At 50.3% G+C, this 561,529-nt stretch overlaps 17 protein-coding genes across 26 annotated transcripts; 14 read left to right on the forward strand and 3 right to left on the reverse strand.

Annotated features, from left to right (window-relative positions):
- Positions 1–18,929: 18,929 nt before the first annotated feature.
- FLNB (filamin B) lies at positions 18,930–89,946 on the forward strand. Of its 3 annotated transcripts, XM_084214578.1 has the most exons (46): positions 18,930–19,369; positions 42,639–42,887; positions 43,872–43,969; positions 44,841–44,988; positions 48,064–48,182; positions 48,926–49,003; positions 49,776–49,938; positions 51,235–51,432; positions 53,090–53,227; positions 54,351–54,477; positions 55,016–55,152; positions 55,526–55,719; positions 56,038–56,151; positions 56,658–56,801; positions 57,137–57,260; positions 57,519–57,679; positions 58,223–58,313; positions 58,555–58,724; positions 60,769–60,886; positions 61,613–61,875; positions 62,496–63,093; positions 63,301–63,474; positions 63,834–63,996; positions 64,373–64,533; positions 65,214–65,381; positions 66,909–67,032; positions 67,291–67,447; positions 69,011–69,200; positions 71,030–71,277; positions 73,004–73,078; positions 73,785–73,887; positions 74,771–74,911; positions 76,431–76,559; positions 77,041–77,214; positions 77,368–77,526; positions 77,886–78,089; positions 78,661–78,813; positions 79,126–79,248; positions 79,790–80,056; positions 80,287–80,424; positions 80,515–80,630; positions 82,434–82,566; positions 83,572–83,748; positions 86,105–86,323; positions 87,277–87,480; positions 88,188–89,946. In XM_084214578.1, the coding sequence occupies exons 1-46, from the start codon at positions 19,021–19,023 to the stop codon at positions 88,373–88,375; spliced, it is 7,869 nt and encodes a 2,622-aa protein (XP_084070704.1). In that variant the 5' UTR covers positions 18,930–19,020; the 3' UTR covers positions 88,376–89,946. The 3 variants fall into 3 exon arrangements, with proteins under 3 accessions (XP_084070704.1, XP_084070705.1, XP_084070706.1); XM_084214579.1 differs by lacking the exon at positions 73,004–73,078; XM_084214580.1 differs by lacking the exon at positions 86,105–86,323 and having other exon boundaries at positions 88,188–89,945.
- A 7,581-nt stretch (positions 89,947–97,527) lies between these two features.
- On the reverse strand, positions 97,528–102,819 carry DNASE1L3 (deoxyribonuclease 1L3; the record flags this gene model as incomplete). Its single annotated transcript, XM_084214617.1, has 8 exons — positions 97,528–97,762; positions 97,979–98,075; positions 98,917–99,074; positions 99,393–99,505; positions 100,002–100,114; positions 100,409–100,501; positions 101,125–101,213; positions 102,682–102,819. 8 exons carry the CDS (start codon positions 102,817–102,819, stop codon positions 97,634–97,636), a joined length of 930 nt encoding a protein of 309 aa, XP_084070743.1. The 3' UTR covers positions 97,528–97,633.
- Positions 102,820–109,748: 6,929 nt separating this feature from the next.
- On the forward strand, positions 109,749–124,704 carry ABHD6 (abhydrolase domain containing 6, acylglycerol lipase). Of its 3 annotated transcripts, none has more exons than XM_084214283.1 (10): positions 109,749–109,779; positions 113,159–113,228; positions 114,898–115,045; positions 118,294–118,450; positions 118,850–118,963; positions 119,192–119,324; positions 120,541–120,698; positions 121,472–121,526; positions 121,969–122,069; positions 122,932–124,704. In XM_084214283.1, the coding sequence occupies exons 3-10, from the start codon at positions 114,927–114,929 to the stop codon at positions 123,106–123,108; spliced, it is 1,014 nt and encodes a 337-aa protein (XP_084070409.1). In that variant the 5' UTR covers positions 109,749–109,779; positions 113,159–113,228; positions 114,898–114,926; the 3' UTR covers positions 123,109–124,704. The 3 variants fall into 3 exon arrangements, with proteins under 3 accessions (XP_084070409.1, XP_084070408.1, XP_084070410.1); XM_084214282.1 differs by lacking the exon at positions 109,749–109,779 and adding an exon at positions 112,752–113,026; XM_084214284.1 differs by lacking the exons at positions 109,749–109,779; positions 118,850–118,963 and adding an exon at positions 112,752–113,026.
- Positions 124,705–151,857: 27,153 nt separating this feature from the next.
- IP6K2 (inositol hexakisphosphate kinase 2) lies at positions 151,858–175,106 on the forward strand. Of its 3 annotated transcripts, none has more exons than XM_084214830.1 (6): positions 151,858–151,939; positions 167,791–168,089; positions 170,216–170,438; positions 171,288–171,463; positions 172,710–172,885; positions 174,322–175,106. In XM_084214830.1, exons 2-6 carry the CDS (start codon positions 167,888–167,890, stop codon positions 174,817–174,819), a joined length of 1,275 nt encoding a protein of 424 aa, XP_084070956.1. In that variant the 5' UTR covers positions 151,858–151,939; positions 167,791–167,887; the 3' UTR covers positions 174,820–175,106. The 3 variants fall into 3 exon arrangements, with proteins under 3 accessions (XP_084070956.1, XP_084070957.1, XP_084070958.1); XM_084214831.1 differs by having other exon boundaries at positions 151,910–152,050; XM_084214832.1 differs by lacking the exon at positions 151,858–151,939 and adding an exon at positions 157,069–157,175.
- An 8,231-nt stretch (positions 175,107–183,337) lies between these two features.
- Positions 183,338–235,933, forward strand: NCKIPSD (NCK interacting protein with SH3 domain). Of its 2 annotated transcripts, XM_084214224.1 has the most exons (13): positions 183,338–183,561; positions 207,055–207,167; positions 207,908–208,109; positions 212,462–212,549; positions 214,650–215,275; positions 221,355–221,525; positions 222,669–222,755; positions 223,696–223,834; positions 228,700–228,780; positions 229,992–230,120; positions 231,945–232,037; positions 233,548–233,720; positions 234,286–235,933. In XM_084214224.1, the coding sequence occupies exons 1-13, from the start codon at positions 183,391–183,393 to the stop codon at positions 234,487–234,489; spliced, it is 2,277 nt and encodes a 758-aa protein (XP_084070350.1). In that variant the 5' UTR covers positions 183,338–183,390; the 3' UTR covers positions 234,490–235,933. The 2 variants fall into 2 exon arrangements, with proteins under 2 accessions (XP_084070350.1, XP_084070351.1); XM_084214225.1 differs by lacking the exon at positions 229,992–230,120.
- A 3,561-nt stretch (positions 235,934–239,494) lies between these two features.
- Positions 239,495–270,907, forward strand: CELSR3 (cadherin EGF LAG seven-pass G-type receptor 3; the record flags this gene model as incomplete). The annotated part of the gene is made up of 36 exons (XM_084214567.1): positions 239,495–242,624; positions 248,163–248,795; positions 250,327–250,549; positions 250,930–251,045; positions 251,420–251,508; positions 251,921–252,078; positions 252,256–252,419; positions 252,876–253,001; positions 253,174–253,343; positions 253,581–253,766; positions 253,909–254,019; positions 254,289–254,457; positions 254,694–254,835; positions 255,011–255,131; positions 255,444–255,627; positions 255,714–255,815; positions 256,448–256,462; positions 258,083–258,177; positions 258,907–259,116; positions 259,540–259,723; positions 260,202–260,351; positions 260,704–260,884; positions 261,160–261,327; positions 261,729–261,855; positions 262,045–262,251; positions 262,353–262,527; positions 263,052–263,164; positions 263,463–263,542; positions 264,180–264,306; positions 264,925–265,038; positions 265,177–265,313; positions 265,408–265,514; positions 266,130–266,303; positions 266,450–266,650; positions 266,823–267,900; positions 268,602–270,907. The coding sequence occupies 36 exons, from the start codon at positions 239,495–239,497 to the stop codon at positions 268,627–268,629; spliced, it is 9,495 nt and encodes a 3,164-aa protein (XP_084070693.1). The 3' UTR covers positions 268,630–270,907.
- Positions 270,908–273,829: 2,922 nt separating this feature from the next.
- Positions 273,830–278,870, forward strand: SLC26A6 (solute carrier family 26 member 6; the record flags this gene model as incomplete). The annotated part of the gene is made up of 19 exons (XM_084214552.1): positions 273,830–273,957; positions 274,259–274,398; positions 274,496–274,606; positions 274,875–275,047; positions 275,126–275,290; positions 275,418–275,570; positions 275,751–275,833; positions 275,926–276,073; positions 276,180–276,293; positions 276,390–276,467; positions 276,599–276,694; positions 276,817–276,923; positions 277,008–277,077; positions 277,217–277,309; positions 277,412–277,516; positions 278,039–278,215; positions 278,339–278,393; positions 278,646–278,767; positions 278,847–278,870. 19 exons carry the CDS (start codon positions 273,830–273,832, stop codon positions 278,868–278,870), a joined length of 2,142 nt encoding a protein of 713 aa, XP_084070678.1.
- A 3,351-nt stretch (positions 278,871–282,221) lies between these two features.
- UQCRC1 (ubiquinol-cytochrome c reductase core protein 1) lies at positions 282,222–291,141 on the forward strand. The gene is made up of 13 exons (XM_084214487.1): positions 282,222–282,352; positions 282,743–282,883; positions 283,341–283,427; positions 284,432–284,561; positions 285,311–285,509; positions 286,088–286,167; positions 286,315–286,430; positions 286,836–286,979; positions 287,718–287,878; positions 288,849–288,934; positions 289,384–289,472; positions 290,016–290,091; positions 290,922–291,141. The coding sequence occupies exons 1-13, from the start codon at positions 282,281–282,283 to the stop codon at positions 290,984–290,986; spliced, it is 1,446 nt and encodes a 481-aa protein (XP_084070613.1). The 5' UTR covers positions 282,222–282,280; the 3' UTR covers positions 290,987–291,141.
- Positions 291,142–304,831: 13,690 nt separating this feature from the next.
- On the forward strand, positions 304,832–336,147 carry COL7A1 (collagen type VII alpha 1 chain; the record flags this gene model as incomplete). The annotated part of the gene is made up of 117 exons (XM_084214553.1): positions 304,832–304,838; positions 304,916–305,096; positions 305,171–305,330; positions 305,422–305,515; positions 305,596–305,754; positions 305,957–306,120; positions 306,219–306,348; positions 306,444–306,566; positions 306,718–306,816; positions 307,128–307,277; positions 307,976–308,095; positions 308,216–308,362; positions 308,446–308,637; positions 308,712–308,861; positions 309,055–309,183; positions 309,267–309,413; positions 309,577–309,702; positions 309,772–309,915; positions 309,997–310,122; positions 310,197–310,343; positions 310,424–310,552; positions 310,631–310,777; positions 310,938–311,057; positions 311,142–311,288; positions 311,402–311,502; positions 311,585–311,711; positions 311,790–311,933; positions 312,005–312,162; positions 312,257–312,298; positions 312,441–312,459; positions 312,583–312,728; positions 312,839–312,931; positions 313,255–313,326; positions 313,727–313,780; positions 313,989–314,051; positions 314,143–314,256; positions 314,548–314,574; positions 314,719–314,772; positions 314,886–314,948; positions 315,070–315,129; positions 315,267–315,302; positions 315,436–315,480; positions 315,694–315,729; positions 316,104–316,130; positions 316,231–316,260; positions 316,592–316,651; positions 316,760–316,795; positions 316,937–317,182; positions 317,264–317,308; positions 317,406–317,477; positions 317,633–317,677; positions 317,784–317,810; positions 317,893–317,934; positions 318,553–318,633; positions 318,801–318,836; positions 318,934–318,969; positions 319,055–319,135; positions 319,317–319,352; positions 319,562–319,633; positions 319,846–319,890; positions 320,062–320,097; positions 320,384–320,488; positions 320,643–320,678; positions 320,849–320,884; positions 321,218–321,253; positions 321,429–321,560; positions 321,721–321,930; positions 322,024–322,059; positions 322,239–322,283; positions 322,460–322,531; positions 322,665–322,709; positions 322,855–322,917; positions 323,004–323,048; positions 323,328–323,363; positions 323,640–323,675; positions 323,860–323,904; positions 324,138–324,170; positions 324,329–324,391; positions 324,476–324,511; positions 324,600–324,680; positions 324,780–324,848; positions 324,934–324,969; positions 325,066–325,107; positions 325,265–325,309; positions 325,454–325,498; positions 325,621–325,656; positions 325,781–325,840; positions 325,967–326,092; positions 326,226–326,297; positions 326,448–326,483; positions 326,735–326,794; positions 326,955–326,999; positions 327,075–327,110; positions 327,228–327,263; positions 327,355–327,411; positions 327,642–327,713; positions 327,973–328,044; positions 328,131–328,166; positions 328,247–328,327; positions 328,401–328,454; positions 328,673–328,726; positions 328,802–328,864; positions 328,967–329,029; positions 329,328–329,444; positions 329,800–329,877; positions 329,957–330,010; positions 330,212–330,260; positions 330,337–330,372; positions 330,807–330,919; positions 331,034–331,166; positions 331,246–331,329; positions 331,422–331,538; positions 332,177–332,344; positions 332,461–332,506; positions 333,583–333,742; positions 335,010–335,072; positions 335,698–336,147. The coding sequence occupies 117 exons, from the start codon at positions 304,832–304,834 to the stop codon at positions 336,145–336,147; spliced, it is 9,900 nt and encodes a 3,299-aa protein (XP_084070679.1).
- Positions 336,148–336,895: 748 nt separating this feature from the next.
- COPG1 (COPI coat complex subunit gamma 1) lies at positions 336,896–356,504 on the forward strand. 2 transcript variants are annotated; one of them, XM_084214750.1, is made up of 24 exons: positions 336,896–336,973; positions 340,532–340,584; positions 341,358–341,438; positions 341,533–341,604; positions 342,417–342,496; positions 342,872–342,947; positions 343,089–343,181; positions 343,514–343,600; positions 343,751–343,908; positions 344,507–344,640; positions 345,212–345,279; positions 346,008–346,196; positions 346,639–346,734; positions 348,109–348,352; positions 348,730–348,805; positions 349,097–349,200; positions 349,313–349,438; positions 349,832–349,900; positions 350,267–350,409; positions 351,868–352,039; positions 352,998–353,095; positions 354,409–354,547; positions 355,499–355,597; positions 356,157–356,504. In XM_084214750.1, exons 1-24 carry the CDS (start codon positions 336,946–336,948, stop codon positions 356,285–356,287), a joined length of 2,616 nt encoding a protein of 871 aa, XP_084070876.1. In that variant the 5' UTR covers positions 336,896–336,945; the 3' UTR covers positions 356,288–356,504. The 2 variants fall into 2 exon arrangements, with proteins under 2 accessions (XP_084070876.1, XP_084070875.1); XM_084214749.1 differs by lacking the exon at positions 336,896–336,973 and adding an exon at positions 337,931–338,100.
- Positions 356,505–356,611: 107 nt separating this feature from the next.
- Positions 356,612–362,050, forward strand: HMCES (5-hydroxymethylcytosine binding, ES cell specific). The gene is made up of 6 exons (XM_084214294.1): positions 356,612–356,833; positions 358,609–358,752; positions 359,091–359,210; positions 359,747–359,907; positions 360,371–360,563; positions 360,978–362,050. Exons 1-6 carry the CDS (start codon positions 356,651–356,653, stop codon positions 361,182–361,184), a joined length of 1,008 nt encoding a protein of 335 aa, XP_084070420.1. The 5' UTR covers positions 356,612–356,650; the 3' UTR covers positions 361,185–362,050.
- A 1,604-nt stretch (positions 362,051–363,654) lies between these two features.
- LOC311158625 (histone H2A type 2-B) lies at positions 363,655–366,056 on the forward strand. The gene is made up of 2 exons (XM_084214182.1): positions 363,655–363,723; positions 363,800–366,056. Exon 2 carries the CDS (start codon positions 363,866–363,868, stop codon positions 364,244–364,246), a length of 381 nt encoding a protein of 126 aa, XP_084070308.1. The 5' UTR covers positions 363,655–363,723; positions 363,800–363,865; the 3' UTR covers positions 364,247–366,056.
- A 3,153-nt stretch (positions 366,057–369,209) lies between these two features.
- Positions 369,210–370,667, reverse strand: H1-10 (H1.10 linker histone). The gene has a single exon (XM_084214538.1). It carries the CDS (start codon positions 370,435–370,437, stop codon positions 369,781–369,783), a length of 657 nt encoding a protein of 218 aa, XP_084070664.1. The 5' UTR covers positions 370,438–370,667; the 3' UTR covers positions 369,210–369,780.
- A 9,199-nt stretch (positions 370,668–379,866) lies between these two features.
- Positions 379,867–399,865, reverse strand: RAB7A (RAB7A, member RAS oncogene family). 2 transcript variants are annotated; one of them, XM_084214502.1, is made up of 6 exons: positions 399,770–399,865; positions 383,796–383,856; positions 382,586–382,712; positions 381,584–381,802; positions 380,948–381,076; positions 379,867–380,819 (listed from the first exon to the last, which is right to left on the reverse strand). In XM_084214502.1, exons 2-6 carry the CDS (start codon positions 383,846–383,848, stop codon positions 380,724–380,726), a joined length of 624 nt encoding a protein of 207 aa, XP_084070628.1. In that variant the 5' UTR covers positions 383,849–383,856; positions 399,770–399,865; the 3' UTR covers positions 379,867–380,723. The 2 variants fall into 2 exon arrangements, with proteins under 2 accessions (XP_084070628.1, XP_084070627.1); XM_084214501.1 differs by having other exon boundaries at positions 399,748–399,852.
- An 11,948-nt stretch (positions 399,866–411,813) lies between these two features.
- On the forward strand, positions 411,814–419,343 carry RPN1 (ribophorin I). Its single transcript, XM_084214432.1, has 10 exons — positions 411,814–412,101; positions 412,721–412,785; positions 413,983–414,289; positions 414,543–414,752; positions 415,705–415,897; positions 416,224–416,323; positions 416,595–416,733; positions 416,902–417,021; positions 417,490–417,735; positions 418,753–419,343. Exons 1-10 carry the CDS (start codon positions 411,874–411,876, stop codon positions 418,933–418,935), a joined length of 1,791 nt encoding a protein of 596 aa, XP_084070558.1. The 5' UTR covers positions 411,814–411,873; the 3' UTR covers positions 418,936–419,343.
- Positions 419,344–464,709: 45,366 nt separating this feature from the next.
- On the forward strand, positions 464,710–476,869 carry GATA2 (GATA binding protein 2). The gene is made up of 6 exons (XM_084214577.1): positions 464,710–464,966; positions 465,505–465,992; positions 466,692–467,294; positions 469,937–470,082; positions 473,045–473,170; positions 473,997–476,869. The coding sequence occupies exons 2-6, from the start codon at positions 465,764–465,766 to the stop codon at positions 474,294–474,296; spliced, it is 1,404 nt and encodes a 467-aa protein (XP_084070703.1). The 5' UTR covers positions 464,710–464,966; positions 465,505–465,763; the 3' UTR covers positions 474,297–476,869.
- Positions 476,870–529,789: 52,920 nt separating this feature from the next.
- DNAJB8 (DnaJ heat shock protein family (Hsp40) member B8) lies at positions 529,790–530,428 on the forward strand (the record flags this gene model as incomplete). Its single annotated transcript, XM_084214554.1, has 1 exon — positions 529,790–530,428. One exon carries the CDS (start codon positions 529,790–529,792, stop codon positions 530,426–530,428), a length of 639 nt encoding a protein of 212 aa, XP_084070680.1.
- Positions 530,429–561,529: the final 31,101 nt, after the last annotated feature.

The raw sequence follows: 561,529 nt of genomic DNA on the forward strand, positions 1-561,529 counted from the left end.
CTTCAGGACAGGGTTTAGGAGTGTATGCTGTTGTGAGAAATGTCTCATCGAGGACTTCTTGGCATCACACTCACCCCAAGTCTCAGAGCAAAACTGCCCATGCTGACCCCGCATATCCTGGTTTCTCCCAGGTGCATGTCCTTGTTTTCAGCAGCCTGAAACAGGGGTGTGCCCAAGGTCCCTGGCAAGGGATGAGCAGCGTGCTGCAGTATTTGCTGATATTGTGCCTTTAGGGCGTGAAGGAGTTAAACTTTTCAGATGGAAAGCGAACTGAAGATCAGACTAGCAGCCTGGTGACCTCCCGCCGCTGGGACAGCAGCAGCTCCCAGCCCAGCCCGGCAGTTGCATCCATCCGTCGGCGAGGTGGGGCGGCGGGCAGCAGTGCACGGTAGGTGCGAGGGGCGGCGTGGCCGGGCACCATGTGGGACCTGCCCTCGGCTCCGGCGGCACCCCGGGGCTGGGGCCGGGGGGCGATGGCAGGGAGGGAGGGTCCGTGCGATGGAAGGAGTGCGCGGATAGCGGATAGCTGTCCCTGCTCTGCTTTCAGAAAAGGAGTTGTTCAAAGGGAGCTTGTCCCGATATTGCCTGGGGAATTGTGATTTCTTGCCTTTTGGGACATCCAGTCAGCAGATACCGAGAGTTTGGGAAAAGAGAGTTTTGTAGTTAAACTACTTGCATGTAGAAAGGGAGGACACTGTGGGTTTATTTCTCCCTGATGAGGAAGAAATGACAGCTGCATTATTTAATCCTGTCCTCTGATGATGGTCAGAGATTTACCAATAAATGTAAAAAGCAGCCAGTCAGTTTACAGTTTCCAACAATGAAAAATTTTTATATTAGTGGAAATTGGTTTTTCCCCCTTGAACTGAAAATATTGAGGTCTGATTCTAAGTAGTATAGCCTGTTGTGCTAAGTTGTCTCCCTGGCTCTTCAGTTTATTGAGCATAGTAGACTCTCTGGTTCAAAGACAAAGTGTCAGTAGTCTGAAAGTTTATTTTGCAGTAATAAAGTGGTATTGTTTTACCTAAGGATTTGCATAAACATTTCTCATATAATTTACATTGTAATGTAATCATTTTACATGATAGAATTATCTTGTTCCGAAAGCATGGCTAAATCAAGTCATGATAGTTTCTGGTGAAGAAACAAGCCTTACTTAGCATAGTTAAAAGAAAAACAAGAACTACAATCCTATAAAACTAAAACCAAAGTAATACTCTGTTCTCTTCACTGCAAGAATATCCTCAACCCTTATGGAATTTTATGTTTTTCCTTAGAAAGAAATCAGAAGATGTATTTCCCTAAAATTTGATCCTTTTTTTTTTAACTGAAATGCCCTTGGGATGGTGTTTGAAGGAGGTTGCCAGGCTGCTCAGCGGTAGTTTCTGCCCAGGCAAATGGAAGTGCAATCACCACATTTCAGTCAGAAAAGCTCAAATTGCTCTTTACTGGCCTCCCCGTCGCTAGAACTTGATTCCCCCAAGGTACTTTCTGGCCAGAGATGACGCTCTTGATTACAGAAATGCAGGTCTCCTGGTAATTGCATTTGATTTATTCTTCTGTATCGCGGATAACCAGTCAGTGTGATTCTTTGGAAGTATGAACTCTTCCAAATGCTAACATGTGGGGGGAAGGAAAACAGCAATTTTTATTATCTTCTTAACAACAGCCCACAGGAATGTGCTTTGCAGTGAGTGCAACTTACAAGTTCCCCTGCCTCAGCTCTAGCCTTTCCTGAGGGCTGCTGGCACAGCCAGGAACCCCTCTGCTGACTGGCCAAAAATCCATCAGGGGAAACAATAATCAAAGAGGGGGAAAGGAGGCCGTGGGATACATTAAGAAAAGAGCTCTAAAGTCATTAGTAGAAATGTAGTGGGGAGCCCCACTCCTGAGGGCACCCCAGAGACAGCCTGTGGCTGCTCAGTAAGATCCATGAGGGATCTGGAGCATCTTTTGGGGCCAAACAGCATCTGATATAGGTGACATCTCATGGTTCCCTGGTGATTTTTCTCTTAGGAGTGCTGGGAAGTGATGCTGTATGCTATGTCTTTTGTCATTGACTTGACACCTTGCCACAATGGTGGAGTCTGCCCCTCTATCTATAATGAATGTCACAGAGAAAATGTCCTAGGGCAGGTGGTAATTTGTCTGAGGGGAGCAGAACTTGCCCAGGCTGGTGAGGTTTATTCAGCCGGGACTTGATACTACTCTCATTCAAGTGAATAATAAAACTCCCATTGATGTTTTTCAATCACTGATGACTTTCTCTGGGCTCTTGATTACCACTGCAGCCCTGTCCAGACTGAGTGTGTGGTGGGGGGTGCACAGTGTAGAGAAGTCTGCTGTATCCTGTTTTTGTAAAGGGCTTTTCCTCTTAGTAGTTGTAGTGAAAACAAACATGTGGGAGAACAATGGGACTTTTTTTCTGTTTTCCTCTAGATTTTTAAATATAACAAAAAGCCTATTAGAATTAAATAAAGTGCATTAACATAAAAGGGATTCCTATATGTTAATGAGGAAAATAAGCGTAACTACTTGAACATACAGTCACAAGCACAAAGGTCATTTGCCTTCTTGATCTCAGCCTGTGTTTTTGCAGTTGAAAGCCTATTCATTAAATACCTGTGAAAACAGGGTACTGGTAAAAAACAATGCCTGTGCCATAAAGTTGTTATCTGTAGGAGAGTTCACACCCCAGAGAAACACCCTTGCATGCTGCTGGGCACTCTGCAGGCTTTGGAGTTGGCAGCCCAGCAGGGACCAAAGGGGAGTCTGCAGAAAGGATTTCCTTTCTTCAGATAAATGCAGAGGTATTGTATTTGTTGTGTCTAAAATGTTTTTCAAAGGATAATTCTAGTTGCTGTAAAAATGGAAGTAATAATAAGATGCTAATGCTTTCTAGGAGTAAAACTTGGAATCACTGTTCATAGGATGAATTGCTCCCAAGAAAACAGGAACTAGGATGAAGTATAGTATGTGAGATGTGACAACTGCCTTCAACTGTTCCTATTTACATTACAGGTGTTTTAGAGAAAAATCTGACATTGATTCTTCCTTCCGTATGAGGTGGTGGTTCTGCTGTAAGAGATAGTTAAGGGTACTATTCACAAGGTGAAATTACTCCTGTTTGAGCATATATTTTCCTAGCGTGTGGCTGCTTAGCTGCAGCTTTCTGCCATGAGTCACTTTTCCCCTGGGAAGTGGAAACCCCTCGCCTCTGACATTCCTCTCTCCATGCAGGTGCTGCAGCTCATGACCACATCTGGCCTTCACCTTCTCAGCAGCAGATCAGGATTCTGAAACCCTTCACTACAAGGTGGGTTTCCTGTGCCATAGTCATCATCCTCCTTGCTGCTCTCCTTCTTCTTGTTGTCTTTTCTGACTGGCAAATATCATACTGGATGCAGTTTTTAAGTGTGTTTATATGGAATGAAATTATTCATGCTGCTGACAAAGTCCAGTACTCCTCTGACAGAGTAATTTGCGCTTGACTTTTTAAAGATACAATATCCTGGGCTTTCCAGGTGTCACAGACTTAGTTTCACTTTAGCTCTGGTTTAATAAACTGGTGTCTCTGCTTCATTAAAGAAGGGCTGCTTGCCATTATTGCTTGAAATGCAGCTGTATGTGCAGCCAAGGTGAGGACACCTTCCAGACCCCATCCATCAGTGGGCAGGTGAGAAAGGCTGAGGAATATTGGTAGGACCAGATTTCATCCCAGTGTGTTTTGTTTCTGTTGAGATCAAAGTGCTTTGTTAAATCAATATGAATTTGAAGGGATTATTTTAAGAGTGGGAGAAAGGGATAAGGTGCAATTATATCAAAGTACCAAATTGAACATTATTTGGAGTGTAAGATTTTGGATTTATTTTGAAACAACATATCCTTTCAAGAATTGGTTTGCTCTTACTCAGTTCTAACACATACTACAAAGTCAAAAAGAACAGTTTAGAAGTGCCTGAGACCAAGGGAAGCAGCTTTTTGCCATCATTCTCCTGAGAACTGTATGCATCAGGGTTTTGGCTCCAAGTCATAGTGATGCTAAATTTAAAAACCCTTTCAAAACAGGGCTCAACCTTTCTCACAACTCTCTTCATAAAATGCTCAATGTTGAAGTGATAATGTTCGGAACAAAGAACACTTAGTATAAACATTTAGTTTGTACTAAATAAATTACACTTGGTCTTACAGTCACGTTACTGGTGACAGCTTGTACAGCCTGCACCCTTCCCCTGTAATTCACCAGAATTAAGCAAATATACATTGTTGGGAAAAATTTCTTGACTTTTGTCAAAGAGCCCAACTGCTGTCAGCAAACATATTGTGGGAATATGAATCTGGAAACAAACAGATCATTAGAGGGTGAGTTAAGGTTTTGTGATTTAATTCTAAACATGTTGAGTGAGTGAACCAGAGATGTGCAATGCCAGAAAAACTGTGCACCAAAAGGGTTTTTTTCTTTAATGAAAGCTGGTATTTTTATTGAATACAAAGTACTTTGGGTGACAAAGATGGTTACGTATGGAAAATATGAAGTTTTGCTTGTTCTGGAGAATTATGGAAGATCACTTGATTAGAAGTAATGTTGTGCCAATGCAAGTTTAACATTCTTTCCTTGTGGAAATTATTCATCCATTTACAGAACTTTATTAAAGTACAATAATTTTCCAGTGTTAAAAAGGGAATATATACAGAGGATCTCTGCTTGGACAGGAAGTAGTGATCTGGGCTTGTGTCTCTGGTTGGGTATTATCCGTGCTTTGGCCGCTTACAACTGTACCAAGGGTTGAGAAAATGAAACAGCTTCCCCAATCAGAGCATCTCTTTTGGAAAAAACCTGAACTGAGGCTGTGGTACTGCCCAGCCTGCTCTGACTGCCAGAGCCACTTGGATCAAGGACCATCAGGAAGGCAGGGAGCTAGAGGAGCTCTTTGCAGGTCTCAAGAGAGGACTTGTAAATCATCTATTGAATCCTGAGAGGGCACAACTGTTCTCAGCCTTTTAGAGAAATGTAGTCATGTCGGGGCAGGAAGGAGGAGGGGAGCCAGGCCCCATTCCCCAGCATGAGACCCTGCATCCCTTGGGATGGGCCAAGTGCCTGCGACCAGGCTTGGGCCTCTTCTGGGCTTTCTATCTTGTGACACATCTCGAAGCCCTCCCCCGTGTCTGGACACATCACTGTAGAACGGATATCCTCATCTGCCCCTGCCCCTGTTCTGCAGGGACAGCCACAAGGCAGTCTGTGTCCTTGTGTACTTTGGCAGATGCTGGAGCTTTGCTCTCTCAGGGAAAAGCTGCTTTGGTCTCTTCCCTTCCTATAGCCAGACAGCTACTGTCTTGGCCTCACTGCTCTCTGAAAGGCAGCCTGAGCTGCTCTACTGTATTTGAGAGGAGAGGGCTACGGTGAGGGAGCAGCAGGACATCTCCACTTCAGAGTGTATCACGAAGCCCATGCAGACCTGGAAGATTTCAAAGCTGGCTCATCTGCCAGGCACCTATCCCTGGGGCACTTCCTTCAGCCAATAGCATTATTCTGCCATTAATAATTACCTGCAGTGTCAGTATAATGAAAAACGAATATCCTTTGAGATTGTCAACCTTGTCTACCCTCTAGCACATTCAACTACATCCTGGATTTCCCTAAAATTCAAGGATTTGCTTCCTGTGATCTTCTTTGTATCCCACCGGCAGCATTAACCTGAATACAAATAGGAAATTATAAGACATTTCCCAGAGTCTTTGACTAGATAGCAAAACACTTCTCTTTCTCAGGAACAGAAAGATATTTTTTATTGGAGTAAATGCCCCTGCAAAACTAGTTTCAGCCCCATGAGCTGCTTGTGGCCGGGGTTCTGGGGTCATCAGGGAGCTCAAACTTGGAAGTGGCTTCAGCTGCCCCTGCTGCAGAAGGATTCCTTCACAACCATGTACCAGAGTCTTTCTCAGTGCAATCAACACACCTTCTCTTGCCTGGCCCTTCTGCTAGCCTGTCTGCAGTGTGGTCAGGCTTCCAGTCATTTCTGTGTTTTATATGCTCTTAATTTTATAACAAGATAGAGATTGATCAATACTTTCTGCTATTTCCTGCATTCTCTCACAACACTGGTTCAAATAGTTATTAAATCAAAAACTCCAGCCAGCTCTGTGAATCCAGCCCAGCACTCAGGATATGGTTATGAGGGATGCACAGGATGTACCAATCCTCATCTCAGGATGAAGGAACAGCTTTCTTCTGCTCTTTATTTCTCTCTAGGAGAGAGCACTGATGGAGGAGCAGGCTGCAAGGACACAAGAGCACTGCCCAGAGATTTTGGGCTGTGGTGAGAAGATACCAGACAATAACTTAAGAAAATCTGCCCATTGGAATCTGAGGTTCAGAAGTGCTAATGGCCAGGATAATGTGCTATTTATTGCAAACAGACATCTGCAGTGGCCTCAAAGGCCTGGATGTCCAACTGCTACACGCATCAAAACCCACTTCAGAGTCTCAGTCCCAAATTCAGCCTCCAAAGCCAAACAGTGATGGTATCACATTCGCTTTTCATTTCTGTGTGGGCACTGTGCCCATACAGTTATAACACAGCTGAGTCTGATTTTCATATAGTTCATTGTTTACTTATGATTTACTATAAAGTTGAGCTTGTCTTATTTATGAGCAGCCATGAAGATATGGGATTTCATCCACTGGGTGATGACTCATTCATTGGGTTGGACTCTTTAGCTCCTAATACGTGACATATTTTGGACTATTGGATGAACAGCATTTCTGCATGAGCCCAAATTAAATGAGGTGAATGGAAATAATTAGTTGTTTGTTTTTAAAATCATGTTTGTAGCTGGGTTTGTGCTGGTTCAGCTCCGGGCTCGTTCTAGCAATGTGCACAAGGGCAGGATGGGTTGCTGTATGCTATGGTAGAGAGGTGATGAGCAGCATTTCTGAGTCAGACGTCTAAACATGCCAGGGGCAACTTTGCTTTGTTTCTGTTGCACAAGGAAGAGCTTTGCGGTGATGGAGCATTTGATACTTTCTATGAACTTTAATGACTGCAAGATTTCTTGTGCTGCTGCAAACAATTTGAGAAACTAATTTGTAAAATCACTCATAAAAATCTCATGTTCTTTCTGTAATAATAAAAGTCCTCGGCTGGAAAAAGAAATACAAATCCTCAGAAAGAGCAGCTCAGCAGGAGTGTATTTCGGCCGCTCTTGTCTTGGGCATGCTCTCCCCTCCTGTGGGTGCGTCATGCCCCATGAGTTCAGCAGGAAGAATTCATGCACAGGCAGAAATATCGCCCCCGGTAACGCTCAACTACATAAGGAAAATGAAAAGTTTTTAAAACCTCTTCCCCCTCTTCCTGCCCCCAGCTCTGAGGGATGGGACCAGGACCATGGGAAATGTCGGAGTAACTTTGTCGCAGTGAGAGGTTGTTACGGCTTGCAAGTTTTTACAGCCAGGAGCCCTGCCAGCAGAAATTTATGCCTCCATTTCAGCAGTAACGATGCTTCCCAGAGCTGTCAGCCGGCAGCGGGCTGGGAGGCAGCAGCAGGGCGTGTGGGGGACTCGCCATGACATAATCACATTCCTGCGGCATGAGAAGATACTCCCAGGCCGCAGCAGGGGCAGCACAGCCCCTTCTCTGCTCCCACCCCATCAATGTGGTTCTCAAGGCCTGGGGAGTGCAAAAGAACCCATCAGCTGTGCAGGCTTTGTGTGATTTTGGGGCAGAGTGGCTGGAAAGTTGCCCATTGGAAAAGGATCTGGGGATGTTTGTTGACAGCAGCTAAACATGAGGCCAGGTGAGCCCAGGTGGCCAAGAAGGCCGGTGGCAGCCTGGCTGTATCAGCAATAGTGCGGCCAGCAGGAGCAGGGCAGGGATTGTCCCCCTGCACTGGGCACTGCTGAGGCCACAGCTCCAATCCTGGGCTCAGTTTTGGCCCCTCACTGCACAAAGGCCTTGAGGGGCTGGAGTGTGTCCAGAGAAGGGCAAGGGAGCTGGGGAAGGGGCTGGAGCACAAACCTCCTTGGGACTGGCTGGGGGTGTTTAGCCTGGGGAAAAGGAGGCTCAGGGGGGAGCTTATGGATCTGCAGCACCTGAAAGGAGATTGTGGGGGTCGTCAGGTGGGGGTCGTCTCTTCTCCCAGGTGTAACAAGTGACAGGAGCAGAGGAAGTGGCCTAAGTTGCACCTGGGAAGGTTTAGATTGGGTATTAAGGAAAATTTCTTCACTAAAAGCACTGTCAAGCACTGGAATGGGCTGTCTAGGTCAGTGGTGGAATCACCATCCCGGGAGGTTTTTAAAGCCACGTAGTTGTGGCACTGAGGGACATGAGTTAGTGGTAGCTTGGCAGTGCTGAGTTAATGGTTGGACTTGGTGATCCTAGAGGGATTTTCCAGCCTAAGCGATTCTATGGCTCTATGGTTTCACCGCTGCAGGGGTTTTTGGTAGGGATTTTTATCAAATGAAACCGATAAGGCGTTTCGCTGGGGCTTGTCCGGCGCCGGGAGCGGCGGGGCCGCCGTGAGGGCCGGGCCACGCGGGGCTCCTTGGTCCGGCAGGGGGCAGCAGCGCCAAGGGCTGTGTGGGGGCGCCTCGGCCTGAGGGGGCACGGGCCTGGAGCCGGGCTGGGCTGGCAGGCACCCCCTGCCCACTTCACCAGTGCTCCTAGGAGCTGTCAGAGCGGCTGGATCTGCCGGGAAGGGAAGCCGGTCTGCCCCCCTCAGACAAGGAAGCCGTTCTCCAGTTGTAGTTGACCGGTTTGCAACTGCTTCATCGCCCTCTGCCCCTTTGCTACTGGAACTTTCCTGCTGTCAAGGAACCTGGGAGAGGGTTTCTGCTTTGCAGAAGGAAAATTTGCAGTTGCAGTGAGAACCACAAAAACTCAGCACATTGCTGCCAAGGATGGCGAGGAGCAGGACGAAGGTTTCTGTGGGGCCAAACCAGCCTGTCACAGAGCAAGGAATGGCTCATCCGTCTGCATGGAGCTCCCAGGCTCTGCGCTGTGGCTGTGTCACGGTACCTGTGCCAGCTGAGCACCAGCAGCACCAGTATGTTAACAGCCACACTGGTGCTTTTCCCACAGGATTGAAGTCTTCCACTGTGGAGTCTTCCCACCTACTGCTCCCAGAGAGGTAACACAGGTGTGCTGGCATGTGCCTCGCTCAGCCCCATGCTTTAGGACACAGTCATACCAGCTGCTTGCCAGCCAGCCATGGCCGTGCCAAAGGAATTAAAGTCCATTCAGAACAGAGGAAGAGCTTTCCATACAAAGTTCAACAAAGAGAATGCATATCCAAAAGACAACGGCTGTGTAGAGAACAGAAGAAGGAGACTTCTTGTGGGTGCACCTGGCCCTCCTGGTGCATCTTGCAATCTGAGGGCTGTTTCTGGTCCCTAAAGGAGCTGCTGCTGTCTCCCTCCCCAGACTTGAGCCTCAGAGGAGCCAAAAGCAAACAAGGGCCCCCAGAGGTACCTGGGCGGCCACCATACTGTGCCAGTGCAAACATCCAGTGCCTCTGAGAGGGCAGTGGTGATAACCCACAGCTTTGCAGAGCTCCTGCAGCCCTACACTGGTGACATCCTCGCTGCCACACCCCTGTGGGGCTTCCACATAGCACAACTGGCCCCAGCTGGATCAGATCACCCCCATCCTGCTGCAAACCATGTTATCACCAGGGCTGTAAAGATAAGACTACTTACCTGGGGCTGCTCTGTCTGTAACTGGCTCTTCCCTCCCCCTTCTCTACAACAACTATTGCAGCAATGAGGCAGCTGGAACTAGGCACAGTGACCACCCTCAAAAAAGGTGCTCAAACAATGCCCCAACACTGTTCTGCTTTTACATTTGGCTCTTGCTCACTGTGATTAGTAGGACTGGGCTTGCCAGGGCTCTGGTTTTCCCCTTCTGTGTCATACCAGGCTCTTGGTTAGTGTTCTAGCTGGTAGGGAAGTGGCAATACTTACAAAGTTCCTCGCTTGGAGTGCCACACCAGATGGCTGATGTGAAATGCAGCACCAGCTGCTGCAGTGGCTGAATTGCCCTTTGAAATACATAGTTCCTTGACTGAAAAGGGTCTATTTTTACTTTTTGGTCCTTTTCAATTAGATAGCTTATGACTGGGCTCATTCTCAATATTATCTCCCATTTCAGGACTGCCAGGAGCAAGAGGTGCCACCTGCCCAGCTAGCTCCACCAGTAACGCCTTTCTATGCCACCATGTCCCATTAGCATACCTTTTGGTCCTTTTTTTTTCTTTTTTTTTTTTTTTTTAAGCTGGTGGTTTTGGACCTGCTTCACAAAATCTAGGACTAATCATTTTGAGAAAAGCAGGAACCTGGGAATTGCAGGTTTTGCTCTATAAGCCAAAGGTTGAGCTAGAGCAGAGTGAGGATCCCCCCAGGGGAATCTCACATTTTTTAGGGAAAGTAAACAGCCAGAGAAGATCCTAGGAATTGGTATGGCAGTGACTGTGCCATGGGGTGGGTGATCTATTCAGCTTTCTTCCTGCCCTGTTTTGTCCCATCTGAGAACTCCAGTTTCTTTGGACAAACCCTTGCTGAGTTGTCCCCAGACACACAGCCCCCTAGTTCATGCAGGGTACACACAGCTCAGGGTTTTCCAAACCACCACCTTCCTCCTGGCCACCCTGGGGTGGTGTCTTCCATTTGTTCCGGGACAGTGGCAACACCCTGCCTTTTCCCCCCTGCTGGTGCTTCTTGCACCCGCACACCCGCCTTTCCTCTCCGAGGGTGTTGCTGGGCAGAGCTCAGCTGCAGGACATTGTTATGCTGCAATATACTCAGTAATAGCAGAACTGACTAACAACTATGCAGGGGGAAGGGTGGCTTGAGGCTGGTGAGTGCTGGCCGGGTCCTAGTGCTTTTCTTCTGCTTTTTATTATTCCTAATTCTCACCCAAATCAATGTGATGCTGTCCTCAGAGGCCTCTGCCATTCCTTCTGGTTCTGCAACATGTTCAAAACCCTAGATTCCTTTCAAGTAGAGGAATGCCCCCAAACACATGGCCTCACACGTACAAGTATTTATGGAGGAAGTTAAATTCTCTAATTGCTTGGCTGGATCAAGCCCAGGCTCCCAGCACTGCACTGAGCTGAGCAGCAGAACAATGTACAGCCCTTGTGTCCTTATGCACCAGGCAAGGCTTTTCAGCCCATGTAGGGGCTAATAAAGCAGCTTTCAAATGAGTCAGTAGACTTAAAGCTTCTTTTACGCAAGATTTCTGTCTGGGAATATTTTTGTAAGAATGTTTAAAAAAGAGAAAGGAGCATGACTTCAGCCTTTTGCAGAAAGGAAATCCACTTAAAAGTGCTTTTGGGGTTGATTATTTGCCATCATGAGAACACTGCAGTGAGGTTGGTAGAAGTGAGCACCACAGTGTCATGCCTTTCCCCTGAAATAGCTGAGATTTTGTGTTTTCACTCACTCTGTGCACTGGCATTCTCACCCCACTGCAGCATCTTGGGGTGTGTGCCAGGAGAGCCAAACAAACTCCCCCTTTGGCTGGACATAGGTCAACAATTTTGTTTATGTCACACAGAAGTGTTTTGGTTTGTTTAAAAAATATACACTGTTCCCCTGGAAAGCATTCCCTCCTATGTTACATCCAGCTGTCCCAAGGAGGAGCTTGGCTACTCCTCTGAAGTCAAACAAAAGTATTCATCTGTATCTCAGGTTACAACAGCTTCTGAAGAGTAACTGGGAAACACTTGGAATTCTGTGCAATCCATGAGCTCTGGCAGACGTGAGATGCTTAATTCCAGATTTACACTGTCACTCCTGCAAACTCCAATTCACAGAGCAAAAGCACAGAAATTCAAACCCTGAGAAAAATGGGTGTATCATCTAAGGAAGAGAACTCTGGTTACCCTGAGTGCAAACACAAGCAGTAAGTAAGGTTGGAAGTAAGCAGAGAAAATGTCTAATGAGGCCCGTGCCTGCGGTATCTGCTAGGGGCAGGAAGCCCTGATTAGCTGCACACTGGAGCATTGTGTGGGTTTGTATAGGATCTGACTTCCCAGGTCATGAAATCAGATCCTGAGTTATTTTAAAAATGAGCTGCTATTTCAAATTATTTTTCAACCTCATGTTTGATATGTCAAGTCACATTTATTTGGGTAAGCTATGTTTCACATGGACACCCACAGTGCAACCATTGCCGCATTCCTGATGCTGGGGGTGGGGATGGGTTCTGGCTGAGAGCAGGCACTGCCATGGGGGACAATTGCACTGCCAGGCATTGTCCTCAGGTACCAACACAACTTTGTTTGGATTTGGAAAGAGATGCTTATACATGGCTCTAAGTATGTGTTTTTAACTATAAAATCAACTTCACTAAACAGAAGTAAAATTAAACACCCTGCAGCAGTTTATCAGTCAGAAAAATAGATGAACCAAGAAAAAGAGATGAACTTCGTAACATTTCCATGGGAACAAGCAGCAAGGGTATTTTGGACAAATAAATTAGGTGAATTCCTGCATGAGACACTCCCAGGGAATGCCCTGTCCTTCCTCTTCCAGTATGTGCTAGATGGATTTCAGTTTAGTTTTCTCCTCTGATTTCAGGATAGGAAAAAGCACAAGCAGCCTTGCTCCTGGGCTGTTTACAGCCTGTGTCAAAAACAGACCTTTAAATTCCAGCTGTGGGTCTCCCTGGGACCCAAGGCAAAAGCAGCACTGCAAGTTCTGGCAAAACACTGTGTTTGCCAGATGGATGCTGCTTTTGGCACCAGTTTCAGCTTCTGGATACATATATAATGCAGCAAGACATATATATACACATATATAGTGCAGCAAGCACTCTGTGCAGAAGTAAAACCATGTTCTTCCAGACACAGAGAGATGAAAATTGCCCCAGACACAACTGCTACTAGAAGCAACTGTTGCCTGAATAGACTTTCTAAATATAAATTTCAATGCAAATTCTAGAACGAGTTATAATTTTCAGCATATTTCTAGAGATTTCTCTGCCTAAAGACATCCCTCTGTCCGATTTGGACTGAACTGCTGCTGCAGGGTCTCATACTACTGTCTTCCTTGGATAACAGAGGAGGAAACAGAAGATGGAAAAACTCAGAACAAGTTGTATCAAAGGTCCTAGCCAATACCTGTATAATGCAGAATTTCTTTGCCTTGCCTAGAGCTGCTGAATAAGGAAAATGCAGTCCATATGATGCAATCCATTTGATTCATGCTTTGACTTGAACGGCTTGGTTTGGCTTCACTTCTAGAGATCATGGTAACAAAAGGAGAGGTTTAATGACGACTTTATTAATTGAGAAGAAACACTTCTATTGTCTTTCAGAACCCAGTAAATAGGTAACGGGTGAAGAAAATGTGCAGTGTGTTTGGAAACCTTTGACACGGGAGGCTGGGAGGACCTGGCTGCGATGCTGAGCCAGGCTCAATGCTGCCAACTGCGCCATTTATGGTCACTTAGTCATGAAATCCCTTTGAGTTACAGTGCCTGTGGCTTCGAAAAGGCAAACCTTTAACTACTGTGAGCTGCAGCTGCTGGATCTTTTGCGTTACTGGCTGGGTGCTGGGTTAGCGGATGAGCTGCCCTGTGGGGATGTGAGGATTAGCATCTTCACACTAGCTTGAATGTGCTACAATTTATTTTATCGAATTTGTTATGCATGGCTTTTGTTTTAATGCACAATGCTGTCCTGTGTTTGGATAAGGCTATTATGTGCCAAAAAATTATAAATATTTAAAATCTCCTGATAAATTTCTAAAGCTACCCGGGTGCTATAGCCCAGTTATTCTTTTTCCAAGCCTTTGCCCTGACAGCTCACAAGTTTGACAGCCCCAGGGTACAAACCTTCAGTGTGCTGCTGCTTTGACAGAAACCTTTGGAAGAGATGGAGGCATTCTGCTGGCTTTTCACCACACATTTCTGCTGAGTTATGATGCATCTTCAAAGTCACTTGTGTGATGTTAATTGAAGTGTGGGAAAAAAATGTCATTGCTCCTTGTGTATTAGCAGCACTACTGAAATCTTAAAAAGGTGACATGTCTGTTGCACAGATCCTCAGGGAGGTGATAGCTAAAGCATGACCTGCTGGGGTAGAGAAAGTCCTTTTACTTGCAAAGACTCAGCCTGAATGCTCAGCCATAGCCGATTCCTGCGCTAAGCAAAGTTCCTGCGCTAAGCAAAGTGTGCAGATGTTGGATTCACAGTTGAGATTAATTCCGATTCTTGTCCTCTTAAAATCAAAGCAATCTGTTGCTGAGCAATGTGTCAAGCAGAGAGCATGTACAGTGTCCCAAATGGCTGGGATCTCTCATGTATGGCCCATGACTTAGAGGAATCCAAGAACATATCATCACATGAGACTGTGATAAGTTGATTACCCTGAAACAGACCTGACTTCATTAGTCACCCCATCATGCGCAGTTCACTGATGTCAGCGAGGGCCCATTGGCCGCACCCCACACCCTTCTGCTTCTGCAAAACCAGGTTTCAACAGACTTTTCCTCAATGAAACAGCCAGTGTTAGAACTGCCATTTCCCTCTGCTGTTAGTATGCTCCAAAAAAATAATGGCAAGTGTCCATCGTGGAGGACCATGGTACCATTCCAGGGCCCCGGAGGACATGATAAATGAGATTAAATTTCCATTAAGGATTGTTAATGATCCCAAAAAGAGCAGCAACAGACCTGCAAAGGCCAGCCAACTTTTATTTACCTTTACAGTTTAAACTGTGCTCCTAATTTCTTTTTAATCCTGCCAGCAAAGCAACTCCCTGTGAATTCAGAGAGCTTAATGCCATATTCTGGTTTGACAGACACTCTGCAGTGACTTCTTGCTAAAAAATAGAGCATGCCATAATGAGTTGCCACTACAGTTTATTCCATTTGTCAAGGCTGTATTTTCAAATACAAAATATTCTGAGCAGTTTCATGACAAAACAGTGTGTATGTGGCAGAGGAAGCCCTCTGCTGCGGAATTAAACAGGGTCTTTTTAAATTCAGCTTTGGAGTGAATTACCATAGAGGAAGAGTATTTTTAAAACAGTGAAAAAAACCCATTGCTGTGTACAACCAAGAAAGCAATGACAGTGTTCTTCCTTCCTTGTATCTGCATCTAGTGAATAAAAGAAGAATGGAATGGAAAGATCCTTGTCCTACAGGACAAATCAAAAGAAAAAAGTATCTACCCCAGCGTATAGTATTGAAGTCTCCCTCTCTTTCTGCCTATATACATACATCCACACAAATATCTATCCATATAAGTATGCACATAAGGTATTTCTGCATACATTAGTTCACTGGTAATAATATACAGTACCAAGATGGTATTCCAGCAAGTACAGATTCATGAGTTAGATTGTTTTTATTTCTCTGTCTCCTGATGAAACTTGAAACACAGGTTCACTTTGTTTAACTGTCTTCCAACTTCATTTCAAAGGAAATACAGTTTTTCAGGTCAAATGTGATCCTAAGAAGAATCTGATCACAGAGCAGTACAGAGGGACTCTCTCATCAGTAGATGAGACCAAGCATTGATGCCCAGCCCTGCAGTTGCTGCCACAGCTGGATATCACATTTGTGGCCAGGCAGGTCCCAGACAGGGCACCTCTCCTGATCTCAGTCACCTGTGCAGGCGATGAGGTGCCTTGCAGGCAGGGGCTGCCCCTCTTCACTTCCCATCAACCAGAAATCTTGATCAGACTGTAGATGTGAGGGTCATCTGTGACTGAGAAGAAAGGAATGAAACAAGATCTGTTCCTTAGAGCAGAAATTATTTTGCTTTTTTCATTCTCTTTCCATAAAGCAGGCATTGTTTCGCAATAATCATGACAGTAGTACGGATGCAAAAGGCTGAATTCTGATCCAAAGCCCTGTGATATGCAGGAAAGGGCAGCTGTGACACAGGCTGCTGCATCCAGCCCACCAGTACCTCACCAACCCTGCATGGTCCCAACAGCAACAGCCTTGACTGTGCCACTGCCCTTGTCCTGAGTCTGATCCGGCCAGCCGGGCTTGCATGTCTCTGCCAGAGCTTTGTTGAGCATTTCACATCTGGTTTTGTGCTTCAGTGGTTCTGGTGGGATGGATGGATGGATGGATGGATGGATGGATGGATGGATGGATGGATGGATGGATGGATGGATGGAAAACCACTCAAAGAAACCACTGTCCTTATGTGTGCAGAGCACGTCATTGCACAGTATATCATTGGGATGAAAAATTTCTTTGCTGGATCTATGGAAAAAATTACTTTTCTTGAAAATTTTAGCGAAATATGTAAGTTAAAAATAGAGGTTCTAGTACTAATTCTCTTTTTCCTGTGTAATTCCTATTCGTTGCCTTTGTTTCAGAAAAAACAATGGCTGAAGCTTCAACTTGCAGCATGGCACAGGCACAAAATGATATTGAAGAGTGTGCATTACTAGGTGTGGCAGTGAAAAGGAAAGGAAATTAAAATATTATAAGCAATCAGCTAATCCGGATGTGGAATGGTTGCTAAGGAGTCCCAGCCCAGGCCAAAGTCAATAAGCAATTAGCATCTATTAAAAGATGAAGTATAGGATGATGGGAGAAAAGTCCTTGACAAAAGGCTCAGCTCTGTTGTATTGTTATATGTTTTAGTTGCATTAAGTTGTGCTTTGGTTTATCCCAGTTTCCCCCTGTTAGAATGGTTCTGCCCCTCTGCCTCCTCCCATCCTTTCAATGTCAATCTCCCTACCCCCTGCCTCATTCCCCAAAAGTGGCTGAACCCTTCCCTTAAACCCTCCCTGGTGTCCTGTCCTTCACTTGACAGCCCATCCCCTCCCTCTAGAAACTTCTACCAAGGGCGTCGAGTGATAGGTTCAGGCACTGGGGCACTCCCTCGGCTGGTCCCTATTGGTCCCCTTACCTGCCCGTTTCCCTGATCCCCACGCCCTCCTGTATCCCCACTGGCAGACGGGCAAACCCCTCCCTGGTTTACCCCCCCTTTATAACGCCCTGCAGAGGACGTTCTGGGGGTTTGCAGTTGGCTGGTCTCACTGGCGTATGGGTTTCGTTAGCGCTCCGGAATAAACCTGGACTTAACCGCCAACTGGAGTCCGCTCTCCTTTTTCTACAGACGTCGTGCTAGTGTCTCGTCTGAAAGGTGAAAGCCTTTAGCCGCTCTCCCGACGAACGGGAGTGTCCCTCACTGCCTGCAGTGCCAGAGCAAGCCGGGGTGACTCCGAGCACACACTCGGAGAGGCACTGCGACACAGCTCCATGTTTCCAGGCTGCTCTCCCCTGGGCTGGACAAGCCTGCGCTGACGGCAGGGCTGTTCACAGAGGCACAACCTACCCTGGCTGCAGCATCTCTATGCCCTGCACTGGTTTTGCTCTATAAATAAAAGCTTTCACTTACTGTCAATTTTTCTTTGATTAAAAGCAACTTCCTGCTGCTTGGCTCAGTAATTTGAGGAAAGGGCAGTGGCTGCTGTACCATGAGATACACTTCAACATTTCAGTATACTAAATCTCATCTCTGATTTCTTTGATAGTTTTAAAACAGGAGGCAATGCTGATTAGGGAACAATGGAAGTTTAGACATAACTCTCACATTACCTCACCTTTATATTTGCTTCTTTCTTAATTTATTGTCCAAAATGCATCTAATATAAATTATTCTGAGGGAAGGATTGATTAAGTCACTGGAGAGAAACCATGGTGTGATGGTTTAGTGGAGCCATTAGAATAACACCTTTGAAAGAAAATAATTGGACATCTGTATTCTAATTTTCTAGCTGAGAATGACTATAGTAATTTAATTAAATAAGACTTTATTGACTGTATTTTAATGGATTTGTTTTCTCTGACAGACACCTGCGCCTTTCAGAGTGACAGCCTTGATGTAAATTGGTAGACAGGCACACACTGCTTGAATCAGTGGAGCAACTCCTGGTGGCAAAACCAAGACCGTAAGTGCGTGCTGGGTGAGCAGGTGGGCACAGGCTTCCCTCGGGATAGGGACACGCAGGGACGCCTCACTGCAGCTTTCAGGGACCCCGTAAGCGTATTGAGATATCTCGGGCGACCTGCAAAAATTCAGTTTGCAACGAGGCAGCTTGGAGTAGTTCTATTGACTCTGCTGTCATCAAATGAGTCAGCGGCAAGTCACAGTCTCCTATGTCAGCAGGGAGTGGCGCGCCAGGAAATCAGTCACAAAAGTCGGGGGGAAAGCAAAGAACCCCAAGAATTCGAGCCGTAATTGACTGCTTTTAGAGGTTTCTATTATTTTCATATGGCCGATAAAATCGTGCGTGTCGGCACGGAGTTTGCCGTCCCGTTGCCACATTGCACCCCTTGTGAGCACCCTCTCCCGGCGCGGGTTGTGCAGAATCGAATTCCCCCCAGCCCAGAGCCCCGGCTCTGCCGCCCACCCTGCACAGCTCTGCAGGCCCGGCGAGATGTCACCCATCCGTGGCTGCATCTACCCACGGCCGCCACACGGCTGGCGGCCTGATCTCCGTCGCCTGAGAGTGGCTGTGGTGGGGGTGTGCGGGTGGGTCGGGGGCTGCGCTCCTGTTCCTACAGCGGGTTTCATTTGTCTGTGTGGCGACGGGGCTGCACCCCGACCGGCCACTAGCGCCAGGTCAGCTGCGCTCCTGCCCGTGCCTGGGGGCCGCGCCCCAGCCCCGCCCGGCACCTCGCCAGGTGAGTGTCGGCTCAGGGTGGTCCCCGGTCCATCAAGGGCTCTGCCAAGCCAGGCCAGCCGAGCCGCGCCCAGCCCATCCCATTCCAGGCCGGCCCCCGCGGGCCGGTGCGGCGGGGCGCGGGGTTGATGGGGCGGAGGGCGTGCCGCTCCCCGTGGATAAAGGCCGGGTGGCGGCACGGGGCCGCGCAGACCGGGCGGTTTGGGTAGCGGAGGAGGCGGCAGTAGTGAGAGCAGGAAAAGGAGAGGGGCCTCCGCTGAGCGCGGCGCTCTTCACTCTCTCCTTCCCTCCCTCCCCGCAGGCGGCCGGGCGGGGCGCGGGCGGAGCACAGCGGATCGAGGAGGCGGAGCGGGGCTGGCCATGAGCACGCAGGCGCGGGGTCAGGGCGCGCGGAGAGCGGCCGATCCCGACGGCGAGATGCCCGCCACCGAGAAGGACCTGGCGGAGGACGCGCCTTGGAAGCGGATCCAGCAGAACACCTTCACCCGCTGGTGTAACGAGCACCTGCGCTGTGTCAACAAGCGCATCGGCAACCTGCAGCATGACCTGAGCGACGGGCTGCGGCTGATCGCGCTGCTGGAGGTGCTCAGCCAGAAGCGCATGTACCGCAAGTACCACCAGCGGCCCACCTTCCGCCAGATGCAGCTGGAGAACGTCTCGGTGGCCCTCGAGTTCCTTGAGCGGGAGAGCATCAAGCTGGTTTCCATCGGTGAGTGCGTCTCCGGCGGGCCGTTTTGGTGTTTTCTCGTTTAATTGTTTATTTTCCTGCGCTGCACCTTTGCCTGGCAGAACTATGACGGGGCTCAGGGCAGTGGGGGCTGCGGGCTCGAAAGCTGAGGGGCTTCTGCTGCTTCTCTTTTTAAAGAGCTGTGTGTACTGTGGGTTTGCCCCACAGCCCGGCTGTCGGGGCTCGCAGTGAGCTCCTGTCCTCCTCAGCGTCCCTCATGATCACTACTTCATAGGTGAAGCTTTGCTTTCAGGTCTTTCCTGAAGAAACCTAGTGCCGGAGCGTGCATCCAGTTCCTCCAGGCACTGACCCCTCCCGGAGCCCGGCAGGAGTATGCGGCAGGGCGATGCTGCTCTAGCTGAGCGTACCTGGGCTCCGGCACGGTGCTGGAGCCAGACTCTCACGGCTGTGCAGAATTAGCTGCAGCCGTAGGTATGGTGTAGTGTAGTGTAGTATAGTGTAGTATAGTATAGTATAGTATAGGAGAGTGGGGAGACTTTGCTCACCACAGCCCAGTAGATGATGCCAGTGTTCAGATTAGCATTGATACCTAAGCACAGTTGCAGCTTTTGAGTAGGATTGCACTTTCTCCTCCATCTTTCTGCTGCGATAAGTTACTGCAGGAAATGTTCAAGGAACCCTGCTAAGCCCAGGCAATGGGTGCTTTGAGCTACTGCCACCCGGGCTGGCATGAGGTTTGCCTGCCCGTGCCATACTGGGGCGTGCAAGTGGTTGATAGCTGGTGGTTTGGAGACGAAGGCTGCTGGCATGCATGTCGGACTGCGGATGATCCCTCAGGAATGCATTCGGTGACCGTTTGGGGAATAGCTCAGGTGTGGCCACAACGTATTGTGTAAGGCAGCAATTTGAATGCCTGAGAGATCTCTGGGAAGGAATGTGAATGCCTTTTCTAGCTCTTTGCCAGATAACTATTACTACTGCTTCCTGATGATTCTGGCCTCGATGAATTGCGCAGCTGAATTTGGGTGAGTGTAGCTCTCTCCAGTTGTCTAAAATGTTTGGCTAAGGTAAAAAGTGTTTCTCTTCAAAGGCTTTAACTACAATAGCAAGAAAATAGAAACTTCTCCAGTTTGGGGGAGACCTGGCCCTCCCTGGAAACCTGTAGCTGGCTACCCTCCTCTTCCCCTCTCCTAGTATGTAAAAGAAGCTTTGGACAAGAAGTGAGGACTGTTGGTCCCGAGTGGCTGATTGTCCTCCCTGGGCAGAACATCTAACTTGCAGCTGGGAATGAAGCTGGTGCTAATTATTTACTTAAAGATGGATTCCCTTTGCACTCAGTGGGGTTCGAATTGCAGCTGCTGATTCCTGGGCTGAGCTTTTGCTAACATCAGAGCTCACCTTTCTGTGGCAGGTGCTGGACTAGCTCCGACACCAGGCCAGCATTCCCCTCCTATTGTATTGTTTTCCCTAGAAAAATGTTGTTGCTCCAGCTGCCTTCCTCTTTGTCTGTGGAACTTCCCGAGGGTGATGGGCTTGGGAGATCAAGGCTGCTCCAGTGAGGTCTGGCTTTCAGTGACTTCCGTTCTAGAAATGCTGCTGCAGCAGCACAGCTCCTTTACATGGTTAGGCTGAACTGCAAGGTATCTGTAAGCATTTAAGACACGTCTATTTGTTTTACAGCTTACTTGCTTTGTGTTGGTTATTAAAAAACCAAATAAAATTAAAAAAAACAAACCATGAGGAAACGTGAAGCTTTGAGAGAATGGAATGACTATGACCGCTAATGCTTTTGCCATATCCCAGCCTCTGCATGAAGGAGTGTACAGCTCCATCAGTGCTCTGCCACCTGAGCTGGAGCCAAGGAGTAGCACAGGAGCCCTACTGTACAGTCCTGGATAAACTGAGCCTGTCCTGAAAAAACGTTCTGAATGCCTTTTCCAAAAAAGACATTCTGAGTGAGCCTTGAAGTGCTCTGCTGGGTTGAAAGGCCAAAGCCCTTGGCACCTGTCCTGCAGATGCAGTGTCCAGTGGGATCACTACCTGCTCCTGGTGTGGTTTTCCCTGCAGGTTCTGAAGAACTTGAGGCTTTCTTTTTTCCCCCTATTATTTAGTCTCTTTTGTGTTGTTGAACAAAACCAGGGCCATTGTAGACCCTGGAGCTGAAGTGAAAAAAAACCAACTAGCTAGGTGGAGAACTTTTATGACCAGGTTGGTCTTTAGGGCCTGGGGTGTTTAGGGCCAACTCTGAGCCAAATCAACTGGGGAAACCTGACAGCTGTGCCTGCTGGATTTCTGGCATTAATAATGCCATCAGACCTCTGCTAAGTGGATGCAGTGCCTGTTCCAGTTATTATTTAACTTCCAGGAACATTTTGGGAGCCATGTGTTATAGCTCAGCTACCGCTGCTGTACTTTAACCGCATTTTAAACCTTTTCAGTAGCAAGGTTTTGGCATTCAATTTTTGTCTATTTAAAATAAGTCTGCCTATACACAGTGTTGGACCACAACCCTTTCTGGATGCACATTAGAAGCCCAACCTCTCCTGCTTGTGTTACCCTTGGTTTAGTCTCTGCTCAAAGTCTTTTGCTAGTTTCAGGAAGCTTTTCTTCTAGCATGAACTGTCTCCACTTCAATGCAAAATTGACTGCATGTATGATCTACTGTAAAAAAGAGCATGAAGCACATAGGTGCTTTGTGCCATCCAGCAAAGATGGGAGTGAATCATCTGAAAAAGCTGCTGTGGGAGCAGGTGACTTCATGGAGCCTTCTGCTCAAAGTGAGGTGGCTGCTGTGCTGCTGAAGTGTTAACAAGTGTTAAGTCTAGCTTTTTTCAGTGTCTGCTAGACTGAGATAATTGCAGATTCCTGGGTGCTGAGTGGCATGCTGCATGACAGGCATTGGGAGTAGGATGCCAGGAATGTAGAACACAAGGGCTTTCTCTTGGTTCAAGGACCTGATCGACTCTACAGATTGCTTAGCAGAGAAGGGAGGGGAGTTGAAGCTAATTTGGCATTGAGCTTGTCCCTAGAAACCCTGGTAACTGGTAATAGGAGTCAATTCATGTAGTTCAAAAACAGAGGCGTTTGCTGACTGAAGCCTGGCAAATGGTTTTGGGGTGAGACCTGCAAAGTAGCACCCAAGATTGCAGCCAGCAGGTCCTAGGTGCAAACTCTGCTGCTCAGTACCTGTTGGCAGTCTTCTTGTGGCCCCTGCTCATCCAGCAGCCTTGTGTCAATGGTAGAGGGAGGATGGGTGCCAAGCTGCCTTGTTGAGTAAAACTGCTGTCTTGGGATGCTATAGTCAGATTGAGTAAACTGAAAAATGTGGTTTTGCTGCCAGGTTGCGCTTTCACCAGGTAAGTGAGCTGACCTGGCTTGCCTCACAACAGCAGGATGTGAAGTGGCAGTGAAAGTCAATGGATGGGCAGTGCCATGGCAGTAGGATCCATTGCTGGCTGTGGCTACTGTTGTGTGATTTGTTTACAGATTTGTCTCTGTGGTGATCCTGTGTCCTGCTGGGAGGTCAGGGAGTTCAGCTGTGCCAGGAAGGAGATGGGTGAGGAGAGGATGGGGTTATAATCATGGTCTGTTGGTACTTGCCTCATGGTGAGTTTGGTGGTGGCATATCCCAGCTGCCGAAGTAGTGACCAAGCCTAACCTGTGCATTGGGTGGGGTTTTGGTTAATGATCAAGTACTCGATGCACACCCTGTGGTCTGTAGTGTGCTTAAAGTAAAAGTATCATGACCTGCAAGTCTGAGTACCTTATAGAAATCTCATTTTTGGAAAATGGTTGAAAACCAACTTTCTTCCGTATTCTGCTGATACATTAAAGAGTGACAAAACAAACCGTACAAACCGTGCATTTCTAGAGGGAAAACTAGTTTCTTGTAAAAGTAGATGTGTTGTCCTGTAACACTTAGAGCGAGGTCCTTGAAAACTGAAAAAAGAAAATGTGTCTTCAGCCTGTGTACACTTAAGGGCTCTTTTGTCTCACTCAATGTTCTATTAACACATCATAAAGGGGTAGTCAAAAATACACTTGCATTTTGTCTGCTACTTATCTGTGACTTCCCTGGATGCTGCTTTCTGGAAAATATCCAGTGTATCTTGGAAGCAGATTTCTGCTTCTTGGAAATATGACACTCCTTCCCCTTGAAAATAATTTTTGATAGATGCACAGTGGACCTCTTTACGGGAGGTGGCTTCAGCTTTGGAAGGTACTTGGTCTCCTCAGGACCTTCTGTTTCAGTAGTTGGACTGCTGGTCTAATGAAAAAGTGCCTTTGCCTGAACTGTTGAGTTCCAAGTTACAGGAGACTTTAAGGTAGCTTACACAGGCTGTTCTTGCATTCTTTTACATATGAGCGGAAACTTGTAAAGTGATCAAACTTCAGTAAAATTACTTAGGGCCAGCTAGACTAATGTGCTAAACAGCTTTTTCATTTAAGGCACTGAAGGCTATGCCAGCTATTCAAGATGGACTGAACTCTTAACTGCTCCATATTCTAATGCCACGTCCTGTATTGACTTACATGGGGATGTTTAAATCTAAATGGGTTAGGATAACTCTTTTCTAGCCTACAACTGTAACCTAAGAATGTGGTTAGCCTTGTGTGTGGTCATGCTGTGATCTTGCCAGCATTGTTCTGTGTCTGCTCCAAGCAATGGGAAGTAAAACAATGGTCTCTGAATCCCCCAGGCTGCAGAAGAATTCTGTTTTCTTTCTGCTGCTCAGAAAAAGACTTTGAGCAGCTAGTTTGGGTCCTGAACAAGGGTCTGCTAAGTTTAGACCACTAATCCACATTTAGCAAGCACACAAGAGCAAAAGTGTTTTGCTGGTTATGCTGGAGTGAACAAACCTCTGCTGCACTGTGATGCTTACCAGGTCCCTGCCACCAGCATCAAGTGGACCTGTCTTCCTTGATTGCCTGGCATGATAGTGAGCTCATGAATATGCCACTTGAGCGTAAGTCTTTACAGTATAAATGACACAGCTCAGTGAACTGGTGTTTGGCTGTGTCTGGCGTGGTACCAGTGTGCCTGAAGAGCCTGTCACAGTGGCTCTTGCTTACAAAGCATTGAGCGTGACTCTGGCTGTTGGTGATGTAGCCAGGCTTTCTGTAGAAAAAATGTAGGTGCCTGTGGGGTTTTCTTGCTTTTTTGGTGTCCTCTGATAATACTGTAGGTCCTGTTCTAGAGCACCCACCCATGGGGAGAAGAAGTGCAACATGGTAGTGATGTTGAGTGGAAGTAGATGGGGTGGGTAGCTGCAATCAACTTGCATGTGGCAAGAAAAACGAAATTGGATATACCAAGTGTGTCTCTGCCAGAGGAAGGAAATGCTGTGTAGCTGAATGTTAACTGCTGTGGGAAGACTCGAACCCAAAATATATGTAGAAAAGACTAGGGGAAAGCACCACCTACCCTTGTTAGGAGATCTGAGCAGTGTGGTACAGCTTTCACTATATGGCACTGCTTAGCTTGCTGCAGGCTGAATTCCTGCTAATGGTCAAAAGTGGTTGGGGAACCGTATGTGTGTTTAGGTGGTGTTTGGAGGAATAAGAGTAGCAGTTTCATGAAGATACTGTGTCTGTGAAACTTGTGCTAGCTGCTTCTGTATCTTTTCTTGATTGGTGTGCTTGTCTGTGTGCATGGTAAAAGTGGATACTCCCCCAACCCTCTTGCAACCCCCCCACTGGGTGGGGTGAGTAGAGCTACCCTTGCTCTTCCTGGGAACTTGACCTCGGGTTCAGAGTTGAGTCAACTGAGATCTGAGGTTCTGTGCAGTGGGCTAAGCAAGCTCTGCCTGTTTATTTGGATTTGTGCAATGAAACTCTAGTGAGTTTTCCCCCCTAGGTTCTGCTTCTGGGGACTTGGTGAAGATTTTCTTATCCCACAAGGCAAAAGTTTGTGTAGTTGCACTCCTGATTGTTTGTGTTCCTCCTAAGGAAGAACTCGTGCTCTGTAATCTATTAGGGAGGACATTCTTCTAGGTCATCATAAGGAGATAAATCCCAGTTCTGTACTCAAAAGCCTTGCAGTAAGTGTATGCTGTACCTTAACTAGATGGCTCTCTGTGATGTGGTCTCTAACCTGTCTGTCAGCCTCCCTTGGCTCTCTGTCCCTCTTGCAGCTAATGCTGAATTTTGAAGATGCCTACGTAATATCACAGTGAGGATTGGATCTGCTGTGGTGGGCTTTGGATTCACCTAATGGATTGCAAATCCTTGTAAGCACTATTTTGCTGTAAGCAGTTGAAGTCTTAACATCCATAGTGAGACGTATGCTATGTCTAGTTTCTACTGTGCTTGTACATGGCAACTGGGATACAACCACTGCAAAAATAAGCTGGATTTTTTTGTGTCAGTGAATACAAGCTAGGCCACTTCAAACAGCAGCCAAATGAAGCTTTGCCCAAGTTCCTGGGGAAGCAAGGGTTGCCTGGCACATCCTCCCTTGTGGTGAGTAAGGGAGCAGACATTGCCCTGGGCTGCCTGGGAGTGGGCAGAGGGTGGAGTAGCTGAATCCTGTCTCCCCTGATGTGATGGGTGGAAGTTCTTTGAACCTCCTGCTGATACTGCCGTTGAAAGAAAACAGCCATGTCTCTCTAAAAGTGTCTGAGAAGAATGGCCACACAAGTAGCTGCACTGTTTAGTTACTAGAGGGATGCTTCCTCTGAGTCAGGTGATGGCTCTTTGCTGTTCCTTACAACCTGGAGAAGTAGACAACTAAACTAATGGGAAGGAACCAGTAAATACAGAAGGCCATCTCTTACTTTAACACATAAGTTCAGCAGATGCTTCAGAGTTAGTCTGGGTCACTGAAATGTAGCAAGTTTTAGTGATCGGGCTGATGAGTTGGTAGTGACAGAGCTTTGACCATACAGGCTGTGGCCTTTCTTGCAAAGGGACAAGCTGTTTTCATCTAACAGCAGGTTGCATGAACTCTCCTGCCAACGTTACCCGGTAACAGCACAAAAATGACTGTGGGCTGCAATGACATCATGGGCTGTGGCTCCTTCTCCCTTGCTTTAGGCCATGCTGTAAATCATGATGCATTTATTTGTCAGAGCATTGAATTACTCTGGCATGAGCTGGCCAGGCTGTGTGGCAGCACCATTCCCAAATGATGGCTCCTCTGAGGGCGAGGTGGGCACAGACTGCCACGCAGACACTCAGCCTGCCTACTGAGAGGGGCAAATTGGGCAATGCCTGTTGCAGCACATCCCACTGTCACATTGCTGCGGTTGGTTCTGGCATGGTGTGGGTGCTGTGCAGAGCAGAGGCTGTCAGCTGCCCTCTGCTCTCCCCATGCTGCTGGGGTGGCTCTTGCTGCATCCCGCTTGCCTGGGTGGGGAGCAGGCATTTGCAACACTGGCCACAGCCCTCTGCATGGTTGATCTGCTGCAGAGCAGCAGCTGAAAGCACTGGAGGCAACTGCTAGTCCACAGCTGATGTGCTTCCACATGCTTTTTATGCTGAAACTTGTGTGATGAGCTCTGGGCTGAGCTATTAAATGCTGGTCTGAAATGCCAACTCCTATCTTTTGCTTTGGTGCTGTGAGCATGTCTGGCCCTGGAGTTGCCCCAGCCTGACCTGGGAGTAGGAAGCTGGTGGCTGCTCTCCTCTGCACCTCACAGCCCATAGCAATTTTGGGCTACCCTGTGTGCTTGTGGCTGCCTACTGATTTTGATTAGTCTGTGGCCTCTCTTGTAAGGAGACAATGTATTCTCCATTTCTGACCCTATATAAAATGCACTGTGTAGTTGGTGGGCACAAAATGAGTAAGTGGTGAGCTATGTTATGTACACTGTGTTGTGTCTGCTCTGGGGCCCTGCAGCAGAAGGCACAGCATGCAGAGCTGTGCGGAGCAAACACCCATGATATGTGCATTTGAAGGTTATTCAAACACAGAAGAGGAAATGCCGTTCCCCTCGGCTAGATACTGACTTGCTCTATCTGTGTTTCCTTTAATTGGTGTAATTAACTGTTTTGCATTCCCTCTTCTCACAACAACCTTGTAGTAGTAGGTGCAGCAGTTTTAGTGGACTTTCCATAGGTAAATACTGGCAAGCCAGGTCTTGGAACTAGTTTAAGTATCAGAGCTAAAACACGGCTGGGTACATCTTGGAGGTGAGCTTTAGCTTTGCACAGATCCTCCCTTTGTTGTAAGGTGAGTGATAGGAGCAGGTTTCCCTAGTCTCAGACTACAGGAGTAAAGAGCCTGAGCTGGGGTATATGTGCAGGGTCCTGCATTTGTCTTGGTTGCATCTTCCACACTGAGAGCTGACAGTGTAAAAAATACACCTTTTATCTGTCATGGGAGAGACACAAATCTTGGATTTATCTCTCTGCTTTTCATCCTTGCTACACAACAGGAAATGCTGGCTTGCTAAACAAAATTGGTGTCTGTCATCTTGATGGTGCAAGGTATATGTTGCCTCACCATCACAGCTAGACAGTGAATTTCTGTAGGGTTTCTCTGGAAAACTAAAAGTAATTCTGCTTGTTGGTCTCCCAAATAATCTGAAGCCTGGACGTTCCTGCTGTTTGCAGATGTCACTCTAGTTTGTAGTGGCTTTCTGAGCAGTTGTTACTCCCTCAGACATGGCTTGTTATCAAATTCCCTTGTGGGGGACAAGCTAATGTCTGAGCAAAGTTAAAATACCATTCTGTGGGAAGACTTGGGATGTTAATTGTGTTGTTTCAGTTTTGTTCTGGCTGTTGATTACCAGTGTGGTTGCATGCAAATATCCTATAGCTCATGTAACCGCTAGAACAAGATCAATGATCTAATTAAAAGTCAAATAGAAACAGCTTAGTTGTCTCTGGGGATTATTTCTTTTGGTAACTCTTTTAGGCATGTAGTAAAAATGCAGCTATGAAGAAACAGAAAACCTAGGCTGGTGACTGCCAGGAAAATTTGTGGTGATGCTTAAAAGGGCAGTGACTGCTGGTGCCACAGCTGGAGCTCACCAGTGCTGGACACTGCTATTGTCAGAAGTCAGGACTAAGACATGGAGGCTTTTAAACGAGGACTGGAGGACCCTCTGTGGTGGTGCCACATTAATGCTCTCAGTATTTTGTGATCATGTGTTCCTGTGCTATTTAGTGCTGACTTACGTTCAATGCTCTTAACAGCGGATGCAGCGTATGTGCTGGACAACTGAACACTGACATTGAACTTGGGTGGCCAAAGCGGGGAGGGTAACTTGCCACAGCCCAATACAGCTGCTTTGGAGAAGACCCCAGCTTGAAGAGGTTGCTGCATGTTGATAAGCCAGCCCCTGTACTAATAGTACTTCTCTGGCCTAACCTGAGTGCTGAGCAGGAGCAGGGGTTGGTAGATCAGTCAAGGTGCCAGTGACCAAGTGAATTGTCTCCTTGGTGGGAGGCTACAAGTCAGGTGACCCAGAGTCCCTGCAGACCCCCAAGCTGCAGTGTACCTGCAGCTCCCAGGTGGCCAGTTATGTTTTTTGCATCTAAAAAACAGAAGAGCCTGAGATAGTTTCTAGTGGTCCAGGTTCTCTCCAAATGCATGAGTGAAGAAACACCGATTGCATTCAGCTCACAGCCCCTGTACAGCGGGGTGGCTCAGCACTACCCTTGATGCTGTCACACTGGATGATCTGTGGCTGCTCAGTGAGCATTGCTGAGCATGCTAATGACTTGCAGATATCTGCAGCTACAGGGATAGAAGCATGTACCACTCCTGGACAAGGGTATTACAAAGACCTTGTTCCACAGAATTAACTGCTTTGCCATTGGGACTCTCACTTCAGTGTATCTCAGTCTACTGCTTTGTTGAAAGAGGCAATTTGGAGCTACTCTGTGAGGGTTGTGTCATGGAGAAGGTTTGCTTTGCTGTGAAAGCACTACGAGCAGCAGACTTGAGTGAGGAGCTGCTAGTTCAGGCCCTGTAAACAGTGGAGATGTCTGGGATTTCCAGGGTGGAAAGTTCTGCTGATTGACTCTTGACTCAAACAGGGATGTCCTCTGAAGTTAGTGGCATAAAGCTCTACTTCAACACTTCAATTTTGCTATGGTTTTGTAGCCTAGCTCTGAGTTTGGTGTTTGAGTAAAGAAATATTTCTTCGGATATAGATAAATAACTGAATAAAACTATGTCCCTTTGAAAGGTTTTAATTGGAAAGAGAAAAAATGAGCTTCTTCACTCATAGTGCTGCAGCTATTGGTTGAAAGCACTGCCTAAGGCAGAGGAAGTGCAAATATTTAAATTAACCAGCTTTATTACTTAAACATAGGCTTTAACAAGCTGCAGAATACTTCTTATTCTACCTGTAAGAAAAGTAACTCAGACTTCTGAAGCAGTACCTGGTTAGCAGCAGTATTTAAACTCAAATGTAAAGCTGAAAGAAGAAGCTCAGACTTCCTCTGGGAGTAAGATAAGCACCTGTGGGGCTCTTGTTGTGGCTGGATGGAGGTAACAGTATGCCAGTAAACATTTTTCACGGTGAAATGGAGGAATTGCTAAAAAACAGTGTTGTCTAATGCTGCATCAAACCTGGTAGGTACCTGGAATAGGTATGGGAGATGAGACAGAGCAATGTAGCTTGTGAAGTTGCTGCAACTATTCCTTCCAGCTCTAGAAAAATTGCCTTTAGAGCCAGTGCTCTACATTTTTAGTGTTGTGTTAAAAATGTGAAATACAATAGGCTTGCAAATGTGAACAGTGTGAGACTACAGATTAAAAATGGGGTCATGCAGCTGGTGAGGATTTGGGTAATTGCCTGCACCCTTCTTTGTCAGCATGTATGTGTTGGAGTGCTGTCCCTGAGACTAGGGAGAGATCTGCAAGCTTGTGAAGTTTGGAAAGACTTGTGTGAAGCCTTTAGTTGGAGGATTTGAAGCCCAGCCTCCAGAGACGAAAGGTAGTATCCCTTTCAGCGCTGGCTAGTCTGGAAACTGTTAGAAGGCAGAGCCTGTTACAGCTGAGCAGCTCCTAAGTTGGGTTAGGCTGATAGTGTCAGATGGGCAGACCTGTCTCTGTGTTTTGCTAGGCGAGTGGCAGGATGGCCCCTGAGCAGAGCCCTGGCATGGCACAGGACCCACGGCACAGGAGGGGTAGTTCTGGAGCCTGGGGCTGGTGAGCCCATGGCACCTGGGGTGAGATGGGGACTTGGACTATTTGGGGCCATGCAAAACCCACACATTTGAAGCAAAGCTTTGCTGTGAGTGAGTTTGAGTGGGAGGTGCGGGTGTCGCACAGCTGGGGCTAATGTGTGCTCAAGCTGTGCCATTAATCCCAGCTGGTCCTCTTTAAGGTGCTTGGAGACCACCCGTGCACACTGTGCCTCCGCAGATTCAGCACCGTGTTCCGGTCATGAAAGCTCCTCTCAAAAGAGGTCTGTCTGATAGTGGCTGCCACAGTTGGATGAATTATCTGGGCCTCAAGCCAAGCGTCTATTCCTTGTGTTAGCGGCTTGTAGCTGAAACTGTATAAACACAGCACTGTGGTGTGTGGGGTGTTAAACACACAGGGCTCAAATGCACACCGTGCAGGGGAGAGCCTTGTGTGATGTGCAGATGGAGGTGTGTTTACTGTGTTGCACAAGCATACAGAAATATGTTTGAGCTTCATTGTGTCCCCAGAAAGAGGGGAAAGCATTTTTCCTTCAAGATACAGCACACAATATTATTTACTTAAGAATTGGAATTTCAGGAAGAAAGCAACCCCATTCCTTCTTGGAGAGTACTAGTCATGGTTTCCGGTGAAGGATAGGTCTGTATGTGAAAGCTCATGGGGAATTAAATTTAGCTGGCTTATGCACAGAAGCTTGAAGACACCTTCATAATGGTTATGGAAAACCAGCAATACTTTCCAGGCTATGCATGTGTTTGTAGTGACTGTGTCCTGCACATCCTTTGTCAGTGTGCAGCTGCAGAAAGCATCCTGGCTGTGTGTCACCCCCTCCTGCTGGACACTCACATGGCAATGCTGTGGTGATGGCTGGAGCTTGAAGACAGGATAAAGGCTCATTTTAGGTGTTTCACATCATCACAGCAGTGCTGAAGGGCGGTGGCCTGGTGAGACATTTCTGGTGTTGGGGCATGTGGGTGTTGGATGACTTTTGGTGCTGTGTGTTTGTGTTGAGTGAGTACTATGTCTGAATGTCAAAATGAACTGATGAAATTCAGATTTGGGGGGTAATTCCAAAGTGTCTGTTCCAGTCTGCACTGAAGGTACAATTGCACATGTCATGGTTTAAGCCCAGCCAGCAGCTCAGCCCCACACAGCTGCTCACTCACTTCGCTGCTGTGGGATGGGGAAGCGAATTGGAAGAGTAAAAGTGGGAAACCTTGTGTGTTGAGATGAAGACAGTTTAATAAGCAAAGCAAAACAAGGCATTTATTAACCACTTCCTATGGGCAGGAAGGTGTTTAGCCATTTGTCACGTGTAATGGTTACTGGGGAATACAGGTGACATCAGTCCAGATGTCCCCCCTGCTGCTTTCTTCTGGTTTTGTGCTGAGCATGACATCAAATAGTATGGGGTATCCCTTGAGTCACTGGGGATCTGCTGTCCCCTCCCAATTTCTTCTTCTTCCCAGTTGTCCCAGCCAACTCACTGGTGGAGTGAGAGGTGGAAAATGCCTTGATTCTATGTAAGCATTGCTCAGCAGTAACATAAACATCCGTGTGTTATCAGCATGGTTTTCAGCACAAATCCAAAATCCAGCCCCGTTCCAGCTACTGTGAAGAAAATTTGGTCTATCCCAGCCAAACTGAGCAGAGTGTGTTAAAATTAATTACCTTGCCTGTTGCTTCTCAGGGAAATGGTTGGACAGTGATAGCTGGATTAACTCTGTCATTAAGCTGCAGAGGGCTGCAGAGCATCTGTAGGATGGTACCTGGGCTTATATGCTCCAAAACAAGCCTGCATAGAGCAGTGCTGTTAGGTGCTTAGAATCAGAGATGATCAAAACTGAGAAAAACCACAAATCTTTTGTAAAGCTAAAGTAACTGGTAGGTTACTTTCTGATGTGTTACTTACCCCAAACCACAAAATGTGCTCCAGTCCTCAGTACTTTGGTGCTGCAGTGTGAGTGGAGATGGTTTGAGCTGTGCAGGGCTGCATGAATGGGGATTTCCTTTGAACGGCCCTGTGCAAAGTGAATCACAGTTAGTGTAGCAATTCTGGTTTCAAATGGAAAAACTGAATCTTGGTGTATGTTGTGGCCAAGGATTTCCCCAAACAGTAATCAGTTCTGATAATTTCAAATGTGTTGGTTTTGGCTTCACAAAGTCCATCCCTTGCAGCTTTTGTGCCTGGCGTCTGTTACGCAGGAGATGTTAGACAGCCCTATCTGAATAGGCTCATTTATCTCTGCAAGATTTTACATGCTGTTTCATATAACTATCTTGACCTACCCCCAGTGTGAATAAACACGTTGTTAGTAGCACAGAGGTCACTTTGGTGCCTGGAAAACTCTCCATTATTATATTGCTTCTTTGGTCTTGCTGAGGCAACTTTTTTTTTGTAGCCCTGTCTTCCAATTATTTTCTCTCCAGTGCCTGAGGGTGGACCTTCCCGTTGTCCCCTGCACTGAAGATGGGCAACATTCATTCATTAATGTGAGATACAGTACAGCGCTAACGACTCTGCCAGCCTTTGGGAGGTCTCTGCAGGAACTAGACAGGTTTTTGACCTTGATGAGACCTGAAGTAACCTGGGATTTAGGATTACCTTAATCCTACAGAGATAGTTGTTATAGCACTCTTAGCTTCAAGAGACAGTTTGTAGCTTTGTTGTGTCACTTGCACTGTTCTGGCACTACAGTTGGTTTTTTTCAGTTCAGCTTTTCTGATAGAGGCTTGGCTTTCTAGTTGTGTATGCACAGCTTGTGTTGTGAGGACATGCATTTTTTGTTTGCATATGTGAATGAAATAACCTTGAGTTGATTGAACTCGTTGAGAAGTGTTTTTTGTGAGGTGTAGACAATAATACGTTTGACTAAAATTTTAATGTCTTGCTTAATCTGAAACTCCTTTCCTGTGAATTGGTTAGCGGTGTTGCTGACTCAGGTGTAGCTGGTCTGCTCTGATGGGAAGGTGAAGCCTTCCTGTACCATGGCAGTAAATGTACTGACTCCTGGGGAGCGCAGACCGGGTCTAGGATCATTCCCTTTCTCTCATGTCTCATGACTAGAGGAGGGAGGTGTAGTTTGTGTCATGTCACTTGGTTTCAAAAGTTTCTCGGCTTCAGCCAAGTGTTTCTCAGCAGTGTGTAATGAAGGCAAGAGGATGCCTTCTTCCCTTTCCCTCCATCATTTAGCAGAAGTCCAATTCTGGCATGTTCACTCCCCACTGCAGGGACTTTCCTTCTCAAGTTATTCTGGATGATTAATTACCACTTGGACACCTTGTGTTGTGCTGTCCCCATGGCTTCCTGGAGCTTCCCTCCCCCCACCTCTGAACCTGGGGCTGCTGGGGCTGAGTGTCCGTGTGGTTGCTGTCCTGGAGCCCTTCTCTGCAGCTCTATCCCATGCTGCCAGGTGCTGTCCGCGGGCTTTCCCAATCCACCTGTTGTCTGCGAGGCTGACGCAGTCAGTCTTGCCATGCTGCTGGCTGTGCTGTCCTGGAGGATGGGGCACTGCTGACTCGAGCCCATGGGGCGCAGAATCGTCCCATGCAGCCTTGACCTCCCTTTGCATTGTGAAGCATGAAGGCTGGCTGTTCTGCCACTCAGCTTCCACTCATTCCTCCCTGGAAACGTGGATCTTTGCCATCGAAGGGGTTGAATGTCACCTGCTGGTTCGGTGCAGGGTGCCTGCACTGTCTGTCCCCAGCACAGGCATGTGGGAGCCGCGGTGTCCCAGCCACTCCTGGGGCCGGTAGCAGCACCGGAGGGGCGTTGGGATGAGCTCAGCAGCGGGGAATGTGCTTTGCTGGTGCAGGGGCCGGGCTCACAGGGCCCATTGTGGGGTGGTTTTGGCAGTGATGCCGTGGGCGGTGTCGTGCTGTGGCAGGCCCAGAGCCCGCTCTGCCGCTGCCCAAGTATGGGGCGGGAGCTGCAGGTGGGGCACGGGGGTTCCAGGGTTGGGGAAAGCCCTTGTGGTGTCTCCTGTCCCCCGGCTGCCGGTTCTCGGCTGTGCCAGTTCTCGAGGTGAGCCGGGGTTTTGGGGTTAGTGTGGCACTGGCACGCTGCCCCCGCCAGGCTGGCGAGGGGCTCGCTGGCTGTGGACAAAGCAGCGCTCATGGCAACTTGCTGCTCTACAAAGGCAGAACATTCAGATGCCTTCCTTTCTTCCCCCTCCCACTCCAAAAGGATCTCAGATAATGAGCACAGCATTCCTGTATGCTGTTCAGCCCGGTATCTGTGCTGCAGTCCTGCAGCTGTGACTGGGGACCTGCTTGGCTGGGAGCAGCTGGGTCTGAAATAGCCACAGTGAATGGCAACTCTTATTGTTCTGTATTGCATCCTTGCTCACTGCTAATCCCGTGCCAGCAGTGCAGAGCCCTCCTGGTGCTTACAGACAGTATTCACAGCAAGGGTTGGATGTGCGCTAAGACCTGTCTGCAGCTCTTCCTGAATGTAAGAGTAATGTGTTTACCTTCTCATATCCTAACTTGGGATATGGCACTTAAGGCAGCAGAAACCTAGGTGTGTTCAGAGGGCAAGTATTAAGGAATTTGATCATAAGCCACTCACAGTTTGACTATTTTCCCCAGCCGCTTAAAATTCCTAATTTTGAAATTCTTGACTTCTCCTTCAAGCCCCCTTGGGTGATTTCAGTTTCTCTTGGAGAAGCTGGGTTAGTTGCTGTTGTTGTTATACTGCTGGCTTAAACTTGCTTTGTGTTATGCCTTTCTCTTCTGGATTTGAGACATGACTGGTCTCTGGATACCTATTAAGAAGTTGGGCAGAGTTATTTTAATCTGTACTTTGCTTCTGAGAGTTCCATTGGTTTGATTATTTTTATTCTTTACTGTATTAAAAATCTGTGTGACTTTTTTTTTGCCAAACCTACACTAAAAGGACTGGATTTGAACTTATTTTTTCAGTTGCCAGCTCCACCTCACGAGATCCTTTCTAGAGGCCCAGCATGCACCAATCGGCAATACAGGGTGATGTATGCAACAGTGGCCTGAAGTTCTGACATAATTGGTTTCAAATCCAGTTGAAGTAAACACCATTTTAATAGATTAAAACCCTCTTAAGTGTAGTGTTTAATATCTCAAATATGAAGATTTGCCTCACAAAGGAATCTTACTACTTTTTTTTTTTTAAATAACCAGTCACCCTGGTAAGCCTAGAAGAAAATAGTTTCTGCCTCTTGCAAAAAAATAAAACCCTATCTTCTTTTCCATCCTCCTGCCCATGTCTAGATCACCACTCAGTTACTGTTCTTACAATCCTCCAGTGAAAAGTCAATCCTCCTCTGGAAAACCTACCTTGTAAAAAGCTTAGTGCATCTCTGCGTGTACATGGTGTATCACTTAGACTTCCTGAAGATACACGTCCTCAGGTGATGAAATTCCCTGAGGCTCATTAGTGAAGCTGAGGAGTGGCTGTGCCTTGGCAGGGTGTGGGTGCTCAGCTGGGAGCCAGTGAGCTGAAAGCCCAGGGAGACTCAGGTAAGCTGGTTGCTGAGGATCAGCTGTCGTGGGGGTCACAGCACAGTCTGCAAATGCTGCTGAGAAGCAGAGCTGCAGTGGGCCTGGAGCACGTGGCAGTTAGAGGCTGGCAGTCACAGCTAGGTATCCACAAACTGGCCCTGTGCGATAGGCACAGCCTGTGCTCCGCGGGGTGAGGGGTGCACGCGGCAGGGCACAAGCCATGTGCTGGCCCTGAGGAGCTGGGATGTGGACCTGGGCTTAAGGGACACTGGAGGAAATGGTTGCAGTATGTTCTCAAAGCACAGAGGAACCCCTGTAATTGATTTAAAGTCATATTATCCCTACAGAGGATGTCGCTAATGTCTTTAGCAGACACAGTAAGCCTGTGAACACATACTGTATGCTTCAGCAAAGAATTTCCTTGGGCAGCTTGCTCAGCTCCATCTCATCTGCATACTTCTGTTTGGCATGTGGCTCTGCTCAGTGTGGTGTTTTCTTTGTTCCAGAAGATTAAGCCCTAATCATTGCTTAATTTTTCTGTCCCATAGCTGCTATAGCTATTTAACAATAAGTGAGAATAACTAGAGGTGGGGAAATGCTCAGACACTTAAATATGTGAAGATCTAAAATTCCTACAGTCTCTTCATAACTGATCCATAGTTGCTAAGAACTTTGTGCATGCTATACAGAATTCCTTCCATGCCTGGAAATAAGGAATAAGGGCTGTTGGTGAGACTTCTCCTTTGTTTTGTATTGAGAGCCATGGATTTGGTTTCTCCCTACATATAATGCATAGAACAAAAGTTTAAACATGGAAGACACAAAAAATGAAGAGGAAGACCACTTTTTAGAGAAGGTCGATGCAGAAATCAGCGCTGGTTGTGGTTTAACGTCTCAGTGTGAAAATCAACAGCAAAGCATCTGAGATGGCTCTGTGAGATAGTGAACAAGATGTGTTGACTGCAGCCTCATCCATGAAACTATTTTAAAAAAATAAAATTCTCTACTCAAAAGCCCCTTTTTCAGTCCTTCATTTGTTTTGCAATACTTCCACAGTCTGGATGACTAGCTTGATTTAGTAAGGAAGCTGTCTGCCTCGGTAGCTTGTTTCCACTAATTGTCCAGCAGAGAATGACTTGCAGCTCTGCTGTAGGGCAGAGTTCAAGGAACATTGCCACAGTTTGGGTAGTACTTATGCTTAATCTGAATGCAGAGCAGACTTGCACATGAGCAGAAGATACTAGTCACAAACTTGTTTATAATGCTTTTTTGTTGTTTGTTTTTTTTTTCTAAATTGTAGAATTATAGACCTAATAAAGATCATGTTGTTCAAGCCATGTGTTCCAAGTAGAATTTAGGGAGTTCTAATGGAGTAGATAAATGTGCAAGCTTCTAACCAGTGCCAGGTTTCAGTTCTGGCACTGGCTCCTGGGGCAGCTATAAGCAGAAATGCAGAGGACCAAGAACTGGCAGTTTTCTACTTGGTAGGTTGAGTTGGGAAGTTTTTTGTGGCCCAAGCCATAAAAATGACACACATTTGTCTCAAAATGGTCACATTGCTGGCTCAGACTAGTCACACTGCTAGCTGAAGCCCTGGCACTTGGACATCTTTCTTTTTGCTTTGAGGAGTGTGATTTTAGCAGTCCAAGTGTAACATATCATATTAGTATTTTAGTATAGAGCAACAGTTATAAATCAGTTTGAGCAGTTGAAAATTGGTTCCTTTTCAAGACTGAGACTGGTGGTATGTACTGCTGGCCTATGGAATTGCCATAATCCATTTTTTGGGCTGGTTGCCACTTAGTTAATAGGATAATAAAAGTGGAAGAATTACAATCTAGACTCAGAGGTGTGATGGAAGCAAATGAACTCTGGTTCAGCCTGTTTTCCTTTTCACCCTACTAGACAGCCACTTAATAGCTGACTAGGAAGCCGGATACTTCTACATAAAACTTAATGTTGTAGGCTATATATAGGTGCTTTGTTTTTTTTTTTTTTTTTTAAGAAAGAGTATGCTTGCTTATTCAATACTGTTGTTGATTCTGCAGAAGAGCTTAAGTCTGCTGGCAGGTTTTCTCCAGCAGTCAGCATGTATGTCATGTTGAGATGCACCCTGACAGCAGGACCTCAGCCGTGGGCTGACAGCAGCTCCTGCCTGCCTGCAGCTGAGTGGGGGCTGCGTCTTGCTGCTATTTTGTTGATATTGGATTGTCATCAGGTACTTCTAGAGGAGGAAAGCGAGATGGAGAGTTGAAGTTAAAATGCACATTGAACAGTGTAGGTGAGAAAGGAGGTTTGTGTTAAATCCGAACTTAAAAGTTTCTGTGGTTTTTGCTTCTTGCTGGTTTAGGACAGTGTGTCTAGCCATAAGAACTGCACTAAGACTGTCTGAAAGTGGCCACCTTACAGCATTCAAAGTTTTGGAGTCCACAGCAAGAGTGGCAGGAGAACTTGCATACCACACCTACAAAATTCTTAGTTCTAATAATAATAAAAAATTCCCATACCCACCAAAGCCAGCACAAAACCCTCTTTCCAAACCCTTCATGCATTGGCTCTTCTAGATGGCATCTCTAAAGTTGCCTGTTTCCAGTTGAGCCTGAAGTCCTCCCAAGTACTAGTGTTGAAGCAAGAGGGAGGGCCTGTGGCATAGATTCCTGGGCTTCCTATAAAAATGTGCCCTTTGAAAGTATGAGTCAGCTGTGCAGGGACTTTGATCTCCAAAGCACATATCTCCTGCTGGAAACCAGGGAACATTGCTCTCTGACACACCTGTAAGGGCATCTTGCAGAGGTTAACATAAGCACTGTGACATGAATAAAGCAAGTTATGCAGATGACTAAGCTTTGATGTAAACTTTTTTGGCGAAAGCAGTCTGCAGTGATGCTGTAAAGAGTTGGTTCAGCCCTGCTAAATGATCTTGGCAGATGAGATCCAGCAGCTTGCTTCCTCCAAGCCACAGGAAGGCAGGGACCAGTGGCTGTCTCCTGCACAGAGAGGGCTCCTTTAATCTGCGGAAGCGTGGCTGGTGCTATGGAGTAAACACGCTCTCACAGCTGAAGGCAGGCAGTTTGTTTCTGTCCACCTTACTCATTGAAGCTGAAAGCCAAATGCACCTGGGGCTGGTGGAGATGAACTGTCAAGGGGCCAGGCTTTTTGGTTCAGAAGCACTGACACAAGTGTGCATCTCCATGTTGTAAATTTACTATGCGCTCCAGTAGAACAGTTGAGAATCATGACTTTAAAGGTTCTGTAAAGCACTGACTGTGTGAGTAATATGTATGCCTAAAAGTTATTTTTGTTGTAGGAAAGCAGTGGTGGAAGTCTGCTGTTTATGTAATCTGTTTTCCAGCCTGAGATGGCCAGAAAGTGTCTTGAAGCAGACCAGAGAGTAGAGGGAATTCAGTGGCAAGCCAGCTGAGCTGGGGTACAAGCACGGCCTGCAGTAATGATTGTTAGTGCTTAAGTGTCATTGGAGTATATTATTTTTTCCACTATCCCTACACCTTGGCAGTATTACACTTACAGTGCGCACTCAGAGCTGGTGGGGGATGCTTGTAAATTTGGTTGTACTAAGTGTTCATGGGGCCAGCTCTGTGCTCCCTGTAGAGGACCTGAATGGATGCATGCCTTCCTGGTTGCAACTTTCATCTTAAAGCCCAAGATGCACTGAGTGTTTTTAGTCAGTTAATGAAAAAGGCAGCACTAAAGCAGAGGCTTTTCTGGTGAGGCTGAGTGCACGCTTTACAGCAGTGCATGGAAGCTCAAAGCCTGCTTTGAGCTGGACTTTGGTCTTCTCTTGAACGTGGAGGGCTCTTTTATATAGTGATAGGGATTATGAGCCAGTGCTGGGAGTGGTGTGCTTGTGAGAAGCGCATGCGGGCAGCTCTGCTAGGTGCTGATAAGGTCTCTTGTCCTGCCTATGAGTTGTTCTCCCTGCCTACTTCCCACCCCAAATGAAAGCAGACAAGCCCTCCTCCTTAGCTTGGAAAAAATTACATCATGAGATCCCAATGCCTGTCAGGAAGCTGGGAGGCTGTGAGGGCTTGCTAACTTGCTAACAAAGTGCAGTCGTGGCAGTGGCACCAACCCCAGAGAGGAAGAGCTGTCCTGTTCCTGTGATGACCTTTTCCTGTCATCAGGGCAGCAGCCCTGTGCCCAGCCTTTCTGGATGAGGCTGGTGAGATGGGATATTCTTGCTCTTGCTTTGAAGCCTGTACAGGCTGTTTTTCCCCAGGTCAAGAGCCACAACCCAGCTGTGCCTTTGGAGAGGGCAGTGGGGTGCTGGGGGCAGCTCTGAAGATGCAGCTGGTTGCTGCAGTAACCACAGTGCAACCACATATAGACATTATTTATGTGCTATAAATACAAAATGAGCCATTCTTTATCTCAAGCAATGTGTGTGTAGCATTGTACTCAAGGTGGTTCTGTCCTGCTGGCATTCCTCCTTGGAAATGCTGGATAGTTTTCTGAAATGAGCTTGCTTGTAGCATACTAAATCATGGCTGTGTCCCTCTAGTAAAAATGCCGATGTCGATATAAATCTGAAACTGAAGCTTGGAGGCATTTCTGGAGCAGAGGTGGGCTGGCCATTGGTGTGCTCCAGCGCCACAGTGTGACTTGGTAGTTGTGCCATGGAGTGGGAGGAAGGAGCTGCTGGCCCAGGGGGAGGGAAGGCACTGACCTGTTTGTAGCTCAGCTGGAAAGAGGACAGAAAAGGGTAACAGTAAGGCCTGTTTAGTTGTTGCTAGGAGACCCACTGTTTATGTGATGTAGACTTTTACCTTGGAACCTGTAATTAAAACCCAGTAGGGCTTAATCACCCCATAGCTATCTATTGTGTATCTTGGACTGGATGTGTAATCAGCAGTGAGTAGTCAAGTGGCAGACGCATATCATAATCCTCTAAGATTAGTCAAAACTGATGTTAAAAAAATCCCATGCAAATAAATCTGAGTAGAAACCAGACACTAACTACCCAGAAAGTCCAAATGCCTTTCAAGGTCTTAAGTTACAGCATTATCTGTTTAGGACATACTGCTCTATTGTGAAACCATGTAAATATTAACTGCTTTGCCTGAGCATTGGGTTAAAGGGTGATTAGTATTCTCGGTCACTATTCTTTATAAACACTTGTTTTGAAAGTTAGTAGATCTTTTTGCATTTGATAAGATGGTGCTGGATTGCTGCTGTGGTCTCTACAGCTGAAGAGGAGCAGGTAAGGCATGCCCAGTGAGTGTTGGGCACAAGGGAGGGTCATCTTGGAGGACTTTTCCGTTAACATTCTGGATGTGAACTGGAGAATGCAATCCAGTTGCAGAACACTTTTACTTTGCTGGCTAGGACTCTAAGATTTCTGTACAATAATTCTGGTGGCATGAAAGGGAGTTGATACAGCTGTAATTGTCTTTACTCTAGCATATGCTGCAGGAGCTGGAGAATAGACAGAAGTTTCCAAGTCACTTGTAACTTCTGTTGACTGAAAAGGGATTTCTGTAACAGTTTGCACTTGAAATGGAAGAAAGAACAAAAAAATGCTGTGCTGTAACATTCTGCTGGGAATAAGAGGAATTGTCAGCCGAGAGCATCCTGAAACATTGCAGAAGAGCTCTGATTTGTGTGAGCTGGAAAAACTGGAGCTGTTAGCAGTGTAATACAGCCTGAGTAACAGCTACAAGCACAAAGGGAGGGAGGTGTGAGAAACGAAGCCCACGCCTCAAAATTTCAAGAGTTTAATAAGTGACAAATCAATAAAGCAAAAGTAACAGCACTGATTGTAACAAAGGGCATCCAGTCTGGGACTCATTAAAGCTAAAGTATCTGGCACATGAATTCACAGAACTGTAGTGGTCACTTCACAAGGCCAAAGTGATGCAGAAAGGCAACCTGCCCCTGCAGAGTTTGTTTATGAAAATCTGATCTTGATACCCAGCAGCCCTAAACTTAGCTCCATAGTGTGCCTTAAAGCAGAACAGCAGCATGGCCACTCCGGTGATAAATTTTTCTTAAGCTGGAGCACGATATGGAAAAGCCAAAACTGGCTCCTCTTTTCTGTAGCTCTGAATTTGCAGTGTGAAGAGATGATGCAAAGGATTGTCCAGGGACTTCCACTTCCCACTTAGCTGATCTTGACACAGATCTCTTACACAGATCTTGACATATCCAATACAGACCAATTTCAAACTCTGTATTTGCTTGTCTTCACTACATAGCAGTACTTTATTTTATTTATTAAGGCAAGTTATTGATGCATGTGGGAGACATGTTTCTGTATATAAATGGTGTTTCCTAAATGATGCTTTTATCTATGCCCTGGAGTGTATCATGCCTATTGGGATGCTGGTTTTGTGACCTCCATCACATGCTGTTTGGCCTTTTTCATAAGATACAAATGCCATTACAAAATATGAGATGGTATTTATCCAAATCAAAATCCTAAAGATCTTAAACTGCCACTTTTCCTAAGCTAAGATCATAAGCTGAAGGGCAGGTGACAACTGGAGAGCACTTAGTCCTTTGACTCCTCTCTTTTTGCCCTGTCTAATGCTTCCTGTGAGGAATGGTGTCTCTAGCTGAACAAATGCCTACAAGTGGCCAGGGTCAGTTTTCTTGTCCTTGATTACCTACATGAGTACAGGCACACTTTTAAAAACACACCTCTTTTCTTTAGAATGGCAGGTAATCAGTTGCATGTATTCTGTCTTCCAGATAGTAAAGCCATAGTTGATGGAAACCTGAAGCTGATCCTTGGCCTGATATGGACCCTTATCCTTCACTACTCCATTTCTATGCCAGTGTGGGAGGATGAAGGTGATGATGATGCAAAGAAGCAGACTCCTAAGCAGAGGCTGTTGGGCTGGATCCAGAACAAAATTCCTTACTTGCCAATCACAAACTTCAATCAGAACTGGCAGGATGGCAAAGCACTGGGTGCTCTTGTGGACAGCTGTGCTCCAGGTAAGTCCTTTGTTCTGATGGCCAGTGTTTTTCTTGCTTGTTGTCCTTCTGGCTGCTCTTCCTATGGGAGGAGGTTTTCACTGCTGAGTTTGAGACTGGAATGAGGCTTTCAAGAAAACCAAAAGAGTCCAAAGAGACCAGCTGCAGGAAGCAGCAAGTTGTAAACTTCTTGGCCAAGAGAAATTCTGGCCTGTAGCAGAATGTATGATTGCACAATGGGAGGCGCCACATCTAAGCTTTGTATTGGGTGCAAGGGACAAAGGCACAAATGCTGGCTCCTAAATAGAAGAAAGGATTGTTCCCACGGCAAGTGCCAACAACCTTTCATCTTCAGGGTGCAGTGGGAGACTTCATGTGTTCTCCTGAAGTAGGTTTGCAGAGGGAGCACAGAGCAGCCAGAAGCTGCTCACTAACTGAAACTTCAGTGTTTAGCAATCTGAGACTGAGCTGCTTAAGGCAAATAATTTGATGTAGTGTGAAAAAGGAAAAATTTCCTCACTATTTTGTGAAACACCCTTTCTAGTGGGATTGCAGGTGCTCATCTAATGCAATCTAGGCTGCTGTGGCAAATGGTTGAAATGTTCTTTACCAAATAAGCTGCAAGAGAACCAATGAAACATAAAGGATGGTGGATGTATTTGTGCTAAATTTAGAGTGGTATCTTGCACAAGTTACCCAGAGAGACGGTAGATGTCCCATCCTGGGAAATAGTCAAGGTCAGGTTGCACAGAACTCTGTTGAAGATCTCACTGCTCATTACAGGGGGGGTTCAGTCTAGATGACCTTCAAAGTTTCTTTCCAGCCTAAACCACTCTATGACTCTACACTGATTGTTGCCTTACAGTTGTTTAAATAAGCAGCCTGTGCTTGTCTTGTTTTGGCTGCTTCCGCAAAGCTCTGAATGTCTTTCTGCAAAGCAGCGTAATGCAAGGGGAGCTAGGGAAGCACCTTGGCAGATAACACACAACTGAAATGTGCTTGCAGGGTTGTGCCCTGACTGGGAGACCTGGGACCCAGAGAAGCCCGTGGACAATGCTCGGGAAGCCATGCAGCAGGCAGATGACTGGCTGGGTGTGCCACAGGTAAGGCCACCAACCTTGGGGCTACCCTTGGGGAGCACAGTGGCCAGCTTTGGTCTTGTGACTAGCTGAGGTTTAAATTGAAGAAAGCAGGTGAAGCTGCTTGGATGCTTTGAAAAGTTACTCTTAACTCATGTAGAGTTGCCTGAGAAAGGGTGCACTGTAATGAAACACACTATTACGTTTCAGAGCTCTGGTTGTATTTGTGTAGGTGTCTCTGCTGAAGACAGCTGCTGTTGCAGCATGTAAGGTAGGAGGAAAGGGCTTATATGGTGGTGCCTGACATGTTAGTCCATGGAGTGAATTTGTTTTCCTGCATTGAATTCCACAGAAGAAAAACTTACTAGCTTAGGAAATCACCTGCAATGATAACGTTCAAACAGAGAGCAATGTATTTACAAACTGGATTATTTTCATGCTGATAAAGTTGGACAGAATTCCGGAAGTCTCTGAAGCAGCTTGTATTGTGGAAGCAGGAGAAGAGACTGGTCACAAGTTTTACTTTGCAAGCCTTGTGGTTCAGAGCTGTTGCATACTAACTTTTTCAATATCGATTATCCCCATGTCACTTTCCAAGGGGAGCATAACTGCTGTTCTCTTGCCTTGGTACCATTAAGCTTGTCGCAATCTCCTGAGAACCCCTAGTAATCAAGGCACAAAAAGCCCCCAAACCACACTGGGATAATAATGAGCTTCTTAATTTTCTTGCCTAAGATAATAAGTGATGTTGTGTGTATCAAAGGGAAAATAAGTGTAAGAAATCCCATTAGCATGTGGGAGTTTTGAAATCTAAGTCTGTGTCATAGTTCTGTTTCTGTGTTGACCTGCGGTAACCAAGCACTGGTACAATATGCCTAATTGCACTGTCTTTCAGGTTATTACCCCTGAAGAAATTATCCACCCTGATGTGGATGAGCACTCTGTGATGACTTACCTGTCCCAGTTCCCCAAAGCCAAGCTGAAACCAGGAGCTCCTTTAAAACCCAAACTGAATCCAAAGAAAGCAAGGGCTTATGGCAAAGGTAAGGAGTAAGGAGTTCGTGAGCTGAAGCTGCATGGAGCAGTAACTCTTCAGAAAGCTGGGTGGGGTTTTCTGCTTATGTTGAACTTCAGACCTACTGTAACTAACTGACTTCAAAGTTTCACTTGTATACTCTTGGTGTGGTGCCTGGTTTCAGAAATACATGGATATAGTCCAGAAGGCACTCCTAGTTCTAACATGTAAATTTCCCAGTCTGAACCTGTTCTGCAAGCTGCCAGCCTCCCATCCACAGCTGGAAGAAGTAGCATGATACGGGGCTAAAACAACCTTGGCCTGGAATTCGGGCCAGCAGTATTGCTGCAGATGGGTGATAATCTAGCAGTGAATACTTCTTGTGATAAAGCACTCCTTAAAAGAAGAAAAACCTCATCACCTCACTGTCTCTCTGGCAGGCTCTCTGTAGAGACAGTTTTCCATTTCCCAGGCTTGATGTGTGTCAGAGTGGGGTAATTCTAAATTGCTTATTTGAATTGAGTGTTAGTGTTGAATACTTTGCACATGTACAAAGATGGGTTGGTAGCCCTTGAGGCATTAAATAATGGTGAGCCTTTGTTAGAAAGGCTGTATTTACTGATTGGAAGGACTGAAGGCTGAATTTGCTGATTATCCGTAGATGCTTAAGCAACTGTAGATCTATGTAGGCATTCCTATTTTTAACTGACCTTTTAAATTGATAATTTCATATAACTATTGATGAGGTTCTATTCCAGATTGGTGCACAGTCACAACTGAATAAGTAACAGATTTCTACCTTTAATATGGTTGGCATGTGGGAAAACATCTCTTCAGTATTACTCTTGGCTCTCCATTCCACCTTCATTTTTTTTTTTTTGACATCTCTGGGCTGCTGTTGGTCCTTCAAGATTTTTAGAATGAGTGTGTTTCAGAATTGGGTGTACAGTAATGAAATGTAAAGAAACAAAACTTTCCTTTTTTTTTCTGGTTTTCTTATTTGCCTGGGGCTTTTTAAACTTGATTTTCCATTGAAACATAGCTAGTGGAATGAAGGGACCTGGACTTTATTTATGCACTTAAGAGCAGTTGCTACAGTCAGAGTGGGTTTAGCACCTATCCAGCTTGGGGTTGACGTTCTTTGTTGGCGCCTTGCAAGCAAACCACAATACACAGACACATTTTTCAGGCCCCAAATGTGTAAATGACTGATCAGTCTGCCTCAGTCTGTCAAGTCTGGCTTTAGTCATGTTTTTATTCATTCAAAAACTGGAATTACTTTGTCTGCTTTCATGTGTCTCTGGAGCCTTTGTAATGAAAATTACTTTAGAGTGAGTGGCTCTTCTTGAAAGATTGATGTATTCATTAAGTTAATTGCCAAAACAGAGTCACTAAATATACTATTTGATAATTCTGACTGCTATATGTCAGAACTGGAAGGTGACTCCAGCAGCAAGGGGCTCAGTCCTTGACTGAGCAGGGTCTTTTGGACAGGTGAGAAACAGGTTTTCATGCTTCCAGAAAAAGATGACTGTCAAGTGCAAAGTGGATCAGCCTTAGCTCTTTTTATTATCCTTTTTCATGTAAGCGCTTCATAAGCTGCCAGCAAGATTCTTAGCTGTAGCACATCACCCTGAGCACTGTGAGGGTTTGTGCTGAGGACAACTGTGTGTAAAGCTGGTGTGAAATGAGCCTGCAGAGGAGATGTACAGAGTTGTGTAGGTCATCAGTGCTGGACTAGGAGTTCTCATTTAACCATCCAAAGCAGGCCACTGATAAGATAGTAAAATCTAGAAGATGAAGTCTAGGCTAAGAAAGTGTTGTCCTGGCTGAAATTGTCTTCAGAGGAGGATAATCAATCCTTGTGCTTGCAGAAGGCATGGTACTTAACTTGAATGCCATATCCTAATGCTTGTGGGATGGACTGGAGAGACACAGAGCAAATTTGTAGCAGTTTCAGCTAGATGATAATCTAGGGCTTAGTTTGAAAGAATGAATATGTCAATTGTTAACACCTTATCAGAATGCTCAGATTTCCTAGCAAAAACATGGTCTTCCTTGCATTACTCTCAAGTTACTGTTTTCTGAAGATAAACAAGTTCAGGAATTCTGTTGTTCACAGCCGCTTCCTTTATAATCTATCAGACGTTGCACTTTCCACTAATTGTGCTATGGAGCTATAGTGCCCACGTTTTATGAATCAGCCAAGGAGTAATTGCCTTGGAAGGAAGGGTATGGATGTGTTTGGGCTAGTCTGGAATCAGCAGTTTGGGAAGTTCTTCCACCCACTCAGTCTGACACCACCATGACAGATGTCATGACCTGGGACTGTGTACAGGGAGATGATGAAACCCTGCTGGTAAATGCATGCTGTAGCAGGTCCTGTGCTGGGGAATAAGGAAATTGATTAAAAGTTAAGTAGAAACCACACGTAGTAGCAAGATTTTTACTGTTTTAAGAGGTTCCTGCATGCCATTTGTACAGTGTACACTCTGGCCAGGTAGTCTGAACAGATTATCTGTACTGCTGGATTTTGAAAATGGAGAAAGATGGGGCAGTACAGGTAAAAATTGTCTTGCTTAAAGTAAGTCTTTTACTCTTGGCTCTAGAGTAATGGCTTCACCTAAAGGCTTCCCAAAATTTCTCTCCTGCCTCTGTAGTCACCTTCCTGTGGTGCAACACACTTAAACATTTAATTGTGTGAAGAGAGCAGCTCCTAAAGAGCAGCCAATGCACATATCCCACTTGCTGTCAGCATCAGCCCTGCACTTGCCAGCAGTGGGAGTGACCCTCAGTACCTGTCAGGGTAACTGGTTCTTACCTGAATCGAGATAGCAGCTGGGTTCCTGACTTGGTCAGAGATTGTAAGATGAGTTTAGTGCCGATGATTCAAGCAATTTTTAAAAACACTTGTATTGTAAGAGAGAGCCTTATTGTGAGCATCATACTCTGGGCAGAGGGTATAGACATGATATGCAGAAGTCTGGGGAAACTGATTTTGTTGGCTTGCAAGGGAGAATGGGTTGGACAGCATTTGGGTAGCCTCCAAACTGTTCCAGGTTTGTGGCAGCAGCTAATGTGCTGTTCTGTATCTGTCTCACAGGGATTGAGCCTCATGGGAACATGGTGAAGCAGCCTGCCATCTTCACAGTGGACACCATCAGTGCTGGGCAGGGTGACCTGATGGTCTTCATAGAAGATCCAGAAGGAAACAGAGAGGAGGTATGTACGTTAAGTGTCTTGTGTGGAAAAGTCAAATTAGTCTGAATGCTGTAGTTTTTGTGGTAACCTTCATCTTTTACAAGTGAGTTCTTAACAAATAAGTAATCTAAAAAGAAATTGCAAAATACCGTTTATCTAAAGTGCAAGAAGCCTCAAGCTTTTCTTCATAATTGCCTTGAGAAACAGTCACTACCTGCAACTAAGCAACGCAGCTCCAGTGTCCAGTAGTTGCAGAGCTTTTACTTGACTGGCCAAGTACACTCTGACCTGCTTTTAGATAACATAGATCAGTAAATCACTGTCTGCATTTACTCATTCTACAAGAATGGCTAAAGCAACTATTTAGATGCCATGAATCATTTTGAGTTAAAATGCTGGTTTTAATGTTTATAGAAACTTCTCATCCAAGTGTTCCACTTGATCATGTTACAGCATTCCAGAGAAATACAGCTGTACATTGGACTTACTGTCTCCTCACTTTTGGCCAGCCTCAATACAGCAATTAACGGCAAAAGGAAGTGCTGGGCTGGGGAGAAGGTAGCTTGCTTTCTCTCTTGTAAAGACAAAACCAATGGGATTTTTTCCATGTGAGAAGAGGGGGGATAGCCAGGATCCCTGCTCTCACAGCAGCAAGTCTAACAGTGTCTAACAGTGCTGACTCTGGAAATAGATTGCAGTATCAGTAAAGAGTTCAGCTGGCGTGTGTAGGCACAGCTTGACGAGGGATGTGTTTTCTCTCCTAGGCAAAGATAACACCGTCCAGTGACAAAAACAAGACCTACTCAGTACAGTATGTTCCAAGGGTTACTGGACCTCACAAGGTGGGTTTCGTGTCAATAACCAGTATTCTCTTGCTAGACACACTGCTCTGCTGGTTGTTAATGTGAACCCCTGAGGGCTCCCTATTCACTGATGGGTAAGAGCCACCTCAGGCATCCTGAAGAAAAGTTAAATTGATGTGGCCTTAGTTCTCCATCTGGCTTTTGAGCTGCTCCCTTGGCAAGGGAAAAGAAGTGTGTGTTGGGGGAAACCCAAACAGAAATGCACTATCAAGTGCTACAGCCGGGCCAGTTTGTGCAACTTACAAAGCCAGTTTTCTGGGTTGCCACAAGAGATGCACATGAAAACAGCAGGTTGTTTCTATGGGGTATCTCTTTGCTGGTGGTACTGTACACTGTAGGGATTTTGCAGAGAAGGATTCCCTCCCTGTGTCCCTGGGTGCCCATAGTCGTGGGTTTATGATGGGCGATCCTGTTGCTTTGACACTTCTTAGGAGGGCTGGTCCCCACAGCCAGCCTGAAAAGATAAAATGCAAATTCTGCTGCCACTTTATTGCTGGATGGAGGTCCACTTTGTATTGGCATATCCTGATTCAAGCTTTCATGCTGGTGTGCCTGATTCTGTAACCAACAGAACTTTAAGAAGGTGGCCAGCAGTTAGCATGGATGTGATGAGGGTTGTGGGATGGATGGTCCCTCGCCTCTGAGGGAAAGTGTTAGAAATGCAGGTGCTTGACCCTGCGCTTGACTTTAGGGTGGTGATCTGAACTCTGCCTCTGCCTGATGGGTCGAAGCTGATGCTCTCTGTCCTTAGGTTTCAGTTCTGTTTGCTGGGCAGCACATCTCAAAGAGCCCATTTGAAGTGAATGTTGACAAAGCCCAGGGAGATGCAAGCAAAGTGACTGCAAAGGGACCAGGACTGGAGGCAGCAGGGAACATTGCCAACAAACCTACCTACTTTGACCTCTACACAGCAGGTAAGCAGGATGAGTGATGATATAAATCCTGCAGTTTCCTCAAATGTGAGAACTTAAGGCCTTGGAAAAATAGCTGTAAAGTAGATGTGGATTTGTAGCCCCATCAACTCATGGGTGAAATAATAGCTGGGCTGCTCGGAAGGCCTCAGCTCTGTATGAAATATTTGAAGTGCAGAGCTGAGCTAGGGCAAGAGGGTGTTAAGCCTGATCCAGAAATTTGCCATGAATTTGCTGGATGGCAGCAGTCAAGTTCCTGGCTGGTTTCTTTCCCCAACTCATTTTGAACAAGAATGGGACATGTTGAACATAAATGTGAAGGATAAACTGGGAGCCAGCTGTAAGCGTGTAGTGTGTTCTATATTTAGCTCTACAGAAAGAACCTGCTGCACTGCTACTTTGAGTTCATACTTCAATGATGAACTGGTTTCAACCTCTATGGTAATTATTAGAGGGTTACTATCTTCATTAGGGCATCTCCATCACATTATCTGTTACCTGCTATTAGGCCAATGCTGTAGCCTAGAGGAATGAGTCAATAAGATGCTACAAATGTTAATTCATTTAGAACAATGTGAAACTACTTAGGGCAGTTACTTGTAGCATTTAAACACCAAAATATGCTGAGTAGCATATTTGAAATTGCCTTCTGCCTGAGGGAGCTTAGGAATAAAATTAAATGTGGTTATAGTGAGGCAAGTATTATGTTCAGCCTGTATTTGAGAGAGGGAGTGGTCTGAATCATGTAAAGACATGTCTGGCCTCTGAAAGTGTATAGAAAACTGTTTTTGTTGTATGATGAGTTGAATAAGATGTGAGAGGAGCAGGTGTCTGAACAAAAGTGCATACATATAGTCCAGCAGAGAGGATCCTTGTCAGACCAGCATTCATTTGTCCAATCTCTTAATCTAAACCACTTAAAAGCTTGAGAGATTGAACTGACTGGTAAAGCTGTGGGCTGATCTGCGATAGAGATGCTACAGGGTGGTGTCCGTAGGGTAACCAGGCTGTGTGTATATTCAGTATTATGTTGTGAAACCCTGTGGTCGCTCTCCTTTCCCTCCTCTGCTGGAGCAGCGGAGCCCTGTCACTTTGGCTTCATGGAATGCCACCATGCTGTCTTGCCCACTCCCTGCTCAAATGTTTGGTTGCTGTCAGCAAAAGCTGAGTGCAGAGGCTGTGCCTAGAATTGGCAGCAGAGGATGGCTGGCTGAGCCCAGACAGCTGGTAGTGGTCTGAATCAGGGTGCCTGCTGCTGGTGGGGAAGCCAAGGCTCAGCTGGGCTTGTTTCCTTTGCAGGTGCTGGTGTGGGTGACGTGATTGTGGAAGTGGAGGATCCTCAGGGAAGAAGCCTTGCTGAAGTTGTAGTGGAAGACAAAGGCAACCAGGTCTACCGTTGCACCTATAAACCTGTTCAAGCTGGCCCTCACATTGTCAAAGTGACTTTTGCTGGGGAGGCAATTCCCAAAACTCCTTGCACTGTTCTCATTGGAGAGGGTATGTTTTTTAAAAATGCATATAAATGTAGATGGGCACTGTTCTCCTTCGATGTGATCACAGAATATGCTTGGATCATGCCTTTTATATTCTCTGTACCTTTCAACATCTTGGTCCTGTTTCAGTGGGTCACCTGAGTACTCCCAGGATAAACTAGTGCTCTCTAACAGTAATATGGCTTTTGTTGCTAGTTTCCTTTCTGCCTAGACTTACAAATTTTAAGCTGCCCTTTGAATTTTTTTGAGTAATTTATCCAGCTATGCAGTGTCTTGCTGTTTTCCACCCTTGTTCCTCAAATGACTATATTTACTGTTTTCCTCCTTAACGGACACCTAATTTGCTTTCTGTTCCATCCTTACGTGCTCCTATGCTTTTAGATCTCTGCTCATCTCTCCTGAGCTACCCTCCATTTGTGGAATTTTGGACTTCACTGCTAATGGCTTCATAGTTGGTAAGAGGTGTGCAGGATGCTCCGTCATGTTTGCTCTTTGTAAGCTTCTAGCCTGCAGCTTGTCCCAGCCAAATGGATTTTTGGTTTTGATGGGGTTGGGGAGGAAAGTTGCAAACGAACTGAAGCTTTGTGTGACCCAGTCAGTGAAACTGGCTTAACCACAAGCTGCCTGACGCAGCTGTGTAAGTGCTCTGCAAGCTGTTCCCACTCCACGTCAGCCATGCTCCTGTGTGTTCCCACTGAGCTTTCAGAGCTGGCAGATGGCACACAATCCCCACTCACACCAGCCGGTGTAGGACACGGGGCAATGTTGGCTGCTGCAGGGGTGAGGGGAAAACCTGTAATGAGTGAAAATCTAACAAGCTGCTTGGCAGACTTGTGCTCCTGCTGTAAGCACGGCATGCTTGAGGAAAATGCGTGTTTGGTTTACAGTGCCGGGAAGCTGTGGTTGTTTGTAAGTCTCTTCAAACCTCTCAGGTCGTTGGCGTTGAAAACCTCATGACAGCTGGGATTGTGTAATGAAAACTATTCCTAAGTGCGCAAAATTTCTGTAGCCACTCTGCAAGCCCAGAAGAGTGCTCGGAGTAAAGAGGCCAAGATAAGCCTAAGCCATGTGTAACCCTCCTGCTCCATCCTGCTTCAGTCTCTAGAAGGCTTGGTGACTTTGCTTCTGTGAAAGTGTGAACTGTGACAAGCAGGGGGGGTTTGATGTGACATCTTTTAACGAAGCACAGGCAAAACTCAGCTTTGCTAATAGCAGTTATTCCAGTCATGTGCTTCTGAAAGACCAGCAGAATAATACTGTTCACTGGAGCTTATCTGCAAAAGGGACCCTTCACCCTACTCTGCAGTGGGCCTCAATGCAAAAGGCGTCAGGAAGGTTGTGTCTGTGGCAAATATCTCTATGTGATAGCTGTGTAGAAGTTTTGTATTGATAAGTGGCATTGAATTGGAAAGCAGAAGGGCTTCAGTGTTTGCAGTCATTCTAAAAAATGGTCTTGGACAGGGTCAGTGTTGCGTGGCGGCACTGACTGCCCGGGGGGCATAGACAGCAGCCGGGCAGACTCACATCTGTGTCTTAATGCTATAACCTCCTGCTGAAAGCTAAGCTGTGGTTGCCCTGAGTCAATGTTAAACTGAAGGTTGTCCCAGGCTGGCTAGGCTACCTGTATGAGATCAATAGTAATGCCTGAAGTTCCTTTGCAGCCTGCAACCCCAGCGCGTGTCGTGCCACTGGTCGAGGTCTGCAGCCCAAGGGCGTCCGTATCAGGGAGACGGCCGACTTCAAGGTTGATACAAGAGCAGCAGGGAGCGGAGATCTTGGAGTGACTATAAAGGGACCAAGTGAGTGCTGGGGTAAATCTGTGCTGTGCATGTGTTTTGGAGAAGGGGGAGGAGCAGAGCCTGGGAAAAAGAAGAGTAGGAAGGAGATGGTGTCCTGATGGAACTGATGGGATCTGTATAAAAAGCCAGACTTCAGAATGGTTTATCAGTGTCTATTGGGGAGGTTTTGATCTGCAGGGCTGGGTAAGGTTCTGGTTTTGGTTCTTTCCATTTTAATGCGTCAGTTGGCAAAACTGAGAAAATCCATGCATCTGCTTGCTGTGGCCTCCAAGCTTTATGGATACACATTGCATCTTCATCCAATCTGTGGAAGCAAGGCACACACCATGGTCTCTGGCATGATGGAAATCCTGCTCTCATAAAGCTCAGAATGGCTCAGAGCAGTATTCCTGGTGGCACTAGCTGCTTAGGCACACAAGCAGCGGAGGAAAGGAACTCATAGGCTGACAGAGACCACCTATGAGATCCATTCCCAGGTCCTTTGGTCCTGAGCCCTGGATGTGGCCCTCTGCCTGGGAGGATGGGAGCACAGGGGCTGCTGGCTCATGTGGCCGCCAGCAGCAGTCCCTGTGTGGTACTCTGAGCCCGCCACCTCCCCCCGCCTAGGGCGGCATTCAAAGGTGCATTGTATTGCCTTCACCTCCTCCACACACACAGAGCTCTGACTGTGTGGCTTCATGAGGCTGGGGGGAAAAAAAAGCAACAGACATATCAATGTAAATTTTAGCGTATTAAGCTTTTCTTCCTAAATTCTTCATCTTGAAGAAAATGAAAAGTAGGCATTCCCTGCATACTTGTGGTTACAAAGTCTGACAAATGTTAAGCTTTTTTGTTTTAACATATGACATGCATCATACTGCAGACTAAGAAAATAAAACACAAGGGAACTTATTAAGTCTAGTAACTTAAAATACTTTCTGCTGTATTTCTTCTCGAAGTGTTTGCTGTCTTTGTCCTAGAGGGCAGCTAGAACGAACTTCCCTTATAACCTGACCTTTTTTTTTCTGATGGGAGAAATTTATTCTTGCAAGCTAAAATAAATACTAGAAAACATGAACTTGTCTGAGTAATTGAAAACAGGATGGAAACTGTTAAGTTCAACGCTGAATTGATCTTTCAACAGAGGGCTTGGAGGAGTTGGTGAAACAAAAAGGCTTTATGGATGGTATATATGCATTTGAATATTATCCAGCCACACCAGGGAAGTACGTTGTCACAATTACATGGGGTGGGCAAAACATCCCAAAAAGGTGAGTCAAAAGTAGCTTTTTGGGCATTTTTATGTCCTTCAGTGGGTTGTGTAGTTGGTGGGCTTTTAAAGCAATGCTGACCTTTGAAGAAGCACTGGGGAGACAAGGTAGTGGCAAATTGTTGTTTTAACTTTTTATTTTTAACAGCCTGGTTTTGGGCTGCAGCAGCTTGACAAAGCTCTGAAGGGTGATTTGTTGTCAGTCTTTCTAATGCAAAATCATGAATAAAAAACCTAAGTAAACATGGTGGATTATGTAGCTTGGACTTAGCTGTAAGATTTTGAAGGACTCTATTATTTGAGTGTCCACAGCTATAGCAAGCAGAGCAAGTATTTGACACTCAGGATTTATGGTGGAAGATAGTGATGAGTTGAATGACATCTCTGCTAGAAAGACACTGCTGGGCCCTGTTCCACCACGTGATAGCATCTATTAATTTGGAAAATTCAATGTAGAGCCTCATTAAAATGCCTGGGGAAAAACACAGATGCTGTATTTGTCCCCATTTCTAATACCATGCTTTGTTTTTCTCTGGTAGTCCCTTTGAAGTTCAGGTGGGTCATGAAGCAGGTCCTCAGAAAGTGCGAGCCTGGGGGCCAGGACTGCACGAGGGAGTTGTGGGCAAGTCGGCCGACTTTGTGGTCGAGTCCATTGGCACAGAAGTTGGCTCTCTTGGTATGTTTCTTGACTTAGTTTCCCTGAAATATTTGTATCTTGCAATGCTAGCAGCAAACTCATGAGAAACAGTAGGCTTCCCAACAGTAAAAAACCACGTCTGTAAGACATTGTGGTCTAAACACTAACATCTATCAGAGTATCAAAGGCATGTCCTAGAGACAGGAGTGTGCATGATGGAGAGTGTTAATCTGTGGTTTTGTGGGATGAGATCCAGAAGGGAATGATGGATGTACTATCTCCTGTATTGCTGAGGAAGGGTGACTGAGAGACCCGGCACGTTTAAGGCTAACAAAAAGCTATTTGTGGAAGTGGTGTTAAATTAGCAGCCGCTACAAACCTAACGTGAGGAATCTACTTGTTCCTTTTTCAGGCTTTGCAATAGAAGGCCCTTCTCAGGCTAAAATTGAGTGTGATGACAAGAATGATGGCTCTTGTGATGTGAAGTATTGGCCTAAAGAGCCTGGGGAATATGCTGTGCACATCATGTGTGATGATGAGGACATAAAAGACAGCCCTTACATGGCCTTCATTCGACCGGCTTCAGGAGACTTTGACGCAGATAAGGTGAGGCACAGGAGTTCACCCATGGCACAGCGTATCTTGGATGTAACGACAGTAGACATGCTTCTAAAGGATTCTGGTAGCAGACTCTTAAACTGCCTCTGCCTAAAGTTCTGAATTTGCGAAGATATTACCCAGCCAGATACTCCCCAGCTTTTTCGAATAACACTGTTGCTGTTTTGATTTACTGTAATGAAAACTTGCTGAAGTAGTATCACATGCTTCATGGGGTTTGTGGAGGGGCAGGTCTTCATACATAAATCACTTCGTTTTGTTTCTCTTTCTGAACTGCAAACTAATATTCTTGAGGTGCTCTTTTAGGTGAAGGCTTATGGCCCAGGCTTGGAGAGGACTGGCTGTATAGTGAACAATCCTGCTGAGTTCACAGTCGAAACCAAGGATGCTGGGAAAGCACCTCTGAAGATGTATGCACAGGTAAAAACCCAAAGGCAGCTGCAGTGTGAAACTGCAGCAAAAGGACTTTAATACTGTTTAGAAAAATGCCTTAAGTATTCCTACTCACTTACACACCACTTAATTCTGGGTATGTGTAATTCAAGTCAAAACTCTGTGCTTTGATCTGTGTAATGTAGTCGGGCAACAACTGAAGACAAAGTGACTGCTCTGAAGTATATGAAGTACATGGCTTTGCTTCCTTACTTGGAAGCAATGCAAGGTGTAATTTCCTTGAGTTGTCATTTGGAAGCACTGAAGTGTCTCTGAGCCTGTGAATTTTCTATGTGTTGTAGGATGGTGTATGAATGAGCAAGTGTTAGATGAGGAAGACTTGCAGGAGTGTAAATTGCATGTTTCTTCAGTATTTCTGGACTGCAGTTTTGGGGGAAAAAAACCTGACACATTTTGGAACAGTCTTGAGCTGTTCAAACTATGCAAGCATTTTTGAAGTTCCTGAACCTTCTGCTTGTATTACTGCTTTTTAGGATGGAGAAGGAAACCCTATTGATATCCAGATCAAGAGCAAGCCTGATGGTGTGTTTGCCTGCTCCTATGTGCCAGTTAAACCAATCAAACATACAATTTCTGTTGTCTGGGGAGGAGCCAATGTGCCCAACAGCCCATTTAGGGTAAGTACAGAGATGAATAGTTCTTAGTTCTAGCCAAATAGGAATTGGTGCTCACAACTACTTGTTAGTACAACTAGGATGGTAAACCCCTTCTGTGGACTTCAAGGAGGTGTGCCCTTCTGCTTCATTTTTTTAGAAACCTATCTGCTTGTATAAATCTTTCTGGTTTTTTCAAGCTCACGTGGTCTCCTATCAGCACAGCTGCAGCCTGGGCGATTTGGGGTTGTTCATTTGTGTCTGTTATCCTGTAGCTTCTCTCCAAGCAATGCTCTGACTTGGCTGTGATCTCAAGTGCAACAGAGATGTGTGATTTTGACCCTTGTGAATTTGTGTAGGTCCTTATAGGTCAAGGGAGTCATCCTCAGAAAGTCAAAGTGTTTGGACCTGGTGTGGAGAGAACTGGCCTGAAGGCAAGTGAACCGACCCACTTCACTGTGGACTGCACAGATGCAGGAGAAGGTAAAAGCAGGCTGGGCTCTTCTGTGGCATTAAAATCACAGGTCATGCAAGGAGGGGATGACCTGTGTACTGTTCCAGGCTGGTTTTCCTTATTTAGCAGGAAAACCTTGGGAAGCAGAACATTGCAGTGAATTGTGATCTGATCTGATCTGTTATGTTAGTTAACAGGGTGACTCAGCTAGAAGTGGGAATGGTCTGGCTGTTTGGCTGGCAATGTCTGTGCTGTCCAGTAGCAAAACCTCCACTTGCTTTTCCTAGGTGATGTCAGTGTTGGAATTAAGTGTGATGCTCGTGTGGTCAGCAGTGAGGAAGAGGACATAGATTTCGACATCATCCACAATGCTAATGATACATTCACAGTGAAATACTCACCACCTGCTGCCGGGCGCTACACTATTAAAGTGCTTTTTGCAGGAGAGGTTTGTAATCTTCATTTTGCAGCATAACGTTTTGAGAATTCGTCTCTCTGCTCTTTGATCATCATGCATTTGCCAGTTCACAGCTGGCTCTTTCCACATCAGCTCACATGCACTTGGTTTGGTCGCTGTTTCTATAGCAATGTAAAAAAAGGAAACTTCTTTCGTAATACTTGCATGTATGCAAGTGAGAGAAGTTGCTGAAGTTTGTGTAATGTGTTGGACTGGCATAATGAATGTGGTCTCCATGGTAGGGTAAGGCTGCCTTCTAAAGGTAAGAAACCTAAGTGGCTTTTCAAGGAAAATAGGGGAAAAATTTCTTCCATAAAAATAAAAAACAGAGAGAGACAAACTTCAGCTGTTTGCCGTGTATTTTGAGTTATACTGATCAGTAAGGCAATGTTTAAGTGAGGTGAAATTTTACTCAAGATGCTGGAATTAAAGCAGAATTATCTTAAAACTATTATCTGTTTAATTTTGGCTATTATCTGTTTAATTTCGGCTAGTGAAGAGTAGCCAAATTTTGGAATTGTGTTTCTGTTGCAGGAAATTCCTGCCAGCCCATTCAGAGTTAAGGTGGACCCCTCGCACGATGCCAGCAAAGTGAAAGCTGAAGGACCTGGGCTGAACAAAACTGGTGAGACGTGGGTTCATGTAGTGTGACCAATACTGGATCCTGAGGAACTGTTGCAGGATGGTCACAGCCTGGCTGAGCATTGCTGGGATGCAGCAGCAGGGTGGGGTGTCAGGCAGTTGCAAACAATGCCTTTCCCTTGATATTTTGCTTGGCTGGGCTTTATTGGTGCTGAATGCTTCTTGAGGAGAGTTTGTTTCTCTGTGTGAGCTGTGTGTAAATTAGAATAAACATTTTTCTTCAGGTGTGGAAAGTGGCAAACCAACACACTTCACTGTGTTCACCAAGGGAGCTGGAAAAGCCCCACTGGATGTGCAGTTCAGCACCTCAGTGCCAGGAGAGGCAGTGATGGATCTGGATATCATTGACAACTACGACTATTCCCACACTATTAGGTACACGCCCATACAGCAGGTATGTCTAACTCCTGTAGTGGTACAGGAGTGAACAACTTCTGTTGCTGTAGTTCAGTGACCTCCCTCCCTAGTACCTGTGCACAGTGGATAAAGCAGAAAAAACTTGCCAGAGTATCTTGTTCCCCAGAATCCCTAATGCCTGGAGTGCAGTGGGAGTTGGAAAGCAGTAATGCAGTTTTTCTGGTGTAGTTATTGATAGCTTGCCATTGTTTTCTTTTCTGTGGCAAGGAGAGATACTGATGCAGTAGCACACAGTTCACATCATCATTCCATGCCTTATCAATTGAAGAAGACAGGTGGCAAACTTTCCCAGACTCCACAATGGAGCTGATTGCTGCCCCAGATGCTGCCATCCTGCACAGCTGAGGTTGTGGTGTGCTGCCTGTCAGCAGGCTGCTGGTGTCGAAGGAGCTGGAGTGCAAACCAGAGCAGGGACAAAAAGAAGAGTTTAGGTGATGCTGTACTAGTTCCCAGTAGACAAATGATGAAGTTGGTGCCTTCCTAGCAACACCATTAAAGAGCTGAAAGTGGAAGCTTCTAATAACTAGAAGTATTTTTCCTTACACTGTACTTGTATGTTTGTAAAAGGCCACTAAACATCAGAATGCACAAATCTCGTATTTCTGAGGATATAGGTGCTCCGGTGCTGAGATGAAAATGCTTTGCTACTCTTGTTCTCCTGAACAACCAAATGTACTACTGGGTCATCTGCCCCAGCTTCCTTGAGTGGAGCTATGTAAAAGTGAACTGATAAGGAAAACTGCAGTATTGTTTAACTGATAGTGCTGGTTCAGAGTTCTTGGAAGCACCATAGAGCCAACGTTTGTTTTTCGATAAGGTGGTTGCATGATCTCAGGATGTGGCTGGCGTGCCTGTTTGGAGAGGCTTTGGCTTGTTTAGTCAGGCTTGGTGTGCAGAAGGGAGCACTCCTCTGTACTCCATGTGTTCATGAGCAGTACCAGATTTCTGTGCTTCACCTGAAAATCACTGGTGAAACAAGCCAGGATGCCCAAACCAGGTTTTCCACTTGGGTCTTCCATCTGGAGAAGTACCATGGGTCATGTAAGCACTGTGGGCTTACAGGAGATGCTCATGGATAGCAGTGGCAGGAGGGCAGAGATGAAAACAGATTGCTCAGTATTTAGACTAGCCTTGTTGTCCCTCCATGCTGTGAGCACATAGGTCTTTCCTGGACACTGTCCTTCTCAGGTTCCTAAGCAGTAGCTTATGAATGAGACTGTGGACTCCTTAGAGCAGGGGGAGGATGGAATAGTAGTTAAATTCCTGAGGGGCAGCGTCAGTTGCAGAGCAGCCTTGGTTTAATGCTGTTTATTTGGTCTTATCTATCTCGTGGTGTTGCTACAGCTACCCGTGCGTGTGTTTTCTAAAAACAACCAAAATAATCATGGAAGCTATTCACTAGCTTGCATGAAACATCCATGATTATTTCACTTGGGAGCAGAACCGGCCAAGAGTGAAAAGTAAGCAAACTGTGAATATAGCTAAAATATGGACTGCGGTAGGAGAGAATAAAAGGAACACACATCATGGGCTGGAGCTTGCCGTGGCTGTGCAGCATTCCAGCCAAAATACACAAGAGCATTAATCTTTCTGACTTGTAGAGCTTAAACCCCTGGTATTTCAGATGCTGTAATAATATGGCCTCTTTGCAGTCTTAGCTTTGGCCTCTCCGTGTGGTGGAAGGGGATACCTGGTCTGGAGCACTGGGACATTCATTCAGCTGTCGGGTCTGAGCACCGGGGGGGCGGTGGGAGCCAGCCTGAGCAGGAGGCTTTGCCAGGCAGCTTGAATATAGTCTAATTAAATGTTGGAAACAACTGTCTTTTTTGGTCTTCCTGTATTAAATAAAAACCATTTAGTACTTAGAAGGGCTGCAGTGGCGTGAGCTTTAGTGTTCGTGAACCAGTAAGTTTGGCTGTGGCCAGTTAAAATAGATTAGTTGATGTGGTTATGTACTGCTTGGGTGTTGGTGTGTCTGTGTGAAGGGAGGAACTGAGCTAACATGTAAATTCTCCACCTAGGGTCCAATGAAGGTTTTGGTAACTTATGGTGGTGATCCTATCCCTAAAAGCCCTTTCACAGTGGGTGTTGCTGCTCCTCTAGACCTAAGCAAAGTTATAGTCAATGGACTCGAAAACAGTAAGTACCTGTGGGCTGGAAGCCTCTGAAGGGTCTTGGGAGTCTGGGTGATAGCCAACATAGCCTGCTGGAACAGGAGCAGGCAAAACAATCTCCTTTTTAACTTACTACTGCTGGGGATCAACTAGCTCCAACTTTAAAACTTGACCACACTTATTTAGGTGGTCCTCTTGAAGGCTGAATTTCAATTTAGATTTCTTTTTTTTTTTTTTTTTTTTTTCCCTTTTTGCTGAGATTACAAAGTAATGTGGAGAAAACGTGTTTGGGCTTTGGTCATTTGTGGTGAACAGAGCTGGATGCTTCACCAGGCTGAGCGCTCACTGATGAAATCTGTTTCCCTGAGGGCTAGATGGCTGTTCAAATGTATCAAACTCTTACAATGCACAGTGTCATTCATACAGTCTTTTTGTTTTCCAAAAGTGGAAGAACTTAAGGCTGTGAAATATTGTTGCTTTCCTGAAATGAGCCTCTCTCTCTGATACTGTCAGACCACACCTTACAGGCTTGTTTTCCACTGTAGCTTTGTAATGGCAATTAATCAAAGCATTTGGCTTTGGTTGGGTTTTTTGTTGTTGTTGTTTGGCTTGGGAGGGTTTTTTGCCTGCAGAGGAATGCAGACTGGGTAGGGCTCTGCCAGTACCTGCTCCCTCAATGATGTGTGCATGGGAGACTCCTTGGACTGCTGTCTGATGTTAAGTAATGTAATATGGAGTTTGTCTTTTTCAGGAGTGGAAGTAGGGAAGGATCAGGAATTTGTAATTGATACGAAAGGAGCTGGTGGGCAAGGTAAACTGGAGGTTAATATTTCCAGTCCTATGAGGAAAGCTGTGCCATGTCTGGTGGAACCAGTTCTGGGTAAGGAGTGCAGCACTGCGAAGTACATCCCACGGGAAGAAGGACTGTATGTGGTGGATGTGAGTTATGATGGCAACCCAATCCCAGGGAGCCCCTACACTGTGGAGGCCACATTACCTCCAGACCCTTCCAAGGTGAGTGAACAGTATAGGGCTGTAACATCAACTCATACCTGAAAACTGAATTGTGGGCTACTGCTTGAGACTTGGCTTGGTCTTGGCCAAAACATACCCAGGAACATCCTTACTCAGAGTGCTCAGTGATTCTTTTAGCAGCCTCTATGACTTGTAGAATTCATTCCTGTAACACTGTATTTGAAAAAAATGTTGAACTAATCAAAAACATGGCAAATATCACGCATAATGTAGCAAATTTAGGTATCACTCCTAATTTAAGAGAAGTCTGTCTGATAAGCATCTCTGATATATTAAGATGCTCTTTTTCTAAGGAAATATATTTCAAGACAAGCATGTGTACAGCCATCAAATATTTTAACATTTCCACCTTTTATTTCACATGGCTTTATAAAAACAGCTAGGGTGAGATTGTTAATATCCTTGCCTAGAAACCTCTTTGGAGGAGAAGTACCAGCTTCACAGCAGAAATGTAGGGCTGAGTGGCAAAGGAGACCGTGCTCTCTGTGTATTTTTAAGAGCCTGTTAATCGAGTCCCACATACAAGCAAGTCTAACTAGGAAGTCTTCTGGCAGTAACATGGAAAAAGCCATGTAGCTCAACTGCATATTCTCTTCTAGGTAAAAGCTCATGGTCCAGGTCTTCGAGGGGGCCTTGTTGGAAAACCAGCCCAATTTACAATAGATACCAAAGGGGCAGGAACTGGAGGTTTGGGTTTGACAGTGGAAGGCCCGTGTGAAGCTAAAATTGAATGTTCGGACAACGGCGATGGAACCTGCTCTGTGTCCTACCTGCCTACGAAGCCTGGAGAGTATTTTGTAAACATCCTCTTTGAAGAAGTTCACATTCCTGGTTCGCCCTTCAAGGCAGATATAGAAATGCCGTTTGATGTCTCTAAAGTCATTGCCACAGGCCCAGGTCTGGAGCGTGGTAAAGTAGGCGAGGCAGGGCTGCTGAATGTTGACTGCACAGAAGCAGGGCCTGGGGACCTGAGGGTGGACATGGTGTCAGATACTGGCTCCAAAGCTGAGGTCCAGATCGATGATAACAAAGATGGGACCTATGTCGTTACCTACGTGCCACTCTCAGCTGGCATGTACACAATCAAGATGAGATACGGAGGAGAGCAAGTGCCTAAATTCCCAGCCCGGGTCAAAGTGGAGCCAGCTGTGGACACAAGCAGAGTTAAAGTGTTTGGGCCAGGAGTCGAAGGAAAAGGTGAGACTAACTGTTGTTATGGGAATTTGTAGGACTTGCAGTCCTTTCCGTGTATTCTGCGTGTTGAAAGTTGTTTCCATGGTGATCCTTGGACAGACAGGAGTCTCATGTTCCCAAACAAGCTGTTTATCATGCTGCTTCACCAAATGTTTTGTTGTTGGAATATATTGCACTTCTTGAAGTGACTCTTCAAAACATTTCCTTTAGATGTCTTCCGAGAAGCTACAACTGAGTTCACTGTGGATGCTCGACCTCTAACAAAGGCTGGTGGTGAGCACATCAGGACACAGATCACGAGCCCCTCTGGCTCCCCCACAGACTGTCTCATCCAAGACAACGCGGATGGAACATACTCAGTGGAGTACACGCCATTTGAAAAGGGTAACCTCAGGGCTTGTTTACTTGAAAGGGGAAAAGAGCAAGCAGCTCTTCTGCCATTTTCATTTGGCAAACCCGTGAGGTCTGCCAGTAACGTGTTGGCATCTTTGCAAGAGGTCTGCCTGCAGAGGAGCTAATTCTGCAGGAAATCGTTCTATTTTAACTTGAAAAACTGGCTTTTATGGTAACTTGTCTTTAGAAGAACAGTTTGTAGATGGAATTTCACAAAACACTTGTGAAGTTTTGTGAAATGCAAGAATAAACTCTTATCCATATACTGACATTTAAGTCTGTAACATCTTGTAGAGTTAAGTCATGAGCATTTTTAGGGAATTCAGGAGATATTTGCCTCTTTTTAACAGGTCCCCACACAGTCAGCGTGACATATGATGGCGTGCCTGTGCCAAATAGTCCCTTCAGAGTGAATGTCGCAGAGGGCTGCCATCCATCGCGTGTGAAGGCACAAGGACCTGGACTTACAGAAGCTTTCACAAATCAGCCCAATGCCTTTTCAGTTGTCACCAGGTGATGGGGCCTGTTTGATCTTGAAGGAATATCTGAGGGGGGGTAGGAGTGTAGTGGTGTGTACAATGCAGGATGCTAAACTCAGTACAAATATTTATAAAAAGGCCAAGCTGTGTCCAGCTGATGACTGTGTGTGCTACCTCATCATCTACTCTGCTCTGCAAACATTCGACATTAGGGATTGATAGTTACTGAGAACAAGATTCTAGGAAAATTTGAGTGAACAGCTTTGCCTAGCAGCATGTGCTGAAGGCTGAACATTGGAAGTCAGGATGCCACATTTCCAAAAAGGATGAAAATGCAGCCAGAGCATGTGAAGGCTACAAAGCTGCTTTAGAAGCAGGTGATTCTAACAATGTGTGTTTCTGTCTTGCAGGGGGGCAGGAATTGGTGGCCTTGGAATAACTGTTGAAGGACCTTCAGAATCTAAAATTAGCTGTAAAGATAACAAAGATGGGAGCTGCAGTGCCGAGTATATCCCTTATGTTCCAGGAGATTACGATGTTAACATCACATATGGGGGAGAGCATATTCCTGGTAAGAGCTCTTGCTAAGGTCTTTCAGAAGAGGGATGAAGTCAAACTATAGACTCAGAGTTCTCAGTTGGCTGCATCTCCCTTGTGCTGTGGGATGTTACGTGATTTTGGCTTTCTGGTTTCCTCAGAATTCAGGCAGAAAAGGCAGTGGCATTTGCTCAGATGGGTACAGATGAGTGGAACAGGAAAATAGACACTATCCCTTGACAAATAACTGGTATTATATACAAGGGGCGTGTAATACTTTAGGTTATGGAAAATAGCCCTTTGGTATGTGGATGCATTAAAGATCCTGTTCTGCAGTAAGAGGGGATGTTTCCTGTTGTTCCCATTCTCTTTGTTGACATACTGAACACAGTAAGATTTAAGGAAATGTATTGCCTCCGTGATGCTTCATTTGCACTTCTGGTTTCTTTCATGTTCGTTTTTTTTCCTGAGGTGTGAGAAGTAGATAGGTCACAGATGGTTGACACCACTTCTGTGAAACTGTAGAAGCACCATCATTACATTTCCGGCTTTTGCAGAAGCAGCGGGATAGTGTTGGAGGCGGTGGGGTTTTAATTCCTGCCTGCAGCAGGAGGATAGTAATAAAAAACCTAAGGAAAAGTAGAGAAAAAAGACCTATTGTTCTCTGTAACTGTTAACCTTGTGGTGTTTAACACTTACTTTATCAACTTCCAGGCAGTCCTTTCAAGGTTCCTGTGAAGGATGTTGTGGATCCCAGCAAGGTGAAGATAGCAGGACCAGGTCTGGGTACAGCTGTTCGAGCCAAAATCCCCCAGTCCTTCACTGTAGACACCAGCAAGGCAGGAATAGCACCTCTTGAAGTGGTGGTGACAGGACCCAGAGGTAAGAACCAAAGTATTCCACCTGGCTGTGCCCATATCTGTGTTTGGGCAGGTAACATGGTTCTGGCCCAGCTTGCAAAGGTGGCGATGCCACTTGAATGAGCATTTCCCTCTGCTCCTGTTCATCTGTCGTGTGCCCCTTGGCAGCTGACCCACATCATTCTGTGACAGAGAGCTGTGTCCTAGGTAGTGCTGCTTTGGACAGAGTCTTTGATGGCTTTAGCTTAATCTTCACGGATGGGAGAAGTGATGTGAGTAACCATCACCGGTGAACAATTGTGTGTTAAGTTTTAGATATCAAAAAGTAAACCCAAAATCTAACATGTGAACAGTGACTCGGGAAGCCTGAGTCAGTGGAGGAGTCTCTGAATAATGGTGAAATTGCTCAGTGGTCCCCAGAGAACAGCAAGGCCCTTCAAGTGGTAGCATAAATGGTGTTTGCATTAACATAGAAAGCCGTGTCTCTGTGGTGGTGTTTGCATTAACATAGAAAGCCGTGTCTCTGTGGCAGAGTATCTTGTCAGTGAGCACCTGTTGGCTGCAAGTCTCACCTTGCTGGGAGGTGAGAGCTGCCCCTGCACTGGAGTGTCAGTCTGGCTGTGCAGGTGCCCTGCAGGTAACGCTTCTTTAATTCTAGCGGATGAGACGGATTCCCAGGGATGGCGCTCCCCATTGAAAGCAGTTTCGGATTTCTTTAGAGGTGCTCCAAAGGGTGACACTGAGACAGGTTTGAACTCTCACTAGCTACTGGCAGTTCTGGTTCTTGGAAATCCGGTTGGCAACAGCAAGAATCATCTGCAGGAGGGAGTGGGGACCAACGGTGTTGCTTTTAGGCTGTGCATGGCAGCTATATACATTTCTTTTGTGCTTGCTTTACCACTAATCCTTTCTGTGTTTTAAAGCCAACTTGTAATTGTAGACTGCTTTGTGTGTTGATCTGAACTGATATGTCACATAGTCTGTTGTAGATTTAGCTTAATGCAAATTGAAATAATTGATCCTGCTTTCTTAGGTCTTTGGCAGCTTGCAGGGTGTTCTTGCCTAGGCAGCAAGCCTGCCTTTCTAAACACCGGATTGTGAAAGACTCAGCTGGTGAATGCTATACATCAACTGGCTTTAGAGCTCAATTCTGTGCACTAAGATGAAGTAATCTTGTAAATGACAGTACAGACAATTATAAGCATTACTCATTTTCTGTCTTGAAAGATCTTCAATGCACCTTTAGCAATTGCTCTTGACCTAGACTTTACCAAAAGGCAGATCTTTCCCCAGTTTTTTCATGCTAGCTTTTGTTTACAGCAAGAAGATGGCAGCCCAGAGAGCAGTGGATAAAAAAAAATATCTATCTCAAGTCAATGGCTTTGAATATAAAATAAGGGAAACTGATCATTAATCCATGCCTGTTGCTTTCATTAAAAAAAAAATAAAATTGAAATTTGTTATAAATGAGCAGCCCATCTTGTAGCTTTGTGCAGCAAATTACTATTTTAATAGCATATCTGAGAAAAAAAATGTATTGCCTTTTTAGGAGTTGTGGGACCTGTTAATGTGGTAGACAATGGAGATGGCACCCACACGGTGGTGTACACCCCTATGCAGGAGGGACCCTACATGATCACTGTCAAATATGCTGATGAAGAGATTCCTCGAAGGTAAGGTGATAAGAGAAACTTTGCAGAACTGAAGATTTAACAATCCAGTGGAATCTCCCAGCACATAAGCACCATTTACAGACTGGCTGTGGTCTGTTTTACTTAATTGGTGCAGCTCCTTGCACGACTTCGGGGTTCAGTGGTGTTTTGAGCCCACTGCACCTGCAGCAGACAGTGTAAGAGGGCTGTATAGCGTGTACTGCAGCAGCTATCAGCCATTGACCTGGGAGGAGGGAAAATAATGGTTTTCTCTTTAAGTCCCTTCAAGGTGAAAGTGCTTCCTACATATGATGCCAGTAAGGTGACAGCGAGTGGTCCAGGGCTCAGTTCTTATGGCATTCTAGCCAGCCTGCCTGTGGAGTTCGCTGTGGATACCAAGGATGCTGGGCAGGGACTTCTGGCTGTACAGATCACGGTAAGTAACAAAACCAAGCAGGACAGGGAACATGTTTTCTAGGTGGGCATGAATCTCTCCTTTCATAAGTGTCTGCAGCTTTATCCTAACGTATCCAGTGTCCTGGAGACTGACTGGACGCTAAGGTCTGGTACAGGAAAGTCTTCACTCTGCATTTGTGAAGCTCTTGAGAGTCCTTTTGTGAAGCTTCTGTCCCAGAGTCATCAGATAATGCTCTGTTTGGCTCTTGCCTAACCTTACACTCTGCAAATGCTCAAAATGAGATAAGTAATTTCTTGTAAGATTATGAAAATACTGGCATTTGAAATGGTGGCAGTCTTCTAGCAGTGTTCAGCAAGGCCATGAGATAACAACTGCTGTGAGCATCGTGTTACGATAAATTAGATCACACATCTCCCTCAAGGCTGCCAGAAGTCATAAGCTGCTTAAGGAGATACTGCAGGAATGTTTTGATTTATCTTTGTTACTACTCTTTCCAAAGTTTCTGGTGCCTGGACTCTGTGGCCTCAGCAAAAAGATGTCTGGTTAGTGGACCATAAAGCACATAGCTGAGCGCTGGCATGCCTAGGTCATGGTATGCCTGGTTGTACTTGCCTTTCTGCATTCTTGCTCCTGTCCTGTCTCAATGCCTGCTCAGGTGCAGCAAAGCAGTTGCCATTAATTCTGGTGTGCAAGTGTCTCTTAAAGGATCCAAAATGCTTATCAGAGCTCCCAGCCTGGTTGGGGCTTTGAAGATCAAGTTCCACAAGTCCTGTATGGTAGAAGTGCATTAGGTGATCCTTCTGGCAGCTTTTGTTTGCTTCTTATTCTGAGCTGTTGAATGTCAAATGTTTCACAAGCCTTCCTGAAAGAAGTAAGCTCTTTTGTGCTATACCTAAAATCTCAAGTCCTTTGCAGCTTATGCTGTACCCCAGGCAGCATTAAGTCATAAATTACAAAATTGAATCAACATGTGATTCCCTAAAATGCTTTGTGCTTTGCAGCTGATGAGAAATGGTAGTTGAAGGGGCTGCAGAGACCTGCTTTTAACTGTAGACTTTGCAGTGTGCCAGCAGCTGGATGCCTCGTGCAGAAGGGTTGACAGCAGACTCCAGTAGCTGTCAGACAGCAGCTTCCCCTGCCCTCACACGTTTCAGGAAGCAGCTGCCCAAGGCTACCCAGTGCTTACTCAGGACAGAGCTGCACAGTGTGACTGCCCATTTGTGCCTCAGGGAACAGGGAAGTGTTCTTAATTTCCAACAGCAGTTTAACAGTGAAGCCTGAACTTCCTACAATTAATATAAAGTTCATTAAAATGGCTTGCTGGTCTTATAAACATTCTTATATCAACCAAAGAGTAGTTAATGATAGCACTGTTTATTTTGTAGTGGTCTGATATCTTTCTGCTCCTAATACTGTGTCCTTGTTACAAAGTCTTTGAGCAAAATATCTTGAAACTTCAAAAAGCTGCAGGTTTGTATCTGTTTGAGACCACCCAAGTGTGGTTTTGAACAGATTTGATGTCCAGCTAAGGAAATTCAAAAACCTTCATAGTGCTTAAATCTTCTGGTTTGCATTCCTCAGGACCAAGAGGGCAAACCCAAGAGAGTGGACATTCATGACAACAAGGATGGCACTTACACGGTCACCTATGTCCCTGACAAAACGGGCCGCTATACGATTGGCGTTAAGTATGGTGGAGATGATATCCCGGCCTCTCCCTACAGGATCCGGGCATCTCCAGCTGGGGATGCCAGCAAGTGTTTGGCCACAGGTGAGTGTTTGACTCCTCTCTTTGCTGTTGTTTGTTCTGGATGTAAAGCTGCCTTCTGAGCATGCTACAGTAGATGTGATGGGTGTAGAAGACGTGCTTGAGACTTGTGTAGTCTGGCTGCTCTTACAGAAGGGGTGTTCCTAAAGATAAAGAAGTGTCCATCCTGTGGGTGAGCAGGGATCTCTTGCAGCCTCTAGCAAAATCTGTCAGACTGCCTGGGCTGTTATAAACAGCCAGATGCAACTGTCTGTTGCTTATTTTGGCATCAGTAAATCTAGCTGAGAACTTAAGTGAGGTTGATTTAAAAATAATGCATATGTCTGTGACCACTGCATCTTGTTCCTTGCGCAGTGAGCATTCCAAGAAGCTTTTCATTGCAAGCTACAACAGAATTAATTCTGAGGGTGTAAATAGCTGGTCATGTGCAAAGCCTGTTCAGGCTAGGTTTTATCAGTGGAAGTTTCTGCTGCTTTTCTGTGTGGTCAAGATTGGGCTGGGTCTGAACAGGATTTTGGGAAGAAGAGAACCTAAAGATATTACTATGACTCAAAAAATCATTGCTTTGGTGTAGGGCTCTCCAGATTTTTTGCTGTAGGAGCACACAGGTTTTAAGGGCAGGTGTTTATCACATGGTTTTGGGTGGTCACTGTGGCGTGCTCCCACCTCCCAGGAGGCTGTGGCCGGGAGCAGAAGTGGCAGGAACTAGTTACAAGAATAGCACTGAACATTAAGTCCCTTGATTGTAGAATAAATAAATAAAGTAGGGAAGGCCAAACTGAACCTGGGAAACTTAATCTGTTGTTGTAGACCTGTGAGAGTGTGTGGGCATTGTGCTGGACCTGGGCATTGTGTAGTTAGAGTGCACCTGAAGCCTGTCCATGAGCTGGCTGCTATCAAATTGTTTTAAACAGAAATACATTCCTGACACAATGGGAGAAAAAAAAGATATAATCAAAAAAAATAAGAGATATCATCAAAATTTATTTAAAAGATGCCTTAATGGGTAAATCTGATACTCTTCAAAGTAACTCAAGTCACTAACTATTCAAAGTAACTGAGATGGAGATTACTGCCAGATGCCAGCTAAAATTTCCCATTTCCAAGAAGTGCTTCTGATTCAGTGCTGTAAAGCCGAAATGCAATCACTGTAGGAGTAGGTGCTGGAATACTGCCAATGTATTAAACCAGCAGGTTCGTTGCCAGTTGAAAATGAGCCATTTATCTGGTAACAAGTGAGGGTCAGAAGCAGGAGTACTCAATATGTACTACTGGAAATAAGACATAATAGTTCTTATTTAAACACAGTGTTCTTCAAGCTAGATCTGATTGCTTCAATTTTGGCATTGTTGCATGGTGTTCTTTTTTTGGGATGTGTGGCAGAACAGTGGACAATCTTGTGTGGATAATGGTGGAGAAAGTGTAGCCATGGCTGCTACTGTGCCCTTTTATAGCTGCTTACACAGAGAGGTTTATGTTAAAGCAGGGCAGCCGAGTTGCTGGCAGAAGAAAGTGCCTTTGGCTCTGCATAAAGGAGTAGGATGATAAGAGAATGGGTTAAGGCTTTGCTTTCTTCAAACTTAGCTTTTTTCCTCTCTCTTCCCATCCAGCCTCTCTGATTGCAGAGGAGAAGGAGAACTGGTAGCCAGCTCTAGCATACCACTGTGCTGACCAGTTTTACAAATGTCCCTTGTTGTACATCTGCTCCCAAAACCACATCTGTGGCTCCCTGGGACCAGTGCCTTGGTGCTATGCTCCCCAGGCACCTCACAGGCGGTCTGCCTGGGAAAACTGTCCTGTGAACACTTCCTGTAACTAAAATTGCTTTGTAGGTCCTGGAATTGCACCCACTGTGAAGACTGGTGAGGAGGTTGGTTTTGTGGTAGACGCCAAATCAGCAGGGAAGGGAAAAGTGACGTGTACCGTCCTCACGCCAGATGGGACAGAGGCTGAAGCAGATGTTGTTGAAAATGAGGACGGGACTTACGATATCTTCTACACCGCTGCCAAACCAGGAACCTACGTGATTTATGTCCGCTTTGGTGGGGTGGACATTCCCAACAGTCCTTTCACTGTCATGGTAAGCCAGTACTGCTCCAGAAGTACATCCCACTCAGATCCCTGCTGCCGTGTTTTATTTAGCAGTAGGTTAACTCTGTGTGTAAATGTTCAGATATTTATTAGGCTAGCAGGCGCTAATGGATCCTTGTTCCTTGCAGAGCTTATTTTGAGCAGGCAAAATGGTTAAATGAAGTGGGATAGAAACCATCAGAGGATGAAGACTTGGCTTTTTGGAAGAAATTTGTTTTTCATTTCCTGACCCTGTAGTTCTTTTCCTAAATGATGTAAGGGTGGTTGTAATCGGCTTCTACAACTAACTGTGTTGGCCGTTGTCAGATACAGTGCTCTGCCTTCTCTGTCTCTCACTTTTTAAGATGATCCCAAAATAAGGAACAGTCTGCTGACAGATCCCATGGAAGCAGACTGTTAGCTCACACTTAAAAATTATTTGTAAGTGCTAGTTAAACTGTTATAGCCGAATTCTCCCTCCTTCTAATGACTTTCCTTCCTATGTGCAGTATTCCACATTTAGCTAACAATACCCCAGTCCCCTGAGAAGCAGACCAAGTGCCTCTCAGGGCTTACAGAAGCCCTTCTTGTGAAGAACATCTCTCTGTGTTGGCAAAGCAATTCTCAGTCTTGTAATCTCATCCCAAGCAGCCTCTGGTGCATCTTGGTCCCTGAAATCACAGGACTGTGCTTGTACTGAGTCCAGGTGGGGCTTGTGGGCGGGTCCCTGGGGCCAGCAACTCTGGCTCTTCCTACCTGTCATCCTGGCAGAGTGCTATGGGTGTCTGAAGATTTCCTTGAGAGAAATGACTCCCTCGGTCACTGCTCAAGGTTCACCACAGGAAATGCCTCTAAAGGTCAGGGAGCCCAATCCTGGCCAGCCAAAATTCCCACTTCCTAGCTGACTGATACATTATGTGTTTGACTTGGGTCTCTCAGCTGGGGACAGAGAACACTGGAACAGCAGCATTTCTGTTTTGCATTGGTTTTCTCAGTGGAGTCCATCCATGCAGAAGTTTCCAGTGGGTTATTTCATTAGGGTGGTTTTCAGTGGGGCAGGAGGGGCTGGGATGGCTGAGCCTGTGTGGGTGTCAGTCCCAGCCACTTGTGTTGGGGTAATGGGAGAGATGGGAATTTGTAAGTCGTGCTCTTGGCACACTTGGTGAGAAGAGTGGCTGCGCCAGAGGAAAACACATTTGGTGCCTTGACAACGCAGTTCTAGCTGTGAATCAGAAGAAAGGCTTTGCTGCTATGGCTGGATGTGGGCTGGGTCATTCACCCAAGTGCATGAACCTGAGCAGCCTTCCCACAGCAGCTGGCCCCCCTGCCTCCCTGCTGGCATATCGTGCTGCACAGTACTCAGGGACTCTCATCTTGGGCTTAAACCTTCCCTCCCTGCATCAGTCCCATAAGAAAGCAACTCTGATGTTCAATTCCACCTGTGTTCCGGCACAGCTTTCCACTTCCCTCCCGAGCATGCAACAATGGCATGTACTGGCTTTGTCCCTTTGCTGTGCCACTGGTGGCTTCCTCGAGTGCCCGTGGATAAGGGCAGTTTCCCAGCTTCCCTGACTGGATCCAGGTCTTTGCCTATGGCAAGAGGGCTGGGAGGGCTACATAGTGGGAGGAAGGTGTTGAACTGGAAGGAGCAGTGTGTTCTGAGCTATGGAAGGTGGGAATGCCTCCATGCCAGAATAAAATCTATTAACAACTAACCTGCCTCTACCCCTGCCCAGGCTGTAGATGCAGATGATGTCGCCGCACAGTCGCAGGAGCCAGTGGGCACTTCCCCCCCCGGATTCCGCCCTTGGGTACACAATTTTTACATTTTTCAGCTCCCCATCTGTGTTCCATTTCAGATGACAGCCTGCTTCTTGGGACTGCTTGATCGCTCTGGTCATTGTGTTCATTCTTTCTGTTTCATCAATTGTTCTTGGGATCCAGACCTTGTTTTTTCTTTGCTGCTTGAAGGGAGTCTCCAAATAAACTCATGTAAACATGAAGAGGATCATTGCACCCACAGCTTCCACTTCTGAAATGTCTGCTGTTGGCAAAAGCACCCTGAGTGCACTGCTTTGTTTTCCCAGTAAAATCACAGTGTCTTGAGTTCAGAGTCGCATTGTGAAACTTGTTTCTTTTGTCCATTTTGTGTTGCAATCATTCTGCCCCATTTAAAAATCACTTTCTCTTCCAGGCCTTAAGCAACTAAATCCTTTCAGATGGAGCCACTTTGGGTCTTGTGTGCACTACATTGTCTTCCATCCCTTTGTGTTCCATTTTTATCTCTTCCTTTTTTCCAGCATGTCTTCCATCCGCGCCGTGTTTGATTTGCTCTGCTCTGCGGTGTGGTGTTGTAAAGGAGAGCTTGGCCGGACACTGCTCTGGTGGAGCCCAGTCCTTGGCTGGCTGCAATAATCACTGCACACTCTCTTCTGCTTGTGCTTGCAGTGGAGTTGCTCAGTGCTCATTTGGCTCTACCAGCCTTTTTGATGTGACCCATCTTTTTGCTTGCTTTAGGTTACAGAAGAAGCTTATGTTCCTGTTGGAGACATGAATGGCATGGGGTTCAGGCCCTTTGATATGGTTATCCCATTTGCTGTAAGGAAAGGAGAAATAACAGGTACCTGGAGTGCCACTCGGGGAGATTCATGCCTTTTGTTAGTGTGTTTATCCATTTGCAGCTAACAGACTGGGTGGTCTAGACCACAGTGTGTGTGGGAGGTTTGTATCCTGCCAGCAATGTAGCTGTTTAATTTCACATTGAGTGGCACCCACTGAGGATGAGTAGGGATATGCCCCTTCAATGGTTTGAGTTAAGTGAGGGGATTCTTGGTGTGTTGCTGTGGCCTTAGTGCTAGGCTGTGAGCTACTGCACTATAGGGCCCATTGATGCTTTTTCCCTTCTGGAGCAGCTACATGAATCCTTGATAAGCTCCATTATTTCTTTTCTGCAGATGCTATAAAGCAGTTAATTCTGCAATCCTGTTACACATACCTTCTCCAAAGCAGGTGACCCCTCTTCTACAGGTCTGGCAGCTGAGAGCATCGCTCCAGTAGCACCCTGGTTGCACTAAGCTCCTGCACACAAGGCCTGTGTCCCCTCTGCCCTCTAGCTCAGCAATCCCAACCCAAGCCCTGGCCTGTTCCAGCTTGAAGGAACAGTCAAACTTTCTTTTTCAAAAGTGCAGCAGAAGAGGGAGCATCTTGCTGCGAGGTAGATCAGTGCTTTTTATGCAGCTTGTTGTGAAAAGCTCCGTGGCTGCAGCAAACAGCCCTGCCTGTAGAGTTTGTAAGGTCACAGGACTGTTTGCCAGATGTCTACCACTGCCTTGTATTCATGTAGCTTAAGTAGAAAACATGTCTGGTTAGTGTTCCATTAGTCTCCTATTTGTGCCTGTGGGTAAGGAATTTAACAATTTAAAATGGCTAGACAATTCTCTGTGGGTGGGAGAGGGGAAGCAGGCAGCTTCTCCTTCTGTAACTCCCATGGTGGCCTTTTGTAGGTGAAGTACACATGCCCTCTGGAAAGATGGATACACCAGATATCGTGGATAATAAAGATGGCACAGTAACAGTGAAATATGCTCCTACTGAAGTTGGGCTGCATGAAATGCACATAAAATACATGGGAAATCACATCCCAGGTAAGTCTGACAAAGCAGGCAATGCAAATCTGAGTGCAGAGTCCTGCTGATGCATCTGGTTCCTGCTGAGGTTCTGTAGCTAAGTCATACATGCCATGGGAAGATCTGCCTGGGATGTTCTGTCATTCAGCTGCCCTTTCTCTGCAAGCAGTCCAGAAAGAACTAAAGCAAAGGAGTAAGTGCCAGCACATATGAGCTTCCATTGTGGTTTAATAGTACCAGCCAGGCTTAAAATGGATTTTGGTTTTGGGGAAACTAGGTTTTGTGGCATTTTATTATGAAGAAGAAACATACAATTTTCTAACTACTAATTTTTCAGGTTGAAATTTACTGCCATGGTGCTCAACAAAACTACTGGTTACAGTGTGTGTTTATCCTTAAAACTGCATTGGCAAAAAATCTTAAAATTGTGGGGAGAACTGATTGGTTGAAATACTATAGTTACTGTTTCCATCTGATTGCAATAAAATAAAACACACATGCATATTATGCTGTAATCTTTCTTTCTTTCTGGCTGCTTCTTAACAAACAGAAACCACTGCATTTCATTCCATTTCTCTTTTGTCCTTGCTTCACCAGCTCCTCAGTGGAAGCACTGCCCCGCCTGGAGGCTGTGGCTGCCCTGTGGTTCTCCAGGCATGCTGGCTTTGGGGGCTGGGCAGAAAGGGGCAAACCTGTAGAGGGATGTGTAGATATGAGACAAAATACCTTCAGCACTGCCTGAGAGGGACTGCTGGTTCTGTTTGTACAGAAACACAGCCTAACTGAGGCTGAAGGGGGGAGCTCAGTGATGTGATGTGTGGTGCTGCTTCAGTCTCCTCAGCACTTTATGGATATCACACCTCCATAGGTGCTGACCTGTCTGCTGTATTGGTTCACTAAGACCATTACCCTGTGCTGCCGTAGAAAGATAATGTGCCACAATGTTTCTTTCTTGAAGGTTGTCATGAATCAAATTTTTTACTGTTTCAGCTGCAAAATCTAACTTTGGACTGAAGAGCTATCTGTGCCTTTTTTTGAAACCATTATTGGTTGTTAGTTACTGTGCTTTTTGTTCTTGTGCACTAGCTTAGCTAATCTGAGGCTGGCAAATACATTCTTGGATACCCTTCAAATTTGCTAGTTCAGGTTCATTGAGTCAGACAATGTGCTGTGCTAGTTCCTAATTCTGTGCTACCAAAATTCAGAATCAGTGCCTGGACTGAAAGCCTGCTTCTGAGTCATGTTCTGATTTAATGTGCTAAAAATAAACTTGCAGTGAACAAGACCCTTTACAACATCATTTAAGCTTATCTCTGGTAACACTTACTCTTCCATGACTGAATGTGGCACAAATTGTGGAAAAGTGTCTTTTGAGGATGGAAACGGAGGCTTATTTGGTTTTAAGTGCATTACAGTCGCAGTAAGGTTTTTCAGATACCACGTAATGAGAAGGGCATGCAGGAACATGGGTATCAGTTCTTGTAGTCCAGACCACTCATCCTTAAAAGTGCTTCTTTTTGGTTTTTTTCCCCTTTAGAGAGCCCTCTGCAGTTCTATGTCAATTACCCCAACAGCGGCAGTGTGTCTGCTTATGGGCCTGGCCTCATCTATGGGATTGCAAATAAACCAGCAACTTTCACCATTGTCACAGAAGATGCAGGAGAGGGTAAGTCAGTTCTTTAAACCCATCCTACCCTAAACAAGAAACTTCTTGGTAGTGTAATGCACATTGGCCTTGATTTACATTCATTCTGTCCAACTGTGGATCTCTGTGATGTGACACAAATGACTTAAGCAAATATCAGACTGTAACTTGCAGTAAAAACTGCCTTATTATCCCTTCCTGCGAACAGTAGATGTACCCTGTGGTACTGGGTGCAAATTATTTGTTCAATTAAAAATAAACTGAAAGCAGCTTAAATCTCGGGGGTGATGACCGAGTGTGGAATCACTGTTCAGGAAATCTAAAGACTGAATAGAACTGTGGCCTTAGTGGGTTGGTCTGAGCTGCTTTTGCTGCTGTCCTTTGAAAACATATATTTAAACTCCATTTTCAGTACCAGGCACTGGATATTTCTCTTTGGACCAAATCTTTGAACCTGGTGTTCACAAAGATTTACACAAGTGCCACTCTACTTTTTTTCTAGGTGGGCTGGACTTGGCTATTGAAGGACCTTCAAAAGCAGAGATCAGTTGCATTGATAACAAAGATGGGACATGCACAGTCACGTACCTGCCTACTCTACCTGGGAACTACAGCATCCTGGTAAAATACAATGACAAACACATCCCAGGCAGTCCATTCACAGCCAAGATCACAGGTATAAAGTTTAAACTTATGGAGGCACTTCATATTAAAAATTAACCTCTGATACCATGGGGAACCTGGTTTGTGACAGGAATTTGAAGTCCTCTGACTTGTTCTGCACTTAACCTTGTAATGTTTTGTGACTCATTTCTCTTTGTGTATTCAGATGATAACAGAAGACGGTCTCAGGTTAAGCTTGGTTCTGCTGCTGACTTCATGTTGGATATCAATGAGACTGATCTCAGTCTCCTAACAGCCAGCATTAAAGCCCCATCTGGTCGTGATGAGCCTTGTCTTCTGAAGAGGCTGCCCAATAACCACATTGGTAAGATCTGAGAGATTACTGTGAGCCTTTACTCCAGTTTGCTTTGCTTTGCAAAATGACTGACTTGTGTGTTCCTTCCCAGAAGAGTGTTGTTGAACCAAGTAGTTGATAGTGTTTGCTACAGTTGTCCAAAGACAGAAAAGTCTGGCCTCTTGTCTTCGCTTGCATGTGACATGCCAGGTTGCAATTGAAGTGGATTTTGTCAGCATATATGAATGGCCTTGTGGTCCATTTGAGAGCAGCACCTCAACATGAGTAAAGAGACTGCTGTTCAGTATTTCATTTTTTGGTATGATTAAGGCATCAAGTCTAACACAAATAAAAACGGAATAAATTTCTCACATTTCTCTGCTTTGTAGGCATCTCATTCATTCCACGGGAAGTAGGAGAACATCTGGTTAGCATCAAGAAAAATGGGAGCCATGTACCAAACAGCCCTGTGACAATCATGGTGGTCCAGTCTGAGATCGGGGATGCCAGACGGGCAAGAGTTTTTGGACGTGGCTTGGTGGAAGGACGAACCTTTGAAATGTGTGACTTCATTGTAGACACAAGAGATGCTGGTTAGTTCCCTCCCAAAGGGACCCTGAGATGCTATGAGATGTATATGACTCTACACAAGAGCACTGCCTCCCTCAGCATGCGACCACCAGGTCACAAGCTGCACAGCAGCAGCTGCCATTAAGCACAGTCATTGCTGTCAGTTATTAACCACAGACAGTGCTATTTTAGAATATGCTTTGTAAGGTCCTGGCTCATGTCTTTGTTACAACCAACAGGGACTGTCACTGAGGTGGTGCTGGCTCTAGTATCATTTGGTATTGCAAGAAGGAAATGAGGAAGATAGTTCCCTGTTAGTTTAATGTGGAGCCTTGGATAACTTTTTAGCTTGGTAGATAACTTTTCAACATTATTAGAAGAAAAAGGGATATAGTCAGAGAATTTTGGGAGCTGAATGCATGCTGTGCCTGTGACTGATAACGAGTACAGAAGTGCCATTAAGGCATTGTGCAACTCCCATGGGCCCATTATGATTCAAACCTACCAACTAGCACCTGCTGTGGCTTTGGACTGTTTTATGTCAGCTTTAGAGTAAAGCTTTGGAAATCTGAGACTAACTTATCTATATTGTAGGTTATGGTGGGATCTCACTGGCAGTTGAAGGACCCAGCAAGGTAGAGATCCAAACTGAAGATCTAGAAGATGGAACTTGCAAAGTGTCCTATTTTCCAACTGTACCTGGTGTGTACATTGTGTCCACTAAATTTGCAGATGAACATATTCCAGGTAAGCAGAAGTGTTGGGCAAATTTTTGATTAGCACAACAAAAGTCTTATCTGGCTGCCCAGTGCTCTGGAACTGTGGGTGGGCTGTGTGATCTGGCTTGGACCATAAGGCCCAAAGATTCAAGGAGGTTCTCCCCAGGCAGCAAGCATCCAAAACTGTTCTGGTTACATGCATGTATTTGACTTGGGCCTGACTGTAGTTGGGCATAAAAGTTCCCCCATAATCTCCTACAAATCAGAGGAAGCTTTCATTTCTGCCCTCAGTGATGTGTGTAATAAGCAGAGGAGGAATGACTTGCTGTGATATTTACAGGCAGCCCATTTAGTGTGAAGATAAGTGGTGAAGGAAGGGTTAAGGAGAGCATCACACGAACAAGACGGGCTCCTTCTGTTGCAACAGTAGGAAGCATATGTGATCTGAACCTAAAAATCCCAGGTAAGCAACAACATCCTTATCCCCAAAACCACAGCTTGCGCTTGTGTATCATGGGGTACTTGAGAAAGGGAAAATACAAACTTAAGTTTTGTGAGTACATCCTCATATTAACATAGCTTAGGGAAGAAACACTGCTAATGTGTCTTTTCAAACAGTTAAAAATAAGCATAACCATGATCAACACATGGAAAAATAAATACTGGTGAGGCCTTAATTTATTCTGTGTACAGCAGGCTGGAGAATGGGCTGCACAGCTCACTTTAGCTCCAGGGTTTTGAGATCATGTTGGCTGTTAAATGTTTGTACTGCTGTTTGGAAACTGTGAATCATGTAGGCCAGGCTTAGCTGGCTGCACTTATCCAGCCACTTCATCTGCCTCTGTAGTACCTGGGAAACTGCAGCTGGCCAGGTTTTCTGCTCAGAAGCGTGCAAATAGCTGTGTGCCTTTCCTGTTACTTGTACTGGGTAATCACTTGAGCTCAGTCCTGCTTCCAAAACCTTTTGTCACTTTCTAATCTGCATTTTTTTATTCTCTTGCTAGAAATTGACTGTGCTGATATGACAGCTCAGGTAACCAGTCCCTCTGGTAGAAACTTTGATGCCGAAATTGTAGAGTGTGACAAAAACACCTACTGTGTCCGCTTTGTGCCACAAGAAATGGGGGTCCACACTGTGGATGTCAAATACAAAGGGCAGCCAGTGCCAGGCAGCCCCTTCCAGTTCACCGTGGGGCCACTGGGCGAGGGAGGAGCCCATAAAGTGAGAGCTGGAGGCCCGGGGCTGGAGCGTGGCGAGACAGGTGTTCCAGGTGAGTCCTCTACTCTCAGTGGGCTCCAGAATCTGCGGGGTGCAGGTCTGCAGTGCAGTGTTCTGGTAACAGGAGCCTCTGAAACTGCTAAGCAGTATCTCCTGGGATGATGGGATGAGCTACCATTCTTCAAATATGCTCAAGTGGGGAACTTTACAGTCTGTTAGGAGGAAGCTGTGACCCAGCAGCAGCAAACTTACCCTTGTGTGTGCTCTCGTGTGCTTCGACAGCTGAGTTCAGCATATGGACACGGGAAGCTGGAGCTGGAGGACTGTCTATTGCTGTAGAAGGCCCAAGTAAAGCAGAAATCACCTTTGATGACCATAAGGATGGATCTTGTGGTGCATCATATATAGTTCAAGAACCAGGTATGTACTGAGACCAAATCACATGGAAACAGCACTGATTGTGACTTTCAAAAAAACTAAGAACACTCACTGCTTCTCTTTTCTCTGCAGGCAACTATGAGGTGTCCATAAAGTTCAATGATGAGCACATTCCTGAAAGCCCCTACCTGGTTCCTGTCATCGCCCCCTCCGATGATGCTCGCAGGCTCACTGTCACTAGTCTTCAGGTGAGACATAAGGAAACATCTCTACAACTTACCACAGAGACTGATTTCGTCCTTGTTCTCCAAAACCAAAATGGTTGTCCTTTTTTCTAAGTTAATAGCCTTGTCTTGGTTGATGCTTGTTGTCAAGCTCAGCTTGCAGCCAGAGAGATTTTTGGCAGCTGGCCCCTGGGTGACTCTGGCTAGCCAGAGTTCAAAGGCAGAAGGCTCAATTGAGTGTGTTAAAAGTGATAACACTTGGGAATTAGGAATAAGAGGCTCCAGAAATAGCATTGGAGGAGCTAACACGTTTCCCATGCCATTAGCTAGGGGAAGTACAAGGAGAACTGAAATTTAGAGGTGAACCACCAGTGATCGTGCTGGTACCAAGTTCCTCATTTGGCACATGCATGAAGAGCTGCATTTCCATGGGTGAAGTAGCACAGGGCTGCATGGCTGGGACATCACTGCAGCCTGGCCAGGCAGACAGAGGTGGCCCCGCCATGAGGTCAGGATACAGATTTGCTCTGGCTGATGCCACAAAACCACAGTCACAGCTCAGATGATTCATGAAAGGTAGTGAACCTCAGAGTGAATCACAGCTTTGTAGCTGGTCTGGGCTCATCTGGTAACCTCACCATGTAATTTGTGTATGTGTGTGGTTGCAGGCATTAAAATACAAGTAACATTAAAGGCCTGACTGAAATCTCCAAAGCCAGAAGCTTGGATGTGAGACTGAGAATCTGTGTCTAAATATACTGTACCTCAGTTCTCCTTGAGTAGTGATTAGTACTTCAGTTAAAGCTTTTTTTGCTTATGTCCCAGCTGTGATCCCCAGGAGTTTGCCTGGGCTACAGGAATTCTCCACCTGGGCTGTGTAAATGAACCATGACAGCCTGATCTGGTAGTATCTTTTCTAACTAGGAGTTACAAGGGCGTTAATTAGTCACTGTGGTATTGATGTTTGCCTTGTGTTTCATTTAAAGACTCTTTGACAGGAATACTCACTTCAATTAAGTCCTGGAGAGGCAGATAAAGCTGAGTATTCTGTAACAGAGTCCATTATGCAGCATCAGCCTCCACTAAACCCACGTCAGGGACTTGTTTATACATTGTACCTCAGTTCTACTCAGTTGCATTTATTTCCCTCTTCAGGATTTAGTTGAAAACAAAATGAGGTAAAGTATGTTAAGTGTCAGATATTACTGCTGCATATCTGCATGTGCAGTGCTGGTTGAGGACCACTGTGGCTCAGATGTGGAGCTGTCTTGCCTTCCACCAATGGCCTGACAGCACAACAACATCTGGTTTCATGTTTTAAATTACTTTCTTATGTTTGAGACATCTTGTGGTGATGTTCTAAATGCAGCTTCTTGTGGCAAATATAAACATGCATATTACTCTTTCAGACATTTGGATTATCAGAGCCTTTTCCCTGAATGAATCTGGAATGAATGAATGGGCTGAAAATGGAGCTATAGCTTAAGCATCCTTTAAATCGAGTGCCTGGGTACCAAGGACTGACCTCAGTGATAATGGGTGACTAGTATTGTAAACTTGCCTCTCTTTGATGTGGCACAATTGTCTGGCTTCCAAAAACAGTCTGTTACCGTGGAAAGTCAGCCTAGCCAGCGTGGGTGATTCCTGAATCAGCCAACCCCCTAAGAGGGAGAGAGCATCTGATTTGAGAGTTAATGCAAGTCACAACTTTATGCCTTTTGTTAAAATCAAAAAACCCTCATGCTGAAGTGGTTGTTTCCCTGCCACAAATCTTGTGCTGTCTGAAGCGAAAGTTTGAATTTGATAATCTGACTGTTGCGTTCTCAGGAGTCTGGATTAAAAGTTAATCAGCCAGCATCCTTTGCTATAAGGCTGAACGGGGCAAAGGGCAAGATCGATGCTAAAGTCCACAGCCCCTCCGGAGCTGTCGAAGAGTGCCATGTGTCTGAGCTGGAGCCAGGTGAGCACAGCTTGGTGATGATCAGAACAATTGCATGACCTCCAAAGCACTTGCTGCCACACAGGGAATTTGGTTACTCTGGCTTACAAATAGGGTGTCCCAAGGATGAGCATGCTGCTTGGAAAAGGACTTTTTGGTGTCAAGAGCTGTTCAGTCAGGGTTATGTCCATGTTTTTCCATGGACTGACTGACCCCCAGCTTGTGTAAGATAGAGGTATTTAAGTCTTGGCTTGCCAGTGAAGGTACAGTGACATTAGTAATAAATTAAATATGATGTGGTTGTTGAATTTAACCAGGGAAGAAGTTTATTTCTCAAAGCTATGCTTCGATCGTTGACTAATAGTTTATGTTTAACTCACGCTCACTCCTTCACATGAAATGTCAAGGAAGCTGTCTATAAGCAAACACTACAGAAAGCTCAACACCTGTTTCAGCAATGAGCTTTTCTTTTTCACTTGAAGTCTGTATGAGTTATGGTCTGTACTATGAACAAACAGCAGCTGTCCAGCTGGGGGAGATCAGTCCCGCCTCTGAGTTAACATGCAATCAAAAATGTGAAATATCAGCAAATTGCTAAATTACTTCATTAGCTAAAGGTGTGGTGTCAGAGCAGCACACTCAGCTCGCTGGTAAGATTTGGCTTGCTCTGACCAGCTGCTTTTCTTCTCCCTCAGCTGCCGACAGATTGGGCTGTGATTCAGTTCTCATGTTTAGTGCGTGAGTGAGGCAAATAATCCTCAGACTAGATGACAGCTGAGATCAGGTCCTAGTGAACAAGGTGAAAACACAAGCTGTAAAACCTTCTGTGAGAAATACAGCATTTTCCTGCTTAAATACAAGTTTAGCAGCTCATGTAGCTGAGTTCACTTAAACTGGGACCAAAATATGTCAAAGGTATTCAGAAGCTCATATTGCTAATCAGTCCTGTGTTGGGTCTGATTGGTGGTTTATGGTTGGATGGTTGCCTCTGGTTTGTCAGAAGAGCCCCTTCTCTCTCTGTTGCAGATAAATACGCCGTTCGGTTCATCCCCCACGAGAACGGCGTCCACTCCATCGATGTGAAGTTCAACGGCAGCCACGTGGTGGGCAGCCCTTTCAAAGTGCGCGTGGGCGAGCCCGGCCAGGCGGGCAACCCCGCCCTTGTCAGTGCCTACGGATCCGGCCTGGAGAGCGGCACCACGGGTAACCCTTCTCTTGCAGACTGATTGCACTTGGGCTTTGAGGTGTACAGAACCTATTTCTAGGCATACTTTTACATGACTTCACCTGCTAAGGCAGCTGAACTAACCCACATTCTCTGCTGACCTGAGTGCAGGCTAATTTTGCTTTCTAGCATGCTCCTCATGTCTTATAACCATCACTCACAAGTCTGCAGCCTATACTGAGCCTTAACAAACTTAAAACTTATGTAAATCAGCAACTGCAACACGCATTCACTGAACTGCTGGTTAGCAGCTGGGCTACAGCTCTGCTGGTTAGCTTAGCTCCACGTCGGTGGTCCCTCGAGCTCCGGAGATGCTCTGGCTCCCTTCCACTCATGAACACGATGTCTGAGTTGGCTGTGTAGAGATGAAGGGATCTTGTTTAACTTGTGTTAATTAAATGGGTATGAGGGTGTTACATTCCCTGTTAGCTTCCCTTTGGTGCTTGCACCTCTAAAAAATCTCAAGTGAAATGCAGTAGGATATGTAAACTCTAGGGAGAAGGTGGGATGTTCTGTCGGTAGTGTGATATTCATGCTCCAGATGCAGCATGAACAGTCTCTTCTTGGAAATCTGGCACCTTGTTGTGTGCTGTGGCCGCCTCATCTGATAGTTCTCAACTCAAGAATGTAGGGTTTAGTGTTTGTTTTTTCATTTTTATGATTTGTGTCCTTAGCAAGTACGAAAACGTTCCAGGATATGTGCTTTGATTTATTTGTGTTCTTGCTCAGGCCACACACACAGGTAAATAGCAGAGTAAAATGATTATTTTTTCTCCTTTTGTAGTGTAAGGGAATAGCTAGTTCATTTTGTCCTATCCACTGCTGTCTCCTGTGGATTCCATCTCATACCTTTTTTCTCCCTGTGAAAAAAAAAATACTGCAGTTATTCAGTCAAAGCTTCTGCTGTTCTGGAGGAACCAAGCAGTTGGTTTTGGAAACATGTAGATACACTCTATAAAATAAAGATGTAGCTTGAGCCCCTTTAATAGATGGAAACAAAAGCACTCATTAATACCAGCCAGTGATGCATCAGGGACAGGGGAATATTTCTTCATCTATAAAGGTGCTCGGGGCTGTTTTTAATCTAAATAGACTGTTTCATTTCAGCAAAGCTGCTCTGTGCCCCGTTGTTGAATCCTGGCCACTGCCAAAAGCACAGTGCCCTGGGAGCTGCTGAGCAGCCTTTCAGAACAATGACCCAGTGTAGGGGTTTCAGTGGCTGAGCACCTGAACCATCCCCCTGGGAGGGCTGAGCGTCTGCAGCCTCCAACAATGCAAGCCTTCATCTGAGGCACAGCAGAGAGCAGTGCCTCTGAGCAAGAACTCTTAGTGAGAAGCTGTGAAGCTTGCTGGCTTTGAGAATTAACTTCTCTCCAGTTGAGCAGGGCATTGCAGGCTGATGCCTGGCCTCCTAGGCTGGTGGGATGAGCTGCTGGAGCTCTGGAAAAGTGGCATAATCCTCTGTGGGAGCTGGGCTCTTCCAGCATTGCGACACAACAACCTCTTTTGTGGGGAGGCTAGAAACTTCTCCTGAGTTTATTCCCACGTCTTCATGCTTCCATCGCAGCAGCAGTAAACTTTCCCATGGCCATCCTGGTTTTGAGTGTGCCTGAGCACTTTATTCCTCCTCAACAGTGTCTCATGCAACAGCCCAAAGATCATAAATATTTGAGGCCAGAGTCTGACAGTAAATTATTTGGGGGCTGAAAGCCTTACTTAATTTTTTCTTGTGTTGCTGGCATTGTGTCATTGGCTTAGTATTAGCAGCAATAATTCAGCTGTGTTAACCAGATGCTGTAATTAAACAAGCTTTTGTTTCCACAAACTGCTTGGAGTGCTGTTGCCGAGCAGTTCAAACACACATCTCCTCCAGGCCATCTCCTGCCCCTTGTCCTTCCTGCTTTCTTGTGGGCTCTTCACTGCTGATTTGTAGTCCAGGCAGCGAGACAGCTCTGAGCTCTCCCAAACTGAGCCATGCTGGAGCTGTGTGGTGTGGATTCTGATGCCCAGCAGAAAAGCTCTTGTTTCCTCTCTAAGCCAGTTTTTTGATACCAAATTACTTCCATTTGAGTCCTGAAGGGCTGTCGTGACCCCTTCTCCCGCACAGTCACATAACCTAACTGGAGGAGGGAGCCAGGATGAAGCTGGGGAGGCTGCAGAGCTCCATTTGGGGCTGGTCTGAGCAAGGCTGCTGGGGTGGATGTGGTGCCCCTCCCTGCCTGAAGCCCTGGGAGACTGATCTTGTGCCGAATTCCCCCGTATTGAATGCCTGAGGCTGCGTGTGTAACATCGGGTGTGAGGAAGAGTGTGTCTCACTGTGCTACGTCTTTCTAGGACTGCAGTCGGAGTTTTTCATTAACACGACCAAGGCTGGTCCAGGTACCCTCTCTGTTACAATTGAAGGGCCATCAAAGGTGAAAATGGACTGCCAGGAAACTCCAGAAGGTTACAAAGTCATGTACACACCCATGGCTCCAGGAAACTATTTAATTGGAGTTAAATATGGTGGACCTAACCACATAGTGGGCAGCCCTTTCAAGGCAAAGGTTACAGGTAAAAAGCTAACTAGTATTTACTCTGTGCCTGAAGTAGGTCATGTCATTCAGCAAAAAAATCCTCCTGAGACAATGTGATATTCTGGTCTAGATGCCTAAAACCATGAGAAGCAAATCCTTTCTCCCCATTACCTCCAAAGCCTAGATGAGGGGTCTCAGGAGCAGCTACAAAAGCAGTAGTCACAGAGCTTGGCAGCTTGACTCAGTGGTGGGCCATATAACAGCTTTATGGGGTAATACTAAGTCCTGATGTAGTGCTAGGGTCTTGCATGGGTCACAGGGAAATATGACTTATTTACCCATTTCCCCCCACCCTCAAAGCCTGAAACCTGCTTACCTGTAGCATGTGTTGCCTCTCTTGGTCTCATTTTGGTGCAGGTATCACCTAGCCAGGGGTCGGTAATGCCTGGGAGGCTCCTAGGTGAAGTCAGGGAGGCTGGTTTAGGAAGCTTGTTCTCTGTCCAGCGTTGTGTTTAAGCACAGGCTGAAGGTCATCTCTACTCCTCCCCCTGAGCTTGTGAAACCCTCTTGTGGTGCCCATAGTGTGGTGATGTTCTCAGGAGAGGGTGGCAAGGACTGCGCTCCCCCAGGCTGGGACACGCTCTGCTTTCAAAATGGGTTATTGCAAAATTGCACCTGCTTTTCTGCCAACTCAAGTAATTTTTGGCATTTGGTGATTGGAGCACAATTAACTCTTCTTAAGCAACCTGCTTTGCTTAATGAATCCTGAAGTTCCTGTGGTCCTTTAGCCACTTGAGGGCTCTGGGATGGGATCGTTGCCAGTGGTGCTGGAAGATGTCAGCTTAAAAACCCAAGTAGGAAATTGCTCCTCTCCAAAAATGCATTTTGGATGCAGAATGCATGCTAGTCATTAGGAGGGTTTTGAAACCTCCTTCTGAATGCCTTTCAGATGGGGAAAATCTGAATGTTAGAAACCTTTTCTGTTTCCAGGGCAGCGACTGGTTAGTCCCGGCAGTGCCAACGAAACCTCTTCCATCCTGGTAGAGTCAGTGACAAGGTCATCGACTGAAACTTGCTATAGCGCCATTCCCAAATCCACCTCGGATGCCAGCAAAGTGGTTTCCCGGGGAGCAGGACTCTCAAAGGCTTTTGTGGGTCAGAAAAGCTCCTTCTCTGTGGACTGCAGCAAAGCAGGTATGGATACCAGAACCAGATGGGTGTTCAGAATCAGTGGTTTAGCTGAGCATTTTTTTCCCTAAACCAACTTGCAGAGTTAAAATTCAGACCTTGAGGTAATGATCTGGTACTAAAGAAAAATGCTAAATACTAAACTGTGCTCACCAAGTCAGTCCTAATACAGAGACCGTAAAGTTCCTCTCCAATGGCTTAGCCTGAGCCAGGTGCACCTGAAAGAACAGGATTATGGCATGAGAACAAACAGGTTGCCGAACTTAAGCAACCCCTGTGGTGCATTGTAGCGTGTAATGCACGGTGTTCCTGTTACCTTTTGATGCTCATCATCATCACCGTCTGGGAGCTCTGTGGTGGGTGGATTACAGGCCAGCTGTGTCCACTGGCCCCTGCTATTAATTCTGATGAAGTAGTTGTAAAGCAATACCAGCTTGTTTTCACAAGCAGCATTGATGGCTCCTGTGCTCTACTTAGTGGTAACCTGTCAGGTCTGGCAAATAGCACAGATAAACCTTCACCTCTATAAGGCTGAAAGCTTTTTAATATAAAACTCCTTCTTATACCAAATTAATCTGAGGTATGGCTCAGCTACCACTCTGTGAATTAAACCAGCAAAATCCATGTGTTACAGAGCCAATATATATATTACGATAGAACCATGCTGCCTTGTTTAAGCTCAGGAACACTAACAGTTGTGTGTTTTGCTGTAGGTTCCAACATGCTGTTAGTTGGCGTCCACGGACCTACAATACCGTGCGAAGAGGTGTCCATCAAGCATTTGGGCAGCCATCAGTACAACGTCACTTATGTTGTCAAGGAAAGGGGGGACTATGTCCTGGCAGTGAAGTGGGGTGACGAGCACATTCCTGGGAGTCCCTTCCACGTCACCGTTCCTTAGGCGCGCTGTCGGGTGCTCTCTGCGTTCGCAGTTCAGATGCAGAGCTGTACTGGGTGCAGTCGTGTTGCAAAATGCAGTCTCTAGATACACACGGCTCACGTTTCAATAGTCAGACATAAATTCTAACTGTTTTTACAAGCATTTCACTTCTATCCTACTTACCAACCTAATGTCAATTTATTTAATATCGCCTCAAATTGTACCTTTGTAGTACTGTCCGGGTCACTGTTAATGTTTGGAGAATCTTGTGGATGACTAGACACTAATTTCCCTTGCGGGTGTTAAAGACTTTAGATGTTAATTGAAAACTGGAATTTGTCTTTGTAATTGGGTATCTTAACTACTGATTTTATTTGACTGGAGACTTTACATTCTAGTTATGGAATATGACTTGGGCTGTCCCCAGTTCAAATTCTTTTCTGTAAAGAAATGAGGTAAAACTGGTACTATAGTAGGTGCCTTTGTATACTTGATCAATTTTAACGCTTAACATTATAAAAAGCTATTATAAGTAGCTTTACCACTCAAATTTAAAATGTTTCTGAAAATGCTTTGCCAATGGTTTACACTTAGAAAAAGTTTATCTTTTATAGCAAACCAAAAGCAGATTGAAAATTACTTCCTGTAAGCTTTCAGCCTCTCTATGTTAACGCTTTGTAACTCTAGAGACAGATAGCTTTTTGGCCATAATGCTAGTAATGCGGTTTTTAATGAGCTTGGGATGCTGGTGATGTTTCTTCAAATTTACAGGTAACCCCCCCACTCTTTTTGATTTAAGAACAAGCTCTGCATTGGCTGGGTTAAGTAAAGCCCCTGAAGTTGCCAAGCCAGGCATGGCTGTCACCTGTGTGGCCCAGAGTCACTGCAGTCCAGAGCACCAAGGTGTGTTGAGAAGATGCCCCTTGGTTTCCCTGGAGGCTGCAGGCCAGGCCAGTGTCTGAGATGAGGCAAAGGAGCCATGAGACCCACATCTGCAGTGGGACACAGGGTAGGTCTGTGAAATTACCAGTGATAGCAATACCAATAATAACAATATCAATGAACAAACCCCTCTTTGGTGCAAGGTGTTTTATTGTATCTCAGTCCAAGGATATGCCTGAAGCAAACTTAATCTCTCCTGAAATCCCCCTTGTGCTGCAACAGGTGTTGCTGCTGAGGGTTCGGGAGTGGAAACTTCCTTGTAACTTGTCTGTTTGTCCCGGATTACTCCATACTACTTCCCAGGTGCATATCTGAATTGCTGCCAGCTGCTGGGGCTTTAGTAAACTCTCCTGATGAGCTCAAACTCTGCAGTTTGGAGAAGGTAGGATTTGTTGAAAATCTGTTGACATGTCACTGTCCCTCGGGAGAAGTTCGTGCTTACGGTTCTGTAATTATGTGTGGATGTACTGCTCTCCAGCACAGTTACTGGCAAAAAAAGGAAGGTTGGGGTTTTTTTTACTGTGCTTTTTTAGTGCCTTAATGTGAAATGCTCACTACATTGTAAACTAGAAAGTAAAAACAAAATAAACTGGAATAAAATGCAGGATTGTAAAATTGTATCTTATAACTTATTAAATAGAAATGTTTGCTTCATTAAAATGTGCATGTTAAAAACAACATCGGATTCTTTTCATATGTAGTCAGTGAAGTTCAGACTGAAAGCACACCACACAGCAGCTTCAGGCAGACCAAATAGCCTATGGGCTGTTCAGGTAGCCATGAAAATTTGGGCAGAACCTCAACGCCATTAACTTTTTTCCGTGAAATCTTTTTTTTTTCCTGAAAACAAAATGGCAGAAGTTTAAGCCATATGTAAATGTTCAGGGTGCAGTGGGCACAGTGTGGCTGAAGCATTCATTACACAGCTGTGCTGGTGTGCCCCTGTGCAGACCCCAGGCACAGGGCACTGCTGTGTTCCTGGAGCTGCTGTCTGGGCTGTAATTCCCTGGGATCCCTGGGGCTGTTTGTGGAAGGTGTCTCCCTGCACCTGGGGCCAGCACCTCCAGGCACAGCCATGGAAACCAGCAGATGTTTTCCCAAACACTCTCCTCCTGAAAGCCCCTGTGAAACCTGAGATGCAGTGGCTGCCAAGGACTTTCCTGCCCCAGGCTTATCAGATTGTTTCCTTTTTATAGTTAACCCATTAGCCTTATGGTAGGTATGGCAGCATGAGCCTCCTATTCAGTATTTTTAAACAAAACAAGCCTGGATGTAGCTGTCAGCGTGAGTAAACCCTGAGAGCCTCTCACCTGCTTAACTCCTGTGTCCCAGTCCACCCTGTGCTTGTCTGGCCTTCTCTTGCCTGTTGCCCTTTGTCTTGGTTTAATGACTGGCTGAAATTAGCAGGAGTTGTCTGTGAAGCTGATGAACCCTGGTTTCTACTGTGGCTGGGGTTTCCTCCAGTAAAAGCTGAGCTCTGCTTCAAGTGACCAACCTGGGCACTGACAGCTGTGGAGTGCCCACAAAAATGACCTTGCTAAGGGCAGCAAGCACCCAGTGGTGGTGATGAGAAGAGCTGCTTGGCAAGGTTGATTTTGGACAACAACATTCAGCTACCTCCAGCGGCTCTGCCAGCTGAGGACTGACTGTGTTGGGCACAGATCCCTGCTTTGTGGGACATTCTGCTCTGCTTTTGGCACCCTGACAAAGGTTTCTAAGTGCAGCTACCCTTAGCAGACTGGGTTGTTGTGTACGTGTTACTGGTGTCCCAGTGCCTCCTGCTGGGCAGACCTGCAATGGTACAAGATGCACTTTACTCAGGATAGGAAGAGGACTAGAGGACTAGCATCAGTATTTTGCCTTTAGGTGTGGAAGTGCTTTTTTTATCAATTAGGTTGACCGTAAGTTTTTTCTTTGTTTATAGTCTCTCTCCTTGCAGTAGGATTTGGCCACTTAGTACCTGCGAGTCCCACTTGAAACTTCATCCTTAACTGGCCTGAGCTGTCCTGTGAGCCCTGCACTAGGTCTGGGCAGTGCCCTGGTGGCCAGCTGGAGCCCTGCCTGCTGCTGGCAGTGACCCAGGGCAGGGCACTGCCACATGGGACCCATGCTGGCACCCATGGCACGCCTGGGAGGCTCACTGGGTATTTTGGTGGGTGGTGGAAGGTAAGTCCCTGCAGCACAGCAGTTGCCATGGGATGGTAACTCAAGAGCATTCCAGCCCCTGCCTGGTACTGGTGGGATGTGTTGGTACATCTCAATGACCAGAGAAGGGGTCTTTGGGGGTGATGTCCTGGAGCTCCTGACAAACCATACATTCAGCCCGTCCTTCTCATCCTGCAGCACAAGTCTGCCCTGCAGCCATCCCTGACCCGAGCTGTGCTTGTTCCTACCATACCCTGGGATCTCACTGGGTGCCCACTGGCCTTCTCCTTTGCTTTGGGGACCTGTTGGAGTTCCCTCTTCAAACCCATCTGGCTGTCCATGGCCTTGGCTCTGTGTCTCTGATGGCCATCTCTGCAGCCAGCATGGCAATACCTCATATACTGGGGTGTTGCATGCAAAACTGATAATTGCATTTTGCCTTGTACAGCTGTGAGTATCTCCAATAAATTAAATACATGCATTTAAATTATTTTAATAAATTTAACTTTTAAATATTTAATATTATTTAAAGTATTTAAAACATTCTATTTATTTAATAATTCAAATTATTTAATCCTTACATAATTAATCATTACTTAAAGTCTTTATATAATTAATTCTTGAATCATTATATATATGTGTAAAGGTGTTCCAGTATACTTAATTTCTTTCTGTCCATGTTGCAGCAGTGATCAGTCTCCAGGCCTGGGCCTGTATAGAGCACTTTGTGTTTCCAAGCTGGATCTCCCTCCCCCCTCCAAAAGCCCTGGCCTGCTCTGACATCACCTGGGTGCATGGACAATGTGCGTGCTAGGGCTGTTGCTTAGCAGGGCTCTGGGTTTGCTAAGATTATGCAAACCCTGTAATTACTTTTCCTTCTAATTATCTGTTGAAAGTGAGATTGTGACATTTCTAATTCAGAAACTTTTTTTTTCCTCTACTCACTTCTAGTTTCTGCATTTATTTGTTTTAAATTTATTTTATTATTTTTTTCTAACTAATTTTTTACTCCACATTGAGATGTACTTGCAGTGCAGACAATGCACTTTTTTTCACCTGAAAAAAAAGGGAACAAACTATGTATAAATCACATGGAAAAGCCTATCCAAAGTGGTTACAGATATTGCTTGACAGAAACTGGGAAAGAGTTGCATGAAACTTAATTCAGGGAATGGCACAATGCTTTTTTACACAGTGTTTTTTATTTGTTTGAGGAAAGACTTTCCAAACCATTTGTTATTATGACAGCTGGCTGTGCCATGCTCTCCCATGAGCCAAATGAAACTGGTTGCCTGGTTGTCCTTTGCCAGGTCAGGGACAGCGCTGGCACACAAGGAATGGGGCCTTGCAAAGCTGCTGGCAGCATCCCCAGGTGTTTATCTGTGCTTTGTGCCAGCTGGCTTGGAGGATCTTCTTTTTCTTACCTTTTATCCTTATTTATTGCATCTCTTGTCCACATCTAGAGCAGCAGAAAGGAATATTTGGAATTTTGCTGCTGATAGCAGAACATGCACTGGAGCACCCAGTTTTGCTGGGACTAAACCCACTGGGTACCTGAACATTTCAGCATCAAACTCCTCTAAGCAAATGTTTATTTTAAAAGTAATTTTTCCTTGTGTTAGTAACAGAGATATTCCCATCCCAGGTGCCATGTCTTCACAGCTCCATCTGAGCTGGAAAAGCAGCAGGGAGAGCTGCAGCATTTTTTTCCTCCACAGCCTTCAGTAATGGTTCAAATTCTCAGGTCCCTTTCACTGAAGGTTATCAAAACAGCCCTGCTGCTAGGCCCCCCCTCTTGTGTGGGGCTGTTTCCCCAGGGCCTCCTGAGAAAAGGCTTTTAAATGGCTTTTCAGAATTTCTCAGACTTTCTGAGTTAATTTTCATAGTTGTGAATTTATATTGCCTGCTTAGAAGAAATATTGTCACTAAATCAGGCTGGATTTATAGTGCCTGTCTCTGTTAATTTGACTGAGATTTAAAGCACAATTTTTAAATGACATGAATGAAAGGCTAGTATATATGATTTTTTTAAAAAAAATTAATAGGAAAATATGATCTAGCAGTACCTAGAGGTATGTTTGACAGCTCTTTCCTGTGCTGAGCTCCCTTTCTGCAAGACCTTGGTACTGCAAATATTTACATCCCTGCTGAGTTGGAAGGCTGAGTCCTTTGGGCCCCATGGAGGAGCTGGCCTTGCCAGGGTGGATATTTCCTTCTGACAGTGATGTCCAGCTAGGGTGTTTTGTTTGGGGGGTGGGATTTTGCCTCTGACTTCCCCAAGAATGGCTGGAGTCAGGTTCTCGTCCCAACAGAGAGGCACAGAAAGCCTTCATATCTCAATGCCAGCATTTGCAGAGCTTTTCAGGGAAGGCTTTTTGTTACTTTGCCAATATGGAAATTAATTCTTATAAATCTTCTCTCTACCAGAAAATTGCCCCTGCAAACTGTGACAGTTGAGACTCTATATTTAAAATTACACACAAAGTATTTAACCTTGTTTTTCACACTGGCTGGAAAACCAGCCTGCAGAGGAGGGGCACATGTGGTTTTATACCAGGTGAGAGTGCAGAGGTTGTGTCCTTGAACTGGCAGGATGATGGAGAGGAGTGTGAGCTAAATCCAGCTCAGGGAGGTCAAGGTTGGATATTAGGAAAAGTTTTTTCATGCAGAGGGTGGATGAACACAGGAAAAGGCGCCCCAGGCAAGTGGTCATGGCCCTAAGCCTGTTAGAGTTCACAAACCTTTGGACAATGTTTTCAGGCACATGATGTGAATTTTGGGGTTATTGTGTGCAGGGTCAGGAGTTGGATTCAATGATTTTTGTGGATCCCTTTCAACTCAGGATATTCTGTGATTCTGTGGTTGCAGAAAGAGCCTCTGATCCAAATTGATTGCAGTTCTCTGGCACTGGAAAACAGTTGGTGTCTCTGGTGCCAGAACAGCCTCATACCTTTCCCAAAACCAGGTACAAACCACCAAAGAGCAGAAGCACAGTCACTAGAAGCCATCCCACTCGTGCTCCTATTCTGTGGCAAATGCTTGGTCAGTGGCCAGCTCCAGCCTGGGGCACGAGTGCTCCTCACTGCAGAGGCTGAGGGAGCCTGGAGCAGCCGAGCTGGGACCAGCTGCTGCTATCACACTGGCAGGCTCTTTGATTTTCCTGCCTTTGATTTTGCTGTCAGTGCCACCAGCCCTGCTGTGTGACAGCACAACACAGCCCTTGTGAGGGCTGCAGCTCAGCTGTTTGCTGCACATCTGTACGTGGCCAAACATCTGTACATGTGTATGTCTGGTCCGGGACACAAGTTTTACGAGGAGTACCTGGGGCAGGTGGAGATGTTTAGCCTAGAGATAAGGAGGCTCAGGAGGGACCTTATCACTCTACAGCACCTGACAGGAGAGTGTAGCCAGGTGGGGGATGGATGAGGAAACAGCCTCGAGATGCACCAGGAGAAGTTTAGATTGGATATTAGGTACAGACCCTGAAAGAAGAGGCCAGGTGGGTCCCTGTGGGGTTCTGTACCAGCTCTCCTGTGACCTCATTGCTGCCAGGAGCTCAGAAGAGACAAAAGGAGCTCGGCAGAGCCTGGCTCTGGGCCAAAGGGTCTCTCACCCTGTGGGGTGAGGAGCAGGGGGACCTTCTGTAGGCTGGGGAGGGGTCTGTGCAGGGCAGTGGGAAGTGAGGGTGCCTCCAGTACCATGCATTGGAGAAGGGATTCCCAAGGACCCCAGCCTGAGGGATTGGGGGTCTTAGCACTTTTTGTTCAGCTGAACCCCCTCTGCTCTGTGCTCTCTGTGAACAGGGCTGCTGGGGAGGAAACAGTTTTCCACTTCTGAAGAGCTTCTTTGTTTCTCTCCCAGCCCCGATCTGAGGTCTGGCTTGCAGGAGACAAAGTCTCTCCAGGAATTTTGGATTCCCAGTGAAAAACTTCTGTTTGATCATAAATAAAGCTCAAGAAGCCTTATTCATCAAAAAGAGAAACTTTGTTCTGGCTGCAGAATATATTGAGGCTCCTGCAGGCTGGAACAACTTAAAACCCCTTTGCAGTTGGGACAGCTGGGTAATGATCCCCAGCGGTAAAAATCTAGAGACAACATGAACTGTTAAATATTTTAGGATGTAATTATAATATTGTCTAATGAATATCTAGAGAGACAGACTGTGCTGACAGTAGGAGTTTGGGACTCCTCCCAGCCTCTATCAAATGTACAATGTGAGTGCAGATGCTCTCTGCTGTGAATCCCACAAAACTGTGTCCCAGCTCTCCATGGAGGAGCATCATCTTGCATTAAGATGTCTCTCTCTTGGTCAGAAGCTCAGCATCTCTGCAAGATGAGCCTTTCTTCTCCCCCAAGGTCTGAGTGCTGAGCAGGACTCCATTTGGTGTGGGGTGTCCCTTGAGTCAGTGCTGCTGTGGCTGCATCTCCTCCCAATTTCTCGTGCATCCCCAGCCAACTCACTGGTGGGGTGAGAGACAGAAAATGCCTTGACTCTGTGTAAGTGCTGCACAGCACCAATAAAAACATCTTTGTGTTACCACGGTTTTCAGCACAAACCAAAGCCACAGCTCCATGCAACTACTGTGAAGAAAATTCCCTCTGTCCCAGCCAGACCCAGCACACTGCTCTGGACCAGCAGCCACTGCCTTCACTCTCAGGCTGCTCTCTGGGCACATCCCTTGTTCCCAAGTGCTGGATAAAGGGCTATACCAAATCTTGCAAGTAAGGACAAATGTTTCCAGTAAAACTTACGATTAATTGTATATTTTTCATGACTGAGTGTGTCCATTACTGCTTTTCTGGAGGGTGATTTCTTTCTCTGTGCACTACTCCTTTCTGAAAGCCAGGAGACAGATAAAAGCAAGATGTGAGGCCAGAGATTCAGACTGATTTCAGTCTTCATATGAACCATCCCTGATGTAAGCCAGACAGTGACATCTCTATAAAAATACCAATGTAAATATTTGTTCTAAATCAGGCTTTTTCCTTTGTGTTGTGTGAGGGAGCATATGAAATGCTGTATCATTTCAAGTTTAATTGCTACTAAAAGTTGGAGGATTTTTTGCCTTGCACACAACCTCCTAGGATAATTTTCTCTTAATTTAGTTTCTTTCTTCAAATTCTTCTCCCTGAACAATGGGTTTCACAAAGGCCAAACTGTTTTCTCCCCACAAAGCCTCTCTCATTCACCTGCCCTCCCTGCCCCTTCAGCAGGCAACCTGGGTGCATCGATGAAGGGAAATGAAAATTTGTCTCTACTAACAGTTGGATTATTCCCACTCCCCAGATGCCATCTGTGTGACAGGGTTTGGTTTGGACTAAATACTGCCTGTGGGCTGAGCTGGGAAAACAGATTGCTGCACCATTACATTAAATAATCATCATTAGAGTCTGGTTCATCAGAGGACTTTGGGCTGCCATGGAGATTTTTTTTTTTTGGAGGGGGGATGCAGTTAACTTCCATGTCAGGATGCTGAAATCAGATTTTAATGTGAATTTTATGACACTCTGTTGGCAGCAGTGTCACCTGGGATCCCTAGGGCATCTCACCTGAGGTCTGCAGGTGGGCAGGGGTGAGAACCATCAGCTTCCTGCTGCCTGAGCTGGGGCAGTGCAGAAAAGGGGTTCTTACTGCCTGTCCCTCTGTCCCTTCTGTCTTTCCCAAATCCCTGGATGCTGTGACCAATTTAAACCCCTCACTGCAAAATACTCTAAATTCAGCAATATTCTACATTGCAAACCACCAGGTACAACCTCATCTCCACTGGTTGCAGCTCTGAAGCATAAACACACGCACACACATGATGCAAAAAAGTCCTTTTTAATCCTTCTGCCCCTGCAGAGGAATGGCAGAGCTCCAGAGCCCATGGGAACATGTGGAGCTCCCTCCCTTCAGGTGTGGCAGGTAAAGCACACAGAAATATTTCAGCCCTGTAGTAGCTCCTTACATTTGTGACCAGTACAGTAAGTATAGTGTGCTGCTTCTAGCTGATTTATTTCTATATACAATGAAGAAAAAACAGCATGAAGCCTTAATTTGCCTTCTCACTCAAAGTACTTGAACTTTAACAAAATATTTGGGGTTTTTTACCTGCTAAATATTGCACTTGCTGTGAGCATTTCTATACCAGACTTCTACAAGATCTGTTGGGATCTGTGTATCTCTGTGCCAGGTAGGAGGGCTTGGCATGCTCATGACCTCGATGAGCGGCTCTTCTTTGGTCTCCTCTTCCTTGAAAACTTGGATCTCAGCCAGTTCAAGAAGCCTCCTTTTGCTTTTAACTCAAATTCTACTGGGAAATGGTCGCTCACTCCCAGTGCCTGCAAGACAGCAGCACAGAGGGTTGGGAGCTCTGTTCCAGCCCTGCCTGGATGTGGGGAGGTGGCACTGGGGGCATTGCACCAGTTTGGGAGTGATGGTCACAGTGACCTGGTCTGACAGCCAGGTCTGTGTTCAGCACTGCCTGGACACTGCTGGCTCTGTGCTCCCATGTTAGCCCTTCCCTGCTGCTGCTGCAGGGGCTGTGCTCTGCCTACCTGCTCCTCGCTCATCCGAAACTCCTCCTGGAAATCAAAGATGTTGGCAGAGTGTGGCACCACAGCCTGGATCAGCTTCTGTCCACTGACCACAATCCTGCAAGGGACAAGGGAATGGGGTGCTGTGATGGGTACCTGACCCGTGGCAGCCACACTGCACTGAGCTGGTGGCCAGAGAGGTGGCTCTGATGGAGTCACAGCTATGTGTGGTTTGTCCTTACCCATGGACTGCCCACCCAGAGATGTCAGCTCCTTTAGGTGCCTCCTTGGCAGGAGGGCACATAAATATCTTGATGTGCACTGGCCTTAGAAGGCAGCATGAAATGACTTCTGCCTAAACCCACCCAACAATGCTGCAAATTTCAAAGCCCTGCTTTGGATACAAAAATCACAGGACAATGACTGGAGTATCAGTGAAGACCTGCTCAGACCCAGAAACTCATCCTCCAAGAGGACTCTGGGCTCCAATAGCAGATGTATTCTTGTCCCTGCTGAGGGAACTGCAGCAGGATTTCCACATGTCCAGGGCAAGGTGAGGTGTCCCCTGTCCAAGAAGAACCTCGTTGTGCATTTGTCAGTCCAAATTACAAACGTAAGAGCAAAAGGCACGGTGCAAAGCTGGCGTGGAGAAGGCAGCAGCACCCCCTGCCAGGTGTCTGCAGGGCTCCCTGCAGATGAGAAGTGTTGCTGGCTGTCCTGTCATCTGTCCCCCCGCCCCGAGCCACAGCAGTGGCTGGTTCTGTGTAAATCCTGCCCAGCCCGGTCTGCACAGGGCTTTGTGCTCCTGACTAGAAGCATTTGGATCACATTTCCCCTGGACACTTTAGTCTTTGATGGTCTCGTGAACATTTGTTTCCTCTGTTGGTCACTGACACCTCTTGATACAATTTTTCTCTCAGAGTCATAGCCAGTGGGTGGTTTGGCAGTGAGCCCTTTACCTGTCATATGGGCATCTGGTGCTGTTCTTCACGGTTGTGTCATTTTTGTCACCAATTAGCCACAGGAATTCGGAGTAAGTCCTCAGACGGATGTTCTTCCACTGCTTTTGGGGAACATAGCTGCACCCAGCATTGAAGTCCCCCATGAAGATGAAGTTCTGGAAGGCAGGAGAGTTTCCAAATGTAATCATGAGGACAGCTTTTCAAAAGAAGACCAGTGAGGATTTTTATGATCAATGGATGCAGTGGGGTTTCTCCTTTCTGCTGGGCACATCAGGGCATGCTGATAATAGTTTTATTAGGTGACCAAGTTTACAGTATAAAATGTGGAGAACTCAATGAAAATACACCAAAGAGATATTTAAAACCTGGGGCACATTGTCAATGGGTTTAAGGTTTTCAGCTCTGAAAAGTGAATAACGTGGTCTGTGACTCAGTAGCAAAGCCCCGTTAGTGACACAGATGTGGCAACCAACCTCAGTTTTCCAGCGCTGTTTGACATCCAAATACACATCATAGAGCTCATCAATCTCCCTCACTGCCGTGTCTGGTGTGGTGTGCAGAGGGATAATGGCAAACTCACTGACAGCTTCAAAACAAGGCAGAGGAACAAGAAAAATGTAATGGTTAAACAGAGAATGAGTCACAAAGAAACTGAGACTGACTTGTAAGCAAGGGGATTTTTCTGAGGGAGAAACAGCTTCTGCTCTGACTGTAGGCCAGGGTGATCTCTGTGGCTGCACAGTGACCCCCTCCAGGCACTCAGCTGGGCCTGAGGAGCTGTGCCAGTGCAGGCAAATCCTGACCCAGCACGCACACAGGAACTGCTCCCAGGCTATGCCAGCAGCACGGAATGCATCCACCAACCCACTGCCCATGGCAGGGGCAGAGGCTTTCCCAGCAGGGCATGTGCAGAGCTGTGGCATTTCCCAGGGGCAGCAGCCCTGAAGGGAAAATGCTGCTCTTGGAAGGAAAAGCAGAGTGGGGTCTGGATGCAGCTCTGGAGCCTGCCCTCTGCCGTGGTCCAGCCAGGGCTGCTGTGCTGGCTCACAGTGGAACAGTGACATCTTCCTGAAACACCTCACCAGTTTTGGGAGACTGCAACCAGATGATGAAGGGCTCCCTGGAGAAGACATCCTCGTCCCCAGGCTGGGTGTCAGGGTACTGGTATGTTTGTTTCACTGATACCTGGTCTTGCCTGCAGCAGAATGAACAGGACAGGGGATGTGACACCCGTGGCTCGCTGAGATGTGTCCAACACTGACTCCACGCTCTGACATGCACCCAGGCCATAGTCTGGGGTGGATACAGACACCCAGGTGTCTGCACTGGGATGATCCCCACACCCAGGCACAGCCTGCACCCACCTGCACAGCCTGCCCCTCTCTGGCTCCCTCACAGCAAAGCCAGCACCGTGTCCAGCCCATCTCCAGGGGCTGTGCCCCAGAGAGCAGGGGAGGGGCTGGCTTGTTGGCAAAGGGGGCTCACCCACCTGTAGATGAAGGCATACTGCTCCTTGTAGCTGTTCCTTCCCAGCCTCTCGCTGGCCACACACCTGTACTCCTCCTTTGGCCCCTTCAGCTGACTGGAAGGAAAGGGATGTTCCTGAGTTTATTTCTGCACTCACAAGGGGCTGAGAGTGAGATAATTTTGCCTCTTCCCAAGTGTTTGGGCATTGCCTGCCTGACCTCAGAGGCAGGTGGGTACAGACACTAAACCCTTCTCAGGAGCTGGACCCCTGCTCTATCATTTGCTCCACACTGAACCCTCTCCCTGCTCATTGCAGCCTCTGTCTCTCCTTCAGCTGGCTATCATGTCCAACCAGCTGAACGCTGCTATTTCCTCTGGATGTCCAGGCAAGCAATCCCTAATCTAAAGCAGTTCCAAGTCCTGCAGGAAGGTGGCTGTCCTGCTGCAGCCTGATGCCAGCCCCGTGAGGGCATTTCCCCTTATTCTTTTTCTCCTTTAGGAATGTCTCTGTAGTAAATTGAATTTAACTTGGTTATACTGATTTAAAAATGTGCTCTACAGTGGTCTGGAACTGCCTTTGCTCCTGTCCCTCAGCAAGACTGCCAGAGTCTGGCTCCTCCTTGACGCTCCTAAGCCGCCATCCTTAGATTTTGCCCCAGCAAAGCGGCACCGAGCAGAGCACAGGCTCTTGCCAAGCAGCTTTCCCAATATTTGTCCATTTGCCCATGGCCACCCTACCTGGTGAGCTTCTCCACCAGGAGGGGACAAACACGGTTCTTGCTGTCCTTTATTTCCATCAGCAGCATGATGTCACAGCGGGAAACGATCTGCAGGGGGAAGGAGCAGGAGGAAGTTTGGTTTTAGAGGATTAGGAAGGGTTAGGAAGAAGTGGTTACAGTGGTTCCATGGGGGAAGTCCTTTGAGAAAGAAGTGCCACGCAGCCTGGGGTCGTGGGAGGGGAGCGGGGGCTGGAACGAAGCTTTTCTGCTTTCAGAGCTGCTGCACGGCCCCAGCAGGAACTGGGAGAGGGAACCCGACAGCAGAAGAGTTTCAGATTTAGAGAAAAACTTCGGCACCTGACCCTGAAGAGGAAGCAGGGAGGGGAAGGGGCGGCAAAAGCCACTCCCTGAGCCTGATTCCAGCATCACCACCAGGGCTGGGGGGCCGCCTCTGCCCTGCCCCACTCCTTCCCCACGGTAAGCACCCACCTGTCTCAGGCTGCTGCAGATTCCTCTGAAACAGCCCCTGGAGCCCAAAGAAACAACCTGGCTGAAAATGGGGTCCCGACACCAGGGGACTGCACACCTCAGGGGCGCTGGAGGCTCAGCTCCCACAGCCGCTGTTGGGGTTCCCCGTGGGAAAGTCCAGCTCACCCAAAGCCCAGCATTCTCAGGGGCTTCCCTCTGCCCCTGGTTTCGTTGTCCTTTAAACCTTGTGGGGGATTTTTGTCAGGAAAAAAGCCCCTCTTTGCCCCCTAAAACTTACCCACAATTATTTAAGTGACCCCAAAATTTAGTATATATATTTATATATATATATATAAATATATATTTAGTATATATTGCCCACAGTGATGACAGCACAGGAAGAATAGTCTAGGAATGCAAAGCCAAGCAAACCACTCTTCTCTGCCAGTTTGCAATGAAAGGAATACAGCCCAACAGCATGGTGCCATTCCTCCTTGGTGCCATTCTGCACACACAGCCCCTCACTAGTGCCAAGCCCCTTGTCCTCCCTCACTGTGGCATCTTGGAGGGCATTTGCAAAGCTACAAGTCTTAAAGGTGGTTCTTTTTAAAACCAGGGTTATCTTCAGCTTTTGCAGAGGCAGCCTGATGGTGAGGGTTTGCTTACAGAAACTGGTTTTTCAAATTTCTACCAGACTCTAATTTGACAGATACTATTTGCTGTTCTGAGAATAGGTTTAATTAGACAAGAATATTTGAGAATAATTAGCACATAAAGAAGGTAAATAATGTATCACAAAACAAAGCTCTGTGGATTCAAAGTGAAAATTATTTTTACTGTGCATTGAGGTTTTCCTCCTTTTGTAACTCAATTTCCAAAGGAAACAGCAAATATTTTTTCTGTTATATTCCCATGAAGGCTAAAATAACAACATACATTCTGTTCAAACACAGGCTGATTTTTACTTTAAGAGTGCAATATTTATAAAATAATTAGCTCCTTTTATTTGCTTGATGTCTAACTGTGAAAGACAAACAAAGTGCAAGACTGTGCATCTAAGAAATGCTAGAAAGCTCAGTGTCTGCCTCATCCAAGCAAACAAACGTACCTTTACCACAGCATCGATGACTTCAGGTCTGGCTATTTTAGTTTCTCCAAAAGACCTCACATTGAAGGAGCAGATTTTTAGGCTCAGAGATGGGTTGAAATGGAAGAGTGAAAGTAAGAAGAAGAGCAGCATCTTCATGGACCTGGGCAAAGTGAGCTGCTGCGAGCGTGACTATAAATGTGTGTGTGTTCATGCACCCGTCCCTCTGCGGCTGGCTGGGGTCAAACCCAGCAGCCAGCTGTGTCACTCAGGAACAGGAATCACCATTTCCTCCTTCCCCTCACTTGCATCTCCCACCACAAAGCAGCATGGAGACTTTGAACTTCTCCCAGAGGGGAAACCAGTCTCTTCTGAGCCAGCCTCTGAATCCTGGCAGAGCAACAGCTCCAGCAGAACCCACTGTCCCTCCCCACAGGGAGACTCCAGCTGTGAGATTCTTGCATGACTGGGACCACTCTGGGCTGTGCTGGACTAGGACCAGGCTCCCTGGGCCATTCCAGGACAGCGGTCAAGATCAGGAGATGGATGGGGTGGATAGTGAAAGGGTCTGGGAAGCAGCAGGGGGAAGACTGGGATTTCTGGAGGGCACCAGAAGCCCATTGGAAGGCACTGCCAGGCAGCCATGGTAAGATACAGGATGCCCCAGCACTACCCCTCGAACTGCTGGCCAAGTGTCCCCAGCACAGGAGTCTTGGTTTGTGCATGTGAGTCTGGCTGGTGCTGTGTGCTGGCAGGGGACACCTGGCTAAAACAACACCTGAGCGAGGATGCTGCAGGTGGGATGGCCTGGTACCCTGAGGTGGCTTTTGCAGGGAAACCATCCCCCTACCCTCTTAATCCTCCACCTCATGCCAGCCCTCAGCCAGAGACACATTTGCTGGCCCTCAATCAAGTTATAAAGGCAGGAGGTGTGACAAGAGCTCAAGCTAAATGACAGCTTTAAGTGTCTTGAAGTTTTCTCTCTGTTCTTACAGGGTGCTTTCATGCCCTCTTTCCCTTCTCTAGGAACACCGGGTCTGCCTGCAACTGCTGCCCAAGCGGGTCTAGCACCAGAGGCACCAGGACATGGCTGCCAACACTGAACCAACTGAATAGGCTCAGGTGCAGACAGCACAAAGCACAGCACGTGGAAGGGCTCCCAAAGACATGGCACAGCGGAAAGCAGTGGGATCTAGGCTTGCTGGGGAGGCAAGTTCTCCAGGAAATGTGCTGCAGGCCTTGGAATAGGCACCACCAATCCCTTTTGGCATTATTGGAATTTGGAGCACTGGCAGCCAGCAAGGGAAGTGTCACCACATTACTGCAGCGATTGCCAGCAGCAGAGCTACCTGGGGAGTTGGCAGGCCATCCTCCAAAATAACAGGGATTAGGTGGTGCTTCCTCTACTCTGGGTCTCGAGCCGTCCCCTGGCAGGACAGGCTCTGGAAGAAACTCATAAAGAGAGAGGGGAGGGAAAGTGACAGCCTTGGAAGGGTGTAAATCTCCAGCTTAACCTTGCTAAAAGCTCAGCCTGAGTCAAGCGCTTGCGACAGCAGCTGCAGCTTCAGGGTCAGAGTCATCAAAACCCAGAGCTCTCCCCAAAATCATGCTTGTTTTGGCTACCCTGGCATCAAAGAGCAAGTGGCTTTTGTGGTGCCCATGAAGGCTTTGACCCTGAACCATGGCTGTCAGTGCTGTGTTTGTCTTCAGGGCTCCTGGCATATCAGTTACCTCTCTCTCCTCCACCCCGGGCATTATCAGGGGGACAAACAGCAGCCAGTCAACCTGTGGGGGGGACACAGGCAGCTCATGTTCCTTTCTGCAGCACTTTTCTCCCTGTTTACTGCCCTTTCTGTGCATGTCCTCTTTGCTCCTTATCAGATCATAAAACATACTTGATGTGTGTGCATGAACACTGACAGTTCAGGGCTGCCCTGCTCTCGCACAAGAAGCCGCTGGTGGAGCCAGCACAGGCTGGGGTCCTTGTCCCCACTTGGAATGATGGCAGGTGAGAGACACCCTGTCCAGATGAGCAGCACCTGTGGAACATTCATCAATAAAGCCCCTCCTCAGCCTCTCCTGACCCCAGGGGGCTGGAGGCAGCTCAGGAGGCTGAGGGTAAGGCAGGAGCTCCCAGCAGTGAGGAGGTGCTGCCCAGGGCCCTTTGGTGGAGCCTGTCCTGGGGGCTGTGGCTGGTGTGTCACTCCCCCTGGAGCAGCAGCTCTGCCCTCCATCTTCTTCCCACTGCCCAGAGGGTGCTGTGGGATGGATGGGGTGAGATGAGTCCTTGTATCACGTGCTTGATCAGGGTCCCCACGGGACAGGGGGGTGTGAGGGTCCTGCAGCCAGGAGGGAGTTTCTCCTCTCCCCTCAGACACAGCTGCTTCCTTTTGGCTGCCTCTAGGGAACATACAGAATTGTTTTTGTTGGCAGAGATGGACTGAGAGGATCTCTGAGGTTTCCTGTGCCTCCCTTGGAGGGCTGGAGGGAGACACTGCGGGGCCAGCCCACATCCCCTTCTGCTCTGCAGAGGAAGCCTGCTCTGGGCTGGGAGGGCAGCAATGAGGGGGAGCACCCATGGGGTGCTGGGACTTGGCTGAATCTTCATTTCTCCTCTGTAGGAAAGATGTGGTGGCTGTGTGCTGCTCAGTGTTGCTGTGCCCTGTCAACCCAGGGTGCAAAGAGTGGCCTGGTCTGTCTGAGCCCCAGCCTGTCGGGGTGTCCCTGCTGCCCCATCTGACACCCCCATTAGCCTGTTCCCCCAAAGAGGAGATTGGCTCCAGGGACCCAGGACCAGCATGGGCAGAGGGTGTTGGCTGTGAGGGGCAGTGTGGGGACCAACACCCCCAGGCTGGTGCTCCCCAGGAGCCACCACAGCTCTGTTTTCTGGACAAGGGGCCTCCCCTTCTATGTAGCAGGCTTTAATGTGTTGCATGTCTTTTAATTTTTACCATTTTTACACAAAATCCTGCTCTGGCAACATCTGCTATGACAGGGGGAGGTCCAGAAAGGGCCAGCCCCAAAGATGCCATCACCATAAAAGTGGGTTCCCCTGGGCAAATGAAATGACCTTTGGGCTCTTGGTGACCTCATCACAACCATCAGGCAGAGTATTTTATCACAGTCTCCTGGACTTTCAAGTTAATAAGTAGCAAAGCACTTGAGCCATTTTGGATTGCTAAAGTTCACAGCTGTGCTGCAGGCCATATATGGTCATTTGGGAAGTGGCTTCAGTGCCAATACAATGGCAATATTGTCCTGCTGGGACCCTCAGGCATTTCAGTGCAATGCAGGGTAAAAGTATTTGGTGTGCAAGATATGTGGAATGTTTGGAATCAAATCTTTGATACTCAATTTTTATTTATAATTCTGGAAGGTAAGTGTTTTACTTAATTAATTACTGTCAAGGCACAGTTCCTTTGCTGGTCCATGACTCTGATAGGGTTTTCTTTTTCAACTGAATTGTTCAGTCAGTGGTTTGAAGCATGACAGCCTGCCCACTACAAGGCAGTCCAAGGAAAAATGCCTCATGATTTTTCCAGTTTCTTGAAGGAGACAGCTTAGCTGTAGGAGAGCAGGAGGTAATCTGAAATACAGGCTTTCATGCATGATGACAAGATGAGGCTTTGAAGTTAATCCTCTACAAAGATATTGCAGCCACCAAATAAGGTTTTGTGCCAATAAGTACACCCATATTGTTAGGAGTTAGAGATGTAATTAAAATGCACATAATGCATGCATTAACTTTGAGTAGAGTTAATAAAACATTTTTTAAAGCTGTTATTAGGCAAGCAGGACTTGCTTAATAATGTTTTAAACAGCAGGAGCATTGTTGCTGTGTTTGTCCCAGGTTGTGCAATGAAAGCCCTGAAGAGTGACAGGGTGGCTGCTCAAGGTGTGCACAGAGGAGTTCTTTACCCCTGTGCTCACCCAGAGCTGCTGTTTGCCATGAGCTGAGCTGAGATCTTGTCCCTGTCCTGGGGGATGGATTTCTGTAGCTCTGTGTTATTAACGTGGCACTGCCCAGGGCATGGCAAGGCCTTCCTCAGCAGCTCCCATAGTGGGCTCTGGGGCACCCACCTGCCCTGGCACTGTCCCATGCCCACAGTGCCCTGGGCATTGCTCGTGGATCATGCCAGTGGAAACAGATGGGGACAAGTCACCCTGGGAAGACAATTCAGCTCACCAAGGCAGCGTGCAGCTACTTGTTATGATTGCAAACAGCCTCATCACGTGCCCTGGGGATTCCTCACCCAGCAGTGGAAAATAACATGGAAACCTTTCACCTAGTGGAGCAATGCTGCTTCTCAGCTTGGTGAGGAAGAAGTCTGAGCTCTCCACAGCCATCCTGGACTGAGTCCAGCCACAGCTTCCACCTTCCTATGGAAAACAAGACTGTTTACATAAAAGTCTCGTGTCCTGGTTTCTGGGGCCATGCAACAGCTATTTCCCATTATTTTTAATGTTTTTTATAATGTGGTTGCTCTCTTTTAGATACATTTTGTTTCTCATAAGTCACCAATGGACCATAAGTTATTGTTGTGGTCGCTGTCTGTCCTGCTCACAGGATCAAAGCTGTGCTCCTGTGCTGGTGGGAAGGCAACTCCTGGCACTGGCATTGGGAATGAGTAATTTTCAGCTAAGGGCCAGCATAGCTGGCACTGGGCTCCAACATGTCAGCAGCCTCAGAGGGTGACCAAGGGGTGACTCAGTCCTTGCTAGCTGCCACAGCTGTGTGATGAGCTGTCTGTGGGCTAAGAAAAGAAACAAAACTCATGGGGCAGGTCAGTGCAGGCACTGGCTTTTAATTTGGGCTTGCCACGTTGCAACCATCCCCAACATGGCCTTGCAGGGCCCTGAGGAGGTGCCCACCGAGCTGCTGGGGTTTCCTCTGCAGCCTGAGGCTCATCTGCTCTCTGTGGGCACAGGGAGCCCAGCTGTGCCCTACACTCTCCCCATTGCTCCCCCTGTGCCATCTCGAGTGCCCAAGGTCTGCTCTGCCGGGCTGGGACCGAGGAGCAGCCTCAGCCCTGCCTGGCAAAGGGATCGGGGCACTGCACACAGCCTCCCCCAGCAGGGTTGTGACCTGCTGAAGCTGTGACCTTGTCCTGGCAGTGGCTGGATCAGGGGAGCCCATCACCTCCCAAGGAGACTCTCAATGACTCTTCCCTGTGGCTGCACACTGAGCCTGCAGGACTGGGTTCCCCACTTGGCTCGTGCCATGTTTCAACACAAAACCACCACAGGCTCTGCTTCAGCTTCTCTATTTTAAGCACCATCATTTGATATGACTGCATCCAGGGGCATTCCCACCAGGAACAACCAGCGGATGGGTAATCCATCGTTGTGAGTCAGCACTGCCCTGCAGGCGTCCCGCGGGAGCCCAGGGCATGAGAAAGCTGAACAAACAGCTCTGACTGCAAACAGTGTTTGAAGGCTTGTGAAACACCTCTCATGTCCACCTGGGTCACCTTAGCGGAAACTCAGCTTTGTTTAGCCCTGCTTGACTGAGAAAGAGAACCCAAAAGAGGCTGAGCCTCAACTTCACCAGGCCCCCTAAACCCCTTGATTTTTGGTTATAAATCTCTTCTGACAGTTCATGTTATCAAAAGCTTATGGTTATTGTAGTAAACTCTGACCTGGAAAGCCTTTTACACCAATTATCTCACCTTCCCCAGCCTGCCAGACCAAAGGGACATCCTTTATCAGAGCACAGGTGGGGTGAGGATTTGACCCAGATTGCATCTACTCAGGAGCTGATCTCATTTCCAATTTAATTAAGTTTTCTCATAACTTTTGGGCATAATTTAAAGGTACACACCAGCCTGATACGTGACCCAGGGGGAATGAAAGTAAATTTGCTTATAGCAAAAGGATTCAATTGGCAGTTTTAGGAAAAATCAGAGTGGATTTTAAAATGCAAGTTGAAATGCAGCTCCTGATTGCAGTGTCATCTGTTGGGAAGGTAAAAGATTTGTAACCTGACAGACTTACTTTAATACCTGAAATAGGATTTCTATAAGTGGGATGCTCTGATTTCAACTTTGTGTCCTTCCCATGGGAACATCCCTGACCACAGCCCTCCCCCAGACCTGGGAACAGCTGTCTCCCAGCCCAAGCTTGCTCCCAGGCCTCATGCAAGGGGGCTGCAAGGTTTCTCTGTGGGGTGTGGCACTGCACTCTCCTCCCTTGTAGTTCTGTGGCAATTGTATTGCCATTCCCTTGACATCCCCGTTGTAGCCCCCCGTTGTTTCCACCCTTGTGTCTCCTTGTTGTGACCCTGTTGCTGCCGTATCACATTCCCTTTTTTATCCCTGTTGCATCCCCATGGCAACCCCGTTGTAAGAGTTCTGTAGCCTCATTGCATCCTTCTTGGCTCCCTGCTGTGTGTCCCTCGCAATACCCCCCCCCCCCCCTTTAAACCTCACGTGGTGAAGCTGTTTGCAATCCTAACGAATGACTCTCATCTTCCCTAACCCGAGTGTAATTGCCCACCCCCTGCAGCCCACCTGCACCCCTCCCTTACACCCCCACTGAGGTCACATCACATCCCTCTGTTGCCACTCTCCGGCCCCTCTTGCACCCCCACATTGTCCCCCGGTACCCGTGCTACACCGTACAAACCGCTTCCACTTCAGCTGCAGCCCAGCTGCATCCCCTGCTTTAACCCCTCTGAATTCCCATCACAGCTCCACGGAATCCCCCATTGCATCCTCCTTTCCACCCCTGGCGCAATCCCCATGGAAGCCCAATTACTTCTCCCCTGCATTCCTTTTGCAGCTTCATTCGTGCCCCCTTGCATATCCTGACGTCCCTCTACATGCCCCACTGTAGCCATCTTGCAGTCCTTGTCGCCCCTTGTCTCCTTTGTCATCAGCAAAGCAGCCCTATCACGCCCCCCCTTTCACGGCGCTGTAACCCCGCTTTGGCCCCTATCTCACCCCCCTTTCACCCCAGCTGTGTCCCGCCTTTCCCCCCGTGGCATCCCGCCCCGCGGAGCCGCATCCCCGCCTCTCGGTGCGCCCCGCGGAGCCGCACCGGCGCGGGGGGAGGCGCCGCGGAGCCGCCGCGTTCCGCCCGGCGCTGCCATTGCGGCCAGGCACGGCTCGGATCGGCACGGTGAGAGGCGGGGGGGGCGGGATGCGGGGCTGACGGTGGCAGTGACAGGACCGGGGGGAAGTGAGCGGAGGGGGGGCCGTTCCGGCGTCCGGGTCTCCCCAGTCCCAACTGTGGTATCGCTGAGGGTGGGCAGAAGATCGCGAGCAAAGACGAAATCCAAGAAAAAACATTAAAATTTATATTCAAAGATTTAATTAATTTGCCTTTAATTTCCCCCCCTCCTCCAACAATTAATCATTGGGTGGCGAGGGGGCTGGAAGAAGATGATCTTTATGGTCCCTTCCAAAGCAAACCGTTTTATAACTCTAAAGGATTCCATGGTCCCAGCTGCGGCCGTTCGGAGGATGCTGTCATTTTGCCGGAGGAGGATGCTTTGGGGGGGACTTGTTGGGGGAGGAGGGGCTGTGTGCTGAGAATAGGGGCCAGGATATGGCCCCTGGATACCCCTACCTCATCCTTGCCCAGCTGTTTGCTACCCCCTCCCCAGGAGCCGGCCGAGTCCGAGCGCACTCGTGACATCCGATGTGCCGTGCATGCTCTGCTGCGTGCGTGTGCGGCAGGATGAGGATGGCGACGGGCTCCGGAAGGAGGATGGGCACGTTATGAATCTCTAAAGCAGCAGCTGACTGGCAGCACAGCCTGCTTGGGTCATGCTTTGCATCCACCTTGTGCCCAGGCTGGCTAGTAGTGATGCTGATAGCTTGTCCCTGCATATTCCCAGCCTGGAGTACAGCAGTAGGGTCAGGGACCAGCCCAGACTCTGGCTCATGTTGGAGCCGTGTTGCACAGATACAAATGGCTCAGAGATGTAGGCTGTGTGAAACACTGCTGCAGAAATAATGATTGCATTGCTGCCATCTATAAATAAATGAAGGTGAAAGGGCACATTTCCCACTCTGGCTCACCAGAGGCCGGATTAAGATTGAGAGCTGGCTGACTGACAGAGATCTTTCAAATATTAATAGATATTAAATCACAACTTCTCTGTGATTAGCACAGGATCTCATAGCAAACTATGCCACTGGGGAATCATAAGAGTTGTTATGTCATCGTTTATAGTCAATATTATTTTTCTGGCTGCAGATGATGCAAGGGTGAGGGGGTTTCCAAGGGAAAGGGTTCACTTGCATGTTTTGGGTTTTTCTTTTTACAGGACTTCTAGGGGGCCCACCTCAGTCATTGAGGTCCCCCAAAGCCCCCTGTTTCTGCAGTGGAACCTTAAAATTGGTAAATTGGTTGATGCTTTTTCCTTTTCAGATCTTAAAAAAAAAAAAAAATCCAAAAACATATGTTTTTGTGCTACTTAGCTTTCAGTGATCAGTGAGGCATGGACTGTGCTGGTGCAGGTGGGCTGAGCAAAACCCTGGGTGCAGCAGCAGTTGTGCAGCCCAGTCCCAATGAGCAAGCCCAGGACAGCCTTTGTGCCTGATTGTTGGCAGTGATGGCCTACATGTGATTCCTGCTTGTGAAATCCCTGTCTGGCCTTTCTCAGGGCTGCCCAGTGCATCAGCTGCCAGTTTCCTCTTCCAACCCAAGGGCCTTTTGCCTTGGGGTGGGTTTTGTGCTGCTGCTGCCTCTCTTGTGGGGCTCAGAAAAAAATTAAAGATACATCTGAGCTGCATTCTTGGGTCTTCCCCAGCCTCCCTGGAGTGACACACTGAGCTTGAAAGAGGAAAAATACCTTGTCCCATGGCTTTGGGAGTGTCTTCAACATGCTGATCTCTGTAGTGACCCACAGACCCCTTCCATCTGTTGGCCCCTCTCTTTGCGGGTGTTGGGATCCTTGATTGAATCTGACACAGGGGAGGAAGCAGCAAACAAATGGAGATGTGGAGCCTCCCCTTAGCATCTGTCCTGGACCATCCCATTACCTGGGGTGCCTTGTTTTGGGGATCATCCCAGGTGGGATGCAGGCTGTGGTGGTTAGTGCTTGTGGCCAGCATGGGAACCAGTGCTCCTGGTTTGGCATCCCATGCCCTGCAATGCGTTCAGCGTGCTCAGTGTTATCACCGCCATGATCACACATCATTTATCAGAGTCGCCTAATTGATGTTTCCAAGTTAATTTATGAAGTGTGTGGAGATCCGTGTGAGAAGCAGTAGCACCACTTGGGGCCACTTGCTGTGACTCTTGGTCACAGGGCACCTCAGAATGATGGATGTGCTGTGGTATGAAGACTTACAGCTGTTACCAGAGGGCTCGTTTTATTTTTAAACCCACAGCAGCTTAAAAAGCTACCCTCTAGCTGATAGCAAAGGACTGTGCTGGGGCCTGGGGTGATGGTGCCTGGTCTCAGTGCAGCAGGGAGGGTTATCATTGCCGGAGGGGCAAAGCACCAGGGCGTTGTCACTGTGGGTGCTCCCACGAGCCGGTGAGCCAGTGTCCCTGCAGCACTGACGGTGCAGGGGTGGCTTTATTGGGCAGCGGGTGCCGGGGACTGCAGTGATGGTGGCTGCCCCTGACTGCGTAGCTGACCCTGCTGGCACTCTCCTCCATCGAGTTAGCCATGGAAATCAGTGACGATGCTCTGACCAGGCAGAAGGGGTTTCGGAAGCGCCATGGAGCTGTCCGCGCTCCTGTTCCCCCAGGCACCCGCGGCCAGAGGAGCCCGAGCGGGGCTCGCCGGGTGCGCAGGGCCGGCACTGGGCACCGGGCTCACCTGGGGAGGGGCGACTGCCACGGCCCTGCCGATATGCTCGGGCGTGATGGGGACATCACTGCCCCGGGACCTGCGGCCGTGGCAGGGGGACCTCTCCGGGATTTTCTGGCTTGAAGCAGCCCCCAGAACTGATGCCGCGTGGCTCCAGTGCACCTGTTGATCATACCCCGTGAATTTCACAGCCAAAATCTGCCAGCGAGTTCAGGCCAGCGTTTTGCTGCCTCCCCGGTAAATTTCCTGCGGCTGCGCTCCGCTCCAGGCTGTCTCACACAGGGCAGGCTCGGGGGGGAGGGGAGGGGCACGGGGAGCGCTTGGAAAAGCACCTTTAAGACAAAGAGGAAGGGGATGAGCAGCAGCTTAGCTGGCTTTGTTCTAATAGCAGTAATCACCTGAAGGGCGAGCATGAGCCTGCGGCGCTGGATCCGCGCAGCCCTGCCCGGCCTGCTGGGCCCGGCTCTCCCCGCCGCGCCTCCCGCTCCCTCCCCGATGGCAGCTCGCACTTTGCTCCTGCTTGGAACAAGTGCACTCAGCGGGCTTTATTGTACAAAAGACCGTATTTGCATAAACAGGGGAAAGGCTGGTCAGAAGGTGAATATATATGAGACGTCTTGAAGGGAAGCTGGTGGCTTAAATACCCCAAACTCACCGCGCCGCCGGGCCTGAAGGGAGGAGTGAAAGCAGAGCTGCGATTTTGACCTTGTTCTTTTCCTCTTCTTACAGCGTTTTCAGACACTGCCGCTGCCCACAGCGAGCAGGGCTTGTGCCGAGAGGAGGAGGGGATCTCTGCAAGGTAAGCCGGGTGTTTTAAAGGCTTTCTCCTCGTTCAGCTTTCTCAAAGCGGTGTGGAGATGGAGGCGGAGGTGGTGATCACAGGGGCTTCCACCATCCCGCGCTCTGCTTCCTGCAGCCTTCTCCCGTTACGGGTCACCAGGGGGAACAATGGCGATTTCCCGTGCTTCATTTCTGCCCTGTTTTCGTGACACAGCAAAAGGCAGCCCTGCTGGCATGGATAAGGTTTATCGGTTGCATAAAATGTTTATCTGTGAACAAGCCATGCTGAGAGCAAGGATCTTTCTACAAAGTGTTAATTAAATGAATAACGACTTGTTGTTGCGGCTTGAAGACGGAAATGAGGTTTAGCTTTGTAAAGGAGGTGCCTGGTGGAAATATTTACAGTATTCCTCAAATTTCAGTTATTTTTCTATTTTCCCTGGGTGAAGAGGGCAAATCTGGCTGATGCTTCAGAGGTTCTGGACACCGTTTCTCTGGGTTGTGTGTACCGTGGGGGTCCAGAGTGATCCCGTGTGGCGGTGTCTGGGGGCGGGACGCTGTCACTGTGGCGATGGTGTTTCTGTTTCACGGCATCACATTCCGCACACACCACCGGGAGTCTTGCAGGAAGCTGGAAAAAAATCTGCCTGTCCTGACACGGAGAATTGTGGAGGTGGTGATGGGGGGTGAGTGGCTGGTGGGAGAGCAGGCATTGAGGATGTTTCGTTTCACAAATATGGGACAAAAGCGTAGTGCCGAGGAAAGGGGGAGCCGTGAGTTGGTTAGCAGGGGGAATTAGAGGAGATGTGTGTGTGGCAGCCTTTAATCTCTTAATGAGAAAAATATATCCCAAGCTGCCTGTGGTAGGGAGAGTTCAGGGACAAACATGACATTGTGCAAGAGCTTGCCCTCGCTCCCAGTGTCCTCCACCTGCTGTCCCTGAGACTTGTCTAGAGGATGCTGGGGAGCAGGGATGGGGACCTGTTATCCACAGGAAGTGCAACAGGTGGGGCAGAGGTGAGGGTGTGGGGGTGGAGATAAATTTGTTTCTGATAAGGGCTGGACGCTAAAGAGTGCCCTGCCAAGTTGTTTCCTTCTGTTCCCAAGTCCATTAATAGGCTCTGCTGCCTTGATTAGTTGGTGCCTGTGCAGAGCAGTAATGAGAGCTGGGCTCAACCCATCAGTTCTAGGTCAGTGGTTGTGTGCTGGGGATTTGGGATCAGGCAGGGGGAGAGAAGGGAGACAGAACTGGATGCGTGCTTCCAAAACGAAGCGTGGAGCCTGCCTGAAGCTGGCCCTGCCTGCACCCATCGAGGGAAAGGCTGCCTGCATTCATGGTGGGGGAAAAGGCTGCCTGCACCCCCTCGGGGGCTGTGCTTGCTGTGTCTGCAAAGTGTCCCAAGGGCCACGCTGTGCCCTGTCCCCCCAGACATGTTCCATGCATGGTAGGAGGCTCATTGCCCGTTTGATATGTGCTCTCCTGAGGGGATAACATTGCAGTGATTAAATCCATTAAGGAGCCAGAAGAAATAGGTGGGTTTTAAAACTGAAGGAGATGTTGCTGTGCTCCTGAAGGATATCTGTCTCTTGTAGAGCTGCTTTCCTCCTCACCTGGCAGCAGAGTTCTCATTTAGCAATGATTTGTCATAATTTCTGGTGGTTAACCTCAGTACTTCCCCTGAATGCAGGCAGCTGAGGCTGAGTAGTGAAGAGCAGCATGGACCTGGATATGCTGAACATGTTTGTCATCGCTGGTGGGACCCTGGCTATCCCCATCCTGGCCTTCGTGGCCTCGTTCCTCCTCTGGCCCTCGGCGCTGATCCGCATCTACTACTGGTGAGTGTGTGAGCCCTGCTCTCGGCATGCTGGGCTGGAACCTGCACCAGCAGGGCCTCCACACACGGGTCAGGCTGGTGTGGACAGGGCTGGGTGTTCCTGAGCTACTCCAGGGCCATGCCAGCTGGGTGCAGCTTTTAAAATGTCTGGGAGAAGAAAATGGCATTTTCCTATTGCATTTTTGCTGTGGAGGCCTGTGTCTGTCTGACCTCTTGCTGTCCCAGGGGTTTGACTGTGCCAAGGGGCAGCTGGCCAGGCTGACACTGCAGTGCCAGCTTGCAAGATCTCTCCAAACCTCTTTGGGTTGCTTTCCCCAAGGACAGGACTGAGACTGGGAAAAGCACTGCCGTTGCAGCATCTCCACCAGCCTGGCAGCTGTGGCAGTCTGGTGACCTCCCTCCTCATCTGTGTGGCTGTGCTGTGGGTGTCTCTAGGCTCACATGCTCCATCCCAGCTGACAGCCTGCTCAGCAGGCAGGGACTTGTCCCTCATTAGTAGTTATGGATGAGGCTTTTCTCATCCTCTCTTTTTCTTCTGGAATGGAGCATCAGAGAAGATGGAGGGATGCTTGTCCTTATCCCCTTGAATCTTGTCCTTTCTGATACCAGGAGGCAAGCACTAAATCCTTTAGTCCTCCTTTAACCCTGGAAATCAGTGATAAGCCCACTGGCAGCTTTCCTCTCTGGGTTTGTTGCATGGAAAAGCTGGAGTAACTCCCTTCAGAAGTCAGGGCAGAGTCTCATCCCCCAGCATGGAGCAGGCAGTGTGTCAGGCTGCCCTCACATGCTGCTGGTAGATGGTGGCTCCTACAGTGCAGCTCAGGGGTGTTTCCAAATCCAAGTGACCTCCTGTGAGAGGAAGCTGTTTGTTCATCACAGCACTCAGGTGCAGCAATGGGATGAAGCCTGTTTCTAAAGGAACTTTAATTAGAAGGCATTTATTCACAGCATCTGAGAGAGGAGGGAGCGTGGGATGAAAACCCCAGTGAGGGGATCACCACTCTGCAAAGGAGAGCAGGCAGTGTCACAGCCTTCTGCTGCCCCATGGGGCCCTGGGTGGTACTGGGTTTGGCAGTCAGAGTGGTTTATTTTTTTGGAGCAGCTGGTGGAAGCCAGGGAGGACCCTGATGGACTGAGTTTCTGAGGAGGATCCCTGCAAAGCACTGCAGGGTGAGTGTGGTCAGGATGAAGCCTTCAGCAGCCGCAGGCAGGGGTGGCAGGACAAGACAAAGGAGGTGCAGGGTCTGTGCCAGGAGCTTGGAGGAGCCAGGCTGAGTGGAAGGTAGAGAATGCCCTGCTACCTTTGTTCTTTTGGGGTTGCAGAAAAGGAGCTGAGTGAAAATGTGCTGTGGGCAGGTTGGTCTGTGTTTGAGTGAGGGAGGGAGCATGTAAGTAGGGGTCAGAAGGACTGTCTTCTTTTGAAGGGTGTGGTCCCCCCTCTCTCTCTTCCAGTATTTCTGGCAGCAGGGACTTCTTGCAGGAGTAATTGCAATGCACTGTGTGTCATGGGCACCTCTTTTGTTAGGGGCAGTGGATGAGAAGCGTGGGTTTGCCCTTATTCTTCCTTTTCTATTGGCTTCTTTCCAAGTTGGAGTTTTTTGAAGGGTGAAATTTGTTTTTTGAAGGATGTTTCCCCATCAGCAGAGGCAGGAGAGGTTCAGGGAGCATGCCAAGCTGCCCTCCTCTTTCAGCTCCATGCAGCTCCAGCTTTGCAGCACTGTTCCTGGGAGGTCCCAGGGGAAGCTTCTCCATTCTTCCCTAATTCTCTGCCCCCTCCTTCTCCTCACTGCCAGTCTGTGTCCTCAGCTGGTGCAGTCAAGGGTCACGCTGGGCCCCCCTCACCCGTGGCCTCACTGCTTTCCCTGCTGCTAATGCGCCTTCCTGCCTGGCAGGATATCCAGGGCTGCCCCGCTGACCCCAGCCCTGGAACCGCTCTGCCTCTGCTGCCACAGGGGTTAATCAGTTTAGCTGCTGCCACTAAGTGAGTTAACACCTTGCGAGGGATCAGTTCAGCTTTGCACAGATTATTTTGCCTTCTGCTGAATTGATCCATTAGGATCAGTTGCTAAAAATGTTATCATCTTGCCCATGGGTAGTTCACACCAGTGCCTTTGAGGCAAGGACTCTTAAGACACTTATTAGGGAGAAATTCACCTCTCCTTGTAGGACCAGCACAGAGCTGAGATGCTGCTTAAGTCCCACTAATTACCTTGAAAAAGGGATTATGCTAAAAGAGGATTTCACTATGCATAAGCTTTGAGTGGGCAGAGAGGTAGGACAGTCCAGAAGCGTTGGTGACCTTGCTCTTGTGTCTTAAATTAACTCTGATACGGCATGTACTTGCCAGTGTCTTGGCCACCAGGAGTAGCCCAGCAGTTGTCCTGGCAAGGGTTGTATCTGAGCACAGGGGAAATGCAGACAAAGGGGCCCCGTTCCCTGCCGTGGGCTGCACGTACACATCATGTGTCCCAAGTGTCACCGATAATCTCTGCCCAGGTCCTTCTGGCCAGCATTTCTGCTGCATCCTCTGAGCAGGCTGCAAGCATGTGCTGGCAGGACTGTCTGCCTTTACTTATAGAGGAACAGCCTTGGGGTTAGCCTTCTATCTTCTGGGGTGCTAAACCCAGTGTAAGGATGGTCCACTCCAGTCCTTTGTCTGTATAAATACATTTCCAGAGGCTGTCTAGGTGGTCCATGGGAATTGGGTTTCTGTGGTGCTCCAGGGTGACACGGTTGTTTTGGCTGGGAACTGATGTGCTTGTCCTTGGGGTGATGTACTCCCATTGATGCCGGACTGTGTCCAAATAACCCTGTGACAGATCCACCTTGTCCACGTGGGAGAACTGTCTCCCTTGGCCTGCCCATCCTGTACACTGCCTTGCCACGTGTGCTGCCCCCCTCTCTTGAGTCTCTGTCCTCATACCAGCCTTTGGGCATTTTCTCTTTTACCATTGTTGTTTTGGCCCATTTCCATTGCTAAATGAGTTATTTAGGGTATTTTTTAAAGTTCTTAACAGAGTGTCTCCACAAACCATCTGCAGTGCAGCCAGCAGCCAGTACTACACCTGTCCAGGGACCAGATGCACAGGGTTAATCCCAGTAGTCCCATTATGGCACCAGTGAGAGCCCAACCTAACTGGCCTTAATAAGCCAAAAAATCTGTGGCTGCCTTCAGACTTGTCAGCTGCCTTATGTCATGGCTAGGCCCTGGTCTTGTCTTTCTCAGTGGTGTTTTCCCCTTGTTTGCAGGTACTGGCGCCGAGCCTTGGGCATGCAGGTTAGATATGCAAACTACGATGACTATCAGTTCTGTTATTCCTATAGAGGAAGGCCTGGGTACCGACCATCCATCCTGATGTTACATGGCTTCTCAGCCCACAAAGACATGTGGCTCTCCATAGTCAAGGTGGGATTCCATTTCTATCATGTTGCTCCTTACTGGGAATTGATGGTCCTGGGCTTGGGGGCAGTGTGGGGGGCCCAATGATTGCATGCATGGGATGGGATGACTGCTGCCACATGCTAGGAACACGCTGCTTAGCTCCATGCCCATTGCTTGTTGCATCCCTTCACCCTATAACATGCAAAGCTGCAGAAGAGCAGTACACACCTGCTGCCTCCATGGGAAGCAAGTCTTGGCTATGCTCTCTCATCATGTCATCCTTGGTACACGAGGTGACTTATTCTGGTGCACGAGCAACCAGGGCTGCCAGGAGGAGAGTGACCCCCTCTGCTCCCCACTTGCCATCCCTGGGCTTTGCAGCAGTTTCCCTGCACTGTAACCACCCCTGGTTTGTTTCTTCAGTTCCTGCCAAAGAACCTGCACTTGGTATGTGTGGACATGCCTGGGCATGAGGGTACAACCCGCTCGGACTTGGATGATTACTCCATTAGTGGGCAAGCTAAGAGAATACACCAGGTAAAGCTCCAGCATCACATCACTTCTGCAGAGGGACGTGGGGACTTGAGGGACGTGGGGACATGAGGGATGCTAAGCTCCATGAGTCTGCCTTGTGTGGCCTCACTCTCTCCCTTCCCAGGCAGCCAGAGCCACCAGCCTCAAGCTTTTGAGTTGAATTTCTCTAATGACCTGACCCCATGCTGTTGTTTCCTCTCTGCTAACAACGCTCCTTCTGCTCCCTGCCAGTTCGTGGAGTGCATCAAGCTGAACAGAAAGCCCTTTCATCTGGTTGGCACTTCCATGGGGGGAAATGTTGCTGGTGTCTATGCTGCTCAGTACCCAGAAGATATTTGCAGCCTGACCCTCATCTGTCCTGCAGGTGGGCAAGGCAAGGGAGGGGAGACAGAGAGAGGGCAAACAGAAGCCAATGCAAAAGCCCAGGGCAGTGCTGGACGCAGCATAGATGTGTAGTGCAAAGCATTTAGAAATAATTTGTGTATAACTCTGGAAATCTCTGGCAAAGCACAAGAGAAAATCGGTTTTGTTCTGGCTACTCTTCTCCAGGGGTTTGGTGCTTGCCCCACTGTGCTTTGGTTAGAGTCAGGACTAGGGCAAATGGAACAAGTTCTGCTCCGGAGAAAAATGCCTTTTCCCTTGGGATGGCAGGCATTTTACACAGCATGTCTGTGCCTCTCAGTTCAGGAGCAGGCTTCAAGACTGCAACTAGAATGGCCTCCCCATTCTGGCCTCCTGAAAGCCCTGGTGTGCTGAAGGCCTGGGGCTTTGGGAGCTGGAGAGCTCTGACCTCCCACTTTTGGGTGCCCACAGTGGGAAGAGCACTTCAGGGCTGGGCACAGGTCAGCAGGGTGTTCCCTCTATCCCCTCCATCCCCAGCATCCCCTGGACAGGGGGCTCAGGGAAGCCTGGGCATGATGTGCTGCAGGAGGCATAGCAGGCAGAGGCTTTGCTGCATCCCAGTTGTCATAGCAGCTCCTTTCCCCTCCCACACAAGGAAAACAGCTTCCAAATAAGCACTAAGGAATGAAACAAAGCAAATGTTACCTAGCTACCAGGCTCTGGGGGCGTTGGGTTCCCACTCCCCTCTGGGAGAAGTGTTGACTGCCTCTCTGGCTGTTTCTGGATGTGAAACATCTGCGTGGGAGCTGCAGAAAGGTTTAGGATTAAATTGCTGAGGAATTTTTCTTCAGTGGTGCATGCAGATGGAGCTGCTGAAATTTTCTGTCCAACCCTGTGCAGTGGCAGCCTGGGCACTAGTGTATGCATGTGATGAGCACATAAAAATAAGCACTATAGCTTTTGCTGAAGTAGTCATGCATGTCTACACCTCCTGCCATGCCAGCCTGTGGGGGTGCCAAGCCCTGGAGCAGGAGGGAGGCTGAGTACCTCTGGGTGCATATTGAAGTGGCTGTATGTACAGATGTTTTCTTCCCCTCTTTTTATAATTTTTTTTTTAAAGAGTGAGCAGGCAGAAAGCCAGAGGCAGGGATGAAGGAGGTCAGTGCAAGGATGCTTTTTTGTTTGGGCTGTTTGGGGGGGGGTCTCATCTGGATTTCACCTGTTCTCATTTCACCCAGGCCTGCCAAGTACCACTGACAGCAAGTTCATTAAGCAGCTCCGGGAGCTGCAGGAGTCCAAACGCATTGACAGGATCCCTTTAATCCCCTCGACCCCTGAGGAGATGGCAGACATGCTGAAGCTTTGCTCCTACGTTCGCTTCAAGGTGCCACAGCAGGTGAGGAGCTGACACTGGTTGTGGAGGCTGGGAAAGGGGAGCCTGGAGGTGGTGAGAAGGTTTGCTTCTCCCTGAGCCTACATGGTGGCAACTGAGGAAATGCTGGGAGTAGAGCTAGAGCTGCCAACCCTGTCATCACCCAGGTGAGACACACCCAGCCCCGCTCCCTGCATTTTTCCAGCACTTTCCCTTCAAACCCTCTTTTCCAAGCTGCCTCTGGCAGTCCCTGCTGGAATTCCTCCTCCCATGAAGTTTTTGGCAGCAGGCTGGGATATAGAAGGGTTTTTTAGTAAATATGGCTGGCGGGAAGCATTAAATAACTTAGGCAGCTGTTGTCTGATGTGGAGGGAGATTGTTCGTTGCTTTTCAAGTAAAGGTAATGGAAATGTTAATTGCGTCATTGTCAAGCAAGAGGAACTTGTGAGGGGCTGGCTATTAAACTAGTTTTCCTTAGGAAGTCTGGAGTGAGTAGATTGGAGAGTAAGAAAAAAATGTAAGGTAGTGCCAAGACCTTTTGTGTTTTTGCCAAAAGAGTACAAGAAAGAAGAAAAGTGTGGTCATGGCTGAGGTGGCTGCTGGCCAGGGGCAGAAATTGGGTCTGCATCATAGAAGACAATATTGCTTGTTGCTGAAATGTATGTTGTTAAGCATGGTTTCAACAGCCCCGCATGCTTAGGAAGAAGCTCATGCTGGGGCCAGACTTGCAGGGGAGACAAGGGCTGCCCTTGAGTGCCCTTGGTCTGCTCCAGCAGCTCTCCTCTGTCTCCCTGCAGATCCTCCAGGGCCTTGTTGACGTTCGCATCCCACACAATGAATTTTACCGGAAACGTAAGTGCACAGTGGCAGCCTCCTCACCAGGCTTTCCAGCAGGATCCCCAGGGCCTGGGGACCAGCTGCTCCCAGCTCCCGTGTCCCCAGCACATGGGTGGGCCCCAGCATCCCCATGCTGTCTTGCTGAGAGCGGGAGGGGGCAATGTCATTAACAGATTTGGGGACACACCTTGGTCACTGGTAGCAATGCACTGCCACCCCCACTGGTGACAGGGCTGTTGCTTCACCCTCGCCCTTCCATCTGAGTTAACAAGTACCTGTGAGGAGATGTTTTGGCTCTGGGCCCCTCTGCAGCTGGGCTTGGTGGCAGGGCAAGGACAGCCCATCATCTCTGCATGGGTTTCCCAGTGAGGGGATACTAGCAGGACCACTTGGCCCCCTTTGAGACAGGAAGGTCAAACATCTCCCTGTAGGACTGACTCTTCTCTTGCCCCACTAGTGTTTTTAGAAATCGCGGATGAAAAGTCCAGGCACTCTCTCCATGAGAATATGAGCAAGATCAAAGCACCAACACAGGTCATCTGGGGAAAGCAGGACCAGGTAGGCAGCCCCCTGCACATCCCCCACAGACCTGTCTCCATCTCTGCCTGTGCCCACCCACGGGACACGGTGGGGGCTGTGCTGCTGCTGAGCTGTGCACTGCTCTGCGGGGAGCTGGCACATGTGTCAGTCCCCAGTGGGTTTAGACACAGAGGCTCGGCAGGGTGATGGGCAGAAAGCTGACAGCCAGCTTTCCAGAGGGAGGAGAGGGCAGTGCCAGGGCTGGGGAGTGCTAGGGGCAGGTGGGGGGGAGGTGCCAGCACTGAAGCAGGCAAGGGCTGGGAAGAAGAATAAAGTGTCAGTGAAGAGAGTTGTCCTGGCAACTGGGAAGAGATGTGCTGTTTGTGGGTAGGCTTCACGGTAAAATCTTAGGTTTTGTTTCAGAGGCAGGAGTGGGAGGGAAGATGTGGGAGGAAGCAGGCTGAAAGCATGCAGAGAGTTCTATAAATGCAAAGATGCAAGTGTTTGCTTGCAGTGATACTTTTGCACTGAGACAGCAGCTGAAAAGCATAGAAGAGAGTTGCCTGCTGCATGCTGAGACTGGTACCTTGCAGCCTCCCTGCCTTGTCCCCAGGCAGGGCGCTGGCATCACACAGACTGTGTCTGCATCCCTGCTCCACATCTGGAGCAGGTAGAATCACCATCTCTGGATGTGTTTAAAAAAAGATTGGACATGGCACTTGGTGCTATAGTCTAGTTGAGGTGCTAGGGCATAGGTTGGACTCAATGATCTTAGAGGTCTCTTCCAACCTCATTATTCTGTGATTCTGTGATCTCGGTTGGAGCCCAGCAGGCTTTCTGCTGCGTGCAGCAAACCCCCTCTCTGACTGTGGCAGTGACTGTTTTTCCCCCTGCTGTGCAGGTCCTGGATGTTTCTGGTGCCAGTGTTTTAGCAGGTGCTATCCCAGACTGCCACGTGTACATCCTGGAGAACTGTGGCCACTCGGTGGTGGTGGAGCGGCCCCGCAAGACAGCCAACCTCATCCTGGAGTTCCTGGCACTGCTGCACAGCATAGACAACAACAAGAAGCAAGCGTGAGCATGGCAGGGAGCCACGTGCCCACGCCAGGGTAAATTGTAAAGTACTGCAGCTTTGATACGTTCTCAGGGATCTTGTATGAATCGGGGTCAATGTGCCAAAGTCCCTGAGGAAGGCAGAATCACTGATACCTAAACCTATAGCACCACTGGCACAGCAACCTGGGGTCATTGAGCAACCTCCATAGATGCAGGAACAGAAGCAGAGTATTTCCCTTTTCTACTTAGAGGTAAGGTAGAAATGAGCTAAAATCACCCAGTGCTCATCACACAGCCACCCATCTTACCTGGGTTACCAGCACGTAGTTGTTCATGACATTTACCTAAGCTATATATGAAATGTAGGAAGATATCTGGAATCCTGGACTGAGACTGAGACTTACAATATTTTTACTAATTAGAGTCCATCGTGTTGCATGCTGCTGTGCTGTAAGAGAACCCCCAAGTGCTCCAGGCGTCTGCTTGAGTGCTGTTTGTGTAGCTCCTAATCTCATGATTTATCCAGAAAACAACAGCAAACTTCATGTGTGGAAGTCCAATGACTGTATGTGCAAAAATGTTTACACTCTGAGTGGATTTTTCTAAATCTCTGAATAGCTCCTGTGTATTTGTAATGCCTTAACGTTGCCCAGGGCGTGGTGTGTGTGCACAGCCCACCTTGCCCAGGGTTGGTTCTACCTGAGGGTGAACACAGCCAGTGACAACGGGGTGCAGGCAGCAGCTTTGCCACCGCTGTGCAGCTGGGGCAGTGGGAACTGCCCGGGGTGACCCGGCCCTGAGCCCGAGTCAGCAATAAGCCCATGGCCAGGGTGGGATTCCAGCCACCCAGGGTGAACTCTTGTCTCAGCTCCTCTATCACATTGTGCTGCTGAACACCTGGATGTAAATAATGATTTTCTTAATGAATTCTGTGAATTCTGCAAAAGCCAATGCCACTGGAACAGGCTGAGGGGTGGGAGGGGGCTGTGTGTGACCAGCACAGGGAATGGTGAGGAGGGGTCAGCTCGCCCACAAGGTGCTGGGCCGTGGTGGGGAAAGGTACAATGTACTTCTGCACCTCTCCATGAGTACAACTCCTGACCGAGTGAAGTAGGCAGGAACAGGCAATACAGGCAAGCTGCACTTTACAGGCTGCAAGGTGATGTTCAGGGATGGATCCTGCACCTCTCCAGGCGTGCTCCCTCACTGCCCGTCCCAGGGACAGAGCTCTGGTCCAGGTCTCAGGCAGGACCGGAGGGTGCTGGAGGGCAAGGCAGTGTGTGGTGCCCTCAAAGGCACAACAGGTGTCTGTCACCCTCAGTCACCCCCAGGCCTCCTCAGGGGGTGACAGTGGGTGCTGTTAGAGTGTCCCTCCCCAACTGACTGGGAACACAGCTGACAGCTTCCTGAGGTGCCCAGATCTGTACATACATCTGAAACTCCCTGTCAGCTTCTTGGCTCTTTTTAAAAGAAGAAATATTGTTCTTTTAGAAAAAATAGAAATTTGCTGTTAATTGCTTGGTATTCTTTCTACTACAGGAGTTGATTTAAAAAACAAAATTGCTGGTAGTTTTATGTGGTAAAAGCCAGAAAAACTTGTTCAGTATCTATATGGTTTCTCATGCCACAGATTGCTGTATGCAACGGATTTATATGGCTATTAAAATCTAGTGATTTAAGGAGTCCATGGTGCAATGACTATTTTTTTCCTTTGAAGAAGAAGGTGGATGTGGTGTGGGATGACAGAGGGATCTTGCTCTGCTGCTTCTTTCCTGCCACATTTCTGGGAGATGCAGGTTTTGGCTCAAGGAATATTTTGTAATGGAAAGAGAGATGTTGAAGACACAGAAGGCTCAAGTCTCATTTTTTCAATAACAGCACACATTTTCCTTTTTTTCATATTATTAGGACAAGGTGGCACCAAACACTCAAGAAGAAAGTAAAACCTCAAGAGGCAAGGGAATTAGGTTTTAAGCACCAAGATTCCTCTTAAAACCCTTGCAAGCATGTTAAATACCAATTTCATCTATTATTGCAAGTCTTATTGAATTTTTGCACTGCGCTAGGAATAGCATTATATCAATTTGCAGGCAAAAGTATTTGCATTTCTCCTTTCCCCAGGGGGCTCTTGAGGCTCAGCAGCTGCATTGTTTGCCAGAGGAGCTGCAGGGAGGGCTGAGGAGCATCCTCCTGCCTGTGCCCTGCCACTGCTCCATTGCTGCAGTGATGCATGCATCAAGGTGACCCTATTAATGATCACAGCACCGAGGTGGGAGGGGGCTTCTCCCCACAGGTAGGGGCTGAGGTTGAGGTGGCTCAGAGCATCTGCATCACGTGTTGCAGCCTCTTGTAGTTCAGCAATAAAAACCCTCAGGTCTATATTGGAGGGGGTCCAGACTGGCCCCACAGCAGCTGAGCCTACTGGAGAGGCAGGGATGCAAACTGCCTGCACCTGCAAGCACACCTGGCTGCTGCTCCCATTAACCCTCACTTCCTGCTGGGAGCCAGAAAAGCCCCACACCAAAAAAGGTTTATTCCCTGGTTCTGGCTGCTGTCCCCTTGGCACTGAGCTCCCAGGGAGCCCTCGTCACCATCAGGTACAGGTGTGGCTCTGGGCTGGCTATGGGGCTGGGAAGGGGCAGAGCCTTTGGCTGCTTCTGGTGGGTTTTATGTCTTGAGGGCAGAATTGATGGAACCATAAGGAAACTACTGGATCCCAGTTCTGGCAAGCCCAGCTACTGGGAACCTGCACATGGCCTGAGCATCCTGGCGTGGCAGAAGGGAGGAGGTGTCCTTTTGGTTTGTTGTCCCATGATGAGTACTGCTTTCCTTGTAGCCATGTGGCTGAACTGGGTCTGTACTGGGGCTGGGCTGGGTCATGAGGCTCATGGAGGTACAGGTTCACACAAAAGCTGTCTGAAGGGTAGGCCCTTGGTTGTTGCGGATCTTGATAAGGCTGTTACACTGTATCCTGAAAAAAGGCTCCAAAAGACAACAGGGCTGGCTTGAAATAAATCTAATACTGCCTCTGAGAAGGCTGAGCATCTGAGTCTGTGGTGGTACCTGCTCTTGGAGTGTCACTGGGAGCAGGAGGGACAAAGCTGGTGGCAGCCAGGTACCTGGGTGCTTGGTGTGTGTCCAGTTGATGCTGAAAGGGAAAATGCGATGGCCTTGAAACATGGACCTTCAGGGAGCCCTGGGCTGGGTCCTGTTCCGCACAGGTGCAGACAGATGTTTGTCTGCAGTGGAAAAGCATCTTTCTTCCCTTTTTTCCCCAGTAAAGGAGATTAATTAACATTTGCTGCCTTCTGGGAGGGTTTCACCAGCACGTTCTGCACAGAGCACCCTCTGAAGGGCAGAGTGATGCTCAGGCGCTCTGGCACTGTGGTTTGGCTGCTGTTGTGGGTGTTCCCCACTCTGGCAGGCCCCCATTCAGCTGAACCTTCCCCTGACCCAATGTGTGTCACAGTCCTCTTAGACACATTATTTTCCCATGGAAGCCTGGATGAGAGTGCCCGGGAGCACGGCTCCCCTCACCCACTGTAGAGGGGCACCGCAGCCCCAAACCCCAGTCCCTGTAGTGCTGGGGGAACGTGTTCCCTGTGCTGCCTGTGGCTGCCTTGTGACATGACGAGGGTCCCCTGCCAGGACCCTCCCGCTGAGACTTGCGGCCAATACAAGAAAAAACATACAGGATCTAGCAGGGGGTTCGGGTTCGGTTGTTTTTCCTTCTGGGAGGCCGTTTGCCGAGCAGGAGCCTCTTGGGGGCGGTTTAGGATTGTTCATTAAGCTCTCGCTGAGCCGCTGGCAGTCGGTGACTTCTCCGTGCCGTTCCCTGCCCGACAGCGCTGCCTGTCTGCTGCCTCTGCCCGCAGCTCCAGACACGGAGCTCCGGTTTCCTTTCATACAAAGACAGGCTCCTGGGTTGATATGAGTCTTGCTGAGGCTGTTCCACTGTATCCTGGAAAGGGGTTCCCAAACACAACAGGGCTGGCTCGAAAGAAACCCTGATACTGCCTCTAAGCGAGCTGTTCTGCTGCTGAGCATCCAGGTCTGTGGAGGGACAGAGGTGGTGCGAGCAAATAGCCGTGAGCAGGGTGCTCTGAGGAGGTGACATGGGCTCCGGCGGTCGCCAGGTGTCAGGCACACAGCAGCCAGAGCCATCTCACCCTCTCAGAACATCACTCTTTCCCAGAAACCTCTGGAGAGCGGAGCCCCACCCAGCCCTGGTGTGCGGCTCCAGTGATTTTGTTTGTTTGGTTGTGTTCCGGGAAAGCAGCACGGGATCGGCACGCAGGTTTCTGGTAACTGCGCTGGGATTTTGCTTCCCCGTGGGTTTGCAGAGCGTTCTCTGTCCCGGGCTCTGGCTCACCTCTGTGCAGGTGACCTGCGCTCCTGGATGGATAATGCAAAGTCCTCTCAAGGGACAGGCACACTCAGCTGCAGGGGAGGCTTCACTCGGCTCTGCCATGGCCTCTGCCTTTGCCACCCAAGCCCTGGGAATGCCCAGGAGAGCCTGAGTGCCAGGTCAGCATCTGTCTGTGCACTGAAGGAGCAGCCCATGCTGCTCCAAAGCCATTTCATGGGACAGTAGTAACGTAGAGCTGGGAGAAATCTTCACAAGACTGTCCAGGCCATCCCTAGATCATCTCCTGCATGAGCCCTGAAGGTTCCCACTGGTTTTGGACACTCCACCACAGTTGCCCAGGAGCTGATGGGTTCAGAGGGCATCCTTATGAACGACCTGAAACTGTGTTGAAATTTAAGCTTATTACTTCTCCTGTTCCCATCAGATGCTGGCAGTGTTCACAGCTCCCTGCAGCTCCCTCTTTCATGTTCACAGATCTCTTGTGTCCAGAATAAAATCCTGCAGCTTTGCCAGTTGCTGCAGTATCTGGAGGGATAATGCAGGCCGCTGGACGCAAGATCTGGGCTTACACTTCGCTGGCTTCAAAAACAACTGCTATCTTGTGACAGTGTTTCAAGGGCAAACATCCCAGTCAGTTTGGTTTAAAATAAATAAATAGTAACAATAACAACTCCTCCACCACCCCAAATGAGGTGGCTCAGCCTATGAGTCACCCTTTTGTGCAGCCTTGGTCCCCAGCCTGCTTTTGCACACGGGTAATTCATACCTGGAAGCAGAATACTGTGTCTTTTCAAAACTACATCCTCCTTTGCCCAGCCCTTTTTTTGTCTATTTGCCAAGGTCATCAGTATTCTACCACAGCCCTCCAGTACATCCCCTTGGAGCAGTCTCAGCTGAGCCAATGATGGAGCTGTGGAGAATCTCCCACTGTCTCCTCCCCTTTCCACAGGGAACAACGGGTAACTAAGGAAAAGAATTTTGCTGCATGTTTTGCAGCTATCTTGCAGGTTGAGTTAATCTCGAGCTTCTTTATTTTCTCAATGGGAATGACAGAGTCTTGCTGAGCAAAAACCCTGCTAAAGAAATACAGTCCTTGCTGCTCTCTCTGCTTCCGGGACCTGCTGTCCTATTGCAAAAGAAAATTGATTTGGAGTAACATGACTAATTCTTATTGACCACCCTGACCATTTCTGGGCGCTCTGTACTTCCGTTCCCAAGGTGCTCGGGGATGCCATGGGCACCAGATCCAATGCCTGCAACATATTTGCCTTAGCGTAAATAACCCTCGGTGGTGTCCACGAGGTTGGGAAACATTTGGAGTCCTGCCTTTGACCCTGTAGGCAGGAGAGGTCGTTGGCTTGTTTGCAGAGCCAGGTGAAGGCTGGAGGACATGGGGCTGCTCGGGGCCATGGCTGTTGAGAATGGGGACCTCACAGGTGCTTTTGTGCCCAGAGGGCTCCCATCCTCGATGCCCGTGGCGTCCCAAATTTCAACATCCCGGCTCCCCGGTAGTTGTGGCGAGGTGGCACCAGGTGGCAGCAAGGGACCAGCACGGGGAGCGGCTGCAGCGCTCTGAGGGGAGAAGAGAGCGCCGAAATGCTGCACCCCCTGCTCCAAGCTGCACCCAGGTGCGGTCCAGCTCCTCGCTTGGGGCTGATGTCCGGGCAGGGTCTGGCCTCTGTCGCTAGGAGCTGGGTCCTGTGTGCGTCCCCAAGCCGTGTGTTATCCGTCCAAGGGCAAAGCCCAGCATTCCTGTCTCATGCTTGGAACTGAGTGCTCTTGGGGCCAAATTCTCTCCTTCCATTAGAGGACCAGACTTTGGAGTTTAAGGGCAAGTCACCCCTGCAAGGAGTTAAATAATTAACCTGCTTTGCAAGAGCCTCAATATGGCCTGCAAGCAAACCCCTCTGTGCTCCTGGGGATGCTGTCACCAGCTTACAAATGTTGGTCTTGGCTCAGAGTGGGGTGATGTGAGGGATGTGAAAGAAGAAGGCTAGGTGGTGCTGGGCCAGGCTAGCACTGCTGGGAGTAGTGTCAGTTCATGCATCCCATTCCAGGGGGACTGGAGGAGGTGGGGATGATGTATCTACTCCCTTTGTCCCTGGAGAAATGAAGTCAGGCCCCCCATCCCAAAAAGCTCAGGAGGGTCCCTGCAGCATTCTCCTCTCCTCTCTGCATCTCTCATCAGAATCCATTCCCCTGCCAGCAGTTCCTATCTGAGAAACCAGAGAACTGTATTCAGAAGGGCTCCTGCAATTTTCCCTGCAGTGCTGAAAACCTACAGACCTGGATTCAGCTAGTGGGATCCACACCTGTGCCCAGGTTACCTGGCAGTGTTCTTTGTCAGTGCCTGACTTTGCTTTAGCTGTGTTTGAACCCGAGCAGGCAGCTCTGGGTGGAGGCCAGTGCGGCGCCAGCACACAGAAATGGGATCAACAGCTTCTTCCTGTTGTGCAACTGCTGCACAGCCCACGTAGAGAATTTTTGGGAGATTTGTCAGGGCTTTTGTTTTTTCAGTTAATATTTATTTGCTTGTTTTGGGTCTTGCTTTCACAAACAAGGAATTTAAATAGTACAGGCTGAGAGGGGGCATGAACCCTGCCTAGCCTGCCCTGAAGTGCTGTGTCCTGCTCTAGAGGCTCCCTGTGCCCACCCCAGCTGCCCTCACCTGCTCAGCCCTGGCTTCCCCTGAGCATGACTCCCTCGTCCCACTGGCTTTGGAGCTGGGATTCTGGCACAAACATCATTTACAGTTTTGCCTGGCAGCCCGCACGTGTTTCTGCTCTTATGTAATAGTTCAGCCCAGGGTAAGAGCCCACTGCATCCATCCCCTGCACACACAGGGGCTTTGGGTACCAACACCCCTGCTCCAGAACTTGTGCTGCAGGCAAGGGACAGCTGATCTCATCCCACTTGTGTAGAGCCCCACATGAGCCCTGCCCGTGTGCCTTCAGGCTCCTGGCCAGACAGGACTGAGATGTGAGCTCCACTCTGCTCTGAAACCTGCCAAGTGCCACTTCCCTGCTTTCCAATTCCAGTTAGGTTCTCTCCTTGCTGGTCTTGGGGTGAAGCTGCCTTACTCTGCAGCTGGAGTGAGGCACAGCATAGTGCTCTAACCATCATCTTTCTAGCAAGACCCATATTTACTGGATTTCAGGCATTTTCTTTGTGTGTGCCCCTGATTTCACCGTGTTTCTGCTTGTGGTTCCCAGAGCAGGCACAGGGATGTAGGGTGTGGCCATCGAGCTCCCAAGGTGAAGCTGTTTGTGATGTGTAGGGGGAAAGCAGGGAAAAGTTGCAAAACCCAGGGGCCAGAGCAAGAGATGTGTGGCTGATATGCTGTCCGTGGTTCAAAGGGCACCAGGGCATGGGTGGCATTTGGGAAAACAACTCCTGGAGAGGCTGCTAATGCTGGCAGGAGCCTGGCATCCCGGCCCTTGAGGGATGAAGCCCACATGCTCACAGTGCCATTGGCACATTTGCCATCCCTGGGCTGGGGGGCTCTGTCACCAGTGGGGGGTAGAGAAGAACCCTCTCCACATCTCCATATGCTGGGCACCAAGAGCTGGTGGCATCACTGCAGAGAGTGACCTGTGTGTGCCTGGCACTGAGGGGCTGTGAGAGGGGGCAGGGGCTCTCCTGGGCCTCTCGCTCTTGGTGGGTGCCCTGGGGAAGGAGGGCTCTCCCCTCACTGCCTCCAGCCCTTTCCACCATGCAAGGCAGCTGCTGGGAGGTGCCCGTGGCTGGGTTGGGAATGGTGGATCAGATGAGGCAGTGAGTAGCTGCCTGCAAAAAGCTTTTTCAGGCTGTTATTTAGGTCATCCCTAGGGTCCCCAGGAGCCAGGTGACTGTGCCCTCGTGCTCTGGGCATGCCACAAACCAAACACTTGTCACTTGACTTCACCCCAGCCCTGGGACACTGCTCTCTCTGGGTTTGCCTTTAATTGAGGGAGTGAGGTGCCTGCCAGCAGTCAGCTCAGGGTCAGTTCCAGATCTCCTGGGTGCAATCCCATGCCAGGCAGGCAAGCAGGGAGCCTGATATCTTGCCCTGATGACCGAGGGAGGCTGATGTACAAAAGGCCACCAAGGGTTGACAGGCAGTGTGCCCAGGCACCACCCTCCTGCCTGCTCAGGGCTGCACAGGCGAGACCATGTATTTAAAACTCTGTGTGTCAGCACTGGGGTGGTGAGTGGCTCCTACAGCCAGGAAGGTTGTTGGCTGTGCCAGTGGGTTCAGCTGGAGTTATTCACATTGCCTCAAGAAACTGAGGGACCCCCAGGAAAGGGAGCAAACAACTGCAGTGGCCTCAGCCAGCTCCTGGGATGGGAACATCACACTGCTCTGGAGAGCACAAACCCTTAGGTTTGTGTGAGTAGCCCTGGAAAGTGCCAGCCTCTCCAAGGTGGTGCTGGGAGGGACTGAAAGAGTGGCAGAAACCTTTGTACAGTCCTATCTGTGTCTTCCCCATCATAAAGAGCACAGCAAGCTTTCTTGATAAGAGCTGCCATAAATCAAAAGCTGAACCACAACCAGGATCTCTCCTGGGATAAGCCCTTGAGTCCCAGGCTGCAGGGATGGGATGTGACACTGGTGTTCCTCTGCAGCGTGTTTGCGGTCAAAGCTTGGTCCCACCACACACACACCTCTCCCTGTGCTGAGGACAGCTGGCATCCTGTCCCCTTCCCTTGGTGGAGGGACAAAGGTTGGTGGGTGCTGAGAGCAGGGCCTCCCTGTTTCCTGCCCAGATACCAGCAGCAGTGAGGTTCTCAGAGTTCTTTTGGGGAAATCAGAAGCAGTTTGTGTAAGATTTAGTCATTGGGGGTGGGCATCAGACTCCTGCAGCTGGAGTGACTCCTCCAGCTTTGTCACCAGTGGGAGCTGGCTCCCCATTTCCAGGCTCTGCTCCACCTCCCATCCTTGATGATCACCATGTCCTTTAGAAATCTGCCCCAAAGTAATTCCAGGTCCCATGCCAAAGCTGGAAACACCCAAGACCTGGTACCAGACACCCATCCCCCTGCAGCCCTGCCAGTGTGCTTTCAGCATGACCAAATTCTCACCATTAGACCTCTCCAAGCACTTGCAAAGCAATCCTGTTGCCACAGGCTGGGCTGACTGGCACCATGTGGCGTTACAATGGCCCAGAAATTGACTTTTTGAAACTTTATTTGCAGCTGCCTGTTGCTTTCCCCGTCTCAGCTGTAGGGCTGGCAGCGTATGAGACAGGTCACTGCCTGAGGCAGCTGTTGCTGAAATCATTTTAATGTGGCCAAACCCAGTCACATCATCACCTCTGCATAATCAGAAAGGAAATATAAAATCTAAAAGCAAATATCAGATATTATGGCATTACAGGCACTGGCACCCTGTGGGATGAGTCTGACCTGACCTGTGGCATCCTCTCACTTCTCCCAGACCCTCTCCTGCTGGAACCCTGCGCCCCCAGGGAGCTGAAGCAAAGGGAATATGCAGCCATAGGGAAGCCCTCTGCCCCCCTCCAAAGCTGTGGTTTCACCAGGGCATTTTAGAGGAGAACGTGGTAACTCCATGAGCTTTCCCAATGGAAAAGCCTCCCTTGCTGTTTCTTTGTTGGGTTTTTTTTTTGGTTTTTTTTTGGGTTTTTTTTGTTTTTTTCTGGTGGCTCTCTCTGCTAAATGCTGCCTTACAGGGTGAGTTAGTATTTTTTTATATTTTTAGATGCCTCTCAGCCTGGTGTCAGGACTCTGTAATTAAAGGAACTGTTTTGGCAGTTGGATGTTGCCAAGCTGGAGCTCTTGGCTTGGAACCTCCTTCCCAGAAGTATGTGCAGTGCCAGAATCCTGTTCCAGTGAGGGGATGGCCATGCTGGGAAGGACAGGATCCCCTTGGGCACCTGCCCACCCGGTCAGGAGGGATGGAGGGGCTTGAGGGGCGCAGACATGGTGGGCTCTGGTTCTTTTGAGACCTGAGATTCTGGAGCTGTGGGGTCCCTGTGCTGTTGCTCCCTCGATGAAGGTGGCAGCAGGGGTGGCACAATGGAGACCAGTGCATCAAGGCCTCCTCTACTGCATCCTCTGTGCCCTCTTGTACCTGAGTGTGTCCCTTCTCCAACCCTGACATTGGGGTCACTTGTCCCAGAACCTGACTGTGCCTCGACAGGTTGGGCAGCGCCTGTCTGAGCCAGCAAAGCCTATTTCCCTTCACAAGCTGAGAGATAAACCTAAAAATAACCTTGTTATCTTCCACTTGATCCAAACCAACACCAGCCCCAGCTATAAATAGCCATGCATATGTCGAGGTGGGTTGCAGGGTGTGGAGCACGGTGGGGGCACTGTCCCCTGTCAGGGCTGACCCCACTGCAAGGGGGGGTCTCTGCACCAGGCTGCAAAGCTGCTGCTTCGCCCCCCCCAAGCTGGCCATGCTGAGAAGGGCTGTGCCCCCAAGGTAGCTGCATGCCAATGCGTGCAGAGGCTCTGTCCCATTGCAAAACAGGTCCCAGAAATACCTGGATAAACACGACCCCCTGCACTCTCTCTGACATGGGGCCTGCCCAATGTGTTACCCAAAAATCCTCTGGCACCATTACAGCTGCAGGGCCTGGCCTGGAGGGGTTGCTGTGTGGGTCCTACCCAGCCTCCTCCTGCCCATGGTCTCAGCCACGCTGATGTGCTGTGCCATGCTGTGCCATCCAGGGCTTGCTGCAGCCCCTGCTGTGCTCCACAGGCACCAAGGGTGGGCTCCCAGCACCCCACAATTTAATGCTTTCACCCCAGACTTTGCTGCTCCCCTGTGCCAACCTTCCCCATCCCCAGGGAGTTGTGTGCTCTTCCAGCTGCAAATGCAGAGGATTTTGGGGATGAAGGCAGCAAAATGAACTGTCTGAGGGGAACATGGTAGGGCTGGGTGGGTCGGTGAAGAAAGTGAGCAACTAACTGGACATTTGGAATAGGAACTTGTGCTGTTCCCTCCAGGCTAGGAAGAAATTGTTAGACTGGGTAATCTCATGGCTTAGCCAATTGGAACAGCCAAACTTGGACAAATCCCTTCTTTTGCAACTGTATGTACCTGCTGGGAATGTTGCTGTCCCCTCACAGCATGGCCATCTGTCCTCATACATGTCACCAGGCAGGGATGTCAAGCTGGTACATTTTAAAGCAGCTCCAAGTGTGGTTTCCTCTGGCCCACCTGGGTGATGGCTGATGGCAGTGGCAGCCACATGTCTGCCCACCTGTGTCTCTCCCCAGCTGCCCCAGATTGTGCCTGTGGTGGCATGCTGGGTGAGGGACATGCTGCAGTGATCTGCAGTGTGCCAGTGGGGAACCAGCAGGCACGTGCAGCAGCAGTGCTGGAGGGACAGAGCAGGCTGGTACTGCACCAGCTGCTGTGCTTCTGGCCAGTAGGTTTGGAAACCAGAGGTGTAGGTGCTGCTGTTGGAGTGGCACTACAGCCTGGGGCTGTTTTGGGGCCCGGGGTCACGAGCAGCCCTTTGCAGAAGGGCTGGGCCTTTGCTGGCTTTGCAGAACTGGCAGGGCAGGGAGCCCACGGTGTCCCCAGTGCCTCACGCTGGGCCCTGGCCAGTGCCCTTGTGCTTCTCTCTGAGCATTGAAATTAACCACCAACATCAAAGAGGACAGGGGTTAAAAAAAGAGAGAAGAAGTTTTGTTTACTTGAATCAAAAATAATTTGTGGCAATGCATCTTCTTCCAAGGCAAACAGTGCAGGAGCCTGTCCGTGCTAATTTGGGAAGCTGAAAGGGAGTTAAATAAAAACATGAACGTCTGACAGGGAAACAACTGGTCTCGTGTGCTAAAATAGAGCCAGGGACGCCAGGGAGCTGGAGCTGGAGGAGCCAGGGTAGGCCTGGGAGGGAGGGGTGAAATCCAGGGCAGCAGGAGGGAGGAAACCCGCTGGGCTCCAGCATTGTGTAATAATTCACTCCGTGCTCAGGCCTGTGCCAGCAGCCAGGTCCAACCTGCATCCTGGGTGGGCAGGACTGGGATCTGCCTGTGTGCTGTACAGGGCTTTACATGGCTGTGTGCCTGCCCACTGTGCTCGAGACTGAAGGCTGGGACCCAAATGCGCCATGTGGGCAGACACACAGACCCCCCCAAAACTGATGTGTGGGGCCAGAGCTGCAGGAAGAGGCGTCACCTCCCACCTTTCTCATGATACCTTAAATGGCTGCTGTCCCCAGCATGGATGTTGGCAGTGGTAACATGCCAGCACCCTTGGTAGCGTCACTCAGGGGTCAGCAGACCCTGGGGACCCCCTTGCCAAGGCTGCAGAAGGATGTGGGGTGGTGATGCCCACGGCCAGGATGCTGCGCGGCTCACAGCAGGCTGAGCTGCAGCGGAGGTGGCTCCAGCTCCCCGTGCTGCCAGGTCAGCCGGCAGAAAGTGCCACCTCCGATGATGCTGAGTGTCACCACCACAAGGCTACTGAAAGGCCTCGGGCGTGTCACCGTGCCACTGGCACCCGCCCACGGAGGTGTGACCGCAGGGAGCCGGATAGGAAAAGCAGCCGCTTTAATGAGGGCGGCGATGTGTTTGGGCAGCGGGGAGGAGCGTGCCACATCCGTGCCTGCTGCGGGAACAGCACGGGCTGTCCCGGCCTGCAAACCTGTTCTGGCAGGTTTCTATATGCTCCGAGGGGCGCCGGGGAAATGCCCCCAGCGTCAACTCTACCAGGAGCTGAGGGACTCCCCAGCGCTGCAAAACACCGACGGACGCCCCTGCAGTGTGTTGGAGAGGATGGAACCCAATCGAGCCTGCTGGGGCAGGCAGGGATGGGGAACCAGCCAGCAGGTTTTCTGGGGCTGCTGGGATATGCTCCATCAGGTATGGTGCTCGATCTCGCTCAGCTCCAACCCCATTGCAACTTTCCCGTGGTCAAAAGCAGCTGAAATTTTGCCTCTGGGGTCAGCACTTAATAACACGATGGTCAGCAGGACAAGGTAACTTTGCATGGTAGGACACCAGGGTAGCAGCACCAAGGGCCACAGAAGCCCTGTGTCATCAAGCACTAGAAATTGTTTCTGAGTTAATGCTAGAGCTGAGCCTTGGCTGTACAGGCACAGGGGTCCATCCTGTGAAAGGGTTTTGAGCTACAGAGGACATGTCTTGGGAAGGGACGAACTTCAGCCCTGTGTTTACAGCAGAAATGTGCTGCCTTGCCAGTCAGAACCTGTCAGTCAGACCTTGCTTGCTCAGAATTTATGTTGGCAGGGTTTGGCTTCACATCCTCACCTGTTTTCTGCAGAGTGGGGAATGTCCCACCTCTCAGAAAGGGATTAATTGCTTGTTTATATGTTTAGCCAGTATAGTCTGAAATTATCTGAAACTGGAGTGAGGGGAAATGTGGCACCAGGGAGGTCAGAACCTCAGCGGTAGCTGGTTGAGCTGCACCCTGGTAAGCATCCAGCTGGAGCTGCAGGAGCAGATATCAAGGAATACAGGAGCAGGTACAACACCCAAAGCAAACAGAGCTACCCACAACCCCAAGATCTGCACCTCTGCTAATGACAGGGCTGGATGGCTCTGGGGGCGGCTGGCACAGGTCAGTACTTCAAAAAAAGCACGTGTACATCTGTCCATGCCAGCTACTTAAAATAACCAGTCTGTTTAATGTAAGGGGAGTAAAACCAAGGCAGTTTCTCGCTTTCTCTTTGGCACAGTCCTGAAGTAGAGGGCTCCAGGAGAGCTGTGCAGACATGCCCCCCCATGCTGCAGCAGAGCCCCTCACCAGTCTCATCAGAGACAGACATTTTTCAAGGCTGAACTAACACACTGCTCTGATGGCTGTCCATGCCTGTGTCACACCAGCCTACTCCTCTGGGGTGAATATAGGCTGACGTCATTGTTAGTAATACAACACATGGGCATTTCCCCAAGGGCATTTCTTTGAGAAATTGACTGAGGAATGACCTTCCACTAAGTACAGTTAATTGCTAACAGGAGCAGGGAGTTGAGGGGTGCCAGCCCTGATGCACAGAGGAGAGGCAGGGGGAAGGAGGGAGTCAGAGTAATTTGGCATTGCATTCCCTTCCCATTCAGGTAAATTTGCAACATTTTCCAAAAATAAGTGACTCAGCCCTACCTGGCTGCCCAGGACAGAGGACCCTGGAGCAGGTGAGTTCCTGTGAAAAACCATTGGCTGGCTCCAGCATCAGATGGCTGTGGAGAGGGAGCATTGCAGGGATTTTTCCTGGAAAATCATTACATGTTTGACTCAAATCTCCCTGAGAGAAGCAAGCACAGCCTGGTCCCCACTCAGCAGCACAGCAGGGAGGTGATATCACATCTGTTGGGATCACGAGCCTGTGTGGGACATCACTGCCTCCCTCTGCATCAGCACAGTGGGATGTCTCATAAACCACAATTAAATGGTCCCTGCTTAGCTCAGGCATGCAGGACCCCAGGCTGGGTGGAGCTGTGAGTGTCCTGGGACAGAGAGTTTGGGTTTTGCTCTCTGTGTCACCAGCCCAGGGGGGTGACTTCTCTGTGTTTTTTCCCCAGAGCATTGGCAGCTGACAGCCAATTTTTCGTGTTCCCCCTCCCTGCTGTGCCCTGGGTGCTGTGAGGGTGGTGGTATATGTCCTGGGGGCCCAGGCAGTGGGCCTTGCTCCTCTAAGGATTTCTTCCCCTGTGTTTTCTGCAGAGGGCTGAAGGCTTTGAATTACTGAAACCAGCACAGTTGAACGCAGAACTTGCTCCTGCCCAGTTGTGTATACATGAGAATACTGGTGTGGGGACATGGGCACTTGCCTCCTCTCCCCTGCAAGAGCCCTTGCCACTGGGCTGGGCAGGGTGTATTTCCTCGGGGATATTATAACCCATTAATTAGGTAATGGACACTGTGGGTTGAGGTTTTGGTTTCACCTACTGTGATATCAAATGGAGATCAGGCTCTTGGCTTATGCCCTGCCCTCATTTAAGGGCTGTGCTGCCTGTGGCTGTTATAAGGGCAGAAGGGCATCTCTGCTGCATGCCCTGTGCTTGGCATGGGCAGGTGCTGGGGCGTGGGACTGCCGTGCATGGTGTGGTTGTTTGTGGTGCAGCAGCTGCTCCTGGGGTCTCAAGGATGGTGAAAGAACACAGAGGGTCTCCAGGGCATCCCACAGCATTCCAGTTCAAGGCATGGGGGACTGTACAGAGGTTGGGGTGACCCCAGCAGCAGCCCATGCTCAGGGTGTTCCCAATTTTGCCAGCTGACGGAGGTGGCACATGCTGTTAGCTGGCACAACAGCAGGATGGCAGCACTGGCTGCAACCCCTCCCTGATCCCAGCAGGCCTACAGCTGTTTTTGCAGCCCAGAAATATTGCAAACATTGCACTCCCTATGCCATGGCTTAGCAAAAGTTCTGGCATTAACTAGAGCATCTTCCTCATGACCTGGAAAGATGCAAGGAGCCAAGGGCTGGTGCTCATTAGCTCTTAGGGACCCAGAGTGGGGGTGATGTGCAGCCAGACTTTACCCTGGGATGCAACCTGGTGAAATCCATGCATAGCCACCCCAGCCTGGGTGGAGGAGATCCATCCACCCTGCTCATTGCATTGCTGCCAGTGTATCCACTCACCCTGCAGCTCTCCTCTCTCATTTTAACATGCTTTCCTCATCTGCTGCACTGTTATTTTGTTCTGAAAGAACTTCAGGAGATTGCTTTGTGCCCATCCTGCTGGGAAGAAGCAGAGCCACCCCTCTGCTCTCCTCACTCCCTGGTGTAAGGACGCCTTTTTTTTTTTTTCTTATTTTATTTTAGCACTTTGATGTCATCATAATTTATTTTTGCAGCAGAGTTGTTTTCATGATAAAATGGAAATGTTTCTCATGGGTGGCTTTAGAATGAAGGGCTGAGTGAGGAGGCTAAAAATAGCATCACTCTAGCTGTGTGAGTGACTAGGCTGGGCAGGGGCTGCTTGCTGAGCTGGTGAGGGGACCTGGTGGTCCCCATGGCTGTGCCCAAGGAGACCCCTGCCAATGGTTAACCCTTGCTTCACTGGAGCCCATGGCTGGTTCCCCGCCCAAGCTCGGGATTGCTTTTCTCTGGAGATAACCTTGTTTATGCTGCATTAGGGACAGAGATCCCCTCTCCTGAAATGTGATCCTCCCTGAGATGTCCCCTCTCCTTGTGTGAGCTCTTGATGGCTGCATGAGGATACAGAATCCCCACAGGAATGTTGTAAATGCCATGGGTGCACAAGGCAGGGCTAGTCAGGGGATGCTGAAGCCCCCACCTTCTCCCCACCTCCAGAAAGGAAAAAGTCAGGAGCTGATGAGCAGGATGAAGCTAAAGAACCATAACTGAATAGCTGGGTCTTCCCAGCTCCTGCCTCTCTCCCCAGAGGTGCATCAAGGGCTGCCTCTATGGGAGCTGGATGTGTCCTGAGCAGGATGTGGCTGTCAGCCTTTATCCACTGGAAGTAATGCTGCTGGGGAGAGCTCTCCCAGTAATGTCTCTCATTAAATGATCTGACTGCCCCGCTAGGAGGAAAGTTCATTCCTGTTTACCCTGTTGACTCATCTTGCCTTTCATCTTCTCTCTCAGATGTAGCTTGTTATATGGTGCTATAAATAGGGTTTGCTCCTGATTACAAGTGCCCAGCTCTTACCATTTCTTGCCCAGGTGTGACGTCAGCAGAGAGCCTCCTGGCATGGTTGTGTAACATTTCGTTATGGTTCTGGGAATGGGAGTGGGTGGGTGAGCTTGTCTGGGGCTGTCTCCTCCTTTTATTTTTGATGGCAATAGCTCTGAGGGTGCCTCTGACCAAATCTCATCACAGCATCCCTTTCTGTTGCTCACTCACATCTCTTCTGACCTTCAAGTGCTCACCCCCAAAATCCCGCTGCTGTGTGCCAGGCCCCACTGCCTGGCTCCCACTGTCCTGGAACTGCAGAGCAGAACCATTCAGGCTGCTCCACAGTAGCTGAGAGCAGCTGGGCAGCATGGCAGATCCCTGTCCTGGTGGACAGAGACAATGCAGTCACTTGGTGCCCCATGCTTCAGTTGCATAGTGGCAGAATCCAGCATATTTCCCGAGCGTGGCTTCAGAGCCTTGTAAGCATGTCATGGATGGCAGCAAGACCGTCCCAGGAGCTTTTTTTGCTGTGTAGGTGCAGCGAGTCACCCTGCAGCCATCTCTGACGAGGAGGTGCCAGGCTGGCTGGCCTGGCACAGCAACACTCCCAGGAAGCGTCAGCACATTGCTCAAAGGCGTTTGATATAAATAGATGGGCGGCTCAAAGCGAAAGCTGCAATCAGGACGTGCCAGCACGAGACAGGAGTGGGTAAACACAGGTGGCTGCTGTGTCCGCCAAATGCAGCTCAATGACACCACCAGCATCTCACAAGTGTGGCCCAGTGACATAAATATCCTCAGCATGGCTGCGAGGTGGGGAGCAGGAAGAGCAAAGCCCACAGCTCTGATAGGATGGCAGAATCAGCAGATTATTTGGCTTCCTTTTACTCCATACAAATCCACACCTGGGAGTTAAGGACATTGAAAAGGATGGCAGGGACTGAGCTGACCTTGAGAGTGAGCACTGTGGTGCCAGGGATATCTGCTCAGTAGCAGTGTCTGCAGAGTTTGGGGGCTGGTGGTGCAGCTCCCAGCCTGAGGCACAGTGAAGTCAGCTTTTTACTGAGAAATTACTTTCAGCTGCATGCAGGCGGGGTTAAATTGCAGATGAAAGTCAAATATTTACAGCATTCAAATTAGCACAGTGATCTTCCGGGTTGAGAAACCTTGAGCACCAATTCCTATGATGAACAGAAATGTTTACAAGTAGGTGGCTTTGCCCTGCTCTGGTCTTACCACGGAGAGTTTGGACCAGCTAGCCTTGTTTCACAGAGCTGTCCTTGAGGAATACCAGTTCCCTGTGGCTTTTTGATGCCAGTCTCAGTGGGTGAAAGTTCTGGGGTGTGCTGCCAGGTTTCTAAGGCCAGGAAGAACAATGATCTCCATTAAATGGATGTGTTCCATAATCTGGGCTATTGTGACTCTCGAATTCCTTGGTCACCATTTGGGTGGTTAATTACCCTTGCTCTTAAGTAAAGAGATAATTGTGCCTTAGTGAAGGGAGGATGTTTAAGAGACAAAAGATGGGTTGTGGGCTCTGCTTACCTCAACTGCAGTAGCTCCTTATGGACCTGCCAGGCATGAGGGCAGATGGCTGATACACCAGAATGGTGCTGCATCTCCAGGTCATGGGCCACCCCTGAAGCTCTGCCTTGAACCTCCTACGACACTTTGAGGAACCTGTCTCTATGGATCTGGGGTGATTTTTGACACATTTGCATGACTCATTGAATAGGGAATTGATCACTTGCCAGCAGGGCTGACGTCACCAGCCAGTGTGAGAGAAATTTGATGGGAACAACCAGTATTTATTGAGGTGGTGGCACTGGAAGGGAAGCACCCTGGTGGGAGCCCTGGGGAAGAGACTGGGACTGGAGAGCCTGGGTTTCCCAGCAGATTTAGGCAGCAGGATCTGGGCAGCCTCAAGCTGGTATAAGCAGAAAACCTTATTGCCCTTATGACTGCTGTGCCATTGTTCCTAGTTTTGCTTTGCATTGATGGTCACAGACGTACTGGTTTAACTGAGATGCTGGAAACTGCTCTGGTGATAAGGAGTCTGTCAGGGCAGAAATGTGTAAGCTCATGCTGTGATGTCCCCACTTTGCCTTTTCCAAAGCCCTCAGTGATAAGAAAGGCAGGAAAATGAAGAACCACAAATTCACACTTTGAAGGACTTCTCTGTTCACCTAAAATAAGGGGCAAAAAATCCTGAGTGTGCTTTCCCATCCTCCCCAGGGCAGCCCGCAGGAGTGAGGCTGCCTTGAAGCTGCCCCAGTAGAGATGCAGGATTTGGGACTTTGCAGGGGGTTAAGGAAAATTTTCCTGGATGGGTACCTGCACAGGACACAGATGCTCTGCCTGTGATGTTGATTGGCTGTGGATTGCTTCTGTGGCACCAGCCATGGCAGGGTGGCACAAGCTGTGCTCCAAAAGCCCGGGGATAGGGCAAAAGGACTGCAGCTGCTCTGAGAGGGCTGCGGCCCTGACTGAGCCACACAAACTCTGTCTCTGTGGGGTGACAGTGATAACAGCTGACAACAATCCCTGCCAGTTGTCAGCAGAGGTGTGCCACAGGCTTCACAAGCAATCATGAAGTGAGCCTCTTGTCAACTTCCCAGGGATGGGAAAGCCAGTGCCAGCCCCTTCAGCTCCCCGTGGCTCCCGCACGTGTGCACGCCACCGGCCTTGTGCCTCCCCATGGCACAGAGCCAAGCTGCTTGCAATGAGGGAACCAAAACACAGCAGCCAGGAGGATTTTGCAGGCTCTTTCATTAACCTTGGCCCAGATAGAATTTGGTTTAATAATCCCTGCACAGATTGCCCAGATCACGGCAGCATTTGCCTCATCTCCGAGATGAGAGACAGAGAAAATCATCAGGAATGTTTTTTTCGGAAAACTTCATCATCTCCATGACCCATCTGACAGATTGGCCTAGGAAGGGGGGCAGCTGTCTTGCTCCATGCCAGACACAGCTCACGTTCCTCCCATCTCCAGCACGGCTGCTGCGCTCACTCAGCTTATGAAGCCTGGCCTACTTTGGATCAGCCCACAGCATCTTTGATTTTGAGGTCAGTGACAGCTGCTGGCTCGCCTGCACGCCCTTACGCCGTGTTTACTTTTTAAGCAGCTCAATGTAAATTCAGAACTAACAGCTTCCTTGGGCTGCTTTAACTGTTTCAGTATTCCTGCAGAGGAACTCAGTATGAATTAGGATGGGGTTCAAGCCTTCATGTAGCTGTGGTTTTGCACTGAATGAGGCTTCAGTTCTTCTGCTTAATTCTGGGTTTGATTATTGTTCCCTCACTAATAACTGAAGAGGACACTGGGGGACTTCATCATGATCTACAGTTCCCTCTCGAGGGGAAGCAGAGGGGCAGGCACTGATCTCTTCTCTGTGATGACCAGCGACAGAACCCAAGGGAATGGCATGGAACTGTGCCAGGTGAGGTTTAGGTTGGATATTAGGAAAAGGTTCTTCATCCAGAGGGTGGTTGGGCACTGTAACAGGCTCTCCAGGGAAGTGGTAATGGCACCACAGCTGCCAGAGATCACAAAATTCCCAATGCTCTCAGGCACATGGTGTGACTTTCTGGAGTTGTCTTGTGCAGGATCAGGAGTTGGACTCCATGATCTTTGTGGGTCCCTTCCTCAGGGATATTCTATTATTTTATGAATTTGTGATAATTGCTTTATGTTGGGCTCACACATAATCTCCTATTACTCCTTCTCCTTTGGGAGATGGAGAGAATCTTTGCAATTCTCTGATTACCTTCTACAGCCTCTTCCCTTTGGGGAATGCTGAGCTTTTCTGGCGAGGTGTTTGTCCCATGCTGCTGAGAATGCACCCCCTGCCAGCCCTTCCCTAGGCAGAGGCACCAGGATACACCCTCCAGTCCTTCTCCATTGGCCAAGCCCTCCTTAGCCCTGTGGTGACAGGCAGCTGGAGAGCAGCAGGAGGCCAGAAAGTTGTCATCTCTGTTCTGGGAGAACAGGCTGTTCCCTTCTGTGAATGACTCGTGAGGAAGGAATTTAACTCAGAATTTCCTCCTTAAGAGCTCCAGCCCTTGTTCTGGCCAGATGCTTCTCAGAAAGGGATTTTGGCCAGCTGGGATGAAGGAGGAGGGCAGAGAGTGACTTTAGGGACAGGATGTCCCTGGGTAAGGGTGCTGAGAGCTTGGATCCCCTTATTTCCCAATTTCTGCTGATGGCTCTGGCACAGATTTCTGTAGCTGGCCACCAGGGAAGTTCTGAGATGGGGAGGAGAGAGGTTAAAACCCACTGTGGCTCAGGCAGCCCCTGCAGGGCCCCAGAGGTGCTGGTACACACGACACAGCGTCAGCATGCCTGGGAAGGCACGCCAAGCATTCGCAGCCGCTCTGGCATGCCGAGGGCTCATGGAGATCCCCTGCCCCTCCTTGCTGCCCCAGGCCTGTATCACTTGCCCTGGGCAAGCTGCCCACAGCTGTCCACCCAGGGGCTGCAGGGAGCTCCATGTCCTCTTTGCAAAGAGGTGCCAGCTGAAGCTTGCTCTGTGCTATGTGGCCACTTGTGCCACCTTACAAGCTGAGGCACCCTTCCACGTGGCCGGTCAGCACGTGAACTGCTCTTGCCCAAAAGCACGAGCCAGCTGCCAGGCTGGAAATCATGACTTCCCTGCCACAGCAGCTCTCTCTTTTACTTGCTCCAGTGCCATGATGTTCTTGTTTTGGCTCAGCAGTAGTCTGGGTATTCTGTGAGCAGCTGGCATAATTAGTGCTTTTGGTGCCACTTGCTCATCATGGGCATTGAAACCCTTTGCAAATTTCTCTATAAGAAGTAGGTCAACATAAACGCTCTCTTTGGAAAGAGGAGAAGCACAGAGGATTAATTAACTTGCTTGGTGTTGCCGAGCTAGGCAATGGCAGTGCTGTCAGAAAGCATCCCCTGGTCCTGAGGGAAGCAGGGGCTCTTGTGGCAGGGTGCTCCTCCTCCCTGCTGGACACGATTGAGAGGCTCCATCCAGCAGCTGGCTGGTGCAGTCTGCAGTCACTCAGTCTGCTGCCTGAGTGATAAGCTCCTATCCTTACAACCTTACAGCTCACGGTTGCTGATGCCTGGATGTTTGCAGCCGCTGCCTGTTTCAAAGCAGCAGATGCTGGCAGTGATGTAACCAGGTACTAAAAATAGCCTGAGGAAGAGCTCCTGAAGCAGCATGAGAAACTGCAGGGAAGGGATAGATGGGAGGACTGAATTCACGAGAAATTACATTCCCAATCGGTGCTGATTCAGTCTATCCACTTGGCATTGCCTGGAGTGCTGCTGCAGCAGGGGCGATGGGCCAGGAGCACTTGCTGCTGCCAGCTCCCTGGGTCCTGCAGACCTGATGTTCATCTCAGTTGGGAAACAGCTCTGCTCATCCCCATCCTTCTCAACTCTCATGTGGGTCTTCTGGCTTAGGGTTTTTATCCATGGAGAGCTGACGGGGAAAGCTGGTGAAGAAAACCATAGCTGGGTGGTAGGGAAGGACTGAGAGTCTTCAGCAAGGGGCAGGAAGTTGTGAGTCACAGCCATGGGCACACACGCTACAGCATTTTTTTGGGACTGGTCTGCTAGTGAGTGAAGCAATCTGCTTGGGAAGCCCCCATGAACTAACTGTGGAACCTGCAGTAGTTCAGCCCATTCTTCCATGGTGCCCAGCACATGAGGCTGAGCTTCCCTCCATGGCCATGGCTCCAAGGGGACTCATAGTCCTGGAGCTCACAGCCACTGCCAGCCTGCCCTGCAGTACTGTGGGCTCTGCCTTCAGCACCATCAGCTCTTCAGGGGGAACAAATCTATTGAAGGGAAGGATTTTGCTCTTCCATGACTAAAGAGATTTAGCTGTATTTTTTTTTTTTTATATGGGCCAGACCTCCTTGTTTAGGACATCTTAGCAGAGTTTCCCTTTCAAGGTGGGATGATGCTTATCTGCAAAGCTGAAAGGAACATGGGGTTATGTTCTGACTTCAACAGCATCCTCTCCTCCTTGATGGCTGCAGTAACATGCATGACTGCTCAGGGGGAAACCAACAGGAGGAGCAGGCAAGGGGAAGGAACAGGAAGAAACCCACATCCAAGCTCCTCCACAGGAGATAAAAAGTGAGAGCAATGTGGGGAGAGTCTCTGGGGTACACTGAAGGGTGGAAGGGAAGAGGAGGGAAGCTTTGGCTCCTGTAGTGGGGCGTTAGTGCCAGAGTGTCTGCACCTGAGCCTGCAGTTATTTGGTTCTGTGGACTTGGTGGGCAGGGGACAGAGCTGCTGGTGAGTCTGTGCTGTCACAAGCTGGAGCCACATTTGATTTCTGTGAGGTGAGGAGGTGTTGCAGACAACACCTGGCCCATCTGCAGCAAGATAGATTGTGGTGAGTGAGGCGTCAGAAGCACCTTCCTTCCTGCACAAAAGGCGCCCTGTGACGTGTGAAATACAGACAGTCCCCTCTCAATTGCTATTTCTGCCAGCTTTTATTTCTCTTATTTGACTTACTGGTGTAAAATCTTGCAAGCATTAAGTCTGTTGAATGGGGATGAGGAGTTTTAACCAGTTCTCCACCTGAGGGACTCAATGAGGGATGTCTGCAGCTGCTGAGATAAAGCTTTTGACCTTCTCTTGCCTGCAGACACCTCCCAAGAGGTCTGCTGAGACCAGCCCTGATCCCACAAAAGTGGGAGCAGGATTTGTGGTGTATGTCTGGGCAAAACCAGGCTGTGCAAAGTAGCTGCAGAAGTGAAAATTGCATTCAAAGGCCAGGGGTAGCAGGTTTAAAGCAGCTAAAGGACAAGCTTATCTTGATTGATGTTTATATCTGAACTAACTTACTCCTGCCCTAAATAGTCTGCATTGCTGTGCTGCACTGAGCAGTGCTGGTGACATTTTGGCAGTACCAGGTGGGTAGGTGTGGTGGGGCGTGTGTCTGCAGGACACCAGCCAAAGCCCAGTGTCACCCAGCTTGGGAAGTTCCCAAAATGTTCACTGGAGGAGTTTCAGCTCTTAGTCATGCTGCTGTACATGCTGGGGAGGTGGGCCTGTTTTGCTGAAGGCAAAATCATGAAATTGTGACTGTATAGAGGGCAGGGAGCAGGGCTGCAGTGTGAGGTTTGGGTGCCCCAACCAAGATTGAGGTCTCTGGCCAAAGCCTGGAGTAGCAAATGCCATCCCAGACACAGGGATCTGGCCTTAAGCACCCCCATGATAAACATTAATTTTCCACAAATAATAATACAAATGGAGATAATTAGTCTGGCCTGCTGGAACAGCCCTTGTACCACTGCCTGTCCCTGTGGGATGGAGAAAGGAGCAGAGGGACTTATTCACCAAGGAGTGCTTAAGGGAGGCTCAGAAGAAGGAGAATCAGCCAGTGAAGCTGCAGGAGATCAGGCACTGGGGGAAAGGGCTGCCGCAGCCTACGAGCACAAGAGGAAACTGAAACTGCCAGTTCTTTCTGGCTTCAGCTGAGACAGTCGCCCACATAGCACCACAGCACTGACGTGGGTGGCAGGCGTAAGGAGCTGACCCAAACCTTTGTGTATATGGGTTTTCACTTTGGCTGCAGTCTGCTGCCCCAAACACAGCCCTCCAGCCTGACAGTTTCCCAGTACAGCCTCCCAATAGTGCTGGAAGACCATGTGTGGATGATGTGTCAGGGTGGCCATGGCTGTGTACCTCCAGTGTTACCAGTGTCCACCAGGAGCTGGGGTCCTGTCTGTGCATTTAAAGGCTTTGCCTTGCCCAGCAGGAAAACTTAGAAAAGATTGTACGGAAAAAACCCTCTGCCTTCTCTTCGGGAACTTGCTATCTCTGTATTGTTCTTTTCATGCATTTTTTGGCAAGTTGTTTTATCCTACAATAGCACATGAATTCTGCCGTGACAGCAGATCACTAGGTAGGAGTCCCACTGGAGAGTTACAGCCTGGGCAGACAGGACTGGTGAAGGGAGGGCAGTGAGGGGGCACAGGTGTAACTGGCATTTTGTTGTCAGATCTCTGTTGGCAGCCCATAGACACTGTTTCCAGAGTGCTGTATGGCAGATGGGCAAGACAAGCTTTCTGAGGCTGGGGATCTCCTCTGAAACACACATGAGTGGTTTGGGAGTGGGTCTGTCGAGAGTCCTCGTTCTCTGAAGAGGTTAAAGATCTCCTGTGTCAGGCCAGGCAGTGGTTTGCGTGTGTTGCTGGCTCAGAGACAGCTCTTTGTTGCTGCCCTCTTTTCTGATTGCACTCCTTCCTCTTCCCCAGGCAGCAGAGCAGGCTGCAGCAGGACGTGGGCACAAACAGCCAGTTCAGACTCCTGCAGAAACCCAACAAGCACAGACACCTGGGCTGTGACACTCAGTCCCTTCCCAGCAGTGCACTGCTGCTGGCCCCATTACCAACACAGGTGGCTCACAGGTGTTCCCTGCTTGCCTGAAGCACAGCCAACAAATTAAACCTTAAACCATAAATTACAGACGGTTTTGGCCTGTGGTTCCTGGGTCTGGTCAGATCAGCTGAAAGGAGCTTGGAGTGGAGAAAACCCTTTGCATTAATCATAGCCTTTCTCAGGAAAGCACTGATCCCTCACACCTTGCCTGGTGGAGCAGCGGCTGTCAGCTCTCCATCTCTGTAGCTCCTGAGAAATTGCAGAGCTGTGCTCTGTGACAGTAAACAAAGTCCAGTTGTGTTTTTCTTACGTGACCCTGGCAAAGGACAGGGGTGCCCAGAGGATGACTGAACTGCTGGGGCTTTGCTGGCTCTGCTGCTCTCCATGCCATAAAAACCCAACCCACTGCTACCCTTCTTCTCCTAGCTCCATTCTCATAATTACTATTTTTGACCTTGGGAGGACTGAGGACTGAGCATGGAATCTATTTCCGTGCAAGACACCTTTAAAGCACGATGTTTCCCTGCTACATCATTAAGCGCTGTCCTCCTTTAGCTGCCTGGCTTTTTCAGTCCTGAATCAGACACATCCTCTGATGAAATGTTTTGCAAGTTAATAACTAGAACCATGTGCATTAATTTGAGCTACCACAGGCACGTAAAAATGGCACAGACCCCACCATGCAGACAAAACGTGGGATTAAGATTGTTGGTGAGGAATGCGCAGTTAGAACATTGGATTGGGTTGAAACTGGGTTGGTAAGAAGTGGTTGAATTTTTGGAGGTTTATAATTATTTGATTCAGGGTCTCGGTTTTCATATAAATGAAATTTTGCAACACTCAAATGGTAAGAATAATACTGAATTAGGGAATTTTACACCAGTCCACTGGTGCCTGTAAAAGGTTCAATTCTTAAATCCTTAGCAAGGGAGATGAAAAACTAAAAATGCAGTAACTTTATGCTTGAAGGTGTGTCCTCTGGATTGTGAATTTGACAACCCAAGAGGGAGAAGCTTACTCTGCTGCTTCCTGTACTGTACCAGTTCAGTAAATAACAGGAAGTGCTTGTTCTTTTAAACTGTCTGTCTGGCACTTAATTGTACATATGTGTATATATACACAGTGTACACAAGGGAGAGGAAGGTGTTTGCAGAATGGGAACATTTGTTGCCTATTTGTTTTGTGGATGCTTTAGGCAGTGGGAGAAACTGCCTGCATGAGCAGATCCTCACAGGCTTAAGTGCATCTCCTTTGTCCCGGGGAAGAGGAGGAGGGCTGAGTTGCATTGTTATTACAGTGACTCCTGCAGCTAAAGCTCCTTATGCTGGCCTCACGCCATTGCTTAGGAAAAAATGCTTCAAGAAGTGCTGTGCAGTCACCTGGACTGCCATGCAGCCAAAGGATCAGCCCTCCTTGTGTGTCTAGGAGCACAGCTAGCTGGAGGTTCATCCTGGACCTGATGGGATGGGGGGCTGGAAGTTTAGGAAGTGACTCTAGGACATGTGCAGGCAAGAGCAGTGTGGGAATGAAAGGCTTGCCAAGCTAAACTCAATGCTGACATCTTATTACAGGCATGAACTGTATCAGGGAAGCTGATCGTGGAGGAGGTAGGAGATGCCAAGTAACTCGAATAGCCTGGAATTACTCCCCCACTAATTAAGAGGAACGCAAGGAAGTACAGTGAGGAGTGCAGCTTGAGGAAACCTATTGCTGCTGCTGATGTGAGCGTGGGGGAGTGTTCCCAGCCTCTGGAGGGCTCATGCAGCCACCCACTGGGGAAGGGTCCCACGGTCACCTCAGATCCCCTCTCCCTGTGGCAAGGGAATACAAATCAGATGTGAGCCTGGGCTAGCTCTGGACTTGCAAACACAGATTAAAGCTAGTAGCATGTGTCAATACCCTCCAGTCATAACTGCCAGTCAGATTTCTTCAGTAAATTACAGACCTACCCTCTCAAGACCAGCTTCAGCCCAAAGAAGCGTAGATTTGAAAAAAAAAATTAAGTATTCAAGGGAAGTAATCAGGTTTAAATGGAGAGAGACACACACAAAACCAGATTTTTATATTAAGGTAATCATGATGGCACCAGCCAGATAAATGAGAACACTCTCACCAAGCAGGCCTCTTTGGCTTTGACTGTCAGCCTGATGAACAAGAGGTATATCTTATGTAGTGAGAACCAAGGGGTAAAATTGTCTCTTACACAAGACTCTAGTCATGCTTTTACTTTAGAACAATTAAAAACCAGAGATCTCTTGCCCTCTAAACCTCTTTGGTGAGCCAGTGCTCGCCTCTCCAAACCAAGGAGCCATTCCTGAGCCAGAGAAGCCCGAGGCCCACACACAGGCAGGCAGTTGGGAAGCAGAAGTGGGAGGTTTGAGCAAGATGCCCTATGCAGCCCTGCCTTGGCAGCTCAGAGCCAGAAAGGCTGGGTCGCCTCCAGAAAAAAAGGATGCCTGTTGCTGGGTGTGTTGTGCAGCAGAAGTGTGGTGGCTTGTGCGGCTTTTAGCTCTCTGACCTTTATTTAAATGAAATGCAGAGTAATTTGTATCTAAGTGGAGTTGTTCTGTCTCATTAGTGTGATTAAATAGATGGCAGAGCGTTACTAAGTTCATTGTCAGAGAGACTGTTGCTTAGTAATTTAAACTGCAATTATCTCATTATTCTTTTTTCCTTACAATGATGGTGGCTGTTGTTACCCACAGTTCACTTTGCATTCAAATCTTGACGAATGTGATTGCATTTTGAGCATCAGCCACTGGCCCAAAAAAGTCACACAGGGTAAAGCTGCGCGGGGAGAGCCTCCAGGACCTTCAGCTGCGTTTGCCTGAGATGTTTGGTGTATAGAAACAGAAGCACAGGATGTGCAGTGAGCTCAAGCACACAGCCCTCTGAGACTCCTCTGCCTCCAGGGCTCGGCAGAGCTTCCGCCTCCTCAGCGGGCGAGCAGTGCTGGAGCCCCGCAGTCGTGCCCTGGGCCCGTCCCGACTGACGGCACGTGTGGCATACCAGGGGACAAATGGTTTCCAAGCAGGTACTGAGCGCAAGTTACGGAGAGCCCTGTCCATGGCTGCGGAGGTGGAATCGACAGGTCAGGGAGGCGAACGGGACAGGCCCCAGCCTGTGCCTGCCTGGCTGCTGCCTCACAGCTCGGGGCCACGGCCGGCTGCCCAGCGCTGCCCGCTTGGGCGGAGACCGTGCCCTGTGTGTGCCCCGCGGAGCGTTGGCAGGACCCGCTGGCAGACCCGGAGGGGTCGCTTGTCCCGCGGCCCCGCTCCCCCGTGTTCCCCCTGGAAGGGCAGGCGGCCGGGCCGGGATGCGGAGGAAAGCCGGAGTCGAGGCCGCCCCTGCCCTGACTCCCCTGCCCCGCTCCCCTGGCAACAGCGGCGCCGGCGGCGCCCAATCAGCGCGCGGCGGTGCGCGCCCAGCCAATGGAGAGGCGGGCGGGAGGGCGGGGCGCGCCGGAGCGGGGAGGGCCGGCCACGCGCCGCGCCGCCATCTTGACGTCTGAGGAACAAAAGCGCTGAGGCCGCCGCGGCGCCGGCCCAGCACCAGGTAATGGGCGCGCCTCGCTCCCCCCGCCGCCGCCCCTGTCCCGGGGGCGGTCGCCGCTGAGGGAACAGCTGCAGTTCCGCCCGCCCGCAGATCGGTGCCTGGCCCGGCGAGGTGGGGATGGGCGGCTGCCCGGAGGGGATGCTCGGTGGCGGCCTCGGGGCATTGCCGGGCTCAGCGGGCGGGGAGGGGGGCGCTGGCCTGGAGCCACGCCGGTGACGCGGGTACGGCCGGGGTGGGGGACAGAGGTGACAGCGTTTGCGGAGCATCCCCGGCCGCTCGGCGCTTCCCGCGGGGCTTGCGGAGTGGGGGCTGCCGGCCGCGCTGGCCCGGGCTCGGCGCGGGGGGGCCGCGGTGGTGCTGCCGGGGCTGCTGAGCCCGGGGCTGGTGCTCGCCTCACGCTGTTACTCAGCAGTTCTGTGAATCGGCAGACGTTGTCTGTCCGTTTTGCCCGGGTGATGGGTGTGCTGCTGCTCTGGCGGCTGCTTGGTACGCTCGGTAATAGTTCTAAATGAAAAACGGGTGCTGCGGGATGTGTTGCATAAGTGGATGTGATGCTCAAGAATACTCTTTTTCTCTGTAAACTGGAAGTTCTGGGTGATGCCTTGTTAAGAACTGTTAGGAGGATGACGATTTGGTAATACCTTTCTAACGTGGCTTGGGACCTGCATACGGTTTAAACAAAAACACTTACGGTTGAGGCTTTGGAAATAGTTATCCAGCTTAAAAAAATAAATGTTATCGTTGTTGATAGAATAACAACTTCTTGGTAGTTACACCCTGATATGCCCTTGGCCTTAATTCCACTGTGAAAACTACTCATGTTTAACACTGATATCTTTCCTGATATATGCTGGCATTTAATTGCCCTCTACTTCTAGGCTGCCTTCCCCCCTCCTTTTTTTTTTTTTGACACAGTGCCTTATGTGTCCCATATACTCAGATGTTCAGGAAATGCATCTAGTGCCCCTGTGCTTTTCCTGAACATCAAAGGGGACAATTTTGTTTCAAATACTCTAATTGGAATTTTGCTTTAATACTTGGTTCTGGAATACTAATGTTTGGTTTAACTTCTTAGGTGATGTATTATTGGTCATTACTTAACGTGCAGCACTGAAATGGTAGTAGAACAGATCTGACACTTGGGGATAACAAGGTTAGGGTTGTTTTAGCCAAGAATTGGCCTCTTTGCTCATAATTTTTCTCATATAAAGACAAAACCTACTTGTAAAGTTTTCTTTTAGTTGAATTAATTTGTGTGTTTTCAGGACTCATTGGTAACATTAAGGAATGGAAACTAGGTTTATGTACATACGAATCCACACATAAAGATATTGTTTTTAAAATGAATTGATTAATTTGTTTACTGTTGCTGATTTAACATTTTCCAGATTGCTGTTATATTTTTTTTCTTTAGTAAGTAAGGAAGAACCCAGTGATTTAACTGACAGAATTCGGGAAAATTTATTTTTAAGAAATAATTTTAATGTTCAGAAGTCAAGGATCATGGGAAGGATTACAGCCATTCACATGTACTTGTAAGAAATTCCAGACATTAAACTTGGCTTTGTAGTTTTTCATAAATTTACATTCATTTAACTGAAAAACTGTTTTTCTGCCTTTTCTGTCTTTAATGTTTATACCTTTCTCTTATCTTGTCTATGGTACTTTAGTTACACAAGCATCACAAGCTTTATATTCTTATTTCCTTTGGAGGAAAGGTAGATCAGAGCTGTCACAACCATGTGGTGGAAGTTTGGAAGCAGCTGGAAAACTGGACAGCGGTCAGTCATATGAATCATGGGCTTTGTACTTACAAAAATTCTTTCCCTACCAGTTGCTTTGAAGGAAGATTTAACATTTGTCAGTCATGAGGTTTTGAAAAACCTGGATGAGAAGAGATGTTAAAGAACCTCTTTGCTGCCTGTCAGTGCTTGTGCTTCTATCCAGATCAGTGGTATTGGTATTACTTTAGTTGTTCTCCAGTCAGCTGGGGAGTGTGAGGTTATTTTGGGGATATTTTTAAATTTGAAGGGTAGAGGAAGGATGCAAACCTCGAGGCACTTGGGGGTGTCTCAGTCTGTCAGCAGTGGTGACACACAAATGTCTGCCCTTTTGGGTTAGCTGGAGGCAGGGAAATGTGTGCTGTCAGGTTGGTGGTGGAAGATCTGCTTCACTGGTGACGTGGAATATCTTTGTGGAATTTACCTACAGGGATAAATTAAATAAAAACCATTCTTTAGAAAGCTCTAGTTCTTTACTGTCTGAGTATTTTGAGTGAATTGAACTAAATAAGATCTAGGGAAATTCTGGAGTAACTGGTGTTAAATGTCAGTTCTTTTCAGTGATTCTTAATTTGATAGTCTTTAGGAATTGGGAGATAGCTGGGGTGTTTCTGAGATCAGGAGTGCTGCTCCTGCAGCTAACACCTGCCTGAGCTTGACAGCAGGTCCAGGACCAGAATAGGCAAAACAAGTGTCTCCTCTCTAACATCCATAATGCTGGCCTTCCTGGGGAGCTGTGCTTCAGGTGGGAAAGGCTGGGGCCAAAGGCTGGTTTTTGAAGTGAACCAAGATTTGATGTGGGTTTTGGTGCTAAGCTGAGGTATAGGTTCTTCCTTTTTGATGAAATTCACTGGTTTCCTGAATGGTTCTGCACCCTTGCTTAAACACAGAACTTGTTTAATGGGTAGGAACGTGTTCCAAGAGTTCACATACCGCATCCAGAGATTGAAAGGGCAGAAACTGAGGTGCAGCTAAAATTTTTATCTTGTGTGTGGTATTTACTGCTCTAGTTATACCCAAAGTGTGGGGGTAAGAGCCAAATATAGAGCAGTTTAAAGTTTTCTTAAGCTGCCACTTTACATTCATAATAATTCTTATTTATCTGGTGAGCATGGGGTAGAACCATTAGCTGAAAGCTGTCAGGTTTTTACACTGATGTGTGGAAAAACCTTGCCGCCTCTCATTCAGTTCATCCACTTATCAGCTGTTGAATTTGCTGATGCTTAGCTCCTCCCTGTTGGCAAAAAGCTGCCGTTGGTCTCCAGGCAACGCAGGTCCGGCTGAGCATCTCTGCCTTGCTTGAAGAGATGAAAATTTTCCATTGCAGGGAGAGGATTTTTCCTCTTGCTAATTCTTTTATCTGGCTTGCTGTCTTCCCCAAGGTCGTTGCATCTTTGAAACAATACAGGGATAGTTCACAAATATCTAGAGGTTATATTTTAAGGATTTTAAGGTATAGCTGCAGATATGTGTTTCTGTAACTTTTGTTAGAAATATCTCATTAGAATGTTAATTTTGGGCCTTTCATAGTAATTTATTTTATTGCAAAGTAGTTCTTTCTTTTCCTGCTTCTGTTAAAAGCTGTATGACATTGTATCACTTGCTGCAAGCAACTAGAAATTTCTCCTGCAAAATCTGAAATACTGGAAGGCATTATGGAAACAAAATTGTTTGTTCAAATGAAGGTCTGTCATTGGTTGTGTTTAATCAGGTGTTCAGAGTTTGAAATCTGAAGTATTCTGCAAATTCTTGGCTTGTGTGGCACAAAGCCATTGCAGCCCTGCCTGTGTCTCTGAAAGATGCGCTGTGTCAGAATAAGGGAATGATAATCTTCATAATAGGTACAGAATGTACCACTCTGCTGTTATCAGCTATCAACATGCAGCCTTTGACCCTCTGCCTGCATTGCTCCTGCATGAGGAGGATTCTGTATTGGAGACAGCTGGAACCAGTTACTGCCCACTATTGCATTTTTACTGGAAAGAGAAAGGCTTGCTCATAAAATGATTTGGACCACTGAGAGTCTTGCTTTGTGTGAGTGCCATGATGGATGGTAGGGCAAGAGGTGGCACAGGCAGTGCCTGGTTTGGAGCTGAGCACGTGCTCACCAGCCAGTTAAGGGCCCTAACAGACCAAGGAACTACTGAATTCACACAGTTGCCATTCAGCTGTACTGCCTCTCTTGGTTCCTGTCTTCTGTGCTGCTGTGCTGGCATCCAGAAGGTTAGAAGGAAGGGGGAAAAAAATAATTTGGATGACTTACTTAAGCTGGTTAATAGCATCCCAGGTTGTTGAGACTTAAAATGAACAGACTCAAGGACAGAAGATACAATTATCGAGGTTATTTTTCATTAGAAAAAGCAAGGGTTTGGGGAGTTTATGCTGAAGTCTATATTAGAATGAGTACAGCAAAAATGGTTTTACTTTCTTGAAGCACAGAGGGCTTTAAGCATACCCAAATGGCTGTGCAGTGCTGTGATGCAGAAATTTTCTACACTGCCTGAAACCTTATCAGGAATTTTGGGTGCTGCTCAATTTCATGCTTATTGAAGATGACCTCTTTTCTTTTGACATTTGCTCTTTCCCTTTTTCATATATTTTTCCAGAAAAATGGCAATTTATTTGCCTTGTGCTTTGGATATATGGAGACTGTGTGATGGCAATGGACCTTTTTTTAATTACATAATTTAGTTTCATGAGGTTACAGAAATGAGAAGTGAAACTGCCTGACATGATAGGCATAATCTTTACCTTTCTAAGGTGTTACCACTTTCAGAAGGTTGATTCAATTTAATGGAAGATACAAGGTTCAATTGATGGGTAGGTGTGTTCCTACTAATATAGCTGTCATGGCAACTGGGAATCTGTTCAGCATACCTTAGGAAAATTGGTTCTGGCTTAATAGAACCATTCAGTTTTCTAAAGAGACATCTGTGAGTATTAAAGTTGAGGGTATAGTTCTGAATAAGCCTGACGAAAGTTACTTAAGAAAAATTTTAAAAAGTTGTGGCATTTCCAACAAGGAGGGAACAAAAAGGTTGGGGGTGTCATTTGGAATTTGTGGAGCTAGATAAGTAGTCCCTTGAGTGTGAAGGTAGATGAAGTAAATGCTGATAGAGCTGCAGTGAATTGCCTAGTGAGAGGGTGACTGACTTCAAGTTGTTCCATTAAACGAGGCCTCTGATGTATTTAAACCTAAGTGCTGAATCGTGATCGTGTCTTAAAGTTCAAATAATGTTTTAACATTACTGTGTGCAACATTTGCTTTCAAAAAATAAAGTGCTTTCTTCATAAGCTTGACTTCTTGAAATATTTTTTCCCCCCCTCATAGTGTGTTGGTTTTTGGACATGCAGAATTGGAACATCAGCACACTGTGGATGGTGGTGCTATGTTGTGGAATTTTGGAGAGAAAATAGTTTTTTGGCAGTCGTCCAGTCTGCTTCTTCCCTTTTCGGTGAGTGATGGTTTCTCTTTGAAGACAGTTGTGCAGTGCACACTTGGTGGGTGCTATAAAAATTGCCTCTAAAGCAACAGATATTTTTAAGGGAATAAGACATACTCCAGCCGTGTCCTATTGCCTGGGCTATTTAAACTAGCTAGCTCTTGTGTATCAATAAATGTATTTCAACCTGCTTCAAGGATAAGAGCAATACAGCCAAGCTCCTGATGAAGCTTCCTTTTCTAGATTACTGAAATTGATAAGATTTTTTTCAAGTGGTTTTGTATTGCTGTTTGAATATGTAAACTGTATGAGATTAAAATGGATTAATTCCTTGTCAGTGATTATTATGCTAAGCCTGTAATTGGCCTCAGATGGTGTAAGAGGAGATCACTGAACAATGAAACATGAAATACATAAATAATTTTTTAAGCATTTTTTAAGTACTGTGCAGGTGCAAAAAAGGTCCTTTTCATGGGAAGAAACTGTTCTTGAAGTGAGTTGCATTTACCAGGGGAAACAGTCTAGGTTTTTTCCTGTGGTTTTGTTGTGCCATGTGAGAGTCTGTCTTATAAGACTTCTCTCCTGTCCTTACTTGCTCTCATCCAGTCTGCTGCAGTTAAACAAGAAGCACATGAAAATTATTCTACTCTATCTTTTGCGTTTGAACTTTGGTAATTGCACTGGCAGCCCTGCAGGGAGCTATGTGTTCAAGGTCTTAGGTCCCAGTTACTTTCAGCTCTTTAGGGAAAGAGCCTGTGGAGGTCACTGAATCATAGCAATTCTTCCCTTTAAGATGCAAATCTGGGTTGTGTTACGTGAATTGAGGTGTGTTTGCAGTAGTTTGCAATGTTTTGAAATGTAAATACATTCTAAAATATATATTAAATACATTTCATGAATGTGAGCTGTTCTGGAGCACAAACTCAGTTTATTTTAGTCATCAGAAGTATTCTTGGAACCTACATTTGTAGATCTGGAGTTAAAAATGGGGATGGGCATTCCAAAATATGATGACTCTCTCCTTCTGGGCTACTTTTCAATCATTTTTCCACATAAAGGGACTAAACTTCTTTTTAGGGGTATTGATGGTATAGGTGAATATACACATAAATGAGAAGCATTAAATAGGTTACTGTGCATTTAGGGTACCACTCTTCCTATAATAATGTATTTGTTAATGATCTTTGCTGTGCATTCCTTTGGAAGTTTTTGCTCGAAGAGTGAGCTTGGATTGTAGGATTTAGGCATCAAAGCTTTAATCTAACAATCTTGTCCTTTGGGCCCCTAGTGCCTATGGTATAAAAAGCATTAGAGGTTGGTATTTCTAAAGCAATTACACGGAGAGAAAATCTTTGTGTAGTTAAATGAGGGTGGACTTTGAAAGGGACTTGACACTTGTCCTGTATGAACATTATTTTTCTTATCATATTTGGCAAACGGGTCACAGCTGAAGGGCTGGTCACAAAGATTCCGTGTTCTTCCATTGAGTGACTCGAAATACAGTTCCCAGACTGCTAAATTCATGGTAATGAGAAAGGCATAGCTTTGGATTTATTTAATCTTAATGCTGGAATTTCTTGAGGGTGTTGGTGTCTTGAATAATACTTTCACGTGTGATGTGTGTAATCCACACAATTTAGCTCTTGCTGTCATATTTTCAGGAGATTAAAGGGTGGGTGCTATTTTGGTTTCCCCACGACAAAGGGCGGTACTGTCTTTTTGTAGCAACTGGTGATTTTGGCCGCTGATGCCAGAACACCATTTTAAGATGGATCAGTTTCTAAATAGGAAGTTTAAGTAGCTTAGTTTTGGTGGTTCAGGTTTCTTAGTTTCCATGGTATTTTTACTTGGAAAAGAGACTGGTTCTTAAATTACACAATCCCTGAAAAAACTACATGGGTCAGAATTGCATGCTCTTTTCTGTCTGAATATGCTTAGTAACTTGTAACTTGGCTTTATTTTAGTTCTAGAGAGATAAAATAGCTTTACTTGAGAGGTAAAACTGGCATTTTTCCAGAACTTTGTAACTGTAGGAGTTAAGATTACAGATTACAAATGGTATAGGGAAAGCTGAAAGCTGCTGCTTTTTTTAGATGTTGAAATATCAATTGCACAGGGCACATAACCTCCTTGCTGAATTTTAAGAAATTGCAGCTCAGGGGCTGCTGTGCACATTTATGTGAAAAAGCTAGAAGTTCTTGGAGAAGGCCTTAGTGACTTGTCTTGCTTTCCTAGACAAAAAAGATTGGGGAACTGAGTTTCTCCTAATACTGTAGACCTGGTTTAAGGAGGATAGGAATAATAATTGTACATGAGGAATAATAGTCACAGAACATTATTCAACTTCAGATTGTTTGTGTGTAGTTTGCTCCCTCAATATGTTATGCCTAATGTTTCATAATTCTTAAGTTTTATCTGTTAAAGCTGTATTCAAAAGTCTTTTGGGTATAGGAGGTGGTTCTGCAGCTATGGTGCTAAATATACAGGTATAAATACATGTGGCAGTGTTTATGTCTGTTTGGGTTTTATTTAAAGGAAGACAAAACTAGAACTCTGTGTTTAGGACTAAAAGGAGATAGGATAAACATGTTGCTAGTTAAAAAAATGTTTTTCCTTGAAAGATTCCATCTATATACATTTTTCAACATCTCAGTGCATGGTCTTTCATTTCTGTATTACAGACAAAATTCATAGTGAATGGAAAAGGCTTGATGCTCTGGTCACAAGAAAGGATATCTCAGGGTGCTGTCTTACACTGCTGAGAAACAACAGAACAGGATATTAATGTAGCACTTGACAGTCCTTTGCCATTGGAGCTGCAGACTGTCCCTCTCCTTTCAGAGTGGATGAAATATCTAGGAGTAGTACCTTTTGATATGACATCCTTAGAAGAAGCTAGGGCATTTCAAGTGGTTTTTGGCAGTTTGAAAGCAGAAAAACGTGTTCTTCTTTGGTGGCAATCTTCTGTTTGCTAACGTTAAATGTTTGCTAGTATTTTTAACGCTAATTTTAAAAACAGGATTGGCTTTCTACCTTGATGGGCCAAGACTACAGTGGAGTTGTCATGTTCGCAAAGGGTTTTGCAGACATTTTTTGTAGGAATTTTGTACACGAGTTCATGTATAATTCTGGGATTCTAGATTCCATCTGTTATGCATGATTAAGTAAATTATGATCCTTGTGGGTCCCTCCCGACTCAGAATTTTCTGTGGACAGCCAGTATGCTCTGCAGTACATAGCCCTTAATTTGTGAAATTAATCCAAGGCACTTGTTTCCTTATTTATCTGGAGATGTTACTTAATTTTTCTGAACTGCAGCAATGTAGTTTGGCAGTTACCAGCCTTTAGTAAAGATCAGTTAAAAAAATAAAAGACATTGTATCAGTATTTTTAAGAAGCAGGTGGCTTCTTTTATTGGTCTAGCCCAAGCGCACGGTGTGCAATAAGAAAAATTTGCTTTCTTGGCTTTTTGTGACTGTAGGTGGTGATGATAGATGTGCCACTACAGTGTCTGACTCCCAGCACCCTCATGATGTACCACTAAAAGCTATAGTAAAAGAGTTTCTGCTTCCAAAGGGAATGCACACATAGACTGAATATGTAGGTCTGAAGGAGCTGGTTACTCTTGAGTTTCCAGTGTTCTGCTGAGTCTTTTTACAAAACATCATGCTTACTCATCCCTGAGTACAAGTCGTGTAACTTAATGATCATTATATTGATTGATTTGCTGCAAAAGAGCTTAAATAACCTTGGCTTGCATAGAAACTTACAGCTCAGCATCATTTCGTCATCACAGCCCCCTGTTTCAAGTTGTACTTGATGAGAAAGAAGTCCTCCCCCAGTCTGTCTTTTAAAGAAAGACTCTAGTATTTTCTCCCTCTTGATGCTATGACCCTATCCCTCTACTCCTCATGGTGTTAAAAACTATTGATTGCTTTATTAAATTTGAATTATTTGCTGCTTGTTATACTTTTGTTTTTGTTCATAAATAAAAAAATTCTGAGAACTGATAATGTCAGTGCACTTTTCTACCAGAGGTAAACTTTTCCCTCCAAATTAGTTACCAGAATAAATGTGTGCTTTTTGTAATCATGCAGAATTTAGGGCTGCTCTTAAGACTTTTCTCAGAACTGTAGGATTAATACGTGCACATTATTATGTGGGCTCTGCATTTCTGTCTCAATGACTTAAAAATTATAAACTATAGCTTTCACTACTTAGTTATATTAATTCTATTGCAGATACAGAAGGCTTCAAAAAGTATCCTAATGTGGGATTTGCATTCTATGTAGAGGTATAATGCATCCTCAGAATCAGGAATTGATTAAAACAGTTGGGATAAATTAATGCAGAGCTCATTTATCATAATTGTTTTGATTGTGACAAATTTGTGTCCAGCTGAGTGGACACTAGAGAATATGAGTATCTACATTATAATCTTAAGAACTTCTGAAAACAGAACACATCGGAGTAACTTCAGTTTCTGAGCCAAGCAGTAGCTAGAGTGAACGTTAGAAGCAAATCTTGACTCATGTTACTCTGGGCATATCTGCTAATAAAGTGTTTTGTGTGGAGGAATGGCATTGATTTTCATAAAAATTTAATCACAAGCTGTGCAAGACCTTTGAACCTGAGCATGTTTAACATATCTAATGCTTTTAATACTCTAAAGTTCCATCCTCTGCTTTCTTTTATTCCAAGAATGTACCTTGCTATTTGTAAAGTACCACATTATTAGTAATGGAACAAGTAGTTCAATCATATGAGGATTTGTAAAATTCCTGTAATCATTTCTTGGTTTATAGGTGTATTATTGTAGGCTCTTATAATGTGTTTATCCTGTTTCAGTTGTGAAAAGTCAAAGTCATTCTCTTTGAGTAACATATGACTTACCAACTCAGATCTCAAGTACCTTTTCAATGTTGTGCATGAAACAGGTGGAGGGTGGGCTCTCAAAAACATACCATGTGTTTTTCACCTTGTTATTTGCATCTTTCTGTGTCCAGTCTCAGCTTTGTTGTTTCTTCCTGAATTTCTTTGAGCAGAAGCAGCTTTCTCTTTGGCTGATCTAATATGTCACTGATACACTTCTGTCCTGTTGGCTGACTGTGCCGTTCCTCTCTTTCCTTGTACATTGATTTTGCATGGCCTGGTCTTTGGTAGCAGGGGGACCACAAAGATTGCTCCTATGAGGAGCTGCTGGAGGCTTCCACCATGTCCAGCAGAGCCAATCTCTGCTGGCTTTGAAGATGGACATGCTGCTGGCCAAGGCTGGGCCACAGAGAGAGGTTGATGGCATATTTAAGAAGGAAATCAAAACAAAGTTACAGAGTTTAGCTTCTTGTCAGAGGAGGAGGTGAGAACATGTGAGGGAAACAACATAGCAACACCAAGGTCAGTGGAGAAGAGGGGCAGGAGGTGCTCCAGGCGCTGGAGGTGAGATTCCTCTGCAGGCCATGGTGAAGCAGATTGTTCCCCTGCAGCCCATGGAGGTCCACAGGGGATCCAAAGATCCACCCTCAGCCCACGGGGGAGTTTCCCATGGCAAAGCAGGTGGATGCCTGGAGGAGGCTGTGATCCAATGAGAGACCCAGTGGAGAGGGCCCTGCTTCCAGGCTGGAGCAGCCTGTCCTTGGAGTATGACACCCCACGGGAAGAGAGACCCATGTCACAGCAACTTTGGGAGGGCTGTGTGCCCATGGGGGGAGTTGACCTTGCAGCAGGTGCTGCAGACCAACTGCTCTTGAGGGTGGACTCAGGCCAGAGAAGGTCATGGAGAGCTGTCTCCCCGGGAGGGACCCCAAGGCCTCACAGGGGAAGGACTCCTCTCCCAGAGCAGCAGAAGAAAATCTCAGTGATGCCCTGACCCAAAAACCCCCATGCCCTGTCTACCGGTGCTGTTGGTGGGAAGGAGGGGCGAGCTGGGAGAGAAGGTGTTTTAAGGGTTTATTTTACTTCTCACTATTCTCTTCTGATTCTCTTGGTAGTAAATTCACTTTGCAACCTTACGTTGAGCCTGTTTTGTCCTTGAAGTGTTTCTCCTGGTCCTTACCTCAACTTGTGAACCCTTTGTTAATTTTTGTTTTCTCTCCTCTGCCAGCTGTGGCAGGGCAGGGTGAGTGAGCAGCTCTTGTGGGTTCCTGGTGTTGTGTCAGTGTCAAACCATGACACCTTGGAACCTTGGGAAGGGGCTTTGCTTTGTCTGCATCGTCACCCTGCAGCAGCTCTGCTCTGCAGATCTCTATGCTGTCAGCTTCCTCTTCACTCCCCAGTGAACTGAGAAAAAAGGAAGGGCAGAAAGCTTTGCTGCCTTGCTATTTCTGTCCCTGTAAAGCTGATTTATGGCTGTGTGGAGCTGAAGATGCTAACCATCAAAAGTAAAAAGCCTGCACTATAGGGAACCCAGTTTTAACAGATTCAACAGAAGGGCAGTTCTGCATCAGTAGTTCTATCATTACAAAGTTTTGGCAGGAGTTGTATTACTTTTGAGATTGTTATGAAGGAAGAAGCTGCTGCCTAATTGAGACCTGTGCTCTCCAGAGGATGTGTTCATTAATGCAATTATGTGTGGGACTAAGTCGAGAATCTGTAATGACATGAAGTACCTTCCAAAGAATGCCGTCACCTGAGATTAATATTAAGAGCCTGAAAACATGAATTCAGTGTGGTATTCTTTTGATGGCCATTGTCACATGTGATGGGGATAAGGTGTCTATAAATGTCACTTCTGGTTTGCAGGCTTGGGTTTTAAACATCTTTTGCTGCTTACTGTAGGAATGACATTGCTCAAGTGAATGCTGCTGTGTCAAGCACATGTTTATTTGCTCCTTCATGTTATGTCAGATTTTTTTCTTAAAATGCTTGACATGTGAAGGGTTAGTAAATCTGCATTTTTGGCTGATGTGTTGTTTGAACAAAAACTAGTCAAAGGCACTTAAAAGCATGTAGGAGGAAAAGGGCAGGGTACAGTGAGCCTGCATTTGCTATCCGGGAAGATTGCCTAAAAACAGCTGTTCTGGGCTCTTTCTTTCCCAAAGAGCATTAAGAACAATCTGGGTGTAGAATCAGAGGAAAGGCGGTGAAAAACTGCATTGTGCTTGTGCTGGTCAACATCAATGCCGCTTGAAACTGTTGGTCTTAGGTCAAAGCTTTTATTTGTAAGGAACTGCAACCAGTTTGGCATATTGTGAGGCTGTTTATGGAATTAAAGTATTTATAAATGAAACCGTGCAAAGCATTTCTGATGGGCATTACAGTTGTGCTCCAGGCCCTGTTAATCTGAATGGCAAAATTCCAAATATTAAGGAGAGCCAAAATGATAAACAAATCCTGATTGTTAGTAATGGTAATATTAAGGCATGCAGCAGAAAAAAAGTCTAAGATCTTACTCAAAACTTTTCAAATGAGAAGAATTTCATAGGGTGAAAAGAGACTGAATTTATTAGGTAAACAGTGCTTCTTGAATGGCTAAAATATATTAATTGATCAAAGTGAAAACTAAGGCCTCATTGAAACCTAAATTGTTGACAAGATTTGTCTTCTTGAGCAGTGTGACAGTGTTCACATCAGGTCTGGTTTAGGTTCATAAAAAGGTAAAAGTTGCCTTGCACAATTAAGGAGCTCAGCTAAAGGCTTTATAGCATGGAGCTCCTTGCCTGGTGCTCTGTTCAGCAGTCCTTGCACACAGTTTCTGCTGCAGAGCTGTATTAATAGAGCTTTTTCAGCAGGGATATGTACTACAAAAATTCAGTCATAGAAACGGAACATGGGGGAGTTGTGCTGTAGTTTTTTGGAAGATAAAAACAGAAGGAGAACTTACTAATACAGGCACAGCAAACTCATCTTCATTTGTGTGAGCTTTCCCCTTTATTTCTCGCAGTTTCACATTTGTGTTGTGGTAATGCTGACTGGCTACACTGTGTTTGACTACTTACGAATGTTTCTAACGTTTCTCTCAAAAAAAAAACCCCACCCCTATCTAAATACTACCTAACTTTTAATAACTTATCAGATAATTTCTATAATATCGGAGCACTAAAAAACTTGCTTTCTTTTTCCTCCAATGGGAAGTTACACTGTGTGATGTGCTGCCAGATCTTACTTGTTCAGGAAAGGGTGAAGTAGAATGAGTAGTCCTGTCCAATTCTGTGCTTGGCAGTTCCATTGCTGAGTGCAGTCTGCATACAAGTACTGTCCAGACCACTTGGGCATCCGTGGAAGCAAACAAGTTGAGCTGCTACTAATGAGCTCCCTGAAGATGTTTTGGGTAAACAAGGTGTACATCATCTGTGTTGGAGATGATGTTTGCTATAGTCATTTCTATGGCATAAATATCTTCAAGACTTAACTCCTGATGCAACTGTAATGCAGGAGGACTGGGACAGATTGAAGTGTTTGAGGTTAAAGGATGTTGCAAGGTGCTTTCTCAGTCTGAATCACTGCACTTGGCAATCAGTGTCTCTGTATCAGGGGTAATTAGGAAGGCAGTCACAGAGTGGTGATGCTGACTTGGAAAAAGTGGCTCTTGTACTGCTGCTGTTCTGCAGGGCTGTTAAATGTGACTGTGCCAGTGTAAAGCTCTGGCACTGCAAGATCATGTACAAGTGAAATGTACCTCCAGTGAAATCTGGGACACTTCTGGCTTTCTTTCTGAAATTCCAAAAGACTGGAGACATTATTGGCTCTAGAAAATTCTAATGAAAGCTCAAAAGTTGTAAAATTACTGGTGCAGAATACAGACTGATGCTTATAATTCCTGTAAGAGAAAACGGAAACATTTCTCAGAGTTTACTCAGGAGGTAATCTGGTTTGTCAAGTGTGTGTTTGGAGACAGCTCCAAGTGTGTTACACACCTGCTGGTAAGCCAGCTTGCAGGTGAGCCTTAGTGAAGAGCAGCGTGGCTCTGCATGGAGTGGGTGCTACTTTGGGGAGCCGTGGAGAAATAAATCTGTGACCCTGGAGCTGTAAGAGTGCTCCCTTCTGACTGTGGGAGCTGAAGAGATACATTGGACTGCCCAGGACTTTGGGGACAGGCCATGGTTACCTGGCTTTTCTGCACTGTCAGGGCACTCCAGGGTTGCTCAGCTTGGTGCAGTTGGGTGGTTTTTTTGGAGTGGCTTGTGTTTGGGGTGTTACTGAGAGGTTTTATATGTGTATCTCTGAGTTGTCAAATTGTTGATGCTGAGGTAGGTTAGAAAATTCTGTGATGATGCAGTAGCTGCATTAGAAAAAGAATACTAGGAAATTAAAAGTAGTAGAAAGAAAAATGAAAGTTTATTGATAATGCTCTAATCTTAATAATATAGGTTATCAGAAGACAGTGTTGTTTCTGGGGAATACTGTTCCAGATTAAAGGGGAAAAAAAAGAAAAAACAAGAACCTGATAATGTTTTGTCAAATAAGCCACTTGGAAGAAAGGATGGGGAAAAAAAAAAAAAAAACTAAACTAAAAAAAACACATTCAGCTCTTATTGACCTGTTATCCTTAGGTGCAGGTAAACATTCCAGGACCTGGAGTTCATTCAGTTGATCGATCTGTTGTTTCTTTAAGCAGTTTAGTTGTTTAATTCAGTTAATGCTCTTATGTCCAGGACATGCTGTAGGCGTCTGTAGTTCTGGCAGTGCCGCTGTTTTAAGCCTGCAGGTCTCTGCTTTTCCAGTTAATGTAAAGCTGTTAAATATCTAAGGAGGACAAATAAAAATAGACCTGTGACCTAGAACACTTTGTAGTCTCTTTGAATTAAGTGCATTATTGTTCGTGTAACTATCTTCAGGCAAAATGAGTATGAGGTTGTTTTTAGCCGCAAAAAGTTAATCATTAAAGCTCTGGTCTAAAATTAGAGTAACTCAACTTAAAAATTTACTGGAAGGCAGAGAACAAGACAGTCATGTTTTAGTTTTCAGTGTCGCTTCTTTAATTGCTCTCTGAAGTGCAGGTTGCATGAAACTGGTGTTTGGCCAGAACCAAGCAGCCTGGGGTCACAGGGTACAGAAGCAGATCTTTTGGATGCAGATGGCACAGACCACTGCCTTCTGCTGAATATAGGGGAAAAAAGGCTTTCTTGGAAAATGGCACATGAGCATTATGGCTTGCCTGTCAAGAGCTTGCATCTGTGTAATATTTTTGGTATCTGACATGTTGTTGTGAATGAACCGGTGCAATACACGTCCCACCCTAGACATCGGTTGGTTGCTGTCCTTGCCTGGAAGGGAGGAATTGGACGCTCGGTGTTAATTCCCGATTTCTCGGGCTGGCCTGCGCACGGGGGCTGTCTCGGCGGTCGGGGGCTGTAGTGCGGCAGGCGTGGCTGGCAGCGGGGCTCGCCCGGGTGCCGCCGCGGGGCCGCCTTTGCGGGAGCGGCGGGCGGCGCTGGCCGCCCCGCTCCTTCTGGTGCTCCGCGCGTGCGCATCGCGTGCTGGTCGCCCCGCCCCGCGAAGGCCGCCATTGGCTGCGGCTCGGCGGGGGCGTGTCCGGCGGAGCCAGCTCGGCTGCGCCCCGCGCTCGGCCGCAGTCCGGAGCGGGAGGTGCGCGCGCTCGGCTGTGCTCGGCCCCGCTCCGCTCTCGCCGGGCTCCCGGGGCACAGCACCGACACTGACGGCCGCCGCTCTCCTGTGTTTGCCTTAACAGACTTTTGAATCAGAGTAAACACCTGCGGGGCTCGGAGGCTTCAGGCTCTGAACTGCCTTCACCACTGCCGCCGTCTTCTGTCTAATGTGCTACAAGGATGAGCCCAGCATTTGGAGCAATGGAAGTGGAGCACTATTCCAAGGGAGTCTTACTCGAGCCTTTTGTCCACCAGGTTGGAGGACACTCCTGTGTCCTCCGGTTTAATGACAAGACCATCTGTAAACCTCTTATTCAGAGAGAACACCAGTTCTATGAGACTCTCCCAACAGAAATGCGTAAATTCACTCCACAGTATGAGGGTAAGTTACCAAACCTTTGAATGGGGTTGGCCTTTTTGTTTCTGTTAATGCGAGTGTGCTGTGCTCTCTGTTCTCTCTGAAATCTCTTCTGTATGGAAGAGATTTTAGGGGGTTTTTTTCATGTATTTTGATGTTATCTGAGGCAGGCTGTGGAGATGCAGGGTGGAAATGCTTGCCAAGTTGGTGTTTGGGCTGACTAACAGCATTAGAGTAGAGCAACTCTGCTGGTGATAGCCCATATATCTCCCTTAGGCACAGGTAAGTAGCTAACAGCTTGAGAACATTTTCAGTAATTATCTGCCTTTTTTTTTTTTTTTTTTTTTTTTTTGTGGATTTTTTTTTGCCACTTGTTTAATGTTTGTTTACAAAGGATTTGGTAAGGATGGATAAGAGTGTTTTGTGTAAGCTTAGTTGTGGTCTCTTTTGTGCTTTGATTTCTCCTCTGACTTTCATTTTGATTGCAATAAGTACATGCCAGTAAGGTGTCTTGTTGAATACTTGCAGTGTTATTTCTGCCATTAAGGAAGTGAAAATTCCTGGCATTTAGGTAGGCAAGGATCAAGTAGCTGAGGCTGAGTCAGAAGTTATGTAGGAGTGGAAATTCCAGTTCTCCTAAAAATTGAATTAGTTAACAGGAATACTTACTTTTCTTTCTTCTATTCCATCAACTGCTGTCTAATGATTAATAAATAATATGTCTGAAGCACTTCTTTTAAAATGCAATTGCTTTTTAAAGCACATTGATTTTAACAACCATGATGGCAATGAAGTTTTGTGTTCTGTTTGTGAAAGTGATGGAAGACTTCACTGATGTTTCAGAGTTAATAATCTATGCTCATTTACAGAGACTTTCTGCCATGTCTAATTACAAGTTCTTTTGGACTGGAAGAAAATCTGATCTTTGAATGATACTTTTCAAAATGTAATAGAACCATTGTACTAGTATATGTGGCTTTCTGGGAAGTATGGGGAGGGATTTAGAGGGAAGGGGCCTCTCTTGGTCCACCTCTGTTTTTTTTTTTTCCAGAGTAAAGGCAAAGAAGCCATTTGCTAGCTGGCTCCCCCACCCTTTTCCCCATTGTCCTTTCCTTTGTGGCATCGGGACAGTCAGAGGTTCTGTGCTCCCTGCCCCAGCCCTGCAGGTCTGGGAGCTGCCTGCCCAGCTTGGGAATTCCAGTCTCTCACCAAGACCTCTCCCCCAGCTAGTGATGAGCTGTAAGAACTGTGCAGACTGATCTGAAATAGAGGACTGGAAAACAAAATAAAAACAATTCAGATAATTGTTATGGCTTCTCCATTAACTCATGTGGTACTGGGCACATCTGTCAGTGTTCCACTAAGACTCTTAAAATACAATGCAGTGCTCTAGAGACTCCTGAGGGGAGGATAAGGAGAAAAATGCTTTTGACATTCACCATGTTTCTGTACCACAAACAGATTTGCTTTGTATTGCATTTTTGTTACTTATTCCACAAGATTGCTGCATTACCAGTATTAATAAAATATATTTAAAAAAAATAGAAGAAAATGTATAATTAAACATGGTGATTTTAAGTGGAAGCTTTTGGACTAGTTTCTGTTGTAATGTGACATTTCCCTTGTTTTGCTCTCCTTGCACATCTTTCCTTTCCCTTGGGATCTATTAACCAGCCGTTGTTCAGAGAACTGCTTTTTGCTCTGCTGTCATGCAAAATTTAAAAAGTTTTTAGTGTGAATTTTTATTTTGTGCAGGTCACTTTTCACCGCAAGATGTTAACAAATGTTTTACATATCACTTAGAATCAGACCAGTCAGATTTTTTTAAATTAATAAAAACTTTTATTAATTGAAATTGTGTCCTGTTATTATTTGATTGTTACTTGACTGCCTCAGAGAGACAAAATGATCTTTTGTATCATTGTTGTGCCAATATGATAAATTGTCTTTTGTGAGGTGTCATTTTTGTCTAGCTCTTTTGATATTTGTTAGGTTGGCAGATGAGTTTTGGCCTGTGGCAAGATAGAAACTAAGGACTGGGGTAAGAGAAAAAATAAAGTTGCTGTATTCTTAGTGTAAAAGAACGTGTTCTAAAAGGCTTGCTTGTCGCTTGAGCAGTTCATAACTGTCTGGGTCGTTTTTCTCTTCAGGTGTGGTATCAGTGAGCTTTGAAGAAGATGAAGATGGAAACTTATGTCTAATAGCATATCCATTAAATGGGGACCACGATAACTTAGAAAACTTAGATAACTCTGACTGTGAACCCAAAAGTAAGCTATTGCGGTGGACTAACAAAAAGACAGTGTTGTTAGAAAATGAGAAGATATCGAAGGAATGGGTCCGGCAGCACAGGAAAGAGGAGAAAATGAAAAGGTAAGTTTGACTTTTAGCTGTCAGATTCTGTTCTCCGGAATTCCAGAGAATTCCTTAGGACTCTTTCTTCTTTCAGTTTCTTTTCTCTTGTTTCTTTTGTTTTTCCTGACCTCTTCAGTGCAGACAGGTTCACTAGTGAAACTAGTACATCCTTACCCCTCATTAAAAGGCTAAGTTGAGTATTTTCTTTTTTTTTTCTGCTGTGGTCAGTTGAAACAGGTTTCCCAGAGTTATTTTGGACACTTCAGAAAGAGAAAAAAAACCACAAACCAAAGAAACCTAACCACAAAAAAGCACCTCTACAAACAAACAAAAAGCATTTACTCACCTGCAAAAGAACAGTAGTTAAAAATAAACCAACTGCATACATATTTAAGTGCTAATATGTATATGGGATACTATGTTAGGAATCCTGCTTTGTCCCTGCAAGTGACATTTCCCCCCCTTGTTAATTCCTGTTAATTGTGCCCACCATGAACTGTGACCTGTGATGTGTTGTGCTAAAAACAGTGACCTTAGCAAAGGGTAAACCTTAAAGTGAATTGCCACATCTTGCATTACTTCATAGAAGCGATGCACACAGGTAAAGGATATATAAGTAGAATTACTACATGTTTTGTAACATTTGGCTATATGCTCATTTATATTAATATGGAAGTGGCTTTGTAATGGTTGAAACACTACTCATGGGCATCTTGTTCACGTATACAGAGAGGAAAATAAAGATTTTACTTGCTGTTAATGAACTTGAGCAAAATAGGTTGTAAAGTTAAATCCATTGACAACCCCTCTTCAAAAGCTGATTTTATCTCTTGACCTGTAATTTGTTACTTTGTTCTTTTTTTCTAGTCACAAACTGGAGGAAGAATTTGAGTGGCTGAAGAAATCTGAAGTCTTGTATTACACTGTAGAGAAAAAAGGAAATGTCAGTTCTCAGTTTAAACACCATAATCCTTGGAGCATGAAATGTCACCAGCAACAGTTACAACGGATGAAGGAAAATGCAAAGCACCGAAATCAATATAGTATCCTTTCCTGAAAGTACCTCATAACAATGGAATGAGTAGAGCTCTGCCTCTTATTTCTTGAACATTCCAGATAAGAGTGCAGAGCAGGCTTAACTGCAGTCCTGAGAGACTCTCTGAAGCTGTGATTTATTTGGCATCTTTGAAGGATTTGCCAGCACTTCCTAGAAATGCACTTTTCCAGCACGTAACAAACTACCTAAGCTGGGAAATTCAGAGAGCTGAATTAAAATATTCACATTTTGGCTTAGTGGTCATGTTGTACAGCATAGTGTTTGGTGTCTTCCACAAAACCAGTTTCTAGTGAGAGTTTTCAAAGGAGATGAGTTCTGTCACTTTTTATTACTGTTTTGATATTGGTGATCTTAAAAACCAGCGGCCTCTTCTTTTCATCAGTTTCTTAAACACAGAGGATGTTGCAGTGCCTGGAGTTTCTGCTTCTAGTAGCCTCTTTTTGATGAGCTTTAAGAAAAGTGGAATATAATCAGTCGTGTAGGATTGCAGCATGAGAAACAAAGAACTGGCTGAATCCAGGAAGGCTGAAGCACAGTGGTTTTGTGCTGTAGATTCATAGGCAAACATCTCCACCCTGAGCATTCCATCAAAAACTGATCTTGCTGTAGGCTTGGATGGAACTGATACATCCTGCAAAAGTAGTACTTATCTAAATACTGAGGTAAACAAATTTCTCAGTATGAGGAGTTTCAGTGATGGATTACTAAACATTTATGAGTAATAAATGATCAAATTGATAGGATTTTTGGCTGGTACCCTCACCATTTCACTGTAGATTATTATTCACTTGCCTAAAAAGTGTGTGATATGTTTGGAACAGTAATAATACCGATATTTTAAAGTTGTAAAGGTGGTATGAAAATGCTTTACTGGTTTTGAATGGTAATACAAACACACAAAATCTTCACTTCCCACAGAAAAAAAAGTCTCTTGCTAGACACAAAATACGTCATAATTCAAAGTCAGCTGCCAAGTTATATTTTTGTATAACCCTGATTGCTTTTGGTTTTCACTTAATGTGGAAATTCACTAGTCTCTTTAGACCAGTAAAACTGGAACTGTTGTAAAACAGAGAGGGCATCTTAAGTTTATGTAACTAATTTTTCTAGATTACTTTATACTAGGCATGTTTTGGATATCCGTAAAGTTTAGAGTGAGGCACTATAAAATCAGTGGTAATGTTTTTAAGACCCTTATTCCTCATTGTGAGGCTTGTTCCTTAACTGCTCAGAATTCATTTTGCTGGAGAACCTGACGTCCCGCTACGAGGTTCCGTGTGTGCTGGACCTGAAGATGGGCACGCGGCAGCACGGCGACGACGCGTCCGAGGAGAAGAAGGCGAATCAGATCCGCAAGTGCCAGCAGAGCACCTCGGCCGTGATCGGAGTGCGCGTCTGCGGCATGCAGGTGAGGGAGAGCTCATCACCTGTGGCCAACAGGCTCGTGCCTGTGTCTGTTAGTGGAGTTTTGGGTTTATGCAGGCATCTCACAAGTTGTTAGCCTTGAGCTGCTGCGCTTCATTTCCTTCACAGAGGGGAGTGAGCATTTTGAGTGTCACTGATCACTTGGAGCATCTGCAGGAGCAGCCTGCAGGCCACGCTCTGCATAAGTGAGTGCAGGCTCTGAACACACAAACAGCCTCCTGCACCTTATCAGCAGTTCAAAACTGTTAAACCTACTGATTCAATTACCATTTCAGGATAGGATAGGAACACTTACAGGAGGGGCCAGTTATGTGCATTTTGAATTATGGGTGTGGAAATCTGTAAAGATATTAAGAAGCAATTAGTACTGTTCTGTAACTTTGAAAGCCACAGATCTTTCACTGCTTGAAGTAAACTTGTTGCAAAGTGCAGGCAAGAAGTGCTTGGTAAATGTGATAAGACTTGTTGCCAGATGAGGAGACATTGTGTGGACTTTCACCTGAATTTTTTGTTTACTTGTTTCTGTATTCCTAGAGTGACAAATGGGAAACAACATGTTTGTGTTGGAGTTTTTTCCTGAAGCTTCTCTCCTCCTATCCAATAGATTCCAGGAATGCTACCAGTGTTTGCTAGGACTTGTTCCACAGCAGGACTGTTGGCATGTGTGGTGTTCAGCTCACTATGCAAATTCAGAGAAAAAACATGAGGCAGAAACGCAAGTGTGGGAACCACACTTTTTTAAGCACAGTGTGCTGGGACTTGAGCAGGGCATTGCCATTGTTCACTTTCCAGTGTTGACCTGTGCTGGAAAACAGAGAGGAACTTTGGAAGCATCTGCAATCCTTTCTTGACCCAGATGTTTAGGCATTATTGAACTATCAGTTGTATAGACCACTCTCCTGCCTTCCTGCAGGAAGGCATTTTTTTGCAGGAACACCTCTGACTTCTTCAAATACAGATGATTATGAGGTACACCTTAGTTTTGTATAGGAAAGTTTGCTGTCACTCACATCTCAGCATGCTGAGAATCAACTGGTACGTCCTAGAGCAGAGGCAGGTAATGAGCTGGATGAGTGGCTGTGGTACAAGTTGTAGCTTGACTTTTAAGGTCTTGGCTGCAGCTTTCCTAATCTCACTTAAAGTCCTTGTTCTTACATTCTGGGTGGAAAAGCTCAAATCTAAACTGAGGGAATTTTCCACTTCCTCTGGGTTGCACAGGCACTGCTGGATCAGTTGATAGCAATTTCTATAATTGTGCAAGAGCAGTTTTGGAGATTAGTATGTCATCTTGTAGAAGCTTTAAGAAGCATGCTTTTTTAGTTTTTAAAATTTTTTTTGTGTCTCTTCAAGGCTTTGGTGTCAGTGTACCAGCAATTTTAACTATTCCTTTTTTTCCTTGTCTTGCGTTTGTATATGCAGGTCTACCAGGCAGGCACTGGCCAGCTGATGTTCATGAATAAATACCATGGAAGAAAACTCTCAGTCCAAGGATTCAAAGAAGCACTTTACCAGTTCTTTCATAACGGCAAATACCTGCGCAGGGAACTCTTTGAGTCCGTTATTAAAAAACTTACTGAACTCAAGTCTGTGCTGGAGAAACAGGAGTCCTATCGCTTCTATTCGAGCTCCTTGCTGATCATCTATGATGGAAAGGAGAGGCAGGAAGTTGCCGTTGACTCGGATCCAGAGGACATAGAGGACCTTTCAGAGGAATCTTCAGATGAGTCGGCAGGAGCCTATGCCTACAAACCAACTGCCAGCACTGTCGATGTCCGCATGATAGACTTTGCCCACACAACCTGCAAGTACTATGGAGAAGATTCTGTGGTGCATGAGGGCCAAGACACGGGTTACGTTTTTGGACTCCAGAATTTAATAGATATTATTAAAGAAATAAGAGACGAAAGTAGTGAATAAACAGTGTGAATGCACATCAGTAGAAAGCACTATTGTGACTCTTTGTATTCCAAAATTATTGGCCACTTTCTGGTGGTAGGAATCTTTACAGGCTCTGCAGAGATAATCCTGTCAGAGTCAGACTTGTTCAGAGGGCATTTACTTACATTGGTGCTGGACCTAGCACTGGCAAAACTTGGTATCCTTATTTATTTTAACTTTCTTAAACATTCCATATTTGATTACTCAGATACCTCTGTTATCCCTGTGTGTATATGTTCCAATAAAATTCTTTTTGTTCGTTGTAAGTGATGCTTCCGTTGTTGCTGGTGACTGAGGAGGAGATGAAGCTCGGATCTCTGGTGTAATGCAGAAGCATCATGTGAACAGCAAGGCTTACCTGCCTCATGAGACCACCATGTGGGATAGCACATCTCTCCTGGACCTCCTGTCAAGAGTGTTGAGCAAGCCCAGCAGAGCCACTGAGCTGCCAGGGCCCAGCACCTGACCTTTGAGGAGAGGCTGGGACAACAGATCCTGTGCAGATGGGGTAAAGACAGCTTCTGAGAGGCCTCCAGAGGGCCCTTCCAGCCAGAATGAGGACTGATCAGTGAGAAGTCGCTCTTGAAATCAACAACCTATTTCTTGTTCCCGGGTCTTGTAACTAGGTCTTACGTGGAGAAGGAGGCTGTGTAACCTCTTTCTAGAGAGCTAGAGATGTTATTGAACCTAAGCCGAGGCATAACGTGTAAAACTTGTACAGGAATAGCTGCAACAGCAGCAACCAGGGCAGAGCTGCCAGGCCTGAAAAGAACCTTAAGCAGCTTAAAAATCTTACTTGGGACAAACTGACAGGAAGGAAGCATCAGAAAGTGAGAGGGTAGTGAGTAACTGAAATAACAGAGTAACTAAACCGACGGTTCTGTTACAAGAAGCATTTATCTAACCATTTTTAGATACAGGACCTACGTCATCATGATAGTGCAAGAGAAAAATGGGTGTGGAAGTGCTGAGGTAAGGCTGGGAAAGTTCTTGTTACAGATAATCAAAATGCAGTATGTCAGTTTGTGCAGAAGAGTCAGGTGAATCATCTCCCTGTCCCATACTTTGTGCCTGCAGGCTTGCATAGGAGAGGAGAGGTGGGATGTGACAGGAAGTCTGCAGATCTACTTGTAGAAAGTCACCTTCTTCAGCTGGCTGTAGCCCTGTAGCTTCAGTTTCATATTCTCCAGCAGTTGCTATCAAGTTCTCCTGATCAAAGTCTGTCTGATGGCTCTCCTGTGCTCCTTTGTACTTTTAAAAGAAGTTTTTAACCTTTGCCTGTATGTGAGTTTGTGGGTGGGCTTTTATTGTTTGGATTTTGTTCGGGTTTGTGTTGTTCCACAGTGTTCAGGCACTGACTGATGTTGGTTTTAAACAGGTATTTTTAGATATCGCAGTCACCTCAGTATTTAATGCCAGTACAGGGGCTGGAGATGGGCTTGTCCAGCGTGAACAGGCCGTATGTTGCCTCTGGGTGAGACACCAGTGGTGAGTGCAGCTGACAGGGTCCTGTGAACCACTCCTGACACTGGCTGCAAAAACCCTTGGGTAAGAGGGGAGGATGGGGCTACTTCTTGGCATCTCAACTGCAAAATGCCTTCAGCATTCCTGTCTGTTGTTCCCAAGATGCACCCAGCACAAGGAGAGTGGCAGTGGCTGCAAGGTGATGTGTCCTTTTCAGTTCTCCAGTTTAGGATGTGATGTCCTCTGCTAATGAGCTAATGACGAGTCTCTTGGCAGGCACTGTAGTCCCCTATCGTTGCTGCTACTTATGAATAAGCCTCCCTGTGCAGATTCATCTGAGGCATGGTTTGACTTTGTCGACTGAAATTAGCAGGGATAAAGTCCCCTAATGTACTTGTGTTACGTAGGAACTCTGGAGGGAATTCATAAAATCCGATGAGAACAATCGCATTTGCTCTGATGCAAGCAGCCTCCAGAACAAGCCTGCAGACATGGCCCTGGGTACAGGCAGGGAGCTGCAGGAACACTGCCAGCAGGGTAAGCTCAGCTAGACACGGTTTCAGCAGCAGTTTGGTGTCAGTATAGTGTCAGCAGCCAGACCTGGAGCGCTGGGGGGTCTATAGAGAATAATAGCAAACCCTCAGGTGCAATTGGTGCTGCTGCAGGAAGATGGAAGGACCTGTGGGCTCAGGCCAGCACTGCTAAAATCTTTTTGCCCCTATTGTCTGAGGATTAAGAGATGCTGTGCCAGGGCTCCAAAGCAGCAAGGTGGTTGGGAGCTTCCTGTGCTGCAACAGCTGGGAGGGAGGGAGCAGGGACAGAGAAGACCTTTTTCAGTAGTTACTTTGAGTTATGTAACAGCAAAACATCAGGAGGAAAAATCCCTTCCTTGAAGCCACATCCTTGCAGGTTAAAAAAGGGGCAACCCCTATGCAAGTACCTCTCAATTGGATACTTCAAGAGCAGGTTTCTTTTCCTTCCACGCTGTTCTGTACACATCCCTCCGAGCAATTCTTTATTTGTGGAAAGGCAATTGTGTAACAGCCAACATGCTGGGGTGGGAATGGGGTTCCCACAATCCCTGTAAATGGCCCTCCAGGCCTGTGCCTGGGCTTCTTGGAAGACAGAAATGGGATGAGCAGGGGTTGGGGCGGCTGTGGTCATCTGCCTGTTGGACCATGGCAAAGGACAGAGTGGTGGAATAATGGGAGAGCAGCAGTTATGCTCAGGAATAGACTCGAGGGCCTTTTTTGTTTGTGTATATGCTCTGCACATGTCTCCCCACAGCTCTGGTCCTCCCTGGACTGTAAGCTTCCCTCTTTGCTGGTTGTCCCAGAAGGAGCCATGGGAAGGGGCAGCTGGGCTGGTTTCCTCATGTGTCCTGAGGAGCCCTGCACCATAAGAGACATGAGAGAGGCACCTCCACAGAGCAGCCCTGCTGCTGGGATGGGGGACAGGAGCTGGAACAGCCTGTGCCCTGGCAGAGAGCCCCCATTCTGTAGTTTCTGCAGCCTCTGCTCCGTGGAGGACAATGGTAGTGCACGTCCCTGTTCCTCAAGGCTCCCCTGTGTCTGGTCTCCTCCCTGTCTGCTTCCTGATGCTTGGAGAAGACCCACCTTTTCCTGCCTGCCCTGCCCTAGCAGGGCCATTGACCAGGGTGGCTGCAGTGTGCTGGGTCTGACCCTGCACTGGTGGCTTTGCAGGGGCTGGGTGAGGCATGAGTCCAGCCTGGCTAGGTCCAGGCCCCTAGGTACCTGCTCCTGCTTTCCTATGGCTGCCCCTGGAGGATGCTGCACCAGGCCCAGGCTTGCAGAGAGCTTGCCTTACATAAATAGGTCACTTCTAGCCCAAAACTGGGGTGACTGATGGGAATTGCCATGTGTCAGCTGGCTAGAGATGAAACACATTCCTGCAGCTGGCACCGGTTTCTCCAGTGAATTGAGCTCTGCTTTGCTGGCAGGGCACTGGGGACTGAGGTGGGAGGTGAGTGGTGCTCTGTGGACCAGCCAGGATCTTTTGGGAAGTAGCCTCCCTGGCACTGGGGTTGGGCAGGGCAGAAGCAAGAAGAGGCAGGGGACAGCGCCTGGCCTTGCTGGAGGAGAGGGCACCTTTGTCCCTGCACTGTCCCCATCCTGAGTTGCTGCCTCTTGAGTAGCTGCTGGACTTCTTCCCCTGAGCTGGGCCTGTGCCAGTGGGGAGGGACACACAAATGCCTTTTATGGAGTGAGAACAAAGTATTTCCTTGTTGCCAAGCAGTGACATCTCACAGGGCAGCCACCCGAAGTTGCTGTGCTCTCTGCCCAGGGAAGAATGGTTCCCTCTGTGGCCCTGGGACTGCAAAGGGCTCAGACCCGAGCCACCGGGGACACGGTGGTTCTCAGCACACAGGGGCAGAGGGGCCCTGTGCCCTGATGCCTCTGGGGCACCCACAGCTGGAGACAGTGGGTGCTGTGTGTGGCCCATCAGCTGTGCCTTCCCTGTTTCTAGTGGTGGTGGGCTTAAATTTGTTTAACTGGAGGCTAAAATAACTGGTGATGCTGTAGTGGGGCTGGGGGCCACTATCTGTCCATCCTGTGCATAGATCCATCCTTGGCACAGGGCAAGGGTCCTGCACGGCCCTGTGGCCATCTCCAATGGTGCCCAAGCCTTGGAGTCATGTAGGGCAGGACAGAGGGGACAGGGAATGAATGGCCTGTGTCCCTGCCTAGGAGCAAAGCCACCTTCCTTCAATGGTATGCAAATGAGGGTTGGCTAAGGGGCCTCCCCCAGCCCTCTATTGCCTGGCCTTTGTTGGAAGCTTGTAACTCAGACACCTGAATGAAAGCAGAGCAAACCCTGGAGATGGCCCTCACCTGCCTGAGCACTGCGTTCCACTAGTGGGGATCCCCATCCCAGCACCCCTCACCTGCTCACCCGGGCCTGCTGCACCCACCCACCAGCCCAGGCCTCCTCCTCATGGGAAGGGTGCAAGCAGGGCCATGCTCCCTGTCCTCCTGCCCCACAAACCATATGGCCAGCAAAGGGTAACCCTTGGAAACAGCCTCACATGGTGGAAGCTACTGCCTGCCATGCTGGGCTGCCATCTCCAGATGAGGTGATGGGCTCTGTCTTCTCTTTGTTGGGTTTGCACCATAGCAGTGTCCCCACCAGCTCAGTGTGACAGGCTGCATTGGCACCGTATGGACCCCTTTCAATTTCTCTTGGATAGAGAAGCAGAGGAGTTCCTGCAGCCCACAGAGGCAGAATCCACTGCTGCACCCCAGGCAACCCCTTGTTTTGCAACTCTTCCCACATGCAATGAGAAAAGGACGTAAGCAGGGTGGTGTTGGGCAAGGCAGCATTGGTCTGCTTGGAGAGAGATGTGAAGCCAGGAATGCCCTTCACCTGGCAGCCCTGCAGCTGGAAGGACAACCTGGGGAGCCCAGGGAGTGGTGTTCTCACTACCAAGCACCTTAAACCTGTGCCCCACTCCCCTCACCCCCCCAAATTCCTTCTGTCTGGCTGTTGGGTTGGTGGCAGAGAAAGTGGCACTGTCCCCAGCCACTGTTTTCCGCAGCACGGCATTGGAGCCTGCAGAGCTGCCCCGGCAGGGAGAGCTGGGAAGGAGCAGTCCCGGCCCGCAGAGTGCGTGGGTTGGCAAGGGGCTCCTCAGGTCTGGACTCGAGCAGAGTTTAACAAAGAACAGGGAGCTGTTGTGTGAAGCCAAAGAGCTTGTTTCCCTGAAGAAAAGCTACAGGGCAGGCTAGGCTGTGTGCTGCTCGCCTCGTAACCTGCAGTGCCTCAATCCTTCCCGCAGCATCCCCCGAGCCCCCCTCCACCATCCCTCAACTCTCCCGACCTTCTGTCTTCTTCGTTTCTAGGAAGTGCAGCTGTTGGCAGGCACTGGCTGCTCCTTCCTCCGGCCACAGGAGGGGTCTGGGCCGCAGCCAGCCCCGGCTTTGTGCAGGGCGCGTTGCGCAAGGAGCCCTGCGGGCACCTCGGCCCGGCAGGCAGGCGGAACAGAGCGGTCCCAGAGCCACCCACTGCCCCGGCAGCTTCGGCTTCTCCATATGCGCTCTGCGGGGAAGCGGCCGTCAAAAGAGCAGCGCCTCGCGGGTGTTTTCGGGCTCAGCACGGATCACTGTGTTCCTTGCAAGAGGCAGGAGCAGGGCTTGCTCCTGCCCGGCGGAGCACCCTTCCCAGCTTCCTGCAGGCAGCACAGGTTTGGGGGCTTCTCCCGTAAGGGAGCAGATCTAGTTGGAGAGGTGAGATCTTCTGGAAGCGATACTAATGTGTGCAATTTGAGGGTCCTATGTACAACCTTTTAGTGAGGTTTTCAAGGAGGTAGGGCCATCAAGACACTGGGAAATAAGGACATGCCTAGCCATCCTGGCCTTGGACACCCCCAGCCCCTGCAGGACACACTGAAGATGCTGTCCCCAGAGCTGTGGGCCTGGGGTCCTCACAACACCTCACATCCCCATGACTTTTCCCCCAGAAAGGGCTGGTGGGAGTGCAATAATATTTGTATACCTAAAAGTAGAGCGATTGATCCCACTGCTGTTTTGCAACGTGTTGACGAGCAGACGGTGCAGAATTATATAAGTGTATGTGGAGCTGGCAAGTTTGTGTTCCAATCATATGAGTGCTGTTGTGCAACACTTCCCCTCCACAGCTCTGGAGGAAAACAGGAGTGTGGGGGCTGCCACGCATGCACTGAGCCCTTCATGGCTTACAGTAATCCTGGTCCCCCAAGGCTCTGAGGGCAAGGGATGCAAATATTATTTTCCCGAGGTCTCAAGTTCAGCTTTAAAAGTCACCTGCAAGTGACGCGGCAGGATCCTTGTTCATTGCCCCTCCCTGTCCAATATAAATCACCCGGCACTTGCAATTCAGAGCTGATTCCTCAGCAGCAGGAATTTGTCCTGGGCTCTGCATTCTACCCAGATGCAGAAGGGGGCCTTTACAGAGGCGTCTGGCAGAGCCGGGATGCAGTGCTGAGCAGGAAGAGACTGGGGTGCTGCTGCTGCTGTGCGTGTGGGAGGTGGTTGGTGGGTGCCTGCATCCCACTCAGCTGCCTCTGCTTGCCAGCACAGCCTGTGCTGCTGACTTCGTGGAAACAAAGCGCCGTTATTCCAGCACAAACAGCTGGGCTTCTGCCAGGGAATGGCCAGGGATCACCTGGAGGGGGGGACACAGAGGCAGGGTGAACACTGCAGCCAAACCGGCCAGGGGATGGGCAAGCAGAGAATGCTGTTCCCTTGGGATACAGATGACTCCACAAATGGGAACGTTTTCTCTCCTGCAGTGGTGATCCCTGGCTGCCCAGCCCTTGCCCACTGTAATGCTGTTCCCTGCTGGGCATCTGGAAGGGACCATGACCAGGCAGAAAGTCCAGACCTGAAGGGCTCCTGAAGGATTCAGCCCCGATTACATCTCACAGTTCTCAGTTAAAGCACCCCAGTGTTTTTTCAGCCTGTGTGCCCACCTCCAGCTCATACACCGCAGTGATTCCCGGTACCCGCCGCAGTGGGGGAGTCTAGGCAACCGCTCACTCCCACTCCATCCTCCGTCCCTGCGTAACCAGGATCAGAATGAATTATCTCACTGCCAGGGCTGGGAAAAGTGAGGGCCTGGGTGGGCTGTGCTGGGAGCAGGCAGGGGGTTGTGGCTGCTGTAAGCCTGGTTTTTATTGTATTACCACTGGTCAGATTGGGTTGTGCATGGTTTCTGGATGAGTTAAACCCCCCTGTAACTGTGAGCGGGGATCTGTGGACTGTTCCATCTCTGCAGTCTTGCATCCCAGCAGGATGGCAGGGGTGGGCAGCATGGGTGAGGGGTGTCTTTGTGGTGGGCTTGGCCGCAGGAGTATGTACTAGTCCCACTGGGCTGCTGTAACCAGGTCTCCACCCACCCTGCTCCTAGGCTGTCTGTGCTGGTTTTGTCAGGTGAAAAATGTGTCTTGCTCCTAGGGCAGCATGGAAAAAGCCCTGTCTGGGGAAGAGGGAGGGGAGACCATGCCCTGCAGAGTTGCCACCCCCTCCCCCAGGACAGCGAGAAGGGCTCAGATTCCTGGGCAGCAGGGATGAAGGGAAGTTGCTGATGTCTTGGGGAGGTGGGGTGGCCTGCAGAGGTCTTGGGCTACTGGGGGTAGTGTCCCAAAGGGTTGTTCTCCTGGAATGGGGCAAGGAGATGAATGGGACTGGGGGCTGCTGTGTCTTCACGGAGAGCTCCAGGCCTGACGGGCTGTGTCCCACGTTCCCATGGCCACCTGCCAGGTCACTGTGCCCGCTGCGGGTCAGAGCCAGCCCTGGTCGTGCCCCGATCCGTGCTGGGGAAGTGGTGGGGAACGGGACCGGCCCAGGGGAGCTCGCCGGGGGAAGCCCTCGTGGTGCCCAGGGTGGGACTGGTGGGCACACGAGGACTTCGGGGGCTCAGTGCTACCGGGTGCTCCAATACGGCATCCCGAGAGAAGGGCTGCTCGGGGACACTGGCCGGGACAGGCGGATCTAGGGGGGAAACAATGTGCCTGGGGCCAGCTGGGTCGCGGCGGGGGACAGAGGGGCCAGGCGCGGGTGGGCGGGGGGTGGTAGGCGGGAGCAGTGACCCCAGGAGCCGGCAGTGACCCAGGCAAATGTGTGATTGAGGAGGGACACGAACGGGCCGGTGCCGGGAAAGCGCCCGTGCTTATGGATACTGCCAACGGCCCCTCGGGGGTCGGTGCCGGGGTCAGTCCCGGGGGCAGTACCCGGGTTCCGGGGGTCTGTCCGGTGGCTTAGTCCTGTGGGTCAGTTCTGGGAGTCAGTCCCGAGTGCAAGTGCCGGGGTCGGTACCGGGATCGGTGCGGGGGTAGGTGCGGGCTCGGTGCCGTCGCCGCCGCCTCAGGGACGCTGCGCGAGCCGCTGGCGCCGCCTGCCGGCGCAACGGGGGGCACGGGGGGCACGGGGCGGGGCGGGCGGGGCGAGTGGCGCCGCCGCGCCGCCAGGGGGCGGTACCGCGCGGTGGGGCGGGGCGCGGCGGCGACGTGTGGGCGGGGCTGGCGGGGGCGGGCCCGGTCCGGTCCGGGCGGGCGGAGGTGCCGGTGTTGCCGGTGCCGGTGCCGCCGCCATGTACCGGGCTCTGTACAGCTTTCGCTCGGCCGAGCCCAACTCGCTGCCCTTCGCCGCCGGAGAGACCTTCCTGCTGCTGGAGCGCAGCAACCAGCACTGGTGGCTCGTCACCCGCGCCGGCTCTGGCGAGACGGGCTACGCGCCGGCCTCCTACCTCCAGCGGCTGCAGGTGGGCCGGGCCGGGCCGGGCCGGGTGGGGGCGGCTCCGCCGGAGGTCCCGGGGTCAGGCGGCGCTGCCCTGGTCCCTCGCAGGCAGCGGGGCTTTCCTGGCTGCCCCAGGCTGGGTTTGTGCCGGGGCGGTGGCAGAGCACGGCCCGGTGCTCGGAGCAGCCCAGCCCCAGCCTCTCATGACCCTCGCTTGTCTTCTCCGGGAGCCGCTGGCCCGGCTGGGGAAACGGGTGTGCGATTTCTGTGGCCGTGGCTGCCCCTGCCGTGTCTGCGGCAGGCGGGAGCGGTCTGGGACACCGTGGGATGGAATCCCGTGGTGGAAGGGAGACAGGAGACATCTCCCGTGGTGACAGGTTGGGAGCACCAGCCCTGCGGGTCAGGGACAAAGTGAGAGCTCAGCAGGCTCATCGTGAGGAAGGGGGCTGGATACGCATCTCCAGGGCCTGAAAGTCTGATGGGCTGTTCACTCCTGCAGAACTGGGAGACGAAGATAGGAAAATCCTTGGAAGATGCTGAGGGGGATTCTCCTCCCCGGAGTAAACATGATTACAGGTAAACTGGAGTCAGCCGTGGTTGGTGTAAGTTAGTGGCACTCCTGTTGTCATCTCCGAGGGCTGGCTCTGTGCGTGTGGTACCCCCACACTGCAAGGATAGTGAGGGATGATTATCCTCCTTCCACTAACACAGCATGACACCCACAGCACACCCTGGCTGTCCTGGGGGCCAGGAGAAGCCATGGCAGCACTGACAGCCAGGTTGGTGATACCAGGAATTGCCCGAGGTCTCAGCACCTGCTGTGGCCCTCACTGGGGTCAGAGGATGGAGTGCACCTTTTGCTGCTGGGGTGTGAGCACTGTGCCATGCAAGGCTCATGGGAAAGAGGTTACATGTGGCTTGTACAGTGCAGGGGCTGCTTAGTGGAGGCTTCTGAGGGAAAACATGGCTTCTAAAATTAAAATGGGCATTTCATATAGAATTAATTCACGGAGGGGGCCATGAATTTTGGTACTTTTGAGCCACAGGATAGCTGTGGGACCTGGATGCTGAAGACTCTTTGCATCAGTGAATGGGTAACTGCACAGAAATGCATGTGAATGTTACAAAGGGGCCTTTTGGCATCTGTCTGAAAATGGTGACAACCCTCTTTATTTTAGTGTGCTGCTGCTGCTCCTTCAGATGCCATTGAATTTCTGATTAGCAGTAACTCAGGCTGTAAGTAAGTGTGGGTGTGGGCTTTGCAGAACACTCCAGTGAAACAAGCATTAACAGGAGAGTGTGTATGTGTGTCAGGGCAACACCAGATCTCTTTGATGTACATTTGGTCAGTCCATCCTGTGAAGCCGGGGCTCTTCTGCAGCCTGGCAGGATGGCCTGATGGAAGGGGACATCTTGTGTATCAATAAGCCCTTAATAAGCTCTTTACAGGAGCTATTTAGTTACAGAGCAAAGACCTTATTAACTGCTAGATTTTAAAACCCCACAGTGGCATAGCTCCAGGTTGCTGCTCATGAGTTTCCTCTCTGCAGTCTCTTGCTTCATTTGCTTGTGTGGCATGACGTCTTCTCGCTGCTGTGGGTGCAGGAGCCTTCTCCTAGGCTGCTCACTCATTCCAGTTTTTCTTGCAGGTACCTTGCTAGTGTGCATCTCAAAATCTTACAGGAAAAGTATTTATTCTATGACTTTACATTCATTTCTAACGTAATTTGCTACAGCCTCAACACAGCTTGCAGCCTGGCAGGCTAACTCCTGACATGTTAGTAATGCACTGATAGTAAAGCAGCATTGCTGGTGACTTTGTGAGCATTCCCTCTAGTTCAGCTGTAACTTTCCCAAATGCCTTTAGACCTTGTTGCAGGAAACAGAGTTTTTCCTGGATCTGCTCATCTGTGTTTTGGCCATTAAATTTCCAGCACCTGAATTTGTTGATGATGTGTGAAGGAGCAGGATCTAATTTGCTGCTCTGCAGATGCAATCATCCTGCATGTCTGTGACTGACTTTCTGTTCTTGCATCTTGCCAGCTCTGAAGAGCTGATGTGAAGTCAAAACATGTGTTTATTCATGGCAGAAAGCATCTGCTCACCAAGAGTGTGCTTGAGACTGTTTGCTCAGTGTCCAGGAGGAGTGCAAACATTTGTCACCCAGTTTTGGTTTATTAAGGGCACAGGGACCAATTAGTGCCAGCGGTTTGGGAGGTAATTAATGCTGCCCCCATCACAGCAGGGAAAAGCACCGCTAATGATTGGTGTTAGCAGGGAGAGAGTGTGGCCAACAGGAGTCACCATTGTAAAGGTAAGCTTGGCCTTCCTCAGCAGTGCAGTTAGGCTCCAGGTGAGCAAGAGGCTGGGGAACAGTCACAGCCCCTCACAGCAACCTCACGAGGGAGGCTTGGGCTGCTCTCGCTGCTGTGCACTATTAGGAACATTTGTTTTCTTCTGAGCTTCTCTTGCGTTTCAGGGTCTTTTTCCTCAGCTTTCATAGGCATGGGATATTGATGCCTTGGCCTCTCTAAAAGAAAAAAAATAATTCCCAGTTATTTTTTAATGCTTTTTTTTGTCTGGTGTCTTTTTGCAGGATTTTGTATTGAAATCCTTGTGGCTCAGTATTGCTGTTAAAGGAGAGTTAGTTGCGGGGGGGAAGCTCCACCAACAAATCCTTCTTAGAATGCCCCTAAGAAACAAGTTGGGGCCCAGCCAGAGCAGCAGAAGGTACAGATGATGTGAAGTTAATTTGAGTCAATTAGAAACGCCCAACTTCAGCTGATATTCCTGCTGATTTTACTCTTCTATAGTTCCCTTTTAGCTCCTGTTTGGGTTATTAAGAGTCATTTCAAGCCGAGTGCTTTTCTGGGAATAGATGCTGAGGCTGTAAAGCAGCGAGAGGGGAGGATTGGGCTGTGCTGCTGAATGGGGCAGCTTGTGGACTGCATACAGAGAGAGTTGCTTGTTGAAACAGTGGCCTCACATGTGGCTTTGCCCTGGCTCTGCATGCCCTTGGTGGAGATCTTGGAGGCCTTGACACCAGCAGGCATGATTGTGCCCAGCAAGGTCATGTACTCAAGGGCTGTGGGTGCTGCTGCCAGACAAGTGAGAACGTGTACCTAGCACTGTGCCAGTGACAGCACAAGGGTAGTGGCCTCCAGCTACTGGTGGAGCAAGAAATGTGCTAATATCTAATGCCAGGTGAATACTGCTGCAGCAAAACTGTCTGCTCAAGTGCCAGGCTTTCCTATTGAACAGCAAGGTGCCCGTCAGCATGAGGTTGGTCTTTTGTCTCCAGCTGTGTGCTGATGCTTAAGTGATGTATGAGTGGCAGAAAAATGTGGAGATTAAAATGGCGCTTAGGGTGTCCTCTGGAGTCAGACAGTCACTCCAGAAGATAGGCTTTTCCAAGCTTTATGTGCAGCTGTAAAAGATTCAATTTGGAAAGCTTGCTTATGCACAGGAGGTTCACTCAGTGTCAGAAAGGGACAAATGCTAAGTCTAGCAAATAATAAAGTTCCATTCTGTGGGATAAATAGCTCTATGTTGCTATTGTTATAATAGAACTTGGAATTTTGTAACGGGAATGTGGAGTTATTCCAGCTCTGGGTGAAGATTTCAGGCTGTGGCACAGCAGCACCAGGAGCACAGAGGGAGTGGCTGTCCTGGAGGATCCTGAGTATGGGTGACACTTGGCCTGCCAGGAAAACTGCTGTGCTCTGCTCCTGGCAGGGCAAGGGCTAGCTGTGGTGGTTTGCTCCTGCTGTGGGACCCACATCCAGGAGCAGCAGGGCTGCTTCAGCTCTCAGCTTCACCTGGCACCACAACTGATCTTGTCTTGTCTTGTGTCTGCACTGACCCAGGCTTCATTGCCTGTCAATGAATGTGTTAACATTAAATGCCGGGGAGAGGAATGGCAGCTTTAAAATACTCTATTGGTAAATGTCAGGGGTGCAAAAATAAGTGCTAAGTCACAGGGAGATGTTTCCTGATAAAGTGGGAATGGTTTAGCCTGCTGGCTGTTACAAATTAGCTGTTCAGCTGTATTAAGCCATTAGGAAACAGCTTTGAAATTATTACTGATATTCTTTTCAAAATTACCTTAAATTTATTTGGAATAGCTGAAAAATTGTTTGTAATATGGATTTTGAGTCTCTGTTCTTGCTTTCACATTGTACCTCTGGAGGAGCAAGGAAAGGTCTGTTTGGGTGCAAAGGTGTGTATGCTGATGGCCAAGAAGCTTTGGACTGTCTGGTGAGAAAATGGAGCCAAGCAAAGAGTGTAACAAGCATTTTGAGGATGCCTTGGGTTGCTGTTTGCAGTATCTTTTTCTACAAGAATAAACAGACGTGTGATAAAAATAAGAGACTGCTTTGTGCAGCCTAGCAACAACTAAAATTCTCCTGCAGCACGAGCAAGTGTATAGTGGCAGAGTACAGGTAGTCCTGAGCAGGCAGGCACAGGAGTGGTGTGTCACCTCCCCAGCTGCAAAGAAGACAGGTTTCTGTGAGGGAGTGACATTTGAGCTCTCTCTGTTTACCCAAACCATTCTGCCTTATTTCTTGTTGTAGCATTGACCTGGGTTCAGGACTGGAATTGTGTGGTGCAAAGTGAGGTAGTGTAGGGGCTGCCTTTTCTTGCAGATCAGGGCATGCCAGGGCTCAGAGTGTGGGTCTCACAGCTCATGGCAACTCTTCCAGCCTGATCCCACATCCTACACCCAGCCCTGCTGTCCATCCTTCCCCTAAGCTGCCTCTGCTCTTGTGAGCCCCATTCTCAGTTAATTCAGTTCACTGGCTTGCTGGAAAACTCCTTGTTTCTAATAGTGTTGCTTCTCTGCCAGGATCTCATGTGCATTGGTTCGGGGATGGAACAGCATGTGCCAAGACTGGTGCTGTGTGGGATCACTGTGGCAGCTCAGGTAGTGTCAAACCTTCCACACTGCCATGGAGACAATGATGGTTGTGGAATGCAGTTAGAATCATAGAATAGCTTGAATCAGGAGGAACTTTAAAGATCATTGAGTTCCAGCTCCCCAATTGGTTGTACATTGTCAATCAAAAAATAGTTTGGGTTGGAAGGGACCTCTGGAGATCATCCAGTCCAACTCCCTGCAAAGGCAGGGCCACCTGGAGCAGGTGACACACAAACGTGTCCAGGTGGGTTTTGAATGTTTCCAGAGAGGGAGATACTACGACCTCTTGGGCTTGCTGGAAACTGAGTTTTGGCAATTGTTGTTTGCTTGAGTTTCTCCCTCTATCTGCTTAAAATCAGCTTTAAATGTGGTGCTCCTGACCCTTGGCAGAGTTGCTGTCGTTGTTCCTGAACAGGTGGTGATTGTACAGGCTGTTGTACGGACTGTCCCCTCCGCTGGAGCCTGCAGCGTTATTTGTCATCTGCTGCAGGTTTGACAGAGCTTTCAATGGGCGTGAGAGCTTAATTGCAATACTCACACAGATCCTGAGTAAGTGCTTAGGCTAAAAATAAAGTTTTATTTTGGAGAATGAGCAGCTGGTAGTGCTTTGTAGCTGAGGCTGCGTTTCTTGATACATGCAAGAAAGTGAAAGAAGGAAGCATTTTTCTCTGGGGTCTCACCATAGCAGAGATGTTGTTGTGTTAGAGCTGCTTGTGCTTTGAGATAAAGTTTTATTCTTGAGACTAAATTACACAGTCAAGGGAATTATAACCATTTCTAATTACTGTAGCTAAACACTTGAAATTTTAGCCAGAAGATCTACAATCTTTCACGGTCCAGAATGATTAAAGTAGAGCTATGGTAATGATCTTGGCTGTGAAGATATGTTCTTCTCACTTTTTCTCCAATTAAAAATACTTATGCTTTTTGATACCAGATAAAATTTGTCTTTGTGGCCTGGACACCCAGGTATGAGCAGCATTGGTGGTGTGGTCTTATCACTCCTGTGTCATGGGTGGAGTGACACTGGGGGATGCATGGATGGCTCCGTTGGGCTGGAAATATTAAGCCTGATTCAGGGTTGAACATTGTGAAGGCTGCTTTGGTCAGAAGTGATCAGGCAGTAGGGACATGTCTGAGAGTCCTTGTCCACTCTTGAGCAATGTGACTGCAGCTCTCTTTGCCTTGGAAGAAGGGCAAGGTGAGGGGGCAGACTGGAAAGAGGAAATGTGCCATTTTCTTCCCAGCCTTTGAAGAGGCACTTGCCCAGAGCAGACAGACACAGATTGGTTCCCAACTTCCCTGCAGGGTCATAGTGTCTGCCAGGTCATTTGCACATCTGCTTTCTAGTGCTGGGCTCTGAGCATTTCACAGTGTTGCACGGGTGATCACCTGCTGTTATCTTGCAATTTTTCTGATCAGACCTGTGGGTTTTGGTTTTTCTTTTGCCTACTGTATGGTTTTTGAGTGCTTTTCATCAGGAGAAGATGGCTAGGCTTTCTTTCCTTGTTTACATCTGGATAATGATGAGCTTTTTAATGCAAAGGGAAGAACTGCCAGCTTTGAACTAGGAACATCCTGCTCTGTTTATCCTTCTGCATCACTTCTCACAATCCCACTCTTGTGTTTCCTTTGAGGATTTCCAGCATGCCGTCAGGTGAGCTCTTATTAGAAAAAGCAAACACAAACTGAAAAAAAAAAAAACCCAAAACAAAGGAGGAAATATTTGTATTGAAAGAAATATGAAACCAATAAACCAGAAAGTTCATGGAAATTGATTTTCTTGTGATTGTTGCTGTGCGTGAAGTACAGAGGGAGCAAGACACTGAAGAGCAGGGAGAAATTAATGTTGCTTGTCCTTGGAGAAAAATGGACTCTGTTAGTGATGATGGGAAAACAATGTGAAGAGTCCTCCTCCTTGCAAGAGACGAGTAACCTCCATGCTTGGGGCAGCCTTTAAATGAGGAAAGGCTTTGACAAAAGCAGACTATATCATGGTCACTGGCTGACCTAAGATGATCCCTTGCAAGGTCTTGGGCATATTAATGCCCACGAGGGAGGCCAAATCCTATGGTGTAAAGTGGATATTTACATCTGTCAATGGTTGAAACATGAAAAGCAGCTGAACCTGTTGTTGAGGAGAGCTCTGGAGCAGAAGCAGCCTCCTTTTTATTCTGTTCTTTTTGTATTTCAGGTGTACATAAAAACAAACAAGAGTTTATAAGAGCATCCCAGATTTACTCCCTCATGAACAATTTAAATTTTGTTGTTCCTAGACAGTATTATGTATTCAGTGTGTGAGTTGTCAGCCTGGGTATTGGAAGAAGTATGAATTCCAGAAGGGTTTTATAAGGAGAGGAGTACAAGCAGCCTTAGTATGTAATTATAGCATTGGATGGTCTGCAAGAAAATTAGACTTCACAGATACTAACATCTTACGTGGCTACTGACATAACCAAAATTTTTCAAGACGCAGGTTCTAACAGAGCTCTGTGTTCAGAGATTTTTTAAATTAAAATTCATGTGCATTGGGTTTCTTCCTGAGACAAAACTTAAATTGAGGCTTTCATCTTGGCCATATCACCAAGAGTTGACTAAATTTATTTCACTAAAGAAGTGTATTTCTGTGCAGGCTTGCAGGGGCTGGGAGGGCTGGAAGTGTTTGGTGTTGGACTGGGGAATCAGCTGGTCCTGCAGGGCTGGTGATCTCTGCCTCCCAAAGTTGCTGTTGCTGTGTGTGCAGACTGCTGTGTGATGGGTGCCAGCTTCTACTGGGAAGGAGGTCTTGTTTCCTGGGCTGACACTCTCCAGAGGGAAGTGGGTGCTGGCACTCCTGGAGGACCCTGGTTTGTGCTTCTTCTGTGAGTTCACACCTGGATCTGAAAAATCCTTGTTGTATTTAGAGGAAAAAATTTCATTTGAAATGTCAGTTCACTGGAAATTCTTTCTGTGGACCCTGCTTGACCTCATTGCCTCAGGTCTGAGTTGCAGGAGGAATTGTGGGTCCTGGTCCTGCTTCTGGAGGAGCATCACTTTGCTTCCCCAGCCAGTGGCTCACAAATTAAATTTTGACCTTTAAAAGAGGGTCTTGTCAAACCTAATTTGTCTTGAATTTTTATCACATGGCAAAACCTTCGATTTTAAAACCAGGGTTTTGAAGCTTGTCATGTGAGAAGTGGAACAGAAGACACAATTCATGACTGCAGCTGTTTTTCTTTGCTCCCCTTTGCATTCTCACCACAGGCATGTTGAGCACTATTCTGTAGAAATCTCTGTCAGTGCCAACGGGCAAATAGAGTCTTGTCCAAAAGACAAGACCCACCACCTTGGGAGAGGAGGCTCAGCTTCATCTGAGATCATCTGTGTTCATGCCCTGCAGTGCAGAGCTGTTTGCTTCCCTTTCAAGGGAGCAAAGAAGTAAACTTGTCCTGTTTTAGCATGAGGCTTAGGCAGGAAGGGGAAGTAAGATTCTGTCAGCTTTTTAGAATGAGGTGGGAAGTCCATGGGTTTGTTTTTCCTGGTTATTTGCTTGCCTGTTGAAGTTGTTTAGAAGAAGTTGTCACTTCTATCCTCCTTGGAAGCTGCTTGCTTCTTGTGAAGCCCTTGTGTGTCCTCCTGTCCATCTGGACCAGCTAAAAAGGCAGTGTCACCCAGCTGCAAGTGCAGTGAACCCATTCCTCTGACTCAGGCTGCCTTTCATGCTAGTGGGATGGGCTTTTGAATAGGGATCTCCTGTCATGCCATCAGGGGCTGGGGGAAACATCTGTGCTGCTTTGTCTCCATTTGCTGCTCAGGCTAGAGTGATGTGTGTGAAAGTGGTCTGCAAGGTATTGATTTTTTCTGTGATCTTGAAATGCCACCATAGACTGGTATTTTAGGTTGTTCAGCTGCTCAAGAGTTATAATTAATTTTTGTTTTTAGAAAATCAAGCTGTTGGCATGCTAGATAATTCCAGGCTGTGGGTCATTTCTTGCTAAATCACAGGTTTAAAGTTCAGATTAGGTATTTTCTAAGTAATAACTATTAATTATTTCTTGGATTTTTTTTGTAGTACAAGTAGGAACAGTGCCGTGTAGTATGGAAACCTCAACTCCAGCGCTTCTGTTATAGTGAACAAAAAGTAAAGGGTTGAAGGAGAAGATGAGGCAAGAGCTGCAGAGATAGACACTCACCCACAAGGAGGCGGGAATTGCTGAGATGATGTCTTGTTGAAAATTGAATGCCTGTCCATGAGGTTTGTGCCTGAGGCCATACCTCCTCAGCTGCTGATGTAGCTGGGATGCCATCTCCCACTGTTCCTGCTGCCTACTCCCCCTCCACTGCCCTTGAGCTTACTGGTTGGGAGGCTGGGCTCAGCCTCTGAGCTTCATCCTCTTTCTCTGGAGGTGGGAAGAAAGCCTTGATGCACCACACGGGTGCCTTTCACCCACTTGCACCTGGAAGTGGTTGGACATGTTTTTGGGATGAAGGGCTCTTTGTTAGCAGAGTTCACTCAATGTCTGTGTGCTGCAGTAAGAACCAGGGCAACTCCTGTGGAAACCAGATGGCTGCCTAGAGACATCAAGTTGAAGCTCTCCACTGAGCAGACAAATGCAAACCTTCGTGGCCTCTGAATCTGATGTGATGACAATTCCTTTTTGTGTAAGCTCGGTGAGTTCTGTGCCTTTCCAGATTGTCACTGCTGTTGGAGACAGGCGTGCGACAGAACACATTGTCAGCCAAATTCTATTGTCGGGCACCCCCTTTTATAGGGCTCTGTGCAGGCAGCAAGGGAGCTGCTGCGGGACCTGTGTGGTGGCTTGGCATGACTGCGGGGTGCTCTGGTGGCAAAGCATCCTGGCGCGGGGCGGCTTCACGGCGTGGTACGGTTTGGCAGTTTAGCGCGGCTGTCTTGCCCGTGCCCCTCTTCCGCATGCCTGGTGCAGTGTCTGTGCTCTGTCCTCACTTTGTGCCTTGGCGGGAGGCACCCGTGGTGTCCCCACCGCCGTCCTCACGTCGCACTCACTCTTTAACTGCCTCAGTAAGTCCACAATGAGCCTCCAGGGCTTTATGACACTAATGGCGGTCTCATCGCCTATGGAGGCTACCTCAATTATAAATCTGCCAGTCCACCCCCATCTTCTTAAGTCTCGGGTGGCTCCTTCAGTTGCATCCAACCTGTGGTTCTCAGACCAGGTTGTCAAGGCTAACAAAGCCTGCTTGTAACATTCCATCCCCCATTCCTTCTAAAGAAGGGTCCATACCTTTACCACAGGGTCTTCTTCCACCGAAGCCCATGCTCCCATATTCCCTGGTGGCATCTTCTATTTACAAAGGATCTGGACCAGCACTGCTCTCCCCACTGTTCTTCACAGCTCTCCCCGCTGCTCTGCCAGGACTATGCAGCTCTCCCCACCGCTCCTCTAGGCAGCCCTACAGGCAGATCTCCCCGCTCTACCTGAGGCAGCTGGTTGCTCCACGTGGGGGTCACAGTTTGTTACTGATTTTGGAGATAGATGTGTGACAGGAAGTTCGTGCGACAAGGGCCAATTTTTATTGTTGGGTGCACCTTTTTATAGGGGCTTCAAATTTCCTGTGCCTACACATCTGATTGGTTGGAGCCTTAACTCCGCCCAGCTCACTGGCCAATGATGTGTCTGCATTCAGGATTGAATGGGTTCGGCTGGGGTCCCCTGTTTGAGTTTGAATCCAGCCTATCATTATCGTACCCAGGGACTTGTTTACTTCTATTCTCTAGCGAGTTTAGACTGGTCGAGTTGGTGTGTGTTAAGGCCAATTCATCTGTGCAGCTTACAGACCAGCTGTAGCTGTCACACCACATTTCCTTTTTCTGAGGAAAGGGTGCATATTTGCAGGGGGATGGATGAACGGACCATGGTTTGAACAACGATTTGCATCCAAGTGACCTGCCAGAAGGCAGGTCCATGGGCCCTTTCCCTCTATGTTCAGGCTTAGCTATCCCTGAGGACTATTTGGGGAGAAGCTCTAGTATCAGGAAAGTCCACATTTTTAGCATGTTAAAATAATAATTGCGTGAAATCCCAGCACCTCAAGTAAGAATGACGATCATAAAAAAATTCATTACCTACTTAGTGCAGAAGCTTAGGGACTTCCCTGAGCTTGGTCAAAACAAAGTGTTTATAGATTAAGACTTTTTCCATTTGACATCAAAAAAGCAATGTCCTTTGATGTACTGAGTTCTAAGTAATGAAGTTTTAGCCCTAGAATCACCTTTATTGACTTAAACTGTAAAGTGGATCCCCTTTAATTTGTTTTTTTTTATTTGATTTCATGTGTCTGTGTTTCATTTGCTTGATGACAAGAGATAGCAGCAGCATTGAAATAATTGTGCAGTTGTTATCAAGGGACCTGCGCAGTATGATTTTTTATATCAGGGATGGAAAGAAACCCTTCCAACATGCCATTTTGGGAAGCATCATCTTGCCTGTGATCTTGGGCACTGCCTTAGAAGCATTGCCCAATGATGTGGGACAGCATCTAAGCCTTGCATGTTCTACATGCATGAACTCATGTGAACTGGCTGTATTTTTGAGCTTGAGATCTCAAAATTATATTGAGCTCTGGTCACTTTAAAACCTTTTAAATACTATTAGTATTCTGTTAATGATTGAGCATAAACGTTCTCTCAACAAAATCTCATTGGCAATGTTTGGTCCCATGTGACTGTGGATGGATGTGGAGGACCAGACAAACCTCATAGCTGGGCTGCAGGGAGTTAGGAGTGTTGAAGGATGGTCAGCCCTGACCTGGAAGAGTTTAGAGGGATGGGAGAGAGAAAACATGCACATGAATTGTGCAAACCACTCAGCTTCAGAGTTACTGTCACCCTTTGCTTGCTGTTAGGCAGCTCCAGACCTGCATGGAGGAGGTGAGCTGAGTCCTGACCATCTACATTCCTGCAGGATTTGTCCCACACAATGTGGGCTGGGAAGATTTCTTGAAATGCATGGTTTGGTCTCGCTGATGCCTCTGAGTGAGATGGATGATGATACAGGTGAATGTGGCACAAGAAGAAGCAGATGCCAGAAATCAATCCTGTAATGAGCCATGGGAGCTGGGAGCAACTTTTGCACATGGGAAATGAACAGTCTAACAAAGGCAGGTTATTTTGTTCACTGCCTCGGGAAGTGAGGAAAACAGGATTATGGCTGTTTTGCTGCCTGAAGCACATTGTCCTATGAGGACATTCCCCTCCTGTCCCCATTTCTTTGTGTTTTCTGGGGAGCCTGTGCTACTCTAAGCTGCAAAAGGAGATGGGATTATAAATTGCAGCTAAAGCAGAGGCTGGTTTTCTCCTGAAGATAGTGTGGGACACTAATGAATTGCTTCTGTGACTCTTACTTCCTTATAGGTGAAATGTCAGCAAATCCAGTTGAACCCTTTAATTTTTTTAAGGTAAAAAAGCCCACTGAACAAATCCCAGAATTTGTTCTAGAACTGAATCTGGAGATAACAGCAAGTTAGCCTCATTCCTTTGATAAACAGAGCTAAACTTGAAATTCTCAAGCTACTTTTGTAGGTCAATGGAAACTGTCAGTCTGTTGAAGTTTTGCAGCACAGAAAAATAGTGTTCTCCTGTCTGCCAGTAAAAAAACAACTGCAGGATCTTTAGTTCAATATTTTCTGGGGTTTATTTTGGCTTGTGTTGTTTTTTTTATGATTGCACATGTAGCGGTGTTAGACACTGCTGCAGATCTTAGTGGTATCTTCATTGCTTTTGGGGTATGAATTAGCTTTAGTTTTATCACTGTCCCCATAAAGCATGATTGCATTGACTTGCTGGGTTTGGGGAGAGTCAGGAACAGAAACATCAGCAGAAACCCAACCTACTTTAAGGAATAAATGTGCGTGCAGAAGCAGCTCTCAGCTAACAAGGATGTGTGCACACTTGGGTATTTAGTCTGTGACCAATTAGCCTGATCTCCCTCTTGACAGTGCAACGTGTATGGAGTTTTCAACCCCTCTGATACCTCCTCCATTGCTGCCCTACCCCTGCACCCTCAACAGTCTTTAAATGGCATTGCTATAATTAGCTGGCGCACCTAACTTCATGGAATTCTTTTCTATAGCACTGATAAGCCAAAAGCATGAATAACATCCTCTGTTCCATAGTGCTACTCTGAACATCTTAAAATGTATAGCTACCAAAACCCATGGCACAGGATCCTCTTTTGGATGATATTCCTTCTTGCCATAGCTTTACTGTGGCCCACCTGAAAGCAAATGAGCATGTGAGAGTTATCTTTCACGGTGACTCTGGTTGCTACATTGTTTAAATCCCAGAATGAGTAATTTGTACCAGTCTAAAGTCATGAAGGATGCTAGCAGCTGAGGAAGCCTGCTGGGTCTGGACGAGCTGTTCTGCATAGGTGGAAGACTTGTTTGGGATTCCCATATTGGGAAATATGTCCCAACCAAAGAGGAGATGTGTTTCTTCCACGCTGGTGGAAGATGGTCAGTACAGCTTGAAATGTTGAGGAGAAGATGGTTGGGTATCCTGGAGTTTCTCAATACTGATGTTTCAAATCTTTGTTCCTGTGACCCAGAGGGGGCTGTGGAGAGAAGCAAGGTTGCTTGTGAGATCCATATTGTGGGAACATTATATGGGCACCTGCTTTGGAGAAACCTTGTAAATATGTTTGCTGTCTTGGGTCCCTGGCCTGAAACACCATTAGCAGAAGTGCTCAAGGACCTGGGTTTATCTTTTGTGCTGAGGGGTTGTGTGAAGGGATGATAGTAAAAGTACTGTTGGTAAGTGATCCCTCCGCCTTCAAATGAGTTTTGCTCCATGAGAATGTGGAGCTGCTGTCTTTGAACAGAAGGGCAGCATAAACCCAGCCATTCTGTATTTGCTTGGAGCAATTTTACTCCTGGTAAAAAATGCTTAGGTTTTTCCATATGGTGAACTGAGGGTCATTTTATTTCAGAGGAGGTTGTACATGTGATCTGATCACACAGCTTGGTAAGCAGAGTTTCAGGTAGGATGCACCAGTAATTTGAGGAAAGGAAATGCACATTACAGAGGAAAACACCGGGTTTTCTCTATAAGTTAGTGTGTTCTGCTCCTGCCCTGCTGGCTTTCCCTTTATTTTGGGTATGTGTTATGAATGGATGGAGTTTAGATAAGTCCTTGCCTTTTGCCCAGGCATCTGGCAGCAGGCAGTAGCTTTATTGAGGTGGCCAGAACCCCAAAACCTACTCTCATTTATAACTTCTTTAATAATAGGTGATTCGATCTATTATAGAATGAATGAATGATTTATTTAATAGGCACAAAACTAACAGACATAAGACTTAAACTAATACTACAGGGGAAAAGGACAAAAACAGATTGCTAGTAGATATGTACAGCATGGGGTTAAAGCTACCTATTAATGTTACAGCTAGTGAAGAAATAATATAACTTAGGATTCAATGTATCTTACCATCCAGTTGTTGGTGGAGCACACATTGAGATCCTTCCTCTCAATTCCCAGGAAACGAACCACTGAATCTGCGTCCAAACTCTGGGGAGAAGTCTTGAACGCTTGTAAGGGTGTGTCTAAGAGGCTTCTGCCTCTGTGATAACTCATGTCTTTTATAGTTTGTAAAACGGTGTCTCTCAGTCAAGAATATTTCTTTTATCTCTTCCCACATCTGCTGTCCAGACTAAGACGTTGATTCTTAGCTGAGGCCTGAGCTTTTTTGGAGCCAGAGATGACCCCTTGCTGGGCCTTTCAGCCAGGTTATCTCTTTATGCACCAAGTATCTGTGGTAGAGGAGGGGAAGGGTAGATGTCCTGCCACAGTGTGCAGGGGAGCTGTATCCCTTCATGACAGAGGAAGCAATGCTTTTTCGGCATGTAGAGTCCAAAACACAGAAAAATTCTTTTCTGTCCAGACTGTTAACTGATCCTGCAGCAGTGAGCTGCCTTTGATCCTCTTGACTAGAACGATCTTTGGGGAGAACTTTCCAGGGCCTCTCTCAGGTTTGCTCACAGTAATGCAAGACAGGTTTTCATCTCACAGTGACAGCTTAGCAGAAAAGAGCCTAGGCTGTGCCAGGTCTGGCAGCTCTGATCCTGGTACTTCTCAAAAGATTCTGGGGATTTATGTCTGGTTTACTATTTTGTGCAATTTACAACTGTCCAGGACTAAAACTAACTGATTACTTTTCTATGGTTACCTCTTAAGGATGCAATCTCTTTTCCCTCATCAATGGCTTTAATGGAGTACATGTAGCTGTTCATCCAGTGGATACCAGAAAGCAGCACTTATTCTCCATGTGGCAGACTCAAATTGTTCCTGCCAAGCCCACAGGCTCTGCACTTCCTCGGATGGTGACTTGTGCACCCTCCTTGCCCCTTCTGCTTCTTGCCTGGCCTATGTTCCTGGGCTGTAGACCCATGCCTGCTGCCTGTCTTCCCATGTTCACTGGCACTGAGACAGCAGGTTCCATTAATTTTTGCATTTCCCTATTTTCTGTCTGTATAAGAGACACTTTTTAATTTGCCCGTGGTTTTAGGTTTGGGCAACACAGTTATTATGCCCAAAGCACATCATAACTTCAGTTTGCTGCCTTTTGACTCTTGCCAGAGTGCTGGTCATGGGACAGGAAGGATTTGGGAAGAAAAGCTTATAAATCATAAATTCCTGTGCAAGATGAATCATGAGTTATTACCTCTTTCTCAAACATGTAACTGCAAGTTGTTACATCAGTGCCAGTCCGTGGCATGCAGGAGAAAAGTCTCTTTTAACATGTGCATATGGGCTCTTCTGCATGTGTCTTTGGGCATCAGTTGAATTAACAGTGTAACTGCATATTTTTCCTGCTTGACCCCTGGAGACTTTACTTACTTGATCCTCATGTACTGGAATGTGCTCCAAGGCAGGGGTGATTGGGAAAGGAAAGAGTTCTCTTGATCGTGGTAGAAATTTGAAATTTTTCATTCTATGTTTTATATAACTGTCACCTTTCTGGCATTTCACTACAATCTCTGCTATGGAAATAAATTGTGGGGGGGAACTGAACTTTCCTCTTTGAATGCCAGAAGGAGAGCCAGGATTTGCAGAGTTTTCCAGTCTTGCTCTTTTCCTCTGGGCTCTGACCTTGCTCCTTGTTCTGGCAGCTCTTGGCAAATCTGATTAACTGCAAAGAGAGTTTCTGTGGTTGGATCTTCATCCCACATCCATATTTTTGCCAACTCAATCAAAACAAAGATGGGCTGAGATTAGCACCTTGCATTCTTCCCAGCACTCTGGGAACTTAGAAATTAGTTGCATTTTTGATCATAATTAATATAGGGGTTGTCTTATAGACCTGTGCTAATTGTGTGCAATCTTGTGATCTTGGAGCTGTGCTGAATCTCATTGAGCAAATTACATCTGTAGCAGTTTTTTGGGCTACCTAACTGAAGACTACACAAAGTCTGGCAAAATCCTTTCTGTTGGACTTTTTTTTTTACTTCAAAGGCTAATATGTCAAAAGTCTTGGTACACTTCTTGTGCTGCCCTGCAGTGTTTCCTTTCACCTTGATAGATCCTGGTTCATAATCCTGCATTTTCATCAAAGCACAGGCTATCTACTGTTTTCTTTTTCAGTGTCGATGATAACTCATATGTGCATGTATATGTATGTGTCAGTAGTTTTCCTCCACAGATGCCATGTTGATCATGTCAGATACTGACTTGACTTGACAATTGTGTGCAAAATTATGCTGAACAGGTGATCCTAAGGAGAGGGGCAGCTCTGTTGGGGGGCAGCTGTTCACCTGGGACAGGCTGTTCCGGGAAGTCCCTGAAACATTGAAAGCAGTAACAATTAAGGCAGCAGGGAGCATCAAGATATATAAGTATGTGTTGATTGGTTTTTTTTACCAATTTCTGTCTCTGCTTAGACTGTTTTGGCATGAGATGTGTTCTGGTTACTGGAGAGTGAAAAGTTATGAGGGGAAGGAATCAGTGACCAATTCTGATCATCGTGGCCAGTAAACAGGGTTGAGCATGGCTGGAGAGACTTTCATTTCCACCTCAGGAAGTACAAGCATGCAGTGCTGGGTTGCATGCATGCTGTTGTCCCTCGGCCTGTCTCTTCCCCCTTCTCCCTGACTCTGAGGCTTCCTGCTCTTGGGAGGGAAATTGGTTGAGGTTTTAGCTGCTGTGCATCCCCCTGCTGCCTTCAGGGTTCTGTTTGTTCAGAATGCCTCTCATGCCTGCACTGTCCCTAGTTAGTGTATGTCTGTGCCAGGAGCTTTGGCGTTTGCTTTAGCGTGATTTGTGCAGCTTAAGCCCCCTTTCCCTGGCTATCCTTTCTTTTCATTTCCATTTGTGCCGGCTGTCTGCTCAAGCGGCTGCTGTCAGCACACAGTGGAAAAACACCGATCCGTGAGAAACTCGCTGTAGCATATCAGCAGGAATTCCTGGGCTGCTTCTGGGCTGCCTCTTTGTCAGGAGAGCTCAGCCATGTCTTTGTTTTCTCGCTAGTGACTCAGAGATGCTGCAGGTTTGTTTGGAGCTGTCCTCATCTTTATTTGCTCAGTAACCAGGGCAGTTGCCCATTGTTTCACTTGTGTTTTTGTTGTGTGCTTTTATGTGCCGTGAGGCACAATATCTTCATGCCAGCAAGAATAAGTTAATGCATCTCTCTTAGCCAGCAGCCTGAGGACTAAAAATTTCTGATTTGCGCTGCAAAAAGGGAAGGGGAAGGAGCTGAATTGTCCCTAGCAATGTCAAAAAACCAAAATTCAGCCCATTTGTTTGAGCTGTGTGGTCCCAAAGGGGGAACTCTGATCTGGCACATCACTCAGCCACGGACAAAGGATAGTTGATATTTGTAAATTGGTGCCCCGATCATTCCAATCTGGAAGGAATAAACATGCAGACAGTCTGGCGGTGACTGGGGGTGAAGGGCATGTGACCTAAGAGGTGGCGTTCCTCTGATTTGTGTAACAAAGAACCAGCCTGTGCCTGTGTATGCCAGCAGGATAAATATACTAATTTCACCAGTGGTCCGTGTCAGTGCAGCTGCGTGAAGACTGAGCTGTCACTGGAGACAAAACTTTGTCTGTCCTTTGTTGTCATGTTGTGAAAGCTGGGGCAATGAGATGAGGGTGAAGATGAGCAGCCCTGCCTGGGCACCCCTCTGGCTGCAGAGGCAGCTGCAGGCATGAGGGCACTGATTCCTGCACATGCAGAAGAGTAAATGCCCTTGATCACTAATGAATGGGGAGGTAGGAGGAAAAAAAAAGATATGTTTTCTTGGATCAGTCCCCTGTGGAGGCAAAGAAAAGCCTGCCATAAGTTAATGGGCCACTTTCATAAATGTGGGAGCCTTGTGCATGCAGAGTGGCTCAGCCTGTGTGAGCTGATGCAGCTGTCAGCCTGTTTGTCTAGAAAATGCTTTTCTGAAAGGTATGATTATTCTAGACTGTTGAGCAAGTTCTTCTGTGTGAGTGCATTTAAACAACACCAGTGGTACATGTGGAAAGATTACAAACAAAGAGAGAGGGGGCAACGTTTTTGATAGCTTGGGGCGGGCAGAAGAGGAGGTTGTGCTGCCTGTACAACAAGGACACCTGCAGTGCCTTCTGAATTGCTCAGGTCTCTCACCAGCCTGTGTGACACATCCTGTGCAGGTGTTCTCTTTTTGGGGAGACTGCTCCTTTTGGGGCAGTGAGGATGAGAGCAGTGTGAGGCATGGAGATAGATACATTCCTGTCTCTGCAGGGTCACGCTTAGGTACTCACAAGACATTCTGGAAGGGTACTTAGCTCTTAAAAGCTTGTCTTTGGCCCTGGGAAAGGCATCCTTCCCCAGCCACCCTGGGGTGTGCAAAGCACCCCAAGGCAGTGCTGAGGTCTGGCTCTGTCCTCATCAGGTGGGGAGGAAATTAGCAGCAGGCTCTGGGGATCCCCTTTGTTAGCTTTTGTTATTAGAAAGGAGTGAGGAAATAATGATTTATTAACGTTTCTGTGATTTTCCTACACCAGGCTATGAAGGAAGAAATTCAGTTTCCTGGCTGACAGTCATGGCTCTAATTGAGCAGTACCATGTTCCTTGCAGAGCGGCTGGGGGGTGCTGGTGGTAGCCCTGGCTCTCTGATACAGTGCCCGTAGCCAGTATGGCCTGTGATCACCAAGGGTCACTTCCCTGCTCTTCCCCTGCCACTGTGTCACCAGGCTGGTGGAGACAGGCTGTGTATAGAGCCCAGCATTTCTCTGCTGCAGCGTTGTTTGATTAAGCCAGAAATATCTGATAGAGGGGGTGGCAGCCACTCCTTTCTGGGGTGAAGCACCAGTGGGAATGTGTTATCAATACCTCAGCAAATACCCCTTGATATTTGTGGTATGTTGGGCAGAAGGCTGGTGCCTCTTGGCCACGGCCTGGGCACCTTCACTCATGCTGACCAAGGAGTCCCCTGCACTCACCCCATGAGGGCCAGTGCCTTCCATTGCCATTGCTACCTTGTCACAGCCATGTTCCTGCCCTGTCCCTGCCACCTTTTCCGCCTTCCCAGAGTGGTTGGCATGGCTGTGCCTGTGCCTGGTGGGCCAGTAAGCTGGTGAAGGACACAGTTAACAGCTTGCATGCTGCAGTGGTTGCTTAGGGCTCTGCCAACCCCCACCGTGCAGCATCAGTAAATCCAGCTGAATTCCTGGGCTTTGCTTGGTACATCTCCTCTGACAGCCCTCTGTACAGCAATGCCCTTTTCATGCATTCCCTTGCTTCTGTGTGAGCCTTAGCTTATGAACAGGGTTTCATCTCTTAGCCCAGAGCATAGGATGGGGCAGGACTGCAGCACAGGACTCTGCAGGACTTTGGAGCACCCAGCCCTGCCTACACTCCAGGGCTCTGCTCTGCTGCTGCTTTGTGGCCTCTCTCCTTTGCAGGCTGCAGAGCCGTGCGTGGCCAGGGCTGCCTGTGAATGTGTGAGACCCCTGCTTGCGTGTGTCACAGCTGCTAGCATCCTCAGGAATGGGTGCTGGATACAGGCAGGATTCCCCTGTCCTGCAGAGTGACTGATATCCCTAGATTGCAGGGGGAGAACAGCAAGGCACTGCCCAGAGTTGCTGTGAGCACATAATCCCTCGAGTGCTAGGGAGGAGGAGATCATAGGTGATACCTTGGCAAACCTGACTTTTTGCAACCTGTGCTCATTTCAACTGTAATGTGCTTTTTCATCTATCCCCATTTAAACAAAGCAGTGCCATTTTGGTTAACCCAAGGAGTGTGCAGATTCCTCTGACTCACATGATCTATCCAGGATACTGATACTTTTTAACTTTATGACTACAACGCAGGGAATCCCTGATGGTGGGTGTCCTACAAACCCAGAATGCAAGGCAGCCCCTGTGCTGAAGGCCCTGCCATTTCCCCCCTCACCCAACATGCACCCTCCCAACCCAGCTGAGCAAGGTAGATGGTTTATGAGCAGCATCAACAATGTCATAAATTGCAAGTAGCAAGTTAATGCTGCTGTTTTATTCCAGCCCTTTGACAGGGCCTTGTTAATAGAAGGTTGGGAACAGAAACAAAAGGAAAGGGCACAGCAGATAAAAGCCAGTTGTCACAGCACTGCTGCATTAGTGTGAAAATGCTGTGTTTTATCAGAAAGGAAGCACCCTCTCCATGATAAATGGCATTGTACAGCAAGGAGCAGCTCCATAGGAGCACCCCTCCTGTGGAGGCAGGCTGAGAGAGTGGTATTGTTCAGCCTGGAGAAGGCATTAGGGAAACCTCATTGCCTCTAGTATAAGGGAGCTTATAAAAAGATGGACAATGACTTTTTACATTGGCAGGTAGTGCTAAGATAAGGGGGTATGGTTTTAAACTGCAAAAGGCAAGGATTACAGTGGATGTTGGGGGAAATTCCTTTACTGGAGAGTGGTGAGGCACTGGAAGAGGTTGCCCAGAGAAACTGTGGAGGTTGCCCAGAGAAACTGTGGATGCCCCATCCCTGGAAGTGTTCAAGGCCAGGTTGGATGGGACCCTGGGCAATCTGGTATAGTGAGTGACATTCCTACTCAGGGTAGGGGGTTGGAACGAGAAGATTTAAAAGATCCCTTCCAGCCCAAACCATTCTATGATTCCAGCCTGTGGATAGATTCCTGTGGACTGTGCTGATGTGCCCTCTGGAAGAGAGCAGAGATGCTGAGCTGTTCAGTAGGATTCAGTGCTCTGTACTGCTGTCTTCCCTGGGATGATCAGGCTGAGAAAGGGTTTAAACCCATGTGGGTGGAAGTGTGGAGGACTGGGGGGGGACTCATGTGGGAGTGCAGGAGGGCAGGTGGGGTGTGCAGAGGGCAGGGGTCTGTGGCACTCAGAGCAACACTGGTATTCCCCTGGAGACAGCAGTACTGGAGACTTCTGCACTGCTCCCCTTTCCCAGAGAGCATTCAGCTTGCTATAATTTACTCTTTTCAGAAAATGAGGTGACTTCGCTGAAATAACTTGCTGTTCCTTCCAACCCTCCTTGGAATGTGTTCAAATACACTTTGCTCCTTTTCCTTAGTTCTGTGGTTAGAGGTGATAAAGTGCTCCCTAGGCCATATCCCTAGGTCACATGGGGCTGCTTGGAGGCTTCATCCCAAAGTTGCATGCTGAGTGTTGGTTTTGTTCTTGACCTGATACTTAAGCAAAATTGGTTTTATTTTTAAAGTTTTCCCCAGTTGCTTTCTTCCCTATCTATTTTTCTTGGGAAAACAGACCAACCAAAAAAAAACCCTCCTAAATTTTTCAAAGCTGAGTATTACAGAAGAGGTCTCTCATCCACACCTTGCTTTTTTCCCCACAGTCTGTGGTAGCTGTTAATTCACATTTGCTTAAGCAATTAACCAGAATATAAATAATACATAGGATGTTATCAGGAAACTGCATGCCAGTGTTATGGAGGCAGGCACTTTTGACCCTGGTGGGGAGGGCTTCCCTTCTGTGCTCTGCAGCCCCCTAAGGCCAATTAAGGTGCATCCTTGATGAGAATCCAGCTGCTGCTTGGCTGGATAAATAGTAGCTCTGATGCACGGGAGGGGGGGCAAAGCAAGTGAAAGAGGGGTTTAGTGTTCAAATAGCTGCAGTGAGCACTGGAGTCTGAGCATTCCCCTCCTCCCCTCGTGCATGGGCTGAGGCTGGAGCAGCGGGACTGAACGGGTGGTGCTGGCACCAGTGGCAGCTTATGGGAGACCTGTGGGTCAGAGACTCAGTAGTGTGTCCTTTGCCTTCTGCCTTGGTCCTGTAAAGGTCTTTTCTTCTGAAGGCATATCAACTGCTGATAAACAAAGCCTTTTGGACTGCCACTAGTGTAGGAACCTACTTTATCTTCCTGCTCCCCTTCCAGCCTCCTCTGGGAGCCTAGGGAGTGGTGTCTTCAGTGTTTCTTCTTTCAAGGCTGTTGTTTATTTTAACTGCAGTAACAAGTGCTAAACCAGCTGGCAGGAGAAATAAATGTTGCTGTGACAGCTTGGGTGGGGATTAATAAGTCCAAGTGCTGAGTCCTGCATTTTGGCCACAATAGCCCCTTGCAATGCTCTAGTCTGGGGGCGGTGTGGCTGGACAGTGCTGAGGCAGAAAAGAACCTGGGGGTACTGACTGACAGCTGACTGAATGTGAGCCAGCAGTGTGCCCTGGTGGCCAGGAAGGCCATCCTGGCCTGTGCCAGGGTCAGTGTGGCCAGCAGGAGCAGGGAGGTCATTCTGCCCCTGTGCTTGGCACTGGGCTGCACCTTGTTCTGGGTCCCTCCGTTTGGGAAGGACCTTGAGATACCTGAGCGTGTCCAGAGGAGGCAGTGAGGCTGGTGAAGGACTGAGGGAGCTGGAGGTGTTCAGCCTGGAGAAAAGGACACTCAGGGGTGCCCTTATCACTCTCTACAACTCCCTGAAAGGTGGCTGTAGTCAGGTGGGGTTGGTCTCTTTCTCCAGGCAGCAACTGACAGAACCAGAGGACACAGTCTTAAGCTGAGCCAAGGGAAATATAGGCTGGATATTAGGAAAGTTTTTTACAGAAAGGGTGGTAAAGTACTGGAATGGTCTGCCCAGGGAGGTGGTGGAGTCACTATCCCTGGATATGTTTAAAAAAAGACTGGATGTGGCGCTTGGTGCCATGGTTTAGTTGAGGTGTTAGGGCATGGGGTGGATTCTATGACTTTGAAGGTCTCTTCCAACCTAGTGATTCTGTGATTTGGAAAAGATGCTTCAAGTCACAGAACAAGAACAAAAACCATCAAGAAAAAAGTGAGGAAAAAAAATCATTCAGAGGCAATAGACTTTGGAGACCACCAGATCTCAACTGTCACATTGACAATTGTGAATTTGCTCCACAGGAAGGCAGCAAGAGCAGGAATAATTGGGCTTGGGATAAACTTGGCTTTGCAGTGGGATCTCAAAAGCTCCCTGCAGCAGGCTAAATACTCAAGGCTGCTGCATGGTCCTGAAGCTTTGCCTCTGATCTCCCTGTAGGGATCGTTGGACTTCGGTGCTTGTAACAGGGACTTTCTTTCCCAAACATAAACTCTAGGAGTTTACTGTACTGTGGTGTCTCCTGCCATAACCTCTGGTGCAAAAGAACCTCAGCTGAAGGGCACAGTAACATGTTGGATGTTGTTTTTCAGGTGCTGGAGCAGGATGTGGTTCTCCAATCCATTGACCGTGCCATTGAGGCTGTGCACAATGCCGCCATGAAGAATGGGGGGAAATACAACCTGGAGCAGAGAGATGTCCTCCAGTAAGTATGATGGGCATCTGGGAGAGCTGGCAGATGGAGGGTGGTCACAGTGTCATTCTGTCCATGGGGGATGTTGGATGTTGTTGGATTGATCCCCTGTGCTGGAAAGTGCTGCTGCACTCAGAGAACTTCCCAGTGTTTGAGCTGCTGCTGCTCCTCCTGACAACTGTGTCCAGCAAAGTAGAGCTTTGGCCTTGCTCCTCTCTCTCTGTGCATGCCAAGAGGAGATTCTCAGCCATACTGTAGGCTTGGAGGAGAAATCCAAAACCTTTCCAGCTGCATTTTCTCTGCTTTACCAGCCAGGAATTGTAGAGGTTTTTGGCATGTGACACAAGGTCTTTAATACGTTCTCAAATAATTGCTTGTGAGGAGAATTTTTGTTTTCTCTGTCACCTCAAACTCTGTGCTGAGGCATGCTGGTTTAATCTCGGTTGAACAGCAATTCTAAAGTGCAGGCAATTTCTGAAGCTTGCAATGCAATATGTGACTCTCCCCCGAGGAAGAGACATTTTTCTCCGGTGAACTGATGAATAAATTATGGGCTTTTGCAAAGCCTCTTCCTTCCTCCCCCAGAAGTGCTTCCTTAGTTGTTAATGAAACTGGAGCTGGTGTTGAGAGTAATGTAGCCCATTCTGGTATATATAACCCAAAAGCAATAAATCATTAAAAAATAATTTAAATGCTGCAGCATGGTCACTCCCTTGAGCCTTGCCCTTCCTGATGTCGTTATTCCGTTTCAGAAAGCTGATCCATCACCGGAAGGAGACTGTGTCCCGTAAGAGCCACTCTCCCACCCCTCAGGGGACAGTTATGACTCAGTCCTCCAGTGACCACCACCTGGATGTGTCCCGGCAGCCCAATGGGGTGTGCCGGACCGGCTACGAGCGGCACCACAGCCTTCCCAACACCGAGTTTGAGGCGGAGGATGAAGGTCTCTACCAGGTAACAGGGGCTGGACACGTGCTAGGTTCCTCCTTTGGTGCTGTGGTGTTTCTTGTCCTGGTGAATAAAATGCCTTGGCAGCTGAAGCTACAAATCAGGTGTTTGTGCTGCTGACCTGGGATTACTGCAGTGTAAAGTGTTGGTGTCTAAAAAATCTGGAACAGTCTCTCTGCAATTTACACTTGTCATGCTTTTTGGAATCCTTGAGAGTCCATGGCTTTATGGTAACGTGCGAAATCCACTCCATACTGTGTGACTATCTCTTGGCAACTTTCTTAAAAAGTTGCAGGCTCCCTGGAGAATGCTTTGAAAAGCAGTTTTGACATGAGCAGTAGAGCTGCCTCCAAGCACTCAGCACTGCTTCATTTCCCCCTTGTTATGTCTGCCCAAGATCATTGGTCCTTAAGCATTTTATCTGCTGTGGCTGCCTATTTATACTACTCAAAACAAAACAAAAAGCCAAAAAATCCCCAAAGATCCTGCTTTGTCTGAAGGTTGCTTATCATGATGAATTAAAGGCAAATTGCAGGAAATAAGATTTCAAGCAGATCTTTTTTTATCTCAGCAACACGCAGTTCCAAGGTTACAGTGTGGCGTCAGTGAGGCTTCAGAGTAGCAGCCCAGGATGGGGCTGTGGCTGCTGGGGATGAATGATGTGCCAGATTTCCCTGTGTAGGTGTAGCTGGATGTTAGGGCTAAAGGCACCAAGCAAGGATGAGCATTTTAGTCCTCCTACAGATGAACACATGCACTGTAATTTTTCTTCATCTCTCTGGACTGAGTGTTTGGAGGTATTGTGTTTATAAGGTACTGATCTGCTGTCACCCCTAGCAGATGAGGCTTGTTTTACACTTGAAGAACTGTGAGTCTGGGGAGATGAGAGGTAGCTCTGGCTCACTCTGGCTGAACACAGCAATTCTTACAAACCCCATTTTTCTCCTCAGCATTCACTTCTGTTCTTTGGCAGTCAAACTAGCTCCATTCTCAAGCCTGTACATTATGGGCTAAGCAAATGGGGCACCTTACAGCCCATTCTCCATGCTGATTCCCTGCCTTTATCTGTTCTGTGGTTTGGTTGCTTGCCAAAAAGGAGGAAGACGAATTTCCTTGGCTGACAAAGAACTGTTTCTGTCTGGGTGGCACTGAGGATGCAGTTGAAGAGCTTCCAGCTTAGCCCTGTGCTGAAAGGGCTCCTTGAGAGTTTAACAGCTTGGTGAATTTCCTGAGTGCTTTGAAAATACAAAGTGGAGGAAGCAGCATTGCTTTCTTCCACTGGTTATGCAGTAGCCTAAGAGGAGACCTACTGAAATCTAAACTTTCTCACTAGCTCCAGAGAAGCAGGGGTCTTGGCATGTGCTTTTTATTGCTTGGGATTTTCAAATGCATTTACTGTTTGCATCTGAAAACCTAAGCAAAATTTGAGGTTTCCTTTCATGGTTTTGCTCCCAGGACTGAACTGGCTGCAGTAGTTGGTGAGGGCATTTGTGCTTCAGCTCCTCCACAGTCAGCATAAGGTGGGAGGCTGGGGCTGCTGCCATGCCAGCTGCCAAGGGTGGAGGTTGGGCTCTTGGAGTATTTTAGTCAGTCTGCTGCATTTATGCATGCTCAGTGAGTTTGTGATGCTCATCTCCAGAAACCTTTGCTACAGACCAGTGTGCCTGGCTTGGCAGGGTTTGCCTGGAGGAGGTGGTGGGTGAAAGATTGTTAATTTGGTTTATTGTTTTATTATTTTGTTTGAAGGGTACTACTATAATAACACTGCTCCTAGGAGTCAGAGTGATGATGTTCTCTGCCTACTTGGCTGTGAAGGGAGTGGGAGTGTTGTGGTAAAGTCATCTCTTGTCTTTGAGCAGCACAGGGAGCACAGCCTGCTGTCAGTCCTTGCAAAAGGGTAAAGGACGGGCAGCAGATGTGTAAAATCTGTGCATTTGAGGAAGTTCACAGTGCCCTAATCGAGGCTTGGGGAAAGGGAGACTTTCAACACAAGTGCAGTTGCTTTTCTTTAAACCTTTGGTAAGATCCCTCATCTTTTCCCCTCTGGACAGGTGGGATCTGAACTTCAAGGACTCCTGCATGGTCACCTTGTGCATGGCAGCTGCACAGAGGAGGGGGGTTTCCCTTTGGGGGTTTTGGTGTTGTACATCCTCCTGTTGGCCCCAAGTAGTGGCTAGGATATGGGGTGGAGGGAGGGGTTGGCCATTGGCTATACCCCACAGCTCCTGATCATGTGGCTCGGGCAAGCACAGGGAAATTCCTGTGATGCTTCATGTTCTTCTTGCAGCCGCTTGTACTGTGGTGTGTGGCTGTCTAAACTGGCAGGGGCTGAGCTAGCATTGTCTGTACATCTATTAATTTAAGCACTAGCCTGTAATAACTGTTAAACTTGTGTGGTAAATTTGGAAGCCGTGGAAATACTCCAGAATGACCCAACCCTCGCTATCTCCAAACAATGTCACGCATCTGCACTAAGCTCTGAGCCTGCCTGTCTGCTAAATCCCACTGCCCCAGTAGTCGTGGCTGTGCCATGCCAAGCAGCTCCAACTCGTGCTGTCAGCTCCAGCACTCTGCAGACAGGGCTCTGCTTTCAGCACAGCTGAGCTTTCTGGATTTGGGGCCTGCCTGCCAACCACGGCAATGCAGAGACCCCTCCTGATCTGCTTGACCTCTCTCAGCTGTGCAGTCTCTTTTTGGACCAACACAGATGATTTTTGAAGCTGTATGCAAGTATTGGATAGCATTCCACCCAGAGAACAATGTGGAGTGGATTGACAAGAGCCGAGTGTGCAGGCAGGGAGTCTGCAGCAGTGCCTCATGCTAATTCACTGGCTGAAGGCACTCGTAAAGTGACTTCTTATATGGCATGGTATAAGGTTGGATGTATTTGGTGTTGGGTGGGAAAGGGACTAAGAGATCCTTTTTTAAAAGTCTTTGTGCAAACTGCTGTCTTCCCTTGTCTAGTGGATCTAGACATGGGCTGTGAGCACATTGTCAGCTTTTGGCATAGAGTTGTGAATATTTGAGGTGGCTTTTGAAGGTGTTCTATTTATAGGAATATCTTTGCTCCCATTTCAGATGAAGTTTTTGCCCTTCCTGGATCTGGCGAAAAAAAATACATTTCTCATTCTCTTTCTGCTGAGCTAATGTAAAAATCTGTCTCAGATTTTCACTTTGGGGTGGCAGAGCTCTGTGCCCTCAGTGGTGTTTATATAGGTCTATTCAGCAATGACAGGGCACAGAAAAACTTTTCTTCCAGGTCTAAACAAACCTGGAAAATTTTCACTTGTGGTGGACTGAATGTCATTGTAGATTCCAAATGGTTGAAAGCCACGTTACCCAAGGCATTCAGACCATCACCTCCTTTTCCTTCCTGCTCTCCCCTACGAAGTTTGGCCACAGACAGTGATTGCAATATCCCATAAAATCAGAGGCACATTTGAGGCAGCAGGCTCTGAATCCCAGCAGTCCTGAAAGGTCCCAAGCAGAGTCTCCTGGCCCTGAGCTGCTGGGCTATGGGGACTGGTGTATGATGTGTTGTGCTCCCACCCAGCTTGGCTGCTGTGTTCAGTGATGCTCTGCTGATCAGAGGTTAACCCTGAGGCTGCACCTCACTGGAGTAATTGTGGGTGAATGTGATATTTTTGATCATGGTGTTTAGATCTGACAGGAAAAGATGAGTGTAGGAGTCTGGGTCTGGGTCTGGGGCTTGTACACTGCTGGCTTGGCAATCCTAGAAGAGACTTGCACAAGAACCCCAGATGTGGAGGGTTAATGCAACTCCCTGGCAAAGCTTTTCCAGTGTGTCTTGCTATTGGTAGTATAGTATTGCACAGAGGGTCAAACCCTGTTTTCTCCCTGCATGAGCAGAAATAGCTTTGAAAGCGTGGAAAAGGCATTTACATGTTTTCAGTTCTTGGCTTTGTCTTTCTGCAAGGGTATTTGTAGCTGATGTAATGGATCTCTCCAGAAGAGTGTGTAAATACACACTCTGTTTGCAGCCTCTGTGGAGCTATTGAGAGTAATGTGGAGACATGGTAAGTGTGTGGGATTGCATTTGGAATAAAGGAGGAGTAAATGCTTGACAGGTCTACAAGACATATGTGCCATGTGCTTCTGAACACAGCAATTAAACAAGGGCTGCTTTGCCTGTCACAGGGAGGGGATGAAGTCAGTTTGAGTCCTGCTTTGTTCTTCTAGGAGGCTGCCCATTAGCATCTGTCCTCCTGGGAAAACTGCCCCAAATGACAAGAGAGATGTAAGGACAAATCTACACATGCACGTGAGAAAGAAGTCTTCATAAAGAGAGTATCTTTATTGTCAGCCTCCTTTGATTGCTCTGCGATCTTTCCTTACAGATCCCACCACAGTCTCGTCGTGCTGCTCCTGTCACCCCCCCACCTCCAGAGAAGCGCAAGAACACACAGATTGCTGCTCCCATTAAAAGTAAGGACAAGCTGCTCTCCAGGTCTTGGGCATGAAGCAGACACTGGGTGATGCAACAGCCATGAGACCTGAATGCTTCTGCTTTGTGCTTAGATGAGCATCCTCATCCATTCCTTGAATTCTGATTATGGTTTATATCCTTACGAATATATCTGTAAAATGTATACAGCCTGATTCCTATAGGTTTTAATGCTGGTGACCAGTGCTCCTTCAAGCCTGTTCTGATTTGGGAGGGTCTGAGCAGCTTGTGGATGGGTGCCAGGTACAGCATCCCCCTGCTCTTTCTGTGCCTGTGGCTTTCCAAGGAGCAACTCTCTGCCTGCTCATGTGGCTAGTCTGGCTAGTGCACTGAGTCAGTGGTTTAAGATCTTTTTTCTCCCACAGACACCATGGCTGTCTCCCAACAAGGCAGAGGGAGCATTCCCTTGCAGTGTGTGATACTTTACCAGGGGAACTCCACTGGCTTTTAATGCAGTCTCAACTCCCAATCTGTTGAGCACTTTCTTTGTACAGTGGTTGGATTTCCATTAACTCAGTGTCAGGTGCCTGTAAGGAGCAGTAATAATACCAGGGGCACATCTGCCTATGTGCTGCCCACAGGCAGAGGAGCAGCTAGTGAGAAACACTTGAGGACAAGACTATGGGGTCAGGGTTGAAGCTTCTCCATCTTCAGCGTGGTTGAGCTGACAGAGTAGTCAGTCACTCAGTCAGTCCTTCTGACTTGCTGCCAGCTTGCCCAAGTGCTCTGCTGTGCTGTGACAGTGATGCCATCGGTGATACTCAGCCCATTTCAAGCCCACTCATGTCCCCTTGTGTGGAGCAGGGCAGAGCTATTGACTTGCTGGTAATTGAGACCTGGGACTGGCACCAGCTTCCTTAATGGTGCTTAATGGTATTGAGCCATTTTTCACTGGAGTAGTGGGAGTTTGCAAAGGTCAGTTTCCTTCAAATCATTATTTAATGAAGCATGGGGGGAGCTATGAGTCATGAATGATCCTCTGTGAGGAGGGGGAAAAAGGGGGATGTTGAACCTGTGTGGCTGTGAAGGGCTGAGTTTTTCTGCCTAGGTGGTCTTTACTTTGGGAGGAGTGGTGGATGGACTGGTGGAGGGCTCCTATGGAGCAGGAAGGGTTGGAGTTGCCTGTGGAAAGGCAGCAAAGGCATTTCACATCAGTCCCACTGCTCCTTCCTTTGGGCATGTGTGTGTGTAACTGCCTTCCATGAGAGCTGAGCTCCCCATGGAGTACAGCTCCTTCTCTCCCAGCACTAACACCAGCTGCTCCTGGGAAGCTCCAGCCAGCCCACTGTTTGTCCAAGTAATTGTTTCATAGTCAGGGAAGAACTCGGGTACATTTCTGCCTTCTAGAAACTAATGGATAAGATTAACCGAAACTATATATAAGACCAGGTTAAAGGAAAGAAAAATCTTAATACCTCTTTGCTTGTTATGGATTTTTTCCTTTGGAAGGTGGGACTCCCACTGCTAGAGCTAGTCAGAACTAGAGGTGAGGGGAGAAATACAGTAGAGCAGATAGTGTGGAGGCTAGTGAAATCAGTGGGTGCCAGCAGGGCTGCAGGGCTCATGATCAAGTGCTGGGAGAGTGCTGAAAGGGAGGGACTAAATAGGTTGTCAGTCAAGTGTTTCCTCCACTGTCAGCACTAAGCGTGAGGTCTGTGCAAGAGGGAGGTGCAGGCTTGTGTGTGAAGCCTTCTGTGTCTTGTAATTCTGAGGCACCATCTTTCAAAAGTGAGGGCTTGTGTCCTTAACACAGAAAAAGCCTATGCCAGGGGGAAAAGACTTTTCTGTCCCTTAGTTCTGTCCTTCTCTCCCTCCCTTCTCCTGTATAAAACACTAAGCCCTTTGAAGGGTATTCATCTCAGCAGAGTAGCTTTCCCCTTTCTAAAGAGGTGATTGTGTGGGAATGCTCCAGAGAGAACGGGTACAATTTTTGCTTTGAGATAAGTGAGGCAGGAAGAGGAGTTAAACTGCTCTGGTCGAATACACAATGAGCCTTTTAATGGACTGTGCTGTAGCAATTTGGATTTTTTCTCTTTTCCTTTGATGCTGTTGCTAAGGCATGTTTAATTGTTCCCTTTCAGATGCTGTTGAAATTATTCCTGGGTCAGCTTCTAGTGCCTCCTCTATAAGCACGACATCCCTGGATACCTTGTACACTGCTTCTTCTGTATCCGAGAGCGCTCTCCCCACAGCCACCTCCAGCCCTGCCAACACCCCACCCCCTGTCCCAAGCCGCAGCGTCCACACCACCATCACACGCAACCTGGACAGCGGCTCCGTCACCCATTCCCGGTACAGCACCTCCCCAAAGGATACCAGCAAATCTCCCCAGTCCAAGAGGGTTGCCCCAGCTCCGCCAGCTGAAGGAGGGACCCAGAGGTCCCACAATGTGGATGGGGAGAAGACTTCTCAGGTAAAGAAAACTGCCCCGGCCCCCCCAGCAAGCCTGGATGCCTTCAGCAACCTCTGCTTGGAGGATAAGAAGGCAGCTGGGGTGGAGTCGCTGCCAGCAGAACCCGGTGGCCTGGTGGCCTCCGTGCCCAAGACAATTGGTGCCGAACTGATCGAGCTGGTGCGCAGGAACACCCACCTCAGCTACGAGCTGTCCCGTGTGGCCATTGGCATCGTCATCGGCCACATCCAGACCTCTGTCCCTGCAACCAGCAGCATCATGGAGCAGATCCTCATCTCTGTGGTGGAGAGTAAGGTAATGTGTGTGAGGCTGGAGTGGGGACTGCTGCACACCAAGTCTGAGCATCAAGGATAAGGTGTCATGAACTCAATGAGCTCCTCATGTCTGGGATGAGAAATGCAGTGAGATCCCAAATGGAAAGGTGCTAGATGGGGGTAAATATCCAGCCAGGAGACCCAGGGGTTTAAGGGGTTTAAGCCAGGTCATAGTACTGTTAGCAGAGAAGTGAAAAACAGGTGAGTTTATTTCCCAGATGAGCTGCAGATGTACAACACAGCCTTGAGTTGGAGCATTATCTTGAGCCTGTTCTAAATAAACCTTATGTCAAAATAATCCTATCTTTCTCCTTCTGCATCAGTCATTGAAATGGTGAAGTGCACCTGGGCAGCCCTCTGCTTTAGCTGGAGGGATAATAAATTTCAGCTTCCACTTGCTCAGTGCAGCCCTGAGGAGTGTGCATCACACAAACTTCTAAGATTGGAGTTCCATTGCTAATAGCAAGATTATAATGAACTGTTTGGAGGCATTTGAATATGGAAAACTAATGACGTTCAAATTTTACATCAAATCATAATCGGGTTGACTGTACTGAATAGAGGCCCCTATAAGCAATCATCAAGTCTCTGTGGCCATAACCCAGCGGTTAATTGCTTCTTTCTCCAATACCAATGCCCTGTCAATGTGTGATCTAGATTCAGCAAAAAAATTTAGCTGGTTCAGGCAAATGGTCTGGCTCTGTCTTGCATGCTGAAAAGTTCAGTTTTCTGATATTTGCACCTTGTCCAAGATTTGAATATTATTTTTATCATTAATACGTGTACTCAGGATACAATAAGCTTAATTCCACAGAAGTTATTTAGCACCAAGTTTCTGCAGAGGGGATTTGAAAGCCAATTTCATGGCCATTGCTGCAGACCGGCCTGAAAAGGATGGGAAGAAGGTGATGCTGGTGCAGGGAGTAGTATGGATCTTCTGGTAACTGATATATCTGTCATCTAGGACATCTGTGGGATTTGAAAATGACCAGTAATGTATGGAGACACAGCAGAAGATTCTGTCCCATTTTATAATACCTCATCATACCTATCTTGAGCAGTACTGCTTTCAGAAAGAGAGCCTGGATGGGCTTGCACAGTGCTCAGGTGTAAATGTTGTAGATGTGGTGTGCATTTTTTCTGTGTCCCAGCCAGATGATATAGCTCTGCTGAATAAGTGGGGGCCTGGTTCCAGGTGAGGTTGTTCACCTGGTGTAGAAGACTAGCTCTGACAGCTGGAAGTGGTCATGTGTACTTGTGGGGTGGCTGCACGGCTGTAGCTTCACTAGTGTGGTTTAGTGGTACAAATTATTATTGTTGACTTTGTGTTGTTCATTATACCAAATCATTCCACAGTCTCAGGGGTTTCTGTGTAGAATTGTTGCTGAGTTGTCAGTTCTAGGTCAAGGAATTTTTTTCTTTAATTTGTAGCTTTTGAAATCCCTCTACTCCCCAGTCCATGCAAATACATGGCAACTCATCTCTTGCATATTTTTCAAGGTTTTTCTTCTACTCCCTAAAACAGAGTGAGATATCAGCTTTGATTTAAAGCTTTGGTCTGCTCGTAGTAGATACCATATCTGCTTCAACCTTTTGTATCATGTTCTTTAATTAGCTATATCCTTTCTGTTCTTTTCCAGTCTTAATTTAAAGTCAGCTCACTGATTTACTAAATCAATTTCACAATCCCTTACCTCTCTTCCATGCCCAATGCCTTCTGAAGCTTGAATAGTACTTCTATCTTATATACCTTGCTGCTCTTCCAGCATGGAGTCTGTACAGGCACATGATTTTTTAGAGAATAAAAAATGCTGGGACAGCATCCTGCTGCTGCTTTTTGAGAGGTAATGTAAGACTAAGTTGGGGGAACAGCAGAGACAAGGAGGGTGCTAAGGAGCTCGCACCTTAGGAAAGATACTTCAGAGGTACCATCCTGTTTGGGATCTGCAGGGGCAAACCTGCCAGGTTGGCTTCCCTGCATCAGCATTTGGCCTGGCCTTGGAAATGGTCTCTCTTCATGTCCATGAACTAGCTCCTGATAAATGTCACAGTGACTGGGTAAGGTGCACAAAGGGACTGAAACCTCTTTTCCAAGGCAGCATCACAGTGACTGTCTGAACTGGAGCTGGCGTTCATGGGAACTTGTTGGAAATTTGGACATATGTAAAGATCCTCCCCTGGTCTTTGGGCTGCTAGAGAATCACTTGGATTAGTAGGTTTTGGTGATATGTGATTGCTTTCAGCTCTGTTTGTTTATCTCCCATCTGAGAGGAGGGGATGTCATGTACTGTAGATGTCATATCTAAGGAGGTTGGAGTTTTGCAGATTTATTAAACTTAGTGTGAGGCAACCAGAAGTGACCAATGCTCAGGCTAATTGCACTTTGAGAGGGAGAACTCAGAAGCCATTTACCTGCTTTTTATTAAAATCACATTGCTGTGTTGTGACTCAGACCCATCTTCTGGTTGCCTTAAATTAAAGCTTGAAAACTGCTGACAGAGATGTATAATGTAAATTGGTCTTCTAGTTGAGCCCCGGCTGCTGAGTGAGGTCAAACTATTCTTGGAGGTGTTGGAGATGGAGGAACAAGTCATAAAGTACGTGTGGGAGGTGTGTTTCTAGAGTGGGTTCCCCTTGTGGTGCTAGGCTGTGACCTGCTCCCAGCTGACCATCACCAGCACCTGCTGTCCTCAGCAAGCTCTGACAAACCTCATGGCTAATGTGGCTGAAGTCCTCTCCTTCCCCTGAAGCTGCTTTCCTGTTCATTCATTGATTCAGCTTTGCTTAAGGAGACTTGCTTATGACAAGACACAAAGGCTGCTCTGGGGCTCAGCATCTCCCCAGGGAAGCCCTGTTCCCACACTGCCAGACACAAGGGAAGCTCAGCAGGGTGAGTGTTTTCAAGGCTGAGTGCTTTGGCTGGGCTGTTAGGAGGACTCCTCCTCAGTGAAATAGTGTAACAAAAGGGAATCTGGAGGGTGGGAGGAATGCGTCAGTGCCTGGGCTGGCCTTTGCCTCGGCAATTTTTGGTAGAACCTTTCTGAAGGTGTGTGGCAGAGTCTTTGCATGCAGCTGTCCCAGCTCAGCTGTAGATGGTTCCACTCCTCCAGAGAGCTGTTGAGGACATCTCTGGAGCCCTGAACAGTGAAGGCTACAGAGTCCTTCCCGAGGCACAGCTAACATGGGGGTTGAAAGTCAAGTGCTGCTCTCTCCCTGTGACACCCACAGGTCTGTGTGTGGCTGACATTGCTTCCCTGCAGAGCTGACCTGCCCTGGATGGGGCTGTCAGCTGGGAGCAGATCTGCTGCTGCTGAGAGAGTGTGTGTGAAAGGCTTGCCCTGGGACATTTGGCTCAGCTGAAGTCAGGCATCTCTATTGCACCACATTTCATCTCATTAGCAGTTGCTGAGGACCGTGGAGGTCTGCATGTGTTGGGACCAGTGTTAGCTGTCTGGTTTCTGGGGTTAATGTTGTGGAAATGGTTTGCTGTCCAGAGGACAGAGGAATTCCCAGAGCAATCCCCCTGAAAACCTGCTATATGACTTTGGGGCTCATCTGGAGGGAAGGTGTGTGTACCATGGTACTGGTGATCCACTGCACTTGCTGGTGGGGTATGGGGGGAGGGAGACAGGAGAAAAGAGGAAATGGCCAGGACAGCAGCTGGGTTTGCATGGCAGATGTGGCCACCTCTGAGCAGTGTGGGTATGATAAAGTTCCCAAAATGATTTTGGGCTGCTCAGGAAGAATGAAATCCCGGTAGCAGCTTGTTCTGCTGGGCTGGGGGCAGGGAACTATTTGAAGCAGCAAGATACTGCAAAGTGGTATTGTTAGAAATACTGAAACCTCCTTCTGCTTATGGGCTCTCCAGCAGATTCCTGGAAATGGCCATATGATGATGCTGCACGTTGTAGTAGCTGCCAAGATGTTTAATAAGCAGATACCTGATCCTGGTGATGGGAGGGCTGAGAATGGTGCTGAAAGTGCACTGAGATAGTGTGAGGTGTAGTTACATGGTCAGATGGAATAGCTTGTTAATGGATTGATCTCATCCAAGTCCATCCAAGCCTGATGCTCAGTAGAGTCATTAAAGGCTGCAGATGAAGGATTGAAGAAAGTATATTAGTGGTAAGATGCTGAATAGAAGGATCATTAAAATGAGTACTCATTAAAATGGTCATCCCAAAAGAGTCCCAGCAGTGGATTGAGGTAGGACTGGCCATGCAGTGCTCTGGTGAGAAGGATGTAAGGCACATAATGGAGAACCCTCTCCAAAGCAGCTGAGACTCTTGAGGACAGGCAGGTGACACAGCAGTGCTGTAGATCCTCCTAAGGAGAAGCAGGGGGATGGCAAGATGAAGCAAGTCTCTTAATGTATTTGCTTCTGATAAATCACCATTCAAAGGGAAATTCTTATGCTTGTAGTCAGCTCTTGAAAGCTGTTGTGCTCTCTTACAGCTGGATACCTGCTTTTCTGCTAGGCTACCCATAGCTTCCCAAAATTTCAAGTGTGTACAGAGGTTTGTGTTAAACCTGCATGCTTCTTCCTTCATTACCTGCCTGACAAAAATTATGTAAAAAGCTGCAACAAGAAAACTTCTTTATTTTATAACTGAAGCATGGACTTGAAGTCCTAAATTAGTTCATACCCCAAAGCAAATCACTAACAAGTCTGTCTCTAATAAAGCAGGCAAAACATTACTATTAAACATGGAGTGATTTCCCCAGAGAGGGCTGGAGGGTGGGGATAGGCAGGAGGGGTGTAGCTCCTCCACTTGGCCATCCATGTGCAGGTGTCACAACTGGCACAAGACATGGGGTCGTGTCTCTGTACAGAATCTATCTGCTCTGCTCCCAAAGTGAAGTCTGCCTAAAGGCTTGCTGCCCCTGCCTGCACAGCCAGCCTGTTGGAAAGAATAAGTCTTCTCTGAGGTTCCAGGAGATGTCCTGGCTGGTAAGTTATAAGCCTTTTCTCACTGAGTGATCATGACTTATTGCTGCATGTAGTAAGACAGCCTCATCCAAAAATTTTTAGGAATTTGGTCTCAGTGAGTGGGTTTTCCCTGTTGTTTGAATTTCTCACCTTGGTTCTCTTCCACCTCGCTGATCTCCTGCTGCTTGTTGTCACTGCTGCTAAGCCCTTGTGTTTATAATTTAAGCTTTTTCACAAATTAGTCTTTACCTCTCTTAATAGTGCCTGGACACCTCACCTGTGATCAGCTCAGTTCCATGTACTGAACCCCCCCCTTCTTGCCTTGCTTTCAGGAAACCAAGTGATTCATGTGATATACTTAGGTCCTAGAGGCTTATCCTAAATCCCAGAGCACAGCGGCTGTTCAGGTGGGTTAAATGCACCCTCACCACTCCCCTCTTTCATGAAGGAGAGGAAGAGCAAAGGAAAGGCAACTGAAGAGTGAGACCACGGCAAGGGTTGTGTGTGAGGCAGAAGTGGTGGGGATGCAGTTGACAGCAGCTGGAGAATGGACTGTGTACAGTAAAGTTTACTGGGTAGCTACACCCTTCAGAGCTGTGGTGTACAATGGAGCTCTGCTGTTTGGAATGAAGCAAAAGCAGCCCATGATGAATTGGTTCCTGTTCTTGGTGCAGAGGATCCAGGCCTAGAGCAGCTGGTATGGAGAGCACCATACAAGTGCCAAGAGTTAAGAATCCAAGGCAGATCTGTCCCTTTCAGGCTGGAGGGAGTGGGCAGCAGAGGGAACTTCTCCTGCCTTGAGGCAGCTGTGCAGTGCGGTGGTGTGCTGTCCAGGGCATGTCTGTTTCACTGGGGGTGCTCAGCTGCTGCCTGGCAGTGGTCCTGGTCCATACTGGGCTGGTTTGGCTCTTCCCATTCTCGGGATGATTTCCAGAATCTACAGGAGGGTAGAGGCTCCAAAAGTATGAGATCTGAAATAACATGTGTCATAAACTTACTGGTTTTATACTGCCAGCTCTTGACTGAATGAGGTCAACTGCCAGTTGTGAGACAAGATTGCAGGAAACAGGCACCCAAACAAGAGCCAGCTGTCAGGGCCCCACTAACCAGTGGTTTTGCTGTCGTGCAGAACCTGAGTGCGGGGCTGCCCTCGGGCCAGATCTGTCATGACGAGCAGCGGCTGGAGGTGATCTTTGCAGATCTGGCCAGGCACAAGGATGATGCTCAGCAGCGCAGCTGGGCGCTCTACGAGGATGAGAATGTCATCTGCTGCTACCTGGAGGAGCTGCTTCGCATCCTGGTGAGTAAATTCCTCTCTTTACAGGCAGACCAGAGCAGACAGCGCTAGTGAAGTTCCTCTTTTTGACCTCCTTCACCCCTGTGTTGCCACTGGATCTGCTGTTTGGAGGGCACAGGTTTCTTGTGCATCCTTTAGTGTCAGTAAGCCCTACCCTTCTCTGTGGGTTCTGCAGTGCTCTTGAGCTGCCTTTGCTCTCCATTCCACCTTACTGAGCTGTTCATGGTAGTTTTGGTATTTACAAGAGGATATAAACCCTCACCTCCAAAAAACCCAACCTCCCACAGAAAACCTATAAGTCTCTGGTAGGGTTGTTGCACTCCTAAGCCCATTTAATTCATCTTCCACTTAAGATATCCTCCATTGCTGGGAGGTACTTGTGGGGTTAAGCTCATTAAATGCAAAGAACATTCTTTGGTTGCCTTGAAAGTGAGCTTTAAAGCTGTTTTTGTGAAAAAGTATAAATCATCTCACGCATCTCTGCATACAGGAGAGGAACATGCCCATGCTGACCAGCAGTGGGATTACTGTCCCAGCACTCTCACTAGTATGTACAAGGCTGGCTGTGTCTGGGGATGATTTGGGAACTGCCCTCAGTGCAGTGACATGATCTGTGTTAGGGGTTCTGGTGTGGGGTTTGCTCTGGCACTATTGTATAGTCCTCTCCAGTTCTGGAGAAAACAGGTACATTTTCTGTAATAGATGCCAGGGTCTTTGTCACTCTGCATACAGCCTGTGCTGCCTTGCTGTGGGCCTGCTGGGCAAGGCTGAGTGGGATTTTGTGCAACCATTTCCTCATAACTTAGGGGTGGGAGATGATGTGCTTCTCAGGATGGGAGCAGGGCTGCAGCTGCCCTGTGCAAGTGTGTGATGCTCTCAATCAGGTACTTTCTGGGTCATGTTTTAGATATTTTCAGCCTGAGATGTGCTCTGTGGCAGAGGCATTTCTCAAGAATCCACTTTGATGGTGAAGAATGATGATGAAGGGTGATGGTTCTTGACCTGTTTCTGTGCTCTGCTTTCAGTTTCTTTGTGAGATATTGGGGCTACTGAGATCTGAAAGCAAGTGGACTCCCTCGAGGTCCCTGCAGCAGGCACCTTCTGCTTTGATGTGTCACTGGGTTACCTGTCAATTCCTTCTTCCAGACAGATGCAGACCCAGAAGTTTGCAAGAAAATGTGCAAGAAGAATGAGTTTGAATCTGTCCTGTCCCTTGTGGCATATTATCAGATGGTAAGGTGGCAAAATGCACCAAATGTCTTTTTAAGATTTCCCTGAAGATGCAAAAGAGCAGGGTTGGTAGAATGAAAGAATATACGATGTTTCCCTTGGATAGGGCAGTTCTGTGGTCTCACTGAAACTGCAGCATATCCCTTTCAAGTGCTGGCTAATGTCAATGCTATGCATGAAAGTTGTGTGAAAGAGCAGAGAATGCTGTAAACTTTGAAGCAGTAGCTAGCACTTGGCAAGGGTAAAGCTTGCTGCTTTTACTGGCCCATTGAGGGACAGCATTGGCTGTCTGCTCTTCTCTGACCACAATTCCAAGGAAGCCTGACCAGGTAAGGAGCAGTTGGATGTCCTGTCCTGGCTGCTGTCCTGCCCAATGCCAGGGCTTGGCTCTCTTGTGTTCTCTGATCCCTGGAGTTGTTGGCTGAGGGTGGAATATGCAGGTTACCTCAGCATCAGAGCTCCTGCATCGGAGGTGCAGGCTGAGCATCATCTTTGCTGGAATTCTTGCATGTCCCAAAACTTTCTGAAGAGAGCTTGCAAATGTTACCTCATCAGGAAGCCTTAATCAGAGCAGTGTTCACAAAATTTTAGCATGCTCAGAGAATCCTGGCTACCCAGCACATTCATTCTCTTTGCTGGGGACAGGTATGGGTTGTTGGTGTGTTACCAGATCTAGTGAATGATGTGGGACATCTCAGATCTGAGCTCTGGCTGCCACATGCCCTCTGACCACATGTGCCAACAACCTGTAGCCAGCCCATTTGTGAACATTATTGTAAAGTGATTCCTGTACCGTTGCTAAAAGCTTTTAGAGCTTCTGGGTTCATGTCACCATGGGAGGGTCTGTGGCTTCCCAACAACAGGAACATCTAGAAGCTCTGTCCAAGCCTCAGAGCAAGCCCTCCTCTAGGACATGGTTTGATGTAACAAATTGGTTTTGCAGGAACACAGGGTGCCGTTGCGGCTGCTGCTGCTGAAGTGCTTTGGAGCCATGTGCAACCTGGATGCTGCCGTGATCTCAACGCTCGTGAATTCCGTGCTGCCCATGGAGCTGGCCCGGGACATGCAGACTCACACACAGGGTGAGCCAGAGCTGCTGTTCCCACAGCCCTGGGAATGTGTGCTCCCAGTAGGTGATTTGCAGCAGCAGCAGTGGCCCCCCATTGCCTGGCTGCTCCACATGCCTGGGAGGAATGGTGTCTGGTTTTAAAGTTATTCAGGTTATTACCTCTGTAACTGGGGGATGCACAGGAAGGGATGTTTCAGTCCAACGGTGTGAGGCCCTCCAGCTCTTGAACATGCCATTAATGATCTGTGTCACTTCTTGTAGATGTCTTAAAACACATTTTGAGTTGTTCCAGTTTTGTTTCATAATGCTGACAAGAGACACTTGCAGATCTCAAGGAAGATCTCTGCAGTTTCTTAAAGAGTTTTTTCCAGTATTCTATACCCAATTTTTGTGGTTTTTCATTGTGGTGAGTGAGATGTGTGCTGGTTAAAGGAAAGGGCCTTCTCTCCACCACTGTGCCAAGAGAGATGCTAGTGCTGTTGTTAGCATTGCAGTCCTGGTCCTCTGTAGGATAGTGCCATGGCCCAGGTTTTCCCAGCTCTTTGCTTTTCATACTCAGGCTTTGTCCTCATGTTCCTTCTGCTTCACACTCCTCCATTTGTTAGGATGAACTGTCCCTGCTACTAACAGGAATGTCCTTTGTGCCCTCAGAGCTCCTGCTTAGCCCAGTGTCCTTTATTTCTGGGCAGCCAGAAGCACATGCTGGGGAAAAGCCTAAGAGTAAGGTGAGCATGTAGTAATACTCCCCTGGAGTTACCTTCCAGCTCCCCACACATGCCTAGTCTTGGACAGTCACAGCTTTGCTCCCCATTTTGAAGCCAACCTGTAGTGCTGGCAGTGGCATATTTCTCTTAAAAGGACATTGAAAATCCATTGTCTTATGCTAATTGTGACCCATATTAGTGCAGGCATTTCAGAGATGAGGAGGGTGGCATTTCAGGGCAGGGAGAAGGGCTGGTGCTCTGGGTCTGCAAGTATTACTCCTGTGCTGGCTGTGCTTCCTCTTTTGTTACTGCTGCTTATACATTCTGTGCTGTGAACTTGCCACACTCTCGGTGTTCAATCTGGTTAGGGCTGAGAAGCATCTTCTCTAGGCTGAGGTTTCACTGCCCAAGAAGCAATGCTGCTTGGTTATGGGACTGTGACTGTGTTCCTGCAGCAGCATTTCTCCTCATTTTGTGCTGCCAAAAATAAACTTTATTGTGCCTCCATCATTCATTCACAAAGACTGTCTCCAAGTGAGCAACCTTCCTAAACAGAGTTTTGTCTCCTGCCCTGTTCCTGAGCTGTCTTTGTGCAGGCAGAGTGGGCTGGTCACCCTTCTTACTCCTTGCCTGGTTGCAGTGATGCTGTGTTTTGCCCAGGGATGTGTCATCCCAGACAGCACAGCTGATTCAGCCTCTTGGTGGGTATGGAGCTTTGAGCTCTGACCTGTGTGACTTCTGCACACCGCTGCTGATCTCTAAGTAGTACTTAGGCTGGAGCAGGCCTATCTCTCAGCAAGTCTTAGCTCTGCTTTGGAGTCCTAAAAGTAGGGCAGTGGAAGTGGGTGAGAAGTGGCTCTACTGTGTCCTCTGAGCTGTCAGGCTGCAGCTCTGCAGCATCTCCCTTTCCCTAGCATCGTCTCAAGGTGAGGGATTTTCCATCCTTGCTGTAAGGTGGTCCAGTTGGAGGGTGAAAAGCTGCTCCTCCTTTGCTGACAGACCACTGTGGGGATCCAGGACTCACAAATCAGTGTCCTCATCCTGTGCTGCTTTCCTTGGGCTAGGCTTTATGGTAGGCACTTGTGTAATGGCATCTGTGCATCATCCAGTCCTCTCAGCCTTCGCAGTGGGGCAGCAGGGGGGTAACCATCCTTGGCCCAAATGTGTCTGTCCTTCAGAGGTGTTTCAGGGCATTAGTAGTTCCCTCCTACCATTCTGGTGCTTTACTGCTTCATGTGCTGCCAGCAAATGGCGAGCTTGTGTGAAAACATGACCTTGAATCCTAGAATGACTTGAGCTTATTTTGGTACTAAAAACTGGGGAATAGCAGCTGATCCGTGACATGCTGTGGAATAGCTAATCCCTCCTGTGGGTACTGCAGCCAGAGCAGTCAGTGCCAGTACTACACAACTGGAGAGTTGGAACTGGCTGCAGCAGCTCTGTGGGATCCCTCCTGGCTTATTATTGAAGAGCAGCTGGGGCAGAAGCTCTGTCTGTGGATGCTGGGTGCCTTTGGTGAGAAGGGCTTTACCCTGGGACTGATGCAGGCATGTATGTTGGCTGCTGGCCAGTTCTTCTGCAGATGCTTGGGTCTTACTGCTGCTTCTGGACAGCTCCTTCCCTCTGCTGCAGCTGGCCTGCACATCTATCCATGTTAGAGCACTTTATAATAAGCCACAGCAAGACAGAATTAGCCAGAACAATTCCAAAGAAAACAGACAGGGATAATCCAGTCTGTATTCATGACTTTCTCCCTTGTTGCAGCACAGTTTACATGCAAGTCAGCTGTCAGGCTCTTCTCCTTTCAGTCATAGATAATTGTGTCTGCTTCCAGTGCCCACATTTCACACTGCTGTGTTTAGAAGGTGGAAGCAAGGTTTTCAAAGGCCTCTGAGAAAAGCTTTTCATACATGATTGCAGTTTCTCACCACTATCTCAGTAGTTTTCAGCAATGCAGGCTGGTAAGCTAACAGCTGTATCTCTCCCACCTCTCATGGCTACTTCAGTGATGCTTTTCAGTCTGTTGTCAGCAGTCCCTCTGCTTCAGGAGAGCTGCATTGATACTACCTAATTTCTGACAGCCACTGGCACTGTTCTGTAAGATAAAAACCAAAAGCTGTGTTTTGACTGACAGTTACCCTGTTCTTCAGCATGGTGAGTCTTGGAGTTCTGTCCTGCTGCAGCTGGGACGCTCCCAAAAACTTGTAGAACCTATGTGTAGTGTGAGTGTCCTGGGTTCATCTGGATTTGCCCCGGGTTCTGGTTTCTGGCTGGTTTCAGCGTTCTTTTATTTGTCATCTTTGGGGAAATACAACAAGATTTGCCTCCTAGTCATGTAGACTACTGTCAGCCAAGATGAATGGACATCAGTTAATGGCAGATGGACCAAGGAGGTATAAAATTAGTCCTTTCCCTCCCATCTCTAGTCCGTTCCTCCATATTTGCTACTGCCATGTTTATCACTGGCTTCTGGCTCTCACTTAATTTCATTTCTCCTGATGTGATGAGGGAAAATGTTTTGTTGAGAAAAGAAAGCCTTTCTAGGAACATGAAAACAGCAGCTCCCTGTGTCTACCTACTGCAGTGTCCTTCCTCTGAGACCCAGCTCCTGTAGCCATGGAGGGAAGAATGAAGAAATCATGTGGTGAACAGTTTGTCAGATCTCTTTTCTGCTACAGTCTGCTTTGGCATCACTGTCACCTTATAGCTGAGAACTTCTTATATAAGAAGCATGAATTATATTTAAGTCATTAAATATCCTCCCTCTCTGTTTACAGAGAGTAAACAGCAGTTTTCAGCCTTCCTTTGCTGCCACATGGTCTACAAACTCTTAATCTTGTTCATACTGTAGTATCTGGTTAAGCTGCAAATGATCTATTTTTACTCAAAGTACTTGCTGATGGAAAACTGAGGCATGGTGTGGAACTGTGACAGTGTGAGTGTGCTTTGAGTGGAGAGGCTTTGCTGACAGAGCTGACTTCCCAGGGGGCATGGGGCTGGAACGACTCCATGGCATTTTTCCCCCATGCTGACAGTAAACCTGAGAGCTGCCAAGTGTTGCAAGTCCTTTGGCCAAGTCCAGGAGTAAGTGGTGACATTGAAGGCATCAGCCTGTGCAGTCAAAGCCAAACTGCAGGGTGCAGATGTTTACAGACGCATTGCTTTGTGCATGGAGAAGTGAAATATCTTAAAGCGTTTGGAGGGGACACTGGAATGGGTGTGTATTGTGCAGGGCAGCAGTATGGCCGGGAAAAGCATCATAGATTGAAGGGGCCTTTTTCTCCTCTGATGAAAAGTAGTTTTGGTCATTTTTTCATAATTACACCTTCAGTTTCCTTGTGCCCCAGGGCTCTTTCTGGCAGATGTAGCTGAACTTTATTTAGCCAGTACATGTGGTAACCTAAATAATACTCATTTTCCTATTGCCTTCAGACTTGCTGAACTGGACAGAGGCTACATTTGATGAGGGCACAGATCCTATTTGATGACTTTTTTTTTTTTTTTTTTTTTGTTCTGCAGATATCTATTGAGAGGTATCCATTAATTAAAATTCAGGAAAGGCACTGGCAGGGGTTCTTTGGAGCATTCACAGATAGCTGCTGCCAGCGAAAATTGTGTTGGACTAGCAGGCTGTGGGATGTATCAGTGCTGGAGATGTGTGGCCTGGGAGGTGGGCAGATGCACAGTCTGAGCAGTGATCTGGTCTCCCCAGGGGCCTTTTATACCTTCAGGCAGAGCTGAGGTAGCAAAAGTAGAGCAGTGCAGAGATGGTAACAAGCAGCATGGCTGTCTGGGGGTGGTGTTGGTTGGAACAGGCAGTATTTTGAGCTGGCCAGATGGATGCTTTTTCTGGGTTCAATAATTACATAACTATGGGATGTGTCCTGGGACTGTGCAGGGGAGGTTTTTAATTATTCAGATCAAGTTTGCCCAGATCCTCTGAAGTAGAGGGGAAAAAAATAGAGGACTCTTGTTATGATTATTTTTAAATTGCTTTGGAAACACACGGCACAGAAGGCGTGTGCTGTGCTAAAACGGGGAAAAACACCCTTACTGCTCAGTCAGTACAGGAATGAGGAGTGTTAAATGCCTGTATGAAATGTGTCACTTCCCAGCTGCAGCTGGGGAAAGGTTTCACATCCTGAGAACTAATGACAGGACCTTTGCCTTGCAGATCATCAGAAGATGTGTTACTCTGCACTGGTGCTGGCCATGATGTTCTCCATGGGGGAGCCCCTGCCATATCACCACTATGGTAAGAGTGGGTTGTGCTCATAGCAGAGCTGGTGACGGGATATCTGGGGCATGCTGGCAGACATGGGGAAGGGACTTCTCCTGATGGTCAAGGCCAGGGGCAGCTCAGTGGAAGGCCCAGCAAGAGTAGGGTTTCTTCTTTGTCAATAGAGCCTGGCAGCTGAAGCACAGGGCTGAGATGCCAGATTTCCAAAGAGCAGCACAAATGTGGGTTAGAGCAGTGGAGGACTGAATGCCATGCTGCAGGCAACATGGATTTGCCCATCCCCGTGACTAAGTGGCATTTTGTTTTACCTCTGGCCTGTGTGAAAGCACACACCTCTTACTTGCTTTGGAGACTGTCTGCTGATGAGGCTGAGATCCCAGATCCCTACACAAACACCCACTGAGGCTGTCAGCTGCATAATGTGGCCTCTTTCTGGTCTCTCTTCTAGTAGGATAGTGCAGCTCTTTGTAGTTCAGGCTCTTAGGGAAAGTGGAGATGATTAAGGATATTGTCGTCAATTACAAAGTGCAAATATTCTCCCTGTTTTGTCCTCTGTCCTTTCATTTCAGCCAGAAAGCCCTGCCCACTTCTTTCCATGGCTGTTTTGTATTTGGGAAATTCTGGGCTTAATTTTCCTTGAAATGCAGTAGAGACTTTTATAAATATCTTGTCAGCAGCTTTACCTTAACCCTGGGTAAACCTGTACAAGATTTAAAGTGGTGCAGTAGAGACTGGAATGAGCTTCTACACCTCCTGTTTTTCTCTCCTTGTGTAACCCTGGCAGTTATTTCCTGCAGGTGGGCTTATTTGCATGAGCTCCTGAGCTTTCCTAATAGCTGAATTGAAAACTGGGTTATTACTAATGATCTAGGTTATTAGAGGTTTTTTAAAAGAGATTAACTGAACCAGTGGTCAAGAATGCCAATCTCTTCCTACCTTGAAGCCTTCATTGGTGGCATTGGTTCTGCAACAGCTAGAGCAGGATTTGGTTGTTTGTTTACTCAAAAAAAAAATTTCCCTTTGGGGTACCAAATTTCAGCAACCCTGCACTGTCTCACACAAAGATGCTTCAGTGGTCTGTCTAGTCCACTTGAAGAGCCCTTCATTCCCCGTGGGCTGACACTAATGGTTTTTAAGCATAAAAGAACAGAGAAGTGGCTTGGATGGTCCCTTGTTGCTTAGTGTATTTTGCACTGTGCTGTTAATGCCCCTTTCTCCTTGTGCAGAACATCTCAACTCTCAGTTTGTGCAGTTCCTGCTGGATGTGATTGAGGACGGGCTGCCCTCGGACACCACCGACCAGCTGCCTGACTTATTTGTCAACGTCCTTCTGGCCTTCAATCTCCACATTCCAGGTTGACCTGGTGCTGCTCTGCCTTGGCAGGATTTCAGTGGTCTGGAGTGAGAGTGTGAAAAATGGGGAGGGAAAATCTTACTGGGTCTTGATGGTGCTGTAACCACCAACCAGCTCTCCTAGTCTCTGGCACTACACTGTGTTTAAATATAGTGCAAAACCCTAGAGGAAAAAATGGTCTGAGAGCCCCTGCCCAGAAGCTCTGGGCAGCTCAGTGGATTTGTCACTGGGCTTCCATAGTGCCCAGTTAAAAGAGTTCCTGGAGTGTACTTGCAGAGCATGGGTGGAGTTAATTTATAGGCATGGGTGACCTGGGACAGAAGATGCTTCAGTGGGCATTTCTCAATACCAACTCACAACAAAAGTCCTCTGCCTTCTGCGGGTCTTGGCAAAGCTTCTGCTTCCCTGTCCACACTGCCTGAAGCTCATTCAGTGCCAAGTTGTTGAGGCCAGGCCCTTCAGCATTGGCCTGAGATGTGCTCTCCCCTCTTTGCCCTTGTTCTGTCTCCTCCCTGCCCTGCTGAGCTCCATAAGGACAGACAGCAGGTCAGGTCCTTAGGGAAGAGCATCCTCCTTCTCTCTGCCTGCACATTTTGAAGCCTCTTGGAAGATTGGAGTGTAGTTCCAGGTCCTGCTAAGAGAGGCCATTCCTTAACCCAGTCTCCTGTTGCTCCAATTGTCTTTAGTTAATTAATTACCCTTGGTCTACTTCATGACATTATCCTTGAACTTTTGGAGGGAGGGGAGGATAAAGCAGCAAATGTCCAGTAATTTACCTGTTATTTTGGGTTATGCATCATTCAAATTTAGGCAGAAATTTCTAATTTCCTCTGAAAGTTGAGTGCACAGAAACTGATTAAGTATGTCTCTGCTGCTTTCATTCATTACCCCTTCCCACACTTATCCATATCCTTGCTGGCTACTGTAATTAGGCAGTAATGCATGACAGGCAGTGTGTTTCTGGGGGTTATTGCCCACCTGGGGCATAGCTGAGAGCAGTGACTTGGTCTCTGATGCTAAGAACATGTTAAATGATGTTCACATTACTTATTGTTGCATTGAATTTTTTATCTCTATGTCTGCAAGATTCATCTATCATGCAGTTCAGTGGTGCAGCATTAGTTCAAAAACTCTCCTAAATGCATATTATATTGATGCCCTTCAGGATCCTGAAACACTTTGCAGCCTGAGAAATATTACAGGCCACAGAAATAGCCACACTGAGCTGTTTATGTGATTGAGCATGCACACTCGCACGCACACAAAAGCTCTGCTAGGGTAAATGTATTTTACAGCAAATCACTCCCAGACCACGCAAGGGGACAATTCCTAGAAGTCTTCAGCCTGTGCACTTGCACAGCACAGTGCTGAGTGCTGGGAAAAACTTTTCTCTTCTGGGATGCTCCTGGGACCCTTCTTAAGAGAACTTGTAAGACTCTAAGTTCCAGAAGGGTACTGCTGGTAGGAAGGAAGAAGGTACCAAAGAATGGAGCCCTTGGCTGCAGAGGGTTGTGAGCAGAGGTAATGATTGACAACATAAAGCCTGGTATTTTCCCAGTGTTTGGCTGGCAAGGTGGGAACACATGAATGAGATATATGGAGAAAGCACCAAGTTGCAAGTGTTTCATGTGCTGTTTCCAGATTTATTTCACCTTCTCTCTCCCTGCCACCCACTCTGTGGCCTGAAACTTTTTGTAGCCCTGATAGACTGTGGTTCCCCAAAGCACCCCAGAGTATTGATGTTAAATAGGGGCCACCCATTGTGTGTTTTTATCACCATGGTCTTCAGGAGAAAAGGGAGATGCTGAACAGGTTTCTTCCTTAGTTCCAGAACACAGTGTGATCATGACTACAATAAGCAAGCACTCCAACGTGAAGACTTTCACAGAGAAGCTCCTGCTGCTGCTGAACAGAGGAGGTGAGTGTGTGTGTGTGACACTGTTGCATGCCTGGCAGGGGGTGCACAAAGATCCTTGGGGAGACATGGCCATGCTCTTACAGGGTAGGATGTCAGGGGTGCAGGTGGCTGAGGAGCTGTCAGCCCAGGCTGTGCTGTGCTGCTTCCTGGTGAGTTTGTGAGGGTGACAGTCTGCATTGCTGAGGATGGAGCTGCCCAAGGAATAAGGTAATGGCTAATGGCATCTAGGGGCAGAGGAGGAGCTGCCATTTCCATACTTCTGGGTCAGATCAGCTCCATCTCAGAGCATGGACCAGCTGCCATGGGTAAGCTCTTGTCTAGGAGGAAAGTTGGTCCTGGGTCACTTCAGTTCTTGGACAGGCAGAGGACTCAATGTGTGCTGGCATAGAAACCTCTGCCTGTACTGGCAAACATCTGCCCTGGGGGACAGATGCAGAGGGAGCTTTTGTCTTCAGAAACACTGCTTGGAGTGGAACTTTCCATTTCTGAATTGCCGGCAGAGGGTTAGCCTTGTGTCTGCTTCAGGCATGGAGTGAAATCCAGTGTATTTGTAGAGCTGTTGCAGAGCAGATTGCTGGAATGCTGGAGATCTCTGCAGGAAGAGTGGTGCCAGGTCTTTCAGCCTGTGCTGCAGGCCACTATTGTGCTTGCTAATACCTTCTGGAGCACAGGAGCTTTGCTGCCTGAGAGAACTCATTTTGCTGAGCTGCTGGAAATAACCCATCCTGTGATGCATGCAGCTCATCTTACTCTGGCTTTAGTTCTCTTTGGGGCTGCAAATCAGTCTCCATATTATATCAGCTTGAGGGCAGCAGGCACCTCAGTGCTCTTCTGCCTGGCCTCCTCCCAAAGCCTTTGTTTAGCCCTTTCTCTGCCAGATTCCCTGCAGAGATCACCTTACAGTGAGGAGCTGGGAGAAGAAAGAGGGGGGCCACAACCTAATGAAGATGCTTCTGTTTTGCCCACCTTCCTGACAACTGCTGGAGGAGCTGCCATGGCCCACAGCCCCTCTTGGAGTCTGCGGGGTTGTGTTTTGCAAGAGAACAGGATGTGGTGGCTCATTTAAACTTGGAACTGTTTCTTTTCTTGCTTCTGGGACAGTACTAGCCTGGTGTCTGGTGAAAGCCTGTTTTTGGTACAGGCTCTGATGGGCTTTTCAGAGGGGTTATTGGACCCCTCTTTATAAACCAGGGAGAAAATGAGTGATGGCTATTGAGCAAAAACAGGCGATACTGAGAGGCAGTGTGCTAATGTGCTCTCACCTGGGATGGTCAGTGAAACAAACAGTGATTAATGCTCATCATAATGAGTTTGCTGTCATCTTGGTAGCCTGCAGAGCTGCCGTCCTGATTACTCATCTTTGAGCACCCCAGCTATCCATGGGCAGGGAGTGGCTGGCTGAGGGCAGGACAGCCTCCTCTCTAAAGGGTCTAATGAAGGGAAGTGCACTGAGGATGGAGCAGAGGGGCAATGGGGAGCGTGTGGCTCAGCACAGTGTCTCTGCCCCCAGATGATCCAGTTTGCATCTTCAAGCATCAGCCTCAGCCACCACACTCAGTGCTGAAGTTTCTGCAGGACATCTTTGCCAGCAAGGACACAGCCAGCATCTTCTATCACACAGACATGATGGTCCTGATAGACATCCTGGTGCGGCAGATTGCGGATCTCTCCCCTGGAGACAAGGTGCTCACAGTAACCTATAGGCACTGGGGAAGGGGGCACAGTCCCAAAGCAGTGGTGTTTTTCCAGCCCCTCATGGGGCCTGCTGGTGCAGGCAGGAGTGGAGTTCTGGGGTGGGCACAACATTTCTGGGAGCTTAAATCAGCCTTCAGAGCTGAGGAGGAAGGGAAGATTTATCCTGCCTGGCACACCAGCATAGCTGAAGAAAGATCTGCCCGGCTTCTGGTGGTCTTGCACACTTGTGACCAGGAACCTTTGGAAAGAGAGACCCTCTGTGAGTAGTAGTAGGAGGAATTTCTCTTGTTTGGCGTTGCAAGAGGCGGGGAATGTGCACGTGTTCAAGGGCAGGGGAGGAGCAGCGCTCTTGCTGTGGGAAAAGCAGAGTTTTCCATAGTTACTAATGATACTTAAGGAAAGCAGATGCCTCTGGAGTTGTGCTCTGGTGGATGGTGCAGCAGTAAGCAGCTGTTTTCCTGTGCTCATGCTGTCATGGAGGCTGGCAGGGTTGTTTATCTCACTTCAAATCTTTCACTGTGCTCTGTGTTTTGTCTCCCCTCCCACTTGGCAGCTGAGGATGGAGTATCTGTCCCTGATGCATGCCATCATCCGCTCCACGCCCTATCTGCAGCACCAGCACCGCCTCACTGACCTGCAGGGCATCCTGCAGCGTATCCTGGGTGAGGAGGAGGACGACCAGCAGTGCCAGATGGAGAAACTGATCATCTTGGAGATTTATAAGGAATTCCCAGAAATCTCTTCTGGTACCAGCTAATGCTCCTCAGCTTGGACTGGAGTTTGAACCACTTGGATTGACTATGTCTTTTGTTGACACTTTCTCCCCATTCCCTCCCAGTACAGCTCATACCTTATATCCCTCTGTGTGAGGCCTAAGGTTGGGACAGTGTTCACCGGCCCTGTGGAAGCGCCAGTGGCAGAGAGGGTGAGGGGTGCCCCCGGGGCCTGGTGCCCGGGGCAGGCGGAGCAGGGTGGGCGCTGGCACGTGGTTTGCCTGCAAGACTCAGCAGGAGCTGTTTGGGCAGCTGGTGTTAGTGGGAAGGGCAGAGAGCTTGTGGGGGCTTAGCAGCCAGCGTGGGGGGATGTTTAGCTGCACTGGTGTCCCAAGGTCCTGAAGAGAAAGGCCTTTGCCTTAGAGTATCACTTCTTTTCCATGTGCGTCTCTCTCCCTGCAGTGACCAAGTGGAGTCCGCTGGTGCTTGGAAGAAGCTTTTGTAACATCTGTTTTGTTTCCTGCTGCTAGTGCCACTGTGCTGCAGCCCTGCCAAGGGAAAGTAGCTGCTCGCTGTCTAACGCCTCGTCTAGTGAGCCTTTCACTCCCTCCTAGCCTTCAGCTTTGCCTCTGGGCAGCAGCCCATCTTGGGTCGTGGAGGTCTTACCCCAGCAGCTGCTTTTCAATCTGCTTTCTATAGTGATGTTTAAATCTGAATTTCTTGCACACCGTGGCAGCCTAGAAGTAAGAGCCACGTGGATGACACTGCCCTTAGGAAGCCCTTGGCTGGACACAGCACAAAGACGTGTCCTGCCAAGTGAAGCTGCCACTTGCCACCTCTGTTGCAGCATTGCCTCGAGCAGAGGGCTGCCCTTGGGCAGGCGCGCTCTGGTCGTGAAGCGCGTGCATTTCTTGCCTTGAGCTTCGTAGTAGCTCTGCCTCGCTGCCCTCCCTGTCCCCATGGCAGCCTCAGAGGCAGCGTGAGCCTGGTGTCCAGTAGCTGTTTGTGACTACGCTCATTGTGGGGAACCCTTATTTTTATTTCCTCTAGGTTTCTAGCAAATGGGATTAACCTGCTTCCCTGGTCCAGATAGTCACACACACTAACATGGGTCTCTTAGATATTTGTGTGCACAGTGTGGTCACTCCCTGTCTCCAGGTCTTCTTTTACAGTAGCCAGTGTAGGAGCTGTGAAACTGAAAATACTGGGCACTGTATTTACTTTAATTTTTTTTGTTTGTTTTTAGCTTGAGGGGTGACACAAACTCTGCAGGCCTGGATTGGCCACTAGGGCAGTGACGTTTTGAGAAGAGAGGGTGTTGGCCTGGCAGCCAAGGGGGGCACGGAAGTCAGCCTGGGAATGCCCAAGCTTAATAACCACCCTAGTAGAGAAACCTATTTTTTCCCTGTAAAAATGTATGAATGTCAAAAGGAGTCCTGTATTTTCTTAAACACTAAGTGTAACCTGCAGAAGAATAAAAATGTCTTAAACTGGACTTCTGTGAGTGTAGCCCTGCCTGCCCAATCCTGTCGTGGGGGCACCAAAACGTCAGGAGCAGTTGGATGCCTGCTGCCTACAGAGCCAGAGCAGTGGGTGCTGATCTCCAAATGGGGGTAATGCAGTTGTTTTCCCTCATTCAGCTTCTTGCCTTGTCTTTTTCTACCATGTTGCTGGCTGACAAGGAAGGGTGGAGGGCAGCAGCCCTTGCTAGGGGCACAGCCGTCATTCCTGGGGCCTGCCCAGCATGGCTGCTCCACATGAAGGGTTTGGCAGAGCTGGACTCACAGTTCACTTCCCACAAGGTACGTGCAACCTCAGCTGGCTCCCAGCGGAGTTGCCCCGGCAGCCAGCCCGAGCAAGGAAGGGTTTAATGGTCTGTACAGAGTGTAATGAATCGTGCTTTGGCTGTGGATGTGTGCTCCCAAACCTCAGCCCGTGCCTGCAGCTCTGGGGTGCCTGGGATGGCAGGGGTTCTGCAGTGGAGGACAGCAGGCACTGGGCAGAACACTACCTTGACAGCAGGAAGCTGGTGTCTGCTCCTGGCTCTGTGCCAAGGGAGCCAGACCATGGGCACAGCCCTGCCAGGGCAGGGGTGTAGATGCCAGGTGCAAGCTGTGCCACTCCAAACATAGGGATGGCATCAAACTCAGCTACCTGCAGAATCGGGGCCAGGACTGTCCCAGCTCCTGCCTCTTTGGCCTGTCTCTCCAAAGTCCCCAGGCATGTGGCCTTGAAGGGTGCAATTTGCACACCTGGGTCAGTTGTGGTACATAAGGGCCACCAGTGCTCACTGGTGTGTCCCCAAGGTGGCTCTCCTGTGCCCCATTGCTCTGTGCAGCACATGGTTGCATGTGCCCCTGTGCCAACCTTGGCTTGCTTCCGAGTGCTGCTGGGGCTTGTTGCTGGCCCATGACATGCTGCTGTGCTGAGATGTTCATCTGGCACTTGCCCTCAGTGATGCAGCACGGGCTTTGCTGTGCCAGGCAAACCCAGCAGTGGCAGGACCTGTGGCTCTGCGTGCCAGGAGCCCAGACTGCAGAGCTGGTGGCTCCCATTGGCATCCCCGAGCGATTGCTGTCCATGGGGTTGCTCACCCTATCCCAGCTGCACAGCAGCATAACAGCCTCTGCCCCATCACCCTGCTGCCACCGCAGCCAAGGGCTGGAAGAGCTGGGGGGTAGCTGGCTGGGGAGTCCAGGCAGAAAAATGCACCTGCTGCACAGGAGAGGCCTTCACTCATCGCAGGGAATCAAACTGCAGCATGTAAACTCACTGTCCTCAGCCTGCTCAGCAGATCCTGCTCTCCATGTACGTGAGACACTCAAGATTGCTGGCTGTAATAATGCACAATTAGAGCAGTGTCTCCTTGTATTGGTGTTTTTATTGTGGTGCAACACTGAAGGGTGTTGGTGGCTGGCACGAGGGGAGTGACACGTTGCCTGTGACCTGCGCTTCTGCTTTATTGTCTGGAATGATTCAATTACAACTATTTTGTGGCAGTAATACCCTGATAATTTTCTCCTCCTCCCCTGAGCTGTCAGCTGGGTAATTAGAACAAATAAACTTGAAAGCCTTCATTACTTTTAAAAAGTATTGTCTCTCTCCTGAATTGGTTTCCTGATGGCACATCCCCAGTTTGAGGGGGTGTGATGTGTGATCAGCCAGCATGTTCCTGTTGCACGTGAGTGATGAGCTGCTCTGTGTTAAATGAGGTTTCTTGGGTGAGCTGTGTGCAGGGCCAGGGCTGCTCTGGCCTTATTCTAACAGCACTGAGAGGGCTCAAGTGGATAATTAAGGGTCTGTAGGGGAGAACGTAAATCCCCCAAGAGCACAGTGTGCCCATGGCTGGTCCTGTCAGTGCTGGTGCTGGACCACCCAAGCCAGAAGTGTTATGTGGTGGTTGAGGAGTTAAACACAGCAGATTATGCATCCAATGGAGTTCATAAATTAGCATGTTGGCTTCTCCAGGAGTTAAGACATCCACATTCACTGGGTGTCAGCCCTGAGCACTGTGTAAGGACCAGGGGAACTTCTCTGTGGCACTTGCTGAGCTGCACTGGCCACCACTTTAGGGCTTGCCTGGTACTTCCTGTCATGGTCCTACAACACATGGTCAGCACGTGCAACAGGGCAAGGACAAGCCCTGCCTGCTCTGCCCACCCTGTGGCTTCCCCAGTGGTGGCCAGGCCTTGGCTTCTGCAGGTGGTGGGAGGGCCCCTTTGGAGCTAGGATGTGCAGGGAGGCACAGTGTATCCCATGTATGCCCTGCCCTTCCCTGCCCCATCCTAAACTCCCATCTCCCAGATTTGCTCTATTTTCCTCCCTGACACAGTTCTTTCTTCCCTAGCATTTGCCCTAGCATGCCCTCTCCTTCAGCAGGACATGGCCAAGGATGTCCCTCTACCATGGCATGCGAAACACTAATGAGGATTTAAACCCTGTTATAAGCTCCAGCAGATTAGGATGAGATATTAGTTGATTGAATCAAACCAACAGCTATATTATGAGGATGATGCATTAATGAATCACCGTAATGCAAGGGCCTCAAACTGAATTTTCCTTGGAAAAAATACAAGGTTGTTTCTTGGTTTCATTTTATAGTGGGGATGCAGGAAAGCAAAATCAGCAACTTTCCCTCTAGTGATGGTGCCACACCTTGTGGGTGTTGGCAGCTGGGGTCTGTGTCAGGGAAGCAGAGTGAGGTAGCTGAATTTGTGCCACGCACTTGGGTGTCCATGGGTGGGGAGCTGGGTGGCAGGGGCTGGGCAGTGACACCACTTGCACCGCCTGGAGGAGCCGGACTCAGGGAAGCCGGTCCTCATTCACACAGTAATACCCATCCTTGCAGATGGCCAACGTGGTGCTGCCTGATGGCCATGGGGGAGTGGAAGGAGCCCGCGGGGCTGCCAAGGCACGGCAGTGCCTCCTGCCCAACCGCTGGCCCTCTCCCGCCTCGCCCTCTGTGCCGGCGGCAGGGCAGCTGTGCCCGCGGGCTCTCCTCGGGCACGGGGGCACCGCCTGGCCCTGGGGACGCTGGCGGTGGCGCGGGCACCGTTCTGGCACCGGGTGCACCGGCAGTGCCGCAGCAGCGGGTCGGTGGGCTCAGCAGGTGCGTGCTGTGTGCACGGTGTCCCGGTGTCCGCGGGCGCTGCAGCTTTGGCAGGGATGCTCCGAACCCGGCCCGTGCAGCCCCTCGCAAAGACCTGGCCGGCAGCGCTGCGCCCGCGGGTTTGCTCGCGGGCGGCCCACGCCGCTCCAGGGCCGGCAGCGGCCGCCCCGCGGTGCCCGGCGCGGGAGCCGCGCGTTGCGCCCGGAGCGCCCGGCACGGCCCGGCCCGGCCGCCCGCGCTCAAGATGGCGGCGCAGGGCGGGCGGGGGCGCGGCGGGGCGGGGCGGCGGGAGCCATGTTGGGGCTGCGGGAGGAGCCGCCACCACCCCCGGCAGCAGCGGCGGCGGCGGCGGGGCAGGGGGCGGCCATCGCCGGCGCGAGCGGGGGCGGCGCCGAGCCCATCGCCGTGCGCCCGGGCCGGGCGGCGGCCGCCGAGGCACCATGGCAGCGGCGGAGGAGCCGGTGGTCGCCCCGAGCCGCTCCTGCTGCCGCCGCCGCCGGGAGCCGCCGCCGCCGCCGCTACTGCTGGTGCTGCTACCGCTCCTGCTGCTCCCTTTGTTCCCCTCCGGGCTGGGGGCCACCGCGCCGCCGCCGCCGGCAGGCTGGGGGCCGGCAGCCCGCTGGGGCTGTCCCGCCGCCGTGCCGTGCCGGGCGGCGGCCGTGCCCCCGGGGCTGCCCCCGGCGCCGCGCCGCCGGTCCCCGCCGCGCTGCGCGCCCCGCGCCGCCCAGCCGCGCCCGCTACCCTGGGTCCCGGCGCCGGCCCCGGGGCGGCGGGGCCGGCGCGCAGCACCGAACCGCCACCCGCTGTTCCCCCAGTACAACTACCAGGTGGAGGTGGCGGAGAACCAGCCGGCGGGGACGGCGGTGGTGGCGGTGACGGCCCAGGACCCCGACGGGGGCGAGGCGGGGCGGCTGGTGTACTCCATGGACGCGCTGATGAACAGCCGCTCGCGGGATCTGTTCAGCATCGACCCGCGGGCCGGGCTCATCTCCACCACACAGGCCCTGGACCGCGAGAGCATGGACCTGCACTACTTCCGAGTGACGGCCACTGACCACGGGACACCGCGGCTCTCCGCCACCACCATGGTGGCCATCACTGTGGCTGACCGCAACGACCACGACCCCGTCTTCGAGCAGGGCGAGTACCGGGAGACCATCCGGGAGAACGTTGAGGAGGGATACCCCATTCTGCAGCTGCGGGCCACCGACGTCGACTCCCTGCCCAATGCCAACATCCGTTACCGCTTTGTTAATGAACGGGCTGCCCACGACATCTTTGAGATTGATCCCCGCTCTGGCCTCATCACCACCAGTGGGCCGGTGGACAGGGAGAAGATGGAGAAGTACTCGCTGGTGGTGGAAGCCAACGACCAGGGCAGGGAGCCGGGGCCCCGCTCCGCCACTGTCAAGGTCTACATCACGGTCCTTGATGAGAATGACAACATCCCTCAGTTCAGTGAGAAGCGCTACATTGTCCAAGTGAGGGAGGACATACGGCCCCACACCGAGATCCTGCGCGTCACTGCCACGGACCTGGACAAGGACAACAACGCCCTGGTGCACTACAACATCATCAGTGGGAACAGTCGGGGCCAGTTCTCCATTGACAGTGTCACTGGGGAAATACAGGTGGTGGCCCCCCTGGATTTTGAGGTGGAGCGGGAGTACGCCCTGAGGATCCGGGCTCAGGATGCGGGGCGTCCTCCTCTTTCTAACAACACTGGCATGGCGAGCATCCAGGTGGTGGACATCAATGACCATGCCCCCATTTTTGTCAGCACCCCTTTTCAAATCTCTGTCCTGGAGAATGCTCCCCTTGGCCACTCTGTCATTCACATCCAGGCCGTGGATGCAGACTACGGGGAGAACTCACGCCTGGAGTACAAACTGACAGGGGTGTCGGCTGACACACCCTTTGTGGTGAACAGCGCCACGGGGTGGATCACGGTCAGCGGGCCCTTGGACCGGGAGTCGGTCGAGCACTATTTTTTTGGGGTAGAGGCTCATGACCATGGGTCTCCGTCTTTATCCGCCTCGGCCAGTGTCACCATCACTGTCATGGATGTCAACGACAACCGCCCTGAGTTCACCCAGAAGGAATACTTCATCCGCCTGAATGAGGATGCGGCTGTGGGGACCAGCGTCCTCAGCGTCACGGCAGTGGACCGGGACGTGAACAGTGCCATCACCTACCAGATCACTGGGGGCAACACACGGAACCGCTTCGCCATCAGCACGCAGGGTGGGCTGGGGCTCATCACTCTGTCTCTGCCACTGGACTACAAGCAGGAGAGGCGCTATGTGCTCACGGTGACAGCCTCTGATCGCACCCTGCGTGACAACTGCCACGTTCACATCAACATCACCGATGCCAACACACACCGGCCTGTCTTCCAGAGTGCCCACTACTCTGTGAGCATCAACGAGGACCGGCCTGTGGGCAGCACCGTGGTGGTGATCAGTGCCACGGATGATGATGTGGGGGAGAACGCCCGCATCACGTACTACCTGGAAGACAATGTCCCTCAGTTTCGTATTGATCCAGACTCTGGGGCCATCACTCTCCAGGCAGAACTGGACTATGAGGACCAGGTCACGTATACGTTGGCTATCACCGCCAAGGACAATGGGATCCCCCAGAAGGCAGACACCACATATGTTGAAATCATGGTGAATGACGTTAATGACAATGCCCCCCAGTTTGTCAGCCCTCATTACCAGGGCGTGATCTCTGAGGATGCACCTCCCTTCACCAGCGTGCTCCAGATCTCTGCCACCGACCGGGATGCCCACACCAACGGGCGAGTGCAGTACACCTTCCAGAACGGGGAGGATGGGGATGGAGACTTCACCATCGAGCCCACCTCGGGGATCATTCGCACCGTGCGCCGGCTGGACCGCGAGAGCGTTCCTGTCTACGAACTGACCGCCTACGCTGTGGACAGGGGCATCCCCCCTCAGCGAACTCCTGTCCACATCCAGGTCACCATTCAGGATGTGAATGACAATGCTCCTGTCTTTCCTGCTGAGGAGTTTGAGGTCCTGGTGAAGGAGAACAGCATTGTAGGCTCTGTGGTGGCCCAAATCACAGCTGTTGACCCGGATGAGGGACCCAATGCCCAGATCATGTACCAAATTGTGGAGGGCAACATCCCCGAGATATTCCAGATGGACATCTTTTCTGGGGAGCTCACAGCCTTGATAGACTTGGATTATGAGACAAAATCTGAATATGTGATTGTAGTGCAGGCCACCTCTGCCCCTCTGGTCAGCAGAGCTACAGTCCACATCAAACTCCTTGACCAGAACGACAACAGCCCTGTTCTGAAGAACTTCCAAATCCTGTTCAATAACTACGTGTCCAATAAATCCAACACCTTCCCCTCAGGGGTCATAGGGAAGGTCCCAGCGTATGACCCAGATGCATCTGACCACCTCTTCTACTCCTTTGAGCGGGGAAATGAACTGCACTTGTTGATTGTAAATCAGTCGAGCGGGGAGCTGAGGCTGAGCCGTAAGCTGGACAACAACCGTCCACTTGTGGCCTCCATGCTGGTGACTGTCACAGGTAGGGAGTGAAAATCATTAAATCTTTGGTACAGTACCTTTGGGGGGCTCTGCGAGGTCCCTCTGGGGCAGCCTGTTGTGCACTGGGGATGGGAACTGGTAACATGATTTGGACTGGGAGTCCATTCCAGACAGAGGATACTACTGGAGTGGTGTGAGGGGTGGCATGGGAGGCAGGCTGCTGAGCAGTGCTCTGTTAAGGGGCCAAGGCTGGAAATGGTCTGTAAGAACAAAGCGTCGTTACTGAGCTGTGAGATCACTTCTGGCTGCTAGTGAGGCACCTTTGGAGGTGTTGTAGCCAGCCAGACTGTGTTGTGTGCCGTAGGGTGCTGGCCCAGGAAAGAGGCAGTTCCCAGGATGGCCAGCCTGCTTGCCCAGGGGCTGGTACCCTGCCTTGCTCCCAAGCCCAGGTGGCTCTTCTCTCTGCTGGGACTGAGTGCTTCCCTGGCTTTGCACAGGAGGGAGGGATTGAGCTCAGCGCAGAAGGAGCCCTCTTAAACACCCATCTGCCAGCAGCAAGCAGTTCAGTCCGCACTCTGGCTGTGGCACCTGCCAGCACTTGCTTTGCAGGGTGGCTTCTAAAGCCTACTACACCTTTCTGCAGCCAGCTCAGTGTTCAGGGGACAGCTGTGACAAACCTGAGTGCAGTGCCTGGAACTCTTGCATAGTGTTTCTTGTTGGAGTATCCAAATACAGATGCTAGCTGTAGCTACGGGTGGCTTTGTGGGGTGTTGGGGTGCCCTCTAGCCCAGCTGAGAACAGGACAAAGATGGACCATGGGGCTTGCTTGTGAGCAAGCAGGGTTTGGACCTGGAGCTCCCAGAGCCTGAGCTTTGCCTTCACCACTAGCCTTTCTTAGCATGATCTGAAATGGAGGCATCTGTCCATTGCTGAACCATGGAGTGGCTGCAGAAGGGAGGGCAAGAGCCCTTTCTGGAGGGGCCCAGCACTGAATTGCCAGGAGTGCCTGGGGAGCTGTACTCTAAATTGTGATGCTTCCCTGACCATCGGCTACCAGCTGCTTTCCCTTTTAGCTCTCTCAGTCTGGCTTTTTCTGTGAGAGGAGGGTTTCTTTCAAAAGATGGAGCGAGGGCTTTAACAGGAGACCTGTTCAAGACAATCCTGCATGAGCAGCACCAGCCTGGCAGTGGGCTGGGGCTCTGTGGGGGTAATTGTAGCCGCAGGGCTGGCTGAGAGTGGCTGCAGGGGAACACATGCCCCTTGCTGGAGGTGGGGGTGGTTTTGACCTTTCCAGCTTCTGCCCCGGTGTGTTTATGCAAGCCCTGCCTCCTCACACACTTAACCCTGCACAAAGGCAGGAGACAATCACATCCTGAAGTCCTGTATCAAGCCGCCTCGTGGCAAGGGGGCCCTTGCAATTAGAATGTCGTCATCTTCCAGCGGGAAGGGAGAATGGGAGAGGTGTGCTCAAGGAGGGGAGAAGATGAAAGGGGAAGAGCTGTTCTGGCAAGGAAAGTGAGATGCTGGGAAATGATCCTTTTGTTGGCTTGTATATTGGCTGTGGAGGTGGAAGTCTAGTTTGGTTTTTCAGTCTTTGTTGTTGGAAGCCCCCCGCCCAGCTGGCAGCTCCACGGCCCCGTGCTGTCGCTGTGTGCAGAGCAGGGTGGGTGTGCAGAGCTGGCAGCCAGGACATTCAGACCCAGCTGCATTGTCTGCCCCAGACACTGTGCCTGACACAGCACCTTCCTGCTGCTGGGAGGCAGCAGTAGCAGCTACGTGGGTGCCCCAAGGGTCAGCATCCTAGGAGGAAGTGGCTTCCCTGCCTTTATGGTGCTTTCGTGGGAGGCTGAATCCCCCTAAAACAGAGGGCAAGGGGCCATTTTGCCTGCCTGAGCGCTGTGTTTTCTTAGTTCAGCCCCTTGTAGGAGGCAGAGGACTTGGGCCATCACAAACCAGTGCCTTTCCAGCAGGGCTGATAGCCTCAAAACTGACCTCAGCTTCTCACAGGCGTGTGGACACTTCTGGCTGCTAAAACCTGCTCTTGGCTGCTGAGGATGCAGGACAGTGGGATGGAGGGGCTGTCCATGGCCAGCAGCAGTGAAATCAGGGCAGTGTGAGAGACTGACATCATGTTGACTTCAAACCATTTCAGACTGGTTTCTCAGGAGTTGGTGGTAAGCATGGAGGCTCAGGTGCAGGAAAATGGCATTCATCTTCTGTGCTGGGTGATAGGAGCCTGATTTACTTTCAAGATCTCTTAACTGGTAAAATATTATCAAAATGTTGAGAGGTCTGCCAAAGCCCTTCAGCAGCAGTGAGGAATGTTCACTATACTGACACCCGTCTCTTTTCCTGGCTTCTCTGTCTGGAAGTGTTTTACTGTTCCTCACCTGCAAACATGGAAGTCACCCTGTCTGTCCCCGGAGCACCCTTGGGTGCACCTCTGGGGTGGCCATTGCAGTCAGAATAGTGGCTTTTGCTCTCTTGGACACTGTTGCTGCCACTCAGCAGAAGAGGACATGGAGCTCTTCTTTAGCTTCGTTGCTTTTGAAGCTGGTAATTGTCAGTCTTGGAATTGCAAACACAGTGGCTCAATGCTGTCCAGCACAAGGGTCAGAGCCCCGTGTCCCTTTTCCTTGCTCCATTCCCTGTAGCTGTGTTTCTAGGACTCCTCACTCTGCTGCATGAATATTCACCAGGCACCAGCTCTCCAGCCACAGGATTTAATCAGAAAGGCTGAGCATTCCTGATTAAAATGCCTCCCATGGGGGGTCAGTGCCTCCAGCCAGCTTTGGGCTTTCTTCTGGTAGCTTTATTTTTTTTTTCTTTCCCCATTTGCAGCGGGTCATTCTCTTAACCATCTGCTTCCCTCTGCTTGGAGGGGGGAGGCAGCCTTGGGTGTGATGCTGAGGTGGGACAGTGTTAGAGGGACCTTACTGAGGAGGGCTGTGGGGCCAGGCTTGGCTCCACATTGCTGTGGGGAGCTGGGAAAGGGATGCTTGGCTGTCCTGCCAAGGGCTGGGTGATGCCAAAGGCATCAGGTACCCTCCAACTCACTTTCTTCCCCAGGCACAGAGTCCTTGCTCCTGTGAGGCATTACTGGCCTCCAGCCTGCCTCAGGATACCCTCAGCATCGTGTGAGCCAAGGGTTAACAACAGCCATAAGTCAGGCAGCTATCTGCTGGGCTCTGAGCAGCCCCTGGGGAGAGCAAGAGGTGTCTCCAGGCCTTGTGGCTGCTTCTGGGTGAGCTGGGAGCTGGAGAGGAGCTTGCCTTGACCAGAGAGCCAACAGAGAGGAGGGGACAAAGGGAGAGGGGAGGGGAGGGGAGGGGAGAGGAGGGGAGGGGAGGGAGCTGGGACACGACCCAGCTGTGTGGAGAAGGGAGCTGGTGTCAAAGTGATGCCATCCTGGGGTACTGCCTCACCAGGTGGTTCCTCAGGGAGAGCTGCCAGGCTGGTGGTGGCTCGGGGCTTATGCCAAGTGTGACTTGTGGCTTTCCTCACATTCCTGTCCCCCAGGGTCTGGGTGGTCTCAGTGTACCCCATGAGCCTCTTGCAGAGAGAATGTGCCTTGAGGAATGGAGGTGGTGATGCCAGTTCCTTGGTCTGAGCCCAGACAGATCTAGATACTCTGGCATGTCCACCCGGATGCTGAATGGAGCTATTTTGATGCTGCTGCTCGTGCTGCCCTCTGTGCCAGAGTGGGCAGGGTGTCACACCTGCAAGGTGCTTTCTCACCTTGCTTCCATAGGGGTAGGAGCAGTTTGACTTCAGAGAGAAGCAACCCCCCTTTCCTCCAGGAGATTAGCTCGTGGGTGACTACACTGGCATGCTGCTCCCCCAGCCTGGAGCCAGCCTTATCTCCAGAGCACCAGTCCCTGTCTGCAGGCTGCTGCTTGCACAGGAATTTGCAGGGTCACTAGAAAGCTTTCACCTTCTGAAGAGTAGAGAGAGGTGAAAGAAAGAGAGATGTTTCAATTTGTAAATCCTCCTGCACTGCAAACTTCAAACTGAGGGAAATCAAAAGGCTTTGCAGCACAGCAGCCATGGGAAGAGAGGAACAGTAAAGGCAGCTTTGTATGTGAGGCTGGGAGCTGGGGCATGGATGAGGGACGAGCAGCTGGCTTGTGCACACCTGATCCTCGTCAGGGATGGGGCTGACTGGGGTGCCAGGAATCCTGCTTATTTTTTTTTTTCTTGCTCCACTTTGCACTGGGTTGGAGGAGAGGTTACAGCAAGGCTTGGCATCCAGGATTGGTCATGGGGGTCACTGTTGAGATGTGCTGATGTAACTGTTGTGTTGGTATGATGATGGAGATCCAGTTTTCCAAGGAAATGTGGGGGTTTAAGGCTCTCAGGTGAATGTGGGGTGGGAGATGGGAAAAACAGGTGGCAGCTGTGTGCTGCTATTGCCCATGGGGCACCAGTGTTGGGGTGCTGGCAATGGCTAGAAGATGGATTGCTTCATTTCAAGAGCAGTGAGGTTCTTGATGAGCCCCATCGAACATTTCTGGGGCCACGAAGGCTGACAGAGTCTTGCCTTGCCATGCTGAAGTCTAGGTCTGTCTGCTGGAGCCTGTGCTGAGCCCAGAAGGAGGGGACCAGGTGATAGGAGGCATTCTCCTGGGGGTCAGCAGACAGGCTTCTCCCAGCTGGTTACCCCAGCCCAAGCTGCTATCAGAGGTGTCTGGGCTATCCTGGGCTATCAGGATCCACTGGGTGTCTGGGAGCTGGGTAGGTGGGGTGGGGCAGGGGCCCATGATCACAGGTGTGCCAGGATGGAAGCTGCACCACTGCCCGTTTGTGCTGTGCGGTGGTGCCCCTGCAGCCTGAGCCGCTGGCCGGGAGTGCGCCCGATGTGCCGTGGGTGAGCTGCTGCTGCTGGCCGAGGTGCTGAGAGAGCAGGAGGGCGTGCTCCGAGTGTCCCTGCGTGCTCCGAGCGTCCCTGCACGTTCCCCTGCTCCCGCCTGGGAGATTGCTCATGTGGTGCGCGATCCCAAAGGGAAGGAGTTTGTTTCCAAGGAAAATAGAGATTAAAGAGAATTAAACAAACCAGAGATGGGCTGAGAGAGGAAGAGATGCAGAGCAGATGGTGAGAAGGGGGGAAGCAGGGAGACCAGCGCAAAAGCTTGGGAGAGCCTGGAGGAGAGAGGAAGGAAATGGCAGGGGAAGAGCACAGGAAAAAGCAGCATGGAAAAGGCAGACAGGGCACAGCAGGGAAGCAAAACACCCCAGGCCCTGTCATCAGCTCCTGTGTTTGCCAAACCTCCCGCTGGGACTTCCTTCTGTTCCTGAGCACCTTTGTTCCTCAGAGCTCAGTTTGCTGCCGAGATCCAGGACAAGGAGAAAACCTAAGAGTTCTTTCAGTGGAGAGCCTGATGGGGGGGAGAAGGTGCAGCCACACCGGCCACTCCCCCTCTATCCCAGGCGGCCCCCTACTAGCCCCTGGGGCTGTGGCTCCAAGCTTCCTTACCAAGGAGTTCAACACTGGGGTGCAGGGCTCTGCCCTGGGCTGGGAGGGAGGAGACCTCCAAGCAGCAGGCAGAGACCTGCAGCGTGTTCCTGTTCCCTCCCACAGACGGGATCCACAGCGTGACGGCTCAGTGCGTCCTGCGCGTGATCATCATCACGGAGGACATGCTGGCCAACAGCATCACCGTGCGCCTGGAGAACATGTGGCAGGAGCGGTTCCTCTCCCCGCTGCTCTCCACCTTCCTGGAAGGAGTGGCCACCGTGCTTGCGACGCCCAAGGAGGACATCTTCATCTTCAACATCCAGAACGACACGGACGTGGGCGGCACGGTACTCAACGTCAGCTTCTCAGCGCTGGCCCCGTGGGGCGGGCGCTACTTCAGCTCGGAGGAGCTGCAGGAGCAGCTGTACATGAAGCGCATGGTGCTGACAGGCACCTCCATGCTGGACGTGCTGCCCTTCGACGACAACGTGTGCCTGCGGGAGCCCTGCCAGAACTACATGAAGTGCATCTCCGTGCTCAAGTTTGACAGCTCGGCTCCCTTCATCGCCTCCCACTCCACCCTCTTCCGGCCCATCCACCCCATCGCCGGCCTGCGCTGCCGCTGCCCCCAGGGCTTCACCGGGGACTACTGTGAGACAGAGATCAACCTGTGCTACTCCAACCCCTGCCTCAACGGGGGGATCTGCACCCGTAGGGAGGGGGGGTACACCTGCATCTGCCGCCAGCACTTCAGCGGTGAGTGTGGGGCTGGGGCCCTGCAGGAGGGGTGGGAGCATCCCTTGGTGCCGCTGTCACCATGACAGGTGCTCTTCCCACCAGGGCAGTGGGTGTCACAGCCTCTCTGTGCCTGCAGAGGTCCTCTCTGCTCCCAGCTCTGTGTTTCCATGGTGCTGCATATGCAGGGCTGAGGTTGCCATAGAAATCTGTCTTGTAGGGAGTTGGCATGGAGGACTCTTGGGGACCCTGGCCATCACTTTCCACTCCTTCTCACAGAGCAGGAGGACCAAGCTAGACTAGGCTAGGCTGGGACACAGGAGGCTTCTTGGCTGTGCCACAAGCTAGGAGGGTGATGGGCTCTGGGACCATTGGAGTCCATCTGTGGTTTCAGCCTGTGCCAGTCTTCAGCTGGTCTGGCAGAGGTGTGGAGCCACACTGGCCCCATGTGCAGTGGTTGAGCTGCAATCCGCCCAGAACAGAAGGGGAGGCTGGGCCTAGGTGCCCCACCAGGCAGGATCTGATCCAGGCAGATCTGGTCCTAGCTGGGCGGGCTGGCAGGGGAATTCACAGTTCAACCAGAGTCTGGTTGCCACAAGTTCCCTACAGGCTGTGGAGAACTGGCAACTGGGGGGTGAGGAGAGGTGGCCTCTGGCTACTGAGGAGGGATCCCCTGCCTTGCTCTCGCTGTCAGGAGAGAGCACGGCAGCAGATGGCTGCCCGGAGCTCTTCTGTAGGTGGCTCCTGGTGAGATAAGCAAAGTCAGTGGTAATTAACCTCCGGCATTTGAAGCGTGAACAGCCATTAGCAGAAGGGTTAATGAGCTCATTTGGCTGTCACTTCATGCTGTCTCCTCATCCTCCGTGTGTATCACAGAGCAAGTAATGGGAGCAGGGCCTGGGGCGTAGGACTTCAGCTGAGTGCTTCCCTGGGTTCTGTGGTAATAGCACAGGAAGAGAGGCTGACAGATGCCCTGCACTGCACTGTTGAGCTGGTGTGGGGCATCTCTGTTACCCGTGCCAGCAAGGTGCCAGGGTATTTGTTGTTCTCCATGTGGTTCCCACTTGCACACAGTGTTTGGAAGCTCCCAGTGCCATGGGTGACACTTCTATAGCTACTGACAGGAGCTCAGTGGCACTGGGCTGTCCTCACACCCCAGAGACAGGACTGAGATGCCTGTCCCAGGTTTTTGTGGTGCCAGGGCCCAAGGAGGCACTCTCAGCATTACCAGGGCTTCCCTGGCTTGCTTCTCCATTCTTAGGACTGTACAGCCCAGCTGTGGCCAGTGCCCTCCTGTTGCATTCCCATGCTGTACTGGATCTAAAGTTGTCCCTTCAGCCAGACATCACATCCAGCCCAGTGACTCGTGCTGGGCTGGCAGTGCCTGGGTAACACTTGGGGTATCCTATCCTTCACTGGCCCCCAGCTGCTCCACAGACTCCTTCCCCTCAGCTGCCCTGTCCCGAATCCAGGCTGAAGTCTGCATTCCCAAGACAAGGAGCCCGTGGGTGGCTGCTGTGTATGGTCCCAGCCTGTGGCCTTGCTCCTGCAGGCGAGAACTGTGAAGTGGACAGCCGTGCGGGGCGGTGCGTGCCCGGCGTGTGCCGCAACGGCGGCACCTGCACCGACAGCGCCGACGGCGGCTTCCGCTGCCAGTGCCCGGCGGGCGGCTTCGAGGCGCCCTTCTGCGAGGTGTCCACGCGCTCCTTCCCACCACGATCCTTCATCATGTTCCGGGGCCTGCGCCAGCGCTTCCACCTCACCCTTGCCCTCTCGTGAGTTCTCTCTCTCCTCCACTGCTCACCGGCATCTTTGGTTCACCTGGCCCTGCTCTGGTGGCTCTTGTGCACAGCATGCTGGGCCAATCCAGGGGCTGCCTGATGCTCTCCGCGCCCCTGTGTCACTGGCTTGCTCCCCCCATGGGGCTGCCCTGGCACCTTTGGCCAAAGGGCTCTGAACCTGCACTGGCATCAGCTCATGCCTTCCTGCAGTGCTGCTGCCCTTCGCTGCTGCCAGCTCTCTGCCTCCATGCCAGGCCTCCATGCTCAGGTCTTAGCGTCCCTGTGCTGGGATGCTGGTGCATGCCACGGGAGAGAGGCGATCTCCACGTGCTCCTTGCACACACCCTGCCCTCCTTCTTCTTACCCTGTCCCAGGTTCAGCACTGTGGAGCCCGGCGGCCTCCTGCTCTACAATGGGCGTTTGAATGAGAGGCACGACTTCCTGGCAGTGGAGATCATCCAGGGGCAGGTCCAGCTGAAATACTCCACAGGTACACTTGGCCCTGCCTGTTGTGGGATTTGTGTCATGGGAACTGTGAGAAGCCCTGTGCTGAGTGGGAAGAGAAGAGTGCTGTCCTGGATGGAACCTGTGCTAAGGGAAGCAGGGTTAGGAGGTATTGGTGAGCATCAGTGGATAGCACAGGAGATGAGTTGTGTGTATCAGGACTCTCCCTGGGCTTAGGCAGTTTGTGAGCACAAGCCAGGACAAACCTTTTTGGTGTCTCTGCTGCTGTTCTGTCCCGTTGTGTCACTGTGAGCTTCACAAGTCCATCAGCAGCACAGGGGCTTTGGTGTCTTAAGAAGGGTGGGACCATCTGAAGGCTGTCTGGCTTCCCTGAGCCTGCCATCATCCCTGTCTCCTCAGGAGAGTCCAGCACAGTAGTGAGCCCCTACCTGCCGGGGGGTGTGAGTGATGGGCAGTGGCACACGCTGCAGCTCCGCTACTACAACAAGGTATGTGAGCCCCAGCTCTCCCCAACACTCATGGCTCTCTCTCCCCACAAGTGAGCCGCTCTGGCTCTCCTGTTCTCTGCCTCTGTCCCATGGCAGGGGCTCTGGAGAGAAAGTAGTTGAGGTTGTCAGCCTTTAGGGATGGATGCAATGGAGCAGACAGCTGGGTGCAGGGACAGATTGACACTCAGGACCTCACTTGGAGGCTGCAGAGATGTGCTGCATGCAATGTCCTTGCCCATGTCCCTCTGGTGCTGCTTGCTGGACTCAGCTGGAGGTTTCCCTCCTGCATTGCTCACACCTCCAGGAGCACAGCTGAGCCTGGGCTGCTCAGGCCTTTCCTTACTGTTGTGTGAACCCTTGGGTGCTTGGGTCTGGGGCCTGTGTGCTGCTGACACCCTTCATTTGCTTTCAGCCCAAGGTCAGCACCCTGGGGGTGGTGCAGGGCCCCTCCAAGGACAAGGTGGCCATCTTGACAATAGATGAATGTGATGCTTCAGTGGCCCTGCAGTTTGGCAGCGAGATTGGAAACTACTCCTGTGCTGCAGAAGGTGTGCAGACCAGCTCAAAAAAGTGAGTTCCTTGGAACTGCTCTGGTGGGGAGAGGTGGCCCCCTGTGGAGCCAGGCCTTCACATCCAGGACCTTGGCTGTGGGTGCCTATCCCTGAGGAGGAATGCTTCCCAGCCCTGTGCACTGGGCCAGTGTGAGGACACTGTACCTCTTAAAGCCCTGGGCTTCTGATTCTGCAGGTCCCTGGACCTCACAGGTCCCCTGCTCCTTGGAGGGGTCCCCAACCTGCCAGAAAACTTCCCCATCACTCACCGGGACTTTGTGGGATGCATGAGAGACCTCTTCATCGACAGCAAACGCATCGACCTGGCCTCCTACATTGCCAACAACGGAACTGCCGCAGGTACCGGTGCCTCTGCTCCTGCCAGCCCTCCCAGGGAATGGATTCTGCTTCTCACACAGCAGTGCTGCTGGGCTGTAGCAGCATCGTGGCACCACAGCTAAAGTTGAGCAGATTCTCACTGGAGAACAAGGCCTTCAGGTCCCCCTAAATGATCCAGTGCCCACCTCAGCTAACGTTCTGGGAATGTCTCCTGTCTGCAGAGCCTGTTGAGCTGGCTGACCTGGGAGTTGCTAGATCATCAGTCCAGCTCTACAGTATCTTTGTTTTGGCATAAGGAGCACCAACAGCCTTAGCCCTTATCCCTGAGCAGGCAGGGTCTGGGTGGAGGCACTGAGCAGCAGGGCTTGCCCCTCTGACAGCCTGGGGAAGGGCCAGCAGTCAGCAGTGCCTTTTCTTTTGGCTGGGAGGAGGTGGTGAGCTGGTTGAGGCTGATACAGGTGGCTTTGATTCCTCCAGGTTGTCATGCCAAGCACACGTTCTGCGACTCCAGCCCCTGCAAGAACGGTGGCACTTGCTCTGTCAGCTGGGGGACCTACTCCTGCCTCTGTCCTGTTGGCTTTGGGGGCAAGGACTGTCACCATGGTGAGTGAGGGGGCACTGCTGGGCACAGCAGCGTGGGGGGCAAGGCTGTGCTGGGGTTGCTGTGGAAGCAGAGTAATGGATCCATGTGAGATGAACTAACTCTGCTGTCTCTGCATCTAGTGCTGCCTGTGAAGTGCCCTTCCCTTCTCCTCACCTCCACTTTCCTTTCCAGCCATGCACCATGCCCACTATTTTCAGGGCAACAGTGTCCTGACCTGGGACTTCAAGGCAGACGTGAAGATCTCAGTGCCGTGGTACCTGGGGCTGGCATTTCGGACACGCCAGCAGGATGGGGTGCTTCTGCAGGCCCACGCAGGCCAGTACACCACCCTGCTCTGCCAGGTATTGCCACAGCCTCAGCCACAGCACCATGGGCCAGCCTCTGCTGCTGTCTGCCCCAGGAGAGCATGGGGACCTTGTTGTCCCTGCTGGCTCCATCCCAAGCAGAGGGTGGTTGAGGGGAGAGGCATTTAGCAGGGATGGATTTCCCTCCCCATGCTTTGATGGGGGGTAGGCTGGAAGCAGCCAGGGTTGATGGGGTCTTTGCTCACTGGTGATATTGCTGTTCCCTTTCTGCAGCTGGTTGGGGGCCTGCTCTCCTTCATGGTGAGCAGGGGGTCAGGGCGCAGCACCAGCCTGCTCCTGGACCAGCTGCAGCTCAGTGATGGGAAGTGGCACGACCTGCAGCTGGAGCTGCGGGACGTCCACAGCGGGCGAGACTCACGCTATGTCATCACCCTCACCCTGGACTTTGGGCTCTACCAGGTAGGTGCTGCTTAAGACCCTGGCACCAGGACAGGAGCTGTGGGAGATGCTTGGCAAACACAGGCAGAGCTGTGCCTCTGCACCCCCTGAGAGGGCTAGGCCAGGGCTGGTGCCCATTGCCTCATGTTGCTCCCTTCTGCAGGACACGGTGGTTGTGGGAAATGAACTGCATGGCCTGAAGGTGAAACACCTGCATGTGGGGGGAGTCCTGGGCTCTGGCGAGGTGCAGAATGGGCTGAGGGGCTGCATACAGGTGAGTCCATTGCTCTGAGCCTTCCCTTTTCAGCGGGTCAGAGCTCTCTCTCTGTGGAGAGTTGGAAACACAAGTCTGGTAACTGCTGCCAGCATCCATCCTGCTGCTGTCACTCTCCCTCTGGGCATTCAAGGCTCTGAGGTGCCATGGGGTAGCGTTAAACAGGGGGGATGGCGAGTGGCTGCTGCTGGGGGTTTGTGGAAGACAGGAGAGCTGGGACCTCGTGTGTCTGCCTGGGCTTCACTGTGAGTTTGTGACCTGCACTGCAGGGTGTGCGACTGGGTGACAGCGTCACCGGGATTGTGCTGCCCAAGCCCAGCCATGCTCTGAGGGTGGAGGCTGGCTGCAGTGTCCCAAGCCCCTGCGACTCCAACCCCTGCCCAGCCAACAGTGTCTGCAAGGATGAGTGGCAGAGCTACTCCTGTGTCTGCCAGCCAGGTAGGACCTGCAGCACCCTGCCACTCCTCTGCTCTTCGTGCCTGCTTATCTTCTCCTCTGCCCCGGTGACTCCCTCCTGGCCTGTGACTGCTCTCCTGTCCATGCCTTGGGCAAGTCACATCAATTTTTCTGGAGGGCAGAATTCCTCCTGAGCCCCCTGAATTCACTCCTTGGTACTCCAGCACCTCTCAGGCAGAAGGTATTTGCTTACATGGTGGTGTCTGTCCACACCTCAGGGTACTATGGAGGGGACTGTGTGGATGTGTGTCACCTCAACCCCTGCAAGAACAAGTCGGTGTGTCGCCGCAAGCCAGGCTCACGCCTGGGCTACGTCTGCGAATGCAGTGGGAACTTCTTTGGGCAGTACTGCGAGCACAGGTGAGATACAGAACAGGACCATGCCCTTTGGGCCTGGCTCCATGTTGGCCTCTCATCCTGGATGTGTAACCAGGGGCTTCTCAGTGCCACCTTCCTCCTTGGAGCTGCTGACTGGTGGCAGAACAAGGCCTGGGGAAATTGGTTGTTGTAATATCAAAGATATTTCTCTCCCTAGGATAGACCAGCAGTGTCCAAAGGGCTGGTGGGGAAACCCCACCTGTGGGCCCTGTAACTGTGATGTGAACAAAGGCTTTGACCCCGACTGCAATAAAACCAACGGGCAGTGCCACTGCAAGGTGAGGGGCAGCTGTGCCAATGGGGACCTGGACCATGGCTTCTCTGAAACCTTGCTTGTTCTTGATGCTGTTCCTTGTCCCCCCACAAAGGCCTGGCAGTTGCCCAGGTCCTGCTTTGTGTGCCCCTATCTGGGCTGGATCCCTGCTCAGCTCCTCTGTACAGCCTTCCTGGACCAGCACGGTGGTGATGGGGGCAGTGGGGTTCTTGAAAATCAGGAACGCCTTGACCTTCTCTGGCTCCAGGGGTTCCCCAGCCACCCTCGGCTGCTGTCCTATTGGGGCACTCTGATGACTGTCCCCATCTCCTCCCAGGACTTCCACTACCGCCCCAGAGGCAGTGACACGTGCCTGCCCTGTGACTGCTACCCCGTGGGCTCCACCTCGCGCTCCTGTGACAGGGAGAGTGGCCGCTGCCACTGCCGGCCCGGGGTCATCGGCCGCCAGTGCAACAGCTGTGACAGCCCCTTCGCTGAGGTGACACCCAGTGGCTGCGAGGGTGAGTGTGGACACGGCAGTGTGGGCAGCTGCTGCCACGGGGCTTGGTGTCAGTGGCGTGGCCCTGTGACCTGTGTGTCTCCACAGTGCTCTACGACGGCTGCCCCAAAAGCCTGAAGGCAGGTGTGTGGTGGCCCCAGACCAAGTTTGGTTTCTCGGCTGCAGTGCTGTGTCCCAAAGGCTCCTTGGGTGAGTGGGGACATGATGGAGAGGGGAGGGGGCAGCCTGGCTGTCCTGTAGCAGCTCTGGCAATATCACTCTGTTTTTGCACTATCCCAGTCTCATTCAGCTGGGCTTGATGTTTGGGAGAAGGAAGTTGGAAGAGAAAATATCACAACCTGGGGAAGAGCAGAGAGCAGAGGGTGCTGGCCGTAGCACTGGGGTTGGGTAAAAGCTATGGGGTGTAGGACCCGTCACCCAGCCATGAGGCTGTGCTGTTCCCTCAGTCTTGGTGTCTGTCTTCTTCCTGCTGCTTTTTTTGGGTTCACCAGGCTTGAGGCTGAGGTCAGGCCTGGCACAGCACCTTCAGTGCCTTACTATGGCTCCACCAGGCCCATCCCTGTGTGCCCTGCAAGGGAAGCAGGGCACAGTGTGCTGTCAGGTGAATGGTGGGTAGGAGTCAGCATCCTGAACTGGAGGAGGCAAAGATGTCCTCAGTGACAGAGAAGGTGTCAGCAGGGTGTCTGGGAGTGTAGGGCAGTGCAAGCCCCAGGGGACAATACAAGCCCTGTCCTTCTCCAGCCCTTCACCCCCGGAGGAGGCAGGTTTGGCTCCTAACTGTTGTCGCTTCTCTCCCCGGTTCTCTCGCCCTCCGTGCACAGGCTTGAGGGGTGCAGGTAAGGTTGTTCCCATCTCCTTCCCCCTGTGCTCTAAGGGCTGCACCACACAGCTTTCCCTCCCTGCTCCCTGCCTGACACCCTGCACACCCCTGCGCTTTCCCCGCTGCTTCTGGAGCTGCCAAGGGTCTTCCCAATGCTTTGCCTGGTCTCACCGCTCCTACACAGCGTTCCCTGCTCCCAGCTCACTAACCAGCACAAGCCCAGCTGCAGCTGCATGCAGCCCTTGCCACCCTCTGTGCCCAGCCTGCAGTGTTGGCTTTGTCAGGTCTGTGCTCTGCTCCCTGGCTGGGATGGATGCTGGCTCTCCTGGATGGCACTTGCTTGCTTAGGCTGGGCAGGGAAGGAGCTGGCGGTGAGCAGTGGGTGGTGAGGCCAGGGAGGAATGGCTGTGGGGTGGAAGAAGGAGAAACTACTTGAGTGGGGAGTGGTAGGACGGGAGCAGGAACTGATAGGCAGGCACAGCACAAGGTCCTGTTCCTTCTGCCTGGCTGGCAGGGGAAGGCACTGGGACCTGGGGGTCAGTTTCTGCCCAGATCTGCATCTGAGTCAGTCTCTGTTCTGTGCAAGGGGAATGCCATCAGTATGGGGACTTCTTGTTCTTCCTGCTCCCTGCTGCAATGGCACTGGTCCCTGTGCTTCTGCAGCTGGGAGAAGGGTGGCTGGGAGGACTGCTAGGAGCTGGAGGTGGGGGAGGGGGTACGCTTCTCCCTGGGGCTTTTCTGAACAACAGCTGGAGTCTGCTCTAAGCTTCCTCTCCCTGCCCTCCCCTGCTACCCTCTCCCAGCCATGGGCACCTGGGTGGGCTCCTGTGCCCTGATGCTGTCCCCAGGAGGACCTGCTCCACAGTCCTGCTGGGTACACTGGGGTTGCCTGGTTTCTCTTGTTTAAAGTGTTTGTGGTGACACACCCAGCTGAGAACACTTTTCTCTGTGTTTGCTTTAGCAGCGTTTTTGGTGGTGGTTAACATCTCATTCCATTTAGTTTTGGAAACTCCCTTGCTGTACACAAATGCTTGGGCTCCAGCCAGGGACTGGGCGCTGCCTCTGGATACTGAACCCACACTGCTGGATCCTCCACACTGGGGTGCACCATCCCACTCCTCCATCCCTCTTGGCTGAAGGGGCTCATCTCAGGGCCTGGTTTTCCAGCCCAACAGCAGGGCAGTTGTGCTCCTGGGGTGGCTTTGCGCTGTAGAGAGAGCAGGACCTCAGCAGGCATTGCAGGCTGTCAGCTGGGGGATCCCTAGAGCTTCTTGTGCTTCCGTAACTTGGGGTCAGATGTGCCTAAGGACACAGTCATGTCCCCTTGGGCTTTTCCAGCCTGGGTGGGTCCTGCCAAGTCAGTCCTTTTTGCAATCCTGTGTGATGGCATCTGGCATGATGCAGCCCCAAAGCACATGGGCACCCAGCTCCTGGAGGGAGGGGATGGCAGCAGCTTGCTGAGGTTTCACAAACCAAGAGTAGAATGATTTGCACTGGTGCAAAGCAAGATGATAGCTCTGGGGTGTTACAGGCCCTCCTCATCACTTGTCAGTGCCACTCTTGGGATTAGCTGGTGCAGAGGATCAGCCATGTCTCCTGTGCTGAATTTCCAACAAGCCCTTCCTCCTTGTTTTAGGTGCAGCCATCAGACACTGTGATGAGGAGAAGGGCTGGCTGGAGCCAGATCTCTTCAACTGCACTTCACCTGCCTTCAAGGAGCTGTCCGTGCTGGTAATCCTCTGAGCTCTGCAGCCCTGACAGAGCAGGAGCCCTCTGAGCAAGGGCTCACAGTCAGAATTCAAAGCACTCAGCTCTCCAGGGGTGCCTGGGGTATGAGAGGGCCTTGCCACAGTGCTCGGTCCCTTTCTCTTCTCACCTCCTTTCCCCAAATCCCTCCAGTGGGAGCAGTGGTCTGAGCTTAAGTTCATATGGCTTCATTTAATTTGTGTCCCCCTCAGAAATTACTTTGTCCTGCCAGAGTATTTGAGGGGAAGATAAGGGCTGAGTGATTTGAAGCTCGTGGGATGTCTGCTCCATGAGACCACTGTAGCCCCCTGATTTTGTCAGGGACAAATCCCTTTGAAATATCCAGGCAAGTGTATTCAACACTTACATGTCATCTAGGCTGAATGTCATCATGTCATCTAGGCTGAATTGAAACTGAGGCCAGGAGAGTTTCCAGAGAAGTATTTCCAGGGCCTTGCCCTGTCCTTTCATCTCCTTGGCCTGTGTCGTGTATGGCGCTGGGTTGGCCAGGGCCAGTGCAGGCCCTGGTGTGTTGCTGGAGGCTGGTTTTCTGCCAGATGTTCTCCCTGTTCTAGAGACCACCACTGTGGGTGTCCATGGCTTCTGCTGTGGCTTCAGAAATAATCTCTGTGCCGAGCAGGGCCTGCAGCATCCCAGTTTCCTGGTGAGGAACCTGCTGAATAGTTTAACCCTCTCTTTTCTCCCCACTGACAGCTAGAGGGCTTGGAGAGGAACAAGACTGAGCTCAACACAATCGAAGCCAAGAAGCTGGCCCACCGGCTGCGGGCCGTGACGGACCACATGGAGCACTACTTTGGCAACGACGTGCACATTGCCTTCCGCCTGCTGTCCCGCCTCATGGCCTTCGAGAGCCGGCAGCGCGGCTTCGGCCTCACCGCCACGCAGGACGCCCACTTCAACGAGGTCAGTCCTGCCCCACATCACAGCGGCTTCTGTTGCTGCTTCTCTGAGCAGCCACCCTGTGTTTCCGAGGGGATTGAGGATGTGGTGGGACCCTGTCAGGAGCACTGGGCTCCTCAGTTCACACCAGCAGTGTGGGAAGCAAGACCTGCATGGTCAGGGCTGGAGCAGAGAGTGGTTGAGGAGAGGCAGAGAGCTGGGTTTGCTCAGGCTGAGAAGGCAAAGGGAGGTCTTACTGCAGCTGGCAGGTCCCTCATGGCGAAGGTGTCTCTGTAGAGCACTGGTTGATGAGAATTGCCCATCATAGTAGAAAGTGCCTCTCTTCCCAGACTCCTTGTGCAAAGAGCACAGTGCTGCGGTTTGGGGGTGGTCAGGAGAGGCCCAAAGGCCACGCTCACCCTCTGTCCTCACGTCTCTCCCATTCAGAACCTGCTGCGTGCAGGCAGCTCTGTGCTGGCCCCTGAGAACCGGGAGCACTGGGCCATGCTGCCCCACGGGGAGCACGGCAGTGCCAGCCTCATGGAGCAGCTGCGGGACTACTCGGGCACGCTGGCCAGCAACATGAAACTCACCTACCTCAACCCTGTCGGTGTCGTCACCCCCAACATCAGTGAGTAGGAGCTGGCTGGGGTGGTGCAGGGACACTCCTCCATCACGCCTTGTTCCCTTCTCATCTCATCTCACCTCAGGGGGTGTGCTGGTAATGTCCTTGATGACTCTCTCTAAAATGAGGAGGCATTTGTGAGAGATGTCCTGGTCCCATCCCTGCCTGGACTAGCTGACCTCCAAGAGCTAGCAGAGCCAGGAGTGTGCTGCCTGCTCACAGTTACTTTCCAGTCTCTAGTGAAAAAGAAGCTGACCTTGGTGGCAGGACTAGTCTGCCCTATGGCAGAGCAAGGACCTGGGCTGGGAAGAAGCACTGTGGGTACTGATTTAGTGTCATGCCCAAATAGAGGTCATAGCCCCGACTCAGCCTATGGCTTGTATGGTCCCTTGGCCACGGACTTGAGTCCTAGGGTGCTCCAGAGCACAGTTGCTCTCCAGGTTTCCATCCTCGAGCTGACTTTCACTGCCTTGCTCCTCCGCAGTGCTGAGCATCGATCGCATGGAGAACCACTCCCACGTCCGCCGGCGCTACCCTCGCTACCACAGCAGCCTCTTCCGGGGCCAGCCCGCCTGGGACCCCCACACCCACGTGGTGCTGCCACTGTCGGTGCTGAGCCCTCCGAAAGCTGAAGGTGAGCACGGGAGCATCACTCAAGGAACAGCATGGGTGGGTACAGCTGGCAGGAAAGATGTAGAATCATAAGGAGGTTTGGGTTGGAATGACCTTTAAAAGCCATTTAGTTTGCATGTACCCTACTGAGACATGTCTCTGTCAGAGGTCTGAGAGCCAACCTTGAGATCCTGAGCTTTCCACGTATTCACCACATCCCAAAGGCTCCTGATGGCCTTGCAAATTGTCTTCAGAGCAGCACGCGCTGGCGTGTGTGTTTTTGTGTGTGTGTGTTTTTGTGTGTGTGTGTTTTTGTATGTGTGTCTGTGTGGTTTTGTGTGTGTGTGTTCTCACCACCCCTTTGTGTGCCCCAGCTGTGCCCACAGCAGTGCCCACGCTGGCTGGGGCTGAAGGGAACTACACTGTGGAGAGCTCCTCCCCGAGGCAGGCGCTGCCAGAGCCCGAGCCCACTCTCACTGTGGTCATCCTCATCATGTACCGCACCCTCGGGGGGCTGCTGCCCGCGCGCTACCAAGTGGATCGCCGCAGCGTCAGGTATGTCCTCCCGCCCTGTGCCCCCACAAGCACCAAGGCAGAGGGGCTGGCTGGACTCTGTTCTGTTCCCTTTGGCAGTTGCCAGGTCTGTCTGCAATGGTAAGGGTTTGAGTCCCAGCCTTGGTGCTGCTCTGTGCCACGTTTCCCAGCCCCATGCTGTATTCTGAGCAGAGCTCTTCCTTCTGAGATGTCAGAGCAGGACACCTGAGAAGTCTCTGGGGGTCTGTTGCTGCCATGCAGTGATAGTGATGGTAGAGCTCTGTTGCTCCTTGCAGGCTCCCCAAGAATCCTGTGATGAACTCCCCCATTGTGAGTGTGTCTGTGTTCAGCAATCACACTTTCCTGCAAGGACCCCTGGACACCCCTCTTGTGCTGGAATTTTACCTGCTGGAGACAGCCAACAGGAGCAAACCTCTCTGTGTCCAGTGGAACCACTCCAACCTGTGAGTTGAGCATGACTGGGCCACTCTCTCTGAGCTACTTTCCCCACACACCTCCTCGTTCCCCATGTTTTCCTGAGCAGGATTGGGATGTGAGGGTTTCTGCCCTCTCCCATGGGGTTTGTTTCTTTTGGGAGGGCACAGCAGGGTCAAAATGGTTTAGTTTGGAAACGACCTTTAAGATCATTGAGTCCAGCCATTAACCCAGCACTCCCAAGTCCACCACTAACCCATTTCCCTCAGTGTCACATCCACACTCTGGCTTCCATATTTCCACTTCAGGAGAGCAGTTGTATCTGCTGGCAGATGAGCCTTGTCAGTCACCCCTCTTCTCTATGGTTCCTGCCCCCCACACACATTTGTGTCTTCTCTCCTAAGTGCACTCTGCTTTTTGGTGGCTGCAGGACCAACCCCTCAGGCTTCTGGACAGCCAGGGACTGTGAGCTCGTGTACCGAAACACCACCCATGTTCACTGCCAGTGCTCCCAGTTTGGCACCTTTGGGGTTTTGATGGACAGCTCACACCGAGAGGTAACCTCAGCCTGTGGGACTGTGGGTGCTGGTGGGAACTGTTAGCAGCTGGGTCCCAGCACAGGCAGAAAATGTCCTGGGCACAGGCAAAGAATTCCATGTGGGACACAAACACAGTTTGAGAGTTCTGCAAGCTTCCTGTATTTGCCCCTAACACTGCTATTTGCCTTTGGTTCTCTGCTGCTGCAGCAACTGGAAGGTGATCTGGAGACATTGGCAATTGTCACCTATTCCTTGGTGTCTCTCTCCTTGGTGTCTCTGCTGCTGACCTTCTCCTTTCTGACCTGCCTCAAAGGCCTCAAGTCCAACACACGTGGCATCCACTCCAACATATCAGTCACTCTCTTCTTCTCTGAGCTGCTCTTTCTCCTGGGTATCAACCGCACTGAGAACCAGGTCTGTGGGCTTGAACACGCTCACCCATGGGGGTGAGGTGTGGACGATGCCGTTAGCATTGGCACAGTGGGACTATCTCTAAGTCACTCTTGTCTCCCCAGTTTCTCTGCACTGTGATTGCCATCCTACTCCACTGCTTCTTCCTCTCCACCTTCGCCTGGCTCTTTGTCCAGGGCCTCCACATCTACCGCATGCAGACGGAAGCGCGCAACGTCAACTTCGGGGCCATGCGCTTCTACTACGCCATCGGCTGGGGGGTGCCTGCCATCATCACTGGTAGGAGCTGCTTGTGCTGCAGCCGTGCCCAAACCAGCCCTGCTGCTTCTCAGCAGTCTCCTGACCATCTGATGTTGCCCAGCTCATCCAGGGTGGGGAGCTGAGGGTGGGCTTGCCATGGTCAGCAGTGTGGCAGCTAGCAGTGCTGTGGTGGTCAGGGCACCAGGTATCAAGGGCTGTGATCTTGCCTCCTAAGGAGAAATAATTTGTCAGCACATCTCCTTAGGTATTCTAGTTAAAGTCTCTTGGTTTCCCAAGCCTGCATACTTGGGTGACCTGTTGCTGGCAGTGAATGCCTCCTGGACTGGGCTGCGTCAGGGACATCTGAGGAAAAGGAAATAAAGTCCCTGTTGCTGAGTCTCACAGACCTGACTCCTTCCCCCTGTGGTGGGGAAGCCTATGCACATGGCAAGGAGCAAGGGAGAAAGCCCCTTCGCTGCTGACAGTGCTGGCACGGGATTGACATGGTTTGGACAAGTCCAAGGCTGCTGGGTCTGGACCTGACCTCTCCTTTCCTCCTGCAGGGCTGGCCGTTGGCCTGGATCCTGAGGGCTACGGGAACCCCGACTTCTGCTGGATTTCCATTCATGATAAGCTGGTCTGGAGCTTTGCAGGCCCCATTACTGTCGTCATTGTGGTAAAACCCTGTCCTGTTTCACCCACAACCCTCTCCTGCCTCCCTTCTCTGCACCATGGGCACTCACCCCTCCTTGGCTGCCCACTGCCTGTCCCGTTCTCTGTGTCCCTCTCCCTCAGTTAGACGCCCTCTTTTTGTCCCTCCTCAACTCTAGCCAAACCTGGGGGAGGCCACAGCTCGGGCATGAAGGGGAAAGGAGGGGATGTTTACAGGGCCTGGTGAGCCTGCAGTCTGCAGTGGGGAGGTCAGGTCAGAGCCAACCCTTGGCACAGCTTCTAATCAGTGCCAACACTTTCAGATGAATGGGGTCATGTTCCTGCTTGTGGCCAAGATGTCCTGTTCCCCAGGCCAAAAGGAGACCAAGAAGAAATCGGTTCTGTGAGTATTAGTGGCCAAACTCCCAGCAGAGCTCTGGCAGCTAGTGGATTTTAACATTTTCAGTGACCATCCTCCTCCTTCTACCATCGCAGAGGGCCCTTCTGTGCATCAGTGTCAGCCTTGCAGCCACTCTCCTCTCCCACACCTGCCAGCCACATTAACCCTTCCTAAACTTTATCCTTTCTAGTTCCTATGTCCCCACTATGTTCACACTCACCTCCCAGCTGGTCCCCTTTCACAACCTGCCCTCACAGCCACCTCTTGTGTCTGCTTGGATTCAGCACTCAGCCCTTGTCAGCTGTGAACACCTGTTTCTTCCTCTCCTACATGCTCCTGAGACCTTTCCCCACTCCCTCTGAGCCAGCCCTGGAGCATGGCTGAGCTCTCTGTGGATCGAAATGACCTGTGTCATTTTGGCCCCTGTGTTTGCCATGTGTGATCCAGAAGGGAAGGCCTGGGAGTCAGGGGAAGCTGGGCCACTGTGCAGGGATGTGCCTGCAGTGCTGGGCACAGCAGGGAGGTCTCTGCAGGAGCTTCCCCCTCTGGATCTCAGTGAGCACTAGCCTGTAGGTTAACAGTACGCACTAACCTCTCGGTGTGTGTCTATGTCCCTGTCTGTCTGTCTCTCTCTCTCCAGCATGACGTTACGGAGCTCCTTTGTTCTGCTTCTAGTTATTAGCACTACCTGGCTCTTTGGCCTCTTGGCTGTCAACAACAGTGTCCTGGCTTTCCACTACTTCTACACTGTCCTCTGCAGCCTCCAGGTAACTGCCCGGCCTCTGCTGGGGAGGGCAAGGGTCAGCCCAGGAGAGCATCCCTGTGGTCCCCACAGCCATCTGTGGAGAATGGGTGCCCTGTGCTGAGCTCCCAACATCTCGCTGAGCTCCTTGTCCCTTCTGCTGTCACCTTTGTGGCATTGAGTAACTCCTGCCACTCTTTGCTGCTGTGCCTGTGGTGAGCAGTCACACAGCAGGAGGTGGCTGCAAGGCATTTGGTTCAGAGGTAACATCCAAGGGATAGCAAGTACCATCTGGAGGGAAGGCTCCTCTGTGTCCTGAGAGAGCAGAGTAAGAGAATGTGATGGAGGTGTTGGACACTCAAAATAAGATCCATGGCAGTACCCTGCCAACCTTTTCCTACCACTAGGGCTGATGTTGCTGCAGGGGACCCTGCCATTTGCTTCTTGGCCACTGCCAGACAGGTGGACAACCCCCCTGTTCCTCCCTCATCCATGGCCACTATGGGTGTTAGCTCTCATTGGTATTTGGGGTTTTTGGTGCACCCCAGTTCGGTGGTCCGGGAGGAGCCAGGGAGGAGCCCGCTGTGGGCAAGCAGGTCAGCTGGCAGTGAAGGGCTGTCTCTCATGGCATCTCTCCTCACAGGGCCTGGCAGTGCTGGTCCTGTTCTGTGTACTGAATGAGGAGGTGCGGGAGGCATGGCAGCTGGCCTGCCTCAGCAAGAAGGGGCAGAGCGAGGAGGCCACGAGGAGCACACAGGTGGGCGAGAGCAGAGCAGCCCACAGTGCTGGGCTCAGGCTGCATGTCTGGGACAGGAGCTGACAGGGATATCCCCACTTTCTCTGGGCTGCTGTGGCAACTCCTTAACAGGGCACATGCCCTCTCCCTCCTCCCCAGGGCCCCAATGCCTACAACAACACAGCACTGTTTGAGGAGAGCGGGCTCATCCGCATCACCCTGGGGGCCTCCACAGTGTCCTCGGTGAGCAGTGTGCGTTCTGCCCGCACCCACTCCAGCCAGCGAGCTTACCTCAGGTAGGGAGCAGCCAGGGCTCTGGGTTGGCCAGCAGTGTCTGGGCAGAGCCAGAGGCTCCTGCTGCTGTGACAATTTGAGCCTCCTCTCTTTCAGAGACAACGTGGCAGCACGTCAGGGCTCAGCCCTGGATCACAGCCTGTTGGCTCACGCCGGCCCCACGGACATCGACATGGCAATGTTCCACCGTGATGCTGGGGGAGGTAAGGCTCAGCCCTCTTCCTGAGCTTGGGGAGTTCTTCCTGGTGCAGGCTCTGGGTGTATGGTTACATCTTGCACCCCATATTCAGCTGCGTCTTCCAAACATGTGGTAGATAGGAGGGAGAGGCAGCCATTGTGTCATTTAGCACAGCCTCCTCCTGGACACATGGCAAAGGGCATAGCCAGTCCCCAAGGGGGTAGAAATGGGGGAGGCAACAGAGGGGACATGGCTGTTGTGGGATCTCTGGGGACACTGGGCTCTCCAGACATTTGACTCACTGGAGCTAGACCAGGTGGGTCTGGGGTGTGGGACAGGCAAGCAAAGGCTAAGGGATGGGGATTTACTCAGCCTGGAAGAGGAGGCAGAGGGCATCTTAGTGCTATGTGCAGCTGCCTTACAGGAAGGTGCATTGAGATGGAGCTGGGCTCCTCTCACAGGTACCTGGTGATAGGCCAAGGGAGCTGGCACAGGCTGCTGCCAAGGGAGGGGCAAAAAAAGGGCAGGGGCAACTCACAAGTGTGGTCAGCCTGGGGTGGTTCTGCCTTCCTGGTGCTGTCAGCAGGAACCTCTCCCACCTTCATTCCAAGCGTCTCCCCAACACACCATGTTCCTACAGACCAGGACTCGGACTCGGACAGTGACCTGTCTCTGGATGAGGAGCGCAGCCTCTCCATCCCGTCCTCAGAGAGCGAGGAGAACGTTCGCCTGCGGGGCCGCTTCCAGCGCCAGCTCAAGCGGGTGGCACACAGTGAACGCCTCCTCACTAACCCTGCCAACACCACTCCCAAAGGCGAGTCCTGGGGCTCTGGCAGGGAAAAGAATGAGCTCAGCTCCCTGGGGGGTCAGGCCATGCATGTCTTGTGATGGCTCAATTGCTGCTCATGGAAATATTCTCTCTCTCTCCTCTGGGGCCTGATTTGCTGTGTCCTTCATCAGATGTGGATGGCAATGACCTCATGTCATATTGGCCAGCTCTTGGCGAGTGCGAGGTTCACCCCTGCTCCCTGCAGAAGTGGGGCTCTGAGCGGAAGCTGGGATTTGACATCAATAAGGATGCAGCCAACAATAATCAGCCAGACCTGGCTTTGACCAGTGGGGATGAGAACTCCCTCACCCAGACCCAACGGCAGAGAAAAGGTAACAATCTGGAGCAAGCGGGCAAGGGTGGCCTTGCCTGTCTCAGATTGATGTGACACTGAAAGCTCAGAATCAGATCTGTGTGGCCATGCCCTTGGGGAGGCATCTCCCTGGTTTTCCTGCTCTTCTCGCTCTTGTACAAATATTTGACTTCTCTTTCTGTCTGGTGCAGGGATTTTGAAGAACCGCCTCCAGTACCCTCCAGCTCTCCAGGGCCTGCCATCCGTGGGCAGGATGACCAACGAGCTGACGTGGTACAAGACGTCCACGCTGGGTCACAGGGCTGTCCCCGCTGCCTCCTATGGCAGGATCTACTCTGGGGCTGGCAGTCTGTCACAGCCAGCCAGCCGATACTCGTCCCGGGAGCAGCTTGACATGCTGATGAGGAGACAGATGTCCCGCGAGCAGCTGAGCAGGCACAACTCAGGAGAGTGCTTGGAAGCTGTGTCCAGTCGGCATGGGTCCAGAGAGGAGCTGGACACTATCCCCAGCAGGCATGGATCTACTGAACACCTGGAAAGCATCCCAAGCAGACATGCATCTAGGGAGAGCTTGGATCTACTTGCTGCTAGGCCCAGTCAGAGAGATCATGGGAACACGCTGCCCCGGAGGCAGGGCTCCAGAGACTGCCTTGACACTTTACCCTGCAGATTTGGGTCAAGAGAGCAGCTAGACTGTGGGCCAGTAAGAGAAGTCTCTAGAGAGTGGCTAAACACATTGCCAAGTAGGCAAGTGTCCAGAGACCAAATAGACATGTTGCCAAGTCGGGATACTTCTCGAGAGCAATTGGATTTGCTTTCTAAAAAACAGCCTTCAAGGGATCTGCTAGCATCAGCTAGACAAGCTTCAAGGGAGCAGCTGGACTTTTTGTCCAGAAGATCTAATTCCAGAGAGCCTCTGGACATAGTGCCTAGCAGGCAGCCCTCGCAGGACAACCTGGGGAGTCTCTCTCGGAGGCAGCTGTCTAGGGAAAGCCTGGAACCGCTGTCAAGGAGACAGCATTCTAGGGAGAACCTGGAGGCCATTCCCAGCCGACATCCTTCCACTGAACAGTTAGATATCCTTTCTTCCATCCTCGCTTCTTTTAACTCCTCCGTCCTGTCCTCGGTGCAATCTTCCAGCACACCTTCAGGCCCCCAGACCACCGCCACCCCCTCTGCCATGCAGACCTCAACGCCCTCTGCAGTGTGTCCCTCAACACCTCATTCTGCCACCTCCCACAGCATTTCAGAGCTGTCACCAGACTCAGAGTAAGTGGTTTCCTTCCTTCCTCAGCCAGGTCTTGTTCAGCTGATCTTGTGTATTGTCCACCTGCCTGGCTTCTTCCCAAAGGTGTTTAGTTTGGAGGGAGAGGGCTGTTAAGGGTGAGCCCCCTGGCAGGTGTCTCCTGGTCCTGAATAGTGACTGGGCAGGGAGAAGCCTCAGATGTGACAGCTCCAGATACTTGTAGTGGAGCATAGGCATAAGCCTTTGTGTATGTGAGTCTGTCCTCTCTGCCCAAGAGGTGATGGCCCTTGCTTGTGGCCTGTGGGTACTCAGGGAAGATGCTCTGTGTAGCTAGGCTGGCCTCCTGGCTGGTCCTTTGATCAGTGCTGGCTCTAAGTCCCAACGGATGTATGCAAGGGCCAGGCTGGCTGGAGAGGAGGGAGCCCAAGCCCTAGGGAAGCCCTGCCTTCCCCAGCCACCTTTCTCCCAGGCACCCTGTTTTAGTAAGTCACTTTTTCCCCCTAGCTCTGCTCCTTGCTGGTACTGCTCCCACTCCACCCCACCCCACCCCGCTCCACCCATCCCTCCTTCCCTCTTCCCTTATCTCAGGGACTCAAAGACAGTTGTTCTTGCCCTGACACAGGAGAGGTTTTCTGCCCTGTTCCCATCTGGCATAGCGGGGAAGGGGTGCTGGAGCCCAGAAGAGATGCCATGGCTTAACACTGTTTTTCTTTCCTCTGAGAAGAATAATGAGAAACGATGGCCATTCCTGAGGGGCCGAAACTGATCACAAGAGAGATGGAAGAAGCAGGGCTCTTCACCAGGCACTGCCAGCTGAGGTTTGGTATCCCCATGGAGCAGGGGCCAGAACTGATGGTTGTCAGAGGCCCAAAACCAACCCTGCTTTCCCCTGCCCTGTGGGCTCAGGGGCCAGCAGCCCACACCATCCACTGCCAGGAGCCTCCAGGCTCTCAGCTGCCACCATGCTCTCCGTCACCTGCCTGGTGTGACAGGTAGTACTGGGCGAGGGTGGCACCTCCGACCCCCTGGGGCCAAGGTCTTTCTCTGCGAGCTGTTTGTGTGTGGGGTGTGCCTGTGTGTGGGTGAAGGGTGGGCAGTGGCAGGGTGACAGAAATGGAGCCTAGGATATGGGGGCAGGGAGGGTTTTCTATCCTTTTGTATCTTTGTAATCAGAGAGAAGAGAAATTTCTATGGTTATTTTTACGGATGGTCTGTTCCCAGGACCTGGAGCATTTGTTTCACCAACAGCCCCTTGCCAGTTTCCCTGGGGCTACTAGAACCACAATCCCAGTGGACTGGAGAAACAGTGCCAGGCAGTCCTTAAGGCTTTGCTGGCAGTGCTTTGTCCCATCCCCCCTGCAGGGCAGCTGGCCCTGTTGCCCCCCCCTACCCTCCCACTGGGCAGCTCCAAACTCTGTCTCTTCCTGCCTGGTGTCCCTGAGCCCCCTGCAGCCAGGCCTCCCTCTGCCCTGCCATGGGACTACCCCTTGGGGCTGCCCCTGTCTGTGAGCTGGGGCTGTGTGCCAGCCAGAGCACGTGTGAATGGGGCAGCAAATTCAGCCCTAGGAACCTGCTGGGAAGGAGACAAGCTCTGCTGGGCAGTCCTGTCCTGTACCAGGGTGGTCCCATTCTCATCAGTGCTGGTTTCCTCAGCTCAGCAAGTGAGCACTGTGTTTTTACCCACTGGGTGTTGTGCTCTTTAACTTGCATGTTACAGAACAAACTTCTGTTGGTTTGTGGGTCTGGTAAAGGAGCTGGATGACCCTTGCCCTGCTTAGAAGCAGGCTTGGCTTTTCCCAGAGCTAGTCCTCACTCTGCAGAGGACTAACATCCACAGGAGCACGATGTGGCTCCAGTTTTAGGGTCCAGCATTGCCCACAGACGTTGTATCTAGCTGGTTCCCTGGGGGCTGTGTGTGCGCCTGCTCTCCCCTGAGTAGCAAAGGACTCCAGCTCAGAGTGGCCTGAATTTTGGGAGATGGAGATAAACAGCACTTTGCCCTCTCTGGAAATTCAGGCTACCCAGATGGTTTCTCTGGTCAGCCTGGGGCCTGACCCCTGGCTGTGCTATGAGATGGCACTCCTCTGTGCCTACCTCAGCCTCAGGCCAGGGCATTTGGCTCAGCAGGGCCAGCATGTTCCCTTTTTCACCCCCCAGGTGCTCTCAGGGCTGCATGACCATGTGCTCTTTACTGCCTTACTACCACACTGCCGTGGCATCTTACTGTAGCCCAGCCTGACATGTTTACAGGAGAGGACCCATGCTGCTGTCCTCATGCCTCTAGGGAGGCCAAGGCCTCTTGGCTGCCTCCCCGAGTCACTGGGGAGAGTAAGGAGGGAACAGAAGGGCTGGTGACTGGGGGTGCCCTGGGTCCCCAGCACAGCCCTGATGAGGCAGGCTGACTGTCATGCTTTTCCCGGGGATGAGGAGGGAAAGGCCTGCTGACATGTTTACATGCCATTTGGGAGCAGTGTGCAGAGGGAAAGCCTGCTGGCCCCACATGCTGGGACAGCCAGGCACCTCCACGCTGCCCATCTTTGCCTTTGGAAACAAGCTCGTTTACAAGTTTCTCTCCGGCTGTGCAGTGCCAGCACCAGAGTCTGGGATCCTGTCCCTGCTGCACTGTAGGGCCCACGTTTCTGCCAAGTTGGGCACAGGGCTCTTTATGCTGCTGCCAAATGGAGAGCAAGTGTCAAGTGCCAAAAAGAAGAGAGCAGCAGAGATGGTGGCCATCCCTGCAGAGCTGGTGGCCATCCCTGCAGAGCTGGGCCAGTCAAGAAGCAGGAAGCTGCTTCTTGCAGACCAGTCTGCAGCTTGGTCCCTGATTGTAGTGCTGTGGCCTGGGCTCTGGGGAGCATCCTCCTTGAGTTTGGATTTTTTTCCTTTGGGGGATTTGGTTGGGTTTTGTTTCCTCTCTCTGTCTCCTGACTCTGTTGGCAGGGAGTGGGGAGATGCCCACGCCCCGCTTTTGGCTGTGTAAAAGTGTATAATGGAAGCGCCAGATTTGGAAATAAAAGTCTATAAAATGGTGCTGGCCTCTGTGCTGTCTCTCCCTCTGCTGGGGGGTTCATGGCTGGGTCTATGGATGCAGTACCTGGGCTGAAGCTGGTGTTGGGAGGGGGCTTGGGCAGGAGCTCATGGCCAGTTCCTAGGCTGCCTGGGAGTCACTGTGTCCTGAGGCAAGGTGACATAGGGATAGGGACTTCAGGTGAGGTGATTGAACTGGGCTGTGTCCAGGCTGTTCGCCCAGAGATGGGACTGGCTGTGGTGCTGTGCAGTGGCTCCAGGCCTGGCTGGCAGAGCTGCAATGCCACAGTGGCTGGGGTGAGCTGTGGGCTCGTGCCTGGCAGCTGCGTGCACCCCCAGCCAGACCAGGCTAAGGGGAGAAGATCGATTTTCCAAAGGCTGCGTGACCTCAGCAGAGTCAAGCTGGCTGCCAGCAAGAAGGAAGTGTGGGGAGAGAAGGCTGAGCGTGATCCTGGTGCCCTCTGTCCTCCCCTCTTGTTGAAGAGGAAATAGCAGGTGAGCAAAGGGCAGCATTGATCCACAGCGCCCGGAGCAAGGGTCACCATCAATTGTCATCTCTTTGTCCCCTATGGGCCGTCACCTGAGCTGCTGGGAGTGAGTTCAGGATAGCCTTCAGGAGTTGTGCCGGCAGTGCCAGGAGCTGTGGTCCTGTCCTGCAGCCCTTCCAGAGGCTGGCTGGGGGGTGAGGGCCAGGGAGAGCTGTTGGGGGGCTGGAGTGGCGAGGAGGGGCCACAGGCAGAGTGACCAGCCTGGGGTGCACGTGCGGGACTGGAGGCTGGAGTGAGGGAAGGAATGGCATGGGCGGGGACAGGGAGCAGTGATAAAGAGGCAATAAATGACATGGGGTGTTATCTGCTTTGGAGCAGGAGCCCTGTGATAGCCTCTCATTCCGTGCTGGGGGAGTGAATAAATGATGGGGAGTGGATAAACAAGGAGGCAGCAATTGTGTGTGGGTGCCTGTGTTGGACATGCCTTTACCTGACAGCTGATGGGCATGAGGGTGGACAGGGAAGGCCAGAGATGGGTTGAGGGAAGAGGCTTAGCCTCCCTGAAAGCTGTGGAATTTGGGTTGTGCTCACCACAGAGAGAGCCAAGGTGGCCACAGGCTGCCCCTACAAGGCACCAGGGATGGAGACAAGTTGCTCCAACTCCGGAGATTGTGGTCCTGGATGTCGCTGCTCCTGCTGCTTCTCAGCCCCATCCCACCATCCAGGGGACCCAGGATTCTCTAATGCCTGGCCCTGCCCACTGCCTTCACATCACACCTTGCTACTAGTCAGAAATTTGAGCCTGGATTTCCGCTGCCGTGTCCCCATGGGCCTGGGCCAAATGTGACTCAGAAATTCCCTGCAGCCAATTCTACATTGTGATAGAGCCCAGGGAGGTGTGATGGGTTCAGTGGGACTATAGCGCCCGCGGGGGACCTTTGGAACAAGATAACAGCTGGGTCTGTGCGAATTGTGTGAGACCAGCGTAGTCCACAGAGCATAGCACACCTGTTTCCAGCAGGTAAGCAAGGGTCTGGGGAAAACACCCTGGAGGCCATGACCGGAGGCTCTGGGTAACCCTTCTTGTCCTGGTCACAGCTCCTGCTCCAGGGCATGGGTTGGGGAGCGGACATCCATGGGAGCCATGGGGGCACAGCAGTGCTCTGGGGACGCAGCTCTTGGCAGGAGGTTGGCACCAGGTTGTGCCCAGTGGCAAGAAGCCCCCTGCCTTGCATGTGACGTGGGTGGTCAGGCATGGCAGCATCCTGGATCTAGCTGGAGACCAGGAGCTGGGACTGTAGTAGACAGTCACCAGAATGGGATGGCTCTGGGCACAGTGGTAACAGCGCTGGGTTTGCCACAGCTGCTGAACCCAGCACACCAGGGCATCAAGGGGAGCATGGTGGGTGCTGTGCATCCATGGGGGTGGGAAGCAGGGTAGCTTCTTGGCAGGGCAGGAGGAAGGGCAGGAGGCAGGGAACAACGTCTCAAAGATCACTGGCTGGTTCTAATAAATAGAAGGAAGCTGAGCACGCACCTGACTGGTGGCCCCTGACCAAGCTGAGCACAGCAGGTAGGAGGGGTGGGGATAACACAGGGGCTCAGGCTGGCACAGCCCTAGGCACTCAGGGAGGGGATTGTGAGTCCAGCTGCTGGTGGATGAGCACCTTAAGACTGATCAGGCCACCAGCTGGGTGGGCCTGGCATGATGGTGCAGCTCTCAGAGTGAGCCATGAGCAAGGACAAGCTGTGGATTTGTACAGGGATTTCTCAGACTCACCATCCCAGCCCTGTGAAGGGTGAGACCTCAGCCCAGCCCAGCTCCTCTGCTCACAGGCTCATCCCGCTCTGCAGTGCAGGGGTCAAGGGAGGGCACTGTTGGAGGGATGGTGAGCCGTGACAGTTGCCGGGGTTTCACATTCCTGCTTCCCTCATGTGTAAAGGGACAAAGTCTGCAGATGGGACTGTGGGATGGATGGGGCTCTGCTCAGCAGCTGTGCTGGCCCACTGCCCTGCCTTGCTGCAGGAGGGGAAGGTGGTTGGCACCAAGGTGGGTCCTACGTGGGCAGGCGGAGAGGGAGCCCTTCGAGGCAGCTCTGCTGGCAGACCCCACCCGTGCATTTCAGTGGGGTGGATGGGGCTGCTCTGGGGAGCGAGTGGGCAGCACTGATTGCCAAAGCCTTCCCTGCCCACCTGCTGACTGCCTACTGCTCTTCATTTTGAGGCAGTGCTGCTGCTTCAGGACTCCCAAAACTCAGCTGGTGCCTATCCTCAGGGCCATTCCTGCCCACCTGGTTGGCAGGTGGGACGGTTCCGTGGGCAAGTGGAGCTAGAGGAGGGGCTTCAGGGTGGGTAGGATACCCCTGGCCGTGAGAATGCGGCTGAGCTGTCCCTTGTGTCCTTGCAGTGGACTGGCATTCCGGAGAGCCAGGTGGGCATGGCAGCAGACATGGCCCTGAGCCACCGAGGGCCCCGTGAGGTGCTGAGCGAGGCTGAACTGGAGGAGGTGGCGCACAGGAAACCTCCCACCAAGCCCTCTCTGCGTGGCTGTCTCCGCAAGACCAGGTAAGACCATGTGGCCAGTGGGATGTGCCTGGACCTTGCCCCATATAAAGTGAGCCCCACCTTGCCCCATTCTGCACCCCAGCCACCACAGGGAGCTGCAGACCTGGGGGTTCATTTCCCTATGCCCAGATACTCATGTGCCCACTCTGTCCTCCTGCCTGGAGGGACACCAGGCTCTAGTGGATGGAGCTGATGGTCCCACAGATCCCACTGCTTCCCGTGGGGCCTCATCCACCCTCACTGATGACCCCAAGCCCCCTGCAGTTGTGCTCAACTTCAGCTCCTGCTCCCTCCCCACCAGATGCTCGGGCTCTGCTGCCAAGTCCCTGCTGTTCCGCTTCCTGCCCTTCCTGCGCTGGCTGCCCCGCTACCCCATCAAGGACTGGCTCCTGGGGGACATTGTTTCGGGCTTCAGTGTGGGCATCATGCACCTGCCCCAAGGTCAGTGATGCCATGCCCAGGCTGCCAGGGGCCCCCCCACAGCTGGGGTGGTCAGGGGTTGGCCATAGGTGACATGTCTCTCTTCTCCACCTTCTAGGGCTTGCCTATGCGCTGCTGGCTGGGCTGCCGCCAGTCACGGGTCTCTACTCCTCCTTCTACCCCGTCTTCCTCTACTTCTTCTTCGGAACGTCAAGGCACAACTCTGTGGGTGAGCTGAGGCACCATGTGCTCGCACAGCAATGGTGGGGAGAGAGCAAGGATGTCCATGGCACTGCATTACCACATCAGCCTCTGGGGGAACCTTTCTTGCTTTTACTTTGCTCCACCAAGAAGGGGGTTGGCCAAGACAGAGCCAAAATATAGTGTGGGTGCTTTGAGCCCGGCCTAAGGATAGAGGAGCTGACCCTTAAGAGGTCCTCTCAGAGACATCCTGGTGCCCACCTTGGGCTCCCTGCCCAGACTCTACCCGTTCTCAGGTCCCTTTGCCGTCATCTCTGTCATGATTGGGAGCTTGACGGAGTCCCTGGTGCCCAGTGAGAACTTCCTGCAGTCCATCAATGGCAGCAATGCAACGGTCAATGAGGAACTGCGTGACGCTGCCAGGGTGGAGCTGGTGGCCACCATCACTGTCCTGACGGGTATCTTCCAGGTAAGGTGGTCCCAGCCTAGTCTAGCAGAGAACAGGAGACTGTAACCTGTGGGTCATTTCTGCCATCTGTTCTTCCAGGTAGCCCTAGGCATCCTGCAGTTTGGATTCGTGGTGACCTACCTCTCAGACCCGCTGGTGCGTGGCTACACCACAGCTGCCTCTGTGCACGTCCTCATCTCCCAGCTCAAAAATGTTTTTGGAGTGTCCCAAGGCGAGCACTCAGGGCCACTCTCTCTATTTGTGGTGAGTGGGGGCTTGCTGGCACCCAAGGACCCCTGGTGTTCACCTGTGGGGCACATAGAGGCCTCCAAAAACCTGCTGGGGAGGCATCAACTTTCCTGAGCACATTCCCTCCTCCTGTGTTCTCTAGACCGTCATCGATCTCTGCAAGAAGCTGCCAGACACCAATGTGGGCACCCTGGTGACTGCCATCATTGCCATGGTGGCCATCTTGATTGTGAAGGAGCTCAACCACAAGTTTGCTGCCAAATTGCCCATGCCCATCCCCATCGAGCTTATCACGGTACCCAGAGCTGCCCCAGCCTCCTGTGGGGATACAGCCAGGAATCCCTGGTGTATCCCTGTCCCCTTCAGGGTGGGGAGTGGTGGAATTGGGCTCCTTGGCAAGTGCAGCTCCAGGGCATGTGTTCCTCCACCACCCTGTGCAGGAAGACCCTGCCTCACTCCAGTCATTCTCCCCCAGATCATCGTTTCCACTGGCATCTCCTATGGCGTCAACCTGAAAGACAAGTTTGGCATCTCCGTGGTGGGCAACATCCCCAGCGGGTGAGCAGGGCCTGAGGGTGCAGGGGGCTGTGCCAGGGCACGGTGCTGCCCACAGCCCCCCTGTTTGAGCCCCATCTCTCTCTTGAATGTAGGTTGAAGCCACCTGTGGTCCCTAACATGAGCTACTTTGGGCAGGTGGCGGGCAATGCCTTTGCCATTGCTGTGGTAGGCTACGCCATCTGCATCTCCCTGGGCAAAATCTTTGCACTGAAGCATGGCTACAAAGTGGATAGCAACCAGGTGATGCTCTGAGGCACAGGGCCCCACCCTGGGTGAAAGCTAATCTTGCCCTTCTTGCAGCTAGGCGAAAGCATGGTGCTCCCCTGCCACTGCTCTGTCCCTGCAGGAGCTGATTGCATTGGGCCTCTGCAACTTCCTAGGAGGCTTCTTCCAGTGTTTTGCCATCAGCTGCTCCATGTCGAGGAGCCTGGTACAGGAGAGCACAGGGGGCAACAGCCAGGTGGGTCTGGGCAGTGCTGCCCCCCTCTCTGGGGCTGAACCAGGGGCAGGAAGCAGTGGGGGCTCACCCCTCGCCTCCTGCTCTCCTTCTGCACAGGTAGCTGGTGTCATCGCATCCCTGGTCATCCTGGTGACTATTCTGAAGATTGGAGAGCTCTTCCGGGACCTGCCCAAGGTACATCTAGTCCCACAGCCCCAGTGTCACATCCCTCACCCGTGCCTGTCCCATGGCATGGTGACATGGTAGGGGAACAGCGAAGAGATTTGCACTCAGCTTCCTCATAGCTGCAGAGATTTCTCTCCTAGGCCATCTTAGCTGCCATCATCATTGCAAACCTCAAGGGCATGTTCAAGCAGTTCAAGGACCTCAGCACTCTCTGGAAGTCCAACAAGGTGGACCTGGTAAGGTGCTGGCCAGCCCTGGGGCTGTGCCCTTGTTCCTGGAGAGGATTTCTCCACCCTCCCTGAGGCTTGTGGGTGCCAGTGGAGAGGCTGTGCTGCAGCTGACTGTGTCCCCTCTCCAGCTGGTCTGGGTTGTGACATTCATAGCCACCCTCCTGCTGAACCTGGACATTGGCCTGGCAGCCTCAGTGGCATTTGGGTTGCTCACAGTCATCTTCCGTACCCAGCTGTGAGTACCTCGGGGCTGGGGGGCCACATCTCAAGGGCAGGAGGAGCCTGTGCTGACCTCAGCCCCTTGCTCTCCTCCCTGCAGCCCACACTACTCCATCCTGGGGCGCATCTCCGACACCGATGTCTACAGGGATGTGGTGGAGTATGAGATGGTAACAGCACCAGGGCTTGGGAAGAGCTGCCTGCAGTGGGGGGCAGTTCAAAGCTCACCGGAAAATGGGGCTGGGGGCATTTTGGTGGGGGAAGAGGGGGCTCCATCCCTGGGGTAGCACCCTCCCCATCTGCCCCCAGGCACAGGAGGTCCCTGGCGTGAAGATCTTCCGCTCTTCCTCCACCATCTATTTTGCCAATGTGGAGCTGTATGCTGAGGCCCTGAAGAAAAAGGTAGGAGAGCCACCAGCCTCAGAGTGCTTCCTATGTCTCCTGCCTGCCAGCAACAGGGTGGTGTTGGGGCAGCTGGGGACACAGGGCCACATTGCTTTGCAGAGCGGCATTGATGTGGACCGCCTGATTGAGAAGAAGAAGAAGGCTCTCAAGAAGCTGAAGAAACAGCAGAAGAAACTGGAGAAGGAAAAGGCAAAGAGGAAAAAGGTGCTTCCTTGATCCAGGGGACCACCCCTCCAGTGACATCCTGCACCTCTTCCCTGCCTGCTTCTGACACCTCTGTCAGTGCGCTGGTGGGGCTTGGTGGCCCATGCAGTTCCCAGTTCAGTTTAGGCCAACGGGTGAGAAAGGCACTGGGACTGAACTGTGTCACGCCACCCAAGGTTGGTAGGAAAGCTGGGCTGTTAATGATTATGTGTTGGAGCTACCAAGTCATTAACCTTTTGCAAGTTAATCAGAATTAAGAGCAAGGGCAAAGGCTGGCCTCGTGCCAGATAATGAGCCTGACTCTGCAGAGTGGTGCTGGGGAGAGGGGTGGATTTTGATAAGTCTGAAAAGAGCTCAAAAGTTGGTGAAGACATGAGAGGGGCACTCACTCCTTGGGCCACCCACTGCCTGTGCCCTCATACAGCCAAAGAGCCTCACCAAGGTGAGCCCAGGGGAACACTGCCATGATGAGGGTGCTGCCAGCCCTGGAGCAATGACACCGGGTCTCCTTCCCTTCCCTAGAATGCAGAGGACGGTCCAGGCGTGTCAGTGATTGAGTTGAATGCAGGAGAGAGCAGTGCACCCTCAGAGCCCACCCTGCAGAGCCTAGGGCTGCCCAAGCCCAGCTTCCACGCTGTCATCTTGGACTTCAGCCCCGTCAGCTTCGTGGACACCGTCGCCATCAAGATCCTGAAGAATGTAAGGGGTTGGGGAGCAGGCAGACCAGCAGCCTCACTGATGGTGTTTCTGGGGCCCTGTGGGGTGCCCTGATGGCTGCTGCCGATTCCTCTTCCTGGGTTAAATGTTTGTTCCCATTTGCAGATCTTCAGGGATTTCCATGAGATAGAAGTGGACGTCTTCGTTGCCAGCTGCCCGGGTGAGGGGGATCTGCAGAGTGATGAGCCCTGGCTGGGCATGGCCAGCCCTTTGGCACACAGCCGATAGCCTGGGGGTCCCCCCATGCTGCTCCCACCCCCAGGGTTTCCTCAGGGCATGGATCTTGCAGGCTGTCCCATGGTGGTGACCCAGGTGTCCCCCACACCACAGGAGGCGGGAGGAGGCTGCTCTGGGTGGGTGGCAGGGGGCTCAGCTGGGTGCCATCACTTTAGATATTTATCCCTCCACACAGTATCTGTCCTGGCCCAGCTGGAGCGGGGCAACTTCTTCAGTTCAGCCATCACCAAGCACTCCTTTTTCCCCTCGGTGCATGATGCCGTGGTGCACATCAGCAGGGAGCGGCACCAGGCCTCGGTGAGCACCCAGCCTTGCTGTCCCCAGCGTGCTGATGGAGAGGGCAGCCACACCAACCCCTCCCTGTCTGCCCCCTCAGGTGGACCACAGCACCAGGATGTAGCCCCTCAAGAGGAAGACATCTCCCCCAGGAGACGGGCAGGCAAGGAAGGCTTTGCCACCCCGATGGCACCAACTCGCCCACCCTGGGGCCCAGACGCCCCGATCCCCACCAGCCCCTGCGGACTCTGGGCGCTGGGGCCCTGCCCTGTCCGTGAGCCCTGCTGTGATGGGGCTGCTGCTGCAGCATGGAGCTGCTGCTGGCTGTGGCACTGAGGGGCCGCTGCTGCCTCCACACCGCCCCAGCACGGCCTGCCCCAGCCCACGACGTGGTTTGGGGGTGGCGGAGGGGCCAAAGGGCTCCTGCTCCCAGCAGCGGGCTGGCATCATGAATAAAGCTCCGTGGTGTTCCCCAGGGTTGGTTTCAATGCCCTTTCCTCCATAATGGCACTTCTGGGGCAGACCACCCCACTGCACTGCTGGGAATGGCCTCCCTGTGGGTGGGCTCCCACCACCCACCCTCTGGCTCTTTTCTGCCCCTTCTCGCCATCACCTGCACTGGGCAGCGACATGGGCAGGGATCCCCATCCTCAGAAGGGTCACAGCACCCTCCCTGCCCAACTGGGGAGCCACCAGTGCCTGCTGGCTGCAATCATACCTACACCAAAGGGGAAAGTGCTTGCAGCCAAGAGAAAGCTGATACTGGGTTTTGAGGGGCAGAGATAAGGTTGATTGCACAATTTCAATAGCTAGCATTAATTTTTTTTCTGTTTCTGTGTCATTAATTATAGAGTTGCTGCCTGTATGATGATTAATAGGAATAGTTCTTTATAACCCTTCCCTTGCTGACATCAATAACTTTCATCTTTTCCTGGCTATACCTGTGGCTATACATTAAAGATGAACAGAAGGGAGTAAGTTTTAGGGATATGTTGCAAGTAACCAGATTGGTAGTTCTGGTTCCACTTCTCATTGTCTAAGAAGAACTCAGATTATTTTTGCACTTTTAATAGACTGCTGTCTAGGTTAGCATTAGTCTTTGATTGAGCCAGTCAATTTCTGGCTTCTAAACTTGACTGGTGAATGTAAAGGAGAAAGTCAGAGAGCTTAGGTAGTTCCTGTGTCAGCAGCTTCTCAGTAGTAGGGAGATTTCTGTTCTCAAGTTTATTGCTTCAGCCACCAGATTATGCTTACCCCAAAGGAGGGTGAGATGGTTGGTTCCCTAAATGATGAAATAAGTCTTTCTGCTATTTGTGACTATTAACTGGGGTTTTTTACAAGAAAGATTGATTAAATGGCATGCATCTGGTCTTGGGGGAAACAGAATATTCTTTGTAGGCTTTTATCAAACTGAGATGTCTTAAAGGACGTGACACTTAAAATACAGTCATTCCTGCTAGTTTCAGTTCCATTTTTAGGCTCAACAAACAAAATATGAAACCTCCACCAATAGGGAGGGAAATTTGACTTCCTTCTTTTAGGGAGAAGCTAATTAATAACTTTCACCAGGATCAGAGCAGGCTGTAAAACAAGAAGAGTGCAATGCAAAAGACCAGTCCTGTCCTCTTAGTATTAATATTTGTAACGGGACTTGAATGAAATGCATCAAATCTGTGCTCTTGGGTATCACAACAGTAATAGGTACTTCAGCTGCTGTACTTCTCTCCTAAAGCTAAAAACACAATCCAAATAATCTTGACTCCATGGTCACAATTCACCCTGTGATGTTGACAGGTGAAAAAGGAGCAAAAGGTGGAAAATTACCTGCAAGTTACTTTAATCATCTGTCTAAATCACTGGCCACTGATTTCCTGAATGTTTAAACAGGTCAGTTGCCCATACCTTTCAGGATTTTTGGTCATGTTTTTCTTGGGATTCTTCTAATGTTTCCCCACTAGTTCAGCCTCTGCTCTCAATCCGTTTCTCAAGTACCTCAATAGCCTGGAAATGTATTGTATTTATTTATCACACCATTATTCTCTTCAAAGGGTTGTTTGCCTCAAGTGTCATTTATGCTGATTTTCTGCTAGATTATTTTCAGATGCCAGCAGGTGTTTTGTAATAGCAAGTACACAATCCTATGGCTTGGTTTTCTTTTTATTTAATCTGTCTAGAAAATGGAATGACTGAACATCTTCAACAGGATTTTCTCTGCACAATATGCTTCACTTGAAGGGCATAGATTTGTATCACTAAGATCATCTACCTAAAATCTTGGCACTGAAGAAACTAGTGGTTTGCCAAGAAGGGGATCAGGAGAAATGTTGTAGAGCTGCTATGTGCATATTAATGAAATGCCAGACAGTGAAGCAGTGGACATTTCTGGAGTTTAGTACCATGTTGCTGCATTGGTGTCCATTGTCTCAGTGTATAGGGGCATTTCTGTCTATAAGTATGCTGTCTAAGATTCCTAGCATTTGATGTCGTTTCCTTACTGTCATTTTAATACCTTCCTTCAGATTAAAGGATGATACAATCTTTACATTTTGAAAATCCCCGTTAGGAAACACTATGCAGCAGTAGGCATCAGTCCCCCTTTTTTTTGCCTAGCTTGTAATTTTCATAGACTCATTGAAAATTCTGATAATGTCAATAAGTATACTGCCATTTCTTATACCACTTACCAGGGCTGATGCTGATGCATATTGCTTCATTCTGTATCTGACCTGCCACTTTTTGTGATCTGCAATTTGCTGGGATTTGGTAAAAGCTGGCATATACACTGCCAACTCACAGCTTGGGTGTAGGGATTTCAAGGGCTTTGATGTGTGAGACTGCCATGCACTGGACTTTCACACTTACAACCACTTCACCTTCCATATGTCGTTTCAGTAGTCAATACTCTTTCCTGGAATGTAAACAATAGACTCCCATCCCCCGGGACCCCCATTCCCGTGCCCCCCATTCCCAGGATCTCCATTTCCAGGACCTCAATTCTCCCGGATCCCCATTCCCGGTACCCCCATTCCCGGATCCCCATTCATCCCCATTCCCGGACCCCAATTCTCCCGGATCCCCATTCCCGGACCCCAATTCTCCCAGATCCCCATTCCCGGTACCCCCCTTCCCGGACGCCCATTCCCGGTACCCCTACTCCCAGATCCCCATTCCCGGACGCCCATTCCCGGTACCCCCATTCCCAGATCCCCACTCATCCCCATTCCTGTGACCCCCATTCCAGGATCCCCATTCCCGTGACCCCCATTCCCGGTATCCCCATTCCCGGACCCCCATTCCCGGACCCCCATTCCCGGATCCCCATTCCCGGTATCCCCATTCCCGGATCTCCATTCCCGGACCCCCATTCCCGGATCCCCATTCCGGCCGGTCCCATCCCCGCCCCCCGCGCCGCGCCCTCCCGCCACCAGGGGGCGCGGCCGCCTGCCCGCCCGCTCTGCGCGCGCCCAGCGCCGCCCCGGCCCCGCCCCTGCGCATGCGCGTCGCGCCGGGGCAGTCGGTCTGCGGAAGAAGAAGATGGCGGCGCGCTCAGTGTGCCGGGCGGGTAGCGCGGCCGGGCGGGCGCTGCTGTGGGGCCCGCGCCCCTCCGTGAGTCACCGCGCCCCGCGGGGGCAGCGCGGGGAGGAGCCCGGCCGGGCCGCGGGCGGCCCCGCAGTGCGGAGTGGCTGCCGGGCCCCGTCTGTGCCCCGGCCGGGAAGGTCATAGGGACGCGGCGGGGCCGGGCGGTGCGGGCCGGGCGGCGGTGGCTGTGGGAGCCCCCGGGCCCTGGAGCGGAGCCGGGCGGGCGGGGGGCGGCGGCGGCTGTCACTGTCACCCAGTGCGGGGCTTGCCACCGAGCCGCTGTCCGCTCTGGCACTGGGGTGCGACCGGTTCGTGCGGCTTTTCCCTTGGGGTTTCCCACCTCTTCAAACCTCTGAGTTCCCGGCCCTGCTGAGGAGAACAGTCTGTTAATAGTGATGACAGCCTTTATTTTTACAGGCAGCTTTATTGACTTTGACAAGGAAGCGAGGTGCTGCCTCCTATGCCCAGACACTCCAGAATATCCCTGAGACCCAGGTCACCATCCTGGAGAATGGCCTCCGTGTAGCCTCAGAGGAGTCCAATCAGCCAACCTGCACGGTAAGCTTAACATGAGTTAGGGGCTTATTTGAAACAATCAGTCTTGCCTAGCCTGCAGCTGGTCTTCCAAAAGGGACAGACCCCTGTCTGAACCAGCACTTTTGACAGACCCCACTGCTTCTCTTTGTGAAGAGGTGGGATTAATATAGCAGTAGGAGGCCCAGACTGGTGTTGTATTGTCTTTAGACAAGTTTTCATGCTCTACAAATTTCCTCAGCCTTTTGTATGAGCAGTAAGTGATCAGTAAAAGTTATGTCTCTGGCAAAACCAGATGTGGTGAAGCTTCCAGAGAATAAGCCAAAATATGTGCCCGGAACAGTTGCTAGTTTGTTTTTATTTTGCTTCTTGTAGTGTAATGTCTGTGGACCAGACTTCTTGTTGCTGCTGTTGTGTTTGTGTCATTAGGATGCTGGTTGTTTTCTTCTCTGATGTTGGTACTGGCTGGTTTTGCTGCCAGGTGGGTTTGTGGATCGGGGCTGGGAGCCGCTATGAAGACCCGAAGACCAACGGGGCTGCTTTCTTTGTGGAGCACATGGCCTTGAAGGTGAGGATGTGTGCTAGGTCTGCACAGAGCTGCCCTCAATATTCTGTCCAGACACTGGCCTCTTGTTTTGGAGGCTGTGGTTGTTGAAAGAGGGTGTAAATCAGGTCATCTGAGTTCTAGAGTCTTTGCACACAGTGTAAAAATAAGTCTAAAAATGCATCTAGCCTATGTGGTGCTTATTCGTTGAATGTGCAGCAACTTGCAAGCATGCATGAATTTAAAATAACTCTTATTTACTATTTGCTGATTTTTCCTCTTAAAGGAAAAAATGTTGTAATTAAAAAGTGTGGCACACATAGTGTGTTATACGTTATGAAGCATCTTTCCTCAGGGTAGCACAGAGAGTTCAAAGCAACATTTCCTGTTGCCATTTATTTTACTTTGCTTTTCTTACTGGTCCAGCAAAGTTCAGAGACTGCAATTCTTGTTTTTCAAATTATGCAGGTGTCTGCTGAACAGGGCAGAAGATGTCTAAGCCTGGCACTTGTTGGCTCAAGTTCAGCCTGTGCCTTCATAGGCAACTACAGCATCTGGCTAGCTCCTTAAGAGATGGGCCCTGTATTAGAAAGTCTTCTGTTTCTATTTGTCTTCTTCTGTATGTCACTGCTTGGATAGCTAGAAACCTGTTTATTTTTGGTTTGGGCTTGTTGTTAGTTTACTTCCAGGGATGTGCTGTTCAAACACTGTTGTCTCAGCATAGGTTGTCTCCTTCCCTGCTGAGTTTGTGTTGGTTAGTGGTGATGACAGCCTTTATTTTTTCAGGCAGCTTTATTGTGCTTCAATAAACACAAGCTTTATTGACAGTTTGTGTTGTTCTTTCAAAATACACTTCAGACATCCTTTATCTAGAGGAAATAAGCCAAGTATTAAATCTCTTGTCTTGTGTAGTTGCCCTTGTTTTTTATGAATCACAAGACAGAGTTTATTGTTAGTTTCATTGCTTTAATTCTGACCTAAAGGGAAGTTTGTTCATTTCATAGCTGAGTTTATCTGGTTTCCTTTAGGGCACAAAGAAGCGTCCTGGCTCGGCCTTTGAGAAGGAAGTGGAGAGTCTGGGAGCTCACCTGAACGGGTACACGTCCCGTGAGCAAACCGCCTTCTACATAAAAGCCTTGTCCAAGGACATGCCCAAAGGTAGGATGGCCAGGGCAGAGTCTGACTGGGAGGTCAAGTCAGTGCATGTGCTTCTGTTTCTCACCCCCAAGCATCTTTTCAATCAGCAGACCAGGGACTGAAGTTGAAGCTGAGCAGTAAATTGGAGGTTCTGATTGGTGGTTGCAGAGATCAGTGCAGTGATGTGGTGCTTCAAGGCCATGTGTTCATGTCTCTCTAAACCAAGAGTTCCAGTTATGTCAGGCTGCACTGCCTTGCCAGAAGGGAAGATGGGAGGGATTCACTGGTTTGTGGTTGTTTGATGGAGCTTAGCAGCTGAGGTCAGCAAGAGCTGCTATGTGAGCAGTCCTCAGGGCAGCTCTTGCAGGTGCTGCTCATGCTCTGTACTGCCGTGTGCTGCCTTCTCTGGGTCGGTTTTGGGCAGATTTGAGTAGCAGCCTTGCTCTAGACATGGGCATTGCTGTAGGCTTCACAAACTCTCTGTGAGGATTCAGAGTGTATGTGGAAGAGAACTTACTTCTGACGTAGTTCACCTTTGCAGATGTAGCCTGCACTCTGCTGATGAGGGTGCCTGGCAAGCTGATTTGGAGACTTCTTGCTAAACCAGTGTTGTTTGTTCCTCCCAGATGCTTTGGGAATGGGTAGCACTCAGCTCTGTTATGTTGCATGCCCTCCCCCAGCATGGTTTTTGCTCACTCCTGTGTGTCTCCTTCCAGCAGCACTGGGTAGCAGCCAGGCAGTGGGATGCTAACGTAGGAATTGTGTTGCAGTTGTAGAGCTTCTGAGTGACCTTGTGCAGAACTGTGCACTGGAGGATTCTCAGATTGAGAAGGAGCGTGCCGTCATCCTTCAGGAGTTGAAGGAAATGGACAACAACCTGGCAGATGTCACCTTTGATTACCTTCATGCCACTGCTTACCAGGGGACTTCACTGGCCCACACCGTTGAAGGGACCACAGAGAACATCAAGTGAGCAGCAGGCTGATGTGATGCACAGCCTAGGGCTGCAGTCTGTGGGGTGCACGACTGCTGCTTCCTGGGTGTGATGACTGCACACTGTGTACATAGAGGTGTTCTGGCCCCATGGGCTTCTCCTTGTGCCCTGACTGTGTTTTCCCCATTGGCACTGGTGAAAGTGTAATGCTGCATGAATTCCTTAGAACCACCCCATGCAAGCCCTTCCTGAGGCTGGAATGGCCAGGTTGAACTTTCTCCCATACTTCTCAGTTTGTTAGAAATTAGAGAGCTAGGGGTGCTAATTAAAGCAGTGGCCTTGTGTTAGCTCAGTGACTGGGTTCAGTGCTCTCCCACCTCTATTGAAGTCTATCTTGAACTCTCCATCTTGGTTGCTGGTTCCCGTTCTTTGTGTTCTAGAATTAGAGCACAGGGCAAACACAGTACACAGTGCAGTCTTGCTTCTAAAAAGCATTGTTACCCTGCAGCAGAGCAATCATTGCTGTCTCTGTACTGTGAACTTGCTTCTTCTAAGCTTTTCATTCCTCCATAGTTGGAGATGCTGACATTCTGGGTCTCTATGTTCTTTCCAGGAGGCTGACTCGAGGAGATCTGGCTTCATATATTGATACTCACTTCAAGGCACCTCGTATGGTCCTGGCAGCTGCTGGAGGTAAGTTCTAGATCCTTGTAATCCTGGGAAGCCTCGGTATTTTCAAGCATGTGATCAAACTTGTCTCACATCACTAAAGTAAAATCAGATAATTTTGGTAAATTAGTCCGTTTTAAGACTGAAGATCTCTCTCTTTATCGTTGCCAGGCATTTCCCACAAAGAACTCGTAGATGCAGCTAAGCAGCACTTCACTGGGGTGCCTTCTAAGTCCAAGGGGGATACTGTGCCTGCCCTCAAGCGCTGTCGCTTCACAGGGAGCGAGGTAAATTTGTTTTGGTCCCCATGAAAACAAGCAGCTGTTGCCCAGCTGTGGAATGAATGTGAAAGCAATTAGAGCTGCTTCTCAGTGGAAAAGTCTGTTCATGTGTGTCAGAGAAGCTGATGATGCACCATCTTGGTAGTGCTCCCATGTTCTCTGCTTGGGGATTATTGCCACGTGTTGGGTTTTAGATGGGACCCAAACCCTTAGGAGTGTGAGGCTGTTGCTCCTATGATCTGCTGCAAAACTCACATCAGAACAGCTGGTTTGTGTTCAGTTTTGCCTGGGATTGTTTCATTTCACTGGAATAACATCAAGTGCCCCAGTTTGTCAGCCTGGCATCGCAGCAGGCTGCAGACAGATTGCAGTGTTGATGCAGTTCTCCCCCACTCTTTGATGATTTTCCAGATCCGTGCCAGAGATGATGGTCTGCCCCTTGCCCATATTGCTCTTGCTGTGGAGGGGCCAGGATGGGCTGATCCGGACAACGTGGTCCTCAATGTGGCTAATGCTATCATGGGGCGCTACGACCGCACTTTTGGAGGGGGGAAGGTAAGAGTCTTGGGAAAGCAACAGGGAGAGCCTGGAGCCTTTTCCTGTGAAGTACTATGCAGAATGTGCTTTTTTATTACGGTGGATGTGCTTTAGGAGAGGCTATTGTGGTTAGCTTCCAACTGTGAAGGGGTTAGGAGTCTGGAAAGTAGAATAGAAGTGTAATCGAGGCTAATCCAGGACAGTTCTTGAGAGGTGATGCTGGCAAATGAACTGAACATTTTGTGGAAGAGGTATAGCTGGTGAATTCATAGCAGCTTGTTCCCACCCTCACAAGTAACCACTCGGTGGGGGTGGTGATGGACAGAATACTCTACAGTCTCATGATGCAAGCTTGTCTTGCCACTGCAGAGCAAATGGAACTTGTTTAAAACCTCAGTATTGCATCCATTATTGTCTGAAATCTGTCTGGCCTGTATATCTGTGCTAACCCCTGCTGCTGGGAGACCTTGTCTTTCTCATTTTTTTCCACTCCTGCGGTGGTGTGCATACCAGCTTTTCATCTGCAGCTGGGAAAGGAAGTGGTTCTGCTGGATGGACTCCTAGGCCATTGTCTGTGGCTTTTCCAGCAGGGATTCTCATCTGTTGACCACATGAAGGCTCTAAATTAAGCTCTCCTTCAGCAAAGTGTTCCGCTCTGTCTTGTCTATGGTCTTTGTGAAAACAGCTCAGTGGGAAAGAATTTGAACTGTGAGGAAGCTGAAAATGAAATGGCTGACAGCATCTCCTTATTTACAGAATCAGTCTAGCAAGCTGGCTACGCTTGCTGTGGAGCATAATCTCTGCCACAGTTTCGAGCCATTCAACACCTGCTACTCTGATACAGGCCTCTTCGGTTTCCATTTTGTTTCTGATCCTCTGTCCGTAGATGATATGATGTTTTGTGCTCAGGGAGAGTGGTAAGTACAACTTTGGCACAAGCTGCTGTTCAAGATCTGAGCCCCTTGTAGGAGACTGAGCTGCTGGGGGAGCATATTAAGTTTACAGAGAGCTGTGTCTCTTTATGAACTTCTTGGTAACTTGCATTCTGGTTAAGTGATCCTGTGGTTTCTGTAAATCTCTAAGAATGTGGCTTTTGAGGAGCTGTTTTAGTCCCTTAGGGCTCTTCTGCTCTTTTGTTTATGCTTTTAAGTATTAGCACTGAGGCTTTGGGGCTTTTTATATACAAGTGAGATCATTCCTTAGACAAGGCTTTCCTAGGTGCCCAAGAGATTGATCTTCATTGTCTTGTTAAGCCTGAGCAAAGCAGGCAGAGTTCCTGCTGCTCAGGCTCTTGTCTTGTGGCTGATGAATGACCTACTGCTGGAATCATGCCAGTGTTTGGGAGCCTTCTGGCTGTCCATCTTATTGTGTCTATGAACCAGTTCAAGGCTACATCTGAGTTACAAGCCATTCTGTGTGGAGCAGGTGGAGTGAGCCCTTGCCCTGGAGACGTGGCCCATTGGCAGGAGAAGAAGGGATGTAGCAGCTGGAGTCCAGACAGACTGTGGAGCTGTCTTGTTCTTTGAGCATCAGTTTCCATAGCAGCTTGCCATGCATGGGAATGGCTGACACGCCTTCCCTCCCCTGTGATAGGGCAATGCACAGCACATGCTGCTGTGCCTGCTGGGCAGGCCAGAGCCAGCACCAGGGCTGCTGAACCTCTGAGTGTAACTCAGCGTGTATCCTGCTGGCTGAATCCCCTGCCTGTGTGCTGGAGCTCTTGCCTCCTGCTGCTCTATGGAGATCCAGGATGAATGTCAGCCTGCAAGACAAGCAGTGTTGATAACAGCTTATTTTTGAGGAGACTGGGGAAAGGGAAGAATTCACGTTCTGTCTGAGCAGAGAAACATCTTTAAGAGTTTTCGTCATCTTCAATGTCTTCTCCAGGATGCGTCTGTGCACCAGTACCACAGAGTCAGAAGTGAAAAGAGCCAAGAACTATCTCCGAAATGCCATGGTGGCTCAGCTGGATGGTATGTTCTGGTTGATGGATTGACCACTGTGCAGCTTTCAGAGGGTTTCTGCTTGAGGTTCTCCTGGGGAGCAGGACCTGTCCTAAAGATTGCAGTTCTGCTGGCAGGCACTGGGCAAAACTTCCTTTTCCTGCTCCACACTCCTCCTGCCATGTTGTCAAAGCCACTGACCCCAGTCTTCTGTGCTCCCAGGAGTGACATACTGCTGGTGACCTAAGAACTGAGACCCTCAAACTGGTCTGCCTTGGCTCTAGCTTTGGAGATGAGTGAAGAAATCTGTGTATCACGTAGCTCCTGCTGGAGCTGCATAGAGTGGGAATTAGGACTGTGCTTTGTTAGCAGAGGGTTTAATGCTTAAACTTCCTGCTCTGTGCTTTGGCTGATGATCAGGCTGTGCAGTTCTGGAAGGCTTCTTGGTGCACTGACCTTGCAATATCTTCAACATCCAGGTACCACACGAGTGTGTGAGAATATTGGAAGCCATCTCTTGCACTACGGACGCCGTATCCCTCTGGAGGAGTGGGATGCCAGGATTTCTGTAGGTATCCATTTGTTTTGCGGGTATACCCGAGCATGGTTGGTGTCAGCATTGTCTGGCCTTGGTCTGCTGCAGTAACGTGTGGCTTACTTATCCCCTAATCAGACTGCCTGGAGTCAGTCCAGTGGTTATCCTGCTGACACTGGTGTAACTGTCAGAATCTCTGGCTTAGACACAGTGTCCCTGTGACTGGAGTCAGTCCATCCCAAAAAGAGGGAATAAAATTGTGTTAAGTGGCGCAACCTGTAATTCCTGTAGCAGTTTTCCTAGTGGTGTCCCACACCTCATTTGTGGAATTTGTGCAGCCGCTCTTTTCCTTAGAAGACTTCTGATTTTGGCTTTGTCTTCTGTACCCACAGGAGAATGCACTCTTTAGGGAGGTTAGCCATCCTTGCAGGCAGAGCTAGGCAGTTGGTGCAGATGGCTCCAGGGGTCTGATTGATCTTTTAATGATATGATATGGTAATGGCAACAGTTAGTTGCAACTTTGAGAAGTGTAGATCTGCTGGAAGAGTCATTAATTGCTTGTTTGATCTTTTTTAGGCCGTTGATGCAAAAATGGTGAGAGATGTGTGCAGTAAATACATCTATGACAAATGCCCGGCAATTGCAGCAGTTGGTGAGTAGTAGGTGACAATCAGTACACACTTAAAAAGCAAGGCAGGGCCGAGAGCTTAGTGGAAGTGTTACAGGCAGTCCTCATGTGTCTGTCCTGACTCATTAAGCCACTCTGGTTCTTCACTGATACCATCCTGTCTCTGCATATGAGGTGTGCCAAGGCACATTTGCCACGAGATCAGACTTGCAGGTGATGGAGATGCAGTGGCAGTGAGCTGCTGGCTGTCCTCCCAACTCTGCCTGCTGTGGAGCTGTGACTAAGACAGGGAGTCCTGTAGCTGGGTGCAGGCCCAGCACGTCTGCCAGGTGTCCTTACCCTGGGGTCAGGGTGGTTTATGTAAGGGAAGTGAAGGGACCTGATTCTCCTGTGCTGCTCTGGCATGTCTGTCTGGCCAAGGACAAATTCCTTTCGGAAAACCTGCCTAAGCAGCTCAGCTCTGCTGCCTCCTTCCTGTGTGTTGAGAATTCCCCTCCTCCTTGCAGCTGTTTCCTCTGGCCTTCAAAGTGGAGCAGGCTGAAAAAGGGAGACAGTGTTTGAGCAGGAAGTTGAAATGTTGAAATGACTTGGTGGTTCCCTGTATTTGATACCTGTATGGGAGCTGTACTGAGCATCTGTACACTGTGCACTGTGAGAAAACACCTTATTCTGTCAGGAGCTGGTATCTGCTAGTTTTCCTGATGCAGGTTTGAGCTGTAGTTGCCTGGTTTTGTGCAGAGCTGCTATGGATTGCAGGCACAGGCTGCTCTGCCACCATCTGCCTTAAAGACCATAAGAAACTGTACAGGGATTTTTAACAATGTGTCAAAGTAACTTTACTCCTGTTCACTCAGGTCCCATTGAGCAGCTCTTGGATTACAACCGCCTCCGCAGTTCCATGTACTGGGTCCGTCTCTAGGATGTGTTGCCTGCAGATTGGAAATAATGAAGCTGTGCACTGTGCCAGGTTCCCTCTGGCTCTGAATGTCTTGGGCACCACGGGCAAGCTGAGTCCATTCAAAGCAGCTGTCTTCTCTGTGTTAAATGTATAAAAATAAATACATCCTATGTGGAGTTGGTTCTGCTGGTAGTCAACTGTTCTTCCTGGGTGGTGTGTGTAGACATTGTTCATCTTGCCAAACTGGGGAGATGGGATGTGAGGAGCTGGAGCTGTTGATAGGCAAACATCTGTCCAGAGGGGCTTTGTTATAGCAACCTATATGTTTCTATATGGTGATGTGTTACCTCTCATCTTAAGCTTCCTGGTTATCTGTAAACCAGCTCAGTAATGAGCAGAGATTATTGTCTAGTAGTGGTGTTGGACTACACATTCTTCTTTTACTTTCCATCCAGTGAGGCTCAGCTAGGCAATAACTGAGAACCTTCTTACTGGCCTGTACCCATAAGATAATCTCTAGGTCTGAGTAGTTGGAAGAGTTACCCAGGCCTGTCTTTTTGGTGTTAAACTGGTTGTTGCTCCGTTGTCTTGCCTCTGGGAAGTTGGAACATGGAACAGAAAGCTGAGCGAGGGGGATGGAGAAAAGTTTCCCACCAGGTGGCACTAGCCTGTCACAACTACCCTTGGAAGCTGCAAGGTATTCCTGTTTGATTTTTCTTTGGGATAAATGTCTCTGAGGTTCTCATTTTATTTCCAGGTTCTGTCCTGACAAGGGAGATTTAAAAATAGTGTAGAAGTTTCTCAGAGTTAGTCATTACACTTGAGACTAATCCAGTGTACTAAGTCATTTGTGCTGAATCTGGATTCTTGATCAGAGAGTCAGTGTGTCTGAGCCCATTGCATATACTAGGCAAGTTTGAAACTGTTAAATGCTCTTGATGCAATTTGGGTTTAACTATTGTCACAAGCTCTGGCTTGTTACAAGTGCACTGAGGGCTGAAAAACTAAACAAGCTCACTTATGCCTCCAGCCTTGTGGAACCAGTAAATGGTTCTGTCTTGGTTTTGTGACTGCAATCAGACTGTAATCCTCTTTTATCTTCCATTGCTATATATTTTCCCCTCTTGGTTAATTTTCCAAAGTGTTATGCAGTTGGTGAGAGATACAAGGAAAGAGATCCTTAGCATTTCCTACAAGTTTTCTTCTTTGGGAATGTATGTTTTCCTTGAGCAATTAATTCCTCGGGCTCTTCTCTACTAGTTTATTCTAGGAACACATTCAAATCCCTCAGCAACGGATGCTTTCCAGGTTGCTCTGTTTTTCTGGAAAAGCAGCTGGCTGTGCTGAGCCTTGCTCCCAGCACTTCAGCAAGGACCAACTCCTGACCAAAGGCTGCCCCTCTGCTAGGCTGCCTGGCTTATGCAGCCTTAAATGGATTTTGTAGATGCTTTTTCCTTGTAGAACTCTTGAGTATCTGGGCTGATCTGGACAAGGAGCCATGCCCTGGTGAGTGGCACTGGATGCAGAGGACTGTTGGTTGCCTGTTAAGAGTTAAGGCTGAGCTGTGCCCAGGATGTTGGCACTTTCAGGCTGCAGTTGTGGTGGCACTGTGCCTTGTAGTGCCTGTTATATTTGTGTGCTGAGGCAGTCTATGCCTCCAGAAACATGAGTGTCTCACCAGCTCCAAGGATTGAGAGGTTAGCCATATTATTTTTTCCTTGGTAAACAGCAATTGGGGATGTAAAAGGTGGGAAAGGGAAGCCCATTCAGGAGTCAAGTGTTCCTGCTTGGCAAAGACACCCATGCTCTGAGCCTTATCAGGGGTTTGGGAAGTGTAACCTGGAATTGGTGCAGAGTCATTAAGCATTTGGCAGCCGAATGCTTTGATACTGGAGGAACTGAAGCTCTAATCTCATTGGCATGTCTCTTGCTGTTGGAGCTGTATGGGGGTGTTTCTGTTCCTCCACCAGAGTATCCAAACTGGAAAATGTCTGGTATGACAGAAGTGCCCTATCTCAGCTTTTCCTGAACCTTGAAAAAGAGATCTTTTGCTAGATCTCTCCCCCTCCCCTCCCCTTCTCTCCCTGCAGTTTCCGCTGCCCAGTGAAGGACAGTGCCAGAGGATGGAGTTGGAACCATCCCTAGAAGCATCCCAAGTTCACTGTAACTGGAGATGGCCTGGGTGACCTAATAAATCTGTTTCCTGGCTCCATGGACAATGCAGGATTGTTCAGTGGGGCTCTTTGACCAGTTTAGTTTTCAATGGCTTAAGTGTTTTATTTTGCTACTTGGAAGGTTACTTGGGATCCCATTAGTCTGTGCTGATAAATTTAGCCTGGTATATGGATTGGCCTTTGCTCCCTCCCCTTCTGCATGGTCTTACCCTCTCCAGATTAAGTCCCCTCTTTCAAGCTATTGTGATTGCTTTTACTCCATGACACCTTGGCATTCCATGTGTTGGCTGCTAAAGGAGAGGATTTGGAAAGGGGGATACTGTGCATTGCTGTGTGCACCCTGTGCAAGGCTCTGCAGTTTCCTGCACAGGACTTTAGTGGCTTGTCTCCACTACACAGAGCTATTCCAGGAATGTAAATCTAGCAGTGAAAATGGTGAGCACTCACTAGGGCCCTGTGCTGAGTGCTCCATGTTGTCCTGGTCTCTGCAGAGAGCTGCTGGTACCCCCAGTGCAGGGCTGCAGGGCCCAGCAGATGTACAGGGTGGATCTGCCTGTGGAGCAGGCAGCCCCTTTGATATGTGAGATGCTTGTTTGTGATTCGGGTGCTTGCCAAGAGAGGGGCCACAGCAGCCAATTGTCAAGAGTTGCCTCACCTGAGCTAATTACCCACCCTGGAAAGTACAGTTGATACTCATCATGGGTGCTGAGCCAAGCCTGTCCTGGGGAATCAGGGAGCTGCAGGGAGTCTTTCACAGAAATGAGAGGCTTGGAGCTGTGCCACTGCTTGGTGCCAGAGAGCTTTTGGGAGGAGAGCCCACAGCCCTCTGGGCCTGCTTCTCTACCTGCTGTCCTGCCAAGGCTGGTGAAAAATGGCAGTGGGAACCATAGGTGAGTGGGGTTTAGAAGGCAGGGCAGCAGTGCAGCTCTGTAGTGTCTTGTGTTGCTGGAGCCTTGCTGTGCTCAGGCCCCTGGTGCAGGGATTGACTGAGGTGTCGGCATGGCTGTGAGCAGGGGCTTTCTCCCCCATCCAGCCCCTGTCTAGTGTGGTTTGCTCAGGAAAGGGGTGGGTTCTCCCTGTGATGAAGTGGTGCTCAGGGGGGCTGCAGGATTGCCAGGCTGAGGGAGGTTCCTGGTGCTTGGTAGTCCTGACCTGCACTTCACTGCTGAGACTCTCACCAGGAGAGAGGAACAGTGAGCAGTGGTATCTGGACACATATCCAGCAATCCTGTTTCCTATTTGGGAAAGGAAATGCCTCGTGTAAAGCTTTAGTGTATTCATTGCGTGGAAAAGCAGTGGACAAAAGGCCCATCCAGGCCTGACTGCCAGCAACAGCCATCCCAGGCTGCTATGAGGCACGAGGCATGGTGGCAGGAGCTGCCTTTGTCTGCACTGGTGTGCCTGGAAGGGGTGAGCTGCAGCCCTGAACACCCTCATTAAAAGCTGCTTTACCCCACGCGCCATCCAAAGAGGTTGGATGGTTCTCACTTTTCCATGCAAGTCTCTGCTTTCCTGTCTTTTCCTCTTATACATTTTCCTTCCTTGAGGCTGTGAGGTTTTTAGTAGGGCTGTCAGGCTGAGGTTTGCCTTTGTTGCCCATTCAGACCATCACTGGGGATGCCAGAAAAGCTGTTTGAAGTGTGGGGTGTGGAGAAGGATCTGCCCAGGACTGGAAAATGGAGCTGCTGTGACGGCAGCCTGGGGTGCTCCCAGCCCTGATCTGTAGGAGCAAGAGGGATTAATTTCTGTACAAGTACCTGTGCTGGATCACCTGCCAGGTGCCCTGGAGACACTGCTCCTGCTCAGTGTCCCACCATCCACTGCTGAGCCTCTGCCATGATCTGGGGTTATTTAAGGCTCCATGTCCTGCTGTAGTGTGAGACCTGCACAGCAAAGACAGCGTAAAGACAATGAAGGAAGCTGGATTAAATGCCTGAAGGTTTGAGCAAGGCTTAAGATACTGAAACAGGAGCCTGAATATCTGAGTGCTGTTCCTGGTTCCACCAAGAGCCTGTAGTGTGACATGGAGCATTCAGGTTTTTGGGGCACTGTGTTAAGGTGGGTGCTGACACCAGGTGCAATGCACAGAAATAAAGGTGCTCCCTGTGCACTGCCCTCAGCACACAGTGACTCAGGTGTGCAAAGCATTTTGTAAAGCAGCCCCAGTACTGTGCACTGCTTTCTGCTTTGCATGTGACTTTTATTTCGAGTAGGCACTTGGAAAATGCTCTGAAGGGAACGTGCTGCTTATCTTTGATTTGTTATATTTAGGGAAGAATGAGTTGGCTCTTCTGGAGGGGATTTTTTTCTTCTTCATTTGAATGTTTAATCTAGGGAACTACAGTGATGTTGCTTCAAGATTTAGCAGTGGATATATTTCAGCTGCAGGAAAAGTGCACTCTGAGTTTATCGGGGCTCAGCATTGTGCAGATTCCTGTGTACCAAACCCACGGCCCCCCATTCAGGTTGTGTCACTCTTGTGCAAAGCTGGGAGTGGTGGAGAAACAGGCCCAGTGCTATCCATGGAACATCGAGGGTGGGATTTCCAGGTAGGGATAACTGCCTGTGACAGGGGGTTTCTCACAGGAAGCTTGGTGCAGAGTGGCTCTAGGAACTGGAGCAGCATGTGTCTGTGGCAAGTTCTGCCTCTGCTCCCCGGGCACAAAGGATGCCCTGGAACAGCAAGAGGCTGTCAGGGAGATGGCAGGTGAGTGTGCTTGAGTCTTGGGCATCCCAACTCCACGTGGCAGTTCTGCTTTTTGCACCCCTTCCCCCCGCTGGCTGCTGCGAGGCTGGAGGTCCCTGCTGCCCCTGGCTGCTGTCCACTCTGGTTCTGCGGCTTCCCCTGCTTTGTTTACTGCTGTTCCAGATGTGCAGCACTTGGCAGGAGCCCCTATGACGTGGGAACACAAGTATCTCCTGTTCCTGCCTCGCACACGCAGCAGTGACTCACAGGTGACCTTGCCCCAGCCCTGCTGAGGGGGATGGAGGATCGGGTCCTCATAGTTCAAGGTGAGTCCTGAAGGTGGTTGAGGGGGCAGAAACAGGATGCTGTGCTCTTCCCTTCTTGGTGGCAAAACAGAGGGGTGCAGAGGTGCTGGTGATGTGGTTTCTGCAAGGACCTGGAGCTCTGAGAGGCCCTGGTTGTCACTGCTCTGGGGATGCACTATGTGGATGCAGATCGTGCCCCATTGCCATTGGGACCCCCACCTGTGCTGCTCAGCCTTCCCCTGGAGCTCCCCAGCACCCTGCCCCACAGCTCTGGGGTCCTTGTGTGGCATGGACGTGTCCACCCACCCTGTGCCATCCTGGTGACGCACCCTCCAGCTCCATGAGATGTGAAATCATCCTGGGGAGGTCTGGGGAGGGAGGAGTTCCCATGGTGACAGACAGCGATTCACCCGACAGGGCAGGGCGGGTACTTCGTCCTTTTTATTCCTTTCTTCTGGAGTCGGGCACCCAGCCAAGGAGCTGAAGGAGCAATGGCACAGCCTCGCGGGGGAGACACACAGGACAAGTCTGGTCTCGTGAACTGCATTAATCCCTCCGGAGCAGTTTCCCCTGCAGCCTGGCTGCTGCCCCACACATAGGGGTGAGCCTGACCCTTCCTGTAGCATTGATTCCCTGGGTGCTGCCTCCCTGCAGTTTCCTCACCACCCTAACAGGCTGACAAGCAGACCTTAATCCTCCTTCCCATGGATCGTCGGTCATGTGTGAAACATTCAGGGCAGTATCCTGCAGCTGCTGGGGATCCAGCACTGTTAGCCAACACACCCTGCTAAGGGCAAGTGTGGGTAAAAGATCTTTGTGCTATCCACGTGCCTTTTTCAGTGTTCAAGGCATGCAAAAGCCCCTTACCCAGAGGCTGCAGCATGGCCCAAACTCTCTAGGGGTAAAAACCCCTTCCTGAGCCCCTGCCTGTGTCAGGCAAGGCCCCTGCCACACCCAGGTGTGAGCTGTGCCATCCCTTCCCTGGGAGCAGTGCCTGCAGGTCCTTGCTGGGCTGCACATCCCAGCTGCCCTCCAGCTCTGGGTGCTGCTCCCAGGGCTCTGCCGGGCTCTCCTTGCACAAGGAGCAGCCAAGCCCCAGGAGAGTGGGACAGGGGCTCTTTCATGAGTCCTGCCAGAAATTTTTATAGAGCTGCAGGTAGTTTTTAGGGGGGTTGTTGCAGGTTGTGAAACGCCTGAATAGAGGCAGGGAGGAAGCATTGAGCAACCACCCTGTCCTCCCAGCCATCAGGCCTGCATCCCAGATGCAGAAGTGGGGAAGTGAGAGCAGGATCATGCAAAAGAAGAGTGAGAGAGGGAGAGCTTTCCCTGGCACAGGGGCTGTGAGAAATCTGGATTTGGAGAGATGAGGTGGGCAAACTCCTTCTTGTGCAGCTCCAGAGTTTGAGTCTCTTGCTGTCACTTGTGAGCACAAGCTGGTGTGCTGCTCTGTCAGGGCCAGTGGAACCAGTGCCTGTGGGCTGGCAGCAGGAGGGACTGAGCACAGGGCATTAGTGACTCGTTATTTCCATGTCTTGGGAAGGCAGTGTCAGTCCACTGTGAGCTGTGTGCAGCAGCAGGGTCCAGCATGTCCATCCTTGGGCGTCAGGATAGAAGTCCCTGAGGACTGGCTCCTTGGACTCACAAGGAATAGCCAAGGTATTCCTCTTGGCAACACTCCTTCCCTGGGAATACAGCTATCCTGAGCTCCTGCAGCCAGGAAGGCATCTGTTGTTGCCATTGAAAGGAAGAACAAATATACCCAGCCCCATCAAGCTGTGCAAAGCCCCTGCGAGGAGCAGCTCCTTGCAGCACAGCTGGCAGCATCCCTGGAACAGCTCCAGCTCCCTGGGCCCACACGCTGCCTCTCTGCCTTTCTTCCCCTCGCTTGGCAGTTGCTGTGAGCCTCTGTCACCACCTTACTCCCCCCCAGCACCCCACACCATGCTGCTGCCTTCTCCTGCAGGTTCTCCAGGGTCCATGGGGGCTCCCAGGGTTGGGTTAGCCTGAAGCTGGCCTTGTGTACTTGAGTGCTGTGCTGGGAGCTGGGCAACTGCTGTTTCCCAGAAAAGCTCAACATTAGGCAGCAGAACAGATCCCATGTGCAGGGGGGGTGGTGCTGCCTTGCCCATCTAGCCCTGCACCGTCTGCTCCCAGCATCTGTGGGGAAGGAGGGATGGGGCAGCCATGGCTTCATGGGGCCTGTCCCACTCTTATGGGGAGTGGAGATGGTGCCAGGTTTGGGAACTGGTGAGCACCTTGTCCCCACATGTGACAGGGCTTGCTGTGTTCCTCCTGCAAGTGCCTTGGCTCTGCAGGTCTGGGCTCTGTCCTGGCCTCCTGCAGACACCCCTGCCTGGCTGCTCCTGTGTGCCCCTCCAGTCCCCTGAAGCCGCAGTGCCCCTGGAAGCCAAATTTGGGGCAGAGCAGTTTGCAAGGCCAGGAGCAGTCCCTGCTGTGACAGCGCCCCAGCACCAGCAGGGCCTGAGCAGTCCCATCTGCCACCCACCTTCCTGGAGGGATGCTGCTGAGGGCTGGAGGTGGCCAGAGGCACAGCACCTTGCTGTTTGCAGGTAAGATGATTTCCTGGCTTTCCCGGCGCTGTAGGGAAGCACCAGTGACCCGGCCTTGCCCCGAGCTGCTCTCCCAGGCGCCGGCTGCAGGAATGCCACCTTTCACCTCTGCATCCCTCACCTGGCCCGAGGCTGGGCTGCCGACAGCGCTGGTTCCCGGGGAGCCCGGCAGAGCGCAGGCAGGCCGGGCAGCGCTGCTGGCTGCGGGCGGGCACGGGCGGGCTCAGCCGCCCAGCGTGTCCAGTCACGCTCTGCGCACCTCGACCCAGCCCGCACATGCCCCGAGAGTGTGCGACGTGGGCTGGCAGCTCTCCCTCGGCTTCCCTTCATCTCCTCCTTCCTGCAGGCACCCAGAGGAAGCCGCTCCCTCTGCTCTGCCGGTGCCGGCTGTTGCGTTGCAATGGGTCCCTGTGTCTCTCTGTGCACCCCAAGCCCGGCTGTACCCCAGGTGCTGCCAGGCACTGCCTGCTGCTCCCTGCAAACCCTGCAGCCAGGACTGGGCTGGCAGCACCTCAGTCCTCCTAACCCCAAGGCAGGGAATCTTTATCTGCCCATTCAAAGCAGGAATTTCCTTTCCACAACTGCATGTGCTGGGCTGGCTGGGGCATCTCTGGGGCATAAGCATCCCATGGGATGTCAGCTTGAGGAAAAGACGGCACTGGCCCCATGCAGAGCTGCCGGGGGAGCTTTGCTGCACCTGGTCCCTGCATTTCTGCCATCTCCTACATGCCCCTTCTCAAGGACAAGATAGGTTGATTTTACTGAGCCTGGACCCAGCTGCAAGTGGGGACTGCAGGGCCAGCAGTGAAGGGCAGCAGCTCCTGCCTCAGTCAGTTGAGCAGCTGGATTCCTGCAGAAGAGCCAGGCTGTGTGTGCGGCTACCTGCAGCATGGGGCACTTCAGCCCCTGCCTGCATTCTGTTTACACCTTCCCCCTTCCTCCCCCTGGCTCCCTGATTCCCAGCCCCAGCCTCTCTGGGTATCCCCAGCATCACCCAAAGCCCAGCCACAGGATGCAGCTGACGGCAGCTTTTTAACTAGGGACTCTAGAGCCCCATTCACTGCTGCTGGCTCCTTATCCTGCTTCCATCATCCCCATTGTCACCTTCCCTTTCTGGCATGCTGGCTCCATGCCATTTCAAAGCACTGCCAGCCCTTGGCAGAGCCCTGGTGGTGCCTGGCTCTCCCCTCACTTGCTGTCCCTGAGAAGCAGCCTGGCCTCTGTGGTCACACTGACCAGGGCTGCCTTCTCCTGCACCACTTGGCCAAGGGGAGGGTCACATTCCCTGGTGTCACCATTCCCTCCTGAGCCCATTTTGCAGGGCCAGTGGGGCCTGGCCACAGTCCAGCACAGGTTCGTGCGATGCTGATGTGCAGCTGTGCTGACAGCAGCCTCCAGACACAACAGTTTACAGGCAGGAAAAACTTTCCATCCCTCCACAGCAGTTGTGGGAGAGCCAGGACATGCACCCCCCCCCATGGGGCGCCCGATGGGGGGGCACAGCAGGCTCAGCCTGACCCCAAGCTTGGCTACAGTGGGACCACTTGCCTCCATCATCATTCTGTCACCAGCCTGCTGCTGCCTCCACAGCAGCTAAGGTCTCCCAAAAACGGGAGCATCCCCTTCACTTTGGACATCCCAAGAGCTGCTGGGCAGAGAGGGCAGCTCGTTGGTCATGATTTCATCCTGATGTCATACTTTGATTCCTTTTGCCACAGGAATGGGGCCTTGGGCAGCAGCAGGATGGAGGGCGCTCTGTCACAGAGGAGCTGGGAGGCTTCTGTCTGTTTCCCTTGTGAAGTGCAGCCTGGAGGGCTGGCATGGCTTTTTCCCACCCCAGACCCATCAGGGTAGGTCAGCAGGCAGTAAGGGCTTACCATTTCCCACCTTGGTCTATTTTGTGGCCTCTTGGGTTGCTGGGTTGTCCCATGGGGTGACATAAGCATTCCCCAAGGTGGCACTGAGTGTCACCCTGTCCCTCTGGGCTCCCCCTCAGCTGACTGGTGATAGCCAGAGGTTATGGGCCCTTTCCTGGGATGCTGGGCTGGGTGGCTGGGTGCCACATCATGGCAGATGATGGTGGCTGGTGCTGGAAGACATTCCTGGAGCATGTCTCAACTGGCCTCTGTGGCAGACAAGGCTCCCCCTCCAGGCTCTGGCCAGCTCCTCCACTCCTCCCCTGCCTCAGCACTAGTCCCCTGCTGCTCCCCTCCCCAGCGTAAAAGTGCTGGGAGAGGTAGTTTTTCCCCCCCAGCAGCCCCAGAGCTGTGCCATGCATCCCCACTGAGATCCCATGGCTGGGAATGCTGAGGTCTGTTGCAGTGAGGAGCTGCAGGAGCACAGTAGGGCCAGAAAACTGAAATCCTGTGAGGGTTGTGCTGAATCCCAGCCCACGTCAGATCAGCACCAGAGGCAGTGGCTGCAGTGTGGAGAGGGTGGGCAGAGGATGGGGGCAGCAATCCCCACAGCAGCACAAGTGCAACAGGCTCTGCACCTCACCATGGTGTGTGACTCATCCCATCCCAGAGAGCTGAAACCTCACCTGGGGCTGAAGATTTTCTTCTTGTTTCCCACTAAGGCAGCAGTGAGGCCTCATGCCTAGCAAGCAGGGGCAGGGAAAAGCTCAGCTCCTGTGCTTCCCCTGTGCACACTCTCAAACCAGGGGCTTCCCTTCCCAGGGGTAGCATGACCCCTGTGAGGCTCAGGTTAGTTCTTGCCTGGGCAGTGCCCTGCAATGACCAGGGTTGTTGGGACCCGTGGAGGTGTCCTGGAATGTCTCATGATGTGGCCAGCTGTTGAGTGTCATTTGGGAACCAGGTTGGCATGCACAGGTGAGGAGCTGGCATCAGGGTCAGCCCTACAAATTCTGTTCAGCGTCTGTGTAGAGGAATCAGCATGCTCTGGGGCCGAGCCAGCTGGGAGATGGGGAACCCCAGGTCTGGGCTGTGCGAATGACTAGTGGCTGGGCTGCCAGCCTTCCAGGCTTTGAGAAGGGTTTTCAGCCTTTCAGGATGTCCCCGGAGGGGCTGGCGTGCAGCGGCGCGGGGGTGCCCGTGAGTCACTCACACCTGGCGCTCTCCATCTGCAGAGGCAGGACCGTCCCGCGCCGGGGGCCGCAGATTCCTTCCCTGGTCCTGGTATGCGGAGGGAAGCTGGGAAACACCGCGGAGGCGGAGACACTCTGGTTTTGGGGACCCAGCAGCCCTGCGTGCCCCACTCCAGGGCACGTGTAAGGGGAATGCTGCTGGCAAAATGGTCAGGATGCTGCCGGGCTCTCCGTGGGGGACGGGGGTTTGAGGAGCACCCCAAACCAGTGCCTGCCGCAGTCCTGGGGGCCCAGGCGGTGGGCAGAGCCCCTGGCACGGCTGTGAAATGTCGCTGTCCCGGTGTCGCTGCCTAGGGTGCCCGCTGGGCGATGCTCACCCCCGCGCTGCCCCCGCTGGCCGGGGTGACCCGCAGCCGCCCGTGCCCTGCCGCCGGCACCGCGCCGTGGGGCTGCTCCACCAGCTCCGGGCCCGGGGCCAGCCACAGAGCCCTTGGCAGGCCCCTCCGCTCCCTGTTTAACGAAGCCCCTGGTCTAATTGGGACAGGCCGCCCTGTCTTCATTAAACGGGCTCTGGCGGGAGGAGGGTTTAGGCACGGTCCTGACCTGAGGATGCTGGACTCAGGGCCGGACCCGCAGGGCTGGGGCAGGCAGGGGCAAACCTGCGGGCACGGCGGGCTTCGGAACCCGCCCGCCAGCCTTGGGGGCCAGGGCTGAGGTCTAAGGAGAGGAAGGCTAATGAAGAGGAGGGGATGCGCTGCTTGCTGTACCTTTAAGAAGAGCGAGGGCATCGCCGCTCCTCCCCTGCCTGGGAACAGCTTGTGCCTGGGAAAGTTGCCTGCAGCCGACCCTGGAGCATCTTTGCTCGGTGGCCGATGGCCCTGCCCCCGGCCCCCAGCTGTGAGGTGGCCCTGGGCCCCTGAGATCCCCACGGTTGCTCCTCTTGCTGCCCACAAGAAGATGCCCCTGGACCTGTCTGTCCATTGCCCTGCCAGGAGCCGGAGGGGAGCCCTTGGGGCAGGGGCCAGGAGGGAACAGGTACGTGGGGTGCTGGGGACAGGGAATGTGGGCTGACCAAGGGCAGAGGGTAGGTGGCATGGGTGCATGGCAGGTTCCTTGAGCCAGGGTCAACCCCAGGTGAGCACAGGCACTGGGGAGGATGAGGTGCTGTGTGATGTGCCCCAAGGAGCACTGTGGTCCCACAGGTGGCCTGGGTGTGAGGAGCACCCCGAGGGTCCAGGGTGTACCCTGGGCTGAGGAGGAGCCTCAGAGGACTGTTCCACCAGTCACAGGATGGGCAGGAAGTGAGACCAGGGCAACACGAGGTCCCTGCCTGCCTTGCTGGACTTCTCCTTCTCCTCCTCCCAGCAACTGCAGCCACATCACCAGTGGCTTTCCAGCAAGTTTCTCCAGCTCTGGGATAGGTCTCAGCCTATGAGATGCTGTGAGATGGTGTTTTGAGCAGGGCAGGATGATGTTCCCACAGCTGACTCCAGCGCAGTCCCCGTACTAGAACCATGGGTGGCGGGGCCCCACATGCTGGGTACCCCCAGCCGTGTGTGCAGGAAGGATCCTGGAGGAGGCCTGGCTGTCCTGCAGCCTCATGGGAGCTGTGCTGGCATGGGGAGCAGCCCTTCACCACCAGTGCCCTTCCCAGGGCGAGTGCTCAGAGCCAGGCTTTAACCCAGATGATGCCAGAGGCTCAAGTCCCTGCGGCAGCTCCATCCAGGTCTGCCTGGATCCAGGCCCCAAGTCTCCAGGACACATTCCACTGAGATGGATGGATGGATGGATGGATGGATGGATGGATGGATGGATGGATGGATGGATGGATGGAAGAAAAGAAGTGGGTAGAAGTGGGTGGCCAGCTCCTGGCTGGCAGGTGCCAGAGCTGCTCACCTTCCTGAAAAATGCAGATGCTGGAGAGGAAACTGCCTTGAGCCTTACTGGAGCCCACTCAGCCCCTCACGGAGGTCTCGGTGGCAAATCCAGCAGCAGCCGTTCGCGGGTGTCCAGCCCTCTCCTGCTCCATCCCCATCCCGGAGCCGCTGCACGCCGTGCAGCCGCGGGGCAGCCCGGGTGGCACTGGAGCGGGAAGAGCCCGAGGAGCTGCTTGCTTTCCTTCCTTCCCTCTCAGGGGAGCGGGTGGGAAAAGCCCTTTGGGAGGCCGGGCTGGGCGGGGGCCGCGCCGCTCCGCTCCCCCCCGGCCCGTGCTCCGGGCCGCCCTCCATAAAGGGGCGGGAGCGCCGGGGGCCGGTGCGCGCCGGCACCGCCTGCGCCCGGCACGGCTCGGCACGGAACGGCTCGGAGCGGTGCGGGACGGAGCGGCCCCGCGGGGGCGGTGGGTGAGCCTGGAGCTGTGGCGGGGGTCCCGCCGCGGGTGGGGGGCACTGCGGGGCAGGTCCGAGCCTCCGCGCGGGCACCCGTGGGCACTCGGCCGCGCTCCGCGGCGGGGCTGGCACCGCCCGGGACGGGCTGAGCTGGAGCTGGGACCCGGCGGAGCCATCGCGGGGGTACCGGGCCAGGTGCCCTCCGCCGCCGCGGGCGTGGAAGCGGAGGGCAGGGGGCTGCAGGCAGGGCTGCCCGCGCTGGCTCCCCGCTGCCCTAGAGCACCTTCCTGGGGCAGGAGGAGCCCCTGCGGGCGGGGGGCCAAGTGCGCCGCTGCCGATGCCATGGCGTGGGGCAGGGGAAGGGGTGGCGGAGGCACAAGCCGGGCTGTAACCGGGCTGGGGCTCTCTGTATGCCCCGCACCGCGGACCGCCCCACTGGCTGTTCACGGGCCGGCTACCGCCCGCCTGTCCCGGCCCGAAGCGGGGCTCTCCCTGCGCCGTGGGGTGCCTGGGGCGGCACTGGCACCCTGCCCTCCCAACCTGCCAGGCGTTCTGGCACGGGTGGTGCTGGGAACCTCCCGAACTGCTGTCCCCAAGGCTTGGGGCTGGTGTGAGAATGGGGCGGCAGCATCCTGTCCTGCAGGCTCCCACGATGAGCAGCCAACTCCTGCTCCTGGCTGTGCTCCCGGCGCTCCTCCGTCCTCCAGCTGCTATGGCACAGAAGAGGAGCCAAGGTAACTGCTGAGTACTGGGTCCACATGGTGGGTGGGACAATAAGAGGGCTGCAGCACCAATGTGCCACAGTGCCAGTCTGTGCCCTGAGTGCTGTCACTGCTCCGCAGCAGTGTGTGAGGATGTACTGGAGGCTGACATCGCCTTCCTGGTGGATGGCTCATCCAGCATTGGAAGGAACAACTTCCGTGCTGTCCGCACCTTCATGGAGGAGCTGGTGGTGCCCTTTGTGCAGGTGGTGGGTGAGAAGGCAGTGCGCTTTGCCATGGCACAGTACAGTGATGACCCACGGTGAGTCCAAGGGAGGGGGCATGTGGGGTGCAGGGAGGCAGGGCTGGGAAGTGACAGTGTCCTGCACTCCCCAGGGTGGAGTTCTCATTCTCCCAGCACACTGATGGCACAAGTGTCCGGAGGGCCATCCAGCAGCTGAGCTACAAGGGTGGCAATACACGGACAGGCGCTGGCTTCCGCTACATTGCTGACAACTTCTTCGGCCCCACACAGCGCCGGCCTGGGGTCCCCCAGGTATGTGCAGAGCAGTGACTGGCAACATGGGGAGCAGTGTCAGGTCCATGGACCTCATGCTGGATCCCACAGCTCTTTCCTGGCCCTGCAGATCTGCATTCTCATCACGGATGGCAAGTCCCAGGATGATGCTGAGGGGCCGGCTGCGAAGCTGAAGAGCCAGGGCATCAAGGTCTTTGCCGTGGGTGAGTGAGTCTTCTGCAGCACGTGAAAGAGTCTGCTTGGTTCAGGTTCCTCCCTCACCCATCATCTCCCTCTGGCCCAGGTATTAAGAATGCTGACCGCAAGGAGCTGATCCGTGTGGCCTCAATGCCTACTGATGCCTTCTTCTTCTACGTTGGCGATTTCAAGCTGCTGGACACGCTGGTGCCACTGATAACACGAAGGGTGTGCACCACTGTTGGGGGCACCCTGCACCTGCTGGGTATGGGCCCCCATCCTCCTCCCTGAGGGGCAGAGGTGCTGGCAGTGCTGGATGCCAGACTGTGCATCTTTAGCATCCATCCCACCCCCAAAATGACCTCCTGGCCATCCCATCCCATCGGGCACACATCTGTGCTGCCACAGCAAGATCTCCTCTCTGCTTCATGCGCTGCAGAGCCAACAGCCCCTGTGCTATCCCACAGATGGGCCAAGCCACACTGGCCCCTCCAACCTGGAGGTCCCGGAGCGGGGCCTTGACCATCTGCGGATCCGCTGGAGAGCAGCCAGTGGTCCCATCACTGGCTACCGGGTGCAGTACGTGCCACTGACAGGGCTAGGGCAGCCCGTCATGGCAGAGAGGCAGGAGGTGAGTGCTCCCACCTGAATGCTCAGAGTTCATGGGAGTTCCTGGTGGCTCCATGTGTGACCTGGGGAAGATGAGGGAGTGACACTGTTCCTGCCCAGGTGAGCGTGGGGCCACGGGAGACAAATGCTGCGCTACGGGGACTGCGTGTTGGGACAGAGTACCTGGTCACCGTCACCGCCCAGTACGCCAACAGCATCGGCGAGTCAGTGTCTGGCCGGGCACGAACCCGTGAGTGTCCATGTCCTTAGGGACGGGTGGGTGCAGGCATTGGGCGCCCCAGCACATGAGGCTGGGGACTCATCCCTGCTTCTGTGTGCCTCCAGAAAGCCGTGCTGGCTCCATTCTGGATTTTCGCGTGGTGGAGACCGGACCAACCTTTCTGCGGCTGGCCTGGCAGCCTGGCCCCGAGCCCCCCCAGGGCTACAGCCTCAGCTATGCTGTGCAAGGTGAGGGCATGGTCCCTGCAAGGGTCGGTGCTGCCTGGGCACCCTGCCTTTGTGCATCCCCCTGGGCAGAGGGATGCATGGATGAGCGTGAATGCAGGGATACGTGCCCGGGGTGCTGTGGGTGTGTATCCACCCACCCTCACCACGGCAGCCGGCACGCGTGCGCTGGGCGTGGGGCGCGTGTGTGTGCAGAGGTGTGGAGGCAGCCTGTGTATGCCTGCACCCCGAGGCTTCATGCGCAAGGTTCAGGGTGTGTGCTTGGGCGTGCACGATGGCTGGGGGCCTGGCGTGTGCCCCCATGGCTGCCGCACATGGGGGGCAGGCAGCAGATGCCTGTCCCAGCCAGGGATGGGGCTGGATGGAGCCACACACCTGGCAGCCTCACCCTGGCCTCAGGCACTCCGGGGGGTGCCCCTGCACTGGCCCACATCCCAGTCTCTTCCCAGTGCTCCCCACCCCTGGCACTGACTGGCATCCTCAGGGAAGGGTGCAGGCCCACAGACACCCCTTCCCTGCTGGGCCTAGTGTGTGCTATGTCCCTGTGCCCCCACACCTCTCCAGGAGCACCTCAAAGAGAGGAGAAGAGCCTGGCAGCCAGCGCACAGTCAGCCACACTCAGCAACTTGCAGCCCGATACTGAGTACGTGGTGATGCTCCAGCCCCACTATGCACAGCAGCCCGCTGTCCCTGCCACCCTCACCGCCCGGACGCGTAAGTGCTGTGCCCAGCCCTGGCCCAGCCAGGGTTAGGAATGGGTTCCCAGCACAGGGATGCCCCCCTCCAATCACTGTGCCCCTTTGGGATGGGGCTGCCTGGCCCGTGGCTGCCTCTGGGGGTGGGATGGGGATGTAGGTGAGCATGGCTACAAGGTGATGCTCTGGGCCCCAAAAGTTGCTCCCAGGCCAGGATGCAGCGCTGTGTGCTCCCAATTTCCTTTGCAGCCTTCTGGGAGTGTTTCCACCAGAGCTTTCCTCCCATGACGTAAAAAACGTTGACTGAAAAAATGCAGGGTTTGAGTGAGGTGCTCTGTGGGAGGAAAGTGTGGTTTCCACCAGGGCAGAGGCTGTTGGAAAGCATCTCCGGGTAGGAGTGGGGGTGAGGCTCCAGGGCAACACCTTTGGAAGCATCAGATTTTGGCAAACTAATACCTTCAGCTGCCCCAGGCAGTCTTAACGCACAGAAAGTATTTAAGGCATTAAGAGGAAGACATTTGAGCTCCATTTTGCACAGTCTGATGCTTTGAAGGAGCCGCCTGAGTGTGGGCTGCACTCAGTGACCTCAGTGTGGTTAGCACCCCTGAGCAGGGGCAAGGGGGCTTCCTGGAGACAGAGGTTTGCAGATGAAGGTGCTTCCTGCTGCCCCCTGCCCCATTCTCATGGGGGAGATGGACAGTCACCCCACTTCCACAGGGCACCTGGTGGGCGTGCAGCACTTGACTGTCCACAACGTGTCAGCACAGAGCATGCTGCTGGCCTGGCAGCCTGTCAGTGGCGCCACCGGCTACCGGCTCTCCTGGGCAACCCGCACAGGTGAGTGCCTCTCCCAGAGCTTGTGCCCCTTCTGCTGGTGGCCCCTGAGGAAGGACAGGAGGGAGCTGATGGCACCTGCTGACTCAACTCCCCATGGGACTGCTGCACTGGCTCCCACAGGGCAGGACAGGCACAGGGTGGACCTGGATGCTGGGCAGAGGTCGCATGCATTGGTGGGGCTGCAGCCCAACACTGACTATGTGGTGACGGTGGCCCCACTCTTCAGACAGCTGGAGGGACCCACAGCCACTGTGCAGCAGAGGACAGGTAGGTGTTGGGTACAGGTGATGCCATCCTGCTGCTGTGCGTGGGAGGGGGCAGAGACCAGCCCCTATCCTTGCCATGTGCAGGGACCAGAGACATGGGCTGGGTGGGTGGCAGCAGGGTGGCACAAGGTACCCTGGCCCATGGGGTCCCTCTTGCAGAGGCAGGTACAGACCAGACACTGCAGACCAACATCCTGGGCCCCACATCCATCCAAGTGCTCTGGACCAGTGCCCATGATGCTCGTGGCTACCGTCTGGAGTGGAAGAGAGCCGCAGGTAGGCTCGAGGTGCCTGTTGCCCCTGTGGGCCCTCCATGCCAGCAGCTGGCTGTGATCCTTCCCTTCCTGCAGGACCAGAGCCCCCAAGAACAGTGTCTCTCCCCAGCAGCACCAATACTTACCAGCTGACGGGGCTGAAGCCGGGCACTGAGTACCGCATCACCCTCTACACGCTCTATGATGGTGGGGAGGTGGCCACCCCTGTCACCACCTTTCAGACAGGCGAGTGCTGCTGTGGGTTCCCTGAGCATTCCAAGCCTTTGGCATCAAGGGATGTCCCAACGGGCATTGCTCAGCCCAAGGACTGCCTTGGCCATGAGAACACCCAGCTGTCTGGTGACAGCCCAGGATGAGTATGGGGGTTGTGCTGCCCAGGCTGTGCCACTCCAGCTGTGCCTCACGTGTCCCCTCACAGGCGTGGAGGCACCCGTGGGTGCTGTGACAGACCTGCGGCTCGTTGAGGAGTCGGGCAGGTGGGTACGGCTGAGCTGGACCGGTGTCGCCGGTGCCACCGAGTACAAGGTGGTGGTGCGCAACAACCAGGGTGAGTCTGGGCAGGGCCAGGGTGGCCCCCGGGGGATCCTGACCAGCTGACACCGAGCCACTGCACTGCCCTCCTCCTGGCAGATGGCACAGAGAGGACGAGGCGCATCCCAGGCAGCCAGACGGGGCTGGAGCTCGGTGACCTGCGGGAGGGCATCCCCTACCTGGTGCGTGTCTCGGCACTAGCAGGCGGCCGGGAGGGCAGTGCTGCCACGCTTACCGTCCGCCTCAGTAAGTCCATGTCAGAGTTTGGTGCCAGGAGTTCTGGTACTGCATGTTCCCACTCTGGCATGCAGCTGTCTTTATCCCCCTGCAACCCCTTGGGATGGCAGCTTGGCTGTGGGGTCCCTTTGGACTCCCCAGGGTGATGCTGTGGTGTTGTGGGGTGGTGCAGAGTATCCAGAGGTGGGCAGCGTTTCGGATCTGCGGGTGATGGAAGCCGGTCCCAGCCAGCTGCGGGTCACCTGGCGAGGGCTACCAGGTGCTGGGGGCTACCTGCTGACGTGGCAAGGCAGTGACGGTGAGTGTATGGAACATGGGATGCCGTGGCAGCAGTGCTGGAGCCCTTCCTATCCCAGCCATCTCTTAGGTCTGAAGAAATCTCGCTTCCTCCCTGCTGATCCCACCACCTTCACCATCGATGGGCTGCATGCCAACATTGTCTACACCGTCAGTGTCTCAGCCATTGTGGATGGCCGTGAGGGGAGCCCTGTCACTGCCACAGGACGGATAGGTGAGGTAACCCCTGCCTGACAGTGCTGTCTGGTGCCTTTGGCTGTGACCCAGGATGACAGTGGTCCTCTTGGTGTCACAGTGCCAGAGCAGGTGGGGAAGGTGACCCAGCTGGAGGTGCAGGCATCCAGGAGCAATGTTGCCCGTGTCACTTGGGTCGGTGTGCCGGGAGCCACTGCCTACCGTGTGGTGTGGAGCCGCAGGGACGGTACTGTGGGGTGGGGATGGGGGTGGGCTGTGAGGGCAGCAGGGTGGGGGGCCTGATGCCACAATCCTTGGCAGGGGGTTCGGAGAATAGCCGGCGAGTTCCTGGCCACACCAACTCCTTTGACATCCCCAACCTGGAAGGAGGCGTCTCCTACACTGTGAAGGTGACGGCACTCATTGGCAACCGGGAAGGCAACCCCGTCTCCATTGTTGTCACCACCCGTGAGTGTTGGGGCAGGGGGCATCACCAAAGGGTGGCACTGGGCACTCCTGCCCCTGATGCCTGCCCCTCTGCCCCACAGCGGAGGCAGTCCCCCCACGCCCTGTCAGCGGCTTCCGGGTGACCGAGGCCTCGGAGCACCGCCTGCTCCTGACCTGGCTGCCAGTGGCTGGCAGCACTGGGTACCGTCTGTTCTGGCGCCTGGCTGAAGGTAAGCATAGCTGCCTGGAACTCCTGCATCCCTGCCAGCTCCCACCCACACCCCCTCACCCTTCTCTGCCCCTGCCAGGGGGGCCCCAGCATAGCCAGCATCTCCCAGCCACCTCCAGCTCTTATGCTCTGTCGGGACTGGAACCGGGCCGGCACTACCATATCAGCATCACCAGCCTGGCTGGCAGCCGGGAGAGCGAGCCAGCCACCATCACTGCCATCACCAGTAAGGGACTGCCTGCGGCCAAGGCAGCATGAACGCCCTGACACATGGCTTGAGGCCAGAGGGGCACCCAGGGACTGAACTGTCCCAGCATTGGGCTGGGGAGGGAGCAGGTTGGGGGCTGACCCATGAAGCTGGGACACCCCTTCCTCCCCCTTGGTAGCTGCCCCAAGCCGCATCACCAGCCTGCGGGTGACGGAGGTGCAGAGGGATTCGGTGACTCTCACCTGGACTCCAGTCCCTGGTGCCTCTGGCTATGTCCTCTCCTGGAGCCCTCCTGCAGGTGAGACGAGTGGGTGGCCCCAGGACAGTGGGCAGCATCCCCGCAGGGGCTTGCTGATCCCTCTGACTGTCCCCTGGGCGGCAGCTGGTGGGGAGAAGGGGCGGACGCTGCCCAGCACTGCCAGCTCCCAGCAGGTCTCTGGGCTGCGCCTGGGCCAGCGCTACACCTTCACCCTCCGGCCACTCCTGGGGAGCACACCAGGTGCCGAGGCGTCCGTCAGTGAGCGCACAGGTACTGGGGGACCCCTGCAGGGGTGGGCTGGGCTTGTCTTCACTCTGGTGGTGGCTTCACCCCTTCCCATCCTGCAGTCTGCAGGGATGCCCTCGGTGACGTGGTCTTTCTAGTACACGGCACCCGCAACAGCTCCTCTGCTGCCAACGCTGTCCGCACCCTCCTCTCCAACACCGTGTCCGCCCTGGGGCGCCTGGGCCCTGAGGGCACACAGGTAGGCTGCTGCCACAGCACTGGGGGCACAGGGTGGGTCGTGGGTGGGCCGTGGTTCCCACTGCTCCCCTGCACCCTTGCAGGTGGCCCTGGCCACATACAGCTACCGCAGCCTACCCTGGCTGCTCCTCAACCGCTCCAGCGACCTGCCCACCGTGCTGGAGCAGATCCGTGCCATGCGCTACGAGGAGCCCAGCGGCAACGCCATCGGTGAGGGGCGGCTCTAGGAGTTGGGGCAGTGGTTTCTGGGATCCTGCTGACTGTCCCTTCTTCCTTCTCCCTGTCTAGGGGCAGCCATGACCTTTGCCAGGACCTACCTGCTGAGTCCTGGCGCAGGGCGCCGTCCTGGGGTGCCAGCAGTGCTGGTGGTTCTGGCTGACAGCCCCTCTGGGGATGATGCCATCGCTGTGGCCAGGGATGTCAAGGCTGGGGGTGAGGATTAATAGGGTCTCATCAGGGTGTGCAGGGACTTTTGTGGGGTGCTGATGGTGCTCTCTGCTCAGGGGTCCAGGTGCTGGCAGTAGGCATGGAGGGGGCAGACCGGGAGCAGCTCCGGCGCATGGTTACCAGTGAGGACCCACGGTACATCTACCATGGCAGCGACCTGGCAGAGCTGGAGGGAGAGCTCACTGATGACCTCTGCACCATCATCTCCACCAGGGTAAGGGCCAGAGAACCTCGGGGGGTGTGGAGGGGGAGCAGCCCCATGTAAGGTCCGATCTGTGGGTTCACACAGGCTTGTCTTTTCTTGCCAGCCAGCGCCAAAGCCAAAGCCCTGCACTGTGAAGTGCCCCAAGGTGAGCTTCTCAAAGCTGTGCCATGCTGTGCCACTGGTGCTCAGCATCGGTCATGGACCCCTAGTTGCTGACAGCAGAAGCCCAGTGGGGAGTTAAGCACAAGAATGCCAGCCCCTAACCCTTTCCCTCTGTCCCTTTGCAGGGTGAGAAGGGAGACCGCGGTGAGGCAGTGAGTGCTTTGGTGACACCCCGCCACCCGCTGGTGGCTTTGGGAGGTTTGCATCTCCCAAACCATGCTGATATCAGCTCACAGGGGATGCTCACTACTGGCTTTGTCTCTGCAGGGACTGCAAGGACGTATGGGACCACCAGGTCTCCCTGGGCAGCCGGTAATAACCTGATGGAGGGGGGCATAAAAGGGGCAGCTCTCTGGAGAGGGCAGTGTCATGGTCCCCATGTCCTCATGTTCCCTTGTCCCTTTGTTGTGCCAGTGGGTGTGTGTGGGGCAAGGAGCTGTCCAGCCCATGCTAGAGGGGTAGACAGGCAACACCTCTTGACCACCACCTGCCACCCAGCCTGTCCTCTCCCCTGTGACTGCAGGGTCGCCACGGGCTTCCTGGCTCTCCAGGACCACCAGGGCCACAGGGTCCACCAGGAGAGAGTGCCGAGGGTCCGGGCAAGAAGGGGGACAGGGTGAGTACCTCTGGCCCTTCACCTAGGCACCCCAGGATCCCTGGACACAGTGACCTGGTTCCATGGGGCCTCTCACTGCCCCTTGTCCCTTTGGTCTCCACACCTATCCTGGAGGGGAAATCCCTCTGAAGAATCCCAGCCCAGCCCCACACTGCACCCTCACACCCCAGCTCAGCACATGGGGAAAGGCACCCTGGAACCCAGCTCGGCCTTGGGGCTGCCCTGAGCTCCCAGGGCTGGGACCAGCAGTGCCTGGGGCACTGAAGGAATCTGGCAGTGCTGGGGTACACCAGATGCTGACATGATGCTCCTCTGTCCTGCAGGGATTTCCTGGAGCTGATGGAGCACCGGGAAGCCCTGGACGCCCTGGGAATCCTGGATCACCTGGGCAGCCAGTGAGTAAGGGTGTCCCTTGGCTTTGCTGCTGCACAATGGGCTCTCCATCACCCTGCCTGCTCCCTGAGCCAGCCTCTGCTTCCCTGTTCCCTGTGCTGGGGGAGTCTCAGCAGCTGGCAGGACCACTGCTGTCTCCTGTGTGTGTATCCCAGGCAAAGTGTACTGTCTAGCCTTGCTTTGGCTGGGCATGCCATGCCATGCCGTGCCATGCCACCCCATTCCATCTCACCCCATCCTCACTCCCCTGGCTGGCAGGGATGTGTTCTTCTCCTGAGCTGTTGTTTTCTAGGGCCTCCAGGGCATTCCTGGTCCTCGAGGGGATCCCGTGAGTATGGCCCCAACCCTCCCCAACCCTTCTCACGCCCAACAGCCCCTCTCATTCTCATCTTTCCTTCCCAGGGTTCACGTGGGCCCGTGGGACTCACTGGCCCAAAGGGAGAGAAAGGTGAACCGGTAGGTGATGGGCAGGGGGCTGCCCCACAGGGGTCCCTGGGGAGCACTGGGGACCCTGGTGGGCACAGCTTGGTGCCTGGCATCTCCTGGTCCCAGGGTCTCCCCATTTCCCTGCCAGACTCCTGGCCGTGTGGCACTGTGGCCACAGCAGGGCACATGTGGCACAGGTGCTCACTGATTTTTCCTCCCCCTTCTCGTGCAGGGAGAGCCCAGGGTGATCACAGATGGAGAGCAGGGGCTGCCAGGCCAGAGAGGGGAGCCAGGTGTGCCGGTAGGTGTGGGAATATGGATGTGAAGGGGTCTCTGCCAGCACCCCCAGCCCACCCCTCAGCCTCAGCTGATGGAACCCCTCTCACCTCCAGGGCAGCCCCGGCCCTCCTGGGATCCCTGGCCCACGGGGGCCTCTTGGTGATCCAGGCCCCCCTGGTCCACTTGGACCCATGGGGCTGCCAGGACCTCCGGGAGAGTTTGTGAAGGTATGTCCCCCGACGCTGCATGGGGATGGCTGGGGGATCTGTGGGCAGAGGGATGGGGGAACAGGCTTGGAGCTGCTCCCCGTGGACTCCTCCTGTCCCTGCTCATGGGCTGTGCCCTCACCAGCTGTGCCTGACCTGTTGCTGGCACTGGGCAGTGTTGGGAGAGGCACTTGGCATGCACATACCCTAATGCCACTGATGATGGGCTCTACCCAGCATGTTCCTCTCCTATTCAAGGAGGGCATGGGAACAGCTCAGAACTGCCCTAATTTGCTTTTTTCACCCTTGCAGGGAGAGAAGGGTGACCGAGGGGAAAGGGTGAGTGGCTGTGCATTTCCCTGAATCCTCTCCCCTACTGGATGGAGGTCCCTTGAGTGTCCAAGGGCACTGCAGCCCCTCAGGGTGCTTGGGAGGACTGAGCCCCCAGGGCAACCACACAGGAGCTGACCCTTCTCTCTGCAGGGCCCCCCTGGATTCGTAGATGGGGCAGTACCTCGAGGGGACCCTGGACCCCCAGTGAGTTGAACCCCCAGGCCGGCAGGGCTGGCAGAGGGGATCAGGGCTGCAGTGGCTGTGTGTGCCCAGGGATGAGTCGCATCTCCAGAGGCTGAGATTTTCCTCTCTTGCAGGGCCTCCCTGGGGACCCTGGGCCTCGGGGACCTGCTGGGCCCCAAGGGCTGAAGGGTGAGAAGGTAAGAAGGTGGCAGGGATGCTCCTCACTAGGGCTGGACCTCACACCTCTTTCCAGTGAGGATTCCTATCTAATGGGCATCCTGTGTCATGAGCATGGCTATCACCTTTCCAAATCCCCAGGGTGATGGCACAGAAGGTTTCCCAGGGTCACCTGGCCGTCCCGGGGACCCAGGAGACAGGGTGAGTTCCCTGAGAGAAGGTAAGGCAGGCAGGAGCTGGCCAAGCCCTGAGGGCAGGCTTGAGCACTCCTACTTTGAGCAGCCTGGGCATTTGCCTTGTCACACCAAAGGTGACAACGTCTCCATTCTCCTCTGCAGGGTCCTCGGGGACCGCCGGGGGAGCAGGGCAGGAAGGTGAGCGGTGCAGGGACAGAGGGACACTCTTGCCGTGCCTTTGGCAGAGAGAAGGGGGTTCTGGGCTCTGTGCCAGGACCCAGGATGTCCCCAAAGGTCCTGCTGCCCCTGACTTTTGTTCCTGCTCTACCAGGGAGACCGTGGGGCGCCGGGCGAGCTGGGAGAGACGGGCGAGAAGGTGAGAGGGTGCCAAGGCAGAGCGGCACTGCCCGGTCCTGGTGTCCCTGAGACCGGCTGGTGGCAGTGCCTGGGGATGGCTGTCACAACCCAGTGCTCTTGGGTGGGATTCAGGGCTGACTCGTGAAGAGCTCTGGGGCAGTGTGTGGGGCGGGGGCAATGTGATGTAGGGGGAGGAAGGCTCCCTGGAACCCTCCTCTGCTTTGCTCTATAGGGAGACCGTGGTGTGCCAGGCCCACAGGGTGAGAAGGTAGGTGCAGCTGTGGCATGGTGGAGTGATGCCTGCTCTGCCCCGGAGCAGCCACACTGGCAGGGGGTGGCAGGATGCCCCCACACCTTCCTCTTCCTCCTCTCCTGCAGGGTGAGATGGGAGCCCCAGGGCACCCAGGGCCATCAGGCAGAGAGGTGAGTCAGGGTAGTGGGGGTGGTGCTGTGGAGCCAGGAGCTGCCACGGCCTGGGTGGTTCCCAGGCACTGCCAGCCCCCTGAGGTCTCTAATCTCACCACAGGGAGCTCCAGGACCCACTGGGCCCCGGGGAGAGAAGGTGAGGACAAAGGAGGGTCCCAGTGGGGTGGCAGGGGTCTGTTGGGAAAGGGGCTGGCAGTGACATCTGTCTCTCTGCAGGGTGATCCAGGACCACCTGGCAGGCCAGTAAGTGATGCTGCCCAGTGGCTCCAGCTGTGCCTGCCCCAGCCCCAGGACAGGGAGCCGTGGGCAGTGCCCAGCATGGTCTCCTCTGCTTCCCCTCCAGGCTCCCAGCGTGGCTGGTGTTGGAGAGAAGGTAACCCTGGCCCAGCTGTGCCCTCCACCCTCTGGGCATGGCTGTGGGCTGGGGAGGGGGATTGCACAGTTGGGCTCACCCTGGTCCTAAGCCTGGTCCACAGCTGCAGTGGGGGAAAAGATGGGTGGTTGGGGTGCTGATTTTGTCTGCTCCAGGGTGACAGAGGTTTCCCAGGACCAGAAGGACCTCCTGGCCCCAAGGGTGACACAGGAGATAAAGGTGCCCGTGTGAGTACTGCCTTGAGGATGGGAAGCACAGGGCACATGGCACAGCCCTCCCCAGACTCATGGTGCCTGTGCTGTTGTTCCATGCTGTGTCCTTCCACGTCTAGGGTCCCCCTGGCCTGAGCATCCCTGGGCCAGCTGGCCCCAAAGGCGAGCAGGGCGATCGGGTGAGTCTGGGGGCACCCTGGGGGCCCCCGCCCATGGGCCTGCTCCCTCCCCGGGCAAGGGGTCCCCGAGGCTCCCAGTGACACCTGCTCTTCCTCTCCAACAACCAGGGTATCGTTGGCCTCCCAGGCAGGAGTGGCCCAAAGGTGATGTCACTGCCCGTCCATTCGTCTGTCCGTCCATCTGTCTGTCTGTCCGGCTCTAGAGGGGCTGTTCCTGCAGGCTGTGCCCCTTCTCTCCCCAGCTGCCCAGGCTCTGCCCTGACTGTTGCCCCTTCCCCTGCCTAGGGTGACCCAGGAGAGCCAGGGGAGAAGGGGGAGCCAGGCCGAGCGGGCGCCCCTGGGCAGATCGGGCTGCGAGGCAAGGAGGTAGTGTGGGACAAGGGGCTGTGGGGCACTGTGGCCCTGAGCAGAGGGGGGCTGGCAGGGAGCAGGGGGATGCTGGTGACTTGTACTTTTCTCTCCTGGCCGGTGCCCACTGATTTGTGCCTCAGGGAGAGCGAGGAGAGAAAGGTGATGAAGGCACCCCGGTACGTGAGGGTCCCCAGGACCACTACCCCTCTTCCCTCTGCCCCTGTTCCTACTGCCCCCCACTCACCCCCTCTTTCCCCACAGGGAGAAGCTGGCCTGCCTGGCAAGCCTGGAGACAGGGGTCCCCGGGTAAGTGCAGGGCTGCTGGGCACCCTGGGCGGGAGAGAGCCTCATGGCCTTGGGGTGGCTCCTGCTAATGCACATCTTCCCTTTGCCCCCCACCCAGGGCCTTCCCGGCTACCGTGGCCCCCCCGGGGAGAAGGGTGACCTGGGGGACCCAGGACCTGAAGGCAGGAATGTGAGTAGCCCCTTGCATGTGCCCACTGCTCCATGGACACCCACCGCCCCTCACAGCTCACTGCCCCACACCCACCCTTACCCCCATCCCACAGGACCCACCACCCACGGGACCCCCCTTCCCTCCCCCTCTGACTCCATCTCTCTTTTCTGCAGGGCAGCCCTGGAGCACCAGGGAGCAAGGGTGACCGTGGGGACCCAGTGAGTGATGGCAGGGCCACATGTGGCCTCCCACCCCAGAGCCAGCTGTGCCCTCCCCAGGGCTGTGCCAGCTCCCCTTAATCTGCTTCCCTTGCCCTTCTTTCAGGGGCCTCCTGGACCCCCAGGACGAACTGTAAGTTCTGCCTCCCTCTTCTCCCTGCCCATGGGCTGGTGTCCAGCCCTCTGTGCTCCAACAGCTCCTCTCTGCCCCACAGGTCGATGTTGGGCTCGGAGGAGTGGGGGGAAAGGGTGAGAAGGTAATGACTGAGTCCTTGGGATGCTGGGGTGGGATACCCTCTGCTGTCCTCTGGGCTCATTGGGATCATTGTTCATCAAGCCCTCCCTGCCCAAAACAGCCTCTGCTGTGAGAAGCAGATGTGCCCCACGACTGAGAGGCACATGGAACTCAGGGGCACAGGGGCTGACACATGCCCTGTGATAGGAGGGGGCCCTGTAGGGCTGAGGTTTCCAAAGGAGCTGGTGTGCTCCTGGCTCCCCAGCCCCACAGGGCTCCCATGGCGGCACCCAACACTCTGGGCGTTCTGCTTTTGCAACCCACCTTAGGCCCAGGACAGTTTTGGCCACAGATTTTGCTCTGTGCTGGGTGGCACTGTGGTCCCCAGCTGTGGCTCTGTGGCTGAGCTGGCTCCTGGCTCAGCAGTGCTGCTCGATGCCTTTTTCTGCAGCCACACTCTGGGCCCTACTGCCCCAGCGGGAGCTGCACGGAGCCCAGCCACCTCTTTTTCAGCCTGTGCCTCTTATTTTGAGACTGTTCCTCTCACCCCACCCCTAAACCACACAGCACCAGTGCTGTGTACTCTGGCACAGGCTTGGTACGGCACAGCAGCCTCTGACCCCGTGCCATTCCCTGGCAGGGGGACCCTGGGGACCCGGGTGAGGACGGCGCCAAGGGTGCCCGGGGTGACGCTGGCTCCCCCGGAGTGCCTGGAGAGAGGGTAGGTGCTGGTGCTGCGCCCCTGGTGTGGGAGGCACTGGGGCAGCATGAGGGGTGATGCTCTGCAGGACAGCCGGGGGTCCTGGTGTGCAGGCACTGCCTGCTGAGCAGCCAGGATCCCCTCCTTTCCCCCCACGCCCCACTGCTGAGAGTGTCTCTTTCTTGCAGGGTGTGGAGGGCCCCCGTGGCCCCCCTGGCACACGGGTGAGTGTCCCCTTTCCCATGGGGGTCTGAATGGGGACCCTGCCCTGTGCAGCTCCTGTTAATGGGAGATGATGCTCACTTCTCTTCTGGCCTGTAGGGTGACCCTGGGGACCGAGGCCTGCCTGGAGAGAAGGTGAGAGGACTGTGGGCTGAGGGTTGCCCCACAGCACTCCCATCCCACCCCAAAGCTCCAACCATCCTTCCCTGCTCTCTCACAGGGGGACCGTGGCCCGCCAGGGCTGGATGGCCGCAACGGGCTGGAAGGCAAACCTGGGCCCCCAGGGCCTGCTGGGCTGAGGGTGAGTGTGGTCCAGGCTGGGGGGAAGCCCTGTGCCTGGGGGCCACGGGTGGGAGCTGTGGGACAGAGGGATGATGGGGTGGGAGGAGCTGACACCCTCTGCTCCAGGCTGGGGATGCTCTGGAGGGGGGGCCTTTGGCAGGGTAGGAATGTCCCTGTCCTCACCTCCTCCTTGTTCGCAGGGGGACCCGGGAAAGCAGGGAGATCCTGGCCGGGATGTAAGTACCTCTGGAGAGGGCGGGTTCAGGTTTGTGTTCCTGCTGGGGCCATCAGGCTTGCAAGGGGCCAATGTCCTGTCCCGTGTGCAGCAAGAGCCTCCCTGTCCCCAGCAGAGTGCCACGGCCAGTGACACTCCCTGCTCCCAGGGCTGGCTGTGGCAGATGGGTGCCCTGCTGCCCTGTGCTCCCACCATCTCCTTTCCCTACAGGGGCTGCCCGGGCTGCGTGGGGAGCAGGGACCACCTGGCCCCGTGGGTCCCCTGGGACCACCTGGTGTGCCTGTAAGTACCAGCCAGCTGCACCCTAGGCACACATCCTGTCCCGTGCCCTCTGTGGATCCCAGTTGGATCCATCTGGCAGGGCTCCCCCTGTGCCCAGCTCCCCCTTCCATGCACCTTGAGGCTCCAGTGGGGCCCAGGCACCCCTGCCTGCTGCTGCCCCTGGCTGGTGGAGAGCCTGGGGGCCTCCCTCACTGCCTTTCTTTTCCTCCCAGGGCAAACCCGGTGAGGATGGCAAACCTGGCCTGAATGGCAAGAATGTGAGTAGGGGAAACAGGGCTTGACTTTGGGGCTCTCCCCGGATGCTGAGGGACAGTGATCCCAGTACAGCATAAGGCAAGGGGAGCATGTGGCAAGAAACCCCCATGCTCTGAGCCATTCTCTGGTTTGTACCCATGTTGAGAGAGTTGACAGGCAGCCTTTGTTCCCAGGGAGAAGACGGGACACCAGGAGAGGATGGGAGAAAGGTAAGGAGGTGATCCACAGGTGGTACCTGTGTGGTCCCCATGTGATCCCCTCAAGCCTGGTGGCTCCACCCTGCCCGGACCAGGAGCACCATCCTGGGGCAGTGGATGGGGCAGCATCCCTCCAACTCCTTTCTCTCCTGATTAGGGAGACAAAGGTGATACAGGACTACCTGGGAGAGAGGTGAGTACTCCCAAAGAGGAGTGTGTGATGGGGGTGTTGGGTGCCTGCCTCCATCAGGCACAGAGCTGGGTGCCAGACTCTGGGGTGATGCTGCTCTCTCGGCAGGGCCGCAGCGGTGCCAAGGGCGAGCAGGGGGACAGAGGTGTGCCGGGCCCCCTGGGCCCCCCTGGCCTCCCCGGTGTCCCAGGGCAGGTTGGCCCCCCAGGCCAGGTGTGTAGTTCTCCACCCCATGGTGCCACTCAGCACCAGACCCTGGAGTCCAGACTGCTGTGAGGCAGGCAGGACCCCCATCCATGTCTCCCTCGGGGCACTGCCCTGTGTCCGTGGGGGCCGGGTGCTATTGTGTCACCTCCATGTCTTCTAGGGCTCCCCAGGCCTCCGTGGGGTGGCTGGACCAAAGGTAAGTGTGCTCCTGCCCCCCAGCCCTCCAAGGCCAGGGTCTGGGGGGACCACATGCCAGAGAGAATAAGCCCCTGGCAGGAGTCCCCAGGATAACAGGGCTGGACCCTGGTGCTGTGGTTGGTGCTGGGCAGACTGACTGCTCCCCTTGATCCCTTTGCTGTGTTTCAGGGGGACCCAGGGGAGCCTGGACTGCGAGGGGAGCCGGTGAGTACCAGCACCGAGCCTGACAAGCCACGAGCACCCCAGTCACAACCACAGCCCCTGCCCAGGCAGCAAAGTGTTAACTCTGAAACCACCAAGGGGGAGCACTGCTCACCCCTCTTGCTGCACCTCTGTACATCTTCTCATCCCCTCTTTTTCTCTAAACCTAGGGGCGACCTGGCAACCCTGGAGCACGCGGGGACCCTGGGACTGCAGTGGTGAGTCCCTACCCTGACCTGCTGTGCTGGGACAGCAGCATCAGCTCTGGGGGACAGAGGACCATCCACAGCCTCTACGGTGGGAACCTACTTTGTTTTTAATATCTTTTTATTGCAGAACATTGAACGTAGCCTGGAAGCACTTGGCATCAAGGTATGTATTTCCTGACTGTCAGGCTGGGGCTTTTTCCTACTACTTGGCAGCAGGAAGAGGGCATGGGAGGTGGTGGGGGATCTGAGCAATTTAGGATGGGTTGGCAGGACAGTGAGGTGCCGCTGCAGCTGGGTTCTACTTATGCCCTGATGGGTGGCTCTCTCCTTGCTCCCAGGTTTCATCCCTGAAGGAGCTCACGGGTGCCTATGATGGGAGCTCAGACTCGTTTCCGCCGGCGGTTGAGCGGCTGCGGGGCCAGAAGGGCAGTCGGGGGGATCCAGGAGAAAGGGGGCCCCCGGGCCGAGAGGTGAGTGGAGCCAGGCTCGATGCCAAGCCCCAACCCTGTGCCCCACTCCTGCTTTCTGGGCTGGCTGGGGGTTTATGCAGCCGGCTCAGCCTGGGTGCTCGGGGAGGGCTCACAGCCCCTCCTCAGGGCTGGCTCTGGCAGCGCAGCTTTTGTTTTGCAGGGCTCCTTAGGCTTCCCTGGCGAGCGAGGACCCAAAGGTGACAAGGGAGACCCAGGTACCCCCGGCCCCCAGGGCCCCATGGGCCGGGCCGTGGGTGAGCGGGGTCCCGAGGGCCCGCCTGGGCAGCCAGGGGAGCCTGGCAAGCCAGGCATTCCTGGGGTGCCGGGCCGGGCTGGGGAGCTGGGGGAATCCGGGAGGTCCGGCGAGAAGGTGAGTGTGTGTGGAGGTGCGAGGTGATGTCTGGGGGACCTGGTCTAGGGGCTTGGGGACAGCCCTGTGACAGCCACCACGGTGTTTGCACAGGGCGACCGAGGCGAGAAGGGCGACCGAGGTGAGCAGGTGAGCTGGGACAGGGACATGGTGCCCTCCATCCCCTCTGGTGTCGTGTCCCTCTTGAGGGGATGCAGGGCTCCCTGCGAGGCAGGCAGTTGCCCATTTCCATACCTTCCTGGCCATACCAGGAAGGCTCTGCTCTCCCATACCCTTTGACACTCACCCTATTTCTCTGCCCTTCTCAGGGAAGGGATGGCTTACCTGGACCCCCAGGGCCCCCAGGGCCCAAGGTAGGTGATGGCTGCTGCTGGGGACCGTCATCAAGGTGCCATCCTACCCCTCTGGGAATGGATGGCCACATCCAGTCCCTTTGGCTCAGGGGCTTGGGGAGGGCTGAGGGCTTTGCCCCAGAGGGATCCTTCCTGAGGTGCCCTGGGTGCTGGCCCTGACTGTGCCCTGCCCACAGGTGGACGTGGTGGAGGGCAGCCTGATGGGCCTCCCAGGAGAACGTGGCCCTGTCGGACCCAAAGGAGCCAAGGTGTGTGGCTGGTCTGAAAGGAGAAGGCAGCCGAGACAATCGAGCTGGGCCAACAGCATGGGCTGGGGCTGAGGATGGAGGTGGGGCACAGGGGCAGCAAGGGCTGATGGCATCCGTCTTCTTCCCAACACAGGGTGAGCCCGGAGCTGAGGGCGAGCGGGGACCCAAAGGAGACAAGGTCTGAGGTTACAAGTCTCCCATGTCAAAAGGGAGCAGAGCCCTGGGTACTGCTGGGCACACCCCTCTTTGCGTGTGCACAGGCCCTGGGGGGCCATGGGAAGGTCCCTGCCTGTCCTGTGACCACGTGCCTGTCCCCACTGCAGGGTGAAGGTGGCTTGAGGGGTGACCGAGGAGAGCCTGGTGAGAAGGGCAGGGATGGCAGCCCGGTGAGTGCCACACTGCTCCCCTGCCTGGCACTGCCCCCGGCCCTGCCTGGCACTGACCCCATCTCTGTCTCCATCCTTTGCTCCAGGGCCTCCCGGGTGAGAGAGGGCTGGCAGGCCCTGAGGGGAAGCCGGTGAGTGGGGACATGGTGGAGATGCAGGCTGGAACTGGGGGAGCTCCTGTGGTCTCATGCCAGTACCACCAGCACCAGCAGGGGCTTTTATGTCTCATTCACCTCCTTCTCTCCATGCAGGGCCTGGGATTTGGTGTCCTCTTCCTATTCCTGCCTTTCCTAAGTGCCCTGGCTGGGTACCACACACTGGGAATGGGGAACATCCCTGGGGGGCAGGCAGGGCTGTGTGGAGGTGCTGGGTTTCCCCTTGTCCCCTGACTGTGATGTGGTTCTTTGCAGGGCTTGCCAGGATTTCCTGGCGTGCTGGGACGCCCGGTAAGTGTCTGTGTGTCTCCCATGTCCCTGTGCCCCACCACCTCAGCACACAGCTGGGGGCTCCTGCCTGTGAATGCTTGGTGAAACCGTGGGGGTCACCCTGCTGCTGGGCTGGGTCCTTGGCCCCCTGCATCTTAGCAGGACCTGTCCAGGCTTGTCTTACCTGGTGCTTACAAGAGCTGCTGGCACTGTCTGGGTCTGCTCTCCCTGGGGACACCCCCTGCTCCCACTGTGGAAAACCCACTTCTGCAGTGATCCCATTTTTCCTCCCTTCAGGGCAATCAGGGAGACCCAGGACCCCCAGGACCTCCGGTAAGGAGCCACCTTGCACCACGTGCAGGGGACTGTCATACAAGGGTGATGTCAGCCAGGGTGGGCATTACCCCAGGGAGCAGAGGTGGGGTGGCACTGCTGGGACTGAGTGGTCCTGCTGCCCTGTCCCTGTTCTGTGCCACCAGCATGCACCACCCCAATAATGTCCCCTTGTCCCCTGCAGGGCAGTGCTGGCCCCCCAGGGACCCAGGGCCCAGCTGGTGCCAAGGTAAGGCAGCAGCACTGGCATCTGCATCAGCATTGCCACGTCCAGCCTGGCAGAGGGAAAGGGTGCCTTGCCAGATTTGGGGACTGGAGGGAGGACCACGTTTCAGGAAGTTTTGGGCTGGAGGGAGGGACATTTGGCTGGACCCCCTCCTGGATCCAGCTGTGAGGAGATGCCTGTGCCCAAAGTAGCTAGGTGGCTGGGGTGGTCAGGCTGATGCAGCGTCTTCTTCCCAGGGTGATCCAGGGGAACCTGGCTCCAGCATCCGTGTGAGTACTCATACCCTCCCTGCCTGTACCCACCTGCCTGCCCAAAACCATCCAGCCTCCCCAAAATCATCCAGTCCCACCCTAATACATCTTCCCACAGGGGCAGCCAAGGTCCTGGCTGTGCCATCCCCTCTCTGATGTGGCTGTTTCCATTGCAGGGCTTGCCTGGCCCCCAGGGCAACATGGGCCTGCCAGGACCCCTTGGCCCCCCTGGCCCAGGGGTGGGTATTTGCAGCACCCCAAGCACCTCTTGGCTGCTCCTGGTGCCTGGGATGCTGCTTGATTCCTGCTCACGTTCATTGCAGGGCCCGCCGGGTGTCCCTGGGCTGCCGGGACAAGTGGTGAGTGTGTGGCTCCCCACATGTGGCTGCCATCAGTGAGGGTGCTGGGGCTGCCTGCACAGCCCAGCCCCACTCTCGCTGCCTGCAGGGGGAGAGCGGGAAGCCAGGCGTGCCGGGCAGGGATGGTGTGCCAGGGAAGGACGGCGAGGCAGGAGTGCCTGGGAAGGTGGTACGTACGTGCTCACCCTGCCCCATCCCAGGGGGACCAACACTCAGCTCAGCCTGGCCCGTCTGCAGCCAAGGCTGAGGGCTGTGCCATTTGTGCCAGGGCTTACCAGGACCTTCGGGGCCTGCTGGTCCCAAGGGAGAGCGAGGGGATGCTGGAGCCCCAGGGCAGGTGAGTGCAGAGCTGCCTTGGCCAGGATGAGGGGGAGCATCCCCGTGCAGCCCTGCTCATCTGCCCGCTCTGTCCTCTGCCCCAGGCCATCACCGGCCCCCCTGGAGCCAAGGGAGAGAAGGTAAGGAGCCGGGCTGTGAGGGGTGGGCTGGGCAAGGCTCTGCTGGGCCCTGGCATCCACAGTGGGCACAGCTGAGCGCCCGTGTGTGCCCTGCAGGGTGAGCCGGCGCTGCTGGAGGGTGTGCTGCTGGGAGAGCCCGTGAGTCACCCCCACACACCCTGACACTCCCATTACCCTCATCTCCCCTCACTGACCTTTCCCTGCCATAACCTTATCCCCTCCCACCACCCTTGCCTTCTGAGGGGCAAGCCAGCCCTGTGGCTGCCCTCTCCCCTAACACTGCTGTCCCTGACAGGGCTCCAAGGGTGACCGGGGCTTGCCAGGCCCCAAGGGTGAGAAGGTGAGCACTGCCCTGGGGTCTGTGGGCAGGGGTTGTGTGGTCCTCAGCTCCCTGGCTGCTTGCCACCGTGTGGGGATCCAGTTGCAGCTGCTCCCCCAGTTCATAATCCCACACATCTGCTTTTTTCTTGTTGTTCCCTGCCAGGGGGAGCCAGGAAAGTTTGGAGAGCCAGGAGATCCTGGGGAAGATGTGAGTAGGAGGCATATTGGGGTGGTGGGTGGATACTGGGGACAGTTGATGCTCGTGGGGGCTGGGATCTGTGCTCCTGCCACCTATGCCCAGGTCTTCCTGGGGGCTTGGTGTCTTCACAGGGAGCCAAGGGGTCCTCTGGAGCCAAAGGGGAGAAGGTACGTGTCCCCTGCCCCCAGGGGGATCCCCCACCCTGTGGGATGCTCTGGGTGGCATGATGGCCCTGGCACCCCTGTGCCCACCAGCCGGGTGATGTGCCACATGCTCCGTGCCACCTTGCAGGGATCAGTGGGTGTCGGTGCACGGGGACCACCAGGACAGGACGGGCCTCCAGGTCTGAAGGTAACTCCTGTCCCCTTGTCACCCTGGCTCTGATCATGTCCCTAATGCCCCAGTGATGCTCTAGCTTGGCTGGCTGAGGGAGAAGCACACTCCTGAGGAGCTTCATCTTTTACTTCCCTACTTCAGGGAGACACTGGCTTGCCAGGATTACCAGGACCCCCAGGCTTGGCAGGCCCTGCTGGGATGCCAGGACAGCCAGGCCTGAGAGGGGACAATGGACAGCCTGGCTCTCCAGGTCCCCCAGGAGAGAGGGTAAGGACTTCAACCAGAACTCAGTATCACTGGTCCTGGTGACCCTGCTCCTTGTGCAGTAGCAGTGAGGTCCCTGCAAGCCCCACTGCTTCCCAGTCCCAGGCTCTGCCCATTCCCTGCTTTCTCCCTGCAGGGTTTGATTGGCTTTCCAGGCAGGGATGGCGCCGCTGGACCACCAGGACCTGTGGGGCCCCCAGGGCCGGCCGTGAGTATGGTGCCACAGCATTCCTGGGGCTGTGGGCTCTGCCCTGCTGGCTCACACAGGCTGGCAGGGACCAGCTGGCACCTCCCTGGCCCCAGGGTGTCTGGCATTGCTTTCCTCCTGTGGCTTGCTCACCCTTCTCCTTTGTTTTAGGGCATACAAGGGGTCCCTGGCCTGAAGGGTGACAAGGTAGGACCAGGGGCAGCCCTATAGCATGAGAGGTGGGAGGCTGCTTCCCTTCTGGAGTGTCCCTGCAGCCAGCTCACCCCTGAGGGTGCTGAGCCCCCTCTGGATGGTGGCACATGGGAGCCTCCTGTGCACCAGGCACCCAGAGAGGTGGTGGGGGCTGTGGGGTGTCCCTGGCATAGGGGGTGCCTGGCAGGGCTGGGAGGAGCTGTGGGCAGTGAGGATGGGGATGAGTTCTTGCCTTCCTCTGGCAGGGTGCTCCAGGGGCCGGGCTGCCAGGACCCAGAGGTGAACGTGGTGACCCGGGACCACGGGTAGGTACTGCCACAGTCCCCCCCATGTCCCCACAGCCAGGGACACGAAGGCTCAGGTTCCAGCCCTGACAGGTCTCTGAGCCAGAGCTGCACCTGTCCCTGGGGTGGGGTGATGCTGGGGTGCCCCCAACTCCCTTCTCATATCCCTTCCTCCTTGCAGGGTGAGGACGGGCGCCCAGGGCCAGAAGGGGATCGTGGGCCAGCAGTAGGTACCCCCCTCCCTCAGCTGCACCCTGGTCTGGGTGATCCCTTCTGAGCACACCTCCCTCGTCCCCCACAGGGCTTGCCTGGGAACCGTGGGGAGCGTGGGGACAAGGTAAGGGACTCTGTGGGCTGGGGGGAGAGTGATGCACCTCCGGGTACTGGGGTGCCCAGGGAGGTGCTGCTTGCTCCCCACTGTGCATCCTTGCGGCATCTCACCTCATCCTCACAGGGAGACCTTGGAGCCCCAGGACCCAAAGGAGACAAGGTGAGTCCTTGGGGCCAGGGGCAGTGGGAAGGCAGGCAGCAGCCCTGGCCGCCCTTCTCACCCCACCTCTCTCTCTGCTTTGGGTGTACAGGGTGATACTGTGGTGGTGGAGGGGCCGCCAGGAGCACGGGGCAGCAAGGGGGAGCCGGTAAGAGCTGTCCCTGTCCTACCTCTCCCCATCCTACCTGTCCCTCTGGGAAGAGCTGGAGGAGCTTTTCCCTGCTGAGGGACCCTCCCTTGCAGAGTGTATTGTCCCCTCTCCTCCAGCCACCCAACAGATCCCCATGTTCCTGCCCCCATGGGAGTCTGACCTCCCCACCCTGATGTGTGTCTTAACTTCTCATTCCCTGACCCCTCTCTGTGTTTCCTCCTTTGCAGGGAGAGCGTGGCCTGAAGGGCACAGAAGGGGACAAGGGGGACAAGGGGGAGCAAGGCATGCTTGGAGAGAAGGTACAGGGCTGGGGGGAACTTGTGCAGGGCTGGGAGCTGCTGGGTCGGGGATCATGGAGGGCTATTGAGAGGGTGAGGGACAGAGGAAGCAGGGCATGACAGCATCCCTGTGCCCTATGTGCTGGTGCTGACAGGGGTGTGGTGCAAGGGGACCTGCCAGACCTGGCCTCGGAGGTGACCGTGGCTGTGCTGTGGCCATGCAGTGGCTGCAGCTGGAGCTCACCCTCCTGGCCTGTGCTGATCTGGGTTTCTCTTGCAGGGCGCAAGGGGTGAACAAGGAGAGAAGGGCTCCATGGGCTTCCCTGGGGCACGTGGCCCTAGTGGGCAGAAGGTATGAAGCTGGGCAGGCTCTCAGCTGGGGGATGCTGGTGGCACCATCCCCTCACCTGCCCTGACTGGTGCCTTTGCCTTCCCCAGGGAGAGGTTGGAGCACCGGGAGAGCCTGGCGAGCCGGTGAGGAGCGGTGTCTGTGCCTCTGCCACCCCAGCGCAGGGCAGGAGCAGACCCTGCTCACGCTGTGTGCTCTCCCACAGGGCCAGCCTGGCCGTGATGGCATCCCCGGGGCCCGGGGGGACAAGGGGGACATGGGACCCCTGGGCATGCGTGGCCTCAAGGTGGGTTGGCTTCTCTGGCTGCCAGCACTCTCCAGTGCTGGCTTGGCATGGCGCTGACTTCCCATCCTTGCAGGGTGACCGGGGCATGAAAGGTGCCTGTGGCCTCAATGGGGACAAGGGTGACAAGGTGAGTGGGTGCCTGCAGGGTGCTGCCAGAGCCTGGATGTTGCCTGGGGGCTGTGGCCCTTTGGATCCCCTCCCTCAGCCAGCGGGAGCGGGAAGATGGCTGAGGCCAGTCCTTGACCCTGTGACAGGCTCAGGGGGTCCCCTCCTCTGCCTGTGGCTCTGGGCTGGGCACTGAGGGGTGAAGGACTGACTGCCCTGCCTCTCTCCTGCCTGCTGTAGGGAGAGCCAGGGATCCCAGGGCGCTCGGGACTGCCAGGGAGGAAAGGAGAGCCGGTAAGCACCTCACTGACACCAGGGTGGGAAGGAAAGCATGGCTGGTGGCTGATGGACATCTGCTTTGTCCCCCAGGGAGAACTGGGTCTGTCAGGACCACCAGGCATTCCTGGAAAGGAAGGGCTCATGGGACCCAAGGTAGGTTAGAGCAGTGCTGGGAAAGGCTGTGCTGGCACTTCATCCCCTCGCTGCCTGCCCCCCGCTGTGTGTCCCCTGCTGCCTGTCCCTTCCTCTTTGCAGGGTGACCGGGGATTTGATGGGCAGCAGGGAGCCAAAGGAGACCAGGGGGAGAAAGGAGACCGGGTGAGCAGGCTGGAAAGGGATGGGATGCGTTGCACCACATTGCTTGTACCAGGATACAGCCTTGGTTGGAAGCACATCAGAGCCTGATGCTCCCAGAAGAGTCATTCAGTGCTGCTCTAAATTATGTCACTAAACAAGGACTGACAACAATTCCCTGCTCTTTATAAGGAGGCACCTTATAAAGGAGGAGTGCTGGTTTTTTGGGGATGCCTGGCTGTGGGGTCAGAGGATGTCCATAACATCTGCTCTGAAGTCAGGGGCTCTGACACCCCTGGCCTCACCCTCTGCTCTCCTCCAGGGTGCCCCGGGTGTTATGGGTGGCCCTGGTCCCCGGGGCAGTGACGGTGCTCCTGGCCCCCCTGGGCCCTCAGGGAGCGTTGGCCCACGAGGTCCTGAGGGCATGCAGGGCCAGAAGGTAAGTCCTTACCACAGGTGACTGCTCCCCTCTGGGGCTGTGAGGATGGGAGGGTCCAGTCACCCTCATGGGTGAGGGGTGGGTGGGATCTGGAGTCATGTCCCAGCTCTGTCCTGCCCTGCCAGCTCGCTGGCCTTGAGTTCCTCCCTTGTGTCCCCCTGCCCAGGGGATGGAGTCTGAGGGGAGGAGTCTGGAACCCTGCTTGTCCTTGAGTTGAGCTGGACCCATCCTCATCCCCACCTGCACTGGCATCCCTGGGGTGCAGGAGTGGGGAAAGCAGCACATCCATGGTGCTGGGGAGAGCAGAGAGACTCCAGCACCCAGCAGCCAGATCCTGAGCACGTGTCCTTTGCAGGGGGAGAGAGGCCCCCCTGGACAGTCAGTGCCCGGGGCACGTGGCATGCCTGGCATCCCTGGTGAGAGAGGAGAGCAGGTAAGTGTCTGGGTGCCTGGCCCTGCCTGGATGAGCTCCAGCCAGGGCCAGCTTCCCACCTCCTTTCTGCTGTCCCCAGGGCAGTCCTGGCACCCACGGGCTCCGTGGGGAGAAGGGGGAGCCAGGCATGACGGTAAGGAGCCAGAAGGGAGCCAGCACAGGCTCGTGGCACTCAGGTCACTGGGGTGGGAAGGGGTGCTGGATCCATCCCACTGCCACTGAGGTAGAGGCTGCCCTCACCTCTGGGCTCTGCTAGACCCTGGGAAAAGGGTTTTTCGTCCTCTTGAATTGCACCCTCCCCCATTACTACCCTTGTCCTTCGTGTGCCCGGCAGGAGGAGGAGGTCCGTGCCTTCGTCAGGCAGGAGATGAGCCAGCACTGTGGTGAGCATCCCCTCTGCTGCCCTGGGGCTGGGGGTCTGGACCCACTGCCCCTGACCCCACCCTGTCTCTCCCACAGCCTGTGGTGGCCACTTCCCACGGCACCAGGACTCACGTGAGCACTCAGGTTGCAGCTCTTCCTTCCTATCCCCCTGTCCCACACGTGTGGCACAAAAGGAGCCCTGGCACCCAGGTGTGCCACTGTTTTTGGGGAGCTGGAGGTGGCTGGCACCCTCCATGACCCTTCAGTCAGGGTCAGCATCAGGACCCTGCACAGGGAGAAGGGATGGTGTGTGGCAGAAGTGATGGCACAGGAATCTCCAGGGACAGCTGGCTCAGGATGGTGCCAGTGGGGTCTGGGTGCTGCCAGGGTCTGCCCAACTGAGGGGATCACAGGAACTGTACCCCATCTATTCTTGGGTGCCAGAACTGGGGTGGGGGTCTTGCAGGGGTCAGCAGTGCTGGAGGGAAGGGTAGGCTGGAGGAGTGGGATTGGAGGGACCAGAGGCAAGGGGTGGGCTGGGATGAGGTGGGTGCTTTCTCTCCAAGGAGGCTGGGGGGCTCAGGCCAGGAGCAGCTTCCACTCTGCCCAAGGAGCAGGAAGAATCGTCCGCCAGGAGAACAAGCATGACCAAACAGGTGATGGAGAGTCTGGAGGATCTGTGAGATCTGGTGACATGGGCATGTGTGCCTCCCTGTGCCCTCCCTGTCCCTGTCCTGCTGGGCTCCAAGTGGGTGCTGTCTCTCTGGGCCTCCCCTGGCTGTGCCTCCTCCAGAAGCCCCCGTGGCAGCCCTGGTCTGTGGTGCAGACAGGGGAGGGGGTATCTCTAGGTCCACCATCCCTGTCCATGTACCCTGTCAGGCTGCAGCAGCGTTGGGCAGCGCTGCACTGCTCCACACCTGAAAGGGGTGATTTTCCCTTGGGACATAAGGGGAAAGCAGCCCAGACTCCTTTGCCTCTTCCCTGATGCCTGTGTCCCCTTGACAGGGTCCTTCTCCACTCAGCCGTTCCTTGCTGGCAGTGCTCACGCAGTCCCTGTGCTCAAGTTGTCACACACTGAGGAGGATGAGGGTGTGTCATCCCTGTGCTTTTAGTCCTTGTCGCCCTTTTTCTGTGCTCCATGTGTGTGGTGAGGACTGCTCATGTGCGGTGCTGTCTCCCAGGGCAGGACAGGCAGATCACGCTCGACGACGACGACCTCTCGTATGACATGGAGGAAGAGGAGGATGACTACGATGAGGTCCCGGAGATGGACAGCTTGGAGCAGCCCACAGTGGATGGTGAGCTTCCCTGCACCCACCTGGCACTGAGAGCTAAGCTGCTGGGGGAAACCATGGAGCTGCCCCAGGTTTTGCTGGGGTGGTGTCTTCACATCAGCTGGGCAGTGGGTCCCTGTGCCATCTCTCTGCGGGAATTTGGGGGTTCCTGCCCTCTTGCTGGTACCTGGGGGGGTTGCACTTTCTCTGTCACTGTGCTGCCCACACCATGCAGATCTTGCTCTCTATCCCCCTCACCAAAGCCATCACCAGCAGTGATGGGTGGTGTGCTGGGCTGGTGGGACCTGCTGCCCTGGCAGGTTTCCTGTGCTCTGGTCATGAGCCACAGGACAGATCCCAAAGGCCCCAGGAGATCAGGGAAGCCCCAGGGAAGCCCCAGCAGCCTTTGGAGAGTCCCTCTATAATCCTTTCAAGGGGGGCTGCGGCCATCATGTCCCCATGCCACACCCAGCTCTTTGCTGGGAGCTGTCCCAGGAAACAGAGTGGAGTCTCCTTCCCTCAATTCCAGCATTTGGGCAGAGCACAGAGACATCTGCTCCAGGCAAACCCTTTCCATGCTGTCTTGCCCTTCTGGGGTTTCCCCTCCTCTGCCTGGTGGTCTGGCAGCCCCTGCCTGCCCTGACGGCAGCGTTTGCCCGCAGCTGAGCCCTGCAGGCTGCCGCTGGACGAGGGGCGCTGCCAGCGCTACACCCTGCGCTGGTACTACAACCAAAGAGCCGCCGAGTGCCGGCCCTTCGTCTACAGCGGCTGCCAGGGCAACCCCAACCGCTTCCAGAGCAAGGAGGAGTGCGAGCTGCGCTGCGGGGCAGGTGGGCAGGCTGGGCACAGCAGCTCCTCCGCCCTGTGCCCTGGGCTCAGCCATGCAGAGCTGGGGACAGTGCCGGCCCCCAGCCCAGCTCTGACAGCGCCCTGCTTCTCTCCGCAGATTCCCGTGGCAGTGCTGGCAGCAAGGAGGGAGGGCAGCCAAAGGTGTAGGCGCAGGCAGTGTCTGGGCAGGCAGGGCTGCCTGGAGCTGGGGCCCAGCTGCTGCCCTGGCCGGGGCTGGGCTGCCCGTGGGGGCAGCGGCCATGGACCCACCAGCCCCTGCAGGAACCTGGTGCTATTTCTAACCTGTCTTTATGCTGCTCATGGGTTTTTCATTTCATATCAGTTTATTGTCATTAAGGTGAAATTTATGTCAAATGGGAAACCGCCTCCCACCAAGGCTCTGAACCCCCTTTCCCACTGGGCTGTTGTCAGTTTGATTTTTAAATTATTTTTTGCCAGCAGAAGGGTTCTTAGCCCTGTTCCCTCTCTCTGAAAGCAGAGGTAGGACTTGGCATAGTTGGGCTCCCTCCCCTCCCATAATACCCTGGTACCCTTCCTTTCCTGCAGACCCCCAAACTCCCTCTCTGCTTCCCGACTCTGCTGGGAGAGCTGCCCACATCCTTGTGCTAGGCAGTGCCTCCCTGCACAACATCGCTCACCCCCGCCCTGCAATGAGCTCCATCTGAATAAATTTCACCTTACCCTCAACTAGGGCCCAGTTCCCCTTTTGTGGCTGCGATGGTTTGGCAATGACCTGTGGGGAGACTGGAGGCTCCTGCCATGTGCTACCCTCCAGCTCACACATCTGCCAGCAGCACATCTGGCTTTAATTTGGGGGATCTCACCTGCACCCCCAGGCCTGTCAGGGAAACCCTGAGGATGGTGCTATGTTAGAAGCGGTTCCTGCTCGCCCACACTTACTCTCAAAAGCTTTGTGAAAGTGATGTTGCAGCCCCTGCTTCCCCCCATCCCCAGGGCTGAGTAGGGACGTGCCCTTCACTGCCCCAGAGCCCCAGGGCTCCAGGTGGGCTCTGTGGCCCCCACACGTCCTGCTGTTCTCTGTGTATATTATATACAGCAAATGTCTATCTGTACCAATGCAGGGGGATGTGTATTAAAGCTGTGCTCACAGGGAGATGTCACACTTCTTGGCACGTTGCTGGAGATGCCTGTGGAGTTTGGGGACAGCTCTTGACTCAGGCATGCCCCCTGCCCCCGCCAGCTGGGCTGCCCTTTCCAGCTGCCCACTGCTGGCAGTGCTGGCTGGGGTTCCTCACCCCTTCCAGGGAGCCCAGTGTCCCATCCCTGTGCCCAGCACGTGCCCAGCTGATGCAAGCCAGGCCGTGACCCCCTGTGCAGGCCCTGACGTGTCAGCACGTGGGTCTGTGGTGCTGCATGATGTACTGTGTGAATGAATCAGTGCTGCCAGCTAATTTTGGCTTCTGAGTGTGAGTTCCTGGCTGTCCCTGGGAGGAGGAACAAAGCTGGCATTACTTCTGTTCCCTGCTGTCCTGGGGAGGGTGGCATAGGCTGGGTCACCCATCGGTTCAACCACAGGGGTGGGCAGAGCCCCAGTGGTCTGAACCCTGACTCCTGGCCCTGGCTGTGGGGCTGAGCACCCACAACTCACCTCATGTGCTGCACACCCAGCCTAAGAGCCTTGGGATGCCTAAGAAGGCAACTTTGGAGCAAAACCCTTGTGTATGGGGCTCACCCCACAGCAATGCCTACAGGCTGCCACCCACCTTGGGCAGCTGGGCCACGCTGGGCTGGTGCAGGTGTCTGCGAGCCAGTGGTGTCCCCGCTGGAATGCATTAAGGTGAGCTGCAAGCCACTGCTATCCTGCAAACCAATGGCCAAAGCAGGGCTTGGGTTTGGCACAGTAGGGAGGTGACATGTCTCTGGATATGCCCTCCATGTGGCCAGGGAGTCTGTCAGGACACAGTACCAAACTGGTACCAGGAGCTGTCCTTGTGAGGCACAATGCCCATGATCCCAGCAATATGCATGTTCTCTCCCTCCCTTAAGTGATCCCTGAGCCTGACAGGAGCAGGGAGGCCTAATTAGATGGAGAAAAAACATCTTACAAGTCAAACATGAAACAATTACAACTGAGCTGTCCCACGTTCCTGGAATCCCCACCAAATGCAGCTGGGGGAGCTGCAAGGGGGCACACACCCACCCACATCCTGGGATGATTTCATCTGCCATTAGGCAAAATGTATTATTAAAACCATTTCCACACACTGCCCCCCCACCTTCCCCCTGTCACCGTCACCCCCTCTGCGGGTCAGAGGTGGAGCTGGGACAGGATAAGAGCCAGGGCTTGGCAGGGAGCAGAGCAAATCCCCAGCTTGTGGTCCCTGCAGCCTGGGAGCACTGCTGAACATCGAGGAGACGAGGACCTGCTGCAAATGGTGAGGCTGTGCCCTCAGTGGTGCTTTTCAGGGGCTTTTAGCTGGGAAATAGGTTGCAAGGGGTTAGATGCTTTTCATTCCTCACTTTGCAGCGAGTTAACCGCCTCTGGCTGCCTACCCTGGTACTTTCCAAAGGGTTTCACCCCAGAGATGCTCTGCTGGGTGACTGATTTTGGGGAGAGGCAGCTATATGGCAGGATTTGTGCAGCAGTGTACCTGCACCTGCTCTGACCCCCACCCCACATCCCAGCACCCTGACCCCCACCCTGTAGCGCAGCATCCTGAAATCCCTGTGTCCCTCCCTGTGACCAGGGTGAGGGATGGGCTGGAGAAAGTTGCTGAGGCTTGACACAACTCAGGACCTGTGGCCGGTCTCCTGCCCCAGTATGCTGTGTATGCCAGCCCAAGTGGCTCATGTCCCTCCTTGGTGGGTGGCTTTTGCCCCAAAGAGCCCAGCAACAGAGTGAGGAATGGCATCTGCCAGGGAAGGCGTGGGAGGAAGAAAGCTCCACTGCCTGCCCGGCCCTGAAACCCCAGGCATTTCTCTGGCCAAAGGGCAGGAATGGGCTGGGGAGCAGCCAGAGTACCCTGGCAGGCATCCTCCTGAGCGGGATTGTCTCCTTCCCTGGGTGACAAAGGGCTGAAGGGTGTGAAATTGAGGGCACAGCATCTGCCAGGGGCTGTGTCAAAGGACAAGGACACCCAGGTGATTTGCTGCCCACGTCCCCTTCAGCCTCCCCAAAACTCCCCACCCTGTTCAAGAGGGTGCAGTCATTAAGGGCTCCTGAAAGGAGGGTGAAGCCCCACCAGCTGCAGGTGCAGGGAGTGGAGGGGTTCTGTGGGTGACACCCTGGTGGGGACATGTCCTGCCTGGGGGCTGTGGGCAGTGACAGGGTGATGGGGGTGATGTTCAGAGCCAAGCCACGTTCTCCCTGCAGGCACCCCCAGCCAGGATGCTGCTCTCCTGCCTGCTGCTCCTCGGGCCACCAACAGGAGCCTGGGAGGGACCGAGCCATGAGTGGCTCTCACCAGCCCCCCAGGCTGTGGATGGAGGGAAGCTGCTGAGACAGGAAAGCACCAGCCACAAGAAGATGCTGCCAGGTCTCTCCAAAATGAGCAGGGATGACCATGGCTCTGGGGCAGGGTCTCATCTGGATGAAGCCAGCCTGCCACTGCTGGAGGGACCAGAAAGACCAAACCTGCCCTGGCTGATGAGCCCAGCCACGGAGAGAGCAGCTCCCAGGAAAAAGGGAAGGAAGGTGTCCCTGTCACTCGATGTCCACACTCACTTACTGAAAATCCTGCTCGACCTGGCCCGAGAGAAGGAACTGGAGGCCAAGGCAGCTGCCAATGCTGAGCTGATGGCCCGCCTGGGGCGCAGGAGATGAACTGTCCTGGGATCCCTGGCTGGGATCCAGCAGGGCTGGAGAGAGCAGCGGGGCTGGCACAGGGAGGTGTGGAGCAGCATCGGTGTGTCTGCAGGGGACTGGACACAGCACCTCGCCCCCCTGGTCCCAGTGCTCATGGCACAGGCAGCAGCCATGGGAGGATTTGGAGAAGACACAGCTGGGTTTACCTTGGCCAGTGCTTGAGCACAGCTGGTCCCAGCCTCAGGCACTACAGGGATTTCTGTGCTTGGCTTTGCTCCCTGCTCATCCACCACCTAGATGTCTCCAAAGGGGCTACATCCAGCCAGACAGCTTTTCCTGGGTGCATCGTCTCTCTGGGTGACTGAAGACACAAAATCCTCCACAAAGCTTGGCCAAGCCTCAAAGCCAGAGTTTTGAGTGAGCACATACAATAAAATGTGACATCAAACACAGCTTGTGCTTTATACCTGTTCTGCACCCCTTTACACTCCCATTTTGTGTTCCTTTTCTCCAGAGATGCTGTGAGGGCATGTGCTCAGTCAAGCCCAGCACGGGAGGCCATTAAATTCCACATGAGGGGTGTCAGAACTTGCACCAACAGCAGAGCCAGCCCCTGGCCCAGGGAGCCCACGGCAGCTCTGGGCCAACAGGGAAATCGTGTTGTGCCACTGGAGCTGCTGCTTTCAGCCCAGCTGGGAGATAAGAGCAGTGCAGAGCAGAGTGCGGCCGCCCCGTGCAAAGTACAGGGTGGTGCAAGCCAGGCTGAGGCCGGGGGACACCTGCAGGGGGGCACTGGAGCTGCTGGGGGACACGGCCATGCTCTTCGAAGACTACCTGCTGCAGGGTGAGTGAGCTCTCTCACTGGGGGGGGCACTGGCTCTGGGAAAGGGGCAGAAGCGACTGGGGTGCCCCACATTCCATGGAAGGGACAGATTTCAGGAAGGGACGTGCCAGCAGATGGTGGGTTGGGGTGAGGTGGCAAGGTGGGTAAAAGGTTTTTTGCCATTCCTGCCTGACCTGAGGCTCAGGTAATGCCCGGGCAGTGCCTGGCCCCTTGAAATACCCCCCTGCACCCACTGGGTGTGTGCTGTGGGGCTGAGCCTGGAGTTTGTGGGCCAGGGTAGAGACAGGGTATCAGTAGCACTGGGCGACAGCTGTCATAGGAAGACCTTCCAGAGCTGGTGCATCCAAGTGGGACGCTCCAGGGCAGGCAGCCTGAGTGAAAACTGTCCATTCCCTAGAAGGGGATTCTCCCCTGCCACTCCCTGTTGTTCCTGGGACGCTGAGCCTGCGAGGATCTCCTCATTTCCATGTTCTGCCCCCGTGTCTCATCTGTCCCCCCCGAGACCCAGCGTGCCTCCACGCTTCAGCCCCCTCGGCCCCTAGTGCCCCCTCATCTCCCCAGTGCCCTTCCCCTGGCCAGCTCGGGGATCCCAGTGCCACCCCCATCACCGGTGTTTCCCCTGGTACCAGTGCTTCCTGCCCTGTACTCTCCCAGCCCCAGTGTACCGAGCAATGTCCCAGTGTCCCCGGCACTCCCGGTGTCCCCAGGGCTGCCCCCGCAGTCCCTCCAGCGCTGACCCCGACCCGGACCCCCGACAGCCCCGCCCCTGACAGCCCCGCCCACACCCTCCACCAATCAGACCGCGCCGCTGCAGATTGACCCCGCCCCCTTCCTGTCAGTCACGGATCCGCGCCACGCCCCGTACCCGTCAGGTGGGGCGGCCCCGCGCCTGCGCAGTGCGGTGGCCGCGGTGACAGTGACAGGCTGGCAGGAAAGGGCGGGGGCAGGAAGGGGCGGAGGCGGTGCCGGTACCGGGACCAGGATCAGGACCAGGACCAGGATCAGGATCAGGATCGAAATCGGGACCTAGGCTGGGACTGCCACTGCCACGGGACGGGAGGGCTGTAGCGGCCGGCCGCTCGGTAGCACCATGCTGAAGAAGTTCGACAAGAAGGACGAGGAGTCCGGTGAGGGGAGGCCGGGGGCGCTGTGAGGGGCGAGACCCCTCTGTGGGTACGGAGGGGATCGGTGAGGGGGGACCCCTGCGTGGCTGTGGGGAGAGCTGTGAGGGAAGAGACCCCTGCTGTGGAAATGGGGCTCTGTGAGGGACAGAGGGAGCTGGGAGGCTCGGCTCGGTGCCAGCTGGGCGGCGGGGGCTTGCTGGTGTGCATGGAACCAGTGGGGAGCACTGTGGGAGCGCTCTGGGAGCACTGTGGGAGCACTGGAGCAGTTACTAGAGCAGTCTGCTGCCTCCTGCTCGCAGCTGCAGCCGGAGGATAAACTGCTTGCATCGGCACCGAGGTTACTGCCACATCACCAGGTGCAGAGCCTGAGACTAAATATTGAGCACATTAGCCCTGTTCACAGTTGCCCAGCTCTGGAACCAGGTGCTATAGCCAGGTAGAATCCAGTTCATCGTTTCTGGCCCCACAATCACTGCTACTTTCAATGGATCAGAAAATCTGGGAGCACCAAGGAAACAAAAAGTGATTGCCTGACTTTTCAAAACTTTAGGCCAATTAGTAAGGAAGAGGTTGATATTTTATGTGGTGTGTTGTAATTCAGGTGGAAGCAGTGCATCATAAGACAGTGTTTCTTTTCATGGTTTCGCTTTGTGGTATCTTTTTCATCTTCCTATGAAGCTTTTTACACATCTTGCTCTGCATAACAAATCAGTGTGTCCTGAAGTAAATTGATTCAGCTTACATCTTGGTGATAATTCTGTGTGACTGTGCTTTCTTTTTATCTTAATGGGCATTCAATGCTTTGCCCTTGTTTCCCTTTTCTAAGGCCTCTAGTGACATCTTGATAAGCAGAGAATTTAGTGAGGCAGCTGTTGGAGGGAAATTGCTCTTGGCTTTAATTTTGGGGGCTGTTCTTCATTTGTACCTGCCACACCTATCAAGGTATTGACATCACCTGTGGCTAGGGCTGGCAGGAGATGCACGGATCCAGTTAATTGGCTTCTGTGTCTTTGCTACCTTTCCATGTTTTGCTAGCCTTAGATGACCTGCTCCCACTCCCTTTGACATGTTATTTGGTTATGTTTCTCTACAAATCTGAATAAATTGTTGTTAGTTATCCAACATTAGGAACTTTATGAACACACAACCTCTGCCCTCCCTGCATCTTTCTCCCTCTCCTTGGAAGAAAACTGATGCAGGGTGCTGTGAGGACTGAAACCTCATGTACATTGTATTTCAAGATCCTTAGCACTATGAAGGATAAAGAGGTGATGCAGTGTTGTTCTTGGCTGATTTAAGGATTGTAGACATGCTGGACCATGGAAATACTGGGCTGCTGGGCAGGTTTTTTGGAACACATTAGCATATTTATCTTAGAACTGACTCATACTAAAGACATTTTTGCTCTTTCCCCTTGTTTTGTTTTATCTCTTCAACCTCACATAAGTGTCTGGGTTTTGTTCAGCCACCTGCTGCCTTTGCAAACTTCTCCAGAGCCAGAGGAGGGCATTTTATGAACCAGGAAGAAGTCAGAGTGCAGATGTGTTTACTTTTGTATGTAAGGCTTACTCTAGAAAGGGCTCCTGGCACCAGCCTAGGATGCTTTAAACTTGGGTCAGGCCAGATTTTGGCCCAGGAGATGTTCTCTCTATTGGACCAGGCTTTGGAACAAACACTAGAACAACCCTGAAAAAGGCTGCATTCTGTCCCAGGGCCAGGCTGAACATAGGTTCTAATTAAAACCTGCTTATCAATAACTAGCAGCTTTTGAAAAGCTGCAGCTCACAAATGCTTGGGAGGCAATCTAATAGAGAGCATGCAGAATGATAGTGCTTTTCCCTCTGATTGTTTCATCCTTAATTGCTGGGGGATTCTAATTATTTAGTATAATTTACTTTGTTAAGTGGAACAATGAAAATTACTTTGTGTCCAGCCTATCTAGTCTGCTGACTTTTTCTCTTAATTAGTGATAGAGCCAAAAATACTTTATTGGTGGATTTTTGTTTGGTTTATATGGGGGGGATAAAACACTCCTGACTCACCAGTCTGGCAAGAAATACCTCTTTCTGTCTAAGCTTTTGTTCCTAGGCCTGTCCTATTGATGCACAAACTGCCAGCAAGCTCCCAGCCCAGGGTGGAAATAGTCTTTGGGGATACAGTGGAGCACAGTTATTTTACAGCTAATCAGTCTACCTCAGCTAGCAGTCAGTTATTTCTAGAGCGGATGGCAAATTGAAGAATGTCCATCTGCTCTGCCTTCCCTGCCTGCCATGAAGACATCCAATTAATATTACTTCAAAGAGGGTGCTCTCATTGCTTGGTGTTCATGAAAAAAATCATCCCAAAATGCTCAGACTGCTTTTAAAGTATTGGCGTGGTTTAAAAATTGCTTTCCCATTGCACTATCCTTGGAGAGACTTTGTTTGTTTTGCAGGTGGGAATTCCAACCCATTCCAGCACCTGGAGAAGAGTGCAGTCTTGCAAGAGGTAAATCTTCAGACCATCTCCTCTCTGTACCCCACTGGATAGAGTCTCTCCCTCTCTTGAGTAGGTCACTGGAAAAGTTCAGCAAGAAAATGAGGGTTTGTTACAGTCCTGCTTGCTCTGAAAGAGATGGGCAACAGTTCTTATTTTATTATTGGGCAGATAAAGGGAGAAGGTTGAAATGGTCTCTGTAACAAATTAAAGACTGTGAACTATAAATAGTAATAAAAGGAATAAAATTATCTGGGAAAGCTCACCCCAAACCAGGAAGATTGGGAAAGCGGCCTTACACACCCCAAATGTCTTGTGGATGACAATATTAGTGAGAGGGGTGTGAGTAGTTATTAAACAGTTTTATGAATTTTCTCTGAGGAAATGCCATTTTTTTCAAGAGCAGGTGAACATCTCAATCCCCAGCCCCTGTTGGTTCAGCATTCTCTGTTTGCTTGTGAGATTGGGAATGGTGTGAGCTCCTGTAGCCTCAGCAAGCTCAAGTTTGTCTGTCAGAAGAGTGGTGTTTTAACTACCACACAGTGCAGACCAGTGTGGGTAAAAGTGTGATGAGAATTTAGCCTTTAAACCTCTATTGCTCTTGGATTTGTAATCCCAGACTGCAAAAGCAGTTGTTTAAAGGGGTCTATGTTTAACAGGAATTAAAAGGAAAGCTGACCCAAAGTCATTATGTGTCTTGCCATACCTCACTCACAGTGTGTAGGTGGGACAGGCAGGACAATGTTTGCAAAGGGGCTCAGCCCTTGCCTGTGCTTTGTTTCCAGGCTCGAGTGTTTAATGAGACTCCCATAAACCCACGAAAATGTGCTCATATCCTCACCAAGATCTTGTATCTCATAAACCAGGTAAGAGAGAGAAAATATACATCTACACAGACATGTGCATCAGGCCCAAAGCTGGTTGTGATAATTGGGATTTCCTTTGTTCTTTCACAAATAGGGGGAACACCTTGGTGTCATGGAAGCCACTGAATCTTTCTTTGCTATGACCAAGCTGTTTCAGTCCAATGATGTAAGTCTGCATTTGGTTTTCTGTACTTATCTGGTGGGACAATTTGTCCTTTGAGATACACGTTTTCTACAATCAGCTTTTCTCTCCTGCATGAAGCTACCTGATTTGAGTGGGAAGAGGAGGGTGAAAGTTTAGAAATGGTGATCAGCTTCCTAGCCCTTCCCAGATCTTGTAGCAGCTTAACTGAAGTATGCACTGCTCTTGAGGCAGAGATTCCTCTCTCTAAATTGCCATTTAACTCGTAAGATTGTGGTAGGCAGGTGGATTTTACTGTGCTTTGTGTCCTGCTGAGAGTGAACAATTGTGTGTTTGGAGGAGGCTAGGAGTTAGTGCAGTAGCACTGCACTAACTCACAGCACTAGTACTGTTGTTGGTTGTCCCCCAAACTGCAAGGCTTTAAAATCATGACACCAGTGCAGAAATCCCCAGACTCAGGAATATAAGTTGTTTGCTTTCTTGCTTTTGGAGCAACACAAGGCTTTCAACCACCAAACCATCAAATAGTTTCAAGGCTTTCTCCTTGTTCATATGAATGACAAGTGGAAGATGAAACTGTAGATCCAGCTAAATCTGTTATCTCTATGGCCTCACCCTAAGACTGAGGGATTTAGAAGAGGAAGAGGTGTTTTGTTAATCAGTCTGGATTTTGTCCATCTTCTATGCTCAGAGAGTGACACACTCTGAAGGTATCAAGTTCTTGTGATCTTCATGATAAAATTATGTAAGCAGGGAAAACTGATATCCCTTCCTCTCTGGGATTATCTGATGTTCTTCTGATTAGCTGATGTTCTTCTTGCTTATTTCCTTGCCAGCCAACTCTTCGCAGGATGTGTTACCTCACTATCAAAGAGATGTCTTCTATTGCAGAAGATGTGATCATTGTTACTAGCAGGTCAGTCACTTCACTTTTCTTGCTGTAATATTGACATGCTCTTCAGTAATGTCTGTCCAGCTTCTTAAAGTAGTCCCTGAGCAGGGTGATGATAGGGAATTCCCTTGGTGAGGGAAAAAATGCCTCAGGGGTATATGCATGTGCTCCAGCCTCACTTGGTGAACAGCAGCCCATGTAAATTGTTGATGGGCTTGGGACCTGAGTACTGATCTTTTCCTCCTGCCTCCCCACCCCAGTGGGATTTGCCTGAGACCTGCAGCTGCCTGCTTGGCATTCAGCTGTGATGCTGGCTGTCTGCTGCTCTGTGTGCACTGTGTGTGCACCTGAGAGCTGCTGGCTCAGTAGTGCCATATTGAGAGCTTCCTGTTTTCCCAGCTTAACCAAAGACATGACTGGCAAGGATGACAATTACCGAGGCCCTGCTGTGAGAGCACTCTGTCAGATCACTGATGTAAGTGCTGCTTTTCCCATGGGGCAGCTCTGTGCCCTTCACTTTTTCCTACTTTACCCTGTCCCACTTTCCACTCTGCTTTTCATGCCTTTCACACTCGAAGGGCTTTCCCATAGCAGTGTTGTTTCCCTCTCCCTGCAGAGTACCATGTTGCAGGCCATTGAGCGCTACATGAAGCAGGCAATTGTTGACAAAGTGCCAAGTGTGTCCAGCTCTGCTCTCGTGTCTTCCTTGGTACGTACTCCCTGCAGCACGGGCCTGAGGGAGAATCAAGCAGGGAAGCAGTCATCCATGGTGGGACTGGACATCTTGGGAGTTTCAGGATTTTGTTGCTATTCCTGTCTTTGTGAATTGAGGGACTGGCGCTGACTTTGTTAGAGATCATCAACCTCCTGAGGCTGCAGCTGTCATGGCCAGATCTCTCCATGCTGATCCCTTGTTCTTCTATAAATTGCTGCTGCTAACACACTCATGGGGAAGGCTCATTGCTTCTTAATATAAGCTGAAATTCCCAAAGCTTCCTCCATTCTTATCTCATGCATTGTTGTGGCTCTATCTCCTTCCAGCACTTGCTGAAGACGAGTTATGATGTGGTAAAGCGCTGGGTGAATGAGGCTCAGGAGGCAGCTTCCAGTGACAATATCATGGTGCAGGTAGGACACCCACCTCCACCAGGGGAATAGCCACCAGCAGCTGGGCATGGAGCAAATTGCTGGAGCTCAGCCAGGCACCTCTGGGCGACAGAGGGGACAAAGGGGGAAGGAACCCACTGTGGGTTTGTGACGCTCTCTTTCCCTGCACAGTACCACGCCCTGGGCCTGCTGTACCATGTGCGGAAGAACGACCGCCTGGCAGTCAACAAGATGCTCAGCAAGTTCACCCGCCACGGCCTCAAGTCCCCGTTTGCCTACTGCTTGATGATCCGAATAGCCAGCAAGCTGCTGGAGGAGGAGGCTGGCAGGTGAGCAGGCTCCTTTGCCCTGCTGAAAGAACTTCCTGGTCCTGCTTCCATCTCCTCTTGCAGGCTCACTTGCCATCTCATTATTTCTGTCTTTGAAGAGCAGCATATATCTTCTACCCTCTTATTGTTGGAAAAAAGCAGAGAAAATATAGGATGTCTTCATGGTTGTTTTGAGATGGTTTCTGTCAGTCTTCCTTGTATATCAAATACTATCTTGTTTCTCTGGACTGTTTTGTATAGCTGTTCTTTGTTTTACTTCATTTTCTCTGTCTTCTGTAATTGTTTATCTAGTATGTATGCAGTATGGCTTCCTGGTGGATAAGAGTTGTGATGTGTACAGTATTTCCTATTGTGTGAGAGTTGAGGGGGATTCCCTTTAGACTGTCAGGCAGAGGATGCCTTCTCAGAAGGCAGCCTGACTGTCAAGCATGCTGGAAGTAAAGTATAATGACCGCTGCAAAATCTGGGGACAGAGTGGGTTTTTGGCTGCTTTTATCTTTCCATGGGGTATGGGACCTGCCCATATCTGCTACTGAATTCTTAATTTCTGTTAGTATCTTTGCTTTAATTCATTCTTGTGGGTTTTTTTGTTCCTTAGCCGCGATAGCCCTCTCTTTGATTTCATTGAGAGCTGCCTGAGAAACAAGCATGAGATGGTGGTGTATGAAGCTGCATCTGCCATTGTTAACCTGCCCAACTGCACTGCCAAGGAGTTGGCTCCAGCTGTCTCAGGTAAGTGTGGTGCTCATGGTCTTGGTGAGGGAATTATGAGCCTCCAGTGGTGACCCTGCTGATTGCCCCAAGAAACAAGGGCCTTGTGTAGTGTCAGGCTTTTTATGCTGCTCTGTCCTTTGTTGCTTTATGCTGCTGCTGAGAGCCTGTGGTGTGTGGGAATAGCTTTGTTCTTGTAAAGGATTTCCTGGTGTGTTCAAGTGTGGTTACTTCATGGGTCAGTTCTGGTAAAAGAGCAGGGTTTGCATGAAATGGAGAACAGCAGTTCAAATTGACTTAATAGGAAAGATGACAAGGTGATGAATTTGGCTTTCACAAGGAACAGAGGATAGCAGCACTGTGGAAGAAGAGGGAGGTAGGTCAGAGTTAGTCGTCAGCAGAGATATGACAAAGGCAAAGGGGACAAGAAGGAGGGAGGAATCTGTTATAAGTACAATTGCTTCTTAAGCATTTTTCTAGGTACCTTGTGCTTGCAACTGTCTCTTCGCTGAAGCTCTTGCTTTAGGTATGAAATGCTTCTCAAAAATAGAGTGCCTAAACATCTCCCTGTGTTGGTTTTTCCACCTTGCAGTTCTGCAGCTGTTCTGCAGCTCCCCGAAAGCAGCACTAAGATACGCAGCTGTCCGCACCCTCAACAAGGTAGGAGCCAGTCTCTTGGGAGCCCCAGTAGTGTCTCATGTGCAGGGAGGTGCAGACTGCAGAAGGCTGTCAGATTATGTGAAGATTTTGTGTGAATATCCTCTGTCTTCTGCTACAGCCTTACATACCATTGCTTTCTGTCTGGAATAAAACCTCAAAGAACACTCTACAGAAAAAAAAAACCCTGATAATTTTCACTGGTCTCTTAGAATGTCACTAGTCTTAGTGTTACTGCTTTCCCTTCAGAGCTTCCCATGGTGAGGAAGCTCCTTGTAAAACAGGGATCAAACCTTGATGATGCTTCTTGCCTGCTCTGTCGTAGTCTTTGCTCCAGCTTTTCCCTTCTCCTTATAAACACTATAAAAGAAAAAGGGAGAAGGGCAGTGTCTGGTAACTGTTGTGCTTCTGCCTACAGAACTGTTTTGCACAGCTAGTCTGGCTAAATTTTTGTTGGGAATTCATAGCTTTCTTACTATATAGAGCAAAATCAGAGAGTTAAAAATAATAAAAGATTGTTTATTGCTACTGCTTTTCTTCCAGCAAGGGGTGCAATTCTGCAGGAAACAAGAGCTTGTTATCTTAACTCCAGATTAGCTGTTTGTCTGAGATGTTCCTCATGTGCAGTCTATACCACTTATTTCTATGGGAAGGAGTGAGTTTTGCTGGGTTTTGCCAGCTGGGCCTTTTGCATCTCTTGAGGGATTTACATTCTTTCTTGGCTGCTTCAGGTGGCCATGAAGCACCCATCTGCTGTGACTGCCTGTAACCTGGACCTGGAGAACCTTGTGACAGACTCCAACCGCAGCATTGCCACCCTGGCCATCACCACGCTGCTGAAAACCGGCAGTGAGAGCAGCATTGACCGGCTCATGAAGCAGATCTCCTCTTTCATGTCAGAAATCTCAGATGAGTTCAAAGTAAGGAAGTGGGAGGAGGAGAGACACCTAGATTCCTGAAGAAACCTCATGGTCTTTGTCCATGTTTGTGTGTGTGCTCTAGACCTGCATGGAGCTGCCTCCAGAAGCAGCAGAATATTTGCAGGGAGGAGAAAGTATTTGAGGCTGTCTGCCTCAGTCCTCCATCTCCAAAGTCACATGCTCTCTCCTGGGGAGATGCCTTCTGAGACTCAAATCTCCTTCTTTCCAGTGGGTGTGGGCTTTCTTTAGGGGCTGGCCAGTGCATAAAGATCTATCTCCTCCAATTCGTAGGATTGTATCTCCTGGAACTGCATTTGTTGAATAAATAAAGACAAAAATGTGATTATCAGCCTAGGGAGGCCAGCAGAAAATTGATACAATTCAGCTATTTTTTCCTGCAGGGTGAAACAGAATTGTTTTTATTCGCCCCCTTTTCCTGCAGGTGGTAGTGGTGCAGGCCATCAACGCTCTGTGTCAGAAGTACCCTCGCAAGCACGCCGTTCTCATGAACTTCCTCTTCACTATGCTTCGGGAGGAGGTAAGCTTGCAGGACAGCTGTGTCTGCCTTGCTTGTGTGCATGAACAGTACTCCCTATGTGTTTCAAACTTTTACTGATAAGGCTGTGCAGTGAAAGCTTCTCTAAAAGGTTTGCAGTCTAACTGCAGAAATCCCCAGCTGTGCACAAGAGTTATAAGCATACTGCCTGGCATATTTTTAGTGTGGTTTTCATTCTGTGATTTATTTTTTTTGGGGGGATGGGGTTTATTAACTCTCAAAGCAAATGCAAACAACAGCAGATCTGTTGGCAGTCCGTGTGTGTTTCACATTTGAACCAGCTTTCTTTTATACTTTGACAGCAAATTCCAAGAAGTTTTGTCTTGTACACAAAGATTTGATAACAACCTATTTATTGATGACACAGGACCACTTTTGTTCTGGTGTCTGTGCTCTGGCAGGGAAGGGATCACGAGTACCTATAACCATTCTCTGCATTCAGTCAGACAAAAATCACAGAAAGACAGCTTTGCAGAGGTTTGCTGAGGCTGTTTCTAAATGATCCAACATGCCTGCAGCACAGCTGGCACCGCTGCTTGCTCTGACATCACTTCCTGCCAGTTACAGCCTCTCAGTTCGGAAGAAACCGGAGCATCTCATTTTGCTCCTGTGAGAAATGGACCATTCTCCTTTCCCATATTTTCTGTGGGTGGATGGTATCATTTTGAATGTGGTTTTATACTTCAAACCATTCTGTTTTAAAGCTTTTTTAAATCTGAATTAGCTCCAGAAAGATGCAAATGCCCAGCACTGTGCATGTAATTGGTAGAGGGTAGTGTGCAGTTGAATCCCCTGGTGTGTACTGAGGACATCAGTAAATAATGTCTGAAGATTGCCAAGCATCGCTGGCATGTCAGGTTGTGGCTGTACCTGGGGAGGTATTGATTGCCTATCATCCCACACTAATGGAGCTATTTGCTGTGTCCTGCTGTGGCAGATACGATCCTTCATACATTTCTCTTGTGATTCATCCTCAGATGTCTAGTGCTAAAGGAGAGAGGGTTGGGTTTTTTCTGCTTCCATATGGCTGGTTTTAAGCACTAATTCTAGCAGCAGAGGATTTTGATGGAGATAAAAACCCTTCAGCCAGATGAATCCTTTAACTCTTGGGTTAGGACTGGTTTTTTTTCTCCAGTACAGCCATTCTGAAGGGAGCTGGCAAGAGAGCTGGAATATTAGCTGGCCCTCTGGGTGTAAGGAGGGTCAAAAGTGAGGGCAGAATTACTGCCCTCCTCCTTTCAAGCACACATTAAAAAGCACCGAGTGTGAGTGACCTATCAAAGGAATGTCTGGCTAGCTCAGAGTCTCTAAAATACTTTGATATTTCCAGCTGAGCAGTTCCCTTTTGCTCCTCAGGGTGGCTTTGAATACAAGAGAGCCATTGTGGACTGCATCATCAGCATTATTGAGGAGAACTCAGAGAGCAAAGAGACAGGCCTGTCTCACCTCTGTGAATTCATTGAGGACTGCGAGTTCACTGTGCTGGCCACTCGTATCCTCCACCTCTTGGGGCAGGAAGGGCCCAAAACCAACAACCCCTCCAAATATATTCGCTTCATCTACAATAGGGTTGTTCTGGAGCATGAAGAAGTCCGGGCAGGTAAGTGACAGACCTGGAAAGTTCTCTGCCCTTGCTCAGATCTTCAGGGAGCCATAGTGTATGAATGCCTCTGATTTTGAGGGTTGTGATTTGCTCTAGGCCTGAGCAGATTGTTGTATACAGCAAAGATCCTGCAGTAGTATTGATGGAAGAGGCGGCCTGTGGCTGAGAAGTGGGAAGGAATATGCACTGGTTCTGAAACTAGACAAAGCTTTGCAGGCACTTCACCTCTGCTTCTTTCTAGTCACAGTTTTACTAATGTACACAGTTTACTAGTGTGGCATCTCTGACATGATGTTTGATCAAGGCCGAGAAATGGAGGAAACTTCACCTGATTCCTTTGCTTTCTAATTCAGTTTTTATGACTTTTGCTACAGGTGCTGTAAGTGCCCTTGCCAAGTTTGGGGCTCAGAATGAGGAGATGTTACCCAGTATCTTGGTGTTACTGAGAAGGTCAGTTGGGTTTTTCAACATCCTGGGTGAAATACCCTGTTTGCTTGAGAGTATGTCTACTCTCTTCTGCTTGTGGGTCTGAGAAGGTGCAGGGGGTACCTGTGATCCTATGACAGGATCACCAGTGCATTCAGCACCACAAAGTGGACTTAAGCCATGTGTGGCAGATTACTGCTTTTCTAATATAATTACTAGGAGATTGCTGGATCTCCCCTATGGCATGTTTTTTCTGGCCCTGTGATGTTTCTTAGTCATGTGGATTCTGAAGAAAGTTTTGCCCTTTCCCCTCAGGTGTGTGATGGATGATGACAATGAAGTGAGAGACAGAGCTACCTTCTACCTGAATGTTCTGGAGCAGAAGCAGAAGGCCCTCAATGCTGGCTACATCCTGAATGGTACTGCAGGAAGGCCTTAAAACAAGTCTGCGCCTCTTTCCTGGTCTAACAAGAGTTAAACTAAAGACCTGGCATTGTTGTGGTTTCAGTGACCTGTCCCTTCTGTCCCCAGGGTTGACGGTGTCCATCCCTGGCCTGGAGAGGGCTCTGCATCAGTACACCCTGGAGCCCTCTGAGAAACCCTTTGACTTGAAATCTGTTCCTTTGGCAACAGCTCCTATCATTGAGCAAAGAGCAGGTGAGGAATCAGGTGCCCTGAATGCTAATGATTCCCTGCTTTGGGCTTGCTAAGAATTGCTGGGCTCCATCCTATTTGAATTTTGTGGGATTGCATCTCCTGGAAAGACTAAGGCCTACAAATCTGGTTGCTCTCACATTAATGTTTCAGTTTAGTCCAGCTGCTAATAATAGTAGTAGCTGGCAATCCTCACTGGAGCTGCTGCAGTTCTAAAGCTGCTTAGGAAGCCAAGTATGGGTGTCAAGTCTATATGAAATGAGAAATGAGCTCCCTTGCTTTCCTTAGTCAAATTCCTCTCCAGACATTGATCTGTTTTCTCATTTAGTCATTTCTTACTCTTCTCCAGTTCTTCTGGGTTTGTTTTTGTTTGAGTGCTTTCTTTTTCGTTTGCAGAAAATGCCCCTGTTGCTGTAGTGAAACAGCCAGAGAAAGTGGCAGCAACACGGCAAGAAATATTCCAAGGTAAGTTGATGCAAGGCCTCTCCTCTGTCCATGTGTGAGAACTCTGTAGCCACCTCTTGCTGAGCCTGCCTTAGCCCCTCTGGCTTCTTCTTACCTTCTTGGAGGGAGTGACATGGTCTCCCAACTTAAGGTCAGCTGTTCACTCCTGGAGGGTGGGGGTGCCTGCAGTCCTCTTTTTTTCTGTCTTGCAGTAGTCATGAGCAAGGGATGACTCTTTTTCATCGTAAAAGTCTCTAGGGAATGTTTATGAGTATTTGATGGATAGTTCCTTGCTGTGGCAGCTTCTGGCAGCTGAAACAAAGGGCTTGACACTGCTAACACCTCCTTGTGTCTTGAGGAAGACAGTAATTTGGTCCTCTATTTCAGAGCAACTGGGGGCCATCCCAGAGTTTCGGGGGCTGGGCCCACTCTTCAAGTCTTCCCCAGAGCCTGTGGCCCTGACAGAGCTGGAGACAGAGTATGTGGTTCGTTGCACGAAGCACACCTTTGTCAACCACATGGTGTTCCAGGTGGGTAGCTATGGGATGTGCTGCTGAGGACTCTCAGAAGATAAGCTCCTGACTGGCTAAAAGCTTTGTTGTGAAGACATCTCTCAGGGATATCATAGAATCATAGAATGGCCTAAGTTGGAAGTGACTTTAAAGAAATGTAGTGTCAACCCCCCTTCACTGGACTTTCAGGTTTCTCAGAACTCCATCCAACCTTGCCTTGAACACTTCCAGAGATGCAGCACACGCAGTCTGTGTTCAAAGCACGACAGTGCAATGAGTAGTCCTTAGTTTCTTATCCATGGTAGCAGAAACGCAAAGAAAATTTATAAGGGTGAGGGGGTGTGTCTGAGCAATACTTACAGGTACAGTCAAATCCAACAAGCACTAGGTGGGGCTGTTCTCACTCAGGAGGTGACAGGGGAATCTGTGTTCTTTCTTCAGAGTCCCCAGGCCTATGGTTTGGGCATGAAAGAGTGAAGCTTACTACATCTGAGAAGCTGAAAAGGGTACCCAAGAAAGGGATCCAGTGGGGGAGAGCTGTTCATTTGCTATGTTTTCTTTTAGCCTGTAGCACAGGTGCTTTCTTCTGTACATCCTGGCCTTGGCTGTACCACACTGCTGAGATGTGGTACATGTGCTAAATGTGAGATATTAGGATTGATGTGCCAGTCCCCTTGCCTAGGCTTCAGGGAGTCTGAGGCAGAGTGAGTCCTTTGCTAGCTTGTGAGCAGCAGTGTTTTGTCCTTAGCCAGCTCCTTCTTCAAAGCTCAGAACTGCTTACACTGCCCTCACTGGGGTTGACCTTTGTTTCTGTTGTCCATCTACCAGATGCAATTGTGTGAGCTTAAGAGATTTGGCATTGCAGCTGGAACAAAATCTAATCAGCAAGTTTAGGCTTGCTAAAAACTTCAGGCTTGCTGAAACTTGCTCAGGCTGTACCTTTTTCAAGCCATGCAAACAGTCATCTTTCCATCTGCTGTGAAGGCACTGTGTCCCTGTAGCTTCAAGTGGAATGACATAGGCAACACAGTACTTGCATTTCTGTAGAGCAAAGAATTAACCAGGAATGACTGAAATTGGAGGAAAAAATTCCATACTAAGTAGTGGAACTGAAGCAGGCAAGATCTGACACATCCCTGCCCTCACTGAATTTGTGATCCTGACTGAGTTGCAGAGGGCAGGCCTTGGATTGGTGTGTCCTGGTTCGTTTTAAGTCTTGTTTCCTTAAAAAAAAAGCTTGCTGGAGCACTGGACTCCCCAGCAGGGTTTTAGTTTCTCCCCTAAAGCATTTAAATGAGCACTCTTTAGTCAAGTTGCTCTGTCATGAGCCAGCTGATAGCAAGGTGCACCATGGAAGCACAGAGAGCTGGGGGTTCATGGGCTGACACCAGGCTCCCACTGTGCCTCAGCTAAGGCTTCTCTGCAGGGAGTAGTGTGCAGCTTCAAGCTGTTGCTGCTTTCCCCTTTCTTGTTTAGTTTGACTGCACGAACACCCTGAATGATCAGATCCTGGAGAATGTCACAGTGCAGATGGAGCCAACAGAGGGGTATGAAGTCATTGGCTATGTACCTGCCAAAACCCTGGTGTACAACCAGCCAGGTACCTGCTACACGCTGGTGGCACTGTCTGAAGAGGATCCAACAGCAGGTAAACAGTCTGCACTCTTTTTTCCTGTATTGCTTATCCTCACACATTCTACCTTACATCCCAGCCAGGTATTTATAGCCTGTGTATGGGTACAGCCCTGAGTAATGCTGAGTATGACTTGTCTTTGCTGTTTTGGGGGTTGTCGAGCCTTTATTCTCCTCTGCTGGTTCCCTTGTGCTGTAGTACTGCCAAGCTGGGCTGTGAGAGCTGGCAGATGAGTTGTCTTTTGTGCACCCTGGCATGTCCTTCAGCCTTTCTTTGTGTTAGACATGGGGAGGCTGATGCTTGTAAAATGCTGAGAGTGCCCAGATGCTCTGAGTACCAAAGGGGTATTTCAGACAAACTGCTGGAATTTATGGGATGTCTATTTGAATTTAACATCCCCCTCCCTGTTTGCCACTGTCCAGAACATGAATCAGGCTTTACCTGTGCTTTGGTCTCCCTGGTTTGTGCTCTGGAACTGCTCTGCTGTCGTGTTGCTGCTGTTCAACTCAGCAGTACCCATCTTCTAGGGATGAGTCATCACTTCCTTTCCCAGCTGAGTGGTATTAATGAGCTGCAGCATTGCAGTGCAAGGGGCTTTCATTTCAGAGGCACAGGAACTGATCCCTGTATGTGGATCTTGCCTCTTCACAACGTGCTGATGGGACATGTTTAGTTAGTATTCCCAACACAATGTCAGGTTCATTAGTAATAGCACTTGATCTGAGGATTATGGTCTTGTAAACCATCATGAGCCTGTCTTTATCACTGTTTGCTTATTATTATAAATAAATAGCTTGTCCTTGAGAGACAGAAACTGTTGGAGAGCTCTCTCTAGGTCAGTGGCTAAGCCTGTGCTGCTGACAGTGACGGGGAGAGCCTGGCTGCCCCAAACCTCCCAGCCTCATTCTACTTCAGGGCAGTGTGGATGTGGTGGTAATGTGAGCTTTGCCTGCCTTTGCTTTCTTGTCTCCAGTGGCCTGCACGTTCAGCTGCATGATGAAGTTCACTGTCAAGGACTGTGATCCCAACACGGGTGAGACGGACGACGAGGGTTATGAGGATGAGTATGTGGTAAGAAGCTGGGCATGTACCTGATCATGGAAACTGCTGTCATTTTGTAGGGTTTTGCAATCTGAACTCTGATCCCTGCAAGCAATGATGTGATCACCACCACCGAAGTGGGCAGCATCATGTAGAGGGAGCTCTTGTTGTTTCTGATGCAGAGGGGAGTTTGCAGAGCTTGCTCTGTCTCATTTGGAGTATTCTCCTGTTGCACTGTAAATGGACACCTGACTGTGCAAGATATGCGTTTTGGGAGGCCGTGGTGCATCCTCCAGGTTTGGTTGACTGTGCCCTATGGGCTCCAGCAATGGCACACTCAGGGTTATGGAGACAGAGGGCTATCAGGCATCTTTTGCTCTTCACAAGTTGCTCCTGTGGTGGCACAGTTAATTGTCTAGAGGCTTGCCTGGCACAGGGAAGTTGCCATCCTTGTTCTTATTCTGGGGAAGGTAGAGCTCTTCCCTCCCCAGCACTGAGACTGCTGAAAGCAGTGGTGCTCCAGAAGCACTTCTCTTCCTTGGAGAGGAAGGGATGTTGTTCACAGCCTCAGCTTGGCCTGTTAGCTCCAGAGACTATTTTCTGTGCATTGCCAGTCACTGCTGTGAATCTGATTAGAGGCACTGCTGTGCAGTGAGTCACTGTCTTCCCAGAAAGAGTGGGGAGAGTTTTTCACAATGGGACATACAAGGTTAACACTTCTTTTCAGTCACCAAGGCAATTGAGTGATACTTAAATTCTTCCGTGCCATGTGTTTCAACTAGAATCAGGAGGAAATTCTTTTCTGCAGCAGTTGTTGGAATTAATGCAGGCTGGTGTCCTTCAGGGCATTGCCTGTCCTTCATTACATACTCTGGAGAGACAAGCCTGGTTCTGCCTTGCACAGGTGCAGTCACAGCAGCTGCTCAGCTACCCTGGTGCCAGTGTTAGGTGATGGCACAAGTCTGACAGTGTCTCACTGTACCAGCGTACAAAATTATAAGCCAGAAAGGCAAAACACAAGCTTACATGCATTTCAGGGAAGCAAATGCTCAAGCAGTTATTTATAAGCTTTTGTTTTTCCCTCTGTTTTGGCCATTTGTCCAGGCCATTTGATCTCTGTCAGACCAAGGGCTGTGCTCACAGCAGGAATGTGGTTTGTAAGCCCTGGAAATGGCATCACTGTGCCTTTCTCAGGCCTAGCAATTGCTCAGTAGCAAACCAGAAGTGGAAGTGGAGGCAGCCTCCTGCATTCACCTGATCTTACAGGATCCAGTCTAAAGTTCACTCTGAGGATTTCAGGGTTAAGAACAACCATGTTTCACTTGAACCTCTTCTACCACCAGCTTGAAGACCTGGAGGTCACAGTGGCTGATCACATCCAGCGAGTTCTGAAGCCAAACTTTGGAGCAGCCTGGGATGAAGTGGGTGATGAGTTTGAAAAGGAAGAAACCTTTACTTTATCTGCTATTAAAACCCTTGAAGGTAAGGAAGGATGTGTGAGCATGGCAGAGCTCTTATTTTCCCTCTTGCAGAGTCCAGAGGCTCAGTCTGGCTCACTTTAGATCTGTCACAGAAAGGCTAATGGGTCAAAACCCTTCACAAGCTTTACACCACAGCTGTTAAATAGGGAGCTGCAGTTACTGTCATAATAAGTTAGTTCCAGTTTCAAAAAAACTAGTGAGTGTTTTGTGACCAGCAGAGACCAGGCTGGATTGTGGAGGCAAGAGAATATCTTGCTTTGCTCTTGTGCTTAACCCTTCCAAGCAGACAGACCATAGATCACTTATGAACTACCACATTCTTCTTGAGAGCAGTAATAAAAAATGAAAACATCAGAAGACATGAGGCTGGTGAGCAGGCTGGTGGGGTAAACCCTCTTCTCTTTTATCATGTATCAGAGTCCTTCTATTTTACTCACTAGCCTGTGAAAACTCAGTTCTTTTGATGCCTTACAGAGTGTCCTTGTCCTGTAGCCATTTCTGTGCTCCCTTGAACTGCCCCTTGGGGTTTGAAATACTCACCCTGAGGCCTTTTCATATTTCTCCTGAAGACCTGTGTCTCCTGCAAGACATCTCCTCCCTTTTCAAGTCTCCAGAGAAGCGAGCAGGCTGACAGGGCTGTGCAGTAAGTGCAGCCAGCTACATTCTCCTCCTGCCCTTGTCTGTCCCCCGACTCACTCTCCCTCTTCTCTCTGTTGCACATTTGCTACATCAGATAACAGAACTCTCCCATGGTGGTGGGGGGTTTTGTGTGTTGCCTTTGTAGTCCTTGTAACCTCCAAAACCATGCTTCTGACCAGTGTTTTGTGTCCCTCAGGACAAGGAACGTGAACTCTAACATGCAGAGAGAGCTTGAGTCACTTTTAGGTGCTCTTTATGTGCACTGTTAAGATATCTGTGACACAGAGCCCATTTTTTTGCTTTTTTCTAACAGAGGCAGTGAGCAATATTGTGAAGTTCCTGGGGATGCAGCCCTGTGAGCGGTCAGATAAAGTGCCAGATAACAAGAACTCTCACACACTGTACCTGGCAGGTGAGCTATGGGATGAGGTTCTGCTTGAGGAGCAGCCCTGGGTGGTTGCACAGAGCTGCCTGTTTAAAATCAGGGCAGCTGATGGAGTCCACTGTGCTCTGGGTTGGATTTTGAGGTTTGTTCCTGCCATGATTTCTGTCTCTGCAGTGCAGAGCAAGTGGTCTTGGGATCAGGGAGGGTGCTGTGGTGGAGGGGATGCTGGGATCAGCCCCAGGCTCAGCTGGGTGGAATTTGCTGTCCTTGTGATCTCTGGCATCCTGCTTTGGAGTGAGCCTGGTGTGGAAAAGACAGCAGCCTTGCCCAGCAGAACAGATGAGTACCAGAACTCTTAGACAATCCTGGATCTCTTCGCACCTGGAGTTTATTTTACACTTTGGTTTCATGGGTTTTACAGTAGCAGGAGTCCCAGGTATGTTATAATGAATGGGAACTGAGCTGCTTTAGGGTCTTTCGTGGCCCAGTACTAGGACTTGCCAGATTTTGCAGATTTTCATCTTCAGACTTGCAGAGGAAAGCAGCCTGCAGCGTGCTCACCCCTTCCTCCCCCTGTCCTCTGCAGGTGTGTTCCGGGGTGGCCATGACCTGCTGGTGCGGTCTCGCCTTGTTCTCACTGACACGGTGACCATGCAGGTCACGGCCCGCAGTGCAGAGGAGCTCCCTGTGGATGTGATCATGGCCTCCGTCGGATAAACCCCCTTTCCAGGACTGTCCTAACTCTGAGCCCCCACCGACAGCAGAATAAGGATCGCAGTCACTACAGCAGCATTTGTGTTCTCTGCAGTACAGCTGTACTTGGGGCTTTGTCTATAAAATCACCATGTTTTTAATCTCTGGCTACGCCGCGCTCTATCCCCGCGTCGCAGCGTCGTAGCCGCCGCTCCCTGTCCTCCTCCCGCTGTCGTTCCAATAAAGCAATGTTGTGGCTCTTCCTGGCTGTGTCGGGGGCGGGACCGGCGTTTCCGCGGCGGGGGCCGGCCCTGTCCCCGGCCGCAGCCCCTCCCCGCGGCGGGCGGGAGCGGAGCGCGGCTCCCGGTGCCCCGCAGAGCGGGCGGGATGTGCGGCCGCACCGCCTGCTCGCTGGCCGCCGACAACCTCCGCCGGGCCTGCGCCTACCGCGACCGCCGGGGCCGGCACCGGCAGCCCGACTGGGTGCGGCAGGAGCGGTACCAGCCCTCCTACAACAAGGGCCCGCAGTCCAGCGGCCCCGTGCTGCTCTCCCGCCGCCACCTCCACCAGGTACCCCCTCCCTCGCTCCGCAGGGCCGCATCGCGGCGGGGCGCGGGTGCTGGGCATCTTGCGGCTCAAACCGGAGCGGAGGGAAGGAGGCCGTGCCTCCCCGGGGATGAGGGACTCGCTCTGAACGGCCGTGGTTTGTTTCGTTTCGATTTGTTGTACGTGGCAGGTATTGAATTTTCTAATTGCTGAAGTGTCGCTTCTTGTTAATATTTACATGTTCAGAAGGAGGAGGGGAATCGGTACAGTGTTTCCACCACAGTGTTTATGTTTTCTGCAAAAATGTTTATAAGTGCTTAGCCTTAGTAGAGATGTTTTGCAAGTGTCTGTAATTACTCTGCTGCTTTGAATTCGCTTTCCTGAAGCACCTTTTTTTCTTCTTCTTTTTTTTTTTTTTTTTGTTTTTTTTTTTTTTTTTTTTGTTTAATTTCATAGCTCTGCGGCGTGTGTCCAGGTCACATTGGTAGTAGGAGAGAGGGAGAGAGTAGACAGGGGGGGAAAAAAAAAAACCTCAAGTCCGGAGCAGGACAGTAGCTGTACACCTGTGGTGACTGTTGTAATGCATAATTTAAGCCTCACACGACCTCCCCCGGACGTCCTGGGCAGCCTCTACGGCTGTTGGTGCTGCTCGTTTGGTTTCACACACAAAGGGTGCCCGGCCAACTGCTGCTCTTTGGCGTTCAGCGGGGTGAAACGGGGTGTGCTCTATCGGAACACCCCGATCTGGACCCGCTCTGCTCTCCCTCCCCAGCTGGTGGGGCAGCTGCACTTCGCGGCCGTTACTGGTACTGGTGATCAGGCTAATCTGGTGATCAGGTGGGACCCTCGATGGGACCACTCGGGAGTGCCGTGGGCAGTGCCATCAGCCTCATGCCCTCCTTTCCTCCTTTAAGGGTCCCACAGCCCCCTGAGAGCAAGCAGTGGAGCTGATGGAGCAGAGGAATATGGGGCAGGGAGTGTGGTACAGGTCACAGGCAGACACTTGCTTAGTTGTCCTTCACTGTTCAAGTTGTTGGGATGCTGATGCTGTGCAGGGTGTCCCTTTTTTCTGCTCCTGCCCTGAGGGAGGCTCTGAAAGACTTCACAGAACTGCACACATACACGTCCCTGCATACACACACCTATAGTAGGTGTATTTGTGTGTCTGTCTGCTGCAGTCCTTTGGGAGCAAGCGGCCCAGCAGGCGCTGCCAGCACCGGCAGCTGTGGGCAGAAAGTGAGAGCAAGCTGGGGGAGAATCGAAAGCCACAAACTGTTTCCATTGTCCAAAGGCAGGTAATATGCAAAGCACAAGCAGTGAAAGTGCACCAGGTTAGCAGAAATCACATTATTAAAATGAAAATGAGGCTTTTGCCCCTTTGGGATTTTCGGTGTCACCAGGGGAGGCTTTGAGGACTTTGACACCAGCCTGACATGGCTGTTTACTCAAGAGCTCCGGAGTTCATGTCTCCAGCCATTTCCACTAAAAAGAAGCTGTGTTAATTCTTCCAGAGAGTTGGGTGAGCCTCACAGTTGCAGTTCTTTATTCCTGCAAAATATTCATTTGCTTTCTGCTGAAGATTAATTCTTACATGAAGGCTATTAAGAATATGCATTTTTGCATGGCTAGGAGGGGCAGTGAGCCTCAGCTTGTCTCTTGGCAGAGATGCTGGCCAGATCCCCACTTTTAGGGGGCAAAGCCACTTCCACAGGACTTACCAGAACACCTGTCTGAAGCGGTGGGGATGCTCGTGGTCTCTGTGACATTGCTCTGACCCGAGGTGTTTCTCTGTTCAAAAGGATGCTGACTCCTCCGAGCGGGTCCTCATGGACATGCGCTGGGGCCTGGTGCCCTCCTGGTTCAAACAGGACAACCCCTCCAAACTGCAGTTCAACACCTCCAACTGCCGCAGTGATACCATGCTGAGCAAGTCCTCCTACAAGGTGAGCTGCTGCCACCTTCGTGTCCTGCTTGAAGAAATCCTGTAGTCAGCAAAACCAGGGCAGAAACATCTGCTGGGCAAGTACTGGTTGCCACTTGCCGTTGCACAGGGGAGCAAGTCCCTGTACTGCAAAGCTGGGGGTTTCACTTCAACGGAAGAGCTGAAAAGGCACTTGCTGGTAAAGCTCCACATAGCGCTAGTGGTGGCATTTGTGCATCCCAGGGCCAATTTAGGAAAGTCCTGGGAGGGAGCGAGAGGGCTGGGTGGTTGCAGGAGCCGTTCTGCCATTGCAGGCTGCCTGAGCCTGCTGTTCACTGCTCACTTGTGCTCTCTCCCCAGGGTGCTCTCCTCAAGGGCAAGCGCTGCGTGGTCCTGGCAGATGGCTTCTACGAGTGGCAGCAGCAGAGTGGGGGGAAGCAACCCTATTTCATTTACTTCCCCCAGACCAAGGATGCCATGGTATGGAGTCCCTTGCTGTGTCTGAGCACGTGCACCCAGCTCTGGGCCCCTGCTCCCTTGGGAAAAGCCCACTTCCCTCCTACTCTGCCCATCCTAGTAGGGCTGTGTTCTGTGCTGGCTCAGCACTCTGTCACCCCCTGTGGCTGGCAGTCCCCATCGTAGCAGTCTCCAGGCTGTGAGAGGTGACACAGCGTCCCTGCCGTCACGGTCACTGCTCCCCACGTGCCAGATATTTGCATGGGTGGGCAGTGTGGCTCACAGGGGACTGGGCTGGGAGTTTCACTACCTCTTTCATTTGGCTGAACCAGTGGCTGGGATATTCAGATGGGGAGGAGAGCACTGGCTTGCCTGTGGGAAGATGAGGGTCCTGGTATGTCTCCTGGAGTCACCTCAGATCAGTAGACAGACTCCTGGAAAGCCTCAGATTAGTTCTGTTCATGACTCAGATCTGAGTCACTGACCTGCCTCAGCACTGGCAGATCTGTGCTGCTTTGGCTGACCATGGTGACCAGGACAGTGGGGCCTCTCTCCTGCAGGACAAGGAGATGGAGGGAGATGAAGAATGGAAAGGATGGAGGTTGCTTACTATGGCTGGGATTTTTGACTGCTGGGAGCCACCAGGGGGAGGGGAAATGCTTTACACTTACACCATCATCACTGTGGATGCTTCCAAGGACGTGAGCTTCATCCATCACAGGCAAGTGAGAGCAGGCAAGGGGGTTGCAGGGTGGAGGGGGATGAAGTAGGAGAACTGCACCTCTAGACACCAGTCTGGCAGCACGAAGGCACGGAGTGCAGCAGCTTCCTCCTGCTCTTGGGCAGAAGTGCTGCAACATTACTGACTCATTTTGGGTCACCAGCTGATGCCCTTTCCATAAATCACCATCTTTGTGCTCTGTGGATGGCAGCTGGAATTGGATCACTTTCTGGAACTGGTCTCCCTGCCTGACCAGGGCCTGGCAGTCAACCCCTCTGCTTCTTCCAGCAAATCAAACTGGATTAAGTGAATGCACACTCTGCCTTGCAGAAGAGCATTCTGCTGCTTCAGTTTTCCCTGTTTCCCCCAAGATGCCAGCTCCTTGCTAGCTTACAAGTCTGGCTTTTGTCACCACACTGACATATTCCTGCTGAGCTTTGGCTCCAACTGTCTTATCCCTTAGGATGCCAGCTATCCTGGATGGGGATGAAGCCATCAGGAAATGGCTGGACTTTGCTGAAGTGCCAACCCAAGAAGCTGTTAAACTCATCCAGCCCACAGAGAACATTGTTTTCCACCCAGTGTCCACCTTTGTCAACAACATCCGCAACAACACGCCCGAGTGCGTTGCACCCATCGAGCTGGGAACCAAGAAGGTGGGTGCTGATGGGGGCTTGGCAGGAGGGAGCTCAGCCATGGTGATGTCTCTGAGCTGGGTCAGAGCTGCCAGGCTGCAGGAGGAGTGGCAATAGGCAATGTCTGCAGAGCATGCCCGTGCTTGATGCTAGAGTGCTGAGCCTTGGACAGATTCCCTTCCCTCTGCTTCCAGAAATAAAACTGTCAGCCCATGCCAGGATTTTGCTGCCAAATGAGGCAAATTCCATGTGAAATGGGTCTTGGAACAAGCCTGTTCACAGTAGTCTGGGGAACCTCCCACAGATGTGCCTAGTTGCAGGCAGGGCTATTGCTCCAGCCTCCGCATCCTGCTCTGGACCAGCTCTTGCAGCTGGCTGGCTGCCCTGCTCCCTCTGTGCCTCTGACTTCTCTCACACTGTCTTTTGTCTATGCAGGAGGTGAAAGCCACCCCAAGCAACAAAGTGATGCTGGGCTGGTTAAAAAGCTCCCAAGAGGGCTCTCCCCAGAAGAAAGAAAACGATTTGCCCAAGTGGACAAGTCAGTTCATCCACAGCCCTTCGCCCAAGAAAACCAGCGCAGATGTCATGCAGCAGTGGCTGGGGAAGCAGGGACAGCCACCTGCGAAGAAGCACAAAGCTTAGGCACCAGCTGAGATGGCTGGCCATCTCTTTTACCCCTGATTTTCCTAAGCAGAATGAGAAATGGTATTTTTGGAAGGCTTTGCAGACTGGTGCTGAAATCGTACAAGCCTCTCAGGTGTTGATCTGTTGCTCTAGGTTGTTGTCCCTCTTCTTTGTGTTTTGTTAAAGGTTGATGTTTGTAAAGATTTTGGCTTTGTCTTGTGCTGATGGGAGTGAATATAACCTGTTGTGGCCTCCCTCCCTGCCAGTCATGCACGGAGGCAAGCTCTGAGAACCCTGAGAAGCATCTCAGCCTGCTGGGGAGGAATAGCTTCTGCCTCCTGACAATGTTCATAGTTCATGTCTCTTTCTGTTTGGTTTTCTCTTCCCTTTTTTTGGTGTTAAACTTATACTTCTTTCCCACACTTAATTCCACACTGATTCTGTACAAATTCCTTTCCAATGCTCTTGCCCTCAAAAGATGGCTGCAGTGCTGAGGAACAAGCAGTAAATATTATGAGGAAACCCCAGGCTGCGAAGATCTGCAGCAGCATTGCTATGTGCATTCATGGCTCCTAAACAGGGAGATGTTCAAATGGCACCCAGGAGGAACTGGACTCGGCTTAGGTTTCCCTGCTGTGGAACAGTGTGCCTGTCACGTTGTTTGTACAATCATTTTGTTAATGGGATTTGAAGACTTAGAGAGGATTTCCTTGATCTGGGGAGGGATGCACTCTGCCTTATTTGAAAAGGCCAGTCATTAAAGCCCAGATAACCTAAGTGCCATTACAGAACAGCATAGGGCCGTTGTTTTTGAGGTCAGGGATTTTGTAAACAGAGCCAGATGTTACAGACCAAAAGCCTTACACACTGAAATCCTTGCTAGAACTCACTACTTCCTTTGTGTTGGAAACAATAAAATGGGCTTCACTGGCTGGCTGCGCCGTGCCCTTGTCCATGTGCGTGTCTGTGCCCTCTTGCCCACTGCAGCTCCAGTGCTCCTGTTTTGCAGGCAGAGCTTGTACCTCCTCTCCATCTGCTGAGGAGAAAACCACCTACCCACTGCTGAGCTCTCAGGGTCTGAGCTCTGCAAGGCCATGGTGGTGGATCATGTCCATTTGCCAGTGGTAAATAGTCCCTGGGGGTTGATTCTGGGGCTCCTCTGGAGTCATCTGTCCCTGGGGAGCTGGAAGGGTGGCTGTAGCTGAGGCGTGTCCCTGGGGGGGACAGCAGAGCCAGGGCAGGAGCCACAGGATGGACACCTTTCGAGACCCAAGTGCTCCTGGAATGAAATCTGCCTCTGAATCCCTCGTGTGCTCCGGAGGCAGCTGAGCGCAGGTTTCATGACTTACGGGAAGCTGGGGTGGGATTAGGATTTCTATCCAGAAAGCCTGTTGCTAGCTGGCTCCTCATTGCTGTCACCGTGACTTGAGGCAAGAGAATCACTGTGTTAGCAGCTCCTGGCAGAATAGACTTTTGGCTGCTGGCACTGTCACCTCGATGCCTGTCCTTGCAGGAGCCACAATGGGAGGTTTCTCTCACTGCCTGCCCCTCACTGTTCCAGGATGAGCTGCTCAGCTGCCCCAGCCTAGTCAGTGCTAACTGCAGATGAAGCTTTTCTAAAGGTCACCAGCTCATCTCGAATTCATTTCAGGTCTCCAGTTGCTGTGGAGGGAGTGAAGATGCTGAGCACGAGTGGAGGGATGCTCAACTTTCCCAGCTTTGGAGAATATAATCCTTCCCCTGGGGATGCAGGGGCGATGCAAAGGCACAGGGTACAGGTTATCTCCCTCCAGGCTGTGAGCACCAGCAGCATCACCCAAAAAAAACCCAAAACCCCTACGCTGAGTGTTTAATGAGGATGTGTTATTGCTGAGCTACATCACCTTTAAACTGGAGTCTGGCTGCTCACCCAGAGTAGCTATTTGAGGCTATTTGAGGCGGTTCCTCTAACCTGGTGCAGTGATGACCACAATCAACCCGGCCTGTCCACAGAAACTGGTTTGGGATAAACTTTCCCCTTTGATACGTAAAGAGACAGGGGAGGGTGGTACTCGCTGGGGGTTGCCCTCCCTATCGGGGGTTCTTTCCCCATAGCATCGCCCTCGCCCGCAGACTTTGGCGTCTTCCCGGGAGAGACATCCCGCTGGCCGAGGAAGGGGCCGTGGGTTTGGGCAAGGCAAACGGGTACAGCTGCCGAGACACCCACGGGCGCTCGGGCCAACACCCCTCCCTCCATCCTGGGCGCCGACGCCGCCAGAAGCAGCTAGCGGGTGCAGGGAGCCCCGGCGGGACCCGGGGCCGGCCGGAGCGAAGGCAGAGCCGCCTCGCCGCCCCGCCGCCCGCCCTGGGCTCCGGCCCGCGGCGGAGCCGGGGCGCAGGGAGCCCTATGCAAATCAGGGATTGGCACAATAACCAATCAGCGCCGTGGCGGCAGCGGCGGTAGCCAATGGCGTGCGGCGTGCGGCGGGCGGGCAGCGATATCCGCGGCGCGGCGGCGGCGGGCCGGGCAGTGCGGCGGCGGGCGGCGCGCAGCGCGGAGCGGCGGAAGCGCTTTGCGGTAAGGGCGGCGCGGCGCGGCGCGGGCGGGGACGGCGCGGCCCCCGCGCGGTGTAACGGCGTTTGTCTCCCCGCAGGCGCCGGGACCCTCTGTGCGCGGCGCTGCTTGAGAGGCGGGGGCGAGGGGCCGCTGCCTGCCGGCCATGTCGGGCCGGGGGAAGTCCGGCGGAAAGGCGCGGGCCAAGGCCAAGTCGCGCTCGTCGCGGGCCGGGCTGCAGTTCCCTGTGGGGCGGGTGCACCGGCTGCTGCGGAAGGGTAACTACGCGGAGCGGGTGGGCGCCGGGGCGCCGGTGTACCTGGCGGCCGTGCTGGAGTACCTGTCGGCTGAGATCCTGGAGCTGGCGGGCAACGCGGCCCGCGACAACAAGAAGACGCGCATCATCCCGCGGCACCTGCAGCTCGCCATCCGCAACGACGAGGAGCTCAACAAGCTGCTGGGCGGCGTGACCATCGCCCAGGGCGGCGTCCTGCCCAACATCCAGGCCGTGCTGCTGCCCAAGAAGACGCAGAGCTCCAAGAAGTGAGCGCTGCCCCCCGTCCCCCTGCCCCCAACTCCCTTCTCACCACTGCCTCATCTCTCCTCCCGGTGGGGCTGCGGTTCCCCGTCCTGCCCCTCAGCCCTGGCCGGGTGGTGAGCCCTGGCAGCACCCCACCAGCCCTTCACTAGCCCCTCTGGCCTGGGCCGTGGCAGGGTGCTGGGTGAGCATGGGTGAGGTCAGGCCCTGCTTGTGCCCCCACTCTGCCTCTCTTCCCTCTGGAAGAAGTAGTTTTGGAGGAGGCAGCTGGATCACAGTTGGCAGTGGTGACATCTGGAGCCGTGCGGTTAAGTCACGGTGCAGAGCTGCTGGTAGCTGCTGAGGATTGTTGTAGCTGGCAAAGGGATGGACGCAGGCACCCCCGGCTGCCTCTCCCCTCCGCCAGCCCTGGGACTGTGCAGGGTCCCCCCGGCTGGCCCTGCTCGCCCCGGCGTGTACTCGCTGCTGCCGTGCCCCCGCCTCCATCCTCAGCAATGCCATCCTGGCCGCACTGCAGCTGCGAGGGCAGGAAAACGTGAAGAGGAGAAAAAGTTTCTCCATTGGCAAGAAGTGGCTGTTAGTCTTAGTTTTGTTCATGGTAAAACTAGTGCATTGCCTACTGTAAAGAAGCTTTAGTCCTATTTATTTTAAGGTCTCTATTTTTGGGTACATCCCTGTAAAGTCACCTCCTTGCAGCTCCCTGGCTCGGTGGGTGCTGGGGTGCTCGGTGTTCCCACAAGCCGTGGGTCCTGGTAGCAGGGTGGGGTGGAGGCTGCGGTGACAAATCCCCTCGGAGAGCGTCGCAAGGTCAGGCGCCCGCCGGGAGCGGGAGCTGCCATCTTCTGCCATGGCTCCCCTCCTCTCCCAGCTGCAGAAGCCCTTCGTCTCGCTGAGAGCTACCCTGTACCCTGGTTGCACTTCTGGAAATTACATACTCTGTCTCTTTTTTGTTGTTGTTTGTTCAGCACTATTTCTGGCTCTGAGAAATAAAGTGATGATGATATCTGTTAACTGTAACCCTTTATGGATTAATATTTCTTTTGAAAACCACTAGAGTTTGTATTAAAGCCCACTCCTGGCTAGTGCCATGTTTATTTCCTGGCTGTGTGGCTAATGTTGAGCATGGGGGCAGGATAGCTGTCCCGTGACCCCGTGAATAGGTGATGCAGAGACAGCTTGCCTGCTGCCCAGCCGCTTCTGTGAGGCCGATGCTTGTGTGCATGCAGCAGTGTCGAGGCAGTCCGACCTAGACCTTCATCACATGGTTTTTAAGTCAGAAAAAAGAGTATCTTCTATTTATGTGCTGTAAGTAGCATGTGTTCAGCCTATTGAATCAGCTGTTAATCTTGTGGATGAAGTAATTTACCCTGGATCTGAGTTTAATGTTACCTAGAGTAGATGAACCTGGATGCTTGTCAGCTGGCTTAATGCAAGGGTTTTTCATTCGGGTGTGTGGGAGCGGTGTGTGCGTTGGTGTGGTGCTGATGGGGGTGTGGAGGTGTCCTACCTTTCCACTGGGGTGTCCTGACCTCGGTGGGTGGGGACAGCAGGGCACAGCCCCACTGCAGCAGCACAGAGCCCCTGGGAGCTCTCTGCCTCCTGCAGGGCTGTTACCATCAGCGAGGTGGGGATGAGCAGTTTCCTTTCTGCTGCCCAGTATCCTAGTGTCTGTATCCTAGTGTCTTGTTCTCTCCCTCTTGTTTTCTCCAGGACCAGCATTCTGTAAACCTGAGAGTGCTTTGTATTTCTTAGAAAAATGCAGAACTTGTGATTCTGAAAAGAATGGTGCAAACCTGATATCTGATTAAACTGGTTCCCTGTTGAATGCTCTTAAATGTGCCGTGTCTTGTCACCTCACCAAACTCCCGGAATCTGGCAGGCTCTGGTGTCTGGGCTCTGTGCTCTCCAGGGGGAAGGACTAGTAAAACACCAGACAGGACCACTGCTAGACTGTGTGTTTGCCCTTCACTCAGACAGTCTTTTCCTACCCTGGGAGAAGATAATACTGTTGTCTGGTTCTTTTCCCTGCTGCGGGAATGCCACACTGCCTGCTTGTTCTGTCACAAGTGCCAGGAAGCTTCAGCTGCTCCTGGCTGGGTGCAGTGGAGGAGGAGTGAGGCTAGACCCAGGACCCTCCCCCGGTGCTGAAGGTGCTCCATGGGCTGCTCCAGGAGCCTTTGGGTGACCTTGCAGAGATAAGAAAATTCCCTTCAGAGATCCTGAAGGGAAGGAAGGAAGCTGGAGCTGCAAGGCTGTTACTCTCACACCCTCCCCTTGGTTGGACATTCCCAGATTGCTGTTCTGGAGGCTACTCTGCAAACCAGTATTGCACACTGTTTGGGTTCTAGGGAGGAAGAGTTGTGGGAAGCTTGGATGACTCCCAGTGCTGTTAGGGTTGGTCTGTGCAGGGTGTAGGAGGTGTGGGTGCAGGCTGGGGGTGCTGGGCAGGTCCCTGAAGGGCAGTGTCACCTGCTGCTCTGCCAGCACCGGGCAGCAACAAGCACAGGGGGCTGCTGGCCAGGAGCTTGCAGCCTCCCTGGGGGTTCGGTGGCTCTGCTGAGGCTGCTGGAGTGGGGAGGCTGCTCTGACGGGGTGCTGGTGGCACACACAGTGCCCTCCACACTGAGCTCCAGCTGGGTTCTGAACTGCCTCTTCTGGCATGTGACAGACCAGCTGGGAAAGCTGGGATGTTGCAAGCCAGACCGAAGGAAATCCTGTCTGTCACAGCAAGCATTGCTGAAGTGCTTGGCCTTTATCACCTCATAAATGTCACAGCTGAACATTGTTGTGACCAGGAGATTTGGCAGTCTTGGTCTTTGCTATAAAGCTGGAATAAAATGTGGTCACTGTCAAGCCTGCAGCTTCAGGGACAGGTCTTGTCCTTTCTGGAGGGCTGTTACTGGTCCTGGCTCTTCTGAATGCTTCCTAGCACCAGAGCAGCTGAGCTCATGTGAAGGACTTGGCTGAGCAGAACCTGCCCCAGAGGTCAGGTGAGTCTGGAAGGGTGTCTCTTGGTCTGTGCTTCCCTTAAGGAGAGGGCTGCGAGGCTGCAGGATTCTTCCCTTGTCTCCTGGGTACCTGAAGATGGGATGAGCACAGACTGGGAGCTGAAAGCTGCCTGCTGTGGGAGGCTGCTGTGCATCACCACGTGCAGCAGAGTCTCTGCCAGCTGTGTCCCTCAGCTCTGGCAGTTTGATGAGATGAATCACTGGCTCTTGAAAGTCCCCAGGGCTTGGGTTTCTCTCCAGAGCCTGGTCCTCATGGTTGGCAGCACCCGAGGGAGCTCACGCAGGGATGCCCCAGCATCATGGCTCTGACAGGCTCAGCCTGTGAGGTAAGGCAGCTCCAGCTGGATTGGCACAGTGTCTCACCCTGCTGCCTTCCCTGTGCTGGGCAGCTGCAGGGTCACTGCCTTCCTTCTGCCGTTATCTGCCCACAGGAATGTGCCTGCAGTTCTGCCTGGAGAGGTGGTTACGTTTGCCATGCAGAGGAGTGCCGAGGAGAGCTGAGCCCTGCGATGGGCTTGGTTTAACCTCCCCTCCTGGGGAGCAGGGTGGCCCCTCTGCCCCTGTGTCCCAGCCATGGTGAGGGCGTCCCCTCCGATCCTCCCAAACCTGCAGCTATTGACTGAGGACACAGTGTGGGTCAGTGCCAGAATGCAGCAGATCTCTCCCAGGCTTGGGGTGGGCCAGCAGGATGGGGACTGCTGCTTCTAAATACAGACCTGGAGGGAGGCTGCAGCCTCTGTAGCAGACCAGGGTTGGTCTCTTCAGGAGCATGACTGGCTTCTCTTGCTGGATGTAACAAAAGGACATTTCTTCAGGGAGTAGAACTTGCTTCCCTTCTCCCTGCTTGTTCGCCAGGGGACAAAGGGATAAAGCAGGCCTGACTGGGCCTTGGAGGAGGGGGCTGTGCCTTTCCCAGGAGTGCTGAAAGGCCCTGCCATGGCCTGGTGTGACAGTCCCTAGGCCCCACTGGCGGCTGTCCCTGTCACCTCCTCCCGGGGGATGCTGGATATGTGCCTGATCCATGCTGTGTTCCCTAGGCACAGGGAGCGTGTCGATGCTCCAGCACAGCAGCTCGCCAGGCCTGGGGCAGCCCTCGGGCAATGTTTCTGCTGAAACTCTCCCTGGCTGGGGTCAGCAGCGGGGCAGGGCCGTGCTGTGGGGCTGGGAGCTGGGGTGATGGCAGCGCTGCCAGGGCTTACCACAGCCGGCCTGGGAGGTTCCTGCACCCCCTGCTGCCCTCCGTGCCCCGCTGCCCACCCCTATGCTCGGGGCTGGGCTGCCCGTGCTGGTCCCCTCTCTGCCCCTCTTTGCAGCCCCGGGGCACGGAGGGCGATGATGAGCTCGGCCCGCGGTGCCTCCCGCAGCAGGCAGAACAAGATGGCCCAGATCCCGCCGGGATTTACGCAACCGCGCCGGGTCGCTATAAATAGACAGCGCCGGGGGGGCTCCGGCTCTGCCCGGCTGCCGCTCCCGCCGGCGGGGACCGGGGACGGGGAACGCTCCCGGCCGGAGAGGGGCGAGGGCTGTGCCCGGGGAGCTGCCCTGTCCAACCCGGGTCTTGCAGGGGATCGGTGCCGGCTCGGGGGGGGTGTGTGCTGCGGCTGTCCGCCGGGGCTACCCCCGCCCCGCTGCTCCGGGAGCGCAGCTGCGCAACGATCGCGCTCCTCCCCTGCCTCCATGGCGAGGGACCCTCCTTCCTCTGCTCCTGTGCTCCACTCGGGGCAGGGTGCGGGGCTCTGCGCATCAGCACCCGGACGAACGCCGAAGGGCCCCCCTGGGACCAGCCCCCTTCCTGCCCTGTCCCCGTCGCCTGTAGGGAGCACACGGGAGAGTCGTTTTGTACCAATTTATTTGAAACGACGATAAATGAAAAGGAAAAAAAACCAAAACAATAAACGACCCCACTAACCCAAACCCTCCCAACCCACCCACCCCCAGACCCATAAAAAAACATTAAAGGCCATTGCAGGTGCGGTCGGCAGCCGCCAGGGGGCGGCCGCTCCCGCGCGCCGGGCCGTTGCCATGGCGGCGGGGCCGCGGGCCGCCAGGGGGCGCCGTGGCCCTTCGGTGCGGCCGCGAGCAGGCGCGGCGCGCGGCGGGAGGGGCGGGGCCAGGCGGGGCGCGCGCGGGCGGCGGGAGCGGGACCGGCCCACGTGGCGCGGGGGGGCCCCGTGCAAAATGGCTGCTATGGAAACCGGGCGGGAAAAATCCCCGTGAAGAACCGGGGGGACGAGGAGGGGGTGGGGGCCGGGAACCGTCTACAGGCGGGAGGGGCACGGCCGAAAACAAAAGGGCGCGATCGGGGAAAAGCCGCGGAATGGAATGGGGGGAAAAGGGGTGGACAAAATAAGGCGGCAGAGAAGGGGAAGGGGGGGCTGGGGCGGCCGCAGCCCCGCTCACCGCGCACGGCGGTGGCTGCGGAGGCGAGTCAGCAACACAAAGACAAAGCGGGTCCCCTGGGGTCTGTCCTCAGAGCAGTCTGTGCCGCGGGGCTCTCAGCCCGGAGGGCGGCGGGAGGCTCCCTGCGCCTCGGTCTCATGCCTTCCGGCTCTTGAGCGCCTTGGGCTTTGCCGACTTCTTCACCTTCTTGCCCCCGGGGGACGCGGCTCCTTTCTTGGTGGCCTTCTTGGCTTTGCCCTTGTCCTTCTTCGCCGCCGCGCCGCCGGCTCCCTTCTTGTGCGATTTCTTCTCGGGCTTCTTGGTCTTGGCCGCCGGCTTCTCCGCCCTCCGGGTCGAGGAGACGGTCGCCTTCTTGAGGGACTTGTGGGCGCTGTTGCCCGCGCCCCCCTCCCCGCCGCCTTCCAGCTTCTTCCTGTTGAGCTTGAAGGAGCCGTTGGCGCCGGTGCCCTTGACCTGGAGCAGCGTGTCGTTCTGTACCAGTGCCTTGATTGAGTACTTCAGGTAAGTCCTGCCGTTCTGCTGGTCGAACCAAGCCACTTTCTTGGCCTCGTTATAGATCTTGGCCAGCGAGGAGCCATTGCGCTCGCCCAGCTTGCGGATCGTCTCCACCACTAGCTGGCTGTATTTGCCCGGCTGGTTCTTCTTCTTGTTGTTCTTCCTTTTCTTCGATGGCGACAACGAGGCGCCGCCGCCTCCTTTCGCCTTCTTAGCAGCCGCTTTCTTCTCCGGGGAGAGCGGCGCCTCCTCTGCCTCGGCCATGGGCAGATCGGTTTCTTCTAGGTCTACCGACATGGTGCGGGGAGTGGCGGGCCGCGGGCCGGAGCGGGGGCGGGCGGGGGCAGCGGCGGCGTGGCGGGGCCCGGCGAGTGCGCTGTGCCTGCTTCACTCGGTGCGCGTTCTGCCGGGGCGGGCGCCGCCGCCGCCTTTTATATGGGCACGGGGCGGACCACGTTGAGAACAACAACAGCCTGGTCCGCCGCCAGCCCCAGCTTGTGCTTCTTGGGGCTCGTTCGCGGGGCCCCCGCGCCGCCGCCCGGCCCCCCCGCGCCGCCGCGCCCCGCGCGCCTCCGGCCCGGGCCCGCCGCCGCCCCCACTCCCCCCGCCGCGCGCCGCCCGACCACCCCCGCCCAGATTTTGGGGGCGCGGCCGGCGCGGCGGCGGCAGCGAGGAGGGGGGCGCCCCTCACCTCGGCCCCCCCGCCCATTGCCGCCGCCGTCGCCCGCCGTCCAAGAGGGTCCGCCGCGGGCGGGGGGAGGCGGCGGGGGCCGGGGGGCGGTGGCGGCGGCGCTGGCCCTGGGTTCTCCGGAGGGAACTAACACAGGCGACGCCCTCCCGCGGCCGCCGGCAGCAGCGCGGAGATGCCCCGCTGTGGCCGGGGGTCCCCGCCCCGGCGACTGCGGCCATCCCCCCACCGACCCTCACCCCCCTGGTCAATGGAGGGAGGCCCCCGAGGGAGCCCTGCGTGTCCGGTGTGACCCCCCCCTCCTCCCGGCGGAGGATGCGAAAAGCGCGGCGGGGCCGGGGTAGGGCTGGGGAGGGGCCGGGAAGCCTCCCGGCCGGGCTCAGGGCCGTGGGTGTGGGGGGAGTGTGTGAATCTTGTCCGCCCCTGCAGCCTCTGCGTGGCGGGGCGGGGTCCTTGAGCCCCGCTTTAGGCGCAGCTCTCTGTGGGCTGGGGGGAAGGGGGCAGCAGCGATGCTCTGAACACCGCCCCCCCATCCCCCATAATTCACCCCATCTCCCCAAAGCCCACCGGGGAAACGCGGCTAAGGGGGGAAGGGAGTGCCCGACGCCTCCCTGGCCGAGCCCCGGCACCGGGCCAGCACGGGCCCGCCTCCCCCCGCTCCTGAGAGTGGGATCCGTGTGTGCCCCCGCCGCGGGTGGGCCGGGAGTGCGAGTGCGTGGGGGCACCCCCGCGGGTGGGCCGGCACACGCGGGCACAGGCACGGGGCACAGGCACGGGGGCGTGCCCGGCTGTGCACACACCCCCACACACGCACAAATGCACACACGCGTACATGCACACAAATGCACTCACGCGTACGGACACACGCGCATACATGCACACACACACGGGCACAGACGCGCATACGGGCACACACACACACACAAATGCACACACACACGGGCACAGACGCGCATACATGCACACACACACACAAATGCACACACACACACAAATGCACACACACGGGCACACACGCGCATACATGCACGCACGCACACACGGGCACACCCGCACACGCTGTCGCACCCCGCCCCCTGCCCGCGCACGCGAGCCCGCACAGCTCCGCCGCCCTCCCTTCCTCCTCCTCCTCCTCCCCCTCTCCCCATCCCCCGGCTCTCTCCGCCATTTCCCTCGCCCGCAGCCCCCGCCGCCGGCGGGACGAGTCCCGGCTGCCCGCGGTCTCGGGGCTCCGTGGGGCGCCCGGATCCTGCCCAGCCGCCTGTGTGACCCCATCCCGAAGCGAAGCGGGTGCCCTGTCCCCCACCCCGAGGAGAGAGCCCCCAGAGCAGCGGGGCCCTGCCCCCCGTGCAGCCGTGCCAGGCACCCCTGTGATGAGTTCTGCCCGCCGTCGGGGGCCGGCGACGCGCTCGGGCACGAAGAGAGGGCACAGACGGCCCCGGGAGCCCCCACCGGGAACCCCTCGGAGCGCCGGGAGCATCGAGCAGCGGCCCGGGACACGGCACCCACCGCCCGCACGGCTGTCACGGGCGGGGGTGAATGATGTGTGCGTGTGTGTAACATGCAAACACACACCTGTTTTACACACGTGTAAATGTAAGCCTGTAGCCGGACGGAAGCTTTCAGCTAAACCGGCTATAGAGTGTGGTTGGTAGGTATGTTGTGTCTATTATAGATGTGTGATATCTAATAGTTGTTTAATAGCTACAGTAAATTTAAAATAAATGTAAGTGCATGCATACACATAAAGACATAGCCATATATTTAAAAATATTGACATAAACAAATGAAAATTTAAGAACGATACATGTGTATAAGTGGGTAGATGTGCAAGCAGGGCTGGGCAGTGAGTGCACTGATGTCAGCCCGGCTGTGGGGCTGGGAGCAGCACAGGGATCCAGCCCCCAGCCACAGAGAGCCGGGGCTGTCAGTCAGGGCTCCTCTCCCTCCCTCCAAGGACAGGGTCGGGAATGGAACACACACGTGGAAAAATGTGTGTGGGGGAGGCTGCTCGTGTGTGTGAGAGAGAAACAGAGAATGGGAGAAAACAGCCAGCACACACAAAGACACACACACAGAGACACACAGACACACGTGGTCACATTCAGGCACACTTGCACACACTTGGGCACACTCACGCACACTGGGGCACACTCAGTCACACTCGCACACACTCGGCCACACTCGCACGTGCACACACACAGACATTCTGTCCCCATGTGGACACAGCCAGTCTTGTTCATGTTCACACACACAGCTCTCCTATACATACATACATACATACATACATACATATCTACAGAGGCAGTGTGAGGGGTTCACAGGCTGCTCTCTCTGGCTCTATATACCCACACACTGGCATATATAGACACAGCTCTCCCATACATACATACATACGTACATACATACATACATGCATGCATACATACATACATACATACATACATACATACATATCTACAGAGGCAGTGTGAGGGGTTCACAGGCTGCTCTCTCTGGCTATATATACCCACACACTGGCATATATAGACACAGCTCTCCTATACATACATACATACATACATATCTACAGAGGCAGTGTGAGGGGTTCACAGGCTGCTCTCTCTGGCTATATATACCCACACACTGGCATATATAGACACAGCTCTCCTATACATACATACATACATACATACATACATACATACATACATACATACATATCTACAGAGGCAGTGTGAGGGGTTCACAGGCTGCTCTCTCTGGCTATATATACCCACACACTGGCATATATAGAACCGGGGGATGAGAGCGAGCGTGCTGTTCCAACATTCTCACTGTGCACACACAGACATACATGCATCATGCATGCAATATATACTGATCTGGGGATAAGCTCTCACACTGTTTTCTCCTGCCCTCTCTGTGTGCACACAAATACATGTACATTATTCTCTCTCACTGTATACATCCATCTAGGTCTGCATAGAGACACACAGTGGGTGCTGGTCACACACATTTTTCTCTGTTGCTATCTATAGATACATGTGCATATATACCTGCAGAAAAGAGCCAGACCTATTGTCTCACACACACACATTTTCTATCACTCTGTCTCTCTCCCTGCCCTATATAATTGTATCACCTCTGTATAATTCTTTTCCAGTATGTGATAGAGAGAGAGAGAGCTTTTCTCACTCAGTCCTGGCTCTGTATGATGTACAGGTCTGCAGAGAGTGTTCACTAATAATTATCTATATATGAATTTATCCTATATAATTAGAGAGAGCATTGCTTATGCATATTGTCTGTTCATGTATATGCATATATACCTATATACTGAGCTGTTTTCACACATGGCAGTTCTCTCTGTTCCTGTATAGATATGTATATATGCATATATATATATATATATATATATATATATATATATATATACACACACCCTTATAGACACAGATATTCACACGTAATTCTAACAGAACATAGGGAGTTAGGGGAGAGCTGTTCACACACATAATTTGCTCATGGGTATACATATATTATTTAGGGAGAAAGCTGTAATACATAGATATATGATAGAAATAGAGAGGTGTGTGTATAGATATATGTATATATATGTGTGTGTGTGTAAATATATATATATATATGCACTTCTATATGTAGAGAGAGCCTGTTTTCTCACCTAGTTCTCTACATATTTATAGATACATGATACATTATACATGTATCATTTGGGAGACAGCACACACACAACTCTCTCTTGTTGTATATAAATAAATGCACACATACACACACAAAGATCTTCACTCAGCAAGTCTGTGTGAAGAGTTCACCCTAACAATAGTCTCTGTTCACACATATCCTCTCTTTTGCCATAGCTATAGATTTAGACATATATAAATAACAGAAAGAGTGAGAACAATTCATACACACAAACACAGTTTCTATGACTCTCTCTCTTGCCCCCCCCCAAACTCTCTGGGATACATAAATATTTGCATATCTATGTATATATGTTGATATATTCTCTGTCCATATGTACACACGAGTAGAGCTACTAAGAGCCATTCTCACACACAGCACTCTCTCTTGCCTTATATGAGTATATAGATACATATATATGTATATATACAGATGTCATGCACAGTTCTCACTCTGTATTGTACTTAAAGAGCTGCTAACACTCACAGTTCTCTTCCTGCACACAGATATACATATTTCTATACCTGTATCTATACAGAGAGACAGTTGTTTCATACAGTTACACAACTTTCTTGCTACACACATGTGCACACACTCCATGTATGTATGCATATATATACATAGATACTAGGGGTATGAAGTAGCAGGTATGGTATTTATAATATATTGAATATAAAGTATATTTCTATATTATATAGGCTGTATATTTATAGATGTGCATATGTACACACACTCTGAGCTGTTCAGAGATCTGTTTTCACATACACTTTCTGATGTATATTTTCTCTGTATGCTTATGTTGTCGCCCATTAAATGCTTTTTTTTTGTAATAGACTATATACATACATACATATATTTGTGTATATATATATAAACTTCACACAGAGAATTCTCTTTATATATGCATATATACATATATAACAGGAGAAAGCACTGTTTGCACACTCATGTATATATATAGAGCAAGAACCTGTGAGCTCTTCACAAATGTGCATCATCCTCTCACTCTGTGTACATACATAGATCTGTGCTTAGAAAGGGATGAGAGCTCTTTGCATACAAGTTTAATAAATATTATATATTTAATATATATTTAAATAAATATATTTATTATATATATTTAATAAATAAATTTATTTATTTATATACACACACATAGGTATATATGCATCTACAGAGAGAGAGCTGTTCTCACCTGCACACTTTTCCCTTTCTATAAATATACACACACATATATATGCATATATACTATATATGGAGGGCAGAGAGAGTGACCTGTTCATTCACCTCTCTCTGCATTTATATGGATATGGATATTCACCAAGACTGTTCATACTAACACACAATCTCTTTTGCTATATATCCACATACATATCCATACATTATTCTGTATATTATTACATATATATTCATGCACACACACTGTATCCTTAAAAACACACAATGCCCTTTCTCTCCCTGCATGCCCATATACATTTATGTGAAATTGTGCATATACATACAGTCAAATTGTGAGCTGTTCAGTCTTTCTCTTGCTACACAGATGCTCACCTATGTGCATGTGTACAAATATGAAGCACACATGCAATGCCCACACACACAGAGCATTCCCCATGTCTCCAGCCACACACATTTCATTTAAACATTTATTTATATAAGTAACTCATTCTTATATATGTAACTGACTGCGTGTGTGTCTATTTTCTACCCTTCTTCCCATTTTTTCCTTTTTCCCCCAAGAAGGAGAGAAAGACTTACACAGAGCATGGTAAAAAATACCCCCACCACATCCCTCCCCCTGTAGAAATGCATGTGGGGTATCTGTGTGTGTGTGTGAGGCTGTGGTGTCTCCCACCCTCTCCTCTGCCCCCATATGTAATATCTGGGATGCATATACAGTGTGTGTGTGTGCATGTATTGATCTGGACATATATCCTCTGTCTGCATGCATGTGTATATGGAGCAAGCACGAGGGAGCCAATCATTCCCCCTCTCAACTCACACACAAGTGTTCCCATATCCACCTCTATATCCAATTTAATTAGATATTTATTTATATGTCTGTATTTCCTTCCATTTTCTTTCTCTGTCTCCCTCCCCCTCCTCTCTTTCTCAAAGAAATATAAAAATAGCTAAACTACACATACAGAGCTGCATGTAAATGACCCTTTTATATAAAGATCAGACAGTAATAAAGAAATAATATACAAGTGCATATATATATATAAAATAGACACAGAAAAGTTTATAAGCAGTAAGAAAAATCTGTGTGTAGACAAAGAGAAAAACCCACACCCATAAAAATACAAGCATATATGTATAAAATAATTTAAAATGTGTCTGAATGTGTGTGATCATCTCTGTCTCTCCATGTATGGGGGCAGTAACTAAAACACAGACATACACACCTTTGTATTTGTGCATATCCATGTAATTAACATTTAAATTTTCTTATATAAATACATAAATAAAGTATGTGTGGGTGTAGCCATATCTATGTGTGAGATATTTTTTTGTCTTTTTCTGAGTGTATATATATATGTGTGTGTGTATATGAAGAAAAAGATGTTTTATGCTACACGTGTGTACATGGGTAAGGCTGTAACCACTCGTGTCTCAAATAGAAACCTGTAATGACTCGTGCTGTCTCTGAGCCTTGGGAGATTTGCTGTGTAACACAGCAATCCACACTCACACAACCCCATGCCCGTGCTTCTTTGTGCTCTCCTGCTTCCCCTGCGGTTTTGCTCTCCAAAAGATGTGTCCTGGTCAATAAATACATGCACACATTCCTGCTGGTGTGAAGTGTTTGGGTGTGCAAACAGCAAACACACCCGTGTTTGCCTAAAGCCTTTGGTGTCCCTGTAGACCCCGAGCCCGTCCGTGCGTTTGGAGCACACTTCCCCGGCTGTGTTCCGGCCGGCTCCCTGCGCACCTGGGGCTGGGGCGGTGCCGCCGTTTGGGGCTCCAGCTGTGCCGGGACGGGGCTGGCACCGAGCCCGCTGTGGTGGCTGCGGCTGCAGGCCCTGGGCTGGCAGGAGGGCTCCTGCTGGGACTCCGGGCAGCTCCGGCCCCAGAGCCCGGCCGGGTGCCGCTGCCAAGGCGTGCGGGAGCGCTCCCGCCCCCGGCTCCGCAGCTCCGTGCCGCCCTCCCCGTGCCAGCGCCGGCGCTCGGCCTGGAATCCCTTTGGCACTGCTCCCCCCCGCAGCCCCTGGAGCACAGATGTGGCTGTGCGATTCCCCAGCTTTCATGTGTGCGCATCGCACAACACAGCTGCCTTCCGAGCCGGTCCAGCCCTGCTGGGGAGCAGCCGCCGCCGCCAGGCCCCGCACCTGCCTGCTCTGCCCGCCCCGCCCTGCCACGGCCTCGCTCAGCTTCACCCACTTCAATCCTGAGCTGGCTGAAGCTTTTCCTTGCCCTCGTCCACTCAGGCTTCTTCTTTGGGTCTCTTTCTCCTGCCCTGCTAGGGCTTGGGCAAAGAGGAAAACCACGCCTGAGCTCGCCTGCCTCCGTGAACCAGGGCCGGGTTTCCTCTGGGATTCACCCAGCAACAAGTCACGCTTGCACCCACTGTCACTGCAGCAGCATCAGAGGTCATCAGAAAAGTAAAAGCCATGAGACTCCAATGGTGCAGGGAGTGGTTTTAGGTGAGTGAGTGTTCCCTGCAACAACAGTCAGTCCAGCTGGCTTCTCCAGACCACAGTGATGACAGTGATTCACGCAGAACACCAGTCCCCATCTGTGACACCACCACCCCTGAGCCCCTGAGCGTAACAGCAGGGCACCAGTTCCCATGCTGCTTGCCTTCTGTACTGGTTTTTGTACACTTGTGTGTATTCCCACCTGTAAAAACACTGGTATGGAGGTGGCAAATGGAATCCTCCCCTCCCCTTAAGCATCCATAACATCCTGTGGCAACAAGCCCCACAGCTGTCCTACCTCATTTGGAGCACTCTCCCTCTGCCCTGGGTTATTGCCAGTTTATCCGAGTGGAAAGACATTAAACACAGGGTCGCTTGAGGGCTCAGCCACAGCCCTTGCAGCCTCAGCTCCACCACCCAAGACCAGGCAGAGGGCTGCAAAGTTCAGACCATCTCCTTTCCCCAAGAACTTCAGAGATATTGTTCCCCCCTCCCCCAACTTGGCTTTCTCCACATTCCAGCTGTGTCCACAGAAAACGAGTGCAGAGCAACACTTTAAATGAAGATGAGCAGAAGGTCCAAAAGTCTTTCAAAAAGCATGCAGACACAAAAGTGGTCCCACCAGGACACATTGCTAGTGCAGTTGGAATTGATGTGGACAGCAAAAGCCCAGTCAAGTGAGAAAAGTATGATAGGACAGCACTATAAAATAGGATATGGAGCACAAAAACTGTTAGAAAGCTCTTGAAATAACTGCCCTCATTTCACTAAACTCTGTTTTCCATCTTCCTCTGGGTACAGTCGTCAGCTCAGCCTTGGTGAGTGCAAGCAGAGGGTCACAGCCAGCATTTAGAAATTAAAGGCTTTACTTTGACTAGGCTGGAGCACAGAAAGGCCCTCAACTCACTCCAAGGAACCCCAGGCCAGCCTTGCTGGTGAGCAGGAAGGGCTGAGCCTGCTCTGCTCACACAACCCCTCCAAGGGAGGGCAGCAAGAGCTTTAACAGCCTGTCCCAAAACACACAGACTGTCCAGGACATACGCCCAGAAGAGGGCTGTGCTCACTGAGGGATCTGATCCAGCATCATTCCTGCCCCTGCAAGCAGATTCCAGAGAAGCAGAGGGGTAACTCTCTAGCAGTGCCCAAGCCAAGCAGGCAGGGCTGGCTCACCCCTCTCTCAAAAACCAAGCTGCAAGGCACTTTATAGTAAGGAAGGAGTACAAATGTCCTGCAGTTAGCAGACATTGGCTTGCTGGAATGGTGACTAGACAGAGGAAAGAAAGCATGTTAGTGGAGGAAAAAAAGAGCCAGAAACAGGAGTAAACAAGAAGGTTTGTTCTTGTTAAGTTTATTGGCATCATGTTTGTTTCTTTACATAAGAGCTCAGCCTACGTACTAGAATGTAGACCTCTGGAAAACAGGTAGAAGGGCTCCATTTAAGCAAGCTACAAATGCAAGAACAAATACCAGGAAGAAAGGAAGAGAGGAAAGGGACTAGATTGCCAAGTTTTTCCATACCAAAAATCCAGATTAGCAGTCAGTAAGAAGAAAGGGAAGATTCATAGTCCAGGTCATTCATCAAGAAACAGCTACCACACCCCAAGTGGGAGCTCCTTCCACAGCACAAAGAGCCACAGGCACACCTAGGCTCTGGCTCCTCGTGCTCGCTCCAGGATGTCAGGAGTTAAGCAGTAGGGGAGGTGAACAAATGAGGTCATTTCATAGCTGTATTTAATTTTAAATCCAATAATCCAGTGTGCATATCAATGCTGTTATGCAAATCTGAGAATTTAGATACAAGGAAGCCAGAGATTTTTCCAGAAGATGAAGCCTTTTTGGCCTCAAAACAAGAAGGCTTACATAGTTCATCTACTGTACAGAATACTGCCTCTATCTGGACTCTGTGTTGCTAGCACGCCGCAGGTCACAAGTGTCCTCCTCACTTTCTACACAACCTGTGTTTCAGTACTTGAACATGTAATTCAGGAATTTTACACTAATTTATACATTTTTAATTGGTTGCATATATTAACATGTACTATAAGATTTTTCCTAAAGAAGCATTACATAATACATGGATACTGTAAAAAGATCTGATTAGTTAAAAGTAACAAGCATTAACAGAGATACATACAAAACTCAACCTAGTCTGACTGAGTGCTGAGCTTGCAATGAACTATGGGTAATCAGCCTTTCCAATTGCAGCCTTCACAGGGGAAAACACGAGACAGTTAAAAATGTATGTAACTTGTTACACAGATTACCTGTAAACAGTTTCTCTCCATTGGACACCTGGAATTAGATTCAGTTCCAAACATAGTTAACAGTTTCCATTTTAAACTAAGAGAAAGGTCTGTTACCATGAAGTGTGATGTGGATGGTGTGGGGACCTGAGCTCTGAAGTGCAGGACTCAGATGCTCATGAGAGAGATGGGTGGATTTTGGCAGCTGGAGATGCAATTTTTTTTTTTTTGTAATTTCATTTTAAACACAGAAGAGGGGCTGTGTGTTTGAAGGCCTAAGTGTGATATTTGTTTGTGAAGGACTGTGCTCAACCCCTCCCACTCCCCTCAGCAGCTGCAGCTCTCCGCAGAAGCCTTCGCTCGGTCAGTCTTGTCTAGTTTGATGGGTTCGGGGAATTCATTGTAAAGTTCCACTTCGGTTTCCTAGTGGGAGAGAAGGAGGAGTTGATGCCACAGCTCTGTAGACAGCTCCCAGCATGCAAGGAGCTGGGGGGTGGGCCCCAGGCTGCCCACAGCACTGGGGCAGGGCTGCACACTGGCCCCCTCCCTACCTGTTTAAGTGCATTTCGTGCAATCGTCTGGAAAGCTTGTTCCACATTAATGGCCTCCTTGGCACTGGTTTCAAAGTAGGGGATGTTGTTTTTACTGTAGCACCAGGCTTGTGCCCGTTTTGTGGTGACCTGGGTGGACAGAGAACAGCATCACTACCTTCTGCTATGCAGGGAGGGGTTTTATTTTCAGGGCAATGCCAGAGAACCCTCATATCCAACCTGAGCAGCTCTGACCTCATCAAAGCTACAAGCCTTGAAACAGAACACTTCCCATCACCTGACAGACCCAGCCCCAGGGCAAGGAGGACCCTGCCCAAGGGCAATGAGACCACAGAGCACTGGTGCTTACTCCCATAGGAGCTGCTCAGCACATCTGGGGGAGGAGAAGCAGCTCGTCTCCTTGCACCTCCCTCCCCAGGAAGCTGCTGCAATCCTTCCACCAGTGGGCAGGAGCATGCTGTGCACAGGGGCCTGACCTCTCCAGGCAGGAGAAACCCTTCTCTGGTGGCTCAGACAACATCTGAGCCACTCTCAGGCACCTCCCACTCCCGTTTCTCAGGTAACCCTCCTGTGTTTCTACAAGGTCTCCCACTCCAGCAGTTTCTTAAGAGGAGGTTAGTAAGTCCCAGTACTCACTTGTCTGTTTTCTAGGTCAATCTTGTTTCCCAGCACAACAAAAGGAAAGTTCTCAGGATCTCTTGGACTGGCCTGAATGAGGAATTCATCCCTCCAGCTGTCTAGGGTTTTGAACGTGTTGGGAGCCGTGACATCAAATACCAGCACACAGCAATCTGCTCCCCTGTAGAAGGCAACTCCCAGAGACTGAAATCGTTCTTGGCCTGCTGTATCCCATATCTGGAGCAAAAGACAGGGCAGATAAGCCAGTTCTACTCTGACACAGTCAGTCTGCAATTAGGGCATTCATTCCAAAACTCCCCACCAGGCATATATAGTCCCCAGCTAGGCAGATAGCAGCACCTGCAGGCTTGGGGATTTCTGAAGGCACTAAGCATCAAGAGCCAGAAACACCTTCTAAAGATAGTTGACCCTTTTTGTGTTCAGCCTCAGCCAGGGACATATCCTTGTCCTGGACAAGCAGAACTTGGGTATTAGGGTCAGCAGGTGACCTGCCTGCAGTGCTTGGATGCACCTGGATACCAGCAGAGTCCAAACTGATGGCTGCAGCTTTTACTGCCTTGCAGTCAGTTTCACCATGGAGAGATGAAAGCTGCAGATACCAGAGACATAAGCAGGCTGGCAGGTTAACACTACACCCATAGGACTTGGGGTGACACGAATGGTTGACCTAGGGAGTCCTTTCCAGTTCTTAAACACTAGGGAAGTGAATCTTTCTAAAAAGATCCAGTTTACTGACAGTACCAAATCCAGTTTTTTAAACAGGGCCTAGCAACACTACTGTTACCTGAACCCAGATTAATCTTTGCATTCCCTTGTTCAGCCCATGCAAAAATTTGTAGAGAAGCCCAGAAGCATTTATATTTAACAGAAGTTCAGTACAAACAAGACTCACACCCAGTACACTGACCCCTACACCAGTCTGGGCTACGCCGGAGCCGATGCTTCCACGCAAGTGGGGTGATGGCACCCCTTGCAGCAGACAGCAGAGTCCCTCCTTACCTGCATTGTCACTAGCCTGTCATCCACCATCACCTCTTTTGTCAGGAAGTCTGCACCTATCGTAGCCTTGTACTGGTTACTGAATTTCTTGTTCACATACTGGTTCATGAGTGATGTCTTTCCCACCCTGCACAGGAACACAAAAAAGAAAGACTTGGTAGGCTGTTTCTATAACAATGTTTGAGTTAACCACCCTGAAGAGAACATTCCAGTGCCCTTCACTGCCCATAACCTCCTGGCTTTTCAACCAGGGAAAAAGCACCCACCTCTGCTAGTAGGGACTTGCACATCAAGAGATGCTGAGGCACCAGCTGAGTAAGAGCATTAGCTACCCAAGGATACAAAAGATCACATCCTGAGAAACCTCACTTCCCCATCACTAATCTGATCCTTGGTAAGGAACAGACATCACATTATGACCATGAAGGCAATTTTGGAAGATGAAGTGGTTCAGGGAAATCCATCACAGACACTAATCTTCAGCCTCTGCAGAAGGAGGCGGAAAACCAGACAATCTCAGATGGCAACAGCTCACAAACACATCTGCTAGGCACCCAGAGGTGGAGATCTTCCCCAGAGAGCAAGCTTAGAGGCTCACATGCCCTCTGTGTGGCTGAGAAACACTCCCGGAATAACAGCTTGCTGGGGACAGCAGTATAAATAAACCTTATGTCATGGGAATCAGGTTACAGGCTGCACAGCAAGTAACCTGTGACAGCAGAGCAGACTCCCTGCTGAGAGCACAGAGCAAAGCCTTTCCCTCCAAGGGGTGTGCTCCAGCTAGCCCAGAGAAGCAAAGCAGATGCTCAGTACAGACTATGCCTCTGACAGGGAGGTTTAGGAAGTCACCTAAGAATGCTTACTAGTGATTCTGGGATTTTTTATTTTATTTTTTTAAGTGAAACACTCATTCCAACAGCACATGTCCTCCTTGCAGAAGGTTATTCCACTCTACTACTCCAGTGGCCTGCCCACCACATTTTCCCCATTTAATATTGTGGCAGGACCTCAAGATACTGAACTGCAGGGACACATTCAAGAGAGAGGGCAGTGAAGTGTTCTTAGACCTGGGATGTAACACAGCTGTCATGGTCTGTAAAATCTCTCCTCCCAGCACTGCTGATTTCTTACAGTGCATCCAGGCTCCCACTAGTCAAGAGCACGGCTCAAGCCAGATACAGATTAGCATCTTAAAGGCTCTTCCACTTACCCCGAATCTCCAAGGATGATGACTTTCAGTAACACTTTCTTCCTAGAAGTCATCTTTCACACTAGAAAGGAAGAACAATCCCATCACAAACTATTAGTATGTCATTCCTCAAGAAAGCAAGCAGCAAGTTTGGAGTCTGAGAAACTTGACTCCCAGCAAGGAGCCAGGGACAGGCAGGGCCCAGCACTCCTGAAACCAGACTCCAATTCAAGGCTACACTCAGCACTGCCCAGGTGTCTGCCCACTGCACAGGCTGGGCTATGCCAGACCAGTAGTGGCAATTTAATACCAAGAGGTAGATGTGCTGGGCACTTGTCATTTACTGTACCAAGACACTTCTGGATCCAATTTCCAGGCCATTTGGGAGATATACTAGCCCAGGCCATCTCCTTTGACTTGAAGCAGTGCAGTAAATCATACCAGCTCCCAACACAAACTAATAATTTTTACACATGCCACAAAGTGAGGGGTAAGCAGACATATGTCTAATACCACACTCAAGCTTTTTTTTTTTTTTTTTTTTTTTTTTTTTTTTTTTTGGTGCTGTTCAGTAGTTTTCCAGCAAAAAATAAGGAGAAAAAAAAAAAAAAAAAAAAAGAAGCAGCAGCATTTCCGCATTTCCTCCATCATGAGCTTGGAGAAATGGTAGCTTTCTCCAGCAGCTGTGCTTTGTGAAAGAACTAAATCCCAAGGACATGCTGTGGTTGAAGCAGCTGCAACAGCCACACAGGGCAGCTGAATTACAAAGCAAACTGCTGCCAGACTGTGGCTTCTCTGAGGGCACAGGAAGCTGACTACTGCCACCTCAGCTTTGGTGTAATAAGGTTACAGTGACAATCCTCAACATTCAGACCACTGATGGTCATCTACTCCATCAGATGATGACTTGTTTTTTCAGTTGCATCCTGCAACTGAAAAACTTCATAGGCAGGAGGCTCTAAACTGGCCACTAATGGTGCATCCAATGAAAGAGAGAGCTGAGCTTCAGAGTTCCACACTCATCTGCTCCTTCAGACCAGTGAGGCAGCTACAAGTTCATCAGCTGCAGCAGGCCTGAATACACTTCTGGATATTCTTCAGCACGGTGAGAGCAAGTACAGGGTCTGTCCAGTGGCTGAGCACACCCTTCCTACCCTGAGGCCCTGCTCCACACCTCTGGGGAGGGGGTGGGCCAGCCACTCTTATGGGCTGGATCAGATCACAGACCCTGTTTTGGTACTGACCTGCTCCACAACACAATGGCTTGGCTTCCCTGAAGGAGCCCTGCAGGTTCAGTACATCAAGAGGAGCCACAAGATGCCTATAGCTGTGCTACTTGACTCCAAAGATCTTTGACAACAGGTATTAAGCCCTTATATATGGACTTACTTACCCTAAGATTCCCATCCTGCTATACCACATTAATTACAGCACACAACTCCTACTCTTCAGGAGCTATTCCTGATTTTCACAGCTAAGGAGGCCTTTGCTTCTACAACAGAGATTTATGTCTTCAAGCAGCTTGATCCTTATGTGCTTCCTGGGATACACAACAGCCTAAGGTGCTAGATAACTACACCTATTTCACCCCACTACTACAGGAGGCTTCAAGCTGTAAAAGCCTCTCACTAGATCCAGTCCACTTGCAAAAGATCTTAATCATCTCAAGCTTTGAGAGTTAGAAGACATGAAGAGCTTTAGCCTTTGCTGTCAGTGGATGCTGCAGAAGTGAAGGCGCACCCCTGCAGCCACTGTAGTGACGCACCTACAGCTACACCATTTTTGGGCTGCACCCACCTCACAGGGTTTTAGGTTGGGAAAGGCCTTGAGGATCATCCAATGGGTCCAACCATTAGCCCAGCATTGCCAAACCACCACTAACTCATGTCCCTCAGTGCCACAACTACATAGCTTTTAAACACCTCCTGGGACGGTGATTCCACCACTGACCTAGGCAGCCCATTCCAGTGCTTGACAGTGCTTTTAGTGAAGAAATTTTCCTTACTACCCAATCTAAACCTCCCTGGCATAACCTGGGGCTGTTTCCTCATCTTGTCACTTGTTACCTGGGAGAAGAGCCCAGTCTGGCTATGTCGTCCTCTTAGGTGCTGCAGATCCATAAGCTCCCCCCTGAGCCTCCTTTTCCCCAGGCTAAACACCCCCAGCCAGTCCCAAGGAGGTTTGTGCTCCAGCCCCTTCCCCAGCTCCCTTGCCCTTCTCTGGACACACTCCAGCCCCTCAATGCCTTTGTGCAGTGAGGGGCCAAAACTGAACCCAGGATTGGAGCTGTGGCCTCAGCAGTGCCCAGTGCAGGGGGACAATCACTGCCCTGCTCCTGCTGGCCACACTATTGCTGATACAGCCAGGCTGCCACCGGCCTTCTTGGCCACCTGGGCTCACCTGGTTCATGTTCACCTTCTGTCAACAAACATCCCCAGATCTTTTCCTGCCAGGCAGCTTTCCAGCCACTCTGCCCCCAGCCTGGAGATGCAGGGGGTTGTTGTGACCCAAAGGCAGGATCCATCTTGACCTTGTTGGCCTTGGCCCGCTGATGCAGCCTGTCCAGATCCCTCTGCAGAGCCCTGCTACCCTCCAGCAGATCAACACTCCCACCTAACTTGGAGTCATCTGCAAATGTACTGAGGGTGCCCTCCATCCCCTCGCCCAGAGCATTGATAAAGACATTAAACAAGACTGGCCCTAGCACTGATCCCAGAGGAACAGCACTGGTGACCAGCTGCCAGCTGGATGTAACTCCATTCCCCACCACTCTCTGCGCTCAGTCATCCAGCCAGTTTTTCACCCAGCAAACAGTGCCCTTGTCCAAGCCATGAGCAGCTTGCTTCTTCAGGAGAATGCTGTGGGAAACAGTGCAAATGGCTGTACTAAAATCCAGACAGACCACATCACAACCTGTCACTGATACACTAAGCAGGGTACTTTGCCATAGGAGACAAGGTTGGGCAAGCAGGACCTGCCTTTCCTAAACCCATGCTCACTGGGTCTGATCCCTGGTGTCCTGTACATGTTGCCTGGTGGCATTCAAGGTATCTGCTCCATAACCTTCACTGGCACTAGGATCAGACTAAGAGGCCTTACACAGATCCTCCTTCTGACCCTTCTTGTAGATAGGCACTGCATTTGCTAACTTCCAGTCCACTGGGACCTTCCCAGGGAGCCACAACTGCTGGATTGAAAGGGGCTCAAGGGAGCACTTCCACCAGTTCCCTCAGTACCCACCCACAAAGCCACTGAGTCTTGAGTGTGTGTCTAAGTCATGTAGCAGGCCTCTTCCTCATCCTTTATCACTATGTTTCCCTCCACATCTGATAAAGGACGGGGTTTCTCTTAGCTCTCTTTTGTTGCTAATGTATAAAAACACTTTTTACACATTTTATTATCTTTTACAGCAGTAGTCAGATTAAGTTCTAGTTGGGCTTTGGCCCTTCTGGGTTTTTTTCCTGTATAACCTCATGAGATCCTTGAGATACACTCAACTGAAAGTTGTCAACAGCACCAACATTGAGCTCTGCTGCTGCTCTTGCCAAGATGCACACACCATAGCTTGTCTCCCCTACAGCCATGGGTAGAACAGACCACAGAAGCCCCTTCAAGCCTGCACCTCCTGCATTCACAAAGCATATAACAAGTGACACTTTGGCCAGCCAAGCCAGAGACTTGTGCAGCATAAGCAGCCCAGATGGAGCAAAAAGCAAGTGAACAGAGCTTTAAAATAGCCTTAAGACAGCTGTGTACACTGAACTGTCATGAAAAACATCTGCATAGGTTCAGGTCCAGTGCAAGTCACCTGATTTCCTCAGGACAGAGGAAAACAACTCGCCCAGAAGTGGCTGTGCCAGAACCCAGCATGCTTCTGGGAACTGCTTCTATTTTCCTCAGAGTGTTTCCAATATCACTTGCTGCTGCAGCTCACTGCCTCCTGGTATTCGAAGCAGCTTTGGACAAGCTGGCATTAGTTCTCGTGCTTAGGGAGGGATTTGCAGAGCCCTAAATTGCAACGCTAAATCACACTGCATGCTTATCTCCCAAGTTCAACATAGCCCGAAGTTCCACTATGAGGGGAGGGAAAACTGCTCTGTCAAGATTCATTACCTTAGAAGTAACTCAGCTGAGCAGCCACCTGCAGACATAGGAAGTCAGGCTGAGTCAGAGCTGACACTGCCTTCTTGTCATAGCTGACAGGCTACCCAGCAGTGTGAAGGACTGTCACTGCCCCATCAACACCAGGCAGGTGAGACACTCAGCTTCCATCCCAGGTGATGCAACGGATGTGAGCCATAGCACAGGAAGAGCTGCTGCAGCTTTGTGTTTGGTGTGGGCCATGGCACAGTGAGGAACTGCAGCCCTGCCAGGGACCAGCAGTAGACACTGCTCAGTGTCACACCCTTGTTCTATCAGGCTTGACTGATGCTGCCTTGAAGCCCAGCCAGTTGATGGGCCAAACCCCCTTTAATAATCTTCTATTGCAGGTATAAACAGACCTACACTTCAGAGTTATTCCTTGCCCAGTACAACAAGGAAACACATCTTCAGGTCCTGTAGGAAATGGTTGAGCTGAATAGAGTGGGGTCCCACTGACTCAGCACTAAGACTATTTTGCACCGTAGAATGCAGCTTGTCTTGCCTTATGGTATTTGACACTACTGCTCCAGAGCAGCACCCTGTTGAGGCACACAGCCTTCAGGTGGCAGTGTGAGAGCTCACATGGGGCTTCTGCCCAGTCCCAGGAGCACTTCTGAGCAAACACTTCCTTTTTCAGAGGTATCACAAAGAAAAACTTGTTTGTTAAGATTTGATCCAAGACTCAGCTCTGTTTCACACTACATGAAATCTTTTTGAGCGAGGTCATCTGCACGACTGCTCAGAACACAGCCTAGAGCAGCACACCCAGCCAGCCCTGCTCAGGAGCCACCAGACACTCCATATCAGCCAAGGGCTGATCACCAGAATCATTCCTCCTCCTGGCTTAACAGTGCCAAAGAAATGACACAGCTGTCTCTAATACAGGAGAGGAAACCTTCCACTCCACTTTTAATGCCTATTCTCTAAGCAAACAAGCCATTAATGATATGCTGACCCTCAAGAAATTAAACTGGTATAGCACACTCTGTCCCAAATACTGTTATTACCTTTAACATTCACCTGCAAGAGTAGCAAGGGAAAACTGCTAACACTGCAAGCATCACTGGTTTAGCTAATCTGAAAGGAATAGTCAAAACCCATCCAATGAAGCTTCATAGCACTACAGCTCAGATGCAAGAGCAAATAAAGCCTATGCCAAGTCTAATTAGGTTTCCCTTGTTGCTTCAGAGCACATTACAACTGTCCTTTCCCTTGCTATATTAAGAGAGCTGCTTTAACTCAAAGCAGAAATGGAGGGTTACAAATTCCTTAGAGATGTTCACGTGTCAAGTCACAATGTAGGCATTTTAATATTAATTGGGTTGGTACAAGCAGGAACAGTAGCAGTTTGCATTGATGGCTCACCAGACCGCAGAAGCAGGCCTTGCAAAAGGAATATTCTAAATGGCTCATGGACAGTTTCAGTGTGAAAGCATCCAGCCCTAGGGGAATCTCACCTCCTTGGAAGACAAGGCTCCCTAAGCAGCAGCAGCATACCCATACCAGTTTTGAAGCTGCTGAGCAGTCTTTACTGTTTCAACTTCTCTACTGAACAGTTGGAAACACAATCCTAACATGTCTATAGAGGCTGGAATGTTTGACCAGGAGCTCCCTGTTACTACAGCTATCAGCCTGCCACCTGCACCTTCTCAGCAATCAGCTCAGCGCTGAAGTGAGGATGCTGGACAGCACATCTCATCCTTATGTCCTCTGCCAGGAATATTTAACACCACACCAACCAGGCACAAAGTGGTAGGGCAGCAGGCATTGAGCACAGCTCAGAGTTATGGATGCCTAGTTTTGTTCCCTGTCACAGCAGGCAGCACAAGAGTAAGCAGGTATCCCACAAAAAGGTGTATTTGAACCTGAATCACCGTTCTGGGTGCCATGGCTGATAAGCAGAGCTTCCACTTTCCCACTATACCACAGGATCTTTAGCAAAAACACCCAACCATGAACAAGCTGATGTGGACAGATCAGGTGTCCATTAGGGGCCACCACAGACGGCAGCATGCTCACCATAGTGACCAAACAAGAGCTACCCTTGTGCTCTGGAAGAACCTTCTGTCCTGAAATGTGGGAAGGGTGTCCCAAAATGCAGCCAACTGCACTTCTGACACAGAAACAGCACCTCTACTCACTGTTCTCTTGCATGGATGTCTGTACTACAGAGAGCTATTTTTATTTCCTCCCTCACTGGGTTCAGCATTTCTTCAAGGAAACTGAAGCTAGAAATATTATTCAGGACCAGCTCAGTCAGACTGAACCAGTTCCCTCTCAAAAGTATCAAGTTCCCTAGCACATTTGGCATCTCAAGGGCTTATGTCTGCTTATATCTTCAGCCACTGAAATGAGACGGTCACTGAATATTTATCCTGTTTTTAGAGGCCCAAGCACATCAAACAGCCCTGGCACATACCACTTCCCCCATGGTCACAGTGCACCTTGCCATGCTTTAGCTAAACCTTTGAGTAGATACATGAATTTGCTCCAATTTTTGAGCTACTCTGAAAAAGCAAGGCTTCATCCTGAGGAAAGGCATAGCCCAATATTGCCATTAGTTAACCAGAGTCACAGTTCCTGATTGCAGAGTGTCCGAGCAGCCCAGACACCCTTTGTATTGAAGCCTCAAACTCCAACTGCAGCAGAGCCCCAGATGGGACAGAAGAAGCTTTACCAGTTACAATTTAACAGCAGCTTGGTTCCCACTGGCTGGGTCAGACAGACATTGCGAACAAGGTATCAACCCATACAGAGCTACAAGTGACTGTCTGAACAGTTCCACACAAATCTGAGACCAACAGATACCAACATTAAACACATCACTTGCATTCTCCCAAGAGTGGCACAACAAGTCCTGTCTTTTCAGCAGGGCAAAAGCACAGCAGCAGTCAGAAGACAATCAGCAGGGGCTATTAATTTCATATCAACGTGGCTCAAGAGATGCCAAGCTGCCTCCAAGGAAGAAACTAGAAATATGGCTGCCTTTGATGTTTTTGACTGCTACAGAGCCTGCATATTTTCCTTACCAAACCTGGGTGCTCTACGGGTGAAACATGTATCCAGCATCCTCACAGTGAGCACTATTACAGAGGCATAGGAAGTTATACTAGCAGGTTGAGTCTCGCGCTGACAAAGGCTGCACAGGCAGGACAGTACCCTCTTCCACTCCCATGACAGGACTATCAGGAGTTCAGCTTCCCCAGCTCACTGGAAAATACCATCGAGAAAAGCCTCACATTTAGTGGGGACACGTGCTGTGTCTAAAAAGGAAATCAGGAACATCTTGTAATTTGGGCCGACAACTTGCAGGAACTGCTCCCTGTAAATAGGTTGTTTCTGAGGGCAATGGGCTCCACAGTCCATACAATCAGAGGTGCTTTCAGGCCTTGCAGATGCACCATGAAGCAGCAGTCAGTTCAAGTAGAGCCCACACCAAAAGCACCTGGCAAGATATTTTTGTGACAGCTTCACTGAAGGGTACACTCTAGCTGCTGTTCTAAAGTAGCATCTAAAAACTGATTTCCACCTCCTTCTTCTCAACACATTTATGTTGCTGTTCTAACCAATATATTCCCTCCTGCTGGTACCCAGCCAAAAGCTCAAGCACAGCTCCTCATTCCCTCCTCAAGAGGAGCAGCTCAGCAGGCAGCTGAGCTGCTCCACCAAGAGCAGGCTTCTGTCCAGTTGGTACCTTTCCCAGACAGCCCTGTGAGGCAGAAATTACCTCTGTTCATGGAGCTGAAAGCGTCAGCTACAACTTAATCTTTGATACCTTGTGTAAAACATTATATTGCAAGCTGTCAGGTGTAAATACACTGTCCAGTATATCCCACCCCCATCTGAGAGTCCTATGCCAAAAGCTTCACCTTTTCGAAGAACAGCCTGGAGCTTTAGATGCCTGCTAGCACACTGACATGGCTCAGATCAAAACTGAATCTTAGAACATGGTTCAGTATCCCAGAGGAATTAGCTTTTTAGACTTACAGCTGTCTGCAGAAGTTTCCACCTCCTTTTGAGGGCAGAGTTGCAGCCTCCAGTGCTGGAGCAGCTGCTCTAGAACTGACTGAAGTTTAGGAACCAGCAATAGCAACTCAGCCACATGGCTTCAAGCTCTGTTCATTGTCTGCTTCAACACAGGCACCAAACCAGTGTGACACAGCACTGAAAGCCAACTGACATGGTCTGAAGTAGCTCCCAGATGGAGCTGACACCAGGCCTACACAAATATTCTGTTCTGTTCTGTTCATGGGTAACATGCTCTTAAGACAGTTCAGTGCTAAAGGAAGAGAATGATGGGGCTATATGCAGCTTGGAGAAACAGGCAGAAAACCTGGCTGGAAAACAGAAACTGGAACAGTTTTGAGCATAACAGATGCCTGGTGTGATCAAGGATGCTCCAGAGCCAGTGCTGGGTTAGACACTCCTATCAGTGGTAGTAAGGTTTTAGCTTGCCTCAGACATCCCTCAACCCTCAGCTGGAGCTCTATCACACATCCCTTATGCGGGCAAGGACTCAGAGCTCACTGGAAGGAGACATGCCAACATCCACCTTCCCAGAGCACTGACAACACAGGGAAGGCAGAAGCAATGCCACTGGTAAGAGCCATGTCTGCACTGACATTGCAAGACTTGCACATGAGAAGGGGTCTGCCCTGCCTGAGGTCTCAGCTCAGCTGTGGCTCCCTTAGGGCTGAGGTTTGGAGAGTGCAGCATACCTGAGAGGCATTGATGCATATGATCACTAAGGCTCAAAGCCCAAGTTCTCAAGGCCAGGCTCTTCAGTCCAAGCTTCACTGATTCACAGGATGAGAGTTGTTCTATGTTGCAAAAAGTTTAAATACTAGCCGTGGAACTGAACAAGTTTTTGACTGTAAAGCTGCCATAATTAATTGTGACTCTAACCCTAGAAAAATCCAAACTACACAGGACTAGACTCCACTCCTAATGCCAAAAACTGATCTCTGATTTCTACTGGTTTAGACATCACAACAGCCACCTCCTCATGAGGAGGCATCATGCTGATCTGACTACATGGTTTGCAAGTAGGAGCAGAACAAGCATGAAAACACATTTGCTTACAGCATCCCAGCATATGTTTCTCCATGTTCAAGCAGACCAACAGTGTGCTTAGGAGCAGTGGGAAAGGTCTGGAGGACATTTCTTACTGTCTACAGGAACAGTACAACACCACCCAGGCTGCTGCTAAGCCTAAGATCACAGGAGCACACGTAGGACCTTCCAGGTGATAATCACACTGAGGCAAAGCAATGGAAGGAAGGGAGTGAAGAAAATGTCCCCAGGGATGCAGCTATGCTGGGTAGCCACCTTGGGTGGATCACTTTGCTCCTCAAGAACCTGAGGATGATTCCCATCATCTCCACAGAGGGTAGCAGGTATGGGAGACTGTAGCTGTGGTAGGAGAAGAGGCCACAAAGATCCCTTTGAAGCTAATGCTACACACTAACAAGACCTGGATTCCCAGAAAGCAAGCCAGGGCTGCTGAATTGGAAGTCTTCTCCTTATAGGAAGGCATCTTAACAAGAAAGCCAAACCCCAAAGCTTCACTGAAAGCTGGATGTTTACAGTCATGAAATTTTATTCCACTGATTCCTCCAGCAGCTAAATGACCCTTACACCACAAAATATCCTCTCAGGATTGGACACACATACCCCAACAGACCAATAGCAACTGTCCCAATATCATCTTCTACCTTCTCTTGGAGGCTCAAACCATGTCAAGAATGTCATGTCATTCAAGAATCAGTCTTGCTGTGCCCCTACCTTCCAATAAGAGGCAGTTCCCCCATTAAATCCTACAGGATTTCAGGTAGTTCCCAGCAGATTTCCCCCAAGATAAAGCTGTTACAAGAAAAGGCATGCTTGCTTTAACACCCCTCCCCCTTTATCAGAGCAAGCTTAACTTCCCCTATTCTGCCCTGGGGGAGACAATCTCAGGATGTGGGAGGAGAGTTGAGCACATAGCTGGCTGCTGGGAGACACTAGGCAACAAGCCATGTGTCTTGACTAAGGGCCTTGCCTACGCACAGTGCTGCAGCTACATGGGCACAGCTTCCATGATGCCTCTACCACCACGGCCTCCTTGGTGGACAGTTTTCCCATCAGTAAAATAAATCTTGGACTAACTGGAACACAGCTAAAGTGCTCACACAGCCCAGTTTATACAGTGGTGTCAGCTGGCCTTTGGGCACACAGCACCCAGCTAGTGGAGCCACCCGACACCTTTAGTAACCCTGACATGAATATCAAGGGCCCGGCACAATTCTCGCATCATGCCCTACCCCTGAGTGACACCTCCCTTGTTGCTTTCCATAAAACAAACACACTGTCGGAGGCAGCTGGGTCTTAATCTGTGTCCAGATGATAAGGCTGTCCAATTCAAAATATTCTAAGTTAGCCAGGCCACTAACAAACAGTTGTGAGATTTTTACCATATCTGACAGTATTTTTAAGTCCTCAGATTAATTTCTAGTTTTGACTACAGTTTAAGTGTTCACAGATTCCTGTGATGCTTTCAGTTTCAGAAATAGATAATTTTTGCAGTGGTAAGCAAAACACAGATCTTAGACCTTGTGAGTGGTAAACAAGCCTTGTTTATCCACTCCCGGCTGCCAGAGTTCCTAGAGGCTGGGCAGGAAACAAGAGACTGAAGGGAGACTTTGACCAAGTCAAATGACAGCCCTTAGGAGGTCTGCCAGAGGCTGCAACTTACACCTGATACTCAGATCTGAGAGTGAATATTGTGTTTCCTACAGCATAAGAAGCTTGATAGGGGAGAAAGGACAAATACTGATGGGAGATCCTACTAGCAGATGTAGGGAAGCACCAGATCAACACTAATGGCAAAAGCATTACTCCTCCTTCCAGGAGGTCCTGTTGTCAGTAATGAGTCTTCTAGAGAGGAAGCTTTCTCTAGGGACAGGTTGTAATCTAAGAACTACACCTTGATCTGTGAGCAGAACTCTTGATCCTACACACACTCAATACCATGCTAATGTGGTTTGCAGAGCAGGAAGGACAAGTATTTCAGTACTGGGATGGGAGTGCAACAAGTAGCTTGCCATGACAGCTGAGTCAGTGACTAACACAGAATTTGTACTGTGGATACTCAGTTTCACACTCACTCTTCATACCCTCATACCTCTTGCACAGATCCTGCATCAATACTTTACCACTTCACCCGATCTCTTGATGAAGCTCCACAAAGGTCCAATAAAAGCCTCACTTGCATGGTGAGGTTAAGAGAACTCTGTGGGCAAATGGCATCTAGTTAGGCAGGGTAAAAGGTTTCAGGCCCAGGCATGTCTCAGCTAAAACCCTCTCACTGCTCATGCTCGAGACAATGTCACCACTGTGCCAGTTTGGACTCCAGATATCATTATCCATGTCTGGGAGCCGAGTGACTCAGCCCACTTGAGGGAGACAAGCACCAGACAGGTTACTTTGAAGAGGATTCTGCTTCCAGCTGGAAAGAGTTCAAGGGCTCAGCACAGACTTGTTAGATAAACTGGCAGCCCAGTAACCAAGGTCCAGGTACTCCAGGCAGATTGGCTCTGAAGGCAGCTCCAGTTACTGGCCTCCACTTTTGTCCACCACTTCATTAGTCCACCTTGTCTCTCAAATGACCAAAGTTACAGTATATAAGGCAGACTCAAGAAAAATACTGTTTTTTTTAATTGACATTTAATTTCATTTAACAATTTCTGCTTGAAACTCATGCAAGTAGAGTTAGACACGATTAGTCACCTTAAATTGTCATTTAAAGTGGTTATGCAGAAGAAAGAGCAAATCACTCCCTGTATCAAGTGCCTTTAAATCATACAGAGAGAAATCTGTGCCACAGGTTTACACTTCAATCCCATCTCAAAGGCAGTGCACCCTGTCCTGAAGCTTCACTGCCCTATGAAGACAGCTATGGCCTCAATAACAGGTTTCCTGGCAAGAGAAGTCAAGGCTACTGGAGATAAGCTGGAAATCAACACACTTCAGTGGCCTTGATGAGCTTGCTTCCCTTCCCAGGGTCACTGACATGAGGGAGCAGCAGCAGTGTTGACAAAGCTTCCCCCACAGACAGAGCGCTGGTTGCTGGCACCGGAGAGGAGGAGCAGGAGCAGCGCTCACAGCAGCGATGACATCACCAGGGCAGATCTCCGCCAGCACAAAATGCAGCAGCACGCTGGGCTCCAGAGCTGCATCCCTAGCCATCCCTACCAACAGAGAGCAAAAGCAACAAGCACACCAGGAGCCAGAGGGGAACCAAGTGACATAGGGATATCCCTTCAATGCCTGCTATTTCTGAGCAGCACGTGGGCAGCTCCTGACCTTGGACACTCATTTGCAAGCTTTATTCAAGGTGCATTTAAAGAGAAATGGGACCTTTAATCGAGCTCCTCACTGCACAAATAAGCATGGTGTATCAACTAATGTCATTCAATTAATTATCTATATTTAATTCAGTTTTGAAATGCACAGCTCGTGTTTGGATTGATGCTGCAGAGAGAGACACTTTTATCCTCACAATCTCTGGTCACAGCTATATCTGAAGGCAGACTGTTACACAGCAACTACAAGAGATCATTTTAAGAAGCTGCAGAGGGAGGCCAACTCAACTCTAACTCATGAGGCAATTAAATTGCAATTATCAAGACAATGCTGTGCAAGAATGAAGTACTTCAGCATCTGAAGGATGCAAGACTGCTGCCAAACAAGCAGCACATGCTAGTGCCCAACCAAGTTCAGCATTTAGGTAAGGTCTTAGCTTGACTCCCTTCTGTGGAGGCAACAATCTTTAAATTATTCTACAGTTCTGCAAAGGAATCTTAGCTCCACCAGGGCCCAGTAACAGGGACTTCAGAGCAGGTCAGGTCACAGCCAAGGAGAAGCCCAGAAGACATAAGGAAACACTGGCAACATGCAAGGTGAAGGCCCGATACTTGTTTCACAAAGGTTCAATTTACTTCAGTTACTAAGAAAATTGCTGTATTCTGAAGGCAGGGACATGCAACAATAAGTACCTGTAAGTCCACATCATGCAGCAGTTTCAGAGAATGCAAACATCCAAGTGCCCTATTGCATAGCCCTTATTCTCGAGCCAGGTACCTGCAAACTTTCTCTCACAATGCAGCATTTAAAAACACACCCTAACCAAGCACAGCCAATTTTGTTTACAGCCAAATGTTAAGTTCTGCATAAAGTAGTCTCATTTTCACACAGAAGTCAGACCAAAATCCCATACATGTTAGAGACAGAGCTATTTATAGTTTTGCACAGATGGTTTGATGGTAATTGTCATGTTTCCTTAAGGACAAGCTTTGCCAGAGATTTGCTCCAACAGGTAATTCTCACAACCTTCCAACACAAGTATCTTAAAACATGAGCTTTAAGAAGGTACTGCAGAAAATAAATCTGGCAACCCTCCTGCTCACAAAGTTTGATTAGCAAACTAAGCAAAGTTGTATCTTTCCCAGGTCACTTCAGAGCAGAGCTTGTTCATTTTACACTTTCAGTTGAGAACTTATCAATGTTCTAGCATGCCTGTGCTACTCAAAGAGTTGGATTCTCTGGCTTTGACAGGAGGGCCAGGATGCTTGTAGTGCAGACTCTGCAATACAGTTATTTGAATTCTTAACTTGTCATCCTGAAGGTACAACTCAAGGTGTCCTGTTCCCCATCTCTTTACTCTGGTGACCAGTGACAGGATCAAGAAAACAGCGTGAAGCTTTGTCAAAGCAGGCTTAGGCTGGGTACAAAGTTCTTCACCCAAAGGGTGGCTGGGCACTGGAATAGGCTTCCCAGGGAAGGAGCCATGGCCCCAAGCCTGCCAGAGCTCAAGAGCACTTGAGCACTCTCAGGCACATGTGGGAGTGTCCTGTACAGGGCCACGAATTGAACTTCTATGATCCTTGTGTGCCCCTTCCAACTTGGAATATTCTGTGATTCCATGCTGAGCTATTATCAGGGTATTGGAGTTTGAGGACAGGGACCACTGCAGGACACCACAGGGAAGAAGAACATTAAACATGGCTACTCCCTTCCATCTTATCAGTTATACCTCACACTACAGGCTGGGAGAGCAAGAAACTTCTATGAGATTTCAGAAGTTTTCCTTATTGAGGGGTCAGATTAACCCCATAACAGCTTTTCTACACCAGACATAGGGTATTAACATAACAGCACAAAGAGCGAAGAAAAAAAATCCAAAACAAACAAACATGCACACCCAAACAAACAAACAAGGCAGTGCTTGAAAGTTAACAGTATTAGAGCTGCTTTAATTCTGAGGGCTCAGGCCAGGCAGGCATGGTGGGTCCACTCATTAGTGCATGGAGGGCAAGTCATGTGTTCAGTCAGCTGTTGGGAGTCACAAGGGAGAGGGGGGAAAGAAAAGTATACTTGTTCTTCCTGAGTAAGTACAGCAATGAAGCCTTGATTATTTAACAAGGAATATTCAAATTACTCCACCCACTTTAACCTCAAATTCAGCTCCTGAGAGAGCAGGGTACACTGACTCCAGCAGCCTGGTTCTACTGGAACCATAGCCAGGCTACAGCTACTACTCGCACGCCATGGGTACCACCACAGCCTTCAAGTCACAGCCAGGCAAACACTGTGGCACAGCTACTTATATACCATTCCCCTAAAAATATAAACTCCTCTTCGCCAAACCCAATACCCCGTTGTATACACAGACGGTTAGGCAAAGGACAGAGCTGGCCAGCCAGTGACAAGTACTGAAAGCTTTGAAGGTTGCATGCTGGTGAGTGTCAAACAATGAACAGCTTGCTTACAGCTGGGGAGGGGGGGCTTCATTCTGTCATGTGTTCTCAGTTTACATATAAAAACCTCACACAGACCACAACAGCTCTGCTTATCAGCAAACATTTGGAGTTTTCCAGGAGATAATGCTGAAACTTTCAGCTTTGAGAACAAAAGGCCTAGAGTGCTAGGTGAGACACACATTTTGATGCTAAGGTTACCTATCCTACTTCAGATGAAGACAGCCGTTTTTGCTACTAAAATAAGCCCTCTATTTACAGGGAGTGCAATTGTCTTAAGTACAACCATCAGGCATTTCCATATTTATTAGTCTCTATATATATGGAAACTAATAACGCATCTATCACTTAATTTACCTTATTATACACTCACAGACAAAAGCACTTCTAACATGCACTCTAATAGTTCTCAGAACTGACTCAGGCTTTACACACACCGACAGCTACTTTCGCAATAACTGCCAGTCTCCTCGGCCGCCTCTTTGGTCAGTTTAATTGCTCCCGGGGCTGCCGGTTCACGTTACAAGCGCTCCCCACCGACCCCCGAGCAGCGTTTCACCGTCCCGACCCAGCGCCCCCCCACAGCCCCGGCCCTCCTTCGGCCACCCCGAAGCCTCTTCGGGCTTCGCGGGGAGCTACAGCAGCTCCACGGGCCACAGACAAAGCGCTCCCTGCCCGGGAGGCACCGCTCGGGCCGCTCCGCAGAGCAGGCTCCACAAAGGCCTGGCCAAACGCGCATCCTGGGAAAGGCCCTCGGGGAGGAGCCCCGGCCTGGGGAGACCCTCCCGTATTGTCCCGAGCCAGCGCCGGGCCCGGCTCCAGGGAGCTCGGCGCCGGCAGCGCGGCCGCCTGAGCCCGCCTCGGGGCGGGCAAACGAGCCGGGCCCCGGTGCAAAGCCGGCCGGGAGCACCGAGACGGCGCCGCCTCCACCGCGGGCCCCCCGGTGCCGGGGTGGGGCTGCGAGCGGCTCCCCCCGCCCGGGGCGAAGCCGCCCTCCCATCCCCGCAGGCGGCGCGCGGCGCCGCCGGGCTCACCTGGTGCTGCCGCCGGGCTCACCTGGTGCTGCCGCCGCGGCCCGACCCCGATCGCTGCGCCCCCCGCCCGCCTCGTCGGCTTTAATGGGCCCCGCCGCCTCCCGCGCTCGCTTCCGCCTCCCCGACAACTTCCGCTCACGGGGCCCGGCGTCACCGCGCGCCGCCCACGTGACCGCGGGGCCCGCCCGCCACGTCGGGGCGCCGAGGCCGCGCCGGGCCCAGCTCCGTGGTGGTGGGAAATAAATGTTTGTGGAGAATAAATGTTTGAGGTACCACCGGAGCCCGCACAGAGGGGAGGCGTGGGTAGGGACCTGCCTCCTCCGCGGGCTTCCAGTGAACACCGCGCCCTGGGCTGAGGGCAGGCGGAAAGGGCCAAAGAAATCTTCGTGCTTTAAGAAATAAACGATGGGGACACACAGGCACAGATATGTTCTTTGGTGTCTTCTAAATAGCATTGAAGAAATAGCACGGAGTTCTCTACAGTTAAATTCCTATGTGGGAAAAAACCCAAACCTTAGTTATTGCTATTAGAAATAAAGAGGCAACTTTAGATTATATAGGTTTAATATTTATAAATTTTTACTCACAGCTGTAACCTAAAGTGGGGTAGTAGCACCAGCACTTGTCAGGAAAGAAGATAAAAGATGCTAGATGGATGTCCATTCAGATTGATTAACCAGGCAATTGTCAGCCCCAAAGTGCAGGCAGGTGAAATGGGACCCTCTGAAGTGTCTGGACCTAAGTCCACGGGGTAACAACTATCCTGGTGGCACAAGTGAAATCTGTATTTTCTACTCTCTGTTGGCAGCAGGTTCATTTTGTTACTCAGCAATTACTTGAATATTATTACTCATCCAAGTCATGTGACTGCTGTGGGTTTAGTTAGCTTATGAACTCAGGAAAACCCCCATGAGAAAAAAAAGTATTTTTAAAGCTAATGAAAGATAATAAAGGACCAAGGCAGTATTCCAGCAATATTATAAAGAAAATCACACAATGACAGACTTGTTGGGGTTGGAAGAGACCTCTGGAGGTGATCCAGCCCAGCCCCAGCCAAGGCAGGGTCACCCAGAGCAGGTGACACAGGAACATGTCCAGGTGGGACCTGAATGTCTCCTGAGAGTCCACACCCTCCTTGGGCAGCTGTTCCAGGGCTCTGCCACCCTCAACCTGAACAAATTCTTTCTCATGTTGAGGTGGAACATCTTGTGTTTTGGTTTATGGCCTTTGCTCCTGGTCCTGTCACTGGGCACCACCAAAAAGTCTGGCCCCATCCTCTTGGCAGCTATCTTTGAGATATTTGTATGGATTACAGATCCCCTCTCAGTCTTCTCCAGACTACACAGGCCCAGCTACCACAGTCTCTCCTCATAAGAGTGATGCTCCAGACTCCAGAGAAGGAAAATTTTAGCAACAGTTTATTAGTGCTTTTAGGGTGCCCGATTAGATGAAAAGAGCTGCAGAAAAACCTGATATCAGTTAAAATGCAGACTGCACAAAAGAGGAAAAGCCTTCAGCACATCAGCAGCTGGTGGAGCAGAGCACTGGCTTGTCCCAGTCCATTGCCTTTAACAGGAGACCCACGTGCTGGGCTGTTATGGGCAGACATTAATGGCAAATTAGTGGGTGTTCCTCACCTTTTTTTTCCTACAAGTTTCCTTTTTTTAAGTTTTTTTTACACAATATGAAAAATAAACAAAAGCTGTGAGTGAAATTTCCTCCTAAACTGCAGAGCAATCTTGGCACCACCTATTACAGACCTCTGTAATGCAGAACTTCACAAAAAGTTCCTGTGCCACTTGCTTTTGACAAGACCAAGAGATGCTTTCCAATCCTAGGTGGGAACACAGCATTTTCTTAAGCTGATGAGGCAAGATCCTGCTTGCCTCCAAGGACATATAGATCCTGGCACTGGGGAGGACCAGGGGCAGCAGACAGGTCCCTGCTGTGCAGGAGGGGAGCTACATTCAGAGTGGCAGAGTGAAAGTAGGAGGATGGAGTGGCAAATGGAAGTATTGAGCTATGGCTCTGGATATGCCCTCCCCATCAAAATAAACACGTGCCCTGGGGACACCAGAGTGTGCTGCAGTGAGCAGCCCTGCACACTGAGGTTTAGCAGCCTGTGAAGGAAACTATAAAATGTCAAACCCCAATGAAAACCCATAAAAACAGATCAGTTTGAAACCAAATGCCAATCGTTCCCAATCACTAACAGAGCTCTGAAGAAATCCATTCTCTGTTCTTGAGGGGCACTCACACAGCTGAGTGGATCTCAGAGATTACAGTAAGAGATCTTTAGACATTTACTGGTGCAGAAACCTCAACCTATTGCATGCACTCAGTCCTCTAAACCAGGAAGTGAGAATGTCTCCTGCTTTGATTTTCTTCCTTTTGTGTCACCTAATCCCTATTTGCTAATCTTCCAGATCCAATTAGAGACAATCAAACATGATATGTCTTTACACCACCTCTTTGCTTTTGTCCTTGGACCAAAAGAGCCCCTCCTTTTCCCTTCTCATTTCTGAGATAATGGAGTGAACAGTGGTACAAGAACAGCTGCAGAGAGGCCGAGGGAGGACGTCACCTCAGCTGTGGCACCCACAGATCCCTGACATGAGCTGAGAGCACCTGAGATTCCCCACAATGCATTCACCCTCTTCTGTGGACACACAGCTACCCCACCCTGGCCATCTGTGACATTTAAAGCGTGGGGAGAGTTCCCTTATTCCCCTGATATTTGTTCAGCATATTTCAGCTCTTCAGAGTCCTGCAGCCCCTCCTCCTCACTGCTGGGAACAGCCTTTCTTTGCCTCCATGCCCAGAAAGATGTAGCACCAGCCCCTGGTGGCTGTGCCTCAGTGAAAACTGACTGCCCAGAGCTTCCTGTGCATAGCTGTCCTCTCTCAGCTGGCTGTGCAATGCTTTCCCTTGCCACTTTTGGCCTTCCAGACCAGCTTCCTCAAATTATCATTATAATGTTCTAACATACGGAAATAAAAAAAGGGAACTAAAATGCAGTAAATGCACGAAATGTTGCTTTGATACTCCAAGCTTTGTCATGCTTTGATTTATCTTGCCTAAAGCAGATTCCCCCTGCTTCTGCTGGCATTTTGTTCATTAGAAATATGCTATTGCATGAGCACCTATGCATTTCCACTAGCAAGAGCACAGACCCAGGCTTCTGCCTGCCCTGTCCCCTAATCCCTGCCTGCAGTACAAATACTGTTCTGCTAATCTATTATTGCTTTCACCTTTGCAATCCTCTGGTAGTTGCCAAGTCATAGAGCAGCATCACATGAAAACAAAAAGGTAGCTCTGGACAAGACTTGATCACCAGATACCAACTACAGGAAGCAACTGCAGTCACGTTATCTCGTGGCAGATCTCCAGTCTGTGGTGCAGAGGACACTGAACACAGTGCAGGGATTATGTCTGTGCTCACTGAACAAATGCATCTGCTGGAGGATGAACATCTTAAAGCACTGGTACAGGGTCTAAATGCAGCCATTGAAACCTGAGCCCCGCAGGGAGGGTGGGGCTGACCTGCAGAGATGCAAAGCCCGATTGTGCCAAGTCCCCTCACACCAGACACAAGAGACACATAAAAGAAATGGCTTTGGACTCTTTTGACAGCCTCCCCCTGCTCAATAGCAACAGTCACAAAACCACTGCAGAATTGTCATCTCTTTGACACTGGGAGATGGCAGGGCTGGCACCTTCCCTTAGATGTCAGCTCACTCCCTGAGATGAGAAGGTCCAAACACCTGCTCTGCCTTGAGTCAGCCTCCTGCAGAGGCTGTGGACAACATGCTGAGCATAGGGGATATCCTTAGACAAGCATCCATGCTGGCCCTGGCAAGACAGGCAGGGAGAAACAAGCCCATGCTGCTGGTCATGATGTGAGGTGGGCACCACATGGCTTTGTGCTTACTGTAGTTATCTGGGCCTAAACTGGTGGAAACCAAAGCCCATGGAAAAGTCAGGGGAAGGGATGTTTCCATGGCCCAGACTTTGTGCTTGGGGCCAGAGAGGAATCCACATACTGTTTATAACCATAAACCCATGAGGCTGTCACCCAAATAGTGACAATCACCTGAGCCTCCTGCAGGTCTCCCAGCTGCCCTGCCACCCCATCTACAGAGGTTCTCCAACACCACCATTACCTTCCTCCCACTTTTACAGCCAGTCATAAATGCCAGATAATGATTTTTTTACAGCTGCATTGGGAGGTATGTCAGGTAATTTCATATGACTGTTCTCATACTCAGTTGATGAAGATGATCCAGAGACTGAAGTAACTTCCCTGAGGCCAGAGTGAGTCAGTTACTTTGTCAGATCTGTGTCCCTCTAAACACATTCTGAAAGGCTAAAGATGCTTTGAAAGGCTTTTCAAACCACAGCAATGGTATAAAAATAGGTACAGAGAGAGGTGAACAGCCAGTACAGAATTGCACAGGCTTTTGCAGAACTGGCCTTGCTTCAGGGATCAAGGTTTTGAATGAGGAGTGTGTTACCAAAGCAGCAGGTTCCATGAACTGTTACTTACCAAGCACTGAAGCCTTCACAGTGGAGATCTGGTGAGCCTGAGAGCTCTCAGCTCATGCCATTAGTGATTTTAAGCCATGAGGGCAGGCAGGACAGGCCAGTGGCTGGCAGGGCCTGGAACACTTTGCAGGTGCTGTGCGATGGGGTGCACCAGCCGTGTGAGCTCTGCATCCAGGCGTTTTGTGGCAAAGGTGGCCATGTCATGCTGTTGTTGCACCCAGAATGAGTCATGGGACAGGAGCCTGGAGCCACATGACCTCTGTGAGTGGGACACTTTATGGGACAGGTGACTTGCATGTTGCTTCTTCCTTAACAGTGAGTCAGTGCCAAAAGCTGTCCCAAAGACAGCTCTCTGTGGGTAGGAACCAATCTGGCTGCAATGCAGCACACTCTCTGGGTCTGCAGGTCCATCCTGCATCCCAAGAGACAGGGGTCCTCTGCAGAGGCCCAGGAAGTTCCTCTGGGACCCTCCGTGGGAAGGACACAGACATGCCCCACAGCAGGATTCCCACCCCAAACACCAGGCAAGCACAGGGTGCTGCATATTAGTTTCAGATCTATCTGCCTCAGCTCTTTTCAAGTGACAGATTTTCGCAATGCCCTCTTGTCTGCTCTAAAAGGAGAAGCAAATCCTGTATCAATGGTAACCACAAGAAGCTGGAATAATTTTGAGTACATGTTTTCAAAGACTGTGACAAAGATACTCAGCCTTGAAGGATAAGGGTGTGTGGGCAGTGAGGTTTGCTTTGCTTTTATCTTGGACAACACTTTTCAATGCCTGGTATCTCAGCAGCTGCATTTCTGACCCCAGGGAGTTATGACTCACTGTTTGCAAATCTCTGAGCCACCAAATTGAAGGTATGCCTCGCAAAGCGTGATCCTAAACTGGAATGCTTATAAGTGGGTGTTACAGCTCTCCAGTTATTCTGTTCCAGCATCAGAGCCGACTCCAAATCTCTGCCTAATTTCTGGCAAATAGAAATCAGCACCTCTTGCTTTGTTTAGATAAACAGGATCTCTCTGGGTTTGTCTTCTTCAGTGAAGTTCTCAACCAACCTGTGAGCAGTGAAGCTACAGAAGATGCATTATCCCACCTATCCCAGCACAATGCCAACCTGAGGAACATCTATTCTGCCCAGTTACTTCAGACACAAACATCAGAGCTGAGGCTGGCCTTCTGGGGACTGAGGCTGTCTTTTAGCTGCTTTCTGGGTGACCTGTGTGGGGTTAAGTGAGCCACTGGCTGCCATCCTTTCTGTTGGAGTAGATCAGTTTGCTGACTCAGGGACAAACAACACAAATGTCTTATCAAACATTTCTTAGCAGGCAGGCAGGAGAGCTTTGTGTGGGTAGCCCAAGGCCTTCAGAGAAATAAATAAGAACAAATGACCAAAAGATCCTCACATTTCTTTTTTCCTTGATCACTAATGTTTTTCTTATCAGGAAAGTGACTGCATGCAGTGCTGCAGACCAATGCTGTTCACAAGGGGTTAATGCTCCCTCTCTTTGGGAGACCTGTGATGGGAAGGAATCACCACCATCCATCTGGCAGGGCATGATGAGGCTGTCTCTTGGGAAGGGGCCACTGCTGACCACCACATCCATACATGCCAGGGTCCATGAACAGCTGGGCTTGGGTCAGAGGTTTTGGTCCAGCCAGGCAGGGGCACCTTTGCTGGAGAAATGGAAATCCCAGCTGACACTTCACAGAACAGGATCCAGGAAGGTCCCTGCTAGCAGATTCAAAAATTTAGCAACCTGGTGGGAAATCTGCATTATCCCACTGCTTGAACTCAGGGCTCTTGGAGGGAGCAAAACAACTGCCAATCCATAAATGACCGCCTCTTGTTTGCTGTTAGTAGGATCCTCAACTTCCTGCTGTGTGTGGCAGATCCTGCAAAATTGAAGCTTTAAAATCCAGGTTTAAACTCTCTGTGAACAACAGGCTCCTAGGTAGATACACCAGCATGTGCTTCCCTTTCCTAAAACAAGCTGAGAAAGTGGAGTTGCACCATGTGAAGACAGCAACTCCCTTATTGTGCAGTGGCCAGTGACAATTCCTTGCCAGGCTTCATTGCCACTGAGGATGGATGGACCACAGAACTGTACTGTTCTCAGCTGAGTCCTGGCACCACATTTGCCAGATCTTAAGGGGTCAGAAGAAGAAATGCAACAGCACTTATCAGAGAGATGTGCACTAAATCCCACGGCAGTCCCGTGGCACCCGGGCACTGCATCACTGCACAGCCTTTCCCTCACCTTCCGTCCTTCACCCCGGGGACAAACCACCTCCTGAAGCGACCCCAGCAGAGGCACTGCACGCCCCAGAGCCTGGCAGGCAGCGGGAAGGCACAATGAAACCTGCAGATCCCTGCAGCGCGAGGTGCCCGCTACCCCCGCAGGTCCGGGCGGCTCTTGCCCATCACAAACAGCCTCACCGGGGGCTGCTGCTGGGATCCTGCGGGAAGGAGCTGGGTCCTGCCTGCCATTGTTTGTTGTCGTTGCCAAGGTGAGGCTGCAGCGACCGGGGCGGGGCGGCCTCCGCCGGGCGGGGCCGAGGGCGGGGCCGAGGGCGGGGCCTCCTCACCGCGCCCCTGCCGGCACCGCCCCTCCGGCGCGCCACGGGCGCCCCCTGGCGGCGACGCGCGGCCATGGCAGGGGTGCGGCCGAGGGGACGCGGCCGAGGGGACAGGGACACGGCCAGGGCGCTGGTGAGGCTTTTTGTCACCCCTCACAGCTGGGAACCGGCTCCATCGCCCAGGCTGCACGGGGCACAAGTGTCCCCGCTGCCTGCAGCTGCCGGCCAGGACCGCAGCACGCCCAGCCCAGGTCAGGCATCTCAGCACCAGCCTCTCAGGTGCTCCTACCTTGATTCTGCTGCGGGCTCTTTCAATGTACTTATCTCGGCGATTCAGCCAAACGCGGCTGCTGTTGCCTCCATCACTGGCCCTGGGAGGTTGCAGTCCTGGGGCAAACAAGCAGATGGAGAGGTGTAATTCTCTGTCAGGCCATGCAATGATTTGCTGATCTGCAGCACAAGGGTGAGATTAAGCTGCTGCCCCGGGAGTCAGCAGGTCTCCCCTCTGCCCATAGCTAGGACTCCCAGCCTCCTCCTCTGGAATCTGGAAGGACAGCAGGTTCCCTGCCTCCTTGGTTCTCAGCATCTGTCCTTTCCAAGATATGCACTTTTGCCCTCCTCTCTTCTCCTCTGGCTTTGCAGATGCCAGTGCAGCAAAGGCATTTTCAAGCTGTGGGTGTAGCCAGGCCCTATGTGAACTTTGAAGTATTTGAGTGGCAGACCTGATCACACTCTCATTTTTTAAATATAGTTAAAACAGCACTGTTCCCTCCAAAACATGCTCTGATCCTGTGACAAAATCCAGAGCCACCCAGCCCAAGGCAGTTCTCCTTGTGTGGACCACATACCTTGCTCAGGTTTTCCATTTTAACTCTACATGTGTAACAGATTTTTTTCATCTGCAGCCTGCCAGCGCCTGCCTATGGCTATTTCAGTTACATTTTTAGTAAGCTTTAAGAACAGTTTAAAGTACTTTTTAAATTATGAAATGCCCTCTTTTCTACAACTTTTTTTCTCCTTATTTCAACAACACTCATCACACAATAGTCTCACCCCTTGCAGGACTCACAGATGCTCTCCCACATTCTTCCAGGAGGTTTTCCCTGTGTGTTTCCCAATGCTTCATACAATTGCTGTGCACAGGCAGGTTTCTTTCATTATTTTTTCCTGAGTCTTGTGGTCTGACAAGAAGAGAAAAACAGATTTTTTTTTTTTTTTTAACCAGGAAAAAAATATTTTAAAGAAAGGTGAACACTATAAGGAGCAGAGAGGGAGGGGCTACTGCAGATAACTAAATTAACTTGAAAAAATCCAGAGGAGCAGCCCCTGGACAGACAGTGCCCCATCACCGCTTTCTCTGTGAAGGCACAATGTATTTCCAGAGTAGCTACACTAAGAGCAGGAACCAAGCTCCAACCAGCCCCCCTAAGTCCATCACTCCATGGAAATCAAAGGCAAACCCCAAATAAGAATAATAGTGTGTTTTGCTTGGCAGAGGCTCAGTTGTGAGTTGTGCTGACAAGTTAAAAAATGAGGTTGTAAAAATAATGAAACTGGAAGAATGTTGTTGTTCTTTTTCTCCAGCTGCTTTTTGTGGGCCTTAGCAAGGCTAAGCAAACTCTGCCATCACTCAGCCACCTCATACTTGTGCTCTCATGGCTGGCAACTGCCAACACCTTGCTCAGGACTGAATAGAGAAATGCCCTCTGCCTTCCACTGGCAGCCAAAAGGCTGATTTTACCTACACAGGGTTAAACGGTGAAACACCAATAAAATCTGAAGCAGGGAGGTTTTTTCAGGATCACTGACAGATTTGTATAAAAATCTTCAAGGCATTGCCAGGATGACTTCTGCTACACATGCACAGCCCTGTTGACTGACTTCTGTCCCTGACCCAGGCTCCTCAGAGAGCAACACATTGTATCGTGGTCCCTGCATACTCCTGGTGCAAGCTCCCCTCTGGCATGAGGATCACAGCAGAATAAATCCCGTTCCCTGCTGCTACAGGCTGCAGTGTGCTTCTGTGGTCACAGCCAACCATTCCTTCTAGAAAACAACTTCTCCTTCCCTCCTTGAGAGCAAATTGCTCTGACAGATGACACAGCTCTGAGTTTGGCACCAGCCCTGTATAAACACAGGAACACAGGGCCTTTCCTGGGGTGCGGTTCTGGTCATGGCCTATCCTGCCAGAGGCATTTATTGGACCACGATGGTCCCTCAGCCCTGGCAGATGGCTCCATCCGGCTGTTCCCTGCTGCTGCTCCAGCCCTGGGGCTGGCACACCCTCTGCACAGCACGGGGGAGCTGGGGCACTGTGCCAGTGCCTGCATGGCACCAGGGGCTGGTCACCTCTCTCCTGCTGCTTCCTGACCTGCAGCTCTCCGCTGGAGGGGGACATTCCTTGCAATGAGAGAACAAAAAAACATAGAAAGAGACAAAAAAAGCAGTTCTGAACTCATGTCCCTCTCTGTTACTTGGCACCAGGCCTGAGTAGCCAGATACACACACAGGCACTGCACCCTGTCCCTGCTGAACAACAGCCTGCAAGCTGTCCCCAGTCTGTCCCCAGAGCTATCCCTGGAGCTGTCCCAGCCACCATCACAGCCACGAGCAGCTGTGACTGACCCCATGCATGAAGAACAGCCTGGCACTGCTCACAGGGCAGTGGCAAGAAGGACCAGCAGAGCCAAATTCAGCCTTGAACAAGCCCAAAGGCAGCACCTTTTCAACCCAAAGACAAATTTAGTCTGTGGTAGGGCTGAAGTCTTGAAACAGATGATGCACAGGCTCAGCATGACTCAATTATCACAATTAGAAATGGATTCAAATATGGGATTAGTGTACAACACTCTGGTTCAGAGCTCACCAGGGTCTGGGATGGGTCACATATTGAAACTGCCATTTGCCAGCGAGGTCAAATCCAGCCTCTGAGATGAGCCCATTGGAGAGAAATTTTTGGCCCAGGACAACTGAAGCCCAATTATTTCCAGACATAAGGGACACATGCATTTATTTCTTTCCCTCCCTTTACCAGGAGAAATTGCCCTAAGGGAGAGAGGGAAATAAGAGCTGGAGCTGCATGTGTTATTAAAGAGGCCGACTGGAGTTCATTTATTCCGTGTGACACATGGAAGGACAGTGACAGCCACTCCTAGCAGAGGAGCTTGCAGACCCAACCAGGGAGTCCCCAGATGCAGCACTGCTGGCCAGCCTTTAATGAGAGGTGGCTGTTCTGCTCAGCCTCTCATGTTTCACGGTTGCTTCCCCCTGAACATGCCTACCCAGCTCCAGGCCCCAAAGCCCAGCTCTTTGGAGAAAGCCAAGATAAACAGGCTTTTCCTGGAGAGCAGAGGGACTTGGAATATTTCCTTGGCTGGAAACATGAGGCTGAGGAGGTGGAACCCACCCCTGCAGGCATCTCCTGCTGTGCTGCTGGAAGAGAACACCACAATCACTGAAACACGGTGACAAAACTACCTGCTTGTGCTAGGATATGCTTACAGGGCGAGTTGCCAAATTCACAGGCATTTATGTATTTACCTACATAAATCAAAGGGAAATTGAAGTAATTTGCCAAGAAAATTTCCATGACAGGAATTTGGGGGTGGGGGGGTGGTAAGGGAAGAAAAGGAAGGCTAGCTGAGAAATTATGCTGTTTTGAACATAGCACACCAGGAGACATCCCATTCTATTTAGCCTTTGCCAAGGGGCTGTTTGACTCCGTATCCAAACACGTAATTTAGGAAATCCTCTTCCGATACTTGGCAATCTCAGGCCAAATCAAAGAATTATCTCTGTGACTCGTATTAGGATCTTAAAGAAAGATTGAGTCCTGGATCACATTATGCAAACATGAAAGGCCTGCTGTCCCGCAGGGCTCACATGCAAAAGCCCTGCTCTGGCAATCACAGCAGACAACATCCGTTCCTCTCTTTTATCTGCCTTAGATATTTGAGAATAAAGTGTCAATCCCCTCTTCCCCAGTCATGTGTTAAACCACTAACATTTTCCTTTCCCCAGATGCCTTAAGTCAATGCAGGGCTGGTTACCATGCCTTGGCTACCTGCAGCACTTGGAGTCTGGCATCACCTAGCTGTCAATTATCTGTGTTTTTTTAGCAGAAAATTTGGGTTCATCTTAACTGTATTTGTGTTAAACCTCACCTTCCAGAGCAACAATGTGTGCCAGGCCAGTGAGATGAACTGTCCCAATGTGAGGCTCGTTAATTCAACAGCATAATCAAAACTACCAAAGTCCATCCCTTTGCAGTGCCCGGTGCTACGTCCCAGTGCCATCCACACTACAGCTCCTCTGAGCCATCCCTGTGCCCAGCACTTCCCAGTGCCTTCCCATCCCTGTGCCCAACACTTCCCAATGCCTTCCCATCCCTGTGCCCAGCACTTCCCAATGCCTTCCCTGTGCCCAGCACTTCCCAATGCCTTCCCATCCCTGTGCCCAACACTTCCACCAGGATTGATACCGCTGGCCCCTGGAAGCCCTGGCAGGAACCAACCACTGCTAAAAACACTGAGAAACAGTGCCGTGGCAGGAGAGGAGGCTGAGGAGCACCTGAAAGCCCTGAGCAACCCCGCAATATTCGTATAGTTCTTTTTCCGCTCTTCTTCGGGCAGAAAAAGAAGTGAGAAACCCCAGCACGGCCAAACAATCAGCGCTTGACCGGCCCCGAGGCCCGCCCAGGCCGGGGAGCTCAGCAAGGGCAGGGGCCCAGCACTCCGCGAGCGCACCCAAGTTCGCTGATAGGGCCGGGCCGCCGGGAAGCGCCGGAACTGCGCGAAGCCGAAACCACCCCCGGGACTCCGGCAGAGCCCGCCCAGCTTCTCACCTCAGGCACCGCGGAAGGCGGGGAGGAGGGGGCCGGGCCTCCAGCGCCGGTGGGCGCCGCCATCGCGCGCCTCCTCCCCCACCGGGCGCCGCCATCTTGTGCCGTGCCCGTACAGCGCGGGCGCCGCCATCTTGTGCCCTCCCCGCGCGGTGTGCCGGCCATGGCGGGGCTGCTGTGCCGCCTGCTGCTCCTCTGCCTGGCGGCCGCCGGGGCCAGCGCCGATCTAGTGCTAGAGGAGGTGCGGCGCTCGCTGGACCTCAGCACGCACCTGGCCAAGATCTCGGCCGAGCTCAGCGTCGCCAATGCGCCGGGCGGCGCGGCCGCCTCCACCTTCCTGCTGGCGATGGAGCCCGGGCTGGAGCCCCGCCTGGCCCACCTGGGCGTGCAGGTGAGCGAGGGGAGCGGGCACCGAGCGCCGCGCCCGGGGGCCCGCGGGCGCTGCCCGGCCCTGCGCCCGAAGGGACACGTCGGCACTGCCGGGTGCTCAGCGGCGCTCCCGGATCCCGCAGCCGGCCGGGAATGGGAATTGTGTGTCGCGGGGTGAGGGCTGAGGTGGGAGGCCTGGAGGCGATGAGCGGGGCGATTGACGCCGTCAGGCTGGGCAGGGGTCGCCGCCAGCACGGACGGAGCAGGGCTGGCAGCCCCGGGCTGCGCGGGGACTGGGGGCACGGCCCTTACCCACAGGAGGGTCGGAGGAGCAGTAGGACAATACTTCTGTCCTAGCCCCAGAGATACTGTCACTTTAGATAAACTCCACACACGACAGAGAGAGGTACATACAGTGCTCTATAGTATATCTGTATGCAGAGTTCTGTAGTATACCTTGATGGGTGAAGCCATATGCCCCGTGGCCTGCTCACTCCCCAGTCAGAAGGGAAATCACAAAAGCATTTGATCAATATTCTCATTTATGCAACTTATGGTGACTGTGTCAGCTTGGGAACCAGGCTGAGGGAACATGGGAACGAACACACAGCACACTGATCCTGTATGTTGCTTGGGAACAGGTGAAAGGTGAGGAAGAGGAGGAGAACGCCTTGGAAGTGAAAGAGACCAAAGTTAAGGGAAAAAGGTGAGTATCACCCTCTAAGGCAAATACCTAGAGTTGTGCATGGGGAGTTCATAATTGTCCTCACAGTGAAACAGAGATACTCCCCCAGTTCCACGCACCTAGAGATCAGGAGTGTTTTCTTCTTCAGCTGTGCTCAATCTCTTGTACTCAGTGCCTTGAGTAATGCCTTGGCACCCTGGGACACCAGGTGAGAGAAGTATTGGGTCATGCTCTTACCCATTCCTCCATTCTGAGCTCTCAGATGGTTGGCAGTGGTGACTACAGAGAGTTTAGTGCCCTGTGGCAGTGTGTAGAGCACCACAGAGTGCTGGGTACCATGGCCCAGTGCAGGCTCTTCCTGCTGCCAGGAGAGAGGATGCTGCTGTTTGCATCAGGCTCTGTACTGCCAAGCTTGCGATATTATGTACGTGCTGCAGGCAAGTGTTTCCTGAGCCATGAGAGCTGAGAGGTGAGCGGTGCCTGTAAAGTGATTCAGTACACAGTGCTGCTGGCTTTGAAAAGTACAGTAGTGTGGAGTTAAGATGCCAGGGTGGACCTTGGCTTCTGACATGGCTGGATGTCTCATGTGATCCTGCCCTTGGGCCACTAAGCATGACATGAAGTGTGTGTGCTTCTGGCATCACCTCAGTCTGTCAAGTCCAAATCCTTACAGATTTGGTGGAGTCTCAATCCATTCTGTAGAACCTCAGTCCAAAATCGTGTTCCCATTTTGGTCATTCCTTAATTTCAGATCCTGTGGGCAAAAGTCTGAGAATGAACAGACTTTTTGGGAACAGGTGCTTAAGATGCTTGTGATTTGTCTTCTGGACTTGTGCCCATGCTTCCTTTGATGCAGATCATTCCTGTCATCTGGAGAAGAATAGAAAAAAACTCTTGCTGAAGCTTTATAAATGCAGGATTAGGGAGGGGTATGTCACTATTCCTCTTCCCAAATGGGAACTAGGTGTTTTTTTGTGAAGCAAAGACTGTAACTGTGCCTGGACACAGTTCAGCCTGTGCTCCTTCCCCAGCACAGTAATCACACCTGCTGGGACAAGACATCTCTATGTCTTGGAGGAGCAAGTGAAATACCTGCCCAAATCACACATTACACACATGGTACATGGTCACCTGTCCCCAGGGGATGTTGCAGTGGGTGGACCTGAGTGCTCTCTCCAGGGAGATCCCACATGACTTACCTGTTCTTCTCCCTTCCAGTGGGAAATTCTTCTCGGTGAAGCTGCCCTCTCCTTTGGCCCCAGGAGCCAAGGTCCGTGTCTCTGTTGAAATGGTTTTCACACACGTCTTGCAGCCCTATCCCACCCACATCACCCAAAGTGAGAAGCAGTTTGTGGTCTTTGAAGGAAATCACTATTTTTACTCACCGTACGTCACCAAGACCCAAACAACCCGTGTCAAGCTGGCCTCCAGGAACGTGGAGAGTTACACCAAGCTGGGAAACCCTTCCCGCACTGAGGACACGATTGAATATGGCCCCTTCAAGGACATCCCTCCATACAGCCAGGTGAATTTCTGTGCAAAGGGGTTGTGGCTCTGCAGAGAGCATCTTCCAGACGTGGAAGATGTGTCTCAGAGGCTGGAGAGTGGGAAGCAGAGGCTTTCACGTAGAAATCACAGGTCAGCTGTGAGTTAAACTGTGTGCCAGGAACATGTGCATCTGCCAAGGAGGGTTCTCTGTGGCACATGGAGTGGATCATTCTGAGGGGGGCTTGCTACTTACTTTAGACCTGACAGTTTATCTTTTTTTCCCTCCTTAGGACACTCTGAAGGTGCACTATGAAAATAACAGTCCCTTCCTGACCATCACCAGCATGACACGAGTCATTGAGGTGTCTCACTGGGGTAACATTGCTGTTGAAGAGACGGTTGATTTAAAGCACACGGGAGCAGTGCTGAAAGGGCCTTTCTCCAGATATGACTACCAGAGACAGCCAGACAGTGGGATCTCTTCTGTCAAGTCTTTTAAGGTTGACATTTTGCACATGTATTTTTATAACTGTGACTTCCCCTTTTCTTAGATCCCCAGTTGAAAAAAAAAATTGCAGTTGTCCTTTGCCTTTTGTTTGGTAACCATACCTCAGTAATAAGGGAATGTTAAAACTCTGGTGTATTTCCAGAGAAAGCTTGTGCTGGATAGAAATAGCTTTTGGAAGCAGCATTAGGAGGTTATACACTCTATTGCATTTGCTGGTCTAACAGACTGCATGTACAGGGGCATGTAGTGTTTTTCCACACTCCCACTCCTCCAGTCTCAGGGACCCTCTAAATCCCTTACTTGTAATATTGAGATCTCTGCTTTGGGTTTTCTACCATGCAAGGACCATTCATTCTGTCCCCACCCCCTTACTTTCAGAGTTGCCTATGTGTCATATCCTCCTCATGTTGAACAGTATTAATTGGAAACTCACCCATTCATTCCTTGCTCACAAAGCACTCAACAAGAATTAAAGCTGTAGCTCTGCTAGCCAGATGTAAAACGTATTATGTGTTCTCATCTGAACCAAAACCTTTCTCACTGCTTGTAGCCTTCAGGATTGATTCTTGTAATTCTCTAGGGTGGTGCAGCCAAACAGAAATCTCATTTTGCTGAGTGTAAAGCTAGCAAGCCCAGTCAACTAGGGCAGCAAGTTGGAGTGAAAAGGGAGTTGCTGTCCTGGTGGGCATGATGATCCCTTGCTGTCTGGGGAGTTTGAAACTCAGCTGGAGAAAGCACATTCATTTGGACGCCAAGTGATTTTAGTGCTGGCAGCCACTTGTGGGATTGCTTATAATAGCACAATTTTACCACTCAGTGCAACTGAATGGCCATTTTGTCATGTCTCATGTGGGAGCACAGTTTCTCAATGCTTACCAGCCTTTATTGGTTTCACTGGAAGTAGCTCCCCTCTGATGCACTCACTGCTGCTTCTCTCCATACAGACCATTCTCCCAGCTGCTGCTCAGGACGTCTATTACAGAGATGAAATTGGAAACATCTCCACCAGCCACCTTCTTGTCCTGGATGACTCTGTGGAGATGGAGATCCGTCCCAGATTCCCACTTTTTGGGGGCTGGAAAACCCATTACATCATTGGCTATAACCTGCCAAGCTACGAATACCTCTACAATCTTGGTGGGTGGCTGAGGGGGGAGGGAATAAAAAACATCCTCCCTTGTGTTTGAAGGTAGTTGCTGTAAAGAAAAGAATTGAGAGCTGTGGTACACAGGACCTTAGCAACAACAGTTGCCAGCTATTTTTTCTAGAATATGCAAATCCACCTTTTTTGTGCTTCCTTCAGGTTTTTGTAGACATCTGGTTAAAATATATCTGAGTGAGCTAGTGCCCCCTGCTGCACAATTATCCATGCAAATTCTTCTCCTGCCCTGGGTGGGAGCTGAGTTTCAAGGCTGTCCCTTGTTCTCTGAGGAACTGTAACCACTTCTGTTCTGCACTTTTAGGTGATCAGTATGCCTTGAAGATGAGGTTTGTTGACCATGTATTTGATGAGCAAGTTACAGACTCTCTGACTGTCAAGATTGTGCTGCCAGAAGGAGCCAAGTAAGTGTGATTACTCCTGGCTTGTTACTGCAGACAGTGCTGTGTTGGTGGCACTTCTCCAGTCTGCTCTAATGGCCTGGGGACAGTGAATCAAAACCATGACTGTGCATATGGAGGAGAGATCTTGGAACACAGCTTTGCTTGCTTGTAGAGCACTGTTTAAACTGCATAATTTACCTTGTGCTAGAGGCTACAACTGCCCAGATGAATCTTGGGTTACATCATCTCACACACCATGGAGTCATATGGGGCTGTCTGCTTTTACCCACAGGAATATCCATGTGGACAGCCCCTATGAAATCAATCGTGCCTCGGATGAACTTCACTACACATATCTGGACACTTTTGGACGTCCCGTTATTGTGGCACACAAGAGCAACCTGGTGGAGCAGCACATCCAGGACATTGTGGTGAGTGTGGCCTCTGAGCAGCTTACCTCCTCAGAAATCAGCAGCTCAGTCAAAACATGTAAGAAGTAAACACCAACTGAACTGCTTGGGTGGTTCTGCTGCTGCCTGAGAGGAATAAACCCTGCAGTAACAAAGGGCACTGCTCAGAGTTTGGAACTTCTCTTGTAGGTTCATTACACCTTCAACAAAATCCTGATGCTGCAAGAGCCTCTCTTGGTAGTTGGAGCCTTTTACATCTTGTTCTTCACTGTGATTGTCTATGTCAGGCTGGATTTCTCCATCACCAAGGTCTGTATGATGAAGAGCCCTGTGGGCATATAAACAGATTTCTCACCAGTTGGATGGTGATTTCTCATACCAGGAATTCTTGCTGAATGTTCCTTCCATTCCAATGTTTTACTGGTTGTTTGAAGTCCTGTTTTTGTTCAACCTGAGCCCTACTCCTGTAGTGCTGATCTGGTGTCATAAAGCTAACTAGAGTTTTGCTTACTGTGTAAAAAGGAATCCCCCTGAGAAGAAGGGATGTCTGCAGTTCTCCCTCTGCAGTGTTTTCACTGTTAAACTATTTGTTGGGCTGGACTGAGTGCTGAAAGGGATCTCCCCTAATCAGCACTTGCACCATTCACTTAATTACTGTCAGTTGATTTAATTGGAGCGGGAAGAGTTTTTTATAACAGTCCTATGGCAGATTGCAGGCATGGCTTGATGCAGGTCAGAGATATGACTGCTTTGATCTTCCCCTCTGTCCTCTTGCAGGATCCAGCTGCTGAAGCCAGGATGAAGGTTGCCTGCATCACAGAGCAGGTGCTCACTCTGGTGAACAAGAGGCTTGGGCTGTACCGTCACTTTGATGAAGCAGTGAATAAATACAAGCAGTCACGGGACATCTCCACCCTCAACAGTGGCAAAAAGTCTTTGGAGATGGAGCATAAGGCCCTGACTAATGAAATAGCCTCTCTGCAGTCTAAACTGAAGACAGAAGGCTCTGACTTATGTGATAAAGTAAGAAATTCAAATTTATTTCATAAGCTGTCCTGTTCTTGGCTCTGTCAAGTATTCTACATGAGTTTTAATTGGGGGTTTCTGCAGCCAGTCTAGGTTGGGTTTTTCCATCTGAAAATGGCTTGATCTCTGCAAGAGTGTGTGAAAACTTATTTTTGCAGTACTCTCAGTTATGCAGCCATGTAAGTGTTGCTGATAAACATCTGCTTGTGCTGTTTCTTAAGCAGCCCTTGAACCACCTGCATTTGTACAGGTTAATGCTTTTGTAACACAATCCTGATACTTCTCATCAAGCTCATGGCAGTGACACTTAAGCAAAAAATGGAAACTATCAACAAATAACAGTTCTGACTCTACTACTCACACCAGTCAACCCAAAATCTTCTCCCTCATCTCTTATTTTCTTGCACATTTACACTTGGTGCTGACAGGATTTTGGTAACATGGTGCTCCTCTGGGGGTGTTTTGCTCTACCATGTTGAAAGCCACGGCACAATGAGCATACACTCACTCTCCTTCCTTTCAGTGTATTTTAACACTTATCTGAAATAGCCACTTAACCTCAAGTGAGGGACACTTCAGTCTCTAAGATCCATTTAGCTAATAGCCACCTTGGTTAATCTCTTATTTAACTCAAAGAGTGGCTCTGTCATTGCAGACCTCCCATCACACACCATGAACATTAACTGTAGGGACACAGCTTCCAGCTGTCAGATCTGTGATTTAGCTTGAAGCTTTTAAAATCCATCATTCAATACTCTTTCACAGTCTCTTGCCACTATGGCTCCTGGGTCCTTGGAGACCCTTTTATCTGCACTCCTTAGTTACTCATTCATGGAATATTCCTCTTAATGTGATGGTTCAGGAAGCAGCATTCAGGGATCGGAGATGTTTCTACTTAGCAAAAGATGAAGTCAGTGCTATCATCTGCCATCTCTTCTATTCCAGCTTCACTGTAGGGATTGTTTTGTTCTGTTTTGTCTCCTCTAATGCTCCCTGGGTTTGTCACTCTGCCAGGTAAGTGAGATTCAGAAGCTGGATGGCCAAGTGAAGGAGCTGGTGCTAAAGTCGTCGGTGGAGGCGGAGCGGCTGGTGGCAGGCAAGCTGAAGAAGGACACGTACATCGAGAACGAGAAGATGCATTCCAACAAGCGCCAGGACCTGGTCTCCAAAATCGACAACATCCTTGATGCGCTCTAACTCTGCTTTAGCGACTGCAGAGGTGTGAAGGGAGAGGAGAGTGATACACTTGGAGCCAAAACTCACTCCCAACAAAATTAGGGGAAAAGTTGATGTGGAATGTCTGAAAGTGCATTTTGTTTTTAGATTTTTCTATAGAGCCTGTCTGCTCGGCAGCACGTGCTGTGCAAGGAACCAAGCCAGCGTGTTTGGCTGGGTAACAGGATTTCTTTACCAGAGGTGAGACTCAGCCGAGTTATGAAACATCTCCTGCTTTTGGTTTGCCCTGTATAGACGTGCTCTGAGTAAATGCACACAAGGAGCCAGTCTGAGCACAGACATGCTTATGGCAAAGTTGAATCTCTCAGCTCTGGAAAGAATAAAAGATACCTTTGTTCTACTTTGAAATAAAACAGTCACTGCCTTGTGTCTATGTGTTGTACTGGGCTGGGGAGAGGTGGAGGGGCTGGGTGACCCCATCCTGCCCACGGCCAGGAGTGCAGTTCCCTGTGGAACAGAGTTCAGCCCTGACCACTCCTGCCTCCTGTGTGCCCTGAAGTCAGAGCTCTGCCACCTCACATAGCCCTGACCTAGACAGGGGAGAAGGCCAAGCCCTTGTTCCCCCTTCAGAAGACAGCACTTCTGCCTGGCTGGAGCCACAGCTCAGACCCCTGAGGGTACAGTGAAGCTTGTGGTACCTGTTGGAAAGCTCTGTGGGGTTAACAGTGCCTGTGTCCTTCTGTCCCAAGGGGATCTGATCAAACAGCATACACCTCAGCCCACAAAGCTACTGGGCAGCTCCAGATACTGCTTGTTAATGGAAACCACATCTGCAAAGACATTGGCTAAAAATAGGATCAAGGGAGGCAGCCCCAGCTAGAAAGGAGAGCTGGAAAGGTCCCCAGGGAGAGCTGCCCCAGTTCATGAGGCTGAGAATAAAACAGCCAGTGCAGAAGTGATGCCTCACTGCTCTCCACACAGCTCCTTTCTGCTGCCCTCCCTGGGGGGATGTGCCTCCCACACTGCTCCCTTGAGCCCCTTCTGCCCCAGAGCTGCTCCTGCAGCAGCACATACATCAGGGAACCTTTTAACAAACACACAGCAGCAGAGTGACCTAGAAACCGGGGCCATTTCTAGATTCCTGCAAATTTACTACTGTGAATAAATGAGAAAAAAAGGAAAAACCACCGCACCTACCGGGAGCTGGGGGTCTGCAGGAGCCAGGGGAGAGGCAGAGCAGCAACATCTGATGCAGCAAGTGGACAAATTAGGGCTCCAGCTGTTTGTCTCTGCCAAATTTAAAGGGAGCAGCTTCCAGCCCATGGTGTGGGTCAAGGGATGAGGGTTATTGAGTCAGGAAGGCTGGCACCTGGTTATCTGCCATCCTCCCATCAGCTCTGAGGGCTCATGGGGATCTGGCTTCAAAATTTGTCTCCCATGGTTTACAAATTTTAAATACATCCAAGAAGGTTTTCAAATTATCTCCCTGCTCAGACTGTATGATGTCCCCAGGTAACGCTCCTTGCCAAATGTGTGACCCAAGGTGTTCACTGAGGACAGGAAGAAGCTACTGCAGGGCAGCCCAAATGGAGCTGTCAGGGAGCTCAGTCTCTCATCCATGTAGCTCAGGTGGGGCTTGCTTTATTCCTCCAGCCACTGTTACCATGCTGGCTTCTGCCACCTGGGCCACTCCAGCAGGTCCCTGGCCAGGGCTGGCCTTGCTGGCACCATTTTTGGCTGGCTTTGGGATCTCCCTGAACTCCAGCTGCTGCTTTGCAAGGATATCCTTTATTTCTTCCAGGCTTGGCAGGTCATCAGGTATGAGAAACTGGTGCCAGCAGGTTTCCAAAGCATCACAGCCAACACTGGGCAGGGATGTAGGCACTGCCTCCAGGGAATCCAGGCACGAGGGCTCCTGTTCCTTTCAGCCACACTCGTGCCATTTAACCTGAGACCTGTGGGCAGGGGGAATCCCAAGCTGGTGGAGAGGACCATCTCCATTTTCCTGCTGCCTTCAAAAATAGCCAGGCCTTCAAGAGAGAGGTGGGAGCTGCTGAAGGATTGTCTCTGCTGCTCTTCACAGAAGCTTTTCCAAGCTAGAAAGTTCGCTTGTTATCTTGCTCAGAAAAAATAGCCTGGGGAGGTTGTTAGGAGTTGGGAGGCATCTGCCAGGGGGATTGCAGAACAGCAGAAAGGCAGGCTCAAATATAGGAGCACTTGAGACCCTCCAGCAGATTAACATCTCACACGTAATTAAAGCTGAGCCCTTCCGGGAGTTCCTGTTTAATTGTATTCTTGTGCAGAATTTGGAGCCAAAAGGTTGGAAGGGCTGAAATTTGCCTCTGCAGCAAAAGAAACGAAGAGAGAAGAAAAAAAAAAGTGTACAGAGCAGAAGGAAAAGGAAACCACACAAATGCAAGATTTGGTGGTGAAAGCGAGCAGCCATGATTTCAGATCCCAGCATAGCACAGCTACCTGCCTTGCACAGGCATCTCACTGCTCCCACCACCTTCCCACACCTCTCCTGCTCACCAGGGTGATACCCACAGCTTCTCCTGTGGTCCCAGGCAGCCAGAGAACAGCTTCTCCCTCTTTGACTTCTTGTTTACAGTCTTCCAAGGGAAAATCTAGACCTGAAGACCAGCCAAGGAGGTCCAACCCATCTTCCAGTGAATGTTCAAACTCATGGGCTGGAAAAAAAATCAGGTTTTATATTAAGTGCCTGGTAACTCCCACCCACAGCTTGAGGCCCTAGCCAGCCCCTCATGCATCCTCTGTGGGTGGGGATAGCCCAGTACTATTTCCATACCATGGACCTTTCTCCCCTCCCCATGCTGACACCTCCCCTCTGCTCTGCAAGTACCAACCACATTTTTTAAATTTTTCATCTAACAAAAGAAAATCATTGTGCTTAACTCAGAGCAAATCCTGCAGGTCTGTGGTTGGCTCTAGGGCTGCCATGTCCCTGTACACCTTGGGAGAGCACGTACAAAACCACACCTGTTTTATCTCCTCCAGCCAACCTGAACCTGCCACTTCAGCAGGAAGCAGAGCTGGAGCACATGCCAAGTGCCATGCAAGCAGTCATGCTTTAATGCTGCCCGCTGCATTACAGCCTCAGGGAGCACACCCTCATCACACCTGTGCACATCCTGTGCCAGCACAGGGAGTTTTGGCAAGTCCTCAGGGTCAGCAGCATGCATGGTCTGTCCCTTTCACCTGTCCATGGACCATTCCTGCAGTGGGGCCCACAGCCTTGGGTACCCCATCCCCATGGCAGACCTGGTGAGCATTCCCTGCCAGGCTCCACAAATGGAAAGACAGACTTCCCATCCCCTGTTTCACCATTTCCCTCCCTCCATCCCCAGTAATGCTGCCTGGTTCCCAGTCTACCCAGTCTGTCAGCTGCTCAGCACCATCTGGTGGCTTTGGACCAGAGGCCCAGAGACTGGTTTGGCCACTTTGAGCTGTTTCTGCCCAGAGGGTAAGGGATATCTCATGCCCTCTTTCCCAGCACCCGCTCCCTCCCCAGTCCAAGGTGGTCTGTGTCCTAGAGGGGGACAGTGTCTTACCAGGCAGCAGCATTGGGATGAGGACACGTCCCAGTGGGCAGCACAGAGGGATGGGAAAGGATCCCCGTGGTGCTGGTGGGGCCATGAGTCCCAGGGCGCCGCAGTGACACCTCGCTGCCTCCACTTCCACTAGAGGCCGACAGTGCCGGGGCAGTGGCCCTGCCATGCTGGACACCCCCACCTGCCCTGTCCCTGGCCACTGCTGGCCGCACCGCTTGGGGGACCCATTGCCACGCTGGCACGTGGGCCAGCTCTGGCCTAGGATGGTGGCAAGCATCATTCTTTCTTTCTTTTTTTTTTTTTTTTTTTTTTTGGCCTAAATTTATTATTTTTTCTTTCCCCCCCTTCTTGCTCCTCCTCGTCCAATTTGTCTTCAAAGCTGACATGAGAGAAAACCCCAAATGACAGCGCCTGCCCGGCACAGTTTTACCACAGTATCCTGAAAAAGGCATCTGGTGAGCTGATAATGCAGGGGGGCTCCGGGCGGGAGCCCCTGCCGGAAGCACAGGACTGGTGGCGGTTGAAGGGCCGATGCTTCAGCACGGGCAGCAAACAGGAAACGTCCTCAGGGCACTGGGAGCTCCTCTGGGGCTGCTCCAGGGTCTTGAGGCACAGCCAAGGCAGCCCACCCCACTGGGGCCATGGTGGGCTCGCTGGGACCCCCATCCTCCCTGCCCAGCCCCACTGCCATCTTGTGCAGGGCTCCAACGTGCACTGTTGAGTTTTGTCCTCCTCCCAAGGACAGCAGCCATGCACACCGAAGCTGGAGGAGCACCTCAGGGCCAGGGTGGGCCTTGCCTGCCATGGTGGAGCCAGCTTTGACGGCTCTGGCGTCTGGGGATGTCCTCCAATTGTGTCTCTCTCTGTGTGTGGCTCTCTGTAGTGCCCAGCCTGAAGCCTCCGCTGTGCTAGGGGCTCCGAAGATGATGGGGAGCATCCTTCTGCCATGGTGACACGAGGGCTGAGCATGGCATGGCTGGCGAGGCAGGGCCGTGAGGTGCAGAGCATCGCTCGGCCAGCAGGGAGACAGCTGCCTCGGCCCGACAGCGCAGGCTGAGAAAACCGACCCCAGTAAAGGGTGAGCCGAGGGTGTGCCACGGCTCTGGGCTCAGCACGTCACGGGACACTCAAAGGAGAGGAGCTGAGAGGTGGAGAGCAGAGAAGCTGTGAGCTCACAGCTGAAGCAGGAGCCGCGCTGCACACGGTGTTGGGTCCCTCCCCACCGAGGGGAGATGTTGGCTCAGGTGTGAAGGCTCTGCTGGTTGCCTCCATGTCATAGCGCCTCTGACCACCACACCCTGCCACATCCAGCTGCTGGACACACAACCTGGCGGTGTCCCCCTGTCCTTCACAGTTCCTGACTGTACAAGGCTACTGGGTGGCTGTGCAAGGCTCTGCCTGAGCTTGTCATTAAGACAACATTTTGCTCTCCGCCAGCTAAAAGACCATGGGTACTTCTTGCCCTCTGACTCTTGAACCAGTCCTGACTGGAGTGGTCCAGGGCTTGCTGGGCTTGGACCAAGGTCTGGAGAAGCTGGCTTACCAAATACCCTCCCATGGTGAAATGTTTGTGCTCATTGCCCACAGAGCAGCACCACAGTGGCAGTGGATCTGAAGAGGCACGGGGAAGGTGATGGTGATGCTTGGCTCCTCTTTGGTAAACCTGCTGTGCAAAGAGAAATAGGGACTGGCAAAGGAAATGACAGTGAGGAGCTCAGGGCCTGCCCCCAGAGCTGCTGCCACTAAAAGGCAGGATGGTGTCCTCAGCCAGATCCAGCTGCTCAGGGTCTCAGGCAGCCAAAACCACACTTCTCTGCTGCTCAATGTGCACACCAACACACTTCTCGTGTGGTGCCTCGTGTGCCTCTTTGGCACGCAGGGAGATTACACAAGCTCAAGGCATTCAGAGAGGGATGATGAGGAGGATTTAAAGAAGCCGGTGGTAAAGGAGCACATCCACATGATGTGGGACAAGGTGTGAGCTGGGGAATGGAGGACCAAGTGAGTAACAGTTCTGGGCAGGTGAATTACTGAGGTGCTAAGGCTAAAAAGAAATAATACAACCAAAGCATCAGAGTGAGAATCCTAGCTGAGTGTCCTTGATAGATTGGTCCTTCATATCAGGGGGTGCTATTTGGGAGACATAACACCTGCCTTGTTTGAAAAGGAGCTTGTGAGACAAAACTACAGGGGTTGAAGGATTCCTCATCATCCAGATAAATGAATGACACTCACTTCTGAATGAGGCTGCAGCTCTCCAGCAGGTGGATGGATCCAAAATCCTCCTGGCTTTATCCCATTCAGCAGACCAAGAGTACCCTGTGAACAGTACCAGTTCTGTGAGTGATGGGTGCAGAGCAAGGGCAGCAGCTGCAGGAGCCAAGAACACAGGAGGATGCCCATCCCAGGGGCAGTGAGCTGGGCTTGCACCCTGCCTGCCCTCCCTTCTCACCCCAGCCCTGCTGGTTCCCATGCCCGCAGTGCCCCCTGCCTTTGCTTGCTCGGCCCACGCGGGATCCTAGGTCAGCTCTGCCCGCAGGATTGGGGGTCCTAGGTCAGCTCTGCCCACAGGATTGGGAGTAACCTCTGCCTTGGGACATTCCCATGCCAGAGAATTAGAGCAGGCAGCAGCTTTTGCTACCTTTGGGACACCACTTACTGTGCCACGGGGCGCCTTCACATGGCAGCTTTATGAACTGGCAACAATTCTGTTGGAGGACAGTGCCAAAATTTGTTATCTTTACACTTCACTGATGACTTGGAAGTGGACTTCAATTTTTATCATGTGCATTCAGCATCCCTGGATACCCAATGCAGGTAGTGAGGGAACAAGACAGCCCAGACAGGCACTGCACACCTTGGTCCTACATTCCTACATGATTTACCCTTGAGTGGTCACAGAAGAAGATTTTGTCTCCCAGCCCTGCTATCTGTGCCCAGGACTGTCAGCTCCCACTCTGGCACTGCCCACCTCCAGCCTCACAGCCAGGAGCATGCATCACCTTCGCGATAGCAGCATGTGCTTGAGCCGGCCTCTCCCCCCACTGCCCTGCAGACCTGCGAGGAGGGAAGAAGGAAGCCAAACTAGAAAGATACTGAGCTGGAAAATGCCACTCCCTGACTCTTCATCCAGCCCAGGGGAGAAAAAAAGTCCTTGGTTCCCTTTCTCCTTCCTCCGGCAGAAGAGCAGGAGCTGCGGCTGCTCGGGGGATGCTGTAGGTAGGAGCCCCCTCCTTGCTGTGAGGTTCCAGCGCTGCCGCTCCAGGATGCAGGCGCTCCCCAGCCCCGCGGGATGCAGGGCTGCCCCGCGGGTCCCCCGGCTCCCGGCTGCCGCCAGGGGTCCCTGCAGGCCCGCGCTTCGCCCGCCGCGGGGACAAAGGGACAACCTGGCTCCCTGCCTCGGCCCACCCTGCCCTGGTGGTTCCAGGGGTCTTGCTGGCTCAGCCGGGCCAGCACGGAGCTGAGCCCCTGACTCGGCATGCAGAGAGGGATGCAGGGCAGAAATGGGATGGATGAGGGAGGGAGATAGGGCAAAGCTGTGAACAGGGTGGACATAGCCCCACTGAACCCCACTGAACCCCAGCTGGGCAGGTGTTAAGGGGCTTGGATACTTTTTTGGAAAACACATACACAGTGCCCAGGGCACAGATGGGAACTGGGAGGAAGGTGAGACACTGGAGGCTAGGTAAGGACATGGAGTGCCTCATTCAGGTGGGAAAGAGAGCATGTCAGCAGACAGAGCAGCAAGGAGAGCAGTGGGAAAACCAGTGCACCAAAGGTGATGGAGCAAAGGAGGCCTCTGGGAGGCTGTTGTAGCTGCATGGGTGGAAGCTGTGGGGTCCTGAAGAAGCTGTGGTGATACCGGGACCAGGCAGTGGGGGAGACAGTGAACAACCAGTCTTCCTCTGGGCAAGGCCGGAGCAGCTGATACCAGTGATGAGGGGAGCTTTGCTCCTCACACAGCCATGGAGAAGCGCCTTCTTCCAGCAGGGAGTGCTCCCATCACAGTCAAAGCTTCACTGATAGGCAGCAGAGCAAACCCCGCCTGGGTAGGACCCGCAAGAGACATACATCAAGGTCTCAGGCAGCAAGCAGCGCTGATGCTCCTGTTCAGGCTGGTACAGAGGGGCAGGTCCCCTGCCTGCAGAGGTGGGAGGATTTGCAGGACAGGGCTGACACGTGCAGCAGACACACTTCAGGTAAACCTTTTGTCCCTTCCTCTCTCCTCAAAGGCTATAGGGGGGGATGCAGATCTGCAGATGCAGCAATGCTGAGAAAAGCAGCATCTACCCCCTTTGGCCCCCCCAAATGTGCTCCAGTATCTGTTTGAGTGCTGTCTGCCTGAGTTTCCTCCCCTCTGACAATCTGACATTAATCTCCCCTGCACTGCTGTCCTGGTCACATTCATTTTTATCACAGTTCCGTTAGTGCCTGGCTGAGCTTTCCGGGTGCCGGCGGGGCCCTGCGTGTGGTCCTCGTGCCGGTGCTGCCAAGCTCCTGCAGTCCTGCTGCCACCAGTCACCCCAGTGGGGCTGCCCCCACCCTCCCCAGTCGGAGCTGCTCACCACATCAGGATACAGAGCAGTGCACCAATTCCGGACGGGCTTATTTCAGCGCTCTGGTCAACCGCAGGCGTGCTGGGTTTCACAAACACGGCATGTCAGCCCCACGCAGCCTAACGGATGCTCCGGCTGCTCCGTGGGACCATGCTGACAGCAAGATCCCCTGCAGCCCCCCCAGAGAGAGCCAAGCCTGAGTCTGGTGTCTCTGCTCCAGGACAGTCATCCTGAGGTTAGCTAGATAGGAAACCTGAGGCGTGTTGACGTTCTTTGGTTCTCAGCCTGGTTTGCAGTGCCGCAGCGTGTGGCAGGCCGTGAGCGTGGCAGAGGCTCTGTGGTGGCAGTCTGGGTGCACCTGTGGCACCTGCCCTCAGCAGGCACAGGCTGTTCCAGAGCAGGATGGTGCCAAGCCCATGCATGACCCATGCTGGCAGAGCTGGGCCAGGCAAGTGATGGCACACGCTCAAATTCCCCGCCACTTAACGAGTTATCAGAGCTACTAAGTTATCACAGACAAACAAAAGCTGGTGCTGCCAGGCTGTGGTTTCAGCAAGGAGCCCAGGCAATCACTGCAGCTGACTGAAAGAGCAGCTCCTTGCGCTGCAGTAAATGCCCGTGGCACTGCTTTGCTGACCTCTGCAGCTCTGTTCAGGTACATGTTCCTACTCAGTTAGATTTAGCTGCTGGTTACTGAGACGTCAGCAAAAATCCCAGAAGAAGGAACATCATGGGGCAAGCATAAAAGGGCCTGCACAGAGCAGGGGACACAGGTTCCCCTCTGCCCAGTGCCTGCTCAGGATGTCACCAGTCACCCCAGGGAAACAACACCCTGCACATAATACCCTCCCTACAGCCCCACTCCTGGAGCTGCATCCAGTCTGCCTGACCCCTGCCCCTGCCCCCAGCCCCCTGAGGAGACCTAGCCCCCTACCCATGCCCACAGAGGACCTATTTTCAGGCAGAAGGTGATCCCTCAGTGCTGGCTGCCTGCATAGGCTGCCAATTCCCTTGTGACCACGTTTTCCACAGCTGCACCAAGCACAGAGCAGCACTTGCAGTGCTGATGTGGGTGTCTGGGCAGAAAAGCCCTAGGGAGCAGCAGCTCAGGAGTACAGGGGTTTTGTGGCTCTCCAGGTTTTATTTCTAATTGCTCCTGATTGCAAATGATTAAAAAAAAAAAAAAAAAAAAAAAAAAAAAAAAAAAAAAGAAAGAACCCCTAGGCACACATTAGCTGTTTACCTGCATGTCCCCCCTTTTCCCAGGCTCTCCTGGTGTCTCACACATGTCTCATCATCCCAGGGGTCTCCAGAGTTCCTAGATGGCAGTGATGGCCTTGTGTAACACTGATGCTCTGGGAAAAAGCTGGTTGCCACAGTGGGCTCCCCCTGCTCCAAGGTATTGTCGGAGTCCCCGAGTCCAACAGGGAATTTTGTTCCTCTTGAGCCAAATATAATTTATAAAACCAAGAAATGGAAAAGCAAACATCTGGCCCACAATGCAGGCAGCTTCATCCTCTGTGAAGAGACTTTGCCAGGGCAAAGGGCTCACCCCTGTCTGCAGTGAGTGCTGGGCAGCACAGCCCTCCAGGGGCTTGCAGGGGTGACCTGGACTGTCAGCAGCAGAGAGGTACTCAGATATCTCCTCTCTGCAGAGAGGCCTGTGCCCTGTTTGCCTGCCCACAGCACCATGGTGCTGGGGGGTCCTGGGGCACACGGGGAGGGTGTCCTGGCAGAGACAGAGCCACAAAGCAGCAGCACCTGCTCTGAGCACATCCTGCCTGCGTCAGGAGGCAGAGGCTGCTGAGAGATGCTCCTCTGTCTGTCATCAGTGCAGCTTCTTCTCCTCAAGGTCCTATTGTGCCCCTTTGAGCACATTGGTAAACTCTGCCAGACTAATCCTGCCTGGTATCCACCCCCTCTGAAACTGGGAAAACAATGCCAGCCCTTAACTTTGTAATCCCAGCAGGCTGGGGAACATGCTTGCTTTGCTTTGAAGGCAGCCCTGCCTCAGCCCATCTGTGGGGCAGGGCAGGGAGCCTCCGTACTCTGTTGTCATCCTGTGACAGCTCCAGCAGACATCTGTCACCGCTGGCCTGGTGTGAGCATGTGGCTGAGCCAGCAAAGCCTGTTGGGGGGGACTCTGGGCACCCATCACCCCCCACACCAATCCCTGCTGCAGCACATCCAGCTGCAGGGGAAAGATGCATCCAAGCCACCATTGGGAAAGGGTTACACATAGGGCTAGGGTTATGCCTAGGGTTAGCATTTTGAAAACCACAGAGCCCAGAGCTCCAGGCACACTGCAGCTGCAAAAGGCATCCCAAGGGGAACACAAAACTGCCAAAAGATGGCTGCCTCCATGGCTTTCTTCAGTGATCCAGCCTTAGCCCTAGTCTGCTTTTCCTCCTCTGCTTAGGGTCTGGGTACACCTAGCCATGCACCTTCCACAGGCACCCAAGGGCTGTTTGCTCAGGAAGCCTCATAATGGGCTCTTGGGCTGCTCAGACCTCAGAAGGGGCTCATTTGCCCAGCCCAAATATTCCTCCATTCCTTCTGTAGGAGATCTTTTGCATGGCACTGGTGCAGCAGGAGGGGAGCTGCCCTCCCCACCCTCCCCGTGAGGGACAGGCTGCTAGGGAACTGTGGGGTGTAACCCAAACAGGAAAACTGTCAGGGACCCAGCCCTTTCCAGCTGGGACAGGAAAGAGACACTCTGGGTCCACTCAGGGCCCAAGCTGGGTGTGCTCGCAGCCACAATGGGGACACCCAAACACCAAAGAGAGCCCACACTGGAGGTGTCCACCCCACCAGGCTGCTCTCAGGGTCACCCCATCCCTTTACAGCCCCTTCACTGCCTACCCAGGACCAGATCATTCCCAGATTTCCTGAGCCTAAAGACTGGGGTCTGTTACCACCCCTGGAGTGGGAGCCAGCCAGGCTCAGGATCGATTCAGAGCCTGGGGCTGCAGGGACCCCACGGCTCCTCTCCAGGGAGGGGTCTGGCCCCATAGCACAGGAGCAGCTTGATGCTCGCACAGCATCTCCCCGGGCCGAGGGATACAGAGTGGAGTTCAGCAACGGGGAGCCAGGGAAAAGCAGAGACCAGAGGAGGGAAAACATCCCTACAGACCAAAAGAATGGAAGGGACATCTCGATTCGCTGGCCCAGAGCCTGAAGGGTCCCCGGCAGCGGCTGCGCTCCGGGCTGGCGGCGAGCCCGGCCCCGGGGCCGCCGGAGGGCACCATCCGCCCGCTTTTCCCGGCTGCCTGGCGCTCCCGAGGATCAGCCCCGGCCCGCCCGTCCCCAAAGCAGCCGGGACGCCGAGCTGTCCAAAGGCACACGAAGGATGTTGACATCTACAGCCTGCTCTCTAATGCAAGGAGCATCCTTCTCAGCACCCCTAATCTCTGCTCAACCCCACGCACAGGGGAATGTGTGAGAAGTGATCACAGGCCTCCCCACACCGGTGACAATAGGCAGAGGGAAGCAGGACCCAAGACACCCAAGGCCCCAGTGAGAGGAAGCGATCCCACAGCACGAGACCCCCAGTTCCTGGGGAGCAAGAGCTGGGCCACATTGGTATTTTGGGGTTAGAATGGTGAGACTTGGTGCACGCTGCAAGGAAAGGGCTGGCAGCTGGGGCTTATCCCCTTCTGGAGATGGGTGCCCATCACAACTCCATACTGGAACTCACCAATGTGTGGTGGGGACAAAACATTGCTGAGCACCCACCTGAACTCTGCACACTGGTTCTCAGAGAACCCCAGCCCCACCTGCAGTCCTGGGTGTAAATTGCTCGGAAAGCCGAGGGCACAGCATGGCTGGGGATTCACATCAAATTACTGTCCAGGCTTGAGCAGGCAGAGACCACAGAGGAGGAGAAACAAGTGCCTGACCTCCACCCGTCCCTGTCCCCACCCATGCCCACAGCAGCTGCCTTCCCCTCTGCATGCAAGCCCCTGTCTCCTGTCACCGCGCCGCTTGCCTTTACTCAAAGCACCTCACCACTGCCTGCCAGCGACGAGCCCCTGTCAGTGGTGTCATTGTCCCTGTCAGCGCCCTGCCGCCCTGCAGGTGTGAAGACAGGACGGCCCTTTGTGTGTGAGCCTTCCTCAGCTGCTCCTGCCCCGGTGCTGGGCTCTCTCCAGCCTCTGCGCGTCTCCCCCCGGCTTTTCATCGCCTCCTCCTTGCTCTTCACAAAGGGCAGCCCTGTCCTGTGTGAAACGGGAGCTGTGGTGGTGTGTGCTGCACATCACCCAGAGATGGGTCTCCCTGGGACTGGGTGCCCCATGGAGTGAGGGAAACAGGGAGACAGGTGAATCTCCTGGGCAAGCCACGACAGGGGTGGGACACAGCCCTGAAAAGTGGGCCCTGAGGGACTCCTGCACACCTCTACACATCCCACCTGTGGCCATGCAGCCAGGAGAGGAATGATTTAGGGTGTGCACTGCTCCATCATCCCGCACAGGGAGCAGCCTTGGATACAGCCCACAGTGCTGCTTCTCAGGGTGGGGAGAAACCTGCTTCTGTGTGGTTTGCTCTTTACTGAGCTTTGATGGCCAAGGCTTCTTACCACTATGAAGAGCAAGTCTGACCTCCACAGGTTCCAACTCATTCCACTGAGTTATTTCCCCTGAGAGAACAGTGAGGCAGTTGCCACTATGCCCAGTGGGCTGTTTGCCTGCATGTAACTGGGGTTGGTTTGCAAAACAGAGAGAGAAAACAGGTTATGTTTGAAATATTTGCAGCTCTTCCTGTAACAACAAAAACGCTGCCCACAGCTTCTGACCTGGCACAGATCATAGCCCCTGTGTTTGTTTGGTGGCCTTGAGATTTACACCTGGCCAGTGGGGACAGGCAGGGAGACCTTCAGTTCCAGAAAAAAGCAGAAAGTGTATTGCTCTGGCTGCCTGCCCTACTGCAGGCCAGGGATTTCTGTGGGCTCGGGATATCCTGCTCTTTCTGCCCCAGGATAGCAGGCACAGCTCTGGCACAAGAGCTGTGCCTGTCCCCCAGCTGGGACAAGAGGCGATGGAAAGTGTCAGATCCTCTGAGCAGTGGCTTTGGCCTTGGGTGCTTTGCAAAGCAGTATTTTCCTTCCCCTACTCCAAATCTGCAGTGCTTGGGCACCATTAAATCACAGTGATCTGAAAGTTTGTTTTGCAGTTCATTGATCCCACACTGAGCTGGCACACACTGGCCAAGTGGCAGCAGGATAAGGGCTACAGGGTTAGGCTGGGAAAGGATTTCTCCATCATGCCTTCCCCCTTTCTGAAAACAAACTAGGCAGCTCACTGTGCTCAGTTCCCTGCTGCACTCTCTACTTTCCAAAGCCTTTGCCAGACATCCCCCTGTGACTCTCCTCTGCAGAGCCCACGCTGCAATTGCTGCCCCTTCCTGTTCTCTGTCCTGCAGATCATTAACTAGCTCTGCTCTCTCTCTTTTTATTTTTTTCTTCTTCCCTTTTGAACATATCAGCCTCATGGAATCAAAGAGGCATTTCAGTGACTCAGGCGTTTCCCATTGCCCTATTCCAGCATCCTCTACTCTTAACGCTGAGAGCTTTTCACGTCCTATTTGGAACTGATAGGAAGCCCTTTCATTGTTTCACTACATGGATATTAACACTGATGAAGGAAATGCTCCATCTGATAACAGAACCGTTGAAAAGAGCACCATTTCCAAACGAGCAGACTCGGAGACAGTGCATTCCTGCAGCTCTCACCAGCTCAGCACACTCGCCTCAGGCAGTCCCAGCAGGCAGGACCAGCTCCCCACTACTCACCCCTGTAGGTTGGGACATCCCTTCAGCACCTCCAGAAAACATGCTCTTCCCTCATCACAGCACAGGACAGTGCCCAGGTTTATTCTTGAGATCAACTTGGCATCTTCCAGGCTGTAAGGAAAAGCTACATTTGAGATGCTCTGGCTTGAGCAGCCCAATGGCCAACTGTGAGGTCAGCCTCTGACTGGAGGGAATCGGTGTGTCTCAAGAAGTCAAACCAAAAAAAGCATCCTGCCTGGGTGGACATCAACTGGCATTTAAGGCATTCTCTGAGCTGGAGTCCATTCTGCTTCTCGGCATTTAATTAATTAATCCCAAGGCCCCCTCCTGGGGATGAAGTTTCTTAAATGGAGCTCAGAACAGTTAATGAGTCTCTTGAGGGATGGCTACAGGGACAGCCAAAAGCTCCATCTCATGCCCCAGCACCGAGTACAGCCACCAGCATCTCCAGGGGCTTTCCAGAACAACAGCCCTGCCATACCCCAGGGTCCCCAAAACCAGCACAGGCAGGTGGGCAGCTTCTCTCCAGGCCATACCCCGAGTCAACCACCATGGCAGAGAAATGCCTCTTTCCCAAGTGTTTTGATTGTCTCAGGACTTTCTGCTCTCCCTGAGACCTCTCCAAAGCTGGCTGGGCAGTGTGGTTTTCTGTCTCTCCTGGAAGTAATTTCCTCCTGCTGTGGCTGCCCTAATCAATTAGAGACCTCTAAATAGCCTCCCTGATTGCACAGTGACATCCGGAGCACATCATCGCCGCCAGTTTCCTCCTCTACCTGGGCAGCAGGCTTTTTCCAGAGCATGGAGGCTGGGTGGGGAGCACCCCTCTGCCCAGCCCTCTTTAATGCTTCCCACCCCTGGGTGACTTTCCACTCTCTGCCCATCTCCTCCCACTCCCATGTAACAAGAAATTAAGTTTTCAGCCTTTGATGTTCTGGTAACACACAGACCAGCACAGAAAGGTCCCTAAGCTCCACCTGAGCAGCCTTTAGAGTGGTAGTCATTCCTACACAATTCCACTGAAAAGCCCACTTATCCCATTTACTCCTGACCATCAGGGTCAGTGCAACCATCCCAGAGGATGCTCCAGCTTCCAGAAATGATGATCAACACAATCCCTGTTATCAGCAAACCTCCCAGTTCACTGGACAGGTCAAAAAGAGAATCAGGAAACTTTGGAGGGTCGCCCAGCACAGGGAACACAGTGGAGTCTACAGCCAAGATCCAGCCTGACAGCACCTACCTGGGACCAGCTTCTTCCCTCCTGGTGACACTCTCAATGTCTGTGTCAGGATGGCAAAGTGTGGTCACCACTGCATGCTTATTGCTGCAGGACAGCCATCACTACCTATCTCTTTATTCTGCTGACCAAGCAAAGATAATTAAATCACAAAGTCAGACAATATCCTGAGTTGGAAGTCATCCACCAGAATCATCAGGTCCAAGGCTCTGCACAGGACAACCCCAAGAATCCCACCATGTGCCTGAGAGCATTGTCCTATGTTAAAAAATAAAGCATTCGTTGAAATAGAGGGAATGGGGTTATCATTTTCTGCCATTTTCCTTTCCCAGCTGATGTGCAAACCCCAAATATGATGGGCCTATTGGACTTTTGCTCTGCAGTTATTCAATAGATGAACAATTGAGGGCTTTTCACTTCTGAGTTACTACAGCAGCCAAGCGGGCTCACAAGCCTGAAGTATAGGAATTCACAGTTTATTAAATGTGTGTAGAAGAGAAATTAGGTTATCTATCAGAGTGTACATATCTCATTTGTATTTTTTTGAAATTTCCCTCACTGGGGTCTTGCCTGGGCCATGTAGCAGGGCTGTCCCACAGAAGCTGCTATTCTGAGAAGCCAAGACACTCAGTAGTTAAAAAATGTCTTATTTTCTTATATCTCGCCTCCAAAGGGCTGCCTCTGGCACCACTGGAGGAAGTCACCCAGTGTTTTGTTCTCGTAAACTGCCCCTTTGATCAGCTGTGATTTGAGTGGATCAAACAGCTCTGAGGACGTAACCACAAATCCCAGGACATGCTATGACGGGCAGGGAAGCGGTGTCTCCAGCATGAGCTGGCACAGCCTTGGCCATCACAATCGGGAAACAGCCCCCTACCCTGACCCAGCCCCAAACCCCCAGTGGGCATCTCCACGCTGCCACAATGGCCACAGCCGACGGCCTGGCTGGAGCAAAACTCCTGGGACGTGGCTCAACAGGGAAACACGCCTGCCCTTCCAGCGAGCTGGCACTGTGCTGCCAAGCCCCAGGCACGGGCAGGGTTTTCTCACCATCCTAGTCAGTGCTGACTGCTCCATAGCTGCTTCCTTTCACCAGCTCCTTCCCTGTCTTTGAGAGCTCACACAGCCTTCATACCTGCTGTGTGGGGCAATCCCCATCCTCGAGCAGCAGAGCCAGCTTGGAGGTATCTGATCCCAGTCTGGATGAAAGCCAGCCACAAGCCTCAGGTAAGCGTCCCTGCTCATCCTCCTGGGCACACAGAGCAAGGCTTGGGTGGAAAATGAGATTCTCAGAGATCAGGCTGCACCACGACATTGCATCTTTGACATATTTGTTCCATGGATAACAAGCAAGGGACAGGAGCTCAGCACACATTTCCTCTGGAGGAATCTGAGTGGTCCCTACATCTGGTCTCTCAATAAAATACTTGGATATACACAAACCACCACGTTCCTTATGTCTTCGAAGCGTGTTGGTCTGGGAACAGCTGCCCTACAAAGCAATGTCCAACTATTTGGTGCCACAAAGCCACAGCCCCATGTGGAGTCTCTGCTGGCTAATAAAGGGTTGAGGGCATGTTCTGCACTTTCCCTCTATGGTAGTACTAACAAGCCCTTTTCTCTACCAGTTCAGGTCTTGGCACACACATTCTCAGGCACCTTGAAAAGCCCAGAAAAACAGGGAGATAGGCACGTGGAGCTTACATAATTGATGCACACAAAAAAGTGCATGTAAGATAGTCACAGCTTTTGTGCTCTGAAAAAAGGGAGCAGAGAGTCTGCTGAGGGACTGGATGGGACCAGCCATCATGGGGGACAGAACACAGTGCCCCTCCAGTCAGCCACCCTCCCCTCCATCAAAGGGACACCAGCCTCCACAAATTGCTTGTGTCACAAGTCCTCTCTCAGCTACCTTTTGCCAGCTCATGTGGCTGCCAGCTCATGGCTAGGAGCTCATTTAGCTGAGCCAAATGTAAAACCCCTCTCTTTCTCCAAAACCCAGCAGGCAGATAAAAACAACATCCAAAATATTCATTTTTGTCAAATTTCTTAATTCTGGTCATTCACACCAACAACATGGAACAGAGAGATGTTGAACTCACACTGGCAGATGCTTGGGTTCAGTAGGGAAACGGGGCAAAAAAGGTAAAACCCTACACAAGGTAAAGGCACACAAAGTATGAGACAAGGATGGTGCTGGACCAGGCTGGGCAGGAGATGGAGGATGAAATTCCTCCATCAGAGGCTTTGCCATGGAGAAGGATGGCAGCAGATGCCAGGGCAGGGAGGTGCTGGACCAGGGCTGCCAAGGGCCAGGGACCAGCCCTAGCAGGCACTTTGCATGGGCCAGCCTTAAACATATTTCCACAGAGCTGGAGGGAAACCCCAGCTGCAGTCCTGAAAAATAACAAATAATAAAAGCGGCTGTGAGCAGCAGCAGGGCTGGCAGGAAACATTCCCAGTAGCAGCTGCTTCCTGAGTGCGACATTTATTTGATCCCCTGGCACCATCTGGGCCATGCCCTGCTCTTTGTTTTCATTAAGAGTTTAGAAAAACAATTCAGCTTTGACTAATTGCTCTTTAAGGTCCCAGGCTCACCCTTTCTCCTCCCCCCACATTTCCTCTCCCAGCCCCTCACCCCCCATCCATACCCTCCATCCCCTCCAGTCAGCTCTCCCCTTCCATCCACACCACGTAACTCCCTTGGCCCTGTGCTCCCAGACACACCTGGTGTCCCCTAGTGCCAGGCAGGACACACCTTCACCTGCTGTCCCCCATGAGCATCCTCCTTTGCCTGCTCAGCCACACTGGCACAAGCACAGCAACACATGCCATGGTGTGCCAGGCAAACATGAAATGTCCTGCTGCGCTGGGCTGGAGGTGGGACCCCCTTGGCAAGGACAGTGAAGGGGGTCAGCAGCACCATCCAGGACAGCCATGCTGTCAGTGAACACCTCCCAGATCCTGTGGGCTGGGAGCTGCTGGTGCCCTGTCCAGACCCCTCACAGTCCTTGTTCCATCTGCAGCATGAGCGTGGTGTCTGGGGGAAGCAGCCCTACGACCCAGCCCGGACAGAGAGCCTGTTTGGTTGAAATGTGTATTTTCTACCCTGGAATAACGAGAGAGTAAAAAAGTCAAGCCTTGATCTGAAATCCTTGCCACGCTGGGAGGGGGCTGTTATTGCACAGGACTTGCACGTTCCCCCCTCACTCGGTGTCCTCACCTGATGGCTTTAGCAGGATTCGAAGGGAGGACAAGGAACCAGAGGAATTCCGGCCCCCTAATTACACTCGCTGGGAGGAATTTGCTTTTGCAATATCCCTGCTGAGTTAACCTAACAAGCATGGAGACGAGCCTTTCTTATTTAATTAGCAGCTCCACCATGAAGTCCCCTTCACAGCACGCACACGCTGGCTGCCCCCTCTTCGAGAGCCCCGCCGGTGTTTGTTCCCTCTCCCCTCACCCTTTGCCCTTTGCAATCCTCTGCGAAAGCTCAAAGCACTTTTATGCCTTCCCTCTCCCACTTTCCGGTCCTAAAAGGTGCGCTTGGGTCGGGGCAGCGGCTCTGTTTCCTTGCTCCTTCCTAACAAGTGCTTCCTGCTCCTTGCCGCCCGTGATAATGCGGAGCTCACGAAGCGCTGGGATTTCCTCCCTGGGCAGCCCCGCTGGCCCCGCGGCGCTGTGCGCTCGGCTGGGCTCTGCTCCCGGGGCTGGGGAACTCATTACTGCAGCCCTGCAATCTCGGCGGCGAGAGCAAACCGCAGCCACCGCCGCGCTCCCGCTTCCCACAGCCGCAGGTTGGCGGAGATCGGTGATCCTTCTGCAGGGGGAAATTGGCCAAGGTGGGGGGAACGGGGAGGTGGTTTGGGGAGTTTTCTTATCCAGAGGGATTGCTGCTGGATGGAGGCGGCAGGGATCAGGTGGAGCACGTTCATTGTGGCTTGCTGCGAGTCGCTCCTGAGCCGGCAGGCTGGGTCGCGCTCGGGGCGTTGGTGAAGGTCACAGGTGGAGCTTGGCTTTCAAACAGGGATCAGTCCGGTTCCAGGTGTGCTGTGAAAGGCAGCCAAGGCAGCAGGGATCACTGGTGGGCCAAGTTTATGCTGCCAGAAGAAGGACTGCCAAGGAAAACACTCTGGGGGTTTGCAGGCTAAAGCACTGACCCTCTCCAAGGCAGAACTGTGCTGGCAAAACTGCAGTGAAGAGACTTGTCTTATACTCTAGGCTAGCTAGTTATATTGTAATGAGAGAAAACAGAAAAATGGCTTTCTGAGCCTCAAGAATCATGGTGCTGGCCTCAGCTGTGGTGGCTGGAAATATTTTATCTTCCCCTGCTGTGAACTGTGGGGTTTCAATAGCTCCAGTTTGCACTCTTAAGCCGTGTGGACATGTGTCAGCTTCAAACAGGTCCACCACAAACCTCTAACCGAAAAGTTGCCCAGTGAGGCTTTCCTTACCACCTGTGCCCATCTGCTTTCCTGCTTTGCCATCTGTGTCAGTCCAGCTCCAAAGTAGAGTCTCCTGCAGCCATCCGCTGCTCCCACTTCCACAGACAACACTCAGCTCCACCCAGAAAGGAGATCAGCACCCAGACAGAGCTCTCACCTGCATGCTGAGAGAAGGGACAGGGCAACAGAGGAGCAACGCTGCCAGCAGGTGCAGCAGTGGCTCTGCATGACTGCAGGATGCCAGGAGAAATGAACCAGGATGCGACCACTGCATGGAGTTTCTAGAGCAAGAGTAAACTCTTGCTGAGGTTTGAACTTACCCAGTGGGCTGGCAAAGGAGAACAAAGCTGGTAGCACTCTTGGAGGTGTGCTGTTGGGCCAGCACAGAGCTCAAACTTGTTTAACTGGTGGATGGATTAATGGAATTGTCTGTGAACACAAACTAGGCGGAATCACAGGAGTCTAGGAGGAAAGCAAAAGGAATCACAATAATTACTGATCAGTTGAGTTCTTTCTGGCTAAAATACATGCACCTTAACACAGGAAATAACCCAAAGCATAAATGTGGAAGGAGTTTTGGGAGAAAAGCCCAAAGTCTTATTGTCCTGCCTGGATTGCAGGCAGCAGGACAGACAGGAGGAAATGGGGAAAGCTGGAAACACCAGGGTAACAAGCCCCACTCTTGGCCATGGCCTAGCTGTGGGCCACATGCAAGTGGAAGAAAGGAAACAGCACCGTCCCTTAGGGATGGGTCTGTTGCCAGCTGTTCTAAACCACAGCAGCTTGGGTTTCTCCAGGGCCAAAGCCCAGGAGATGCAGAGCAGAGGTGCACGTGGAAACGACATCTGTGCGGGCAGTGAGGATGGATGGCACGGAGGAGACACGCTGTGAGTTCTGAGGTGGGGCAGGAGCAGCAGAGCACTGCTCACTTCCACTGCAGAGCCATCTCCACAGGCATGTGCTGTCTCCCGTGGCACGCAGCCCGTGGCAGGCGCTGCTGGGGTGGAGGCTGTCCCGGCAGGCCGCAGGAAGCGTGACTCGGGTTTCCAGCGCGCAGGAATGCCGGGCAGCGCAGCCAGCTTCCTGCTGCACGTTTCCTGCCCCTGTCCCTGCCCCCTCCACGGCCACAGCCTTACTGGAAACTCTGAGTGCTGCTCTGTGTTCCCAGCCCGGCCACCGGCACTGCCCAGCTGGCCACGGGCTGGAGTGAGCCATGGCCTTGCCCTCACCCTTCCCCTCCGCTTTGTGCTACTGCTGGAGCAAAGTGCCGGGTTCTTCCCAGAGGGTATGGAAGAGAATGGGACCATGGCACGAACACTGGCTGTGGGAGACTACTCTGGCCCTGGGGCTGTGGGGAGTTTCAGCCACTCTGTCCTGCTTTGTGCCTGGGCTCATGGGGAGCACTCTCCATGGAGAGCATCCAGCAGGCTCTCCCAGTTTGCAGCTGCATTAGCCAGGCAGAGGCTCCATGCCTGCGGGGTTTGGGCCCACAGAGCTGTGCTGCCTGGTAGGAGCAGGGCTCTTCATTCTTTGCCTTCCAACCCTCAGTCCCTCCCATCAACAAAAACCGACACTCCAGTTCCCCTCCAAGGAACTGGCTTCATCTCCTCCCTGCCCATTGTACATCTAACCCAGCCTGCACCAGCAGTTTCTTGCTCTTCAAATCTATCTCCTCTTGTGCAGTTTCCTCTGCCAGCCCGGGTCACTGTCACTGGAGGATGCTGCAACCTTCTTGGGACCCACCTTAGCCCCAAAGCTGCTTAGAAACACCATAGATCAAATCTCACCACTTCCAGCCCAGCCCTCCTCACACCATTTGAGGCGGTCTCACCTTGACCTTGAATCTGCAGCACAGACCTTGTCAGGTTTGCAAGGTTCTCTCTGCACAGCTCAAGCCTTAGCCCCATTATCACTTTTCTTCCCACAGGGCAGCCCTGAGCCTTCTTGTCCTTTTCTCCTTTCATAACATTCTGAGGATGGATAAACTCGTCCCACCTGCCTTCTGGGTATCCCCAGCCCTTCCTTCACACCAGGAACAGGAGTTAACTCCATGCTTACACCCCACTGTGGGCATCACCTGACAGGTGAAAGCCTTCCCCAGGCCAGACAGCAGGCACTGCAACGTCCATGGAGCACCAGGGATGCTGGTCCCCAGGCACACATCAAATCAGTGTCATCTAAAATGCACCTCAGCTGGCTGGGCAGGAGCTCTCACTCGGCACTAGGTAACCACCTAATCTCCCCAGAGACAGTCCTCCAAGGCTGTTCCTGTTCAGGCACTGATAAAAATCTGACCAAGATGTTTTCAACAGTATGCTGGGAGTGATTACAAAGCAACCAACCCCTACCCTTCAGCTGGGAAAGCTCAGTTTGGGGTTTTCTTTAGAAACATGTGGGGATTTTTAAAATAATTTTCAAAAAGTTTTTGTCTCTGTTGCCAGCATGACTTGTTGTTGGGGTGGTGCCAAATGTGGCTGCCTGAGCTTGGGGGAAGGGAAAGGGATAGACCAGAGGTGAGACAGAGCTCTGCTCTCCTCCCACCAGGCAAGCACCGTGGTGGCCCTTGGGTAGCAGTGTGAGAGGAGCAGGGGCTGGACCTGGGTTCACCTCCAGCAAGCCCAGGCTGCACCTTTGCTCTTGGGAAGGTGACAGAGCTCTGCCCACACTAATGCCCAGGGAGCAGGGTGAAGAAAAATGGGACGGCAGAGTGAAATGAAGCAGTGGCTCCTGCAGAGGGTTTCCCAACGGTGTCTGCCATTGCTCCATACCCCATCCTGTGCAAAACAGGGCTCTAGTCTCTACCTGCTCCTTCTTGCAGCTGGCAGGGCAAGAGCGTGGCTGTGGAGATGGGAGAGCCATCCTTGGAGGTCTGCAGGCCCTGGCTGAGCAAAGCTTCCAGCCAACATCTCCAAGACAGATCCCCCTCTCCTGTGGCCAAACCAGCTGGAGCTGCCTGCCCTGGAGCAGCAGACAGAGCTACTTGTGTGATGGATCCCAGACTCACATCAGTGAAGCTCTCCAGGCTTGCCACAGACCTGCACTGCAATGAAATGAAGAACATCACTCCAGGTAGCCTTGACCCTCTTGGCTGGGTAAGTACAAGACAAAACCAGCAGAGCAGAGATGGGCACTGCCACCAAGGCAGGCAGCACCCAGCAGCAGCCACATGTCTGTGCTGCACATCACATGCTCTGGGCCAGGGCTGCACATGCCTCTGCACACCCACAGTCTCAATAACCAACACCCAGCATTTCTTTGGAGCTCGTGGGATTTATATATGCAGTTATCCATTAATTTAAAAAAGCCACAAAAACCCTATCACAGATGAAGCACTTGGCATGAAGGTGAAGGGGATGGCAGTTTTGGCTGGAGGACTTAAATGCCCTCACTTTATACTGCTGCCAAGCCACAGCACAAATGTGTCAGAGCATGAAAACCATTCTGTGAAATTCAACAGTTAGTCAAAGGCATTAAGGATGAAAATTGACCAAAACACCCTGGAAAGTAAATCATGTCAGAAAGGAAAAAAAAAAAAGGAAAAAAGAAAGGAAAAAACCCCAGAAGTCCTGGACATGAGAGTGGCAGCAAGATCCCAAGGAGAACAGAACCAGACAAGCGCTGGGACACAAAGTCCTCCCAAGCAGCTCTGTCACTGTGGGTCTGGCTCAGCCCTGGGGCTGGACTCAGGGCACTCAACATCTGTGTTGGGGCTAAATAAAGTATTTAATTAGCACTCCAACTAGCAAAGAAAGCATCACTACCTGATCTTGAGGAGCAACAGGTATTTTTGAAAACAACTTATTTTAATCCTTGAAGCCATAGGGAAATTACAAACCAGTCACCTGATGATCAGAGGAAAATTAAAAGTCCAACTTCAGTGACAACAAAAGTAACACAAAGTCATGAAGTGTGATAAACAGCATGGGGACCAGAAGGCTCTTTAAAGAGGTTTTTTAATCTCCTCTCCCCTCTGCTCATAATATTGCCTTTATTATTTTCTGATGTGGAACCTGATTCTCACAAGTGCAGTGGATGCTGACAGCAGGGTAATGGAGCAGCAGCAATTTCTCCTGGGCAGACCTTGGTGATTTAATATGCCTGCAGAGAGAGAGAGAAGGGCAAGAGGCAGCTCAGGAGGAGAGAGTGAGCTGGCCAGGAGGTGCCAGCAATAAACCATGGTGATTAAGAGCTGGCCATGCTGAGCAGGGCTCGGCAGTGAAGGGTGAGCGATGGCCACTCCCTGCAGCACCATGTCCCTTCCCAGGGCTCTGCCATGCCTGCCACAGCCCTTGGCATCGTGAGGAACGTGTCCCAAGGACAGGGATGGGTAGAGGCAGTGAGAACTCTGTGCTGCAGCCCAAATTCCAAGTCTGCCCATAGCTGAATGTTGCCAGTCCAGGCTCATGTTCCTGGCAATCCAGGAGAGCCAGGCTGTTGCACAAGTCCCCCCTCGCAGCCAAGCTGCCCCCTTATTTAAGAGGGCATTTAGCAAAAGCCCCAGAGAAGAGAGGAACAGGATGGATCACTGGGAGGAGGGTGTCCAGTTGCCTGCCCAGCACACTGTACTGACTGCCCCAGGGGACAGCCGGGCCTTGGAGCCTGTGGGAAGGTCTCTGCTGGGTTAAGAAGGAGGAAAATTGGGATCTGAACAGCAGCTTTCCTGTTGCCATCCTACATCTGGCCTCTCAGGGCTACTATAACCATCATCTCTGCCATGCTGAGCTTCCCATGGCCATTCACAACCACCCAGATTCTGTCCACTGGTATGAAACCAGCAGCAGTGACAGACACTGAAGGAGAAAATCTAACGGTGGGACATTGGTGGCAGCACAGCAGAGAAGGTCTGAGAGGTGAAGGGCACCAGAAGAGAGCTGATGTCCCATCCCCTCCTGCTCAGGAGCACCCACTGAGAGGGAAAGCTCTCTGGTGCTTGCAGTCCCCGTGCTGCCTGTGCCCTCCTGGCTGACAGTGGGACGCATGACTGTGGCTGGAGTGATGGATGGGGCTGGAGTCCCTCTCTGAGTATCTCACAGTGGTTTCCGTAAGTTGATGGAGATTGCACAACACTGCCAACTGCCATGCCGGATATATTTTGCAACCAAGGCTTCTATGCCACATCTGTAGGATGATATGCCAGGGTCTTCTGAGGAGGTCTGGGGAAGTTTGAGCACAGGAAGAAAAAAAAAAAGAAAAATAGAAGGAAAAGAAAAAAGTCAACAAACCTCTTTCCATAGCAGCTATTTTGGTGAGGCACCCTGGGTGAGAGAGGCCGGTGCCAGCCAGCTTTGGAGGCACAACAGCCCAGCAGGCTTGCTCAGAGCTCTGCCCACTCCCAGCTGGAGAAGGTCCCTTTCCCATGGGTGGGTGGCAGTGCATCATGAAACACCCAGACAGGAACTGCACAGTCTGTGCTCACCAGGAGTAGCTGCAAGGCAGGGCTTGAGGCGGCAGCAGCGGTGGGGAGGTGTGGGACAGCTGCTGAGGGCGGCTGTGGGCTGTCCCAGCTGATGGCCCTGGGAAGTGCCATCCTTGTCGTGCTGGTTCAGCAGCTCATGCCAGAGAGTCAAAGCTCCAGTAACTTGAGCTCATGCCGTCTCCCATCTTCTTGGCCTCTTTCCAGAAGAGGAGAAAGGACTTCAGGATACAGGACTGGACTGGAGGATGTTGGAGAAGACGTTCAAAGTGCCTAGCCTAGCTGGTACCACACGTCTTGTACATCAGCAGCTCTCTGGCAGAAGACCCCAGCAGTGACCCAAAGTAATATCAACTCTCAACCTCAACCCATGCATCAGCATCACACTGCAAACCCCTCAACAATTAAATTCACAGCACAATCACAAATGCAAGCTAACACACCCCACTGCAGTATCTCCACAAAATTACCTTTGGAAAAAAATGGGGCCCAGCAGAAGAGCCAGCCTGTTGATTCCATCAGGTTAAGGAGGCCAAGCAAAGAGAACTCCAGGAATCACTGTGTTCCTGGACTCAGACATGAAACCATCAGCTTCTGATTTAGGAGGAAAGAGATGATCTCTGACACAGGGAACCTGTAAGACCTGGTAGACCAAAGCAGGCCATGGGGACAGGAGCACCTTACAGGGACAGAACATCAAAGGCAGGTGCTGAATTCCCTGTGCAACAGCTTCTCATCAGCAAGGAGGTGTGGATGCAGAAGGAACCATGAAACCAAGGCTTCAAAGATGCTCAGAGTTTAAGTGTCTGAAAATTAAAGTGCTGGGACGTTTTTTCAGCCTGCACTTAACACTTGGGATGAGATAATGTCAGAAAGCTGAGCAGAGAGCATCTCTTGCAAAAGATTGATGATGCCAGCAAAAAACAAAGCTGAAAACTTTATGGCAGTGCCTCCATCACCTTGGAGCTGAGCTCTGCCCTGCGTGGGATCCCTAAATGCTGATCAATATGGGCCCAGCCACATGTTCCCCATCACTGATGAGAAATGGTGCTGTTCACATCACTCCCCTGCCTCGTGATGGATCTCCCTGCCCCCACTCCCACGGGAGCAAGCAGCTCTTTTGTATCCCAAATCTAATGGGCTGGGGACTCTTCACGTACCAGTGAGTCTCTTGTTCTTCATGGGTGCTAAGAAAACCTTGTAAAAACACAGTAAGACACAACTCAGTGGCAGATCTGCTAAAGGCTCCCCAAGACTTTTACATCTCATCTATTTTCCACAGCTCTGCCGACAGACACCCTCAGTCCTACCTTGGAATAGCCATGGCCTGACTAATCAGAGAGAGGAGAGTTTATTAAGCAGAGGTGTCTCACTGCTGTAGGATGGGGAAAGTCATGAATTACCTGTTAAATCAGATGCAATGGAATCCTGGCATCTTCAGAGGCTTGGTGCTGCCTTTGGACAAGCAGGTGTCCAGCTCCTGGGCTGAAGCGAGGCTCCCCTCTCCCCTGAATTGCATGGGTGAAACAAAGCTGGGATCCTCCTCACTGCAGCAACTTCACCCTCATCTTGGGGAGCCACCTGGGAATGCTCAGGAGCAGAGCTGGCTGATGCCCACATGGGCAAGCTCCAGCTTGTCTTTGATGCCTCTGTCCAGCCTGGTTTCAGTCTGTTCAGAGGCACAGATAACACAAACCTCACTCCCTGGGCACTCAGGATGCATTGCTCAGGTTCTTCATTCGGAGCCAGCCCTTCCCAGCACCACCACACCAACATTCCTCATCCCACTCTCCTTGTGATGCCACCAGCAGTACCCTCAGGTTATTTGTTTCTGCTGCTGTCTGCTGCCCTGTGAGCAGGTTTGACAGCCAAAATGCTCCCTGGGGGGCCTGGGCTCAAAGCAGCAGTAATTGTTTATGTCTCAAGCACAAGCATCAAGATCCAGTAGGGAGTGGGGACCACAGACAGACCCTGTGACACAGAGTGAGGACATCAGAGGAATAACATGGAAAACACTCCCCTCAAATTTCCATACACACCCTCACTCCTGGGAGAAAAAAAGGAAAGGGAAAAAAAGGAAAGGGAAAAAAGTATCCTTTTCAAAGCAAGGATGTGGTAAGGCCCAAACATTCTCCCCTGACACATGAGCCAGGATGCAGAGAGGTTTTTTTCCCAGGAGGAAAGAAGGGATTTTGCTGTATCCTCCACTTAATGAAAAATTCATCTTACATCTCTACAGGTGAGGGCAGCTTAGCTCCACATTCCCCATTGCTGCCCCATGCCTCAGTTTCCCCACCAGTAAATCAGGCTGACACTCACCTATGGCAGAGCCAGACAATGAGCCTTAACCTGGAGCTGCAAAGCCCTTGGAGGGCCTTCACAGGCTCCCCCATCCATCACTGTCCACAACACCAACACAGAACTTTTGGAGTGCAAAGAGCAGGTCCCAGACAAGGAGAGACACTGCCCTGTGGGGCTCAGACCCTCTCCCCTCTCCTCTCCCAGCAACAGTCTCCTTTCCCTCATCTTCTTCCTGCACAGGCCAGACACAGAGCCAAGCTAATAATTCAGATAACAGAATTAAACTGATCCTGATTAGGAAAAGCCTTTACCCTAAAGAAAGCAAACTCTGGCTCGGTGCTGCTTGTAATCCAATAGTCTCCCACGGCCGTGCAGCAAACCCGAAACCTGCCTCCAGGCAAAGGCACTTTGTCTTGGAACAAGGGAAGCTAAATGTGTCTTAATGGGAATTTTGACACGTTTTGCTTTGATTTCGCTAATGTTACAAAAGTAACTGTGAGAAAATATTTCATCCCCCCCATGAGGAGTCAGGTCCTCGTGGGTATGGACCAACTGCCCAGAGGGGAACTCTGGAAAGGGGTTGTGGCTGTGGGGAGATGAGGTCTTGGTGCCAAATCCCTTCACACTTTCTGAGGGGGAACTGTTTCTGTATGGGTCAGTCAGGGAGGCAGGGAGCCCTTCAGCTCCCCAGTTTGCAGTGGCACCTGTGGGGATGGGACCTCTTCTTGTTTGCCCATATGGACAAAAACCAGGGAGATGATGCAGGCTGGGGGCTGTGACTGCCAGGATGGTGGGTCTGGCACGGTCTTAGTGGACACTGAGGATAAAGGTCAGCTGGGTGGGCATCTCATGGGGCCCACAGAAACAGCCATCACAACATGCAGGAAAAAAGGACATACATTGGAATTGCTAAGAGGGGAGATGCTAAACCAGCACCCACCAGCAACACCTTTCAGGAGGCAAAGACGGCTTGTCTGCAACACGCCCTGGGGCGAAGGAGGATCCTTCTCTGTTTGTTTTCCGCTTCACCTGTGCTGTTTGGGTACAGTAGGGCAGTCATTCCTTGCAGAAGCAACACCAGCTCCTGGGCTCTCTTATATGCCGTCTCCCTTCTCTGTGGAATGGAAAACCAAGTCACTAGGTGCCCTTCTGCTCAGGATTTGTCACTGTTAAGGACAGTGTCACGGTCACTGCCATGCCCCTGAGGGGGTAGGAGAGGTGTCTCCCCTCGCCCCCACAGAACGCCTTGGCAGCCCCTCCTGGGGCTCCCCCCCACCCCTGCACTGTCTCCAGCCCCAGGTTCCATTTCATCTGGCCCTGGCAGAGCAGGGTCGGGTTCAGGGCGGGCAGGATGGTGACACGAGCCCATCAGGAACTCCCTGAAGTGTCAGCTGCTGCTTTTCATTTGGCACCAGAGCAGGACCTGGCACTCCCTGTCCCTCGGTGACCTGGGGCTGGGGGTGTCCTGTGTAAACAAACCCCATGGACATTTTGGGTGCATTTAATTCTGAAGCACCTGGGGAAATACAGGAAGAGGGGACCAGATGCCTCCCACAGTGAGGCACTAAGATTTAGGTAAAAACCTGGGAGAGCAGGGGCAGGACACGCTCTCCCCAGTGTTGGGTACTCCTCCACTCCACATTCAGAGACAGGAGCATCCCTGATGGATGCACTCTGGGTCTCAACTGCTATCCCCATGAAATGGGCCACATAGCCCCTAATCCCAAATATTTAATGGACAAAAAGCAGGATTTCCTTGGCTTTCCAGCCCAGTGGTCACTCTGTGGGCTTGCAGCACGTGCCTGGCTGAGCTTTAGGGTGGAGAACTGGGTTAGCCACAGCAAGACTGCTGACAGCTGGGCAAAAAGGGGAGAAATAAACCTGGTGCAGTTAGGACAGCACTAATTTTAGCAAGGCTGAATGCAACAAGCTCAACTGGAATAAATCAGACAAGCAGCCAGCGCTGTGGGGTTGCAGGAAGAATCTCTGTGCCTCCATAGAGATAAGGTTTACTTGCAGCAGCTTTTCCCATCCCTGCTCCAGTGGCCCCATCTCCACCAGGCCTGACACAGCCCACATTTGTAAGTTATTTTTTGTTGTTTTAACGCAATGCTGCAATTCTAACCCACAGCCTCAGATTGTCAAGCAGTTTTTCTTTTCTTTCCTTCAGAAAAAAGAAAAAATACAGCTGAACTAATTTGATGAAAGGAGAAAATAAAATGTAAGCCAGACTAAACACATGCAGTTCCTACCTACAGCCAGGGCCCAGCTTCTCCCAGGCCAAAGTCAACACATGTCAATTTTTAACATGACAGGGCCTTAAAAGGGAGGTTTGAGCCCTGGATGAGAGGCGGCTGGAAAGCATTAATAACAAGGTCTGTCAATTAAAGGCAGGCATGACAAGTCACCAAGACAAGAGCTGAGGGGTTTCCCTTCTTCCCCTTCTCTTCCCTCTTAGTTTGGTGGAAAAAAAAAGTGATTTAAGAAAAAACCCCCTCAATTCTGAAGGGAAAAAAAAAAAAGTATCCGCATTACCTAATGAAGGATGGGTTTTGTTTAGGAGCCTTGAGAACAGCCCAGCAGGCAAGGGTTGAGATCAACAGGTTAAGGAAAGCTTTGATTAGAGGGATGCTCCCAGTGGCTCCACCCATCCCAGTGCCATTGCTCCCACTTCACCTGGCATGCTGGGGAGGAGCAACAGCCTGGCTGCCTCCTCCAGAGCATCGAGCATCACCATCCAGAAGGATCTGCAGTCACTGCACCGAGGTGACTTGGTGGTGATGTATCTGTTGTACTGGAAAGGGCTATTTTGGGTTCTGGTCAAGGGGAAAAAAAAAATGGAAAGCCACCACCCTGCTTTTATCAGCCCCATAGGAAGTGTTTCTATGGCTTTCATGAGCTGGGCAGGTTTCTGTCCCAAGCCACCCACTGAGCTCCAAAACAGTTGGGAAAAACAAGGGAAAGAGGCAGGGCAGTGGCAGCCCCACCAGTCTTTGGAAATGAAGGCAAAATGAGTGAGGAGAGGGGTAAGGGGGAAAGGGGGAGTGAGTGTTGGCATTGGGGGGTGTGGAGGGAAAAGGGCTTTACTCCCAAAATCCAGCAAAGATCCCTCTGAGCTGGGTGGGAGCCGCTGTGTTGTCTTTCAGCTGGGAGAGCAGGTAAAGATTGAGCCCAGAGGGAAATGGCAGAGATCAATTTCACCTTCAACACCTAAATAAATACTGCATCCACAGTCACACACTCTGCACAGTACGTATTGCACACCCACAGCAGAGGAACCGGCTGGTGCAGCAGCTCCAACATCCCGACATGGAGCTGCTGCCGTGTCCTGTCCCCAGCCAGAGGCTCCAGTAGGTCTCAAGGGCCCACAACAGTCAAAGGCAACGTGCTCTGCCTCCCAGCATCAGCTCTCTCAGTCTCTGAAGGGGAGAGGGCCTTCCTGGAGACCCCCTAGTCAGAGGCAATGCATCCCCCCACCCTCCTGGCTGCTGGCTGTGTGGGGCTGGAGCAGCACACTTCCCATGGCTCAGATGTGCAGGGCTTTGAGGGATGAAGCTCTGCCCCTTCATGTGCCATTTGCCTGAGTGTGGCAGGTGAGCTGGGCTCCTGCCCTGCTCTCAGGCTGTGTTCCACTTTTTCTGGCCCAGCAAACAAAACCTCCCTCCAGCACACACAGGGTTCACCTTGCAAGGACAGGCAGGGATGTGCCAGGCTGATTTATTCCAACAAGCCCTGGGCCAGGCCCCTGAGGTGGTGAAAGGCTCCTGGGCTCTCTTAAATGCCATCTCCTCTCTCTGTGGAGTGGGAAGCAAAGTCATTAGGTGCTCTTCTGCTCAAGGATGTGTCACTGTTAAGGACAGGAAGAGCAGACCAAGACCAACGTGCTGAGTGAAAACAGTGGTGGAGCTGATGCTTTCCCCCCAGTGCAGACTCAGTGCACTGAGGATGGAGGAACCCCACAGGAGGGCTCACCCCTGAGCTCCTGCACTGGGCACATCAGTCTTACCCATCTGGGGCATGCTGACCTCCCTGCCCAACTTTGGCCACTGCCACAGCAGCACAGGCCACTGGCCCAGGCAGTGCCCACCCGTGCTCAGCACCAGAGAGCTTGTGATGATATTTCACAGGAGCCACTTTCATCATCAAAAAGCATTTGAAGGCAGAGCTCAGAAAGCCTTTGGCCGTCCCTCTTCTGTGCCATGGCTTCTGGAATCTTCTTCATTGATGCCTCCCACTGCTATGGTCCTGCTGGGACAGCTCTTGGCAGCAGCACTGACATGTCCACAGGCAGAGGCTGGAAAACATTGGGCTGAGCAGTGGAAGCACTGTGGCTGAAGTCAAGAGCAGCTGCCTGTGCTCCTGGCCTTACTCACTGAAATCCTTGGCTCTGGTGGCTGCCACCAAGCCCCCTGCACCACCCACAGTGGGGGTGAGTGCTGGCTCTCAGCTCCCTCCAGGCCCTGCAAAAGCCAGAGCACCGTGCACCATAACTGGGGCACAGGCTGGGGGCACCTGGGATGATTTGTGCCTTTGCTGCTGAGGAACTGTTTGGGCTTTTGGAGACAGGCTGGCAGTGCAGCTCAGAGGAGACTGAAGCAGGGAGATGACCCCTCTGTGGCCAGCAGGGACTGTCTGTACATCGCCATCCCCACGGCTGCCTGTTGTCACAGTGCTGTCACCACACCCACGCTGTCCTCTAGCACACAGGTCCCAAATATCCAGCACAGCCTATCATGGTGTCCCCTGCCTCCTCCCCTTCCCTTCCAGGCAGGCAGAGCAGCCCCTGCTTCCCACAGAATCACCCAGCAGGATCGCTCAGCACTGTTCAGAGGAACAAAATTGAAGGAAAGCCCTTTTAAAACAAGTTCATGCCTTGTATCAAGCAAGGTTACTCTTCCACTCCCCAGATAATGGATACAGATGTTAGGCTGATGTCACATTTGATTTCAGCCAAAAAGCCAAGAGAGTGTGAAACATTCACTCATCTCAAACTGTAAGCAAAGCTTATTCTCGCTAATCTCAATAATTACCTGGCTTCTCCCACATCACAAGGAGCAGCCATACCATGGCAAGGGGTCTTCCATAGGACCCTGCGCAGAGCAGGGATCAGAGATTTACAAGAAATTCCCTCTTTAAAGAGACGTTGCTGGGGTTGCTGAACTGGATTCAACAGGATTGCTTAGGACTCAAAGCAGGACTGGGGCCCAAACTCTTCCTATTCAAGACCAACATCTTTGACCCAAGAGCATCAGGGCTCTTAGTGCCACTGTAAGACCAGAAATGTACAAAGTCACGAGGGATGCGGGCTTACCTCCCTCTCAAACTCCACAGGATCTCTTTAGGCATACAATGGGGACAAGGATAAATGAAGCATCTCCAGTGTAGCATCAAGTGAACAATTAGCAGAGAAAAGCTACCCGTGAGGGCCTGATGGAGCAGAGCAAGGAGATTTTCTTCCCAGACATGTCTGCTAGAAACAGCCTGAAACATTTCCATTTCTGTTGCCTTTTAATAGCAAGGTCAGCTCCTTTCTTCCTACCCTGACATCCTCCATCAGGGCCTCTTTCTGGGAACTCACAGCAATGCACCAGATGTCACTGAGAGACAGAAAAACAACCAGGGGCCAAACTGGGGCATTCACCATGGCCCTGAACGAACCACACAGCATTTGGCTCACTGGAGAGGGGAGCAGAGAGCACCCCCTTGGTGGCACTGCCAAGCCTCCCAAGCCCCTGGGGCTGGGAGGAGCCCCCTTCTCCCAGCAGGAGCAGCCACCCTGCTCCTGGAAAGAGCCAGCAGCCCCACATCCTCCAGGCTCCCCCCAGCACTAACTGGGCACTGGAAATAATCGACATATTAGCAGCCCCAAGGACTTGTTTTCCCCATTTTTGCTGAGTTTGAACAGCACTCAGCATGGTACCCAGCACCATTCCAGTTTGCAGCAGCCCCAGTGGGCACCAGCACACAAAGATGCCCACTTGCTGGGGGACAGGAGTGCTGACAGTGAGCTCTGTCACAGACCCCCACAACACCCACACTACCAGCACTGGGGCAGTTTAGCCCCACCTGTCACATCAGCAGCTATCATAGGAGAACCAGAGCTGTGAGACAAGGCCAGCACCACTGCCCCAAGAAGAGGGTGCTAACACCATACTCAAACATGCTTTTTTAGCTGAAGGATGCAATTACTGACAGATTTCTAAAGGCTTTCTCAGGACCACAGACCTCAGGTATGCAAACACCACGTCAGCTGCTGACCAGGGGGGCAAGGATGAAGTAGGGGAGAAAAGAAACCACAAGACTTAAAAAGGAAACCCACTTGTGTTTGGTGATGGGCTCGATTCCTCCTTCAAATATTCAGTTCAGGACACATTTCCAGCCTTCTTTTCTCTCATCCAAACTTTGAGACTAAAAAATACATCCACCTTTAAAAAAACTCCAAACCACCAAACATCCAAATCCCAGGCTCCAAAGTTTAAAAATCTGTGGGTTTGTATTAGTTCTAAAAATGCAGCCATCTGCTCTCCTCCCAAAGGAGCAGAAGGGAGCAGAGAGCAGAGGAAGGGGAGGGAAAGGTGCAGGTGTGGGCTTTTATGGGTGCACAGGTGCTCTGTGTTCCCCCAGCTGGGGAAGCCACCTTGGCATCCCCTCCCAGGTGTGCTGCTGAGAGCAGGGGCTGCTCCCCGCCTTCACAAGGTGGGCATGGCTCTGGAAACTGCTGTGCAACACCTTCCTGCAACCAGCTTATTGAGAGCACCCCTGGGCACCAGCTGACCTCTGGCAACACCTCACCCGGGCTGGGGGAAACTGAGGCAGTGGGGAATGGAGGGTCAGGCTGGGATTTGGCTTTGCCCACACCAGCTCCTGTCTCCCAGTCCCACTGCGCCTCTCTGCAGCACGTATAATCATCTCCAGGGATAGACTGGAATACACCATCCCTGCTAAACCCCCCAGCTGGCCCCTCCTGAGCTGTTCCAACAGCATGGTTGGGGCTGCTGGGGCACCCCTGTGGGGCCTCCTGGGGATGGAGGGATGGGGAAAAGAAGGAAAAAGAAAAAAATCTCCATCCTTTTGCTACCCTTGAGCTTCTCCCCATTTCCATGTATTTCCAGAGTGTCTGTTTTCCACATTAAAAGGGCTGGAATAAATGCCACATTGCAGCACATATCTGTGAACAAAGCCACAAGTGTGAATGGCCACATGCACAAATTCTCTCCCCTGATATCCCAGGTTTTCAGGAGTGACCTTGGAGAAAGAGTGAGCCGTAGTTCTTCATGGCATGGGTGATAACATGTTTGTCACCATTCAAACTGTCTGGAGGCTGCCCAGGTTTTACTTTATTGCATATCCAGGTGTCACCCAGACCTGGTTGAATTAGATTGCCAACTCCTTCATAAAAAAAGAAAAGTGAGTTAGCTTTCCTGCGAAGAGATCAGGGCTCACGGGACCCACTCAGTTGCGCGTAACACTTTCCCCCCCGCTTTTTTCCTGCAAGCCTGCAATAGCAAAAACTTGTGGGTGAAAGGCTTTGGGAACCTACCTAAATAAAAATGTTTAATCACGGTGGAAAGCAGCAGAGCAGACTCTGGAGTGTTGCAGCCCGCAGCGGGATTTTATGAATTGTTACGATCCGGCGCAGAACGGGCGGTGCCGTCCCGGGTACCCGGGAGGAGCACCCGGAGCCCCGGGCGAGCTCGGCCTGTGCGGAGCGGGATGCGGAGCTGGATGCGGGATGCGGAGCGGGGCCGGCCCCGCCGTCCCGGTGCCCGGCCCCGCCGTCCCGGTGCCGGCCCCGCCGCGCTCACCCGCCGCTGCCAGAAGGTGCCGCCGTCCGCCTGCGAATCGCTCGCAGCCCAATTAGGCGGCAGGTATCGGCTGCAATCACGGCTGCTGATAGAGATAAATGGGGAAGGCACTATCTGCCCAACAATAGTGGGGGTTTTTTAAAGGAAAAAAAAAAAAAAAAAGAGAGAGAGAGAGGAAAAAAAAAAGAGAGAGAAAAAAACAATTGAACTTTTCATCAGCTGCTAATCATGATTTTTTTATTGCTTTGCTTAGCATTTTCTGGGGAATAAAACCTCAGAGGAGCCCAGTCTTTTGTGGAAAATGAAAGGGCATATAAAAAAATGAATGTACATGGATTCTAAATATTTCAGGTTGTATGACTTTGTGTTTGACCTTAGCAGAAGATGAACTAATCCTGCAATATAATAGACTTTCATAGAGATATGGAAAATGGCTGCTTTTTTATCTCAGTTGCCATGGGAACCATCAGAGAGAAGGCCTAGCTGAGATGCAATAGAAGGTTATTAAATGTGTGCTTGTGTATATTGGAAAAATACAGCTTTTTGTCATCTTGTGTCACTCATAGGTCTTTAATGCGTAATGTTTAGGTTATTAATAAACTAACACAGGTCCATTTTTTACAGAGAACAACTGTGAATACAGCCATACAAAATTAGTACAAGTTGAACATTTGCAAAACTTTCAAGCGCGGGCAGGGGCTGCTGCTTGCCTGCAACATCCCGTCAAAGTTTCTCTCTCTTTCCAGGCAGAGATGAGATGAGGGGACCAGGAGGCTGTGGGTGTCCTGTCCCCAAGCCAGAATCTTGCTGTCCCCCTGGCCTGGGGGTCCAGAGCAGTGCTAGCAATATGTCATGTGCTGCAGTGGTGCAGAATAAAATGTTTCCTTGTCTGGTTCCTGGCACAAGCTCAGGTACTTTCAGAGGAAAGAAGGGTTGGGTGAGCCAAAGGGACATCTGTCGCTGGCTCTGGGTTGGGGATCTCCTGTCTGGAGCTGGGGGCTACACACCCACACTGGGAGACATTTACTGTTATATAGATATGTTTTGGGAGGACAAAAAAAAGAAAAAAAAAAAGACAGAGTAAGAAACAAGAAATAAAGAGAAAATTTTTTAAAAGAGAGGAAGAGAGAGAGAAAGAAAGGAAGACAAATCTGATACTGTCCTGAGCTGGAAGGGACAAACTTCACATTAACTCTAGGAGCAAATAACTCCCTTTCTGTAAGGTTTATTTTTGTCCCTCAAAATCACCAATTGCTTCCCAAATTTGGGCTGGCTCAGGTGCCCTGTTCTGCCTGTGGCTGAGAGCTGGAGGGATCACCCAGCCCAGCCCGCGAAGGAGCCAAGGGACTGGCAGGGCTCCATGGCCAGGGTTTGGGGGGACAAGCTGGGGGGAGCCCTGGGAGTTTTCACTAGATTGACCCAGCGGGATGCTGAGACTGCTGAGGCAGGGGCAGGACTGGGACACAGCTGAGCCTGGCTGTGGCTTTCTGCATGGGGCAGAGGTGCTGTCACACACTACATCACTCCTGAAGCGGTGGCTGCGCAGGGATGCAGGTGAAGGAGGCTCCGGGTGCAGGAGTCAGTGTGAATACCAGCAGGTGCCTGAGGTGCCCAGGATGATGTTCACAACTCTTCTCCCTTCCCTGCAAATCCAGCGGTACCTCCGCAGAGCAAGCCCAAATTTCCAAGCATGCTGTGTGGCAGCACCCTGCACGGTCAGCTGCTGTCCCACCCGGCTCCCCTGGATCGGGACGGGCAGGGGACACTCTTGTCGCTCCACAGAATCCACAGCGAAGCCCCGCGTGTGCCAAGAGCCTCGGGGGTGTCCCAGGCCCGGCCGGGGGCAACCCTCGTGCACAGCAGCCCCGCATCCATGCATACTAAGTAAAGCAAGGAATACATAGATTTTGCCTATCTGCCGATCAAACGCGGAGATCTGCTCTGGTAAATGATGCATTAGATGCGGTGGCTGTATTTGTTGTGTGAGTTTTGAAAGGGTTCCGATAATCTGGAAGCGAGAGATAAGGAACACCATTTATTCAGCAGCACTTTGGAACCAATTTTCAACCCTGTTCAACCCCATTCTCCAGCAGCCTCCAGGAGCCCAGGAGATAAGGATTGGGCTATTCATTATCTTCACAAGGAACAAAGATTAGCTAGCAGAGATGAAAAATTACCCCTGGATAGTAATAATAAGGAAGCTAACCTGGAGAGCTGCTGAGCCTATATTCTCCTTGCTGCTGGTGCTGCTTCTTCTCTTTTAAAATTCTCTCCCTCTCTTTTTTTTTTTTTTTTTTTTTTTTTTTTTTGGAATCAATATTGAAAAGGTTGGGGTTTTTTTCTTTTCTTCTTTTTTTTTTTTTTTTTTAATGGGGGAGGAAATCTTCCCCCACTGTCTATCATATTTTTCAATATGATATGGTTGTTACCGTGAAAGAGAGCAGAGCACGGTCCCCCTTCCTCCCAGACTTTCAGATGACATCTTTAGTACGAAAGCTTAACAGGAAAGAAAAACATCCTTCTTTTCCAGCGGGCATGAGGGGAAAATCCTGACTCCCTGCCCGTGCGACCCCCAATGTCTCTGGTGGCACGTGGAGGGGTGACCCCGGCTGTCCCGGGACGGCGCGGCTGGAGAGCAGGCACAGCGCGGTGAGGCTCGGGTGGGCACTGCTCCGGTCTCAGCCCCCTGAGCCCCCGGCTCGCACAGCCCCGTCTGACCCCGCTTGGGGAAAAATCTGCAGCCTTCAAACCCCACTTTTCCTGTAGTTTTTCCACCTGAGCGACAGTTCCTCGTTTTGGAGTCGTTCCGTGCCGGGCGATCCCGGGACGCGGCTGCCGACAGCGTCTCCCTCTTCCTGGGCACAAGGGAAAAAAGAGGGGATATATGTATGTATGTATTTTAATACCACATTCTTTTGTATTTTTTCCCTGCATAAATCTGGTGATGTATCTTCTCTCAGAGGATGAAGGGTAATACAGGAGGAGTAATTAAAACACTTACTTTGGAAATGGGCTGCGTGGGGCTGATAAGAATTATCTGCCGCATATCAAGGACCCTTTTTCCCCCGAACCATATCACAAAGACAGACAGAAAATGCCAGCAGAATAGGATCCCCCCCCCCTCTTTTCCCTGCTCACATTTTTACCTCCATTATGATGATAATTCCTCTCCCGCGAAACTTTTCTCCTTCCCTTCCCGAACCATATTTCGTTACCCCACCACCCGCAGGGCCCCCACCGGACGGTCCGGCCTTTGTTTCTGTATTAATATGGTTTTCCTGCAGCCTCGGGCGGGGGTCCCGCCTGTCCCCTCCTCTGGAGAGTGGCGCCGCGCCCCCCGAGCCGCCTGGACGCGGCCCCCGCGACCCCGGTGCCCGTCAGCCCATGCAGGCAGCGGGCGCTGGGCGAGGGAAGCCTCCAGCCCCGCACACACACGCACCGGCAGGGAAACACCCGGCAGGTGAGGGCTGCCAAGCCAGGGCTGGGGCGCGCAAACATTTCCCAAAACATTCGTTCTGGCTGCATTTCTTAGTGCTCTACGAAATATGTGTTTTACCGTCTCTTTCCTAGCTATAACGACGACTCGTCGCGTAATATCTGCTTGTGCCTCTTCCAGCTTCTCTGCTGCCTCACTTACGTGCAGGTGCATAGCCCGAAAGGCTGAATTTGGAAGGGAAAGGTGTGAGAAGAAACATGAGGTTATGCAAAGACCAGGCTGGTCAAGGGGAAAAAAAAAACCAAAACAAAAAAACCAAGACTCCCAAAGCATTTCCTTCACTAGAGAGGGAAAGAAAATTAATACGACTAGGAGTAATTTATAGGAATAATTGATCCTACGAAGTGTCTCCCCCACAGCCCACCTTCCCTGGGATCAGAGGAAGAAACGAGAGGCTCGGGAGAGGCTGGGGCTGCGGCGCCCGCCGCGCCGGAGCCCGGTTTCCCTGCGCCGGGGATGTGAGTGCGTGTTGTTGGTATAATATCAATTCATTTAAAATATGAAAGTCAAGTCGCGTAGACTGTGACAGCAACCGTAACAAAAGGTGCAAGCAACAGACAATGTGATGTGCTTGTACAGATATTGTAATGATGCAAATGAAGTGGAGGGGACGAGCTGCCGTATTATGTACATAAATACACAGTGGCTCGCAGTGCCATCCGTGAATGCAGGAGAGTGAGAGAGAGAAGGGGAGGGAAAGAAGGGAGAGAGGAAAGGAGAGGGAGGGAGGAGGGAGGAAGGGAAGGGGGGAAGGAGGGAACGGAGAAAAAAAAAAAGGGCTCAGCTCGGAGCTGCTGCCAGTTTTCAGCAGCGCGCGGCGGCAGCCCCTCCGCCGGGCTGCGCGCACCCTCCGCCCGCACAGAGCCGCCGCTCCCGTCGCGGGCAGGCGGGGAGGCTCTGGCGGCCGAACCCCTCCCCAGCCCGCGGAGCGGCCCCGCCGGCAGCAGAACTGACGCTTCCCATGCACCGTGCGGAGAACTGAAAGAAAAACGAGGATAGGCGAGAGGCAAGGTAAGGGGCCGCCGCAGCGCGGCTTTGCGCGGCCCGGGGGCGGCCCTGCCGGCACCGAGGCGCGGGTCCCGTTGCGGGAGTGCTTCTCTCGGGGCAGTTTTCCCCAGGGACAAATCTGGCAGGGTTTGTAAAGAACGAAAAAATGTCCCCAGTGCGGCCGGACCTCTCGGGCTGCCGCCTCCCAGCCGGCCGGGCGGAGCCCGGTGCAGCGCCCGTCTGCCCGGGGGCACCGCGGGGCTCCCCCGGCTCTGCCCGGCGGCGGGGCTCTCCCCGCATCGCACCCCGCGGGGAGCGGGGCCGCCGGGCCGTGGTTGGTTGTTTTGATGGTTTTTTTTTTTCTTTCCCATTGTCACTGGGGTGATTATTTAAATCTTCATCTTGGAAAGTTGCATTTCACCCAGGGCGGCCAGGCAGAGATTTCCCGGAGACGGGGTGTGCAGAGAGCCCTGCGTCCCCTCCCCGCAGCTACATCCTATCTCCTCTCTCCCTTTGTTGGCAGATTTGGGCATTAAAAAAAAAAAAAAAAAAAGAAAAAAAAAGATGCGAGGGTTTGTTCTGCCCCGAAAGCCGGCAGGGCCCGGCCCCGCTCTCTCTGCACCTGCCTGCCGGGGAGTCTTCCCGTCCCAGTCCCGTGCGGCAGCTTTACGGGGCTTTGCATGATTTAAAATTACCCAGGCACATCGGGGCACGGCCGCTCCTCTCCGCCGATTCTTTCACCCCTTCGCCTTTTTTTTTTTTCCTTCTGTTTATGTATGTGCAAAGTTCCCCTCTTTATCCTCCTTTTGCTTTGGGGTGCTCAGGCTGGAAGGCAAGAAAAAAAATATAAAAAAAGAGAAGCGTCCAGGAGCGAAGCCTGCCTGGTTTTGATGCGATTTCAATAAGAAAAGCGATTTCGCTAAGGGAGTGCGAGTTTCGGTCGCGGGGATTGTTCTTCCCCGGCGCACGGAGCATCTTTATTAGACGCAAATATTTTTTCCTCGGAAGTCTCAGCTCCGGCCTGGCTCAGCCCCGCGGCTCGGGTCCGGCTGCCGCGGGGCACCGCCGTTGCCGGGCGTGAGTCGAGTCCCGTTCACCGTGCCGGCTTGGTCTCTCCCCACCAAAGTTTTGCCTGAGGAGAAGCAAATCAAACCGGCGGGGTCGGCCTTGTTCCTCTCTCCTACAACAAGTCCTTCTGAAATAACCTCGAAAGAAAAAAACAATAAAATATATATACATAAAATTCAAGAGAGGTCCTGCAAACGAAATCTTTCCTGGCAGCTCCTGAAAAAGAAAATTACACCTTTTTCTGGACAAAGATGCGCGTGTCCAACCTCCCCCTTCCCCACGCACGCATTTCTCTTCAGGAACTTACACAAAAGGCGGTTTTGTGGGCAGGCTGGGGTCTCCTTGAGGCTTTTCCTCCCTTTTATTTTGCAGCCTAGCCAGCCGGGGGGCTGCGGCCACCAGGCAAGTTGCGGACAAAGCGCAGGTGAAGGCGTGTGCGGGAGCGTGTCGGGAGCGTGAGTGGGACCGAGGGTTCCCACGGTGGGGTACAAACCCCACAGACAGTGTATTTACCAAAACAAGCAAAAAATTAAATTTTCCGTGATTTATTTCCCTAGTCGTATCTCTAGCGCGCCTTCGCCTTTTTCTTTCTTTTTGTTTTTCTTTTTGTTTTTCCTTAATGCAGTTTAAGTAAGGGTCTGTGGTTACGAGGTAACTGTGTCACTTTATAACCCTATCAGGAGCCATTATTTCGAGCTAGTAACGCAGGACGGGGGAGCCGGGGGAGACGAAAAGCAAAGCGGAGACAAGACCGGAGGGCCGAAAACACCGATAATTTTTTTTTTTTTTTTTTTAAAGGCAGAAAGCAAGAACTTTCTCTCCCCCACAAAAAAAAATCCAAGGAAATATCCCCGATGCGGGTGTGGGGGCTGCTCGCAGGGATCGGCTGGCCGGGGCTCCTACCTGCTGGCAGGGCCGGCTCTCCCCAACCTGCGGGGGAGCAGGGGCGGGACGCCCGCAGCAGACCCTCCCAGCCCCCTCCCCGCCGGCGGGCAGCCCCTTCCCCAGCCCGCCCGGGGCTCTCGCATCGCCCGCCGGCACCGGGAGCGCCGCGGCCCCGCGCGGTGCTAAGCACTGAGCACTTCTCTCCCTCTTCTTTCTTTTCACGGAGTTTTCCTGCCCTCCCTGCTGGCGTCTGTGGGCTGCACCTCGGGGAGGCAGCGGGCAGTGCTGCCCGGGAGGTCTCGGCCCCCCGGTCTCCGTTCACCGGGACGGACTGTGGCCCTGCCTGGGGGTCGCCGGGGGCACCCCAGGAAAGGGGTGTCTGCAGGAACGTGCCCTGGGGTCTGCGGGTTCTCCTCGGGTACAATTTTTCCCAGATCCAAATACCCAGAATGAAAGGGGAAAAAAAGAGGAAGAATCCTCTCTCCGGACATGTAAATAAATGATCCGTGTGCGGCGCCGGCTTATTTGTTTTCTGCCTTCTCCTCTGCCCAAGAATAGGTGTCAACTCTATCACATGGCGCTACTAACTGTTGCTAAAACATGCTGTCGTCTCCCCCCTCCCTTAATGATATGACATCACTTGTCAATCAAATCAAAATAACCAGTTGTGCTTCCAGATCTGGGAAAGCTCCCTTATTAAAAGAAAAAAATAAATTGCAACAGCAATAATAATAATAAAAATAAAGGTAATAAAACGGAGCCTGTAGTCCCCCGGGGAAGAAGCGGGGAAAGAAGGTAAAAGGGGGTTGGCAGGCGCGAGGTGGAGGAGTGGGGCCCAGCCGGACCCTCTCCGGGGAAGCTTTGGCAGAAAATTGAGGGAAGAGCTGCTTAACCAGCCGTGTGAGCGGCGGGCTGCGGAGCGGAGCTAAGCCGCCCGCCTCCAGCAGCCAGCGCAGTTCGCTGCTGCTCCCGGCGGGTGCATTAATTCAATTAAAAACCTCAGCCGTGCCGCCGGGGCGTTGAGCGGCCGAGACCAGAGCCGGCACCCGGTTCGCCAGAACCAGGCAGCGGGGACCGGACACGTCGAGAATTTAAAAAAAAAAAAAATCGGATACAATTACAAAATAGAACAAAATAAACCAACATACTGCGAGCCGGCCGGTTAGGAAGTCTCCCAGCTCAGCCGGGCTCTCAGCAGAAATCTTTCATCCCTGCTGGAGGGGTCATTTATTTTACAAAGGGTTTTGATGGGAGGGGTTGCAGAAGGCGAGAGGTGGGTGCGAGGAGAGGCGCCGGCCGCCGGAGGAGAGCACCCGGCGGCGGGGAGCTGGTAGCCGGACCCCCGGGCCGGAGGTGGCGCGGGCGCCGGGGAAGCCGGTCCCGAGGCGGCGCGGCCGGAGCCGCCGCCGCCACCCGCTCGCCCCTTTTGTTTTCCTTCGCCTGCCGGGCCTCGGGTAACCCGAGACGGGGGCTTCAGGGAGCCCTGGCCGGGCAGCGCCGGGGTCTGCCTCGCCATAAATCAAGCCGCCTGATTAATCTTTACAATTTGTCTTTTAAAACAAACACGAACGAATTATCAGCTCGTTAACTGCGATTTTATCACCTGCCTAAAACAAACAGCCCACCCCATTCCCCCCCCCCCAAAAAAAAAACCCCAAAATCGCGACCTCGTGCTGATGGCAGCAGGGCAGTAATTAAAACATCCAAATTAATTAATAAGCATGTAGCCAGGAGCTGGATTTCGCCGGCGGGCAGGAGCGGGAGCCGGCGAGGCCCGGGTGATCCCGGCTGACCGCCGCCCTGCTCCGCCGGCCGGGGCTCCACGGGCACGGCGCACCCCGGCCCCGGCCGCCTCCGGCGCTGGGCACAACGAGGCGCCGAAGGGATCTACCTGCAAAGGCCCGCGTTTATTTTATAGTCATCATTCTTTCAAACCATTAAAAAAATCCATTTTCGGGTGCTACTTGGGTGATTTTGGTGCATGTAGAAAGAAAACGCTTCGGAGGGAGAAGCCAGATTCTTGGAAAGCCCGCTTGGTTTTCTCTCTGCCTTTTAACTTTCCCTTTTTTTTATTTATTTATTTTTCCTTTTAATTTTTGCTTTGTTTCCCTTTCCTCCCGGTCACCACCGGACTGAGGCTTCTGGGCACTCTCCGCAGCGCGGGGCGCATTTGCCCTCCCGAACCCCGGCCCCTCTCCCGCCAAGCCCGGCCCAGCCCCTGTCCCCGGCCTGCCCGGGCCAACCAGCCCGTCCCGGGAGAAGCCCGGCTCCACCGCCCCTTCCGCGCCCGGCAGCCGCCGGAGGAGCTGCCCGGCCCCACCGCTTGCGACCCCCCCGCAGCTGCAGGAGGGGCCGAGGGGCGCCGCGGTCCCGGCGCCACCGCACAGCCCCGAGGTCAGGGGGCCGGGAGGAGCGGGACACCCGGGCTTTGGGTGGAGGAGGCGTCACAGGAGAGCATGCGGAGGGGGAGGGGGGGAAGCATAATCGCCTCCCCCTGTCCCAACCTATAGGTCCCCCAGTATGGCCCCCGCTCCCGCGGGCTGCGCTGTGCGTTCCCCCCGGAGGCTGCGTTGAGGGTCCCTGTGGGGAAGGTTACAGGGGGACAACGAGTGGTGGGGAGGGGGATAGTAAGAGAGGGAGCTCCCCACGCTCCGACCAGACGTGCTCCGCAGCGAGGAAAAGGAGCTCTATATTATTATTGCCATTATTATTATTATTATTGTTATTATTTTTTTTTAAGTTCGTTTCCTGGCGAATTTGGCAGTGACGGGTGACGTCAGAGCCCCGGCGTCGTAGTGACTGGGGCGGTCGGGCCGGGGGAGGCCGGCTCCAGATCCCAACCCCCAGCGCTGCCCGCCGCGGGAGCGGCCCCGGGGGCAGCAGCAGCATCCTCGGGGTTGCCCCCGTCCGCACCCCCCGGTGGGGCCTGGCGCAAGCCCGCACGGCCCCGACGCTCCCGCGCCCCCTGCCCCGGCCGCGCCGTCGGGCTGGAGCCGCGGCCGCCGCCCCGGGAGCGGAGGGGCTGCTGCCCCCCGTCCCGAGCCCCGGGCAGGGACGGTGTCCTCGCCCGCGCCCAGCTAGGAAGGCTGGAGGGTTGCGATCAGCGTTTCCCTTTTTCCCCGAAAGCAGCGGCTGAGGAACGGGAGTGGAGCGCCTGGGAAACGGGACACGCAGCAGCGCCCGGCCTCGCTCCGGGGAGTTGTTTGTGCCTTTCCCATTATTATTACTTTCCGCCCCAAAGGCGGACCGGTTTATCCGCACCTTCGCGGGTGGCGAAGCCAGACCGGCGCCCCGGCTGCTGCCGCTGAACTGCACCACAAACTCCGCAGAAAACGCCTGTTGATTCGGGATGCACCTCCGCTCCCCGCCCCAAAGCACACGAGTAATTGCAAATAGTAAACCAGTGATGTTCGGTTTTTGCTATTAATTATTTTAAGGAAATTTGTGAGGTTGGGTTAAAAAAAAAAAAAGAAAGAATGAGCGATGTCGCAGCCTCACTGGGAAGGCTGTATTCCGTCCCAGCGTCCTTGTGCCCGGCCCGGCTCGGCTCCCCGGGCCCAGGGCTGCCAGCCAGCCCCATCCCGGGTCCGGCCCGAGCACTACGGGCCGGGGAGTGCGCAGGGTCCATCCCTGCCCTGCAGCCGGCTCGGCGCGGCCCCGCTGCTCGGGCCCTGCTCGTCCCGTCGGGCTCCAGGGTCGGCGCGGAGCCTCGCAATTATTTGTCTTTAATTATTTTTTCCCGATCCAAACAGTTATTTCAAACTAATGTGACCGGGCTGAGGTTTGTCCCGCTCCCGGCTGCGCGCTGCTGTGCCTGATTTAAGGGATTTTAGCATATTTATCTCCCCGGTGCTGATATCCAGCCGCGGGCATCCCGGCGGCGGCGCTGAAAGTCACGGCTCAGCGGCGGGGCAGCACCCGGCGGAGTCAGCCCCATCGCCGAGCCCTTCCCGCACTCCATCTCCGCTCGCCCCCCCTCTCCCCGCTCCGCATCCCCGCACTCCCCGGCGGGACCCCCTCCGTTTTGCCGTCCCCGCCCCGCAGGGGCGTGCAGCGCCCGGGCGGGGAAAGCCCCCACGGCGCGGCCGGGCGAGATGCTGCGAGCGGGGGAAGAGGGGCGGAGGAGGGGGGTCTGCCTCGCTCCCCCCCCCGGGCCGGCTCCGTTTGGGGCCGGGGGTGCGGTTGGGGGCGGTGTGGGGCGGCGGGATTGGCTGGCCCGGCCGCCGGCCCTGCGCACCCCGGCCCGTCTGCGGCGCCGCGGCCAGCTGGCGCCAGCGCTCATATAGGATGCGCGGGGATGGGACCGAGTCGGCCAGAGCAGCGGCTTTGCCATCTGAGTAACACTCTCCATCCAACCTCCTCTGCTCTTCCCGCGCTCGCTCTGCCTTTCCCCCCTCCTCTCCCTCTTCGCTTTTTTAATTCCCCCTCCGTTCTCCCCCTCTTTGCTGCACTCGCATCCTCCACGCCGGCATTCATCGCCACCCAGCCTCCCGCGCCGGGTAAGTGTGGGGCGCGGGGGGGTCGCCGCGCCACTGCCAGGGCGCACTCGCTGCTTTCTCTAAACACCCTTCTCTCCACTCTTCTTGTCTACCCCTGTTTCTCCCCCTCCTTTTCCTTTTGTGTCAGTTGGAGTTCTTACTAGAACTACGCTATATTAGTTCTGCCGTTCTTCCTTTTTTACCCCGCTTTTGAAGCCAGCTGGAAAAACTCCTATTGACGTTTCTAGCGAGGAGGGGGGGGGAGAACGAAACTATTTCCTTTTTTCTCTTTTTTCCTTTTTTTCCCCCCCCCTTCTTTTTTCCTTTTTGTTTTTACTTAAGAGTTTGAAATGGATCTCTGTTTATTTTGTGGGGCAATGAGCAGGGAGAGAGCAAGGCAAGGAGTTTTGGGGACAGGATATTTTTGGAAGGGAGGAGGGGCTCTGCTTCCCCCTCCCCTTCCATGTACCTCTGGGAAAAGAAGCCGGCCGGGAGCCGGCCCGGCGAGCAGCGCACCCACGGCTGCCGAGCTGCTCAACCCTCCTGTCTCTCCCTACAGGTGCTGCCCTGGCGCTTCCCCGGACCTGCCTCCGCTACCCGCCTGTTGACGGAGGGACACGCTGACTTCAGGGGTCCTCTCCCACGCCTCAGAGGGCGCGCTCCAATCACCCAGCGGTTTTCTTTCTAAGAAAAGCCACCCCAATCTCTTAAAACCCATCAGGCGGCGTCAAAAGCGACCCCCCGAGCAGCGCTCCCCGCCCCCACCGAGCGCCGCTCGCTCCTGGCCTGGGGGTGGGTGAAAGGGGAGGCCCAAGGCCATGGAGGTGGCCACGGATCAGCCTCGCTGGATGGCCCACCACGCGGTGCTCAACGGGCAGCACCCCGATAGCCACCACCCCGGGCTGGCTCACAACTACATGGAACCAGCGCAGCTCCTACCTCCGGATGAAGTCGACGTCTTCTTCAACCACCTGGACTCCCAGGGCAACCCTTACTACGCCAATTCCGCCCATGCCCGGGCCAGGGTCTCGTACAGCCAGGCACACGGTAAATCAGCACCCCGGCCCCTTCCCCGCCGTCTCGGCAGCGCTCCGGGCCCCTCCGTACGAGCCGCGGGTGTCCTGCGCCGGGGTGAGAAGTTTCACTCGGGGCCGCTTCGGTGTACAGGAGCCGGGGAAAAGGAGATCGAAAACAGGATAGACAGGGAGGCACGGGTGGATTTTAACCCTAGGGATAACCAAGGGCTAGCGGAGGGGAGGGAAAGAAAGGGGGGAGGTGAGAGAGGAAGGGGAAACCGTGTGCGCACGGGCTAAAACTTCTCAGACACGGCTACTTCCCGGATGCAAAATACAAACCGATTCAAACCGGCGATGGATTTTATTTGGGGGTGTTCTTAGGAGCCGAAGAGAGAGCATTACGGAAGCTTAGAAAGACAGAGCAGAAAAGGATTTGCTGTATTTTCTTAGGAATGGGGTGGGAGGAAAGGGATTGACCGAGTGCCTCTCCTGCTCCCCTTGCTCCTTCTGGCCGTGCTGGCTGGTACGTCCCTCAGACGGGACAGGGGGAAAGGGCTGCTGGACCAGCCTGGCTGCTCTTCCCTGGGTTGTGAAGTCTCTCCCGTGGCCGCCTGTCCTCCGGCGGCCCGCAGACCGAGGAGCTGCCCAAGCACGGGGAGCTGGGGTCTTCCCCAGCCGCTCCGGGCTGAGCCGCCCCACGCTGACCCCAAACGCTCTTGTGTTTCTACAGCCCGCCTGACCGGGAGTCAAATGTGCCGGCCTCATCTTATCCACAGCCCCGGGATCCCTTGGCTGGACAGCAGCAAGGCGGCACTGTCTGCCCATCACCACAACCCCTGGACCGTCAGCCCCTTCACTAAGACACCCCTTCACCCCTCGGCGGCCGGAGCGCCTGGGGCCATCTCGGTGTACCCGGGCAGCAGCAGCACCTCCAGCACCGCCTCCGTGTCTTCGCTCACCCCGGCCTCGCACTCCGGCTCCCACCTCTTCGGCTTCCCCCCGACCCCTCCCAAGGAAGTGTCCCCAGACCCCAACTCCACCAGCGCCGCCTCCCCTTCTTCCTCCGCCGGGGCTCGGCAGGAGGACAAAGACAGCATCAAGTACCAAGTGTCGCTGTCGGAGGGGATGAAGATGGAGAGCGCCAGCCCGCTCAGAAGCAGCCTCACCAGCATGGGGGCCCAGCCCTCTACCCACCACCCCATCCCCACCTACCCCTCCTACGTGCCGGCAGCCCACGACTACAGCAGCAGCCTCTTCCACCCGGGCAGCTTTCTGGGGGGCCCCGCGTCCAGCTTCACCCCCAAGCCGCGGAGCAAGGCCAGGTCCTGTTCGGGTAAGTGTCGCACGCCGGGGCCTTCCCGCCGTGTCCCGCCTGGAAGGGCCGCGCCCCCGGGGCTTCGAGCGGGGGCTGCGCCGGCTTCTGGGGCGAGCGTGCGGGCTGCTGCCAGGCTGGGTGCTTGTGTTGGCCCGCTTCGGGACAGAGGGACAGGTGACTGCTTAGTTCTGCTTTTCTGGGTTTTTAAAAGTAGGAGATGGAGCTTGCTCTGGGCTCCTGTGGGTGCCGATGCACACAGGCGCTGGCCACAGGGCGCTCGAACGGGCCGCGGGGCACGGGACCAGGGCAGGCTGAGCCGGCAGAACGCCTTGTACAAAGAGGGATTTATATGGAGAAAGAAACCCGAACCCTTTTCATCGGAGAAAAGCAGGCCTCAGGCTCCCGAGGGGCTCAGGCTCGACCCTGCTCCCTCAAGTCAGGCAAGCCCCCATGGATGACACATGGGGGCTTTCCAGCGATAGATATTTCTCCCTCCGTAATTTCCACGTCTCTCCATTAACACCACCCAAAGCTCCTGTACAAGATGAAAGCGAAACTTCCCTGGCCCGTCCCGTTCAGATTGCAAAGGGCCTTTTTCCCTTCGCGTTTTACAAGAGCAAAAGTTCAAATATAGTTTACATACCAGTGCAAAAGACTAAGGTGTCCAGTCACTGCTAACTTACTCCAGCCTAACTTTAACTAGAAAATACTCCCCCCTCGCTTTTTTTCTTTTACCCTGAATCAGACATATCTCTGCTTCCAAACAACTGCCTGCAGACCTTTCCCATGCTCACCCTTCCTTGCATTTCTTCTAAAAGTGCGGTCCTAAATCTGTAAATTAGGCGATGAGCAAAGTTTTGACCCCACTTTGAAATCACAGTAGTTATACAGTTGGAGACAAATTATGACCATCTATGTAATTCTACTGACCTTCTTGGTTTGGTATTCTTACCAATGGAAGGAAATTAACTGCAATATATTTGGGCTGATTTTAGGCAGTCCTTTAAAAATAAATAGCCCTATAGACAATTGCATATGTATTACGATGAACATATTTGCTTGTGAATACACTACATGTTTTTATTTAAGTAGACAATAATTTAGAAATGTGATCTCTTATGAGTTTTGCAACAAAAATACCAGCTATTTTACAAGCTCATCAGTACTGTTTCAAATGATTCCTCGGAAGGGAAAAATACATTCTTTTTCTGCCGTTATTTCCAGGCAGTTGCTACTATGTGTATGCATTTTTAGTGCATAGAAGAGAAGCTGCAGGCAATGGGTAGCCCAAATCTCCCGAGTCTGGAATCTGGCTCGAGATCCAGGTCTCTAAAGACAAGAAGGATCCTGAGTAGCTTTTTAAAAATTTTTGTCCCATAGCTGCTTTTAGATGGGGAAAACAAGGACCTTTTTTCTTTTGTTTTACAGTTGCTTTTTTTTTTTCCCTCCTCTGTAAGGGAGCTCCCAGTGTAAGGAACTGGGGAAAGTTCGTGACCACTCAGTGTTTTTGTAGGAAAACTAAGACTCACGACAGGACGACTCCTGCAGCTTCCTGCCCTAGGAGGGACAAGAGCTACAAATGCAGTGCCGCAGAGCTCCCCTCATTTCTCACTCTAGACTGTGTTGTTTAAAAGCTATCCACTCCCTAGATTAAGGCAGACACGAGCCCCGCTGAACTCAACATGGCCTGCTTCAGTTATTAGCAAAAAGAATTTCCTTTCCAGTTAAATACTGTAGGATTTGCATAAACGGTATTAAGAGAGATTTCTATATTAAGCAGACCTGCCCTCAAACCATCCAAGGCAAATGAACTTTTAGCAGGAAGCTCTCTGATGCAGAAACAGATATCTTGGAGTTACATGTTGTGTTTTATTTAGTGCAGCCATTCTACAATGCTATGTTTACCACATTGTACTAAAGCTAATAATGATGGTTAACTGCTCTCTACCAAATCCAAAACTAGATTGTTGAAAAATCACAGAAACAGAAAAGCACTCAAGCCTGTTTTATACAGTAATGTCCAGTGAAACTGAACTTTCTCCAAGAACAGCATTAACAGCTTTTTTATGCCTTTAGAACAAAAATCATAACTGAGACTCGGGTATTTTGTATCCATTCCCAATCTGCTCGGCTCTACTTTCTCATCCTGTAGCATTTGCAACTGAAAAGAAAGTGCAGAATTGGAGGTCTTTTTGCTTAGATTTATTTCTAGAAAACCTCTTCCTCTGTCTCTAAGGTGTTGTGTGTTTGCAGGTGTGTGTGTTGGTGTGCACGTGTGTTTCTGTGGCAGGGGAACACGGGGTTTCACCACCGGAGTGCGATAGATCCGGGAGGGGAGCGGTGCCCAGTGAAGACTGAGGGAGTTCTTGCTGAAATGATAACTTCCATCTGACACAATAAGAGTGTCACTCTTTCTCACTTCGCAGAGAGCACTGCCTATTCCTGATCATGACATAAAATACTCACTGGAGCCTGGGAGTTCTTGAAACACTGAGCTCCTTGCTGCCTGTACTGTAGATGTCACTGCTGTCTGGTTGTGCTTAATTAACAGTACTAACACACTGTTTTGACTTCTGAAAAATGCCTAAAGGACAATGCAAAAAGATTTTGTGAATTTGTTTTTAAAGAAAGAAATCTGTTTTCTTCATGTTTCCATTTAGAAGGCAGAGAGTGTGTGAACTGTGGAGCCACTGCTACCCCTCTCTGGAGAAGAGACGGCACCGGGCATTACCTGTGTAACGCCTGCGGGCTCTACCACAAAATGAACGGTCAAAACCGGCCTCTCATTAAACCCAAGCGAAGGCTGGTAGGTGTCTTTATTTCTCCTGGGTTTGGGGATAAATACGGCAACGGGACCACACACAGGCACGAGTCAGTCGTGCCTCATCTCTGCTCAGCCCCTGCGTGGAGCCGAGCTGTACTGTACCGGGGGTCAGTCACGGCGAGGTCACTGCCGTGCCTCGGGGCACATCTCCCCCTCCGCCCCCATCGGGCAGGACCACCGCGCCCGCCCTGTCCCAAGGCTCCCTGCTGCTCACAATGCACGCGGGATATCGTGTGTCCTTCTCCCCGTGTGTCCTCAGATGACAGCTTTTAATTTAATTCCTCTTTTACTTGGCCTCTTGGGACGGTTTGGGCGCACACTGGGAGCGAAAGGGTTATGAGCACGAATGTCCTCCACCATGTACTAAAAAAAAGTTCCAGCTCCAGAAAAGCAAAACAAATCAGATGAGTCAAAGCTACTGCTCCCCACTCAAAAATTATTTGTATAAAAGCCATGAAGTAATTTTCACTCTTATATTCTCTGGCAATATTAATATTGGTTCCCTCCCCAGACAATCCCCTACTGTTAAAAAAAATCCTATTATTTTTCCATGGAGTCACCTATACTTTGTATTTTCATTTGACTGATTAAAAAAAAAAAAAAAAAGTCCTTTCTAAGCTCCTGGTAGTAGTTTCCTATCCGGATATCTGTACGTTAAAGATAATGAAACTTTGTGTATCTGTTTCCTGACTCTAAAAGCTTTAGAGAGTTTCTATAGGCAAGCCTTGCCAGTCATGCTTGCTGTTTTGAAATTTCTAATACACTCTACTCCACAAATAATGCGTAAAATGCTAAGAATAATAAATATATTTTTTGGAGCTTTGTGATTTATGGTGCCTAAGTCTCCTAGCTATTCGTGGGGAAATATCAGTGAGGTTTAGAGAGCAGAAAATTGGCATTACTGTTCTAACACTGGGATGGGATATAGAAGATTTCTGTCCTGAGTCAGAATTTCAGCTATGTAAGCTTCTTAATGACTTGCCTTCTAAAGTGACTGACATATAGAAAAATGTTAAGACAACAGTGTAACATTATAGTCTCTCGAGCTCAAGTGCTTTCCAGACTGAATGGGACAGGCCATAGAGTTAAGCAGCATAGTTGAGTATCAGTAAGCCATCTCAAATATGCAAACATAGGTCTCCACCTTCCAATGTGTTGGGAGACTGTTATACTTAGCTCACTGTGCAGGGTTTGGGGGGCACTAGAGAGGTTTTCTTTTAGTGTTTGGCTGTTTAAATGTTTAGTTTTAATTGATTTACAGCTTTGTTTATTGCCCCTTTTTCCACTGTAGTTTGCTTGTTTGCGGGGGAGAGGAGGTGGCCATCTTTGGGAATTTGTTCATCTGCCCTGCAATAACAAAGTGATCGTATTAATAATGTCAGCATTGGGACGTCTGGCATTAATTGTGTTTGGGTTGCATGAGTGCATTTGCAGTAGGGGGTACCCCCTCTTTCTGCCTGTGGCCTGTTCTTACAGGCGAGTAAGGCACCGAAATATATGAGTCTCCTAGGGCCTGATTCTTGCCTAAAGCTGCTGAACCGTCCATCAGCTTTGGGAAAGTTACAGGGGGCCGTGGCATCAATCAGGAGCAAGTGAGAACAGAGCCCTGTGCTCCCCTTGGGTGAGCGGCCGAGCTGTGCTTCCAGCGGCGCCCGCTCCCCACCGGGGCTGGCGGGCAGGGCAGCACACCGGGTTCCCTGGGAATCCCGCTGCCCTGGGACCGGCTCTGCTCACCGAGATGCCCTGTGCATTCCTGTGAGCTTTGCTGGGCTTCACCCCATGGCTCTCCATGGCTAATTGCAGAAATATCCAGGGAGCAAGGCCCCGGGGAAAGGACCGCAATTGATACGCTTTAGGAAGTAAACTCCAATTTAAGAAAATACCGAGTCCTCAGCGTTAATTCAGTAGCACAAAATGGACTTGTTGTTTTGACCACTTTTAGAAGCAGGGCTGAAGGTTTCTAATACAAAATAATTATAATTTCCCAAAATATGGGGTGCAGTCGGTCTGTCCATAACACTTTATACGTCACTGTCCTTGCACAAAGGACGCTTTATCGTGGGGTCTGCTAGACAAGGAATCACGGGCGCCTGCAGCTCTATTTTCCTGTTCTTGTTTTGGGAGGTGGGTACATGTTTGGGCTTTTTCCTTTCCCCTCACCTTGGTTTCAGCAGAACAATAGTTTTATGAAGGGGTGGTGGATTTTTTGGCGGTTTTGTTTTAATTTTAAGACAGTTGTTTGAGGGCTTGTCAGCCAAGGAGCTAAGTAGGGACAGAGGCGGCAGACGGGGGTCAGCGGAATCATTGCTGCAAGGCATGAAATTTGGTTTGCTAAATATTTAAAGAAAGTTGGAGCCGGTTTTGTTTTCTCCCTTTCACTTGTAAATGCAAACTGAATTGTCAGTGATGGGTCTGATATACACTGCACCCAGCTAAGTAATGTGGTTCATTTTCTTTTGTGTCCACCTTTCAAGGGCCAGAGTAGGGGTAAAAATCACATTCTTAAAGATTCCCTGTTTTCAAACCCAGTCCCAACATTGGCAAAGACTAAATTCGTCATTGAAGAAAAAGAAAAAGGCAAATGCATTTTCATGACGGATGCATTTTAGAATTCTGGAAAAGGAAAATTTGGTAAAGTCAAGATTAATTTTTCCCCCTCTAAAATTTTTGTTTGTGGAATCAGAGATTCATTGTTTCTCTCCTTACTTCCTTTGCACACAGAGCGCCATGGGGCTTGAAAGTTTGCATAGGATAATATTTAAATTTAAACAAAAACATAACGTCCATAAAACTTAAAACTTACAGCAGCTTTCCTCCCGCCCTGATACTGTGTAAAATCTTAGTAACAAATTCGCCTCAAACTAAATATTGAGTCCAGTTTGACCTTTCTCATGATCTCCCTCCACCTGGTGATACATTTTAATTTTCTTTTTCTTTTGGTTAGTCAGCGGCCAGGAGAGCAGGGACTTGTTGTGCCAACTGTCAGACAACCACCACGACCTTATGGCGACGTAATGCAAACGGGGACCCAGTTTGTAATGCCTGTGGACTCTACTATAAATTGCACAATGTGAGTATTTACTCATCTCATGTGTCGCTGCTTGCCTAGTGTGGATTGATGTCTTAACTGCATGGTGTACACTAGGCTTTTATTGGTTTCAGGGGTTTGGTTGTTGTTTTATTCCTTCCCCGTCTCTAAGGTTCCCCTGGGAAGTGACAGCCGTTCTTTGTCAGCATAGTGATGCTAAGTTCAGTGACATTACAATGTATTAGCTTGGCTTCTGGCTTGGGCAAACCAGGCAAAACAGAGCTGCCACACTTGGTTTTAACTAAGTGGGTTTTGTGTTGCTGTTTCCCTCCAGAAACAGAGGCCATTTGGAATGGGCTCTGTGCAAAAATTAATCCTGATGGGTTATCTTCATTTTGACTTGTAAAAAAATAGTTGTATCTAAGGCTTTGTTGTATTATTTAATTTTTTGAAAAGAAATTAATCCTAAGCAGGAATATTGATACGTTGGAGCGTTATTTACACTGTAGGTAGTAGAGGTTACTGGTACAAGATTGCTCATGTCTCAGGACTGAATTTGGGTCAGCGTGTGCCTCCTAGTTTGATCTTCTATTAGGAAATTAATGAGGACTGATGGTAAGCCTACAGGAAAGAGAGTCATCAGCTGCCAAATTCAGTTCAATTTGTTTTTCATGTCTAGGGTTTTTTTGTGTGTGTGGTTTTATTAAACAAATCAATATAAACAAATTCTGCAGAGAGAAACACCATTTTTTTTGGCCAGAAAAAGGTCTCCATCCAGGAAAAACACATGGGGGCTGTCCAAATATTTTCATTTTTGCACAATAAAGTCATTTTGTCTGCATGAGCCTGATTTTCTCATTTCTTGCAGGTGAACAGGCCTCTGACCATGAAAAAGGAAGGAATTCAGACCAGGAATAGGAAAATGTCCAACAAATCAAAGAAAAGCAAGAAAGGCTCTGAGTGTTTTGAGGAACTGTCCAAGTGCATGCAGGAGAAGTCGTCTCCCTTCAGCGCTGCTGCCCTTGCCAGTCACATGGCACCCATGGGGCATTTGCCCCCTTTCAGCCACTCTGGACACATCCTACCAACACCTACCCCCATCCACCCATCTTCCAGCATCTCATTTGGACACCCACATCCATCCAGCATGGTTACAGCCATGGGATAAAACCTGATGACCAAGAGACCCATCCAGATATTAGGAACATGGGACTTTGCCTAAGATGACTTCAAGTAAGACAATGTTCTGCCAAGAGGAGAATGTAGGGATGGCAAAAGGAGACCTTTGCTCCCATGTGGTTAACTTTTAATGCTGGACTAAAACCTTGCAAATGATGGGTCTTCTGCAGAAATGTGTAGTGGTGCCTGTAATGCACTTTGCCCCCTCAGGTATAAGAAAAAAGAACTCGCCTGTTCGATACTTAATGGTCCAGCAGGAAGCAAAAGATGGCAGAAGCTGAAAGAGAAGGCTTGGAACTGGTTTTCCTTTCTCTCTTTGTTATTACTGTGAATATTGTAAAGAGATATAAGCAGTCTCCCAGGATGGAATTGGCTCACTGGAAGCCAGACATGCTGGATTTCTATTGCGGACTTTGTTTGGGATAGGGAAAAAAAAGAAGAAAAAAAAGCCAAAAAAAAAAGAAAAGAAAAAAAAAAAAACAAACCAAAACACACCAAGATAAAGAAAAGGGCATCTTTATTAAACCATAAGTTTTAAAATCAGACACAAAGTCATATTTATTTTGTTTTCCACAAAAAGCCTCAACCCCCCTCTGATTGCATGTTTTTGTGCTGTCATTTGCAATGGCTACCCTGTAAGAACAGCTGCCTTCAAAACAAGGAGAGGGGAAATGTACTCAACAGCCCTCTTGGATTAGCTCCATCTATCTTCCATACCAAAGTTACCAGGAAGGGGGAAAAGATTGCGAGGGCGAGGAACAAAGCAAAAATGTAGCTGTAATACGGGATTTTAATATACCCAAGATGGAGATTATTTTGACACAATTCCTTCATTCTTCTCCCTAACATGAAAGATTAATTTAAAAAAAGAGCCCTTCTCCCAACTACCCTATTGTTCCTCAAACCAGATAACCTAGGTCAGACAAACTGTTTGCAGAAAACTCTGGGGAAGGCAATCCGGCACTAGCAAGGGTGATAACTGCAACACAATTTTGGTAAATGCCTGTAGAAGTTCTAGCACAGCCAAAACGATAATGGGGCACAAAAACCATCCTGCTCGCAGACTTTGGAGGTTGAAGCATTTTGTTCTGTTGTGTTGGCAGCTGTCGCTTAAAAATGCAGATTAGCTGCTTGGGTAAACTTTGGGCAGTGTGGCCACCACATCCACATGCAGCCAGCGCCTGCTGTCTCAGGCACCCACCCCGGTGGAGTCCACCGGGAGGAAGGGCAGAAATGAGGCTGAGATCACTGGAGAGGGGAAAAAGAGAGACAATCAGTTTGAGCTTCACACATCCATCAAATCCCAGACACAGAGACAGCTGAGGGAAGGCATCGTTCTAAGGGGAACGTCTGTTTTCCGTAGCGGATTTTATAGGAAAACAAAAAAAGAACAAAAAAAAAATTTAAATCTCCCATTATGAAACCTTATTGTACGTAAATGACCGAAAACAAAGCTATTGCCAATGTGAAGTGTATTCTATTGATTGTTATGATCTGATGCCTCTCGTGAACACAAGCTCCAGTATAACATACGGTGTACATATTTAGGTATACTTCTGATGAAAAAGCCCCAATGAACAGAGGGGTTTGATAATGTAAACCACGTAAGCTTAACTCTGTGAAAAGCTTTTTATTTTATTTTTTTAAATTTTAACTATTTTGTTGTTGGGTTTTTCTTTTTCTTTTTTTTTTCTTTTTTTTTTTTTTTTTGGATCAAGCCAAATTGTATCTTTAAAGAAAAAACCAGAATGAAACAAAAAAAGGATGTATGTAAATTTTTTTAAGCCTGTAATTTTTAAGCCTACTAAAATGTAGTATTTTATAATTAAGAACCAAGCAGCCATGAAAATCCTGCTTTCCTCTTTTTTTTTGGTCTGTGTAGGCATATAGGTGCACTTTGTAAAGAAGTGGAAATAAATGGGAAACTAAATTGGTTGGGAGAAATCATAAGATTTTTTTAATCTACTGAGGTAAAAAATTAGGTCCTTTTTACTTTTTACCTTTTACAATGGTACAGTTGTACATTATTTGTACCCAACTCAAATTTCTGTAGGATCTGGGCAGAGGGGAAGGGGTGTGGGTGAAAGACAGGGATTACTGATACAGTTGACAAAGTGCAATATATTGTCAGTCACTGCAGCATAGACAACAGCAGTTGAGATTTAAATTATTTTGTACTTGTATCAGCATAAAAAATTCTTCAGTATTTTCTGTTTTTATTTTAATTTTTATTTTGCTTATTTTTGGATTAGTGAACTAAATTATTGTTAATTATGTACAACATGTTTATATATTGTCTGTAAAAAGTGTATGCTTTCCTCATATTCCTTCAAGGTGAATATTGCTAAGAATAATAAATACCTTTTTTGTGAAACTACCTGTGCCCTGCTTCATGTCATAAAAACTGCTTTTAGTAGGGAGAGAGGAAATATTATCGTCATTGTTGCTGGTAGAATTATTAGCTTATACTTTATGCAGAGCAGGCTATGATATTTTGAAACCCTAACAGGGCAGGACAAAAAAGGGTAGTTAAAGAATGATTTAGTGTTGGAAGCACAGGTACAAAAGCTCATTCTCCAGCGTTGTTTTGGAGAGACGAGGTCAAGCAGTTAAGTGTGCCTAAGTTTCTAAGCTAGTTTAAATTTTGAGGGAGCAGCCACGTTGGAGATAATGAACTGTGGTTTCTCTTGAATTTTTTTTTTTGTGTTTTAGTAAAGTGTTTGGAGAAATACTTTTACATTAAAAACACATTTTAAAAGCACTTTAAACATAGAAAAGAGGCCGGCTGCCACATGGATTTCAAGGCAGGACCTGTATTAGACCAGGGAAAGTTCTCAAAAGGAATATTCTACACCTGGAAACCTGTTTCTTGCCATTTGTCATTATCGGTGGCGTGAAGGGAGCAAGGGGGGATGATGCTAGCCTGGAGCTACTCAGTGCTGCCCTGGGAACAGGACTGCAGGCCTGAGTGCAGGGAGGTGTGCACATGGACTGGCATGTGAAGATGGAGAAAAGTGCTTACCAAACAGATCTTCCATGACACCAAAACTTTGCAGCTGCTTTCATCACACAGTCGAGTCTGACCCACACAAGGAACCCCTTGGGGCCCTACAAAGTGAAGCAAAGTCTTGTAAAATCACCCTGCCATGTGTAGGGGTGGGCATTGCTGCTGCAACAATATTTTCAAGACAACTTCTAGTGAATTCTGGGTCTCCTCCTTTGACCCCCTGTGGAAACCAGCTTGGGGATAACTCTTTATTCATTAAGGAGAAAAATGACCTGGGTTCCTTTTTCTTTGTGTGTGTGTATGTGTGTGTGTGTGAATTCCAGCCCTTTCTAGCAGTGCTTGTCTTTCCCCCTGCAGCCTCCTGCCCAGCCCTGGTTGCAAGCCCTGCTTGTGAATATCACGGAGCTGCAGCAGCTCTCCATGTGCTGAAGGAAGAACACACAACTGGGACAAGGCCTTCCTGCATCATTTCAGACGAGTTAATCATCTCTCTAACTTGCTCAGCAAGGCTTAGTGCAAACACCCATTAAAAAAAAAAAAAAAGAAAAAAAAGGCAGTTTATAGCGTACTGTGCAAGCTTCATTTAAAAAGAAACATGTTCTTTTTCAGACAGGTTTAAATAAACTCAGCCTCTCTCCCTCCATCTTTGAATAGCTGAGAAATGAGAACTAGCAACACCTCTTTAATATTTGGAATAATCAAGCTGTTTGCTTTGGTTGGACAGTACACATCCCGTGCAGGTTGTGATGGTGGCTTACCTGGGGGCTGCCTCTCTGCCTCTTTGCTGGTTTGGTTGGATCCACTGACAGAACTGGGGCCATAATCCATCAGGCTGTCAGGAGGGGTGGTGCCTCCCCCAGCGCCCGGAGGAGCTTGCTTCTCTGAGCGGGGGCTTCAGCAGTTCCTGCAACACAGATAATAAATAATCCCATGTTTGTCAGGTGGCACTAATCTGTGAAAGATCAAACCATCTCTCTGCAATGTGTGTATTGTGTTTGTCTCCAGACATTTCACATAGCAGAAGAAAAACAAACAGCAGGGAATGGAAATGGAGCAAGTGTGTAAAGTTCAACGTAAAGTGTAAGCACCGGGCAGATATCAAGGCAACAAATTGGGATTTATAGTCCTTTCACTACCACCAAACACTGGGGGACGGGATTTTTGTGAGGGGGGAACCCTGACATTACTTGCTTTTGGTTCCTGTTGTTGGGATTATTGTTTTAAGCGGTGCTTAATTGTCATGTCTCCACGGCCACATCAAAAGCCAAGAAGATTAGGTTACAGGGAGTGTTTGATGTCAAAATACAAAATAAATAAAAGGGAAGCTGAAAAGGTACTGTATTTTCCACGATGTCTACTGAGGTTTTTGCTTCAAACATCCCTTTTTTTATTATTATTTTGCAAAGGTTGCACTTTTAGTGACAAGATTTTATTTACTTACTTTCAAATGACTCCACTGCTTTCCTGCAGCAACTTGAAAGGGTTAATATCCCCTCTTTGATGGCAAACATGGTATAATTAACACAAATTTCTTAAGTATCCTGGTGACCTGTAGATGGCCACATGAGAATTTTGTTATTTACTGACTTGCCAAACGTTTATTGCTTATAGAAGGACAAGTGGGAAGCAGGCATTAATTTTGATGCTGTTATCTGTGATTGCATGTAAAGTTCATAGCCGAGCGTGCCTATATGTCAACTGCAATTAAGCATTTTCCCATTTTTAAAAAAATTAATTTCATGTTGGTGGAGGGGGTTGGGGCAGCAGATTTACAAACTGAGCTCCTGCCCATCCGCAGAGCAGGCGTGACACAGCCAGAAATAGGACAACTTCCCCTTACCTGCAGGCTGCAAAAGAAAACAGTCTGGGGCCATGGAGCATTTGATCCTTGGCTTCTCCACAGAGACAGCCAAATCAGGGCCAACTGTGACAGGGCAGGGAGGGACATTTTGTGGTGAGGCATCTTCCCTTGGAAATTAGCCTGAAAAACAAAAATGAAGCCAAAAGTGGCTAACAGGTGAGTATGTTCATTTATCTCCAACCTGGACTGGATTAGAATGCATGACCTAGAAGTAAAATGCTTTGTTTAGCCCAATTCCCTGGGCCATCTGGTCCTTGCAAGTAAACATTTCTGAGTGAGAGTAAGTGACTGTTCTTTAAGCATGGTGATATAAGTGCAAACCAGGCTGCTCTGGGTCTAACAGATCAAACCCCAGCACCAGGGAAGCTGGCTGGTGCCAATTCAGAGACACCATTTACCTGAACAGCTTCGGGTGCAATTCTCTGTGGTGCCAGCTTTGCAGTCAGCCCTGGTGGTTCAGTCTGATGTGTTCCTGCCAGATCCAGAGCTTGTCCTAAATCCAGGGCTCACATTGCACCAAGGTGCTGCTGGGAGGTCTAGAGCCCCTGTCAGAGGAAGCTCATGTGAGACACCGCAGAACTGCCCTGCATTTGCAGTAAGAGCTAAGTTGCATTCTGAGCACTGAAAGCGCTCAGAATGCAACAAAATGCAGTTGCAGGGTGAGAGATTCAGAAGAGAAAACTTCCAGCAGGTAGAAAGACAATAGTGAACTAACCCCTCCTTCAGAGAAAAGCCTTCAACATACCACTGAGGGAGGGAACTGCTACTGTTTGGTCTATAAAACCTGAATCAGGGAAGTATAACGTTAACCCAGCCTGTACAGCAGCACCAGGCAGAAAACAGCCACTTGCCTGTATCCTGCACACTCCTCTCTCTGTGGTTCTGCACTCTGGGCTGCAGGGAGGTATTTGGGGGAAAGTTGACTCTGGCTCAGGAGGGTCAAGAGCCTGTGTAAATCATTTGGAGTTGGGCCTATCAATGCCAGAGTGTGAACATGGACCCTTGTTCCTTCTAACACCTGCTTCACCAAAGTCTTCCCCAATGCTTGTAGTTTTCTCTGGCTCTTGATTCAGCTCCTGCCTGCTCTGTGCCCGGCAGAGAGTACATGGCAGATTTCTTTACCTGGGACATTTTGTTGTCTATTTGGTTGTGATTTTTTGTCTCTGGTTCTTTAATTCACTCCCACTTGCCCACATGGGCATTCTGGTGGCCGATTATACTGCTAGGGTGATGTCAAGGCAATCCCTACTGGATTTTGCTCTAAAATACAGATTATTTTACCATCACCTGCTTTAATTCAGCCCATCCATTATTTTATATGATTTTTATTTTCATTTTCTTTTTTGTGGATCCTTGAAAAATTTGGAATTAATCCCACCCCCTGTTGAGAGTTAATCATAGAAGAGAACTAAATGAACAAAAAGGAACAGACCAAAATTGTTCACATAACCTTTGAGCCCACGGGCATTCTGGACTGCACACTATTTTCTTCTTTCCAAGCATTACTCCCAGCAGCACAGGAAATATGTTCTTGATGAAAAAGCACATCTCTGGAGGCAGACCACTGCCTGACTGGTGCCAGGGCTCACCCCATTCCCTCACACACTTACTTTCTGATAACAAGCAGAATTACAGCTCTCTGTGCCTCAGTTTACCCTTGCAAAGCAGGCATAAAGACGACATGACCTGCCCTATCAGCTACCCACAAGTGTTAACTTGCTCCAGCCTAGCAAACTTCAGGGCAAGTTCTAACAAATGTCAGTATGTGGTGTGTACTGATAGGCACAGGGAAAGGGCACAGCACTCTCTAGGTTAGAAGCTCCTCCCTGCCTCTGCTGTGGAGCTGCTGCACTGCTCTTACCACCTCCATACAGCTGTTTGTGGCACAGATGACACATTGGAGACATTAGTCATTGGAGTGCATCCCCTGGCTGATTCCAAGCGCTGACCACACGGAGAGCCCCAGGCACACACAGGGCCGCACGCAGCGCCTCCAGCCCGAGCCCATTGTGAAGCAGCCCTCTCGCCATCTCCCATGCTGTCAGCCCCTGACCTTCCTTTCACATGCTCTAATGGTCACTAGAACATTGCAGAGAGAACACAGCCCTGGGATTAAATAACCCTAATTTGTCTCCAGGCCTTTCCCCCCTCCTTCCCCTTACCTCAGTCTCCCGCGATTTAACGTTTAAAACAGCTGAAGTTTACAAAAAATCAAAGCTCCCAATAGGCCCAGATTGTCTAAATACGGAAAACAGGAAGTGAGTAACCTTCAACGGGAAATTGTTCATCCGATGGAGGCCAAGACCCAGGGCCCGGCGCTGTGCAGTCCTGCCCAGCCCGGCAGACACAGCGAGTACCGAGCGCGCACACGGCGCTGGGCAGCAGGGAGCGGCCGGGGGAAACTTTGGCTTCTCTGGCCGCCGTGTCACGGCTGCCTCAAGAAAGGAGATGGGGTTTGCTCCCATACACAACAGTGGAAGGGCAGCTGGAAGGGTTATTTTTAAGGAGGCCGGGGATGGGATGGGATGGAGAAGCAGACAAAGGTCGGAAGGGAAAACGGAGAAGACACACGAGTCCTAACTAAAATGGTCTCTGGCTTCCTATGAGAGTGAAGATGGCAAGAGAGCACTGCAAATGGCATTGGGCTGCTTCCAGAAGGGCGGGGAGAGATTTTGTGTGACAGCCCACTTGATGATGAAAAGGAGAACACTTCATTTCCTACGCAGTGAGAATAATAATTTCTTTTTGTTGAGTAACTTGCCTGCTTCCCCCCGCCAGGAAAGATCCCAATTATTTTACCGGGTGTTTATCTAAGGCTTATATTATTCACTCCTGAACTGCAACCATTAGTGGGGTGGAACACAGCAGCTGTTTAAAAACTCAAAACAATGCCCCTTTTTTACGGAAGGTCATATTAAGATCCTCTCTAACTGAAGGTGAACTTCTTGCTACGTGCTGCATCCACTGGAATAAAACTTTGCTCACAATTACACTTCTGCAAGAGTCACCAAACTGCCAAAGAAACTAGGATGCACAAACACATCCAAGCATGCCCGAGTCCTTCCACTCCAGCTCTGGACTGGGCTAATGAATCATGTATCACAAAGGCCCCTGTGTCACAGGCAACCTTCTTCTGACCCCCTTGGAACCTGCATCTGTGCTCATATGCCAGTTTTCCTCTAGGCAGCTTATGGGATAAGCACCAGCAGTGAAGCCTGGTCTCCAATTTGAGAAACAGGTAGAGAAAAAAAAGGCGTGGTTTGGTTTGGAGTTTGGCACCACTGTCAAGGAGATGGGGGTTGTTTGGTCCTGTCCTGGTTTCTTGCCCCAGGACTGGAGTGCTACAGATAAAGGGCACTCCTGGGCAGATGTGCACACATGGGACAGACTCCAGAGGACATTAATGCAGAAAACACATTGGACCTGCCTGACTGAGATGCTTTACCTCTGCAAGGAGAGGGGCTACAGAGAAATGTACAGCAATCCTAACTGTTGTGTGTCTTGAGGAAGACAAGCTAGAGATGAAGTTTCTAGATAGATCACTTTGCTGCAGAATTTCAAATACTGCACTGAAATTACCCTTTAAAAATATTTTTTAGATATTTGGTTTAGGCAGAAATATTTTCCCTCTTGCTCCTACAGTCTTTTTCTGCAAAGATTTCCCCAAATTTCTTATGGTTTATATAGGTGAATAAAATGGAACTCATGGCATTTGCTCCACAGAGATTTCCTCTCTTGCATAAAGATGAAGTCTACTTGGTTGTTTTGCAGCAAACCAGCTGGCTGGGAGAAAGATGCTCTTAATCAAACAGCTCTGCTGCCTCTCTGGAGAGAACTCTGTCTTTTTTCCCATCACAACAGGTTTCTTCTTTGTTCTCTGGTGGGCAGGTGTTGTCCCTGTGGGATGTGAAAAAGGGCAGGCTCTGATCCCATTAAAGATAGCCCCATTGGTAATAGATCAGAGGGGCATCCCTAGGTTGTGGGAGAGTATGCCTGTCTTGCTTCACTGGCTAGGGAATAATAGAGCTGGCTCTCAATGATACTCGCAGGGTTTTTAACAAGAGTCCTGTTCTCCAGAGGGACAATGAAAGGGAAAGGAACCCAGAGAGTGATGGCTGTGTCTGGCATTGCATTGCGAGAAATCACAGCTGGTCCTGCAAGTGATGGGAACGGGGATGATGCCTCTACCCAGGAAAGATGCAAAGAAATGCTCCCCCACTGCATTATCCTCTTGCTTTACTCTCTTTCTCCACTAATTCCACGGCAAGCTGACTTTGAGGGATATGAAAATGAATTTTGCTCCAGTGGAAGGCAAGACATGGATAATCCTGAGATAGCAACACTGCTGTAACCACTGGTCTCAGCCACTCCTTGGACCTTCCATCTTGAGGGTTACAGCAGCTCTGATCTGACTTCCTGGGAAGAAAGACTGGGTGTGTGGGCTGTAGGAGGTCAGGGAGTTCCAACCACATCCCTGGTCTGGATGAGGTGGTCACGGAATCAGGGCTGTGGCTTGCCCAGCAGAGCCTGTCTGCTTGCAGTCCAGACATAGCATGGAGTAGCTGTTTTTCTGCTGACCTTGTGCTCAGAAGAACTGAGATAGCAGCAAGGATCTCCAGAGCATTTCCTTCTTCTGTACTTTCTAGAGTCCTCCAGAAGGCAAATCCACTGTGCCCAGCAGCAACAGACTCCTGAGATTTAGAACAGGCTCCACACCTGCTTAACTCAGATCCTTACACTCTATGCCTGCTTAGTTAAGGCATGATTTTTCTACATCATGTATTATTGTGGCAATCCATTAATCTGAGTTAGTGCAGGCCTTGGACATGGTCAGATGCCAAGAATGGAAACTTGCAGCTGACAGGCAAAATATGCAGCTCTGACTGCAAACCATACCATAGGCACATTCTCAAAGTGTGCACCAGCACTGTGGGCCCAGAGGCTTGTCCAGATGAAGCAACAGCTCTTACAGACAATATGATCAGGCACAGGCTTCTTGAATTTCCTTTCTTTGTGAAGATCCCTGTTGCCAGAATCATTCCAGCTCCAGCAAAGCTGTTCAGGAGGGACACAGACCTGCCCAGCAAAGGTCCTGCATCACAGTTAACCCTGAGCTCCTGACTCGACTCCCAGGAAAGCAGCCACCTTGGGCAGTGTCACTGGGGTCAGCTCGGAACATTGCCTTCATAGGAGCCTGCACAACTTGGAACACAACAGCAACTGCACTCAGTGGTGTCAGGACAAGAACAGAGATGGTACTGGAATGTTTGACAGCTGGCTATATTTTAACAGTCTTTTTATTTTCTTTTCCTATAGTGTAAATTTACTTCCGTAGTGTAAATTTCACTTGGAAATTACACTCCTTTTGCCCTAGGCACTCTGCACCACTTACACATCTTTTCATCTGCACCCTAATCCTTGGTGCTCTCTTTCTGATGGTTCACTCTCCCATTTACACCTTTGCTGAATTTACCTGTGTGGTTTACAAACCACCTAGAATCCTTTAAATCCACTGTACTAGGTCCTGGGAAGACTGGTCATTTTTGTGAAGCCACTGTCTCAGGCCACTGCACTTGATCCAGCTCTGCCTGAGATCACCACCCCAGCTCAGCATTCCTACATCCTGCCTTCACTTCTACGCTGATGCTGAAAAGCCCAGCTCTCTCTGTGTGTATGTGTGTGTATGTATGTGTATTTATACACATGCTCCCCACCACAGAAGGAGACCGATTTTGCAAGGTTTAATATGCTCCCAGTTCTGCTGTGGACTCTTCCTCTTTTGTTGCAGCTGTGGTTTTAGGGCAGGCTTTGTGGGTTTCAGAGAGTCCTTGGATGTCTTAGGAAATGTTCTGCAGAAGTGTGCTTTCTCTCCATGCATTTTGCACTCCAGCCACCAGGTCCTGAAATCTCAGTACACAGGATTTCCCCTATTTAGATGAACACCAAATCTACTTGACTTTCAGGCATTGTTTCTGATTGATACCACTCATTTATGCCCCCAGGATCAGGCAAAGAAACAGAAGAGGCAGTTGGACTCCCTCCTGCCTCAGCAGTGGCTCTAACTGAGCCACAGAACAGCATCAGGATGCTCTGAACAGGCAAAGAACCAACACCTCCTCACAGCCACAGCAGCCCTGAGGTGGCTGGTGTGAGCTGCTTTGCCACAGCTCTGGGGAGAGTAAGATCTCACCCATCACCCCTAATATCACACACGAGAAGCAGTACAGCCTACCTTGTATAAAAGAAGAGAAAGTCTGCAAGTGCCTAATAACTGAAACAGAAACACCTTCTGTCTCTCCTGTGCTTGTCCTAGTTACTCATGAGGGAAAAGGAACCCAAGGATTGCCCAACACACCTGGGTACCACCTGCTGCTTTAGTGTCCCCAGCTCACAGTTTTGTGACGAGCTGGGTGCTTGACAGCAATATCCCTTTGAAATGGCAGGTATAGAGCTGAAGGTTTGGAAAAGCCTACTTCCAGCACAGGGTAATTGTCAATATGCATGAAGACAAGCTTCCTGAGGCTGGCTGGGGGCAAGAAGGGGGCAGCTCGGTGGAAAAAATGCTTAAACCACAGCACAAGGCATGCCTGTGCTCCAAACCAGCTACCCAGCAACTTGGCCCTCTGGAGTTAGAGCAGCCTTGAGGTGGCTCTGACAGGCAAAGCACACGAATGCTGTGATAAGAAAACAACCCCCAAAGCAACAGAATGTCTCACAAGGTTTAAAAGCACAGTTGTTCAGCCTTGCCTATTTGTATGGGAAGCAGGAATTGCAGCTCCTGAACGTGGAGCTGGCAGGCAGCATAGGAAAGGAGAGGGAGGCGAGATATGTGGCTGAGGAATTTGCAGCCTTCAAGTTCCCTCTCTCCCGCCTCCTCCTCTCGCAGGAAATGAAAGGAGCCTCTTTTGTGGAAAGAGGCTGGTAGGTGTGCATGCGTGAGTGTGCGTTTGGGAGCAGCCTGGCCTCGCTGCTCCCCTCCTGGTGTGCCAGGCACCTCGAGTCTCCCTTGGCCCGGGCTCGAGTCTCCTTTGGCTTGGGCTCTTCATGTCTCCCCTGCCCTGGGCTTGGCTGCAGAAGCGCTCCAGGCCAGCCCAGGGCAGTTCTCAGAAGCTTCCTCATGTGTGTCTGAAAAGGTGGATCAGGCAACAGAAGCGGCAAAACCACCAAACGTGCCCAGGCTCTGGAGAACTGCCTTTTCACTTTTTTTTTTTTCTTTTTTCTGTAAAGCAACCCCTCAAACTTCTTCCTCCTTCCCTTCCCCATTCTACCTTGCTGAACCGCAGCACTAGAGCAGCAAAGCCTGAAAATGGAGGAAAGTAAAGGGTAAAAAAGCGGCCATGGGCTTTGTTAAGTGATGACAGGGACCAAGGCCAGCAGGACTGGCTGTGGGCATGGCCATGGGCAGTTGGTGCTGCCCTCACGCAGGACTGAGCATGGAGTGGAGCAGGCTGTCTGCTGTAGCCTCTGTTTCCACAACAGCAGGAACAAAAGAATGGGCTGTTCAACCCCACTCACTGCATCCATTACACGGTGTGCCTGCATGGCCTGCTGGCCTCTCCTTCAGGTGTCCTTGGGAGGGAGAGGAAAAGCATGGCTGGAGATTGCACTTCTGTTTATATCTCTTTGTTAGCAGTAATATCATCCTCTCACTGTGCTTGCTCCTGAAGGAGGTGGAAGCAGTGGGCTGAGGAGTGAGAGGGTGGCCCAAGCCCCCTCCTTGTGCACCCTAAAAGAGCAGGCAGGACAGGCTGTCTCAGCATGGTGATGGTGAACATGTCTGCACCATCCCTTGTGGGTTTTTACCACCCCAATCCATAGCCACAGAGTGCTGGAGAGCTCTGAGTCCACATTCAGCCCTTCTGGTTTACTGGGTCAAAAATAAACCCTGCATAAAAAATATTTTCTGAAAAATAAGTAATTTTTACTTTGCATGTTTTCTGTAGAACAAAAGATATTGGGTGAAAGAAAGGAGCTGTCTGAGAAGGTAGGAACCTCCCAACAAGGAAGGGCAAATTCAGCATTGCAAAAAAAAAAAGGCATAGTGCCAAAGGAAAAAGGTGAATGAGTTGAAGCGAATTAAAAAATGTAGCAAGTAATGTGCCATATGAGTCAATCCTGAGATCTACAGATCCTGAGATGTGTGTAAGGTAGATGGGGTCTACCTTACACAGCAAGGTGGGAGAGGAAAAGAAGAGAAAATAAAGAAGAAAAATGCAAGAAATAAGCCTGCTCAGAGATCTGAGGATTAAAAAGAAAACCTTTAGTAGAAATGGAAAACAGGGAGGCAACCAAACAAGAATATTCAGTCAGTTAAGGCTTGCAGGGAAAAGATAAGGGCAGCAAAAATGCAGAATGAGTTAATTATAGCCAAAGGGATTAAGGAGAATAAGAGGCCTGTTACAAATATATCAGGGGAAACAGAAACACTAGGTAGAAGGTGGGTCTGTTAATAATAGGTCAGAGTAGGGAAGGAAAATAATGAAACAAGGGGGCAAATCATGCCAACAGCACTGTGGGCATCTTCCTGTTACCAGCCAGTCCAGGATCTCCAAATAACAGGTCCATTGATGGTGACTGGTTTCAACCCAGAGACTGCCCATCCACAGGGGCAGATCTGAGCTGCCCCCACAGCAGAGCTGGGTATGGAAATTAATGTCCCCATGCAGTGCCTGACACTTTCTACAAGAACTCAATATGTTTTCAGAGATGTAATTGCCTCAGCCTGGTGTTTTTTGTTTTGTAGGAGGCTGGAGAAAGCACATACATCCAGCTTAGGCCATTCACGTGGTGCAATGGCCTTGGAAGAAGACCTGGTAAAACACAGCATTGAGTGATAGACTAAGTGACCAGCTAACTATGGGCTTCTCATCAACTCTTGTTCCTCGGCTTGGCTATTTCCTCTGTCTGCCTCTTACTTCCACTGAAAGCAGTAAAAATAAAAAACAGTAAATCCCCTGGGAATGAAAGCAAGGATTGGCAAATATTAGTACTTTGCAAAGCTTGCATTGAATTGATTTATGGGTCAGATTCTCACCTCCTAAGGAATTCTGTGCAAGAATTTTAAATATTTGAAATATGCACACACTTCTGACGTCAGGATTTTGTCTTTCTCCCCCCTCAGAACTAAAGTTTGGCTCCAAATGCCGGGTTTCCCTCTCAGTTTCTATTAAAACAAAAGGCTCAGTTAGTAAAACTACAGACTACTTATGTCTTCTCAAAGTCAAAGCAGAGCCATCAGGAGACAAAAACTGTTCCACCCAGGTCCTTCTCAGGAGGAAACCCACCCCTCTCCTGTCTGCCTGTGGGTGCGTTTTGCATACTGGAGCCTTTCCTTGAACAAGACCCCTCAGGCATCTTCCATCTGCCAGGGAGTCACACAGTGAAACAAAGGGCCAGCTCCTTTGTCTGAGGAGACAAGGTGAAAACCTGCCTGTCTCTGTTTACCAACGGGAGGGACGCTAGCAGGGTGAGAATGGGGGCTGGGACCATGGCAGGGCTGGGGACCATTTGTCCTCTATTCCCGGCTCTCAGGCGCTTTCCCCACCCTGCTGTCTCCCTCGGATTTTCACGTCTTGCCAGCTTGGCTTTTTGAAATGTTTTAAATAGATGTTTAGGAGGCTGCTGCTTTAAGATGGATGGATGGATGGATGGATGGATGGATGGATGGATGGATAGATAGATAGATAGATAGATAGATAGATAGATAGATAGATAGATAGATAGATGACAGATTCTATTTCTGAAAAGGTCCTGTGATCTAATTCCATACAGCTCCACAAATGATACAGGGTTCTTAATCCATGGATAACCATGGGTGCTCACCAGCAACCCATACCTTGTCCTTTACTCAGTGCTTACCTTTTCCTGCATCCCTACTGCATCTCCTGTCCAGAGTAGACAGTGAGGCCAAGTCCCAGAACACATGACAATCATCTGTTCCCCAGCCAAACATTTGCACACTCAACCATGTCAGAAATGGACAAACACAGCCAGAAAAATGTGTGGGACACCAGCACTAGTGAGTTTCCTTCCACACACATCCTTCTTACCTCGGAGACCACATGGGTGACAAAGAACAAGTCAGCCTTCCCCCCTGTTTACCTGTGTTGCATGTTACAGGGTGGAATTAAAGCTCTCTATCTCCTTGCTGCCTGTGCACTTTCAACTCAATACACAGAACTGAACAAAGAAGGAAAAGTTAAAATAACAGCACTCCATTATAAATTATATACTGTCTTTTATAGGTCTTCCCTTTATACCATCGGTTCTTTTACCAGCATTTTCTCTGTTGGCTGTTATGTTAGAGGGAGTCCTCAGAAAGATGCTGAACAGGATACTGGATTTTATAAAAATTAAAAATATATGCTGCTGCTTTGTATTGTACCCTCAACCTAACAAATAACACACAGGTGATGCTTCCAGAGGCAGATTTGATTTGCCTATGTTCCCCTATCTCTTGCTATATTTGCCCAGCAGTATCACAACATGAGTCTTCCCACTTCTTCTGTCCACTCTGGCACGTCAGGGCTCAAACAGGAGTGGCAGAATTGCGAAGTATTGCTGCTTCTGTGGCTCAGCCCCTCCTGGAGCAGGAACAGAGTTCTCTTGCTCTCTGGACTCACACAGATTTTCTTCTCCCGTGCACAGAGACTTTGCTGCAGTAGATCTAATCTGCTCTTATATTTTTTCTCCTCCTGTGGCTCCCAGTTTCCCAGGAGACGTTTTGCAAAATCTGGCCAGGAGAGGTGGTGTTGTGGGGAGGGAAAGGGAGGTAAAGCCCAAGCACCACAAGCAGCAGCCACAGCAGAAGGCAGAGCTTTGAATGATCTCATGAATCAGCCACATTATCTACAGTGAAATGCCTGGGAAGGGGTTTCCCATGTCCTACCCTGACCTGGAAGGTTGAATCCTCAGGGGCCCGAAGGGCATTTTGATTGCCAAAGACAAAGGCTGAATTAGAAGGAAATGATATTTTATTTAGCCTCTGCATCACGATGGAGGCCTGAGGAGAGGGTAGAGGTGAGGGGGCGGGGGGGGGGGGGGGGGGGGCGGGTGGTGACAGAGGCATTGGGATAATAAGGGGAATTCAGAAGAGATAACTCAGGAACATATGGGCTCTCACTAAAGCGGTGTGTCCCACTGAAAAGCCAATTTCCCTTGACATGCTGTCAGCCACAGCCGGGGGAGGGCAGAGCCCTGCACCAGCCCGGTGCTCTGCCAGGGCTGTGCTCTGCCATGCCACCCTGCTGTTCAGTGCCAAGATGGAATTTCCTTTAGGGAAGGGGCTGTGGTGATTGTCTCTCTGCACAGTGCTTTCCAGACAACATGCCAGACACTGGAGCCCATATAGAGGCAAATCTCCCGGGGACAACACCCGGACTTGGCCTGGAAGCCAGCGGGGGCTGGCTCCGTGCTCAGGACATGGAGGATCAGGCTGCAGGAGCGCACCCGTCGGTGCAGGGACCAGCTCTGCTGCGGGCGTCCTGCTCCCAAAGTCTGACTGGTGGCCATTAAAAAAATCAGTGTCACAAGGGCTTTGGAGTGTGGGGTGGGGTGAACTTACCTCTTTGTTTTCACGGCATTTTAGCTGCAAAAGCTTTAGATGCTTTCCTCACATGACCGCGCTGTAGGAAGTCGCAGTAGATGTCCTGAGGACCCGGGCAATCTGGTGAGTAGGTGGGGAAGGGCTATCGAGCAGGGAGGGACCGGGAGGGAAGGCAGGGAATGCAGCAGTGCCTCCAGGGCAAGGAGGGGCCCATTCCGCTCTGAGTGGTGGGCTTTATGCAAGAATGGCCCGGAGGAGAGGTGGGGACCGTGGCTGTGGGGCACAGCCTGTGGTGCCAGCAAGGGGAGATGTGGGTGGTGCTGTCAGCTCTGGCCTGCTCTCAATTCTGGGAAGATAACAAGGGTATCTCAACATCTCCAATGCTTCTGTGAAGCCCAGCCTTTCCAGGATTGCTCTCTCTCAAGTTTTTAGCCGGCTGGAGGCACAAATAGGGTGGGGATCCAAAAACAAGAGGCAGGAGAAATGGCAAGGCCTTCACTATAGATCACCTCATCTGGTATTTCATCAGACAATGCAGGCCTACAATGGCACCTTAGCACTTCTTTTGGGAGGTCATTTCCCTACCTTTTATGCACCCAGGAACAGGTTGCATTTTGCCCAATTTCTGTTTCACTGTAAGTAGAAAATAGTAATGGAGGTCAATATGAGTTTTTACAAGTGAAAAGACCTTAAAAGTGACACCCCCTCCTGTCTTCCCACCCTGTCAAAACATCACATGTCAAAGATCCTCCTCCTGAGACCTGAATTCTCCCTTCACACAAAGTTAAAGGACTGAGGCTTGTTCCAAGCATTTCTATTTCAACCTCTTGGTTTTTGACCAACTCACTGCATTTCAGGCTTGTGCTGAAGACCTGAGGACCGTATTTGTTTGTATTCCCTTTGCCCTCAGGGCTCCGGGCACAGCCCCATACCCAGAGATGTGCAAAGGCAGCAGAAAGCCTCAGCCTGTCCTGAGCAGGTTCTCCCAGATAGGTGTTTCCTTAGAGGTCCTGGATACTTTGGGGACAGGTCAGGCACACACCAGTTCTCAAGATCTGCTCTGTAGGGAACCTACAGCACGAATTGATCTGTGGGGAGCATGACCCAAACTGTCAAAACAGGGCCTTTAACATTTTCCACTGCCACCAAACCTGTTTGACTGAATTGCAGGTTAAAAAGGCATTGTGTCTATAATTGTTGGGCTTTAGAGAGCATGTCTTTTCTTTTCATGAAATACCTTGCTCATTCCATTCGAAAAGGAACCAAAGACTTCTCAGGTTTATGATGAAGTTGTAAAAATTTTATTTACCCCATATTTCCTGCTGGGTTATTTACGAGGCATTTTGTCAGTTCTCATAAAACTGCCTAGTAAAATATATTTTCTTACAAAAAAAAAATAAAATCATTTGTGCAGAACATCTTGAGAGCAGTGAGGACAGAGTTAATGGGATACACACACGTTCCGACCCTGGGAGAAAACAAAACAGAACGAAAGCCAGGCATTGTTGTGCTGCATTAGTTAATAATAGAGCTGAAATCCTGCTCCCACTGATGTTACTGGAAGTTGGTCCTTAATATAAAATAATCAGAGAACCAGCTGCCATGAATTACAGAGCCCCAAAATGAACCTGAAATGCATCAAAGCACCCAGAAGACACATTTCTGCTATCGAGATTTCACAGGAAACACCAGCTCAAGAAGATTTTCTGTAATTATGGTGGTTTGGGCTCATGCAAGTTGGGGATGGATGCAAATTGTCACTCAGTCTGGAACCCCAGGTTGGTTGATTATTAATACAATAACTTTTACCTAGTTAAGGGTCAAGAGACATGACATGCTCCTTGATGTAAACCTGGAGAAAATCCCATAGTTGCTGTCGAATAAACAGCCTGGGCACAGGAAAAGCGTGACCCACCCACTCCAGGCACAGCTGGAGTACATTTGCCTCTCTTGGAGCACAGTTTTTCAGTTTTGTATCACGTTTGCATCTGCTCAGTTCTCTGTGGTCTAAACTTTTGCTTTTTATTCCGGCAGTGCTTATGTTCCCTAACCCCAGTGGGAATCTTGAAGCACAAAATTTGTTGTGCAGTATTACCCCTAACACCCTTCATTTCAACCCTTGCAGCTTCACTCCAGCCACACTCACCACTTGCAGATAAGCAGGACACAGGTAAAAAGTCCTTTCCATGTGGCAGGCTTGGCTTAGCTCAGTCAGGAGCTCAGCAAAGGTATTCTAGCTTGGAGGCATCAGAAATATAAAGGAAACAACAAAAGAATGAATACAAGATAAAAAGGCATACAAACAAACCAGGGGAGGTTGTTTTTAAAACAAGACCTGGATGCTGGGAAGTGGTCAGAGGTCTTTTCTGTGCCTGTACAGCACTTTGCACAATTCAACCCCAAACTACAGCGGAGCTCTTGCTCCTGCTACTCTGCAAGCCTTAAGAGGCAGCAGCCAAGTATAGGAAACAGGCAAGGAGCCAGGTTTGCAAAGGTATTTAAGTGTGTAAAGACACAGGGAGATATTTATTTACAGATGTTAGTAGAGGTCCTGTTTCCTACAGGAGCCAAGGGGCATTAGGCTCTCACTCCAGCAGTTTATCAGTACCACCAGGATCTGTCTTTAGATACAGATAGAGCTGGGCTCACCACTCCTCTCAACAAGATTTGTGTTTTAAAAGCCTCTCTTATCATGGGCTTGCTCTCTGTGTGTGCATTTTGCAATGCAAGGTCCTTCCTCAGCCACAGAACCTGTGACAGTATTTAGCAGTGACAGGTCCCTGCTGCTTTGGGCATGTGCAGATGTTGGGCTGAGCTTTCCATTGGCACAGCTGTTTTTCTCCTGGGAGGCAGGTAACTCATGAGGTGTCTGGGTGATCCAGGGGCCTGGAGCTACCCAGAGATCCCTCTCAACCTGCTCTTGGGGAGTAGAAGGGGGGAACTGTCTGCTAAACAGAGCAGTGGGTGCTGCCTGGAGAACAGCAACATAGAGCAGGATGTACCAGACCTGAGCTTTAACAAGCAGTTCAGGAACTGGCTGTGATTTTAACAGTTTAACCAAGCTGGACCAAAATTCCTCCAGCTCAACCCTGATAGAAGTGCCTGGTAGACCAGAAAATGTTCTCCAACTGTTACATTCTCCCTAGACTGAACTAATTCCATTACACTAACTCAGCAAGCAAATTGAAGTTGGACTCACCTGGAATATTTCTCAGTTGTCTAGAAATAAATGCAGTGGAACCCCAGTGCTGGTAGTCTGGAGAGGAGAGGAGAAATGTGTCTAAAGGATCTCTGGATGTTACTTGGAGTGTTGAGTAGGTGGACTTGGAGAAGGAAAGCCATTTCTATTCCAGATATCAAATAAGCTCTCAGGAAAATTCCTTCTAGAGCTTAATTCATTTTAAAAGAGAACACCTTTGCCTCCCAGCTTTCAAGAGGTTTTAGCATCCTCTACAACCAGCACAGTCAGTTCCAGAATCAACAGTTTTGGTCAATGACTGACAAGGAAAGGCTGCTTTGCCTCAGTGCACCAGGAAGAAACCAGCAGACATGTGGCAGACACCTTATTTGCACTGGTGGGACTAATGCCTTTGAGTCAGCTCGAGAAAGGTGAGCTGGCAGGATGTTAGCATACTGCACGCTTGGACAAACCCCTGGTGATGAGAGAGCTGCTGGAGACCAGAGCAATCTGGCCCAGGAGGAATGTTTCTCTCCATTCCACCAGACCGTGCCTATTAATGGGGCAAATTCCAAAATTAAAGCTACAAAAAGCACCTCCCTGTGCTCCAGGCAGGGGTCAGAACATATGGTGCTTAAGCTCTGGAGCTGGCTGCTGCTGTCTTTAGGAGGGGAAACATAAAAGGACACAGATAGTGGAGATGCGCAGTGGCCCGTGCTGAGGTCTCTGAAATGCTGCCACTGATGGGAGTCCTTGTCAAATCATTCCAATCAGATGAGCACACACCAGGCTTGTAGCTGCCCCTCATTTTTTTTTTCTTCTTTGCAACAAGCTGTGTTATTTCTCTTCCCTGCTGCCAATTGGCATCAGAGACCAACTTATCCACAGCAAACACAAAGATTTGGGTTGTCTGAAGCCAGGCAGGACCCTCATCTAGGGAACACTCTGGGGCTGTTTAATAAAGTTAAGAGACCAGAGAAGCTTCCAAGCTTTCCCACCGTAGTGGAAGAAGATGAAATTCTTTAATTGTTTGTGTTTGAGTGAAACTCATATAAAAAGAGGATTTGGGATTCTGGGGAAGCTTTAGAGTGGAGTCTGACCTTAAGCCATGTTTCTGAACAGCATCGCACGCTCTCACACTGTGCTCCCTGCACCCACTCTGGGAACTCAGCCCTCACTCACATCCCTCTCGCTCAGGCACATGGAGGGATTCAGGCAGGCAATAGATATTTTATCCTACACTTAGTATAAGATCTTTTGGGGCCTGTAGTCCAGGCAACTTAAAAGAAGCTGTGCCGCTCATGGGTAGACAAACATGCAAACACTCTGCATCCCATTACAGCTCAATTATCCAGTTATGCAGAAGTCATAAAGTGGTTTGGATTCCAGGTTGGGGGTCTCTCTTTAACCCCATTTTGAGCATATCTGCAATGTTTAACCTATTCTGCTCTCATTCTACTTCACACAGTCCTTATCACAGTGCTCAGACTTTTCCAAAGAGCAGTAAAAGGAATAGACAAATCAAGTTTGGCATGTGAATTTGACTTTGAATGGCAGAAATCTCATAGGACAATCAGTTTTCATAATTCTATCCTCATTTGGAATTGAAGTACTTTGAGCCTGTTAAATTAGCTGCTATTTAGACCCAAACAAAGTCCTACCTGCTAAAATCCACCCAAATTTAGAACTAGTTGTGGCAGCATGAAGTCTAAGAACACAGAGCAGCCACCAGCCCAGATGCATACTGGGAACAACAGTAGAAGGATCTGAATCTTCCTAAACCACAGACAAGTTCATTAATGCTGTAGTCAGCCTTTGTGTCATCTCTCAATCTTGATAAAAAACAAATGGGTTCTGGTGGTGTTGGTTTTTAGTTGGTTGAGTTTTTATTTGCTTTAATTGGTAGATACAGGGACCACTAGGAGCTGTTTTAACTTCTTAATCTTGAAAGTCCTTATGGGGTGAGAGCTCTGCCTTCCAGCCTTCACCACCTCACATTCACAAGTCACTTGTAGAGATGATGAGAAGCCTTTCCCTTACAGATTGCATGAATTTTATTGTCTCTAGAGACATTGTAGCTTTGGATATAATCAAAGCTGTGGCACAAGCACAGGCTTGAAGGTAAAACACAGAACCTTTCTTTGGCTCAAACGATGCCAGGATGCTTGCCTTCAAATAGCATCTGGCACAGTGGACATTTCACTGACAAAAAGAGCAAGTAACCAAACTGACAACAGAGGGAAGCCCAGTCATGACAGCACTGACTGTCATGACTAAAATTGCCCTATTTTAACCTACTATACCTCTATGAGGAATAACTAAAGAGACTGGGGTATTTCTGGGAAGTAAATGAGAGAGTAAATTATCACAGACAGCTATAAAATGCTGTGTGCAACTGGCAAAGGTGAATCAGGAACAACCGTTGAGCAGCTTTTATGGCAAAGGTAGGGAGCAACTGGGGAAGCTGGGAGGAGGCAGACAGAACAAACAGAAGGAAGTGTCTGGGCACTGTATGCCACAGCCTGGCCCCTCCAAGTCTCTGTTTTGAAAAATAATCCTGACAAGGTCTACCAGCGCTGACGAAGCTGGGCTGTACAAGCACCAAATCTCTGCACGCTCAGCTGAAGGGCAGGTCTGGTCAGTGACAGGGAGCCTTTGTGAGGGATTGTCTCAACTGCAGGGAAGACAGATGCTTTCAGTCAACCCTAAAAAAATAATTGTAGCTTTTTCCCCCGTGGAAGTGACATACAAGTGGATTAAGAGCCTTCCACCTTCTCATAATCCTGGATGGCAGGAACGTTTAGCAGTCAAAGCATGGCACAGGCTGGTTCAAATTCTCATGCTGCAGTCCTGGTTTTACTACCTGTTTGTTGCATGGCATTACAAAACATATCCAAGGTCTTGGCATATAAATGATGAGTGTCTGTCAAGCAATAGGCAGGGTTCTGTAGTCTAAACTTTGGCTCAACTTGAGAATGTTGGTCTTTGCATGCTGGTATCTCAGGAGGGTGGGACTTCCCCTGACACTGCCAAGGTTTAAGGGTGCCCAAGTGTTAGTTGTGCACATTTGAATCAAACTGAGTAAATTAACCTCAGTTTTTCAGGGTAAGTTGGCAGAAGGCAGGACAATCTGCAAATGGAGAAGTGCAAAGAAGGAGGAAAAAAGTTCAGTTTTGCATCCTGAAAGAAAATACAAATCTTAGGGTTTGGGTTTTTTGTTTCTACTTGAGTTTCAGTGCTGGTCTTCTCTGATTCTACACCTTGTGGCACAGGAATGAAACCAGTCTAATTTCTGTAACTGGCCAAGGAATGCTCAGGCTTTCTGAAGTCCCAGCCTACTTGGTTAGCTCTGTTTCTGAGACAGAGAAACAGCAATCTTTCTACTTTTAACATCAATAACACCAGTTATTCTCCCAAAGAATTATTATCAACAATTCCTTTGCTATATTTACAAAGAAGCGGGGCTATTCTTAGAGGAAACACTAAAAAAGCCATTTTATTTAGCTTTCTTGGCAGTAATACAAAAATGTAAGGAATGCAGTCAGTTAAAAACATCAAATCCCCAGCACGAGCCTATAAGAGCTTTCTAATGCATATTTACAGTATAGAAAGCAACCACTTTCCTGTTTTGTAGAACAAACAGGGAACCTTCTTTTTTCCTCCTAGCTGTTCCCGAAGACCAAACATTAAGTTAGACACAGAATGTCGCTTTTAATGGTGTGGGTTGTAAACTTTTAATGCCTAGAAAATGAGATTTTATATTACAGACTTCCTTTCCTAAAAAGGAATCAGAGGCAAATTTTACTGCTGGTTTTAGGAAAGTTCTGAATTGGCAGCCCAGGGTATCCAAATACTCCTTTAGCCACAGCTTGGTTTGCCATAGGGAACAGCAGTGCTAACTTGTTCCATGCTGGTGTTGGCCATGCACCCAGAGAGGCAGGGACTGGGGAAAACTCTGCATTCCCACAGGGACCCAGCTCAGTGTGGGGACACCCACAAGGGCCCACCCCACTTCTCCACAGTGCTACAGCCTTTGCTCCAGGCTCTGATTACCATTAGGAAGAATCTCTTAGAGGCATTACTTACTGCTGAAGAAGGAGAGTGTGTGGTGCATCCAGATCACAGCTTTCCTGATGATGCTGAAAACAAAGAAACAAAAGACAGGCATTATTGCCTCAGATTTTCGGGTGGGGTTAATGAGTTCATCTCTTAGCTGGTCAAAATGGACACATTTCACCGATGATACTTGTATTGCATAAAGCCCAAAGGATTCCCAAATAGTTGTGTCAATACCTCCTTTAAAGAATAGTCTTTCTCACATTCTTCACAACAGAAGTCAGTTGTGGGATTTTGCAAATTAAATGGTATAGACAACATACTGCAAGGGATAATCCTCTACAGGTATGACTTTTTTTTTCCAGCTATAACTAAACTCCCCCACTCTATTTATCTCTTAAGTTTGCCAGTGTTGGAGACCTGCTGGTCTCCTGAGTCAGCTTGAAACTGAAGATCTGAAAAGGCTCCAGATCCCATTCCCCATACTTGATATTAGCTCAGGTCTCCCAGGTTAGAGGGAGGCTGGAATCATACTGCCCTATCCCAGCCTCTGAACTGTATCACCATTTGTTGCTGTTCTGCTGCTAGAAAGCCTGTTGTTTAAGATATATTCTCAGTGGGTCCCACCTGAACCTTCCTCAGTGAGGTGATAAAACTGCTTTGAAGTTCTCTATTTGCTTTTGTTTTTATAACCAATATTCATTTAATTTATTTGGATTATTATTTTTTTTCTCCTCTGATCCTTATGTAAGATAATGGCCGAAAAGGTCAAAATCCTTCCTTGACCTATATTGAACCAGTGCTCCAAAACTGGAAGTGTGTTTGGTTTCCTTTGCCCAAATGGCACTGGCCACAGTCCTGAGGGTTCTATCATCATCCTCCCAACCAAGGGTGCAGTCTCCCTCTGTGCCACAGCCCTAACACTGCAGTGGGAAACAAATATGTCATGCAAACATTTTGCAGAGTAACATATCAGGATCTGACAAATTAGCCCATCACAACACCCTGCTGCTCCATTGGCATGAGCTAAAGCCAGCAGGAGAGCAGCTTGGCTCTCACTACCCTGCCATGGAGCAAGGCAATGCCAGGTCGGAATAAATCCTAATATGGCCCAAAATCCCATTGCAGTGAAGGGATAGGACCTAGGGGAGTAATTGCTCCTTGAAGCAGATGATGCAACCCCAGTCAGGATTTCTATGGGCTTTTGTGATTTGTACCATGACCACATGCTTCTTTTCTACTTCAGAGTGATCAGAACTGAGCAAGGCCTCACCCAGAGAAAACCAGGCAAGAAAACAACCACAGCTAAAGACATGAAGAGGAAAGGAGAGACTCTTCAGCCTTTGGCTTCCATTTGCTGTCATGTAACAGTCTCATCATTGTAAGAAGTGTCAGTAAGATATCAACAGGGTCAGAAAGATTTTCACAGAGCCAGTTAACTGGACCATGGCTGCTTCATACACAATGCCAATGCAGTGTCATTTCTAATGGGGGAATTTATACAGTGTAATTATGTCAGAATTTCCTCCAAGCTACACACTGTTGCATTATAAACCTGACCATTGCCTGTGATTAGTCAGAGCTTTAAATAACACTGAAAGTAATTATATCAAGCCAGAGGAAGAAAAGTGGTGCATTCCAGTGCTTGCCACATACCAGCCCCCGAAGGGGACTAGCTAACATGGTACTCCTTTATTGCTGGAAGTTTTGATACCTTAGGTCACATCCTCATCAGCTGGATCACCTCACAAACCATTTAAAGACCTTATTTTGGCCTTTGTAATTATGGAGCAGAGGGCTTCATGCAAGTGACAAGATTCCCAGATGATTGGCTGTAGATGGATGGGATTGAAATGCAAAGAGATGGAGGCTGCCTCACAGAAGCGCATGGCCAAAGGGGCTTTGCATCAGAGAGATCTCCTGGAATGTTTGCAGGCATACTGCATGTCAGGCATGCTGTCACCAGTGACCTGAGGATTATGGCCAGCTCTGGCTACAGCAAAAGGTCTCTTTTTGTCCTGATGGTGGTACTGGAGAAAGCAAGGCTCCTCCAGGCCTGCATGAGCATGGCATCACATTGCCAATGCTCTGCAAAAGTGAATGCTCCATCCAGGAGGGACAGAAGAAGAATCTAAAAGAAAGTAATCGCTGGATGAAAGAAGAGCAGATTGCAGGGTTATGTGATACTTCTATTTTGAATTTTCTGTTAAAAGAGCCTTAATCATCTGACATCTGTGGATCCCCGTTTCCAAGAGAGAGGAAACAGATCCTTTGCTTTCTAAGTCATGCTAAGCTTCTGTGATGGGGACAGAGCTGGCTGATACCTTCCTTGCTCTGGCTCTGGCCCCATAGGGCTGTTACAAGCTATTCTGATTTGTAGCAGCTCTCCTGAGGGCTGTTACAATGGTTGAGAATTGCCACCACACAGCATTTTTAGCCTCACTCAGTCCTGCCTTCATTTCTTGCTCTGTGTCACAGGGGGTGCTACCCCTTCACTTTACTTTCTCTTTCCAGTAAATGCTCACTTGGCCATGAAGCAGTGTGTAGAGAACTCCAGAGATCATGGGACGAGGCATCTGAGATGTTGCAGCCAAACTGGTCTGAGTCACAATCAGAAAGGGTGCTATTGCTGGTGCCTTACATTGTCTGCTCTAGAAGAAGCTGAGATACTAAAGACTGGACAGTTACACTTTTAGAAACTGGAAGGATAATTAATGAGAAATCCTCACTACTTCTGCTTCTTCCTGACCTGAAGAGCTACAGCACCAGCAATTACTTGTGGTATCCTGGTATTTCTACTTTTGTCTGGGTTGGGAATTAAGCCAGATGCTAGATTGACAACAGAAATAAGAGAGTGGTGGAACATTAGCCAAATATTTTTTTTTCCTGAGATTTTAAAAGTTGCCTTTAATTTTACGAGCCAGCATTCAGAATAGTTTTCATTTGTTCTGGACTGATTCACTCTTCCCCTTCCTTTGACCTGATGGAATGGTGACTGAAGCTCTAGGCTGTGCATCCTGTTCCAGCTGCAGCCAAACTCCATGCAGAGGTGTCTGGCCACAGCTGCTTTTCATGGCTTTCATCCAGAGGTTGCCACCTCTTCTGATCTGGCAGCACAACTATTTGTGCTATCAACTATTTGTGTCATTACTTCCCCAGCTCTATCAAAATAGTCCTGCATACAGAAGACTGAAATTAAATGGGCTTTAAATACAGACACCACAGATACAGATTGCTGGGATGGGACTAAGGGAAGGACTTCTGTTAAACGGCATTCTGGTCAATGCATTGAGCAAGAACCAGAACAAGCATCCACACAAGATAAATAATGTACCAGCATTAAAGAAACAGGGTTGGAGGCAGCAGCTCTGCAGCATCCCCAGCCAATCTCTCTGCTGAGCACCCTCTCCTACTTGGTCTCCCTCTTTTCCCCTCCTTTTCACCTGACCCTGTAAAGAACTGCCTCAATACACTGCGCTGGCCATAATATCTAACTAAACCAAAAATTGCTTCCATTTTGCTCCTCAGAATCCTGAACAGGCTCAGAGCAGCATCCAGTGAGCCTCAGAGCTGGTGAGAGGAGAGAGACTGCTCTGCAGCTGTAACAAGGTGTGTCTCTCTAGGTCTTAGTCACAAAATCTGCATTTCCAAGCTGCTGTGAAAATAAAAGATGCTGTGGGTAACAGTGTGGGGGAACTGAACAGATGTAAATTTGTGTTTTAAATGAGAGAAAGGGGGTGGGGTGAAGAATAAAGGGCAGTGATGAAGATGAAGGATGGATTTTTTGAAAAAGGCACCCACTCTTTTATAGGACAGGGTTACTTGAAGTCTGATAATTTTGCATCCACTTCTGGATGGTAATTCCTAGTCATTTTAGCTCATGTCATCAACTGTTCTGAAAGAGCCCACCTTGTAAAATTGCTGCTGTATTTATCAAAGTGCAGTCACATTATGTACATGCTTTGTGTCTATCAACTGGAAAAAGGAAGTAAAACCCAATACTTCCATCAATTTTTCCATCTGAGGTGCTTTATCTCAGTGAAAGCAGTTCAAAAGAATAAAATCCCCAAATCTTAGGTGATAAGTAAAGGGATAGTTTGGTTGGCTTGCTGTGATTTACTTCCAGCACCTCCATGGTCTGGAATACCTGGATGTTCACCTGGAACTGGTTTTCTCTTTCACCTGGAAGAGGGTTTTGGCAATGGGGATGCTTTCTGCCAAAGGCTCCTTGTTGCTTGTTCATAAATTTGTCATATGAGTGGAAATACTACTCAGCACTGCACTAGGAGCAATAAAAGCTTGTTCTGGCTGGAGCTCTCTGTGTCTGTGCTGTTCTCACTCTGACCATCAGAGTGCTGAACCAGCAGCCCTGGTCCATAACAATTGTGCATTTGGCTGGTTTCTTACCACAGCAGAGCATTGAGAGGTGGTGTTGGCTTAGTATTGCCAGTGCCCAGGGTATCCAGCCTGTCCTGCCCAACAAACGCGGTAATAATCCAAGGTTTCATTCTGAGCTGCTTACCTCCTCCACTATATAGACTTTCTGAGCATGGTAGGTGTGGGATCCTCCAGTCCCAAACTGTGCTGATGACATGTGGCTCGGAGGGCCTCTGTGCTGGCAAAGTCCCTGTTCTGAGACACCCCAGGAAAGATTTAAGGGATCTTCCAGGTTCCCTGCTTGAAGGAGAAAGAGAAGTTAACTTTTCTTACTTCCTTAGACTTCTATTAATAGTCCCAGAAGTCACAGTGCTACAGCAGCCTGGGGTGAAACAAAACCCCACTGCCCAGGGCCTGGTAGCTGCAAGAGCAAGCAGAACAAAAGCCAAAGATGTGTGTTGGCACAGCTGCTCCAATGTACAGCCCTGTATTCCTCTTCCAAACACCTCAGGAAGGTGTTGGTGACCATGGCTCTTGGATGAGAGAAGGAGGCTTTGCTCTAGGGAGTGACCCAAAGCCTGTGAAGTCTGTCCCCAGCCCTGGAGTGCCACTGGGCTGTCACCCAACCCTGAGTCCCTCTTGTTCCTCTAGCAGAAATAGAAGCCTGGCACAGCTTTGCTGAGGAACAAGCAAGGCCAAGCAGCCTCTGATTCTGCCTTGTGCCAAATTATTTTGGTCCCTTTGACACAGAGTTGGAAGGAACAGATCCTTGTAAATGAGGGGGTGCATGGGCTATCAGAGGCATCAGTCAGTTGGTGCCAGGTGGGGAGCCAGGGACTTTAAGCCTTGGAGTCATAAGACTCCCATCATGGATTGCAACAGAGTTTTAGAGCTGCAGAGAAGATGGATTCAGCCAGAGATGAAAAGGACACAATTTCCCTTTTGTTTACCCTTCTTTAGCCATCTCTGTCACCTCTCAAACACCAAATTTCTTGTGTTGCAGAGATGCCTGTAATATTTGGAGGAGAAGCACTTTTGAGGTGGGAATCTCAGGTGTGCTGAGCTACAGCCTCACAGTCACCTGCACGATAGACATCAAACTTGGGGGGGACTGCAGGAAGTGGGAGGTGGCATTGATTATTCTTGTAGAGCCTGGGTGCCTGTGATGAGACAGATCAAGAAAACTGAAATGGAGAAAAAGAATTGCTTCATTCTACTATACTAACATGGCCTAAAAAGTTAATTGGCATGGCTTTGCTCCATCTCTTGAGCTTTTCTGAAACAAAACCTGTGGTTTTGAGTGCTAAAAAGTGAAATTGATGAAGTGATGAATGAAATGTGATGAGGTGGAGCAGTTGAGGATGCACCAGGACGAGAGCAAGAAAAAAGGCATACCAGAGAAAAAGGAAGGAAGACTGGTGGAAGGAGAAGGCTGTGGTGTGGCAAAGAAACCCCTTCAGCAACAGCATCCCAGGAGCAGCAGCCAGCCAGCGTGGCTTGCTCCCGGCCTCCAGCCTGGCCCAACTGCAGCAACATCTGTTACACTTGAGCTCGGCTCAGTTAGTGGCATGTTTGTTTAATTGTGGGCCTGGTTTGTTATTTTGCTTCCCATTAGGAAGCTGAAGAAAGAAGGAGGAGGGTGTTTTCATTCTGGGGAGCATTTTGCCAGGACAATGAGGTTTTTTTCCATGGCGCTGGGTAGTCAGAACTGAGCTGTACTGCTCCTCACGACAAGGCAGACGCCTCCAAAGCCCATTGTTCAACCTGATGCATTAAGGGCTCACACTTGTAATTTTGGCACTGATCCCCTTTGCCCATTGTGTGAGCAGAATGGAGTGAAAAAGGAGAGTCTGTCCTCTTTATCTGGCAGCAAGAAAAGGAAGCAGCAGTGGTGGCAGTGACTCCTCTGCTCGCCAAGGTTTCTGCTCTTCTGTGGCAGTGGTGGGGAAGGGGGGGTTGGTGGCTTTGAAATCTTCCCTGGTCACTCCCAGGAAAGTCACCCAGCTTTCAGTCTGCTATAATTCCTTGGCCTCCCTCCAATTTTCCCAAATTCATCACTGTCTGTTTTGGAAAAATGACTTCTTCCTGCCTGAGCATTCAAGCTTTTTTGTTTTAATAAAACAGAGAATTGTTGAAAGGGGAATTTTCTAGTGCTGAAGAGCAGCCCTGAAACCAGTACCCTCTGCTGCTCCATGCAGTGCTGTCAGAGAACAGCAGGAACAAACTCCCATGCCACTGTCCTCACTGTGCTCTTTCTCCAGATCTGACCAAGGTGGTGTAGAGGGTGTCCATGACATGAACATCTCCTTCCCATGCCAGGGATGGTATCCAAGCCCTATGAGAGATGTTGGCTTGTCAGAGGAGCTGGCATGTGCAGGCATATCCTGGTGTGTTTGTTTTGCTCAGAGACAGGACAGCTGATCAGGTTTCTGACTCAGCACCAGCACAGACCTTTCTGACAGCAGAAAGCATGTCCTAGCCACCACTGGGACAAAAAAACATCATGACTGGTGATGGGAAATACAACTTTGTACAGTACAGTTCTCCTTCTCCTCCATTATTGATCAAAACTAGAGACAGCAACTCAAACCTCTGGACCCACTGCTGCAGCAACATGCTGAACTCACAAGTGACACTGCTGACATCTGCTTAAAAAGCAAAGCAAGAAACCTCTTTCCTTAAAATTATGGCTGGATTTAAAAAAAAATTAACAGAGCATCAAAAACTTAAAAATAAACTTAAATTATAAAACAGGCAATACAAATAGAGCCCTGACTTGGCAAATATTTGCATATACAAAAACCCTGGGCACTTGGAGCTCAAGGGCAAGGATCCAGTATCTAAATGTACTTCTGAGGACCAGCATCTGCCGGGACACTGTAAAGGCTTTGGGGTGTTACAGCAAGGATCCACTGCTAAACCCCAGCAAGAGCCCACATCTGACCAGAACCTCATTAGCAGAAATAAAATGTCTTGGACTTTAGGCAACCTGGACAGAAACATCAGAAAAGCAGTGGGGAAAAAAAATTACAGTAAAGTCAGGAGAGACACGAAGATTTTGAAGACAACTACAAAATGCTTCCCAGTTTCATTGTTGCAGACTCCAGAGTGTCCAGCCCTGCTTTGGCAGCACTGTGCTCCCTATGCCCAGTCTGTCCCCCAAGGAAGGACCCAGCTGTGCCTGGGTGCATTGTGTGGATCCCAAACCTCACCCTGTTGGCTCCATGGTACCTTTAGAACCAGAATTTCCTTGACTGCATTTTTGGGACTGCAGTTGACCCCTGGGCTCAAACCAGCACTTCAGTCACACCTGGTGTCTCTGTGCCAGTGGTATTTGGAGCTTGGTATTTTGGGTGAGCTGCCCCAGCTGGTAGAGATTGGGCAAAGGAGCCTTGCCCCTTTCACATAATTCTGACTGACCATGATCTGCCTTAGGGAGGAAAGGGGGACATTTTGATGGGCTTCTTCCCCCAGTGCCTGAAAGCCAGTTATATGCTGGCAAACTAAGGTAGGAACTTTAAATAACTAGGAGTCTTGCTGCCAACTATTAAGACTCAGTTTACTGAGCTAATTCCATCCACATAATTAGGTGTCTAACTCCAATTAGATGCCTTGACCATTAGAAACTACGGCTTCCAGCCCAACAGATCAAGAATTATCCAGGGGCAGTGGATAATTTTGAGGTTTTTCTGCTTCTAAAGGTCAATTCTGCTGGTTTCAGCTACATTTAACAGCCATGCTGGTAGGGCATGACTCTCTCTTCCTTCCAATCATGTGTATCTTACATTTTACACCATCTTGCCATGCCTGTCTCAGTGCATAACCTTGAGGGACAGGAGGCATCATCATACCTGCTACCTTTGCAGAGCAGCACATCCCCCTCAATTGCATTTGAGCTCCACAAGTGTCAGCCAGGTGGAAACAGCAGTGTCTTTTCCTTGCTGGGGCCCCACGTGAACAGACTGACCCAATAAAAAAACTCCTCCACAGGGCAGAAATCCAGCCTTAGCTCCAGCCCTACCAGCCATGGCTCACCTGACTTTCTGTACAATGTCAGATGTAGTTTGCTAAGCTGTCCCAAGGCACTGGAGTCTGTGGGTGCTGCCTGTGTGACTGCTCTGAGCCATGGGAAGTAAATTTATTTGGGATCTGGCACTAAAACAGCTTTATGGAACGCACTGCTGTTCCCACGTGCTCTGCTTCAAACTCTGAGAGGACCATTGGCACAACGAGCTTTGGTCAGAGGCTCTACAGCTCTGTAGCTTAACTTGATTGTAAGGTCTGCACGGACCAAATATTAATGAGAGGTCTCCGTGCTGCAGGGCTGACTGTGGAGGCTGGCTTACAGAGCAAGTGTCCATTAGTGAGGAGGCAGTGCAGATGTTATCTGGCTGCAGTATCATCCCTCACTGTCCTAACTTCACTTTGGACAGTTAAGATCTTGATGACATTAGGAGCAGGGCTAAGGGCAAACTGTGGCCACAGCCAGATTAGTGGCACACACAGGGCCTGGCTGGGGCAGTGCTGTCTGCTGCTGTTGCTGCTTCTTTCCTGGGCTGTCCCATTCCTGCTCTGCAGAGTAGTGCCCCGTGGCTCTACCACAGCAATTCCTTGCAAGCCATCGCACTGAAATAAGGTGAATTTAAATAAAACCACCAAGAAAAACACGTGGCCCAGTTACACACACACAGCCTCAGCAACAGGCAGAGAGACATTCCCTGCTTTGCTGGGTGAAAGGTGTGATGGCAGGATAACCTCTCCCATGGGTTCAACCCAGCACCTCCCAGCAAAGCTTTTACCACCCTCAGCCCAGGGGCGGGTGATGTTTGCTTAAGCTCAGGCTGTTTCACGTTTTCACAGTGATATGATAATTGCGTTTAGATAGCTCTGTCTCTCTCTGCTGGGCTTTCACAGGGCTCTCCTGGCCTCCAGCCGGGCTCATTTAAAAGCGGCTTCTCAGTGATATGCCACAGTGTTTTCAAAAAGAAACAACCAACAGTGGCTCTCTAGAAAAATAACAAAGAGACCCAATTACAAGCAAATGTGTTGAAGGGTCCCAGGGCCGTCTGTGGGCAAATTAGGGCCAATTAAAGGTCAAAATGATTTAAGGTATAAGGCCAAGAGAAAGAAGGGGAACAATTGGTCAGATTCCTGCACAGAATAAGTGTCTGCTGCTAGGTTTGAATATATTTTAGCGCCCAAACAGTGGATAAACTTCAGAGTTGAGGTTGTGCCTGATTTTTAAAGTGGGTATTTTTTACTTTCTCTTCCATCCATGCTCAAGAAAGTGCTTGGTGTGCTCACAGTCAGCAGTCTGCCTGTGATGAGCCCTGCTAGGACCTGGCACATGGCTGCCTGCATGGCCCCGTGCCATCTCAAACCCTTGGGCAGTTCCACTGTCATCCAAAAGCTGTGAGGAGGATGTGCTCTGGCTGTCCCTGATATCCAGAGGGGACTCAGAGCAATACTGCAGGTTCTCACTGGCCAAGTTACAGCTGGGGCTTGGACCGGCTGTTTCATCAAGTTTGTTGAACTCAACGCAAAGCTGAATATTTAATTGGGGGAGTCAGATGGCTCCCCAAGGGAAATGGTGACAGTCATGCTGGGTGACAGCCCTGTCCCATCCCTCCACTTTCCTTCCCACCACACCACTGCAGTTCTGACCTCTGCCTGTGTTCCTGTTGGCTCCATGACCTCCTGGCATGTCCATGGACAAGCTGGCCATGGCTGTTTTGGGCAGATGGACTGCTGAGCCTTTACACTCACCTTCCTGCAAAGGTAGCTTGAAATGTAGGACTGGATGTTACCCTGAGGGGTAATGCTCAACCACATAATTGAAAAATTTTTCAGCAAATCATCTCTTTGGACGATTGTTTAGAAGTGAGGTGCACAACTCTTCTGAATGAAACTGTCTTTGCTCCTGCTACCCCAGCATCAAAGCAAAGGGAAAAGCAGCTTTCCCCTCCCTCACTAGGATGTCTGTTTCCATGCCCTCATAGATGAGATCATCTTCACCCGCTTAAAAAAGCTGAAATCTCATCCAGAAATGGTCCAGCACATGAATCTGTAAATGGGCTGGGGATCTGACACCAAGTTTCCATAGAGAAGCTGTTCTGTCTGCAGTCACCACAAATACCCCAGATATGCTGCAACAAATACAACATGATAAATACTTTCACCAGATCTATTTAAAACCAGAGAACATGCTCAGCCTGTTTTCTGTTGAATTTCAGAGGAACCCTATGCAAGAGTTGGTTTTCTCATTGTCAATTTTATCCAAAGACAAAGAAGCCTGGGTAAGGTTTGAACTGATCGCTTCCCCACATTTCCACTTATGTAAAGACCTGAAGTTCTAATTTAAAAAAAAAAAAATTATTTCTCCCTTGCCTGCCCAAGAACAGAGAGTCCATTTGAAAAAAGTACCCTGGATTTAGAATTCACACATTCCTCAGTGAAGAAGTGTTGAAATCTGGAGAAAGACTCAGAGAAAAGTAGTCCTGACATAGCATTTTGAATAGCCCATGATACTGGTTGGCTTTTTATAAGAAAGCAAATAAAACCATTTAGGAAGAAATAGCACCACAAATGGTTTTACCCAATTATTCATTATTCTGTTCATCTTCATCATCTGCTACCTGGACCTTTTGGAAACAGTTTATTATTGGTGACATATTTCCATGCAGACTTCCTTAAACAACCACAATCAAACCTAAAACAATAAGAAAAATACAGTTTAAAGCCATTTTACAAATGGCTCTAAAACTTCCAACCCTGTCCCGTCTCCTCCTTCCCCCTTCCTACAGTCTCCAGCTGGAAAGAAGACCATAAAGCAGTTTTGTGCAGTCACATGTAAATCCCCTGTCTCTGTTAAGGCAAGAGATTAGCCTGTTAACAAAGTCACCTTGTCACCTACTCTGCTTAATCCTTGCATTTCAAAGTGTAATTTTATTGAGCGCCTTGGAGCTGAAGTCTGGTATGTGCTATTTATTTACTTTGTTCCCTAGTTTTTTTTTTTTTTAATTTTAATTCACCTGGAGCCTTAAAGATTTTTTTTCCCTGCCCTGCTGAAACCTGTGACTTTTGGAAAGGCAGCACCTGTGCCATCTGCATTAATTTTAATACATTTATTTAACCCTTCGGGGACTGAGGTAGTGCAAAGACCCCCCTCCTTCTCCTCTCCCACACCTTTCTGAGACGACAGTCAGACAGTCTCCACACGGTGCCGTACGGCTTCTGGTGCAGCGGCGTATCCTGGCCATAAATCTGTCAATACAAAGAGAACAACACACACACACAAAATGTGGCTAAAACCAAGAAATGTAGCATAATTACAGGTTCATTATTGCAAACAAAAGCATCCCCCGATCCCACCCCTTTGGCAGGGACGGGAGCAATTCAAACAGGCTCATTATGTAGTTACCTAGCCAGGGTCAGAGCCTCCTGAATAGCTCTTGCGGCTCTGCTTATTATCCGGCTCCGGACGCTGGGAATGCGCCCGTTCAGGCTGTGGAGGTACGGGAGCGCTGGGAGCAGCAAGGCACCGGGTCTGCTCTCCCCCGCCCTTCCTACCTAATGTTATCTCCATCCTCAGAAGAAGATCCGCCTTTGTACTTGCTTTAAAGAGCGTTTGGCCATGGCAAAATGTGCCAGGTTGACAGCCTTGGAGACTGAAGTCTTGTGCTCATCTGCCCAGTGGGTGCAGCAGGAAAAGGGGAGATGGGGTGCAGCAACAGGCATGGGAAGGGGAGCAACATTTTCATCTCCGTTGCCTGCTCCATTTCCCTTTCAAAACTGCCTGCCACAAGGCTGGATGCTGGCTGGGTGAGGCACCCAGTTCCTGCAGGCCCTCCAGCAAACACCTCTCTGCTTGGAAACAGCTTGTACTGACCGGGAGTGGAAAAATTGTGGTTTTCCAAATCATCCTCAATTTCCCAGAAGTTTGAGGGAATTCATAACATGCTAAACCAGCACCCTGCCTTGGGCTAGCAGTCAAAACTTTTCCCCAAAACATCTACTCCAACCCTGTGCAAGCCTGTGCTCTGTCCCATCCCTACTTCCCCACACCCAGCCGCTGGCAGCAGCACGAGCCGCCAGGGATGCAGCCGGTGCTTTTTGAACGTTTCCAGCCCGGGCTCCCTTTCTCGCCAGGCCGGGAAGTGGTGTGAAGTCCCTTTTGACACCACGTGCCCCTTCCAGAGCCACAGCTTCCCTCTCCGATGGCCGAAGAATTGAGGAACTCCAAACGGCACCGCCGAATATTCAGGGAACCTGCCAGCCCCCTTCCCCTCTGCCTGCAGCAGCGGTGAGCACCGCTCGCACCCACGCTGAGCCTGCCTCCATCTATAACCCAAATGTCAAAACATTTCCTCTTGCAGCCCCATTCGTCTCGTGGAAGCCCCGAGCCCAGGTCCCAGTCACGCTGCTTTTGGGGTCTGCCTCGCTGAGCCATTAGTGCCACCGCTCCACTGTGTGCAGATAAGAATACACTGCTTCTTCTGACTCATTTAGCTAAAACAATGGAACCACCAGAGGCCAAATGAATCCCTGGTGATTTCAGCAGAGTTACACCAGTCTAAATTTGGTCCCAAGTGTACAATTAGCACAGAGGAAAGCACAGTGTCATGACAGTGTGTTTTGGCTCTCGATCCAGGCTTCTTCCACCAGGCTTACCCTCTCTGCAGAGCAGCTGGGTGCTCCCTCTCAGCCACCTCACTGGTCATGTCTTGCCATTTCTGGGCACTGGGGAGGGCACCCTGCAAGGGGAAAAGACACCTCATCACCACCAGTTTTTGCCTGGGAAGGGCAGATCCTGTTTCCCCTCAGTATACAGGAAGAAAAAGCTTGTCTTCCACACCTTGGGCTTGAAAATAAATGAAACCCATTCTCTGTGAAAACTGCCTATAGGTACCCTTCCAGTGCTGGGCATCTTCCTTGATGCCTCCAGCTGGCTGAGAATCTCTCCGTTCTAGTCTCCAGGCCCTTTTACTAGCACACCACAGGTCATTAAATTCAACCCTGAACCAGCCTTTCATCATCGTTATCATCACCATCATCACCAGTTTTGCGCAATCAGATTCCCTCTAGTAATAGTTAAGCCACTGAGCTACTCTTTTTCAGCATATTTGCATTTCAAATGCTGAGAAAAATGCCTCAGAAATCATACAGGAATTTTCTTTGGTTGCTCATGGCTGACCAGGCACTAGGAGAAGTGGAGGCATTGCCTGTGTGCTCCTGCAGCCACACAGAAATGCCACACCCAAAAAATAGAAGAGGCAGAAAAAAAACCAAATTAAAAAATATAAAAAAGGCAGCTAACCAGAACTTTTCAAACTCCCTAAACACTTCCTCAAAAAAATGGTTTGTGCATCATGCATGAGCAGAGCCTGGATCAGAGCTACTTCCATGTGCTGTTCTGCAGCAAGGTATGGGAAATGCCACACCAGCAGTGCCATGGTGTAGGACTAGGGCTTTGCTGAAACTGTACAAAAATTCTTGCTGGCCTATGAAAGTGCATGTGAGAGAGACAAAACAAATAAGCAATGAAAAGAACATCTAATTATTTAAGTAAAAAAAGGAAAGGGGGAACAAAGAGCGGAGTGTGGGTCTGGAGAAGGTCTGTGCTCGATCCCTCCCTCTCTGTGTCCCCCTGCCCCCTCTGGCTCCACAACCCAGAGCCTTTTCAAACATTCAGACTTCTCATTCCTTTGACAATTCTTCAAAGGCCCCAGGATTTGAGGGAACTTCCTGTTTCATCACAAACCCTCGCTTTCTTTTCCTTTTCCAGCCGATCAAACCCCGCGCTAACGAAGTGGCGTTTGCCGCGTGTCCCACAGCCCTGCCTGCTGCGTGACATTAAAGATACACTGCTCAAGGTGTTTTGGTCCTTACATCCCCCTTCTGACCCCTGAGTTTACTGCAGAACAAAGTGTTGTTAAGCTCGACACTGGAAAATATATTTCCTTCCTCGCATGCCCGTGGTGGTTGTTTCAGCGTTGTAGAGGGTTGCGTGTATTATTTTGTTATTGCAGGGTTGCTGGTGACAACTAATCTGCACACACTGCTTTGTTATTGTAGGGTTGCTTTAAAATCCTAGACTCCCGGTCTTAGTTTTATTTATTTTAGGGAAAGGTAGTTTTTGAGGGTCGAAAAATAAACATGCTTAAAAACTTACCAAGATATGGCAAGGAGACGGCGTGGAGAGGAAATCCTGTCAAATCCAGGGCCTTGCCTGCCTGAGCTGTGCCCCTCCAGCATGACCACTGCTCTCACCTCTGCTCTCCTGTGGCTGTCACGACCCAGTAGCAGTGACTGACTTGATACTCAGCATTTTTAGAGTGCATATTTAATGTTGCTGTGAAAACAGCCCAGCATTAACAATTCTCAAAGGCTTGAGTTACTGAAAAAATCTGCACCAGACATGAAGTTTAAAAGTACAGATAAAGGAAGAGATGGAAGGGAAGAAAAGAGCAGGGAAGAAGAAAGGAGTGAATGATGGCATGTGCTGATGGCTCTCAGAGTAACAGGCAGGCATCACCCCAGGCAGGATCCCCCTGTGCTGCCAGGGAGCACCTGATAGGGCTGCAGGAACTTTCTTCATTGTCTGTTGGTGGGTGACCAGCTGTCAGAAAGTTATTTAGAAATCACAGAAATTCATCCCAGCATCCATCTCACCTACAGCACCCCCAAACCCTCCTAAATTTGCTCATTTAGACCAGTGTTAGAGTCCAGTCCCTGACACAGCTCAAGGGCAGAGCCCAGCCGTGACGGTGCAAGGGCCCAGACCCTCCCTGTGCTGTGGAATCATGTCTGGGGCTCATTTTCCTCATCTGCTGAGGGAAGGGGAAAACAGATGAATTTAAGCAAAGCAGAGAAGAAGCAGAAACAGTGTACTCTTCCCATCAGAGCATCCACAGTGAAATGGGAGACTGAGAAGACAATGAAATTAAGGGGAGAGACTCCTGTCAAGCTAAATAATTAAGTCCCAGGGTACATAATTGATGGGCTCTTGATGTGGACCCTAAATCATTTACAAAGCTGGTGCATCACCCGACATGTGCAGCTCTGGCATGGCAAGAGCAAGGGAGGAGCACCTCCCACAGCAGAGCAAACTGAGCAGGGCACTTCTGCTGCTCAGGAACACACTCCCAGGGGCTGGGCTGCCTCGGGGTGCTGCACCTGCCTGCTCCCTGCTCTCCCAGCTCTGTAATCAGGCACCTCAGCTGTGCTACTTGCCTGGCCTTATGCTCTGGTAGACAAGAGTAGCTCCACCAACCCAGGAAAGAGGTTCACATGGCGGGACAGAGAGGTATGACATGGAGATGCTGCTGTTTCTCTGCCAAGGCTTTTCACCCAGCTTCAACTGAACACAACCTCAGCTGAATCCTTAACATCAGCACAAGATACCCAGCACTACTGTAACATGCACAGAGTTTTTGTCCGCCGCTAGAGTCAAACTGGAGCTCGCCTGCAGTGTGTGCACATGGTCTGCTCTATACAAACATCCCTGCCCAGTACTGCTTGGGAGCAGCTCTTCCAAACTTCTCCTTTCCCTGCAGCTATGCTGTTCTGTGTCCCTTACCCAGAGAGATGGAGTAATCAATACACAAACAAGCTGCTGGACTAAACAAGGCCAGTAGGGAGAGGGTGGTGCTGTGGACACAATCCCTGGGGTTTCTCTGCCTGGGCTGAGGAGAAGGACGCAGACCCAGCAGCTGATTGCACTATCCCATAAGAAAGACATCAATCTCCAGGGCTTTTTCCACTGTCAGTTATCTGCAATCCTCCTTCCTGCCCCATCAATTGCCAAAGTCAAATGGTACCATGCATTCCTATTCTGGTCTGGTAATTTTCTTTTTTCTTTCTATACTCCATCATCAAGAAAAGCTCTTTCTGCCCTTCTCATGCCTCCCTATGACCCTGCCACCTGCCTTGCAGGGGCACCAACACATGCCATGAATCTTCTGGGCATCACCAGCTGCCTGGCCTGGTGGCAAGAGCATGGAACAGAGCACAACCAGGGCTTTCTGCTGTCACAGAGACTGACCTGGAGAGCAGCATATTGGCTCCATGCTGAAAAATATCACTGTCCCTCTAGTTGCCCCCTGTTCCCAGTGTTTTGACAGTCAGCTTGATGAGCTGGGTGTGTTAACAGTCACCTAGAGCCCCACCAGCTCCACTCCACCCTGTGCCCACCCCAGGCATGCGCTGTCTGCCTGACACTGCCTACAAACTCTATTAGCTTTGTAATTAAAAACAGCTGTAATCTGATCAGGTGGAGATCATGATTACAAAATGAAGGAAGCCATTAGCAGGAAATGTTGTGGTTCAGGCAGACATCAAATCAGTTTAAAGAGATTGGATTTCATTGTTTTTATACAGTTACTCCATTACTATAATGCACTGGGTCCATTTAAGCGGCTGGCTCGGAGGAGTGCTCATAAGGCAGTAGTGACATCTATGTGAAATGAATGGCATAAACGGCAAACTGCGAGGAGATAGTGGTGAATTTACACCCCTGGCTCTGCAGGGAATATCAATGCACCGTGAGCTGCTGGACTGGGGCTTGTTGAGGGCTGGTTTTCTCTCCTCTTTCTCCAGCCCCTTTTGGTGTTGCTGGTGCCTCTGTGGGACTGAAAGAGCCTTCCCAGCAGGGATCAGATCCAAGGGCCATTCCTCTTCCCCCCCAGCCACAAACCAAACCACGGGTCCAGTTTCTCAGTAGCAAGGTGGAGTGAGAACTGAAACCACAGCAGCCACATCGCTTTGCTTCCTCCTGGCCTCTTCACCCCTGCGTAAACAGCAGCCAGTCAGGACAAAAGCAGGAGAGTAAAATATTTAAGTTCTCACATGGGATGTTTCCCTTTTCCTCTATTTTCCCCCACAAAAAAGGGGAAGCAATCTGTGTTTGAAAGCATCAGACTGGTCCAAGAGCGCGCAGCCCAGTGAGGTGACCCAAAGGCATTGCCATCAGGAGGGGCTCCCTGCAAAAGCTGCCGGCTCCTCCTTTCTATTTAGTCCTGTCCTGAAGCCAATAGCCGAGATAAAGCTTAGGTACCTGAAGGAAAATCTACATCAAGAGGCTCAGCATGGCCCCTGACTTCTGCAAGGCTGATGGTGGTGATTAAAGGAGTGAGCGGGGTAGAGAGTGGAGTTTTTACAATATTTTGTGCGTTGCACAGCACCAGTGGGGACAAGGCTAGTGAGTTGAGCTGGACCAGGCTGCCATGAAAATGCACAGCCAGAAGCAATGTGAGGGAAGGGCTGTGCTCCCCTGATTTCAGCCCATCCTTGGTGCCTGTGAGCTCTTCATGCTCTGGATATTGGTAGGACAATTGGTGCCTCTAATATTTCTCTAGAACAAAAGCCCCCTGTGGTACCATGTGGGTTCATTAGTCTCTTCCACACCTTGCAGCTTCCTTCCAGCAGGAAAATGGGCAGGGAAACTCATGACAGAGCTGGTAAAGGGTCTAAGATGAGGAGGGTGGTAAGGAGATGCAAACATGATGAGAGCTAGCTGCCAAAAGGGAACTCTGACCATTCCTGCCTGAGCAGCAAAAGGACTCTCCAGGCAATACAGAATACAAACACCCCTCTCCCCTTGCCAATCTACTCATCAGTGAAAGAGATAAAAAGCACCCTCCAGACAAATGCTCAGGCTGCCTCCTGCCCATCGTGGCCAATCCCAGCACAGGGAGCCCCTGCTCTGATCAAAATGCTCTTGGTATTGCTAAAGCCCTCTTGGCTAGAAAATGGTTCTGTCAGTTTCATACTAATCCAGTTCCCACACAAACAGGCAACCCCTTTCCTTCCCTGCCACTACTTAATGCCTTGTCTCCTATCCTCCCCCCCTCCCCCTTTTCACCCCAAACTGTATCAGATGAATCAAAGCCCGAGTAAATTATGTTTCCTTTGACCTGCTGGCAACAAGTTCAGCCACAGTACATTAAAAGAGCAGAGGCTGAAGTTTCCTGGTCAGTGAAGGCAGAAGCAGAGGGGGAACTGCAGGCCTTTTTGCTGCATTGCTTTTGCCTTCAGAAGTGATGTTTTCAGCCAAGTTCAGTGGGTACTCAATACGAAGGTTTGGGGCTCAGCCCGTATGGGAAAGGGGTGCAGCTGTGAAACTGGGGGTTGATTTCTGAACAGCCCCACAGCTGTGTGTCCTGGCTGGGTGGTCTGACCCAGCACAGCAATGGCATTGCCTCCCACCAACCATTTCTGAAGATAATGGGCTGGACAGAGGTTAATGGGGGCCCAGGGGAAGTGGCAAGGGCAGGAGATGCAACACAGCTGGGCTGGCTGAATCTTTGCAAACCCCTGCATGGGTGCAGCTTTGCTCACTGGGGTTCACCGTACATGCTGGGCTGATCAAAACCTCCTACAACCCTCCCCATCCTGATGGTTTCCCCAGGCATAACCTGTGCTTTGGAATTCATAAAGTTACATGGGCAATCAGAGGATCCTCACGAGGTTTTGGGTTTGCTTGCAAATGACACCCATACCTTTGCTGATGACAGCTCCTTAGGCTGTAGCTTGCTGCAGGGAGGAGACCTGGGGCTGGCAATGCCAGCAGGTCATTGATTTCTTTTGGGGGAACTTTGTGGGCTCTGGATAAGAAAACTAGTGCCTCAAGTTTCTAGCTAGTTGTCCCTGATGTGTCTGAAGTCGGGATGCAGAGGATGCTCAGCATCACTGCAAGCCTTGGCACCCTGTGCACAACGGCCCGCGTTGGGAAGGGAAACGAAACTGGAGAAAAGCGTCTGTGGCATCTCTGGCTCTTACTCACTGGCTCCAAACAAGATGATGGACATAAACCAATGGTGAATATTCTGTTGCCTGTAGAGGAGCAGAGGTGTACAGGGTCTGGCTGTCATCTCACAGCACCAAGACAGTTTGTGCTCTCGTGTCCTGGCTCTTTCTGCCCTGACTCAGACTGGCGTCACGCAGAGCTCGGAGTACCCTCCCCTGAAGTCGCTGTGACTGCCATGCCAATCCCCAAAGAAGCGGCATCAAATCTGGAGCCTGTGAAGACATTGCCAGGAAAATAAATATTCGCTAATATTTTTAGCCTGTTCTTGTTCAGAGAGAATTTCTTTGTGTCCTTCTGAGGAGCTCGCTGGATCTTTCATCAGTTTGTTTTTCTCATTAGCCGGCATAAGCTTTGTTCTTATTTAATAAAGATTAGGATCTGCTGCCTCCAGCCCTCTCTTTTTGCTCCTCCATCAGGCCCACGAGGGCTCAGGCTGCTGTGACATGTTTGGTGCTGGGCCACGGAAGTTGAAATGTGGGACAGAAGCTGTCCAGGGTCTCACATTTGGTTCCCTGAAAAGCTCTGTCCCACACTGCTTCACCCCCACACCACACACCCTCTCCAGAGAGCTCCCCTGCAGCAAGAGAAGGAAAGGGGATGGGACTGATTGGGAACTGCTGCTTGGATCATCCAGAGGCTTCCAGGCTCAGCTGGCTCAAAGCATTGATCTTGGTCTGAGCCATCAACAGAATGGGGGAGTAAAGGGAACCACTGATACAGCCTGTGCATGAGTCTAATAAAATAGGAGACATGCCATAAATGGGGGAATGGCTTCTTCCAGCTTCAGAGGTCAGAGAGATGTCAGAGAGATCTCCCATCCCTTTATATATCATTGGATTCTCCTAGTTATCAGTAAAGTAAAATAGCTCCTTTCTTTCTTGAACTGAATCATTCTTCAGAAAATAATGACTTTAAAACAACAGCAGGTATGAACCAGAACAAATTTTATGAACTCCCAGAAGGCAGTGGGGTTTTCTGAGTTTTGAAATTCTGGTCTCTGCTGACAGCCCCCACCACTGCGAGCTGCTCTGGTAAGAATGTCACTGCATCCAGCTGGGAGGGAGGCTGCTGTGTGCCAGTGTGGGTGCAGAGCACTCCAGGGGCTGGACCAATGCCACATCCCTGGGACAGGGATGGCAAGGGGATGAGTTGTGCCTGTGATGAAGGCAGGACCTATGTCCCAACTCAACATCCTCCCTATTGTCTCCACTGCCAACTGCACAGACGAGCTGAGATATTTCTCTGCACTTCAGTGTAGCTATCCCTGGAGCTACAGTATGTTTACCTTGTAAGAAATGCTGTGGTTATTTACTTGTGGTAACATATATAACTAGGTTTATACAGATCCAGTGCTATTAATATTACTATATGTTAATACGCTTCTTTCTTGGAGATTTTTATTTAAAAAAAAAATCTTTAAACACCCACTCTTGGTATGGAGACTCCCATTCCAGCAGGAGAGCCAGTTTTGCATATGCGTAACTTAGAAGGGGATGAATAACTTCATGGCCAATAACATTTATAGCTTTGCCTTGCACAGGGAGATAAGGGCAGAGGAACGCAGGGCTCCAGGGCAGGAGCTGTTTGCTGAGAGGGGCCGGGAAAGAATCCAGTCCCCACCCTGCTGGAGCCTTACCTGGGCCCAGGTGCGCAGCTGTGGCGCCCAGCCCCGCCAGCCCAGCACCAGCCGCCGTAAGGCTGGATACCAAACCTCCCAGCTCACTCTGGCATAGCTGGGGGGGGAGGAGGAAGGGGGGACAGATGGGGGAGGAACAGCAGGGAAGACAAATTTTAGAAATACTTTTTGAACAGCCACAGTTGTAAATGAACTCACCCTCACCATGTTTGTGTCACTTGTGTTTGCTGCCTGGGGCTATGTGAGAGCACAACTTTTCCTGGCACGACAGCTCTTGGAAAATCAGCTTCCAATCCATATATGATAGTATTCATGGAAACCACAATTCTAATTTACATGCACTGGTTTCCATGCCAGAAACCATGCTGCCGTCCAAGCTGGCCATAAAATGCTGTCCTGTGACTTCCCTGCCCCATCACAGCCAACCAATTCACTTAAAACTCAAATATTTTCCAGGGACTGTTTGCAACCCACAGCTTAGAGAAAGAAAATTTTCCTCAAATTCATGTGGTGGCTCAGCACTATGACTATCAGGAGGCTTCCCAATAGGTATTTTCCAAGACACTGCAAAGGCAAAACAAACTCTTGAGAACTAAATCTTCCAGATACAAAAAATAGTAAACATTCTTCATTCACATTTTCTCCCTTGTTTTCTCAAGCACTTTACACCATGCTATAGAGACATACTCACAGGTCACCAATGTACAGGGAAGAACCTGGCCCTTTCAAACCCTTTCTGCCCTGGCGAAAGCCAGGAAGAGGTTCTCCTTCCTCTCCCCTTGCTGAGCTCACCCAGGGTCCTGCTTCCTCTGCTCCAGCCACTGCTGTTCTCTGTGCAATGGAGCAAAGGTTGGGGTGGTGGAGACAGAACCCTTAATAAAGATAAAATCTATTTCTAATGTCTATAAAAACCAAACCCAAATTCCCAGTTACTTCAACGTGAGCTGTGGAGATGGGGTAATGGAGAATGGAGTTATTTATTAATAGAAGGGCATTTCAACAGAGATGGGAGGAGGTGATATGGGCCAAATGGAGGCATTTACAGAAATAATGCTCAAGAGCTTTTACCCAGCTTGTCCAGGTGTCTCACTACTGTTTCTAAAGAACAGTTGTCTCGGTTTCCCCGAGAAGAGCGTTTCTGGGGAGCTGCACGCTCACAAAGCCCTGCTATCACTCAACCCCTTTACCCCAGACCTGGCTTTCTTTTCCATCTGGAAGTGGAACGAGAAGAGCAAGCGCGGAGGGGGGTCCTACTCTCGCTGGATTTTTTGGGAAGCAGTGTGATGCTGATACACCGCCCCAGCTCAGACCCTCCCACCCCACACCCAGCGCAGGGCAGAAGGAGCCGCAGCCCCTCTGGCACACTCCTTGCCTTTACCTGCCTGGGCAAGGAGCCCCAGGGTCAGGAGCCTTAAAAATTGCACGAGACCCCACTCTGATTCCTACCACTGCCTCCCACAAAATGCAAAATTTCTCTCCCTAAATTTCTTGCCGAATCCTCTTCAACGCACACCTCTGTCCTCGCTTGGCAAGCAAACAGTGCCGAAATTCCCACCTGCCTCTCCCTTGCCGCCCCTTCTGCAGTGGCTCATCAGCCATGCAAATAAAAAATGCTCCGAGAGCCCGATGGCCAATTCCCCCTCTGCGCTGGCGAGGAATGACAATTCACAGGGGTCTTCAGGGAGCCAGGAGGGAGGGAGGAACGCGGCACAGCGTGGCTGCGTGAGGCAATCAAGCTTTCCCACCGCCACCCGTCCCCGGGGAGCATCCCAGCTCCTGTTGTGAAGAGCCAGCGGCGTGCCTCCCCCACCTTGTTAATCCCCTTTCGCTGCGCTCCCCACCACGACCCCGGCAGCCCTGGGAAAGCAGCGCCCAGTCCTGGCCGCCCTTCTCCCCTCTGCCCCGCCGCGCAGCGGTGCACGGAGGGCCGGGAGGAGAAGGGGAAATGTGCGTTTTCTTAATTGATTTTGGTGAAGAAGACAGGCAGCCGCGGTACTGTCAGATTAATTAGTTCCAGAGCTGTTTGCAGTTATGAGCCGCGTTAAGATCAGTGGCCATTGCGTTTTGCTGCTAGGGAGTGGCGGGGGAAGAAGGTTTTTGTAAGTTTTTTTGCTCTGGCGACCTCCCTTAAAAACATAGAAAAAAATAAAAGAGAAAAGAGCCCTGGCTGCCAGCTCTGCCACCAGGGGCCAACTCCTGTCCTGCTGCAGCAGAGGATGGGGTTGAAGTGGCCGGTTTGGTCCTTGGGACGTTCTCTGCCCCAGGCTGAACAAAGCCAGTGCTTTGCTGCAGCTCTGGCCAGACTCTTCCCTTTTTTCAAGGGCTGGGCGAGTCCTGAGTGTCACCCCGGTGCCATCCCTGCCAAAATGTGGTGGCAGCACCAGCTCCTGCATCCCTGCCAGAGCGCGAAGCCGGGCAGCCAGACACAGCAGTCTCACCTCCGGAGATGCTTGGCCCCTTTTGTCCCCTCTTGCCCTCTCCCCTCAGAGAGCAGAGTGGGCTGAAGACTGGAGGAGCCTCCGAACCCCCCGGGTGCGGCTCACGGGGCTCAGATCCCTGATTAGATGCGAGCGCCTGCTGCAACCTGATAACACGGCAGCGTCTGACGGGGAGGCTCCGGCAGCGCTCCTCCAGCCGAGCAGCGCTATTGTTTGGGAGATATTACCCTGCACTCATGCTTACATCTGGATATCGATAAGCAAGCCTGTTTATGCATAAACACAGTACAACATGCAGCCACATACCTTTGCATTCCTCCTCCCCTCCCTCCCCTTATTCCTTTATCTCCTCCTCATCTGCTTTTGCCTGTTAAATGTTATCTCTGCTCTTCGTTCAGAACCCAGTCCCGGGAAAGGACAGTTCTGGTGGGTCACACCTAAGGGGTGCTGAGGAATGGCAAATATTTCAGGTGAATTTCCAAAGTTTTCAAGGGTCTGGGTGGAGAGAAGCAAGGGAAGACACTTTTGCCAGACCACAAAACTGCCAAATAGAGCCCAGCCAGGGTAGGAAAAGGCAGCATGGTTTGCCCAATATATACAGAGTGTTCCTGAGTCTGCTCAGGCAGGACCTCTGCCTCTGGGTTTGCACCCCAAGCCCTATCTGCCCAGCCATGTACACACGCACCCACAGCCCTACATTTGCACATGCTCTTGTGGCAAGAGTGCTACATCTACTGCAAAAGCAAAAGAGCAGGAATGTGGGCTTTACAGTGATTAAAAATTATTAAAAAAACCCCACCCAATCTCTCCCTTTTCTGTTCCTCATTCAGTATAAGAAGGTCTGATAAACAAACAAACATCAGGTGTATCAAACACCACCCTCAGCACCTATGGCTGTCCCCACAAACCAGAACCATCTCTGAGACAAAACACTGCCAAAATTCTGTGCTCTGGGCCTGGACCCTGGGAGATGGGAAACATCCAGCAATGCTGCTGGGGAGAAGCAGCATTCAGAGAAACATGTCAGGAACTCGAGGAGTTATCTTTGCTGAAAGGCTGATGTGCATTACTGCAGGTGCTGCCGTTGGCCCCTGGGCTGGATCCTGAAAGGGAACCCTGGTACTTGGAGGAGCCTCAGTGCTGCCCCACATATGCCACTGGGGCTGGGGCCTGTGCACAGGGGGCTGCAGAGCACTCTTTTTCAAAAAGAAGTCTGAGGCTTACCTCGAGACAGCCAAAGCAGAGCCTTCCCCAAGAACTGACCCCTGGACACCTGAGCAAGGACAGGGAACCAGCTGCCAAGCCCATCCCCTTCACACTTACTGTGTGCTGAGGGCTTGGTCCACTTGGCTGGGAAGAAAAGCATCCTATTGTATCTCCTGGTGTTCTCCCAGGATTCGTCCCCAGCTCTCCTTGCTCAGACTATGTCATAAGCTCTGCCCTCAGAAGAACAGCAGATTGGCACTGGGTGTTACATCCCCACATTAGGGCTCCCAGACCAAAAGCTATGTCTTTGGCATGGGCTGGGTGAATCCTAGAAGCAGGCTGGTTTCCATCTTTCCATCTTCCTAGAAAAAGGGGGAAAGCACATAATGCCAAAGGCGCTCACAACACTTGGGCAATTTATCAAGGAACTTTGTCCTGGACCAGCTCAGTGACAGCTGCAACCCAGTTGTACAAACCTAATCACAATTCACCTCAGAATCAGCTCGACACATTAAGCACTGCTCCAAGAAGCTCTCCTCAAGCTCTCTGCTCACAGGAGTCACTCAGCCCCGGGGTAGGGGACACATGGGGGATAAGTGGAAAACTGGGGGAGGGACTTGTGCATTGTCTATCTCTCTAAAAGCTCTATCATTCCCTCTCTGGCATTCTCCACTCAAGAAGTGGTGCTGCTTTGGCTGATTCCACATGTGGGACCAAGGTGCCCATGCAGCTCCTGTTGCCCACACACAAGGACGTGGGTAAGAGCATGGAGCTCCCCTGCAAGCGCCAAGCAAGGACACTTGGATAGCAGGTAAATGCAAGCAAATGGCTCCTTGGTGAGGGGGGGACTGTCTCTCCTCCCAGGAGCTCATCCTCAAGGACCTGCACTCGTTCCCTCACTGCAGTGACTGCCAATACAGCTCCAGCACTAGTGCTGGTTTCTGGGCTGAAGCAGCAGCAGCAGGGTGTCCACGTCTGTACATAAGCAGCAAGCTCCCATTGTGCACAGGCAGGACAGCGTCCCTGGCCAGTGTGTGTTTGTTTCCAAGTATCTGTGCACACACACACACACACACACACACACACACACACAACGTTTTGGGAGCCAGGCAGGGCAGAAGGACTCCCTGCAGGGCGTGGGTTTGAGCAATGGGAGCAAGGGCAAACTCGTGAGCCCAAGGCAGTGCGGCTGCACCGCATGCAGGCTCTCTGGAATGGGGCTGTATACTGAATTTATGAGCTCTTAAGTCATCACATTTACAATTTGTGCTCTCCAGTCTTTTAATCTCAGCAATAAACTCAGACTAAACCTTTGCTGAGGCAGCGTGGAAATTTCACTGTTCCCATCAGCCCTATGTACAAAGTGCCCATGGGCAGGACCAGAACTTCTGGATGGCTTCAGTGTTCTTACCCAGTTCCCCATTCCCATTAAAGTAATTGGTCAGTCCCTCACCTGCTACCTGGGTTGCCCAGGTCCCCCTTGTTAGATGTAGGTATAACACATTATAAAATATGGAGGCACAAACATTTACCATCCCTCCTGCATGTCTGTGTGCACATCACTGGGACCCTCACCTAAGTTTTGTACCACTTAGGACTCTCCCCTTGCCCTGCAAACCAGCACCACTGGTGCATTTTTTTCCTGTACAGAATTGCTTTGCTTCAGAGGCCCACATCAGTAAAACATCTCCAGGAGGTTTCCTGCTCGAGAGCTGGCTCTCAACAGGGACTAGTCTTCAAAGTGAGCACCTTCTTCATTAACAAGCCTCAAACTGAGATGAAATAAGCACTGATAAACCTACTAATGGAGTCAGACCTTCCCTGCTTGGATGAACCTCACGCTTTCAGAGGAGGGTGGCATCATTTCTGCAGAATGCTTGAGTGGCCTCAAATAACACACTGAACTGTCAGGCACAAACCCAAGTGATGGCGTGAGCCAGCACTGAAATAATGAGAAGCTGATCTACAGCTTTTCCCCTCTGGTTTATTAAATGAATGCTCCACATACCACTTCCCACTGACTGGAAACAGGGAGAAAATCCCAGAACAGTAACTCATCATCCTTTCTTTCCCTGCGAAGATTCGAGGCTGTGGCTATGTATGGATGTTGTGAAGTGATAAAGTTGCTGTGGCTTCACGAGTTACCACACATCAGCTGAACTGTGCCATCTGACCGTGCTCCCAGCTCCCGGCAACTGGGTGGTAAAACATGTTCACTCATGATGGGGCTGGAGCAGGTACACTGGCGGGCTCTAGATAAGCATGCTTTGCTGATAAGCAGTACCTCATTAAGCCCCAGGACTCAACGGCTTGCAATGCAATCCCTGCCCCAGAAGCCCCTCCTCTTTTCAAGCTGTAGCTCTCAGTCATGGAACAAGCAGCAGGAAACCCCTCTGGGAAAGTGGTCAATATTGGATTAATTCCTGTGTGTTACATGGAGAGGATTTAGGGCCAGAGACCATGCCAAAGAGGAGTGGTAGAAGGACTGGCCAACCATGTTGCTGAGTACAACTTCAGCATAGCTGTGTCTGGAGAGGATACTGCCAATGACACGTGGAGATGATCCAGTCAGTGAAACCAAAGTGCTCTGAGCTCTGCTGGGCTCAGAGTCCATGGACATCAGTTACAACGGCATTTGGGATTTCCAAGACCGAAGCAAGGTCCAGCCCTGTATATGGGGCATGATCTAACATATAAAACATGTCAGGCTCATTCTTGACTCCACTAAGTAGGACCAGGTCTCTTTGTCTTCATATCTCAAAAAATAATGTTTTTTTGAGGTTCCTGCCCTTCCCCACTACCATTTAGAAGAGATGGTTGTCTTCTTGCCTGAACCTTGGTTTAGTCTTAAGCCCCAGCTGGAGTCCCAGAAAGCTGGAAACAGACCCAGCTCTGTGCCTCTGGGGGTCTCTTCCAGTCAGCACTCCCCAGAGCCACCCCATCTCCCATCCCACATCCAACCTCCATGCTGAGCCTGACACATGGGATCAATGCTCAGGACATGCTGATGCTCCCTCCTGTACAGAGTGGAGAACTCATCTTTTCTGCTCAATCATCACAGCTGCAAAAACAGCGGGCAAACTCCACACCTCCTGAATCTAAGTGCCAGGCACCTCCCCTTCTCCAGTGCTCCACCCAGATGCTCTTGGGATGGGAGGTACACACATCCAGGATGGGTTCTCCTCACCTAGGTGTTGCATTTGTATTTTGAGAGGTGAGGAGACATTCTTCAGGGGAAATTTTCTGTTTATTTTTCAGTCTTGTTCTGAAGTCAGGCAGGTTCCTCTGTTCTGCCCCAGTGGGAGGAGGGCCCAGTGTGCCCATCCCTGACCATCATCCCCAGGAATGTCGCTCCAAGGCCGAGCACAGCGTCACCCCCAGCAGGGCTGACCTGCAGGGAGGCATCTAATGACAGTTTGACTGGTGGAGCAAAGCTCGACTCGTGTTTGTTTGGATAGTCAAAGGACTTGGAACAAATGTCTCTGACTTGTGTTGGTTTAGATAAAAGGACCCCAGCCTTGTCACAGAATCAACAGGGCATCACTTGTATAGACCTCCTCTGCCCTCAGATGCTTTTAAAAGAGAAAAGACCACAATGATAACAATAATAATTATTCTTTAGGTTGGAAAAGACCTTTAAAATCACCAAGTCCAACCGTTAACCCAGCGCTGCCAATCCCACCACTAACCCACCACAACCAGCTGACTTTTAAATACCTCGAGGGATGGTGACTCAACCATTGCCAGTTGATGGGCAGCCTGATCCAATTCTTGACAGTCCTTTCCTTGAAGAAACTTTTCCTAATGTTAATCTAATCAAAATAATAATAGAAAGTGTTTTTTCACAGCTTGGAGGCAGTTAATCCTTTCTGGACCAGGGCTCACTGGGGTGCCAAGAGCAAGATCCGGGATTGGGGTGCATGGTTGGGATCACCTGTCATCTGGGTGACAAAAAGTTTGGAACATTTTTCTGTGTGGTGCCTTCTGTTTTGTTTCCCATCCTGACCTGGCTGACAATCCCTGCCCTTACAGACCCAATATCTGGCTGAGAGGGAAGAGAAGGCTGAACGTGGCAGTGCCTGGAGTGGGGAACCAGGGGGACAGGGACTGCTACATCCACATCCATCTGGCATACGGAAGAATGAAGGAAAAGGAAGGAGGGGGTGGGTAGAAAAGAAAATCCCAAAGATTCTCGGATAATAAGCACCATTAAGGTTAGTCTGTCTCATGATTGTTTCTTATTAAAAAGAGACTGTACTTTATCTGTGCAGGATATGCTGTTTGGATGAGGGAATTAGCAGAGTGACTGCCTCCATATCATCTAATTAGCAAAAATGTTGATAAGCAGATACAATCACATATGATTAGGATCCTTTTAAAAAGCCACTCCATTAATTAAATAGACAGAAAGGCTGCCTCCAGCCCTCGCGTGCCACTGATTAGAATACAAATATTTACACTAATCTCACCTCCATCAGCCATGGGACACTTTTGAGTATTTTTAGTGACATCAGATTACTATTGATTTTCATCCCCAATGTCAGACCATTTTGTTAGTATCTGAAAGTGCTGCCTTCAGTTTCGGATGCTTTAAATCATGTTAAGGGTTTATCTTAATGACGCTGCTGATAACCACTGTTCAGGTCACTCGTACTTTCTCTTCAAAGAACACAGTCTGGGCGGGCTTTTATTGTTTGTACTTGAGATTTAAGATACGAAAAACATTTCTCATTTCAAAGCCTTGGTTTCTAGGGATGGGGCTGCCAGGCCAGTTTGGGCCTAGTTACTTGATGTGTGCATGTCTCATTTCCCTTTCTCCCTGCCTCTCCTTGACCCTTTCTTTTTTCCTTGCAAACCCTTTTGGCTCACAGCAGTGGCCTGTCTTGAATGGCTGCTAATCACTGACGCCTGCTGCAGGCAGCAGACAGACAGGCAGTGAGCATCCTCCGTTTGGGGATGACAGGAGAAAAACACTCCCTACTTTTCAGCTGGGTAGGATGCACTAAATCCAAGACAGATAACCCAGCGCGCCAGCCAGTCTGAGATGGGCTCACAGCATCAAAAGCAAGTAGGGGAAGAGATGCTTTGCAAAGACACAGCAAAAGGCAGCCACCTCCCTTCCGTGCACAGCCCCACTCCCCAAAGTTGATAACAGGCCTGGGAGCCTCTCCAACAGACTTTTCTGATGTCCCATTTTCCCTTCTGGGCAATACTGAGTAGGAAGAGCAATCCTTGACATTTCTGCCATGCTGGCAGTGGCTAGGAGCTGCTGGCAGGTTTTGGGGACTTGTGGGTGGCAAGCTTGGATCACCCTCAAGTCCAATGGACAGTCCTTAAAAATCTAGTCCCCTTTGTGAAGATTTCAAGCATAAGACTACAGTCTGAGCAAGCAATCAAGTCTTAGCTCTCCCTCAGTGTAGAAGACCACTTCAGGGTCTTTTGGGAATGCCAAGCTTGCAGTTGGGCTCAGATTACTTTTGCCATTTCTACAGAACAAACAACATCCAGCAGAAAAATAATTCACGTGGCACAACCGCCCTGTAAGTAAGAAGACTTCTGTGCCAAAGGAGGCAAAAGCTGAGATCTCTCCAGCCAGGTGAGCCCCTCAGGACCACGAGCTCCTCCAGCCCCCAGACCTTCACTGCCCTGCAGCAACTTTTACTGCCCAAATGTGGCAAGCACCTCTGTGCTACTGCCCCTTCACTGACCAGTGAGAACACCAGCAGTACAAACACCTTTCCCAGCATGTGTCAGCTCAGTTGCCTTCCTCCTTCTGTAGCATTGCTGTCTCCAGGCTGACATGAGTGCCTCTTGCTTTCAGAGCCCCCCCACCCCTGTTGTGTGTTAGGACAGCAGCCAGCTCATACGCTGTGCACATGCTCTTTGGTCTGGCTGGCTCTTGACTCCTTCCCAAAGTGTGGGATAATGGAAAAGAGGGCAGTGATCTGCAACATATGCTGCTATTAGAAGGTGTTTATGACACTGTGTTACAGACAGATGAATTCTCATTATTGGCACTTCCTTGGAGACCTTCTTCATGCAATGTTTCCCTCTGAGGATATTGTATTTCCCACCAAAATAGTAAATCCAAGGAATAGAAACAGATGCAGGATAACCCTATATTTTATTGCCTGTGTCAAGTTCCTGGGCCATACCTGTTGTACATGCATACACACCTTGGGACAGGTATCCAAAAAGGCACATAGAAAAGAGGCTAAGGTTGGTAATTCTGGGAATTTAATTTACTACCAACATGAAAATGAGGCTCTTCTGAAGGGGTTAGGCTTGTTTATAATTTCAGAAAAGATTATGATGTCCATCTAATCTTGATTTTAGGAAAAAATCCCATTCAGGGTTTAAAAATGGCCACATGGGGAAGTTCCAGTGATTCACTACCATCATAAAAAAGGATGTGCAATGTATTTTGATTTTAAATTTGGCTAATGATTCCTTCCAACTGCTTTGTCTGGGAGACTGAAGATCCCTGTGGCACTGAATTTCTGTTCCCATGCAGGTTCTTGCTGACAATGATGTAGCTGACATTGAACTTCCTCTTTCCCCAAGTCTCTCACTTCAGACCGTATTTTCCAATCCCTTAGTCACATTCTATGGTCTTTCCCTGGGCTTTCTCTGATTTGTCCACACTGTTTCTGAACTATGGGTAGCTAAACTGCAGCTTCCCTATAGCTGCTGCCACAGGGAATTATGTCCCATGGATAATGTGACCTGACTGCAGCATATTTCCCTGGATTGCACACAAATCCACACTGCGTATCTGAGAATCCCACTGTAGGGTGGGTTCAGGCAAAAAGGAATCGGACAAAGTCATCAGGGTGGTAAAACAGTGAAAGACATTGCCCAGGAAAGCTGTGGATGCCCCATCCCTGCAAGTGTTCAAGGCCAGTTTGGTTGGGGCATTAAGCAACTGATTCTAGTGGAAGTAGTCCCTGCCCATGGCAGGGACAGGGATTAGATGGCCTTTAAAAAAGGTCACTTCCTACCCAAACCATTTTATGATTCTATGGCAGTCCTACATCACAGCTGTGCCAGCACAGTTACACCCAGCAGCGACAGCATCATGTGCATGATCTACATTTACCAACAGAAGGCCAGTGACAACCAACTCGCCCTGGAATGTGGTCAGGACAACAGAGCCAGGACTGGCTGAACCCTCTCTGAGGTCACAATCTCATGGTTTGTGAGCAATAGGTTTGAAAAGAATGTCTGTGGTCGAGCAGCTCTTGGTGTCCTTGCACTGCAGCAGGGCAGAGCAGCTCATGGGGCGGGCTGAACATCTCTCTACCCTCTGCATGCTGATCAGCCTTGCTGGGAAAACCAGGCATCTTCCAAACAACCCCAGGTTTCCTCTGAGATGGTAGATTACTACAAGGTCCTTGGGCTGCAAAAAAATGCCTCTCAGGATGCTATTAAGAAATCCTACCACAAACTGGCTCTAAAATGGCATCCTGATAAGAATCCCAAAAACAAGGAGGAAGCTGAGAAGAAATTCAAAGAAATTGTGGAAGCGTACGAGATTTTGTCCGACCCTCAGAAGCGATTATTCTACGACAAGTCTCTCGAGGAGAGCAGACTCCGCAGAGAGAGAGCTTCAGCGAGTTACAGCAGCTTCTTTGATTCCCATCATGCATTCTCCCATCAAGACGAGTTCTTTGGAGGCATGTATCCATTTACGTGTATTTTCTTGAACCCTTTTGATATCAGAATCAATGGTGAGAACTGGCAGAGCTCAAGCGGAAGAGGAGGAAGGCCCAGGGAGCCGTTTGTGCAACGGAATTCATTCTGTGCCAGCGGGCACCCCACCTCCTTCTTTGCTGAAAACACATCTGGGCCATATGGGCTCAGAACAGTGATAACCACTACTGAAGTGATCAATGGCAAGACTATCACCACCCGGAAAATCTTTGAGGATGGGCAGGAGACAAAAGAAGTGGAAGAAGATGGCCAGCTGAAGTCTGTGATAATCAACGGGAGAGACTACCTGAATATTTAATGTCACCTGCACGAGCATGGACTTCAAGCTGTGGGACGTAGTCTCATAGCTCAACTGATGGGATCTACTACAAGCACTATCAATAAATGCTGAGTTCATGACACAACTGATGTAGACTTCTCAATGGTTGGGAAAAAAATATTTCACAGGTAAAGATACGGTTATGCTAAACTAAAGAGTGTGAGTCCACAAAGCCTGAATGAGGTGCTGGATAGTGATTATTCAGTAAATATGTACCACAGGTGCATGTGAAAGCAACCTTGCTGGTTTGCCAAAGAGACCAGGTTGATGAATACAGCAATAGGAGACAAGCTGGTTTGTGGACATGTGAGAGAGCCCTATAACAAGCTGTAGGTTCCCTTCCCACTCCTTGAGATGCCAGTGTTAAAGTCTACCAGCTGGATGAATAAAGCCTTGTGTGACTCATACACAAGCCTGCCGCTAAGTGAAGAATGTCCTTCCTACTTTTGGTGTATGAGAAGGTGCATATCCATTGAAAAAATGTTTTTATACGTGGGCAAGAAGGTTGGCATGGGTCAGTGGGACATGGAGAGCCTAGAGGAGGGAGAATGTCATAGAAAAAAAAAACAGAGGAAGGAAGAAAACATCATTCCTCCAACTGTAAAAGAAAATTGGGGCTTTCTTGAGAATGCCCTGCAAATGATGACCAGAGACCCTGATGGAAGTCCTGCATAGCTCAGGGGCTGAAACTGAGCAGGGAAAAGGTGAATTTGGCTCTCAGTCTGGGACAATCTATATTCCCTCTCTGCCTGGAGTCACTCAAACACAAAGAGCTAAATTCAAACCATGAGCCACCAGATTCCAGGGGGCTGAGTTTAGCTCCCTCTTTGTGCAGTGAAGACTTAGATGATGCTTTACCATCCTTATTGTCTTGCTCACAGCTGCAAGAGCCAGTTCACAATGCATTTCTTGCACAGCCTGCCAGCATGCTGTTCTTGTCCTCCACTGAGCTACAGAACGCACTCCCCATGTTTCCGCCCTCCCCTGGGCTGACATGAGCTGCTGAGCCTTGTTTGTTGCTTGGCCAGGTCACCTTAAGCATTTAAAATCTTACACACCTCTTATTTTTGGTCCCACGCTACATCCCCTTGAGTTTCCCAGCTTTCCCTGCCCAGTGATGTCTCCCTGGAGACTGGAACTAGTTTTCAGGGACCTTTTCACTCTAATCCAGATTGTAATTGCTGCCTGTGTTTGGGCAGGTCTTTGCATCTGTTTCCTCTTCTGTAAAATGGGAATAACAGACTCCTGTGCTTTGAAGGAGACTGTGAGGTAGTGTTGCTAGTAAAGGACTCTGAGCATTAATGAATAGGTTAAATTAGCCAGAATGCTGCCACCCCTTATTCCAGCCTTTTTCTCTTGTAAAGACAAATGTAGCTCAAATCACCATCCTTAGCAATTGGTGCCATGTCCAGCACGGAAAAACAGACAAAAACTATTTGTTATGTTAAGGGCTGTTAGCCCCTCTCCCAGTGAGAAAAAGACAGCACTGGGGTAGAAAGTGGGAGCTTAACTAACTGCATGAGGCCAGCGGCAGTGGGAGCAGGGAAAACCTCCATGCAGGGATAAACTGTGTCTGCTGCTCCTCCACAGTTTGGAAGCCATCAACAGTCCTGCAGGCACTGGGACTCTGGGAACTGCAAATATTTAAGGGGCTTGGTACAGAAAGATTAATTTGGTCAGGGCAAACATGAGTCAATAATTTCTACCAATACTTCTCCTGTGGACACCATGTTCATGAGAGATGGCTTCTTGAGTTTATCTTATGCTGCCTCAGAGGAAGTCCAAGGTAAAAAAAACCCAAAACAAACAAGCAAAAGAAAATCAACAACAACAACAAAATCAAACTGCATGTTTTGTGTTGGAAACTGAAATGGTCTTTGATCCAAGTAACATGTTTGGAAATCTGGACCAGAGTTGAATTCCACTCCTCAACCTTTTCAGCTTCCTAGGGCTAAAACTTTACTTCAGTCTTGTCTCTAATGGGATATTTATTTATGCACATCAATATTTCCTGATCTGAGACAAAGGTATGCAAGAGTATAATTATATATATATATATATCTCTATATCTATATCTTAGATGTTTTTTGCCTTGGGTCAGTAGTTCCCTCTCCTGTGTTGGTATCTAAAGCAGCACCTAAAGCAAGTTCTTCCTTTTCCCATCCCTGGGTCACAGTGTGTCTATTGCTGCTTGCAGTAGCAGGGATCTTCTGGGGCTGCTCTGGCAGCTGCACATACCCAAACCTGCTGGAAGGAATAAGGGAACACAGATGGGGAAGGGACCCAGCTCACCCAAAAAGTGTTGAGTCCAGGAGGACCTGCAGATCCTCTTCTATTTCTCCCTGTGCACTGCAGACCACAGAGCACCTCACAGCACTTTCTGTGAGCTAAATATCTGAGATTAAAAAAAACCAAAACAAACCAAGATCATAAAGATCTGGTGGTAAGAGAGCAGGTCAATCTGCATTAGCAAAGACCTGCATTCCTGCAATAGCAAGAAATCTGCCAGGTGTGCCCAAACCACCTCTGGAATGGGTTGTGTTACAGTAAGTAACAAGGACACAACCCATTCTGTATGTGAACCCCAACACACCTTGCCTTGGAAGCAAACCCTTTTCTGTTCCAGGACGTTGGATCAGACTAACACTGAGCCTGCCAACAAAACACCAACACCTTCAAGGGTTTTTTAAGAACTTTTTTTCATGCCATTTAGCAGCCATAGCACCAGAGGAGGCAGCACCAGATGTCCAACCAGCCACAGCACAAATTTGTGAGTCTTTGCCTTGCCCAATTCCAGTTCTCTGTTCCTCTTCCAAAAACGCCTCTTCCTTCCAATAACCTGTATTTTGGGACCTTGCCTGGTCAGTGGTGAGTCTTTCAGGTGTGTTCATGGCTGAAGGTGCTTGCACACACTTGCACATGCAGTCGGATCCCCCTATGAGGACCAGGGGTACCACATGTACAGCTTTGTGCTGAGCTGCTGATGGAAACCAGCCCATCATCCTTCCAGTCACTGCTGGACTTGATGGGCTCATTTCCAGGACCAGCTCTGCCTGAAGATGTCACACTTGGGGGCAGCTGGAAGCCTCCCTTCTGACTGCAGCTCCAGAGCCCAGCGTGTGGCCCCGGCAGCCTGGGGCAGCAGGCAGAGCAGGGAGCGAGGGTGGCTCGAGCTCCATCCCTGAGTGTGGCCAGCAGCCTGCACTGAGAGGCTGAGTCATTATTTTATTAGCAGGGCCCACAACTACTTTAATGTGGGCTTAGGCTGCAAAAACAAAAACATACATAAAAGCATTTGGAATTACTTCATAAAATACTAAATCACGATATTAACCGACTGACCTTTGCTCTATGCAGACCTGCTAATTTTAGCAATTACAGCCAACAACTTGAACATATCAAGTGGGCAACTGTTTAACAATAATGACATCTGCTTGGCAAATCAAATTATGTCTAAACATCTTTAAATCCCCACTAGGGGATACCTGCTTTTTTTTTTTTTTTTTGTTAGTCCCTGTTTAATAGGATTTTAAACTCACAGCTGGCTGCACACTATGGTGGCAGTGGCCCCTCTCCCTGGAGTGACAACAACAGGACAGACATCCCATTAAGCAGAGTGAGAGTCTCTCCTTGGACAGTGATGGAAGTGGTTTGGGTTTTGACAGCTTAATCTGATAGACTGATGCATTAGCAGGATCCCTTTGCTCGCCTGTGCCCCTGCAGATACCGCTCCCCTCTGCAGCCCCCCAAGGTTACATGTGCCGAACACATCTAGGGCTGATCTCCACTGGCTGTTGCTTGGGAATGATGGAACCTTGCTACCAAGATGGGCTTTGCAGCTTTCAGTGCTGTTTGTGGAGCCACTGACATGAGATTTCCTCCTGTAATGTCCTCATACGCAATCGAGTTTTATTTTTGGTGATGAGTTCTCTTTCTTCCTTTTTCCACCTTCTCTCCTCCTGTATCCCCAGCTACTTAAATCCCTCCCTGCTGTTCTCTGCTTCATGGGTGAAGGTCCAACACTGAGATCCATTCTTCCCTATAATGGCCTAAAACATGGCTACGACAGCTCTGCAGTTGCTGCTGTAGCCATGTTTCAGGCCTGCAGGTTTTTCTTGCCAAGAAAAGTAACATTAGAAGCAAATGGGACCAGTGAGAAAGGGGGAGCACAAGACCACCCAAACCTCCCCTGAAGCACATCAGTGCAGACCCAGACCCTCCACCATAAATTTAGGTCCTTATTCAGCCCCCAGTTAGGTTGCTGCAATGCCCTGAGCTCTGCTGATCTGGGAGCAGTCTCAGCTCCACGGTCCCACTCCTGATCACTCAGCACCCCGGGCTGCAAGGCTGTTGTCAGATATTTGAATTGAGATACAAGAACAGAATATTTCCGCCCCTTCTCCTCTCTCCCTCTCTCTCCCTCCCCGGCCAGTCTGGCACTTCTCTGATGGAGCGTGCAGCAAAATCACAATCACATGTTCGCAGCAGTAGGAGGCCATTGGCATGGAAGTGGCAGTGATGTCACTACAAACATTTCCACCCTATCCCATTTCTCCAGAACAGTCTCCGTTTTTATGACCCCATCCTGAGATCTGCAGGAAATCAAATTGTCCTGATACTATTTTGAGCGCTGGTGTCATGGCACCAGTGCGCAGCGCCGTGGTGTCAAGCCGGAGAGGCGGGAGCTCCCGGCCGCGGGGCCGCAGCCGCTCTGCTCTGCTTTGTGCAGAGGGCTCAGGGCTGGATCCCGGCACCCTGGGGGTGTGTGCTGAGCCAAGGGGGAGAGCTGAGCAGGGCAGGCCTGGCTTCCGTCCATCAGCAGCTCCCACAGCCCGCTGGAGGGTACCAGACCCGGGGGCACCGCAGTGCCAGGGGCAGAGCGAGCGCGCAGGCACGCGGCTCGTGGCTCTACACCCTGGGTGCCGGCCACCCTGGGGGCTGCACGCAAGGCAAGAGCATGGTTACAGGACATTCATGAACAGTGAGGGGAGATCTGGGGAAAGACAGACGCTGGCAAGGTGCCTAGGACACGAAACCAAATGACAATCTGACCAAAATGGGGAGAAACAGCACCCAGCAGCTACAAATGCTTGTCTGAACTAGGATTGCCATCTAAATAGAATGAGGCATGGGTTAGATACCCCTGTCTATCAAACCGAAATTTAAACGGTGGTTTAGACCCACTGCGCTCACAAAACCCTCCTCTGACACTTCCCACCATACATGAACCCCTGCAGACTGGAGCTCTCCCTTGTGCCTGTGCCTCGCAGGAAAGATTCAGGTCCTGCAATATCTCTTGCCAATTAAGCTCCAGTGGCATCCCTACCCGATTCATCTCCTGCACCTAAATCTTATCTTCTCCTCAAATAACATCAGATCTAGCACATGGCATACACAAAACACTCCTGAACTGAGATCTCCAACAGAAGAAACAACATCTGCAGCAAAATTTTATCTATTGGGCAAGGCTTATCCTGGAAGAACTTAAGAACCCCCAGAGTCCCCTGCAGCAGGGCAGGAAAAGTACCAGTTTGACTAAAAATAAGCCGTGGGAGAGACATGGTGGTGGCCCAGAGCTCCTAGTGGGTAAGAAAATATTAACTGCTTCTTAGAAAGTGTAGTGGGAGCTTCTCTGTTATTTCTTTTAATGTAAAGGACAGGACAATCCTATATCTTTAAAGTTTTTGTGGAAGGGTGCAGTTTGAATCCTACATTAAGAGCAGTTCCTCCAGGAGAAACATTTTTATTAGGCTGTGTTATGAAAAGCTAGAGCCTCCTTGTGAAGGCAGAAGAGAGCCCAGTGACAGAATCTGAGTGTCTGAAGGCTGACAAAATACATGCCAAGTGCTCATGTGCGCTTGCTCTCCACAGTACCAGAAAATACCATGCTACAACCCGAGAGAGGAAGGGTTTTTAACCCTTGAGACACTTTGTTTCTGACTTTGCTTTAAAGCACATGGTGTGATGGTTGGGGTGCCCTGTGCAGAGCCAGGAGTTGGACTTGATAAGCCTGGTGGGTCCCTTCCAAATCACTGTATTCTATGATTTTATGTTAAAACTCCATTATCTCATCTGAACCTCACCAGGACCGAATGTGACCATTTGCCTTTAGCCATAACTGCTGAACTCACTGCATCCACAGGAGTCAGTGCTGAGACCAGACAACCACTTTGTAACCTCCTGTATGGGGAACATTAGTAATTGGAGATAGTGTCCAGCAGCCTTCCAGCCTGAGACACTGCTTAAGTTCCCATGAAATTGAACTGACCCACGAATTGGGTCATTAGTCATCTCCTCCAGCTTTCATTTTCAAGCCCTCCTTTATCTTTGGCTACAATTAGCACTCAATTGCATTCACCTTTGGTCACCCTCCAAAAAGCACCAGGCAAAGGAGCTCGTGGGACTTGAATACCACCCACTTCTCAAGCATTCAAGAAAGTTCTTCACTGTTTGACTTCAGTATCTGCTTTCCCATCTTCCATGGGGCTATGCCCTGTAACTCTCTCTTCGTGGCTGGCAGAACTTTGTGCCCTTCCCCAGGCTCAGACCTCCCTGGTGCCACTGCAGACAGCTCCTCACTTTCCCATGCCCCTGATCACTCAGCATCTTGGCTCAGTGACACCATCCAATCTTTCCAGCTCCTCCACTTCCTCACTTTACCCTGAATTCCTCTCACCTCCCTCCAATGCCTTCCAGGAGCTGCTTTCTTGCCTTCCTCCTGCTGCTTGCAAATTCTTTCCTTCCCACTTTGGACACTGTGCTCCTGTAAATAAATAGTTGCTTGAACTGCTCATTTAAGAACCTGGCCTCTTCCCACTACCCAAGGCATGAGGAAAACCCTCAGTGGTGTTAAAGCAGCTGCAGAATGAAGCCCAGCAGCATCAAGTGACTTGGCAAGGAGCGACACTGGTGTTAGAGACACACGTTCCAGCATGGTCAAAGTGAGGAGACCATGTAGGGTGATAACATTTTCTTAATCTAATTTTTTTATTTTATTATTCCCTCTCTTGTGGTCCCTTCCGTTCCCACAACGAACAGGAGTTTTTATTGCTGGGGTTAAAAAACACGAATTTGCATTACATCCTGGCTCCTGCTGTAATACTTTAGTCTTGTTTCTCTCTCGTCCCCTCTCCAGAACAACTGATGCTATCACAGCCTGATTTAATTTCAAAGACGGATTGTGATTTGGCAGTCGGGGGAAAAAAAAAAAGCCAAGTTAATCAAAAGTCACCATCTGCTGTGTTGCCATGGGGATATTCCTCCCCAATAAATGTGCTCTTTGCCAAAATCACAGATAACAGCACTATAAAGGGTGGGAGGTGGAGGGGGGGAATCAAAGAAAGAAGTTCCGACACTAGGGGGGAAAAAATGAAAGAGAGAAACAAGAGGCAGAGAAGAAAGTGGGAGAGGAAGGAGCATGGACTACTGAGGAAAAATGACAAATGGACCAACTAGGGACAAGGAGGAAAACAGAGAGACTAACAAGCAGCTGAGGGTGACAAAGTGATGGAGGATACAGACAACTGGAAAGGAGGAAAGAGGAGAGACACCTCGAGACACTCTGCCACATAATATACCAAAACAAAACAAGCAGAGATAAGAGAATTGCCCTCAAAGCCTTGTCTCGGGGGAAGGGGAGAAAACTGAAGCATCAGTGAGAATTCTCAGGGATGTTGGTTGGAGCACAAGAAGAGATCTTACCACTATTCATACTGCAGTTACCAAAAATAAATCCCTGGATGAGATGCGTGGTAACACGTGGGCATGACCAGGGTCAGGTCCCTGGTATTTCAGCAACCTGGATGCTGTCAGGGCCCTGTGGTGAGCTGGAAAGGGTGGTTGTGCTGCAACACAGCAGCAGGACCTGGTGGGATAAAATACAATTTATCTAGAAATGAGCGTCTTCAAGCATCTTGAGATGGCAGAGACACGGGGGCTGGTCACTCAACAGCTGCTCTTGCTTTTCATTTCCCCTGGTGATATTGGGTGGCAATTCAGGATGTGGAATATAAGGCCAAAGAGTGCATCTGTGCAAGGGGACATTGCTGTCCCTAGTGCTCAGAGGGGACCAGCCAGGCTCCTGCAGCACTGTGCACCCCAGGCACAGGCACCGGGCAAGGCAGTTGCCCAAAGAGAAGTGGGGTCACCTAACATGGAATGAGTAAAAGCTGTCAAATTTTAGGTCACAATGTGTTGGCTGCCCCCTGACCCTGCTTAGAGTGTGCTTGTGTGTGTTGAGTGCCCCTATTAACCCCAGCAGCTCACGGAGATACGGGAGGCATCCCGCCCTCCTCCCCAGCCCCAGGAGGGGCCAAGCAAAGGGGTCACTCAGCACCCACGCTGGTAGGATGGGATGAATTATTCACAGCAGAGGCACCACCAGCCTTTTTCTTCCTCCTTCCCTGTTGGGGAATAATTCTTGAATAGATCACAGGTTGTATGAATTCTTCGCTCAAAAAATAAGGGAATGACTTCTGCATGAACTTGGTTTGCAATTCAACACTAGCACTGATAAGAAATGGTCGCTGCACAGTGACTGGAGGAGCACAACACCACACATTGCCCATATCCAACAGTCAGAAATGTGAATCAGCTCTTCACTCTTCCCTTTGCTCCCGCCTCCCCCCCCCACTAAGAGGTGCTGTAAAAATCAGAAGTCTGAAAAGACAGTGTTGGATGACTTTTTCTGTATAATCATTTCAGGGTACTGGAGTCACACTTCCCTCCTTCTCTGCTCAACTGCATAAATGTTTTGTTTTGAAGGAAAGCTAAAGAGACTCCCATCACACACTCTGGGAACTGGGGTTTAGAAGTCTGCACTAGGTATGTCCCACAAGAGCATTAATGCCACTTTGGCCCGTGTACATGGGAAGAGTGAATTAATTTAAGAATTACAACGGGAGGCATTGAGTAGTATTTTTCAGAGTAGCTTTAGTGAAGACTGAAGGCATTGGGACCTCTGAGCTCAAATGGCCTCACCTGTGCAAACAGAGCCAGATGGGCTGTCACAGCAGCCGAGTTTCTGTATTCCACATCCCATCCTCCCCCCATAACACTAACCCAAGGCTCCCAAAACACCTCTCCCAAGCCAGGCAATGTCTAGGGAAGCAGAGATAGCCATGGAAGTAATGAGGCTCTTCCAGACCCAGCATCTTCTCTCTGTTGGCACAGTGGAACTCACCTCTGGCTGGAGCTGAGAAAAGGTCCAACAGGTTGTCTAAAATCCTATTTATCCTCTGCAGATGCAGGATGGTGCTCTTACAGAGCCCCATGAGGCTTCTCTGTCTTGCCTCTCCCTTTCCGCTCTTGACTATTATAACATTTTACAGTGCTTCAAGAATGGTAGTTTCAGCAAGACAAGGGACAAAAATAGGAAACAATGTAGATTTTTTTAAAATTACAGAATTTTGTTAAACAAAACCTTTTCCTGTGCTATTGCTATTACCAGTTTTCTCCCCCCACTCCCTCCCCAATTAAACAGCAAATTATACTTATCAAAGAAAAGAAGGTAAAGAGAAAGCTGAAAGACTGTGAGAAATCTTTAATTACTAGCATAGTGGCATGAAAAGCTGTTGATCCCATTAGAAACATACATGGCCAATTATCAAAAAATATAAGCGATGCAGAAAGAAAGGTTTGTCTAATAAGTATGAATCGCAGGGCCATTTAGAACATCAGTGTTAAAGCATTAGAGTTAAATGGAAAAGTAAAAAGGGGCTGATGGTTTTAACTGTTTCACAGGAGGACAAGAGGTTGATACTGATAAGACAAGCAGTATAGTGAAGTTAATTATCTGCGGCCCTTGGTGCACAAAGCTTTTTGAGCTGGTGATTAATAGAGATAAACCATTCAAACTTCACATTTCTAAGGTGAATGAAGATGGCAGAGGAGCTGCACAGCCCCAGCATACTAACAGCATACTCAGAGCATACTAACAGCACACTATCTCCTCTGACAGTGAGGGGCTGGCTGTGCAGGGGGCACTGGGTGGGTTTATCAAACCTGATCTGCTTCCCCTCCTCTAATGGCAGGGAGGTTTGGGAGGGATGGAGAAGGGGTGGCCACACATCCCCACTGCCTCTGGGTTTTGCTTCATTGGAGATGGCCGGGGCAGCTTCCCTTTAACTAATACAAATCATCTTTACAAACACTCCAGCCTTACCTCTCTGACAGTAACACAGTCTGGGGGATGTTTATATGCAAGTATTCCATGCCATGCATGAAATGCATGCATATGCATTTGCTCTTTGCACAAGGCCTGCTGGGATGTGCAGAGGGCCCTTCAGCTTCATCCCACCCTTTAGCTCAGGAAGAAGTATTGCAGCCTCCCTGGATCAGTGTCAGTGGAGCAGGCAGGACTTGGAATCTGGAAGGAAGCACGAGTCCTGGATGGTAGGTCTGTGGGGTACCTGCATGGAGGGTAGGAATAAATTAGGTGGTCTGGCACTTTGGTGAGAACTGAGGAAAAAAGATGCAAAGGCTGACTCAGCCCTTGGTCTTCCTGAGACAGATAAATCAGGCACCAGGGGGTTTATCATGCTTGAGTCTGGCAGATAAGACCTAAAAACTGGAAAGCCTAGGTGGAAAATCAAGAGAGACAGATCTTGATCTTACAAGATTTCTAGCCACATCTTCAGACCAAAGCAGTTTAGACATGCTCCCAAGACAGTCCCAACCCCTAAACTCTGGGATTGGGTCAAATATTTCTCTGAATCTCCTGGAACTGAAAAATTCCCGGAAGATTTCTAATACTTCCTGCTGTACCCCCCTAGATGCTGCAAGGACTGGTTTTCTTCTTCTGATACTTCAGTGTTTCTACCTAGAGGCCAGTTAGAACAATGAAGTTCAGTGACAGCAGCAAAAATGGATCAGGAAAAATGAACTTCATTTCTAAGCTTCACAAATTACTTGGTGCATAGGTTTTGAGTTCAGTTTGAATTCTAGGATGACTTTGGGTTTGGCTGTTATTTTCTCCAGAGTGGTTGGTTGGCTGTTATTTTCTCCAAAGTGGTTCCCTTGTCCTTGATAAGTTTGGAAAGGCATCTAAACTTCAGCATCTGCAAACAAAAGAATCTTATATTTTTGGCCAAACTAAATTGAATAAATTTTGTGTTTGTTAATTGCATCCAGGCCAACCTAGTGCAGGGCCAAGTTTCAGCCCAGTGGGATTTGCACATGGCCTGGATACAAGCTATTGTAAATGGGGATCCCTGAAGGAAAAGCTGACAGATGGTGATTCTAAAAATGTTTGCCAGAGCCAGCCTTTGTGACACAGAAACCCCATAGCCAAGGGGGTCCCTGAGTTGGAGAGATGGTTCTGAAATATGTGGAAGGCCAGGGGAGTTTGTTGGTACTGGAGAAATTTGACTGGGCCTCTTCTCATTGCTTGCCAAACCCCTTTCCCTTAGAACCCCGTCTCTAAGGTCTGGTTATTTGGATAAAATGGAAATTGGATCAATGCTGCACCTGGTTTTCCAGCTACATATTCCAAATCCACTCTTATTTCCATGCTATAAAATAGGACCAAGATGGACATGGTTTATTCAAGCTGTATAGAAACCCTCCTCAGCGAGCACCACGAGCAGAGTTACAGCCTGGCTTGTCCATCAGCTTTTTGGTGATGGGGTCAACACCAAAATTCATTGGTCCATCTCCCCATTAGTACCACTTTTCTTCTAACTAAATGGTGCATCCAAAGTCTGGACAAGGAGAGGTCCCATAAGCAATTCACAGGGAAAAATTTCTCCTTGTGGTTTCCTTGTCAACACCACAGATTCAGAAGTTTCCAGGCAAGGAAGTTGAGATCCAAAAATGAGTTTCCAAGTTGGCCCCATTCATAACAGCAGCATCCTAAGACACCAACAGCTTTCCCTCAGTGCTCTGCAGTGAACATCAAGCTTTTGCAGTTAAGATTCAGCAACAGGTCTCTGCCTTCCCTTGCTCAGCATCATCATCATCAGTGTCAGGTTTCAGTGGCTGCCAAACAAATGGGTTTCAGTAGCTACATGCAGAGCAGTGGCAGGGAGGGAAAGCCATAGAAGGTGCTGTGAGTCATCTCTGCCCCACAGATAACGGGGAAGAGGAGCTGGAGGGGCCTGGAGTGCAGAGCCCAGCTCCACAAAGGGCCTGGACACCTGGGGGAGAGGGGAGCTGGCTCCAGGGTGGCAGCACCAGCTCCAGGAGAGGTTAGGAGGCCCTTGCAATCGAGTTAAAATTACATATCAGACACACGCTCCCACAAACAGAATCCAGACACCAGCTGCTCATTTTTAGACTGGAGAAGCCTTTTCTTACCAGCACAGGTGGTGAGGCTGGAGAGGCAGGGCACCAGCAGAGCCAGCAATGCCATGCCCAGCCATCCCCAAAGGGGCAGTGCCCTCTGAGCTCTTTCTGTCATCTCTGGAAAAGGATGGAGAAAAGGATGAGAAAAGGATGAGAGATTTCCTGAGCTGCAGCAGAGAGGATCACGAGCAGCTCTCTGACACCCTTGCACAGGGTGTGCACAGCCCCAGCGTGCCCTGCCTGCTGTGCTGACCAGCCTCAGCCCTCTGCTGAGCTCATCAGTCCCAATGTTCAGCAACACTCATTCAGAGACTTAAAGAAAACAATATAGCAGCTTGGGAATTGCTTCTAAAAACCCCTCAGCTTTTCTGCATTTAATTCCTCATCATTATAGCTGTAACCAAACTAGTTCACAAGTCCTGACATCCTGCTAGCTCCTTCAGCAACTGGACAAATCATTTGGATCAAATTATTTATTTAATGAATTCTGCTTTCTCCCTGTGAACAGCAAGCAAAGAGTCTGCAATTGTTTTGGAAACATTTTTTAAATTTTCTGCAACTAATTTTCATTATTTGCATCACTCATTGCAGCATTTGTCATCTGAAAACTGAAATTTAAATCCTTCATCTGGCTCCTAGCGAACATACCTGTCACATGCCCATTTAGGTGGTCAAAAAATTTAGGAAAACACACTAAAAAGAGTTTAAAGCTGCCCCTCCCTCCCCAACATTCTCTGCCATTAGCCTGTTTTATCTGTTGCCAGTCATATTCATATACATATATATGCATGTGTATGCCAGGATATTAATGGAAAGTCAGTACAAGGAAACAAGCAGAGCAAATACATTTACCATAACTTCATGTCAAATTTCATGTCCTATGAAAATGCACATTCTTTCTCTTACATCTCTGCAATTATAGATGGAAAATGCAAGAAACAAGAACTTATCTAAGAGATACCCTTTACAGGGATGGGAAAGCAAAGTTCACAAAATATTTCAGACATGAAGATAAACATTTTCAGAAAAAAAAAACCCAACAAAAAAGAGAAATGGGCTATTCAAATCTCTAAGTTTAAACAAGAGACGACATTAAACAAGAAAACCAATCTTTCCCTCTCAGGGGAACTCACCTTTTTGAACTCTGACTGCAACACAAGGCTCCACAGAGCCCTTTGGCTCCTGCCATCTTACAGGATCCTACAAAAGAGCATATTTTTCTAAAAATCTGTATGAATTCACTGGGGGTAAGGAGGTATTTCTCCACAAAAAAAGAAAAAAGAAAAAAAAAAAAGAAGCTGCTTCTTCTAGAAGCTTACATTTTATTTAATGCTCTTTCTGCACAAGACATTCCTTCTGGAGACTCTTTGACAAGGAAGGCTCGAGGTGTGTGCAGCTCTGCAGTGATGGTCATTGCTGTATCCAGGCTGCACATTTGGGGTTTGCATCCACATGGTGAGGCCTCAGCAGGGCACAGGGCTTAGCAGCAGCTTACAATGGCTGGCACAACAAGGACAGGGAACCCTAGAGAAGCTCAGCTTCACTAGGAACAGTCACTTCTGCATGGATATTGAAAAAATAACACCTAAAAATTTGGGACAGGATATTTTTTTTTTCCTTTTGAGCAAGAATAACTTTATGCTAGGATTTTAGCAGCAATGGAAGAGTGTAGCAAGAAGCAGGCTAAGTGTCCATCAGAGGTATTCTGCTCCAAATACCAACAAGATTTTTATCAAGGGTATCACAAGCACTCAAAAAAAATCTAGCATGGCAAGTTTGCTCCCATCTATCTTAATGTCTGGTTATGCCCTTCTGGTAGGACACAGCTCATGAACAAACTCTTACCTCACCTATTATTTTTGGGTGGGCTTAACTCCATCACACTATTGCAAAGGTCATTTATTAGCTCTTCTCCCTGTGTTACACCTCCTGCCCCAAATCTTTGTGCTGTTATGGCTGATGGCACCCCAAGGCAGTCGTGAAAAAATCCCAGTTGCTTGTGCTGTCCCATTATGGGAAGGTCTTGTTCTTCCACGGCCATAGGTGGGGAGGAAATGATAAAACACAGTGGTGACATCTCAGTGAAGATAAAGCGTTGCTCAAAGTAAAACCAGGCTGCCTCAGGTTTCTGCTCTGTGTCTCCCCTGCCAGCCATTTGTCAGGAATTTATGCATGGTCTTTAGTCACTGTTGACTCACCTTCTCTCCTTTGCTTTTAATCACTCTTCAAATAGCGCAGGAGAGGTGAAGCTCTGCTCACTTCCTTGGTTAGGAAATCAAATGTTTGGAAAGCCCTGGGTGCATCTTCCTCCCGCAAGCCACAGCTCCTGCATGAGCTGGGATTGCAGAAAAGCCTTCATCCCCTGTCTCTCCCATCTCATTTTTCTAATGACTCATTTATGGTGGTGCAGCAGGGGCTTTCCAGTTTTTCAAAGGAGAATAATCCTGAAGTAGTAAGGCAGTCTGGAGAACCCCTTCTCAAGCATGTTTTTGTCACAATAACAGCCCTTAACTCAAAGGGAAGACCCGGGCACCCAAAGGGCAGGTTCTGAGCACCCTGACTCAGCCAACACCAATGAGCTCTGTGGTTTCCCAGCACCCTTCAGGATGAAAGGCTTTCAAAGAACAATTCATGGACGTTTTTGGAAGTTATGGAAGGCTGTAAATTAGCAACAGGAAGACACCCAAAAGATCTATTCCATCATGAAGTCTCTGCTATGGAATCTTTTTGGTTGTATTTTAGTACAACTAGTGATGATAACTAACTATAAAGCCCTAATAAATTTGCTAAATGGTTTTGTTGTGTTTTTTTTTTTCCTAGGAGCCACGCAGCCATATGCTCAACTCCAGTCCTTTTTGCATAAGTTAGGCACGTACTTGGCATCTCCAGACTCTCGGTCTGAATTCAGACATGACAAAATACAAATGTGCATGTAACTGCTCAAATGGGTAAGTGCCTGCTGGAAAAAAGGAAGGTGGACATCAAACAGATTATACAGTTACATGGCAAATGCTGGGAGATATTCTGGTGAATTTTTCATACAAAGAAATAGAAATCTTGCTCACAACTTACTGAGATATTTTAATAAATAAAGTCTAAGAAAGGGAGAACTTTAAAACAGCAATTCTAACATTTTTCTGACAGAGGTGAGATTGAATATTATTTAAGGCAGGTTGTAAAACATATAGATTGGAAAGATGGGGATCACAGCATGAATTATTTGCAAGTTAATGTTTGGTTTCAGATTATAATAGAGATTCACTTCACCACTATTTGGGAGGGATATGATGGGATCACCTCAAACTGCAATGATTAACTGCTTAATTATTTCTAAAGTATGTAAAGGCAAATTAATTTTTGCTCCAGGTCTTCATTTTCTGAGACAAAATTAGAATGATCAGACTTCTTTTGCTTCATGATACTGTTTCTGTTGCCAAAACCTAAAGTATATGTCCAGGCTATAATAAAGGCAACTTGGTTCTTGCAATAACTCCATGAACTTGCAACGAGTTTAAAAAAAAGGATGAATTTTGTCATACTTACTTGGAACCAACAACTACTCTCTCTCTCTCATGTGCTCATAATTACTATTTTTACCTACATGTGTACATTCATTGCATAAACATACATATGTATACAAGTATACATCATCTTCATGCCCAAATCAAGTAGGCAGCTCATTGAATTCAAATAGTTTCTGCTTGCAAAGCTCTCCCATAAAAGCCAACAATACATTTCAGAATAAGAGTAAAAAGGAAAGACAAAAGAGAGAGAAAGAAACCAGCACTGTTGAATGTATATGGAGCCTGGACTACTTCATTTCACTGTGTTGAAACTAATTTGTTGCATTATGTTTCTATCTCTTGCATGTCCACATTGCCACAAGCTCTTATTTTCACAAAACAGACCCATCATTCTTTCCCACAGGATGAAAACACGGCTAAATACTTGCTGTAAAAAAACCATTATGTGATGTGCTAGCCAAATGATACACTAATACTCCGACGTAAGTGCTTTTTTGGCAACTACTCAAAGGAGCAAAAATTACATCGTTTTCAACCCCAGTGATGATAAGATTACACAAAAGAAAGCAAAATATACAGAACGGGTTGATGATAAATATTGTACAATAAATGGAGAATAAGCTGGTTTTCTTGCTGTCACACTCTTTGCAGTTTTCTGCAATTTTTCCATCACTTGAGACAGCCCTACCAATTATTTCCATTGTATTGGGTGTCCCCTGTAAAAAAAATGACAAAAATAAGAATTTGAAAGATTCCTTTTCAGGAACTTCCTCCACCAACTATTTCCTCCTTTTCAAATGGGGTTTTCAGAGAGGAAGTGGTGGCCAGCAGTAACATTCCCCACGGGAGGGACCCATCTTCCCTTCACATGTGGAGAAGCGAGAATATCCTCTTATGAGGCAGAGCAGGAAAAGAAATCATCCTTTCATCGGCGGTGTATTCCGCCCGGAGAGGTGTCTGGTGTCCACGGTGGTACCTTCTGAGGAGTCACTGCCAGTTGGCTTCAAGCCCCACAGCGCAGAAGGACAATCAAGAGCCCATTGGTTTATCCTCTACCCTACTTATTTTGGTTGGAAACAAATCAAGACATTAACAACCAAATAAAAGCAACCCTTGATCTTCACTCAGATCCTCCACCATGAAAAGATTTTCTTACATCCTCAGCGAGGTGCTCAAATATTTCTCCTTGTTGCTAGCAGACGCAGAGTTGGTGGGAAATGTTTCTTGCAGCCTTTCACCTTTTTTCCCCCCACAAGTTTGCAAACCCAATTTCCTGCCTTCTGAGTATTCCTTTGCTCCTTACGAGTGTTTACTAGGTAGGTGGAAGGAACCAAATGCCAAGGTTGTGGAGGAGCTGCGTGCTTTGAATATACCTTGTTGCATTTAGGTACCTAAATCACAGCTGAGCTCCCTGTGTAAGTTTTTAAACAGAGGGGAAAAAATAAAGGAGTACAGTTAGGATGAGGCGTGGACTGGGTGGATGGTAGAGGGGGAAATCTGCAGCAAAGAAGCCATCACCTCCCTCGTCCTTCTCATTCGATGCAGTGTGTTATTGCAATCTCCAAATGTCCGGTGTCCCACGGGAGCAGCAGCCGGCGGACCAAGCCTCCAGCGATGGCACACGCCTCACTCCCAGAAGGCATCCAGAGCCCTGGGGAGCCCCGAGCCCCGGGCAGCCCCAGCAGCCGCCGCTGTCCGGGCCGCGCGGTGCGGCCACGCAGCCGCCACATGTGGCCGGGAGCTGGGGCTGCCCGCGGAGCCAGACGAAAAGCAGGCGCTCGCTGGCGGCCCGGCAGAGCATCCCTTGTGCGCAGATGTTTGGAAAGGCAGGCTCAGGGGGCCGCGGAGCAGGGCAGCGTCTCCGAGGTGTGATAGCACCAGGAATGTTTGCAAACACCATTTAGCGGAAGTCAGATGCCTACTTATCGCTTTCAAAGGGAGACGAGATCGGCTGTTAGTGCTCGCGGGATCAAATGGGTAAATTAGAGGCAGAAAAGATCGCCATTCAGGCTAATAGGATTTACACTCTGAAATCAAGTTATGTGGATGCATTATAGGGAGTTCCACGTTGAGGGGAGCCAATTACCCCATTAGCACTAATAGGAATTGCACTAAGGCATCATGTGAGAAGACACATGCAAAAAGATTGCAGCTTTCCCTCACTTATGCAGGGTTGTTTTGCTGAAACAAGGCAATAACTGATAGATCTCTCTCCCCAAAACACGGGCCAGGGTTTAGATGTCAAATGTTGACTTCATCCAGACCCTTCATTCATAAAGCTGGGAAGAACCTTCTTCCCAGAGAGGAGACACAAGGAGGGCTCACCTCTCTTGTACCTGTTGCCATCTCTGCTCATACGCAAGAAGGCATAAACCCAAGTCCTTCCTGCTAAGGAAGCTGCATCCAGGGATGTGCCCTTTATCTGTGGTTCCTCCTGACTCTCTGAAGCTGCTTGCTGGCTTTGTATCCAGTTGCTGCTGTTTATCACCATCTCTTCACTGGCGGGTACCCAGCGGATGCATTTATTCCCTCTGCAGTGCATGCAGGCATCTTAAGCACATACCTATCACCCTAATGACAGTTCTGTAATGAAGAAAAGGCAGTAATATTAAATGCGACTGGCACATTACCACACTTGTTTTAAATTGATATTTAATTAAAAAGTTAATTATTAATTAAGTTTATCAATTGCACATCAGTTGTTCAATAGAAAAGGGCTCATTCATTTAATTATCTGTGTGCAACCGATAGTATATGCTTTTTAGCCAGGCAAGGTTATCTCTGCATCTGTTCTAATTTAGATCAGTTTAGCTTCTAATCTATCGAGAGTGCTTCCTTTTGCGAGCTTTTGATTTGATCTATAAATGTTTACTCACAGAACTGTTAGGTTTTAGAAGCTGATCAAATAAAGGGAAGAGCTCCTCGGAGTTGCGTTGAGCTTACCAAAGGGCTGTGGCTCTTTCTTGCAAAGACCTGCTCGGGCTTTGCTTTAACAATGCGCCTGCTGTAAAGTTTCAAAAAAGATAAACATCCACCTCGAAAGTATGTTAATAGCCCAAACAATGGGGAATCTTCAAAGGGCAAGAGAGGCCTGAGAGCAGAGCACAGCGACAGACGGCCACCACCACCTGGGGAACTCCTCACGGCTCCTGCTGCAGGGAGGAGTGCAGGGCACAGACCACGGTCAGGGCTGTACAGAGGTTCCAGCTTCAGGGAAACACTAGTGTTCCTACTAAGAACTAGGGCTCCAGCTTTCCTTTCTCTTCGAAGTTTTTCCTAGGTGCAAATCAAAAGCTTTTTATAGAGGATTTTTGGATGCCACATAGTAAACCTTGTAATAAACTCTTCCAGTACTTGGATAGTGTAAAAGAGAAAGATGCCCTGTGAAGGCTGTGACTCCAATAGTGTATTCTAATAAATTTTCTTGTTTTTTTTTTTTTAAATTGTAAATCACAGTCCTGCTCGGTTTCTAATAAAAGTAGCATTCAGTGCATATATTAAAAATATTAAAGAGTCCTGGTAGGTTAGTATCATATTGGGGACCAGACCTGCCTGGTACTGAGGATGCTGAACATCAGTAAATTTAATAAGAAACTGAGGGTAACCAGGCCTGTGAGCATTGTAGGAAGCAATAGATGGGTGCTATGTAACTAATTAGAAACAGCCCCCAGCTCATGCTTTCAGCCTTCAGCCCCAAAATGGGCTGCAGCTCTTGCATATCCCTAAATGATTCTCATATCAGGATGACAGGATAAATGGCTTTCCATAGGCAAGCACCACAGCACAGTCCCTGCCCCAGGAGTTCAGCTCAAATCATGAACGTGTGACAACAAATGTGGCAAACCACAGAGGCTAAGGCAAGGAAAAGGTGAGAGAAAAAGATGCTACGGAACAGAGGGTGGATGGACTGCCTTGAGGGGGCAATGCTGAAACAGATGTGTCTTTTCAGGGCTTAGTTAATCAAGAAAAGGAAATGTATCACAACAAGTAAATAGCTGCATCACAGAGGTTCATATAATTCAGGTGAATACCCAGAGTCTGCAGCTTGTATTTGATCTGAAGACAACAAGCCCAGGGCTGTCTCCCATCTTCTGAGTCAAAAGCACTAAGGGAAGAGGGCTTTTAAAAGGAAGGTAATTTACAATGCAATATTGCCGGGGGTGGTGGTGCTGGTTTGTTTGTACAACTGGAAAGATGATAAAAGAAATCTCCATGAATAGTAACTCTATGTTTATAGATGGGTGCCTCTTTGCCAACACTGCATGCAATGTGTATTCATCTTCACCAGATATTCAAGTGGCAGGACTTTTTCAAGCAACAGTGTTTATAGAAAATGACTGTTTTGAAGCTTTACATACTAGAATTTTAGGAAACTTAAAATTTACATTTACAAACATCATCAGTCACCCTATCTGATAAATCAGAACAGAGGAATCTGGTTTAACTATTATAGATGGGCAGCAAACAGCAGTCAGTTTCTCTAGAGAATTGCTAATATGGGTTAAAATAAGAAACGTAGCATGCATTGGCTCACAGATATTCTGGAAAAAAAAACCCCAAACATATCAAAGCACTGATTTGTGAGGAATTGTTTACACCACTGCTTTTTCTTGAGTAGGGGATAAAACTGGAAAATTTCCTTTCTGTTGTGTCACCCCATTTGATGTAGCAATGAGCCACAGAGTGCTCCTTTCCCTCCAGTGACAGGACTAAGGTGAAAATAAAGAACTTCCACATCGTCACTATCAATGAAAGTGCTATATAAGCCAGCAGCTCTGAGAGATGGTGGTCAGGGAAAAAAACAAAGCCAGTTTGTTTGTTCTTTAAGGTGCCACTGCACAACAAGATGGTTGATAAAGTGAGAGTGTTTTTGACTGGAGCTTTTCCACAGCTGGGGGACACCAGAGAGCCCTTTGCCTCCCCCTTGACCCATCCTCTGCTTAGGATCCTCTGCTGTATGATAAGAAGTGAATTAACACTGCAACTGTTTCCTAATAGGGGTGCTAATTTTGTCTGTCATCCCCAGTCGAGCAGCTTTTCTCACAAAGCCTGTAAGAATTTCATATGTCTGAGCTCTTCAGGCTTTGTGGCCAAGTGAGTTTGAAGAAGTCACTTGGGGAGGGATTGATGCTGGCCTGATACAGGATGTCACACCATTTGTCTTTGAATTCTTGCATTGAAAAAACACCTTGGATAATTTAAACAATTTCTGCAACCATTAAGCAGTAGGACTTTTAGCATGAGACCATTTCTTTATGAGACACCAATAAACACCTTCCTTCCATCACCTGCAGAAATTAGCTAAAAAGAACTAGGTTCCTCTAAACTTTTGGCCCAAGAGGGTCAATGCTTGCCTGAGTGTTAACTCAGTCCTTCTGCCCCAAAGGGTGAACCTTTCCAGCTGTCAGCCAGCAGTAAGCAAGTCATCAATCAAGGAAGAACCAGGTCTTCACACAACACTTTGATTAAACCTCTGGTTTCAAAGCTGAATCTCCTGTGTCCTTCTGTATTCCCGGGCTCCACTGGCAAACAAACGCAGAAGTGCCGCTGGGGAAAGCATGTTTGTGTGAGATTTCCAACCCAATTCTGCAGACTCAGATGTTAGGCAGTTTAGATAAGGGGATGATTAGAGGTCTAAGCCTAAGGTTTGAAATACCCAGACTTCCTGGAACCACTGGTGCAAATCCCAGCAGGGCTGACTCAGCCTCCACCTCTCCTCTTGATGAAGATAAAGTGAGCCCCATGCACAAGTGTGACTGGTGAGGCTCCACCAGCCAAGACCCCACCAGGGCGGAGATAATGATGGTGTCAATGGTGCAGAGGGAGATTCCTCACTGGGTCTGTCCCCACCACAGCTCCTGCTGGTGCTCCCATTCCTGGGCTCCACCACAAGTGATTTATGAATCCTGAACTTTTCTAGAATTTCCCTCCTGCATGTTTTGGTCTTGGTGCATGCCCAAAGTCTTGCAGTGCTGCTGGCAAAACTATGGCCCTTCTTATCTTTCTGTTGTGCTATGTATTGACCCCTTCAGAGGAGCTCTCTATCAGCACAGTTGGTGACTCACTCAGAGAAAAGCCCTACAGAATCACATTACATCACTTTTCTATCAATCAGTGCTATGATCCAATAATTTTATTTCAGAAAATAAACTAAACTCCCAAATCTCTGGTATGATATTCACACAAACATTAAGTTTGCCAATGTAACTGCTCAAAAGTTATCAGCAAAAACCTTTTAATAAACAATCAGAACTAATCGATTTATCCTTACATTTTCTATCAGCTGCTGGACAATTAGCCAACATGACAAAAAATTCTAGCATGCATTTCCTCTTTGAAGTTATTCATAATATTCTCCTTTAATAATTCACAGGGTACTCGCAATTTATTCTTTTGTGCCGTGTTCTGAAAATTAAGTCATCTGATCAGGGGCTCCTCAGGAAAAAAGATAAAGAAAACCACACAATTTCTGTAACCATCAAACACAGCATTGATGACTGATTTCACAATCAAGCATATAATTTGAAATGCACTTTAGGAAAGTATTGAAACAGCAGAGCTAATTAAACCTTTGCTTTCCAGTAACATTCACCTCATTACAGCTCAGACATTCACAGGGCAGCAAATCTGCACATACTTGAATATTCTCAAGTGCAACTGCAAAAATGACAGAACCAGACACACTTTTTATTATTCCTCCTCCCATACCAAGATGAGGATTGATCACACTGACCAAACCAGCAAACAGGTAATCAGGTCTATTGCTCAGCCCAACATAAAAACAGCAGTAAGAGAATTTTAACCCAACCTGTCTCTACCTCCTGTTTTCACTCTGACCAACTGGATGGTGACTCATCAGCACCTCCACCCCCAGAATGTTCTCCAAGAGAGGCAGGATGTGCTCATTTATGGCTCTTTGAGCCACAAGAAGCATCTCCAGACTGCCACCCATCCAACCATTCAAGCAAATTCAAAACAAACAGGTAACTTCAAGGGAGGTGGAAATATGGACTCCATTTTCCTGAACTCCATGTTCCCAGGGCTGAATTATCCTGCGTCTTAAAAGGTACAAATCTCATGTAGGTGTTGGAAACATCTCCAATGCCTGCAGCCACAATGGCTGCAAGACAATACCTCACCCTTCTTTTCCTCTTTCTCATAACTTTTTATTCTAATTATTCTGCTTCTGCATGTGCAAAAGCTTTTCTTTCAGTTGAAAGAATGGCTTGGTTGTCTCTTCTCCTCCTAGTGTTTTATTTTCACAAAACAAGAAAAAAAGGATTTTTGAGACCTCTAGCCTCCTGCCATCTTTCACTGAACCTTGCACATAGGGTCCAGTGTTACTGAGGGAAGGAGTGAAACATATTTCTTTTAAGCTTAGGCTAAAAGTTACTGCAGAAGACATGCATGTACACAAGAAAAATGAAATTACTTAGTGGAATCCTTGACTTTCCAAATAAAAGTGTCCACCTTCTGGTTTTTAATACGATGCAGCCAGCATTTTCACTCTGCTTTGGTCTGGCTTAAATTTGAACTCCCTTGGGGCAGTGTCATTGCCTTTCTATTTGCTTTTAAAATGCCCTGTGTGCCCAGCAGCTCCGAATATAAAATAATCTCTAGAGCTGCAAGGAGAAAAGTCCCCACGAAGATGTGCCTGAATTTTGTAATGAAGTTGTCTCCATGTTGAGATGTCCTGGTGCAGAAAAATTTCTTCGACAGGGTTCCCCTAGCACAAATACTTGCTTTTTGTCATTTCATGTGAGAATACACATGAAGACTGCATCTGAGCTTGGGTAAGTATCCACATCAGAGCAGCTTTGTAAGTGAAATTCCCACTCAGAAAACAGAGTGATTTTTTTTTCACTCATCCCAATTTGGCAATAAAATTGAAATGTGGCAAACCAGACCATCCAGGCTTTTTATTTTTCCTTTCTTTCTTTTCTCAAGCCCTCACCCCTCCTTTTTTTTCAAAGCAGCAAACATTTTGTTGAATTGTTCTAAATAATGACAACATTTGAAACCACTTCAGTCTGTTCAAGATCTCAAGGGGAAAATTTGGTGAATAAATGACTCAGGATAAATCAAATCATTTTGTTCCAATAACTGTGTCTCTCACTCTTCTTATCTCAGTTGCTGTCCCTACTACGTGCTCCCAACTCCTGGGCATCACCCTTTGCTCTGAAGTCTCCACTGCACTTGTCTCCAGCTTGGCAGTGGTCTTCATCCCACCTCCTCTCATCCAGTTCTCAGGTTTCTCCCGTCTCATCTTCCATTGCAACTCTTTTCTCCATGCAGCTCCCAGCCTCCGTCCCCCAGCCCCACTCACCTGCCAGTGCCTCCTCTCCCTGCCTGCCCATCAAGCCTGCTGCCCAGCTCTCTCTGTTGTTGTCTGGCCGCTCTTCTCCCCGAAAATCAACTTTCACACAGGCACAACCCGACCTGGGCCAGATCCTGGTACCTCTCTGCATCTCACTGCCAAACTGAGCCAACCCCCTGTGCTTCTCCCCTGTGTCCCGGCACCGCCGCCCCCTCCCCACGCTGCTGTTCACCGCTCGCAGCGGCGGCGAGGCTGCCAGCGCCCCTTCCCCAGCCCTGGGGCACGGATGGCAGGGGAAAGGCCGGAGCTGCCTGCCGTGCCCGGGGTGTGTGCCAGAGCCGGTAGAGGTCGGGCCACTGCCTTGACCTCCTAAGCCCATCTGCCTCCGCGCAAGTGAAGACACACGCTCTAAACATGGATTATCTTTTCAGGACATTTGTTTCGGGAGCGAGTTGTGCTAAGCAAAGGTACGTCAATTGATAATAAACCTGCTCCACACTGTCATTTGTGGGTGATTTGAGGAAAACCAGACCATGTAATCAGGTCTAAGGGGTCCCTAATACCAGAGACGCTGGTGCTGTCAGCTATAGAAAATAATTAGAACTGTTATCCCTGTGGCAAGGAGAATGTAAATACATCTAAAATACGACATAATGTCATTCTCCTCTGTAAGCCAGGGGATCTGCTTCAAATAAAAGGGCCATTAACACAACAATTAAAGCCGAGGGGGCCGGTGAAGCAGGGAGCTGGCCTGGTGCAGGGCGAGGCAAGCGAACGCCCGGCGTAAATCTTTCGCCATCCCAGCCAGGAATGTGACTATTAGCCCTCTCATGACCCGAGGGCTTCCCAATAATGCATCTGCTCTCTGTCAGGGCCAGGATTTCGTAACGTCCTCCAGTGCGAGCCCAGGGCTGACTCCACGGTGCGGCGCCAGAGCGGGAGCCGGCGGGAGCGGAGGCTCCGCTCGGACCTTGGCCCCCGTTCAGCAAAGCACTTAAAGCACCGGGCCCCGGACACGGCTCCTCCCGGGGATGCTCGGGACCCGGAGATGAGCGATGGGTGGGCTTCACTCACGATGGATGGACCTGTTGTCATCTTGAGAAGTCTCTCTCTCCATCTCCGCTCTGGGGATGTGCCCGCGGAATGGGGAACATCCCTGTAAAACTCCGGCTCAGGGAACCTGCAAGAACCAAGACACGGAGAGCACCATAGAAATTAAGGCATTTTTCAAAGGAAATAATGTCACTGCTTTCACTGTCCAGACAGCAAACACCCTGAACAGGCTCCAGGCAACACAGAGATAATATTATCTATAAGCTCTTTGGCAAACTTTAGGAAATGATGGACAAGTGCCTGGAGAGGCCAGCAGTGCCTGGAGAGGCCAGCAGTTCCCACCTTTCATCCAGTCTGAAACAGGTGATGATAAAAGTCCCAAACATATCAGGAACTTTGATTCCAACGCAAAATGCATCCAGCACATCCCTGCAGGTTGTTGGCAAAGGAAAAAATATCACTGAACTGGCATAATCAGCTTCCACAATAATATCAGGCATAAGGTTTTCTAAGGCTGACAAGTTTTTCTAAAAACTATCAGGCATAAGTTTTTCTAAGGTTGACAAGTTAGGTCACAAATAAAAATTTTATTTGCTTCCTTGTAGAGATGAAAGTCTCATGAGATTCAAAATGTTCTTCATATTTTTTCCCTCTGTTTATGATTTTTAGTTTTGTGACTTTTTGTGGTAAATGCAAAATTTTATATGTCCGGTGGAAATTTGTAAATGCCAGAAAACAGGAAATGGATGAGTCTTGCAGGAAGAGAACAGCACCAAATCCAGCTCTTCGAGAAAAGTCTGCTGAAAGTCAGTTTTATTGCACCTATCCTCTTTTTCAATTCTAATGATGCTTCTAAGAGCATGACATAGCAGGGTCTTCAAAACAAAACAAAATCCTCAGAATTGTACTTTTAAGACCCAGTGTTCCAAAATCCAAAGGTAACATGCTGCCTGGGCATGTGGACATTCCCACTTCCCACCCTAAATGAATAAATTTAAATAGTTGCAGGACATGCAGAAACTTGCAAATCTCGTTAAAAATGAATGCTAATTTAAAAAAAGAAGATAATTCATATCCTCTCAACCTTTATAAGTAAGGAAGATCTGAAAATAACAACTACAGAAGTCACATTTCCCTTACAAAATCATACCAAACACCCAGAGGACACACAGAGATAATTTCTCCCAATATTAATGACTTTCACAAAAGAAGCTCTTGTTTAATAACCGAGAAGCAGAATAACTCAAGGTATACTAACTGAAAATCAGAACTTAATATCCAGAAATTTTTGCATCTTGTGAAATGAGGCTTTGGTTGCAAAGAAATTCAGAAATTCAGACCAAATTTTGGGGCAAAGTGAAAATGTCTCATACAGTCTGGGCCGTGTGGGCACTCAGTCCATCCACCACTGATGGATACAGGATCAACACCCTCTAGAGGATGCACAGCTGAGCTAAGAGACAATCATGCATTTTAAGGTAGAGCTCACAGCACAGTAGGATCTCAATATGGAAAAAAATTACATAAGCAAAACCTTATCTGCATGTCCAATATAGAATAATCTTTGAAGATTCTCATTACAAGTAAACACAGGATAATAACTAATGGATAAGCTAATTAGTCATGCAAATCTGATGGATATTCACTGCCTCCTTCCAGCCACTTACTTCTTTAGAAGGCATTTCATTTTCTGAGTAGTGCACAGTTTAACATCCAATTCATATTAGTTGGGCAAAAAGACAGTCCTTTAATCTCTTCTGACACTTGGGTCCTCAGTGTGAAACACAGAGAAACTGTCCAACGGAGAAGCAAAATGAGTCATAATATAAAAGAAAATATTAGCAAAAGCTCCCATGGAACAAAATCAGGTGGTGTTCTCTGGCAGATCTCCTGCCTGAGCATTGTAGACAGCAGTAACTTATAACCTGCGATTGCAGAGACAGCAGCCGACACATGTGTCCCTTTCAATTATGTGAGCTGCCTTATATATAATAAAGCTGGTAAAAACCATCTGAAATAAACCACAGCCAGCCTTTATAGCTAAGGTCACACTGGCCAAAAGGGTTGTGAATGTTCCAGCAAGCTAGGAACAAGTTTCTAGACAGCTGGAGATATTTTGAGCAAACATGGGCCAAATTAAACCGACGTGGGAAGCCAAAGTGAAACCAGTAAAAGCTTGCCTACTCAGATGACTTTTGTTTGAGCTGGAAGCTAAATTCAAACAAAATTCCTGGGATGATACTGCTTTGACTGTGACAGCAGACACCTGAGTCATGTGATAAGCACTTTGCTTTAAAAATTCCACCATGTCACTCCTGAGAACACTAGCATATCAGATCCATGAGAAGCAAAAACAAAAGGGGGAAAAAAGAAAAATAAAAGCTTTTGTACAAACTCTGTGAACCAAGTCCCCTATGTCTCTTTCCTTCCAGACATTTGTGAAAAAACAGCTCACTGGAACCACAAAAAACAACAACTGAGCAGCATTCTAATATGGGACATCCTGCTGGACCAGCGTGAGCTGAAGGAAAAAAGAAAGCCACAAACGTCAGAACTCAAATTGGACACTCAAACCGAAAGCCTTACATTTTGGTGCATTTTTTTCCCATTTAAACCAGTGTAATCAATTGGTCACCATAATAGAGGCTTCAAGCAGCTGGCTCAGTTACGTCCATCTGTGACGAGCCCTGGAACCAAAGCCATGTGTTCAAAAGTACACACACTTGGAAACACAAATAAATGATCAACTATTGTGTCTTAAAATATCTACAGTTGACTTTGTGCATCACCACTAATAAGTATCATAGCACACTGTGTAGTTCTAATGTTGTTTGTGGAGCTTCCAATCAATTCCTTAGAAATACAATTTATACAGCATTAAGTTCTAGGGATGGATTTCCCTCATATTGACTTAAAAGCCATGGGTGAAGTTTTATCAAGGGTCATTGCCTTGTGCTAATGACCCTATCTGGGAAAGGCTGCAGTTCAGAAGGCATGAGAAATAGTATGAAGAGATTATCAAGAGAAGAAAGACTATAAAACAAGATAGTAACCTGGGGAAAGTGTTGGGTTTTTTCCCCCCCAGGAAGCAGTAAATAACTGGAAAACTGGAAGGTAAAAATCCTCCCTAATTAACTTAAAAGCAGACCCTTAAAAGATGATTAGTGACAAGCTCCACAAGTAGGTGTTATCCACCTCTGCCTACGAAGTGGTCTCTACTTTGCTTCCTTCCTGCCAGCTGGGCATCAAGACTTCACTGCTCCCCCGAGCAGAGCAGGGCACTGTCACATACCCCAGGCACTGGTCCCCCAGTGCCCACCAGCCTGAAGACAAAAGGCTGCAAGGATGAAGCAAAACTGAGCCCAGTCCCAGCATGGCGTCAGATCATGGCTGGACCACGACTCCCAGCCAGAGTCCAGCTTGGACCAAGAGCTGGAAAATGCTCCTTGGACCCTATTCCATCTCTGGGATGTTTTTCAAAACTGAACCAGCTGCAGAGCCAAGGTCTGATAAAATGGAACCTGGAACTCAACCAGGCCTGTTTTTTGGATTTACAACCCCAAAATCCAACAGCCAAGACACCACAAATCCAATAGGATGCCTGAAAAGTCGGGCTGCTGCAGGCCCCATGCTTTTAAGGTCCACACTTGGGTTTATAATATGTTCCAGTATGGTGCAGCTCTCCCTTTCATGGCCTTTTACCTCAAACAGGACCCACACACACTCAGTTTTGCTGTATCTACCTTCTTCACCTCCACTTTCTCTCTACACTCCACTACCACTGCCTTTTTCCATGTTTAGCAGCCTCAAAGATAAACTCAGTGAGTAAATGGCCAAGGGATGTTGAGGCTGCTGCAAGAACAAAACCAACCACTGACTCTCTTTTTATCTATCAAAGCAAAGGCTTAAATTCTCCTAAAAATAAACTGGGTTTTGTTGCAAAAGAAAGAAAAATTCCTAGCAATAACAAGAACAGAGATAAATGTCCTAAGAGAATATAATGGAACTGGAGTAAATGACTTTAAAATAAGAAATCCAGAGTGATGGGGAAACTCCCCAAAAGTGAACAAGTGCTTTTCACATCTTAAATAAGGAAAAGATTCCTTCCCACCCTCCCTTTTTTTTTCTTTCTTTCTTTCCAGCAGCTAGAAGTCCCATCTGGTTCCTGTTTCTATTCGTCTGATCTCCCAGAAATTTCTAAAAGCCATAAGCATCAGCCAAAAATTCCCCAGGCATGGACTCCTTTCCAAAATAGCCCACAAAACGGCATTTTTTAGGTGGGTTGGTTTGGAAGGAGCAGAAAGGGGGAATGTTGATTTCTGTAACATTCCTAGGAATTTCTTGCATCTATTCTCCCCTGCAGAATTTCTTCTCTGCCTGAATTCCCCTTCCACTTTCCGCTGTCACGCTGGTCAGCACCGGGACTGCCCACTCCCATGTGGCAGGATTCAGCTCTTCTTGTGGCAGCTCACAAGATGATGAGAGGCTTTTATCCCCAAGGAAGGCAAAGGAAGTTGCAATTCCCTTGTAGCTGAGATCTCCTCTGCTGGGCTGGTCTCTGTGCCATTTGGAGGCTGCATAACTGGATGTTTTCCCTTGCTAAGGTGTTGTCAAGACAGGAATTTTGGAATTAGCAACTTGATGTAAATAAGCAAGATAGACGAGACAAAAAAGCCTGGGTCAACTCTACATGCTCTAGTTCATGACCTTAGGGACAGGTGGAAGAGGTTTTCTAGGAGATCCCCAGCTCCCATCTCTCCTGGAAGAAGAGGCAGCCTTGCGTGGCACCATCAGATCTCATGGCTAAGAGAACAGTGGCTCTGAAAAGCAACCAGTGTGTCCAATTTCTGTACACTTAGGATCTGATCCAAGCAAGATTTGTAAAGGTGATTAGCTCTCACTGACCTTGGTGAGGGCTTAAGAGCTTCACTGGACACTTTACATAACTAAGACCAAACCAAAGTCACCCCATGTAATTCATTATGAGTACACCTCTTGATTGCACCCATGCTTCTTGAAAAGGTGCACAGACCTGTCATGGAGACTCCAAGCTTCTTGGTCTCCTCTGCTTCTGAAGCCTCATGATCCTTCACTGAATCAAACAAACTTTTACACAGAGATTCAGAAACACAGGGAGAACAGGGCAGCTCCAGAGATGGCACATGGACTCCAGTGGTCTGTCCCCCACAAAAAATCATCCCAGGTCACTGATGACTATAGGTTGCTACCTTTAGACATCTGAATTACTGAAATTAATCACAAAAACTCCAGCTGCCTCACTGGACCCATGCAGTATTTATAGAGTAACAGAATAATCTAAAAGGTCACAGCCTTATCTCTACACCCTGCACTTGCTTGTGCTTGCTTAAGAAAATAAGCTAGAGGCATAAGAGAGGGCAGGCAGGCTCTAAGGCTCTGTGGCACAGCTCCAGGACAAAATGCCAGGCTGTGCAGAGTTCAGCACATTCTCTCGTGCTGTCAAAACACATCCACTCAACAAGTCTTGGGTCATCTTAGCATCTAGTCCTGTTTGGGAAGGCATCACTGGAATTCCCTGGCTCTCCTGGCACAACTGTGGCACGTCACCAAAAACCCCATGGCATCCCTTCACCCTTGCCATTCACAAAATATTTAACCTAGGTTGGTTTTTTTGTACCAAAGACCAACTGGCATTTCTAGTCCAGGCGCAGTCTGAGATGCTGCTAAGAACACCTCTCAAACCCTCTGTACAATTAAATACTTCATCAATAAAAAGTAAACACACTTCATTTTCTATTATAAAAGAATCCCTCCCTCCCCCCCAATGTTTTATTTTAGCAAGTGCACTCAACCATGTTCTCAATCTGCACTTCATTTCCTCCTATTCAGTTTTCTGTGGTTCACAGACAAAAATACCTGGGGGAA

This window comes from Fringilla coelebs (assembly GCF_963513975.1).
Source record: "Fringilla coelebs genome assembly, chromosome: 13".
Lineage (NCBI taxonomy): Eukaryota > Metazoa > Chordata > Aves > Passeriformes > Fringillidae > Fringilla > Fringilla coelebs.

Bases quoted from the DNA above. Each gene is read 5' to 3' on its own strand.
- FLNB (XM_084214578.1), top strand. From the start codon at position 19,021: ATGAGCACGCAGGCGCGGGGTCAGGGCGCGCGGAGAGCGGCCGATCCC. The intron at 49,939-51,234 runs GTAAGCAGGATG...TTTCCTTTGCAG, and splicing joins CTTTGACCTCTACACAGCAG to GTGCTGGTGTGGGTGACGTG. The intron at 82,567-83,571 runs GTGAGCACAGCT...TCTCTGTTGCAG, and splicing joins TGTGTCTGAGCTGGAGCCAG to ATAAATACGCCGTTCGGTTC.
- ABHD6 (XM_084214283.1), top strand. From the start codon at position 114,927: ATGGACCTGGATATGCTGAACATGTTTGTCATCGCTGGTGGGACCCTG. The intron at 118,964-119,191 runs GTAAAGCTCCAG...GCTCCCTGCCAG, and splicing joins AAGCTAAGAGAATACACCAG to TTCGTGGAGTGCATCAAGCT. The intron at 120,699-121,471 runs GTGAGGAGCTGA...GTCTCCCTGCAG, and splicing joins GCTTCAAGGTGCCACAGCAG to ATCCTCCAGGGCCTTGTTGA.
- IP6K2 (XM_084214830.1), top strand. From the start codon at position 167,888: ATGAGCCCAGCATTTGGAGCAATGGAAGTGGAGCACTATTCCAAGGGA. The intron at 170,439-171,287 runs GTAAGTTTGACT...CTTTTTTTCTAG, and splicing joins AAAGAGGAGAAAATGAAAAG to TCACAAACTGGAGGAAGAAT. The intron at 171,464-172,709 runs GTATCCTTTCCT...TTAACTGCTCAG, and splicing joins AAAGCACCGAAATCAATATA to AATTCATTTTGCTGGAGAAC.
- NCKIPSD (XM_084214224.1), top strand. From the start codon at position 183,391: ATGTACCGGGCTCTGTACAGCTTTCGCTCGGCCGAGCCCAACTCGCTG. The intron at 221,526-222,668 runs GTGAGTAAATTC...TCCTTCTTCCAG, and splicing joins AGGAGCTGCTTCGCATCCTG to ACAGATGCAGACCCAGAAGT. The intron at 232,038-233,547 runs GTGAGTGTGTGT...CTCTGCCCCCAG, and splicing joins GCTGCTGCTGAACAGAGGAG to ATGATCCAGTTTGCATCTTC.
- UQCRC1 (XM_084214487.1), top strand. From the start codon at position 282,281: ATGGCGGCGCGCTCAGTGTGCCGGGCGGGTAGCGCGGCCGGGCGGGCG. The intron at 282,353-282,742 runs GTGAGTCACCGC...TTATTTTTACAG, and splicing joins TGTGGGGCCCGCGCCCCTCC to GCAGCTTTATTGACTTTGAC. The intron at 290,092-290,921 runs GTGAGTAGTAGG...CTGTTCACTCAG, and splicing joins CCCGGCAATTGCAGCAGTTG to GTCCCATTGAGCAGCTCTTG.
- COPG1 (XM_084214749.1), top strand. From the start codon at position 338,064: ATGCTGAAGAAGTTCGACAAGAAGGACGAGGAGTCCG. The intron at 346,197-346,638 runs GTAAGGAAGTGG...CTTTTCCTGCAG, and splicing joins AAATCTCAGATGAGTTCAAA to GTGGTAGTGGTGCAGGCCAT. The intron at 349,201-349,312 runs GTACTGCAGGAA...TTCTGTCCCCAG, and splicing joins TGCTGGCTACATCCTGAATG to GGTTGACGGTGTCCATCCCT.
- HMCES (XM_084214294.1), top strand. From the start codon at position 356,651: ATGTGCGGCCGCACCGCCTGCTCGCTGGCCGCCGACAACCTCCGCCGG. The intron at 359,211-359,746 runs GTATGGAGTCCC...TCTCTCCTGCAG, and splicing joins CCCAGACCAAGGATGCCATG to GACAAGGAGATGGAGGGAGA. The intron at 359,908-360,370 runs GCAAGTGAGAGC...CTTATCCCTTAG, and splicing joins GTGAGCTTCATCCATCACAG to GATGCCAGCTATCCTGGATG.
- LOC311158625 (XM_084214182.1), top strand. From the start codon at position 363,866: ATGTCGGGCCGGGGGAAGTCCGGCGGAAAGGCGCGGGCCAAGGCCAAG.
- H1-10 (XM_084214538.1), bottom strand. From the start codon at position 370,437: ATGTCGGTAGACCTAGAAGAAACCGATCTGCCCATGGCCGAGGCAGAG.
- RAB7A (XM_084214502.1), bottom strand. From the start codon at position 383,848: ATGACTTCTAGGAAGAAAGTGTTACTGAAAGTCATCATCCTTGGAGAT. The intron at 382,713-383,795 runs GTAAGTGGAAGA...GTTCCTGTGCAG, and splicing joins ATCATCCTTGGAGATTCGGG to GGTGGGAAAGACATCACTCA. The intron at 380,820-380,947 runs GTAGGGAGGGGG...CTCTCCCACTAG, and splicing joins CACGAAATGCACTTAAACAG to GAAACCGAAGTGGAACTTTA.
- RPN1 (XM_084214432.1), top strand. From the start codon at position 411,874: ATGGCGGGGCTGCTGTGCCGCCTGCTGCTCCTCTGCCTGGCGGCCGCC. The intron at 412,102-412,720 runs GTGAGCGAGGGG...GCTTGGGAACAG, and splicing joins TGGCCCACCTGGGCGTGCAG to GTGAAAGGTGAGGAAGAGGA. The intron at 416,324-416,594 runs GTAAGTGTGATT...TTTTACCCACAG, and splicing joins GTGCTGCCAGAAGGAGCCAA to GAATATCCATGTGGACAGCC.
- GATA2 (XM_084214577.1), top strand. From the start codon at position 465,764: ATGGAGGTGGCCACGGATCAGCCTCGCTGGATGGCCCACCACGCGGTG. The intron at 465,993-466,691 runs GTAAATCAGCAC...GTGTTTCTACAG, and splicing joins CTCGTACAGCCAGGCACACG to CCCGCCTGACCGGGAGTCAA. The intron at 467,295-469,936 runs GTAAGTGTCGCA...GTTTCCATTTAG, and splicing joins CAAGGCCAGGTCCTGTTCGG to AAGGCAGAGAGTGTGTGAAC.